Source organism: Macaca mulatta, chromosome 1 (genome assembly GCF_049350105.2).
Source record: "Macaca mulatta isolate MMU2019108-1 chromosome 1, T2T-MMU8v2.0, whole genome shotgun sequence".
Classification (NCBI taxonomy): Eukaryota; Metazoa; Chordata; class Mammalia; order Primates; family Cercopithecidae; genus Macaca; species Macaca mulatta.
In genome coordinates, this window is record NC_133406.1 from 156,302,966 (window position 1) to 156,879,681 (window position 576,716).

The window sequence follows — 576,716 nt, forward strand, 5'->3', positions numbered from 1 at the left end:
AGACATTGAGCCATTTGCCCCACTCGACAATTTTTCACCAGCAGATATTCCTTCGTAAGGCATCTGTTGACTCACTCTGTTTACAGAGGGGGAAAATGGCACGTTGATATGGAAGTATATTCACTAGATAACTCAAGGAGACAGCAACTGACTGCCACACTGATCTCTTCAGTTCTGCTGGGAAATGTGCTTTGAGTGGGCTCAGTGATAACGTCCTGAACGGGGAGGTCCTAAGATTGATTTCTGTGCCTGCTACTATATTGCTGTGGAAACTTACTGCTCTGAGCTCCGTTTCTGCCCCCATAAAATAGGCTTAATAATACCTTTCTAGAGGGGCTTTTGCTAAGAGAAAATGAGATTTTTTAAAAGTATAAGTTGTTTTTCAACATAATATTTTTCTCAACCCTGGTTAATTCTCATTTTTCCAGGTAGTCGTAGTCCTGGGGACAAGCAGAGGAGTGGGTAATGCTTGTAATGGTATTTGGTCTGAGCCTCTTGAGTGTTATACTGAAATTCTAAGACCTCTCAATCTTGCCTTTTGAGGGCCAATGATGGTTTTTTTTTTTTTTCTGCCGTAACCATGATTCTCCTTGACATTCTCCACTTGGCAGTCTGCGTGCTTCTCCTGGCTCCCCAGCCCGCCCCGGCAAAGGTAATGCTGCCATTAGCCAAGGTGGCCCCTGTCCTTTGTGATCCACACCACAGCAAGCTCAGTACTCACGCCTGAAACTCCTGTGCATACCTGCTCAGGGCTGAGCGTGGGCATCTCCCCACAGGCGAACACTGTCCTCCAGGCTAAGGTCTCTGAAACTCAACTGCAGGCTCTTATTCTTACAAACCTTGAAGATGTTTTTGAGGACCTCCAGGAATATTTGGATCCCAATTTAGGGAATGCTGTTCGTCCTAGAACACTGTTCTAGGATATTCCAGTGATGGGAAACAGGAGGGCAAGTGATAGACAAAGGCCTGTCTTTACACACACCTCAGCCCCTCTCCTTGCTAGCTGTGTCACCTTGGGCAAGTTTATCAACATTGTGGGCTTCAATGTCCTCTTCTGCAAAATTAGGCTAATAAGACCCATCTTATCAATGTGATGAGAGGGCTAAATGAGACATCAAATTTAATGTGCTCTATATTCAGCAGGAGCATCACAAAAGACAGTTGACAGCAGGGAGAAAAGCACAAGGGACAGGGCCTTGAAGCATTTGCCAGTCGCCAGCCAAAGGTGCAGCTTGCACAATCGTCATCTCTAATGTGCCAGGGACCAGAATAGTCCCAGCACTGGGCACTGTGAGGACACTCAGTGAGTTTCCTGTCTATAGTGGGGAGTTTCCTGAGATGTGGTGGGTCATGTCACCTCAACTCTGTGTCACAGAGCTCACCCGCTGTTTCTCTTCATCCTTTCTCTTGGGAGGCTTGAGAGCCCTTATACAAATACAACTCCTGGGGATCTGCCTGATAGTCTAATTGCTCCAGAATGGGTAGGAAGATTGGGCTCCTCGCTGTGCCCTTTCTACACAAATGGCCATAGCTATCATCATTCAGGACTGAGCCTGTGGAGAAAATTGTACAATTGTGCAGATTAGAGCTATGACAAATTCATGGTTTTCAAAATCAGTTAACTCTTAACAATCTTTTTGTCACTATCAGCTCCTTCTCCTATTCCCTCTGTGGCTTTTCTAAACCTTAACCCTTTCCCACCAGTCTCCCAACTGGCCTCCACTCCCACCCTCTCTGCACATGCACCGGCCTCCACTTCTGTGGGGAAACCCAGCGTGCTAGGGCTCATTGTCATGCCTGCATCTTCAAAGCTGTCTACTCCGGCACCAGCCCTTCCCTTCTCCCCTCCAGCCTGAGGAGATAAGAGGCACTTCTTTCAGTTCAAGAGCAATCCTTCTGTAGTAGACTCATATTCTTTCTGCCTCCTTGGTGTCCCTTGTCTGGCCAAGAAGCCCAAACTGCCATTTGGAACCACCCTCTTCTGTTCTCAGCTCATGTGGTTGAGTTGGCATAGACCCCACTCCTCCTCCTGCCCCAGAGGTGGACGTGTGACCATTCAGGGCTAATCAAGATACTCTTTAGCCCTGGGCAGAGTTTTTGGATCAGAAGAGATGCATACATAAGCCCAGGTCAACCAGAGTCCACCCAGTCTTGACAGAGCCATTGAAAGGCAGGCTACTTATTTTACTGAAACAGTGGGCCCTAAGGACCATATAATGATGGACATAGCACCATTCTTCTACCACATGGATGCAGACTGCCTGAGAATAAAGTCAGTAGAGAGGAAAGTGAAGCCGCGAGAGAGGAAAGAAGCAGGAAGAGGAGGGAGAGGATGTAGAGAAGAGAGAGAGGGACAGGGAGACAGAGGGAGAGAGATCGTCCTGAAGACATTTTGCTGAGTCTTCAGAGGCAGCGCTTCCTGAATTTTTTTCAGTTACATGGTTGGTCAGTTCTCTTTTTCTCTTAAGTTGGTAGAGTTTCTTTTACTTGCAACTAAAGAGGACTGGAAATATACTTTATCTGGACTGTAAATGTCACTAGGAAAGGACTATGTCTGTCTGTGTTGTTTATTCCCAGACTTAGGACTGTGTCTGGCACACGATAACTGCTCAATAACTAGTTATTGACTAATCCCATCTGTTACTCGTTTTGATCCCATCTTGTCACCTTACCTTCATCTTTGTTGCTTTCGTTTTATTTCCTATGTTTTAAGACTCTCCCTTCCTCAGATAATATATTTGCTTAAGTCTCTAATCCTAAAAATAAAACTGAGTATTCAACCAACCAAACAAACAGAGATCTTCCTTCATTATGGCATTTCTTCCTAGCATGCTGACCTACTTTCCCATCTTGTCTGAGACTTTCTGAAGCATATTCTTAACTCACTGCCACCTGGTTTCTGTCCCGACTCTTTCACCGTTGTTACGGTTTTCTCTGACATCACTGAAATGAAAGCACATAGCTCTCCCTTTCACCCACTCATTCAATCCACACAGTCGTTGAGACTCCCTTCCTCATAGAAGGCAGGATGTCCCTCATTCTCCCAGACTGTACCCTCTGGATCTCAGTTCATGGGGCTTCCTTTTGGTAAACGTGTGGCTTGGAATCCTAGCCTTCTATTCACAGACTATTTGGAATTCTTCTCTTGCAGCAGGACTGTGGCAGCACAGCACAGATTCTCCTTAGCCTTGGCGACTTGTCCCATGTGGCAAAGTAGATCAGGCTTTCATCATCCAGCATGTCCGGGGCCCGAATGATGCCATGTTTTAACCTTTATAAGTATGCCACGCCTCCAAGGAGGATGGCTATTGTGCCTCAGCCTTCTCCCCTGGACCACAAGACTGCTTCTTTTAGCTCAGCAAGTATCAGAGGCCAGTCTCTAAGGTTAGCTCTTTAAGTGTTGAACTGGGAATATGCTCTGCAACATCCAGGATTAGGCTAGAGATGGATTTCATTTTGTATGGGCTAGCATATTATTATTAAAGAGCATTTCAGCAGTGGGACTGTGAAAGGAGGTACTCTGTCATCTGGTCCAAGAGCTCCTCTGGGAATTAATCCTGGCTGGTTGTGATGAGCTGGTAAGGAGCAGAGGATTGCAGTCTTTAAGTAGAAAATTAGAACCTCACCCATATAACTAGTGAAGGTGCATTAAATAACTTGAATTATTTAATTTATAGGAGCTTACGAGAGAAATGATCTCTGGTCATTCTGCTAGCTTTAGAAAACAACAGAGTTCTCGAATGGTTACATTGATTTATCTATTCAACAAATATTTAACAAGCATCTACAACCTGCAAGGAATTTATTATCTACATAAGGACAAAAAAAAATTCAGATAAATGGCTTTAATAGAATGTGCTATTAAATTTTAAATGGGTTTTCTTCTGTTAAAAGGCCACAGGGAGCCTTAACATTGGGCATTAAGTCAACAGTACGAAGTGCTCATTTAGCTAATAAAACACCAGCCCATCTCACTGGCTGTATATAGAGTCTAGAGCAGTAGCCTGCAGGGAACCTGGGAATTGGTCTTTCTGACAATGTCCTTGGGTGATTCTGATGGCCCTTAGGTTTGATCTTGATACAGTTCATCATTTGCCTTCATAACTGGACTTGACATCTCAGTGTCATTTGAAATATCTCATTCTTGAAAATGGACCATGTCTTGATTCTCTGACTGCATTCCTGGTTGTCTCCTCTCTCTCTGGTTTTTTGTCAATCTCTTTCCCTGGCTTCTCCTTTCCCACCAGTCATGCATTCGGTTGCTAAACTACCTCAAACTTAGTGGTTTGAAGTAACACAAAGTTGCTATCTTATAATTTGGTAGGTTAGAAGTTTCACCCAGGGCAGACTGGGCTAAAATCCAGGTGTTGACTGGGCTGCATTCCTTCTAGAACATCTGGGGGAGAATGTTTCCTTCCCTTTTCTGGCTTCTAGAGGCTACCCACAGTCCTCGGCTCATGGTAATGCCGAGTCTTTCCATCTTCAAAACCCATAATGGCTGACTGAGTCTTTCTTGCATCGCACTGCTCTGACTGTGCCTCCGTACTCACATCTCTTTCTCTACCTGCTCTTCTTCCTCCTTCTTTCATCTTTAAGGTTCTTCTATTGTTCCATCTTCAAAGCCATCAACATTGGGGCCAAGTCCTCCTTAAAGATTTTTGTGATGATATTGGGCCTACCTGGGGAAGCCAGAATACTCTCCCTGTTTTCAGGTCAGCTGATGAGTAGCCTCAGTCTCATCTGCTGCCTTCTTCCCTTTGCCGTATCACAGATTCTGAGGATTTGGCCATGGACATTTTTGTAGGGGGGGCCTTCTATTACTAAAGCCTCTTTATTATTGTTGTTCTCTAGCCCTCTCTTTGCAAATTCAGACCTACAGGGGCCAATAGGCAGTGTTAAGTAAGTGAAGCTGGATAGGGAAACACAAGCGTTGAACTGGATGCTCATTTTTGCTATGTGAGAATGTGGGCCCAGCATTGCCGGATCTGATTTTTTTTGGAAAAGCTAAAACTTTAGATTCTCTTAAACATGTCCTCCAACTTTTAAAGGTTGGCAATTAATTTAAATATTTCAAGGCATTATGCAAGCCAAACCAAACATGTCTGCTGCTTTGTATTTGGCCTTGGGTTGTCCATTTGTAACCTCTGCTCTTTATGCTTCCCTTGGAAATGATCACATTATGTCTAAGGATTATGTTGTCTGTACAATGACTTGTAAGCCTATCCAACTAGCCAGACCTCTATGATAAGCTGAGAACAACGTCTCCAACTACATGCTGGACAGCCACACTGACTTATTATCTCCCTGTACAAACCTGCTGCTCAAGCCTAAAACCTGGGAGTCTCTTGCTTGCTAATCCAATGGTCTCCAAGTCCTGCAATCCATTCCCTCCTTTGCACTTTACCTAGGGCCTTGATTACCCCTTTGCTGGGTTATAAAACTCTCTTTTGATTCATCTATTAGGATCTATTCTTCTTTCTGATTCCAGCCTGCCTTAGCCAGTCAGCTTCAGTTGCTATAATAAGACACTGTAGACTGGGTGGCTTATAAACAAGACATTTATTTCTCACAGTTCTAGAGGCTGGAAGTCTGAGATCAGAGTGTCCTCACTGTCAGATTCTGGTGAGGGGTCTCTTCCAGGTTACAGACTTGAAGACATGACTATTCTCACATGGCAGAAGGAAAGCCAGTTAGCTGTCAGGCCCCTTATTATAAGGGCAATGATCTCATTTATGAGGGCTCTACTCTCATGACCTGATCACCTCCCAAAGGACCCACCTCCAAATACCATCACTTTGGGGATTCAATTTCAACATATGAATTTCTGGGGAGAAATTCAGTTCACAGCACAGCCTAATCTCTAAAAGGCAGCTCAGATCACATCATGCCTCTCCTCTACTTAACATCCTTCAGTGGTTTCCAACAACGTGTAGGATGAAGTTCAAAGTCCTTAGTATGGCATTCCACGCCTCTTATCATATGACTCTGCATTACCCTCCAACCTAATTTCTTATTTCTCATTGCTATCTGGTGTTCCAGTATTACAGAACATTAGTTGCAGCTCCCTATCCATTCAAGTGTATAAGAGAACACTTGTTGTTCTCTCTGACTGGTATGCCCTTCCCCATCGATACACATGGAGACCTACTCATCCTTAAATCAAAGGCCAGGTCTTACTTTGTGAACTGTTCCCCGTCTCTTTCCTTGACGCAACTTCCACAGCCCTTTCTTCAGGCTATCATTGTGTTTTCATTATGCAGTTTTATTGCACTTATCTCATGTGACTTTAATTTTTTGTTCACATTCATGTCTCCAATCTTTGTGTCTCCCATCTTTGTATTATGAGTACTTAGCACAAGGCCCTCACAATGGACATGCCTAGTAATGTTTCTGAATGAACAAGTGAATGAATGAAGTATACTAGACAGATGGCATCTGTCCTGTTTATGATCAAAATTACCCCCAAGGAGGTGTAATTCTTTGATGAGTTTCTCGTTCCTCTCTTTGAACAAGCTGCTATCTTCCACCAGCTGCAGAAGTGCTTTGAATGATTTCAGATGCAGAATTCAAAATTGGCTGCCAAGAAATGTCACTTCATTTCCTTTCTAGAATAACATGATTTTCCCCATAACCCAGACAAAATAACAACCTTGGCTAATGTTTCATATAAGGGGATTTTTCAGAAAGGATAAAAGGGTTAACAGGAATGGAATTTGGCTTTGCTTTTTTCCCCCATGTTTCCTCAGTGTTCCCAGGTGTTCCTGTCCAGGTATGAAGCCTCCTGTTTAGAGTGCACAGGGGAAGGCCACTCCAGGTCAGGGTTTTAATCCCATGGTGATGCCATCTCAGGAAGTGCCAGCACCCTGTGAACCTTGCAGGATTCTGCAATACAGTCATAGATCCGGGCAAGGACCACAATTTACACAGCATTACTCTCTCAGACAGAGAAAGGATTAGTCATCTGTCTAAAAATGGAAGGAACAGGCACAAAGGGGCACTTGTCTTCACAGGGAGCCTAGCCAGCAAAGCCTGTAGACTGACTAGAAGAACTGGGCTGAAGATCAGCCTCAAGGGTGCTCCCCTAGTCACTCAGTCTGTCTAACTGTAGCGCAGATGCCAGGTGCAGAAAAGAAAAACCAGCTCCTGGATGTACATAGTTACTAGATGCCACCTTTTTGATGTTTGAAGTTTTATTTTCCCTGTGTCCCTGAGCATATTATCTACCTATCTTCCTTGAGGGAAACAGAAAAGAATGAACGTCCATTGGATACCTACTATGAACCAAGACGTGTTTTAGATGATTTTCCTTTCTAAATGTATTTTAACTGTATCAGCATTTTTCATCTCCGTTTTACAAATAAGGAGAATGGGGATCAGAGAGGCTAAGTCACTAGCTCAATTTTACACAACCAGTAAATGATAGGGCCAAGATATGGTTCTAGGGAGATGCTATCTTAAAGTCCATGCTTGTTCCATTTTTGCCACAGCTGATATAGTTGTAAAAACCAAATTTTGGGATTTGTGTACCAGAATCAACAGCTTATATTACCCACTCACTTATAATCTTATTGGGCCGATGGGTTCAGAGTATTCTTAGGCAACATTTGGGCAATCAGTCAACATATATTATGTGAAGAAACTGCAGGTTGATCCAAAGAGGCCTAAGACCCAGCCCCTGCCTGCCAGGTTCACACTACCTGGTGTGATGCAGACAGTAAGGAAAAGGCAGTGTGATAATACAGGAGCTGTCTTAAAGAAGCACGTCAGCAATTCCACACATATCTACCATCATGCACACAATGATGATGATCTCATGTGTGATGCGCTCCCCTGGGTATTTGTGGGGCCATAGCTATCACTCTTTTTTTGCCCATGCAGGAAAGTGTGTTATAATAGAATGCAAGTAACTAGGAAAATGCTGGTAAAGTGATTACTTAAATCTGTTCTAATGTTAAATCACAATAAATCAATGAGGATCTTTGGTGTTTTGGTTATTAGTAACCAAACACCAACTGCTATCTCACAATAGATGACAGTACATTCATGTGTTCAGAGCCATTGTGCCTGAGAATCACTGCAGGGGTCAGCCAAATGTCTAGTGTGGACAAAACATGCTGTAAGCTGAGAGGAAGGGGAACTCAAGGGACCTGAAGCAGACTGGGATAACTTATGGGAAAGAGTGATGACTTAGACCAGTGCCCAGCATAGTGCCTGGCGTGTGGAGGAGCTTAACAAAGGGACTGAAAAATGCAGGGCATACATGGGCCTCATGCCAAAGAGCTGCAGATGCTGGCCAGTCATTCCCAAAGTCCAGCACAAGGCAAGGCCCCCTTTTCCCAGTGCAATGAGAATACACAGATAAACCCTGCCCTCTCCCTACCTGCAAGCATGTCATCTCAGTTGAAGAGTCAGGTGGAAGAGGTGCTCTCTGAGAGACTATTTTCTAAGGAAATGCTTGATTTATCAGACTGGATTATGCTTGAAAATGAATAGTATAAACACTAATTATTTCCTCTCTTAGCCAGATGGTGGGGGCTTGGGAGAAAAGCCAGACTGATAAGGGATAAAGTAAAGGAGCTACATTTTCTCTGCCCTGAGTGAAATGTGAAATAAACTTTGTGACTCAATTACATTTATATTGCTATTTGCTGATTTTTAAATTCTAGATATTATCTTATATCCCCATGTCCCCCTCTCCTTCTTCATCCTAATTATTTTTAATAGTTAACACCTATATGTTTATATCTTTTGTGGATACCTTTATGTAACTTCGTACCTACTTAAATATCTCTTTCTTGTTCTATTAATGTTCAGTGATGTCGCTGAGCTCTCATTTTGTAAGACAGAGGCACTCTTCCATCTGCTACCCCTTCCACCTTCCAATTTCTGTCATTTGGATCATTAATGTTTATCTTATGTTCTGTAACCATATTTTAGTCTTATTTTACATTACATGTAGGTTGAGTCTAAAAGGTTGAGAACCAAAAATAAATTTATGCAATTTGTACAAATATTTTTTCACAGCAGGGCTACACGTCAATATCATGACTCCTGCTTCTCTCAGACTTCAGCTAGTACACAGCTGCTACTATAAGATCTACTACAGACTTAGTGGCCTAAAACAACACAGATCTATTATAGTTTTTAAAGTCATAAATCTGCCATGGGTCTCATTATGGGTCTCATTGGGCTAAAAGCAAGGTGTCAGTAGGACTGGTTCTTTTTGGAGGCTCTAGGGAGGAATTCGTTTATTTGCCCTTTCAAGCTATTAAAGGCCACCTGCACTCTTTGTTTTATGGTCCCCTTCCTCCTTCTTGAAAACCAACAAACACCGAACTTCTCTATATCCTCTTCTAGCATCATATCTCTCTCTGACCATAGCCTGGAAAGGTTCTCTGTTATTAAGAACTCATAGGATTCAATTGGGCCTACCTGGAAAATCCAGGATAATCTCTCCATCTAAAATTTCATAATCAGGCTATTATCCTAAGTGAATTAAGACAGGAGAAGGAAACCAAATATGGCATGTTCACACTTATAAGTGGGAGCTAAGCACTGGGTCAACATGACATAAATATGGGAACAATAGACACTGGGGACTACTAGAAGGAAGAGAAGAGCAAGGGATGAAAAACTACCTGTTGGGTACTGTGCTCACTACCTGAGTGATGGGATCATTCACACCCCTAAACCTCAACATTACACAATATAGCCATGTGAAAAACCTACATACATATTCCCTAATCCAAAATAAAAGTTGAAATTATAAAATAAAATTCCTAACTTTAATCACATATGCAAATTCCTTTTTGCCATGTAAAGTAATGTATTCACAGATTTCAAGGATTTAGGACATGGGCATATTTGAGGAACCATTATTCTGCTTATAATACAAAACAAAATGTTTCTAGTGTTGAGAAAAAAATGAATTATCCTTCTTATATATCATCAATTTAACTCAAGGAAGAGTTCAGTAAGACATGTTATAATCAAACTGTCAAAATTCAAAGACAAAGAAAGAATTCTGAATGCAGCAAGAGAAAAGAAACATATGACATACAAGGGATCCCTAGTACAACTGTCATAGGATTCTTCAGCAGAAATCTTGCAGGCCAGGAGAGAATAAGATGATATATTCAAAATGTTGAGGTAAAAACCCTGCCAACCAAGAATTCTTTACCTGACAAACTGTTCTTCAGAAATGAGGGAAAAATAAAGGCTTTTGCAGATAAAAGCTAAAAGAATTCATGACCACTAGACCTGCCTTAAACCATAAATTTATAATTTATGAAGCAAAATGCTCCACCAACAAATTTTAAAAACAAATAATATTCTGGAAAAAATGTTGCAATATGTACTAAAAGAGTTAATCTCCAGTATACATAAAATAGCTCTTGCAAAAGATGACCCAAACACAAATTAGAACAAAGAACATCCACCATTAGTAGAAAAAATGTAAATGGCAAATAAAATCTTATTAGGAACCTGAATCAAGGAAAGGTGAGTGAATAGAAGGTGAAACAATGTAAAAAAATGAGAGAGGTAATTTTTCACACAGTTTCTTGGAGATTGGAGGAAAACAACCAATATAAATATGTGAAAGATGTAGAATGCAAGAAATAGTGGGTTTGAACCAGGAGTTTGAGGACAAGAAATTCAGGTGAAAACATAACAGCAGGCCTAGAAAGTATTTTATCCTACAAGTCTCTTAAACTATTATATTTTACACATTTTTAATCTCTCTATGCTGCATTTGAGTTGTTTATGCATTTATTTCCAGTTTCCAAGATCTGTCTTCATGTGTATAGGTAGCTATGCAAGTCCTCTGTTTTACCTTCCAATAGTTATATGTTTTGTCTCTAGAATTTCCATTTGGTTCTTTTCCCAGTCTTTCCATCCTTTAAAAATTTAGTAAGATAAATTACTTTTTTTTTTATTACCTCAAATTGTTGGAGTGCTGATTTCCTGTTTTGTTATTTTTGCCAACTTTCCTTTATGAGAGTTGATTTCTTTATGTGATTTGCAATTTTTTTAACATCAGTTTTTAGGTTTATTTTTCACTGGGTTGTCAAAGCACGACCATCGTAAGAATTTGCATTTGTATCTGACAAAGGGGTTTAACTAGCCAGACAGGTGTCTATATCAATTGCTCTGCTTGAAGTCTCACATTGTACATTTGATTAAAAGAAGTGCGTGGAAATGATAAACACCAAATGCAGGGTAACGGTTACCTATAGGTGGAGAAAAGAAATGGATATACATTAATGCATATCCTTAAATATTATAGTAATAATAGTGTTATTTTATAAGAAATTAAACTTTATATAAACTGTATAATATTTAGAAAAATTTCTGCGATTAAATACATATATTTGTGTAAGTTCCAGACTTGGAGATGTGATTTCTCAAACTTTTTTTTTTTTCCCTACCTTTACCACCAAATGACAAACTTCTTTCCTGCCATTGGCCGAGGATACAGGTTGGATATTTCTAGTACCCTTTTCAGTGATACTCAGTTTTTAGACTGCAAGTTTAATGCACAAGTATTCATTACCGTTACTCTTTTTGTGTGTGCCTAATGCAACATCTTTTGACCCTAGTGGGCAATAAAACTCCAGTGGCCAGTTCCTAGAGCTTCTAGCTAGCCCACTCTTTCCATGAACCACAAGAGGATCAGCTTTGGCTTGCACCATGGCTTTGAGCACCCTTTTCACTTACAGCACCAGGGAATTTTCTTTATTTTCTTTTGAAAATTTCTGAGCATTTGAGCTATTGTTCTGTTTTGCCCAGCATTTCTGTGTGTTTAGTTATTGGTAGAAGCATTTCCACATTGTCTCAGTCCAGAAGTGTCATTTTTTAGATTTAATACGTACATTTGGTTAAGATTTTCCCAGAAATCTCATAGTCCTTATTTTCGCTAATTATTATGAAACATTTGAGACACACAGAAAATGTACACAAATACAATTAACATCCATATAGATGACATCTGGGTTAAGAAAGGAAACACTAATAATACAATAAGATAGAATAATACACAGGGTAATTCTTGTGCCCCCAGCTCCTGAGTTTCATCTCCATTTCTTTTCTCCACCCTATAGGTAACCACTACCCTGCATTGGGTGTTTACCATTTCCATGCACTTCTTTTAATTTTTTAATTTACAATATTAGCCAAAGGAGCACTTTAATGTTCCAGGCACTCTTGTAAGGGCTTTAAAAATGCTAAATTCTCATATCTTCTATGAGATAGGTATTATTATTATTCCTTTTTTTTTTGAGATGGAGTTCACTCTCGTCTCCCAGGCTGGAGTGCAATGGCACGATCTCAGCTTACTGCAACCTCCGCCTCCCAGGTTCAACTGATTATCCTGTCTCAGCCTCCTGAGTAGCTGGGATTACAGGCGTCCGCCCCAGCTAATTTTTGTAGTTTTAGTAGAGATGGAGTTTCACCATGTTGGTCAGGCTGGTCCATTTTCCTGGTGAGAAGAGTCCATAGAGATTAAGTAGCTCTTCCACAGACACACAGTTGGTGTTTGTGTACAATTTGAACCCAGTTAGTTTGGCTTCATAATCTTTGCAATTAATTAACCACTATGCTGCTACATAAATGTTTATCCTTAAATATTATAGTAAGTAATAATAGTCTTATTTTATAAGAAATTAAGCTTTATGCAAACTATAATATTTAGAAAATTTTCTGCAATTATCTTTTTTCCACTCAGCATTATACTTCTGAGGTTTATCCATGTTGATATTTGTAGGTCTAATTCATTTGTTTTCTAACCTGTATAGAATGCAATCATGTAAATTTACCTCTAGTTATTTATTCATTTTCATTTTCATGGCTACTTAGATTGCTTCCAATTTTTTGCTACTACAAATAATTTTGCAAAGAACATTTTAAATACATATCTCCTAGTAGACAAATGAGTTTTCCTAGGCTATATTCCTATGAGTGAAACCTGTGGTCATGTGCTTAGGCAATGTTATTAATACTAGATTTTGCCAAGTTTTCCTTTTAAAATGGTTGCCCAATTTACATTTCCAATGCAGCGTATGAGAGCTTTTTTTGATTGCTCCACATCTTTGCTATAGTTATATCATTAAGCTGTTCAGTTTTTGCCCAGCTGATGTGTACACAACAGAATTTTACTGTCATTTTACCCATTACATGCCTAACAGTTGGGTGTATCTGTTCCATTTATCTATTGCTGCCTAGCAAATTACTCCAAAATTTGGCCTCTTAAAACAATCAGTTTTTGATGTTTAGAAATGTAATGGATCACACATTTAAACATGTAACAACAGAAATGGCTTATCTCTGCCCCAGGATGCCTGAGGCCTCAGCTGGGATCACTGACCACTGGGGGTGACTCAATGGATGGGGCTGGTATCATCTGGAGGAATCTTTACATATGCTGGCTATTGGTTCAGATTTCACATGAAGATACTGCTGTGAATACTATGTACAGCTTTTGTGTTTGGCCTGGGCTTTCTCACAGCATTGTACTTCATGATAGTTGAACTTCTTCCAGTTTTAGTATATGTGCTGCTGACGTAAGCACGATAGTTGAACTTCTTATATGGTGACTCAGATCTCCGAATTAGAGTATCTCAGTAAACAAGGTTGAAGCTGTATTGTTCTTTTATGACACAGCTTTAGAAGTCACACACTATTGCTTCTCCTGCACTATATGGGTTAGAAGTAAGTCAACAAGGTAAGCACACATTCAAAGGGAGGGAAAATAGGAGGAATGTCCCCACTTCTCAATAGGAGGTATGTCAAAGAATCTGCAAACAAGTTTAGAACTGCCATAATGTCCCACAAGTGTTTAGTCATTTTTCCCTAAAACAACATTCACTTAACAAAGTATAGTTTGTTTTGAATAACATTTCACATTAATTACATGTTATTGTTAAATGTCTTATTGTTAAAAAGTCTTCAAAATTTTTATTCAAAGATAAAAGTGGTGATGAATATAACAAAATTAATACTTTAACTCATAATAATTTTAAAATCCTAAATTGTGAAGCTGATTCTATTGAGAATATTAATTTTGCATTTAAGTATTAGGAGAAACAAATTGAGTTTCATGATTTCTCACAAGTGGCAGAAAAATAAAAGTGGGAGGAGGAGGAAAAAACCACAAATCTTTGAGAGCAAGATTTTGTAGGACTGGGCAATCATTTGCTTCTTATCCATGATGTTATTTATTAGGATAATTTTCTAACAAGTGGTACGGTATCAGTGAAATGTTACATCTATCACTCTTATCAACCCATAAAGTTTTCCCAAAACAACAGGAAATAATTATTTTATCTTAAAGTAATTATTTTCTATACAAAATTGTTGGGTTTTATTTTTAAAGATGAAGAAGAGATTTTAGTGAACATCGGCTATTTTCTTGTCTGACCAGCACATCTTTCTTTGCAGGACTACCCCTCTCCCAGTGCACATAATTCTGATGAGGCTGTCAATCATGTATTTCTCCTTCTCCAGCCACAGAAGCAGGCTCCGACCGGGGCTGGACAATCAGAGTCCCTTTTGGGGCTTCATACTGTGCAGGAGACTTGCCTTCTCCTTTAACTGGGACCAAAACTCTTCTGAAAGTGTGAGTCTGGAGTGGCTGGCTGGTGGTTTCATTTTCTGCCCCATGGAGAGTGCTTATTGAGGATGAAGTCAATTCTGAGGAAAGCATGGCCCAGAGGTGGAAAGAGAAAGGCAGAGTTCTGATTATTATCTTCTGATCTTTTAGATCTTATTGGACAGAAGTCCACCCTCAGCCTTCCTGGTTATGAGAGTCAGCTGCTGTTCTTTTTTTGCAAAAATGACTTTTCATTGTGTGGTCTGCCACTTGCTAGGGAGAGGGTGTTGATCACTATCAATTCCGGAAGTACAAATGCAAGATTCAAAGTCGATCTCCTTAGCAAAAATTAGTACTAGACACACTATTATTAGGAAATCTGCAAAACCAGTCTCAAATAACTGACAAGTGATATCTACGGAGGGAAAGCAAAATTAGAAAAAACTTATCAGTGGCATATGATCTAGAGCAATGTATTTTTACCTTAAACCTGGGTAAGATGGCTGATGAGTAGATTCTGAATTGGATTTTAGGAGTTGGTGATACATGAAGGAAAAACACTCAGCAGCTTTTTCTTTATCACATGGAAGAAAACTTCTGTTTGGTTAGTGATTATTTTCTGAACCACAGTATAAACAGGAATAAGGTTATCAACAGATAAGTAAGTGACAAAGAAGGACATTGCTACTTGAATAAAAGAGGCTTTTTTTTTGGATGTTCAATTAACCACATGATTTATTGACAGCAAACAGTCCAACTCAGCCATGTGCTTCCTGACTTTGACTCACTATTTAAAAAATAGTAAAAACTTTAATAACGCGTGAACCCGGGAGGCGGAGCTTGCAGTGAGCCGAGATCACGCCACTGTACTCCAGCCTGGGAGACACAGCGAGACTCCGTCTCAAAAAAAAAAAAAAAAAACTTTAATAACAAGTTGGTTGTGTTGATTATGTGTTTTTAGCATATTGCAGTGAAGAAATTGGCAGTGAAGATAAGAGGGTTTTTTTCCCCCTCACATGACAGTGGTCTGGCTGTTAAAAGAAAGGGTTCTCATGAGTTTGAGATATGAAGAGTAAGAGGAAAGCTTTCTTCATGGCAATAATAATGCTAGAGAAGCCATTTTAGTGACATCTGATGGCTTGCACAAAAGCGTATTGATGATATAGTATCACATTTTCCATCCTGAAATTAAAGGATCACGCTGGGTGTGGTGGCTCACGCTTGCAATCTTAGCATTTAGGGAGGCTGAGGAGGATGGATCACCTGAGGTCAGGAGTTTGAAGTCAGCCTGGCCAACATGGTGAAACCCCATCTCTATTAAAAATACAAAAAAAAATTAACCAGGTGTGGTGGCATGTGCCTGTAATCCCAGCTACTTGGGAGGCTGAGGCAGGAGAATCACTTGATCCCAGGAGGATGACGTTGCAGCGAGTTGAGATTGTACCACTGCACTCCAGCCTGGGTGACAGAGCGAGACTCTGTCTCAAAAATAACAACAACAAACAAATTAAAGAATCAAGGTTTCTTAAGACTGAACTCTGGTGAAAATGGCTTAATTGTTAAGAGTAGGACTCTTGCAAGATTGATGATTTTAAAAAAATGAATAAAGAAATCAATGCTCTGTATTGGGCATGTTTATTTTTATCTTTGATTAGTTACTTTATCATTACAAAGAATGCAAACAATTCAACGAAGTATAAGGGAAAGGAAATAACCTCAAATCTCATACCATTGATAACATTATTACACTATTCTCTGTGCACATATTGAGACAGAAGGGTAGAGAGATAGAGAGGTACATAACTAGATAGCACTAATTTTATAAAATTGTATTATACTTTTTTTTTTTTTTGAGACAGAGTCTCACACTGTCACCCCAGCTGGAGTGCAGTGGTGTGATCTCAGCTCACTGCAACCTCCGCCTCCCAGGTTCAAGTGATTCTCCTGCCTCAGCCTCCTGAGTAGCCGGGACTACAGGTGCACACCACCATGCCCAGCTAATTTTTGTATTTTTAGTAGAGACGGGTTTCACAGTGTTGACCAGGATGGTCTCGATTTCTTGGCCTTGTGATCCACCCGCCTCAGCCTCCCAAAGTGCTAGGATTACGGGCGTGAGCCACTGGCGCCTGACCTACACTTTTTAATATAAAGTATTCAGTTTAATTTTGCCTATATTACAAAATCTAATTCACTAGAAGAAACTGAAACGAAAATAAATGTAATTACGTTTCACACAAGAAAAAGAAATTGAAGGGAAAACGAAAACTGCTTATATATGTTCCTTCCTCACAAAAAATTTACAAAACCATAAAGAAAAAATTGAGAGGTTAGAATCATTATCTTGTTTAACCAACTTCATGTACTAATTTTAGATTCCATTAATTGACATCCTGCTATAAAATGTATGGAAGTTAGAAGTTTCCTATCTTCTCTCACTTTTTTCTTTCTCTACCTTCCAACTTTGTTAGTTATATTATTCTAAGTTTGCCAAGGTTTAAAACATTCAGTTCTATGATTGTAATCATCATATTTGCTTATAATTAGAACTACATTAAGACAGATTCAGTGTTTACCATGAGCTTTACATCACTACTTCTATATTACTAGGTTCTTCATTTGGTTTTCTATTATTTTTCTTTTTGATATTTAAAGGTGACTGCTTTGCGCCTTTAAATTAAATGCAACTTGGCTGGGTATAATACACTTGGCTCATACTTTCTTTTCCCTAGAACTTTATAGCCATTATGTAATCATCTTTTGGCATGGAATATTATTGTGGAGACTTCCGAGGCCAGCCTGGTTCCCTTCCCACCCCACCCCCAGCCTTGGGGGTTGCTTGATTTTTATGCATAATATTTTAATTGTTAAAATTCAAAACCTTCACCAGAACATGGCTTGGTGTTGAAAGCTGTATTTCAATTTTTCCTGAAAAACAGGTGTTCTTTCAGCATGTAAGTTTAGTTCTTCCCTCATTTTGGAGATAAACTTTCTGTATATTGGAATAATTTTTCTATTTTATTTATTAGCTTCTTATACTAACTGTGGATCATCTTTGTTCTCAATATCCATTACCATCTCTGAATTTTCTTTAATCTCTTTTTCTTTTGCATTTGCTATGATTATCTTACTATAATAAAAGCCTTTTCTGTATATTAGTGTCTGTGACTTCAGCCACCGCTTAACACCATTTCCATTCTGTGTCTGGTGTCTGGAGAGGTTTATCTTGTTCTGAGTGCAACGTATGTCATTAAAGACATTTTAAAACTTGCTCTGTCATTGTATTAGCGTGTTTGGGGAAGGACAGTGGAGGGAGGAAAGGATGGGTTTGTGTCTTTAAAGTTTTAACCTGACCAGAATTCTAAGTTTTACAAGCTATTCTGTAGCTAACTTCTTATTCCTAATAATGTTTATTTGGGGGTTTTCTCTCTTTTTATTTCTTTCCTTCAGATTTCCCTGAGGCTGTTTCTTCTTTGCGGGACCATTTTCCGTTTTCCTAAAGTAGAATTTTGGAATTCCTTAATGAGAATCTATTGGTAGAAAATGTTCTCTTTTATTTGGAATGGTCTTCATTTTACCATTGTTGTTCCTTCTCATAGAGTGATGCCTAGGATTATTCAGTACAATGTAGAAGGGAGTGGTAAAAATGGAAATGACAATTCGTTGTCCAGTCAGGAAAATAAAAACCATTCTTAGTATTTCAACTGAGAAAATGTATTAATAGAATAGCTTTGTTACAGAGGTAATGATGAATAGAGAGCCAAACAAATATGCTTCAGATAAAAAAATAAGTACCAGTCATATTATTATTAAGAAGTTTATAAAACCAGTACCAACATGGTAATGGTATAAAAATAAGCACATAGACCAATGGAAGAGAATAGAGAACCCAGAGATAAAGCCAAGCATTTGCACCCAACTGATCTTCGACAAAGCAAAGAAAAACAAAGTGAAAGAAAGGACACCCTATTTAACAAATGGTGCTGGGATAATTGGCAAGCCACGTGTAGAAGAATGAAACTGGATCCTCATCTCTCACTTTACACAAAAATCAACTCAAGATGGAATAAAGACTTAAATCTGAGACTTGAAACTATAAAGACTCCAGAAGATTACATTGGTAAAACTCTTCCAGACATTGGCTTAGGCAAAGACTTCATGACCAAGAACCCAAAGGTAAATGTAACAAAAATGAAGATAATTAGATGGGACTTAATTAAACTAAAAAGCTTCTGCGCAGCAAAGGAAACAATCAGCAGAGTTAACAGGCAACCCACAGAGTGAGAGAAAATCTTCACAATCTATACATCTGACAAAGGACTAATATCCAGAATCTACAAAGAACTCAAATCAGCAAGTGAAAAACAAACAAACCCAGCCAGGCATGGTGGCTCACACCTGTAATCCCAGCACTGGGAGGCTGAGGCGGGTGGATCACTTGAGGTCAGGAGTTCAAGACCAGCTTGGCCAATATGGTGAAACCCCGTCTCTACTAAAATTACCAAAAATTAGCCAGGCATGCTTGTGCGTGCCTGTAATCCCAGCTACTTGGGAGGCTGAGGCAGAAAAATCACTTGAACCTAGAAGGTGGAGGTTGCAGTGAGGCGAGATCATGCCACTGCATTCTAGCCTGGGAGACAGAGCAAGACTCTGTCTCAAGACAAAACAAAACAAAACAAAACAAAATCCCACCAAAAAGTAGACTAAGGGCAAGAATAGACAATTCTCAAAAGAATATGTACAAATGGCCAACAAGCATATGGAAAAATTCTCAACATCATTAATTTTCAGGGAAATCAAATGAAAACCACAATGCAATACCACCTCACTCCTGCAAGAATGGTCATAATCAAAAAAACACAAAAAACCAAAAACGAAAACAGACATTAGCGTGGATGTGGTGAAAGGGGAACACTTTTACACTCTTAGTGGGAATGTAAACTAGTACAACCACTATGAAAAACAGTGTGGCGATTCCCTAAAGAACTGAAAGTAGATCTACCATTTGATCCAGCAATCCCATTCCTGGGTATCTACCAGAGGAAAAGAAGTCATATGAAAAAGATGCTTGCACGTGCACGTTTATAGCAGCACAATTCGCAAAAATATAGAACCAGTCCAAAGGCCCACCGATGAATTAGTAAAGAAAATGTGGTTTATATATACCATGGAATACTGCTCAGCTATAAAAAAGAATGAATTAATGGCATTCCCAGCAACCTGGATGGAATTGGAGACTATTATTCTAAGTGAAGTAACTCAGGAATAGAAAACCAAACATCATATGTTCTCATTCATAATTGGGAGCTAAGCAATGAGGACACAAAGGCATAAGAGTGATACAATAGATTTTGGGGAATCAGGGGAAAAGGTGGGAAGGGGGTGAGGGATGAAAGATTACACACTGGGTACAGTGTACACTGCTTGGGTGATGGGGGCACCAAAATCTCAGAAATCACCACTGAAGAACTTATTCGTGTTACCAAACACCACCTGTTCTCCAAAAACCTATTGAAATAAAAATAAATTTTAAAAAATAATAAATAAATAAAATAGGGAGATTAACTTGGATTACTGAGGTGGGCCTAATATAATCACAAGGGTCTTTAAAGTGAAACAGGGAGGCAGAAGAGAAAGTGATAGTGATGAGGCATGAGAAGGAATTGGCTCAATATTTCTGGCTTTGAAGATGGAGGAATGGCATCATGAGTCAAGGAAAGCAGGTGGCCTCTAAAAGGTGGAAGAGACGTGGAAATGGCTTCTTCCCTGGAGCCTCCAGAAAGAAATGCATGCTTACCAACACCCTGATTTTAACCCAGTGTGGCTCATTTTGGTTGTTAGACCTCCTGAACTGTAAGAAAAGAAATTTATGTTGTTTTAAGCTACTAAGTTTGTGGAGACTTCTTAGAGCAGCAGTAGAAAACTAATACATTAAGGTCATCATTTGCTGTGAGCATTACTAACCCCTGAATAATCAGGAGAGGAAGAACCAGCTGGGGTATTCTCATTAACAATTTATTTGCACTCCCACTTTCCTTTTGGTCATTTCTTTGTTAGTATCACCACTAAAAGATGAGCAGAGACTGTAAACTCAATGAATCTGGTGTGCTTAATTTTATGTTACATTAGCACGGCTTCAAGAGGAAGGCTATCCTTCCATGGGTAAGTCTGACCAGGAGTTAGTAGTGGTTTGAGTTACTGATGCTTTCCCTTACTCTCAGTATCTCAGTGGCTACTGTTTCCTATTTCCTGCTTATATTCCAGGAAGAATAGAAATAAGACAGCAGGTGCAGAGGTTTGTGACCACACTGACTTTTTTTTGTTTTTGTTTTTTGCCTGTGGTAAATTCAGTTTTGCCCACGTGTTAGGCATACAAAGGGAAATCAATGCAAGTCTTTCATCACGAAAATACTTAGCTCAGCGGGTGTATTATTAACAGTTTGTTATGGCTGCCATGATGAAGTATCACAGACTGGGCAGCTTAAACAACTGAAATTTATTTTTCGGCCAGGCGCGGTGGCTCAAGCCTGTAATCCCAGCACTTTGGGAGGCCGAGACGGGCGGATCTCGAGGTCAGGAGATCGAGACCATCCTGGCTAACACGGTGAAACCCCGTCTCTACTAAAAAGTACAAAAAACTAGCCGGGCGAGGTGGCGAGCACCTGTAGTCCCAGCTACTCGGGAGGCTGAGCCAGGAGAATGGCATAAACTCGGGAGGCGGAGCTTGCAGTGAGCAGAGATCCGGCCACCGCACTCCAGTCTGGGTGACAGAGCGAGACTCCGTGTCAAAAAAAAAAAAAAAAAAAGAAAAGAAATTTATTTTTCACAATTCTGGAATTTAGAAATCCCAAGTCAAGATGTTGGCAGAGTCAGCTTCTGAGGCCTCTGTCCTTGTCCTATAGATGGTCATCTTCTTCCTATGTCTTTATGTGGTCCTCCCTTTGTCTGTGTGCTTCTTATGAGGACATCAATCATCTCGGATGAAGTCCCACCCATATGACCTCATTTTACTTTAATTACCTCTTTAAAGGCCTTACCTCCTAAAACAATCACATGCTGAGGTACTAGTGGTTAGAATTTCAATACGAATTTTGTTCACAGTTCACAATCCAGGCCATTACACCAGGCATAAAGGCTGTTAAATAAGCATACGGAAAATCTTCAGAAAAGCTTAAATGAAAATAAGTACTTAACTTCATATCCAGTATTTGTGCACAAGAGAAAATTTACAGCTAAATAGATTTCAAATGATGGGAGTTCTTCAGTAAAGACATACCTAGATTTCTGTAATTAGTTTTACAAGGAAATGAGAAAACTGCATTTATATTAAGCCCTGATAATGATAAAATGAAGCAAGCACTGGCATAAAAATAGTAAGCTCCATGTTATAAAATGCATAAATAGAAATGTTTGCAAGAACAATCATACAAAATGGCAAGCCATTAAAATAATTATCTAAAGAAATGATTATTTCTTGAAGTAAAAGACAACTATGGAAATACGCACTAATTAACCTGTCTAAAATGAAAAGAGGTAATGTGAAGCTCAAAAACACTCCTGAAGAAAAATTTAGAAATTAATAGTTCATTGTTACAATAGAAGGATGAGCACTCTTGAAGTATCAAATCCTTTAAATATGAATATTTAGAGCATTATGTTAGGGATAATCTGAACCAATATGAGAAATGAGAAGGAAGTAGAAACACTTTTGAGAAACTATTAAATGAATCTAGCAGTTTCTTAGTAAACATCCAGTGTGAGTAGACTGGTGGATATATTCCTCCCCAATTTGCTCTGCTCCCATCACCCAGAAACCAACCCAAACACATAAAAACTAGGAATCTATAAGCATCTCTTGTATCAGCAGAAAATAAATCAGGAGATGAGGGCACCAAGTGGAATTCAAGACTCAATCAATTGTCTTATCCATTGAAGGTACTTTAATTTTGCAGTTATTGATTAATTAAAAAACACAGTTGTTGTCAGCATTTCCTAGCTACAGTAGTGCATAGGAAATTCCATTCTAAACAAAGAAGTAATTAATGAAATAACAACACACCTTAACATTTTACATTGATAGGTTACAGTTTACAAGGTGCTTTCACATACATTATTTCATTTGATTCTTACAACAAGCAGAAAAAACAGTGGGAAAGAAATTTTTTTTTCAGGCTTACAATGAGTATTTTCAGGCCAATGGGCAGTTAACACAAGAATATACCAAGAATGAGACAGCAATACCCATAAGCCACAGTATCTTTTTTGGTAGGTTGACAGTTTGATTCAACTGGGTGTTCAGCATCAGTGAGTGAGAAAGGAATTAGGACAGACACCAAGTTCTTATGATATTCAAATAATTTTAAGAACACTGTCAGAGATAAGAAGAAAGATGCCCTAAAATATATTGCTTTACTAAGACTTACTTCAAAGCAACATACCCTTCAAAATTTCAGATGAAAAGACAATCTTGTCATCAACTGTGAAAGTTAGGAGGAATTTTACAAACTGCCTAATCCAGTTCTTCTATTTTACAGACAAGAGAACTGAGGCTGAGATCATACTGATAGTTTTCCAGCCTGAAATTCAGATGTCTTGACTTTCAGTCTAGGGCTCCTTCTCATACAATGCCATCTCTTAATTATTTACTGAGCATAACATAGTATCTTCTGTTTCAAATAATGTAATTTGAGGTTAAATACTGATTTATGCTACTTACTTCTTATTCAAGTTTATATCTTGTTCTTGGCTAAATTGTGGCTGAAACTGGGAATTCTACATACCTTAAAAATATTCTAATTTAGAGTTCTTGATTGGTCAGAAATCGACTCCCTTGACGTATTCGCTCATGATAAGCTTGCTCACGGCCTTTAAATAGAGAGTAAAATGGAATGGCTGACTAGCCCTCAAAACCAATGTATGTCTAGGGGTCATCTACCTAAGGTAGATTCTACAGCTGGGCACTAGTAATTTCATAGAAAAAAATATTTTTTTTAGAATTCATAGAAATCTTTTTGATTACTGAAAACTAAATTGTAATAATCAAATTGTCATCCCCATGACTTATTAAAATAATTTTACAATAATATACAACAAAGCTACCATAGAATTTATAGTTTACATATAGAATACATTGGTCAGCATGTTCTTGGGTCTAAATGAAATACAAGAAAATTAAAATATTTTATACAAATGATGTTTTAAATTTATTAACATGACGATATGTCTTTGTTACATAAAACTTGCTAGAGCAGAGTATTTTAATTTTTTTCTTGCACGTTTTAAATATAGATGGACCAGTGAAATCAATATCAGCATTTACGTGACATTACCATGCAGAAACACTTGATAACCGAAAGACATATAGATTGGTAGAAAGAACATCTCAGACAGGATTTTTTTATGTCTTCAAAGGTTTTACAAGGGTGTGGTACAGATGAAAAGAAGTGGTGTGAGTGACCTACCTGCACCGATAATAAAGCAAATGGAATGATTATATACATTAAGATCAGCTTGATTAAAAACAACAAATTTTATATGCATGTAAATTGATCATTAAAATGAACCCAGTTTAACCCTTCTTGTGTGTTGTTTTAAGGTAGGTCACTGAAACGCAGAGATAAAATCAGATGGGGAAAATTAAAAGTAAAGAAAAAACCAGAAAAACAACTGGGTTAAGCCATGGATTCTCAACAAACACTGAACTAAATGTGCAAAAGTGCTTGAAATTTCCACCTGACAGCAATGTTGTTAAGTCAGTTGGCAAAAAAAAGTGTAGAAAAAAAACTAACCTCTCAAATACCAAAATTGTATCTGCATGATCGATCAGACATTCTGTTTACTGACAGAAAAGAGGTTAGAAATTATGAAATATCTGAAAATATCATACCTCAAAATTAAAATACAATTGTGGCAGTTTTACACACTTTGTTCCCTTTCCTCATTGATGAGGCATGGGATGAAAGCAGAAGTTGCAGCAGTGCCCCTACCCTAGGCTCACAAATATAGTATACCAGAATAATTAGCTGGAAACAACTTCTTTTTAAGGGTTACAGAACAAAACAAACGTAAACCCTCATTTAAATATGAATACCTCTATAATGTTTTCAATAACCAAGCCATTTTTTGACTTTGCAAAGTGTAAGTATTTATCCAAACCAATGTTCTTTTTAGTTTGCTTATTTTCATTTAAAAAGTTTATGATGAGGACTATTAGAGAAACTGTAAAATTTGTCACTTTCATTAACCATGTTCTATTAAAATACTGGCTAAAATCCTTAAGGAACAGTTAAGGTTTAGAAAACTTAGAACTCTTCTCTAATACCTACAGAAATGCTGGTACCAAGTGAGAGAATCTGGGTGATGATCCATATCATTAGTTTTTCCTGCTGAAAGTGACACATTTGTCACACTACACAGGCTGGTCACTTCATTACTCAAGGGGAGGAGGATAGAAAAGGAGGGAAAGGGAACTAGAACCTCTGATCTACAGCCATCCAAATTTCTGGGTCTAGCTGTACTGTATTAGTCTACCAAAATTTACTGCCGGAATAGTGAATTCCAAGAAAGTTAGTTTTAATTTGTATAAATTTCCTTGGTGATAAGACAGTCTATCTTCAAAAATTACCAAGAGTTTTGGCAAAACCGAGTCTGAGCTACTCAAAGTAAAAATAATTATTAGAAAGTTATCTTCAAGCCATTGACCAACAACAATATTGGCAAGAACTACTAAAAGCAACACTTATCCTTCCCTTCAAATATCACGTAGCCATAACACTGCCCATCTGAAACACCAACAAAATAAAATGGAGCACTGTTTAGAGAAAACCAATGAAACTGGAAAAGGAAGAAATGGATGTAGGAGAGGAGAAAGACAACCCAAAGATAAGTAAGAAAGTGGTCTAGTACTGTGTTATGGCACAGACAATGCTTGCTTAGCGGTGCCTTGTTACATAGGTGGATGCAGAGTGCACACACGGGATGATGGCAATAAAGACCTCACTCAGTCGTTGGAATGAAGGAACTAGGTAACTGCTTCAACAAGGACGGTCTCAGCTCTACCTTATCTCTCAACAGAGCGCAAACACTGAGTGTGAGCTCGGATGTCATCTTGTTCCTCTTTAAAATTCACCAAATTCTTTTGCACATTTTTCTGTTATAGAGACACGGATATCTTCTTCTTCATAGTCATCAAAGTTGCTGGTATCTCCAGAGCCTCTAAACTTTGGTATGAATGGAGCTTCAACCTATAATTAACCGAGAAAGAAAAATAAGAAAAAAGAAAAAAAATTCCTGAGAGTTTCCAAACACCAAGAAAAATAAATTCCCACTGTTATTACATGGTGGAATCCTTAGATGCCATTAGGTTCCTAAAATGTAACAGGGCTAGAAGCAGCAGCAAACAGTAGGTTAGCTATTAACCTCAACATTTTGATTCAAGGAAGTATGCAGGTCAACAAAATACTTAAGAAATTTCTGGGATAATTAACTGTTGGCATCAAAATCCTGGCTCCTAAGGTTACAAAACTTAAGTGTTAATGCTTAGTTCCTTGTTTTTAAGACCTTATCTTTTCCCATTCCTTTTGTAAAAATTCTTTTTTCCTGAAGTTACAGATAAATCTCAGACTTACTTTTAATTGCTTTCCTTTTTTAATTCCCAAGTTTGTTTTGTTTAAAATATCTGGCCATCAAAACTTTCTGAGAGGTTGGAAAGAAACATATCTCTTTTAGAATTAGAGAATTGTTAAACCTTAAATATTTTTCTCCTTTGATCCTAAAAGTAAAATGTCTTCCCACTACTTTGAATATGGTCTTCCATAAAGATTAAATGTGGGTACTGAATACGTTTGAGGAAAAGATTTTAAAAGTTAAAAAAAAATCATAATCTGCACAGCCTTTAGAGAATTTACAAACAATTACAGTCGCTTTATTTTGTTCTCAATACAACACTGTGAGGAAGGAAGGACAGGTGTTCTTACTCCCATTTTACAGATTATAAAAGAGTCGACCAAATTCACATGATGGATAAGCGGCTAAAGCAGCTTTCAAATTCATGATTCTCCACTTCTGGCCCAGAGCTCTCCAAGGGTTTTTAATTTATATCTCTTTCAGTAAAACATTTTCTAGTATACATAATCAATATATATGGTTATTTACTTACAAATTATTTAGATGCATGACTATACTAAGATATATACACACAAATAAGGTACTGAAAAAGAACAAGGTAAAAATAAGCAGGAATGGGACTTCTAATATTATCTTTTTGTTTGAGAGCTGGTTGCCTTGCATGCCCTGCTTTGGGGACTGCTGTTTTGCACTGTCCAGAAGAATGAGATAAGCAGACAGTTGCTTCATGTCTAGCCAGCCAGCAATTTAGAATAACAAACCTATTGGGGCAATCACATGTAGAAAATGATTGTACAGTTTGAGTTGTTCAGGCCACTTCTTTCTTCGGCCTTTTTTCTTCCCTGATGCATTTGCAGATGTATCAGAGAATAAAGAAGACAATGAAAACTATTCATATTTACTATGATTTTTGCACCGCTGTGCATAGTTATAATAGTTGAGAAGATAAGAAAACAAATGGTTAAAGTACTCTATTATTCTTATTTGTAAATTATCCAGGGATCCTTACATATGTTTCATTGATAATCAAGATTTGGCTGTCAATCAATTTGTCCATTACTACAACCTGTACGTTACAGTGTGCCACTTGTTGGTAGGTTAGCTGTTTATTACCTGGGAAAAGTCAAGCCCTTTGAAAAGCACATAAACTCTAAATGAGTAGTGGCAGTCCAGTTCTACTCCATTTTGGGAATAATTATTAAAAATTAAATACATAACATGAATAGATTAGTAAATGATTGCCATTTGGCAGAAGATTTTATTTGTAAATATAAATATGAAAAGATGCAAATACATCATAAATCTTTAGGATACTAATAAAGCTGACAAGCCTCAAGGCAATCTAAAAAATATACCTCGAAATAGCATTAATTAACAATAAATACAACAATAAAGATAATATAAGCAATGATAATTAGAAAGGGAAATGGATGATTTTATTGGAAATATAAATTTCTTAAATTGACTCAAAAAGTAAAAACTCAAAAAGACCAATATCCAAGAATTAGTTTGTTAAAATTTATAAGGAATAGATATAAGATAACTCTATGTTCCTAAATTTTCTGCAGAATAAAAGGATGGAAACTTTCTAAACTCATTTTACGAATCCCATATAATCCCAACTTCAGAAAAACATAAACTATAGATTAATAAAACTTATGACTATGGAAGTAAAAACACTTAATAAGATTTTGGCAAATATATTTCAGGCAAATATTCAAATGTTAATACCCCATGATTAAATGGTATTCATTCCAGGAAAGTGAGGATGTCTCCCTGATATAATTCATCACACTAACATGTCAAAAAAGACAAAATACAGTGTATTAGAAATCAACAATATTTTGTTAATCTGATAAAGAATACCTATCTCAGCCAAATGGCCAACTTTATATTTGGTGGCAAAACATGAAAGGCAACAAACTATAGAAATGATCCCTGAAAATATATTCTTGGGCATTTCCATTCAAAGCAGGAACAAGACAAGAAAGCTCAAGAGCCCTACTGCATTAAAATATTGTTTTAGACATTCTAATATATATAATAAAACAAAAATGGAAATGAGATGTAAATACTGAAAAGGAACAGACAAAATGATATGCCAATCTCCTGTGATTGTCAATAAAAATCCAAAGGAATCACTGAAAAATGTGGAAATCAATAACAGAATTTAGTAACATGGTCAATTATAATATAAACATAGAAACAATATGTTTTGCCCATATCCTACTATAATGGGAAAGCAAACACATTAATAATAGCAACCAAAATAAAAATTTAAGCAATAACTTTAAGACATAAATTCCTTCCTATATGGAGGAAGCGGGGGGGTCTCTAAAACTTTACTGAATGACAAAAGATGTTTGAGTAAATGCAGAAGCAACATGTTCATAATGGCAACTTCTCAAGATTCAGGTTCTCTCCTAATTAATATGCAACTTTATTGTTAATTCCCAAATTCAATCAATCTTTAGAGAGACCAAACAAACAAACAAACCCCATAAACCATTGACAACTCTAATAAAAAAAGAAAGAGAAAACATACAGGAGATAAGGATGATTTTCTAGGAAATATAAATTACCTAACTTGACTCTAAAATAATGCATATGGGGCAAGAGAACAGAACATTTGGAAAGGGTAAACAAAGGTGAAGAAACTGGACCCACCTAATATTAAAATATTTTAAAGCTACATAAAGCAGAGACATATACAGTACAAAAACAGACAAAAAGAACTAAAAAATAAAGATCAGGGCTTCAAGATGGCTGACCCAGAACTCTCCTCCACAAAGAAGGACAGTGAGTAATTACATGTTGAATAAAGCCTCTAAGAGAGAACACTGAAATTTAGCAGGGAAGTGACAGGGAACATCTGGAGCAGGGAAGCAAAAGGAAGTGAAGCCGCTGGCCTGGCTGGGACCAGCTGGGAGCCAGAAGAGGTTCTCCAGTGCGGGGAAAGGGTAACTGAGAGATCCCCAGTGGTCCACGTTTCCACCACAGACTTGCAATCCTAGCCATGTAAGATCCCCACAACCCTTGTGAATTCTGAGACAAGTATAGGGACCTGCCTGGAGTTCACACAACAGCCTTGTTCCAGAGAGGGAGTTTGTTCCAGGTCCCACACCCATTCCCAGGACCCAAGAAGCTGAAGCACAGTGCCACTTTGAGAAGCCAATTACCATTAGATGGTATGCATCTTTATACAACCTGGAGCCCAACTGACAGCGCCCCATGTCCACCACGGGGGCTCCAGTAGTACAGTGCTGGCTGGACCCAATGGTGCGGCTGGGTCCCCAGCACTCTAGCCCACACAGTGTCCTATACTCCAAAGAACAGGCAGGGCAGCACACTAGGGAAGGCTGTTTCTGGGGCAAAGGAAGCCAAAGCATACACTCCCCAGAGCCTGAGAGCCACCCGCCTGGGGCCACTGCCACTGATAGCAATGCCCAGCCCCCATAACAGGGCTGCCATGTACTTGCAGCACCTTCAGTGGACCTGGGAACTGGCCCATCTGGATTATATTTCGGGGCATGAGGACAGACTCACTCTGCCTACCACCTCTCAAGTATTTTATCCAGGGGCCTAGGAATAGTCCTTCCCTGCCTACCAGAGTCTGTATCTGTGTACACCAATGGGAGTCTGAGGACAGGCCTGTCCCTTTAAGTGCCACCCCTCTCAGTGCCCCAGAACACCACCTGAGGGGCTTGGGAAGTGGTCCCCTCTGTCTATCACTCTGGGTACACATACATATGATCAGGAAGCATGACAAAAGGCTCAGGTCATCAGCCACTGGCATCAAAACTGCTGTCCAGTGGCCCAAAGACAGACCTATTCACCACAGCCTGCACCCACAGGTACAACAGAGGAGCCTGGGGACAGGCCTTCCCTGCCTGGTGGCACCTCCCAAAGTGACGGAGTGCACTGTCTGGAGGCTTGGGGATCCATCCATTCTGCTTGCTGCTTCCGGCATGCACACGCACCATCAGGGGGTCTAACAACAGAACCAAACCACCGACTGCCTGCACTCAAACACATTGTTTGAGGGCCTGGGGATTGCCTCACTTGGTCCAACACAGCCTGTGCCCATGTGCACCATTGAGGGTCCTGAGTATATGCCTGCACTGCCTGGCACTGCAACCCCAATGCTCAAGTATGCCATCTGAGGGCCTGGGGATTGCCCTGCCCCACCCACTACTGGCCTGAGGCTGGGCCTGCCCAGTCTGCCACCACTACCACTGCTGGCACTTACCCACATATGCCACCTGAGGGTTTAGGGTCTGGCTTGTCCAGTCTGTTGCTACCATCACTAGCAGCAGTGTGGACTGCCTGGGAGCCTGAGGGTTGGCCTGTCATCACTGCTACGATTGCTTATGCCACACATGCTGCCCGGGAGACTAAGGTCTCATCCATCTGCCCAGTCTACCACTGCCACTACTGGTACCTGAGCAAGCCACATGGAGGCCTAAGAATTGGCCCTCGTGGACCTGCTAAAATTGATGCCGGTCTATGGCCACGAGGGGACAAAAGGCGGGTATGCTTGGCCTGCTGCTACCACCACTGGGGCCTGAGGATCAGGATGCCTGGTGTCCCTGTCCCCAGCAAAGCCTCACCACAGGCTCCACTAACAATGCTGCCTAAGCCACTGAGGAAATCACAGACACCCACTGATGCTAATTACAGCTGAAGAAATCATAGAGACTACACTACTGCATGCACCCAGAATAAAAGCTAAACTGCCCAACAAACCAACATGATGATACATCTACAGAAAAAAGTCTTACCCTACCAAAGCCAATCCTAAAAACTGGAGGAAATGACTGTTACGTCAGATGTGGAGATGTCAATGTAAGTATACAAGGAACATGAAAAAGCAAGAAATATGACACCTCCAAAAGAACATAATTCTCCAGCAACAGATTCCAATTAAACAAAAAATGATGAAATGTCTGAAAAAGAATTCAAAATAATGGTATTAAAGAAGCTCAGTGAGATATAAGAGAACACAGACAAACAATACAAAGAAATCAGGAAAACAATTCAGGATATGAGTGAGAAATTCAACAAAGAGATAGATAGCATAAAAAAGAACCAAACAGGCCAGGCGCAGTGGCTCACGCTTGTAATCCCAGCACTTTGGGAGGCCGAAGCGGGCGGATCACGAGGTCAGGAGATGGAGACCATCCTGGCTAACACGGTGAAACCCCGTCTCTACTAAAAATACAAAAAATTAGCCAGGCATGGTGGCGGGTACCTGTAGTCCCAGCTACTTGGGAGACTGAGGCAGGAGAATGGTGTGAACTCGGGAGGCGGAGCTTGCAGTGAGTCGAGATCATGCCACTGCACTCCAGCCTGGGTGACAGAGCGAGACTCCATTTCAAAAAAAAAAAAAAATAAATAAAAAGAACCAAACAGATCCATCCCAGAACTGAAGAATTCAATGAATGAAATAAAAAATACAACTGAGAGCTTTGACAACAGATCTTTGACAACTAGATCAAGGAGAAGAACTGAGGACAGGTCTTTTGAAATAATTCAGACATACCCGCCAAAAAAGAATAAAAAATAAAAATGAATGAACAAAGCATACATGATATAGGGGACACCTTAAAGCAATGAAATATTCAAATTTGGGGTTTTCCAGAAGGTAAAGTGATGGGTAAAGACAGAAAAACTCATTTAATTTAATAATAGCTGAAAACTTCCCAGTTCTTTTAAGAGATTTAGAAAGCCAGATACAGGAAGCTCAAAGATCAAATAGACAGAATCCAACAAGGTCTTTTCCAAGACACGCTGTACTGAAATTGTCAAAAGTCAAAGACAAGACAGAAATCTAAAAACAGCAAGAGGAAAACATCAAGTCACATATAAGGGAACCTCCATCAGACTAATGTGGATTTCTCAGGGGAAACCCTGCAGGCCAGGAGAGAAAGGGATGATATATTCAAAGTGCTAAAAGAAAAAACAAACCCTGCCACCAAAGATAAACTGCTAGACTAACCAAGAAACCTTTCTTGAAAAATGAAGGAGAAGAAAAGTCTTTCCAAGATAAGCAAAAACTGAGGGAATCATCCCTACTATACCAGCTCTACAGGAAATGCTTAAGGTAGTCCTACATCTGAAAGTGAAACAATAATATTTACCATCATGAAAACAAGAAAGTATAAAAGTCACTGGTAGGGCAGACACATAAATGAGAAAGAGAAAGGACTCAAATATTACCATTACAGAAAATCACCAAACTATAATGATAAACAATAAGAGGGAAAGAAAGGAATGACAGATATACAAAGCAACCAGAAAACAATTTTTTAAATGACAGGAATAAGTCCTCACCTATAAATAATAACTATAAATGTAAATAAATCAGATTATCCACTTAAAAGATATGGACTGTCTGAATATATAAACATAACATGATCTAACTATATGTTGCTTACAAAAAAACTCACTTCACCTGTAAACACACAGATAGATTGAAAGTGAAGAGATGGAAAAAGATTTTATACAATGGGAAAACAAAAACGAGCAGGAGTATCTAAATTTATATCAGATAAAGGAAACTTTAAGTCAAAACAGTAAAACGAGACAAAGAAGGTCATTACATAATGATAAAGGGATCAATTCAGCAAAAGGATATAACAATTTCAAATATATATGCATCCAATACTAGAGCACACAGATATATAAAGCAAATATTATTAGATCTAAAGAGAGAGACAGACTCCAATGCAATAATAGTTGAGGACTTCAACACTCCATTCTCAGCATTGTACAGATTATCGAGACACAGAATCAACTAAAAAAAATGGACATAAACTGCGCTCCTTGTACCTAGGAGACATTTACACAACATTTTATCCAATAGTTGCAGAATACACATTCTTCTAATAATCATATGGAACATTCCCCAGGATAGACCATTTATGTTAGGACACAAAACAAGTCTCAACAAATTTTAAAAACTTGAAATCATATCAGCTATTTTCTCAGATCCTGATGGAAAAAACTAGAAATCAGTAACAAGAAGCACTTTGGAAACTACAAATTGATGGAAATGAAACAATACACTTCTGAATGACTATTGGGCTAATGAAGAAATTAAGAAAGAAATAAAAAAAAATCTTAAAGCAAAGACAAATGAAAACACAATATACCAAAACCTATGGAATATAACAAAAGCAGTGCTAAGGGGAGGTTTATAGCAATAAACACCAAAAAGTATAAAGATTTCAAATAAGCAACCTAATAATGTATCTCAAGGAACTAGAAAAGCAAGAACAAACCAAACAAAATTAGTAGAAGGAAAGAAATAATAAAGATCAGAGCACAACTAAATGAAATATAGAAAAAACATACAAAGGATCATCAAAATGAAAGGGGTTTTTTTTGAAAAAATAACCAAAATTGATAAACTGCTAGCTAGACTAACCAAGAAAAAAAGAGAGAAGATCCAAGTTAACAAAATCAGAAACGAAAAATGTTACAACTGACACCACAGAAATACAGGAGATCATTGGAGACTATCATGAGCAACTATATGCTAACTGACTGGAAAACCTAGAGGAAATAGAGACATTCTTGGACACATACAACCTACAAGAAATAGAAATAGACTGAACCAGAAAGAAATAGAAAATCTGAACAGACCAATAATGAGGAACAGATTGAATATGTAATAAAAAGATTCCCATCAAACATTAAAGAAAAGCCCAGGGCTGCATGGCTTTACTGTTCAATTTTATCAACTTTATAAAGAAGAATTAGCATCAATTCATCTCAAATTATTCCAAAAAATTAAAGAAGAGAGAATTCTTCTTAACTTATTCTACGAGGCCAGCAGTACTCTGATACAAAACCAGACAAGCGAACAACAAAAAAAGAACACTACAGACCAACACCTCTGACAAATATAGACACAAAAATTTTTAACAAAATACTAGCTAACAAAAATCCAATAACACAACAAATATATAATATAACATGATCAAGTGGGATTTATCTCAGGGATGCAAGGATGGATCAATATATGCAAATCAATTAACATGATACATCACTTTAGTAGAATGAACAACAAAAATCATATGATTACCTTAATAGATGCAGAAAAAAGCATTAGATGAAAGCCAACATCCCCTCCTGACAAAAACTCTCAACAAATTAGGCATAGAAGAGGCATTCCTCAACATAATAAAGATCATATGTGACAAAGTCACAGCTAACATATTGAATGAGGAAAAGTTGAAAGACTTTCCTCTAAGAATGGGACCAAGACAACGAAGTCCACTTTCACCACTCCTAATCAACATAGTAATGGAAGTCCTAGCCAGATCAATCAGGGAAGAGAAAGAAATACAAGGCATCTAAATAGAAAATGAAAAAGCCAAACTGCCCCTCCTTTCAGATGACAATCTTACATACAGAAAAACCTAAAGACTCCACCAGAATATTCTTAGGACTGATAAACAAATTAAAAGGTGCAGAATACAAAATGAACATACAAAATCAGTGACATTTCTATACACCAATAATAATCCAGCTAAGAAAGAAATCAGGAATATAATTCCATTTATAATAGCTACAAAAAAACAAAACAAAATAAAATAAAATAGATAGGAATAAATTTAACCAAGAAGTTGAAAGACCTCTACAAGAAAAACTACAAAACACTGATGAAAGAAATTAAAAAGGACAGAAACAAATGGAAAGACATTCCATGGTCATGAATCAGAAAAATAAATATATTAAAATGATCAACTATGCAAAGCAATTTACAGATTCAATGCAATTCCTATCAAAATACCAATGATAGTCTTCACAGAAATAGAAAAAAAATCCTAAAATTTGTATGGAACCACACAAGAGCCTGAATAGCCAAAGGAATCCACAGCAAAAAGAGCAACGCTGGAGGCCTCACACTACCTGACTTCAAAATATACTACAAAGCTATAGTAACTAAAACAGCATGGTAGTGATATAAAAACAGACACAGAGACCCATGGAACAGAATAGAGAACCCAGAAATAAACCCACGTATTACAATTAACTGATTTTTGACAAAGGCATCAAGAACGTGTTACAGTGGGGAAAGGACACTCTCTTCAATACATGGTGCTGGAAAAACTGGATATCCATATGCAGAAGACTGAAACTAGACCCCTCTCTCTCACCATATCCCCAAGTCAACTCAAAATGAATTAAGTACTTAAAAATAAAGCCCCAAACCATAACAATACTAGAAGAAAACACAGGGGAAATGCTCTAGAACATTGGTCTAGTTAAAGATTTTATGGGTGGGGCACGGTGGCTCACGCCTGTAATCCCAGCACTTTGGGAGGCTGAGGCAGGTCAGGAGTTTGAGACCAGCCTGACCAACATGGTGAAACCTTGTCTCTACTAAAAATACAAAAATTAGCTGGACATGGTTGTGGGCACCTGTAATCCCAGCTACTCGGGAGGCTGAGGCAGGAGAATCACTTGAACCCAGGAGGTGGAGGGTGCAGTGAGCTGAGATCGTGCCATTGCACTCTAGCCTGGGCAACAAGAGCGAAACTCCAACTCATAAATAAATAAATAAATAAACAAAAAAACCTAACGAACAAAAAAGAGTTTATAGCTAAGTCCTGAAAAGCACAAGCAATAAAAACAAAAATAGGCACATGGGGCTATATTAAATTTAAAGTTTTTGCAGAGCAAAGGAGACAATCAAAAGAGTAAAGAGACAACCTGTTGAATGGGAGAAACTATTTGCAAACTATTCATCCAAGAAGGGACTAATATCCAGAATATACAAGGAACTCCAATAATTCAATAGCCAAAAATAAATAATCTAATTAAAATGGGTAAAGGATATGTGTACACATTTCTCAAAACCAGACTTACAATGGCCAACCACTACATGAAAAAACGCTCAACACCATTAATCATCAGGGAAATGCAAATCAAAACCACAGTGAGATATCATCGTACCAGGAGGAATGGCTATTATCAAAAAGACAAAAAATACCAAGTGCTGGAAGGGATGTAGAGAAAAGGGAATTCTTACACACTGTTGGTAGAAAGGTAAGTTAGTACAGCCACTATGGAAAACAGCATAGAGATTTTTCAAACATCTAAAAATAAAACTATCATACAATTCAGCAATTCCACTAATCCAAAGGAAATCAGTATATCAAAGCAATACCTGAATCCTCATGTTTATTGCAGCACTATGCATAACAGCAAAGATATGGAATCAACCTAAGTGTCCTTCAACAGATGAATGGGTAAAGAAAATGTAATATATATAGGAATACTATTTGGCTGTAAAAAAAGAATGAAATCTTGTCATTTGTAGCAACATGGATGGAAACAGATCATTCTGTAAAGTGAAATCAGTCAGGCACGGAAAGACAATGTCATATGCTCTTACTTATATGTGGAGCCTAAAAAAGTTGATCTCTTAGAAGCAAAGTATAGAAAGACAGCTACCAGAGGCTGGGAAGGATGTGTGTTGGGGGAAGGGATGAAGAGGACTAAGGTACTGAGAACAAACATACAGTTAGACAGAAGGAATAAGTTCTAGCATTTGATAGCACAGCAGGGTGGTTATATTGTATATTTCACAACAATATGTTGTATATTTCAAAGTAACTGGAACAGAAAATTTGAAATGTTCCCAACAAAAAGAAATAATAAACGATCAAGGTACTGGATATTCTAATACCCAGCATTGGTCACTACACATACTATGCATCTATTAAAATATAACATGTACTTCATGAATATATAAAAATAGTATGCATCAATAAAAATAAAGAAGTTCAGAAATAGACAGATGTATATATTAATTTAACATTAGTAAAGGTAGAATTTCAGATAAGAGGCCAAATAAGAATTATTCAATAAATATGGAGGGCAAAACTGGTTAATTATTATACAAGAACAAAAAATAAGTTAGCGTTCAGAAAGCACTGAAAGAAAATACAAGTTCAATAGACACACTTATTGTGGAGTAGGATATTTTTTCTTCTTTTAGAGACAGGGTCTCAGCTCTGTAACCCAGGCTGGAGTGCAGTGGCATGATCATGGCTCACTGCAGCCTTGACCTCTTGGGCTTAAGTGATCCTCCTGCCTCAGCCTTCAGAGTAGCTGGGACCAAGTGTGTGCCACCACACCTGGCTAATTCTTTTTTATTTTCTGAAGAGATGACGTCTCACTATGTTGCCCACCTGGTCTTGAACTCCTGGCTCAAGTGATCCTCCCACTGTGGCTTCCTAAACTGATGGGATTACAGGTGTGAGCCACTGCACCTGGCCTGTTTTAAAACGATTGTAAAATATGGCAGTAAGTCATTCAGATGTAATTATGTAGTATGTAGCAACTGTGATATAAGAGACTGAAGGAAAGGGTCAAGTGCAGGGTTGGAGGAGGTAGATCTTAATTGGCTACTGAGCTCATAGGACTGGACTGCAGTGATGAAGAGCATAGGAAAAAAAAAAGTAAAAAGACATATGCCAAATACTAGGTTCTATTTGGATGGTGGAATTACGATAATTTCAAATTCATTTGCTTAATAAATTACCTGGTTATAAGTATATGAAACATATCTCAACCAGAAAGGAAAATGGAGGCTGGGCCAATCTATCTAATCTTTCTCACCAAACTACTCTTCCTTTTGTATTCTCTATCCAAATTCAAAATTTAAGGGTGCTAAAACTGATGCTTTAGAGAGGTTAAATCATTTGTTCATGATCATACTGCTAATGATTGGTTGATCAGGGATTCAGATCAACGTCTACCTAACCCCACAGTTCCTTCTCTTTTTTTGCTGCCTTCTGAGACAGTCTTCCTACTCCCAAAATGCTCAAAGCATAAAAGTTAAGAAGATGATACATGTAAAATTCATGAAAATCTTGTGAAACAATTTATTGTTTAGTGGTTTGGAGTTTCATTTTAAGAATCATACCAAAAGGACTTTAAAGGGATAATGTGACCTGGAATTCAGAATCTGAAGAACCTGGGATCAAATATAGGTATTACTTAGCAGCTGCATGATTATGTTTAAATTAATTAACCTCTCTGAGCTGATTTCCACGTCAGTAAAATGGGGAAACGGTATCACTTATTTCACAGGATTATTTTGAAGACTGAAAGCAGAAGTTATAGGGAGTTGCTTTTATTAATTATACAGTATTGCATTGATGCTAGCAAATTTAGAAAAAATATAAAAAACAAACAGCTTTTATGAAATCTAAATCTATTTTAAAGTGCTATGAATCTTATTATTGACTATGTAACACATCTATTTGCGATAATAATGCTAACAGCCATGATTCATGAACTTAACAGAGAGTTTCTGGATCCCTCCTGTGAGACAGGCTGTATTGCATTCACATTGTTTTGGTCTGGCTATATTTTCTTTTTGCTGCATTTTAAAATTCTTTAATTGTTTTGTTTTTGTAATATTTATTTATTTATTTATTTATTTATTTATTTATTTATTTGAGACAGGGTCTTGGTCTGTCGCCCAGGCTGGAGTACAGTAGCATAATCACAGCTCACTGTAGCCCCAATCTCCCAGGCTCAAGCAATCCTCCTGCCTCAGTCTCCCAAGTAGCTGGGACTACAGGGATGAGCCATCACACCCAGCTAGTTTTTGTATTTTTTGTGGAGACGGGGTTTTGCCATGTTGCCCAGGCTGGTCTCAAACTCTTGAGTGAGACTCAACCAATCCACCCACCTTGGCCTCCCAAAGTGTTAGGATTTCAGGTGTGAGCCAGGGTACCCAGCTTGTTACTATAATCGTTTGTAAAATATATACATTAGAAAAACTGTGCTTTTAATACTTAATTAGAGCATTAATTTTTTTTCTCCTTAAGGAAACTCAATCATGTAGTTGCACAGCATTATTAAAGATGACAAGTCTCTAAAACATTAGAAGTTTTGGTTTTATGAAAAAAAGAAAAAAAAATAAATAATTCAAAATGAAAACACTTTATTCATGCAAATTATCTTTAATTATTTAAGAAGCAAAATGAGAGATAAAGGTAATTCAGTGCAGCAAAATCTTTTCTAAAATGTCTCAAATTATTACCATAGTGAAATGATAACTACTATCAATTAATATATTACTGTTACCACAACTGTTATACTGGTAACTTGTGTAGCAAAACAAAACAAAAAACAATACTACTTTCTTTTAAATATGCTACTGTTTAGCTGGGGTTTGTTCTCTATTTTATTATGATGGTATAATAATGTCAGCGATTAACTTGATCTATACTTATATTCAAGCCTTCAAGTTGCCTGAATTTCTAACACTAAGAATCCCTTTAGCAAGCAAAGAGTCAAACAAAAGACCAAACAAAACAAATCTCAAAAAACTCAGGTGCAAAGTTATTCTGAATTTCCACATTTCTCAAAGTATAGTACCTCTACATTTATTTATATGACCATCTGACTAATCTCCTTGTCCCCTGAAAGGATAAGCTTCATATAGGCAGGAATAAAGGTTGGTTTTACTCATCATTGTATTCTCAGCACCTTGCAGAATACCTAACACACAAGCAGGGACCTGATAACTATTTGGAAAAAATCTTATGTGAATAAATAATTGTTAAAAGGAAAAAAGTAGTAACTTTGGATAATTTGTTTTCACCTTCCAAAAAAGCATGAATTAAAACCCCTATTTGTATGAATTATGTTCAAATTAGCTTTCAAATGGATAAAAGAAAGTTGCATCCCTAAAGGGAGACCAATGCTCATTTAAGTCAATGAGCAAACATTTAGTGAGCATATACCAAGCATAAAGCTCTTTCCAGATGATAGCAATATGAAAAAAAAGTAAGATATGGTACCTGTTCTCAATGAAATGTTTTAAAACAACAGTGACCATGTAAAATATTAATAAAGAATACCCATCAGAGAAAAATATCAGAGGTGATATTTAAACTAAATCTTAAAAGATAAATAAGAGTATGGCAGATGCACATATGGGAAAAGTCATTCTGAGTAAAGGAAAAAAAAATTTACACAGGCACAAGTGTAAAAAAGCTTGGTCTGTTTGGGAAACACTAAATAAAACAATGTGTAATCCTGACAAATGCCACAGGGAGGTCAAAATGAAGACTAAAAAGTGATGAAACTAGCAATTAAATGTTGTTATATATCTGGCACATGCCAATTCTGGATGGGCAACTACATTTATTTATATATCTTCCTAATGTGGCTTCACATCAGTTTTGAAAACCCTTAGAACACTGTCTAATATATAATTTCCACAGTTTTGTGAAGTGTAACAGGTATAGATAGGAAAAATTTAACAAAGGAAACATTTCAGGTTGATGGTCAAAATAGCATATACGCTTTCTTTTAAAGCTAGGTAGGGCCAGGCGTGGTGGCTTATGCCTGTAATCCCAGCTCTTTGGGAGGCCGAGGCGGGCAGATCACTTGAGGTCAGGAGTTCAAGACCAGCCTGGCCAACATAGTGAAACCCTGTCTCTACTAAAAATACAAAAAAATTAGCCAGGTATGATGGCATGCACCCGTAGTCCCAGCTACTCGAGAGGCTGAAGCAGGAGAATCACTTGAACCCAGGAGGCGGAGGTTGCAGTGAGCCGAGATTGTGCCACTGCACTCCAGCGTAGACTACAGAGTGAGACTCCACCTCAAAAAAAAAAAAAAAAAAAAAAAAAAAAAATTCTAGGAGGAAACTCATTTTTAAGTTATGGGCTGTAAAGTACTTTAGATCCTGCACAAGATTAATTCAAAAGGTAAAAAAATTAAAACTATGTGTTAAGTTGAAAATATCTCCACCACATATAATTTAAACACCAACTTTAAAAAAGCTTTTAAATTAAAAAAGAAAGTCTCACCTTCCTCTGGTAAATAGCAATCCAATCTGTCGTGGCAAACCACTTGTGAGTTTTTATATCACTGACACCATTCTTTAGATTTCCATATCTCTTGGTCAAATCCACCTGCAGCAGGTTCCGTAGAAGGTCCTTGAGATCTGAACTGAAGTGGGATGGGAATCGGACCTACACAAACACACCATTTGGTAAAACACACATTCTAAGACTCATGATATTTCTGTTTTGATTTCATAAAGTCTTTTTTTTTAAGGCAACAAGCCATTATATGAACAAAAATATGGAGCGATGACCTTCACATACTTTTAACTACATGTTACAGTCCCCACAGTAGTCATAAAGGAGAGAATTACTTGGGTGAATGAACTAAACCTGTTCTTTTAGGGCCTTGCTTTGGTCATGATGTCTTTAAGAACATGGAGCAGTCTCCAGAAAAATGTGCATACCTACAGAACTTTTGCAAAATATCAGAAGGTTCACCTATCTTTAAGAGCAATCTCTTTGGATCGTACATTACAAATCTGTGTCTCAAAGATATACAAATTTAACTTTGTAATATAAATAGAAGAACCAGCATATGAAGGAAATCAGTATGTACATTTTGAAAAGAGATCTATCAAAAAGGAAGTCTAAAAATGGTTGTAAAAACCCACACTGCCTTTCACAGCATATGAAAAATTTTTCATTTATCAGAGGTTGGCTTTTAAAAATAATTCTCCTATTATGCAACAGTTTAAAAATGATTTAGACTGGTTTAAAAGCATTTTTCTACCTACTAACTTGTGAAGACTTTACAAAAATACTAGACTGGCCTCCAGCCTTAAAAACAACTGGAAACCCCCAAATAAGTGAAGATTTTTGGCAATCGATAAGGTTAAAGTAACATTTATAGGAAACCTAAGTCTATTTTTCATTTTGTTTTGTTTAAACACATTCTTCTCTTCTATACCAACCTAACTTCTGGTTCTTACTCTTTCATTGATATGGGTACTAAAAAAATTAAAATGGGTACCACCAAAGGATGAGAGAATAGCTGCATCTATGCCTCCTTATTCTTTTTTGTCATCACTCCCACCTCCCCACTATCCTTTCCAACTTGTGTTAAATCCCTTCCACCACCCTTTTCCCTGTCATACACACATATGTATGCACACATGTATGTGTATACATATCTGGATTATTACAGCCTCAACTACAAATTGATCATAGCACCTTTGTAGAAAATACTTTAAAGGGTTAAGAGACCCATTCCCGAACTCTCTGCATTCTTATTTTGTTTCTCTACAAGTGCTACCACTACATAATTTACATAGTGCATCATTACATTACCTCAGTTGCTCTTTATAATACATTTACTTATTCAACTATGCTGTAGTATTTGTGCATATTTCTGCCTCCCCCAGGCTCTGAGCTTCTGAGGGAAGGTACTGTGCCATTTTTATTCTCAGTATTTATTAGACTATTTCAAATACTGTAGTTCATCCATTTTACAATTATTTATTGAGTACCTACTATATGCCAGGCACTATTCTAGGTGCTGGATATAGAGCAGTGAGCAAAACCAGGCAAGTCTCTGATTTCATGGAACTTACATTCTAGTTGGATAGGACAAATTCAGTGAATATGGTATTAACTCCATTTTAAAGATGGAGAAACTAAGATTCAGCAATGTTACTGGGTACAGCTTCCTCAGTCATCAGGCCATAAAGTGGCACAATTGGGACTAGAAATCTAGTCATGATTTGTATCTTCATGAATTTTGCTCTTTATTACACTGTCTTCAAATATATAGACTCCTTAATTTATATTCTGACTTTCTAAAAGCTCAACATACTTGACAGACATTCTCATGTTCTCAAAGTAGAAGTTAAATCATCAGCATGCAAAGATAGGTTTTATAGTACAGTTAAATTCAAAACCATAGCTTTTGACTGCCACTTTTGTGCTATTCTATAAGTAAATTCTCTCAAAATCTGGTCCTAGGACCCATGCACATCAGAATAAACTGGGAGACAAAAGGATAAAAATGTGGATTCCTGTGGCTTGCCTCAGATGATGGGGGTATTGGGCCTGAAAATCTGAGCTTTTATCGCCAAGGGATTCATATGTACATAAAAGCTTGAAAAGCACTATTCTCAACTCTGTTCACTACTTTATGCAGAGGTTTTATTTTCTATGCTAGTAAAATATCATAGCATTTTAAATGTAAATAATAACAATACAGTAAATTGAAACCATTATCATACCAGAGGAAAACTAATATTGTATCAAGCAACCAAAGACTATTTAAAGGGTTAATAGTCAATAAATGACCAGGATTGGGGCTCAACTCATACAAATTAGCAACTCAAAATCTCATTTTTGCAAGGCCCTTTATTATCCTAGATTATGAGCAGTTTTATGTTCTAAAACAGTAAGGTATGTGAACTTCTACCTTCTCTAGTTTTATTCTTGACACAATGGTTTACTAGAAGCTAGGCATTATGCTAAACACTTTGTGTACTGGCTCATAAAATCCTATAACATTTGGATAATAATACAAATGTTATAGGTAAGGGTGAAGCAATTGAGACCTACAGAAATTATTTTGCCTAAGATTACAGAGCTAATAAATAGTAAAGGTGTAATTCCAAACTGGGTACACTGACTGCAGGGTATATATTTTTAATTATTTATTCTCCTTCCATGATTCAATAACTTAAAAATAGTCATTATCAGGAACCTTCTAAAAGACTGAAATTTTCATCTTAAAAATATTTTGCTGCACATTTCCTCATTTACCTAGATGAAGTAAGAACTAGAGAATAAGGGGTATTCAAAAGGCACAATGTCTACTTTAAAGATAACATGACATTTTTCCAGTGGGTATGTTAGCTCAGATTTTTCCAGTGATAAATCTAAACTTTATTTAGATTCCAAAGAAATAATTTATTTGAAGTACATCTATATTTGTTTAGGATTAAATTTGTGTGAACTGTTCAATAGTAATGTACCAGTTATCTCTTTCATTATGTTCACACAGCAGACAGTAATATACTACATATAAATTATCTTTGGAATTCAGGTAATATGCAATAGAATGCATGAAAAATAAAAGCATCTAAATAATGTAGTTCTTTATTTTGGAATGCAAATAAAGTGATGGTCTTGACTCTGTGTGTGTGTGTGTGTGTGTGTGTGTGTGTGTTTCTTTAATCTTCAGAACAGTGATTCTCAAATGGGGAGTGATGGGAGGTCATGACCGCAGATATCAGAATGATTTGGGAACCTTTTCAAATTATGGACATATCCTCCTCACCTCCATATCACACCCTCTTCTCCAGAGATTCTCACAGGTAGCCCACACTCTCATAGTAGTCCATGTTAATAATGGGAATCTGTCACGTATTTAAAGTATTTTGGGGGAGAAATAATGAAAGTCATTGTGAAAGTATTTTTTCCCATGATTATTCTGAAATTTAACTTGAAATGTAATTTCCTTGTTGACTGAACTTTCCAAAGAGCCATGTTGATTTATCAAACCGGAATTAGTGAAAAACAGAAAATAACTTCAACAAAATTGTTTTAAATGCACAACTTGTATTTGTAATACATCAACCTCGAGACACTAAAGATTTCTATGATGGGAAGAGTGACTATCTAATTTTTCCTTTAAAACTATATCAAAAGGGTATTACTTTTATCATTATTATCAATTATAACTACTATAGAAAGTGAAATCAAAATCTTCTAATATTGGAGCTAGAGGGTGCTTAGTTTGAGTCTAAACTCTGATTTTAAAGATAAGGAATCTGAGCTCCAGTGAGACTACCAACTCAGTTAGTGGAATTATTGGGAAAATAACTTAATCTTCCTGTCATATACCTATGAGCTTTTTGCCAGTCCAAGATAGGGCAAATAATGTGAAAGTAAATGTAAAGAGCCAGATGTTGAAAAGAGAAAGACAGTCTAAAATCATTTAGCCATTAGGTCTGAGAGATAAGGTTATGGGAAACTGGCATCATTTAACATGGAAGAAGTGTTTGTATAACATAAAATAGGTGTTTGTGATATGTACACCTCCCAAGGTGTTTTCTTCAATATTTTTTTCTTCAATATTATTTATTGTTTAGGAATATTTTCCAACCATTAGAGACTATATTACTTCTGATTTTTCTAATTAAATTTTCTGGAGAATAAATCTAATTCCCCAGTGAGGTACAGATACACAAAACAAGCTCTCAACACATGGTGTTTATCAAAATCACTTGTGATACTTAAAAAAAAGTTTTGAATCCACAGAAGACCTCTTGAGTCAGTAACTCTCAGGAAAGACACCAAAGATAGAGCACACTTCATGAAAGCTTCATGAAGGCAGAGACCACAACTGACTTGCTGTATCCAGCATGCAGAACTGGTCTGGCACATACTGTGAGCTTCATAAGTATTTAATGAATGCATGAATTGAAATTTGACAAATATTCATTGAACCTCTACTATGTGTTATGCTTGTACTAAGCAAGTACTATGTGCTTACTAATATATCTCAGGAATTTGTGCTTGGATTATATAAGTAAACAAAATAAGATGAAGATTTCTGACTTCATGGAGTTTACATTCTAGTGAAGAAGACAATTAAAACTTAGCAACCGAGGGATCCTTTAACAATGTTATCCTATCTTCTTCATAAAACTTTGCATTGTAAGGTGTTTGACTTTTACTCTGAAGAAAATGGGGAATCCTTGCAAGGTTTTAAAAAGAATAATAGGATATGATTTAACATTTTTAAGGAACCACTCTAGTGACTCACTTAAGAGCAACAGCAGTGGATGTGGTAAGAAGTGGCTGAATTCTGTAAATTCTAAAGACAAAGTAAAAATGGTTTCCCTGTGCATTAGATATGAAGTGAGGACTCCAATGTGTCTTGGCCTGACCAACTGAAAGGGTGGAGTTGCCATCAGTTTAGACGGGGAAGGCTTCGTGAAGGGGGGTGGGTGGAGTGTAGGAAAGAGGACAAAAACTTGTCAGTTTTAGACAGGTTGAATTTGAGGTATATATTAGATATCCAAGTAAAGATTTCAAGTTAGAAACTAGATACAAGAGTATGGAATTTCAGAAACATGTATGGACTGGAAAAATGAGTTTGAGAATTGTCCTGAGCATTTAAGTCATGAGACTGGATGAAACCACCCATTGAGGAAGTGCAGAGAAAGAAGAGAAGAGGATCAAGCCAACGAGATTGAGAGGGAATGATTAGTGATACAAAGTCACTGAAGCCAAGTGAAGGAATAACAAATGAATCACTGAACTAGATTCTTCTATTTCTTGCTTTGCCACAAACTACCTTTTGTCTTTGGGTAATTCTGATTTTTGATTTACCTACATACAGGACTAGAGAGTTAAACGAAATAAAAGTGAACATCCTTGCCACCTAAAAATTCTACCAAGCTATTTCTTTAGTAGAAAGAATTCCTGGGTTCCAATCCCAACTCCACTACATACATGCTCTGCAATCTAGGGAAAACTCTTAACTTTCTGAGTCTCAGTTTCCTCATTTATAAAACAATGAGAGTATATCTCATCTAGCAGTTATGAAAAGAAATTATGTAACTTACATGAAACTGCCTTGTATTATGCCTAGTATTTTGCAGACATTAATTCAACACAGTTTTCATTTTTTAAGCCTTCCCATTAGAATACTATTTTAATGATCTGAAACTGAATTTTTGAATTAAAGAAAGAACTTGGAAGACAGCCATATCTATCATTATTTTTACAGACGCGCCAAGGACAGTCTGTGCTAGAAAAGTCATTGGGAAAGTATAGGAAGTTCCTCCTTTCTTCTTGTCTCAGGCTCCACCTGTTAATTTATAGAACAAACACTTTCATCTTTTCTTAAGGTCCTAAGTTTGATAAAGTGAGGGAGAAAATGTCTTACTATAACTTTGTTTTATAAAGACACCATTGTCAATATGGCTGATATCCTAAACTACCATCAAATTACATTATATAATACGTTAAACGAACTATAAAACTCACTCTGAATTGAGCAAACTCAACAGAATATTTTTTCTGCTTTCAGCACTGATTATAAAGTCTTGCACATTTGAGTTTTAGGAATAACTATTATTTTCTAAAAATTCAAGAGGAAGTTACAACCAAAAAGTAAATCCATTCATGTTGTTCATGGTATCCATACTGAGTGATTTAAAATCACTATCTGGTTTACTGACTTTTTTTTCTTTTAGAAATAAAATAAGGCCGACTGGGTGCTATGGCTCATGCCTGTAATCCCAGTAATTTGATTAAGTAAATTGAGAGGCCAAGACAGGCGGATCACTTGAGGTCAGGATTTCAAAACCAGCCTGGCCAACATAGTGAAATCCTGTCCCTACAAAAAACACAAAAATTAGCCGGGTGTGGTGGCACACGCCTGTAGTCCCAGCTACTCAGGAGGTTGAGGCAGGAGAATCACTTGAACACGGGAGGCAGAGGCTGCAGGGGGCCAAGACTGTGCCACTACACTTCAGCCTGGGCAACACAGCAAGATTCCATTTCAAAAAAGTAAAAAATAAAAATAATAATAAGAAAAAGAAAGAAAATGAGGCCAAATCAAATTGGTTTACACTAAGCTTAATCACAGAAATTACAAAGTTGTTCTTCGAAAGAAGGGAAAAATCTTAGTGCTATTCTGCAGTTATTGGCAGGAGAAAGGATCATTTAACTAGTAACATTATCTTTTATGAATTGGGATAAAATTTACTATAGGCTTACATGACTCAAAAGAGTTTGTACACAGCCAAGAAGCAATAATCTATTAACTACTGGCTATGAGCATGTTGAGATAAATTTTAACAAATTATTTCTAAATTAGGTACAATAAGTTCTCAAAATATCTGCAATCCCAGTAAAGAATTCATTGATCAAAAATGAACATATACATTAGACAATTTTTCAACAGGCATAATAACTTTTCATATACTAGGCATGTTGTAGATATGGTGCCGAGTTCCACAGTACCTCATAAGACCTGGGCATCTTTAATCAGCCTGGATTCTACATGTGAAAAGAAAGAGCTAAGACATTAAAAATATTTATAAATATTGGTACTGCATCTATGGGCTCTCTATTCTGTTCCCTTACCCATGCAGAAACAGTGGTAGATATGAGTCTACAAGGTTGCAGAGGATTATGATCTGCCCCATTCTCCCTCCCCCTGCTTTCACATAAGAAGCCAGTTTTGCAATTATTTGCTCATAGGACCACAAGAGCTGTCACCAAAGAAGGTATTAATAAGAATTTTAAATAACCACAGTGAAGTGTTTAAAACTGGCCCTGGGTTTTACAAAAAGAGTAAAACTGCTTTTGTGTTTTATGAAAATGATTTCCGAGTACTTCTAAGTCTCTTTAACTATGGCCATAGCAAAGTAGTAAATGATATTGTAATTTCCCCAAAAGCATTAACAATAGTATCTTAGAAAAAGTATAGTGGAATATCTGCATATGTGTATGTTATTTAGGAAACAGAATGTGTGTAGAAAATAGTTAACATAGCAGGCCTGAGATTGCTACCCTTAGAAAGAACTGCTTACAAGTTTGGCCCTTGGGAGATGTCTGGCAATTTGAATAGTACCAGTGTCTTTATACCAATATGAAACCTTCCCTAAAGGATTAGAGTGGCTCACTGTGCCTAGACTGTTGGTACAAACAACATAGTTTATTCTGAACATCTACTTTTGTTCTGGGAGCCTGGGATTTTGGCATGCGGTAGGCAGAGGGTGCATATGTGACCAACCCCCAAAGAAAACCTTGGGCATTGAGTATTTAATGAGTATTGCTGGTAGATAAAATTTCACGCTTGTCAGAGTTTGTTGCTGAAGGAATTATGTGCACCCCTTGTGACTGCCCTGGGAGAGGACTCTTGAAAGCTTGTGCCTGGTGTCTTCTGGACTTTTGCTATCTTCACTTTGTACACTTTTGTTGAAATAAATCTTAGCCTCAAGTACCACTGTATGCTGAATCTTGTTGAGTCCTCCTGGTGAATCACCAAACCTAGAGATAGTCTTAGGGACCCCTGAGACAGAAAGGAATAGCAATTGGGCTGATAATCAATTACTCTTCATGTAAATATTGAATTTCCCTTCAGGAAAAATTAACCAACTCTTTGATCATTCAGTATATGCTTATGTTTATGCTTCTATATTTTGCATAATGTCTCCTTACATATTGTTACTCATTAAGCATGGAACAATATTCACATTAGGTATGTTGAAGCTAAGAATTTTTTTTTAATTACATAAGCCAAGGGCTCTAAAGTTATGGTTTCCATAGTAGCTGTTACTTGAGTACCTTACATGCAAGTATAATTTTTGACTGCAATATAAACTTTCTATATTTACATGGGTAATGCAGCCAGATAGAGGTGCTATAGAGACCATAACTGATTCTTGTCATGGAGTACATGACACTGAGGCATGAAATTTAAAGACTACATACAGAAACTCAGCATATGTATTGCTAGGATGAGGCATAGTTAATGCAGGAATCATAAGTCTTTTCTTTCAACTATGAATTTGTAGACTCAAACCCTAACATTGCATGAATAATTTGACATTTAAATACCACCTCCTCTGTTTTTTTAAAGGCAAAATATGTGTAGGAGAGAATCTAACAAGTTGATTGATCATCTTTGTGTGCATTTAAAAATACCAGCTTGAGTTAAAATATTGTAATAGAGAAAGTATTTTACAATCTAATGTTCATATATACGTACTTCAGTGAATTTATCACTTAATTAATAAATTTAACTTTAACTTTGATAAGTCACTGATACCTATAACCTTTATAACATGACTTCAGAATGGAGGATATAATCAATATAAGATGTGGTTGCATAAAATAATATGCTTCTAAAATCAACAAAAACAATTCTGAATGAAAAGCACATTCTTAAATGATATATCATTAAAACCATTAAAAGTTCGAATGCAAATATAAATATGGGGATCCACAAATATAAGACCAAATTGGATTTTTAATAATTTGCAAAATTTAAAAAACTAGTTAGTTTCCAATTTGGCTTTAGCTACTAACCAGAGAGACAATAATATTTTTGCAATGTGAATAGAGACACATTCTAGTTTGAATCTGAGTGTTTAAACAGATGATTTATTGGGAAATGGTTAATACAATCTAACGTCACATAATACAGCGTCTTTTAATGGCAAAAATTCCGCTTTCATGACTCCTACTTTAGATGAGTAAAGGGAGTAAGAGATAGGGATAATTTTATGTCCCATATGGGGAAAGATAATCTGGTACTTTTAGCTAAAAAACAAAAGTACACCAAATATCCTGTCACATTTCTAAATAAATAAAGGGGAAAACAGAATATTGTGATATAATAAAGTTTTATGTTGTTATTCTTATAAGGTGCCTACAATTTAGACTGTTATGATTTTAGAATATATGCAGATTATTAGATACAAAATTTTAAAGTTTGATATAAAATGAATATATATATTCATAAACAGCTGAATATAAATTTTAACCAATAGAGAATGATCGGCAAATTGAGGCCAATGCATAAAGATGAAGATACATTAATTTTAACTAAAGCAGTTTTTCTTAATAAATGTAAATTTAGTTATGGCAGTATCCTTGTTAGAAAACTGCATTTCTTATATGAAGTTAAGCATAAATAAAAGCAATATACTAAAGATTCAAGAACTTTATAATTACTGTCAATTAAATTATTTGAAACAATTATTATATTTACATTCTTAGTTTTTGTATTAGTAAAATATTCTTCTTCCATTTGTGATTTTAATGTATTTTGGTTCTCTCATCATTCTTCATATGACCTTTAGTCCTCTTGAGAGTCTACACTTCTCAAATTCTTCAAAAATAAATCACTGCCTTGTCTGTTAATTTTTCTCAAAGCTTTGTTTTTTTCATATCAAAAGTTCTGCTGGGGGAAAACAATTACAAAGATAAGAAATCTGAAGCCAGAGATCTACAAATGTAACAAGAACAGCAGTGATATTAATACTTGTTTAAATAAGTACTGCATTCTGCTTTTCTGTATTGCCTTTATCAGTGCAGTGTTCAACATCTAGCTTGGTTTATTTATCTGTAAGAGGTATTTATTTTTTTACCTTTGACATAGTTGGGGTATAAATTCTTCAATCAGTCACCTAATTTGTGAATACTGGTAATACATAAAACTTTCTACATAAAATGTGGCAAAATACAAGGGAAAATCTTGTGATCCAGGCAGACTGCATATGTACTCTGAGATAGGGAACAATACTGTGCTGAAATGTATATTCTAGGCGATTGGATAGACTAATTCTATTGGCAAGTGTCTTGTTCCTACAGCCCAGCTATGCAGCATCTATGATGTAAATTTGAGTGTTGGCAAAAAAGATAAATTACCACATTATCGACATTCAGGGTACCTTGAGAATAGTTAACAATGGAAACTGTAAGTTGATAGATGTCAAGGGTAAGCTTTCACACTAAATGTAGAGCTTGAATATGGCTGAGATACAAAGAAATAAAGACTTTCCCACTATCTCCTATAAGATTCTTCAGATTGATTAGGCTTATCTCTGCCTAAGAAGGTCACAAAATACAAAACAAACAGACAAAAAATAAAACAAAAAAACCTCAACTATATAACATCTCAGGCTAACGTGTTATCAAGATTGATGCTCCATTTCCTGATCATATTCTAAACAGGACTATGTGGGAAAGAAAAGACAAAGTAGTACGACATGTAGAAATAGAAAGAAGGGAAAATAAGCAAAATACCCCTTCCCATATATTTTGTCGTTAATGTATAGAAGGTCTCCTTCTGGGAATGTTTAAAAGCCTATTCTTTTGCTGCATGACAGGAAATTCAAGCTCATTTCTATTGAATTGAATATGGTCTTTTTAAAAAAAGATCTGAGGTCTGAGTTAAGGCAAGCACAAATGATTGACCCTAAACAAAATACTCTTGAAAGCAAAATTAGAGGTTATAAGTGCAAAAGAAGGAAGGTTTAGAAAGAAATTTACAAAACGTAAAATACTACAACATAGTAAGTCTACTCATGTTCAAGAAAAATTAATGTTATTTCCGTGTTTGCTAAAAACCAATGACAATTATAATCACAATCTATATGAACAATTCTGTTAAAGTCAGTTCTATAAATTTCCATCTTAAAAAGCCTCATTCATTTTGTATTTACTTTTACTTCCAATTTTATAGTATTGGACATAATTAAAACAAGAAGTCTCTCCTGAAAATGGAAGGGCATATAAAACAGCCCCCAAAACTTTTCTCCATGAAGATAGACGTATGAAATAATAAACTATTTTTATTTATTTGAAGGAATATTGAGAATTATGGCTATGATCCTGTTCTTTGTGGTAAAAATACTAAATATAGAAATTGCTTTACTGTTTTGTTAATTTCTTTATAAAACTGCCCTTTTTTTCTTAAGAAACTGAAATGATTCATTTCTTATGCTATTAAGAGCAGCAACTGTAGATTTTTCTATATTTTTCCCAATGTAGAATAATAATTATGACACAATATAGTTTCAATACATGAAGCTTAAAATTCATGTACAGTAATAAGAGAGGAATAATAAAATATTTTACTTACCTTTCCAGAAACAATCTTTTCATAAATCTGAATTGGTTGGTCTGCAAAGAATGGGGGATAGCCAGCTGCCATTTCATAGATTAGCACTCCTAATGCCCACCAATCCACTGCCTTATTGTAGCCCTGAGATAAATCAACACCAATGTCAACTGTTATTTAAGTTACTCAGAAGAGAATGAAATCAAAGACAATTTCAAAATGATCTGGAAGCATATAAAAAATTTTTTAAAGCAATTGCTGAGCAGCTATTCAGGACAGAATTTAAAAGTGCACCAAATGTATCAGGTCAGATTTAAATTAAACAAAGGAGAGGATTTCCAGATACTGAAATTGGATATTAGGAAAGATTATTAAATCTTCTTCCTAAAATGATTAAGAATATTATAGACAATGAAATTTTCTTTATTTCACTGGTATAAGTTAGTTCTTGCTCAATAACAGGAAGGCAGTTAGATCACATCACTTCTTAAGGCCCATTCTAGGCCCATAATCTTATGAATCAGATTTTCCACAGCATGCCTAGAAAGATCGAAAGTTTTCAAAGAAAATAATGGAAACTGGACTACATAGTAAATAGTGAAGTTGACTTCAAAATATTCTATATTTTTGGAGTTAGGAGGGTGAATGTGCTAGGGATAATCCCATCTGCTTCATAGGATTTTGTGAAAGCAAAAAGTTTAATGTAGAATTCAATTAATGTAAATATTTAAGTATACTTTACTTCTGCTATCTACTGTTTTGCTTCCTATCTCTAAAAGGTATGTTTTGTGAGGACTGTATCAAATGAAAGGCAGTAATGTGTATAAAAAGTGCTTTGTAAACCAAATGTAAAAATCTAAGGTTATGTTTTTTTTTTTTCATATTAAGCTTACTAAAATTAAAATCTGGAAGTATTTATAAGAAAATAAATAAGAATAACAGGCTAATATAGTTTATTAACTATGATCAGTATCAACTGGCACAAGACATTTTTTAACAACCCCAACAACCTGGTCATGAAGAGAAATAAGCTGAATTCTACCCAGATCTATTGTTCCGCCCTCAGAGGTACCCTCTACCATCATGACTCTCCACATTCCACCCTTTTGTCAAAATTTTAGCTTTACAAACTACTTAGTTTTCAAAATTCTAGCAAAAATATAATACTATAATGCTATAGAGATTTTCTTTATCTCTTTTTTCTTTCCTGATACTGTATATATCTTTTTAAGGGAAGGAGTGGTATAATAGGAATAGCACTTTGTTTTCTAGTAGAAATAGGCATTAACTCTCTTTAACTTTTTGATTTATATGTTTAAATTGTGTGCTAATGTTTATAGTAAATGTGTCAGACACAAGTTAATACCCAAGGTATAGAAATCAAAACACATCAATAAGAAAAATGTTACAGTACAATAGACAAATGGGCAAAGGAAATGAACTATTAATTTACAGACACACAAAGAAATACCAAATGGCTATTAACCATTTGAAAAATAAATCAAAAACATGAGAATTAAAACAATGAGATACAATTTATTACCTATTAAATTAGTAAATATTTTAAAAATGAGTATACCCAGTGATAGTGTTATGAAATAGGCACTATAATACACTAATGGTAGAAGTGTAAAATGGCATAATAACTTTGGAAAGCAATTCGGCAATATGTATCAAAAGCCTTAAAAATGTTCCTACTCCTTGACCCTGTAATTCTACTTCTGGGAATATATGCTAAGGAAATAATGTAAAATATAGAAAAAGCTTTATGTATAAGGATGTTTATCAAAGTTATTTATAATAATAAAAAACAAAAACCAAAAATAAAACCTGAACACTCAACAATAGAGGAGTGGCTAAATACTCTATGGTACATTTGCAAACAAGCCATTAGAATGATGTTTGTGTGCTTGTTATAATAAAAGTGAAAAAAGTCAGAGACAAGACTATATACATTTACTATGATTTCAACTATGACAACCCTGAAATAAGGCCACACACCTACGACCACCTGATCTTTGACAAAGCTGACAAAACCAAGCAATAGGGAAAAGATTCCCTATTCAATAAATGGTGCTGGGATAAGTGGCTAGCCATATGCAGAAGACTGACGATAGACCCCTTCCTTATACCATATACAAAAATCAGCTCAAGATTGATTAAAGACTTAAATGCAAAACCCCAAAGTATAAAAACCTTGGAAGATAACCTAGGCAATGCCATTCTGGACATAGGAATGGACAAAGGTTTCATGACAAAGATACCAAAAGCAATTCCAACAACAGCAAACACTGTCAAGTGGGATCTAATTAAACTGAAGAGATTCTGCACAGCAAAAGAAACTATCAATGGTAAACAGAGAACCTACAGAATGGGAGAAAATATTTGCAAACTATGCACCTGCCAAAAGTCTAATATCCAGCATCTATGCGGATCTTAAACAAATTTACAAGAAACAAACAACCCCATGAAAAGGTGGGCAAAGGACATGAACTGACACTTTCCAAAAGAAGACATACACGTGGCCAACAAAGATATGAAAAAATGCTCAATATCACTTATCATTAGAGAAATGCAAGCAAGTCAAAACCATAATGAGATACCATTCCACACCAGTCAGAATGGCTATTATTAAAAAGTCAAAAAATGGTAGGGCGCAGTGGCTCACACCTGTAATCCCAGAACTATGGGAGGCCGAGGAGGGTGGATCACTTGAGGTCGGGAGTTCAAGACCAGCCTGGCCAATATGGTGAAACCCCGTGTCTACCAAAAAATACAAAAATTAGCTGGATGTGGTGGTGCATGCCTGTAGTCCCACCTACTTGGGAGCCTGAGGCAGGAGAATCGCTTGAACTCAGGAGGCAGAGGTTGCAGTGAGCCGAGATCATGACACTGCACTATAGCCTGGGTGACAGAGCGAGACTCCATCTTCAAAATAAATAAATAGTCAAAAAATAACAGATGCTGGCAAGGTTGCAGAGAAAAGTGAACCCTTAGACACTGTTGGTAGGAGTGTAAATTAGTTCAACCATTGTGGAAAGCAGTATGGAGATTCCTCAAAGAGTTAAAAGCAGAACTACCATTCGACCCAGCAATCCCACTACTGGGTATATACTCAGAGGATTATAAATCATTCCATCATAAAGACACATGCATTTGTTTATTCATTGTGGAACTATTCACAATAGCAAAGACATGGAATCAACCTACATGTCCATCAATTGTAGACTAGATAAAGAAAATGTGGTACATATATACTATGGAATACTATAAAGCTATAAAAAGGAATGAGATCATGTCTTTTGCATGAACATGGATGGAGCTGGAGGCTATCATCCTCAGCAAACTAATGCAGGAACAGAAAACTAAATACCACATGTTTTCACTTATAAGTGGGAGCTAAATGATGAGAATTTATGAAGACAACGAAGGAAAAAACAGACGTTGGATTCTACTTGAGAGTGGAGGTAGGGAGGAGGGAGAGGATAAGAAAGATAACTATGGGTATTGGGCTTAATTCCTGAGTGATGAAATAATCTGTACAACAAACCCCCATGACATGAGTTTACCTATGTAACAAACCTTCACATGTAACTCCAAACCTAAAATAAAAGCTAAAATGTACATATATATATGAATGTTTTTAAAAAGGCTGCCTCTAGGTTGGTGGGATTACATATAGGTTTTTTTGGTTGTTTCTTTATGTTTTTCTGTATTTTCTAAATTTTGTATAATGAGTATTACTTTTACAATATATACACATTTGTAAAAGTTTTAGTGCTCATTTTGTTGTCACATTATTTGTTAACTGTATTTAAAGAAATGTGTTAACTGCAATGATATTTAGATTATAAAATATCAAGAAGTTATACATTATTTAAATTACAAAAGATAATGAGAGAAAACTTGAAAGAAATCTTTTATTTTAACCCTTCTATAGGTTAGCCATATTTCAATGATCCCATTTGGGAACCACTGAAGCATGTGTCTTATTCCCTTCCTTTTCCTCTCGCCTATTTGTGCCTGGTTATTGTTAGGTTCTCCTTTCTAGATTTCTCCACCAAGAGATGGCAGAGGAAAAGTTAACCATTCTTTTAGATATAGGTACAGTTTCTCTCACCACATTTCACTATTTAGAAAAGTAGAGCTGCCTTCAATACAACTAAAACTATTCAATTGCTGTTAATAGTCCTATTTAAAATTTAAAAACACTTCTCATACATTCCTTTTATTCAACTGGTAAATTTGAAAAAGAAAGAATGGACAACTAGTACATATCATCTCTAGATTTACCTCTTGGTATAATCCAGAGCAAGTCTTCTCTACCCTCCTGTTACTAGGAATAATTAAGAAAAGACTATGTTTTTGGTTGCCAAACATGGATCTAGAGGTCATATTTATTCATATTATTTCTCTAAGACCCAGAGTTAAAATTGACAGAGGTTTAGGATTAGTGGTAGATGCTAAATAGTAATTCTTTAGTAATCATGCACAAATAGATTTAAATTCATAACTCAGATCAAATTAAAACTGTAAAATTAGATCAATAAACTTTTTACAAAAGTCCATAGGGATGCATGACTCATATTTCTACCTCTTACGTATTGATATTATGAATATACCTTGCTGAGAATTATTTCTGGAGCCAAATACTCTGGAGTTCCACATAATGTCCAAGTTCTGCCTTTAACTCTTTTGGCAAACCCAAAGTCTGTGACCTATAAAAGAAAAAAAAAATATTAGTGAAAATGTATTACCTCACAATAAATGTGTTTATTGAACCTAAATTGAAAGTTTAAAATTCAAATTGAAACTATGAAAGAAACTGAAAAAATAATTAAGTCCATGTAATTGAAATTCATTAATGAATAGTTAGTGAATGAAGGTTTAAACACTCCAAGTTGGAAATCCTTCCTCAACACAAAGAAAAGGAACAAATTAATAACAACAAAACCCTTTTCAGTCATTATTATAAGATCCTAGACCCAAGGAATAAAAAAGTGAAAATAAAAGGTAAAAATAAATAGCATTAATAAAAATGAAACAATGCTAAATGTCTGCCTTACCCCAATATGTCCTCTGCCATTAATTGCACCATCAGAAGTGTAAAAATGTCAATGGGAGAATCTATTGATAATTGTGTAAAAAGAAATGCTCCCACTTTATTAGTAGTAGAAGTGAAAAGAAAATGTTTCTACAAGTTCAGTATTGGTAGTCAGGGATCCTTTGGCAGTTATATTGTAGTCGTAAAGGGCATGGACTCTGGGATCAGACTGCCTAGGTTCAAATTCTGACTACCATTTACTGGCTAAATGACCTTGCCATGCCTTAGTTTTGTTAATCTTAAAATGAAGATAACAGTGGTATTTCTACTTCATAGGTTTATCAGGATTAAAGAAATAATACATGTAAAACACCTGGAATATGCCTGGCAGTAATAACTGCTCACAGATTTAGCTATTAATATCTCCTTATGCAAGAGGCTATACTCAGTTCACAGCTATAGATTAAGGGAGATACAAACAAGTTCCTTTCATAATAGGATTTTTGCTTCTCTGTAATAGCAGCGAAACTCTGAGCTCTACTTAAACTGTTAGGAATAATTGTCTTCTTCAAAAAAAAATCCAGGTTGGGCTTACATACATACAATGTCTTGCCTAGTATTTTCTCAAATACATTATACAGAATGTGTTAAAGTCATACCTGGATATAGCCTTGATGGTCAATTAAGAGATTTTCAGGTTTTAGATCTCTGTAGATGAGGTCTAGTGAATGGAGGTACTCGAATGTTAGCACTATCTGAGCTGCATAGAACCGGGCATGGGGTTCACTGCAAAGAAATAAAAACATTGATTTTCTGTAAAAATGAGTTAATACATTCTAATTAGTAGATTATACATAAAAACCAATATGAAGTAGAGGTACTTTGGGAACAAAAAGTATTTTTAAAAAAATGTATGTAAAGAATTTTGTTACTTTTCAAATATTTATTAAATCTCTATATTGTGTTCAAATAACATTCTGATAAATTTATGGGGAAGCACACGTTGAGGAAAAATATAAACCTAAAATAGTTATCTCACTGTGAATCATTATAGCCTATATTTGAATATATTGATGTCTTTCTAATTATGTCTGATCTTGAGAATGACTGAAAAGCAAATGTGCCAATTGAAGTGTCTATCGGGGCCACTGCTATAGTGGCTCCATCTACTTTTCTCACAAATTTCAAGAGTTCATAGAATTTCCCTACATAGAAGTTCTTTAGCTGCATTTATCTGCAGATTAATGCCATTTTACCCATTTTGTAATAGTTCCTGTTACAAAATGACATGTGTTCATTATGGAAAAATATCATAAAATATCGATGAAGAAGGATGAATACTCATAATCCCATTCAGAAACCATAGAAACGACCTTGGCATCAGGATTTCCAAATCTTCTACTATGCTTGTTTACATAGCTAGACATAAGAATAATCTCTATGTTAGTGTAAATATGTACAGTTCTTTAATGTATATATTAGATTAATAGATCAGTGTAATTTTGATGTCACAATCTGAAAAATTCAAAAGGATATACCAATTTTCTGAGTTTCTAATTTATCTTCTAATGCATTACTTGAATTCTACTAATCTGCCTGATAAATTGCAATGCCTTTCAGATTTGTTTCCTCAGTGAACAACAACCTTAACTATGAATAGAATTTCCCTCAAGATGGTTGGTATGAATTTGATCTAGTAGTAACAGAAATACAAATTCCAACAAAAGATTATATGTGCTGCCTTTTTTGCTTGTCACTGCATTTCCCAAGTGCTCAGTAAATATTTGTTGAAATAATGCATATGTAAAGAAAAATGCTTTTGGGGAGCAAAATTCTATAATACCCTTCCAGTTTCTGCTTCATCCCAACACTGTCAATCTGCATTGTATGCCAAATGACAAGGAATGAGGAGAACATTGTAAGCAGAGATTAAAATAATCATTCTGGTCATTGCAACATTTATGCTTAAACTGGGAAACATTTGACCTGGGAGGTCCCCTCTTATTTTCTCCATGCACCTGTAAACATAAAATGTCATTATTATTACTTTTTACTTATAAAATATTAATTTCCATATGCTGGTGTTTAATTGGAGGAATACATACATTACATAGATCTATAATAAAATTCTTTTTTTTCTTGCCCTGTTGCCAGGCTGGAGTGCTGTAGCATGATCACTGCAGCCTCAAACTCCTGGGCTCATGCAATCTCCCCACCTCAGTCTACCAAGTAGCTGGGACTACAGTTGCACACCGCCATACTCAGCTAATTGTGTGTGTGTGTGTGTGTGTGTGCGTGTGTGTGCGCATGGGGTGGTTTGTCATGTTGCCCAGGCTGGTTTTGAACTCCTGAGCTCAAGTGATCCATCTGCCTGAGCCTCCCAAAGTGCTGCGATTACAGGCTTACATGAGCCACTGTGCTCAGCCTCTAATCACATTCTTGAAAGGTGAAAGTAAAATATTCCAAGTGCAAAGTGTTATTGGGTATTTCTACTTAATATTGAATGTAGGAAGACAATGGTAAGGGCTAATGCTGTAGCAGTTTTAAGTCCAGACAGCTTTAAGTAGAGAATTCAAATGACTCATTTGATTCTGATTAAAGCCATGCTAAACAATAACTCATATTCCTACTGCCTCAAAACTTCTAAGATGGACACTGCAATCGTTCAAGTGTATATGTAGTACTTGTGAAAGATGAGAAAAGACAAGTGTCTCAGTGTGAATTCCTTCAACCAACTTGCTGTTCTTTTAGTACCAAGTCAAGTATTAAAGACTCAATATCAAAGAGTACTAAGACAGTGAGGAGTTGCAAAGAAAAGAAGTTACCAATTATATAAAGTTAACACAAACTTTTTTGAGAACAGGTTCAGGTGTGGTACTTTAGTGTAAAACTTTAAATAACCATAAGGCAATATGAGGATTCTGCTTGAACAAGAGGCAGTAGGAGAGAGAGGACGATAGGAGAGGAAAGAAAATTCTCAAAGATAAGCAGAAGCTACTTTGCACAGTGCCTGACACTATATTAATTATATTAGTTGCCCTGTACATATTAAGTCAATAAATGAATCTTGGCTTAGGCCTCAGGTAATTAAAATGACTCCAATGTTTGCTCATTACTTGGTATCATCTTGCGATATTCTGAGTCTGCCACCATCATTTTATGAATCAAATTACCATCATCAGTCCAGTTTCAGTTCATACTTGTGTTTCAGTTATGCCAATATTTAATTACGAAAGTTAATTCTATAAGTTGGGTCGTTTTTGTCATACCCAACTAAATCAGAGTTGAGGGGCTGGGGCAATAAAGCACTCAGAGCACACAGCACCTACTCCAAGAATTAAATTTTCCATATGCCTAGCTGCTAAAGCTTCCTGTTGTAAACTGAAGCCAGTTTTATTTAATAGCTACTGAAACAACCTGTTGTGACTAAGACTAGTTTGAATCCACCACCATCACTTACCAATCACAGCTTGCCAGCTCCCCAAAACTTTGCTAGTGCCAATGAACTTTGTTCCAAAACGTATTATCTCTCCTTTTTATAAAACTTCTAACCTTCTTATTGTTCTTCAGTCACACCAAAGACCACCTGGTCTGTGTGATGCCTTGCATTGCAATTCTTGCTTCCCAAATAAAATATCAAATCTACAGATTTGCCTCTATATTTTAATTTTGACTTTGATATACTTGGTGTCAGAAGTGGGATCCTAAAGCTGACTTACTTCAGGGAGAATCACTGGCCCTGGGAACTATAGCATGAAGTACCCCCACTGGAGCCCTTTCAGTCCTGCTGCTTCTGGGGAGTCCCCTCTTTTCCCCTTAGTGAGTCTCTTTTGGACTAAACTCTTAATTGTGGTTGAGTTCTGTTTTATTTGGGATTTGGCTGGGAAGGGGTCTTTCTCTTTCCCCCTCCTGTTTGAGAGGGGTCTTTTGCCTCCTGGTTGACTGATGTCCTCTTGGGGAGGGTTATTTTCCCCCTGTTGACTTCAGCGGTAAGGATTAGACCTCAGTTTTGAGGTTTGGATGAGGGTACTTTCCCCTTTATTTGGAGAAGGCTTATTGTTCTTCCTGGTAAGGACATACTTTATTTTCTGTTGGTGCTTGTGTTTATTTGGACTTATGTATTCAGCATTTGTGTTTAATTGGCTCTTATGTATTTGGCATTAAACCGAATCACCTAAATACATTTAGTTAAAAATAGGCTCTCAAAGTTTAAAGGCATGCCCAGGTATTTTCTGAGACTCGAGCTGGTAACATGTTCAAACATTATAGGAATCATTCAAACAGTCTGTTGTTCTTACAACAAAACTAAAAGACCATGGTGATAAAATCATATACTCCAAATAAGACTCATATCACAACCGATATCCTAAGGCTAATAAAAATTTCAGGACTCAGACATTGCCTTGCTACAAAATACCATCTCAAAGCTAGTGGAGACAAGTTCCTTTCTGGAGCTTTTCCCTCCACTTTTACAGTTCCTCTTCTTCATCCTAATATAGACTAAATTCTCTTTTCTCAAAACTCCTCAGCTATTTTGGCATATTATTTAAGTAAAAACACTTGAAAATCATCAGATAAAAAAGATAATCATCTTGATTTTCATGCTGTTTTGGTTTTAAGATAAAATTCCAATGTAAAGGACACTGTCTCTATACTAAAAGAAATGGCAACAATCTTATCTTCAGGGTCAAAGAATTGAGACAAGAAAATATTGTACAGACCTAGTTCGAATAACTATCATTTGGGTGTCCTCACATAATTCATTCACATTTTCTCAGTTAACAATTCTTTGTCTAATCCAGCATATTGTCAATTGACTCAAACTACTCTACCTATAATTTAGTTCACAGACTTCATAATATTACCTATTTAAAAAAAGTTTAATGTTAAGCCTCATCCCATTTTGTTAGAAAAATAATTTGGATCTAATTCTCTTTTTATAAACTGATGGGTTTATTGTTTTACTATCTCATGACTAAAGTTCTAAAATAAAAGCTGTAATATTTTTATTTATACATTTGTATAGGTGTTTAGATGTTTTTATGCATATATACATATGTTGTATGCTGTGTCTATATAATAAAATCTGACATAGTTGTCTAGAAATCCCTTAAGGAATTCTATTTGGATAAATGGGTGCTAATATACAATATTTTAGTTCACATGACTTAAGTACTATCTTTGATAAATTAATTGGTTTTTAAATTATTTTTTAAAGTTTATATTTTAGATTCAGAGGGTACATGTGCAGGTTTGTTACATGGGCATATTGGATGATCCTGAGGTTTGGGGTATGAATGTTTCTATCATCCGGGTAGTGAGCATAGCACCCATGCGTAATTTTTCAGCCCATGTTCTCCTCTCTCCATCTCCCCTCTAGTAGTTCCCAGTGTCTATTGTTTCCATCTTTATGTACATATACACTCAATGTTTAGCTCCCACTTAAAAGTAAAAACATGAAGTATTTGGATTTTTATTCTTGTGTTAATTCACTTAGGATAATGACCTCCAGCAGCTTCTATGTTGCTGCAAAGGACATGATTTCATTCTTTTTATGGATGCATACTATTCCATGGTGTATATATACCACATTTAACTTGAAGGCAGCTGCAGAGAAATGTCAGGTCACTTACAGAGGGAATTCCATCACGTGCATCTGATGGACCTCTCAGCTTATACCTTACAATCTGAAAGAGATTGGGGCCTATTTTCAGCATCCTCAAAGAAAAAAAAATTTCATCTAAGAATTGAATATCCCACTAAATTAAGCTGCATAAGTGAAGGAGAAATAAAATCTTTCTCAGACAAGCAAACACTAAGGGAATTCATTACCACCAGATCAGCCTTACAAGTGGTCCTTAAGGGAGTCCTAAACATGGAAATGAAAGATGAATACCTGCTACCACAAAAACACACTTAAGCTCATAGCCCACAGATAATAAAAAGCAACTACACAATCAAGTCTGCAAAGCAGTCAGCTGGTAATATAATGACAGGATCAAAATCTCACATATCACTACTAACACTGAATGTAAATGGTCTAAATGATCCACTTAAAAGGCAGAGAGAGGCAAGCTGGATAAAAAGAAAAGTCCCAACTGTCTGCTCTCTTTAAGAGGCCCATCTCACCTGTAGACACTCACAAGCTCAAAGTAAAGGGATGGGGAAAGAACTACCATGGAAACGGAAAACAAAAAAGAACAGGAGTCTATTCTTACATACAATAAAATGGAACTTAAATGATCAAGAAAGACAAAGAAGGGCATTACATAAAGATCAAGAATTCAATTCAACAAGACTTAACTATACTAAAAAATTATTAATAAAATACAATTAGAAATGTCTTCAAAATTGTCAACATAGATTTTTGCCTAGATTTCCTGGTCAGAGAGTTTTATATTTGCCTCTGATAAATTTCTTAAGGTCCTGAAGCTATAAACCCAGACTAAAACAAAAGGATCTTTGTATAATAAATAAGATTAATTTAATATTATTGATTTAATAAACATCTGTATCTTCTGAGTTATTGATAGAAAAGTCATGTATCTAACTTTAAATTCTTATTTAGGTAAACATTTGATATTAACAGGCTATAAAATTGGCTAATAAAAATAACTTAAAATAATGACTCTGCCTAATATCTTAATTTTCATAGGTAATCCAGGCATAATTAATAAAAATGAATAAATTAGGTGAATGTAAATTAAATAAACATTTATAAATAAACTATTCATGTAAATTTAAAGTCTTACAGTTATGTTATATTAAACTAAATAATAAGATACTTATTAGATGTCTGGGCCATATCAAAATAAGATTAAAAACTAAAACAAATTACTAAATAAATACAAATCCCTTGTTGGGTTTTTAAATTTTATAAAAAGTTTAAGTATATTGAGGTATAGTAGGCAAAATATGAATGTAAGAAAAAATTATGTTGTATGAAAAGTATATTAGGTGGTAAATATTTTTCCTAAAGTAAAATGATTGTCTGTTCCAAAAACAGAGGAAGAAGAAAAGGAAAATTATAAGATTAAAACTGGGGGTTTGGAAAAATGAAAGGATGGGCCATATGAAAGAAGTTTTATGTGTAAATCGTTAGGGAAAGAAATTGGAAAGGAAAATTGTTTACATGTTTTTCTAAAAATTAATGATTGGTGTCAAGGACCAGAGTCTGGCTCTCTATATTTAAAACAACAAAGCTTTCTTGAAGTATTCATCTACTCTCAATAATACTGCAAAAGGTTGTGATTTTCAATTATAAAATCTGTTTCTTTGACAGCCATCTTCCCAAGTGCAGTTTCTATTTCTGCCACATTTCTTCCTGAGATCTAATTAATTTCCCTAGTTTTAGGTTTGAAATGCTGTCCTCTTCATTGAAAATAGTAATTCCATTTCTTGAGGTAAAGTTTTCCTTTTGAAATTTATATTTCAGAAGTTCGACTTTTGCTGTATCACACTACACATGATTTGAAGGTCATACACCCCCTTCCTTTCCTTGAAAAGGTGTATCTTTTTGCTTGGCTGGGGTGATAACTCTCTCCTTCAACCTTTTTCCTCAACTCCTAGAACTTTTTTTTTTTTTTTCCAGTTTGAACTCTGTTATGGCCTGATGCTGACATATTTATCTGAAAGGCCTAGAAAAGCAATGTTTTCTTCCAGTATAATTTGAATCTATATTCTTGGCTCTTCTTGATATGTTTGTATTATTTCATGTAACCAGGAAGTTTCTCATGCTGTTACTGACAACCATGTATTTCCCTGCTCAAGATAGTCTTCTTCTTGTTCATATTTTTCTATAATACAATGTACACTCTTAACCCTGGACACATTCTTCCTGTGTCTGATTAAATTCAAGTACTCAGTCAACTTTCAGGTGATTGATAATTTCTTTAATGGAAAGCTCTAAATGGGAAAAAGAAATATGAAAAAATGAGCATACTGCAGAAGATTTTTCTTTACCATTTTGGTAATTTGTCTAAAAAACTAGATTTTATATTTTATCAAGATAATATCCTATATTGTCTTTATCAGGTTCTTCATTACTCAGAAAAACTGAGCTTTAAAATAATAAAAGTTTTTACATTCATATAACTTTCTGTATTATATCTGATGTCTTTTGATTATCACTCTGGTTAAATAAATGACTGTTATTTTACAGTGACCTGTTACTCTGTTTTGACCAAGTGTTTTGAGTCTTTAAAGATGTTTAACAAACTTCCCAAAAATCAAACCCTAAATTAGTGTTCTTAATCTAGAATTAGCTTTGGGATTTTCCAGCTGGGCCCTTGGAAAACATTCGAAGACATAGAGATCATCTTGCAGACATATTAAAGAATTAGATTTATTTTTAAATTATATAAGAGACATTGTATAAATGATGTGATACTAGCTCTTTTAGTTGCATTTATGGCTATGTTGTTCATATGAATGTTTCAAAAATTATATAAATTCATAGAAATTAATGTTATTCACAATTCTGGTTATTGCCTTAAAATGCTAAATATAATAGAAATAACTAAGTTTACTTGTTAACTGTAAACTTTCATCAGATTTTTACCCATTCTAACCCAATCTGGCTATTCTAGATTGTTGTCATCCAGAGTTATTATTTTGAATTCTCAAAATTATTTACAATTAGATTCATAGAAAAGACCCCAACAAGTACTCTTAAATACAGGCTTTTAATAGCTTTAAGATCACCAGACTAAATAAAAATTTCTAGAACCCTAATAAAAAAAGATGAGTACATGAAAATACTAATAAAGATCAAGCAGAACAAAAATTACATGAACTTAAATAATTGATGAAAAAATAATATTTTCATAACTTTCATTTAAAATATTGTTAGTTCTTAAATATTTTGGTTTCCAGGTTTAAAAAATTTTATCTCTTAAGCTATTTATAATTTATACCAATTTGGTAAAGTATATTTTTTTAAAAATAAAGATAAAAGCATTTGTTTTTTTTTTCTCCTTATTAATTCAAAAATTAGTTGTAAGTACTTTTATGGGAATATGACTATTTGCATAAGTCCATAAAAATCTGCTCTCTCTTTATAGCAGAATACAATGGAAAACACTGATTATATTACTAAGGCTCTAACTGAACTGTCATATTTTAAAAGTGCATAAAAGGCCTGACTTCAAGGATTTCTCAGCATTACAATAAGGAAATAAAAACTGTTACTTCCAGGCAGGACCAGGAACCTTAACACTGTAAGTAAAATCTAAGACTGCCTTGGTTCGGCTTCCTTGCCTCAAGAGGTTTTTAAATCCAAGATTCCTATGTAATCAATGTAGAGAAAAAAGTTGTTTCTAAAGAATAACTTAATATACCTGTTATTAGACTTTAAGTCTGTATATTACTTTTGAGTCTTGTTATCTACTTATGGACTAGACAAGGTCCTCAATTCTTCTAGGTTACTCCAATCGAACTTTCTTCCATAAAGTTGTTAAAATGAGAACCGCTCTGTTCCTGAAGCCCTGGTAAGCTGAAACTATGTAAATTTTAAGAAACAAGTCTCATGCCTGATGTATGGGCCACAAAGTAAGTTCATCAAACTGCCCAAAGTCATAGCCAGAGACATTTAAACTGTAAACAAGGCCAAAAAAATTGATGTTTTCCATGGTGTGAACAGCTTTTCTCAAGACATTGGAACAGGACTCCATATTGTAGTGAAACTCTTACCCCTCTTAATGCCTGTCTTTTTCACTTAACCAAATAATATTGTAATTTAAAATTCACAATCAGTAATTGTTATAGGTACTGGTGAGACCTGCTATAGCCATTGACAAAACCTGACTTAAGAAATTGTTTCAGTTCATCTAGTCCACAACATTGACAATATCCTTAACACAATTTTTTGTTTAATTTTGCTGGTGGTTCCTCTTGCAAAGTCTGGCATTCTCTGCTTTAGTTCAACCCAGTCATAAAATGTTAGTCAATGGCTATAGTAGGTCTTACCAGTTTCCCCCTGGTCCTTTGATTTGTTTAGTGTTTTGCCCTTAGGCCCGGGCTTTAGTTCCAAAGCACTGCACAAATAAATTTTACTATACTGTTAATTTTTTTGTACTATCATTTGTAAGCTTTGTTCTTAGTGCCTATCTAATCTTTGTAAAGGCAGCCGTCCCAACAGAATAACATTAACCCAACACTTAAAGATGATTGCTAATACCTATGGAAGTGAAAAGAAGGAATTTGATGCTGGACTCCAGACAAAAATCTACTTTGAGAAAAATTTTCCTTTGTTACTTGAATGTGGCCCAGGTCCCTACATAGAACCCCACAATACCTTCTCTCATATGTGTGACAGAGACAACTAGAACAAGTCCATCCCAGAACCAAGGAATAATTAAGCCTAACTTCAAGATGGTTGATAAGCAATGCTTTCAGAGAAAGATCTTGATCAAAAGGGAAAAATGTGAAAGCTGATTACACAAATTAGTCATTCTCATCATACCCAAATAAATCAGAGTTGAGGGGCCAGGGGAATAAAGCACTCAGGGCACACAGCACCTGCTCCAAGAATTAAGGCCAGGTGTGGTAGCTCACACCTGTAATCCCAGCACTTTGGGAGGCCAAGGAGGGTGGATCACTTGAGATCAGGAGTTCAAGACCAGCCTGGCCAACATGGTGAAACCCTGTCTCTACCAAAAAAATGAAAATTAGCTGGATGTGGTGGCAGGCACCTCTAGTTCCAGCTACTCGGGTGACTGTGGCAAGAGAATCACTGGAACCCAGGAGGCAAAGGTTGCAGTAAGTCAAAATGGCACCACTGTACTCCAGCCTGGGCAACAGAGGGAGACTGTCTCAGAAAAAAAAAAAAAAAAAAAAAGAATTAAATTTTCCACAAGCCTAGCTGCTGAAACTGCCCATTGTAACCTGAAACCAGTTTTCTCTAACAGCTACTGAGACAATCTACTGCAATTCTTAGCCGAGTTTGACCCCCCACCATCACTCACCAATCAGAGCTTGCCAGCTCCCCAAAACTTAACTAGTGCTAGTAAACTTTGTTTCCAAACAAATAAATATAAAATTTATTTTTATAAAACCTCCAACCTTTTCTTTGTTTTGTAGACACATTGAAGACCACCTAGTCTGTGTATATGCCTCAAACTGCAATTCTTGCTTCCTCAATAAAATGTTGAATTTAGAGATTTGTCTCTACATTTTTGACTTCAACATACTATACTGAATGAAGTTGTATCTGTTTTTTATTTTAGCTTTATTCTATTAGTGATTATTAATGAATAGTAGAAGCTTACAAACTATTACGTACAGGCAAAAGTATCAGATTCTATAACCTATTTTAATAACTGTGAGATCTTATTAGTCATAACCTGATGAGGTACAAACTCCTGTTAAATTATGTATGTATTTTAAAAACTAAACTTTGCAAGAACTTTAAGGAGAATTAAATTTGTGAAAAACAAACTTTTATAATCTTATTACCATAATACCATTATTATTATTTCTCTGTATATTTATTTTCCATCTTCATCCTTAAAACAATCCTCTGTCCTAGAGTTGTATTATTAATATTTGTTTAATAAATGTTGATATTTTAAAATTCAATTAATTTTTGCATTTTCTGAAAACTATTCAAGGACCCTCACAATATCTACCAATAGTATAACATTTAAATTGGCTTCGAAGTCCTTTTATTTGAATTTTAAAACTTGTGTATGATGTGGCCTCTTTGTTTCCACCTAATGCTTCAAATGGCCAAAATATTAATCAAACAAAATAAGTTTTTGATATTGGCATCAACTTAAAAATCTGGTTAAACAACACAAGCCTATAAAGATTTGAAGAAGACAAAAGCATTAGTTACCTGAACCTTCCAATTCTTCTTAGATGTGAAAACATTTCACCCCCAGGGACATATTCCATAACCATGTATAAATTAGAATTATCCTATGAACAAATAAAAAGGAAATACAATTATTCAACTTAGGTCAAAATTATTTCAATATTATACCATGTTGAATTAGAAAAATTTAACATCTTTCTGACAGATTAATAACTTTGAGAAATAAAGAATAAATGGAACATGCTCTAGTTTTTCTATACAGAGACACTCATATTTTTCCCCTCCTAGTTATTTTTGCCACAAATTAGTCTGGGACTTTTGCTCTTCCTTTTCTTGCAGAGAACATCTAGTTCTTGAACAATTAAACACTCAGGCAAAGAAATAATGCTATAATATATGCAAAAGAATAACAAAGTTAAAAAACAATTTGAAAAAGAAAGAATATTTACACTTTATGTATAAAAGATTAATGGTTTTAATATTTTAAATACATAGGTCTTAATTTAATTTAAAGAATAAAGGAGAAAAAAGATTAAAATGTTTCATATGATTAAATATTGCAGAAAGATGCCAGTATCATTCCGAAGAGCTGAAAAGTGGCCAATTTAAATAATAACTCTTATACAATTTTTCAGACACTTAAATAATGGAACAAAAATTATTCAGCTTTGTATAAGTGAAAAGACTAGAACTCAAATTACTAAGTAAAAGAAGATGAGATAGTGGCAAAAAGGGCTTAATAAAAGTAGAAAATGTGTTGGGTATATGAATTTGCATAAGAATTGTTTAATAAGATATCCCTATGGTTTTTGATAAATTGGAGTAATTCTTTTTGTAATACCATCTCATGAAGAATTGCATGTATCACCTTTGAACAATTTCTCCAGGGAGAATCAAAACCTTTTCAAATGTTACCTAAGTTATAAGCACAATAGGATTTAATTACACAAACTCGAGAGGTATTTGTTTTGTTTATTTATATTTTTTAGGTTTATCATCTGGTTTAGAATCCTATTTATAGTTTCATCTTAAAAAAAGCATATTAGGTTGAAAGTATCTTATTTAGATATTACTAAAATTTACCTTAAAAGCATACTCCAGTCGAACAAGGAAAGGAAAATTCACTGCCTGTAATATTCTTTTCTCATTCAAAGTATGCTCTATTTGCTTCAGTTTAACAACCTGTAATTGAGAGATAAATATTTCTTTTATGTATTTAAGCAAAATCAAAAAGTTATCACTTAAAAAATGTAATAAACTTGGATAAGGAAAATTGTTAGAATTGGATAAGGAAGAGAATAACAATTACCAACTATTAGGTTGGTGCTTAAGTAATTGTGGTTTTTGCCATTACTTTTAATAACAGGATTCAAATAAAAACCTAATAGAGGATTTAAAACTTGGTCTTAGGAAGATCAACTACAGTTTCAATTAAGAAGTGAGAGCTAAGTAGGAATAAGAAACAAACCCATAAGAAATTACTTTAAAAATTAGTTATGTCAATTATACTTAAATAAACATATATCTATATAATTACTTAAAGTAATTTAAAAATTAATGTGAAAATACTAACGTCCTAATCACTCAAAGTCCTCTGTAAAAGCTGGCTCAAATCTCTGCAATAACTAGATACTGACTTTAAATACTTCAGAAGATGAATAAGAAAATTAAGAATGAAGAGAAAGCCCATAATTGAAAAATAGTGAGTAAAAATGAACAATTTTCATTTTATAATATCTAAATAAATATAGGTATAAATTCTAAAAATTTATTTTATATCGCTATAGAAGAGGATGCACAAAATATTGGGGAAAAAACTACCTTTTTAACAAAAACTATCTTTGTATCCTAGGTCATTCAGACTTAGGCTTCCTCTAGATTTTCTATTCAATAGAAGGGGAAAGTAATTTATCTTGACTTCACGAAGATTGTAATTCTATTCCATATGTGATTCTATTTTGAATTTTAAAAGTGGTGACCTTAGCAAGACATATAAATAATTTTCTTTTATATGTGTAAATCATTAGAAGGTGGCATACTTTCTTAAGAGCCAGAGTCTAATGGTCAATGTGAGGACAGTCACAGATGTCAAGAAGTTAAACATAAATAAGAAAAGTAATTAAAGATAGCAGCCAGGTATTAATATATAAAATTAGGAGTATACTGATAATACTGAGCAAAAAAATTGAGTAGGAGTCAATCTGTGTTTTAATCTAGGCCTTCTATTTAACTAACTTTCTGACTCTGGAGATGCTTTCAAATCTTTGGGCCTCAGGTTTTCAAAATCTGTAACATGAAGTGGTTTGGTCACTACTGTACACATTTTAACTTCTGTAATAGTTAGAAAACAAATTAGTCCATAATTGTCACAATAAATTACAGTTGTCCATCAGTATCCCTGGGGGTTGGTTCCAGGACCTACAGCAGAAACCAAAGTGCCCAGGTGCTCAAATCCCTTATATAAAATGACAGAGGCTTTGCATAAAACCTATACACACTCTCCAGATACTTTAAATCATCTCTAGATTACTTATAATACCTGATATATTTTAAATTCTATGTAAAGGGTTGTTACACTGTATTGTTTAGGGAAAAATAACAAGAAACAAAAGTCTGTACATGTTAGGTATAGATGTAATTTTTTTCCCAAATATCTTCAATCTGTGATTGGTTAAATCCATGGATGTGGAACCCATGGATATGGAAAGGCTGAATGTATATTAACTATGCATCATATAGTTACAAAAAATAGGAATAAAAATTAAATTTAATAATATAATTATTTGAAGGTGTCAATGGTAAGTCATTATACTGAATCTGTTTAATAGTCTGGCTGATAAAACTAAAGTTTACCCTGAAAGTAAATAACAACAAATACACTCACCTTCTGCTTATCTAAGATCTTCATGGCATAATACTGTTCAGTAGCTTTGTGTTTTACCAACATGACTCTTCCAAATGAACCTGTTCCAAGGGTTTTTTTCCTTTCAAAATCTTCAAGTCCGGCATTATTCTATATGTAAATACATAAATAAAACTTAAAATTCTCATAAAAACACTATGGGAATTATAAATGCTTTAATAATACATAATCATAATGGATAATCCCATTTATAACTATCCATTTAAAAGCAATACAAAAAGGCTATTGAGATTCCAGTTTATCGATTCTATTTTTCCCTTTGAACAAGAAGGGATTTAATATCTGAGGACAGAATGTATTGGAAAACAGAGCATAATAGTAATAGGAGGAAATAAGAGCCTCAGCTGAAATATTAAGGATTATATTCCAATATGCATTTCTAGTATTGGACTTTAATCTTAGTACTGAACTTCCGATAAATGAGTTTCATATTTTAATAATTACAAACTGACCAGAGGCATACTGACAAAGAGTCATAGAAGCCATACAGACTTAATGCACTTGCAAATAACTGTAATGAATAGATAAACTGAGGGATCAGAGCTCTTTCACTAAAGTTACCTGTGAAGAAATCAGTCTTGCTTCATTTCTGTCTTTATATAAGCTTATAGAACAAGATAATAGCAGCATGAGAGAGCCTAGTGGCTTTCTCTCTTTATGTTATAAAACCACAGCATTATCTAAAACAATAACAATAAGGAAAGAAGAATTCCTCATTCTACAAAGAACCAAAAGCCAGCATCCCAGAACAATAATCAGACTCTTTTTTTCTTGAATAGATGTTTTGTTATAAGGAAACATCTTTGTTTGGCTTTGACTACAGCACAGAAGCAAATAATTGGAGGCATCAATCTATTAAATTTGTTCCTGCCACAACAAAATGAAAATTATTAGGAACAAATTATGTGTTAAATAGCAACAAGTAGTAATTGCTAACCCTTTTGTTTAATAGGTTTCATTGCAAAGAACTCCATGAAAATATCAGAAAAATATTCTGAAGGCCCAGTATATAGTGTTTAGCTTGAGAAAAATGTGATGCAATATGATTCTTTATCCAGTGAGGAATCTGTATAGGTATTACAGTTCACTGTAGTTGGATTTTATCTGTATTTCAAATCAAACCTTGCCTTTTGAGACCCATTTTAGCTTCCTGTTGGATCATTACAGAGAGCAGGCAATTCTGTTTCACTTATAACTTGTTTTCATCATATTTTGATTTTGCAGCTTAAAATTTAAAATAATTTCAAGTAGTTATAAGATTTTTTTATCAACACAAAAAGCCCTTCTAATTCTGACTGAATTAATATTTAAGTTTAGGTTTTATCAACATAGGTGGATTAAAATGTTCACCATAGTCCCAACCAAATAATGAAAACAAATTTTATTAACAGACAACAGAATATGTGTTTCTGCTCTTTATGCTTTTTTCATTGCTTTTATTTGTATTATAAAAATACGTTATCTTCCTTACCTCTCTTATTGTTTCATGTTATACAATGTCTAATACTTTGTAATCACAATGTTTAATCTTTGTGGCTATGTTTTAACTTATAGGTCATACTCTAAATCTTGGTAATAATGGCATCTTTAAGAAACATTTACTTAGAATTCTTCAGTGAGAAAATACTTGAAATAAAAACTTTTGAGCTAGAAAGAAAAGACCTTCAAAATTTAATTTTTTTGGTTATAATATTTTTTGTTTTTCCATAAGTTATTGGGGGTACAGGTGGTATTTGGTTACATGAGTAAGTTCTTTAATGATGATTTGTGAAATTTTGGTGCATCCATCACTTGAGCATTATACATTGCACCATATTTGTAGTGTTTTATCCCTTACCTCCCTCCCATTCTCCCCGAACCAAGTGCCAAAAGTCCATTATATCATTCTTATGCCTTTATGTCCTCATGGCTTAGCTCCCACGTAACAGTGAGAACATATGATGTTTGGTTTTCCATTCCTGAGTTACTTCACTTAGAATAATAGTCTCCAATCTCATCTCATCTAGGTCACTGCAAATGTGTTAATTCATTCTTTTTTATGGCTGCATAGTATTCTATCATAGTTTCTTTATCCATTCGTTGACTGATGGGCATTTGGGTTGGTTCCACAATTTTGCAATTGTGAATTGTGCTACTATAAGCATGCGTGTGCAAATATCTTTTTCAAATAATGACTTCTTTTTTTTTTTTTTACCTTTATGTTCTTACTCATAAGTGGGAGTTGAACAATGAGAACACATGGGTATGGAGGGGAACATCACACACTGGGGCCTGTTGCGGGGTGGGGGGTTAGGGGAGGGATAGCACTAGGAGAAATACCTAATGTAGATGATGGGTTGAAGGATGCAGCAACCACCATGGCACGTTTATACCTATGTAACAAACCTGCATGTTCTGCATATGCATCCCAGAACTTGAAGTATAACAAAATTTAATTTACTATTAAAATTCATTCATTATTTATAACTCCAAAAATATTATTTTTATAAAGTATAGATGGCTTTTTACATACAGTTTTTAGATCCTAGTTAAGATCTAAAATACTTAAACAATATAGAACATACGATGATAAAAAAGATGCCCATCTACCAGGGATGTTGTTGATAGCCAAACTCTCTATGATTGAGAATTTTAAACTGTACATAAGGACTCTTATTTTTGTAATTAATAAAAATTGTAAGTATGCTATCAAAGGCATGATTCAAAATTAATATATTTGAAAATACTAAGATTTTATAGCAACTTGGAATCAGTATCAAATTTATAATTAGGTATTATACTGGAAATTAGTTCCTTCTGTAATTTAGGTATACATTAAGATTATTAACTAATACATCAAAGTATAACTATGGCAAAATTCCCATTTTAAGCTTCTGTTTACTAATACCACATGAAAATTAAAATTTCTGAAGTAATACATTTCTTAGGCAAGAATCATGATTTTATTAACACAAGGTTTTTAATTGTAGAAAAATCTAAATATTCCTTACCTGAGTTGGATTCTCCCATTTTTTCAAAAAGTCTTCTTTGGCTTTGGCTAGAAACTCTTTCACTGAAAATATACATATAAAAACAAATTTATCTTGTAAGAATATTTACAATATGTATAAGAATATTTATATTGCATATATTTTCTTGCTTAAAAAAGACATGTCATCTATTGTGATAAAATGTATATTTATCACGATGATACATTAAAGAGCTATTTAGTATCTCTAAGAACCTTCTCAAATCTCTAAGATACTCTAATATTGTTCTATAAGGAAACCACTTTGATAATTTCAAATGTCATAACAAAAATTCTGTTCCTGAAAACATAGCAGAAAGTAATGTAAGAAAGTCAGAAATTAATTTAGGACAAAATAGTGACGTAAAAACGCCATCAGTGATATTAATAGAGCCTTTAGATACAAGAATTTAAAACATCTGGAGAACATTAACCTACTGATTTGTGGAATTTCAAAAATAGTTGATTTTGATAAAGAGTTGTTTTCAGGTGTAAGGATTTATGTTATGTATTAGATTTGTATTCTCTTTACTAATGGCAAAGGGAAAAAATAAAAGCACAGACTAGCACATAAAGGACACCAACAAAGACTTACAAACAGAACAAAACATCAACAACAAAAAATCCAGTTTAACAATCTTATTCTAAATTTGCAGCATAAACTAAATGTCTGAATACTCAATTTAAAATGTAAACTAAAGTAAAGCAATTCAAAACCAAATGTTTATATATTGATTAATAATGTATGTATAAAAGAGCCACATTATTTTACAGAGCTATGGTTTGAAGTTTTAAATTTGTAAATTAAATGATGAACCAGTTAAAAGTTTCCCCATTTTCAAAAGCTATCTTAGAAAACAACTTCAGATGTTTAAAAACAAATAGGAAAAATATTCCAAAGAGATAAAATAGCATTAACAAAATGTATTGTTGTTCATATCTTTAGGTATAAGAATAAAATCTGACTATACTAGTGAGGGGCTCACAGATTCTTTAAGATTCCCAATGATACAGTAGTATTGAAGTGAGACAGGTACCTATTTTAAAACATACTTTATTTTTCCTCCTTTATAAATGTCATACCAATGTCATACCTTTGGGAAAACACCATTACTAACCAAAAAGGCTTCTGGCATTTTAAATGTTTTGAGATTTCAAAATGATGATGACAGGCTCCAAGAGCAGGCATTAGTTTTTTTTTTTTTGAGACGGAGTCTCACTCTCACCCAGGCTGGAGTGCAGTGGCGCTATCTCGGCTCACTGCAAGCTCCGCCTCCTGGGTTCACGCCATTCTCCTGCCTCAGCCTCCCGAGTAGCTGGGACCACAGGCGCCTACTACCACACCCGGCTAATTTTTTGTATTTTTTTTAGTAGAGATGGGGTTTCACCCTGTTAGCCAGGATGGTCTTGATCTCCTGACCTCGTGATCCGCCCACCTCGGCCTCCCAAAGTGCTGGGATTACAGGCGTGAGCCACCGTGCCCGGCCTGACATTAGTTTTTAAGTAACATTAGAGTATGAATCTCTGAAGACATTATTTTAGTACTTTCTATAAAGTATCCTTTGTATTTTACTGTAAAATACTCTCAGAATGCCTATTTTAGAAAAACTGAGAAAAATAATTTTTAAACTAGAACTTTCCCATTGTAGGAAAATCTCATGCACTTAAACAATGAATCAAAGAATTTCACCTAATCATCCAAATATAATGTAATTCTTCCTGAGGGGTGGATTAAGGGTGGCAAATTTTTCTCTTTTCTTTTTATTACTTTTTTTAAGACTGGATCTTGCTCTGTCACTCAGGCTGGAGTACAGTGGCATGATCACAGTCCACTAGAGCCTAGACTACTAGGCTCAAGCAATCCTTCTACCTCAGCCTCCTAAGTAGCTGGGACTACAGATGTGCATCACCATGCCTGGCTAATTTTCTTATTTTTTGTAGAGACGAGGGTCTCACTGTGCTGCTCAGGCTTGTACTGAACTTTTGAGCTCAAGTGAACTTTCTGGCTCAGCCTCCCAAAGTGCTAGGATTACAGGTGTGAGTCACTGTGCCCGGCCAAATTGTTATTTTTTCTTGGAATTTAGGATGGTTCAAGTCATCCTTGCTTCTAAAAATTAAAGTGCTAGTTACAAAAGAAAAAGAGTAGTTTTATAGGTAAGATTTTCTTTTTTTCACATGGAGCAGACATATCTGCACATGGCATTCACTTGGACATGATGGCTATAAATTAAATTAAAAACATAATTTATTGCAACATGCACTGTGGCATTTAAGAAAAAACAATTTGTGATTCCCAAAATATACCTCTTGTTTCTTCTGAAAAATATTTTTAGTTATCTTTTATTTATAGAACTTGCACATCAAGTTGCAATATAAACTCTCCAGATGCCTACATGAGTATAAATAATTTAGAGACAAAGAAAAGAGTCAAGGAAGGTAAAAAAAAACAAACTTAACATCCTGTTTCAGTTTCTCCTGTCACTTTATGCTAAGTGGATCTGGAGTTAAGAAAAAAGTAACTGATCAAAGGAAGGACTGACAGTATTTGTCAAAGATGGTAAGTTGAAAAAAATTTCTTTTCCCTGCCTGGTGATAAGCTAAAAGAAAAATTTCAGGTATTATTTAGTTTTATTGACTAATAGAATATGCAAGAAATTCTTTAAAATATTCTCTGTATTCATCAATGTTCCTGAGTTTACTGTCAAATAATACTGTAGAGAGTAAGTAAACGTTTTTATAAAGGTCTTATGTGAAAATTATCAGAAATGAGCATTAATCAAATATATTACATTTTGTGAATTACTTCAACATATAAAGGGATTGTCTTTTTGAGTACATTAAAGGATGGGCACTAAGTATGATGTTCTTAAATAGTTCCATGAGGAAAACCTGTTCCTGAAACATTTTTTCTCATATAACAATATTTACACATATGAAATCTCTAGTTTTTATGTGTACTATGTAGGTGCAAAGATTAACAAAGTTAATCTTTGTAAAAATATAAGTTAATCAAAATACACATCTTTTAATAACAAATCTACCAAAAATAAAATATTTCACAATATATTGGATTATGTATAACCCTAAAACAATAAGCAATCTAAAACCACATGTATTTGCTTTGAATTTTATTACGTTTAGATATTGGTGGATGTAGCTTCTAAATGCTTTTCTTTTCTCTGGTAATTTAAATAATTTCTATCCACTGAAATAAAGTGTTGGCAGCTAATTAATAAAATAAGATGTGAGAGAGACAGCCAGATTCAAATACTGCTCTACATTCAACCCAGAATTCCCTATCAAGTATATAGTTTGAAGTTCTCAATTTTTTAGTTTACTTATTGTGTTCTAATATATAAGCCATATCTACATTTAACCATTTAAACTATTATGATGGTTTTGGAGCTTGGCACATCTGAGTTAGAATATTCACTCTAATACTTCCTAACTGTGTGATCATAGGTACCTATCTCCAAAGCATCTAACAGTGATTAGTAACTCTTCTTAAGAAAAAAATACTTTGAAGAATGATTTTTCTGAAATACATTTTATTCTCTATTGGTAAATAATTGAACAAACTAGATGTTACAAAAAAGAGGACACACAAAAAATTTATTCCCAAAAGTATACATTTTCAATTATATATCTTTTCTGTTTGTATGATTTAAAGAGTCTATCACATTGCATTCTAAAGGAAATGAGCATACCAAAGGAATCTATATGTTCACCCAAGATTTGTTTGCAGGAACATTCACCCACATTCAAGAGATGAAAAAAAAAGAGAGACAATATTTATGCATTTTCACAAATTCATAAAAACACAACTTAGTTCTTATCCCCCCTCAAATTTGTGAATGTATTTAGACATAGAATACAGTTTAAAAATCAGATTTTAAAGTTTATTTTAAACATTAGGAAAACTGACTGAAAATTCACGCACAGCATAACTTCATCCCATATAATTCAGATAATTCTACTATAAGAATGTTTCACTATTAACATTTAACAAATGTATTTATTAGTTTTTTTGGCTGCTGTGTAAGATAAACTAGGTTACTGCATATGATAAAAAGAGTATGTTATTAGTCATAGTATACCATTATCCAATTCTTGAGTATCATTCATCTTTTGTATTAAGAGTTTATAAATCTTTCTTCTATTATTTATCTTTCTTTTACTTTATTACTCTTTATTAATCTTTCTTCTACTACCTTGTACATCTTTTACTGTTTCATGGTGCTATAATTATTCTTTCTAAAATAATCACACAAGAAATTGCAATATAAATCATTTATATAGATAAAACCCAACAAAACTAAACAATTTCCTTCATCAATGAAAATATTTTATTAACTTGATATACTTAAAATGTATACTTTATAAGGAAAATAAAAACTTGCAAACAATAAATAAAAAATTTTAAAGGTAATATTTGTTTTATTAAAAAGTAATTGCCTACCAGATATTTCTGAAGAGGAGCAAGCTTGTGTCCAAAAAATAAATTAGACAATGATTAAATTATATGAATAACATATTAGCATGAAGTCACCAGTACGCTTTTTTTCAGAATACCATATACAGAAATAAAATGTTAATGTAGAAATACAATTATTTGATTATCTGTATTCAAATAAGTTATCTTAAAATTAAAGAGTAAAGAAATAAAAATCAGTAACTACTGTTTAGTGCCAAAATCAATAACCTTCTTATTTTCCTTAAAACAACTAACAAAAACTTTAAGTTCTCACAACAATAGTCCTCATAACAACAATATTAAAAAGCAAGTATTGACATACATATCCTGTAACTATTGCAATACCATCTCTGGAGTTCTGTTATTCAGTCAAAATATACTGTAGGAAAGACATTATGCATTATAACACCTGGTTTCTTCCTTTTGAAAGACTTTAGTATTTTTCAGTCATTCCACTTCCTCAGTGCTGGTTTAACAATCCTTTCAACAATATTTATTGAGCACCATTTAGTGGTGTCAGATTCTGAGCTAGACTCTGAATACTACAAAGAATAAACATATTTCCACTGTTAAGGAAATGAGAAGCTTACATGAATCATCATAATGGAATGGGACAAAGATTACAACAAAGGCAATTATAAGGTGCTGTGAGAGCTGGGAGGGGGAAATTCTTGGACAGTAAGGTAAGGCATAATAGATGACACAGCATTTGTGCTGAATCTTGAAAGATAAAGAACTCCTCTGGCAGATAAAGTTGGGGAAAAAGACCTCCTAGGCTGAGGTGATCTTATATAAATGGCATGGAAGAAGAGCATGGTTTATCCAGGAAACAGCAACTGACTTGTAATAATTGTAGCATTGGGTACATGTAAAACATCAGTGGGAGATGAAGTGCACAGGCAAGCAGGTGCCGAATCAGGGAGATATTTTTTGGCATAGTGATGTGCTTTTCAATGCATGGGTAAAAACAGGAGTAAACCGAGTTAGTTCACAGTTGCTAGATTCTATTTCTCCCTGGAAATAGAAGGCAAGATCTTTTGCTAAGGAAGAGGGGAATCAGATAAAATAATGAGGGATGATGAGAATTAGAGGTCTCAGTATGTTAGACCTTGATGGCTATTTTTGTAGGGAATAAAGAACAGGGCTATTGAAAATTTTCTATTAGAGAAAGATAAAATATTAGGAACCACAAACAATAATGTGTTTTTTATTGTGTCATTTTTGTAAAAACAGTTTAAAAATTTGTTACTGAGAAGATAATAATTCATGTTCCTTCTACTGTCTTTGTCATTATTTTCATCTCTCTCCTTTACCGTAATAAAAGCATTATTCTATTTAATAATTATTTAGTGTATGCCAGAAAGAACAAAACAGGATGGAAACTAAGGTAAGTTACCTATGCAAATACCAAGTTCTATCATTAAATAACAGAAGAGAACAATTTCTTCCAAAATCTTGCCAAAATCTCTGGAAAGTGTAAATCTAGGGGAATGCATTAGTCTGTCTTCTTCCACCCCTATTCAAAATTCTACCTCTTTAGAGCTCTATTTGGTATTTCTAAAAATACTCTCCCCCTCCCCACATACATACACACTAAAAATATTTTCAGTAAACAGAACTATAAAAACTTACACAAAATATTCTAATTGCCACAAAATATCTCATAAAAATTTAGCTTATAATAATCAAAGTAACAGAATTATTCTGTAAAAAAAGGTTTTCCTACCAGATGCATCTGATGATTTGCGTGCTTGATCAAAAAGAATAAACAGAGATTAAATAACATATAAAATAACATACCTACAAGAAATTACCCATCTATACATGTTTGCTACTGTACTGCACATAGAAATAGAATGATATAACAATTGAATATACATACCAAATGTTTTATATAAGGATTACAAGAAATTCTTTGGATATCCTTTTTTTAAAACCAACCAAAACTTTTCTCTGGAGATGTGCTAATACATTATCATTTTCTATCCTTTGAAACTGAAGAATAATTGTGTTCACTTTGCTGAAGGGGCACTTGCCTCATCCTATTAAACATACTGATTCAAACTAAATTCACTATAACCTTAAAAATGATAGTGGGTATAAAAAACAACTTTAATACTTCAGTTGTAATTGTACAGTTTATTGGATTGGACTATGCCTACTTTTGATTTCTAAGATGATTAATTAGCCTTTCTATAAAGACTAAAGTCACATATATATGATTATTTGCAAGTTTAATAGGCAATGAAAGTTACACTTCCTATTACAATATTTATTTTACTCTTCTTTCCTCTCTGTGTTTTATTACTTGTTAATTTTTCATCAAGTCTTAGTACAAGGGAACAGCATAATTGACTGACTCACTAAACTGTGAAAAATAAAAATTTTTATTATAGTTTTATATGGAAAAATATTAACTTTTAATGAGACATATATTTAAATAATCATTCTAATAGAAATACATTAACTTATTTGACTCACATCTACATGGATAAATGGATACACTATGAATTCACACAATGTATTCATTCACAACTAATCATATGTACATGCTTTCTCTCCCAACAGCTCTCCATCTGGGGATGTTGTGGATTTTGTAGGCCATCCATGCCATGTTTGACTAGTGATGTTTCTTATATAATTTTGTAATGAAAACTCAAAGTAAATTTATAGTCATAAAACTAATGACCCAGGCAACCTCTGAAATGCTCCTTGAAGTATATTTTACTTCCTTAATTGTTCAATAAAGCTTTTTCCTGTAGGAGTATTATATCTACTACAATCATATATCAAGGATTTTCCAGAAAGGCCTGAATTCAAATATTTTGTCTTGTTACCCGACAATATAGAGTTAAGAATGGATTCCTAGATGATAAGGAATGCACAGTATCAACTTTGGCAGTAACAAATGGCTCAATAAATGGTAGCATCAATTTATTGTTCCACCGTATCCTTGATGCCCTATATCCACAACAAAATTTGTTAATGTTGGACTTTCCATTTTTTGCTAATCTAGTGAGTATAAAAAATCATATCTTATTGTTAAAGATTAGGTAAATATCCCTTGGTAGAATTCTATACTTTTTCCCTTAAAGGTCTTATTACACTTTTATTAGATTTATACCTAGGTTATTTAGCACTTTGGTTGCTATTGTAAAAGGTAGATTTTTAAAAATTACCTTTTTTGTTTGTTGCTGATGTATAGAACATAGCTGATGTTTATATATTGATTTTGTTTTTTATGTCTGGCGATCTTGCCAGACTCTTATCAATTCTGATATCACATTGGTAGATTTACTGGAGTCTTCTATGTAACCAATCACAAATCATTTGTGAATAATGACAATTTGGCTCTGTCCATGTTTTTCTTGTTTTACTGCTCGGGTTATGACTAACAGTGCAATGATGTACAGAAAAAATGGCAGTGGGCATCCTTTTCCTATTCCCAACTTCAGAGAAAATGTATCTAACTAATTTTCTTTTCCTATACTTGACTTGTAAAACTATCCTAGAATCCATAAACGAATTTAAGAGTGTTTTCTCTTTTTCAATGCACTGGAAAATTTCATACAAGATTGAAATTTTTGTTCTTTGAATGTTTCCTAAAACTTGTATGTAAAACTCTCCAGTCCTAATTTTGTTAAGTTCTGAATAAAGTTTCTGTGATTCAATTTTTAAAATAGGTATAGTTCTAATTAGTCCTTTAAAATATTTTTTCCATAAACTAATCTTTAATTCTCATGTATCTTTATTTTCTATTCTACCCACTGATCTTTTCTCATGCCTTTATTAGTTTCTTTCTTGTTTTGATTAACCATGTGGCTTTTTAAACTTGTTTTCTTATATCATGAATGTCTTTCTTTTTCCTAATTTAAGCACTTAAAATTTAATTCTATATCCACTTTGGCTGCACCCCACAAGTTCTGATACATAGTTACACCTTAAATTTACCAGTTAATTCTTTGGTAAGTTATTTAAAATTTTTAAATCTCCAAATGTATATATTTGTGTGATTTTTTTTAAGTTTTTTATTACTGATTTTATTACAGAATTGATATACTGTAGCCTGTATATCAATTATTTGAAACTTGTTGTATACGTTTAGTCATATGATTAATTTTTTAAGTGTTCTACATATTCCTGTGTATTCTTGAATTACTGGGTAAGAATTCTCTATCTATATCTATAAAATTTCTCCTACATAGATCAATTTTGTTTTGTAAATTTTAAGGCTCTGTTAGAATTATATACATTTTTTCCCTCATATTTATTTTTATGTCACTAATTTAATATAGTAGAGATATGTGATAATTTTACTATGTCTACTGACATTATTAGCAGGTTCTAATCCTGTTGTATCTAAATATCATTTGCAGTATGTGTGTAAGTGTGTGTGTGTGTGTGTCTATTTTTGTTTCTGGATTGTGAACACAAAGTTCAGTGGGGCTTTATCTGCGAGAAACCTGCAGGTCTTGGTCTGAGGATGTGTCCCAGTAAAGGGTTTTGTATTAGCTTCTGCCTGGTACAGAGTATAAGTTACAAGCCTGCAACTCTTCTGGTAATGTATTTTATTGGTGGTTCCTAGACCACACAATTAATACAGATTAAAAACTGAAACGTGCTTGAGAGGAGGCAGTTGATTAAAAATTCTCAGGAGAGGCATCCTACACATGCACACACATCCCTCCCCTGCTCCCAGGAACCCAAGCCAAGAAACACAAGCTTCCTTATTTTCTCCTTTTGTCAGTGGAGAGGTTTTACTTTCTAATCTAAGCTTTCACTGAGGTTATGATCCTTGCAGGATCCCAGCTTTATAAAGGGTGCTAAGAAATCCTAAACTGCATACATTAAACAACCTGTCTTCCACCTCTGTGAGGCCATTTTAAACGAAAGCCCCACCAAGTCTAAAAATGTCCTCAGGGCAGTTGAAGTATGCTCCCCCTTACAGCTCCGGTTTTCATTTACCACTTCAATTTTTGCACTTTGGGAATTTATTTTAATTCTAATTAAATTAGAATTCACTTAAAGAGTAAATTCAGGTATTCATTTAAAAGGGCACTTGTTATAGTTTATTCAGCATTTCAAGGTGCTGTTGATCTTCAATAATTTCTGCCTGAAAAGATTTTTAAGTTATCTAGTCTCCAATTTTGGATTTTTTTCTTTATAGGACAAGCTTCATGTTAAGATTGTAAGATAAAAAGACACCAGAATGTTTATGGATTTCATTTTTTTTATGCTGGAAATTCCAAATACTCACCAGGATATATTTAGGTACTGGCATCTTTGTTAATCTTGTCAAAGCAAAATGAGGTCTTTCAATTTACAGATTCAGGTTTTTCTTCAACTAACAAGTTTTCCTGAATCATATTTTTTATTATTGCTTCTGTTCTATAAATCATATCTGTTCTGTTCTGTTGGAATGCTATCCATTCAATTTGTAAAATGTCTTTTTATTTTCTTTTTAAATTTTTTGTCCTGCTTTTATTTAACATACTTTTCATCTTATAATTTTTATCTTGTCCATTTCCTCTACATTCTATTAGGGTCTATCTGGATAGATCTTCACATTATTAATTTACTTTTCTGCAGTGATTATTCTGCTTTTTACTGCCTCTAATGCAGCTTTATATTCTGAAAATGCCAGGTTTATTTTCTTATAACTTCTCCCTATCACATCATTATGCTTCTTTTCCATTCCTGCCTCTCAGCCAGTAATCTTTTCATTCCAGGTTCTTGTTTTATCTTTGTTTCATGTCTTAGTTCACTAACTCCATACTCACTTAAAATTTTAAGAATTAACACAGATGGAATCTATAACTTTTTGTGTTATACTCTCCTGCACAAATATTTTCTAAATATAAGTTCATTCTCTACCTCTTGAAGACTGTGACTTTATCGTTTTATGGTGTATAACCTCTTTTATAGGTTCTGCATTGTTGCTTTTCTTGTTTATTCATTCATGAACAATTACAAGCTTTTCAAAACTTTACAAATACCCCAAATAAGGTAAGTGTTTTTTCTTTGGCCCTTCTCACTTCCTATTTAGGTGCTGTTAGACTAAACTCTTCACGTCATTTAGTGTACACATATTTACATTATCAGTTAAGTAATCCAGTGACCTTCATAAATGGGAATGTGGCCAGGACTATAGGATTCCTTGCTGGTAGTGATGCCTTCTACGTTAGGAAAGAGCCTTCTATATTTAAAGAGAGTCCACTTTTCAACTTGAAATGGCCTAATACATTCTTGGTTGTCCCACTATAGCTGTTTTAGAATGAAAGTAATGAGCAGTATTGGATCTTTCACTTATTTTCCTCATCCCTCCAAGTTAGTGAGGGTGAAACTATTGTTTATTTCTTTTCCATGAAGAAAAGCTACTCAAATTAAAACTGTTAATTAGACTTTGGAGTCTGATCATCAAAATCTTGTACATATTTGGGCAAATAACCATCTTTAATTTCAGAAATGATGTACTGCTTTCCCAATTTTCTTTTTCTTATAGGATTTTCAGTCAGAATCCAGAAAGGGAAATTAATGAAGTGTTGGTATTCAAGTCTGTATGGTGTTGTAATTCATAGCAGATTCATGCCTTCTTTTTCAGAGATTTGCCCTCAACTACAGCTGGGCCAGGGTTCTCACCCAGGATTTTGATATAATGATGCTAGTTATATCAATAAGCACATAAACTAGGAAAGCATGTAAACTTTGAAACTTTCAGATGACTAAGCTCCACTTTGCACAAGCATCAGAGAAACCTATTCACTACACAGTGAGGATAATAAAGCAAATAGAAGGAAAAAAGTAAAGATATCATGTGATCTCAGAGAGAAAAACTGAGAAAGGTACTATTATGATTCTAATCAGCTTTCCAAATCAATTCTCCTCTTTGGGACAGCTCAACTCTACTTTTGCCTTTGAGCTCCATGACATACTCTGCATCCCAATACCAGTACCTTCTTCTGCTTAAGCTTATTTGAGTAAGTTGCTACATCCTCTAAACAAAAGGGCCTTACAATAGTTTGATTTCTAGAGAGGTTCCTTTAGTATTTCTTTATAGACCTTGTTTGCTTAACAAGAGCAAAAACTTCACAAAAAGGGTCTAAGAAAAACATTTAGAAAGTGAAGGCTCTTTTCACACTTATGACCAATTTTTTTAAATACTAGAAAGATAAAGGTACTGACTGGTACAACTTGGTTTCTTAAGCATTTTATATGACTTCATCCTACAAAGCTGATGAAGGAACAAGTAAATACTATGGTTACTGTATTTTTTGAACCAAAAAAATCAAAACCCACACTGATATTTTTCATTGGCAATGTAAGGAAAGTGTTCAAGTATGTAAAAATGAATTATATTTAGTTTATCATTAATTCTATAAGTATTTATTGGGTTCCTTGCTGTGTTTGGGGTACTGGGGTGACTACTAGAAACATATAATGAATAAGGCACTATCGTTGATTTGAGTTCAACATTTAGAGATTAGAAAGTGACACACAAATTTATAATTTCAATATAATACAATAATTGTTATAGTTTGTAAGTGTGCTTTGGGAGTACAGAGAAATCACCTAATTCTACAGGGTCAGTGTCGGAGATACTAACCGGTTCTCTTAATTTTTATGATAAAAATTTTATGAATTTTTATGATACTATAAATATGGAAAGGTAGCAAGGAATTATATGTAATGTAGTATGGCTAGATCAAAACTTGTGAGAGAGATTTTGCAAATAAAACCAGAAAGGTAAGTCATTGATTGCATATGACCTAATAAGGAGTTTAACTTTTATTTTAAAGGCAATAGGGAATAATTGAAAGTTTTCACGTTAGGTTAAAAAATGGGCATATTTGCATTTTAAAACTTTCAGTGTGGAAAACGGCCTGGAAGATATAAAACTGGAAGCTGGGAGACCAGTGATGCAGTTATTGTAATAGGATTGAGAAGAGATCTAGAAGCCTTCCCAGAGTCAGTAAGACTGGAGAATATTGAGTGATTTCTGATGTAGAATCAATAGAACTTAATGACTGAGTTCATGTCTGAGGGTAAGAAACAAGCTAGAAATGACCAAGGTTTCTGTTTTCACTTCCTGCATGGGCAGTGAGATCATTAACAGATATCAGAGTCAATGAAAATGGAACAGATTTAGGGATGATAAAAGAAAATCCACTTTTGAACTGAATGTTCAGGTAATGATTGAAACGTAGGCATGGAAGAGATTTTTTGGAGAGAATGTAGCATCAAAAGAAGGCCAAAGATGGATTCTCAGAAAAAACCAACATTTAATTGGCAAAGGATAAAAGGAATAGCCTTATAACGAGAAAAGTACCACGTACACAAAAATACCACATGTGTAGTTATAGACTTAGATTAAAAGGCCTAGCACTTGCTTATTTTTACAAATAAAACCACACTTCACTTTTAATTTTCCACATTTTGAAATGTCTAGGGCATTTAACCATTTATGACATGATTAAAATCAGTTGAAATTGGGCAATCTCGACAAAGTCAGAATGCCTAGCTGTGATTACTATGATTACTGTGGTATAAAATGGCTAGAAGAGAAGGCCAATATAATCAAATATATCAAATACTATCTATAATGCATAGCTTTTTAAAGAAAAATAAAGCAATAGTGAAGCAACAACATTTTTCTTCAGCTAAATCCAATCCATCCTGTTGTAAAACCATCAGAATACCACAGTGGTTACCTAAAGATTCTAGATTATATGCCAAATTTTCAAAGAGAAAATATACATTGATACATTGGCCTGATTCAAATAAAAATACGTATGATAACCAGGTATATTCAGTTTGATATCCATAGAAATCCTAAGGAATGCTATGTTGATTTTGTAATATTAGTTCAAATTTAGAAAAGCAGATCAGAAAGATCTATTTCAGTAACAGGAAAACAACAATCCAGTTAATTTTTAATATTTTGCATGTTAAAATGTCCCTTTAATACCCAGTATTATTCTATAAACAAATATATAACAATGTTTAAGATATACTGTACTGCAGCAGGATAAAGAATGATTATTGGTTCTAATGAGGTGATCTCCAGTTATGAAAGAAAAGGTTCATCAATTTTGAATTCTATCATTATACAGCAAAAATCCACCTTTCAGTTTCTAAATTCCAATTCCAAATCTTTTAAATGCAAATTATAAGACTGTTATGTTATCAGAGAAACCATATTCTACTTCTCCTAAAAATATCTGAATCAAATGTTAACTTCCAAGCATCTTATTCTTTAGTTAAGCAAAAGATGCTAATGAATTATGCTCTAAGCAAATATTTTTCACTCTAACAACAGGATATCTATTTTTAGCTGCAGGTTTGGCTTGAAGTGACAGCTTTTACCCTGTGATAAACTGCAGTACATACTGTAGTATATTTTCTCAAAAAAACAGTTTTGGAAATATTTAGAAAAAATAAATCACATTACAATAAAAAAGAGACTAGTTGTTACAAGTCTACTTATTCTAAAAAACTATTTCCCCAAAAAACTGTTTATTAAACATTTTAACAAAACCTACAAAACCAAATACTCTAATTATTTCATCATTAAATCCTTATTTCTCAATAAATTTTAGGTAAAAACAACCAAGACATCAACAAAATTTTGGCAGCATCTTATTTTCAGGATTACTATTTTAAAAATCTAATAAAAACAATCTAACAAAAATTAGCATTAGGATGACAAAGCTAATCAAAGGAGAGTTAAACTAATTATCTTCAGGATCAGATACTAAAAGAAAATCCTCTCTTATGGTTAGTCTATTTACTAATTTATAACACAATTAATAACAGTGCCCAACAAATACAATAAATCGAACCATAAAGAAAATCAGAAACTGGTTATTGGTATTGATTATTAATAGTGACATTGTTTATAGTTCTTACTGGTTTTTGAAGGCAATTTAATAAAATGCCTAAGTACAAAAGCATCACCGCAAAATGTAATTCACAGTAGCTCTGGCTTCATAGCTGTCCCTTCAAAAATATTTTTTCCTCTTATAAATATATTTTTTAAAATAAACAGCTGCAGAGTCTCAGAGAGCATACTTACCACTCATGATGAAAAGCAACCTTTCCAAAACATATTGCTCAAAACAACAATCCAACAGCAAAGGGAGTTATGCTAATCTCTAGAGGGAGAAGAACCGATGGTGTAAACACACACACTGGAGCACGCAGCACACAGAAAACGAAAAGAGCTTTCTTTTGTTTTAAAAAGAGAAGCCCCTAGAAACAAAGCATAACTGCCTAGCATGAGATATCACTAGTAAACATCAGATTAATGCCAAAGATGTCTATAACTAGATTGAATTTCTTTCAAGCTAGTTATCCCAGCCTCCTTCATATACCACTAGAACAACTCAAAATGGCAGGGAGAAAATGTTCGAACCAGGATGTATAAGATGTTCTCAATTATATCAGCATGAGTTGTTACCACGGCAACATTAGACCAGAATTATCAGTTCACTTGTATCCAAGGCGTAGCTTTTCTAAAGCTTTAATCAACCAGACAAATAAAATACCTTTTTATTTTAGAGCCACATGATTTTAAATTACCATATTCCTTAAATTTAAGCACTAATCTACGCTTTTTACATCTTTCAAAGATATGAAAAAATGACTGTTTTCTTCAAATACTCACACAATCCCATGTTGAACCTGGCAAGGAGCAAACAGCAGAATGATTGCACCTAAACGTCTTTCAATTACACCAGCTCTTACTGCTAGCTGTGGACCTCGCTGATATTAAAATGCTGTGTGCTGTTGCTAGTGACTATTGGCGATGAATCTTATTGCCCAGATCGCTGATAGCTTTCATTTTTCATGAGCCAGAAAGCTATACTGCAGCACAAATGTTAACCATTTAAACATTCTGTGTTATGGAAGAGACAGGATATAATACTATATACATATATGTATATCTGCATTTTTAAAGGAGAATCATAGAATAACTTATTTGTAAACTTCCATTAAATTCAGCATTACAAACAGTGTCAGATGCCATCCATGTGGTATTCAAAAGAAAATACTACACAAAAAAGTTACTGGCAATTATTGCAGAAATGTAAAATTCCTCATATCAAATAGGACTCAGATGACAGATTGTATAGCAAGGTGGGCTGACTGGGTAGCATGGCGAACAGATTGTTCTGATTACCAGAGATCCAAAATTTGTACCAAAATGGTACAAAGAATCTATAGAATGGTTCCTTGATAAGTAGAACTTCAGCATGTGAACTTGCCATTTTAACAGTTGCCATGTGAAGCAGGACTTGGTGATGTGGAAGTAAGTCAGGAAATCTCCCCAAGAAACAACTATGAAGCTGGACAGAATTATCAAAAACAATGATTTCATGGCTCTGGAAATTGAGCAGTCATAAACAACAAATTGAGAAACATTTATTTGTGAGGAACCACTGAATTCTGCCTAAAAACAGTGGGAGTCAGAGATGTTCTTGCCTGGGGCTGCTCCCACTCCTTTAGAGCTCAGTCAGGACAGTACTTCTACCAGGGTAGGGCTGGTCATGAAAACTAGCAGCTTCACTTCTGGAAGGGGCTGACATGAGAAGGGGCTGATTTGATTTGGAGTGGAGGCCAAAAAACCCATTAGTGATACTGTCAACGAAGAACGCAAACTGAAAGAAATTAATAAGGAAAGTGCCCAGCTCTACAAGTCTAAGGCTATGGCCCTGGTAGGGCTAAGCAGCACATTGGTGGTAGAGCAAGAAACATAACAGGGTAAATTAAGATAAGACAGGCAGACAGAGGCTATGTACATTGACCAGGCTACCCAGTCTGCCCACCTTACTGTATACAATCTGACTGGGAGGTAATGACGCGCACAAAGGAGATGAAAGAGGGCCCAGTGGAAAGTTAAAGCTGGTACAGACTTCCAAACTGCCTAAATATTGCACGTGCTCCTCAATTCCCACACAGTTCCATAAGCACTGGCTGGGCCCAGTGTTTGAGTGCAACCTCTGATCAATCATTAAATAACAATTAAGCTACAGAGACACAGGACAATCTCTAGGAAACCAGGTTACAAAATAAAAATTAGAATAAGAAAAAAAACTAAGCAGAGAAATCAGCAGTCACATATCATGAGGGATATAGATTCCATAGATTAAGACAAAGGAAGTTATTAATAAAAAAATAAACAAAACCAACCCTCAGGGGAAAAAATAGTCAAAATTCAGAGCTACTATCACATGTTATTTTAAAAAACACATTTTTGACAAAAACTTGTGTGATCCACAATGAGGAAAAAAAGCAGTCAATAAAAAATGTCCCTGAATGGGCCCAGGTGTAGAATTTAGCAGACAAAGGCTGTAAAGACTTTAAAATAGCTATTATAAATATATGAAAATAATTAAAAGAAAACTATGTTAAATACCTAAAGGAAAACATGACAGTAATGAACAACATATAGAAACTTTCAATACAGAAAGAAAAACTACTTAAAAATAAAAAGTGCAGATTTGAAAAGTATAATTAACTGAAATTTTAAAACTCAGTATAGTAAGCACAACAGTAGATTTAAAAGAGCAAAAGATCAAATCAGTGAACTGGAAGATAGATCAATAGAAATCATCCAGTTGGAAGGACACAGAGAGAAAAAGACAGGAGGAAAGTGGACAGAGCCTGAGAAATTTATGGGATGTCAAGGGAACCAACATACTTCTCATGGGAATTAGAAAAAAAGGAGAGAGACAAAGGGTGATGAGAAAACATTTGAAGGAATAATGGCCGAAAATGTCCCAATTTGATGGAAAACAGTAACTTATGGATCCAAGAAGCTCAGCCAATGCCAACTAGAATAAAACCCAAAAGATCCATACTTAGACACATCATAGTCAAATTGTTGAAAGATAAGGAGAAAAGTCATGAAAGCAGCAAGAGAAAAATGACAAATCATGTCCAGGGGAAAAAGAATATGATTAATGACTTCTCATTAGAAATAAGAAGGGCCAGAAGGCAGACAAATGAAGCGCTAAAAGAAACAAGAAAGCAAACCCGTCCACCAACATTTCTCTATCCAGGAAAATTATCTCCAAAAATAAAGGTAAAATGAAACATTCCCAGACAAAAAGCTGAGGATATTTGTTGTAAGCAGAAATACCTAATGAAGTCCTTAAAGCTGAGAGAAAATAACACTAGACAGTAGCTCAAATTGACAGAAACAAATGAAGAGCACCAAAAATGGTAAATATGTAAATAAAAGGCTATATAAATACAAAATTTTTCTGTTATCTCTTAATTTCTTTAAGAGACTTAAAGTTGTATGAGGCAATAATTACAACATTACATTGCTGTGTTTATAAAATATCTAAATATATGTGTAAAAACACAAATTTGGAAAACAAATGAAGCTATATTGGATCAAAGCAGTTCTATTCCACTAGAATTAAGTCAGTACTATCCTGAAGTAGACTATGACAAGATAAAATGTGTATTATAATCCCTACAGCAGATATTAAGAAAATGTTTTCAAATTTTATTTTTAAAAATCAAAACAGAATAATAAAATGTCACACTACATATATATAATAGAAAAGAAGGTGGTAGAAAGGGAAAAGAGGAACAACAAAAACTATGAGACAGAAAACAGTAAAATGGAAGATACAAATCCAACCATATCAATAATTACATTAACTATGAATGGAAGAAACACAAATCAAAAGGTAGAAATCAGATTGGATAAAAATCAAGGTCAAACTATATAACATCTATAAGAGACACATTTTAGATTCATAGATATAAATAGGCTAAAGTAAAAGGAGAAAAACAAGATTTATCATGCAAACAGTAACCACGAGACAGTTGGAATGCCTATATCAATATTAGACAAAATAGACTTTAAGTCAAGAAAAATTGTGAGACAAAAAGGACAGTCATAATGATAAAAGGTCAATACATCTGAAAAATGTGGCAATTAGAAATGAATATGCATTGAACAGAAGAGCCCCCATAGTACTAAAATAAAAATGGACAGAATTGATGGAGAAAAAAATTTAATACTAATAGTTGGGGATTTCCATACTTCTCTCTCAATAACTGATGGAAAAACTAGACAGGAAATTGGAAAAGAGACAACCAACTTAAATAACACCATCAAAAAAATCTAGACATTTATAAAATACAGCATTTAACATCAGCAGAATACACATTCTTTTCAAGCACACATGGATATTCTACACATTAAGCAAATGCTAGAAAATATAGTGTCTCAATTAATTTGAAGGGTTTGCTAAATCTTTCAAAATATATTCTATAATCACAACAGAATTAAGTTAGAAATAAAAACAGAGAGAAATTTTAGAAATCTCCAAATATTTAGATATTAAATCACAAAGACATTCCAAGAGAAATTAGAAAATATTTTGAGGTAAATGAAAATAAACTACAGCATATCTACATTTATTGGATGTAGATAAAGCAGGGTTCAGAAAAAAATTCATAGCTTTAACCATTTAGAGTAAAAAAGAATAAAAGTTCCAAATCAGTAACTTAAGCTTCATATATAGAGAGATTACTATATATTATAGTAGTATCATATTATATACAATATATTCAGCAAAATATATAGAAAAACAGTAGATAAAAATGAATGAAACCAAAAGTCTTATTGACAAAACTTTCACTAGACTGACCAAATATCAAAACAAAATAAATAAAAAGGAAACAGAGAAGTTATTAATTATATAAATCAGTAATGAAACTATGAAATCACCACTGATGCTAGATAAATTAAAAGGATTATAAAGGAATACTACAAACAACTTTATCCCAATTATATAAAACAACAGGTGAAATGGAAAAACTGTTAGGCACAAATTACCAACACTAACTAAAGAAGAAATAGAAAATGTAAATAAACCTGTAACACAAATACTGAATTAGTAACTAAATTTTTTTCCACAAAGAAAAGCTCAAGTTGAGATGGCTTCACTGGTTAATTATATGAAACCTTCAAAGATAATACCAACTCTACACAAACTCTTTCAGAATTCAGAAGTGGCGGGAACACTTCCCAACTCATTCTAAGGGGCCTAATATCAAAGTTAGGCAAAGATCAAAAGAAAACCACAGACTAATATACATTGCAAACATTGATGCAAAAACCTTTGTCAAAATGCTAGCAAACTTAATCTAGCAGCATATGCAGTGGATCATACACAATGATCATGTGGGATTTATTCCATGAAAGGTAAGGTTGGTTCAACATTGAAAATCAATTAATGAACTATATTATATTAATAAAGTATAAAACCAAATAATCATCTCAATATATGCAGAAGAAGCACTCTACAAAATCCAACAGCCATGAGAAAACCTCTCAATAACTAGGACGAGAAAGGAACTTCCTCAAACTGATAAAGGACATGTGGGGCAGGCGAAACTCTATACTTATGTCATATTTAATGATGAAAGATGGAATGCTTTCCCCTTAAGATAGGGCATAAAGGCATTCACCACTTCCATGCATCTTTTTACTGGGAAATTTAGCCAGTGCAATGAGGCAAGAAAATAGATATTAAAGGATAAAGAAGAAATAAAACTGTTTTTATTTGCAGATGAAATTATTCTATATGTAGAAAATTATAAGAAATCTATAAAGAAACTACTAGAACCAAAAATTGAGTTTAGCAACATCATAGGACGATATAAGATCAATATAAAAATCAATAACATTTATATATACTAGCAACAAACAATCCAAATGTGAAATTAAGACATGGCTCCATTCACATATCAACAGAAATAAAATACTTAGAAATCATTTTTACAAGACTTGAACACTAAAGAAATTAAAGAATATGTAAATAAATGGAGAGACATTTCAAGTTCATGGATTCCAAGATTCAATGTTGTTAAAATAACAATTCTCTACAAGTTAATCCATGGACTAAATATATAATCTCTATGAAAATCTAATAAAGCTTTTCTTTAGAAACTGACAAATTGATCCAAAAATTTACATGAAAATGCAAAGGACCCCAAAATAGACAAAACAATTTTGATAAAAGAAGAACAAAGTTGGAGGACTTACATTACTTGATTTCAAAACTTACCTTAAAGTTACAGTAATCAAGACAGTGTAGTATAGGAATAAGGACAGACATGTAGTTCACTGGGACAGAATTGAGAATTCAGAATGAACCCTTTCATTTATGGTCAACTGATTTTTGAGAAAGATGCCAAGATAATTAAATAGAGAAAGGAAATTCTTTTTAACAAGTAGTGCAGTAAAAATGGATATACATACTGAAAAAAAGAACTTCAATTCATACTTCACACCATATATAAAAATTAACTTAAAAAACAGACTTTTAGAAGGAAGTACAGATTGAAAATCTTCATTACTTTGGGTTAGATACAAATTTCTTAAGGTCTGGTACCAAAGGTACAATCCCAAAAGGAAAAAATGATAAATTTGACTTCACTAAAATTACAAATTTTGCTCTTCAAATACATTATTTTTTAAAATGACAACATAAGATGGACTAGAAGGAAATATTTGAAATTTATATTTATGGAAAAGAACTTAGTTCAGAATATACAAAGAATTCTTGAGACTTCATAATAAGAAGAAAAACAACTCAATTTTGAAAGTGGGAAGATTTGAAAATACATTTCTCCAAGGTACATACACAAATGGGTTATAAAAACTTGAAAATATGCTCAACATCATAAAGTTATTAGGGAAATACAAAGTGAAACAATTGTGAACAATGGATTCACACCCACGTAATGGCCATAAGCAAAATGATTGATGAGCTGGGTACAGTGGCTCATGCCTATAATCTCAGCACTTGGGAAGCTGAGGCGGGCAGATCACTTGAGGTCAGGAGCTCAAGCCCAGCCTGACCAACATAGTAAAACCCCATTTCTACCAAAAACACACGCCCGTAATGCCAGCTACTCAGGAGACTAAGACAGGAGAATCGCCACTGCACTCCAGCCTGGGTGACAGAGTGAGACTTTGTTTCAGTAAAAAAAAAAAAAAAAAAAAAAAAGAAAGAAAGAAAGACTGATGATACCAAGTGTTGATGAGCATGTGAAAAAATTGGAACCCTCTTACATTACTGGTGAAAACACAAAATGGTACCACCACTTTGAGAAACAATTTGGCAATTTCTTTAAAACATAAATTTACCATATGACCTAGAAATTCTACTTCTAGATATCTACCCAAGAGCAATAAAAATATGTTCACACAGACTTGTTTTCAAATATTTATAGCAACATTATCCAAATAGCCAAAAACAAACTAATTCTGATGTGCATCAATTGCAGAATGGATAAACAAAATGTATTATATCCATATAACATATTATAAATCAACAATAAATTGGAACCAACTATTAATATATTCTATAACATGGATGAACCTCAAAAATATTATTCTAGTGAAAGAAGCCCAAAGCAAAAGATTACATATTATATAATTCCATTTATATAAAACATCCAGAAATGAAAATCTATAGAGATAGAAAGCAGATCAGTGTTTATCTGAGCTTGAGGTGAGAGTGGGGATTGACTGGATATGGGTAACAAAAGAACTTTGTGGGTGATGTAAATGTTCTAAAACTGATTTGTGCTGATAGTTGTGCAAATCCTTAAATTTATTAATTAATGCAGAATTATACACCTAATGAGGGATTTGTATGGTTATGAAAACATACCTCAATTAAAAAAAAAAAAAAAAAGCTGTCAAATGCTTCTCTACCAGGGAAAAAACAATTGGCTTGAAACAGATCTTTGCTGTGGGAAGAATCATTTCAGTGGACAATTTAATTATGCAAATGTAAGGCTGGTAGGCATCCATTACCTTGGGGGAATGATTTAACAAAATCTTTTGAGGCTTCCTAAGGGCCATGCCTTCTCAATACTCTGTGGTAAACAGAGATAATTAAAGGAAAGAAGGTAAATAGATCTGCATTAAAAAACGAAACACGAATTCTGAAAGGGATTAACTCCTAGACTCCATCCTCTCTGAGGTTCAGAATTACAAAAATCTCTTTCATAGATTTTAGTGATAGGTCTGTGGCTCACGAGTAGGAATATACGCTTAAGGAGGCTTTATCAAAGAGGAAAGGATAATCTGGGTTGGTGATTCAGGCTGAAAAGTAGAGATATTGTAGGCTAAATCCAAGTGGCTACAGAGGCCAGACAGGTAAAGCAACAGAAATAGTGAATGCTGGAGCAAATCAGATACAGTCTATCTGATTAAACAGGACAATTACTCAGTGCAATTCATTTTTTCTCATGAGAGAATAAGAGGCCACTGAAATCAGTTTCTCCAATGGTTCAAGCATATGAAAGTCCAGATATTTATATGAGTCTCTTGATTTGAAATTATGGTATATTTTATATAATGATATAAAATTCAACTATTTTTAAAAATATCATGAGAACTAAACAAAACATATCTGCAAATTGCATCTGGCTCACAGACCACTGGTTTGCTATCCCTGGACTAGATTTCAAGAAAGAAAGGCTAATTTTGGTACAGTGTGGAGATGGGCTGAAAGTACCTTCTCACACATCCAATTTGGCAAGGAAGCCAAGATGACTAAGCATATGAGTATAAATTAAGGAAATGAAATTCTTTGACATAACCTTTGAATGAACATAATACTGAAGAATGAATCATCCTGTCATTAAGAACCATTGAGGTCTCGGCAAGGACCAGTGGCATCACATCAACAAGACAAGGTACATAAAATTTGTTGGGGCCACTTTTAAATTATGAAACAACATAGCAGTGGTAAAATCAACAGCTGCTAAAAATGCTATCACTAGCTTATATGTTCATGCTTGTAATCCCAGGACTTTAGGAGGCCAACATGGGAGACTGCTTGACCCCAGGAGAAAAGAACAGCCCGAACAACACAGCAAGATCTCATCTCTACAAAAAATAAACTTTAAAAAAAATTAGCCTAGCACAGTGGCATGCATCTATATTCTCAGCTAATTGGGAGGCTGAGGTGGGAGAATAGCTTGAGCCCAGGAGAACAAAGCTGCAGTGAGCCATGATCGCACCACTACTCTCCAGCCTGGGCAACACAGCAAGACCCTGTCTCCAAATAATAAAAATAAAAATCCCCATCACTTTCTTCAACTAACTTTTGGACAGCAAATTAGTCTCCTTGGAATGAGTAAACTCCTAGGAGTATAGCAATACTTGAAGCAGCTGAATGAAGACTCTAAGAAAGGACCTCCTTGTGTTGGTGATTAAACTGAATATTTAAAAGATGACAACTTATTTGTCTCTCAACTGAGCCATACTTGTTAAATAACAATAATGAAACACCAGAGCTGAAAGCAACCATGGTTTCAGGACATGAAAGTAATATTCAACCTCTCAGACATATATCATTCTTCCTGTTCAACTTATTACTTCTTTCTGAATGACATTTTATTTTCAAAGTTCTTTGTCTCTCAGATCATCTGCTACTACTCAGTGACCAATTTTTAAAAGTGGAAAAAGTTTTTGTTCAAGATTGCTTAGGCTATTAGGGTCTTTTGTGTTTCTACACAAGTTTTAGGATGGTTTTTCCTATTTTTGTGAAACTTGTCATTGAAACTTTGGAAGAGATGGCAGTTAATCTGTAGATCGCTTTGGGTACTAGGAGCATTTTAACAATATTAATTCTTCAGATCCACGAACATTAGATATCTCCATTCACTGTGTTTTCTTCACTTTTTCATAAATGTTTTACAGTTTTTAGTGTACAAATCTTTCACTTCTTTGGTTAAATTTATTCCTACGCATTTTTTGTGATACTGTAAAAAGAACTGCTTTCTTGATTTCTTTTTTCCAAAGTTCATTGTTAGTATGCAGAAACACTATTGATTTATGTATTTTAATTTTGTATCCTGCATCTTTATTGAATTTGTTAGTTTTAGCAGTTTTTTTGGTATAGTCTTCAGGGTCTTTAATATATAAGATAATATCATGTGCACATGTAAAATATTTTACTTCTTCCTTTCCAATTTAGATGCTATTTATTTATTTATTTATTGCTGAAATGCTCTGCATAGGACCTCCAGTATTATATTGAGTAGAAGTTATAACAGTGGGCATCTTTTCCCTTGTTCATGATCTTACAGGAAAAGCTTTCATCTTTTCACCACTATTAAGATGTTAGCTGTGGGCTTATCCTATGTAGCCTTTATTATGTAGAAGTACAGAATTTCCTTAACTAAAAAGTTTCCAATCATAAAAGAATGTTAAAGTTTCTCAAATGCTTTCTCTGACTCTACTGAGATGATAATATATAACTTTTACCCTTCATTCTGTTAATAGTGTATCACATATGTTGATTTGCATATGTTGAACCATCCTCGATTGTGGTGTGTCATCCTTTAATGTGTTGTTGAATTTAATTTGCTAGTATTTTGTTGAGAATTTTTGCATCTATGTTCATCAGGGATATTGGCCTATAATTTTCTTTTGCAGTGTCCTTGTCTGGCTTTGGTATCAGAGCAATGCTGCCCTGGTAAATGAGCTTGGAAGTATTCCCCCTTCTTCAGTTATTTTGGGAGAGTTTCAGAAGGACTGACATTAATTCTTTCTTAAATGATAGAAATTCACCAGTGAAGAAATGAAGTACTACTAGGTTTTATTTTGTTGGGGGGTTTTTTGGATTACTGATTCAAAGTCTTCATATTCCTTATTGGTTTGTTCATTGCATCAAACTAAAAGCTTTTGTGCAAAAAGAAAACAATCAACAGAGTGAAGAGACAACCTATACAACGAGAGAAAATACTTGCAAACCACACATCTAATAAGGAGTTAATATTCAAAATATGTAAGCAACTTAAACAATTCAATAGCAAGAAAACAAATACCCAATTTAAAAAATGGGCAGGTGACTTGAATAGGCACTTCTCAAAAGCAGACATAAAAATGGTCAATGGGTATATGAAAAATACTCAACATCACTAATCATGAGGGTAATGAAAATTAAAACCACAATGAGCTATTACCTCATATCTGTTAGAATGGCTATTATAAAAAAGACAAAAGATAATAAGCATTGGTTAAGACGTGGAGAAAAGAGAACCCTTGCACATTGTGGGTGACAATATACATTAGTACAGCCATTATGGAAAATGATATGAATGATCCTCAAAAAATTAAAAATGAACTATCATATATCCAGCAATCTTCTAAGTATGTTATCAAAAGGAAGAAATCAGCATGTCTAAGAGATATCTGTACTCCCATGTTCATTACAGCATTATTCACAAGATATGGCATCCATGTATGGTATTCTACGCAATGGAATACACTATCAACCTCAAGAAGGAAATTCTTTCATTTGTGGTAACACGAATGAACCTGGAGGACATTATATTAAGTGAAGTAAGGCAGACACAGAAAGACAAATACTGCGTAATCTCACACATGTGGAATCTAAAAACATCAAAATCACAGAAGTGGAGAATAGAAAGCTGGTTGTCAGGGGCTGAAGGATGGGAAGGTTCAGGGAAGGAAGATTTAGGAGATGTTGGCTAAAGGGTACAAAATTTCAGTTGGACATAATGAATAAGTCCTGGAGATTCATCATATAGCATGGTAACTGCGGTTAATAATAATGCATTAATACAGGCACACCCCTCATTTTATTGCGTGTTGCTTTATTGCACTCAGCAGATATTGCACTTTTTACAAATTGAGGATTGGGGCAACCTTGTGTCAAGCAAATCTATTGGTGCCACTTTTCTTACAGCATGTTCTCACTTCATGTCTCTGTGTCACATTTTAATAATTCTCACAATATTTCCTTTTTCATTATTATTATATCTGTTATGGTAATCTGTGTTCAGATGTTACTATTTTAACTGTTTTAGGGCACCACAAACTGCACCCATATAAAATGGTGAACTTAATTGAAAAGGGTTGTGTGTGCTCTGACTGCTCCACTCACCAGCTGGTCCCCCATTTCTCTCCCTCTCCTTGGGCCCTCCTATTCCCTGAGACAGAGCAATACTGAAATTATGCCAATTAATAACCTTACAATGGCCTCTTGCACATCTCTCACTTCAAATCAAAAGCTAGAAATGATTAAGCTTAGTAAGGATGGTATGTTGAAAGGTGAGACAGGCCAAAGGCTAGGCCTCTTGCACCAAACAGCCAAGCTAAGAATGCAAAAGAAAAAAGTTCTTGAAGGAAACTAAAAGTGCTGCTCCAGTGAACACACTAATGATAAGAAGGCAAAACGGCCTTATTGTTGATTTAGAGAAAGCTGTGTGGTCTGGAAAGATCAAACCAGTAAGTATTTCCTTAAGCCAAAGCCTAATTAAGAACAAGGTCTTGACGCTCTTCAATTCTATAATATAAAGGCTAAGAGTGGTGAGAAAGTTGCAGAAGTCTGAAGCTAGCAGAAGTTGCTTCATGAGGTTTAAAGGAAAGAAGCCCTTTTCTATAACATAAAATACAAGGTGAAGCAGCAAGTGCTAATGGAGATGCTACACCAGGTTATCCAGAAGATCTAGTTAAAATGATAAAGGTGGCTAGACTAAACAACAGATTTTCAATGCAGACTTAACAGTGTTCTATTGGAAGAAGATGCCATCTAGAACTTTCCTATCTAGAGAGAAGGCAATGCCTGGCATCAAAGCTTCAAAGGACAGGCTATCACTCGCTAGGGGCTAATACATCTGGTGACTTCAAATTGAAGCCAATATTCATTTACCATTCAGAAACTCCTAGTGCCCTCAAGAACTATGCTAAATCTACTATACCTGTAGTCTATAAATGGAATGTGAAAGGCTAGATGACAGCATATCTGTTTGCAGCATGGTTTACTATTTTAAGCCCACCATTGGGAACCACTCCGAAAAAGATTCCTTTTAAAATATTAGTGCTAACTGACAACGCACCTGATCACCCAAGAGCTCTGATGGAGATGTACAAGGAGATGAAAGTTGTTTTCATGCCTGATAACACAACAACCATTCTGCAGCCATGGATCAAGAAGTAATTGTGACTTTCAGGTCTTACTATTTAAGAAATATATTTTATAAGACTATAGGTGTCACAGATAGTGATTCCTCTGATGGATCTGGGCAAAGTAAATTGAAAACCTGAAAAGGAGTCACCATTCCAGATGCCATTAAGAACATTATGATTTATGGGAGGAGGTGAGAATATCAACATTAACAGGAGTTTGGAAGAAGTTGTTTCCAACTTTCATAGATGAGTTTGAGTGGTTTAAAATTTCAGTGGAGAAAGTCACTGCAGATGTGGTAACAATTATAAGATAACTGGAATTAAAAGTGGAGCCTGGAGATGTGACTGCAATGCTGCAATCTCATGATAAAACTGTAACAGGTGAGGAGTTGCTTCTTGCAGATGAGCAAAGAAAGTAGTTTCTTGAAATGGAATCTATTTCTGGTAAAGATGCTGTGAAGATTATTGAAATGACACCTGAGAATTTAGAATATTATATCAACTTCATTGGTAAAGCAGTAACATAGTTTGAGAGAACTGACCCCAATTTTAAAAGAAGTTCTACTGTGGGTAAAATGCTACCAAAAACATCACATGCTACAGAGAAATCTTTTATGAAAAGAAGAGTCAGTCAAGTGTGTCACTTCGTTGTTGTCTTATTTTAAGAAATTGCCACTGCCACCCCAACCTTCAGCAACCAATACCTTGATCAATCAGCAGTCAAACATCAAGGCAAGACCCTCTGCCAGCAAAAAAATTAGGAATCGCTGAAAGCTGAGATGATCTTTAGCATTTTTTCAGCAATAAAGTAATTTTAAATTAAGATACGTACTTTTAAAAAGATATAATGTTATTGCACACTGAAGAGACTATAAACATAATTTAAATGCACTGGGAAACCAAAAAATGTGTGTGACTTGCTTTACTGTGACTTTACCTGTATTGTGGTGGTCTGGAATTGGACCTGCAGTATCTCTGAGGTATGACTATACATGAAAATTGCTAAGAGATTCAATCTTGAATTTTTTGCCATGAAAAAGTAACTATGTGAGGTGGATATTAATTTGTTTTAGTCGTTTCACGATGTATACTTATACTGAACCATCATGTTGCACATTATAAATATAAGCAATTTTGTCAAGTATACCTTAATAAAGCTGAGGGGGAGGGAGGAAGAAATAAAACTTTCCAATGTCAACTTACAAAGAATGGAGCTAAATTCTGAAATTCATATTTTCCACATTCAGATTTTTGTTATGGACTGGTCTATTCTGGCATTACTATAAAGAAATACCTGAGGCAGAATAATTTATAGAGATTTATTTTGGCTCATCGTTCTGCAGACTGTAGAAGAAGCAGACTGCCAACATCTGCTTCTGATGAGGACCTCAGGAAGCTTTCAATGATGGCAGAAGGCAAAGAGGGAGCAGGCGTGTCACAGGCCAAGAGAGGGAGCAAGACAGAGGGGGAGGTGCCATGTTTGTTTTAAAAAACAACCAGTTATTGCATGAATTAATAAAGCAAGAATCAACTCATTATCCATTGGGAGGACACCAAGCCATTCATGAGGGATCCTCCCGCATGACCCAAACACCTCCCATTAGGCCCCGCCTCCATTACTGGGGATCACATTTCAACATGAGATTTGGAGGGGACAAACACATAATGTTCTTACCATGACCCTGGTAGTTGTAACAGAAGGAAGTATAATGGGCCATTATATTTTTAATTTTTTAAAATATCAATACATTGTTTTTGAGAATAAATTTTACAATGTTAAATGTGTTTTCATTTTTTTATTTTATTTTATTTTATTTTATTTTATTTTATTTTATTTTATTTTATTTTATTTTTGAGATGGAGTCTCACTCCATCACCCAGGCTGGAGTGCAGTGGTGCGATCTTGCCCCACTGCAACCTCTGCTTCCTGGGTTCTAGTGATTCTCCTGCCTCAGTCTCCTAAGTAGCTGGGATTACAGGTGTGCACCACCACCCCTGGCTAATTTTTGCATTTTTAGTAGAGACAGGGTTTCACCATGTTGGCCAAGCTGTTGCTGATCTCCTGACATCAAATGATCTGCCCACCTCAGCCTCCCAAAATGCTGGGATTACAGGCATGAGCCACCACATCCGGCCTTAAATTTGTTTTTAAAAATATCATTAAAGATAGTAGCTATATAATTTTTTCACATATTCTCAAGTGCTATAATCTATGAATTATAATTACTATAGTAATCTATAATTACTATACTAATTAAATAAAAAGGATATGTAGGTTTATCTGGAATTGGATTAATTTAATGCAAAAGCCTTAAAATGGTCATAACTTCTTCAAATTAATCCTATAAAATATAAAAATAATCTTAAATATGTACAAAGATTTAGTTATACAGATGTTTATCATGGCATTTTTTAATGTAATCGCAAAACATTAAAAAGAGCCTAGATGGCTAATGATTGGTTAAATAAATTATGGTATAAACTTACGATTTAATATAAAATAGTATTGTAGAACAACTCTTTGTAAAGAAAAATGAAAAATGTTACTAAACACTATGTATTGAAAGAGCCAAAGTTTGGAGCTGGGCTGGGTGCAGTGGCTCAGGCCTGTATTCCCAGCACTTTGGGAGGCCAAGGCAGGCAGATCACTTGAGCTCAGGAGTTCAAGATCAGCCTGGGCAATATGGTGAAACCCCATCTCTACCAAATATACAAAAAGTTAGCCAGGTATGGTGGCATGTGCCTGTAGTCCCAGCTACTGGAGAGACTGAGGTGGGAGGATCGCTTGAGCCTGGAGGCAGAGGCTGCAGTGAGTCGAGATCCCACCATTGCACTCCAGCCTGGGTGACACAGTAAGACTCTGTTTAAAAAAAAAAAAAAAAAATTGGAGCTGGTAGAAATTTGTGTGTCTATACACAAAATAGAGTATATATACAAAAATGGTAACAGTCATTATTACTTTTGGCAGAATTGTTTATTTTATTTTATTTTTTTTACCTTTTTCTTTGTTTTTTTCCTATGGTTTCAAAATTTTCTCCAGTGAAAATATACATTTGGAAATCATATTAAAATGTTATTAGGGAAAAAGTGCTTCTCACACCTTAATGCGCATATAAATCAGCCGGAAATCTTTTTAAAATGCTGATTCTGACTAAGTAGGTCTATAGGTGGGACCTCGGATTCTTCCTCCTAACAAGCTACCAGGAGATGCTAATAAATGCTGGACAGGGACCACACTTTGAGTAGCAAGCTCTCTTCTAACTCTGTCATGTGGCTATTTTTGCAAAGCACAGGCAAGTAAAAGCTTCTCGTTATGTTAGTACAGTTGATATAGTACTTGCATTGCTATATGGCCCATGGAATCATTTCCCGATTTCAACATCATTTAATATTCCAACTACTTTAGTTTTACTATAAAGTCTGCTTGTTATTTAAATTTTTATTAAAAATCATGATAAAAATACACAGGTAACACTGAAAATTGGTATTTACTAGAGCCAGGTCAGCACTTCACTGCTTTTGGTTAATGGCCACAGGCTTTTAAAATAAATTGCAAAGATCACAATAGAACAAATTAGTAAGAAGCTCATTTGTGTAATACTGCAGTGATGTTTAATGTTAATTTAACAAATAACTCAAGATTTATTGAAAATTATGCTAGTAATACTGAAATAAACTGACAAGTTATTTGCCTTCAAGGAGTTAAAAATCAAATATAAGAGATAGATACATAAGGATTAATAGGAATACATTTTAAATACTATAAATAAACTACAAAAAAGTTAAGTATAAGATGATATAAGAACATAAGGAAGAGTATAGACTCTAATAAGGATGAAGGAGAGATGAATAGGATGCATTGGTGGTTTTGTTACAGAGATGATACCTGAGAGGACGCCTAAAGTATGGGCAAATCTCATCACTGGTAGACGTGAAGAAAGAGAATTCCAGACAGAAGCAGCATCTTGAACAAGCACAGTTGCAAAAGGAATCCATTATCTGACTATTCATTGCCATGTTGACTGTCATGTTAAAAGCGTTAGTTCTAAGTAAATGCCCAGCAAAAACGGAAGATGTACAGTAGTATACACATTTCCCTGTAGTAAAGTAAGTTAACTTATCCTGTATCATGCTAGTTAAAATCTTTAGGCTCTTTTAACAAATGTTGCATTATATTATTTTCCGCTTTAAAAAACTGCATTGGCTGCCCACTAATATCGTGTAGTACAACATTCTGGATGTCTAATAGAAAACTTTTAAAGATTAAATCCAGAAACTAATTTTCTAGACTATATCTTACTAAACCTTTTAAGTAAGTTCTAAATGTTCATATTTTCACATATTTGTGTGTTATTTTCTTAAAATAACCTTCTTCTCTAGGTCTCAAAATTCTATTAATTCTTTAATATTTTTGAAGGCCCCCATTTTCTCTTTAGTAACTTTTTTCTTACACTTAGCTTCCACAGTAAGCTTAGACATTTTAAAGCAACTATTTCATTATGCCTTGAATATTATATTATGTTTGCTTTTCCTACTCTTCTTTATGAGGGTAAGAACTAGATCTTATTCTTCCTAGAATCTTGCTTACTTACTATGATATAGTAAATACTCATAAGAGTTTTACCAAATGAGTAGAAATTGACTATTATCAAGAAGCTTATGGAATAGTTTCAAGTGGAAAAAGCTGATAAAAAGACAAGGTGGAAAGTCTTTTAGCTGAGAAGTTAAAATGATACAGATTCAATGGGCTAACAAATAGGAGGTAAACTGAGAGATTGTATAAAATTTGCAAAGGTAAAACTGACTAAAGTGGTCTACTGTAATCACTTTATAATTTTGCTTGAGGACATCCATAATCAAAATTGCTCATGTGTTTAATATCATATTTAAATCTAAGATTTACTCATATGGATTTGTATTTACAAGAGAAATAGCCTGTCAATTCACATAGGAAAAGAGAAAGAAAAAGTATTTGATGGTATTGACCTATTTGTTTCTTATAATACTGCAGTTAGACCTTCATTAAGCCAGCATTGTATAACTCTACACATTTATGATCAAAGGAAGATTAGAAAGCTAACCATAATAAATTTGTTAGAAAGACAACTTAATGCATGTCAATGCTTTCATTCATTCTGAGTTGGAACAAAAAGCAGAATTCTTCCATGCTTTTCTTTGAACTTCATGTATTTATATGTGCATGCAATTAGCTCTTATATATTTATTTAATCAAACAGGAATTTCTGTTACTTAGTTTAATAGCAAAAGCTGAAACACCTGGAGACCACTATGTGACTTTTGTTCTGTGTTTCTTCCTATATATAATGTCACTGGACAAGAAAGAAACTTGGATTAAAGCTTGTTGCATTTCATGTCTCCTAAACTGGTAACTGATCTTTATACAATGGTTTATGAATTTTTTTGTAAATTGATGTAGTTTCTATGCTTAGTTTACTTCATTATAAAAACACTTTAGGAACAAACATATTCAGTGTTTATCATCAGGAGATATTACATTCCCTTGTCAAACAAGTCATGCAAGTAAACTGCTTTAAGTAGCTTTGAAGAATGTGGTTCATATGTAACTTTGTACAGTCAGAACTCCTTCTATAACTCATTCATCAAATAAATAAAAATTGTGTTTTCACCACCAAAATAAACCTTGGAATTCTGAAATGATCGGATTCCTCTATTTCAGCTCTATCAGTGTTTTCTCCTCTACAACACATTTCATAATAGGAAATTATAGCTTTATGCTACCATACTCATCCTTACATATAAAATTATTATCTCTATTATGGTATTTGGGGATATAAAAAGGAAAGTCAAGTAGAGGAATACTTAATTAATGAACATTCAGTTACTCTTTAAACTGAATCATGCATATTACTTGCAGCACTACGTGGTTTCTTATATCATGCATATTATTTGCAGCACTACGTGGTTTGTTCCTAATTTTATTTGTGTACAATGATCCTATTTGTTTTGACTTCACACAAAAAAACAAAAAAACAGAAGTTTATCCAATAGAAATCATGGCTCATGATACTATTTTTCATTACTAGATTTTAAAATATGTTTTAGAAAGCATCACAGGCCCCATACATTTAAAAAGTGGTGAAAGTCTAGTTCAAACATAACTTTTAATTATTAAAAACCCCTAACATTCATTTATTTGAGACACTTTTACTAAACACCCAGTATATGAGGAGCAGGTATTAATGAAACTGAAATTAATTAAATTCTGTCTTCATTCCTCATTTAACTTTAAATTAAAAGATATTTGAAATACATAAAAATAATTTCCAAAAGGATTTAGGAGACTGCAATTTAAAAGAATAGGGAAAGGACAACAATTAACAAGCTTTTGTTACATGGTAAAGTTTAATAATATACCACTATTTCAATATTCAACAGTTCATTAACTTGAAGATATATATTCATATTCCTCATCTATCAACTTGCTATACAGTAAAGACTATAAATAACCCAAAACCTTTTAAGTGGAAAAAAGGCAGAAATATATGTTTCCTCAATCTCCCAAAAATAGTTTGAAGAATGTAAAAAAATTTCTGATTCAGTAAAAAATTAATTCAAATAAGCTTCTATAACACTGTCAAGGTGCTGTATAAACCTAGGAGTAAATTCTGTAAGCCATTCTCGATTTTGCTGTTGTTGTTAAACTGAGTTTTCTTCCTTAACTGCTACCAAATACATAAACAGAAAGAGTCAAACCCTAGTGCTATTTGATGATCAAACAAACACACAAAAGAGGGCAAAAGTTTCAAGGGTAATTCTATTGTTCCTCTAATTGGAGTCACAGAAATACCTTGAGGAGGGTCCAAGGTGAGATGTAGAATGGTGGCACTAGTATTGTTTATATGTGCAATTTATCTTTTAGAGTGTATGGCACCAAAAATGGTTCCACAGCACCATTTTAGCAAAGTTGTAAGTCCAAACATTTTAACATGCCTAGAAAGAATGTGATTCATGCATAACCAAGTTTTCCCTGCATTTGAGTCATATGTATAAATAGCATAAAATGTAATTATAAAGTTTTTGATATCCATAAATGTTATAAGTGTAAGAATTTAGATAGAATAATTATGGTTTTATTTTAGAAATTCCTGTTTGTAAAACTGAAATAACTTTCACACATGCATTTAAAAATAAAAACACGGCAAACACAATAGAAATGTAATTATAAATTCAAGAGTCTTGTTGCCCCTTTCAAAGTTTAAAGCTTATAAATACAAGACATTTTAAGAAGTAAACAGATGGTTGTTTCTAAAACTTGTTTCATTTTAATGTAAGAACAACAAAAAAAAGTACATTAGAAATGATGTAAGAATTTTACAGAAAACTTTGTCACTGATACTGAACTTAAATAGTCAAAAATAAAACCACATAATGATGAAAGCTGAATGATTCAGCTCAACTTTTAATCAAGTTTTTATGGAACTCTTTCAACTTCTTCTTGCAAAATGTCCTTGTGAAAATCAGAAAACGACAAACAAAAGAGGGTTCTTTACATTTGATTGTAAAACTCCAATTACCATTTTAGTTGCTAGTTATAATGTATTATTTAAAAAACAAAACTTACTTGATCTGTCCCATAAGGCAGTATGTTCAGAGAAATGAAGGCTGTCATTTTCCAGAGCTGTTTTCTGATCATGTGCAGTACCTTTAGAGTGTCTATGAAATAACCGGCTAGCAAAACCTTCCAATTTCTGAAGAGCTGTAGTTGTACCTGTATACTGGTTACAAGGTGGTTCTCTATAAGCTGCCATTCATGTGCACTTTACTTAATGTAACTGCAAATGTTTCCAGAAGGAGCTCACAACTTCTTACACAGAAGCTAAGAGCTATGCATGTGTCAAACTTCCTGTTTGCAGGGTATTCAAACCACTACTGCTGTTCTGTTTCCTGTTAATATAAAACAGCACATTACTGAGCTTTTCTTAGCAACACTTTTCAGCTAGAGATGAGGATTTTAAAAACTTGCAATATCTGCCTAAAGGCTTTATGTTTGGTGTTTTAATATTAATATATAGGCTAATGAGAACATTAAATATAAAGCTTTATAAATATAGTAGGCTGAACATTTTTTAAATAAAAGAAAACTAGTTAAACATGTATGACAAGTCTATGCAAACAATTGAAGGCCAAGCCGTCCTCCAAATACAACATGCTAAAGACAGGTTGTATTTTTTCTAGGAAATCAACTAATATACAGATTTTATGAATCCTTATAAGCAGCTAACTTTTCATTAAAAAAACTAGTATGATACGGGTATGACAAAACTCTTGCAAAACAAATTTATCACACATATAAATAAAACAATCTGAAATAGCACTTTAAAAAAATGGAATGTTTCTAATTCATTGATTTAGGCCTAATACATACAGGAACTACAGACACTTAGTATGTCAGTACTGGTTATCAAACTTATAATCTGATGACATATGTCTATTACCAGGGGTGTATTTTAAAACATTCTAAAATTTGAAAAGAAAGAACAAAATACAAGATTTAAATTATATAAAATCCACCATAGCAAGAAATTTCAATTGAGATAAAAAAGTTTCTTCTAGTTGGCTGAGACATGTTAATTTTAAAATCTTACCACTGAAGACTACTACTTACCTAAACCCCTGATTTAGTGATCTCACTTAGAAACATCTATTTTTTTTTAACGGAGTTTCATTCTGTCCCCCAGATTGGAGTGCAGTGGTGCGACCTCCGCTCACTGCGACCTCCGCTCCTGGGTTCAAGCAATTCTCACCCCTCAGCCACCCGAGTAGCTGGGATTATAGGTGCGCGCCACCATGCCCAGCTAATTTTTGTGTTTTCAGTAGAGATGGGGTTTCTCCATGTTGGCCAGCCTTGGCCTCTCAAAGTGCTGTGATTACAAGCATGAGCCACCTGGCCTGGCCAAAACATCTCTTTTGATTAAAATTAAATAAAATTTGCCTTGTCGATTTTCAGGAAAGAAAGTAACCTGTGGCATTTAACAAAAAATTTGAGTACTTGTTTTTTGACCCTAAAGGATAAGAAATTTCTGTGGTTCTCTTTGGAAGCAGAGGGGAGGGGAGGGAAGGGAAGGAAAGAAAAGAAATAAAAAGATCAAAACAATCTATCTAAAAAATTTTTACTTCAGATTTACTGCCAACTGTTTGACAAACATAAAAAATAGAAACAATAGTGACAAGTAAAATAAATAGGCACAATAATGTAATCAAATTAGGACTACATACAAGGCCAATAAGAAAACACTGACTAATGAATTTTGCCATGTAACAGCTCCTTTGTGTATACTTTGTTTTGTGTAATGGAATTTATACCAATCTAAACAAGTATGTAACAGTATCTATAAGATAAACTTCAATTTGTAGCTTTATGTATAAATATTATGTGTGAATAACAGTTAACAAAACACTGACCAATGAATTTTGCCATGTAATAGCTCATTTGTGTATACTTAGTTTAGTGTAATAAAATTTATATCAATCTAAACAAATATGCAATAGCATCTCTATGACAAACTTCTTAAATTTGTAGCTTTATGTATAAATATTATGTATGCATAACAATAATTTGTTTCTTAACATCTGGTAGTGCCTTACACAAAACAGACACTGATTAAATGTCTGTAGTCTTCAATAAATATCTACAGAGCATGGACTGATTCTGTAAGGGAAGAAGTGGATAAAATTACTGAATTCCCTTGATTTGCTCTACTGAAGGAAATTCTAATCATCTTCAAGGCTCAGTTCAAATGTCACCTCTTCAGTGAAGTCTGCCACATACTTCCTAGGAAAATAAACTTTGCTGCTTTGTTTTCACTGATCTCATAACATTATGTTAAAAGGTACTGTTTATGAATTTATATGACTCTAAATTGTGAGTTACTTAAATTCATAAATGCATGTATTACATACTCAATAAACATACGTTAAAAGAAAAAAGTATTCACTCATTTTTAACAATTTAAAGGTCTAAGTAGAATCACTGAATACTTGAAAATGTTTGAATTTTATTTTATGATGGAACCATATTTATAGATATTCCAACAAGCACCAAGTTGCTCATATATAGAGACAACAGTAGTAGAACTGTTATCATTGAACTTCTCCTTTTTTCTCTACACTGTTACTAAATTTTATTCATTCTTTGAATTACATTTTTACTCAGTGCCAATGTAGACTTCTTAAAATAACTTGTTTTCCCTGCTTCCAATCACCCTCTTTAATCATTCACCTCTCTGACATATTAACCTCCCCCAAATATTACATTCATGGTATTCCATTGCCAAATACACAAACTAATCCTAACATTTCAGCTCAACCATATTCATTTTTAACACATATCTAGCCAGATTTTTTATTTATATTCAATGTTGCTCAAGTACAGAAATTGCAGATTCCTAACTAGAACACTAAGATCACTTTATTTAAAACAATGCATAAGTTTTAAAACAAAATTACTAAAGCAAAAAGAGTAAACTTCACTAGATGAGTATCTTGAAAACACTATATTTTAAATCTGCACTGTTTTAAAAATAAAATTGTTTCAATTTGTTATGAAGTCCTTCCAGAAAATAGAATATTTAATGTTTAAAGCAGTGTTTCTATATACGGTAATGTGACCAGGAAGCTACTGCTATGGAAGTGCTTCGGATATTTGATTTTTGACTTAAAAAAAAAAAAAGAAGAACTCTACTGGCATCTACTGCTAGAAAGAAACAACTGCAGTTTTAACTAAAACTATGAATTCCTTCATAACTGAAATTAATTTTAAGAAGTATATTGCTTGTTATTTTTCCTGGTGGTGTTTCCACAACTTTAACTTGCACTAAATATCTCACCATGCACACAGAATTTACCAGAATAGCTTATCTTGCAGTTAAATAAGATTTTAAAACTAGAGAGTAATCAACTTCATGAGGTTGATTTTATTCCTCATTCATTCTGCATTAATTTTTAAAATTATAGAAAATTTCAGAGTTGAACCGGCTTCAACTGCCATAAAATGCCACAAAATACTGGTTTCTTCTATTTAATAATAGTGATGACACATTTACCAAGCACTTCACAACATATAAAGTGATTTGCTCTGTAAAACCATTGTGAAATTATTGTAAGGCACATGAGATCCTTACAAATAAAGTAAGCAGCACAGGTATTATTATCCTTATTTTAAGATACAAAAAATAAACTTATAAACGTTAAGTGACTTGCCCAAAGTCACCTAGGTCTTCAGACTCCTAGATCAGGGTTCCTTGTACTGCAAGACACTGATTACCACAAGAAGTAAACACTTTTTTAAAATGCAGTTATTTTCCAAATAAGGTTGAAGAAGTGGGGCTGAAAGAATAGTGGTGGGTAAGATTGGTTCTTGGATATATTGCCCCAGGTCTGAACATCTGCTATGAGAAGGTTTTCATTAAGATGGTCACCTATAGTCATTCAATTTCATTGTCCATGTTTCTTACAATCATCTTGGAGCCAAGCAGAACTATGTACTTTAGAGTTTAAAGGTTAAATAAAAGAAAAACATGAAAACATATTTAGTATGTAAATGATGTATTTGCTCCATGTAGAGGACAAGTGACATGACTATAACTCCTGCTATTCAAATAAAGGTTTCAGGGTAATAGTGTTGCTTTTTCCAGAATGTTATATATAAGTGGATTTATAGACTATGTAACCTTTTCAGATTGGCTTCTTTCATTTAGTATAGAAGTTTATAGAAATTATGGCAATTGTGATTTATCTATGTTGTGTATCTTAATAGTTCACTCATTTATATGGCTGAATTCTACTGTATGGAATTACCACAATTTATATATCCATTTACTCTTGAATTGCATTTGCACCTTTGTCAAAAATCAATTGACCATATTTGTGTGGGTCTATTGCTGGACTCTCTATTCTCTTTCACTGGTCTATATATGTGTCAATTCTTTCACCAATACTACACTGTCTTGATTACCATAGCTTTCTAGTAAGTCCGAAATCTGATAGTGTAAATCTTCTATTTTTTTTTTCTTTTTGTCTTGAGACTGAGTCTCACTCTGTCGCCCAGGCTGGAGTGCAGTGGTGTGATCTCGGCTCACTGCAACCTCCGCCTCCTGGGTTCACACCATTCTCCTGCCTCAGCCTCCTGAGCAGCTGGGACTACTACGGCGCCTGCCACTACGCCCAACTAATTTTTTGTATTTTTAGTAGAGACAAGGTTTCACCGTGTTAGCCAGGATGGTCTCGATCTCCTGACCTCATGATCCGCCCGCCTCGGCCTCCCAAAGTGTTGGGATTACAGGCGTGAGCCACAGTGCCAGGCCCTTTTTCCTTTTTTTCTAAGTTGTTTTGGCTATTACTGTTTCTTCACCTTTCCATATAAATTTTAAAATCAGTTTACCTATGTCTACAAATATAATCTTGCTGGGAATTTATGTGGATTCTGTTTATTGGAAGAAATGACATCTTAACTATATTGAGTTTTTCAATCCATAATCATAGCATGTCTCTTCATTTACTTGGGTCTTCTGATTTCTTTAATCAGTGTTTTATAGTTTTCAACATACAGATCTTGCACATAATTTTGTTAGATTTATACCTAAGTATTTTAAAAATTGGAGCTACTGTAAACAGTTCTTTAAAAATGTTTTGAGGTAAACAAAGCACCAGGAAGCTCAAACGGGGTGGAGCCCACTGCAGCTCAAAGAGGCCTGCCTACCTCTGTAGACTCCACCTCTGGGGGCAGGGCATAGCCAAACAAAAGGCAGCTGAAACCTCTGCAGATTTAAATGTCCCTGTCTGACAGCTTTAGACAGATCAACGTGACAGAAAGTTAACAAGGATATCCAGGAATTGAACTCATCTCTGCACCAAGCGGACCTAACAGACATCTACAGAACTCTCCACCCCAACTCAACAGAATATACATTCTTCTCAGCACCACATCGCACTTATTCCAAAACTGACGACATAACTGGAAGTAAAACACTCTTCAGCAAATGTACAAGAACAGAAATTATAACAAACTGTCTCTCAGACCACAGGGCAATCAAACTAGAACTCAGGACTAAGAAACTCAATCAAAACTGCTCAACTACATGGAAACAGAACAACCTGCTCCTGAATGACTACTGGGTACCTAATGAAATGAAGGCAGAAGTAAAGATGTTATTTGAAACCAATGAGAACAAAGATACAACATACCAGAATCTCTGGGACACATTTAAAGCAATGTGTAGAGGGAAATTTATAGCACTAAATGCCCACAAGAAAAAGCAGGAAAGATCTAAAATTGACACCCTAACATCACAATTAAAAGAACTAGAGAAGCAAAAGCAAACACATTCAAAAGCTAGCAGAAGGCAAGAAATAACTAAGATCAGAGGAGAACTGAAGAAGATACAGACATAAAAAACCCTTCAAAAAAATCAGTGAATCCAGGAGCTGATTTTTTGAAAAGATCAACAAAATTGACAGACCACTAGCAAGACTAATAAAGAAGAAAAGAGAGAAGAATCAAATAGATGCAATAAAAAATGATAAAGGGGATATCACCACCAACCCCACGGAAATACAAACTACCACTAGAGAATACTATAAACACCTCTATGCAAATAAACTAGAAAACCTAGAAGAAATGGATAATTTTCTGGACACTTACACTCTCTCAAGACTAAACCAGGAAGAAGTTGAATCCCTGAATAGACCAATAACAGGCTCTGAAATTGAGGCAATAATTAATAGCCTACCAACCAAAAAAGAATTCACAGCCAAATTCTACCTGAGGTACAAGGAGGAGCTGGTATAATTCCTTCTGAAACTATTCCAATCAATAGAAAAAGAGGGAATCCTCTCTAACTCATTTTATGAGGCCAACATCACCCTGATACCAAAGCCTGGCAGAGACACAACAAAAAAGGAGAATTTTAGCCCAATATCCCTGATGAATATCGATGCAAAAATCCTCAGTAAAATACTGGCAAACCAAATCCAGTAGCACATCAAAAAGCTTATCCACCATGAACAAGTGGGCTTCATCCCTGGGATGCAAGGCTGGTTCAACACACGCAGATCAATAAACGTAATCCAGCACATAAACAACCAAAGACAAAAACCACACGATTATCTCAATAGATGCAGAAAAGGCCTTTGACAAAATTCAACAGCCCTTCATGCTAAAAACTCTCAATTAAATTCGGTATTGATGGGATGTATCTCAAAATAATAAGAGCTATTTATGACAAACCCACAGTCAATATCATACTGAATGGGCAAAAACTGGAAGCATTCCCTTTGAAAACTGGCACAAGACAGGGACGCCCTCTATCACCACTCCTATTCAACACAGTGTTGGAAGTTCTGGCCAGGGCAATCAAGTGGGAGAAAGAAATAAAGGGTATTCAATTAGGAAAAGAGTAAGTCAAATTGTCCCTGTTTGCAGATGACATGATTGTATATTTAGAAAACCCCATCGTCTCAGCCCAGAATCTCCTTAAGCTGATAAGCAACTTCAGCAAAGTCTTGGGATACAAAATCAGTGTGCAAAAATCACAAGCATTCGTATACACCAATAACAGACAAAGAGAGAGCCAAATCATGAGTGAACTCCCATTCACAATTGCTTCAAAGAGAATAAAATACCTAGGAATCCTACTTACAAGGGATGTGAAGGATGTCTTCAAGGAGAACTACAAACCAGTGCTAAACAAAATAAGAGGACACAAACAAATGGAAAAACATTCCATGCTCATAGATTGGAAGAATCAATATCATGAAAATGGCCATACTGCCCAAGGTAATTTATAGATTCAATGCCATCCCCATTAAGCTACCAATGCCTTTCTTCACAGAATTGGAAAAAAACTACTTTAAAGTTCATATGGAACCAAAAAAGAGCCTGCATTGCGAAGACAATCCTAAGCCAAAAGAACAAAGCTGGAGGCATCACACTACCAGACTTCAAACTATACTACAAGAGTACAGTAATCAAAACAGCATGGTACTGGTACCAAAACAGAGATATAGACCAATGGAACAGAACAGAGTCTTCAGAAATAATACCACACATCTACAACCATCTGATCTTTGACAAATCTGACAAAAATGAGAAATGGGGAAAGGATTCCCTATTTAAATATGGTGATGGGAAAACTGGCTAGCCATATGTAGAAAGCTGAAACTGGATCCCTTCCTTACACCTTATACAAAAATTAACTTAAGATGGATTAAACACTTAAATGTTAGACATAAAATCATAAAATCCCTAGAAGAAAACCTAGACAATATCATTCAGGACATAGGCATGGGCAAGGACTTCATGTCTAAAACACCAAAAGCAATGGAAACAAAAGCCAAAATTGACAAATGGGATCTCATTAAACTAAAGAGCTTCTGCACAGCAAAAGAAACTACCATCAGAGTGAATAGGCAACCTACAGAATGGGAGAAAATTTTTGCAATCTACTCATCTGACAAAGGGCTAATATCCAGAATCTACAAAGAACTCAAACATATTTACAAGAAAAAAACAAACAACCCCATCAAAAAGTGGGCAAAGGATATGAACAGGCACTTCTCAAAAGAAGACATTTATGCAGCCAATAGACACATGAAAAAATGCTCATCATCACTGGTCATCAGAGAAATGCCAATCAAAACCACAATGAGATACCATCTCACACCAGTTAGAATGGCAATCATTAAAAAGCCAGGAAACAACAGGTGCTGGAGAGGATGTGGAGAAATAGGAACACTTTTACACTGTTGGTGGGACTGTAAACTAGTTTGACCATTGTGGAAGACAGTGTGGCGATTCCTCAAGGATCTAGAACTAGAAATACCATTTGACCCAGCCATCCCATTACTGGGTATATACCCAAAGGATTATAAATCATGCTGCTATAAAGACACATGCACACGTATGTTTATTGCAGCACTATTCACAATAGCAAAGACTTGGAACCAACCCAAATTTCCATCAGTGATAGACTGGATTAAGAAAATGTGGCACATATACACCATGGAATACTATGCAGCCATAAAAAAGGCTGAGTTCATGTCCTTTGTAGGGACATGGATGAAGCTGGAAACCATCATTCTGAGCAAACTATCACAAGGACAGAAAACAAAACACCTCATGTTCTCACTCATGGATTACACAGAGGACTACATTCAAACAGGTCCTGGACAGCTATATGCCTACTCAACCCGGCTGTTCACCATTGATTGCATCAGCATCCCATACACATGGAACCACACCGTTTTCTATGATCAGGCACGGGGAAAAATGCCTTTCTTGGGTGAAACACTTCATGCATCCTCTGTGGAATCTGACTATAACCAGTTAGAAGAGACACTGGGTTTTAAAATTCATGCTTCAATATCCAAAGGAGATCGCAGTAATCAGTGCCCCTCTGGGTTTACCTTAGACTCAGTTGGACCTTTTTGTGCTGATGAGGATGAATGTGCAGCAGGGAATCCCTGCTCCCATACTTGCCTCAATGCCATGGGGACCTACTACTGCCCCTGCCCTAAAGGCCCCACCATGGCTGTAGATGGAAGAACTTGTCAAGATACTGATGAGTGTGCTTTGGGTAGGCACACCTGCCACGCTGGTCAGGACTGTGACAATATGATTGGATCCTATCGCTGCGTGTCCCATTGTGGAACTGGCTTTTGAAGAACCTCTGATGGGCTGAGTTGTCAAGATACTAATGAATGTCAAGAATCCAGCCCCTGTCACCAGCTCTGTTTCAATGCCATAGGAAGTTTCCACTGTGGATGTGAACCTGGGTATCAGCTCAAAGGCAGAAAATGCATAGACATGAACGAGTGCAGACAGAATGTATGCAGACCAGATCAACACTGTAAGAACACCCATGGTAGCTTTAAGTGCATTGATCTTTGTCCAAATGGAATGATCAAGGCAGAAAATGAAACCTGTCTTGATATTGATGAATGTAAAGATGGGACCCATCAGTGCAGATATAACCAGATATGTGAGAATACAAGAGGCAGCTATTGTTGTGTATGCCCAAGAGGTTATCGGTCTCAAGGAGTTGGAAGCCCCTGCATGGATACTGATAAATGTGAAAATACAGATGCCTGCCAGCATGAGTGTAAGAATACCTTTGGAAGTTATCAGTGCATCTGCCCACCTGGCTATTAACTCACACTCAGTGGAAAGACATGCCAAGATAACGATGAGTGCCTGGAGCAGAATGTACACTGTGGGCCCAATCGCATGTGCTTCAACATGAGAGGAAGTTACCAGTGCATCAGTACACCCTGTCCACCCAACTACCAACATGATCCTGTTTCAGGGTTCTGCCTCAAGAACTGTCCACCCAATGATTTGGAATGTGCCTTGAGTCCATATGCTTTGGAATACAAACTCATCTCCCTCCCATGTGGAATAGCCACCAATCAAGTTTTAATCCGGCTGGTTGCATACACGCAGGATGGAGTGATGCATCCCAGGACAACTTTTCTCATGGTATGAGGAACAGACTGTCCCTTTTGCCTTGAGGGATGAAAAGGAGTGGTGTATACAACACAACCACTATGAGAAGCAGAGACCTACCACATGAGGGTCTGAGCCTCATCCTACAGTGCCAATGGGACCACTGAGTATCAGACCACATTCATAGTTTATACAGCTGTGTCTGCCTATCCATACTAAGGAACTCTCCAAAGCCTATTCCACATATTTAAACCACATTAATCATGGCAATCAAGCACCCTTTCAGATTACCGTCTCTTGAACAGTTGCAATCTTGGCAACTTGAAAATGGTGCTACACTCTGTTTTGTGTGCCTTCCTTGGTACTTCTGAGGTGTTTTCATGATCCCACCATGGTCATATCTTGAAGTATGGTCTGGAAAAGTCCCTTATTATTTTATTTATTACATTGGAGCAGTTATTTCCCAAAGATTATTCTGAACATCTAACAGGACATATCAGGTTTTTAGTTGTGTAGTACCTAAGATCATTTTTCTGAAAACCAAACCAAACAACAAAAAACAAAAACAACTGATTCAAAGTCAAATAGAATTTTTGAGCATCTGACTATTTTCAGAATCATAAAATTAGTTACTAAGTATTTTGATCAAAGTTTATAAAATAACTTATGGAGATTTTTGTAAGTATTGATACATTTTAATAGGAGTTACCTATTTTCATTTTAAGGAGAAAAACACCACTCATTTTTAAAAATATAGTACAGCTACTAGAAGTCTTGTTTGATCAGTGATTTTGTGAGATCAGCTGAACTACTTATGATAAAAATTTTAAAAAATCGCTTTGCCCTCATGACAGTTGTTCATGGCATGGAACTTTAACATTTTAATATAAACTTTCATCCAGTTATATTCATAACTTTTACATTCCAGAATTTTTTTTTAATTTTCCCATCAATTAAAACAATTTTTAAAGATACCAGTGGGACGTTTGTTTTATTAAAAATCTCGTATGTTCAAATTAACATAAATGTTAAATGTCAATCCACTGTACATGGTGGTAATAGACTAAGAAATTGCCAAGATGGCCGGGCGCGGTGGCTCAAGCCTGTAATCCCAGCACTTTGGGAGGCCGAGGCGGGCGGATCACAAGGTCAGGAGATCGAGACCACAGTGAAACCCCGTCTCTACTAAAAATACAAAAAATTAGCCGGGCGCGGTGGCGGGCGCCTGTAGTCCCAGCTACTCAGGAGGCTGAGGCAGGAGAATGGCGGGAACCTGGGAGGCGGAGCTTGCAGTGAGCCGAGATCGCGCCACTGCACTCCAGCCTGGGCAACAGCGTGAGACTCCGTCTCAAAAAAAAAAAAAAAAAAAAAAGAAATTGCCAAGATGTATTCTATTTTTATGAAATGTATATATATTACCCTAGTGTACATTTTCTATACAATATCTTGATGGACTCTTTTACAAAATTATTTTATTAAAAAACAATATTACACTAAACAATGTTTTATTAGATTGGCGCACAAGTAATTGTGGTTTTCACCATTACTTTCAATGGCAAAAACCTCTATTACTTTTGTACCAACCTAATATATTGTGCATTGCTACTATATATTATTTTTATATATTACTTTTGCTAAACTCAGTTTTAGGAGACTTTCTTTTTGTAGATTTCTTGGCATTTTCTATGTAGGCAGTCATGTCATCTTTCAACAGAAACTATTTATTTCTAATCTGTATGCCTTTTATTTATTTGTCTTGTCTTATTGCGTTGGTCAAGAATTACAGTGCAGTGTTGAACAAGAGTGGTAAGAGTGAACATCCTTGCCTTATTCCAAGTCTTAGGAAGAAAGCATTCAGTTTTTCATCATTAACTACTACAATGTTAGCTGTAGACACTGTTGTGTAGATGCCCCTTATTGAGATTTTTCTTTTTATTCCTGGGTTAGCGGAGAGTTATCTTAGAAGGATGCTGAATTTTACTTAATGCGTTTTCAGCATTTGTTGATAAAACCATGTGGTTTTACCTTTTTAGTCTACTAATGTGGTGGGTTGCACAGATTAATTTTCAAATATTGAACCAACCTTGAATTATCAGAATGAACACCTTTTGGTCTTGGTGTAATATTCCTTGTATATACTGCTGGATTCAACTTACTAATATTTTATTGAGGATTTTTCTGTTTGTGTTCATAAAGATATATTGTTTGGTAGTTTTATTTTCATGTGCCATCTTTGCATGATTTTGGTAGCAGGTTAAGATTGGCTTCATAAAATAAGTTGAGAAGTATCCTGTCTTATATTTTTCCAGAAGAAACTGTGAGAATTGGTATTTCTTCCTTAAATGTTTTGTAGTTTTCCCAGAACTATCTGGGACAGTGTTTTTCTTTCTTTTTTATTTTTTTTTTGAAGATTACAAATACTAATACAATGTCTTCAATAGACATAGTATTATTGAGTTATCAATTTCATCTCGAACGAATATTGGTAGTTTGTGTCTTTCAAGAAATAGTCTATTTCAACTTTCAAGAAATGGTCATTTCAAATGGTCAATTTCAAGAAATGGTCTAAGTTGTCAACTTTGTGTGAATAAAGTTGTTTCTAATATCCCCTTAGTACTCTTTTAATGCCTGTGGCATTTATACAACATTACATTATTTATTTTGTTGGTCAAATTATTCCACTTTGACCATGGGAATTTCCATCAATTTTCTCCTATGTCCCTTTGATATGCCTCCATCATTGTGTATGTGTGCATGCATACATACATGTGTATGTGTGTGAGCACTTCCTTACTTTCTAGCACTACAAGATGCCCCATGCTCACTTTGTGTATTTCCTGCCCCAGCCCTAGAATCAGGCATTTCTCCAAGGAGCCTTAGTTCCTTTTATTGGAGAATGGTCTTAGAAATCAAGATCTGGGAAGTCGGTACATTCATCCACTGGGGTGTTATTGCTTCTAGGCCCTCTTTTCTGAGAGCAAGGAAATATATGTGTATACTAACATTTGCATATTCCCTTATCTATAAGTATTTCCATATGTAACTGTGTCTATAAGCAAAGCGTAAGTTCATTCTGGTTTCCAGCTCTAATGCATTACTACACGATTTCTTCTAGCTGCCTCCCTTTGCTTATCTGTAAATCCTACTCCCATAGAGAGAAACCTGGCTCCCACCACCCACCATCAACTTATTTACTTGTTCAATTTCAGTATATACATATAGAAATATCAGAATTGTTAACCTGGTAGGTAGGTTAACAACTTTATTCCCATGGAAAACAACTTTATCAACTAGAGTACAGTACTCCTTTGCCTCCAGTCTTACAGACTTCACTTATTTTCGAGGTAACTTAAGTCAACACATTTTATCTCCATTTGCTTCAGTAGGTTGTTTCATACATTTGTACTACAGTTAGATTATTTTTGCATCTCCTGCATTTCATCCTGAGATCCATCAACCTTCTAAATGAGGTTTTTTAAAGTTTGTATACATTAAGATTTGCTCTTTGTGCTGTAAACGCTGTGGGTTTGGACAAATGCATAATGCCATGTATCCAATAATTTTACAACCCTAATTAATCCCTTGTGTTTCCCTGAACCTTGGCACCCAATGATATTTTTTACCATTGCTGAGTTTTGCCTTTTCCAGAATGTCATATAATTGCAATCATAAAGTATACAGACTTTTCAGTGTTTTTATCACTCAGTAATATGTATTTAAAATTTATCCATGTCTTTTCATGGCTTTATAGCTCTTTTATATAATTCAATAATATTTGATCATATGAATGTATTAGTCTGTTTTCATGCTGCTATAAAGAACTGTTCGAGACTGCGTAATTTATAGAGGAAACGGGTTTGATTGACTCAGTTCAGCATGGCTGGGAAGGCCTCAGGAAACGTACAATCAGCGCAGAAGGTGAAAAGGAAACAAGGCACCTTCTTCACAAGGCAGCAGGAAGGAGAAGTGCCAAGCAAATCGGGGAAGAGCCCCTAATAAAAAGATCAGATTTCGTGAGAACTCACTATCATGAGTACAGCATGGGGAAAACCACCTCCATGATTCAATTACCTCCACCTGGTTTCTCCTTTGACACATGGCGATTATGGGGATTACAATTCATGATGAGATTTGAATGGTGAAACAAAGCCTAGCCATATCAATGGATATATCACAGTTTGTTTATCCATTCACCTACTGAAGGACATTTTGGTTGCTCCCAGTTTTTGGCAATTATGAATGAAGCTATAATGTGCAGTTTTCATGTGCAGGTTTTCGTGTGGATATTGTTTTTAAATCGGTTAAATACCTACAAGTGTGATTGCTAGATTGTGTGGTAAAACTATACTTGATTTTTCAACAAATTGCCAAACTGTCTTCCAAAGTGGTTGTGCCATTTTTGTTACCACCAGCAATGAAAAAGAGTTTATGTTGCTCTGCATCTTGTCACATTGGCAGAGTGTGAGTGTGCGTGTGTGTGTGTGTGTGTGTGTGGCTTTAGCCATTCTAGTAAGTGTACAGTGGTATCTCATTGTTTTTAATTTGCAATTTGACAAATAATATTGAATATATTTTCATATGCTTATTTGACATCTATATCTTTAATAAGATGGCTGTGCAGATTTTTGTCTACTTTTCATTGGGTTGTTTGTTATCTTAGAATTGATATTTATTTCATATATTTCACCAATGACTTCATCTGGTCCTGATTGTTAATTATATTATATTAATTATAATATTAATTAATTATATTAAATTATTAATTATAATTTTTAAATAATTCATTCAATTTATAAAATCTATAGAAGCATTCAGATACATTGACACTTATGTAAGTTTTGATAGTTTGTAGGAATTGGTCCATTTCATTTATCAAATTTTGGGGCATAAAGTTTTTCACAGTATTCCTTTATCTTTTTAATGCCCAAGGATGCTTCAGTGAAGATCCAGCTTTCATTTCTGATATTGGTAATTTCTATCTTCTTTTATTCTTCCTTACCCTGGCTAGAATTTTATCAATTTTATTGATTATTTTTCAAATAACTTTTAGTTTTGTTGACTTTATTGATTTCCATTTCAATAATTTCTGCTCTACTTTTTATTATTTCTTTTATTTTGCTTGCATTGGGCTTAAATTGCTCGTTTCTCTAGTTTTCTAAGGTAGAACTTTTTGTTACTGATTTTAGATCTTTCTTCTTTTCTAGAATCTGCATTTAAGGCTATAAATTTTCCCCTAAGCACTGCTTTTACTAAATTGCAAAAAATTTGATAAATTGTACTCTGATTATCATTTAGCTTAAAATATTTAAAAATTCCTCTGGAGGCTTCTTCGACCCATGTGTTATTTAGAAATATGTTCTTTAACTAATTTCCAGCTTTCTTCCTGTTACTGATTCCTAGTTTAATTCCACTATGGTCTAAGAACATACTTTGCATGATTACTATCTTAAAAGATTTATTAAAATTACAGCCAAGAATGTGGTCTATCTTGGTAAAAGCTGAAGAAAAAAAATGTATATTTTGCTAATGTTAAATGGAGCATTTAATGAATGCTAATTACATCAAATTGATAGTGCTGTTCAGGTCAATTACATACTTACACTAATTTTTTACCTGCTTAATCTATATCAATAATTGAAAGAGGAGTGTTGAAGTCTTCAACTGTAATAGTGGAGTTGGCTGTTTTTCCTTTCACTTCTGTCAGCTTTTGCTTCACGTATTTCGATACTTTGTTGTTAAGTTCATATATTCAGGATTGATAAGTCTTTTTGGAGAATTGACTGTATGCAATGCTCCCCCGACCTTTTTAAATCCCTGATTTTTATTGCTCTGAAATTTGTTTTCTCTGAAATGTATATAGCTACTTTAGCTTCCTTTTGGTTAGTGATTATATGGTATATCTTTCTCCGTCTCTCTCCTTTTCACCTTACCTATTCTTTATATTTAAAGTGAGCTTCTTACAGACAATGCATAGCTTGCTTTAAAAAATCATAAAAGAAAAAATGAAGGTAAAATAAGTATTTATTCCCCACTGATCTAAAAGAAACTTTTAAAGTAACAATAGTAACAAAATACTGGGTGAAAATTTCAGTATGGACAAGGAAAATGAATAACTGCCATATCATAAGAGATGGGACAAAGTCTTGCTTTTCTAAAATGAGCTTCGTTTTTATCCACTCTGAACTGTCTTTTAATGGATGTTTACAACATTCACATTTAAAGTGACTACTGACATAGTCATATTAATATCCACCTAGTTTGTAACTGTTTCTAACGGTTGACTTTATTCTTTCTTCCCCATCCTATTTGTCCTCCTCTTCTGGTTTTAAATGAACATTTTATATGATTCTATTTAATCGTGTCTCTTAACATTTCAGTTATACCTCTTTGTAGAATTTTTTTTTAGTGGTTGTCCCACAGTTTGCAGTATTCATTTTTAACTAATCTAAGTCCACCTTCAAATAGAACACTATACTGTTTTCTTTGCAGTACATGTACTTTGTAACAGAGTATTCCCAAATACTTTCTACCATCTCTTATAACATTGCAGTCATTCATTTCCCTTGTCCATATGGTATTATTGGTAAGAACAGGAGGCAGAAAAATTCTAGGCAGAAAAGGGCGGGGTCCCTGGCTAAGGCCCCACCCTCAAGCCTGGAAGCATGGCCCAAAGTGAGAACATACATTCCTGTTTTCCCGCTTGAATGTTGCCTTTTCCAAAACCACCCATGGCCAGCCCTGTGCCAAATCCTGTATCCATAAAATGCCCTGACCCAGCTGGCAGAGGAGAAGCAGCCAAATGTGAAGAGGAGAAACAGCAGCTGAAAGTTGGAGAGAAGCAGCTTGACTTCAGAGGGATGGCTTGACAGTGGGACTTCAGAGAAGAGTCTGGTCGGAGAGACTTCAAGGGGAGAATACTTTCCCACTCCATCCCCATTCCAGCCCCCTTTCCCGCTGAGAGGCACTTCCATCAACAATAAAATTCCCCACACTTACTATCCTTCAATTCATTCATCCAACCTAATCTTTCAAGGCTATCACACTCTCTGACCTTGTGAAAAAGCAAAGGGTACACTGACCTGTTAAACACGTAAGCCATCCATGGACGGCAAAGTCAAAAGAGTGCTGACTGTAACACTACTTCTGGGGCTTTGAAGAGTTGCAGGTACTCCCTCACTAGATGCTGCCATGGCCCGCATGGAGTTTGGCTCCTGCCAGTGTCCAGAAGCACTCCTCTTGGCTCCTGCACTGGCTCAGCTGTGCTCCCCCTCCTGCAAGGGGTAGAGTGCAGCAGATCTGAGCGAGTGAAGCCAAGTGATGCCAAGTGAAGCTGGCCAAAGCAGCCAACTACCTCCAGCACCAGCACTCCAGTTCCCCCCCACCCCACCACAAAGGTGTCAGGGAAAACTTCCTGTTTCATTATCACCCAGTACGTTGTACCTACTGTTACTTTAAACAGTTTCTTTTAGATTAATGAGGAATAAGAAAAATAAAAGATTCTTATTTTACCTTCATTTTTTTTCTTTTATCATTATTTTCCTTTCTTTATGTAGATATGAGTTTCAGGTCTGTTGGCAATGAATAACCTTAGTATTTGTTTGAGAAGGTATTTATTTTATTTGTCCTTCAGTTTTGAAGGTTAACTTCACAGATATGTAATTATAGGTCAGTGGGTATTTTTTTCTTTCAACTTTTAAAATATTTTGCTCCACTCTCTTCTTGCTTGCATGGTGATAAGAAGTCTGCATAATTATTATTCTGTTCTTCTATAGGTAACTTTTTATTTTCCCTTCCATGCTCTTGCTTCTTTCAAGATTTTTTCTTAGTTTTTGGTTTTCTGCAGTTTGAATATAATGTGCATAGTTTAGTTACTTTATCATTCATTCTGCTTGATATTTTTTGAGGTTCCTGGATCTATATTTTAAAGTCTGTCATTGATTTTGTAACATTCTTGGCCATTATTACTTCACATATTTCTTCTTTCTTCTTCTTCTGGTATTCCAATGATAGATAAATTATATACCTTTTAAAAATGTCCCACCATTCTTGGATTCTCTGTTTCTGTTTTCTCATTATTTTTTCTCTTTATATTTCACTTTAGGGAGTTCCCATTGACCTATCTCCAGTCTCACTGATTCTTTCCCCAGCAGTGCCCATTCCATTGATAAGTCTATCAATGGCATTCATTTCTGTTATAGTGTTTTTTATGCCTAGCATTTCCTTTTGATCTTTTCTTAGTGTCTCTCTGTTTATGTATCTCATGTGCTCCTACATGATGTCTACTTTTTCCATTAGGGCCATTAACATATTTATCATGGTTATTTTATATTCCTTAGCTGATAATTTGCATATCTGTAACATCTGAGTCTGGTTCTGATTCTTGCTTTATCTCTACAGACTGTTTTTTCTTGCCTTTAGGTGTGCCTTCTAATTTTTTTTGTTGTTGTTGAAAGTTCACCTTGTTGCACTGAGTAGTAAGAACAAAGGTAAACTTATGATGTGGATTTATTAATCTGGCCAAGAGGTAAGCTGTGTTTAATGTCTGCTATAGATGTCAGAAACTTCAAGTTCCTCTAGTATCCTTATGTTTGTCTCATCCATTGACTTTGAGCTTGTCTCAGTACTTGTCCTCAGAAAAGAGTCCATCCTTGCAGCTCTTCCAGCTGAAATGCATTGTTATTATACCAGAGCTCTGTTGGTATGATAGTAAGGTATAGGGAATGAAAAACAGTTTATAATTTTAGGATTAAACCTTCATTTTTCACTTTGCCTATTTTCTCTGAGCTGTGATCTTCATGGGCATTTCTCCAGTGGTATACATTCTCCCCCATTGAAAGTGACACAGGAAGGCTAGAGGGAGCTGAAGTGGGAGAAATCCCCTCCCCAAACCAGGACAGGGGTCTAATAATATATTTTCCCCTAAAGAGTAGACCTTTGTTGGAGAATACTCTGGGTGTATTTCATAATGATTACCCTTCCTCCCTCTGCAAAAACTACAAGGAGACCTTTTCCAGGATCTTCATGAGAATATGAAGTATCTGATTTTTGCGGGAAGTCAGGGACCCCAAACAGAGGGACCTGCTGAGGCCATGACAGAAGAACATAAATTGTGAAGATTTCATGGACATTTATTAGTTCCCCAAATTAATACTTTTATAATTTCTTACGCCTGTCTTTACTACAATCTCTGAATATAAATTGTGAAAATTTCATGGACATTTATCACTTCCCCAATCAATACTCTTGTGATTTCCTATGCCTGTCTTTACTTTAATTTCTTAATCCCATCATCTTCGTAAGCTGAGGCTGGATGTCGCCTCAGGACCCTGTGATGATTGCATTAACTGCACAAAGTGTTCATAAAGCATGTGTGTTTAAACGATATGAAATCTGGGCACCTTGAAAAAAGAACAGGATAACAGCGATGTTCAGTGAACAAGGAAGATAACCATTGGGCCTGACTGCCTGAGGGGCCGGGCAGAGCAGAGTCATATTTCTCTTCTTACAAAAGCAAATAGGAGAAATAGCGCTGAATTCTTTTTCTCAGCAAGGAACAGCCCTGAGAAAGAGAATGCATTCCTAGGGGGAGGTCTCTAAAATGGCCACGGTTGCAGATAAGGGATGAAATAAGCCCCAGTCTCCTGTAGTGCCCCCAGGCCAATTAGGATGAGGAAATTCCTGCCTAGTAAATTTTAATCAGACCGGTTGTCTGGTCTCAAACCCTGTCTCCTGATAAGATGTTATCAATGACAATGCATGCCCAGTGGGACATGAAACTTCATACAATTCTAATTTCACCCTGGTCCTGTGATCTAACTCTGCCCCCATTTGCCTTGTGATATTTTATTGCCCTGTGAAGCATGTGATCTCCTAGACCCACACCCTATTTGTACATTCCCTCCCTTCTGAAATCCATAATAAAAACTTGCTGGTTTTGTGGCTTGGGGGGCATCATGGAACCTGCTGACATATGATATCTCCCCCGGACACCCAGCTTTAAAATTTCTCTCTTTTATACTCTTTCCCTTTATTTCTCAGACTGGCCGACACTTAGGGAAAGCAGAAAAGAACCTACGTTGAAATATCGGGGGCTGGTTCCCCCAATACCTGATAAAATACCTGGAAGCAAAACCCATGAAAGTGTGGGGGCCTCCCTAAGACTGCTGCTCCCAGAGGTGTCACACTCCCATGTTAGTACACACTCAGCCTCCAGCAATTTGTCGAAACTATCATTTAAATGTTCCCGCCAATTTATGGCTCCAGTGGCTTTGGCTCTAGGTAAGCAGATCTCTGCCATGAGTCTCTGGATTTGCTTTTCTCTCCAGATTTCAGGCTAGTGGTTGCCCTGCAATCTCAGTTCTCTGATTGGGGGGGGGCGGTGGGAAAAAGAAAACACTGATTCTCAGTTTTTTAGCTTTATCTTGTAAGAATGCTAGTGGTAAATTCTAGGTTCTTTATATGTCAGTGCTGAAAATGAAGTCTCTTCTCTCTGTTTTTCATTCCCATTTCTCATTCTCTGCCTTCTTTTGAATTACTTGAACATCTGCATATTTGCACAGTTGCTTTCTTTCCTTTTTTGATGTTGTTCTAGAGATTTCAATATATGTACTTCATTTTTCAAAGTCTACTTAGAATTATTATTATTATTATTTTTCGAGATGGAGTTTTGCTCTTGTTGCCCAGGCTGGAGTGCAGTGGTGCCATCTCGGCTCACTGCAACCTCTGCCTCCCGGGTTCAACCAATTCTCCTGCCTCAGCTCCTGAGTAGCTGGGATTTCAGGCATGCACCACCAATGCCCAGCTAATTTTGTATTTTTAGTAAAGAGGGGGTTTCTCCATGTTGGTCAGGCTGGTCTCAAACTCCTGACCTCAGGTGATCTGCCTGCCTCGGCCTCCAAAAGTGCTGGGATTACAGGCGTGAGCCACCACACATGGCTAGAATTAAAATTTTATCACTTCAAGGGTAATTTATAAACCTTACAGACATTTGGTTCTTTAAATTTGTCTCCTTCATACTGTTAGTTGTTTCCAACCTACATACATTGGAAACCCCAGCAGACAATATTGTAACTTTTTATTTCTACCATTATACATATCTTAATGAACTTAAGAGGAGAAAAAACAATCTATTATATTTATCCAGATATGCATTATTTTTGTTGCTTTTCCTTCCTTCATGAAGTTCCAAGTTTCTCTTTGGTATCACTTCTTTTCTGTTTAAATAACTTTTCTTAGCATTTCTTTTAAAGCAGCGCTGCTGTTGATGAATTATCTCTTTGGTTTCCAGTAATTTGGTTATATCTTTGTATGTGGTTTTCGTGGCATTCACTAAGCTTCTTCAATCTGTAAATTTATGTCAGTTGCCAAATTTGAGAAGTTTTCAGCCATTACATATTCAATTTTTAAAAAATTTCTGCAGCAATCTCTTTCCTCTCCTACTGTGATTTCAAAGACCTATAGGGTTAGACATTTTTATATTGTTCTACAGATTCTTAAGGCTCTTTTCCCTTTATTAAACAAATGTTTTCCTGTTGTTTACAATAGACAATTTCTTCTGATCTTCTGTTCTAATTCACTGACTCTTTTCTGGGTCGTTTCTATTCTTTCTCATAATTTGAGGTACTCGTTTGGTCACTGTTGCTACTGCCACTGACACAGGAGAGCAGTTTTAGGAGTGTATCTTGTCTCAAAGCAGGACCAGAAAACAAATAAACAAATGGAATTTCATTCATTTTTTTCCTTGTCACCGGGGATTTCCTTACAGGGTCTCTCATTAGAGAAAGAGTTTCTCTTGGAGCATTTTCTGTCTGAATCCACTGTACAGTTCTGGAATTTGGACTGCCTTGAGTCTAAGCTGGAGGATGTAGGAAGAAATTCTTAAAAGTAGGAAATTCACTACTGTATTTGTCTCCTTTCAAGTTTTGGTTTCCCTTTCCAATCTTCCTGCTATATTTACTTTTCAAAGTCTTTCCACAGCTACTTTATGTATTCTGTTCAGAATCTTTTTTTTTGGCATAATCAGTGGGAGGAATATAGTGATGTGCATATACTTACTCCATGTTAACTGGAACTAGAATCTAATCTCATCACTTCTGATTTTAATAATTTAATAATAGATTTAGAAATAAAAAATGTAAAAGATAAAGTTTGACTTTCAATATGCTTCACCTTAATCTCAGTATAAAATTAACATACATTTCTCTAAGTAAATCCACAGTAAAGTTGTAGTACTTTTGTCACAGTACTTTATGAGACAAAAAGTTACATGCATACATTTCTTTTAAAAATGTAATTTTATACAAAATTTCATGATTACTACTATCAAGTATGGTGCCATTATTAATATGAAATTGATTCACACTTGGCAAACGGATATATTTTCAATTATATAAACAAATTTTCACAATCACACCATATTTTTTATCCTTGGACCCACCAGAATACCTAAAATTATAATAGTAATATATATCTCAAAGTAAACTAAAAAAGTTTATAATTGTGCTGAATATTAAGCATTAAGTTAACACAATATGTGAAAACAATGATATTATTATTCAATATAAAAAGAAATGGAAATTTATTTAATCTCACAATTCTAATGTAAGAATATTCAATTGCTCAAAACATATGTTGTACTTGAAAGGTAAATATTCTCTAATTTTTCTTACAGGAATTCAAATTGCTTTTATTCATATGTTTGAGTCTATAGTACACTGTCCAATGTTATAGTCACTAGTGACACATGGTTATGCAAATTAAAACTAAATAAAATTAAAAATTTAGTTCCTCAGTCACATGAGCCATGATTTCAAGTGTTCAACAGCCATATGTAGCTAAATGGCCACCTTTTAGACAGTGCCAACATCAAACATTTCCATAATCACAGAAAATTACATGGGCAAAACTGGGCAATAGGAACACACATAATGCTGACAGATATACCACTTTTTAAACTAATCAGTTACCTCTATAATCTCTGGTTTCCTCTTCTGCTGAACGAGATCATCAATAACTTCCCTGACTATATCACTAGTTTTGTGTGTGGCTCAACTAAGAGAATATACATGAAACTGCTTTGTAAACTGTATTACATTAATACATCTGATTAATAACTATATGACTATTATTTATTTAAAGACTATTATTTATTTAAACAACCAAACTGTTCAAACAAGATTTTTAAAAACTATTCTGTTGTAATATTTGAGCATGAAAGTGGTGGGTATGCCATAACAATCAATTTCTGCAATCAATAGAATGCTATAGACCCAAATGAACAATTCCAGTGAAATCAAGACAATATTGTTCTTCAACATGAAAGCTGTCAGTTCTATGTGTCCTATACTGTCTAAAAACCTTGTATGTTAAAACATCTTTTTTTTTAAACTGTGCTTTTTTGCAGCTAAGGTGCATACATTACAGAAATAATTCTAAACAACATGGTGGAACCCAGTGTCCACTAAAAATACAAAAATTAGCTGGGCGTGGTGGTGGGCGCCTGTAATCCCAGCTACTCAGGAGGCTGAGGTAGGAGAATCGCTTGAACCTGGGAGGTGAAGGTTACAGTGAGCCGAGATCATGCCATTGCACTCCAGCCTGGGTGACAACAGTGAAACTCCGTCTCAAAAAAAAAAAAAAAAGAAAGAAAGAAAGAATTTTTTTTAGACTGGAATAGACTGGAATCTGAGCAACCCTGAGCAAAGCCTCTTTATTTTTTACAAAATGTAAAATGTGGCTAATTGGCTTTCTTTAAATAAAAAATTCCCACTAAGTACATATTAATCCTTAAAATAATTTTATGATTTAAATATAGGAAATATTATAGTTTCTTCAAAACACAAAATACATTCACTGGAAGTACTTAGAAAATAAAGTAGTAAATATCAAGTTAGGAAAACAGTAAATATAGTCAATTGAATGTGTTAGCAAAATAACTTTTCAAAAGTCAGAGTCCAACAGAAAATAAGAACTATATGTATTGTCTATAGCTATCAAATATAAGAAAAAGAAAAAACAAACAAAATTCATATTTATCTCACAGACACAGTAAAATAGCTCAGTAATGTGCCAGGAATAATTAGACTTTTATGGCAGATGATTAATTGTTTTGAACTCATGCTGTTTATCTAATTAAACTATTAGTAATACCAGCAGGTAAATTAACTTTATACTTCTTTTCTGGAAAGATAGATATTTAATATTGACACAGTTGAGCAACCCTCCTGCAGAGCTGAATACACAAGTATTTTTGTTTTCAATTTTTGTTCTTCTTTCCAACAAAGAAATGCTTTAGCTCAATGTCGTACAGGTAATTTTAAGGAGCAGGGGAAAATTAGGATGCTTATTAATGATAAGCTTAAATCACATACAGCTATTTTAAGATTTTATTTGATAGATTACTATCTTATGATTGTTCAATTTAGCAGATAATTCTACTTTTTGGTCTTCCTCCCTATTTATCTTCATCTTATGTATAAATGTACATTTTCTATAATGTATTTCAGGTAACATACACAGCTGTCAAGACCTGAAGTATAAAGAAAATAGGAACTTATAGAAAGATGGAAGAAGAGTATACCAAGCAGATGAAGCTGGGAATTAAAGACCCAGATATAGGAATAAGGCAAAAACAGTATGACTACTAGAAAGAGAATGGATTCAGGAATTTTCTGTGTAGGTGGAAGGTAAGAATGGAAACACAAAAAAATAGTTAAGGACTACTGTAAAAGCCCAGGCAAGAGATGATGGACACCTGAACTGAGGTTGTGGTAGGAAAGAAAAATAGACAGATTTCATACATATTTTTGAAAAACAGGGAGATTTGATGATTCATTGAAGCTAAAAATAAAAGTAATCAAAGATAATTCCTGTATTTTTTTGGCTTGAGCATGTGGGTAAGTAGTGATGCCAGTTATTATTAAGTTGGGGAAGGGTGAGGAAGTGATATAGACAGGAGGCAGGGAAATACTGGGTAGAAGAGGGCAGACCCCAAAGAGGGCCACATTCTCAAGCCTGGACCTGCAGTCCAAAGTAAGAACATGTATTCCTGTTTTCCTGCCCAAATTTGCCTTTTCCAAAACCACGTTGGCTGGCCCCACCTCCTCATCCTGTGCCCATAAAAACCACAAGCTCCACCAGCAGAGTGGTAGAGTGGCAGAGAAGAGAAGAGAAGCAGCAAAAGGACATAAAAGAGAAGCAGCTTGACTTCAGAGGAACAGCTTGACAGTGGGACTTCACAGAAGAGCTCGTCAGGGAATGCCAGAACTCCAGGGGAAGATTACCTTCCCACTCCATTCCCTTTCCAGCTCCCCATCCTGCTGAGAGCCACTTCTACTGCTCAATAAAATCCTCCACATTCACCACTCTTCAATTCATTCATGTGACCTTATTCTTTCTGGATGCCAGACAAGTACTCAGGTACCAAGAGGGCGGGTGCAAAAGGCTGTCACCCTGATCCTCCATTGATCTGTTAAAACACTTAAGTTGTCTGCGGGTGGCAAAGCTAAATGAGCACATTGTAACACATGCCCTCTAGGACTCTGGAGGTCACAGGTTCCCCGCCCCTCCCTGCTTCCCACCACCCCCTGGGAAGCTGCTAGGGGACTGCACAGGATTCTACTCCTGTGGATGCCCAGAAGAACTTGTCTCAGTCCCTGCACCCACTCACCTGCATGCGCCCCTTCCCATGAGAGGTTGAGAGCTGCAAGCTGAGTAAACAAATCAATCCCTTTGTGAGTCCCGTGAAGGGGTCAAGGGAACTATCCCATTTGGAAGGAAGGGGCTGGAGGGGTGTTGTAATAAAACATTCTATTGGACATATTAAATTTGAGATGCTTACTAGACATTCAAATGGAGATTTCAAAAAGATAGCTGAATATGAGCCTGAAACACATCACTGCCTTCTAAATTTTATTTTAATCATATGCATATCTGTTAACAACTAGTTTATATTTCTGGTTGTATTAGGGAAGAAAGATGGTTTAAATTTTCTTTAACTATTAAGTAGATCCTCCTCTTAATTGTGACTGAGTCTTGAAATGCATACCAAAGGTCATAGGCTGTCTGTCCTTCCTCTTCTTTCTAAACTCTCAGTGGATTTCTGATAAGCAGAATGCTCCCCCTATTAATTCCATCTACTACCTAGAAACTGTGGATATGTTTCAATATATGCCTAACTGGACTTTGTGAATGTAATTAAGGCTACTAATTAGTGACTAAATAGATTCTCCTGGATTACTTAGGTGGGCCCAATCTAAAAACATTTGCTCTTGAAAGCAGAGAACCTTGTCCAGCTAGGAGCAGAAGAGAGCCATGGCAAGATGTCACGAGATGCCACGTGTGAAAAGGATCAACACACTATTACTGGCTCTGAGATAAAGTAGAAGCACCAGAGAGAGGGCTCTAAGAGCTAAGGGAGCCCCCTAGATGACAGTCAACAAAGAAACAGAGACCTTAGTCCTATAACCATAAGGTACTGGATTCTGCCAGAAATATGGATCAGCTCGGAAGTAAATTCTCCCTCAGAAACTCCAGATAAGAGCCTGCCAGAATTCTGACCTACAGAACAGTGAGATAATAAATGGGTGTTATTTTAAGCCACTACATTTACAGTATTTTATCATAGCAATAATAGAAAATTAACATAAGACTTAAATGTAATAAGGTGATGGGGATGAGGAAAGTGGATTGTATTTCCAGAGTCCTAAAATGTATGAAATATGGACATGTGAAACTCCTAGTCATGGTTGATGCGGGCACTGTCTCCCTTTAATACTTAGGGCCTTTCGTGTTGATGAGAAAATTTCATTGATCTATTAACGCCCTAGCCAAGACTATGGCCAGGCAGTCCCATAACTAAATCTCCACAGATGGGCTTTCTAAATACCTGAAATGTGAAGATGAAACTTCTCCCCTCAACCACCACTACCACCACAGAAATGGTGCAGGGCATGGGATAGTCACTCCTTTCACTCGCATGAGAACCTCAAGAGCATTGATAAGGGCAAACTTCGAACCTCAGACATTTACTTGACTGCCAGTGTAGTTGCCCTGACTGCACAGCATAAGGAGGGGAAGGTAGGGGCTATAGACAGCAACATTACAAATGTTCAGTTTTAAAAAACACATATTTCCCCTTCACCCATAATTACTACGATAGAAACCCAATTTTCACCATTCAAATAATAACCTGACAACCTCACTCTTCAGGTAATGTGTAAAAAAGCATTCTGGATACGAAAGACTGTAAAGTTGTACTAATACAAAATGTAAAAAACTTCAGGTAAACCAGTAGTCAAAAATCATGCATAGAAGTTCCATTTACGCAAGATGACTTTCTCCTAGCTAACTCCTACTTGTTAATCAAAGCTTAGTTCAATGTTATTTCTTCTCTTCTAGTTCCTAAAATATATTAACACCCACATTATTGTACTGACCACATTGTAGTAATTACATGTTTATACTTCTAACTCTGTGAGCTTCTCAAATCATTTCTTACCAGAATCTAACACAATGATGATCACACAGTATGCATTCAATACATGTTTTTGAATTGATTAATTTCTTCAAGATACCATAGCTCTTTTATGAGACAGCTTTAGGTATCTAAAAGATGAGTCACAGACAGAAATAGAGGCCCTTCATTAGGACCCACTATATCACATGTATTTCTACACTACTTTCGGGAGCTATGCATTTCCAGTCTTCAATTTCTCTCTTTTGATTTAATATTATTGAGTGTAAAAATGTTAAGAAAATACAAAGCTTACTGCCTAGAATATTTTGCAATTCATTTATATTAGACTATGTAATATATTCTAAATGTTGTAAGATTGACTATAACAATGCTAACTTATTATATGTCAGGTATCATTCTAAGTGTTTTACATGAAGTAAATAAGGCATTTATTCCTCACAACAATCTACCTTTACATTGGATATTATTATCCCATTTTCCAGAGGGACAAAGAGGTTAAGTGTGTTGCAAAAGGTCACAAATTGCAACATTCTATAGAGTTCTACTTTATTTTCTCTATCCCTCTCCAAGAAGTTTATGAAACCAATTTTAAATGAATTACATTTCCAAAAGTTTTAAGCCTTCCCAATTTTTTAAAATAAATGGCAATATATAGAAGTGTCACGAAACTAGAGGTTTAAAATTACTAAGATTTTGTTAGTACTCTGCTGTTGTACATATGGTTTCTCTTTTGTTTTAGAACTCTGGTAAGTGATTACTGAACCCAACATTAGCTTCTCTATAAGGAACTGGTGCTGATTTCAGTAACTTTCATTTCTATATCACTCTTCAAGTAACTTTCTTATGGTGATTCTGATAAATAGCTAACAAAGTTGATATAGTTTTAATATCAAGTAATATCTGAAGAAACTTTAATATTGCAGAAAAGTCAAAATTAACTACAACTCCATACTCTGGGAGAAACAATCTCATACATCACTATGTGGTATCCTATTCCAATAAATTCTAACACATTTTAGAACTACAAAATAAATGTGAGCCTGAGGCACTAGAACTACATTATAGCTTAAACTGACACTGTTTGAAATCACCCAGGCCCCAAATGTATGGTCTGCTGCCAACCATGGCAGAACAGTTACATGACACTTACCTCACAGTATTACAAGCTATGAAGTCAGCCAGAAGGTGGCAGAATGGGGCCATTTAGGCTTCACATACATACCAGAAAAATCTTTTATTGTCATTACCTTAAATTTTGGCAATATAAGATAAACACAATTTTAGGTTCTTATACAAATAAAAGTGTAATGTATTAGAAATATGCAATAACATCATTTTATTTATATAAATCAAACTATAAAATTCTCACATAAACTGCCATATCAGAAACTAATACCCATTTTCCCTCTCTCATAAATCTATTTATACAACCCATGAAAAAACTAAGTCTTCCAAAGTTCCCCCATATAATTCCAAAACGTCCTTTCAATTCACTAACAATTTAATGGAAAAATACTAGTAACTATTATATTACATTATATTTAATTTGGTAAGTTCAATCATAATTATATAATGGCAAGGTAAAATCTTTTATAAAATCTCATATAACTTTTAAGAAAACAATTGTTCTTATATTGGATTTAATGGAGTTTACACACTATGACTTAATATATGGCATATTAGCCATATTATTCTTCTATTACATTTGACTGCTTACAATGGATCTGTTTATCTCTGCATTCCTGGTACCTATCACAGGACTTAGAACACATAAACCCTCAATTGAGAAACACTTGCTCAATTGAGTATAAGATTTCAAAGAGAAAACTGAAGGCCGAAAGCAATTAAGCAGACAGCTAAAACACCAATCTGTATTAACATGGTTATTTTTATTTTTCCATCAAGTGACCAGCCTTCCCAAATGAAAAACAAAACCACCTACAGAAATGAGATTTTAAAGCCAGATCTGCCAACATTAGCCTATTTACATCAGAGGGAGAGGTTGAAGAGTGCTGGACAGAATTGTTTTGGAGAATTGTTATGAGGTATGCAACACATTTAGGGAAGGAGGTCACCCTTACCTCAAATCAGTTGAGGGGCTTCAAGGAAACTACTCAGAGACTTAACATGTACCCTATCCACTAGGGTTTATAAGAGTTAGGGGCTGTTTTGGGGGACTCACCAAATGTACAAAATGTAAAGGTACTAAATGGTAGATAAAAACCACCTCTGCACAGTGGCAGAGTGAAAAGAGTTGTGTTGTCAGGGGGCTCAACTTGGAATAGCAGGGAAAATACATTTATGTCCTATAGACCGCAGAAAAGAGAGTGTGGGCAAGGGAATCATAAGTGGCCAGCCAGAGGAGAGGCCTTCTCTCACAAAGGGAACTGAAATCTGAGGGCCACAGCAGGTTTACTTTGAAGCTAACAGAGATTACATTTCAGGACCTCTCAAGTGCAGGCGACCCTTCTAATACCCTGGGAGAGATCCTAGCATTGTGTTTGCAAGAACACATGCTTTTGTAAGATTTGCAAAAGTAAGATATTTTAATAGCAATTGGTTGAGATTGCTTTCTCTTTTCTCTCCAACTTCCCCTTCTTCATACTTTCCATTATGTCAGGTGCTAATGGAGTGGAGCCAGGCATTTTACAGATCTGGATAAGGGAAAGTTGAGGTGGTAATGTACAGTTTTAGCTACAACTGGCAAGAAGCTTGGGGATTTTTCAATTAAAAAGTAAAAAATGACAGACTCATGATTTGAATGTGTTACATATATAATGTATATGAATATATATGTATAATATATGAATGTATATGAGTACCTCCTTTTTCATCTTCAAATTTATGTATTAAAAAACCAAGATAAATTTAGAAGAAACATAATGAAATATGAAACAGATTATAAAGATGAGACATAAAATCAATAAAAATGTTCCTATATAGTAAAGTGAATTCAAGTTATTTTGTATAACCAATACACTAAATTAGGAAAAAAGGAAAAATTACAAATAGAAATAACAAATAGGCATGTTGTTTCATAATGTAATTAATGAAGATATTATGAGCATGTTAGAAAAGATGTTTAAGTCTCTTGGCAATTGACACAAAATAGTAACAATAACAAAGATACATAAAATTCGTGATAGCTAGTACAAGAACATTAAAGATAAACTATTAGTGAATATTGTTACTTCAAAAATTACCTAAGATCAAGATTTGGAAAGTCCTGAAATCTTGTAGCTCATATACAAAAGAAACTTCTCAGGAACCATTACATGGTGTTTCTTCAACCATAAAAAACAAGTATCTGGGAACCAGAAGGTGGATGTGGGAGTGGTAGATATCACCACCCTATTTCACTGAATCTATGACTATCAATTATAAAAATCATCATTATATCATGTACCACTAATAAAAAAAAAGAAAAAACTACAGTAATTAAACTATGAGATACTTTGTCAGTCATAAATTTTCCCTATTGAGAGAACTATTTTTGATTTATTTAGATATAACTTTTTAATATCACTCTTATACACATACAAAGTGAAAAAAAATTTTAATTTGTTAAGAAATGCCTAAAATGCTTTCATATTCATAGTCTGACTCTTCCAGGCTATTTTTTGATGCACAGTCATTATTGTGTGTTTTTACACAATTATCGTTCTTTATGATATCAAAAATATTGGTACAGTATTTCTTGAGGTACTCTACTACCATCTCCTATATTTTCTTCCAACCTGCTGATACTCATTTTCATGTTTGTGCATGCATAGACCATAACGAGCACATCACAAGAATTGCCTGACTGATGCCATCATTTTAGGAAGTATCCTAATTTCGAATACACGAAAATGTGAGACAAAAGTATGTATGTTAAAAGTAATGAACTATAGTATCATAAGTTAACCATTTGAAAATTTTCTACTTCTTGTCTCTGTAACTTTGGACTCTAACAGTTGAGAAATTTTAATACCCTTAGAAGTACTCTTCAAGAAATATGAATTTAGAAGTACTCTTCAAGTATGGGAAGTAGAAGTACCTGTAACAATTAATCCCTTGAACCAGAAGTTTAGAGTGCCAGCTGGGTATTCTGGTCACATTTCACTGAAAAATACAGGCCAGAAAGGAAAGTTATTTCTGTTTGGGTGATTAATCCTGGTTATTACTGAGACATAAAGTTGTATTATAGACAGAGGCAGAGTACCTTCTTGTAATTTGCATATTGAGTATAAAAACAGAGAAGACTTCAGTATTCCAATATAGGAAAAACTACCAAGGTCTCAATTATTCAAGAATGATGGTCTAAACTACTACCCTGAAAAAGAACCCCTTCTACACTTACATGCTGGTAAGTGGGAAATTTACAGCAACTTCAGAACAGAACAAGGACTATAGCAGCTACCCATAAATGCCACCTTGCTATGCTATATATGTTCCTTTCTGTTTCAATCAGTTTGAATAGGGTCTCTGCTTCTTGCAACTGAAAGAAACTCATTAAATACATATTCCAAAAATAAGAATATTTCTTAGATTATCCTACTTTTGATATATATGTCAACTTTATATACTTTTGGTATATAAACTCACCTCTAAGAGCTGCTAGGTAACAACAGAAGTGACTTCCCACCTTCCTCAACTGAAGAAGTAAATATTATTATAAGTGATCCTTAAGTTCCCTCTGTTAACAAGCAGAGTCCTAGGTTTTCCTACCACAGTCACTGATGCTGTGTTTCAAAGGTCAGTGTCCTTGGTGGGGAGCTGTTGTTTCACTCTTTCTGCTGTGCTCAGGTTTGCAATGCCATTCCCAGGCTTTCTTCTTCACTTTAAGCTTTCTATCAGGTAACCAAAGAGAATGATGGCTGTTTTCTATTTGTTTCTTAGATTTTTTTCTTTTGTTACTCTTATTCCCAGCACCCATAAATACTATTATTGATATTTTGGAATATTTGCTTCAAGTCCATATTTCTGTCTGTAATATTAAAATGTATATATTTTGAATATATTATCTATTTGAAAGTTAGAAAATTACAAATAATGGGATTTGGGTACAAGATGGCTGAGTAGAGATGTGAGACACCTGCTCTCTCCAGAAAGAAGAACCACAATTATGAATAGATAATCATACCATGAATAGAACATCTAGGAAAGAATGCTAGAGTACAATGGAGAACACACAGGGAACATTTGAGGCACAGAAGGAAAAGGAAGCAAGTAGCCAAGTTGGTCAAGATTGGCTGGGAGCCTAGAAGGGCTCCATATTACAGGGACAGCATAAGTGACAGAACTTTAGCAGTTCACATCTCTGCCACGGACTGCTGTGAAGTAAACCTCAGTAGAACTCCTCTACCAACAGGAACGCTGAAACTAGCATGGTTGGTGAATTGGAGATTATGTGAAGGCATTACAACAGACAAGGAATTCATGCTGGCTCACTCACACCCACCTAGGGATGAACAGCTGCAGCAAGGTGCCATTTTGAGAGCACAGCCATCACGGGAAGTTTTGCCGCAACAAATGTCTATTACCAAAAAAGTAGAAAGATTACAAATTAACATATAACAATATACCTCAAGAAAATAGAAAAGCAAGAACAAATTAAACCCCAAATTAGCTGAAGAAAAGAAACAAAGAGCAGAAGTAAATGAAATAGAGGCTTTAAAAACAACATAAAGGATCAACAAAAGTTTAGTTCTTTGAAAAGGTAAACAAAATTGATAAACTGCTAGCCACAGTAACCAAGAAAAGATACAAACAAACAAAATCAGAAATGAAAAAGCAGACATTACAACTGATATCACAAAAATACTAAAGATCATCAGAGACTATTATGAACAACTAAATGCTGACAAACTGGAAAACCTAGAGAAAATGGATAAATTCCTGGAAACATACAACTTACTAACATGAAATCAGGAAGAAATAGAAAATCTGAATAGTTCAATAACAAGGAGAGAGATTCAATCAGTAATAAAAAGTATCTCAATAAAGAAAAGACAAAGACTGGATGGATTTACAGCTGAATTCTACCAAATGTACAAAGGATAACTAATACCAATCTTCCTGAAGCTATTCCTAAAGATCGAAGAGGAAGAAACTCTCCCTAACTCATTCTACAAGGTCAGCACCAATCTGATACCAAAACCTGACAAAGAACAAAAAAAGAAAACTACAGGTCAACATTTCTGCTGAACAGATACAAAAATCCTCAACAAAATACTATTAAACCAAATCTAATAGCACATCAAAAAGATAATACACTACAATCAAGTGGGATTCATTCTGGGAATGCAAGAATGGTTCAACATATGCAAATCAATAAATGGGATGCACCACATCATCAGAAAAAATCATATTATCTCAATGGATGCAGAAAAGACATCTGAAAAAAAACCCTCAACATCCCTTCATAATAAAACTCAACAAACTAGGCATAGACGGAACATATCTCAAAATAATAAAGGCCATACATGCCAAACCCACAGCTAACATCATAATAAACAGGGAAAAGCTGAAAATCCTTCCTCTAAGAACTAGATCAAGAGCAGGATGCCCACTTTAACTACTATTATTTGACATACTGCAGGAAGTCCTAGCCAGAGGAAACAGGCAAGAGTAAGAAATAAAAAGGCATCCAAATTGGAGAAGAGGAAGTCAAATTGTCCCTCTTCGCTGATGATATGATTTTATACCTAGAAAAACCAAAGACTTCACCAAAAACTCCCTGATTAGATGGATGAATTCAATAGAGCTGCAGGAGACAAAATCAACATTCAGAAATCAATAGCATTTCTATACACCAATAATGATTTAGCTGAGAAAGAAAACCAATCCTATTTACAATAGCTACAAAAAGAATTCCTAGAAATAAATTTATCCAAGAAGGTGAAAGAACTCTACATTTAAAACTGTAAAACACAAATAAAAGAAATTGAAGATGAAAAAACATCCATGCTCATGAATTAGAAGAATTAGTACTGTTAAAAATGACCATACTTCCCAAAGCAATCTACAGACTCAAGGTAATCCATACCAAAATACCAACATCATTCTTCATAGAATTAGAAAAAATAATTCTAAAATTCGTATGCAACCTAAGAGGAGCCAAAATAGCTAAAGCAACTCTGAGCAAAAAGAACGAAGCTGGAGGCATCACATTACCTGATTTCAAAGTATATTAGAAGGCTACAGTAACCCAAACAGCACAGTATTGGTATAAAAAAAGACACATAATGGAACTAAAGAACCCAGAAATAAAGCCACATGTTTACAGTCAATTGATCTTTGACAAACCTGACAAGAGCTTCCACTGGGGAAAAGACACTCTCTTTAACAAATGGCCCTGGGAAAACTGAATAGCCACATGCAGAAGAATGAAACTAGAACCCTATTTCTCCCCACATAGAAACATCAACTCAAAATGGATTACAGACTACATAAGACCGAATTATAAAAATACTAGAAGAAAACCTAGGAGAAACTCTCCTGGACATTGCTCTAGGCAAAGAATTTTTTTTTTAATTTTTTTTATTTTTGAGATGGAGTTTCTCTCTTGTTGCTCAGGCTGGAGTAATGGCATGATCTCGGCTAACTGCAACCTCCACCTCCTGGGTTCAAGCGATTGTCCTGCCTCAGCTTCCCAAGTAGCTGGGATTACAGACATGCACCACCACGCCCAGCTAATTTTGTATTTTTAGTAGAGACAGGGTTTCTCCATGTTGGTCAGGCTGGTCTTGACTTCCCAACCTCAGGTGATCTGCCCGCCTCGGCTTCCCAAAGTGCTGAGATTATAGGCGTGAGCCACCGCGCCCAGCCTAGGCAAAGAATTTACAACTAAAACCTCAAAAATACAGGCAACAAAAACACCAACAGACAAATGAAACTTAATTAAACTAAAAAGCTTCTGCACAGAAAAAAAAAAAAAATCAACAGGGTGAAGAGACAACCTGTTGAATGGGAGAAAATACCTGCATGCTACTCATATGCAACAGGGGACCAATATCCAGAATATAAGTGAAACTCAAATAACTTAATAGGAAAAACATAATCCCATCAAAAAGCAGGTAAATGACATGAGTAGACATTTCGCAAAAGAAGACAAACAGCCAACAGGTTTATGAAAAATGCTCAACATCACTAATCATCAGAGACATTCATATTGAAACCTTAACTAGATATCACCTTACTCCAGTCAGAATGGCTATTATTAAAAAAAAAAAAAAAAAAAAAAGTAGCAGCTATTGGAAGGATGTGGAGAAAAGGGAATTCTTACACATTTTTGTAAGAATGTAAATTAGTACTGCCACTATGGAAAATGGTATGGAGATTTCTCAAAAGCCTAAAATCAGAACTATCATATGATCCAGTAATCCCACTACTGGGTATCTACCCAAAGGAAAAGAAGACAGTGTATCAAAGAGTATCTGCACTTGTGTGTTTATTGCAGCACTATTCACAATAGCAAAGCTATGGAATCAACCTAAATGTTCACCAATGTCTAAATGGATAAAGAATATGTGGTATATATGCAGAATGCAATATTACTTGGCCATAAAAAAATGAAATCTTGTCATTTGTAGCAATATGGCTGGAACTGGAGGTCATTATTTAAAGTGAAATAAGCCAGGCACAAAAAGACATATATCATATGTTCTCACTTACATGTGGGAACTAAAATATTTGATCACATGGAGAAAGAGAATGGAAAGAAATAGCAGAGACTGGGAAGGGTGACTAGGACAGAGGGGGGAGGGGAGCAGTGAGGCTGAAGATAAGTGAATTAAAGGGTACAACCGTACAGTAAGATAGAAGGAATATATTCATTGTTTGATAGCAGAGTAGGGTAAGTAAGCAAAAATATATTGTACTTGGGTGATTGACACTCTAAATACCCTGACTTAATAACTATAAATTACATACATATAACAAAATTCACATTACTCCATAAATTAATAAAAGGAAAAAAAAAAAAAAAAAGAACACTACAAATAACACTAAAGACCCTCCTGATTACTATCCACATCTTAATTCTCCTCCTCTGCCCTTAGCAACAGCCACTATTCTGAATTTGCTTATAACTTTCAAATGTCTTTTTTATACTTTTATATACATGTTTACGTGTAAAACATATACTGCTTTGCTTTTCTAATTTGCCTGGATGGTATCATGCTCTACATATTTTGCAAACTACTTTTTTCAAATGTACTATATTTTACCTGCTTCTTTATTGATAGGCTTTTAGATTATTTCTAGTTTCCAGTATCACAAATAATTAAATAATGGACATCATGTTCATGTCTGTTTTTTTCTGTTTCCATTTTGTTTCTCCTAACATGATATATCTGTAGCCTGATTTCTTCCAGCTATCCTTCCTACAAGTGTTGGTCTACCATCCCAGGTTACAGTAATGCTTACAAAGTCCCTAGCTATTAATCATTTTAACAGTTTTATTGAGATAACTTATGTACCACAAATTTCACCAGTTTTAAATGTAAAATTCGGTGATTTTTAATAAGTTGTGAAATGGTTGCCATAATTTAATACTGCATCATTTTTCTCATCATCCCAGAAAAGGAGCCTCATTCCCATTTGTGGTAATTTTCCATTCTCACCCCTAGCCCTGAGCAAGCACCAGTCTACTTTCTGTATCTACAGATTTGGCTTTTCTTTTCATATAAATGAAATCACATAATGTGTGGCATTTTGTGTCTCACCTTTTTCATTAGCATGTTTTTGAGGTTTATGCAATACATGTTGCAGCATGTATTGATTCCTTGTTCCTTTTTATTGTTGAACAGTATTGAATTGCACGGATAAGCCATATTCTCCTTATTCACCAATTGTTGCCACTGTATGGTAACTAAGAATAATGATGCTATGAATATTCAAGTACAAATTATTGTGTGGAGGAGTGTTTTTAGTTCTCTTGGTTATTTTTCTAGAAGTGCACATTGCTGGGTATGGCAATCTGATGCTTAACATTTTAAGAAACTGCAAAACTGTTTCCAAAGCAGCTGTATCATTTCATGTTTCCACCAGCAATGTCTGAGGGTTCCCATCTCTTTCCATCCTCACCAATATGTCTTTTTTGGATACATACTTCATTTTGAACATGTGTAAGTGTTTCTACTCAGAAGATACCTAACAGTAGAATTCCTGGGTCACAGTTTATATCCATTTTCATTTTAACTGATATAACCAAATTGTCTCAGGAATGGCTATCCTAATTTACATTTGACATACTTGTCATATGTGATACTATGTGACTTGTTCATCTTTGCTAATCTGGTGAATAAAAAAAGGTACCTAATTTTAAATCATATTTCACTGATCACTAGTGAAATAAAATATTTTCATATGTTAATTGATCATCTAAATTTCATAGTTAGTAATTTATCCATTTATATCCTTTGCTATGTTTTTCTATTTCATTTTTAGTCTCTTTATGTTGACTTATAAAATGTTCTTTATTCTGGGTATTAATCCTCTGTCAGTTTTACTCTTGGAAAATATTTCCTACTAACCTCCTTAAGGAATTTCGAACACTGCATCTCAGAGTTCTCCCATGGAAAAACATTCCTCTGTTGTCACTCAGTCACTTAGGTTTCTTGATTCCTGTGCCTAAGACTTTGTCAATCCTAAGAGTACCTTCCACTGGTTTCTTGGGAGCCCTATCAGGCACATACAAATAAGATACCTTGCTACCTGCCTTTCTTGGTAGGACATGTGAATTAGACTCCCCTTTAAGACCTGTACTAGTCTGGATCGTTAGTTGCAAAAATGTAAAATAAAAACTGACGCTAGTCAATTTAAGCAGAAAATGAATTTATTAGATTGAGTACATATGGAATGGATGAGAAGACTAAAAAACCAGATTTAGCCAGTAACCAAATGAGGCAAGACATAGTTAAAAAGTACGGCCAGACATGTTGGCTCATGCCTGTAATCCTAGCACTTTGGGAGGCCGAGGCAGGTGGATCACTTGTGGTCAGGATTCGAGACCAGCTTGGCCAACATGGTGAAATCCCATCTCTACTTTAAAAATTACAAAAATTAGCCAGGCGTTGTGGCGCATGCCTATAATCCTAGCTACTTGGGAGGCTGAGGCAGGAGAATCGCTTGAACCCGAGAGGTAGAGGATGCAGTCAGCACCACTGCACTCTGGCCTGAGAGACAGAGTGAGATTCCGTCTCAAAAAAAGAAAGAAAAAAAAAAAAGCAGTCCAACTTAGGACACTATCTATTGTGAAATGGACACCTGCCTCCAATGCTGATGGCAATGTCACCAATGGATATACATTACTGCATCACTATATTCTCACTCTTTAAAACTCATCATTTAATCTTTTGTCTTTGAGTTAGGCTCACAAGACTCACTTGCAATATTGGTTTCTTATTAATGTAACAAGTAAACTCTGGCCTGAAGGTGAAGTACAGAGTTGTAATTATTTCCAGGAACATAATTAGTCTTCTTGACTACTAAGCAGCTGTATTTTGATGCTATTTTCCCAATTTTATATTAGAAATAAATACTAAATAAAAATTGTAAGCAATAGTTGCCACATCATTCTCTGGGGTCAGTAGAGATATTTTTGCAGTCGTTTTTAGATATGTGTATGTAAGTTGTTATGACTATATTAAAGACACAAATCACTCTGAAAAATATCTCAGATCTATGCTTTTACCTTCCAAGTAATTGTATTCATTTATTCATCAAGTACTTGTTGAGTGTCTACTATGTACCAGGCAGCATACTGTATGCTAGATTTCTGTGATGAGCAAAAACAGACATAGATCAGTGAAGAGAATGAACTGTGAAAAAAGTAATATAAGTGTATAAGTGTATGAAAACATATAATATGAGACCCTACTGTAGTGTGGTAAGATCAAAAAAGGCCTTCCAGAAGGCATAATGATTGAAATAAAATGTGAAGAATGGGAAGAAGAGTTAATCTGGCAAAGAGGAAGGAGGTAAAGGGTCTTCCAGGAAGGAAAGACTATGGGTCAAGGCCTTATGAAAGCTAAGTACGGGGGTAAATTTCGGAAATGATAGTTTTATTTTGAAGTTTTAAAATTTTACTTTTTATATGAAAGTTATTTCAAACCTGCAGAAAAAGTTACAAAAGCAAAAATAATATGAAGAATGCCATTTTTCCTTTGTCCATATTCACCTGTTATCAACATTTGACCCCATGTGCTTTATCCTTCAGTTGCCTGCTCGCTCTCTTGCCCTCCCTCTTTCTCTGTCATCCCTTTCCCCAATTTTTCAGCCACTGAGGTAAGTTACATACATCATGGCTCTAGATCTCTTAAAAATATTTTTGTATTTTTTTTCGAAGAGTAAAGATATTTTCTCATACAACCACAGTGCAATTATAAACTGGTAAATTTAATGTTGGCACAATACTTTTATCTAGCCTATCACTCACATTTTTTTTAATTTTTTTTTTTTTTTTTTTTTTTTTTGGAGACGGAATCTCACTCTGTCACCACGCTGGAGTGCAGTGGTGCAGTCTCTGCTCACTGCAAGCTCCACCTCCCGGGTTCACGCCATTCTCCTGCCTCAGTCTCCCAAGTAGCTGGGACTACAGGCGCCCGCCACCACACCCGGCTAATTTTTTGTATTTTTAGTAGACACGAGGTTTCACCGTGTTAGCCAGGATGGTCTCGTTCTCCTGACCTCGTGATCCGCCCGCCTCGGCCTCCCAAAGTGCTGGGATTACAGACGTGAGTCATAGCGCCCGGCCTATTTGTATTTTTTTAAATCACTCACATTCCAATTTGTCAATAATATACTATATAGTATTTCTTCCCTTTGAGTATAGGAACCACTTGAGGATCAGGCCTTGCATTTAGTTGTTATGTCTTTGACTCTGCCTTTAATCTATAAAATTTCTACAGCGTTTCTTTGTCTTCTATGGCATGGACATACGCTTTTTTTTTAACTTTTAAGTTCAGGGGTACATGTGCAGGTTTGTAATATACGTAAACTTGTGTCATGGGGGTTTATTGCACAGATTATAGAAATTATAGTTTAAAAAATATATATTTTTTAATTATATATTATACTTACATATATAATTATTATATAATTATATATTATACTTACATATATAATTATTATACTTTAATTATATATTATACTTTATAATATATACTTACCTAGTAGAATCTGATCAAAATGTTGGAAATTATATATGGGTTCTATTTTACCCTTGGGTTAATTCCTTTGAGATGTTTCTATAAAATCAAATAATGGAAGGATTATGTACAGTAAATCTTTAATAATCAATACTAATGTAAGATATTACTATAGATTATCTTAAGCAGAAAACAGACAAAACAATTTTGATTTAGCATTGAACTAACCCCGTATTTTTTCCAAACTAATAAAAGAAGTAATTTGTAAGATCTTAGTAAACATTAGCTAGCAGTACAGAAAGGCTCATTTTGTGTTTGGGGCACATTTCTGCATACATTTTGGGTGTTAAAGTCAGTAGTAATGCCGGTGCTATCATAGTAATAACAAAGTCTTATTGTGCCTTAAAAGTACTTTAAGAAGTGATAGGGGAAAAAATCAAACAAGATAAAGGGGCCAAATCATGACAGTTCTTATATGTCAGGCTAAGAATAGATTTTATCTTATATGCAATGGAACACCATAAAGATAATTTTAAGCAGGGAGTTAGATTAGATTTGGAAGATCGACTAGGAAAATTGAAGGCGGGAGAATGGCTAAGAAACTGTTGTAGATATCTTCAAAAGGGTTGATAAAGACTGAACTAAGCTAGAATCAGTGAAATTAGAAATAAAGGGACAAATCTCTAAGACTCAGTCACCAAGGAGAGGTAGAGGACAAGGAAAATTAAAGAATCTAAGATGACACCCAAAATTCTGGCTTATATGACTAAAGAGGTGCATCATTTTCGTCAAAATAGGAAGTATCGATTCAGGGAAAGATAATTTCCCCAACTTGACTTTGCAGGGTTCACATCCAGCAAAAATCAGATAAACTCAGAGCACAGAAGAGATATATGTTGTCACAAAGATAGAAAGTAATTAGAAGTGGTAGAACATGAAGTAATTAGTGAATAAGTCACTTGGGGGAAACACTATAGATTAGGGAAACTCAACTATCGAGTAAGGGAAAAAACTCACAACAAATTATTGATATTTGCCGTGGCAAGAAGGAATGATATCAACCTCAGAGGATTTGAGGCGTAAACAGAAAGTAAGAAAATGGAACTAGTGTATTACCCTACTAAAAAAAAAGTAAGAAAATGGAACCAGTGTATTACCCTACTTAAAAAGTTTGGTTTTGAAGGGAATTTGAAAATAAGATGATGATACAGCATAGAGGTAGCAAGTTTACATTTTCTTTCCAGAGGAAAATGAGCATTATGGGAAAAACTCAAGTGTGTGTATATCTGTGTGTGTGTGTGTGTGTATATATATACTTATATATATGTAAACATATATACACTCTCACACATATAGCCTATGCACATCTTCCCATATACTTCAAATCACCTCTAGATTATTTATAGTACCTAATACACTGTAAATGCTATGTAAATAGCTGTTATACAGTATTGTTTTTTATTTGTATTATTTTGTACTGTTGTATTGTTATCTTTCACTGTTTTGTTGTTTCAGTATTTTTGATACATGGCTGGTTGAATTATCTTGGTTGGTTGAATCCAAGGATATGGAGGGCTATCTGTATCATGTTTTTGTGGGAAAATTTGAATAGACATACATGTATATATGTACACACACACATGCACTCTGGGGAAGAACAGAGCAGAATGAAAAAGCTGAAAGTATGAGTAGGACTTTTAAAGCATGATACCAAAGGCAAAAGCCGTAAAACATACACTTGACTATATAAAAAGTTAACTTATTATAAAATGTGAAAGACAAATCGGAAAAGTTTATAACATATATAACCAGAAAAGGGTTAATAAAAGGGCTTAAGATATTCACATATACTTCAATAGAAATATGAGCATAAGAAAGATGAGACTAGGTGATTTATTAAGTATATATAAATTACCAATATAAAAATTAGCAATAAATATAATGTTTAGTTTTCTCTGGAAATAAAAAGAAATTTAAATTAAAAATATGAGAGGCTATCTTGTACTTAGTAACTGAATTAAGTTGTAAAAATTATAACTCATTTTCATAATGTTTCAGGGAAACACCCTTGTTATTTTTCAATCATGTGTATGAGAAACATGTATCACAAGACTTAAAGTATGTCTACAAAAGTATTAGTGTAAGTACTGTTTGTATTTTTTCAAAGAAAGATTGGAAACAATCTAAATGCACAACAATAGGGACTCCTGTCTATAAAAGAAAGTACTTATCCATACAATAGAACACTATATAGTCACAAAAATGCTACTGTAACATCTATCAGAATGGCTAAAGCAAAAATGAAAGGAGAAACCAAAAGTCGATGAGAATGTGAAACAATGAGAACCCTCATGCAATGCTAGTAGTAGTGCAAATTCATACAACCATTTTAGAAACATATTTGACAGTATCCACTAAAGCTGAATGCCCATTCCTAGATATATAAACTCAATAGAAATGCATACGTGTTTGCCAAAATACATATACTAGAATGTTTATAGTAGCACCATTTATAGTAGGCCCCAAAAGGAAACATCACATCCCATCAATAGTAGAACATTTAAACTGTGACATATTCACAAAATAGAACATTATACAGCAAAGAAAATGAACAATCTCCAACTATACCTAACAAGAAGAATGAATCCCACAAACAAATTGTCAGGCAGAAAGAAACCAGGGACAAAAGAGTACATACTGAGTACATGCTGTGTGATTACCTTTATAAAAGAGGCAAATGTAATCAATCCTGTCAAGATAGAGAGAATGGTTACCCTTGAATTGGGGGGATAAAAAATTAGTTCCATACACTTATTTTTTAATACATTTAACATACTGACTATACAACAGATTCCTTGCAGATTATCCAAATGCAAAGAAATAATCGAAAATGAAAAAAGCAAATTTTGTCAGAATATATAATAGGGATGGCAGGTTAGAATAATGGTTACTAGGGCAGGTTCTTAAATCAAGACTATCTGGATGTGAATCCCAGTTATGTGATCTTGGGCACATTACTTAACAACTGTAGGCATCAGTTTCTCATCTGCAAATGAGGTTAATAAAAGTACACTCTTTATGGGAGGGTCTTCAGGTGGATTAAATAAACAGATTTAAGCACTTATAATGGTGTCTGGTATATAATAAGCACTGTATTATTATCATTATAATCTGAACTTGTTAAAACTCATTTTTTTGGTATTTTAATTTTAGGTTCAGGGGTACCTGTGCAAGTTTGTTATATAGGGAAACATGTAACTCAGGGGCTTGGCATACAGATTTTTTCATTATCCAGGTATAGCCAATAGTTTTTCTTTTTCTTTTCTTCTTTTTCTTCTAAACCTGTCCCTCCTCCCGTCTTCCACCCTCAAGTATATCCTAGTGTCTATTGCTCCCATCTTTCTGTCCATGTGTTCTCATTATTTAGCTCCCACTTATAAGTGAGAACATGTGATATTTGGTTTTCTGCTCCTTTGTTAGTTTACTAAAGATAATGGCCTCCAGTTCCACCCATGTTCCCACAAAGGACAGGAACTCCTTCTTTTTCATGACTGCATAGTATTCCATGGTGTATATGTACATTTTCTTTACCCAGTCTACCACTGATGGACATTTAGGTTGACACTATGTCTGTGCTATTGTGAATAGTGCTGCAACAAATAAACAAGTGCATATGTCTTTATGGTAGAATGATTTCTATTCCTCAGGATATATACTTGGTGGGATTGCTGGGTCCAATGGTAGGTCTGATTTTAGATCTCTGAGGAATTTTCACGCTGCTTTCCACACTGGTTGAACTAATTTACACTCCACCAGCTGTGTAAGTGTTCCCTTTTCTCTCCAAGCTTGTCAGCATGTTTTTTACTTTTTAATAATAGCTGTTCTGACTAGTATGAGATGGCATCTTGTGGTTTTGATTTGCATTTCTCTAATGATTAGTGATATTGAGCATTTTTTCATGTTTGTTGACCACATGTATGTCTTCTTTTGAAAAGTGTCTGTTCATGTCCACTGTCCACATTTTAATAGGGTTGTTTGCTTTTTGTTTGTACATTTGTTTAAGTTCCCTGTAGATTCTGGATATTAGACCCAGACTAATTATACATTAGTCAGATGCATAGTTTGCAAATATTTTTGTAGGTTGCTTGTTTATTCTGTTAATAGTTTCTTTTGCTGCGCGAAAGCTCTTTAAATAGGTCCCATTTGTCAACTTTTGCTATTGTTGAAATTGCTTGTGCCGTTTTCATTATGAAATTTTTGCCCATTCTTATGTCCAAAATGGTATTTCCTAGGTTATCTTCTAGGGGTTTTATAGTTTTAGGTTTTACATTTAGGTCTTTAATCCATTTTGAGTTGATTTTTGTATATGGCATAAGGAAGGGGTCCCGTTTCAGTCTTCTGCATATAGCTAGTCAATTATCCCAGAATCATTTATTGAATACGGAGTCCTTCCCCCATTGCTTGTCTAATCAGCTTGGATAAATATCAGTTTGTTAAAACTGACACATATAACCATTTTATATATGTTTTAAAATATATTTTAACTTTTATTTTAGGTTCAGGGGCATATGTGTATGTTTGTTTTATATGTAAACTTGTGACTTGGGAGTCTGGTGTACGGATTATTTTGTCACCCAGGTACTAAGCATACTACTCAATAGGTTTGTTGTTGTTTCCTTTTTTTCTTTCTCTTCTGAATCTCTCCCTCCTCCTGGGTGTGTGGCTTTATTTCTGGACTCTCTAGTCTGTTCCATCAGTCTATGTGTCTGTTTTTGTACCAGTACCATGCTGCTTTGGTTACCGTAGCCTTAGAGTACAGTTTGAAGTCAGGCAATGTGAGTCCTCCAGCTTTGTTCTTTTTGCTTAGGATTCCCTTGGCTATTCGGGCTCTTTTTTGGTTCCATATGAACGTTAGAATAGTTTTTTTCCAGTTCTGTGAAGAATGTAATTGGTAGTTTGATAGAAATAGCATTGAATCTGTTGTAAATTGCTTTGGGCAATATGGCCATTTTAACCATGTTGATTCTTCCTATCAAAGAGCATGAAGTGCTCTTCCATTTGTCTGTCATCTCTGATTTCTTTGAGCAGTGTTTTGTAATTTTCATTGTAGAGATCTTTCACCTTGGTTAGCTGTATTCCTAGCTATTTTATCCTTTCTGTAGGAATTGGGAATGAGATTCTATTCTGATTTGGCTCTCAGCTTGGGTGCTGTTAGTGTAAAGCAATGCTACTGACTTTTGTATATTTATTTATATCCTGAAACTTCGTTGAAGTTATATGTCAGATCAGGGAGCTTCTGGGCAGATTATGGAGTTTTCTAGATATAGAATCATGTCATCTGCAAACAGGGATAATGTGACTTCCTCTCTTCCTATTTGAATGCCTTTTATTTCTTTCTCTTGCCTGATTGTTCTGGCCAGGACTTCCAATACTATGTTGACTAGGAGGAAACTCACCCATATACTTTTAAACAGGATATACAATCATCCCTTGGTATCCATGGGAGATTTGTTCCAGGGGCCCTGTGGATATCAAAATACATGAATGCTCAAGTCCCTTATGTCAAATGGCATAGTATTTGCATATAGCCTATGCACATCTTCCTGTATACTTTAAATAATCTCTAGCTTACTTATAATACCAATTATACTGTAATGTAAATAGTTGTTATTATTTCTACTACTTTGTATTATTGTTGTTTTGTTGTTTCAATATTTTTGATTCATGGCTGGCTGAATCCTTAATTGTTTGAATCTGTAGATATAGAAAGTCAACAGTATTCAAAAAATGCTAACAGGCTGGGTGTGGTGGCTTACGCCTGTAATCCCAGCACTCTGGGAGGCTGAGGCAAGCAGATCTCCTGAGGTCAGGAGTTCGAGACCAGCCTGACCAATATGTCAAAATCCTGTCTCTACTAAAAATAACAAAAATTAGCTGGGCTGTGGTGGCTTGCACCTGTAATCCCAGCTTCTCAGGAGGCCGAGGCAGGAGAATCACTTGAACCTGGGAGGTGGAGGTTGCAGTGATTGTGCCACTGCACTCCAGCCTGGGCGACAGAGGGAGACCCTGTCTCAATAAATCAATAAATAAATTAAATAAATAAATAAATAAAATGCTAACAGTGGTTATCTGTAAATGCTGGATTCTGGTAGAGATTTTTCTTCTGGTTTTTTTTTTTTTTTTTTTTTTTTTTCCTACATGTACATAATGATGAATGGAAATTTTCACCTTCTTAATATTTTTTTCTGAAAATTATTTTGTTGAGAAAAATAGTTTGATACGCTTACTCTAGGTTAAAAGCAAGTCATGCTGCCTTGATGTTAGAATGACTTTTCCATGAAAGAGGAAAGTTTCTCTGCATAAGGGGGTGGAAATGAATTGGATGATCCAGAAAGAAACATCCAGAAGACAGGAGTGACCGCAGTTGTATTCTGTTCTAGAGAATGATCAAGAAAGAAGACTTCCAGTTAATAGTGCAGTCAGAGGGACAATTGAAAAAAAACTTTAATGTCTCATGAGGACTACATTGTTTATTTACCTTTTGGTATTTATACAAACTATCCTGAATTTTATTTAAGAAATTTTCAGTCAGCTGTACTCTGCTAACTAAATGCCTTTAAGAGAACGATTTTTTTTTTTTTTTTTGAAGAACACACCAAGGAGAGTCCCACTTGAGACTTTTTAACTAAAGAATGGTTCCCAGCTGTATCTCAGGTATCATTACTCTAGAATTAAGTCAAAAAGATATGCTCACCGTAACTGCTCAACTAGCAGATGCAAGGTACTAAGGAATAAACTTCCATTCCATGGAAAACCTGTAGGTGTAAATACATTTATCTACAATGGAAAAAGGGTTCCAGAGGGCTCTCTGGAAACGACTGGGACATAGGCAGTTTGACATGTGATTAAAAGCATTAGTTCTACATACATATGGCCAACAAGTATGTGAAAAAATGCTCAACATCACTAATCATGAGGGAAATGTAAATGTAAGCCACAATATCATCTCACCTCAGTTTGAATGACTATTGTTAAAAAGACAATAGTCTTTTTGGATGCAGAGAAAGGGAATTCTCATATACTTTTGGTGGGCATGTAAATTAGTACAGCCATTATGGAAGAGTATGGAAGTTTCCTCAAAAAACTAAAAATAGAACATATCATCCAGCAATCCCAATGCTGGGTATTAATGCAAAGGGAAGGAAATCAGTATATTGAAGAGAATCTGCACCCCATGTTTATTGCAGCACTATTCACAATAATCAAGATATGGAATCAACCTAAATGTCTATCAACAGATTAATAGAAAGTGTGTATATATAAACAATGACCTACTATTTAGACATAACAAAGAATGAAATCCTGTCATTTGTGGCAACATGGGTGAGCCTAGAGGACGTTATGTTAAGTGAAATAAGTCAGGTATAGAAAGATAAATACCATATGCTCTCACCCATATGAGGGAGCTTTTAAAAGGTGAGCTCATACAAGTAGACAGGAGAATTGTGGTTATTAAAAGTTGGGAAGGGAGAATTAGACAATTGTGGGTTACTACAGATTAGAGAGAGGTTAACTGATAAAAAATCACATAGATAGGAAAAGTAAGGTCTAGTGTTCTATAGTACTAGATGGTGACTATAATTTACAATAATTTACTGTACATTTTCAGCCACAAGAGAGCATTTGAATGTTCCTAATGCAAAGAAATGATAAATGTTCATAGTAAGGATATACTAATTACCCTGATTTGATCATTACACATTATATAGGTATCAAAATATCACTCTGTATCCCATAAATATATACAATTATTATGTGTCAACTAAAAATAAAAGGGAAGGGGAGAGCACTTGTTCTTACTGGCTCTGTGAGGTTGGGCAGGTGATAAAATTTTTCTATATTTAAGTTCTCCCATTTGTGTTTCAGTTGTCTGTGTTATGTAACAAACTTAGTTTTAAAACAATCACCATATTTTGCTCACAATTTTCTGGGTCAAGAATTTGGGCAACACACGGTAGAAATTGTTCATCTCTACATCACAATGTCTGGGGTCTAAGCTGGGTGGCTCAACAGCTGTGAGAAGCTGGAATAGCCCAAGTGAGGTCATAGGTCTGCTAGCTGATTTCACACAGTTTGCTGAGTCACTCTCTCATCTGTCTTCAGCTAAAGGCTGGGCTGACTAAAAGGCCCAGGAAATAATTCACCTTATCTAGTGCTACCAATCTCTCTCTCTCTTTCTCTATCCCCAACCCCCACACCCCATCTCTCTGTCTCTTTCTCTCCAAGTGGCTAGTTGGGCTTTGAACAGCTATGCTTCTAGATGAAAAGGGTGGTTAAGAATTTGCAGTCATCTTCACTTTGTCACAGAATATTCCTCCATTTTCAAAATATACTTAACTCCTTCCAAGACCCCCAGAAGCCTTATCCTAAGGACCAGGATGTAATCTAAATCAAATGCAGGTATAGATGAGGCCCCTCAGATCCAGTTTCCTGAGTGCAGCTCCTCATACTCCTCATACTCCTCATCTTAATCTGAAGACTTGTGAACTAAAGAGACAAGTTATCTGCCCAATACACACCCAATATACGATGGTGAGATAGGAATAGAAATTGTAATGGATACTCCCACTCAAAAAGACGGAAAACAACAGGTATAAACACTCCCTCATCAATAGCAATTCTAAAGTCCAGTTGGACACATGTCACTAATTCCTTGATTAGTCCTGAGAGTGGTTCTCCTGGTCTCTTAGCTGAACTCTCTGGCTTCTTAGCTGCCTTCTCTGAATCATTCTTCCACATGAAATGGCCTATGTGAAGAAGTGAGTAGCTTTTCAGCCTGCTTCCTTTCCATAGTAGGTGAGGGCCCGTACACTTTTTTTCCTTATTATCTCTGACCCTCTCAATCAACATTAATACAATTTCTTTTAAAACTCTGTGGGTTTCTCATGTTATCAAATTCTAATATATTCCAATAGATAAAAGCCACATCCACATTTCCTTTGGAGAGACCCTTCTCTACCTTGGGCCTCACATAAGACTGCTATGGGACAAGTCCTTAAGATTTCTAAAAACCCCAACTGTCTAATTGAGAGTTATGTGAGCCACACACAAGATTCTCTCTTTTTTTTTTTTTTTTTTTTTGAGATGGAGTCTTTCTCTGTTGCCTAGGTTGGAGCGCAGTGGCACCATCTAGACTCACTGCAACCTCCACCTCCCAGGTTCAAGCGATTCTCCTGCCTTAACCTCCCAAGTAGCTGGGACTACAGATGCCCGTCACCACGCCTGGCTAATTTTTTTTTTTTTTTTCAGTAGAGACGGGATTTCACCACCTTGGCCAGGCTGGTCTCGAACTCCTGACCTTGTGATCCGCCCACCTCGGCCTCCCGAAGTGCTGGGATTACGGGCACACACAAGATTTTTATAAGCCTTTCAGTCTAAGAAGGTCTGCGAGACATCACTTTAAATTATCTGAGGTAATAGCAAAGGGTCTTTCAGTATTTTTTTTTTTTTTGATTACAGCAGCTTTATTCATAATTGCCAAAACTTAAAAGCAATCAAGATGTCTTTCATTAGGTGAACGGATAAAATAAGGTATACATCAGGGAAATGAAATATTATCTATCATTAAAAGAAATGAGTTATCAAGCCATTAAAAGACATAAGAGAATCTTAAATGCACATTATTAAGTGAATAAAACCAATCTAAAAAGGTTATATACATTATGGTTCCAACTATGTAACATTCTGGAAAAGGCAAAACTATGGAAACAGTAAAAAGATAAGTGGTTACCAGGGACTGGGGTATAGAGAATGAATAGCTCAAGTGCAGAGGATATTTAAAATGTACTCTGTAAAATACAACAATGAGGAATACATGTCATTATACATTTGTTCAGACCCATAGAATGTACAACATTGAGAGTGAACCCTAAGGTAAATTATAGACTTTGGGTAATTATGAAGTGTCAATTTGGGCTCACCGATTGTAACAAATGTACCTTCTGGTGACAGATGTTGATAATGGGGAGGCTATGCTTCTGTAGAGGTCGGAGATACATGGGAAATCTCCATTCTGCTGTGAAGAAAAAACTGCTCTAAAAATAGTCTCTAAAAAAAAGGAAGGCCAGAATCTTTAATTGAACCACTTGTTATGAGTTGAAAAGTTTAAATACTTTATGATATCGTACAATCAATGAGTATTTAGTAAATAAAAAGCCATAATTAAATCTTGTCAGTGTTTTAAACCTCACTTACAATTTTAACTTTTTGATATAATATTTTCTTCATTAGATTAATTTCTGAATTACATTGTTACTGATAAATTAGTATCACTTTTTCTTTTTCTTTTTTTCGTTTTTTTTTTTTTGGGGGGGGTCTTTCAGTATTTTTTAAACGGTAGTTATTTTATTTAAGAGAATTTTTGGCCGGGCGCAGTGGCTCAAGCCTGTAATCCCAGCACTTTGGGAGGCCGAGACGGGCGGATCACGGAGGTCAGGAGATCGAGACCATCCTGGCTAATATGGTGAAACCCCGTCTCTACTAAAAAATAAAAAATAAATAAATAAACTAGCCGGGCGAGGTGGCGGGAGCCTGTTGTCCCAGCTACTCGGGAGGCTGAGGCAGGAGAACGGCGTAAACCCGGGAGGCGGAGCTTGCAGTGGGCTGAGATCCGGCCACTGCACTCCAGCCTGGGCGACAGAGCGAGACTCTGTCTAAAAAGAAAAAAAAAAAGAGAATTCTTAAGTCATGAGATATTAATAAATAATTACCATAAAAATATAACTGCAGGCAGCTTTGAGGTCCTCCTTCTTGAACACAGAAATCTAGAGAGTTCTCCAAATCTTTATTAAATAGTAATTATCTCATTTATTATGTAAATCACTGCTGCCTGTATTTAGATAGATTAAATTCCTGTTACAATTTGGCACTAGGAAAGTGGCTTTATACTGTACCCTCTCCATGTAAAAAGTGCTAAATTTTATGCTCAAATACAGTAACTAGCTTCAACATAGGTTTGTTGGTTCAATCATCTTCTTGCCTTTGATTTCAAGGCTCTTGTATTTATAATTTTGCTTTAAAGGTTATATGTGCCTTCTATTGAAAAACACCTGAAATCTTTTTTGGCTGTGGTAATGGGAGGTGAGGAGGTGACAAGAATGAATAATATAAGTTACAAAGAAAGTAGAAAGTTCCATTTCTGGCTTGGGAAAATGAAACACCAACCCCGAGTTTTCCTTAAACCCGAACCTGTCAGGGTTTAAGGAAAAAATATGCCTACAGGACATTTTTATGTGTCAACTTGGCTAGGGTATAGTCGTAAGTTATTCAACACTGATCTAGGTGTTGCTGTGAAGGTATTCTGTAGATGTGACTGAAGTCCACAATCAGTTTACTTCAAGTAAAGAAGATTATCATAGATAATTTGGGTGGGTCTGATTCAATCAGTTGAAAGCCCTTAAGAGCAGAACTGAAGTTTCCCAGAAGAAGAAACTCAGCCTGTAAAGTACAGCTTCAGCCTGTCATTGAGAGGTCCAGCTTGCCCTTTGTTGCAGATTGCTCTACAGATTTTAGACTTACCTAGCTAGCCACCACAATCAATAAGTCAGTTTCTTGCAATATATCTCTTCAGATATATCCTACTGGTTCTGTTTTTCTGGTGTAACTCTGACTGGCACACAGCCTTACAGAGTAATGAGTTTCTTATCATTGAAAAGATTATAAGGAGAAAACTAAATGAAGTAAAAACTTTACGAATTTTTAGAAAGGCAGTCAATATGGCATGGGAGTTAATAACACTCTAGAATCAGACTGTTTGGGTTCAAGTCCTAGCTTGCCTACTTTTTAACTGTGTGGCTTTGGACAAGTTACTTAATGTATGCCCCAATTACCTCTTGTATAAAATAAGAACAATCATGGTTCCCACTTCAAAGAGTTGTAAAGATCAAATTAGTTGTTACAGGGTTGATAACAGTGCCTGACGCATAGAAAAAGCTATGTAATACTCTAAAAACTTGATAGGTAGGTAGAAAGATCTTCTAAGGTCCTTCAGATATGATGAGTTTTAAGTGCATAATTTTTAAAAGAAAATTGTCATCATTGTGTTAGGGAAATGGTATAATATGGTGCTTATGAGCAGAGGGCCTGGAATCAGACTGATGGAGTCTGCATCATTCAAAATTCTGCCATTAAATGTGTGATCTCATCTTCTCTAAGCCTCAGTATTCTTACTACATAGGGTTATTCTGATATATAAGTCACTTTTTGTAATTATTAAAGTTTTGGTGAATAACTTTCTAAAATGTTCCCATTCACTTTTATATCTTTTTATTCTTGATGATCCTGAGGATATGAATATAAATATATTTGATATGGCTTGGCTGTGTCCCTACTCAAATCTTGTCTTGAATTGTATTCCCATAATCCCCACGTGTTGAGGGAGGGACCCATGGGAAGTGACTGGATCATGGGAGAGGTTCCCCCATGCTGTTCTCATAACAGTGACTGAGTTCTCACAAGATCCGACAGTTTTGTAAGTGTTTGACAGTTCTTCGTTCATGTGCTTACAATCTCTCCTACCACCTTGTGAAGAAGATGCCTGCTTTCCCTTCCACTACGAATGTAAGTTTCCTGAGGCCTCTCTGGCCATGTGGAACTGTGAGTCAATTAAACCTCTTTCCTTATTATTTACCCAGTCTCGTATCTTTATAGCAGTGTGAAAATGGACAAATACAAAGTTATCTACAATCTAATATAAAATTACTCGCAGTGGATGAATTTGTTGTTTCTAGTTGTCCACAGACTGACAATTCAAATAACTTGTTAAAATGAGCCTAATCTATGTAGACCATGCTTAAGAATTTCCGTTAAAAACAATAGCTTCTATTTATTGAGCATCTTCTGGGTACCAAGAGTAACACATTACATAGGATTTCTAAACCTCACAACTAGAAACTATTTCTATTTTGCAAAAGAGAAAAATCTGAAAGTAACTGCGTGAATTATGATACAAATCCTCTGTGATGTCTATTATTGTTTCTTTGAGAATACTTTTTACTTTCTGGATGTCAATGTGATCCATATACCAGGTTAATAATATTAAGTGCCCAAGTAAGTAGCCTCTGATCCCCTAAGTAGCTAGCTCCTAAATTCTCAAAGGATATTCATTTAATTAAAAAAGAGGGGAGTGGGGAACAATTCAATTACTTCTTCAATTAGATACATTTATACTTGCTGTTAATAAAAACTATATTTCCACAGAAATAAGGATACATTCTCATTTAACTATTCAAGCATGAATATTTTAAATTCAAAAATAGATACATATTAAAACTGAAATGTTATTCTAGAAAATATATAAACTAACATACTACTATGTCTTTGACTATACAACATTAATTAAAAACTCATGCCATTAAAATGCACTGAATATATTATCCTTTTACCTGAAAATTACATTAAGTTAAAAATTAAATTTTTAAAAAGAACTTTGCTAAAATATTTTGTAGAATTTTTAAACAGGTATTGTACCTATATTTCTTACTATACATAACACTACAAATAAAATTGGACTATTTGTAGTTAATTCAAGATACATACATTCATTGAATATGTATATCCTCTAACCTTTCTAATATAATATCTAAATTCATTTTTATCTCAATAGATGCAGAAAAGGCCTTTGACAAAATTCAACAGCCCTTTATGCTAAAAACTCTCAATAAATTCAGTATTGATGGAACATATTTCAAAATCATAAGAGCTATTTATGACAAACCCACAGCCAATATCATACTGAATGGGCAAAAACTGGAAGCATTCCCTTTGAAAACTGGCACAAGACAGGGATGCCCTCTCTCACCACTCCTATTCAACATAGTGTTGGAAGTTCTGGCTAGGGCAATCGGGCAAGAGAAAGACATAAAGGGTATTCAGTTAGGAAAAGAAGAAGTCAAATTGTCCCTGTTTGCAGATGACATGATTGTATATTTAGAAAACCCCATCATCTCAGCCCAAAATCTCCTTAAGCTGATAAGCAACTTTAGCAAAGTCTCAGGATACAAAATTAATGTGCAAAAATCACAAGCATTCTTATACACCAGTAACAGACAAACAGAGAGCCAAATCATGAATGAACTTCCATTCACAATTGCTTCAAAGAGAATAAAATACCTAGGAATCCAACTTACAAGGGATGTAAAGGACCTCTTCAAAGAGAACTACAAACCACTGCTCAGTGAAATAAAAGAGGACACAAACAAATGGAAGAATATACCATGCTCATGGATAGGAAGAATCAATATTGTGAAAATGGCCATACTGCCCAAGGTAATTTATAGATTCAATGCCATCCCCATCAAGCTATCAGTGACTTTCTTCACAGAATTGGAAAAAACTGTTTTAAAGTTCATATGGAACCAAAAAAGAGCCCGCATTGCCAAGACAATCCCAAGTCAAAAGAACAAAGCTGGAGGGATCACCCTACCTGACTTCAAACTATACTACAAGGCTACAGTAACCAAAACAGCATGGTACTGGTACCAAAACAGAGATATAGACCAATGGAACAGAACAGAGTCCTCAGAAATAATACCACACATCTACAGTCATCTGATCTTTGACAAACCTGACAAAAACAAGAAATGGGGAAAGGATTCCTGTTTAATAAATGGTGCTGGGAAAATTGGCTAGCCATAAGTAGAAAGCTGAAACTGGATCCCTTCCTTACCCCTTATACGAAAATTAATTCAAGATGGATTAGAGACTTAAATGTTAGACCTAATACCATAAAAACCCTAGAAGAAAATCTAGGTAATACTATCCAGGACATAGGCATAAAGTAAGGGCAACAAAAGCCAAAATTGACAAATGGGATCTAATTAAACTAAAGAGCTCCTGCACAGCAAAAGAAACTACCATCAGAGTGAACAGGCAACCTACAGAATGGGAGAAAATTTTTGCAATCTACTCATCTGACAAAGGGCTAATATTCAGAACCTACAAAGAACTCAAACAAATTTACAACAAAAAAACAAACAACCCCATCAAAAAGTGGGCAAAGGATATGAACAGACATTTCTCAAAAGAAGACATGCATACAGCCAACAGACACATGAAAAAATGCTCATCATCACTGGCCATCAGAGAAATGCAAATCAAAACCACAATGAGATACCATCTCACACCAGTTAGAATGGCAATCATTAAAAAGCCAGGAAACAACAGGTGCTGGAGAGGATGTGGAGAAATAGGAACACTTTTACACTGTTGGTGGGACTGTAAACTAGTTCAACCATTGTGGAAAAGAGTATAGCGATTCCTCAAGGATCTAGAACTAGAAATACCATTTGACCCAGCCATCCCATTACTGGGTATATACCCAAAGGATTGTAAATCATGCTGCTATAAAGACACATGCACACGTATGTTTATTGCAGCACTATTCACAATAGCGAAGACTTGGAATCAACCCAAATGTCCATCAGTGACAGAGTGGATTTAGGAAATGTGGCACATATACACCATGGAATACTATGCAGCCATAAAAAAGGATGAGTTTGTGTCCTTTGTAGGGACATGGATGCAGCTGGAAACCATCATTCTCAGCAAACTATTGCAAGAACAGAAAACTAAACATCACATGTTCTCACTCATAGGTGGGAATTGAACAATGAGATCACTTGGACTTGGGAAGGGGAACATCACACAACGGGGCCTATTATGGGGACAGGGGAGGGGGGAGGGATGGCATTGGGAGTTATACCTGATGTAAATGACGCGTTGATGGGTGCTGACAAGTTGATGGGTGCAGCACACCAACATGGCACAAGTATACATATGTAACAAACCTGCACGTTGTGCACATGTACCCTAGAACTTAAAGTATAATAAAAAAAAAAATGTGTACATTCCCACCCTACCCTATCTTAGCCATTGACTTCAAAGATCATACCCTTAGCCCATTTCATTCTACTCTTTCTCTCTAACCATGTTCTATCTTTTTAGCTCACTCCCTTTTAAGATCTCAACTTCAACAATCTTTAAACCTTACCAGGATCTCTAATCTTTTTCAGGATCCTTGATACCCCAATATTATCTTTTTTCCTCCTTAAAAAGCACAAATTCCAAAGCCAAGCATAAATAATCACTTCCTGCATACATTTTCAGCCACTTGCCCCTCTCTCATTTTGTCTATACTTGCTTGGCAAAACCATAACCCAGGTGAAATCTCTATACCTACACTGTGCCTACACTTCTGCAGCTGGGTAAGGCTGGAGAAAAACAAACTACTCTAACGTTTTATGATTTGAAGTTCAGAACCAGAAACCTCAAGAGTATATTTACTGGTGTCTGGCAATCATATTGTACTTCCCTAGTCCATCCAATCTCCCACTCTTCTAGATGACTTTTATACCTTTTCCTCTTTACCAAACCTCCAACACTTTTCACATAATTCTTCCTCACAACTGATAATATTGCTTTCTACTGCTCTGAGACATGCAAGCAGACCTAAATGTGACAAAGATAATAAGTCTTTTAGTAGAACAAAAGAAACTATTTTCATTAACTTGGAGTAGGCAAAGATTTGTTAAAAGGGAAACAAAATGGGCTAAGCAAAAAGTTAGTACTCTCAGTATATTGAGATTAAAAGCTGTGTTCAAGGCATATAATTAAGAGAATAAAATACAACCCATAGACTTGGAGAAAATATTTTTATTTATATTCACAAGCTATATGAATGTATAACGTTTCTGCAAAATAATAACTCCTATTTTATTTTCCCAGTAGAAAAATAGGCAAAAGATTTAATTTAATGTAATAGGCATTACATCTAAAAAAGGATATCTGAATAACCCAATAAGCACACAAAAGTGTTCAACATGATTAATCATCAGGGAAACAAAAATAAAAAGCATAATTATATCCTGATATACACCCACTATGGTGGTTAATTTTATGTGTCAACTTGACTAGACTAAGAGATGCCCAGATAGCTGGTAAACATTATTTCTGGGTGTGTTTGTGAGGATGTTTCCGTAAGAGATCAGCATTTGAATCGGTGGGCTGAATAAAGAAGACCAACCTTACTAATGTGGATGAGCATTATCTAATGTGCTGAGGGCTTGAATAGAACAAAAAGGTGGAGAAAGGGCAAATTCGCTCTTTTTTTTCTTTTCTTTTCTTTTCTTTTAAGACTGGAATATCTACCTTCTCCTGCTATTGGACATCAGTGCTCCTAGTTCTTGGGTCTTCAGACTCAGCCTAGGACTTACACCATTTCCTCTTCCCTTTCCTCAGGTCTTTGGACTTAGACTAAGTTACAGCACCAGGTTTCCTGGTTCCCCAACTTGATCATATGACTTATCAGCCTCCATAATCATGAGTCAATTTCCATAATAAGTATATATGTATGTAAGAGGAGATTTATTATAGAAATAATCTTCCCCTCCCCCCCCACACACACACCTCCTATTGGTTCTGTTTCTCTGGAGAACCCTTAATAATATACAAACCAAAATGGCTAAAACAAAACAATACCTGTCAATACCAAGGATGGTGAAGATGTGGGGCAATGGAAACTCTCCTACTCTGCTGCTGTGAGTGCAAATTGGTACAACCTCTTTGGAAAACAGTTTGATAGTATCTACTAAAACAGATACATATGCTTTATGACAGTATTCCATTTATAGGTATATACCTAACAGAAATGAGTATAGATGTGTATGAAAAGGCACAAAAATGGTCAACGATGTTCACAGAAGTTCTGTTCATAATAGTCCCAAACTGGAAAACAACCCAAGTACCATCAAATGTAGAAAGAAAAAATAAATTGTGTATTCATACCATGGAACACTATACATTAACAAAAAGTAAAGAACCTTACATTCAGCAACAGGACTAAATTTTACAAACAATGTTGTAATTAAAATCCCAGATACAAAACAGTATAATTGTTATTCTACTTATGTAAAGCTGAAAAACAGACGAAACTAATCTATGGTGACATAAATGAAAATAGTGGTTATGTTTGAGGGAAGGATGCTTATTGACTGTGGAGGGACAAAGGAAGCTTCTAGAATGCTGTTAATTTGCATATATTGATCTAGTCACGATTATGAGGAATTCATTTGTAAAACCTCTTCAATCCATAAGCTTAAAAATGTGCACACTTTATACTATGATTCATTACACAGATTTACAAAAGGAGAAAAATACTATCAAGGGATTTCTGCTTCAATAAAGTGACATATAAAAAAAAGCTCTTGCTAAAAATAACATAAATACTGGCAGGAATGGGGTTAAGAGTTGTTTGAAAGTAGTAGCAAAGGAGGTAGCAGGTTTTGAGGAACACCAAGGTCCTGAAAATGATTAAAGAGAGATCTATACTGCTTTTGCCCTCAGGGCATTTTCCCAGTTGGTAGAAAGGACATGCAAAAAGCTAAGGCTCAGATATTCAACATTACACTTGGCTGACAAGGGGAAAAAAATGGAATTCAGAGACTTTAGGGGCCAAGAAACCAGAAATAAAAATCCCAACATTCTGTACTACTTTTTCTTCTTGAAGCATTCAGATGTTTAAGATACCTAAGGCATGACACTAAAGAACAGATACCGAGAAACACCTTTTTAGGAGATTAGAAAACTAAGCAAATATTTCAGTAATCTCACAATGAGGAAACAAAAATTGAAGTTCAGGGCTAGCATGAAGTAGGGTCTTGATAAACACTGCCAGGCTTTCAGTCAAAACCACTGAAAGGCTCCATCGATAGGAGTAAGGATAAATAGGAAATAGACCAAGCCTCACAAAGACCGAGAACAGCCAATAAGTCATCTCAATTGTTGACTGGATCAACACAATCTGACCCAACTCTAACCATCAGCCAAAATAAGTCCTCTCTTAAGAAATATAACATGATACAAAATTCCTTGAATTCTCCACATTGCTAACATTCAATTAAAGATTCCCAGGCATGCCAAAAGATAAGACCAAATAACCAAAAATAAGAGAACAAACATACTATAGAAAAACACATTGGTAATAAAAACCATAAATTCAGACATGAACTTTAATATATGTATGATTAATTTGTACAAGAATATAAATGAGTAGACAATTTTATAAGTAGAAACTGAAAAATCAACTGGAAAGTCTAGAGATTAAAAATATAATAATTGAAATTATATATCAGAAATTTTACATATACATGTAATTGGTATCCCAGAACAAGAGGAAAGAAAAGATGTGATAGAGGCAATATATTAAGATATGCTTATTGGAAACGGTCTTAAATAAATGAAACATTTTGAGCCATGATTCTAAAAAGTTGCAAACACAAAGTAGGGAAAATAAAATCACCTAGGCATATTGTGAAACTGCTGAAAACCAAAGGCAAAAGGAAAATCTCAAAGCAACCAAAGAAAAAAAAAGATATACTACCTTTGAAAAGCAACACTGAGACTAACAGCTGATTTCTCAACAAAACAATGGAAAACAAAACATGATGAAACATCTTCAAAGTGTTCAAAGAAGGTAATTCTCAACTTAAAATTATCTATACTTATAAAACATATCCTTAAAAAAAGGTAAAAAATACACAAATCCAGATAAATAAAAACTGACATAATTCATCACTAGGACACCTTTACATAAGACTTACTTATGGCACAAGTAACTTAGACCAGAGAATGCATGAAGGAATAAGTGCAAAAAAAAAAAAAAAAGATGGGATAAATATAAATATTGAGGGCCCGGAACAATAATAACAATGCATGATGGAGTGTTAAAAACAGTCATGTGTCACTTAATGCTAGGGATACATTCTGAGAAATGTGTCATTAGGCAATCTCATCATTGTACGAACATCAAAGAGTGTACTTACACAAACCTAGATGGTATAGCTTACTACATATCTAAGCTATATGGATAGCCTATTGCTCCTAGGCTACAACCCTATACAGCATGTTACTGTACTGAATTCTGTAGGCAGTTGTAATACAATAGTATTTGTATATCTAAACATATAAAAAGTACATTAAAATAAAGTAGTATAATTTTTAGAACCATGATTGTATATTTAGTATGTTTTTGACTGAATGTTGTTATGTACCACATGACTGTAATTAGTAAAAATAATACTGAATCACATCAGAAGTAAAATAAGTCCTCTCTAAAGAAATATAACATGAAACAGAATACCTTGAATTCAGTGTGAATTAAACTTGTCTTTGTGTGTGTGTGTGTGTGTGTGTGTGTGTGTGTGTGTGTGTGTGTGAGAGAGAGAGAGAGTATATGTAGGCAACAAAAGCAGAATAGACAGTCTCTTCAAAAGTCATTGGAACATTTACAAATGACTACTGTATATGGCTATATGGTGACCCATAAAGCAAGTATCAACAAACTTCAAAGAACTGAAATCATTCCAAACATGTTCTCTGAACACAGTGAAACTAAGCCCAAAAATCCCCAAATATTTGAAAACTAATCAATGTAACCATTAGTCAAAGAAAAAGCAATGGAATAATGATAAAAGAAAACATTCGGAGACATTTTAGCAAACCAAATTCACTATTACATTAAAAAAGGATATGAATTGGATAATATATTGCAACCAGACTGGGTTTATTCCAGGTATGCAATATTAATTTAACATTCAAAACTCATAGATGCAGAAATAACATCTCATAAAATTAAATACCCATTCTCAAAGGAAAAATAATTAGCAAACCAGCAATAGAAGAAACCGTCCTTAAACTTAAGATAACAGGTTATCTTAAAATTTTTCTGCCTGGTTCCAAAATATTAAAAGCTTTTCAGTGACACCAGGAATATGACAAGGGTGGCTGTTATCATGATTTCTATGTACTATTGTATTGCAAGTCCTAATCAGTGCAATAAGGCAAGAAAAAAAGTATAAGGACTAAAAGGAAAAAGTTTACACTGTCAAAATTAAGCAAAAACGTGATTTGTGTATATATAAAATCTAAATGTATCTATAAATAACTTACAGTTAATAAAATTAGCAAGATCATTAGATAGGTCAGCATAGAATTGTTAACCCTATGCTTATATACTCATAATGAAAAATTAGAAGATAAAACTTTGACACTGATACCCTTTATAGTAACATTAAAAAGCATGTAAAACTAAGAATAAATGTAATTTTTAAATTACATTTAAAATTTAAACAGCATATTACAAAGCACTACTGAAAGAAGATACAGAATATTACAAAGATACTAAAAGAAGTTAAAGTAGATCTAAATAAATGGAGAAATACTTTTCATGGACTTAAAAATTCAATATCATAAAGATGAAAATTCTTCTCAAACTACTATATATTCAATGCAATCGCAATTAAGATTCCTAAAAGATTCATGTATATAATTATGTATGTGAAAACTGACAAGCTGATTTAAAATTTTTAAAGGAAAATTAAAAAGAAAGAATATTCAAAATTATTGTGAAGGATGAAGTTTTAGCATTTATACTACTGATTATGATAACTTCTATTATAAAGTTATATGAATTCATGCAGTTTTGTACTGACACTAAAATAGACAAAACCAATGGAACAGAAAAGAAGTAAATCAAATATATTCAGCCTTTGATAACAAAGATGTCATTACAGTGCTTTGGGGAAGGGACGATTTCTTTTTCCTTTAAAATGGTGATGTGTCAAATAAATACTGATATTAAAAAATGACTCCTACCTCACCACACACACACACAAGCGCACACATAGAGAGAGAGAGGACAGAGAGACAGGGAGAAACAGAGAGAAACAGAGAGAGAGATGCATACACTTGATTCAAGATAGACTGTATTTCTAAATATGAAAGGTAAAAGAAAGCTTCTAAACCAAACATAGGAAAATATCTATGACCCTAGGGTAGTGAGAACTTCTTAAAGACCAAAGAAGGCCAAACAAAACACAAATCATACAGGAAATGATTTGTAAATTATTTGTAAGTTTGAAAATTATTAAACAGTATGAAGGAGACATTGTTAAGAAAGTGAAAAGGCAAGCTATGAAACAGAAGAAGATATGTGAAGTACATATGTCTGGGGGGGAAAACCTGTACCCATGTTAAATAACTCTACAAATCAATTTTTTTGAAAAAGACAACAGAATGCTGCAAAAAAGGGATGGGGAAATACCTGAAAAAAAAATGTTTTATAAAAAGAGGATATCCAAATGACCAATACCAACATGAAAAAGTAATCAACACTATCAGTCATAAGGGATGTACAAATTATTACCAGGAAATGTTTACCAGAATAGGTATAATTAGAAATATGAAAAACATCAAGTTTGGGAAGGATGTGGAGTGACTAAAACCCTAAGCGCTGCTGGTGAGAAACAGGTTCAACCAATCTGAAAATTTATTTGGTGGTATTTACCAGAACCACATGATCTGTGACCCAGAAATCCAACAATTAATTCAACAGCATTCTCTCTCACGCACACACAAAGACACACATGCATGTATATATGCATGTATGTATATGAGTGTATCCATAACACATATTCATCAAATACATATTCACCAAAACATACATATATTTACCAAAAGTCATGTACAAGTGTGTTCAAAGCATTATTCATAAGAGCTCCAAACTGGAAACAACCCAAATTTACATCAACCATAGAAAAAATATGTTTTGCTATACTTATACAATGATATATATTGTGAAAATTAATAAATCACTGCTATGACAAAAACATGGATAAGTGTCACAAATACGTAAGTGAAAGAAGGCAGTCACAAAGGAAAACATGATGTAGTATTCCACATTTTAAATCTAGTAATGATTGGGTACAGGGAGGAGGGAAGCTTCTGGGGTTTCAATAATATTCTATTTCTTGGTATGGGTGAAAATTCACATGAGTGTTCACTTTATCAAATTCATTGGCCTATAAATTAGGATTTGAATACTTTTGAAATGTATGGTATACTTCAATTAAATTTTTTCTTGCAAATAGTACTACTGTAACATAGTTTCTCAATTCTACTATACAGAATATTATAAAGTAAATTACAACAAAAAACAATCATAACCAAAACCAAAAAAGTTTCCTTCTGCCAACTCTACCTCCACTATGGCTCTCACTGTTATTGTCACAGAAATCACTGGGAAAAAACATTTGAAGATTTTTGGGTCACTGATGCCTTTGAGTACAATAAAGATTAAAGATAAGTCACTAACATGTTTATTTCTCATGCTAAACTTGTGTGAGTAACAGAACAAGAAGGTTATGGTGGCTTATACCTGTAATCCCAGAACTTTGGAAGGCTGAGGTGGGTGGATTGCTTGAACCCAGGAGTTCAAGACCAGCCCGGGCAACATGGCAAAAACCCGTCTCTACCAAAAATACGAAAATTAGCCAGGCAGGGCGGCACACACCTGTAGTCCCAGCTACTCAGGAGGCTAAGTGGGGAGGATCGCCTGAGTCCAGGAGGCAGAAGTTGCAGGGAGTCATGATCGCACCACTGCACTCCAGCCTGGGCAACCGAGCGAGACCCTGTCTCAAAACAATAACAACAACAAAAACCAAAAAACAAGAAAGTTAAATCTAATTATAAAGAACCAAGAAATTGTTGGGTCAAAGATTCTAAAGGTATTTAAAGAATAGGTTCTTATATATTAAAACGGGTTGTGCATGTAACCCAGTTTGACATTTTTTATGTTGTTACATACTTCATATAACTTCATGTTAATACTTAAATATTAATATGCAGACCACAACATTCAAACATGTTGTATTCTAAAAGCTGAACTACATTAAATTTAAGTTCTCTGTATCTTGACTGTAAGTAACTATAACATAGTAAGAACAGAAAAAGAACATTTTCTCCTTTTTCTTTCTTCTCGTCTCAGGTTTTACCCAAGACACATTAAAATTACCTGCCTGGGCACCAAAGTCAACTGATTTGACCACACATACTGTAAATCACAGGCCAGTTCACTTTAGTAGGTGAGCGATGAGAAAGGGAAAGAGAAAGTAGGGTCAAAGAGAAAACTGAAAGTGAAGGGAAAAGGGGTACACATTTTTTAAATAAATGAGAAGACATATTATTATACATGTAAAAGATAAGAATACAAAGACTCCTGGGAAAGCAGGATGGATTGGGATCCAAAGTAATAGTGGAAGGATTGGCCTTGCAGAGAAAGATGTACAATGTGATATCTACAACATGTACCAACATTTTTCTAACTCCTTCCATCAAAGGGCGGAATCTAATTCAACTTCCCTTGATACAGACTCATTAAAGTGACTCACTTAATGAACAGAATACAGCTGAAGTGACACTGCTTGACTTTGGAGGCTAGGTCATAAAAGGTGATACAGCTTATACCTGGCTCTCTCCCTCCTTCTTGGAACTTAGCCACATGATATGAAGGCCCAAGCCACATGTAGAGGTCATGTGTAGGTGCTCCAGCTGACAGTCCTAAGTAAGGTACAAATTACCTGTACGGCCAGCATCAACAGGGAAATATGTAAATGAGCAAGGCTTTATGTGTTTCTAGTCCCCAGCTTTTGAGCTAAGATAGCTGATGTCATATAGAGCGCATAGCTGAGCTCCGCCCAAATTACTTACTTTCAGAAGTAAAATAAATGTTGTCACTCTTTAAGTTGCTAAATTTAGGAGTCCTGTGTGATGTAACAATAGATAAATATAACAGACAACTCCTCTATTATAATAGAACAAGACGGTCAAGTTAAAATACAGTAGGTGTGAATAATAGGAAGAAGTTAAAGGGGTTCCTGTCTGATAGCTTTTCTTTTCCTGGTAAAATATGATGTAATATCATGACTTAGAAACAGATAATGGAGAAGTCAGAGGTATAAAGAGAGAAATGAAATAGAACTTGTGAAGAATGAGAGACAGAGTTGATAAGAGAAATGTGATAAAACTGTCAAGTCATGTTGACAGCCCATTTGAGGTTGATGATAGTAAATTTCTAGTGTTCTTCTGTGTGGCTTTCTCTAGCAGTGCTTGGCTCTTGGCTGAAAGCACTGAGAAAGCACATAGCTGAGTTTATCATGAGTTACTTTTTTGTTAGAGAGATTTGATAAAGAGGCAGATGTGCAAAGGAATTTTGGGACCAAGTAATCTAAAATGGTTAAGAAGAAAAAATGAAAATGAGAGGACTGATGGATAAATGGATGAGAAGTTCTGATGAAGAATGATCATAATGGGAATATTTAAAAAGCAAGCAAAAAGGAGAGGAAATTGTGATCAAAGAATCACACACCTACATTGGTGATTCTTGAGCAGTTAATGAATATGACATGGTCCTTGGCGAAACTAGACATCTGAAATGAACAAAAAGGGAACAGGAGATAACATGGTCAAAGAACAGAGGTGCAGTGATGTTAAATGAGTCGTTAACATAGAATTCAAAACCATCCAGAATGAATGCAGAGCTGAGAGTGTAGAGGAACATTGTGAGCCAGATGCCAAAGTATTTGATGAATAAGAAGTAAGCAAGAGACTGGTAAATGACAGCAACAAGGATGAGAAACACATTGGCACAGTTGAATGATATATGCCTTGAATAACAAATTTTTCAAAAGGTTGGGAGCATAATACTCTAGTTTTCCCTAGTCCAGTGTCTTCTTCCTACCTGCCTGAGACCAATCTCCCCATACCAACTGTGATATAATTTTGATATATAAATGTCAAAGAAGCTACTACATAATAAAAAAAGGCAGGGAAAGAGGTACCCTCTTATCACATTAATTAACTATTATCCCCAAACAGTCAATACATTACTGACACAGTTCCTGCCAATGAAGGAAAGGGAGGAGGATGTACGCTTCTACAAGAGGTTTGAATTTTTGATCCACTTAACTATCCATGATTTTAGCTCCCACTATGACATGAGCCAAGAACTGTACCACATTCCAGAGATTAAAAAACTAAACGACATAGACACTGCTTTGCCAGATCACACTGTAGTGGGGATAGGAGTTGAAAAAGCAATGTAGTACAAGTGCTACAATTACAGATGTAAATATCTCCAAAATGGACTCAAAGCAAGTTCCCATTTCAGTTAGTTTCAGTCTATTTCCCAAGATGATCTCAGAAATTGTATACCACTCCTATATAAATTCCTATGCTGCATTTTCACACTAGTATTAATCTCAGGTACCTATGTATCACTGTATGCCTTACTATAAATATCTGTATCTGCCTACCAGTTTAAGGACAGGAACCAAGTCTTATTTTTATTTGCATCTACAGACTAGTATAATGCCTGGTTTGAAGTAGGTGCTCAGTAAGTACTGATTAAGAATGAATGAAAGACAAACAAGGGAATGTTTTGCCTGCCATTCTATGAATTGAACTATGGCTTATTCATGACCTCAAGACTACAGCCTAAAGTGAGGCTCATATTCTTCCACAGTTTAACCTGTCATGGCTCCCACTCAGAGGGAGTTGAGCTAAGATTGAAAGAGCTAAGTTACCAGTACAGCTAGCCCCTGTAAAAGAAGTAATTAATACCTATACCAACATGCTCTCTGAAGTTTGTGGCTCACATACAACAATGGCCTGCTGATGCTATATGGTCATCTACTTAAGAAGAATACAGTATAGAAATGGAATATTCATTTTACTAAACAGGACTCTAAACTAATAAGATCACAAGTACAGTCTCTTTAATTTTCTAAGGACAAGTCCAGATTGAGAAAGCAGGCTTGTCACAGACCTAATGGTTTGGATTGCACAGCTGTCTTACAACAAAACAAGTTTAAGATGTCCCTGAAAAATTAACCTATGAATAGAAGACAACAGTGAATATAACATTAAACTGTGGTCAGAGAGCCTGGGACTTTATACCTTGTTACATCAGGCCAGATAAAAAAATATGGCATCTACATTGGATTTTCTAAGGCAGAACTAATTTCAATTATGCTAGTGTATCAATTTAACTGGTGCATTTCTCTCTTATAAGAATATCAAATTTGATTCGGAAAATTTTCTGCATAGATACATAGCATTACTGAATCTAATTCACATTACAAAAAACACGTCCTATAATCCACTTCCTACAACATTCTCATAATTGTGCTTTTACTTGTCTAAATCTTTTACTAGACTATGAGCTACATGAAGACAACTCTTTACTCCCTATTTCACTGGTTAGGGAATAAAAATAAACTAAATGAATACATTAATTATAGCAGATTAAAATAAAGAAATCCACTAAAAGCATTTTAAGTTATACCACCATATCAGCGGGAAAAATTTATCTGCATAATAGTAGTAAACCTTAGTATTAGCAAGAAAGAGACTTATGTTATAAATACTGATGATTCTTTTGGAAAGTGCCGGGGGCTGGAGAGATTATAAAACCTATAGAGAGTAAAAAAACAAGCCTCGGTGGTACACACCTGCAGTCCCAGCTACGCAGGAGGACTGCCTGAGCCCAGGAGTTTGAGTCCAGCCTGGGCAACACAGTAAAACTCTGTTTCAAAATAAATAAAAATTTAAAAATGTTTTAAAGAGTAAAAAAGCATTAAAATTTTCTTGCTTTTGAAATTGCTAAAAATACTACCTAAATTTGTAAACACATATGTTTCACCTTTAAACATAAATGACTAATCAGTTAAATACATTTATTGTCTAAGCCCAGTTTATATCAAGGTTTTACGACAATTCATTTTACTTGTTCTACAACTAGCTTTTATAAGTTTGGAAGAATAGTCCACGGGTTCTAGGGTTTCAAGTTTAGGTGAGCAATCCCAGATTTTCTGTCTATGCTACTTGATTTTACACACTTTAATCATGTAACCTTAATTTTTCTAGATTAAATGAAATATATACATATATATAGTTTATTCACACGCAATAGACTTTCCATGCTCTTACTCCTGTTAGCTGCCCCTGATCTAAAGTTTCTCTGGTTCTGCTATACACAGAACACCACATCTATACATAGTACGCTAGTGATTTCACATAAGAGTAGAATGTTTCATGTTTTATTTCCAAGACTCTGCCCTGATGGTGAACATTTTGATGGTTCCTTTACTTGTAGTAGGACATGAAAATATCTTCAAAGATAGTACAGTGATTCATAAATTTGTCTTTTTAGGTGCAGACCCTTGCTTTATTGGTCTGATTTGTTCACAGTTAAGCCCCCTGCTCAGAGGACCAACAGGCCAGCTAAGGAGCGAAGGAGGTGCCTCGAGCCTTCCAGAATCAAGGCTCTACAGGGTTCCCCAGTCCATCGCTCATTTTCTGGCCCCCTGCCTGGGAGGCTAGCTGGGAGGGGGTTCCCTGGGGAATGGGGATGGGCGACTACACAGGATTTCAGTGTGGGACCCAGGGTCTGCTCTTCACAGTAGGAGGTGGAAGGGATGACTAAGTTCTTTATTACAGACCTACAAAAAAATGAGAGAATTATGTATTATTCTCACTAGTTTGGGCTTCTTTTTTCTTTTTCTTTTTACAAAACAGCAGCAGGAAAGAGAAATGCAGGTGGCAGATGAGCCAGGCACGAGGCTTCAGATCGGAAGGGACCAGAGATGAGGACCAAGGTGTGGCTGCCTGAACAGGAGTGCTGTGGGCTGGCCTGGGCTCTCTCTATGCATCCTGAGAGAACTGCCATAGGCCCTAGTGGGACAGGACGAAAGGCATGTGGGAGGGAAGAAGGCAGTCCCTGGATCAGCAGCAGCACCATCCTCTGATGCTGTCTGCCACCATCTTGGGCAGTCCACCAGCTCGGAAGCACTCACTGCTGGAGCCTGGGCTCTAAGCATGGACCCCAGAGGCCAGACAGGAGAGAGGTGGCAGGAAGAGTTCTATTGGTGTTACACGGGACAAGGGAACCAGGACTCGTCCTTGCTTGTCAGCCCATCAGCTTCTTCAGGCAGGCCTCCAGCTGATCCTCATCTTTGATGCCCACAAACTTGTCCACCACATCCCCATTCTTCATGGCCAGCACAGTGGGCACCACCAACACCTCATACTCAGTGGTGAGGTCTGTGTGGTCATCAATATCCACCTTGGCCATAAGTACTTTCCTATGCTGCTTGGCCACCATCTTCTCTAACCTTGGCCCCAGTATCTTGCAGTGTCCACACCACTGTGTGTGGAAATCCACAACCATGGGCGTCTCACTGTTGACCAGCTGGTCTTGAAAGTCACGTCCATCCTGGATATTAACGGTCATCGAGGAGATCCTGGTGGTGTATATTATCCGATCTGAGTTGGGTGTTACAGCCAGGCCACCAGGACTGCATTGTGGGGTCTGCAGGACTCCATAAGTGAGAGGTGGCCACCGATCCTGAGAGGGCTTCCTGGAGACGACTGAGACCAGGAACCTCCTCAGGAAAAGTCACTGAGACATTTCCCTGCAGTGCGAGCAGAGGGATACACAGCCCAGCCCTCCCTGCCTGTCAAGGGCACTCCTGTCCATTACTATCATTCCTTAAATGTAAATCAAAAGTTTTCGCAAATACATTACCATATATTTATTTGCTCAATTGAGGATCATTTGCCACTTCTCTGCCTACACATTTTGTGAGCACTTTTTATGATTTATTGCCTAATTTTGTTGCTTCCTAAGTGTATATTTTTTCCTTTAAATAAATATAATAGAAGCATTGGATTATAAAGCTGGAAGAAGAGATCACAGTGTCATTAGGCCATCCCTCTCAATTTTATACCATAACTTGGAGATATTAAAACATATGTCCAAAGTGAGATATTAGAATGTATTAGGAAAAAAAATTAGATTTTTCTTACTCTCAAGTTTATGATTTTACTATTCAATTACATCTGAACTTTTAAACATCTATGTTAAAGGACTCTAGGGGAATAAAACCGACATTTACTTAGTACATAATAGATGTTGGTGCTATATTTTACATGTTCTTTCCACTACCCTGTATAACTACAAAACTGAATAGCTTAGAGGACGCACACTTAAATTATAAAAGTAATATTTTATGATTTTAAATTACTTTGTTTCTTTAAAAGTTACACTGTTCTCATCAGTACTTTGGCTTTCCTCTTTTTAAAACAAAAAGGTTAAACTTTTAGTATATAAAATTCTTAATTTATGTAAGTTATGCCAGATGTTATAGTTTCTATAGTTTCTAAACAGTTGTCTTTGAAAAGAGTAAAATGAGGATAAAATGTGGAAAAGGTCCCTTGACCATCCAAGGTCATTTTCCCCCATGGCTGGGAGATAAAAGACAATTCACACATAGAATAACCAATCAGCTATCATTTATCAGAAATGACATGGGTATCCCAAATTCAGTATGTCCCAACCCCAACCCCCAACGTACTCCTGCCCTCTGTATTCATTTCCTGACTCTATTACCGGCGTTACATCTACCACGACACTGAAGCTAAAAATGTAACGTTTCATCCCCAATTCTCCTTTTCCTCATTTCCCACATGCAATCAGTAAAATACATTCTGCTCAATTTTTCAGATTTCTCCCATTTCAGATCCTTTTCTCCATCCCTACCTTTACCACCTTGGTTCAGACCCTCAATAGCCCTCACCCAAATTATCATAGGAGTCTTATAACTGATCTTGCCTCTATTCCACTTGCTCCATAATGATTTATCTTCACATCACCACCAAAGTAACCTCTTTTAAACCCAAATTGTATCATGTTTCTCTCTTATTTCCAAGTGCACAACGGCTCCCTGTTGTCTGAAAGATAAAATTCAAACTCTCTCCATTATGTGGTCCTCTGTCCATTTCTTCAGTTTCATCTATCATTATACAATGTCCCCTTTTCCTGTCACCGACCCCACATTCCATCATTTAATCATAATGGGCAACTTACTTCCTTCTCCTGAATACGTTACATGGCTTTACTTCTCTGCATCTTCACTTATCAATGCTCTGTCTACTCACAACACCCTTCCTCCTATAATCCATGTGATGAACATTTATCATTTTCAATGCTCAACTCAGGGCTCAACTCCTCTTTGAAGTCCTTTTTGAACCTCTTCCTCCCCATCCCAGTGGAAATGACCTTTCTTTCCCTCGGTTCCCAGCTGAACTTTAATGAAAGGATTTGTGACAGGTTTCATGTATTTGTTGACATGTCTATCTTTCCCCCTTTGGAATATAGGCACCCTAAGCAGGTACTGCGGCCTATTCAATCTTCATTCCCATAGTCTTGTGTAGAGTCTGTCACATTTTAGGAGCTTGATTATGTGTACTGAATAAAGGAATGAATGAAGCAATGAACAAAGAACTATATAGGACATTCTTGAAGGAATACATTTAAAAGTAAGATTAAATACTCAAAATAATGAGATACTGACCTAAGTACATTTACCTTTTATAAATTTCACACTTTTCTATTTAACACAATGTTTTTCACTAAAAATTTAGGATTTATTAATCTGAGGAAATTTGATCACCCATGTATACAAACATTTATCACCAAGATATATAACTTCATAAGTTGTACTAATTTTTAAAAATTAATTTAATGGAATGTCAAAATGAATTATGGTCAACTACTAATTATCTGACAGGATCTTAATAGCTATCCTGGCTTACCTAGCACCTTCTCACATGCTGCTTCTGTCACTCAGCCATGGCTTACTTTTCTAAGCTGGCTTTCATGCCTCTAATTATCCTACTGCTGGCAATGAAAAAGCAACAATCTGTCTACAGTCTAAGTGAAGGACACTGAGGAGGAGAATAGGAAAAATGGTTCCTGAACATGAGATAATTTGATACAGTAGACAATCCGCACAAACAGATTCACAAAATCATGGAACTGGATGAGATCATATGTATTTATCATCAAAACTGCATAACTGATTGTTTTGACTTTTTTCATCTTACACCCAAGAAAGATTTCCCAGGTACCTCTGCATTCTACTGAATTGGAACAAATATCTGCTACTGATTTTCCTTTGATAATTGAAAGGTGCAAAGACCTAAGTAAGATATAAGAAAGCACTACATTGCTCATCAACATTTAAATCTACAAAAATTTTTCAATAAAAGAATATTCACTGACACTGAGTATTAAAAATCACAAAATTTTAATTCTAATACAGCCCCAAAAAGAATTTAACTTTGTAGTTAATAAATTACACACAAATTATTGAACTATAATAATTTGTTCACTAAGTTTATAAATACTTATTCTGAGGAAATGCTGAGGAAATAAGTTAATTCTTAAATGAGAAAAAATAAATTCAGCATTCCATTAATCTACACACACTTGTAAGGATCCACAAATAACCAAGATGACAGAAAGATGGGTTGGCATTTTTATTAAATGCAAAAACAGCTATGTTCTAAACCTGTGCTGTCCAATTTACCAAACACTAATTAGCCACATGTAAGTTAAAGATTCAGTTTCTCAGTGGTACTATTCACATTTCCAGTGCTCAATAGACATGTGGCTAGTAGCTACTATGGTGGACAGCATAGGTGGAGATCACTTCCATTATCACAGAATGTTTGACTGGACAGTGCTACTCTGAAATGAGAATTTGCCAATACTTTCAAAATGATAATACAAGTTCAAATAATAATTTTTTGATTGACTATTCGGCAAGAAGGGAAAAGTATACATTTACAAATGGGAAAATAAATAAATATAAGTACTGCGGTAATGAAGCCTTTAAGTAAATAAAATTAGTTTTATGTGGTTTAATTTGAAATTCTACTATATTGAATCTGAAAAGATGATGATAAAACTGAATCCAGAGAATGGTACAAGAAAAAAATAATCTTTTTCACTTAAGATTTTAATATACCAAATAAAAGTCATGTTTGAAAAGTGAAACATGCTATAATTGTCTAAGCTATTCTGTGTGTCTTAGCATTGGCTATTCTACTGGATAGAGAGGCTGTTCAGCAAAGTGGTTAGAATTTCAGGTTCTGGGCTTACAGTTGCCTCAATTTAAATGTTGCTTCTTGACTTACTAGCTATGCAACCTTAAGCAAGTCACTTAGGCTCTCGGAGCCTTTGTTTCTTCATCCATAAATGAAGGAATAACTCAAGTACTTTATAGTTAAAAAGATTAAGTAAAAGTTTATACATGGAAAGCATTAGATAACCCGGCACATATTAGTCCTCAAAAAATTTTTGTTGAACCTAGTCTACTGGTGGCTTTCTATGATTAATTCCTATTGACTTTCAAATCCATAGGACAGAGAGATACTCTGGAAAACATTCAAAGATCATATGTGAACACTAGGTCATATGGTAACTTAATGACTTGCAGTCATGAAAGAATCTACATTCAAATCTCTACCAACACTTTTCACTCATGGGCCTCAACATTTTTGCAATGAATGTATAACACAAAGCCCAATAGACAACCTGGAGGTATAGTATTTTTTTTTAATGAAATAAATAAAAACCCCTCCCAGGTTAAAAGAAGTAGTGTGCTTCTTTGGTGTGTTGGTGACTGGGGCTGGTGTAAAAGGTAAAAGACTGGATAAGTAAAACAAACTTAACTGACAAGAGTTTAAACCTTCTCTGAGAATTTTATCATATTTCTAAAATTTATGTTTCTCTGTATTAGCTGATGTTTAAATAACTACATCCAAATTTTAAAAGGGATATATCTTCGAGAGTAATTTTAAAAACACACACTATCATATACTATTATGTATATAATAGCGCCAGTTATTCTTTCATTAAGTTTTGAGATACATCAATACAATTTCCTAATTCACTACAGCAGAACAACAGGTACCTAAGTTAATGTTATCTCCAAAACCTGTGGAGATGAAGATGGAATCTCACTTAGCCTTTAGGTCTTACCCCAGAAAATGTTAATTCTAATAGAGGGACCAGTTTCAGTAGAGTATAATACAGGCACCAGATAGTCAAAGTTAACCAAGACCCTTCTAAATTATCTTTATGCCTAACTTCAACTTCATTCTTCTGGAATATTTTTAGAACTAAGCTCTGGAATCACCTGCCCTTCTGAAGCTTGGTGCTAACTGAACCTGAAATCTTAACTGACTTGATATTTTTAATCAACTTTTCAAATCAAACATTTTCATACAGCAATTTTCAGAGTTCTAATTCCACTTTCCATAATGTTAGCACTTGTATTTTTGCCTTTCAGGTAACTCTTATATATATGAGTTACCCATTAGACAGTAACATGTTTTAGCTTTTACTTATAGTCTCTAATTGAAACTAAAACATTTGGTGAATATTTTGAAAATAAATGTATTAATTGATTATTCAGTGATGCTGAATGGAGTGCAGGCATCAGACTCTATTCCTTACTCGGTTATTACTAACAGTATGATCTCAACTCCAGCTTCTTCAGAGATCAGGATCTTTGAAAAGGAATGATTGTACAGGCTGATCTGTAACATCATATATTTCTAAAAGTTTTGAAAAACAAATTTTCAAGAATAATTCTTTAAAAAAATACACAGAACAGTTAGGTATGTAATGATAAGAGTTCTTTCATTAAGTTTAAAATACAATTTCTTTGTTTACTACAGAACGGCAACATATACCTGATAACATTGCTCCAAATGAAATTACAAACATTAATCAACACATGACATTTCAAATAATTTTCCCTATGACACATAACATGCTATTTTTTTTTTTTGGTCACTTCACAACAGCTTTTTAAACTATTATAATGACCTTGTTTCCATAAACAAAGTTACACAAAAAGCTGACTAATAAGTACTAGACTGTCATTAACACTTAAAACATAGGAAAGAATTTATTCATGGAAATAATTTAAATATGTTCAGATAAACATTTGAAGTTTCCATTCTGTTTTCAGTAAATATTCTGAGGTTATTTCACAGCTATGAGTTGCAAATTAATACTGTCTAAGGGAGAATTGTTTTGATAACTTAATAAAAAATATACAGGTCACAGGAGAGTCTACTATCATTATCCAAAATATAAACATTATACAGGTCAGCACTTGCTAATGAAAACTACTAATAGGATCATTCTCCAAACACTCTTTTGTAACACAATTAGCACGTTTTAAGTTAATACAGTTTTAAATTAACACGAAAAATGACAACATATAAGGTACAAATAATTCTTTATGCTTTTTGCATTTTTTATACTTCCTGTACAGTTAGTTACTATATTTCCGCAATTTTAAAAAGATAACAAAGGCCGGGCACGTTGGCTCACGCCTGTAATCCCAGCACTTTGGGAGGCCGAGGTGGGTGGATTACCTGAGGTCAGGAGTTCGAGACCAGCCTGGCCAACATGGTGAAACTCCATCTCTACTAAAAATACAAAAATTAGCCGGGTGTGGTGGTGGACGCCTGTAATCCCAGCTACTCGGGAGGCTGAGGCAGGAGAATCGCTTGAACCCAGGAAGCGGAGGTTGCAGTGAGCCAAGATTGCACTATTGCACTCCAGCCTGGGCAACAAGAACGAAACTCCATCTCAAAAATAAATAAATAAAATAACATACATTCTACCTCTACAATGGTTTCTTTAGATCTCTGTATGACATACTGTGTGTTCTTAAATAGTTTATATAATAGCTCATCAAACTTTTCTGGAGCTCCCAAAAATTGATACCAAAACCTTACTGATGAAACATAAACCATATAATCTGATCTATTTATGTTAAACCAAATGAATGACTAAATCCTTCTAAATGAATTCTACTTTACTAATACAGAAAAAAAAGCTATTTCCTTCATGCTAAATTATAAAATTAGCCTAATTCTTATGTTACAACCATGAAAACATTACAAGTAATATTTACACAAACTAAAATTATCAGGCCCACTTTAAGTGCTAACATGTCATTCACTACTGGTGATGTAACAAATATCATCTGTTATTCGGCCATTCTGAATTATAAAAATATATAAACTTTACAAAGGCAAACCCAAGTTTTATTTCACGACCATTCTGACTGACACATATATACACACATATATATGCATGTGTATACATGCATACACAAACACACAGACACACACACACACCTCACAGCCATACAGAAATTCCATTTTCATGATATTTTACTTTTTGATGTAAAGTGTGGAGTACCCGCACCTTCAGCTCTCAGAAGAAATTAACCGTGTTCTGGAAGCACTTCCACTCCGAATGACCTTTAAGTTTTACAGGCATTGCAGCAGATCCTAGAATGTCTAGAGAAAAGGCAAACCTGCCTGGCTTTTTTCTCTAATGGATAAAGTTGCTGTTTGGTCTCATTATGTTTTCCATTCCTAATCTGAAGAGATGAAGGATCTCTAAGGCAGAGTTGTTCACTCAGGATTAGCCTCACTTGCGTAGAGCCAGACTAGCAGCCCCCGCCTTGTGATAAGGTTGGGTTGGACCCAAGTGATGGAGGGAGAAGAGCCAACCTTACCCACAGCACCACTACCTGTAGCTCCCAAAGAGTCGGCGAGAGGGGAAAGCAGGGGTGGGATGGCACTGGGGACTTCTTTCCTCGGACCATATTTGGGGAAGTGTTCCAGAATGTGTGCAAGTCCTCCTCGCTAGAGTGAAAAAGGGAATCCCAGGGAACGCTCTTCCCAGGATCCCCACATCCGGCCCTTCGCACTCAGCCCTCAACACGGAGCTGGGGGGTCGGAATGGAGGAGGAAGGCAGCTGGTCCCCCGGCCCCCCAGAACGACTCCCGGCGGCCGCTACTAGGCCTGGCCCGTGCCCGCGGCCTCAGGAGCTGCGACCCGGAGGGGCCTCGGTGCCCCGCGCCGGCCCGCCCAGCGGATACCCAGACCCGGCCTTCAACTCACCGCTCTCCACCTCGCTGCCTTTCTTGGCGGTCGCCGCGTTGCCCATGTCTGGGGCGATGGCAAGAAGGGGTCAGGGAGGGGAAGGGGGGCTGGGGCCGTGCCCGCCACTCCACAGTCTGGGGCAACTCCCGCTTCTGCACCCGTCAAAGCGGTGAGTGCGCCTAGCGCTGGCGCCCGGAGTCCGGGCAGGGAGACCGGGCCGGGTCTGAGGAAAGGGTTCCAGCGAACTCCTCAGCACCGGTAGCTGCGGCTGCTGCGGCGGCGGCGGCGGCGGCGGCGGCGGCGGCGGCGGCAGCAGTAGCGGCGGCGGGCAGACACTCCCCCTTCGCGCGGCCCGCCCTCCCCGCGCGCCCCCGGGCAGCCGCGCTCCCGGGCTAGGCCCTGGCCCGACTGTGTCTTCGCGCGCGGGTGCGCGCGCCGGAAGTGACGTGGCCCGGGACCCCGGGGGCGGGCGGTGGACCCTTAGCTGGCCGAGCCCAGGGTTGGGGCCTGAGGTTCCGCTGACCGCCTCCTCCGCCGCGGTATCCCGGTCTAGCGCTCGGATGCCCATCGCTGAGATAGTGGGAGGTGGAGTGGGAACCGCTAGCTTTGCGGACGGCAGAGTCCCTCCTCAGCCTGGCGTTCCCAGTGCCCTGGAGTGGAGTCGCGGGATACCGTTCAGCGGCTCGGGTGGTTTTCCTTGTGTCCCGCCACGCGGCGGCTCCTCACTCAAAGACTGCCTTTTCCTCACAGCGCCAGGTCCGAAAAAGAGCCGCACCTTCGGGTTGGAGATCGCGCGCAAGGGTGGTCTCTGGGTCTGCATCTGCCCGGCATCGGCAGTAGGAAAAGCCTGGTCCCTAGTCACGGTCGTAGTTCGAGCCTTTCATTCCCTCGCACATTGAGGTATTCGCTGAGCCCACCGCGTTGTCCTCGGGGATAGTAGGCTCCAGTCACAAGCCCTATGTTTTCAGACTTCCCAGGTGGAGATAAAGGAAAATTTTACTATTTCTGCACAACTTCTGTTGATGTACAGCATTGTATTTAGCAACTTCCGTGTAGATCTGAAAATAAATACATTCCCAATTGTTAGTTGCGTTTTTATTAATATAAATCTTAGAATACTTGATTTTGCTGTTAGCTTTACTTAGGTAAATTATATGGCACTCTAGCATTTTTGTGGTTCCATTGAACTTTGCTCTGTGTTTTCCACTTATTACAAAGTCAAAATAGACTGTAACTTCCCAAATTATTCTATGTTCCCAAGGCACCAGGCATAGTAGGTGTTTTACGAATACCTGTTGACTTGAAATTTCTCAGGCTTTTAAAAAAATTTTCATTACTGACAAAAAATGGAGCGATAAGATTATTAGTAAACTTCCTATTATCACCAATTCTGTTAATGTATACTGCATTACAACTTCTATACGAATAGTAACTCATTTGCTCCTCATAAGAACCCTATGAGAGATGTGGTTTTACTGTCATCATTTTAGTTACGAGCAAATTAAGGCACAAAGAAGTGACTTACCGAGATTACACAGCTATTATCTGGTGGAAGCAGGATTTGAACCCAGGCAATTGGGCTCCAAAAATCTGATCCTTTGTCTCTTAATGTTGACCAAAAACTTGTGGATGTTGTGGTAAATTGCTTTCTCTCCATTTGAAATCCCATTGACTTGAAGTGATAGATGCATAGTGAGCATACGTCTCAAGGAAATGTATTATATTGTTTTCTGGGTTTCAATTCAAATAAAATAAAAATAGTGAAGCAAGGATTTGGACTAGATGATGTGAGGTTTTGTGTCGGCATACAACAGTGTCACAACAATGTCATCTCCAATCCCATTTAGTTTTGTGTTGTGGCTGTTATTTTGCCCCACATACATAGAAAGTTCAATAAATAGCACTGAACCACATGTATACCAATTAAAGACAACTTTTGATATTCTGTATTCTAGAGGGAATCTTTCTAGTATCATAGAATATTCATACTACTGTCATTGGGGTGAGTTTTAAATGTAACCTTTTTAAATAAATCCGCTTTAATGATAAAAGAGTGGTCGTGTGCATAATTTGGCACTTTAACATAATTTTGAATTCTAGGTCTCTAATAAGAGGGCTACCATTTACATAGTAAATCATTAATTTACAAAGGAGACATTTGAGAGCTATTACAAAAATGGATACAATATAACTATACCTGAAAAATTAATAAGTAAAGCAAAAAATTCAGCTTTACAAATTGTCTCCCCTTCTTTCTCAATTTAACTTTATTATTGGTTAAGGAAATAAGTTCTTAATGATAGAGAAAAAGTGATCAGCAATTTAAAATTTCTTGCTATTTTTCTTTTTTCTTTATACCACTTTTTTCTGCTTCTTATATTAGCTTACTGCTGCTCTGGTTTAAGGAAGATTATATTTTAAAAGTATAGTTTGGTAAATAGTTTTTAATTAGTTAACATCCATAATCATTTATTTGTAATTACAAACAAGTTGTTTTTCATTATTAGAAGAGTTTTCTATAGAAATTTGTAATTTATGTAGCATCTAAAAGAGTATGTTTTATGAACTGGTTTTCTAACATTCTGGAAGGGGCAGAAATTTCAACTGTCCAGTTATTCGTGAATAATTGGAGGTTCCATGAGGCAATTTCTATCCTTTGCCACCAATGACTGCTGTACCCTAGACAAAAAGAGATGGAACTATGTAATTTTGTTTCCCTAGGAAAGCAGATGCAGTAAGAAGGGACTCATTCAGAGAAAATACTTTTGAGTTCCCTTCCATATAATATTTTTGCTAATCTGAGAACATACAGCATTGTGTAAAAGGGAAAATTATACCAGTGGTATTTGCAAACCTACATAAGCCAGATAACTATCTTAGCCCCATTTTACAAATGAGTGGAACAAGAGCTCAAAGAAGTGAAGTAAGTTGGCCAAGGTCACTCAAGTGGTAAGAGGCAGAGCTCTAGATTATATGCTGTCACTCTGAAACACATAATCTAATCCTCATTAAGATTAGGTTTTTAAATCCGTATTTTGCAGATGAGAAAACTAAGGTTTATGAACAAAGAATCTTGGCACTCTTCTTTCTAGACCACCTCTTAACTCATCAGTGAGAAAAGGGGAGAAAATTAGTAAATATTTTTTCAAATTTATTTTGTAGTTTCTACTTATATTGCCAACTTGATTTCCAAGTTCTTTTAAAGTAAAGCACCCTCAAACACAATGTATGTCGGAAGTACTTGTTTTTCTTAAGAGTGACCAATAATGAAAAACAACTTGTTTGTAATTACAAATAAATGATTGTGGATGTTAACTAATTAAAAACTATTTAGCAAACATACTTTTAAAGTATAATCTTCCTTAAACCAGAGCAGGGGTAAGCTAATTTTGTTTTCATATAATATTTTACATGAAATAAATGCAAGTGAGAATTTAACCACTATAGAATTACAATTTTTTGAATGATAATCATCCACGTTGTCTAATATTTTATTATTGTATAGTATATACCAAATCAAAAGATACCACATGAAATACCAGGCAAAGGGCAAAGTAATATTTCCAAAATGAGGAAGTAATTTTATGGCCAATAAATTACAAGTACGATAAGTGTTTTAAATCATTCTAATACAGTACAAAGTTTTCTTGTTGGGCATAATTCTAATCCTTTTGTTCAATGATGAATTTTTTTATCTGAGTTTCAGTATTCATCTTTTTGGATATTCCTTTACAGATAGGAAAACTAAAACAATTGACTCTTGTTGAGTAACCAGAATATTAACAAAATATGTCCTAGTGCCAAAGTGGAATTATAGCTTCTCTCTTTCACAGAGGAACTGGGATACAAACTGAAAGCTTTAAGGAAACATATATATATATATAGGAGTGTGAGGGGCCACAAAACCAACTTTTTTTCTTAACATGAAATTATCTCTCTCAGAAAAGTTGATGTTTGTTTGGGATATTCTAATTGTACTAGTGTATTTATCAAAACTATGCCCAAATCTCTGCTATTTCAGTGTTGTGTTCTGCATTTTTTGACATGTACCTTTAAGACAAAAATAACACCCAAATTTACAAAATATTTGCTTGAAATCAAACACGGCACAAAAGCTTTCACGGAGTCTCAGCTTTTATAATCAGATTATCTGTGATCAAGGTGAAAAGGGGAGAATCTGGTCGACAAAATTAAAATTATTAATACATTTATATGATTGATAGTGACAAAATAGAATGTTATGTAGTGAGGTAGAAAAGCTTTCAGCATTTTAGTCAGAAATACCTGGGTTCATGTTCTGGTTTGGCCACTATCTACGACAAAATATCTACAAAATATCTAAATTATTTTATTTCCCTTGACTTAGTTTCCTGTAGTGTGAGGTTATATGTATTAAATCATATAGTCTATGAAAAACACCTAGGATAACTTTCGTTATATGATAGGCACTCAGTAATTATAAGTCTGTTCTTTAATCCTCAATAACATTCTATTTTCTCATCTTTATGTTTCAACGACAATCATTCAACAAATTTGATTACAACAAATAGAATAATAAGGAGTTTGTACTATATGCAAAGTATTATGAAAGGGACAAAAATGAACAAAATCAGTTTCCTGTCCTCAAGAAGTTTTTGTGTAAGCAAGATGAATATATAAATCAGTGATTGTACAAGATAAATTTGTACTATAGCATAAATGTAAACAATTAGGAAACATAAAGTAAGTGCCATTAAATCATAGATATTTTAGCATTGAATTTTGATATTTAACAGGTGGGGAAGATCATTGAGAACTAAGGACAGCTTGAGCAGAGGCTTCCATGGAAATTATCCCCAGGCCATGCTAGACCAGATGTTATGGAAAGATGTTGTAAGAGTTGCAACTTTCCTACTGGAATGTAAGCTATATGTGGAAGAATTTTTATTTTGTCATCACTATATCTACTATATCCAGCATTATGCCTCATATATAGTAAGTACTCAATAAATATTTGCTGAATGAGTGAATAAATGAATAAATAGGTTCAGATCAGATTGTATTTGTTTGGGGAAACCTTAAATGCCAATTAAGAAATATAGGCTTGGCCGGGCGCGGTGGCTCAAGCCTATAATCCCAGCACTTTGGGAGGCCGAGACGGGCGGATCACGAGGTCAGGAGATCGAGACCATCCTGGCTAACACGGTGAAACCACGTCTCTACTAAAAATTACAAAAAACTAGCCGGGCGAGGTGGCAGGCGCCTGTAGTCCCAGCTACTCGGGAGGCTGAGGCAGGAGAATGACGTAAACTCGGGAGGCGGAGCTTGCAGTGAGCTGAGATCCGGCCACTGCACCCCAGCCTGGGCAGCAGAGTGAGACTCCGTCTCAAAAAAAAAAAAAAAAAAGAAAAGAAATATAGGCTTTGTTTATTATGCAATAGAGAGCTTGAAGATATTTAAAGACAAAAGTAATATAATCCCACATTTTATTAATAAGATAATTTTAATAGTAATGTGATGGATATGTTGGAGAAACAATAGATTGGCAGCAAGATGACTACTGTAGTAGAAGAATGACAGGAAGTCATTCCGTAGTATATCAGCAGTGGGAGAAAAAAGAAAGGATGCATGTCAGATACTTGAATGTTAAGATCTATAGAATTTGGTAAGTGTTAAGACTCTTTAGCATAATACAAGTGATAGAAGCCCAATTCAAACTAGCATAAGAAGAAATAAGTGGAACTGACTAGGTCACAGAACTAGAAAATTTAGGTTGGACATGGTTTTAGGATTAGATAGATCCAAGGATGGATATCTCTACATATTAATCCTTATTCTGTTCATATATTTGACTGTATTCTGCCAAACAGTCTCTCTCCACATGACAAGTTTACATCCTCCCAGCTTAACAATCTAAACAATAATACCTTTTCTTTCCAGCAGCCATATAGTGTAAAGTCAGGTGAATATCCCTTATCCAAAATGTTTAGGACCAAAAACGTTTTCAGATTTTGGATTCTGGATTATTTGCATATACATAATGAGACATCTTGAGGATAGGATCCAAGTGCAAACACAAAATTCATTTACATTTCATATATTCCTTATACAAAGCCTGAAAGTAATTTTATACAATATTTTAAATAATTTTTGTGCATGAAACAAAGTTTGTACTGCATTTTGACTTCAACCTGTCACGTGAGGTCAGGTATGGGATTTTCCACTAATGGCATCATGTTGGTGCTCAAAAAGTTTGGCTTTTGGAGCATTTTTAATTTTTGGATTACGGATCCAACCTGTATATTATACACATTGGTTCTGTATGGCTAACATTCACATTCCTATGAAGAGAGGACCCCATAGTTGACATGAAATGAGATAAGTATAATTTTCTAGAAGAAACCATCATATGGAGTAGACAAAAACAACAGATGCCCAATATAGTGAAAATAAAGACTTAGAGCTCTCAATCAATTTTCTATCCTGAGTAAATGGATAATGAGATCAAGAAAAAAGGGGAAAAACTGGTTTTTAAATTAGTGAGACATGTAACTTGGGTCATACTGCGTTTGAGTTGGTAGTGGGACTTCTATACAGGGATGATGAACAGCAGGAAAATATAAAGTTAGATCAATACATGAATTGTGGGGCACATGTTCTCAGGGCCTCCCGAGGGCTGTGTCATGGGCCATGGTCACTCATATTTGGCTCAGAATAAATCTCTTCAAAATATTTTACAGTTTGACTATTTTTGTCAACAATATTTTGGCACCCAAACATGTTGGGCCTCAGAGAAGACGCAGGACCCCACAGGAGTTGCCCAAACTCAATGCTAAGGTACCAGCAGGGGCCCACTGAAGCCTCCCTGACTTTGAGCTTCTCCTCTGGTAGAACTCGTGTGTCCTCCTGAGCCCTGCACCTCCCTTTGGTTGAGGGTCCTTGATTTATTCTGAGCTGTTTTTTTTTTCTCTTAGGAAGTTGTTATTTAAGAATCTGAATTCTAGTTCAGATCCTAATTTAATTCTAGCATTCAAAGGGTCTTCTCCATTGCTTTTCTCCCAAAATTAATCTCAATTTGGCTTGTTGGTGCACATTTGAGTGAGGAACTGAACTGTTGTTTTCATAGGTAAATGAGAGACTGTGTTTCTTCAGCTCCAAAGAGAAAGGGCATTTGCTCCTCCCACCTGAAAGGCACCCTTGGGTGGCCAGGGGCCTCATGGGAGTGTCTGTCCCTGCGGTAGCCCTACAGGGAACCCCCAACAAAATTAGTTTTAAAAAGACTTGTCCAGGAAGTGCATACGGGAGCTGGTCTCTCCATACTTTGAGCCCATCTGGAAGGGCTTAGATTTCCTGAGAGAAAAACTGAGACACATAAGACAGTAGCAACGACTCAGTGGGGACACACTGTGGAGTCCTGCCCACAAGCAGCAAACACTTTGAACCACTCCACAAAAGCCCTAGGCCACAGCTCAATTCCTCCTTAAAAAAAAAAAAAAAAAAAAAAAAAAAAAAAAAAAGTGTGGGAAACAAATAATCTAAGAATGAGGAGAAAACAAGGAGAACCCCGCCCCTCTTGAAGCACTCTAGGTTTTATGGTGCCTCTGCTTGCCAGAGTTTGTGTAAAATGGAAGTAATATGGTCTTTGTGCACATTTACATTAAGGAAAAAGAGCCCTAAGGTCGACCTGCAAATGACAGAGTCCCTAAGTTCTCTTTTTTTCTATTTTCTTTTTTTTCTACTTTAAATCTGCTGTTACTTTTCCACTGATATAAAAACCACTGTTTGGATCTAACAGGTGTTTTTTTGTTTGTTTGTTTGTTTGTTTGTTTTTGCAATCCAGGGAATTTGTATTTATCTCACAGCTAAAGTTCTGAAGTAAAAGCTATAGGGTCTTTGTGTGTGTGTGTGTATATATACATATATACATATGTGTGTGTGTATTTAAAAGGTCCTTATAATTTCTATCATTTTTGTTTAATTGGCAATGAAATCTGTTTTAATTTCCCTCTAGCCCACCAGACTTTCAGTACCTTGAGATGTAAATTTTGCTATCTAATTTTCACCTAAGAGTTGTTTTCTCTAATATGTAAATTTAAGGCTACTTAGCTGACAACTGCCTGAATAGTGAAACAGGTTATCAAGAATTTAAAAGTCTAAGACAGGAAAAAAGCAGAAAAAAGGTCTTATGAATCTATAAGATGTATTTCTATTGGCATGAACAAATATGTCTATGTATTTATGTATTGTGTACACAATGTTTCAGTACTAAAAATATATAAAAGAGCTCTAGCTAATTGGCTAAAATATAAAAGCAGTTAAATCAGATAGTCAAAAGAAAAGACTAGTCAAATGCTTTTTGAAGTTAATGTGATTTAAGTAAAATCTTTAATAAAATAATCTGGCTTTAAAATTATTGGTAAAATAATATTAGAGATGTCTAAAAAATTGTTAGCATTTTTGATCAACTGGTTTTGTGCTTACTCCTGCAGAATACTATAAGCCATAAGGGTTATAAAACTATAACATTTTTGACCAAGTGGTTTTGTGCTTACTTCTGCAGAATACTATAAGCCATAAGGGTTATAAAACTATAAAACCCAGCTCAAGACAAAATTATCTTTGCTTGTATAATTTTTGACAAGTAAGACATGAAATATTCTTCGTTTAATGAAAACAGCAAAATCCCAAGTTATTGGTAAAAATACCCTTATATTTAACCTTAAGTTTCTTACTTAAGTAAACACCTACAATTCACAGCTATAAAAGTAGTTAACGGAAATAAAGAATGACTATGACAGTTTTTGTAAATAATCTAGGTAATTATTTAATAAATCAATCAGGTAAATGTAATGGAATAAATGCCTATAAACAAACATGTTGTATAATTTAGGATCTAATGTTATTAATACATATTAAGTATCTGGGTAATTTCCAATTAAAAATTATAGGAAAAAAATTTTAATGTTTTTATTAAAAGGTAAATATATTTGTCTCACTGAAAGCTTATTTAAGGGTTATGTATAAAACAAAGTAAAAGGAACCAAAAAAATAAGAAATGTAAAAATGTTAAAAATATAAAGAGGTACTTTTGATAGAAAAAGTAAAACAGAAAGTAATTTTATCCAAGAAAGAATCTTGTTTGGTAAATTTTTGTCTTACAATAAAATGGGTTGTTCAAGAAAAAGGGATTATTTAGGACAAAACAGAAAGTCTAAGCATGTTTAAGTGTTCTATGTAAGTCATAATAAGGTTAGTAAAAAGGATTTTTTAAAAAGGGGTTGTATAATTCAGTTGGCTCAGCAAAAGAAACAGACAACCCACACTGTGGGAAAATGTCTTCACAATCTATACATCTGACAAAGGACTAATACCCAGAATCTATGAAGAACTCAAATGAGCAAGAAAAAACAACCTCATCAAAAAGTGGGCTAAGGATGTGAATAGACAATTCTCAAAAGAATATATACAAATGGCCAACAAGCATATGTAAAAATGCTCAACATCACTAATTATCAGGGAAATGCAAATCAAAACCACAATGCAATACCACCTTACCCCTCCTGTAAGAATGGCCATAATCAAAAAATCAAAAAATAATAGATGTTGGCATGGATACGGTGAAAAAGGAACACTTTTACATTATTGGTGGGAATGTAAACTAAAGCAACCACTATGGAAAACAGTGTGGAGATTCCTTCAAGAACTAAAAGTAGATACTATTTGATCCAGCAATTCCACTATTAGGTATCTACCCAGAGGAAAAGAACTCATTATATGAAGAAGATACTTGCACATGCATGTTTATAGCAGCACAATTTACAATTACAAAAATATGGAATCAGCCCAGATGCCCATCAATAAACTAGTGGATAAAGAAAATGTGGGATATATACACTATGGAATACTACTTAGCCATAAAATGCAATGAAATAATGGCATTTGCAGCACCTGGACGGAATTGGAGACTATTATTCTAAGTGAAGTAACTCAGGAATAGAAAACCAAACATCATTTGTTCTCACTCATAAGTGGGAGCTAAGCCATGAGGACACAAATGCATAAGAATGATACATTGGAGTTTGGGGAGTAGGGGGAAAGGTTGGGAGGGGGTGAGGGATAAAAGACTACACACTGGGGGGTGGGAACAGTGGCTCATGCCTGTCATCCCAGCACTTTGAGAGGCCAAGGCGGGCGGATCACAAGGTCAGGAGATCAAGACCATCCTGGCCAACATAGTGAAACTCCATCTCTACTAAAAATACAAAAATTAGCCGGGCATGGTGGCATGTGCCTGTAATCCCAGCTACTCAGGAGGCTGAGGCAGGAGAATAGCTTGAACCAGGGAGTTGGAGGTTGCAGTGAGCCGAGATCACGCCATAGCATTCCAGCCTGGCAACCGAGTGAGACTCCATGTCAAAAAAACGAAAAACAAAAAACAAAAACAAAAAACAAAACAATAAAAACCTACACATTTCATACAGTGTACACTGCTTGGGTGATGGATGCATCAAAATCTCGGAAATCACCACTCAAGAACTTATTCATGCAACCAAATACCACCTGCTCCCTGCAAACCTATTGAAATAAGAAAATAAATTAAAAAGATATATGAGTTGTGAATTTAGTATAAATATGAGAGTCAAAGCCGCAACTGTGAATGAAATAGAAAATACAGAGAAAAAAGGCAGCTAACAAAAGATAGCTACAGAACAGAGAAGAAATGGAGTCTGGTATAGCAGGAGCCTGTAGTGGTCAGACAAGTTTGGAGAGAACAAGGAAACGCAGTCATAAAAGTCAAGAAAGAAAGAGGAATATTAATTTGATTGATTGCTCACTAGAAATGGACTCTAACTAATGTAAGCAAAACAAATTTATTGGAAGAATATGTAGCTGCATATAGGAGGGAATGCAAAACTAAAGAACCAGGCTTGGCACACTCAGGAACCAGGCAGCTCCAAAGAGTTGAAATAGCAGTTGCTGCCTGACATTTTCCCCTAATGCAGCCAATGAAATGAAAACAAAAACAAAGGCTATTCAGTTTCGTTTCTTTTCCTACAATTTACTTTCTAAGGAAACAGTTCAATTGGCCTACCTTGGTTTACATTTCTGCTTCTTACCCAGAGCAAGGCAAATGATTAGCAGTCCCATGAGACTCATCAGTGGTAGAGCAGAAATTTTCCATTACCAAAGAAGATGGAATAGAAGTTGAACACTTAGGAAAAAAAAACATAAACATAAACAAAAAAACACACACAACAATGTCCACTACTACAGAGGATTTAACAGTGTTAGTAAAGACAAATATTTCTTGTCAGTAGAGCTGTTTGGAGTATCCGTTTCCCCCTTAAAAAATGTGGTGAACTTTATTATAAAGTCATAGACATTTTGGATTAAATATACTAGAAATATTCTGTCAACCTGATGTGGTAGGCAAAATAATGCCTCTCCCAAAGATGTCCATGTCCTAATTCCTACAGTTTGTGTATATGGTACCTTGCATGAAAAAGGAAAATTAAATTTTTTTCTAATTAGTTCATGTGAAAATAGGGAGAATACCCTGGACTATCCCTGTGGGCCCACTGTAATCACAAGGGTCCTTAAAAGTGGAAGAGAGAGGCTAAAGAGAAGGTCAGAGTGATGAGATGTAAGAAGGACTCAATGCCATTGCTGGCTTTGAAGATGGAGGAAGGGGGCCAAGAATTGTGGAATATGGGCAGCCTCTAGGAGCTAGAAAGAGCAGGGAAACCAATTCTCTAGTCTCCAGAAAGGAACACAACCCTTCTCACATCTTGATTTTAGCCCAGTGTGACCTGTGTTAGGCTTCCAAGCTTCTGAACTATAAGATAATTTTGTGTTGTTTCAAGCCACAAACTTTAAAAATGCAGATTTCCTTAACTCTAACCTAGCCTATTAAATCAAAATAATTCATGTGGACTCAAAATAATCTGCCTTTTTATTATAGTTATTAATAATTTAATATTTTTCAAAATAGCTAGAAAATAAGATTTGGAATGTTTTCAACACAAAGAAATGATAGATTTTTGAGGCAATGGTTATTCCAATTACCCTGAATTGATCATTATACATTGTAAACATGCATTAAAATATCACATGTGCTCCATAAACATATACAATTATTATGTATCAATTAAAAATCTGCCTTTTAACAAAGTGTGTTCCTGTGTATGTGTGTGTTTAATTCTTGTGTGTTTAAGTGTGATCCTTATGCACACTTAAGTTTAAGAGCCACTACACTATTCTCTTACATCCAAAGTCTCAACTGCTCTAGATCAACAGTCCCAACACACGGTTGGTCAGACATCACTTAAGAGTACTTAGGATAGTACTAGACTTCTTGAATTAGTATTGACAATTTATCTGGTATATTTTCCCCATATATTTACAGTATGGGACTCAGTGAGAAAGGGGTTGAAGGAGGAAAACTCACAACTATTGAGTCTTACTTTGGGTCATATACCATGCAGAGCACTGATATTAACTCATTTAAACCAAAATAGTGATCCATGCTGACCCCCATCCCACTTCCAGATAATATATAGCTCTGGGTCTTCAGATTTCTTTTGTGTGAGTAATTGCATTAACCTTCTAATTAGTCTCTATCCCCTAGTTCCTATCTTTCTCCCATTCTTTGTAGGAAATATTCTTAAATTGTGAAGTGGAGAATATCTAAAAAAGAGTACATAGATATAAATAAATATAAATGCACAAATTTAATAATAAAATTCTTGTACCCATATCCAGGCCAGAAATAGAACATTACCATACCTCAGATGCACCATATGTGACGCTCCCTGATTCATTTCCTCCATCCAAAGATAAATAATACCCTGATTTGATTAATCATCCTTTTAATTTATAGTTGCTGTGGGTTTGTTTTTTGGGTTGTTTTTGTCATTGTTGTTGTTTTACTACCTAAGCATGTAGCTCTAAAAAATATACTCTTCAGTTTGTCTATTTTTGAAATTTATAAGAATTTGTAAGAATTAGGTTATTTGCTTCTTTTACTCAGCATTGTTTTTGAGGTATAATCATGTTGAGTGTGGTACTGTAGTTCATTTATTTTTACATGTCTATCATATGATGAATATACAATTGTATGACTACACCATAAATCGCATATCTATTAGACTGCTAATGGATATTTAGACTATTTCTAGAATATTTTTTGTTTGAACAATGTTTCCATGAGCATTCTTGCTTATAAGCCTACACACTCAGTAATTTATTTAGATACACAGCTAATAGTGAAACTGAGAGTGTGTAGAGTTTGAGCATGTTTAATTTTCCTAGGTAATAGCAAACTATTTTCAAAAGTAGTTGTATCAATTTATATACACACCAGTAATGGCTAATAATAAATTCCTACTGTTCTACATCCTCACATATACTTTCTTGTTTACTTTTTCCAATGTAACCAATCTGAAAAGTGGTTTTAATTTGCATGCTGAAAAAAGATTTGTATAACATTTCATATGTTTGAGAGCCACTTATGTGACATTTCTTTCCATTACTTTTATCCACTTCTTTATTGAGTTGTTAACATTTTTCTTATTGATTCCTAGGGGCTCTGCATATTTGCTAAATCCTAACTTTTTCTAGCCTATATATGTGGCAATTATCTTCTCCCCATTCATGGTGTATTAATCAGTGTTCTCTAAGAGAAACAGAACCAGTCTGATATATGGAAGGAGATTTATTAAGGGAAATTGGCTCATGGTATCACCAAGGTGAAGAGAATCCAGTGTCAGCTTCAGGAACCTCAGAACCAGGGAAGCTGACAGTACAGCTTCTCAGTCAGGCACCGGAGCCCTGGAAACATCTGGTGCAAGTTGCTGAGTCCAAAAGCTGAAAAACTTGGAGTCTCATATCCAAAGGCAGAAGGAGAACAAGTATCCTTGGAAAGGATTGTTGATCTCCAGGAAAGGAGTGTTGGGGGAGGAGAAAGGGACCGAGAGAAAGAGAGAACAGGGAGGGAGACAGAGAGAATCACCAATCACCTCTTTTTTTCTCCTGTTTTTTCTCATCCCTAGGCCCCAACTGATTGTATGGTGCCTGCCCACATTGAGAGTGGGTCTTCTTCTCTCAGTCCACTAACTCACAGGTTAATCTCTTCTGGAAACAACCTCACAGATCCAGAAGCATCCCTCAATTCAGTCCAGTTGACACCTGAAATTAATCATCATACATGGTTAGAGTTTTTATTTCCTTTCTAGTATTTCTGATGTATTTAATATTTTATCAGCTTTATTAAAGATAATTGACATATTTAAGTATGCAATAATTTTTAAAATTTATGTACACAGAAAACCATCAGTACAATTACAATAACGAACATAGTCATCACCATAAAAAGTTTCCTCTTGCTCCTTTGTAATCTTTTCCTCATGCCCCTCCTTGCCCACAAAGTCCTAGTCAATGATGTGTCTGCTTTCTGTCACTATAGTTTAGTTTGCATTTCATTGAATTTAAATGATGGGCACAAGCAGTATGTATTCTTATTTGGTATGGCTTCTTTCACTCTGCATAATTATTTTTAGATTAATCCATGTTGTTTCACGTATCAAGAGTTCACTGGTTTTTATTGTTGAGTAGAATTTCATTGTATGGCTATGAGTATACATTCACCTGTTGATCAATATTTACAGTATTTCCAATTTTGGCTATTACAGTAAAGTTACTGTGAATATTCATATGCAAGTCTTTGTATGATTTTATGCTTTCATTTAACTTGGGTGAATCCTAGGAGTAGAATGGCTGGATCATGTGAGATATATATGTTTAATTTTTAAAGAAATTGCCAAGCTGTTTTCCTAAGATATTCTAACATTTTACATCCCAAACAGTATGAGGGTTCCAATTGTTCCACACTCTCACCAGTACTTTTAATATAATCAATCTTTTTAATTTTTGATTTTAGATATTCTAACAAATGTGTAATGGTATTCTATCATGGTAATAATTTACACTTAGCTAATGACGGGTAATATTGAGCATCTTTTTCTGTGCCTACTTGCCATCTATGCATCTTTTTTTGGTGAAATATCTGTTCAAACATTTTGCCCACTTGTATTGGGTTCTCTATATTTTTATTATTGCATTTTGAGAGTTCTTTATTCTGAATACAGTTCTTTTATCAGATATGTTATTTGCAAATATATTCGTTCAATCTGTGGTTTGTCTTTCATTCTACTAATACTGTGTCAAAGAACAGAAGTTCTTAATTTTAATGATATTCAATTTATCAATTTTTTTTCTTTTTTGGATCATGATTTTGCTGTCGTATCTAACATATTTTTTGCTTAGCACTGGGTCACAAACTCCAAGTACAGATGGCTTCACTAGTGAATTCTACCAAATATTTAAGGAAAAAAAACTACCAATTCTACACAAAATCTTCCTGAAAATTAAAGATGGGGATATACATGTTAACTTACTCTATGGGACCAGCATTACTCTGTTACCAACACCAGACAAAGATGTTACAAGAAAGAAATCTACAGGCTGGGCATGGTGGCTCACGCCTGTAATCCCAGCACTTTGGGTGGATCACCTGAGGTCAGGAGTTCAAGATGAGCCTGGCCAACATGGCGAAACCCCATCTCTACTAAAACACACACACACACACACACACACACACACACAAAATCGCCAGGCATGGTGGCAGGCGCCTGTAATCCAAACTACTCGGGAGGCTGAGGCAAGAGAATTGCTTGAACCCGGGAGAAGGAGGTTGCAGTGAGCTAAGATCACACCATCGGACTCCAGTCTGGGAGACAAGAGCGAGACTCTGTCGCAAAAGGAAAAAGAAAAAAAAAAGAAATCTACAAACCAGTATCAATTACTAGCATACATGCAAAAATTCTAAATGAAATGGTAACACATCAAATCCAATAACATATAAAAGGGATAATACATCATTGCCAAGTGAGGCTTATATCAGAAATGCAAGATTATCTTAACATTTGAAAAGTAATCAGTGTATTATAATTTACCATATTAACAGAGTAAAATATTGAAATCATAACCATCCCAATAGATGCAGAAAATCATTTCACAAAATCCAATTTCATTTCTGATTTTAAAACAACTTTCATCTAGGAATAGAAGGGAACTTCTTTATCCAAATGTATGACATCTACCTAAACCCTTAGGCTAACAAGTGTTGAAACATCAAATTCTTTCTTTCTGAGATCAGAAACATGATAAGAATGATTGCTTTCACCACTTCTATTTAACATTTTACTGAAAGTTCTAGTCTGTGCATTAAAACTTTTAAAGCACAACTTACAGTAGCATCAAGTATATTAAATACTTAGGAATAAATGTGACAAAAGAGGTTCAAGACATATAAATGTAAAACTATAAAATATTGCTGTGAGAAGTTAACACAGTGGCGTGGTGGCTCACGCCTGTAATCCCAGAACTTTGGGAGGCCAAGGCGGGTGGATCACCTGAGGTCAGGAGTTCGAGGCCAGCCTGGCCAACATGGGAAACCCCATCTCTACTAAAAAAAACAAAAATTAGTTGAGCATGGTGGTGCATGCCTGTAATCCCAGCTACTCGGGAGGCTGAGGCAGGAGAATTGCTTGAACCCAGGAGGGGGAGGTTGTGGTGACCCGAGATCGCGCCATTGCACTCCAGCCTGGAGACAGAGTAAGACTCCATCTCAAAAAAAAAAAAAAAAAAAAAGAAAGAAAAAAGAAAAAAAAAGAGAAAAATAGAAGTTAAGGAAGAGCTAAGTTAATAAAGTGATAAGCCATGTTGATGCATCAGAAGACTCAATTTTGTTATGATGTCACTTCTTCCTAAAATTTATCTACAGATTCAATGGATTCCCAAGCAAAATTACATCACCTTTTTTTCTTTTTAACATTGACAAGCTAATTCTAAAATTTGCCTGGAAATGCAAAGGATTTAGAAAGAATAACTAACACAACTTTGAAAAAGAAAACGCAAGTTATAACATATACACTGCCTGATTTAAACACTTATGCTAAAGCTTCGCTAATTAAAATAGTATGCTTTTGGTGTAAAGACAGACACGTAGCCAGAAATAGACCCATACATATATTTGCAGTTGATTCTTGACAAAGGTGCAAAATGTTCAAAGGTACATTTTGAGTAAAGAAAGGAAAATCTTTTAAACAAACTACTGTAACAGTGGATATCCATCTTTTAAAAAGAACTTTGATCCATGCCTCATGCAAGATACAAAAGTTAGCTCAAAATGTATCATATTCCTAAATGAAAACCTAAAGCTGTAAGATATTTTTTAGATTTTGTTATTAATTTTTACTATTGTTGCATTGTTGTCAGAGTACATTTCCTGTGTTATCTCATTCTTGGAATTTGTTTAGACATGCTCTATGACCAGTTAAATGGTCAAATATTACACTTGTCACAAGTTAGCATGAAAAGAATGTGTGTTCTGCAGTTATTTTATTGTGTTTCATATATGTCTATCAAGTTAACTTGGTTAATCATGTTCAAGTGTGTACAAGCTTACCGATTTTTGGATATTTAATCTAGCAAATACTGATGGAGGGTAATAAAATCTCCCACTACAGGATGATGGATTTGTTGATTTTTCTTTGTAATTTTCCCAATATTTGCTTCCATATTTTAAGATGTTATTAGAAGCATCATGTGATAGACTTGACCTCATTCATTCATTTAGCAAACATTTCCTGAGCTTGTATGATCTGCCTTGTATGATGAGCTTGTATGATCAGTTCAGTCTAAGAGAAGAGGCAGATAAGCAAACTCTATCTAATGCAGTGTGTGTTTCTAATGCACAGTGTTATAAGTACACAATGGTTTTTGTGAAATCACTGAGAGAGAGGGTATTTAACTATGACTTTGGGAAAAACTACTCAGAGAAAGGATTGTTACACTTGAGCATTGAAGTGGAAGTGGAAGTTGGCCAGAGGGCTTGAGAGATGGGGACAAACATGTGAAGTAGAACGTGCATTTGAGCCTATACAGAGGCAATGAAATGTGACTGTGGTCACATCAATCAGGGAAATGTAAATACTCCAATATGGAAGGATCGTTATGGGGAAATGGAAAAAGATATAGATGGTGAAGTAGAAAATAACTGGATTAAAGGGGACTTGTAAACTATCCTAATGTGTTTTTATTTTATCCTGACAGTGAAAGGGAGCTATTGAAGGACTGTACAGAGGAATGAGTGATTTGTGTTCTAAAAATAACTCAGTACCAGGGCAAACAATGAATTTTAAAAGCTCAAGACTAAAGACACTGCCAGTTGCCTTCCCAAAGTCCATTTTTTTTCTCTTCCTCCTTACCAACATAAGCACAATTTTGTTTGGGTTTATATTGTTTTTTAAAAGTGTTTTTTCCATGGCTTTCTTACAGCTCAGGGTGAGCATGTGATCAATTTGAGCAAGATGTAAGCTAAGGATTTATTTAAAAGTTTTCAATTTTTAAATTGATGTAGGTACTTCTCCTTCCTACCTATCTTTCCACCTTTTTTCTTCCTGGATACAAGGACAAAAGCGACTTTCTCCACATAGGAGATCAGAAAGATAGAGAAGCCTAGTTTTTGATGACATTGTTGAATCTCTGAAATACATAATTCCCTTTTAAGTTTCTGTTGGTTAGGTTTCATGTTATTTTCAGCTGCTGAACACAATCCTAAATAATACACAGTAAACATTTGTCTTCCATATTTCAAATTTCTACATTGATGATAGCGCAGAATCTCACACCCTTTCTTAGAAAATCACCCTTCCTTAGATATCCTTAGATATTTTCCCCCATGTTGCTCTTTCCATCATCCTGTTTTATCAATCCTGTCTCCTTAACAATAGTGTCTATTCCTTGTGGACAACATAGAGTCTTACATGTTTTATAACACAAAGTAGGTACCTAAATGTAAACTGTACTATTGCTCCTTTCCCCTCTGTTTGTATAATACATTTGGATAACAATTTGGCAACCTATATAAAGCAATTGTTTTTTCTTCCTATAAATAAGAAAATAAGTATGTGATAAAATTGAAAGAAAAAAATTCAACTGGAAAAACTGAAAATAGATCGGCTAACTCAAAAAATGTGGTATTCTTTTCTTTAATTTTTAAGTAAATCATCAGTTTTTCTGAGATTAAGGGTTCATCTCTGAGAGCCTTCTTGTTTCCAAAACAAGTCTGCTTCACCATACAGCCAAAAGAATAAAAAAGCAGCTATAGTCTCCCTGTTGATTAGACTATTAGATTTAACTAGTCTTATTACTAATATTCATAAGTCCTGTGAAATACATATTATACTAGCTAACCAGTAAGAAAAAAACTAGACGAATGTTTCATTTCTTGTACCAAAATTAATTCCAAAAGTATTACAGATATACATGCAATAAGTAAAATCCTAGAAGTATTGTTAAAAAAAAAAAAAAGCAAATTTTTTTATAATGGTGGAGTAGAGACAAATTTTCTAAAAGTGTAACACAAAACTGGAAACCATAAAATAAAAAAGCATATATATGCCTATGTGGCAAAAGAAAAACAAAAGAAAGGAAAAAAGAGAAGCCAGCAAAAAAAATTACAAAAGATTAGTCAAAGATTTAATGTTATTTAAATATAAATAACACCTAGAAATCTTATTTACAAGTAAGATGAAGAATGGTAAAGAAAATTAGCAGTCAACCCCAAAACAGCCAAAAAATACTTGAAAAGAAATTCAGATTTATGCATGCAAAATAAAATAATAATCAGATAAGATTCTCTACATATCTGATTCATAATTGTTATAAAGAACAATAACACTTTATCTAAGACTTGTTAATGTATGTGTTAAAAGGTATTTTTATATTGTATGGAAGAGAGGATTAATTTGTATGATTCACTTGGAGAACAATTTGGCATCCTATAACCAATTTCTATCAATGTATTATAAAAAGTTGGAAAGCAAAAATAATGAATTAATAAAGATAACATAGAAAAACAAATAAGAAGAAAAATTGAATATATAAACAAATCCAACCCCTGTAGCTTCAAAATGAGATACACAATAATTTAGGCAAAGACCTTACCAGCCTAGTCGTGATCCAAAAAAGGATGAAACTATCACTAGATCTCTAAAACTGTCAAAATGTTAAGGTCCTAATGAACTGCATTTTGTCAGAATAAAAAAAATTCACATAGTTTTGGGTTGCTATGGTTTGAATATTTGTATTTCCTTAAAAATTCATGTTGATATTTAATCCCCAGTGTAACAGTATTAAGAGATAGGGCCTTCAGGAGGAGATCTAGTGCCTTATAACAGGGCTGGAGGGAACTAGCTAGGTCCTTTTTTGCCCTTCCCCCTTTCATCATGTGAGGACACAGCAACAAGGTGCCATTTAAAAGCAGAGAGTGGTTTTCCCCAGCCACAGAACCTGTCAGTACCTTGACCTTGGACTTCCCACCCTCTGGAATTGTAAAAACTAAATTTCTATTATTTATAAATTTCCCAGTCTGTGGTATTTTATTATACTGAATGGGAATATAATGAAAAGTACTACCTCTGTGCCCTGTATCCTTTAAATCTCTGATGGTGGTACTATTCTCTGCAATTTCTCCTGGGATATAGTTGCTCTGATTTAATATCTTGAATGGGATATGCAAGGAAAGACATTTTTAAGGGCTTCTGCCTAGTCTTTCCTATTACAACAGCTTTTACTGCACAAATTAGAGACCCCATGTGAGGCTTCTGCCTCCTATTGAGTATATCTATCCCAGTATATACTTGAGGAATAGAGAACTAACCACAAGGAAAGTCATTGACCCAATGAAACACAATTTAGGCCAGACTTGGGCCAGAACTCCATTTATTACCTAGTTTTTATAAGCCCACCATTCTAAAGAGGACTATACTGTAATTTCTGGTTCCCTGAACTAGAAATCAACTCATATCCCATATCTAAGGGTTCTAAAAAAAATCTGAGTATTACCTCTTTCTTATTGCAAAGTTGCCTTTATAAATGGCCAGACTCTGTGAGGAACAATCAAGGGAATGTTTATTATACATACTTGTGGTTTTGTTGCAGGATATTTCCTTAAGGGGGCTTAGCTTCTCTTCAATCAATGGACTCGGTGTGTGAACTGACATAGATATAAAATAGCTGAAGGACTACTATTTTGCATTGCAGCCACTAATTATTAACTGCCAATATTTGTTGGATATAGTCCAAGTCAAGTAACAACTTTAGTTGGCTATTATCAATCTGCCTCACTTCTTGGGACACAGTAATCTACTAGCCATTAGAAATGGTCCCCATGAGTTAGAGCACCCCTACTGTTATTCTGGCCTTGATATCCACTATTTACATCCACATTGTCTCTGATGTATAAGTGCCACCACCTGGCCTCTGGCATTCAGAAACTCTTCTACTAACAAGTAGTAAAATTAGTTCCATAGCAGCATCTCCACCATCAACTGTAAACTATTGAGTTCCCTCACTCATAGATTCCTCATTACCTTAGTAAAGAAAATGTCCTCTGGCCCTCCCAGGAAATAGAATCAGGTGATGGGTTCTCTTAAAAATCTAGCAAAATTTCTGCAGGCAGAGCCTTCTGACTCCTTAATACTATTCCAAACTATTCCAAAGCACTTAATACTATTCCAAAGCGCTTCTAGTATTCCCATCTCATTTATGTAGACATCATCATGTCTAAGCTTCAAGATGTTATCTTAAAAATATAATAGGACTGGCTTTGACAGTATTAAATGCTGGAGTATTAAATCATAAGGTATGGGAGGATGTTCCTACATCAATAAAATTTCCCCTCTTGGTCCCCTTCCCACTACCACCACCAATCTACTTCCACAAGTACTTCCTATCACGTAGTGACGTCTTGATGAGGCTGACCCTGTGTAGGTCTAGGGTAATGTGTGTGTTGTGTATCAATTATTAACAAAAGTGTTTAAAAAGTAAAAAAAAAAATAAAAAACATTTAAAATACAAAAAGCTTATAGAAAAAGAAATAAAGAAAGTATTTTGTACAGCTGTACAATGTGTCTGTGTTTTAAGCTGCTTTACTATAGAAGAGTCAAAAAGTTAAAAAAAATTAAAAGTTTATAAAGAAAAAAGGTTATAATGTAAAATAGTTACAGTAAGCTAAAATGTTAATATATTACTGAAGAAAGAGAAATATTTTCAATAAATTTAGTTCAGCCTGTGTACAGAGTTTATAAAATCTGCAGTAGTGTACAATGTCTAGGCCTTCATATTCATTTACCACTTACCCACTGACTGACTCAGGGCAAATTACAGCCCTGTAAGCTCTATTCATAAGTACCTTATATGAGTGTACCATTTTTTAAATCTTTTATGCTGTATATATTTTGACTGTAGCTTTTCTACCTTTACATATGTTTAAATACACAAATACTAACTAGTATTTATAACTGTGTGCAGTATTCAGTACAGTAACTTGCTGTATGGGTTTGGAGCCTAGGAGCAATAGGGTATACCATATAGCCTAGGTGTGCAGCAGGCTATACCATCTAGGTTTGTGTAAGTATATTCTATGATGTTTGCACAATGAAAAATCACCTAAAGACACACACTTCTCAGAACATATCTTGCCATTAAGCAATGCATGACTGTATTTGATGGTAGAAGTGAAAGGATTTTCCTGTTGGTTCATATGTGGGATAGGAAAGCAGCAGAAGAGTCAAGGATGAAAGTAACAGAAGAGTCAAGGATGATTCCTAAGTGAGTGAAAGAATGAATGAATGAATGAATGAATGAATGAATGATACCAGTGTGAAAGAGAGTAGGTAAGGGAGGGTTTGAATGAGATCAGAAAGGTATTTGTGTGGAGACAGTGCAGATTATGTAGTCTTGTGAAGGATGGCAAGAATTTGAATTTTATTCTCAGTGAAATAAGATTTAGCAGAAGATAAACATGATCTTTTGCATACTTTTAAAAAATATATCTGGCCACTAGATGTAGAAGATTTTGTAGGAAGATAAGAATGGAAGCACGGAACACAATCAAGAAGATTTTGTAATCATCCAGGAAGATATAATTGTATATTACAACAGGGAAGTAAGAGTGGAAGTGGTGAAAAAGGGTGGAGTTTGAGATAACTTATGAAAATAGAGTTTGTAGGATTTGCTCATGAATTGGTTGTGCAATCTGAAAGGAAGAGAAGAATAGAAGAACACATAGTCTTTTACCTAGAGCAACTTAAAGAAGGAAATTTGACATTTACATAAGTAGAAATGCATGGGGGAGCAAGTTTAGTGGGAATTGAGAAGAGTGGAAATCAAGAGTTTGGTTTTGGACACATTAAGTTTGAAGGTGGCTATTAAAGGTCCAAGTATTGATATCAAGGAGACAACTAGATATATGGGTCTGGAGCTCAGGTGAGAGGTTAGAGATATAATTGCCTGTAGTATACAGGCCAGGTAGTGTAAAGCCCCTTTTAGGGGCTTTGTTCCTTATACCCAAAATCCTGGCACAAGTTCCCTGAAACACTTGTCTAGAAAAAATTTGAAGATATATCTCAGTACATGCTCCACTTCAAATTAATATCTCACTCTCAAACTCTGTCCCCAGACTAAAGTTCCCCTCTCTTTCTATCTATTTCACACACACATACATTCATCTCTCTCTCTCTCTCTTCTCTCTCTCTCTTCTCTCTCTCCTTCCTTCTCTCTGTTCCTCCTTTCCTCCCTTTTCTCTCTCTCTTTCTGTCATCCCCATCTGGTGCACTCCTTAGGTAATACAGAGTTTTCACCCTGCTTTCTGATTGCTCAAGAGGAGGCAACAGTAGTTCTAACAACTGAAGTCATGTCTTTTCCATTGACTAATATTTCCTCAGGGGGGACTGGATCCAAACTAATATGATACCCAACAAATAGAACAGAAACAAGAAACAGTAAACAGGAATTTTTTAGAAGACCATAAACTTACCAAAGACCTATCTATACCTAACCTCTGATATATATTATTTGTCCAGTAAAATTAAGATTAAATTATCATGCCTATAGTATTCTACTGACTCGTTTCTCACTAATTGTATTGTGATTCTGTTAAAACTTCACTTTGCCACTTTGGGAGGCTGAGGCAGGTGGATCACAAGGTCAGGAGTTCGAAACCAGCCTGACCAACATGGTGAAACCCCGTCTCTACTAAAAATGCAAAAATTAGCCGGGCATGGTGGTGTGCACCTGTAATCCCAGCTACTCAGGAGGCTGAGGCAAGAGAATCACTTGAGCCCGGGAAGGGGAGGTTGCAGTGAGCCGAGATAATGCCACTGCACTCCAGCCTGGGCGACAGAGCGAGACTCCATCTCAAAAACAAACAAACAAACAAACAAACAAAAACTTCACTTTGCTTTGATAAATACTGTCAGAATGTTGGTAGATATTATATCAAGAAATAACCTGTCATAATCAGCAAGAAAAAAATAAATAATCTCATCAAAAAGTGGGCAAAGAACATGAATAGACAATTTGCAAAAGAAGTCATACAAACAGCCAACAAACATATGAGAAATTGCTCAACATCACTAATCATCAGGGAAATGCAAATTAAAACCACAATGAGATACCACCTTACTCCTGCAAGAATGGCTATAATTAAAAAGTAAAAAAAAAAAAAATAGATATTGGCATGGATGTGGTGAAAAAGGAACACTTTGACACTACTGGTGGGAATATAAATTAGTATAACACTGTGGAAAATATGTGGAAAATAGTATGAGATTCCTTAAAGATAAAAAAAAATATGTAAGCATATTATGTCACTCCTTTGCTTCATTACTTCATTAGTTTTTTTTCTCACTAATTGTAAAATAAATTTCAAAGTCCACAGCCTTCATTTCAGCTGTACAGGAATTTGGCCTTTGGTGCCCCATAGGGAAGAAGATTGAAGAATGATATTCTGGGTTGGACACGGTGGTTCATACTTGTAATCCCAGAACGTTGGTAGGCCAAGGCAGGAGGATCATCCGAGACTCTAAGCTTGAGACCAGCCTGAGTAACACAGGGAGATTCTGTCTCTACAAAAAAAATATATTTTTTAAATAACCGAGCATCATGGCACATGCCTGTGTTCCCACCTACTTGGGAGGCTCAGGTAGGAGGATTGCTTGAGCTCAGGAAGTTGAGGCTGCAGTGAGCCATGATTGTGCCACTGCATTCCAGACTGGGACACAGAGTGAGGCCCTGTCAAAAAAAAAAAAAAAAAAAAAAGATGCTCTGAAATGCCTCGGAGACGATTAGATAAGGTGAGTAAAGAGGGTTGTTGGGAGAAAAAACCTGAATGAAGATTCACAAGAAAACCTATCTGAGACTGAAGTACAAACATGGGCTAGAGTAGAGAAGGAAGTTAAGTTTTAGAGGGCCTACAAAGCTTTATTAGGAATTTAATTTGAATCGGGCTGACATTTGCAGACAATTTTATGGCATCTAAAAAGGGAAGTAAGAATGAAAATGCCCCTTTAGGAATATGATTCATACTGTAATTTGTATGTTAGGTTGGTTTAGAGACTGTACTATCTTTGTGAGCCTTCTGATTAGGAAAAACAAATCAGAAACACCAGGAAATGTTTGTAGTTGATTTAATTACATATGTCTATTTCTTTTGATTAATATTGCAGTTCTGATGAAATGAGAAGCCTCATATATGGTATCAGCAAGGGAATCCAGAGAATTTGATAGTGAAGAATCAGTATAATTATAATGCCTTTCCTGCATCCATGCCCTTGTGTCCTTTTTAAACATTTTCTTTGAAGCTTAAAAATAAGAATGAATATTGATTTCTTTACTCTGCTTATGTGTGTATATGTGCATGTGTGTATGATAGTAGGTTTTTTTGTTTGTTTGTTTGTTTTGTTTGTTTGAGACGGAGTCTCACTCTGTCACCAGGGTGGAGTGCAGTGGCAAGATCTTGGCTCACTGCAACCTCCACCTCCCAAGTTCAAGCCATTCTCCGGCCTCAGCCTCCCGAGTAGCTGGGACTACAGCTGCCCGCCACCATGCCCAGCTAATTTTTGTATTTCTAGTAGAGACGAGGTTTTACCATGTTGGCCAGGATGATCTCAATCTCTTGACCTCGCAGTCCGCCCGCCTCAGCCTCCCAAAGTACTGGGATTACAGGAGTAAGCCACTGCGCCTGGCCGATACTAGGTTTGAAAATAATCAAAAGGTCAAAATAGTTTTCATTTTTCTGGTTTTAGTTAGACTGGAGAGATACTAGGCAACCAGGACAAATGCATCTGAAATTCTCACTACAGTATCACATTAGCTAATTTATGACAACTTGCATTATTTATTAGCTAATTTATGACAACTTGCATTTTCATAATACCGTCAAAATTGTTGATATAATCATGAAAAATAAAGTTTCTAAAAGGAACTAAAATTGCTACATTCCTTGGACTTAACACGGTCAAAAGTCTCCTTCAATTAAAAACATTCAATATTTATAAGAAAAATCTGGTGGGAGGGAAATTTTGTGATTGCTTTGAAATGCTAGGTCTAATTGCTGATTTCTAATTCTATTTTTGTTTCTAGTTTTAGAAAAATAAACTGACAGAGCAAGTGAGTGACTAACATATATAGTTTGTCTTGTTCTTCTAAAGATATCAAGAGATTCAATTTTTATTTTTAGAGAATAAAAATTTGGCCCAAATAGGAAAAAATAGAAAAATAATCCCTGAGCTTCAAATAAGAAGATCTGAATAAATTCAAAATTCATCATTTTTCTCTAGAAATATCAAGGCAAGGAAAAGTATGAAATGCCAACATATCTGAAATGTTATAATTCAATAAAAGAGATGTGTTATGTTTTTAGGAAGGGCACCTTTAGGAAAAGCATGGGGATATTCCTGGGGGACCTGATTAAATAAGAACATGATTATTATGCATAATTTTCTCAGTATAGAATCAGTGACAGCATAAAACATAAGATAGTTAGGTTTGGTTCATGTGATTTTAGTTCATACATACTCTTTTTTTTTTTTTTTGAGACGGAGTTTCACTCCTGTTGCCCAGGCTGGAGTGCAATGATGTGATCTTGGTTCACCGCAACCTCCGCCTCCTGGGTTCCAGCGATTCTCCTGCCTCAGCCTCCCGAGTAGCTGGGATTACAGGCATGTGCCACCATATCCAGCTGATTTTATATTTTCAGTAGGGACAAAAATACAAAATTTGATCATGTTGATCAGGCTGGGCTCGAACTCCTGACCTCAGGTGATCCTCCTGCCTCAGCCTCCCAAAGTGCCAGGATTATAGGCGTGAGCCACTGGTCCTGGCCTATAGTCTTAAAAATATATTTTGCTAAGACTAGATTTTTGTCTACATCTTACAGACATATTACAATGGAGTAGCACATGGGCCATGACCAAAAGAAGCTTAGTAATGGTACCTGAAAGGCTAGCTAGGTTAAGTATTCGATGACAAAGAAAGCCTCCTAAAACACATAATCATGGACTGCGTCTAGTTGTAAATTTCAGACGTAGTTGGAATCTACTAACAGGAGAAAATGAAGAGAGAAATGCGCAGATGGGTGAAGCACAGATACAGAGCTGGAGTGCTGGAAACAAAGATACAGACACTGCTTTCAGGGTCGGTCCTCATGCTGGATAAGATGCTCTGCATTTCTTTTTCAAAACTTTCTAATCCTCATTTCCCTCATCAGTAAAATGGGGGAAAATAGTGCTAACCTTGTGATATTTCTGCAGAGATTAAAATGGGGTTAGTCATGCAAAATACTTAGCACAGTGTAAGATGTAAAATAAACACTAGATTAAAATGTTGGTTACCTCTTGCCAGCATTGTTGCCTAGCTTCTGTATCAAATGTTCATTCAGAGAATAAAAGTCACTAAGAGTTTTACAGAAAAAAGTGTTTATATAGGGATTAGACCTTACACAAGTATGGGAGCTAGTCAAAAAGTCTGTGTGGCCTTGTGCCTGGAGTTGAGCCTGAAGTTGCTGTAGGTTAGCTAGGCTGGCAGGTGAAGAGTGCTGGATGAGAACTGAGAGAGAACAAGGGCAAACTCAAACTGTAGTGATGGAATCCATGAAAATAAAGTGTAACCTACGAGGACAACTGGAACCTCAATGGTGTGACAAACCTGCTAGAGAATCTAGTTCTCACTGCCATGGAACTTTACATATACCTGGCCCAGGACAGTGAGATCTGGAGTGAGCTGGAAAAGCTGTGGACCCTGGTGGCACTCCACACCAAGGTCAACTAGAAGATCAGTAACAAGTGTAAGCTGTCACAGTGTCTGGCACCCTACACCAAACTTTAAAACACAAAAATGTCAACTTAAAAAAAATTGTGCTGTCCAAATTTTGCACAAATTTCTCTTCTGGCCAACCATAACCTGGGACAACATAGGAAAAAGAATTATATGAATCACAGATCCAATTTAGCTAAGCTGAAACAGTGAAAAGCCACCACTGCTCATCCCCTTTCAACTTGGCATCCATATATACTTCTTAATACTTACTGGCCAAGTAAAGAAAACTGCAAAATCAAGCTTCCATCTGGCATGGTATAAGCATCCCTTACATAGTCCAAACCACACAACTACTCTCTCTAAAAAGATACAAATTCCTTTTACACATTTTGGACCATATTTATTATCTTCTAGGTGAATTATATGCACTTTTGATATCCTATAACTTAAATTGTGAGATATCCACCTAGCTGTTATTAATATATCTTATGTTAGACAATAGGGAAATGGGAAAGGGGAAAGATTGGTTAATATATACACAAAGATATTCACATCAATATAATGAAGAAATATTCATAAGTATTATTGTATTCATTTCTACAACGGCTCACATAGTTGTAGCTGCTATCTATAATTATCTTCTTTTGTTACACATTTGCCCTCTACAAACCCTGCAACTGGTTCCTTCTTTGATGGTTCACTCAAACTTTAGAACACAAAATTGGCAGCTTAAAAAAAATCCTGCTGTCCAAATTTTGGACAGTAGCAGCCCTGCTTACTTTAAGTTGTTGTAGTTTTCCATTGGCTTATTTAAAATAGCTTTGTTGAGATATAATTCACATGCCATAACATTCATTCATTTTAAGTGTACAATTCAATACTTTTTAGTAAATGTGCAGGATTGTTTAACTATCATTGGAATTCAGTTATAGAAAGATTCCATCATCCCAAAAAAGACTCCTTCATGTCCCTTTGGAAACAATCCCCAGTCCTACCTTTAGAGCTAAGCAGCTATTAATTTACTTCCTGACTCTGTAGATTTGCCTTCTCTGGACATTTCATATAAATGAAATTATACAATATATGATATTTTGCATCTGACTTCTTTTAATTAGCATAATGTTGAGGGTCTTGCCAGTTGTAGCATAACAATAGTGATTTCCTGTGACTTTTATCACAGTACATGAAAGTGTTATGAGTTGCTTCCAGTGATCGCCTGAATTTCACACATCCTCCTCCTTACCCCATTGTATAGGAGCAACAATATGTCCCCTTGGTAGTTAGAATCAATACCTCAGACTACATTAACAATTTTCTTTGTTGATTCACAGGCATGGGAGCCCCAAGTAGACATGCAGCAATTTCAATTTCTAGTTTAATGGAACAACTGCTGTGTCCCCTGATGGAAATATACCACACTTGGGAACTAAAAATTCTAGAGTAGCAGAGCCCTAAGTAATGGAGATGGAGACAGGAAGTGAAAATTTTTGTAAAGGATCACAAAGGACAGTGCCTGCAGAAAAAGGAAAAATATGCGCATGTATATATACTTGTCAAAATATTATCCATATTTTGAAACAAATGTAAAATGTTAAAAAAAAAAAAGCTATACAATGAAAAAGCATGACTATATATGTAGCCCTGGTTTACCTAATCTGTTTGCATGGCATTGTCAACTCTCATAAATGCCTAGAGTGAGATGTGATGGCTGCATAGGCCTAGAAACTGGCTGATTGGAAATGACTTTTTCCCTTGCAAAATAACAGAGTCATAAGCAAACATACAACAGCCTGCCATTATTTAAAATTTTTGTATATTTCCATCATGATTTTTGTGTTAGTTTTGATTTTTAAAACTATTCCATTAAAATATTATTTGTCTTGATTATTAAGTTTTCTCATACTCTCTTAAATTTTGCACCCCAAGTGAGTGCCTCACTTATCCAAATGCTAGCCCAAATTAGAGGTAATATTAACAATAAACATTTCCATTTCAATCCATTGATTCCCAGACCTGTAAATTCTTGAAAATGGGAAAAAGAGCACTTATTGGTCACATTCATTTGTGTGTTTAGAATGTACACTGCATCCTATAGGATATAATGCCAACTTGGCAAGATGTTGCCATCTAGCTGGAACTTTAAGGCTAACTCCAAAAGGCTAATCCATCATTTTATTAGGCCAGATAACTTCAGGCGATGGAGTACATGGTAACACTAGTGAATCCTTGTACTCTATCTACTTCACTTCATTTGCTACAAAATGAGCTCTTTGGTGAGATGCAATGCTGTGTGGAAAATGATCATGATGAATAGGACATTTTATAAGTTCATAGATAGTAGCTTTGGCAGAACCACTGCAAGGAGGGAAGGCAAGTCTGCATTTAGAATAAGTGTCTATTATTGTGAGAACAAAGGGCTCCATCTTCCATAATGGAAGTAGGCAATATTATCAACCAGGAGTCTCTTTGACTCCTGTGAGTAATGGTACCATATTGGGGGCTCAGTGTTAGCCTTTGCTTTTGGTAGTTTGGGCACTTAGTTTTTGTGATTAGAAGTTTGTGTTGCCAAATAAATACATAACCTCCATTCTTGCTGCCTTGGACATTTTGTCATTATTGCATTAAGCAAGGATGAGATGGCTAGCTAGGGAGAAAGGGCAACTGATAGACACATAATTGGTCATCATGTCCACTTGATTGTGAAGAACTTTTTCTTCTGAGTTTGTTCCTTATTCACCTGGGACACAAATATCTTCACTTTTAGAGACAGATATCTGTATACATTTTCTCTAGACCTCTTTGTCACCAGTTTTCCAATTGTGTTCTTACCAATTCTCTGATCATCTGGCTAAACCATTAGTCACTGCTCATGACTTACTATACATTTATACCTCTGACCATCTCTTATTCCAGGCAAAATGAATATTTTTCTGGATGTGCAGCATGTGCAGCATGGAGTACCGTATATAAATCAAACTTTTTTCCTCCTAAGTTAACTGGCTATAGGGAATGCCCCATAAAGGGAAGGAGGAACTGTAGCAAGAATAGGAGTCATGGTTATCTGGGATACTTGCTCCTGCAACTTACTTATATCTTCAGGACCTTTTCAAGACCAGTCTCATATATACCATTTCTGTTTTATGATGGGATGATATTGTGCACATCAAGTGCTATGACCTATAAATTAGAAAACAATCAATTCCTGATGGGCACTCAGGTTGAATGTTACTTTATGGCCGATGCAAAATCAATGTTCATTTTATACTAGGACCTAGCAGCAAACCAGAGCTGTGTTTTGGAAGAAGCATAGTTATATGCAGAGAGTGGCATAGCTATACTCCAAAATCTTAATTATTGCATTTTCATTCACTTATAGGCACCTATCAAAGGCTCCAAACAGCATCCCTGTCTGTTACATGCACTATGAACACCATCATATCTTCTGGGTCACATGACCTAAGGGGCAGAGCAGTTTGCATGGCAACCTAGTCATTTCTAGGGTTTCCATTTCATCTGCACCCTACTCAAAACTGGCAACTTTTACATTTACTCAGTAAATGGGCTGCAATAGTACATTCAAATGAGAATGTCTATTACCTCCCAAATCCAAAGAGGTCTACAAATTTTTATGCTTCTTTCTTTGTAGTGAGAGGGGCCATGTACAACTTGTCCTTAACCTTGCAAGGAATAGCTTAACGTGTCCCAGATTACTGGAAAATTAGAAATTTCACTAAAATGTCAGCTCTCTGAATTTGTATGGATTTATTTCCTAACACCTGACAGTCATTTACTTAACAAATTTCTAATTCTTGCTTACTATGCCAGTCAGCCTGGTGTCATCAATGAAATAAAACATAGTAATGCCCTACAGAATTCAGAGGCAATCTAAGTTCCCGAGGAATAGATTTGGGCCTAGGCTAAAAAACCTGAGGGGAAAATGGAGGCAGGACTAAAATGCAGCTCCAACTCAGACAGACAGAGCAGCGTGTTGAGACTCACATCGTGAACTTTCGCTCCAGAACTACTGCAGGAATATACCAGGAAAACCAAGAAAATCCACAGACCCTCTGAAGGAAGCAGATTGCTCCTGCAGGACCTGAAGACAGCCCAAATACTCTGAGTGCCCAAGCTGTGAATATGAGAAAAGAGGAATTGTCCACTCCCGAACATACACCCTCACTGGAGAACCTGAAGGTCTAGATCATGGTAGAAGGATTTGACCTTACCTGGAGCTAAGTCAATTTAGAAAGCCTAGTGGAACACAAGGGTAGAGGAAGCAGCGGGAAAAGCCCTGTGGGTTCTCTAGGTCCCCAGCAAAGCTATTTCTGACTTTTTTCACAGGAGTCCTTGGGGAGGGCTGCCAGAGGCACTGGGAAAAGACCATAGGTAGAAAGAAACTTCCAGGTGAACTTTGTAACAATTACAACTGAACGCGAAGTTTCTTGGCAAGAATTTGAGGGAGGGTGTGAATCTGGTGTGCAGACTCCATAGGCAAGGAAGTGGGAAAGCCCTGCTTACTTTCTCAGCTGGGAGGCTGGTAGCCTGGGGCAAGTTCTCATTCACTGCCTGGAAACAGACTCAGTGCTGTCTGAGGGGCACGGTGGGAGTGAGACTGGCCTTTCTGGTTGTGTGGGAGCTGGGTTAGACCTTTCCCCCACTTCTATGATAACCTGCATGACACAGTAGAGGGAGCCATAATCCTCCTGGGAACATAACTCCATTGCCTGGAAACCACATCCCCATCCCCCTACCAGCAGTCACAGCGAGCCCTGCCCAAGGAGAGTCTGAGCTCAGACATGCCTAACCCTGCCGCCACCTGATGGCCCTTTTCTACTCACCGTGGTAGCTGAAGACAAACGGCATATTCTCTTGGAAGTTCTAGAGCTCCACCCACCACCTAATCCTTCCTATACTGCCACAGGTAATGCTCTCTTGAAAGTGCCACGTCCTGGCTGGAGGCCAAACAGCACAAAAATAGTGCATTAAACAACCAAAACTAAGGAACCTCACACAGTCCATTTCAACCCCCTGCCACCTCCACCAGAGCAGGGGCTGGTATCCATTGCTGAGAGACCTGAAGACAGTTCACATCACATCACTGGTGCAGACAACCCTCAGTACCAGCCTGTAGCCTGGTAGCCCTGCTGGGTAGCTAGATCCAGAAAAGAAATAACAATCACTACAGCTCAGCTCTCAGGAAGGCACATCCCTAGGAAAAGGGGGAGAGTGCTACATCAGGAGAACACTGTGTGGGACAAAAGAATCTGAACAGCAGCCTTGAGCTCCAGATCTTCCTTCTGACATAGTCTACCCAAATGAGAAGGAACCAGAAAAACAATTCTGGTAATATGACAAAGCAAGGATAGACCATATGGTAGGCAACAAAACAAGTCTAAATAATTTAAGAACATTGAAATTATAGTAAGTACTATCTCAGACCACGTGGAATAAAACTGGGAATACACTTCTATTCCAGGGGATTAAATGAAATACATTTAATTGGATTGCTTAGTCTTACTTTGGCTATGCAGGCTCTTTTTTGGTTCCATATGAATTTTAGTACAGTTTTTTTCTAGTTCTGTGAAAAATGATAGTGGTGTTTTGATGGGAATTGCATTGAGTCTGTAGACTGCTTTTGGCAGCATGGTCATTTTCACAATATTAATTCTACCCATCCATGAGCATGGGGTGTGTTTCCATTTGTTTGTGTTGTCTATTATTTTCTTTCAAAAATCATAGGAATCTTCAAAAGGAACCTTCAAAACTATGCAAATACATGGAAATTAAATAACCTAATCCTGAATGATCTTTGGTTTAACAATGAAATCAAGAGGGAAATTTAAAAATTCTTTCAACTGAATGATAGTATTGACACAACCTATCAAAACCTCTGGGATACGGCAAAGGCAGTGCTAAGAAGAAAGTTGATAGCCTTAAATGTCTGAAAGAGCACAAATGAACAATCTAAGGTCACACCTCAAGCAACTAGAGAAACAAGAACAAACCAAACCCAGACCCAGCAGAAGAAAGGAAATAAGATTAGGGCAGAACTAAATGAAATTAAAATAAAAAATAGAAAAGATAAATGAAACAAAATGCTAGTTCTTTGAAAAGATAAATAAAATCAATAGACCATTAGCAAGATTAACCAGAAAAGAAGATCCAAATAAGCTCAATTAGAAACAAAACAGGAGATATTACAACTAACACCACAGAAATATAAAAGATCATTCAGGGCTACTATGAACACTTTTACATGCACGAACCAGAAAACCAGAGGAGACTGATGAATTCCTGGGAAGGTACAACCCTCCTAACTTAAATCAGGAAGAATTAGAAACCCTGAACAGACCAACAACAAGCAGCGAAATTAAAATGGTAATAAAAATAATACCAACAAAAGAAGTCCAGGACCAGATGGAATCACAGCCGAATTCTACCAGACATTCAAAGAAGAATTGCTACCAATCCTATTGACACTATTACACATGACAGAGAAAGAGGCAATCCTCCTCTAAATCAGTCTACAAAGCAGTATCACCCTAATATCAAATAGGAAAGGATGTAACAGCAACAACAAAAAAGAAAACTACCGACCAATATCTCTGATGAACACAGATGCAAAAATCCTCAACAAAATAATAGCTAACTGAATCCAACAGTGTAACAAAAAGATGATCCGTCATGATCAAGTGGATTTCATACCAGGATGCAAGGATGGTGTAACATCCACAAATCAATAAATGTGATACACCACATAAACAGAATTAAAAACAAAATCACATGATGCAGAAATAGCATTTTTAAAAAATTCTGCATCCCTTTACGATTAAAACACTCAGCAAAATCAACATACGAGGAACATACCTCAATGTAATGAAAGCCATCTATGATAAACATACAGCCAACATAATAATGAATGGGGAAAAGTTGAAAGCATTCCGTCTGAGAGCTGGAACAAGACAAGTATACCTAATCTCACCACTTCTATTCAACATAGTACTGGAAATCCTAGCTAGCAGGCATACAGTATGAAACTAAAGAGTTTTTGATTTGCAAAGCCCAGGGCTTGAGAGAAAAGTTGTTTTAATTTCTAAAAGATTTGGTTTGGATCACTAAAACCAGAGGCTTTAGGACTTAGAGCATAGATAGTATAAAAGATAAATATTGAATAGGGCAGAATAAGAAGGTGATATTAGCTCCTCTGGAAAAATAATGTAGAAAATAGATGATAATTAAAAGTCAGTATATTTACCAAGGAGTCACTATAGGAGGAGGCAAGGAAGCCCTGTAATAAAAGTCACAGGTAGAACACCTGAAACAGGAAACCAGATGGAGGATTCAACTAAGCCTGAAATAATCAGCAAGCCCATGAGAGCCAAGGTGATGCCTGGAGTAATCACCCAGTCCCACTTACTCCCAGACACCAAAGAACAAGCTTCTCCTCAGTAGGAGAAGCAAGTAAGGACCAGTATTGCTTTTAAAAGCCAGAGGCCCCCTGGGCCTCCTCCCTTTATGGAGGCTGAGAAGTCTCATGACCAAAAGTTTGCAAGCCCCTCTTCTACTATAACGATGATGGCTAATATATATTGAGCATTTATTATATTGCCAGAACCTGATCTAAGTATTCAAATGCTTTATGTCATTTAATTCTCCTAGCAACCTATAAAGTTGGTAGTATTATTATCTCTATTTTAAAGAAGAGACAATGAAGTACAGAAAATTTAGGGTCACATAACTATAATTTGGTAGATTCAGGATTTTCCTGCTGTGTCCAGACCCTATTGAAGGGAGAAAAGTGAGAAGAAAATCCTTGAGAGGGATGGAGAGACTGAGGGGGTTTGAACATGAAAATGAGTCAATCCATATCCTGAAGTGAATGAGAAATTACCCCCAATTTTTGTATTAGTCACAGTTCTCCAGAGAAACAAAACCAACTGTGTGTGTGTGTGTGTGTGTGTGTATGTAATGGGTTCATGTGATTATTGAGGCCAAGTCCCATGATCTGCTATTTGCAAGTTAGGAACCCCAGAAAGTCAGTGCTGTAGTTATAGCTCTAGTCTGAAGGCCTGAGAACTAGGAGAGCTAATGGTATAAGTCCAAGTCTAAAGGCAGAAGACCAATGTTCCAACTCAAGCAGGCAGACAGTGAGAGCAAATTCTCCTTTACTCCTCCTTTTGTTCTGTTTAGACCTCCAATGGATTAGATGAGGTCCACCCAAATTGGGGAGGGCAATCTGCTTTACTCAGTCTATTGATTTAAACACTAATCTCACCCAGAAACATCCCCTCACAGACACACTCAGAACAATATTTAACCACATACCTGGGCACCCTGAGTCCAAGTCAAGTTAACTTTAAAATTAACCACCACAATCCATCACTTGTCAATTTGGCACCAATACACATCTCCTTAGATCATACTTTATCACTTTATCTCCAAATGAAGACAATAACAAGGTCATAATACCACCTAGCATGATGCAACTACCCTGAGTGCAACTGAAAATGTACTGACCCCTTCCCCAGAAGAGGAGGTAAAATCCTTGAGTGGTGTTTGCTCTTCTCCTTGGTATCCCATAACTTAAACACTATGATGTACAATTAAGAATGCCGAAATATTAAGATAGTAAGTTAATACATCTATATTACATAAGAAAGGAATAAGGGGTAGAGGAAAACAAAGATACACACACATATTCATACAAAAATGAGGAATACTCATGACAATTATATGTGGTCATAGTTTTGGCATATATAACTACCTTCTTCCACTACTCATTCTGTGTTCCCTTTGCCAGCACCTCAGGCAGTTGTGGTTCTTTACCTGAAATGATCCAAATCTTCATTCCTGAAGGGTCCAGACCATTCATAGTTCTGCCTGAACTGGCTGTGGTAATTTTCCATTGAAATGAATCACAGGACATAATAAGACTAAGAGATGCTCTAAGATATCTCCTGTGTCCCAGACATACTCTTCCTTACCTTCTTTGTGGATTAGCAGTACAATTTCCCCTTGGTAGTTAGAATCAATCATCCCAAATAGCAGAGATAATACCTTCTTTGCTTGCTGATTCAGAGGCATGAGGAGTCCAAAATATCCAGGTGGCAGTCTTAACCTTCCATCTCAGTGGAATCATTGTTTTGTCTCTTGGTAAAGGCATTTCTGCCTTTGAAACTAAGACCACCAGGCTAGCAGAGCATAAGAGTACAAGAACAGAAAGCTAAAATTCTGCTAGTGCGTTATTAGGAGTAATAGAGAGTGGTGCTACTTCCATTTCCATTCCTTGATTCCTGGACCTTAAATCCTGGCTACAGGAGAAGCAGCAGTATATATTGGACACTGACTCAGAGCATATATAACCTTCTGGAGAACCTTGATCCATCTCTGCAAGTCATTGCCACCTAGCTGGTGCTATAACTGAGTCTTCAAAAGGCCATCTTACAGTTCTGTCAAACCAGCTGTTCAGGATGGTGGGGAATATGGTTAAGACCAGTGAATTCTACGAGCACAGACCCATTATTGTACTGCTTTTGCTGTGAAGAGGGTTCTTCGATGAGAAGAAATTCTGTGTGCAATACCATGATGGTTGATAGGTCATTCTATAAGTCCACAGATGAATGAATGGATGGATTGTAGTCTTGAGAGAAGCATTGCATCCAGAAAAGGCAAATCTGTATCCAGGGTACATGTCTATTTCAGTAAGAACAAACTACTGCCTCTTCTGCAATGAAAGGAGTCCAGTGGAATCAACTTGCCACCAGGTAGCTGACTGACTACCATGGGAGAATGGTGCCATATCAGAGACTCCGTGTTGGTACCTGATGCTGGCATATTGGGCACTCAGCAGTAGCTGCAGCCAAGTAGTCTTTGTGGGTGGAAGCCCATGTTGCCTAGTCCATGCATGACCTCCATCTGTGCCACAATAGCTATTTTGTTCATGAGTCCATTGGGCAATGACAGTAGTGGCTGGAGAAAGAGGCTGACATGTCATCTTCTCCACTGCTGAGTAACATTTGGATTAGCATTCACATGGACACAAATATTGATATGACCTGGCTTTTAGTCCCCACCGAAATCCCACCTTGAATTGTAGTAATCCCCATTCATCATGGGATGAACCTAGTAGGAGGTAATTGAATCATGGGAGCAGGTTTTTCCTGTGCTGTTCTTGTGATAGTAAGTTTCACAAGATCTCGTGGTTTTATAAAGGGGAGTTCCCCTGCAAATGTTCTCTTTCCTGCTGCCATGTAAGATGTGACTTTGCTCCTCATTTGCCTTCCACGATGATTGTGAGGCCTCCCCAGCCTTGTGGAACTGTGAGCCCATTAAACCTCTTTCTTTTATAAATTACCCAGTCTTGGGTATGTCTTTATTAGCAGCACATGAACAGACCAATACAGTAAGTTGGTACTGGTAAAGTGGAGTGCTACTGTGAAGATACCCAAAAATGTGGAAGCAACTTTAGAACTGAGTAACAAGCAGATGTTGGAAAAGTTTGGAGGGCTCAGAAGATGACAGAAAAATGTGGAAAAGTTTGGATCTTCCTAGAGATCTGTGGAACTTTAAACTTGAGAGACGTGATTTAGGGTATCTAGTGGAAGAAATTTCTAAGCGGCAAAACATTCAAGAGGAAGTAGAGCATAAAAGTTTGAAAAATTTGCAGTCTGACGATGCAATAGAAAAGGAAAAACTCATTTTCTGAGGAGAAATTCAAGCCAACTGCAGACATTTGCATGTTAATTTCCAAGTCAATGTGGAAGATATCTCCAGGGCATGCCAGAGGTCTTCATGGCAGCCCCTCCCATCACAGGCCCAGAGACCTAGGAAGGAAATGTGGTTTTTTTGGGCTCAGCCCACGGCTGCCCTGTTCTATGCAGCCTCAGGACATGGTACCCTGCATCCCAGCTGCTTTAGCTACAGCAGTGGCCAAAAGCGGGCAAGATACAGCTCAGGCCGTGGCTTCAGAGGGTGCAAGCCCCAACCCTTGGCGGTTTCCACCTGGTGTTGAGCCTGTGGGTATACAGAAGTCAAGAATTGAGGTTTGGGAACCTCTGCCTAGATTTCAGAGGATATATGGAAATACCTGGATGTCCATCTAGGCAGAAGTTTGCTGCAGGGGCAGGGCCCTCATGGAGAACCTCTGCTAGGGCAATGCAGAAGGGAAATGTAGGGTTGTACGGCCTAGTGGAGCTGTGAGAAGAGGGTCACTGTCCTTCAGACCCCAGAGTGGTACATCCATTGACAGCTTGCACTGTGCACCAGGAAAAGCCACAGGCACTCAATGCCAGTCTGTGAAAGCAGTCAGAAGTGGGGGTGTACCTTGCAAAGCTGCAGAGGCAGAGCTGCGTAAGGCCATGGGAACCCACTTCTTGTATCAGCATAACCTGAATGTGAGACATGGCGTCAAAAGAGATAATTTTGGAACTTCAAGGTTTAATGACTGCCCTATTGGATTATAGACTTGCATGAGACCAGTAGTCCCTTTGTTTTGGCCAATTTCTCCCATTTGGAACAGATATATTTACCCAATGCCTGTATTGCCATTGTATCTGGGAAGTAACTAACTTGCTTTGGATTTTACAGGTTCATAGGTGGAAAGGACTTGCCTTGTCTAGATGAGACTTTGGACTGCGGACTTTTGAGTTAATATTGAAATGAGTTAAGACTCTGAAGGACTGTTGGGAAGGCATGATTGTATTTTGAAACGTGAAATGGATATGAGATTTGGAAAGGGCCAAATGATATGGTTTGGCTTTGTGTCCTGACAGAAATCTCACCTTGAATTGTAATAATCCCCAACTGCCGTGGGAAGGACCTGGTGGGAGGTAGTTGAATCATGGAGGTGGGTTTTTCCCATGCTGTTCTCGTAATAGTGAATATGTTTCACAAGATCTGATGGTTTTATAAAGGGGAGCTCCCCTGCACATGCTCTCTTGTCTGCTGCCATGTAAGACGTGACTTTGCTCCTCATTAGTCTTCTGCCATGATTGTGAGGCCTTCCCAGTCATGTGGAACTGTAAGTTAAACCTCTTTCATTTATAAATTACCCAGTCTCAAGTATGTCTTTATTAGCAGCATGAGAAAAGACTAATACAAACATCTGCATGGTTTTTTGCCCATTCAGAGAAGTCTACCCACATACCTCTTTTACAAGTTTTCTTGTCAATAACTTTCCAGTTATGTTTCTTCAAAGTTTCTGCCTATTCAACCAAACCATTGGCAAAAGCCCATGAATCCATATATAATCACATGTCTGGCCATTTCTCCTTCCAAGCAAAGTGAAAACAAGGTACACTGCTTGATGTTCTGCCCACCAGGAAGGGTTCCTTTCACCACTGCCCTTCAGGTATGTACCAGAAAGGAGCTGTAGTGTCACTGTCCACTTTGGGGTGGTGCCTGTATATCCTGAAGAACCATCTCTAAACCAGGTTTGCACCTTTTCTGTGTCATGTAGTCATAAGGACCTCCCTGTGAGGTCATAGTGCAGGTTGGGAGAGAGAAGGCAGTGTAGCAGGAGTGGAGACCGTGGGTATTTAGGATACTTCTTCATATAACTTACTTGTGCCTTCAAGGCTATCTTGGGCCTCATCACATATATACAACTTCCATTTGATGATGGAGCACTACTGTGTATGCCCAACTTTATGGCTTGGTGATAACTCTGTTCATGGTGGGCAGCTCAGGTTGCACAGTAATTTGGTGACCCACAGTTAAGTATTTCATCTCTACTAAGGCCTAGTAAAAGGCCAAGAGCTGTTTCTCAAAAGTAAATTAGTTATTTGTGAAGGATGGCAGGACTTTTTGCAAAATCCTAAGGGTCTGCATTGAAATTTGCCTATAGTGATCTACTGAAGGCTCCAAACTGCATCACTATCTGACACTTTAAGCACCATTGGATCTGCTGGATCTTATAGCCTAAGTTTCCCTGAGGTTTGCACAGCGACCTGGACCTATTTTGATCTTCTGTGTTGGGATCCACTCAAAATGAGCAGCTTTTCAGGTCACATGGTAAATGGGCCAGAGTAACACACCAAAATGAGGAACATGTTTGTATTAGTCAGGGTTCTCTGGCGGGACAGACTAATGGAATAGACATATATATAAAGGGGAATTTATTAAGTATTAACTCACATGATCACAAGGTCCCACAATAGACTGTCTGTAGGCTGAGGAGCAAGGAAAGCCAGTCCGAGTTCCAAAATTGAAGAACTTTGAGTCCAATGTTGGAGGGCAGGAAGCATCCAGCACAGGAGAAAGATGTAGGCTGGGGGTCTCTCTTTTCACATTTTTCTGCCTGCTTATATTCTAACTGTGCTGGCAGCTGATTAGATTGTGCCCACCCAGATTAAGGGTGGGTCTGCCTTTCCCAGCCCACTGACTCGAATGTTAATTTCCTTTGGGAACACCTTCACAGACGCACACAGGACCAATACTTTGTATCCTTCAATCCAATCACGTTGACACTCAGTATTAACCATCACAATGCTGTCTCTAAAATCCAAAGAGGCCCACGAGGTATTGTGCCCCTTTTTATGGTTGTAGGAGGAGCTAGATACAAGAACTTATTCTTTATCTTAGAAGAGATGTCTTGACATGCCCCACACCACTGGAGCCCCCCAATTAGAAGGTCCCTGAATATTTGTCAGATTAATCCCCCCTTGCTAGCAAATAAATATCTTACCAGTAAGTCTAGAGGAGTTGCTACTTCTTGCTCACTAAGTCCAATCAACATAATGCCACCAATATAATGGACCAATGTGATATCTTGTGGAAGGGAAGGGCAATCAACATCCCTGCAATGTAAATTATGCATAGGGCTGGAGAGTTGAGAAATCCCTGAGGTAGGACAGTGAAGGTGTGTTACTGGCCTTGCCAGCTGAAAGAAAACTGCTTCTAGTGGGTCTTAATGACAAGAATAGAGAAAAAGTCATTTGCTAGATGAATAGCTGCATACCAGGTACCAGGGTATGTGTTAATTCATTCATGCTGTAAAACCACACCTGGTATTCAGTTGGTTCAAAAGTAACTGTGGTTTTTGCCATTACTTTTAATTGTGGTTTTTGCCATTACTTTTAATTTTTATTTTATTTTATTTTATTTTTGAGACAGAGCCTTGCTGTGTCACCCAGGCTGAGTGCACATTCTCTATTCACTGCAACCTCTGCCTCCCAGGTTCAAATGACTCTCCTGCCTCAGCCTCCTGGTAGCTGGGATTACAGGTGCCCGCCACCATGCCCGGCTAATTTTTGTATTTTTAGTAGAGACAGGGTTTCACCATGTTGGCCAGTCTAGTCTTGAACTCCTGATCTCAGGTGATCCTCCCACCTCGGCCTCCCAAAGTGCTGGGATTACAGGTTTGAGCCACCGCACCCAGCCTAATTTTTGTATTTTTAGTAGAGACAGGGTTTCACCATGTTGGCCAGGCTGGTCTCCAACCCCTGACCGTAGGTGATCTGCCCGCCTCAGCCTCCCAAAGTGCTGAGATTGCAGGTGTGAGCCACCACTCCCGACTGCCATTACTTTTAATGACAAAAGCCACAACTACTTTTGCACCAACTTAATACAACAGTTGCAACTGCAATTATCATCTGTTTAGCCTTACAACAATTCACTGTCATTCTCCATGTTCCAGTTATCTTCTGCACAGGCCAAATAAGTTAGTTGAATGAATATTTGGAAGGAATCACCACCCCTGCATCCTTCAAGTGCTTGATCATGGCACTAATCTCTGCAATCCCTCCAGGGATATGGTGTTGCTTTTGGTTTACTATTTCCCCTAGTAGAGACAGTTCTAGTGGCTTCCATCTGGCCTTTCCCACTGTAATAGCCCTCACTTCACGTGGCAGGGAACCTATGTGTTATAATACTGGATGTGCTGTTCTCTGCAGAGCATAAATGGGGAGATGATGAGCAAGTTAAGTTCACTTACATAGAAATAATGACGACTTTACTGCTTGTCTGTATTGTGACTATAAATTTCACACTGCTATACATTAAGTCTCTGGCATGTAAAAAGTAGTCTATAAATGTTTACAATTAAGTTAAGCCCCCACTCCCTGTACGTAAATTGCTTTGGTTCCTTAAGCCCCCACTCCCTGTATGTAAATTGGTTTGGTTCCCTATCCCTTTGGAATAAGGAGGCTTGGTTCCCTATCCCTTTAGAATAAGGGGACTTGGTTCCTTAAGCCTCCACTCCCTGTATGTAAATTGCTTTGGTTCCCTATCCCTTTGGAGTAAGAGGCTTGGTTCCATAAGCCACTCCCTGTATGTAAATTGCTTTGGTTCCCTAAGCCCCCACTGCCTATATGTAAATTGCCTTGGCTCCCTAAGCCCCTACTCCCAGTATGTAAATTGCTTTGCCCCAACTCCCTGTATGTAAATTGCTTTGATTCCCTATTCCTTTGGAATAAGTAGTCTTATTCCAAAATTTTAGGTTTCTGTTTTTTTTTCCAGTGGTCTCTACTGACCCTGGAGTTTTTCAGTGATGCTGTAGTTTTGTGTTACTGATTGCTTGCCTTAGGATGCACATATTTGGTCCTTGCTGCTACTTCTTGACACTCTCTAGGTCCTTGTATTAGTCGGCTGGGCTGCCATAACAAAATACCATAGACTGCATCGCTGAAGCAACAGCAATTTATTTTCTCACATTTCTGGAGTCTAAAAGTCCGAGATAAAAGTTCAAGCCAGAGCCTTGAACTTGGATATCTACCAATTTGGTTTCTAGTAAGTGTTCTCTTCTTGGCTTGCATGAAGGTTTCCCTTGTCACTTTCTCACTATGTCCTCACATGGTCTTTCCTCCAGTATGTGCACACAGATAGGATATCTATCTATCTATCTATCTATCTATCTATCTATCTATCTATCGAGAGCACATAAGACCTCTGGTGTCTCTTATATGGACACTAATCCTACCGGATCTGGGCCCTACCTGTGTGGCCTCATTTAATCTTACTTACTTCCTTAGAGGCCCCACAACAACACTAAGGATTGGGGTTTCAACATATTAATTTGGCGGGAGACACAAACATTCATTCTGAAACAGTTCTAATCCCTGCCAGTTTCTCTATTGTCTCTTGGGTTAATCCCTTTGCCTTGGGGAGTTCCTAAATAAATTTGCTTGGCTATGGCCACTTCTTTTCTATGCTAACCATTTAAGTCGTTCAAAATATTCCTCTCCATCTTTTCCTACCTTTCAGTGTATATAAAGCTATTAACCCAATAAACAATAAATGGTAAGTTCTATTTTATTCCACTTAATATTTTGTGAGCTGCTATCAGAACATGGCATATTTCTGTGGAAAGACATAAAATAAAAATTTAATTCATTAGCATAGATTTTAAAAACACATTTTTTTTGAAGTTACCGTAACAAACTATTAGGGGAACAGGGGTAGGTGCTCGTCTAGCCTTTTTACCTTCCTCCAGAAACTGAGTAATAAGGAAGTCACTGGTAGTCCTACTTATTTTAATTTATGTGCCCTTACTCCTCCTTTCTTTCCCATCCCCAACACTCCCCATCCTCCCTGCACTGTCTAAACACACACACACACACACACATGCACACACACACACACACTCACTCACTCATTCACTTTGAGGTAAATATCACAGATATGAGAACTGAGTCTTAAATAAAAGAAATATTTTGAATAGATCGACTTGCCTATACTATAAGAGGAGGAACCAACAAAATTGGGAACAGGACAATGATAGTGTTGGAGGCAGAAGCAGCTGATCCAGGCCCCCAGGAGGTGGAGCAGAGACTGGCGGCAGCAGCAGCAGCAGCAGCAGTAGCAGTAATAGTGGAAAATCAGGGGACGGGAACCACCAGCACCCTGACAAGGGATGCGCAGGACTTGGGGGTAGGGCCTTAGCTTGTTTGAGAGCAATAAACACTGAAGAATGTTATCCTTCAGTGGATAATGCTAGTGAGCAAGCTATTTTTGTTATATTCATGACTTCAGAGTTTTAAGAAATCAATATTTTGACCTAAATCATAAATCTTTACTGAGTGTTTGCGGTACACAAACTGGAAGCTGAGAGACCTAGGTTTGAATTCCAGCTCTTCCTCTTATTGTCTGTGCCACCTTGGGAAAGTTATTAACCCCTGTAAGCCCCATTTGCTCATATATAAAATGAGGACAGGGGCCGGGTGCAGTGTCTCATACCTGTAAATCCTAGCACTTTGGGAGGCCAAGGTGGGCAGATCGCTAGAGCCCAGGAGTTTGAGATCAGCCTGGGCAACATGGAAAAATCCTGTCTCTGTAAGAAATACAAAAATTAGCTAGGCGTGGTGGTGTGAGCCTGTACTCCCAGCAACTCGGCAGGCTAGGGTGGGAGAATCAATTAAGCCTGGGAGGTTGAGGGTGCAGTGAGCCATGATCATGTCACTGCACTCCAGCATGGGTGACAGGGTGAGACCCTGTCTCATAAAAAGAAAAAATGAGGACATTAATGGTACCTAGTTCACAGGTTGTGATCAGCATTAAACTAGATGGTGTATGTACAGTGATTAGAAGAGTGGCATGTGGTAAGAACTCAATTAGTGTTAGCCATATCTTTTTTAAAGTGCAGGGAATAAAATTTTAAATTTGACACTATCCTTAATGGTGATATTTATAGATATATAAGTAAATAACTATGATGCAGTGTGGTAAGTGATTTTAATAGATGTATCTAAAAGTGCTATAGGAAAACAAAAAAGAAAAAAGTAATGATGTAGGGAAATTAGGAAATACCATAGGAAGTAGATGTTTTTTAGTTAGAATGCAAGGAGGTGTATACCTCTCTAAGGAGAATATGTCGATAAAGGTTATTTAGAAAAAGAAGTAAAAGGTAAGAAGTACTAAGAATTGTTGAGATTATGAAAAGGTCATTTAATGTTAACAAAAGCCATTGAAGTGGTTTTAGGGCATCATGCAAATATTCTCATCCATATCCAGTATTATAGTCTTATTAATATTTACAATTCTTTTCTGTTTCTATTTCCCTTTCTAAAACTTAAATTTTACTTTAGGAAATTTGGCATCATGCAAATATTCTCATCCATATCCAGTATTATAGTCTTATTAATATTTACAACTCTTTTCTGTTTCTATTTCCCTTTCTAAAATTTAAATATTACTTTAGGAAAAAACCCCCTCTCCCATAATGTGATGTAATTGTCAAAGAAGTTGATACGGTTTTAGTTTGAATTAACAGAAATACAGAGTTCAGAAAAAGGGAAATGATAGGCTGTCTATACTCTCCACCAGGTATTAAAGCATACTTCTATTACTCTGATTGATCCTGAATACACACATTAAGAGCGACGATTCAAACTGCAAGTGCTTTTGGATGAAAGCAACCATTATGGTGATGAAGAATTTAAATCATGACGTATGACAAATATTCAAATGCTCCAGAAATGACTAGCCCAGAGGCAAGTGGACAAAGGGAGAGGAGAGAGAAGCATATGGCCATAGAGTTAGAACTGATTATATGAAGTTAAGGGAAAAGCAAATTTCCCTCTTTAGAAAGAGAAGTAAAAGGTGAGAAGTCCTAAGAATGGTTGAGATTATGAAATGATTATGTAATGTTAACAAAAGCCATTGAAGTGATTTTGTGGCATCATGCAAGTATTCTCATCCATATCCAGCAATGGCCATATGCTTCTCTCCCCTCTCCCTTTGTCTGCTCGCCTCTGGGCTAAATCTAAGGATGAGTTTTCTAACAAGTCAAGCTGCCTCAAATGATACGACTTTTCCTGAGAAAGGAGTGAGTTTCTCACTACCAGAGTTGTTTAAGCAGAAGTTCGTCTTGAAAATCATGTAGAATGTGCAAGTGCTATATAGGGAACTGGGCAAATGACATTAAGGTCCCTTTCAAACCTGAGACTTCGGAGAGTCAATGTTCCCCCTTTGAATTTTGAAGATATGTGCTTAGACTTCATTATGGTGCATATGAAAGCCAACCAAAGATGCTTAAATGATTATAGACGAGAATGTGTGAATAAATAATAGTGGAATATGGTGCAGGGAAATATCAAAGCCCCAATTCCATGTCTGTTTTTGCTGGATATACTGGAGTTAAAAACAATTCCAAAATCTTTCTTGCCTAACAAGAAAGAAACAAAGGTTTATTTCTTACTATCATTCCATGTTAGCTTCAAATTGAGCAAAATTCTGGATCACATCTCATTCTCTTGGAGTCAGGCTGGAAAGAAAGCCTGTATGTAGCCATTGCTGCAACTGTGAAATTGTGAGATCATATGAGGCCTCATAGAACTTCTGTCGAAAGTTGGCTTCACCACTTCTACTCTATTTCTGGTCACAACAAGTCATGTAGCTAAGCCTGCTATGAATAGGGCACAAAGGATGGCCCTAAAAGGGAGGGACAGCAACTATTTTGATTACCTTTAATGTATTATATCAAGTCACACAGTCATGGTTTGACATTTGACAATTCCACACAGTGAAATAAATGACTTCTAAGGAGCAAGAAAAAACTTTTTGTATAGCGCTTATTTTGGAAATGCTTCTTCCTACCAAAAGTCAGGGCAATCTAAAAAACCACTACTCACTTCACTGCAGAAAGAGAAAATAGAACTCCCAGTCACTCATAGCAGGGTATATTTGCAGAGTGACAGAAAAAAGGCATCTCCATATATTTCGTCATTGCCTGTGAAAAAACTTACAGAAACACAAATATTCATGGTTACCTAAATATAGTTGATAATGACTTTGTACTTTAAATTTTTGGATAATTAATCACAGAGCTAGAGAATTATTTGGAAGTCCATGACCAGAGCTGCTTGGTGATGGGAGATGTGACCCTTTTTGATATGGGGGCTGTACAGTGGTGGTGAGATTGATAAGACTAGGAGCTAAGCAAGAGCAAATTTCCAAGGGTCTTTTATATCAAACAAAGAGTCTAAACTTAATTTAGAGGCCATAGAGAGCTAGTGAAGGCTTTAAGCATCAAAGAGGCAAGATCAGATTTGTGTTATTAAAACAAAACCACTTGGACAGTAATATAGAGGATGGAATAGAAGTGGGACCAAATCTAAGGCAACATTAGGTAATTATTAGAATTAGAGTAATCTTGGAAAAAAATGAAAAGCTCTTGAATTAACTTATGAGCAATAGAAATACAGAAGTGAGAACAAATGGAAAACTATTATCAAGATAAAAAGGATATACAGATAAAAAGATATCCACCGAGGCAGGCAGATCACGAAGTCAGGTGTTCAAGACCAGCCTGACCAACATGGTGAAACCGCATCTCCACTAAAAATACAAAAAATTAGCTGGCGTGGTGGCACGCACCTGTAATCCCAGCTACTCAGGAGGCTGAGGCAGGAGAATCGCTTGAACCCAGGAGGCGGAGGTTGCAGTGAGCTGAGATCATGCCACTGCACTCCAGCCTGTGGGATAGAGTGAGACTTCATCTCAAAAAGAAAAAAAAAAAAAAAAAAAAAAAAAGGAGGGAGAGGGGACAGGACTTGGTGCCTGACTGGAAAAGAAGGCTGAATGACGAATACTCAGATGATTGCCAAATTTTGGGCTTCATGCAGCTGGGCAAGTATAGCTTAGTGTTTTAGAGATGCAGCCTTAAGTTTAAGCCCTGGTTGCTACTTCCTAGATTTGTGCCCCCAGACAAGTTATTTTTTCTTATTGAGTCTCTATTTCCACATCTGCAAAGTTGAGCTGATGATAATACTCCCATCATAGAACTGGTGGAGAAGTTACACACTGTCATCAGGGACAAATTTTAGAGACCTCTAAGGTCCTTACGAGACTTGGGGATATATTTAAGATAGGCCAGTATGCCATCCACTGCAATTTGTTAGTATTGTATTTCTGGGATGGATAGGCCATATGAGGAAGAGAGCATGGATAGCTATAGTGTTTCTTCAAAATGGATATTCTGAAAAATGCTTCTGTAAGAAAGTTGAAAATCTTTTCTTTCATCTTGTCACAGTGCCAGTTCCAGTTTGCAACATTGGCTGGCTCTTACTCTGTCTTTAGTTCCTTGCTAGATATCTTTGAGTTTGAGCCTTCATCCAACTCCAGGTTCAGCAGCCCAAGTACTCAGAATTAGTCTAGATTTTGCACATCCACTCGGAACGAATGATGACACATTTTGGGATTAAGCATCAACAGTGGTTTTGTTAATAGACAAGAAAATTGCATAGAAAGTTGGTAGTAAAATTTTAAATTTTTGGATTGGCTATGCCTATAAGCTCTGATATGATACTTTAGTTGGGAATCACAGAATGCTTAAGAAATTCCATTAACAACACCCTAATACTAATTGCCCACATAACTATAAGCAGTGAATAAGTGGTAGCTATTATTTTTGTTATTAGCTATTATTATTATGGATTGATGACCAACTGAAGTATTGCCAGACTATTAAGACTTACTGAGCTGTACAAAAATCAAAAGGGAAAAGTCAAACTGGAAAATATGTTTCCATTCACACTGGATACATAAAATGAGAGATAATACATTTATATAATTGTATTACTAGCATGTGTTCCAAAATTGTGTGAGATTCCTGTGATTCTGATATGTCTTAAGATAATATTAGTAGTAATTATAATTATTATGTAACATTGTTGTATGCCATAGACATAACAAATTGCCTTGTAAATTGTGTCTTTAGCCATGGCTGTTGTAAGACTTTTGTCATCCACAATTGTTATTTTACTTTGACCCTTTTATAGAGTGGTTTATAATCAGCTACAGAATTCTGAGGACTCTTAAATATAGGTTTCCAATAATTTTAGAGATTGCATCATTGGAATAGAGACAAACACTTACAGGACTCTCATGGAGAGCTGATGTATTTGCCAGGATTGTTGATCCAGCACAGAACCAAACAGGAGATAATTTCATGAACTGAACTAACAGAAGGTTGAAATAATATTCTATAATTTTTTGGTTGAAAACATTTGCTGATTGTTTTTGTTTTGTTTTCAATAGTCAAGAAAACTTTCTCTTTTTAAAGCTATTTACAGCTTTTAACAATTGAGTAAAGTCTACTCTTATGAGAAAAATTAGAAATATAATTTTTTCTCTCAATTTAATTCCTCCCAAATTTGGAAACTGTTTTGTGAGTACTTGTAATTTATGACAATATACTTATTTGCATAAAATCAATAAGAATTCTTATATATTTTTTATATATAAGAATATATATATAAAATAGGGCAAAATTGGAGACACTGGTTATTTTACCAAGCTTTGGCTGGAATGACATTTTAAGACTGTCTTGAGAAAATGAGGCTGACCTGTAGAGCTGATAAAAAACACTTTAGAAAAACTGGCCCCACACCTTGTTCTTTACAGGGTCCTGATTCATGCTAAGTAAAGAATGTCACATTCTGACAGGCCTAGAAGTTCCAGGTTTTCTTGGGACCTCAAAAAGAAGGGAATTCACCCAATTCACAAGCATCTGCAGACACAGATAAATCCTTGGCTGGGCTTGAGGCTTTTAAAAAGATATCATATAAAGTTCCTTATGAAACAGTTTCCAGCAAAGCCAGTTTGAAAAGAGAGGGAGAGAGACTATGTGGCAAATGATTGTTCTTGCTGCATTTTATGCAAATAAACCAAGTATAATAGGACTAAAATTTATTTTACAAATGAATTGGTCCTACTATGATTTTGTCATTAATAAAATTGGGGAATCGGAGAGAGAAAATTTATGTTTCAAAATGAACCATAGTACACCTGTGATGTGGTTTGATTCTGTGTCCCCACTCAAATTTCATCCTGAATTGTACTCCCATAATTCCCATGTGTTATGGGAGGGACCTGGTGGGAGATAATTTGAATCATGTGAATGGGGGCAGTTTCCCCCATACTGTTCTTGTGGTAGTGAACAAGTCTCACAAGATCTGATGGTTTTATCAGGGGTTTCCGCTTTTGCATCTTCATCATTTTCTCCTGCTGCCACCATGTAAGAAGTGCCTTTCACCTCCTACCATGATTCTGAGGCCTCCCCAGCCGTGTGGAACTGTAAGTTCAATTAAACCTCTTTTTCTTCCCAGTCTCGGGTATGTCTTTATCGGTAGCATGAAAATGGACTAATACAACCTGTTGTTAGATTCTAACCTTGTCCAATTTTTAAAATTTTTATTATTTTGTACAATTTGGACTGAATCCTAAAATTTTTCCGGCCACAAGTCTCCAAAATAGTGTTATCAATTTTTTCTTTCTTTCTTTTCCTTTCCCCCTATTTTTCCTGATCTGAAACACAGAAGCTAGACAACTTAAACTTCGGAAGAAAAGAAAAGTAACTTATTCGTATATGTAAGTCATTTTCATACCTACCTACTGATGTATGGACTTTAGAGTAATATGACCTATATCTGTTTTCCGAGACTTTTTGTTGTTGTTGTTTGTTTTCTTTCTGTTTTCCTTTCCTGTTTTTTTTTCTTTGTGGGATGTGAGACTTCACAATTTGCTAAAAATGAGCTTTACTAACAATGTGGGACTTATCTGTCTGGAAATAAACTGTCTTGGCCACAAGAGATCAGAGAAAACCCAAGACCAGAGGCTCATTTTCTTCTAAAATTTTTTCTCCAAAAGATTTTTAAAAGAACAGGGGGGAAGAAATGTGAAAGGAAAATAAAACTTGGGACTCTAATTCATTATGTCAAAAGGAAAAAATTAAGCTAAAAGCTGAGTCACGCTTTCTTTTTGTTCCTAATCGGATAGCTACAGATAAGAGGTTAAACGTCTCCACAGGTAGCTTATGTTCACCTTGTATGTTCATCTTATGTAAAGTGCCAATTTACTGAACACTGCATCCATACATGATTGACTACTCCCCTACCTGCTCCTGTTCTCTTGCAATATGTGGATTTCCATATCCTTCCTCTTTCCCCTCCAGCCCACCTTTCCCCTTTGAATATTGAATCCCTCAAAATCATTTTTGGAGAAAGGCACAGACCTATCTCCCAGACACATGCTTAACCTTGACAAAATAACCTTTTAAATTGATTGAGACCTGTCTCAGATGCTTTTTGGTTTACACTCCAGACAGTTACATGAGAGAGCACAAATTCCTTTTTTTTTTTTTTTTTAATGCACTGAAGTTTTGAGTCTCTTCGTTATAGCAGATCAGCGTAATACATGAAATAAAAATGCCTGGTATAATGCCAATCAACTGTGTTAACAAAAGACTATGATATCTACAGAGGAAAAAAGGAGAGCTTTATTTCCTATACATTAAAAACAATCTTCAGATTGGGGAGGCACAGCCTCCTGTACAAGTGAAAGTGTACTTTCTGAAGAACAAAGGGAGGGTCTGGTTTAAATAGGGAAAGTTCTTGTCTGGATTCTCAATCAGGTCCACTTACACAGATAAAGGATTCAGACTTGTTCAATTCTGTATAATCGAAATAGCCAAGCCCTGACTGAACGGTTTGCAAGCCCCAAACCAAGAGTCTCTGTCAAATGTTTCTTTCAACTGCTGGGGGCAGGAGAGGTCCTGTGGCAGTTTATCCTGGCAGTGACAAGAACTGGTTTGACTCAATCATAGAAAAAGAGGTCCTGTGACACTTTTTCAACGTGTTTCCCAGAACATAGAGTTTGTGACCACTCCTTGACCCAGCCATTGCCCCCTGATTCTATTTTAACTTTTAGCAAATTAGTTAGCCACAGGGAATCCATTTTGTCTGTTAGCCTGGAGCATACTTTAATAACTGCAAAAGTAAATAACAAAATTTTAAAAGATATAAAAATGATAAAATATATCATTAAAGGTAGATTCTAAAATGTGATTATAATTAAATTTGAATTATCTGGATACAGAAACCATTACAATTCTATAACATGCATGTCTAGTTTGAGTTTCATACATTCAGACACTTTTCACTTTTTAAGGGAATACATTGTGAGTGAAGCTGGGGGATTCTCAAATACATTTTTTAAAATGCACGCTCTCTGTGAGTGTTGTGACTTTCTCTGCCCTTGGAACACAGACAGTGGAGTGTTTGTGTTGGTACAAGTACCAATGGGGCTCCTATTTAGTTGCCAGACAAACCAGGGAGTCTGCTCCCACATCATGTGTCCTGGTTGTGTATGAAAGACTTCAATGCATATAACATAATGGAAGGATGGTCACACTGCTAAAGCAACAGGGAAGGTAAATGCAAAACAACTGGCAGAAAAAGAAATTGTCTATTTACAAAGAAAGTCATGTTTCCTTTGTTGATTTATTCCTAACACTCCCAGCAAGCACCTGGTCCTTTCTACACTATCCTTTGATGTTGAATATATTAGATGCACCTAACGACTCAGCCAATATTATTCTGGTATTTTTTTAGTCTTCTAAGTTCTCTAAATGTACACACTATGTTAATTTTCCTGAACCTCTACTGCTCGGAGTTTTTCCTCCACAACCACAAAAATGTTGAATTTACATTTCTAGAAATGGAAAGCTGTCAACTAATTAAACGACAGGTGGACTTCAAAAGTTCAGTAACCTAGAAGTCAGGCTTTTGATTCCAGCTCTGTTATACTTAACTATGTGACTTTGTTTTAGTTACATAATTGTTTGGGTCCTAATCTATAAAACGAGAGAATTGAGCTGGATAGCTTCTTAATGGTCATATTCTGTGACTCTACAAATGTATGTGTTATAAGAAGGATTTTATGCATAGGGAGTCAAATTTCTTGTTTTCTCATATTCAAGTCATGAAGAGTGTACCTTTTAAAATACAGAATTTGTTACAGAAGGTGTAAGCATCAAATGTTTTCATGTATGTTAAAGTGGAAATTCTGAATTTATGAGAATTTTAAAATACTTTAAAAAACTTCTATTAAGTGACTACTAACCACTAGGCCTGAGAAATAGAATGGGGAGCAAGGCAGACATGGTTCTGTCTCCCTTAGAGCTGAGGGGAGGCAAATATCAAAAAAGCAATTTATATGTGTGATGGGTGTTTTGAGAGAGAAGTACAGAAGGCTCTGGCAGTGTACGCTTAGGATAGTTGGTATAAGCTAGAGTGTAGGCATAAAGAGGGAGAGGTAAATTTTGAGGATGACTTTTAGGAAATACAGGACCATTTTCCTCGTGCAGAAGTAGAGTCTAGAGGCTACATAGACCTTGGTTTGGATCTGAGCCCTGCCACACACTGTGTCATTTTGGGTCATCCCTCTAAACCAGTTTTTTAAATCTGTAAAATGGGGAGGATAATAGTACTTACCTCATAAGGTTGTTAGGAGAACTGAATGAGATAGCTCTGTGCCTAGAGCAATAATAATACCAACTATCATTATTATTGCTATTACTAAGTGGTGTTATGTGTCTCTGGACCTAGTCAGGCAATGATCCCAGTCTCCCAGCTGTCCCCAGGAATGCTGCAATTGGTAGTAAAGTCCTGATTTGCAGCAGAAAATTTTAAATTTGCAAACTAGCAAGAAATCTGTAGTTTATCTGTGTGGGCTTCATAAAACTTCCCTAGGCTCTTGCTTCTGTGCCACCCTGCCCCCTCCACCAGGTGGGAGATGGAGAAGGGAAACAGGAAAGGAAGGGGAAGGTGGAAGGAGTGTGACGTCTCCTGGGGTGCTGCAGCACGTGTTCAAGAGCCCAGTATAATGCACTTGGGCCCATGGCCACCCAGTTACCATTCCAGCGGAATGTGAACTTGATTGACAGATTTTGTAGGCAAGATATAACCTTTACACTAATATAATATGTTTAATTTCAGATAGTGATAGAAACATAAGCTGGTGAAAGACAACAAACTTATAGAGGAATCACAAAAACAACTCCTCAAGGGCCAAGCAACAATTAGATGAAAAGAAGGGTTTAATCCCCCAAGTCAACCAGTTCAGCCTACTCTCCCAGCTGATTCTACACCTCGATAGGCAGATATCCCAGTTTGTAAGTCTGGAGTGTTTGCAGCCATGCTTCCATCGTTTCTTCATGATGTTTGTGCCTCCTCGACAACCTATTCTTGCTTACTCTTAATCTGATTCAGCCACCTGAAATTTCTGTCTTTCAGTATTGGTTCATAGAGCATAATATGATATCATATGATAATAATACTCATACAGCAGAGGGAGGAGCTATGATCCATTCCATAATTAGTGTCTTAATATTCAAAATGACAAACTTGTTGAGACCACCACTGTTCCAAGTCCCGAATCTGAGCTGGTTAGAAACAGATGACAGTTATCATTTCTACAAAATCAATCTCTTCATTGGAAAAAGAAGTAGGTAATTGTAATATACATTTTCTTAATGTTCCAAAGATTCATTGGATAGATTCATTGGATTCTTCCCCACAGAAGACCTCAACCATGCGGCAGAGGATTCTTAAAAATGATACATTTTATTTCAATGCACTTAATTAAATGCATACAATTTAAAATTTTAACTATTAATACATTTGAATTTATTATAAAAATAATAGTAAAATATTAGGTTGGTGCAAAAGTAATCTTAGTTTTTGCCATTAAAAGTAATGCAAAAATTGCAATTACTTTTGCACCAACTTAATAAAATAAAAATGAATGTGATAAATTTTATTCTGCTTTCATAGGAGAGCCCAGTGTAAATAATAGCACACACTCCTTGGCTAATTTCAGTCAACCTCTTTTTAAACTTCTAAATGATATGTACATTGACATTATTATTAATATTGATTAATGTTAATTATGACCTATCACTTTATAAAGCTCTCAATCAAAACCACGCTGAAAAACAGCACAGTTTCATAATTCTGACTCCTCACAGAATGGCATCCCAAAAACACTCAGGAAAATCCCCAGCTATGGAAAGGTACTGCATGTCTTTAGTGACTCTGAAATGGAAAAGATATGGACAGAGACCTGGAAGGATACACCAGACTGGTCCTCTGTCCTTTGAGGGGATTTAGAGTATCTTTTCTGACAACCTTGGGGCAAAGTGCTCCAGTGAGTGATGCCAGAATGCAAACACATGAAAGAAAGAATTGCCTGTATGTCCTGTTACCATAAAAAAAAAAAAAAAAAAAAAAAAAAAACCCACTTATTAGCTGGGTGTGGTGGTTCACACCTATAATTCCAGCACTTTCAGAGACTGAGGCAGGTGGATTACCTGAGGTCGGGAGTTCAAGACCAGCCTCACCAACATGGAGAAACCGCGTCTCTACTAAAAATACAAAATTAGCTGAGTGTGGTGGTGCATGCCTGTAATCCTAGCTAATCGGGAGACTGAGGCAGGAGAATCACTTGAACCCAGGAGGTGGAGGTTGCGGTGAACCTGGATTGCACCATTGCACTCCAGCCTGGGCGACAAGAGCGAAACTCCATCTCAAAAATAAAACAAACAAACAAAACAACAACAACAACAAAAAACCATTTATAAAACCCAAAAATTTAAGCTGCCTATAATCTCATCTCACAAGAGATGAGCTAAGGGTAAAAGCTCTCTCTACTCCTTTCCCTGAAGGAAAATATCATTAATCTCCCCATTAATGACTTCAGTAAAATGATGATAGAGGAGCAATTCAATAATGTCTCAACTTGCATTAATTTGAGAGATATATATAGGAGGGGTAAAAATAAAATGGCTTCTTAGAATTGTCAGAAAAGAAATACTAGAAAATACGGTAGAACTGGAGCAAGATCTGAATCATCTCCAAGATGAATTAAAAAATTGTTCAGAGGCCGGGTGTGGTGGCTCATGCCTGTAATCCCAGTACTTTGGGAGACTGAGGCGGGTGGATCACGAGGTCAGGAGATCAAAACCATCGTGGCCAACGCAGTGAAACCCCGTCTCTATTGAAAATACGAAAATAAGCCAGGTGTGGTGGCCGGTGCCTGTAGTCCCAGCTACTCGGGAGGCTGAGGCAGGAGAATCGCTTGAATCTGGGAGGCCAAGGCTTCAGTGAGCCGAGATCTACCCCTGCACTGCAGCCTGGGCAACAGAGCAAGACTCTGTCTAAAAAAAAATTGTTCAGAGAAAAAGGGAAAAACATCTGTGTTCTTAAACCTTATATCTTTAGGCCTTCCGTTATGGTACACGGTGAAAATGGAAGGCTTTATTCTCCTAATTAGTGCTCCCTGCAGCAAACCAAAGACAACTGTATCATTTGTTCATTAAAGTAAGAAGCCAGACAGACAGTAAGAAAAACTTGACTTGGGGGATTTTTGCCTTTTCTGAGCTAGACATTTAAAAAATTTGGTATTGTTCTAGTAAAACCTCCTACTGTGAGGTGACATCCACAGTATTTTAATCAGGTACCCAGGATTTACTTTAATCAGTTATGGTAAGACACATAGACACAGAAATCAGGTAGCCAGGATTTACTTTAATCAGGTATTGTAAGACACAAAGACACAGAAATGATGGTCATGAAGGAAGAATTTACACTCACAGGTCCCTAGACATAGGAGGAACAGCTGTCTTACCACACAGGGCTATATGGGGAAGTACCATGGTTGGTTAGTAAGTTTAGGATTGGCTAGTTTAAATTATTTCCACAGTCTCCGGGGCATAGCATTGTCCTTAGTTGTCTGGTACTTGAATCTGGGTTGACTAGGGTAGGTGAATAGTGGTACTGGGTGTAAGACGCTGTTAAAGGAGGTAGGTGAGGATTGTTTGGTTCCTACATGAGAGATGTGCAGGCAGGTGAGCTGCATGCCATCTAAGAACTAGCTATCCCTGGGAGGGGCTGCCCTTCTAGGGTCAGCAAGTCCCCATATGTCAAAACATCAAATACAAAACTAGAAAACATGATTATTACATGAAAGCATGCCATACTTCATAAATTACTCTATGAAAAGATGCAGTCATAATTTGTATTGAAAATATACAAAACTTTGAAAAACATTAAAGTACTCATCAGTATGCAGAATTTATAGTTTCATTATAACTGCAAATTTATTTTCTTTAACACCATTTGGCAGTAGTTCCTATACAAGTGTAAATACTGCAAAACTTGTTATTTATACTCTTTTTATCTCACTTGTTACATTCAAAAGTTTGTATAATGGTATGTTTGGCTCAATGCAAATTATTTAAAAAACTAACCACTATATACATTTAAAAATACTCTATTAACAGAAAATGACATAATTCTCATATTAAATTTTCAGTTTGGCAAAAAAATATTAGCTCAAAAACCTGGTACAGTAAAACAATATTATGATTGCTCATTATTTTTAAAAGTCTATATTTCCAGGTTTTTAAGATGACCAGTCAAATAAGACTCATTGACAGCTGCCAGTCTGTCAGGAGTATACGACCACTCTACAATCAGGTGTGTCTAGTCTAGGGATAGCAGATGGGTCTCCTTTAATTCATCTTGGAGATGATTCAGATCTTGCTCCAATTCTACTGTATTTTCTAGTATTCATTTTCTGAGAATCCTAAGAAGCCAATTTATTTTTACCCCTCCTATATATATATATCTCTCCAATTAATGCAGGTTGAGATATTATTGAATTGCTCCTCTGACATCATTTTACTGAAGTCATTAATGGGGAGATTAATGATATTTTTTTTCAGGTAAAGGAATAGAGAGAGCTTTTGCCCCTAGCTCATCTCTTGTGAGATGAGATTACAGGCAGCTTAAATTTTTGGGTTTTATAAATGGTTTGTTGTTATTGTTGTTGTTTTGTTTGTTTGTTTTATTTTTGAGATGGAGTTTCGCTCTTGTTGCCCAGGCTGGAGTGCAATGGTGCAATCCAGGCTCACCGCGACCTCCACCTCCTGGGTTCAAGCGATTCTCCTGCCTCAGTCTCCTGAGTAGCTGGGATTACAGGCATGCGCCACCACACCCGACTAATTTTGTATTTTTAGTAGAGACGCGGTTTCTCCATGTTGGTGAGGCTGGTCTTGAACTCCCGACCTTACTGAGGAAGGTAAACAGTATTAACTTCTGGATATGTTCATGCCTCTTCTCCTGTCAGGCCATTAGTGTGGAGTTGGGTCAATCTAGTTAGGTGTTGAGTTGGATTTGGGTATTGTCTTTCATTTGTTGCTTTCAGTGCACCACAGTCTTCAAATTCCTTAAGTAGTTGTGCTACTACTACCTTGTACTCCTTGGGATAGAAAAAAGTATTTTCTTTCATTGTTTTTGCTCCTCCCTCAGCTTTCAGTCATTTTTGCACACCTGCGCTGCAGAGAGAATTACTCTCTATACTCTTGCTTCCCCTTCTTCAATGGTATAATGCTGTTCCAGGGAGGAGCTCCCTGTTGTCCTGTTCCAGCTTCATTCTTAGTCAGGCCTTGTGCAGCTGACCTTCAGGGTGGCACTTTCTCACTATTCTTGCATGGCCTCCAAGTGGCAGTGAAACTGTCTTGTTCTGGGATTGGTTTTGTGCGGGAGTATCCTGCCTCTCCTCCACTGCCAGCAGACTTCTCATTAGTAGGGGTACAAGACACAGGGCCTAAGATGGTTTCTTGCCTCTCCCCAAGAGGGAGATGCATTTTGGTTCTACTCTTTCCCTGTGAAATGGGCCTTTGGTTGCAGGAAAGAAGGTTTGCTGCTCCTTTCCCAGTTATTTAAGGTGTTTGCTTCATAGAAGAAAAGGAACCAAAAGCAAGTCAGGTCTTGTGCCCATCCCCTAACAGTCACCAATCACTTCCTTCACACCTGAGCCAGTGAGGTGAGCCTTTCAGACCTCATTCTTTTTGTGAGCGCCCTGCGGTGGGCTGTGAAAAAAAGTCCAAGTGCGAGTGAAGTCTCTCTTTGTTTCTGAGATGCTCAATTATCCCAAACTCACATGCTGTCCTATATATGGCTTAATTTTATTTTACATTTATTTTAGATCATTTTTGATTACCCACTTATATGATGACCACCAGTTTTTCCCATACTTTGCCAGAGGTCTAAAGGTTCATGTGCTCCGTCTCTTTTTGAAGGAATCTGTCTTGCTTTGGAATTCAGGTTACTCAATTCAGTTGCCTAGTGATTGTAGTTTTCTGAAGTGCTTGGGGCAGGTTATGCTTTTATAGATTAATCAGCTTTTTCTGTGTTTTTAGACTTAGTGTGATAATCCTTACCACACTAACTTTGTATCAAATATCTTAAAAGGAAACTGAAATTTTTCATTCTTCAGTTTTAAGTAATAGAAATCAGTTCTGGATAACTTAAGCTAAAAAGACCCTTATATTGATATTGGAGCACTAACCAAACCCACAGGTAAGTGAAAGAAAGAGGTTCAGGCCAGCGGCTGTGGCTCACACTTGTAATCTCTGCATTATAAGAGGCTGAGATGGGAGGATTCCTTGAGACCAGGAGTTTTAGAACAGCCTGGTCAACATAGCAAGATCCCATCTCTGTGAAAACATTAAAAAACAATTAGCTGGATGTGGTGGCATGTGCCTATAGTCTTAGCTACTTGGGAAGCTGAGGTGGGAGGATCACTTGAGCCTAGGGGTTTGAGGTTACAGTGAACTGTGATTGTGCCACTGCACTCCAGTCTGGGCAATACAGTGAGACCCTGTCTCTTAAAAGAAAGAAACTATCGGGTGCGGTGGCTCATGCCTGTAATCCCAGCCCTATGGGAGGCTGAGGCGGGCGGATCACGAGGTCAGGAGATTGAGACCATCCTGGCTAACACGGTGAAACCCCGTCTCTACCAAAAATAAAAAAAATTAGCTGCGTGTAGTGGCGGGCGCCTGTACTCCCAGCTTCAGGAGGCTGAGGCAGGAGAATGGCGTGAACCCGGGAGGCGGAGTTTGCGGTGAGTCGAGATAGCGCCACTGCACTCCAGCCTGGGCGACAGAGCGAGACTCCGTCTCAAAAAAAAAACAAAAAAAAACAAAAAAAAAAAACCAAACAATAAACAGAAAAAGGTTAAAAATTACACAAGAACCAGGATACTTTCAAGGGTCTAGTCAACAAGGATTATTTTAACTATCTTGTTAGGGTACCTCGACTAAAAGGAATGAACTCCAGCTCTCCCAGGTACTCCAGATTTAAAGTCTTGGGAGTATTTCTGATAACCAGCTTAGTCCTCACGCTTATCCATTGGTTTCAGGAAGACACAATGGAGAATAGGTAACATACCAAGATAGTTGTTATATCACTGGAGTAATGTGAATGGATTCTGGGTAGGTCAGACAAAATAATTTTGCAGTAGGCCTACAGATTTCAATTAGTTGTAATCCAGATTTCATTCATTCATTCATTCATTTATTCACTCAACAAATATTTATTTGGTATTTGTTATATGAAAGGCAATGTTATTGTTGGAATTACAGACAAACAAACACCAAATAAAGAACATATATTAATTAAATTACTATTTTTTTGTGCTTTATTTCTTGGTTTTATTCTTGAATATTTAGGTAATAATGAATGTGTAAAATGCTTATCTTTTGTTTTGGCAGTGAGTAATAAGGGAAGGTAGCGAATAATACTAGGGTAACTATTTCACACACTGAAAATGCAAAATCATCATGTGGATTATTATATGATACTTTAAGGAAAAGAGATAGCTTAGATTTTGGAAAACAAATGCTCTGTATATTGTAAAATTACTTCTTTTTCTTCTTATAATTAGATGAATTTCAATGATTGTTTTCTATGCCTGAGAATATTATGAGATCTATATTAGTCTTGGCAGTGACTTAAGGCAAAAGAGTAAGGTCAAAGGTAGTACAGAACTACATTTGATGGGATTATTTATTGTGAGTCAGGATTTCATTCCTTGTGCTTCTAATAAAATTATCTTGGAATCTGAGAGTGAACCAAAATGCTAGCAAGTTTAATGTTGTATTATTCTCTTGGCAAATGGAATGATTTTCCTAAGGAATTGGCCTGAGGATGAAATATTGTATGTCTGGGATACTTGAGTCCCCAAATGTGATGAACTATACTGGTTTCTCTTCCTTAATGAGGAAGATAAGCCAGAAATCAGAAATAAATGGATTTAGACAAATTGAGTTTTGAATCTCACTTTGCTTTGTAACCTGAGGAAGTTGTTTGATAAATTGAAAATTTCACTTTCCTTATCTATAAGTTGGATGTAACATGACCTTCTAATGAGAATTAAATGAAGTATTTTGTACAGAGTATTGTGCTTACTGAAAGTTCAGTAAAAAATAACTATCATTCTTAGCTATTTTACTATAATAATCTACCAAGCCTGTAGCTTCTGTGGGTGATTTAGGTTTAATTGCTTACATTTTTTTAATGAAGAAAAATTTGATGCACTGAGTCCTGTTATTAACACACATTGACTTACTATAATTATCAACCAGAAATTTTAGTCTCACTCTTAAAATAATCAGACTTGCAAATTACAGTTATAAAAAGATGGTATCCATTGCTGGGAGTAACAAACAGAAAGCCTTAAGCCACATCCCTGAAAGACTGAAGAAGTGAAGATTGCAGTGGATAAGAAGAGCCATGTTCCTTCTTCAGATCATATCAGCTGAGTATGGGAGCCATGCAGAAGATCAGAGATCACTCTTTGCCTGAGGGACTAACGAGTGTGTAGTCCTCACAATGTACCATAAAAATCATAAAGCCATAATCAGTAGAACAAATATTTAAGGGTTTGCCTTTTTCATGTGCTTTGTTTGTAATTTGAGTCTTTCCTTCCATAAATCACATTATGGGTTATGAGCTAGATGAATTAGTTTAATCCTTGGTCCAATTATTGATTTCTTATGGGACCAAGTTTCCTTCATGGTTGGATTTTGATTATAAAATTATGTTTCCTCAAACTTCAGCTGTTGGGGGTAAATGGAGACACAGTAACTACCAGTTGTTAACCTTGGTTCTTTCTGTATCTTCTGAGATATCTTGAGTTCCACTTAGCATGTTCTCTAGTTATTTCAGGGAGAGGAATGGGGCTGATGGGGAGTTGCTCAACTCAGGATGCTCGTTCACCATGGAGGATCATGAGTCTCCCCTCTGCTTGAGATTCCAGGAAATCAGAGTCTGCTGCTGCCTCCTGTGCCACTTCTCCCCTAGTTTGCTGGTGCTCCTAATGTCAATGATAAGTTACTGCTCACAGAAATGGGAACAACTGAAATTAGAACAAATAAACAGCAACAACCCAAAAATTAAACAAAAAGACTCACCCATCTTTGTCATGGAGTTCCCAGGTGTTTTGTGCTTTCCGTGTCTTACTCAGTTTCCAATAAAACGGGCTCTTTAGTGTTGCTGGACTAACATCTTCCAAGGACTTAAACCTGGGAGCTGGGATGGAGGACATTGTGAGCAATAGATATCCAACTCTATTCAAATCATCCCTTCCTTCTGGCACAAAGTCATGGTTATTGAAACAAATTTGTGTGCCTGCCCTTTTATCCCTTAGAATGAGTTCTGTTTTTTTTTTTTTTTTAACCGGGAAACTCCTCAGACCCTTATTCAGATATATTCTTGGCAGACATTAGTCTTCCAGACAAGCCCTAACTTATCTTCAAAGCATGGACTACCTAGAGCTCTGTAAATGCTAGCTTCATTGTTCTTTATGTATCTTTTTTATAAGATGAAAATAGGTGTTAGAACATGCAACATGCAATAATAACTAATACAGACAGCCTGGCTCTATGTAGGTAGTAAAATAGATCATGCAGATTAGATTTTTTTTACTTCTGCCTCCACATTTCAGCATCCATCATGTAAGAACCATAGAACCACCATTCTGGTTAAATATGGGAAGGTTTTGAATTGACTGGGACTAAATCTTCATGGCCTGGTAGAGGGGAGATTCAAACAAAAGTTAATTTGAGTTATAGAAAAACACAGTTAGGCCTAAGGAAGATTGGGTCATATGTTGACACAAACGCAGCTCCCTTCATCCTCAGCTCTAAGGTGTCTGTCTCTCAGAAGTCTAGTGGCAGCTGGCTTCCATGTGCAACTGGGTAGAAGTGAGGTCTCAGGATCTGTTGGGATTCTAGCAGATGGAACCTGGTCCAATGCTTTGTCTCCCAAAGGATCGGCAAAGAGCAATATCAGGGACTTAGTGAGGACAAAGAGCACTGGAGCCTAGGGAATGCTGGGTGGTTAGAGATCTGTAGATCTTTGGATAGAAGACAATGTTGGCTCAGATCTCCATACCTTCTTCACAAGGCCAAGAAAGAACTGTGCGGGAAGACTAGATCTTCCTGTTTCTCAGGCTCCGAAAGTATCAGGAGACTTGAGAGTAGGGAAGTTTCCTTCAAGACCTGGAGCAGGGTCTGGTGGCTTCTCTGCTTTCAACTGTAGGTGGAGAGGGCTTTATCTTTCACTGTCTGTGAGATTCCTGTCATTAAGCATCTGAGCTCCAATGAACTGATATAGAAAAATAACCTATCCAATGGCTCAGAGAAGAGCAGTAATCAGAGCAAACAAAGAACTGTTAGAGTTAAAGGGGATAGTGACAACTTGAATTACTGTTAAAGAGTAGCATAAATAATTCTTTCTGAAACTGAAAACATGGCTTCCCAAATAAAAAATTCACAGAAAGAACTAAGGACAGGATAGTCTCTATAGAAATCTCACCTAAAGGTCTGAAAGATCAAGGTCTGATAAATACTTCAAAGCATAAGGCAAAAGAGCATGAACCTCAAAAAGAAATGAGAGCATGTTTTAAATTTCAAAAGGCAATAATTTAAAATAACCAGAAGAAAATTTCCTAGTTTAAGACCTAAGTGTGGTAAAATTCTTCTCTCTCTCTCTCTCTCTCTCTCCCCCCGCTTAGAGATAGGGTCTCACTATGTTGCCCAGGCTGGTCTTGAACTCCTGGCCTCAAATGATCCTCCCACCTAGGCCTCCCAAAGTGTTGGTATACAGGTGTTAGCTACCACACCTGGTCCTTGTGGTAGAATTCTTGAATGTTAATGATATAGGGAAAAACTCACAAGTTTCAAGCAATAAGAACAAATTATCTACAATGAAAAAGTATTAGACTTGCGTCAGATTTCACATTTGTAATAATGGAAGCTAGAAACAAAAATTAACTAGTATCCATAGTTTAAGAATTGGACCCTAACCAAAGGATTCAGTACCTGGACAGGATATCATTCACCTCTCAACATAAAATAAAAATATTCATAGATACACAAGAAACAACTTATTACTTAGTATCTCATCACAGCAAAATCCATTAAAAAAGGCCTAAACTAACAGTAAATAGACCAGAATAGAAATCTTTAGAGATGGACCATGATGTAGAGAGAAGTAGAGCTGAAGGATAGGAGAGAAAGAATGTTGAAAAAGGAAGAAAGTGAAAATATTCTACAAGACTTGTCTTTTCAAATGGAGGAAAGAGGGGAAATATAGAACCCGTGATATGGTTTGGCTTTGTGTCCCCACCCAAATCTCATCTTGTAGTTCCCATAATCCCCATGAGTCATTGGGAGGGAACTGGTGGGAGGTAAGTGAAATATCAGGGTGGTTACCTCCCTGCTGTTCTCATAATAGGGGTTGACTTCTCACCAGATCTGACGGTTTTATTAGGGGCTTTCCTCCGACCTTCCCTTGGTACTTTTCTTTGCTGCTGCCACGCGAAGAAGGACGTTTTGACATCCCCCCCTGCAATGATTGTAAGTTTCCTGAGGCCTCCCCAGCCATGCTGAACTGTGCATTAATTAAAACTCTTTCCTTTATAAATTACCCAGTCTTAGGCAGTTCTCTATAGCAGTATGAAAACTGCATAGCAGTATAAAAACGGACTAATACAACTATTAGGAAAATAATATCTTTCTTTCATATGATGGTCTGGTAATACTATCTTATTATAAGAGCAAGGGAAGGGAAGATAACAATTTATGAAACAAAAAAATCCTAGCAAGCTTGCAGATAAATGAGTAGAAAGGGGAATTAATGAAACTTGATCAGACTGGCAACCATAAAAAATGTAAAAGGAAAAACAAGATAAGTACAAAGTAAGATGGGAAGAATAAAGTTACACATATCAGGCATTTCACAAAATGTGATACTCTCTTATTTAAAAAAGGCTTTTAAAAAGGCTTTTATTTTAAAAAGTAGATTCATGTTTTTTGAAAAATGCATACCTAAAATACAGTAATAAAAGAGGCTGAAGATAAAAGAAGAACCAAACCAAACAATGGAGAAGCACAGAAAAATATGAACAGAGGCAATTTTAATAGCAAACAATGCAGAATAGAAGGTTAAAGCTCTAAGTAATATAAGGAAAGATATTATCAAATGGATTATATGTTCTGTTTTTAGCAAACAAAATTAAAAAACTAAATAAGCCAAACTTTTAGGACGGCAAGGGGACATTTTATTTAAATTTAAAAAAGGAAATTAAAGAGCATGATAAAAATAATTGTTCTGGATTTTTCAGGGTGTCTCTCCCAGGAATGAAATAATTTTGACAAAAAAAGAAAAGCTGGCCGGGCGCAGTGGCTCAAGCCTGTAATCCCAGCACTTTGGGAGGCCGAGACGGGTGGATCACAAGGTCAGTAGATCGAGACCATCCTGGCTAACACGGTGAAACCCCGTCTCCACTAAAAAATACAAAAAAAACTAGCCGGGCGTGGTAGCGGGCGCCTGTAGTCCCAGCTACTTGGGAGGCTGAGGCAGGAGAATGGCATAGACCCGGGAGGCGGAGCTTGCGGTGAGCTGAGATCCGGCCACTGCACTCCAGCCTGGGCGACAGAGCGAGACTCCGTTTCAAAAAAAGAAAAGCTATGGAGACAACATAGAGTAAGTGAGTAATACAATTACTAAACTTGACATGTTAAACGTTGTCATAGTCCATTCAGGCTGCTATAACAAAATACCACTTTCTGGGGCTGGAAAGTTCAAGGTCAAGGTGCCAGCAGAAGGCTTGCTTTCTGGTTCATATATGATGCTTTCTCCCTGGTGTCCTCACATGATGGGCAGGGCAGGGCAGCTGGCTGGGGCCTCTTTTATAAGGAATTAATTTCATTCATGAGGGCTCTGCCCTCATGACCTAATCATCTTCCAATGGCCCTACCTCCTAACAAAATCACATTGATAATTAGGTTTCAACATATGAATTTTTGGGGTACATAAACTTTCAGACTATGGCACTTTTTTTTTGAGATAGGGTCTCACTCTGTCACCCAGACTGAGTGCAGTGGTGCGATCGTCGTTCAGTGTAACTTCGAACTTCTGGGCTCAAGGGATCCTTCCACCTCAGTCTCCCAAGTAAATGGGACTACAGGTGTCCCAATTTTTTTGTAGAAACAGAGTCTCACTTTGTTGCTTAGGTTGGTTTTGAACTCCTGGCTTCAAGGTTTGCTCCTGCCTTGGCATCTCAAAGTGTTGGGATTACAGGCATGAGCACATATTAATATAGAACATTTATTCCTTGAATACACACAGACACACACACACACGTATATAAACACACCTCCACCCACTCACCCACCACCTCCCACACACAGACACATATATAAATATATTTCATATTTCCCTAAAACTTTTACAAAACAAATCATGTGCTTATCTGAAAGGAAAACCAAATTCAAAGAAGTAGAAAGCTTACAGGTTATGTCCTCTCACCACAGTCCAATAAAATAGATTGGAAATAAAGAAGCACATAATAAGACAAATCTTGTATGATAGAGGAAATTAAAGAATATGTAAATGTAAAGAAACATTGACAAATCAAACACTCTAAAAACAGTGGGGTACAGCAAAAACTGAACTCAGAGGAAAATGTGTTGCCTTTAATTATGGAAGCAGAAAGGTGAGTACAAAGGCATTAAGTAAGTAATGAGTCCATGCAAGAACAACAACAATAGCAAAAACAAAACAAAAGAAACTCTGAAGAGGGTATCAATAATGAAATTATTAAGATAGATAAAATGGTAGAAAAGAATGGTAAATTCAAAGATTGCTTCTTTAAAAAGACCAATAAAATAAACATCATGTGAACCTGCTAAGGAAAAGATAAGATCAAAATTAGACATGATCAATTGTGTGAAAGTAGGAAAGAGAGTAAAAGAATTCTAAGTAAATACTAAAGATGATTCTAGCAACACATTAGAAAAATAAAACCTAGAAGAAGTGAATACATTCCTAGGAAAATATACATGATCACAACTGACACAGAAGTGAAAAACTTGAATAGACCAATTATTACAGAAGAGCCTGGAGAAGTGATTAATGATCTGCTATTGAAGAAGGCCGCAGGCAGATGAATTCACAGCTGAATTTTTAATCTAACTATTAAAGAACAGATAATTCCAATATTATTTAAACTATTGTAAGTCTTAGAAAAAAAAATGGAAAGTTCTCCAGTTAACTTCATGAAGCCAGAATAACTTGCGTACCAAAGCCTAAGAAGGAGTAAAACAACAATTAAAAGTACAGGCTAATTTCATTTCTGAATATAGCCACCAAATGTTTAAATAACAGAGAATACAACAGAGGAATGAATCACAAGAATAACATGGCATGAAAAAATAGGCTTTATTAGAGGAATGAAAAGGCGGTTCAATATCAGGAAATCTAGTTACATATTGATTACATTAAAAATTAATGGGAAAAAAGCCCAACCATTATCAACAAGTTGTGAAAAGGCATCAGATAAAAGTCAAGTGACTCTAAGCAAAATAGAATCAGAAAAAAATTCTTATATAATAAAGGAAAGCCCAATAGCTAACATCATCCTAAATCACAAAAATTAAATCTTTCACTTAAAATCTGGAATCAGGCATCACCACAGTCACTTACATTAGTGATTCTAAGAAATATAAATAAAATAACTGGTATAAATTATAATATATATATATGTATTTTTATATATTTTATAACCAGTCTCACTCTGTTGCTCGGGGTGGAGCACAGTGGTGTGATCAAGGCTCACTGCATCCTTGAACTCCTGGACTAAGGGATCTTCCCACATTGGCCTGCTGAGTAGCTGGGACTGTAAGCAGGCGTCACCATGCCCAGCTAATTTTTTACTTTTTGTAGAGACAGATCTCCTTATGTCACCCAGGCTGGTCTCAAATTCCTTGGGGTCAAGTGTCCCTTTCACGTCGGCCTTCCTAAGTGTTGGGATTAAGGCATAAGCCATTGTGCCCAGCCAGAAACAAAGTTCTTGATATTGCTGATATGCCTGTTTTCTTAGAAAATCCAAAGGACTCATGAAAAAACAAGTAATAAGATAATTTGGTGCACTGCATGAATACAAAATACATTACAGAAAGAGTCATCTCTCTGTTCTGGTAAAAGCCCCTAGAAAAGGAAATGGAAAGAACATTTCATTCAGAATACAAGTGCTGTACAAAATTTGGTATAAATTTGGTAGGAAAGTTACAGAACATATATAAGCAAAATTATAAAAATATGACTGGGAAATGAAAAAATATAAACTAGAAAAGCTTATCTTCTTGGATGAAATTACTTACTGTTATGTAAATTCTCCAAAAATTAATAAAAATGTCTAACGCAATACTGCTTTTTGTCTTATATAAAATGCCATATAATAATTAAAAAGGGCCTAAAGTCTAATATCTATACATAAAAGTAATTTTGAATGAGTATCATTTTAAATTTGGGGCTCTTTGAAGATTTGTTGAGAATGATCAAAACAACACTGAGAAAAAATTCTAAGCCCTTTAATAAATGCATTTTATATGATAAATGTAAAATTACATAAAGTAGGTTTTAAATACCAGCCTCTCATTTCCTTCTCAATAAAAGATGGGAGTAAGGGGTTAAGTCTAGAAGGCTGAATTTTTTTTTTGTAGGCCCCATATTATTTTTGTTCAGTATGGTCTGGTCAAGCTTGGCTGTATGTTAGAACGACCTACAGAACTTCTTAAGGATCTAGTTTCCAGAGTCTCATGCAAGAGTTCCTGCAATCATAATTTTGTAGCAAGAATTTTAGGCACCACTGGTCAAGTTTATGCTACAGGGTTCACTTACTCTTAAATTCAGGGTCTCTTTTCTGAGCACAGAAACCTAGAAAAGGGTATCCAGTGTTTCCATTGGGAAGACTGTCATTTAAATCTTCTGTGGGAAATGACTCATTTCCTCTTAGAAATGAGAGTTGAAAACAGGTTTTTAAAAATAAGTGAAAAATAGATTTTCTACTGCAGAGACACATGCAATGTACATGTTGTTCTCCATAGCAGGAGACAATAAAAGTATGCTGATATTCATGTCATGTGTTGGTTAGAGTTTGAAATCCAGCTTTGTCTCTTTCCAGATGTGCTACCTTTCACAAATTAATACACCCTTGTAATTCTCAGTTTCTTCATTTATAAAATGGGAGTGATGATACGACTTACTTCACATAATACTAGTTACTCACTCAAACACTAATGGTTTAATAAGTGTTAGCTAAATGCAAACAGAAACAACACGATTAAACACTCTCTTCAGCAAGAGTAAGTTGAGAGGTTAATGTCACCACATGCTTTAGTAAGAGACCAACACATAGCAGGTAATTGAATATCTTGCATCAAGATTTAACATTATGTGGCTCCAGTGAAGTTTTATCAAAGGCATTAAGTATTATCTTTCTCTCTAGCTCTCTTCTTATTAGTATCATTTAAAAAGTAATATTGGAATGTTCCCAGATCACGCTAGTTTGTGAATACAAATGAGTTTATGTTAATATCGGTGCCTAAATAAGGTTTAACAATCATCTTAAGTTTAATAATCATTCCCTTGACCCTGCACTGCCTCCCTAGGCTCCATCATTTGGGGCAAGAAATCCTCAGCAGTGTCTTTCAGGTGCTCAGGAGTAATAACACTCCTGCTTTACTGCTTTGGGCTCCTACTTAAGTTACCTTGACCCTGTATTGGCCACCAGTGTGGCCTCACTGGGCAGATCAGTTCCTATTGCTGGCAAGGCTGTATGGAGGTCTATTGCAGGTTGGGTGAGAGAATGACTGTCTTGCCAGCTCTGTGCTATCCTTTGTCACCAGGCCTAAAGTAGTACTTCTTATAACTTAAATTTCACAAAGTCATTTGTGGGGAAGATGATTATTTAGCTTCTGACCCTAAGTTCTTTCCACAGCAGGCTCAAAACCATGTGAGGACTTTGAGGAAAGCAGGGAATGCAGGCGTCACACCATTCCTTCCACTTCTTTTGACAATTTCCCAAGGCTGCCAGCACAAAAATTCCCCTCTCTTCATTCAGAAACGTATGTTCTAAGAATGTCAACTTAAACAAATAGATTGCTGCAGATGTCACAGGCCCATCAGGACCACAAATCATAAGGTTCTAAATCCCTTTCTATATCCCTATCATCTGACATCTGACATCTGACATAAAGCACTAATTCAGAAGACACCTCATCCACCTGTGTTCTGTTCCTGTTGTTGCCTTTGAAAGAGAAACAACTGCACATGGAGAGAAGAATCACACATTTCTGAGCCTGAGGCCAGTCTGGTCACTGGGGATCCAATGCTCCAGCTCCCTGGCAACATGGAGCTTTGGGGATTTCTGTTGTGCTGGTGCTGATGTGTGAACCTTTACAACAACCATTAACATAATAACAATGTCATATCATACGGAAACAATTTAATTTTATTCCTGATTTCTCAAAAAGCTTTCTTGAGGTGATGTTAAGTGTTACTAATACCTCTGTTACTTAAACATTTTTTTTGATAAGGTATATGAGGATCCATGATAATAGGTTCATTGAAAAATTCTTGACCCTTCCGGGAATGGAAGAGTGATAACATGTAACACGGTAATAGTGTATGCGTAGTGTAAAGCAAAGTGTAATATAGTGAAAATGATGATGTAAAGATGATTAACAAGAAGGCAGTGGAGAATTCCTCTTCACCCTCATGTGACCCTGACAGTGTATTGTGATACTGATGTTCGGTTAGTTCTGTGTGAAGTCCAGCTTCTTCTTTCTGATCACTCTTTTTGCCTCAGGGTGGTGCCTACCCTAGACACCTAACTGCCCCCTCTCCACTCTAAAACCCCTTCTCACAAAGGAAGGATAAACAGACTCACATTCAAGTTGCAATCAGATGTGACATGGTTTAATGTATACCGTTCCCAGAGGCATTCTAGGAGAAAGGAACAAGTCAAAAACTCCAGGTGGCAATGTCTGCTCTGCAGCTTATGATCGTGAGACTTTAACCCAGCACGACAAACCCGGAGCCCAGTTTCTCACCAGTGTCCTTTATGAGAATATGCCCTCACTGGGCAGATCAGTTCCTATTGCTGGCAAGGTTTTATGGAGGTCTATTGCAGGTTACCAATCTCACAGGATTTTTTAGAAGAATAAATGAAGAAATGAAAATGAGACTATTCTCAGTACCATGGTCTATAGAAAGTGCTGAATTTATGTTGATTTACTCAATAAAGGACAAAACTTTAAATTATGAAATTTTATTTGGGATGCACTGGGAGGGTCCTTTTTTTTTTCTACGTTTAATCACATTTTATAGGTAGTTGCCAATTCTGTTCTATCTTTTCTTTTTTTCTACAGGGAAAACTGTACACTTGTCCTGATCTTCACCATGGTCTGAAATGAACCTGTGTGAGCCCGGTGTGACAGAAGCAGGGACCACAAAAGTCTAAGGAATTCATGTGTTGGGACTCCTTCCAGTTCTATACAATTCATTTTATGAGAAGACATGATTGCCTTCCCGTTTTCAAGGCACTCAACTCTAAAATGGTGAACAGTGAACCTCAAATATTCTTTAATTTCTGCAATAATCTTTTGTAAATCTTTATCTCGAAATGGCTTTCTAAATCTACAATTTTTACAACTGCCGTGGTTCACCACTTGCTTAGCAGGAACTCTAGGTCCGAGCTGTCCCTCAGCACCTGCGGGATGGGGCCCCACCTGATTTCATTTCCTAACTTTCGAGCTGGCCTCAGATACCCGTTTATTCTTTGCTTCACAAAGATGCTTAGATAAAAGAGCTGAAGACTCTCTTCAAAGGTTCAAGAAGCTCCACGTTTTGTGGGAAGATGTCTGCGGTCAGACAGGCAGGAGGATTGGGCGCCTCGGGGCCGGGAGGTAGCGAGAGGTGGGAGGAGGCGCTGAGGCCAACGCCTCACGCATCTCTGAGGAGGGGCGCCGCCCAGGCGCTCGCGTTGCTAAGTCCTCTGTTTGCCGCGTTCTAAAGGAGCCCCGAGCGGGACCAAGGCAAACGGGGAGGGGGGGTGTGTGGCGCGGGAAAGCTCGAACAGTGTCTTCAGTAAACTCCCAGAAGAGGCAGTGGCCCCTTCGTTGATTACTCCTGTATACAAGACCTCCTGACTCCGAGGGGGCAGAGGATTCCCCGAGTCCTCGGTTCCTCCCAACCATCGCCGGCCCCAGGCGCCCGCGCCTCTCGGAACGTCGTGCACCCCCGGCCGCAGCAGGCGAATGGTCTGGCCCGTTGGTAGCCGCCACCCGCTTGGGCAGCGACAGCTGTTCCAGGCGCTCCGTGTCGAGCACCGGAGTCCCGAGCCGTGGCTGCCACTGGCGGTGGGCGGGCGGAGGAGAGCACCGGACCACCAGCGCAGGCTGCCGAGTCCGGGCGGCCGCCTGCGTGGAAGCCGCGAGACGCGGGAACAGCTGGGGGACCCCCCGCAGCGGGGACGCGAGGACCCGGGCTGGGCTTTCCTCACCCTGGTGAGTACCTGCTGCCGCCATCCTCTCCCGACCACCTTCCATGTCCCCACGCCCCCAAAGGCTCCACCGCGCCCCTCTTTCTGTGCCCCCATCCCCGGACTGTCACTGCTCTGGGGACACCGTCCCCGCTGGGAGCCGCGGAGCCGGGAGCTGCTGCGTTCGTGCAAATGATTCAGCACCATTCGTGCGCTGAGAGGTTTGAGCAGAATGGGGGAGGGAGAGGGCGGAGGGGACGGGGTCAGTTGCCGTGATCTCAGCTCAGTTTTTAGGCTCCAGATGGGAGACTCGGGCGGGCGGGGTCGGGTTGGGTGAACGAGGAGGCTCCCTGCTGGTTTATTCTGTAATTCCATCGTTTTCCCACATTTTGGTATAAGCCTCCGCGAGTACGCGGGGCATTCTTGAAAGTGTGTCAGATTAATGCCCTTTTCAAACATGCGAGTGAAGTCTAGGGCCCTTGTAGATGTCTCTCACTTTTTACATGTCTTGCTCTATTGGATGCCTGACTCATGCCTTCATCCTCTTTTATCACATCGCAGCGATCCCTCAACTGATGTGAAAGATACCCTATGAAAGTTGTCTTGTATTCTGGATGGGTTTGATTGAACCTGCCATAGAAAGAAAAGATTTATGAGAGGTAGGAAATAGTACCTTCATAACCTAGGCACTTACTTTTATATATCATATTTTATTAAGTCATCATAATCCAGAACCAAATGTGTAAACTGAGGAGCAGGGAAGTTAAATTGCATTCTCAAGGTCACAACAGGAATTCGAATACAGGTTTTCCTGACTTTGTAGTCCATGGACTTTCCACTGTATTAATGAAATGTGTCCAAGTGTGTGTGTGTATGCTCTATTATATACATATATACATATATATGCGCTCTATTAGATATTAAACATAGAATTAATTGAGGAGTACTCTCAACAGCAACAGCAACCTGTAAACTTTCTGCATATGCAATTATTGCTCCTTCAATATGAAAGAAAGATGTTTGAATCATGTGAAAAAATCTAGTTTCTTAGAAAGCATATGGCAAAAAATATGTGAACAACACTACATAGGAGAGTGAGGTCATAACAGGAGATGTTCAGCAAATTTTTGGCAGTGATATGTGGTGGATGCTCAAGTGTTGGAGATGTCGATTAAAAAAGTAAGAACTATGGAAATCTTTTTCTTTCTTAAATGTTAGGGAGACATTTACAGTTATAGTAGTCAATTAGTTCATGAGGTATGCCACTAAACTGCACCCCACAATAGGGTGACAGGTGAACCCATACTAAGATAATGTTATTTGATTCATTACAACTCTGTGATTTTGCATAACAGGTGATAACTTCATTTTACAGACTAAGGAACAAAATTCAGAGAAGGTTCAAGACCACTCAATAAGCCATGGAATTTGGACAAGCCTTGATTCTTAGTTCAGAAATATGAGTGTTGTAGTAAAATGTAGTTCTTATATAGTGGGAAACTGAATTAGTTTGTTGTCACCCTGCCCTTCAGAGTCAACAATTATATTGACCTTCTATGCTTCTTCTGTAAAAATAATGGATGCTAGGTCTTTCTTTGCCTGTTGATGGGTTCTTTGACTTGCTTTCATTAGTGACTTATGGGTTTCTCTTAAGAAATGCATCTGTTGTTTATGTCTCAGGAGGCAGGTTGCTATAGTACAGATGCTCATTATCTCTAAATACTCACATAGTATTGATGGTAGGCAGGAACAGAGTCATCTTTGTCATTTCTAAAGTATTGAACCATTTACATTGGAGAATTCTTTTTCAAGTTAATAGGGATATTGATAAAGTCCACTGCCTAAATAAGGACATAAAATGGAGGCATAAATTTATATTTGTTGTTCAAACAAGAGTATTAGAAGTGGGGTCTTGTGAAGAGTCTTGAGTTTGATTCCTAAAAGGTCATTTCATTTTGCTCTTTACATGGCTATAATCTGTATCCTGAAAATCTTGCAGTCCAGTCTGTTTAATCCTAAGGGGGACAGCAGAACTGGTACGAATGAATAAGCAAAAATACAATACAATACCACTGCTATTAAAAAAAAAAAAAAAGGAAAGTGCATGTCCTGGTGATGGATGGTCAGCAGCAACATTTTAAAACAGAGGCAGCACATTTTACTTAGATGACATCACTGAGGGTATGAATATAATACCAACTTGGCTTTAGAACTGCTCTCTCTCCTCTCTCTGTTTGTCCAATGACTACAGTCTGCAAACCATCTAAATTCCACACTTCAAGGAACTTAAAGTCTGGCAGGGGAAATTTTTACTTACATATGAGTAATTAACAAATAACTTAGAATTGGCTTAATACCAGAAAAAGGTGTTGCAGACCCAACTGCTGTAACAATACCTTAAGAGAAAGGAGAAATAGTAGAGCTTTGGATGATCAGAGGATCAGGAAAGTCTTCATGCGTTGAAGTGAGTTAAATCAGTCTCAGAGATTGTGAGGATTCTGATAGGCAAAGAGAATGCCAAATAAAGGTTCAGCTAAGAAGTGCTCATCTACTGTTTGGATACATGGTGAAAGGTCATGAAGAAACTTGAATGTCAGACAGTGAGATCTGTTTCTGATCTGTTAATCATTTCTCTTTCTTACATTCTCCATATCCTTTGCCCCGAGTCCCCTTCCAGGAAATGGTCTGTTTCCTGGGTACTAAAAGGATTGTCAACTAAACTCAGAAAAAGTTTTCTGTGCAAGTACAATTTTTCCTCTTCCAAAGGAACTTGCCTTTTAGCTCTGACCCCCATTAGAGAATTATGAACAATTTGAAAACTATAAGAATATAAAAAGGAAAAAAACACCCTCATAATCCCACCAACTAAAGACACTCACTATTCATTTTTGACATGTTTCTTTCCACTTTTTTCATGTGTAGTTTTAATTATGGTATCTATATTACTTTTATATTATTTTAAAATTTAAAATTCTATAACTTTAGTTTTCATTTAATTACAGTTGGGCTTAATACTAGGTTTAAAGTGCCTAAAAGCAGGCTTAAAAATGCCTACATAATTTTCCATTTGGTAGATGTATTATTCCCTAATCGTTCCTTATTGTCACTATTGATGACATCATAATAAACAATTATTGATGATAATAATAGCACTATGATGAACATCTTTGTGCATATGCTCTTTGTTGTGTTTTGAATATTAGTTCCTTAGCACCGAGTCTCAGAAATAAAATTTCTGGGTTAAAGGCTATGAGGTCTTGAAGTTGCACTTTTTAAAGCAAGTTTTGAAACTACTGAGTTCTTATATTAGGCCATTCTTGCATTGCTATAAATAAATACCTGAAACTAGGTAATTTATAAGAAAAGAGGTTTATTTGGCTCACAGTTCTGCAGGCTGTACTGGAAGCATAGCAGCATCTGCTTCTGGGGAGGCCTTAGAAAGCTTCCACCCATGTTGAAGGGGAAGGGGGAGCAGGCACGTCACATAACAGAAAGCAGGAACAAGAGAGAGAGTGAGGGGGTGGTGCCACACACCTTAAATAACCAGATCTTGTGAGAACTCAGAGTGAGTGCTCACTTATCACCAAAGGGATGCGCTAAGCCATTCATGATGGATATGTCCCCAGGATTCAAATAGTTCCCACCAGGCCCCACCTCCAACACTGGGGAATAAAATTCAACATGAGATTTGGATGGGGACCCATATCCAAACTATATCAATTCCCCATGTTCACTTTGGAACACTTATATGTCGATTATAGAATATTTGCATATTAATAATTAATAACATCCAATCTTGTCTGTGGCTCCTCAGGTTATACTCTTTCAAGCAACTTCTTTTGATTAGACTAAAGACTGATTAAATCATGGGGACTGGGAGAAAGGCAGGCAGTTGGTGTTACTGAGAAGAGAAGATACTAAGTTAGAGAACAGGCTTGGTGGGAGTGAGTAAGAGTTTACAGTCAGAGAAGGAGAATATGTGATAATGTGATAGACTACTTTCTGGTCCCAGTGTTGTATTTGTGGACTTCAGCTATAAACCTCTGCATTCCCTCACCCACAACACACATACCTATCTCCTTCAAATTTCAGCTTCTTCCATCCTCCTGTATCAGATTCCCAGTCTCCAGCTTCGGGGTCCTGATATTGCAAGGCACAGCTGTGAGCTCACTTTTGCACTCCAATTTGGGGAATTCACAAAGGTGAGAGCAGGAATTTGGGAACTCTGCTTAGGTCTGAGCAGAAGTCCTGGGTACAAGGTATAAGGTATGAGGGAGGGACACTTGACAGACATTAAAGACCTCTCCTGCCTCCCCTGTACATTTGCCAGAGATGACCTTTGAGCACAGTGATTGTCAGATGCATAAAGTTCCCAACATCTCTTTTCAGCATTCAGATGCTTCTCCTCCCCTTGTTCCCAGTATCCTTCCACCAGAGGAGATTCCCCTCATGGAGGGAGAGGGACTGCGCTTCAGTTTCCTCTATCCATTTTAGGGATACAGGGCCCTACTTTCTTGCAATGAAAAGGGCTGGGGCCCAGTGTTGGACAGGTACTTTGGGCTCCTGACTTGCTCCTCTAGGTTCTCACGTGAGCTTCCTCACTGTCCTGCCTCTACTCTCTTTCAAGGCTGGGAATCCATTGAGGTCACAAGGCTGGGAATCCATTGAGGTAGGCAGGCCATTAAGTGTCTATGAGAGCCAGTGGAAGCAGAACCAAGGCAGATGCATGTGCCTGAGGGCACAACTAGGGAACCGAGAGGCAGGTTCTTATGCTATGCTGTCTGTCTTGAGAGACTTGAAACAATGAAAACAAAAGCATCACATTATAAACCAAAAAGAGGATTCCCACCCCACTTTTCAAGTCCTGAAAGAGGACTTCTGATAGAAGCTGGACATTAACATAGGCAGAGTATTTTAGGCAGAATTTGTCCTGTGTTTAGTTGAAACCTATTTTTAAAAAGTTTGTAAGCTCTTAGAAGGTGGTAAATCCGTCTCCATTTCTCTCAGGCATTATCTGTGAAAGTTGAAGTGAGCTTAGCAAACATTTTTCCAGGAGTTAAGTTAAAGTAGAAAAGTTAAATAAGCTTGACTATTCTCCGCTAATCTTTATTTCTGTTATTTCCCATTTGACATTATCTGTTAACACACTTCTGCCCATAGTACACATGGTAGTTGACAGAGCCAAGGTATTGGAATTGTTTTGGCTCTGGGAAGGTGAGTGGCAAGTAAAATATCCCCTTTTTACTTTCACTTTTTACTTGCAAGCAACTAGTTGGTTTATGTTTTCTTTGAAGGTTTAGAGTTAAGTAGTCCAGCATTCACTGGGTCTTCTCTGTGGCTGATCCAAAGGTCTCTGATCCTTTCTTTTGAAATTGGTGAGATTGTTGGTCTACTGGGCATATGGAACCATTCACATTGTTTGCTTTTTCTTTCTTTTTTTTTAATTATACGTGCAGGTTTGTTACTCGTCATTTACATTAGGTATATCTCCTAATGCTATCCCTCTCCCCCCCCACCTCACAACCTTTGCTTTTTCTAAATTGTGCTGTAGCACCTGAGCTTTCTAACTTCTGTGTTATTTTTGTCTTTCTGCTTAGTTATGTGTAATGGAACAGTATATTTGACAAAGGATTATTTAGAACATTTTCATCTCTCTTACCCCCTATTTTGCAGAGTGTGAGCTGGCACCATGTCTAATTCAATATAATGGCAGTAGCTGTTTTTATAAACATTTTCCTCCCTCTTCCATTAGTGTATATGTAGTGAATTTGGCTTTTTAAAGTAAATTGAGCATTTTTAGATTTGGAAGATGGCTCAGCAGTAATCTAGGCAGCAGCTTCAAGATCATTTCAATGCTATTTGTTGGATTGGAATTTTCAGGATGCTTAGATATACCTCCAGGGTAGGACTATTTTTGTTTTGTAAGTGAAATGACTCCTCTTAAACTTTATTGTGTAAAATCTGCTTTAATTGATGTGGTACTAACACTGTGTCATAATGTAAAATGTTGGTAGAAAAAGTTAGCATCTTTGGGTTTAATTTGAATGATTGCATTCGATGGGAAAATTATGTGTATTTTGTCACTACTATTATTTAAAAATCTATTTTTTTCAAGGTACTTAACAAATAAAATCTATGACCATGTGTGATATTCATAGTGATTGCTGAAAATCAGGACAGTAATTTTAGCACACATCTTAGTCTATATTTAGAATCAGTCAGATCAGTCAGTCTGCAGTTAACTAACAAATACATGCTAGTTGTTTTATGGAGAGAAAAACTAGAAACTAAATATTTCCCAAAAAAAAAAGAACCTGAATACTTTCTATAACCAGTTTTAATATTTATGAAACCAGATGGGGACATTTTCATTTATCTTTAGGTTTGATCACATCCAAGATGATAATTTTTTTTAGCATCTTTTAAATCTAGAATTTTAAAGATTAGCAGATAATATTTCCACCATTTTTACAATGTGAAAAATGGAGCTAGAGAGAAAAAGCAAGACAGAGTTAGCATGCAGAATCATAATGAGATTTGAAATTGGTCTATAGCTGCCTATTTTAGATACTAATTTTGACAGTAGATGCTAGTATTTGCTGTCATATGTAAATAAGAGGAAGAGGACAACATTTACTGGTTTATTAGTCCCTTTGTTTTTTTTTCTTTTAGAGTATTTGAGGAAAAAGTATCTTCTCACGTTAACCGAATTTTTAAAAAACTAATCTGTGATGCCTATTTCCAGTTTACATCAGCTTCCCCCTTAGTACATATACATTTCAACCCATTATTTTTCTGGAAAATAGAAACAAGTTGTTTCTGAAACTTGCCACAATAATGATAGGGAAATAGACAAATAGTAAGGAAAATTTGAAAGGGAGGGATCAGTGCTTCTCAAAATTAAGTGAACTATATATATATGTGCAAAAAACCTTTTCACTTGTCAAAAATCAGTGCCAAATGAGCATTTTTGGCAGAAAGAACATTTACTGCTACATATGTTACGGGGTTGACATTTCAGAATAAGAAGCATTTTCTTTTTTAAACATTTATCTTGAGTATATAATATGCATCAAGACCTATTTTCATCCTTGACTTAGGATTAAAAGTGAATATGATTTTTCATTCTAGTGGGGCATATACTTCCGTATTGTGCTTAAGAGTGTATCTGTGAATTTTGTTTTTAGAACCTACAAGGACTTAGAATAATATAAACATAGGATGTGTGAAGGTCCTCAAGTGTAGCTTCTACTGGGAATAAAATTAAGCAAATACACTCAGCAATATCTGTAAATAGAGTGATTTGGATCTCCAAGTAAAATTACCTGATAATATAGTTCAAGAGTGTGAAAATCTTAGTATTTATGTAATTATTTGGATGATTGTAGGCATTCCACAAAGGCAAATTTTTCTTCCAGTAAATATTTTGCAGCATTATTTTTAATATATATATTTTTTCTTTTTTTGAGACAAGGTCTCCCTCTGTCACCTAGACTGGAGTGCAGTGGTGTGATAATGGTTCACTGCAGTCTTAAATTCCTGGGCTCAAGCGATCCTCCCACCTCAGCCCCGTGAGTAGCTGGGACTACAGGTATACCACCATGCCCAGCTAATTTTTGTATTTTTTCATAAACACAGCGTTTTGCCATATCGCCCAAGCTGGTCTCAAACTCCTGAGCTCAAGTGATCCACCAGCCTTAGCATTCCAAAATGCAGGGATTACAGGTGTGAACCACCATGCCTGGCTATATAATTTTTTTACTGTGATAAAAATATCTTAACCATTTTAAAATGTACAGTGCAGTAGTATACAGTTCACATTGTTGTGAAACAGACCTTCAGAACTTTTTCATTTTGTAAGCCTCAAACTCTATACTCATTAAACAACTCCGTATTTACCCACTTCTCCCTAGCCTCACCCTCTGCCCCTGGTAACCCCATTCTACTTTATGTTTCTATGAATTTGACCACTTCAGATACCTCATACAGTGGAATCATACATACTTGTCTTTTGTAACTGGCTTATTTCACTTAATATAAAATTGTCCTCCAGATTCATCCATGTTGTAGGATATGTCAGAATTTCCTTACTTTTTAAAGCTGAATACTATTCCATTATAAGTATATACCACATTTATCCATTCATCATCCATGGACAGTTTTGTTGCTTCCACCTGTTGGCTGTTGTGAACACTGCTTCTACGAACATGGGTATGCAAATACCTTTTCAAGACTGTGCTGCTAATTTTTTTCAGATTATACCCTGAAATGAAATTGCTGGAGCATATGGTAGTTCTATTTTTAATTTTTGAGGAACCTCCATATTGTTTTCCATAGGAGTTGCACCATTTTACTATCACACCAGCAGTGCTCAGGTATTGCAATTTCTCTTCAACCTTGCCACTTATTTTGTGATATTTTGATTGTAGCTGTCTTAATGGGTGCAATGTGATATTCATTACAGATTTGATTTGTATTTCTCTTATGATTAGTAACATTGGGCATCTTTTCATTTGCTTGTTGGTCATTTGTATATCCTCTTTCTGTTCAGGGCATTAGCCCATTTTTAAATAGGGTTATTGGAAGTCCTAGCCAGAGCAATCAGGCAAGAGAAAGAAAGAAAAGGCATCCAAATAAGAAATCAAATCATCTCTCCTCATTGATACGATCCAATACCTAGAAAACCCCAAAGACTCTGCCAAAAGGCCCCTGGAACTGATAAACAACTTTTATACAGTTTCAGGATAAAAGACCAATGCACAAAAACCAGTAACATTTCTGTACACCAATAACATTCAATCTAAGAGCCAAATCAAGAATGCAATCCCATTTACAGTAGCCACAAAAAAATCCCCAACAACAATAATAACAGCAACAACCAAAGCCTAAGAATACATCTAATCAAGGAGGTGAAAGATCTCTGCAAGGACAACTACAAGACACCGCTGAAAGAAATCAGAGACTGCATACCAAAAAAATACAAAAAAATTCCATGCTCATGGATTAGAATAATCAATAACCAAAGTCATTTTTCACAGAACTGAAAACAAACAAAAAAACCACAAAACTATTTGAAAATTCATAGGGAACCAAAAAAGACCCTGCATAGTTAAAGCAATCCTTAGCAAAAAGAGCAAAGCTGGAGGCATCACAATACCTGACTTCAAACTGTAAGACTGTAGTAAACAAAATAGCCATAGTACTGGTACAAAAACAGACACATAGACCAGTGAAACAGAATAGAGAATCCAGAAATAAAGCCACACGGTGACTGCCATCTCATCTTTGACAAAGTTGACAAAACTAATACGGAAAAGACTTCCTGTTTCCCTATTCAATAAAAGATACTGGGATAACTGGCTAGCCATATGCAGAAAAATGAAACTGGACACCTACCCCTCACTGGGTACAAAAACTAGCTCTTTTAAGGATTTAAATATAAGGCTTCACACTATAAAAATCCTATAAGAAAACCTAGGAAATACCCTTCCCAACACTGCCTTGATAAAGAATTTATGGCTAAGTCCCCAAAAGCAATTGCAGCAAAAAAATTTATAAATGGGACCTAATCAAAGTAAAGAGCTTCTGTACAGCAAAATAAACTATCAACAGAGTAGACAGACAACCTACAGAATGGGAGAAAATGTCTGCAAACTATGTATCTGACAAAGCTATAATATCCAGAATCTAAAGAACATAAACAGTTGAACAAACAAAAGCAAGTAACACCATTAAAAAGTGGGCAAAAGGCCAGGTGCAGTGACTCATGCCTGTAATCCCAGCACTTTGGAGGGCTGAACCAGGTGGATCACGAGGTCAGGAGATTGAGACATTCTGGCCAATATGGTGAAACCCTGTCTCTACTAAAAATACAAAAATTAGCTGGGTGTGGTGGGCGCACACCGCTAGTTCCAGCTACTCGGGAGGCTGAGGCAGGAGGATTGCTTGAATCAATCTGGGAGACAGAAGTTGCAGTGAGCTGAGATCGTGCCACTGCACTCCAGCCTGGAGACAGAGTGAAGACTCCATCTCAACAACAACAACAACAAAAAAAGTGGGCAAAAAACACAAACAGACACTTCTCAAAAGAAGATGGGCAACTGGCTAACAAATATGAAAAAGTGCTTAACATCACTAATCACCAGAGACATGCAAATCAAAACCACAATGAGATACCATGTCGCATCAGTCAGAATGGCAACTAACAAAAAGTCAAAAACCAACAGATGCCAGCAAGGTTGCAGAGAAAAGAGAACCCTTATACACTGCTGGTGGGAAGGTAAATTAGTTCAGCCACTGTGGAAGGCAGTTTGGAGATTTCTCAAATAACTTAAAACAGAACTACCATTTGACCCAGCAATCCCATTACCGGATATATATCCAAAAGAAAATAAGCTGTTCTACCAAAAAGATACATGCACTTATATAGTATGTTCATTGCAGCACTATTCACAGTAGCAAAGACATGAAATCAACTGAGGTGCCATCAGCGGTGGATTGCATAAAGAAAATGTGGTACATATACACCATGGAATGCTATGCAGCCATAAAAAGTATGAGATTATATCTTTTGCAGCAACATGGATGCAGCTGGAGGCCATTATCCTAAGCAAATTAACACAGGAACAGGAAACCAAATACTGCATGTTCTCACTTATAAGTGGCAGCTAAACACTGGGTACTCATGGACATAAAGATAGCAACAACAGACTCTGGGGATTACTATAGGGCGGTAGGAGGGGGAAGAATGTGGGCTGAAAAACTACTCATTGGGTACTATGCTCACTACCTGTGCGATGGAATCAATTATACCCCAAACCTCAGCATCCTGCAATATACTCAGGTGAGAAACCTGCACATGCACCCCCTGAATCTAAAATAGAAATTGAAATTATAGAATAAATAAATAAATAGGGTTATTTGATTTTTTGTTGTTGAGTTGTAGTTCTTTATATATTATAGGTATCAACTCCTTGTCAGATAATGTTTTGCAAACATTTTCTCATTTTGTACATTGCCTTTTCACTCTGTTGATTGTGTCCCTTGGTGCAGAAAAAGTTTTAAGGTTGATGTAGTCCCATTTGTTTATTTTTGCTTTTGTTGCCTATGTAGCATTTGTTGTTATTAGCAGTTTAAAAAAAAAATTGTTAGAATTGTTTCAAATTGCTGTTTACTAATTCCCTTCCTCCTTATTTGAAGTCCACAGTATTATCCTTGAGACTGTGTAGTGATGATACATGCCATAATTATTTTACAAATTAAAATTGATTTCAATGGAATTTGTCCCTGTGGAAGAGCCACTTAAAAAAAAGTAATAGAAATTGTGTTAAACCTATACATTGATTTAAGGAGAATTGCCATCATCACTGTGTTGCTTCTTTCAATCCATGAACATGGCATGTCCCCAAGTATTTAGGTCGTCGTTGATTTCTTTCATCAGCATTTTATAATTTTTAAATTTTTTTTGTTTTTTCTTTCTTTTTTTTCATGTAAACCTTCCTGCACAATTATAATTTTAATTATATAAATCTTGCACATGTTTTCTTAGATTTATGCCTACGTTTTAAATTTTCTTTGGAGCAACTGTAAATTATATTGAATTTAAAATTTTCATTTCCATTTCTTCATTGTCAAGATGTAGAAATGCAGTTGATTTTTGTGTGTTGATCTTGTGTTCTTCATTTTTTGGTTCTGAGAATTATAGACCTTTTGAGGACTTTTTTAAAAATGTAGACAATCATGTCATCAGAAAATAGAGACAGTTTGATTTCTTTGCAATCTGTATGTCTTCATTTTTCTTGCTTTATTGTAATGGCTGGAACTTCCTGTACTATGTTAAATAAAAGTGGTGAGAGTGGACATCCTTGGCTGCTGCTGCTTTGCTCTCTCTTTTTTTTTTTTTTGAGATGGAGTCTTGCTCTGTTGCGTAGGCTAGAGTGCAGTGGCACAATCTCGGCTCACTGAAACCTCCGCCTCTTGGATTCAAGCAATTCTGCTCTCTCAGCCTCTTGAGTAGCTGGGACACAGGTGCATGCCGCCACTCTTGGCTAATTTTGTATTTTTAATAGAGAGGATTTCACCATATTGGTCAGGCTGGTCTTGAACTCCTGACTTCAGGTGATCCACCCGCCTCAGCCTCCCAAAGATCTGGGATTACAGGCGTGAGCCACTGTGCACGGCTGCCTTCTTCTTAATCATAGAAGGAAATCAGTCTTTCACTATTAAATGTAATGCTAATTGTGTCAGTTTTTTGTACATGTTCTTTATGGGATCAAGAAAGTTTCTCTCTGTCCTTAGTATACTGAGACATTTTATCCTGAATGAATGTTGAATTACATCAAATTTTTTTTAGTATCAATTGATATGGATGTATGATTTTTCTTTCTTAGCTCATTGATATGGTAATTACATTGATTTACTTTTGAATGTTGAATCAGCCTTGCATACATGAAACAAATCTCACTTTGTCATGACAGCACATACTTATACATATATTATACATACACACATATTAGGTACACACACAGTATATCCACAAATATTGTTAGATTCAGTTTGCAAAATTTTAAGGATTTTTGCATCTAAGTGAATGAGATTTATTGGTCTGCAGTTTCTTTTCTTGGCGCTTCTTTGGCTTTGGTTGTCAGAGTATATTGGTCTCATAAAATGAGTTGGAAAGTGTTTCTTCTTCTATTTTCTGAAAGAGTTTGTTTAAAATTGGTGTTAATTCTTCATTGAGTGTTTGGCAAAATCCCACAATAAACCACCTTTGTCTGGACATTTCTTTTTCATGATATTTAATGACAAAATCAGAATTATTTCTTTAGTAGTTATAGAACTATTTAGGTGATCTGTTTTATCTTGCCTGAGATTGGGTAGTTTGTATTTTTTTAAGGAATTGATTAGTTTCCTCTAAGTTATTGAATTCATAACAGTAAAGTTATTCATAATTTTCCCTTATTATCCTTTTATTGTCTTTAGATTCTGTTGAGATAGTCTTTTTTTTTTTTTTTTTTTTTTTTTTTAAGAGACAGGTCTCGCTGTGTTGCCCAGGTTTGTCTTGAACTCCTGGGCTCAAGCAATCCTCCCTCGTCTGTGTTTCATTTTTGATATTGGTGACTTGAGTCTTATCTTCTAAAAAATCTGTGATTGTTAATATTAGGTATCAACTTGATTGGATTGAAGGATGCCTAGATAACTGGTAAAGTATTATTTCTAGGTGTGTCTGTGAGGGTGCTGCCAGAGGAGACTGACATTTGAGTCAGTGGACTGGTAGAGGAAGACCCACCCTCATTATGCCAGTGTAGCTAGAACAAAGCAGGCGGAAGAAGCTGGGATAAGCTTTGCTTGCTGAGCCTTCTGGCTGCCTTCTTTCTCCAGCCTTGGATGCTTCCTTCTGCTTCTCCTGCCCTTGGACCTCAAACTGCAGATTCTTTGGCCTTTGGATTCTGAGACTTGCACCAGAGAATTGCCAGGGGTTCTTAGGCCTTTGGCCACAGACTGAAGGCTACACAGTTGGCTTCCCTGGTTTGAGGCTTTCAGACTCAGACTGAGCCACTACCAGCTTCTGTCTTCCCCAGCTTGCAGGCGGCCTTTTGTGGGACTTTGCCTTGTAATCCTGTGAGCCAGTTCTCCCCAATAAACTCCCTTATATATGTAGCCATATATCCTACTAGTTCTCTTCCTCTGGAGAACCCTGACTAGTACAAAATCCTTGTCCGTTTTGCTAGATGTTTATCAATTTTATATATTCTTTTAGAAGACTTTATTATTTTATTTTATTTTATTTTAAATACAAGGGGTACATATGCAGGTTTGTTACCTGGGTATATTACATGATGCTGAGGTTTGGGATATGGATAGTCCCATAACCCATGTAGTGAGGATAGTACCCAGTCAGTAGTTTTTCAGCCCACGTCTCCCTCCCTCTCTCCTCTCTCAAGTAGTCCCCAGTGTCTATTGTTGCCGTCTTTATGTTCCTGAGTACCCAATGTTTAGCTGCCACTTATAAGTGAGAACATGTAGTATTTGGTTTCCTGTTCCTGCATTAATTTGCTTAGGATAATGGCCTCCAGCTGCATCCATGTTGCTGCAAAAGATATAATCTCATACTTTTTATGGCTGCATAGCATTCCATGGTGTATATGTACCACATTTTCTTTATGCAATCCACCATTGATGGGCACCTATGTTGATTTCATGTCTTTGCTATTGTGAATAGCGCTGCAATGAACATGCTATATAAGTGCATGTATCTTTTTGGTAGAACAACTTACTTTCTTTTGGATATATATCCGGTAATGGGATTGCTGGGTCAAATGGTAGTTCTGTTTTAAGTTATTTGAGAAATCTCCAAACTGCCTTCCACAGTGGCTGAACTAATTTACCTTCCCACCAGCAGTGTATAAGGGTTCTCTTTTCTCTGCAACCTTGCTGGCATCTGTTGGTTTTTGACTTTTTGTTAGTTGCCATTCTGACTGATGCGACATGGTATCTCATTGTGGTTTTGATTTGCATTTCTCTGATGATTAGTGATGTTGAGCATTTTTTCATGTTTGTTGGCCACTTGTCAATCTTCTTTTGAGAAGTGTCTGTTCATGTCTTTTGCCCATTTTTTGGGGGGGGACAGGGTCTCACTCTATCACCCAGGGTGGAGTGTAGTGGCACAATCTTGGCTCATTGCAGCCTTGACTCCTGGGCTGAAGCAGTCCTGCCATCTCAGCCTTCTGAGTAGCTAGGACTAAAGGTTCACACCACCACATTCAGCTAATTTTGTTTATATTTTGTAGAGATGAAGTCTCACTGTATTGCCCTGGCTGGTCTCAAACTCTGGACTCAAGCTATCCTCCTGCCTCGGCCTTACACATTGCTGAGATTACAGGTGTGGGCCACTGCACGCAGCCTTTTGCCCATTTTTTAACAAAGTTATTTGTTTTTTGATTTTTCAGCTATTTAAGTTCCTTTCAGATTCTGGATAGTATAGCTTTATCAGATACATGGTTTGCAAATATTTTCTCCCATTCTGTAGGTTGTCTGTTTACTCTGTTGATAGTTTCTTTTGCTGTACAAGAGCTCTTTAGTTTGATGAGCTCCCACTTGGCAATTTTTGTTATTGTTGCAGTTGCATTTGGGTGCTTAGCCATAACTTCTTTGTCAAAGCCAGTGTTTGCTAGGAAGTGTATTTCCTAGGTTTTCTTCTAGGATTTTTGTAGTTTGAGGGGTTGCATTTGAATCTTTAATCCATCTTGAGTTAATTTTTGCTTGTGGTGAGCGGTAGTTGTCCAGTTTCTTGCTTCTGCACGTGGCTAGCCAGTTATCCCAGTGTCATTTATTGAATAGGGAGTCTTTTTCTTATTGCTTATTTATTTTATTTTTTTGAGACAGGGTCTCGCTGTGTCACCAGGCTGCAGTGCAGTGGCGCAGTCTTGGCTCACTGCAGCCTCCGCCTCCTGGGTTCAAGCGATTCTCATGCCTCAACCTCTCAAGTAGCTGGGATTACAGTGTGCGCCACCATGCCCAGTTACATTTTGTATTTTTAGTAGAGATGGGGTTTCACCATGTTGCCCAGACTGGTCTTGAACTCCTGACCTCAGGTGATCCACCGGCCTTGGCCTCCCAAAGTGCTGGGATTACAGGTGTGAGTCACCATGCCTGGCCCCTTATTGCTTATTTTTGTCGACTTTGTCAAAGATCAGAGAGGTGTCGCTATGCAGCTTTATTTCTATGTTATCTATTCTGTTCCATTGGTCTAAGGATTTGTTTTTCTACCATTACCATGCTGTTTTGTTTACTGTAGCCTTGTATAGTTTGAAGTCTGGTAATGTGATGCCTCCAGCTTTGTCCTTTTTGCTTAGGATTGTTTGTTTGGGCTATCAGGGCTCTTTTTTGGTTCTATATGAATTTTCAAATAGTTTTTTCTACTTCTGTGAAAAATGACATTGGTATTTTGATAGGAATAGCATTGAATCTATAAGTTGCTTTGGGCAGTGTGGCCATTTAAATGATTCTGATTCTTTCAACCCATGGGCATGGAATATTTTTCCATTTTTGTGTTATCTCTGATTTCTTTCAGCAGTGTTTTACAGTTCTCCCTCTAGCGATCTTTCAGTTCGTTTGCTAGATATATTTGTACATATTTCATTTTATTTGTGTGTGTGGCTGTCGTAAATGGGATTGTGTTGCTGATTTGGCTATGAGCTAGAACAATATTGGTGTATAGAAATGCTACTGAAGACTCGTTTTTTTGGTTTCATTTATTTCCCCTATTGTTTTCCTGTTTTCAATTTCATTTATTTCTTATATTTATATATATTTTTTCTGTCTACTATGGATTTTTTTTCTTCCTCATGTGATTACTTGAAATAGGAACTTAGATTATTAACTTGAGAGTGTTTCTCTTTTCTAATATAAGCATTTAGGTGTCAAATTTCCCTCTCAGCTGGGCTTTAGCTGCATTTGACAGATTCTGTTATGTTTTCTTTTTACTTTTACTCAGTTCTATGTGGTTTCAAAAAAATATGATTCATGGACTATTTAGAAATGTATTGTTTAATTCCAGGCATTTGAAGATTTTGCTGCTGTTTCTGTTATTGGTTTCTAGTTTAATTCAATTTAGCCAGATAACATACTTTGTATGGTTTAAATTCTTTTAAATATGCTAAGACATGTTTTATGAACCGTGAGATGGTGCATCTTGGTGAGTGCTCTGTGGGCACTTGAGAAATTGTTGAGTAGAATGTCTAATGTCAATCATAGCCTACAGTTGATGGTATTGCTCAGTTTTCCTGTATCCTTGCTGATTTTTAATTTAGTAATTCTGTTAATTTCTGAGAATGGGGTATTGAAATCTCCAGCTACCTTTGTTGATTTTTAAACTTTTCAGATCTATTAGTTTTTGCCTTGTGTATTTTGAAGCCCTCTTGTATAATAAATGTACATTTATTATTGTTATATCTTCTTGGTGGATTGAGCTTTTTATAATTTTGCAGTAGCCCTCCTTGGCTCTAGTGATTTTGTTTTGCTTTGAAATTTATTTTATCTGGTATTGATATAGCCACTTCTGCTTTTTAAAAATAAATACTTGCATGATACATCTTTTTCCTTATTTTTACCTTCAGTCTACACATGTCATTATGTGTGAAAAGAAGTTTTTATAGATGTCATATAGTTGGGTTGCATTTTAAAATTTACAGTGCCAATCTCTCTTCTAGTTGATGTGTCTGTAACATTTATGTGTGAAGTAATTATTGATATATCAAGTCTGCTTTTTTCCTCTTGTTTTTTATTTCCTTTCTTTCTCATTTCTTTATTTCTTTTTCTTGCCTTTCTGTGGATTACTTGAATATTTTTTAGAGTGGCATTTTGATGTATTTATAAGTTTTTAAAACATATAGCTTTGTACAGTTTTCTTAGTGGTTGGCCTAGGTATTATTACTATTTTTCTTAGTGGTTGCCCTTATTATTGCTTTATGCATATGTTGTTTATCATAGCCTACTTCTTACATTTTTCAACTTTGAATTAAGTATAGAAGACTTTACTTCCATTTCAGTCCTTTTACCCTCTCTTCTTTTTAATTATAATTGTTTAAAGTATTTCCTATACATACTTTGAGTACCAGAACAGAAGGTTGCTTTTTCCATAAAATATTATGAACGAATTGCATGTTAGTGATAATCTGTTATGTGTACTTGTATTTTTCCCGTTTATATTATTATCTTTCCTTTCTGAAGATCTCAGATTTCTTTTGTTATCATTTTCTTTGTGTTAAGAGAGTTTTCTGAAGCCATTCTTTCATGGGACATCTGTTAGTATCAAATTTTCTTAGTTTTCCTTTGTCCAGAATGTCTTTTTTCACTCCTCTTTCCTGAATGATAGTTTGGCCAGATACAGGAAATGGGATTAACAGTTATTTTCTTTCAGCACTTGAAAGGGACAAGCCTGGCCAAGATGGCAAGATCCTGTTCTACAGAAAAAAAATTAAAAATTAGCCAGGGGTTGTGGTGTGCGCCTGTAGTCCCAGCTATTTGGGAGGTTGAAGTGGGAGGATCCCTTGAGCCCAGGAGTTCAAGGTGGAAGTGAGCTATGATTGTGCATCTGTGCTCTAGCCACATTCAATGTGGCTCCAAATGCCTATCTCAGCCAGCAGTCTTATGCACAAATATAATAGGCAAGACTACCACCTCCACTTTTACTGGAGGGAAGTGTAATTTTTTTTTTTCTTCAGACCAAAATTTTTCTTCTAGAATATTCTTTTAACCATCAGTGAAGTCTGTCAAGGGAACGAGAAGACAAAATTGTTGGGATTTGGTAAATTCTCACTCATTAAAAGATAAATTAAGCCCTCGCCTCTGCATATATGTTTTCGTTGAACAGAAGTGTTAATTTGTAGTAATTGCAGAAGCATTCCAGAAGATTGGCTTGATTCCTTAGTGGTCTTTTAAAGTCAGCTATCAGAAGAACATGATGTGTATTTGATTTTTAAAAATCTTTTGAGTCTTTATTAGAGTTGATTTTGTTTTCATTGGTAATCCCTTGAAAATTTGCCATAAGCAAGTCCTGCAAGCCCCATACATTTTTCACACCATTAAAAGCCTTCTCAGGATTACCCCAAGAGTACTTAGATTCACTGTGGTGTTTGTGAAGCCCCTTTGCAAAATTATGACAGTAAGAGAACTCTGACACAGTTGACTCCGTTTTGCTTCTAACTTCCAAGCTGTCTTTGGTCATTCCTAGGTGTAGGCCAAGCTAATTTTGGATGGAATTTAGTTTATAGTTTAACCTTAAAGCAAGGATGATAATAGTTCTTTCCCAAATTAAACTGCCTTTTTAAAACTAATGAATACCACAAGGTTAGGATTATGAGAGGGGCCTGCATTGTGCTATAATGTAGGTGTAGTTAAACAACAACCAGCCATTGATCTGGATGTAAGATTTGTGACTTACCCAATTATTTCTCTAAAATCCATATTGTAGAACCTAAGATTGGCCTTTTGAGATGTGTTTCAGACTTCTGCATTTCTGACTGTTGGGTGACCTGGACCCTCGACTCCTGATTCAACTGGTCCTGTGGCCTCCACCCGGAAGCAGACTCAGCACACAAGGAACATTTTCCACACCCCTATGATTTCATCCCCAGCCTATCAACATTCCCCATTCTCTAGCCCCTTGCCCACTAAACTATTCTTGAAAAACCCTATCTCTGAGGCTTCGGAGAGACTGATTTGAGTGATAGCTCTGTCTTCTGTGTGGCTGGCTTCCTGTTAATTAAACTTTCGTTACTGCAATTCCATGGTCTTTGTGAACTGGTTATGTAATGTTGGGTGATTACATTTGTGGGCTGCTGAAGCTAAGCATGGTCTCCTCTCTGCTTGTGAGAGCTCACAAGAGAAGGGCCTAGATCCTTCCTGTCCAAACTAATTCAATGGGAGGAGTCATGGTCATAAGCCTTTTAGGCCGTTAGGTACTTTTAGTATGTGTTGAATTAATGAATTAAGAATCAGTTCAGTCAAGTTTATTTATCATAGGCTCCATAAGCATTTTGAAATTGTAAGCGACTAATTTGATAATAACAGTCAAATGTCTTTTATGTTAGACATTTACATTTTAGTCATTGCTAGACTAGAATTTCAGGGTTTTAACTATATGCTCTGCTGTCATTCTCATTTACTTCTCCTTTTCCATGTGCCAAATTACCTCTTCCTTTATTGAAAAGCTTCTGATATAATTCTGATTTAAACTAATTTTTAATAAATGAGTTATAAAAATCAGTTATAAAGATACTAACATATTAATAATTTTTGCCACCTATTTTAAATCATCCTTTTGTGGTTCAGATTTGTAGTTTCTCAGAGGAAAACTAGATGACTATGATGTTTGACAAAGATCGTTCTTTTCAATATGTAAAATCTCTAGTATGCCATTCTAGAGGATGATTAAAATGAATAATGCTTTCTTTTTTAAAGAGGCTATAATTTATCTGTCTCATTGGAGCTTTGGATAGGGTTCTGCTTAAGGGTCCCTTGGTTAGGATGTTTCCTCTAATTAGTGATTTCTCGTCTGTTTGTGATGAGCTAGCTAAAAAGGATGGGAAGCTGAGAAAGAAAAGCTTCATCAGTTCATATATTCCCTGGGGCACATTTGTAACTCAATCTCCCTTTCTCGCTGGTGTCTGCATCAGTTTTATCCTGATGGTCTACTTAAGCAGCTGCCTCAGGTTCCATAATGGATGAATTATTATTTTAACTCTATGATGTTTAGTTTTACATTTGGTAGGTGAGATAGATGATACATAAAACCTAATTTTTATCCCATAAATATGTATATCTACTTTGTACCCACCAAAATTAAAAATTAAAAGAAATTCTTATTAAAAAAACCTAATGGACTAAAATGAGGAAAATAGGAAATTCATTGTTTTGTTACAGGCTACCCAGAGAGAATTATACTAAAGTACAAACTAAATATTTAGATGAAATAGTCACATAACTCTTGTTAATAACATTAAACAAATAAGGAAAATGCTGTTTTATTCTAAAACCATACCTACATTGTCTGATCTTGCAGTCACAATATGACTTTTCAAATTATTGCTTTTATACTACCCCCACTACACCCCTTTTTCTGGCCAAAAAGAGCTAAATTTAAATTAAAATTTAAATAGTAGCATGCTACGAGTTTTTTCCACCTCTAGCCCTTCTGTTTGTGTTCCAAGGGGAAATACTTGGAATATGACCAATTCTTTACCTACTTTGGACATCATCAGAATTGTGGATGCTGCAGGCCATCTCTTCCTGAGATGAATTAGAGATGTTGTCTGCCAGTCAACTCATGGCTGGCTTTTGACTCTAATAACTGGACCCATAGTGTTAAGTCAGGCTGCATAAAGTAAAACATCATAAAGTCATTTGATTTAGGCCCAAAATTTGAAACAAAAAAAATGGTATGTGATTTTTTTTTCCCTCCACGTTTTAAGATTGCATAAACTTGTAACTAGAAATTTTGAAGGTTAGCTTTCCAGAAAGACTGGCAGAATTGTTTCACCTGGATTCCTAAAGTAGATTTTTATGGAGTAGTGTATATGCTTTCTGGAATTCTCCAAAGTTTAGTTCTCATTTCTGTCCTACTTTAATTTGAAATTACTTTCTTCTAATGCTAAGTAAATTTTAGTTCTGTGTTATTTAAATTTATGTATTGTTTACATACTAACTAGTATTTACTAGATGCAGTCGATGATATCAAATGTCTTAATTATTCAGATCACTGATAATACAGAACTTTTGCCTCATCAGCAATATAAGGTATTAAAGCTATATACATATGTATATATACTGTTTATTTTTAAATAAATATTTTTTTGAATATTCAAAAGTCCCAGTATTTCAATAAAGTTAAGAAATGGGAAAGACACAAAAAATGACTTTATATAGATGAACATAGGTAATAAAAAGAGTTTGATGGAGTTATGTCAGTGTTAAGAGAGAATCAGTGGTTGTTTCCTTTTGATTAACATTTTTGTAAAATTTTTTTTCCATTACCATTCATGAAATGGAAGCAAGCCACAACTGATTTACTGTATTTTATTTCAGTGTTCAATAATGTCTGTGGAATTAAAAGCAAGTAGGGAATCAGGAAATGGGATGGTCTGTTTAGTATTGAAATGGGTAAGAGAATAGGCTGGTATAAAACAACATCGGCTAATCCAGTAAAGCTACTTTCAAAGTTTGTCGTCCTTCTTCTTTGATGTCATCTTTGCAGAGAAGAATATTGTTGGGACTAGGCATGGATCACCCAGCTCTTAAAGTAACTCTAGTGGGAATTTGCAATTATTTAAAAAGAGGAAAGATGCAGTTCATTATTAATAATTTATATTTCGTATCACAAACATTTCATGAATACTGAAGAGCTGCTGTACCTAGTGAAAAAAACTAAACTCCATTTTGTATCAAACTCTGTGTTTTGTTTGTATTGCTCAGAATGAGAGACACTACCCTTTCCAATAAAAAATTTGAAGCAAACACTTTAAAATATATGATCTAATGAGTTTATAAGATTGGTAATACACTGAAGGACAGTTAATTCTACCTTGTAGAGAAGGAGGGGAGGGGACAGCTAGGCTGGGTTGATGATGGCTACAAAAGGAAGACATTCCAAGATAAGATAAAAACACAGGTAAGTATATGTAAGTTAGAAAATGAATGACATTTCTGGATTGTCTTCTTATCTTGTGATTTTAATCTCTAGTTCGAATATCTTTCAGACTTATTTTGGTTGCAATCCATGGTAAGAAATACAGTTTACTTCTTGGCATAGTACGCATACACACACACAGACACACACACACACAGACACACACACACACACACACACAGACAAAATTTTAGGACACAGTACTTAGAGTTAATACATTTCTTACTACATGCTGTGCAGTCTGGCACTGTAATATATTCATGTATTATATTGTTATTTCAAATAAAATGCTTATTGAGACTCACCAAATTGATTTCATGATCTTCTATAGGTTATGGTCTGTATTTAAAAATGAAACGGAAACAAACAAAAATCTGTAGTAGAAAGTACATTGAATACTACATTTTTACTACATCTGTAGTAAAAAGAACATTATAATATATGGGAGTCCCCTTTGAAATATGCAGATTTGCAGAGTAACTATTTGGCTCTTCCTCAGCAGGGTTTCAAGATGGTTGGAAACAGACTGATGACTGGCATATTTGCTGTTCAAAAAGTGACATGCTATGGCACAAAGGTTTTGAAAATCAAACAGACCTGAGTCTTTGACAAGTTACTGAACCCCTTTGAGTCTCAGTTTTCTCATATGTAAAATGGAACTAATAAAGCAATCTGTGAGGACTAAATGAAATAACACATCTGTTTACAAAGGTTTTGAGAATCCAACAGACCTGCCTAAGTCTTTGACAAGTTACCGAACCCCTTTGAGTCTCAGTTTTCTCATCTGTAAAATGGAACTAATAAAGCAACCTGTGAGGACTAAATGAAATAACACATCTGTTTAAACAGTGGGTTTCAAACTTGACTGCAAATTTAAATCACTTGAGGAGCTTTAACAAATCCAGACCCATTAGCTTAGAAAGTCTGGGGCTGGGAGCCAGGTATCAGTATTTCTTAAAGCTCCTTTTGTGCAGTCTGTATTGAAATGCCTGGTTGTAAAGCCTATAGTGCAATGTATGTAACATGGTAGATATTTGATACATGTCTTGTCCCCTTGAATAAATATCAACTCATGTATAGCTAGCATTTTTATAATGCTCACTATGTAATAGGCACTGTGCAGAGTACTTTTCATATCATGTAGAAAATGTGTACCTTGTTATTCTGTCAAGTAATGAATTAGCATATGGCTGAGATAAAAAGAGAGAGCGCTGCTCATTAGAGAGGAAAATGGTTATTTTTTATCATCAGGAGCTAAGTTACATATGTAATTATTTCAGTGAATTATGGAATTGGCTTCCAGAATAGAGACTGAAAAACTTAAAAAAATTTTTAGATTGAAAATTTAAACCTTAGATAATGAGTTATGGGTAGATATAATAGGTCAATTTGACAAAGATAAATACTTCAAAGATAAATAGGTCTATTTGACAAAGATAAAAACATGTAACAGTACTAATTTTAGCAGAGATATATTGATGTAGTAGATAATGTCTAATATGTTTTCTATATAGTACCAAAAAGTGAACATTAACCAACAAATAGCATCTGCCATATTATAATTCACTTGACACCCAAATCTGTTAGGCTTAATGGCATGAAGACAATAACTTATATGTTTATTAACAAGATCCATATTTTTCATTGTATTAAGTAGATACTTTTAGTAGTCTGCTGGTATACTTTTTGTTAATTATTCTTTTGGATTTTGGTCTTAGAAAATTTATTTATTGTGATTATTTTCCAATGATTTTTTCATAATAATGACTTTAAAAAGAACATTTAAAAGAATGATTTATTTTAATATATAACCTATTCATTTTCTTTGTACTTAAATAAGAATTTACTAATTTTGTTGTAGTCTTTGGTTTGCTTCCTAGTTTTCAATGACAGCTTCTATAATGGCAATGAAAAAGCATTCATTTTTTTCCATAGATATATGTGTTCCTAATACTTAGTATACATTCAAATAACATTTTCCCCATGTCCATGATATGGATTTATAAATTGCTACATCAGCTTTGTTTAGGTGAAATGCCTGTTGATTTACTTTTTCTTTTGTGTTTTTTCTTTTGTGACCTATTCAGTTATTAAAACATTTGTAGGATGCCTGCGCTCTTAAATGTAAATGAGTTAGTACAAAAATTTGAGGTAAAACATGTAGAGTGAACTGCAAAAATCTTCAGGATCCAGCCTAATGCATTTTTACGTAGGCACACGCTTGTATAAGCATAACCCAGGTCAAGATAGAGAACATTTCCAGGAGGCTTCCTCATGACTCTTCCCAAATCATTACCCCTTATCCTGTCCAGAGGTAACCTTTATTCGAACTTCTGTAACTTTAGATTTAGTCTTGCCTGCTTTTTAACCTCATATAAACGAAGTCATGCAGAATATGTACAAGATCTATATGAGGAAAACTACAAAAACTCTGATGAACAAAATCAAAGAAGAACTAAATAAATGGAGATATATTCCAAGTTCAATTATAGGAAGGCTCAACGTTGTCAAGATCTCCATTATTCTCAACTTGATCTATGGATTCATTGCATTTCCAAAATTTCAGCAATTTATTTTGTGGATATTGACAAACTGATTCTAAAATTTTTATGGAAAGGCAAGAGATCCAGAAGAGCCAACACAATATTGAAGGAGAAGAACAAAGTTGGAGGACTGACACTACCCAACTTTAAGACTTACTATAAACTACAACAATCAAAACAGTATGGTATTGGCAAAAGAATAGACAAATAGATCAACAGGACAAAACAGAGAGCTTGGAAATAGAACTACATAAATATAGTGAACTGATCTTTGACAGTGATGCAAAGGCAATACAATGGAGTAAACATATCTTTTCAACAAATCATGCTGGAACAACTAGACATCACATGCAAAAAGATGAATTTATACACAGACTTTACACACTTCACAAAAATTAACTCAAAACAGACCATAGAGCTAAATGTACAATGCAAAAGGATAAAACTCCTGGAAAATAATGTAGGAGAAAACTTAGATGATCGTGGGTATGGCAATAACTTTTTAACTATAACACCAAAGCATGATCCATGAAAGAAATAATTTATAAGCTGGACTTCATTAAAATTAAAAGCTTACATTCTGTGAAAAACAATGTCAAGAGAATGAGAAGACAAGCCATATACTGGGAGAAAATATTTGCAAAAGACACATCTGACAAAGGACTATTATCCAGAATGTACAAAGAACTCTTAAAACTCAACAGTAAGAAAACAAACAACTCAAACAATGGGCCAGAGACCTTAACAGACATCTCACTAAAGAAGATATATAGAAATGGCAATAAGCATATAAAAAGAGCTCCACATCTATGTCATTAGGGAAATGAAAGTTAAAACAAGAATGAGATGCCACTATGTACCTCTTAGAATGGCCAAAATCCAAAACACTCACAGCACCAAGTACTGATGAGGATATGGAGAAAGAAGAGCTCTCATTCAGTGCTGGCAGGAATGCAAAATGGCACAGATACTTTGGAAGACAGTTTAGCAGTTTGTACCATGTGATCGAGCTATCACATTCCTTGGTATTTACCCAGAGGAGTCGAAAACTTATGTCTACCCCAAACCTGCATATGGATGTTTATAGCAGCTTTCTTCATAATTGCCAAAATGTGGAAGCAACCAAGATGTACGTCAGCAGATGAATGGATATATCCAGACAACGGAATATTATCCAGCACTGAAAAGAAATGAGCTATTAAGTCATAGAAAGACATGGAACCTTAAATGCATATTACTATGTGAAAGAAAGCAATCTGATAAGGCTACATATTGTATGATTCCAACCGTATGACATTCTAGAAAAGACAAAACTGTGGAGATAGGAAAAAGATCAGTGGTTGCCAGGGGTTGGGAGGGAATTGGGAGGGATGAACAGACAGAGCACAAAGAATTTTTAAGGCACTGAAAATAATCTTTTGTTATATTATAATGATGGATACATTGGTCCAAACCCACAGAATGTACAACACTGAGTGAACCCTAATGTAAACCCTGTGTAAACTATATCAGTAATTATGATATATCAGTGTAGGTTTGTCAGTTGTTAAAAATGTATCACTCTGGTGGTGGATGTTGATAATGGGGGAGGGTATATGTGTGTGTGACAGGGAAGGGTACAGAGGAAATCTCTGTACCTTCCTCTTAATTTTTCTGTGAATTTAAAACCGCTCTTAAAAATTAAGTATTTAAATAAATCAATATGAAAAATATTTGACCCTAGGCTCTGAAAATAGTTAGGAACTGGAGATAGATGATCTAAATCCCTTCTTCCCAATATTCTTCTTTATCTGACATTCTATTATTAAGATGGCTAGGACTGTTTTTACAGGACAGGCAGACTGAAGTGGGGAGTTTATTTCTAGGGATAACAGAGGCATCAAAACGTTAGAAGCAAGGAGAACCAAGAATTATGTGCCAAGAACTAGAAGGTAAGTCTGAATGGCCTGCAAAACTACGGGGTTCAAAAGTGATCAATGATAGAGTACAGAACCAAGAGCCTAGCAAACTCCAGCAAGTGCAGTAGAGTTAACAGTGAGTGAAAGATTCCAGCAATAGGAAACTGAGCAGCATCCTGGAGATCCGAACCATGTATGGAGCATTCACCAACAACTCTATCAAAATCACTCCAAAAAAACTAAGTAAATATGGAATACCTACTATGCAAGTACAACAAGTGAACAATATAATCAACTATAGTGTACTTGCTGTGCCATATCAAGGCATTTAATTACATCCACCAAACGGGCTGTAATTCCTAAATCCTCCACATAGAAACTAGATCCCAGGCCTTGCTGAGAATCAGTGCTAATACTTAATGTGTGTTTATATAATAGTTGGAGTGTGGCAGGGTGTGTTGGTTGAATTTAAAGGCCACATCTCAATGGGTCCATCATCAGGTAAATGATAGTTGAAGTCTTGGGCACAAATAATATGATTTAGGGATAAGTGTTGAGTAGATGCCTTCAATGTCCTGCCCATATCCCTTGTATATTACTTCATTTTGCTGTATTTCCAATGGTATGTCAGTATCTGCATTTCTTTGCTTGAAGGCTTTTCTGGGAGCCTTGAGTCTGCAGGTCTTTGCTTTTCCAGGCTTCCTCCTTGCACTCCCTTCCCCCTTCCAGAAGAGCAGGAATTTGCCTTGAAGTTAATACTCACCCTGACACCCACAGCAGCCTTCAACTGCTGGTTGACCCTGGTTGGGTTAACTCTGAAGCTGTGTGTTTTACACTGGTTTCCTGACTTTCCTAGGGGATTAAGCTCTTGCCACCCACCATGAAGCTGTCATTATCATACACCCTTTATTGGCTGCTTTTCCTACTCTGTTTTGCTTCCCTGCTTCCCTACCAGTATTTCCAGCACTTCCCAAAATAAACTACTTTTATTTGAATACTCATATCAAGGTTTATTTCTGGGGACCTCAAACTAAGACAGACCTCTTGGATAACACCCTCAATTAAAAGGTAGACAGAAGAAAAACTACATCTTATTTCCTCAATTAGCAATTATCTTTTGATTTTCAAGTACTTCTTGGACTTTCTGCTTGGACATGCTGGTGATATCTCAAACCTGACATGTCCAAATTGAAATCAGAACTTGAAAAACCAACTGCTTCCACACTGATTAGGAAAAAAATATTCTAGGATTTTGTCTGTGGGCTTTCTTTCCGTTCATTTCTAAAGGGAAAATATTTTAAATGAATTCAGTATGTACTGTATGTTCCTAATTTTCTCTCATTTGGGTGTGAATAGCACCTCATACAAATATAACCTGTACTGTAACTTCACTGCTAGCTATTTTCACATAATGATCTCAGTCTTGGCTTGAATTCCTGGAATCTGGAATCAGTTAGTTGATATACTCTAGAAGTATTAACCTCAGAGGTAGTTTAGCAAATATTCTAAGTACTAAAATATACACAAAATGTATAATAAAATTTATCATGGTGTATGATTCATAATTGATTCTTTTCATCATTGCTTTACAATATCCTGAATTTTCAAAAAACAAATTGTGACATGTGAAGCAGGTAGACAGTGAATATAATATCCCAATTTAGGCATATTTGTTTAGGCTTAGTAAATTAGAGCAAATCTTCAACTTTATCATTCATTCATTCATAGTAAAATACATATCATTTCATTTATTATGGATCATTCTTATCCTTGTTCAAATAATTACATCTTCCCATATCAGTGAAAGCTCTTCATTTTCAATTTTAATGACCATTTAATTATCCATTGTTTGGCTATGTCATAATTTATGTAATTATTGGATACATTTAGGTTGTTTTCAGTTACAGGTATTATTAATAATGGCTTGACATACATTCTTCTTCACAAATATGCTTCAACATTTTAGACAATTTTATCAGGATTGATTCCTAAGTGGAATGACCAAATCAAGAGCGTAAACACTTTGTATAATTTAAGATTTTGCTATACTTTCTAGTTGTTTTCCAGAGTGTTCCCCTTTAGCGATGGTCTAGAGAGACAAACATTATAGGCCACCTTCAAAGAAGTAGATTAATAAATTGCTTTGAGTTTGACTTGAGTGATTTATTTTCAGTTTTGTAATTTAATAATACTAAAGTCAGTGAGTTCTTCTTAAAGTGATGATTTATATATACAAAAGTGATATTTAATTTTGTGATATATGAGATATTAGTTGTAAATAACATTTTAAGTTTAATAATGTAACACTGATTTGAATCAATGTAATTGAGAGAGTAAACTGAGAAACTTACCATTGTCCATTATGAGTAGCCTATTCTAGTGTACCTGCATTCAAAAGTAAACTTGAGAAAAGTAATGTAACCACAAAATACTGACATTGAATATCATCAAATGGTGTTCTTGACACATTGCTAGTAATATCTATGTTTGAGAAAATAACTGTAAATAAAATTGAATAGTTTTTTTGCAACTATTATTTAAAACTATTAATCTCATTTAGGAAATACTTATGGAGTACCTACTATGTTCAGAAGACATTTCTGTATTCAAGAGAAAATTACATTTTTGTGTATATTTTTCTTATTTCCCACTTTGATAAGTAAGAATGTTCTCATTCTGAGAACATGGAATTTATTTCAATTTTATATTGAAATTAAAGCAAATTCAATATATATTTATTTATTTATTTAAATTATATTTATTGAATTTTTTTTTTTTTTTTTTTTGAGACGGAGTCTTGCTCTGTAGCCCGGGCTGGAGTGCAGTGGCCAGATCTCAGCTCACTGCAAGCTCTGCCTCCCGGGTTTCCGCCAGTCTCCTGCCTCAGCCTCCGGAGTAGCTGGGACTACAGGCGCCCGCCACCTCGCCCGGCTAGTTTTTTGTATTTTTTAGTAGAGACGGGGTTTCACCATGTTAGCCAGGATGGTCTCGATCTGACCTCGTGATCCACCCGTCTCGGCCTCCCAAAGTGCTGGGATTACAGGCTTGAGCCACCGCGCCCGGCCTGAAATTTCAATTTTATATTGAAATAAATATATTTATCTTTAACTCCTTATTCTTGTCATTAAGATTAAATTGTCAAAACTTTTAAATAAAATATAATAAAGTTAAATAAAGGACAGGGAGGCTTCTCTAAACAACTTTAATGCTTATTATTGATATCCTTACATCTTACCACCACCTTTGGTGAAGGAAAATTCTCTTTGACAATAATATAGATTTAGGTCATGAAGTCAGCTTCTCATTTTTCCTTGACAGTGTAAGATGAGGGCTCCATGTAGGAAAATAATGAGGAACTCATGAGTTGAGAAAGATACCTCAGTTTCCTAGTCTCAACGTTAAAAGAGACCAAGAGAAATGACAGTTTTCCAGGCCAGTATCCTAGGTGACTTTGAGTCTTCCAACACATTTTTTTTCTACTATTCTTTGTAATTAAACCTCTTCAGCTTGGAATTTAGCTGTTTTAGTTTCATCTAACTAGAACCCAAGTGAGAATCAGAAGGTAAATATACTTCTAGTTAGTCAAAGTAATGTCTCTACTCAAAACATGAATTTAGATATAATCTGTTTGCCTTTGTTTCCCATGGTGCAGTTCTTATCTTCTTGGTGGGTCAGTAATTGAGGTTATGAATAAGAAGAGCAGAAAAGATGGCAGGCAACCTCATTTTGGGATTAGGTGAGATGGAGAGCTGGTACTCATGGCTCCATTTTTTTTGTCCAATAATATTATGGCCCAGTATCACAACAACAGGCAGATGTGGTATTGGCCATCCACTGTTATTTGCCACTGAGTTTGTTACTGTTTTGTATAAGCCCATGGGTATGGTCCTTTTCACACTTTGCTCCAAATTAAGTCAGTCTCCTCCCACAGCAAAGTTGCTGGTTTTCATACCTTGCCAGCTCTGGTAGAACTACTGCACCAATGGAGCTGGAGGGTGGTGATGTGTGGGAACGGCTCCAGGTTAAAATGCCATCCAGACTGTTCTTACCCTAGGTTCAATAGTTTTTCCTGAATAAAAGTGTCTTCCTTTCTTGTATGCCTTTGGTCATTTTCCAGGGTCATGAAATGATTATTCTTCACTTTTTTTTTTTTTTTTTTTTTTGCTGTTTTGTCATTGTTTTTTGAGAAGAGTTGCTGAACTCCTCATTCCAGCGTTCTGGAAATTTTGCCATTTTGGATCCAGTTTTAACTGGAATGTTAAAAGTTATATTTTGAGTGAAGGCTTGAGTTAGAAAACCTATGTAGAATATGAACAACTAAATTATGCTATTTTTCTGTGGCCAAAGATTTTAGAATATTAGAGTGAAAAGGGGTCTTAGTTCCACTTTCTCTTTTTTCAGGTTAATAATTGGGAACCTTAGTGCGTTGTGCAGTTACCATGCAGATTGTTGATGTTAGAACTGGATTTGGAAATAGCTCATTCCTGAGTCAGTCACTGCATCCCCTACCATAGTGCAGCTGCAGACACTGTGTCCTCCTCCTGCAGGTTCAGCGCTTTCCCCCCTGAGCTAATCCTTCCCAGTCTAAGCACATGAAGATTCTCAGCCCTGACCAAAGATGAGGTCTGAATGAATTGTGCTGCCTTGAACCAGAAGTCGGGGATGGGATCTAGTGATACTCTCCAGGAGATTCTGGTGCACATTCAAGTTTGAGAACCGTTGGCATAGTTGGCAAAAGGTGGTTGTTGTTTTCTTTAGAAATTCTCTTGTACTGTAGAACTTTTGATAGCCAATTAACTGCTTTAAAAAAGCATTTAAAAATCACATCTAAGATCCTATTTGTTATAGGACACTATTATTTTATTTACTTAAAAAAAGAACCTCTGCAAATTCAACTATGCAACAGTGCTTTCTTAATAGTACAATTTTATTTTATACATGTTGAAAGAACCCTTTAAAGGTAGTATAAAAATATTGCATCACTTTCATCCATACAAAAGAGGGAAAATTTAAGTAAAATAAATTCATTAAGACATTCTGTAAACTTCTTCACATTAGAAGACAGACTCCTCTGAACCTCTTCTTGATTCAGCCCTCATTATCTATGTTTTTCTACACAACATCATTCTCTGGCCATTGAGAGTTGATGCCACATTTCTTAAAAGAGTGGTTCACTGTTTTCTGGGTTTTTCTTTCAGCTTCTGACGTGGATTCTGCCAATTTTGATGTGTATGTACAGCAGTGATAATGGTGTCAGGACTAACCACTAGACAGTGATTATAAGATAATCACAATTTTAGAGGTTTTTAAATGTTAAAAAAAAAACCAGTGGGGATAGAACCAAAGAAATATGATGGTGATTATAGACAATCTCTATTTTCTACCCATTTCCTTAATTCTAGAGATAAATACTGTAAATTATTCTTTATACAACTGTCTTTATCCATTTCCTTCTTTTCATAATGATCTGGCATCCTTAGTTTAGGCTGTGGTTATATTTAGGTTGGTTTATCATTTTCTCCAGAACCTTCTTGCCTCATAGAGTATTTTAATCAGGTTTGTAGTTTCATGAAATGTAGCTGATCCTATGGAATAATGAATGTATTAGTCGGGGTTATTCATAGAAACAGAATCAATTATATAGATGGAGAGGGGTTGGGGGAAGACAGACAGAGAGATACAGAGGGAGGGAGGAGGGTGGCAGAGAGGAATTGGCTCATGCAATTGTAGAGGCTGGCAAGTTAAAAATCTGCAGAGTAGTCTAGCAGCCTAGAGGCCCAAGGAAGAGCTGATGTTGCAGCTTGAGCCAAAAGACAGTGTGAGGCAGAATTCTCTCTTTTTTTGGGGGACTTCAGTCTGCTTTCTCTTAACAGATTGGATGAGATAATAATCCTACCCACATTATTTATGGAGAGTCATCTGCTTTTGTCAAAGTTTACTGATTTAAATATTAATTTCATCTACAAAGTATCTTCAAAGCAACATCCAGACTGGTATTTGAACAAATATCTGAGTACTGTGGCCTAGCCAAGTTGACACATAACATTAATCATCACAATGAATTTACCTTTATTCATAATCTTAATCATGTGATAGCAAATCTTGATTTGCCATAGACATCATTTTGAGCTTCCTAAATGATCTTAGCATTCTCACCAATTAGTACCTACTTAATAGCAGGTGGAAAGTTTCAGTTGTCAGACTCTAAGATCTTTGGGGATGTGGTCAAAATGTAGAAGTCAGATCTACTGATGAGAAAGAAGAGTTTGAAATATTTAATTATTTAAATAAATAATAATTGGGGACTTAAAAATGCAGAGCACAATGCCTGCGCTGTAGAGAATGCAGAATGTATACATTGTGTATTCCCTTCAAGAAGCTTATATTTTAGTTATTTAAAGAAGATATTCAAATGAAATATTTAAATAATCCCTTAAAGCAAAAAACAATACTGTATTTAGGGAGAGCATTTAAAATTGCATAACAAGTATTATAATACCAAGTTTTAGCCTATTTTCACACTGCTATAAGGATCCTACCCAAGACTGAGTAATTTATAAACAAAGGAGGTTTAACTGACTCACAGTTCTGCATGGCTCGGGAGGCCTCGGGAAACTTGCAATCATGGTGGAAAGGGAAGCAGGCACCTTCTTTGCAAGGCGGCAGAAGAGACAGAAGAACAAAGGAGGAACTTTAAACACTTATAAAACCATCAGATTTCATGAGAACTCACTCACTATCACAAGAACAGTGTGGAGAAACTGCCCCCGTGATACAGTCACCTCCCACCAGGTCCCTCCCTTGACACTTGGGGATTATGGGGATCAAAATTTGAGATGATTCCAAGTCTTTGCTATTGTGAATAGTGCTGCAATAAACATACGTGTGCATGTGTCTTTATAGCAGCGTGATTTATAATCCTTTGGGTATATACCAAAGGGTTGGATGGGATGGCTGGGTCAAATGGTATTTCTAGTTCTAGATCCTTGAGGAATCGTGACATTGTCTTCCACAATGGTTGAACTAGTTTACAGTCCCACCAACAGTGTAAAAGTGTTCCTTTTTCTCCACATCCTCTCCAGCACCTGTTGTTTCCTGACTTCTTAATGATTGCCATTGTAACTGGTGTGAGATGGTATCTCATTGTGGTTTTGATTTGCATTTTTCTGATGGTGAGTGATGATGAGCATTTTTTTCATGTGTCTGTTGGCTGCATAAATGTCTCCTTTTGAGAAGTGTCTGTTCATTTCCTTTGCCCACTTTTTGATGGGGTTGTTTTTTTCTTGTAAATTTGTTTGAGTTCTTTGTAGGTTCTGGATATTAGCCCTTTGTCAGATGAGTAGATTGCAAAAATTTTCTCCCATTCTGTAGGTTGCCTGTTCACTCTGATGGTAGTTTCTTTTGCTGTGCAGAAGCTCTTTAGTTTAATTAGATCCCATTTGTCAATTTTAGCTTTTGTTGCCATTGTATTTGGTTTGTTAGACATGCAGTCCTTGCCCATGCCTATGTCCTGAATGGTATTACCTATCCAAATGTCCATCAATGACAGACTGGATTAAGAAAATGTGGCACATACACACCATGGAATACTCTGCAGCCATAAAAAAGAATGAGTTCATGTCCTTGGTAGGGACATGGATGCAGCTGGAAACCATCATTCTCAGCAAACTATTGCAAGAACAGAAAAGCAAACACTGCATGTTCTCACTGATAGCTGGGAACTGAACAATGAGAACACTTCGACACAGGAAGGGGAACATCACACACTAGGGCCTGTTGTGGGGTGGGGTAGGTGGGAGGGATAGCATTAGGAGATATACCTAATATAAATGATGAGTTAATGGGTGCAGCACACCAACATGGCACATGTGTACATATGTAAGAAGCCTGCGTGTTATGCACATGTACCCTAGAACATAAAGTATAATAATAAAAAAAATTGAGATGAGATTTGGGGTGGGAACACAGAACCAAACCATATCAATATTGTTGTAAGATTCATCTTTTTAATGTTCTTAATATAAGCAAGTCTATTTTAAAAAAATAGATTGACTGGGGAGAGATAGATGAACCTGTTTCAAAATAATCTATAAGTTCCAGCAGCGTGGCATGCTCACCAAAGCCAGTTCAAGGCAGAAATAGAATTTTGTGGTCTGTTGATTAAGATTGTTCTAAAGAATGCACTTTTTTTTTCTAGTAAGACTTGTATATATGGATACTTTTGAATACTAGGTAGGATTAAAAAACAGTAAATTCAAATCCCATGAGGCACAACTGAAAATCAGCTTTGTTGATTTAGTATAATATTCAGTTTATAAAACTGAGATGCACGCTGTGGGTATATGGCTACATGTATAATTTTATCAATACCTAGGGTCAACTGTCATTCTTGAATGTATCTATCATTGATATGATCACTGTCAGCATGTTTTAGTTGAATTATTAGATTTCAGGTAGTTTTGGAGCTGTGAATCTCTGAAAGCTGCAAAGCTCTGAACTTCTCTGAAAGAAAAGTTCTGAACTTCTCTGAAAGAAAAATGTGTGTGTTGAAGCCAGGCGACATACTTTTTTTTACTTGCTAGAACACCCAATAAGATGATGAGTATTAAAAACACGTTTACTGCCTTAACAAGATATAGAATAAAATAATGAAACAATAGTTAAAGTTTAAACAGATTGGTGATAACATTTCTACAGTGTTTACTGTGTGAGAAGGGAAGGTATAGGTCAAGAGAAGAAAGAATGAGTGAAAAAACAAATTCGCACATTTGAGAGTATCTACAGAGATTATATTATTGTGCACTGGTTAATTTCAGGCACCAATTCTATTCTGCATTCCATGATTGTTTGTTAGAATGAAGGACAAAAATAGTTCTTTTCCTCTGCATTTCTATAAAAGGAGTGGTTTCATGGCAAAGATTGTGGTGCCAGATAGATACACTGTTTTTAAAGATTTGGAGTGGGGTTTGGAAAAGATTCTTATTTTAAAATGAGCTAAACGTATTAAAATACAGTTGAATTTAATTAGTTTTCTTTGGAGAGGGCCTTCAGGTAAAGTCTGTTGGTATTTTGTTTCTTTCCAAAGGTGATTTCATGAATTAACTTTGCAGCTAGTTTAATAATCTAAAACCAAAATAGCCTTATTATTCCTTCCCTCCTTAAAATCTTTGGTTATACACACAACTGAGGGAAGGTATACAGAACATTTTATGTACTAGGCCCGTACATTTGCTTTTTTCCATATGGATTTTCTAAACTTGCATGATTCTTGTAACATAGCTTATTTTTTCTGGGATTTAATTTAATTTAGTGGGATTTGAAAACTGTGACAAATTCTGCCTGATTGTAGAAATTAGTACAATTGCAATTTTACTATTTTAAATTAAAAAACCTTCTAGAGAACTGTATTCCCCCGATATGATAGCTCAGCAGTTTAGTTCCTGTTCTCCAAGCTGTGTGTTTGAGGTTGGAGAATATGTATAATAAAAGACACTTTAAAAACTGCTACCTAGCAGTCAGTTGTCTCATGGAGGAAACATGCAAGGAAATCTCTTATTTCACGTGAGTTGTGGCATTTTATGCAAGGACATTTTGAAGTAATTTTCTTTATTTTAAAATAAAAAATGGAATCTAAGTTCCTTATTTGTTTTGGATAGGAACCTGGTTTAAGCAGAAAACATGATTTTTTTTTTTTTTCAGTTTGTATTACTGAAAAGTTTAGGAATCTGTTATCCCTCTCTCTTTTTGCTCTGCCTCCTTCACATTGACTTCATCCACAGGCTGTGTAGAGGCAGGATGGGGACCAGCAACTGCAGGTAGTGCATCCTCTCAGGTTCAAACACAGCTCACAAAAGAACCTGTCTTCTTCCAGATTCTGAAAATGAGTACTGGGCCTGATTCTTACTGGTATTAGTTGGATCCTGTATTCATCTCTGAACCAATTCAATGGTCAAGAGGATGGGATCCCATGATTGTTTAGTCCTAAGTCATGTATGCATCCTTGGGGCTGGGATTGGCATCAGCTCCACCCAAAGCATATGCTTTGAGAATGAGGAAGTAGTGATTCACTAGAGGAAATTCAGATCGTGGTTACAAGAAAATAGGTAAAAGCAGTCTATGACAAAAATGATAAATGTCCAAAGTCACTGTGCCATTGACTTGGTGTTTAGGCTATGTATGTTTTTTAGAAAACAAAATAATAATTTTTATTAGAGTAGCGTTGTCCATTAGGAGATGAATTTAGCTGTTGGTAACAGAAATTTCAAATAACATTGGCTTAAACAAGATGGAGGTTTACTTTCTCTGGAGATAGGTGGTCCAGGACTGATGGAGCATAACCAATGTCACATTGGATTGCTGCAACTCCTGCCATCACATTTGCATTCCAGGTTGGAAGGAAGAGAAGCAAATGAATGTCCACTGATTGTCTACTTCCCTTTAGAGGTGTTTTACTGGGAAGTCCTGCTCAACAACTTCCACTTCCACTTCATTGGCCAGGTCATGTATACTTGTAAGGAAGTCTGTGAAATGTAGTTTTTAGTTAGGCACAATGCTACCCCTAATAATAACAATGGAATAGGTGTTTTATTAGTAAGGAAGAACTAGTGAATGGCTGTTAGGTAAGGAGCTAGTTGTGTTCATTACTTGTTAAATTATTAACTAATGTGGATGCCATAGGAGGTTTATTTAAGAATTCAATGAATTTTATATGTTTAAGATTTAAGACACAAAAGTAGATGGAAATATAAATAGTAAACTAATACAAACCATAAAATAAGCAATAAGCTGTGCATTGAATAAGTATCAAAGTAAGAGGTCCAAGGAAAAGTTAAAAATGATTCTGATGTATCTATCTCTTTGATGTTTGGCTATGTAGTGATACCCTTTACCAAGATATGGAACATAAGAGGAATATCAGGTTTTCAGGGGAAGTTAAAGAGTTAAGTTTTGGACACTAAAAACTATAAATGCTGGCATCAAATGACATTCGGGTGATGTCAGTTGTTCACCAACTAAGCAGCTGCACATTTTGATATCTATTGTGCATTTTTTGGCAAAGAATGAACTGGCTGTTTTAGAAATTCTCTGCTTCCCCTAGTCCCTCTCTTTTAAACCTTGTGATCAAAGTTACTGAAATATCAGGAGACAAGTCTAACGGACCCTAAGTTTCAACTCCACAGCTCAGAACAAGAGAAGTCTTTGTGTAGTCAGGCACAGGTTGGGTGTTTTGAGGATATGAAGTTCAACTCTATTTGGTTTGGTATAGTTCTTTGCAGGGTCAGGAAATGGGAGAGGTAAATGGATTGACAAAAGTGAATGAGATATGCAAAAGTTAACTGATTACATCACATATTATTCATAGGGAGCAAGTAAGACTTTTTTTTAAGGCTACTGGAGAACTATTTAAAACTGAAATATTATATTGTAGGAGAAATATACCCAAAGGGGCTTTTGACCCTACTTAAGTGCTTGATGAATACATTATGAAATAACCTTGTCTTCTGTTACTTTAATAACCGAGTTATAGCTGTTATTTGCTTTGAACTTTATTCATTTCACCATTTATTGAGTGAGCTTTTCTGCTTTTTCATTATCCTAGGTACTGGAAATACAAATATTAATAAGAGAAAATGCCTTGAAGGTATGCTGTGTTATCATTACCCATTTATCAGTCCCTGCTTTTTCATGTCACAATAGGCTAAATTCCAAAGACGAGACAGGCCTCAGAGTTTAGTAGACATTTTGTGTGGTTGCTCTAATTACACATACTATACATTTACCTTTTTCCGTATGGCTTTTCCCAACTTTGCATAATTCTTGGACCATGGCTTAATTTTTATGGTATTAAATTTAATTTAGAGGGATTTGAAAACTGTGACAAATTTGTCTGATTTCTAACTGTGTTAGAAATTAGCACAGTTTAAATTTTATTATTTTAAATTCAAAAAATCTTCTAGAGAACTGTATTTCCCTGATATGGTAGCTCAGCAGTTTAACTCCTATGTTCCAGGCTCTGTGAATACAGCCAATTTGAAAAATAAATAAGTATTAAGTACATTAGTGGGAGCTACTGTCACTCAAGGTCAAGATTAATTGTTACTAGAATGAATAAATAATTCTTGTGTTTATTCTTATGTAATATCATATTTGGCTCCTATCAGGTTTTTAGAAGTAGTTGATCAAATGGTTCTTTCAGTTCTAGAACATGACAGATCCAGCTTTGGGTAATCGACCCAGCCAGAGAAAGGGAGACAAAAGTTACTATGTTCAAGGAGTAAGTAGCTTCTCTAAATACTCTTTCAACTTGTACACACAATGAGTGATGGCAATGTTTTATTGTTATGGGAGTTGTTTGGGTGATGTCATTTGTATACCAGTCATGCAGCTGTGCATTTTGAAACCTATTGTCCTTTCTTGGCAGAAAGGACAGAAATAGGAGCAGTTATGCTTTGGAAGGGACTTTTGTGTTTAATTTAAACCATTTTACCTATAAAAGTAGAGGATTCCCTTATGTCTTATCTCCACTAATTCTATTGTCTTATTTTCTGTTTATTTTCATCCACCCTTATTGCAAATACAAAGCTGAAATAATCTCACCCCTCGAATTGGCTCTTCTGTCTGCAAACCTCTTGATGAATTGTGCCATCTTCTACCCAACTCTTTAAGCTACATCTGCAAAATCATCCAGGATTACATTTTCCTTATCAGTCACCAAGTCCTGCTGCTATTCTGCTAATACTGCAATAGCAGTGTTCTTTCTCCTTATGTCTGTTGCTTTTATCTGTGATCAAGCTCTTATCATCTCTCTCTTGGACTTTTGTAACATCCTCTTAAGACTCTGGGTCTCCACTAGTGCCCCCACAATAACTGCCAGTGTAATCTATCAAAAATAAATCTGGATTATATTACTCCTCTTAGAGTCCTTCAGTTACTTCACATTGCTTATGAGTCAGGATCAGACCTAAGTTTCAGCAGTATGATTTATATCACAATACTTAAAAAGAGACACACAATGATTCAAGCTAGAGTATTGTGGTTATTTCATTTCTACCTCTTATTTCAAATGCTTAAACCATGATAATTGCGTATTTATTCTTTATGTTAAGAATTACATTCTTTGCATAAGAACACAGGTGCTCACTCTCCGTAGAACTGCCTATTGCATACTCCTTCCTCTCAAGAGGTATCAGACTTGGTGTTTATCCTTCCTATGTATTTCTTTACATGCTTATTTCATAATTATTTCATAATTTATAAGAAATATATATTATTTTGTATAATTTTAAACTTTATGTAAATGATATACTTATGTGTTCATCAGCTGTTTTAAATCTTCATTTGTGATTCAGCATGTATCTCTGATGTATAGTATTTTTATTGTATGAGTATATTGCAATGTCTTCACTCTCTTGTTGATGTTGATTTGCATTCCTCCTTTCCCTTCCCTCTACAATTTTTTGACTCTCCATAGAGGGTGTATTATTAATCTTTGTGGTTGTTGTTAATCCTCATAAGTTTAATTATTTTGGTGGGTTGCGTTTCTACAAAATCAGTGTGGTGTGTTGGTTAGTGAGCATTGGTAGCTGGTTTGGGGTCGAACAAGGTGTGTAAACTGTCTTTCTAGATTAGCAAACTTCATCTCACTTACCAGGGCTGCTGGCAGTAGCAAGTGAGATCATTTGTAGCAGATTTCTTCTTTTCTAGATGCTCTCCAAAGCAGATTATGAAAAAAAAGTGAGAGTCCTGCTGGACAAATGCTTTCTCCTCCAGTCATTACTTGGCCAGGTGATTTCTAAGTCACCCACACTGCTCTGCTTCAAAAGACCAATAGGAGGGAATAGACTTCAGCTGCGGTGTTCTCCCACTTTCTAGGATCTGCCCTGGTCACCAGCTGTTGGCCTTCTAGTGCAGTGATTTTCAGAGCTTTAGCCTGCATCAGATTCACTTGGAGGGCTTGTTAATTGATAGGCCTAACCTCTAGATTTCTGATTCAGAAGTTCTGGGGTTGGGCCTGAGAATATGCATTTCTAAGAAGTTTGCAGATGATATTGATGCTCAAGTTCAGCATTTCCCAACCTATTTTATTTTTTGACTCATGGAACCCTTTAGACATTAATATATAATTTCACAATCACCTACATGATTTTTTCAATCATGTTATAATTTTCTAATTTTTACATGTTTTAAGGAAGGGCTTTAAGTTAAAAAAATTGTATCTGCATAATGATAAACATTGTGGTCATCCAGAGCCTTGCTACTCAAAGTGTGGTCTGTAGACCAGCATACCTAGGAGCTTGTCGGAAATGCAGACTTTCAGGCTCTACCTCAGACCTAACAAGTCAGAAGCTGAACTTTAATAGTAGTCCCAGGTGTGCACATTACAATTTAAGAGGCACTAATCTAGAACTGACATTAAATCCAGTCTGAATAATATTCAAAACAAATAAGCATTTTAATTTTTGATGTTTAAAAAGTGGCATGTTTCATTCACTTTTATTCTCTTTCATGTAAGAAAAAGCATGATTTTTGACAATAAAAATATATCAAATTTGGTTTGGGAGCCAAGTGCTGAAATTTAATGAAATTAATGATAATACAAAAATGGACAAAACTTTATTCATGACCTGATATTTGGAAATACTATTTTTCGCATCATGTAAAAATCAAATGCCTTATTTTTATAAATTTTAGGAAGTAATAGATTTCTGACTGTTAATTGTAATGACCTCTCTGCAAATAATGTTAATGTGTGTGGAGAGTGTTTGCCTCAAAGTAAAAGCTTACTTGGATATATATTTTTTTTGTTACATTTGTTATTTTTCTATTTTTTTGAATAGTAGAAATATCTTTCATCAGATAATTACAATTTAGGGATCTAGAGAAGATTATCTTGAGACATATTTGCAAAATTGTTACTTTAACATTTTCTTATAATTTATTTTTCAATATCATTGTTCATTATACCTCTTTTCTTTAAACAATTACCCAGGAGGATAATAATCTATCTTTTAGGGTTTTGAAGGTCAGAGTTTTTTTTTTTTTTTTTTTTTTTTTTTTTTTATGTGTTGTACCTGCTTGATACTTTTCTTTTTTTTTTTTTTAAATTTATTTATTATTATTATACTTTAAGTTGTAGGGTACACGTGCATAACGTGCAGGTTTGTTACATATGTATACTTGTGCCATGGTGGTGTGCTGCACCCATCAACTCGTCATTTACATCAGGTATAACTCCCAATGCAATCCCTCCCCCCTCCCCCCTCCCCATGATAGGCCCCTGTGTGTGATGTTCCCCTTCCTGAGTCCAAGTGATCTCATTGTTCAGTTCCCACCTATGAGTGAGAACATGCGGTGTTTGGTTTTCTGTTCTTGTGATAGTTTGCTAAGAATGATGGTTTCCAGCTGCATCCATGTCCCTACAAAGGACATAAACTCATCCTTTTTGATGGCTGCATAGTATTCCATGGTGTATATGTGCCACATTTTCTTAATCCAATCTGTCACTGATGGACATTTGGGTTGATTCCAAGTCTTTGCTATTGTGAATAGTGCTGCAATAAACATACGTGTGCATGTGTCTTTATAGCAGGATAATTTATAATCCTTTGGGTATATACCCAGTAATGGGATGGCTGGGTCATATGGTACATCTAGTTCTAGATCCTTGAGGAATCGCCATACTGTTTTCCATAATGGTTGAACTAGTTTACAATCCCACCAACAGTGTAAAAGTGTTCCTATTTCTCCACATCCTGTCCAGCACCTGTTGTTTCCTGACTTTTTAATGATCGCCATTCTAACTGGTGTGAGATGGTATCTCATTGTGGTTTTGATTTGCATTTCTCTGATGGCCAGTGATGATGAGCATTTTTTCATGTGTCTGTTGGCTGTATGCATGTCTTCTTTTGAGAAATGTCTGTTCATATCCTTTGCCCACTTTTTGATGGGGTTGTTTGTTTTTTTCTTGTAAATTTGTTTGAGTTCTTTGTAGGTTCTGGATATTAGCCCTTTGTCAGATGAGTAGATTGCAAAAATTTTCTCCCATTCTGTAGGTTGCCTGTTCACTCTGATGGTAGTTTCTTTTGCTGTGCAGAAGCTCTTTAGTTTAATGAGATCCCATTTGTCAATTTTGGCTTTTGCTGCCGTTGCTTTTGGTGTTTTAGACATGAAGTCTTTGCCCATGCCTATGTCCTGAATGGTACTACCTAGGTTTTCCTCTAGGATTTTTATGGTATTAGGTCTAACGTTTAAGTCTCTAATCCATCTTGAATTAATTTTCGTATAAGGAGTAAGGAAGGGATCCAGTTTCAGCTTTCTACTTATGGCTAGCCAATTTTCCCAGCACCATTTATTCAATAGGGAATCCTTTCCCCATTTCTTGTTTCTCTCAGGTTTGTCAAAGATCAGATGGCTGTAGATGTGTGGTATTATTTCTGAGGACTCTGTTCTGTTCCATTGGTCTATATCTCTGTTTTGGTACCAGTACCATGCTGTTTTGGTTACTGTAGCCTTGTAGTATAGTTTGAAGTCAGGTAGCGTGATGCCTCCAGCTTTGTTCTTTTGACTTAGGATTGTCTTGGAGATGCGGGCTCTTTTTTGGTTCCATATGAACTTTAAAGCAGTTTTTTCCAATTCTGTGAAGAAACTCATTGGTAGCTTGATGGGGATGGCATTGAATCTATAAATTACCTTGGGCAGTATGGCCATTTTCACGATATTGATTCTTCCTATCCATGAGCATGGTATGTTCTTCCATTTGTTTGTGTCCTCTTTTATTTCACTGAGCAGTGGTTTGTAGTTCTCCTTGAAGAGGTCCTTTACATCCCTTGTAAGTTGGATTCTTAGGTATTTCATTCTCTTTGAAGCAATTGTGAATGGAAGTTCATTCCTGATTTGGCTTTCTGTTTGTCTGTTACTGGTGTATAAGAATGCTTGTGATTTTTGCACATTAATTTTGTATCCTGAGACTTTGCTGAAGTTGCTTATCAGCTTAAGGAGATTTTGGGCTGAGACAATGGGGTTTTCTAAATATACAATCATGTCATCTGCAAACAGGGACAGTTTGACTTCTTCTTTTCCTAACTGAATACCCTTTATTTCTTTCTCTTGCCTAATTGCCCTAGCCAGAACTTCCAACACTATGTTGAATAGGAGTGGTGAGAGAGGGCATCCCTGTCTTGTGCCAGTTTTCAAAGGGAATTTTTCCAGTTTTTGCCCATTCAGTATGATATTGGCTGTGGGTTTGTCATAAATAGCTCTTATTATTTTGAGGTACGTTCCATCAATACCGAATTTATTGAGCGTTTTTAGCATGAAGGGCTGTTGAATTTTGTCAAAAGCCTTTTCTGCATCTATTGAGATAATCATGTGGTTCTTGTCTTTGGTTCTGTTTATATGCTGGATTATGTTTATTCATTTGCGAATGTTGAACCAGCCTTGCATCCCAGGGATGAAGCCCACTTGATCATGGTGGATAAGCTTTTTGATGTGTTGCTGAATCCGGTTTGCCAGTATATTATTGAGGATTTTTGCATCGATGTTCATCAGGGATATTGGTCTAAAATTCTCTTTTTTTGTTGTGTCTCTGCCAGGCTTTGGTATCAGGATAATGTTGGCCTCATAAAATGAGTTAGGGAGGATTCCCTCTTTTTCTATTGATTGGAATAGTTTCAGAAGGAATGGTACCAACTCCTCCTTGTATCTCTGGCAGAATTCAGCTGTGAATCCATCTGGTCCTGGACTTTTTTTGGTTGGTAGGCTATTAATTATTGCCTCAATTTCAGAGCCTGCTATTGGTCTATTCAGGGATTCAACTTCTTCCTGGTTTAGTCTTGGAAGAGTGTAAGTGTCCAGGAAATTATCCATTTCTTCTAGATTTTCCAGTTTATTTGCGTAGAGGTGTTTATAGTATTCTCTGATGGTAGTTTGTATTTCTGTGGGGTCGGTGGTAATATCCCCTTTATCATTTTTAATCGCGTCGATTTGATTCCTCTCTCTTTTCTTCTTTATTAGTCTTAAAATTTTAAAATTTTAAGATTCTTTTTAAAAGTTTAAAATTCTTTTCTTTAAGAATGTTGAATATTGGCCCCCACTCTCTTCTGGCTTGGAGAGTTTCTGCCGAGAGATCTGCTGTTAGTCTGATAGGCTTCCCTTTGTGGGTAACCCGACCTTTCTCTCTGGCTGCCCTTAAGATTTTTTCCTTCATTTCAACTTTGGTGAATCTGGCAATTATGTGTCTTGGAGTTGCTCTTCTCGAGGAGTATCTTTGTGGCGTTCTCTGTATTTCCTGGATTTGAATGTTGGCCTGCCCTACTAGGTTGGGGAAGTTCTCCTGGATGATATCCTGAAGAGTGTTTTCTAACTTGGTTCCATTTTCACCCTCACTTTCAGGCACCCCAATCAGACGTAGATTTGGTCTTTTTACATAATCCCATACTTCTTGCAGGCTTTGTTCATTTCTTTTTCTTCTTTTTTCTTTTGGTTTCTCTTCTCGCTTCATTTCATTCATTTGATCCTCAATCGCAGATACTCTTTCTTCCAGTTGATCGAGTTGGTTACTGAAGCTTGTGCATTTGTCACGTATTTCTCTTGTCATGGTTTTCATATCTTTCATTTCATTTCGTTTAGGACCTTCTCTGCATTAATTACTCTAGCCATCAATTCTTCCACTTTTTTTTCAAGATTTTTAGTTTCTTTGCGCTGGGTACATAATTCCTCCTTTAGCTCTGAGAAATTTGATGGACTGAAGCCTTCTTCTCTCATCTCGTCAAAGTCATTCTCCGTCCAGCTTTGATCCGTTGCTGGCGATGAGCTGTGCTCCTTTGCCGGGGGGAGATGCACTCTTATTTTTTGAATTTCCAGCTTTTCTGCCCTGCTTTTTCCCCATCTTTGTGGTTTTATCTGCCTCTGGTCTTTGATGATGGTGATGTACTGATGGGGTTTTGGTGTAGGTGTCCTTCCTGTTTGATAGTTTTCCTTCTAACAGTCAGGACCCTCAGCTGTAGGTCTGTTGGAGATTGCTTGAGGTCCACTCCAGATCCTGTTTGCCTGGGTATCAGCAGCAGAGGCTGCAGAAGATAGAATATTTCTGAACAGCGAGTGTACCTGTCTGATTCTTGCTTTGGAAGCTTCCTCTCAGGGGTGTACTCCACCCTGTGAGGTGTGGGGTGTCAGACTGCCCCTAGTGGGGGATGTCTCCCAGTTAGGCTACTCAGGGGTCAGGGACCCACTTGAGCAGGGAGTCTGTCCCTTCTCAGATCTCAACCTCCGTGTTGGGAGATCCACTGCTCTCTTCAAAGCTGTCAGACAGAGTCGTTTGCGTCTGCAGAGGTTTCGGCTGTGTTTGTTATTGCCCTGTCCCCAGAGGTGGAGTCTACAGAGACAGGCAGGTTTCCTTGAGCTGCTGTGAGCTCCACCCAGCTCGAGCTTCCCAGCAGCTTTGTTTACCTACTTAAGCCTCAGCAATGGCGGGCGCCCCTCCCCCAGCCTCACTGCTGCCTTGCCGGTAGATCACAGACTGCTGTGCTAGCAATGAGGGAGGCTCCGTGGGTGTGGGACCCTCCCGGCCAGGTGTGGGATATGATCTCCTGGTGTGCCTGTTTGCTTAAAGCGCAGTATTGGGGTGGGAGTTACCCGATTTTCCAGGTGTTGTGTGTCTCAGTTCCCCTGGCTAGGAAAAGGGATTCCCTTCCCCCTTGCGCTTCCCAGGTGAGGCAATGCCTCGCCCTGCTTCAGCTCTCGCTGGTCGGGCTGCAGCAGCTGACCAGCACTGATCGTCCGGCACTCCCCAGTGAGATGAACCCAGTACCTCAGTTGAAAATGCAGAAATCACTGGTCTTCTGTGTCGCTCGCGCTGGGAGTTGGAGACTGGAGCTGTTCCTATTCGGCCATCTTGCTCCGCCCCCCGGTCAGAGTTTTATATGTAAAAATCTCAAAAAGTACCTGGCACATAGGATGTTTTACATAAATGATGATATCAACCCCATCCTTTTCTTCCTCTTTGTCGTCTTCTTCCTCTGCCTCATTATCATTGTTACAATCCATAGCAAGCTCAGGATAGAGTTTAATTATCTGCTGTGTGAAGCCAGGGGTAGACTGGACTCATTGTCTTGTCTGCTCAGGCTGCTGTAATAAAGTATAATAGACTAGGTGGCTTAAACAAGAGGTATTTACTTCTCGCAGTTCTGGAGCTAGGAAGTCTAAGATAAAAAAGGTTCAAGACAATTAGGTTCCTGGTGAGGGCTATCTTCCTGGATTTCAGAGGACTGCCTTCTCACTATGTCTTTGGGCTCCAGCTTTTAATGTAGATCCAATCAAACAAAATCAAGCATCTTTGCGAAATCTTCAATATCTTATATTTAAAGGCTGAATTTTGAAGGTAGCACAAAAAATGGGAAGGAATATGGGTTTTCTTCCCATACTTCTTCTGATAGGTAGAAGACACAAACCACTTCAGCCTATTAGATGTGTGACTTTGTGCAAGTTTCTTAACCTTGGAGCCTACATTTTCCCATATATAAAATGGGAATAAAAGGTACTGGGTATTAGTTGGGTGGACTAAATAAAGTTATGTGAAAGTAGATACTGATTTGTACTGGTTCTTTTCTCCTTCCTCTTGTCACCACAAAACTTCTCTTATTATGTTTTTATTTAATATTATTTTATGTATTTTAAACTTAACCCTAATTTTGGATCCTCTTGACTTTTTGTTTGTTTTAGTCATCTTTGGGTGAGCTAAAAATTAATGTACAAAGAACTCATATATTATATTTACTGGGGTATGGATTGTGGGGTTGCTGGAGAAGGTCTGAGTTTCTTTTGTGTTTCCTTCTTTTACATAAAGGAAGTTTTGTCTTCATCTTTTGCCATAAAATGTATCAGCAATGTTATCTTCATTGGTTGCCATTTTAGACTTTAGGGGTGGAAAGAATAAATCTACTTTTGCAGCCTAAGAATTTGTATCTGCTAAGTGGCAAATTAAAGGATAGGACTTTGATTTGACTCCTTGTTCAGTGCTCTTTCTACCATATTATACTTTCATTTAAATGAAATAGAAGTATTTTCACCTAAATGGAAAACACAGTTTGATGATTTTGGTTATCAACATGATAATGTTGATACAGAATTTTATCACATATATTTTACTTTTTTGAACAGGTAATACATACACAGAGTACTAAAGGTGTATATACAAGTAAGTCTCCCTTAGCCCCACCCCTAGCCATAGCAGGCCACAACTGCTCAGTGGATATGTTCCATATATTCCTCTGTTGGTTTGCTCAAGTGGCAGTGTAATATGTCAACTTTTACATACTTTGCTTTTTCCGCTTATAAATGTGGGTTAGGGCCGGGCACAGTGGCTCATGCCTGTAATCCCAGCACTTTGGGAGGCCGAGGCGGGTGGATCACCTGAGGTCAGGAGTTCGAGACCAGCCTGATCAACATGGAGAAACCCCGTCTCTACTAAAAATACAAAACAATTAGTCAGACGTGGTGGTGTATGCCTGTAATCCCAGCTACTTGGGAGGCTGAGGCAGGAAAATCACTTGAACCTGGGAGGCGGAGGTTGCAGTGAGCCGAGACTGCGCCATTACACTCCAGCCTGGGCAATAAAAGTGAAACTTCGTGTCAAAAAAAAAAAAAAAAAAAAAAAAAAGTGAACTAGACGCGGTGGCTCATGCCTGTAATCTCAGCACTTTGGGAGGCTGAGGTGAAAGAATAACGTCAGGCTAGGAGTTTGAGACCAGCCTGGTCAACATAGTGAGACCCCATCTCTAAAATAATAATAATAATAAATAATAATAATAATAATAATAAAAGCCAGTTGTGGTGGTGTACACCTGTAGTCCCAGCTACTTGGGAGGTTGAAGCAGGAGGATTGTGGAGCCCAAGAGTTCAAGATTACAATGAGCTATGATTGTCTCTAAAAAACTATAAATGAATAAAACAAAATACATAAATAACATTTTTTAAAAGTGAAAAGTAATATATTGTAAATTATATGTATTTGCTTCTCAGAGCTCCATGACTATTTCTTTTTTCTCTCAGCTCTCATGAATTGATTGATTGATTTTTTTTTAAGACAGAGTCTTGCTCTGCTGCCCAGGCTGTAGTGCAGTGGCAAGAACACAACTCCCTGCAGCCTTGATCTCCCTATAGCTCAAGCTATCGTTCCTTCTTAGCCACCCAGGTATCTGGGACTACAGGCAGGCACCACCACGCCTGACTAATTTTTAAATTTTTGTAGAGATGTTGCTCAGGCTGGTCTCAAACTCCTGGTCTCAAGTGATCCTCCTGCCTCGGCCTCCCAAAGTATTGGGATTATTTATAGGCATGAGCCATGGTGCCTGGCTAATTAACTAATTTATTAACTCACTGTCTTAGCCCGTGTGTGCTGCTATGACAAAACGCCACAAATTGGATAACTTATAAACAATAGAAATTTGTTTCTCAAATTTCTGAATGCTGGAAAGTCCAGATCAAGGTGGTGGCAGGTTCATTGACAGTGTGGGCTGCTGTTTCTGCTTCCAAGATGGTACTTTGTTGCTGCACCTTCTGAAGGAGATGGATGCTGTGTTCTCATGGTAGAAGGGATGGAAAGGTTTGATGCTGTGTGAAGCCTTGATTATAAAGTCCATCCCATTCATGAGGAAGTAGCCCTCAGGACCCAATCACCTTCTAAAGGTCCTACTTCATCACACTGTTTCATTGGGGACTATGTTTCAACATGAATTTTGGGGGACACAAATATTCAAACCATAGCATGCATTAACAAGTGCTTATTGAACACTATGAGTCACTATTCTAGGACATGGGAACGGAGGAGTGAACAAGATGGAAGAAAACCATCTTTTTGGCAGGTGATTGTGATAGGGGTAAAAATAAGGTCTCTGATAGCCCAGAGGAGGGAGAAATGAGTTTCTTCAGATATAATCAGAGAAAGCTTTCAGGAAAAAGTGGTATTTTATGTGGAGTTTAAGTGTGGTAGAAGCTTAACGGAAGAATAGGGAAGAAATGATACTCTAGCACAAATGTACTGGAGTTATTTTGGTTTTGTTTCACTTTTGTCTATCTGTTGGTGCTTGGCAGTTCTATGTTCAGTGTTAACATTTGCTTGAAATTTTGGAAAATTGATTTCTTTTGTAAATAAATTGTTTCTTTAAATTAAAAATCATTTTGTGCTCGCCTTCGATTTTTTTTCTCAGTTTGTTTTTTTGAACTAGCTAGGAAAACAGGATTTTTCTAGGTAATTTTTACCTATTTGGTCTTTTAAAAAAAGTTATGAGTTTTCTTTTACTTTTGTTCTTATAATTTCTTGTGTTGTTATAATTAGCTATTATTTGTTTCCTTGTCATCGCGTGCTTGCAGTAGAGGTTCTCAGCCTTGGCTGCACTGGAATCACGTGTAGAGCTTTAAAAATGCTGATGGTTGGGCCCCACTGGGTTCTGGGGTGTGGCCTGCGCAGCAGGATTTTCAAAAGCTCCTCACTCAGGCATTTCTGCTTTGCAGCCAAGGTTGAGAAGCCATTGGCTTAAAGCATTTCAGAAGTAACTGAAACACGTTTTCTGCTTTTGGAAAGTAGGTAACTATGGTTTCAACTGAGTGGTTGGATAAATTTGTCATCTCACATGTCTTGCTTAGAATAAAGCTGATTAGAATTGCCATGGTTGAATGAAGTTCTTGAGTTTGTTAAAGCACTTTGACTAAAGCGTAAATGGAATTAAGTAAAGCACATACATGGATAGTATAATTTTAAGAACTTTAGATTCCTGTATGCCTTGGGGAAGGGATAAAAGTTCTTGTTTTGAACTCTGTACAAGTCAGTCATTTGGCTTATTATTTAAGTCAAAAATTAACAAATTTGTTTTTAGAATCTAGTATAGTTAGGCAAACATTGTTTTCAAAGTCTTGTTGACTTTGTCACCTACTTTCAATGTAATAAGTATTCTGTTACTGTAAAGGGGATCTTTGTTTACTCCAGTAACAAGATGTTGGACAAAAAACTTGTAAACTCAAATAGTTACTTCCCTGAGGTTTCAAAGAGCCTCCAGAAAGAAACGGAACTAAGCTACACTACTCCTTTCTTTTATTCTGAGAAGTGATCTAGTCTGTTTCCAGCTTGATATTGGGAGCTGATATCAGTTTACAGATGTTTAACTGTGAATTCACTGTTTGAAGTATTGCAGATTCCCAGAATATAGCCGTATCTTGTGGCATGTACTGCAGTAGGGTTGCAAACTTCTCATATGTCTATATATTATGTTAGCATGGGGTCTGAAAATAGGGGAGCTTACTGAATAGAATAATTAGAATTGGATTTATAGTCTAAGTTTTCTATTTCTAAGCTGTGTTACCTTGATTTATTTAACTTATCTAGCCTTAGTTTCTATATCTGGAAAATAGGGAGAAATGATACCTAAAGTTTGTTAATGAGATAAAATATTTAAAAGGCTTAATAGAGTGTCTACCTACAGTTGGTCTGTAATATATAAAAGTTCCCCAGTTTTGATATTGAATTATACTAGAGAATCATTTTAGTAAAAATGATACCTGAGAACAAATAAAACCCTAAATTTTCTTTAATATGGAAACATTAATAATAATGAATATTTGGGGTGATATAGGAGTCACATTTTATGTAGCTGAATGTTGGATGTTTCTGAATTTCCGATAAACCTGAACATCTAATAAAGGTGTTGATATTATACCTTTGCTTATCATAATTAGTTTTGTCATTTTTCATTGTGTTTATTGATATTTTACAAGAACTGAAGGATTCTTACAATAGGAAGGAGAAATTGGAAAGTTGATAGTACAGACTAAGCAATATAGTGTTGTTAGGGCATAAATGCCTACATTCATATGTTTACAATGAAAATACAAGCAAAGTGTACTGTCGGCCATGTTGAGATGTAGCCAGATCAAATTAGTTCATTCATTATTGCATTCCTCTGTGTGCCTGAATAAAATCATCACAATAATGACCCCGCCCATTTTCTGTCCTTCAAAACTGTTCTCATTTTTTAAGGCACAATTCAAGATGTGGTTTACTTTATTAAGTTATCCCCCATACTCCCTTGTAAAGGAATCACTTCTCTGCATTCTGTCAACATGTGACCTCTACCCTGCCTGTCACTTTTCACTGTCTCATATTAAAAGCAGTGCTTCAGGCATTGGGTTGAAGGTTGTTTGGGTTTCTAAATAAGAAACTCTGACCTTGACATTAGAAGGATCTTCATTTTAATCTCTGTGTTGAAATTTTCTTTGTAAAGATACACAAAATAATTTGTCCTTTCAAAGCTCAACTTAAAAGCTTCTACCTTACAGGTTTTTTGAAAGATTAAATGGTATAATATAAATGCCTAAGATAGTAAGTGTTCAATAAATAGTAGTGAATATTGTTATTGCTGTTATTGTTTGTGTGTAGTATATTATTTATTGAATATACATGTGATACATGACTTAATAAAACTTCCCCTAGACTATGCATTCTTTGAGGATAGGAAACCATCACTTGGCATTTTGCATAAGGTTTAATAAACTGATTCACAATTATTTGTTGATTGAACACATTAACTTTCACCTTACTTGACTTTTAAAAAGAATAGTCTTGGCATATATGAAAAAATTTTCAAAAAAGTTGTTTTCTAAATGACCTTGTTTTAAAATCACTCCAGGTACCTTGTTATCCCATAACTTTGGTATCCTGAAATCTGAGGATTCTACCAAGATAATATGATAAGAACTTTCAGTGATTTGGGGCCATATCCTACTTAGACTAATGTGGAATTTCCAGATTTCCTGAGAGCTTGGTACAGCAGCACGCACTGCTTGCTAATCAGCACAGGCAATAATGCCATCTCTGCCTCAAGAAGGAGGTAGGGAAATTGACTTAACTATGTTATGAAGTATGGAGGTGTTTTACATCACTACTGTTATTTTTTTTTAAAGTATTAAAAATTAATTGGGAACTTTTTAAAGTACCAGAATTTATCATTTTCGCTTGATGTGGGGCGGGGGTGGTATTTGTGTTGTCTGGTATAGATTTTTGTTATTTCAGTGTTATGTGATTATTTTACATTTTTTTAAAGTTATTCAGGGACCCTGTCCCCTGGATTTGAATACAGAATTACCTTATCAAAGCACAATGAAAAGGAAAGTCAGAAAGAAGAAAAAGAAGGGAACCATTACAGCAAATGTTGCCGGGACAAAGTTTGAAATTGGTAGGTTTGCTTAAAATCAATCATGGGATTCTCATAATTGCTGGAAAAACTGATATGGTGTTAAAAACAATGTAGAAATCCAGAGAGATAGCTATCTTTTATATAATGGATTTTTAAACACCTTCTATAAAATTTCTAACATGTTGGAAGGATTCTTTTTCTGTGCGGTAGAGGATGATATCCTTAAAAAGATCCCAATTGATTTCTAAAATTTCAGTTCAAACACTAGTATGATTAGACAGCTTAGCTGAAAAAAGGGACTTGGCATTGTATTTTTCTTTGAAGTTTAATTTTGTCAGCTCTCCAAGCTTTGAATTTTATAATGAAATAGGTTTATATATGACTGAACTGACAAATTTGAATTTATGAATGTAAAGAAAAAATGGATCTTTCCAATATTCGTATGTAACCTGAATGTTCCCAGCCTCATGGGTTTGTGTATATGTAAATACCCAAATTTAAGTAACACATTGCATTCTTTCTTCTTTTTTTTTTTTGAGACGGAGTCTCTGTAGCCCAGGCTGGAGTGCAGTGGCGCCATCTCGCCTCTCTGCAAGCTCAGTCTCCCGGGTTTATGCCATTCTCCTGCCTCAGCCTCCCCAGTAGCTGGGACTACAGGCGCCCGCCACCACGCTTGGCTAATTTTTTTATATTTTTAGTGGAGACGGGGTTTCACCATGTTAGCCAGGATGGTCTAGATCTCCTGACCTTGTGATCTGCCCTCCTGGGCCTCCCAAAGTCCTGGGATTACAGGCATGAGCCACTGCGCCCAGCCTACGTTCCTTCTAAACCTAACTGCCAGAAGTTCTGTTTATCTCACCAAGGTCTTCCCAGGTATCTTTGAGACGGTGCAGGCAGTGTCTCTCATATACTCAGGAACGGGTGTGCTCCTGACATGCTCTTCTGAATTTGTTATTGTTTTTGCTTGTGAGCCAGGTAAGGAAGTCTCCTAGTCTGTGTTGCTATTGCCCTTGCTCTGTACATGAACTGTAGGTGGCACAGCAGCCGCTGAGTCCTCAGGATGCCAAAGCTGCATGGTGGTCTGTGACAGAGAGGAATGTTCCTTTCCCCAACTCTTGTGATTGTACACTGTCACCTGGGACTACACCATTCTGTTAAGACTCAGGATTCTGTTGGAAACCACAAATTACCTGAAGTCTTCTACTTATCTTTATTCCATACTTGAAATTCAATGGAAGAAAAATGCCAATATGTTAATTGTAAAATCTAGATTGGAGAGGAACACATGAATAGTTTGTACTAAAAAGGAAATGTTCCTCTGAGCATAAACGTTTTCAGTAGGATTAGAGGTTTGGGAGCAGTGGAGAACCAAATCCAAATCTCTCCTGTGAATATTGCTTTATTATTTCATGTCCTAAGTAAACACAGATGAGTTGATTTTAAGCTCTAAAAATAATTTGAACTAGGGAGGTGGAAAGTATGGCATAGGTTTGATAATCAGGGGATATTTTTACCTTTGCTCTTTTGTACTTAACCTAAGGTTGTAAAAAAAGCTATAAAAAGTACATTTTCCTGAGTAGAGGTATTGTCTCAGCTGTGTGTGTTTTCCTTGTGCCATAAATAATCACTAAACCCTTTGGCAGTTTTGTGTACCTGTTAAACCTGAGAAGATCGAAAGGAAGGATTTTGGGTGCAACCGAAAAACAGTTCTCAGTTGCTACTGAGTATAATTTGGCCCTAGATAAAACTGTTGTAACTAAAAATAAGGTTATGCTGTAACTAATATTTTTCAAATGAAATACTGTGAACTAAAATTTATATAGAAAAATGTTTCTGCAATGAATATATTTCAGAAGTATTTTAATTTTGGTTTAACTTAACTGTTTACTTGCAGTTCGTTTAGTAATAGATGAAATGGGATTTATGAAAACTCCAGATGAGGATGAAACAAGTAATCTTATATGGTGTGATTCTGCTGTTCAGCAGGAGAAAATATCAGAGCTGCAAAATTATCAGGTAGGAAATTAATCATGACCAGTTAGTCGTATGAGGAAAGTTATATGGATTCCACCATAATTTTTTTTAGATAGGTTCTTAATCTGTTACCTTATTAAATTTCAATTCTAACTCACCTGAATAGCCTGTTTTGTTTCTATCCAGTTGTATTGACACTTTGCATGAAGCCTGCACCTTTTGCAGACTTAAGTTTTAACCTCTTTCTATCTTTAGGGAAGAATCAATAGAGAAAACCTCTTCTGGCCGGGCGCGGTGGCTGACGCCTGTAATCCTAGCACTTTGGGAGGCCAAGGCGGGTGGATCACGAGGTCAGGAGATCGAGACCTTCCTGGCCAACATAGTGAAACCCCGTCTCTACTAAAAATAGAAAAATTAGCTGGGCGTGGTGGCGCCACCTGTAGTCCCAGCTACTCGGGAGGCTGAAGTGGGAAAATCGCTCAAACCCAGGAGGTGGAGGCTGCAGTGAGCTGAGATCGGGCCACTGCACTACAGCCTGGTGAACAGAGCAAGACTCCATCTCAAAAAACAAGCAATAACAACCAAAAAAATACCCTTTTCCTAAGATGGTACTTTACATTGCACTTAAAGTTGTAGAATAGATTGCATAGGGAGACCAGGATGCAGAAATACCTTGTGAGGTCAGCTATATGTAATCTGGTTTCATTCTTTTATTTTTAGAACATAATACAAACTTATATTCAGAAGAAAATGGACCTCAAACTAAAAAGCTGAATATAAGGAATTCTAGAGAATTGACAGTTTGTATAGACCTTCTTCATTTATTAGTTTAGAATGTAATATAAAATTGACTGTAGTGAGCAAATAAGTCATTTTTACCAGTGCTGATGTCTGTGAATATAGTGCATCTAGAATAACAAAAGTAATTTGGATATTATCACTATTCAACCTAGAAAATTATAACTTTACTATCTATGTAAATATTCTTTTGTGATTTCTTTAAAATTTTGTAGTTTTATTCTCTGATTACCATACTCTTTAATTCTACAAATTCACTATAGGTCATTAAATCTTTTAGATTAATAATTGGCAGTTTATTAAAACAAAACTCAAAGGATGGATATTGCATTGTCATATACGTGAATATAATTAATTTGCTGATAATATTAATATTTACCTTTTTATTTTCCAGAGGATCAACCATTTTCCAGGAATGGGGGAGATCTGTAGAAAGGATTTCTTAGCAAGAAATATGACCAAGTAATCTTTATTTTCTTGTAATGGAGAAGACCTGTTCAAAATTTATAATATGAATACTGTAGTGGTATCTTTCACAAGGTTACATTGATTTGAAATGATATTTAGATGAGAGTGATAGAATTTTAGAGCTAGAAAGGTCTTAGAATGTCTCTGGTTCTAGTCTTCCACTTTGCAGAGGAGGTAAATGAGGGTCAGATAAATGAATATCTTGCACAAACTCAAGCAAATTGTTAATAGCAGAGGTGGGTAAGAATCAGTCTCCAGAATCTCAGGCCTCTTTACTTCAACTTGCTGCCTCTTTAGTAACAGAGTTTTTCGTTTAAATGTAAGAGTTATCTGTATATGTCATCTAAGAGATACTTGTTTATTTTCAGTTAAATTTTGCAGGAACTAATTCGTTGCCTTATATGCCGTGTGTGTGTGTGTGTGTGTGTGTGTGTGTGTGTGTGTGTTTCTGTGTGTTTTCATATTGGTGATTGAGCATTTACTATGTGCCAGGGATTGTACTAGGTACATGTATGCACACACTTACTCAAAGACACATGTATATGTGCTCACCCAGGGATATACATGCACAGATATTTATCTCTGCAACCAATATTTAGAGGAGCAATCTACTTTCATGGAAAAGCTGATAATAAGTACCCCAGTCTTTTACTTAATAAACTGAAAAATTTTTATGCAGTTTATATTCCTGTTGGCTAGGTTTTTTGCCTTTTTTTAAAGTTTAAGAAAGTTGAGTGATAAACTGAGAATTTTTTTTAAAAGAAGATTATTCACAGAGATTTAGAAAACTTTCTGACTCTAAAAAATGGTAGTATAAAAGGTAATCAAAAACTGTTCCCTATGGTGACCCAGAGACTCAAAATTATTTGTAAAGAAGCAATATAAATAGTATTTGTCTGAACAATTCCCTACTCCCTACTCCCATCCCTGAGGCACAGTTACTGACTCCTACATGTTACCTTGCCTTATATGCCTTTAGTGTACCTATCACACTGTTTAATATTAATAGCCTATCTATATATTCCTTGGGAGCAGAGATGATACTCATTTATCTTACTATCCCCAGTACCTAGTAAATAGTGTGTACTCTTAAAAAAAAAAGTTTGATATACTAATATGTAAATTAGTACATATTAGGGCAAGTTTTTTTTTTTTTTTTTTTCCACTGATGTATCCATGGTCCAGAATAGTGTCTAACACTTAATAGGTGCTCAATAGACATTTGTTGAATGAATGAATCAATGAATAAGTAAGTGAAGGAATGGAAAAAATTTAAATCTTTGTGGCAAATATCAGTAGCCCAGAGAAAGAAAATATATACAAGTTTGAATAGAAATTATTTTTCCTATTATCTCTGATTTACAGAATGATCAAGTCTCGGCCTCTGGATTATACCTTCGTTCCTCGAACATGGATCTTCCCTGCTGAATATACTCAATTCCAAAATTATGTGAAAGAATTGAAGAAAAAACGGAAGCAGAAAACTTTTATAGTGAAACCAGCTAATGGTGCAATGGGTCATGGGTAGGTTTGCTTTTATTTGGAATATATAAAAATAAAAAAAATTTGGGAGTAGGGAGAATAAATGTGCATAATTACTCATGGTTGAGTACCAACATGAAAAAATAATGAAATAAGTTTCTAACTATTGCATTTTTGGAACCAAATATTTAATGATCTCTGTTCTTTTAAACTCTCCCACAGGCTTCTGTAATTCAGTTAAAAAATTTAATCAACAGGTTGTGAGGCTTTAATAGGAGATAACAAAATATAAGGGGAAAAAGCTATTTTGTGTTTTTTTCTAAAACATAAAACTCACATTTATAATAATTTCAATAGACTTGGAGAGTAAAATCAGTTGCTACAGTAGGGCTACAACTGACTTGGAGAAAGAAATGAAAAGGGAGTTATTCTTTTCATAGCTAGAAATCTTGAAGGAAAATATGTATCTTCTTTGCCTTTAAATAAATTTTTTCTTTATGTAGCCATGGTAATTGGATTAAAAATGAGTGGAACACATTTTAAACTGAAGTTCCAAGAACTAGACATGTTAACTGAGAATAGAATGTGCAAGTAATATTCTTGTTTCCTTTTGCTTATGTTACTTTTCTGCAATGTACTTTTTCGAAGAAAATGTGGCTGAGGCTGCTTTTAATAAAATACCCTTGGCCGGGCACGGTGGTTTACGCCTGTAATCCCAGTACTTTGGGAGGCCGAGGCAGGCGGATCATGAGGTCAGGAGACAGATCATCCTGGCTAACATGGTGAAATCCTGTCTCTACTAAAAAGATAAAAAATTAGCCAGGTGTGGTGGTGGGTGCCTGTAGTCCTAGCTACTCAGGAGTCCGAGGCAGGAGAATGGTGTGAACCTGGGAGGGAGAGCTTGCAGTGAGCCAAGATCGCGCTCCAGGTTACTGCACTCCAGCCTGGGCCACAGTGCGAGATTCTGTCAAAAAAAAAAAAAAAAAAATACACTTGAGTCATTTTAATTTAAAATGCTGTAGGAAAAAAGATATTTGGAAATATAGCTACCAGGTAAATTATTGTTCAAAATTTTTCTTTTAACTTTTAATCATAACTTAGTAATCCAATCATAAATTACTTGCAAATGTGCTTTGGTAATTTTTAACTAATAGTATTAATGGGAATTTTATACCAATTGCTTAATGCTGAGTTGGCTGTCTCTGTGTTAGCATTAAAGGAATGTTTCTGGTGGTAAGGAATTGATTTTTCACATTTTTCTCAATTTTAATGTTAAAAATTTAATATTAAAATATCTATATTTATATACTTATATTCGATATTAAAACATAAATAATCTTTTAATTTATTTTGATGGCAATATAAACAAATAACTGGAAAAGCAGATAACTGAAAGGGCATTATGTGTTCCCAGGGTTTATCTCATGTAATGCAGTAGTACCTAGGTAAAGAACACCCCTCTCATCTATTGAATTGTATCTGTTTCCTTGCTAATCTTCTGTCTAGTTATTTTGTCCATTATTGAAAGTAGAGTATTGAAGAATCCAGCTGATATTGGTGAAGTATTTCTCCCTTCAGTTCTACCAGTGTTTGCTTCATGTATTTTGGAGCTCTGTTATTAGGCACATAAATGTTTCTAATTGTTACATATTCTTGAGGAATTGACTTTTAAAAAATCAGTATATAATATGATTCTTTGTCTCTTATAACAGTTTTGCCACTCCAGGTTACTGTTTTATTGCAATATCTTTTCCATCCTTTCACTTTCAATCTATTTGAGTCTTGGACTTTAAAGGGTGTCTCTTGTAGACAGCATATTGGTGGACCATGTTTTTTAAAAATTCATTCTGCCAAGCTCTGCCTTTTATTGGAGAGTTAATCTATTTACATTTAATGTAATTACTGAAAAAGAAATATTTACTTAGGCCATTTTGCCACTTGATTTATGTATCTTGCAGTTTTTGTTCCTCAATTTCTCTGTATTGTCCTGTTTTGTGTTAAATAGATATTTTCTTCTGTACCATTTTAATTTCCTTGTCATTTCTTTTACTATGTATTGTTGAGTTTTAAAAAATGATTACCCTGGAATTACCATTATCATCTTAATTTATAACAATCCAGTCTATATTAATACCAACTTAGTTTCAGTAGTGTATAAAAACTTTGTTCCTGTATAGATTTACTCCCTTTATGTTGTTATTGTCACAAATTATATCTCTGCACCTTCTGTGTCCATTGGCATAGATTTATAACTATTGTTTTAAGCAGTTGTCTTTTAATTCATTAGGAAAAATGAGGAGTTAAAAACCAAAACTACAATAAGAGAGACTTTTTTGTTTTTTGATATGGAGTCTCACTCTGTCACTCAGTCACCCAGGCTGGAGTGCAGTGGTGTGATCTTGGCTCACTGCAACCTCTGCCTCCCAGGTTCAAGTGATTCTCCTTCCCCAGCCTCTTGAGCAGCTGGGATTACAAACGTATGCCACCATGGCTGGCAAATTTTTGTATTTTTAGTAGAGATGGGGTTTCTCCATGTTGACCAGGCTGGTCTCGAACTCCTGACCTCAGGTGATCTACGTGCGTCAGCCTCCCAAAGTGCTGGGATTACAGGTGTGAGCCACCGTGCCCAGCCAGAACTTTTATATTTACCTGAGTAGTCACCTTTCTGGTGTTCTTTGACAATTTGATTATAGTATATCTTGATATGGATCTCTTTGAGTTTATCCTACTTGGAGGTAATTGAGCTTTTTGGATGTGTAGATTAATGTTTTTATCAAATTGGGAAGTTTTTTGCCAGTATTTCTTCAAATATTCTTTGAATTTTTTTCTTTGTCTTCTCTCCTTCTGAGACTCCTATTATGTGTGTGTTGCTGTGCTTGATGGTATTTCACAGATTTTGTAGGCTCTCTTCATTTTTCTTCTTTTTTCTTTCTGTTCCTCAGACTAGATAATGTCAGTTGGCTTATCCTCAAGTTTTCTGATTCTCTTTATGCCTTGTGAAGTATACTGTTTATCTCCTTTAGTGAATTTCTTTATCTCAGTTATTGTACTTCTCAACTCTAAAATTTCTGTTTGGTTCCTTTATTTTTCCTTAATTTTTTATCACTACTAATATTCCCTATTTAATGAGACACTGTTCTCATAGTTTATTTCAGTTCTTTGTACATGGTTTCTGTTAGCTCTTTGAATAAATTTTAAATAGTTGATTATCCAGTAAGCCCAATGTCTGGGCTTCCTCGTGACAGTTTCTATTAATTGATAGTTTCCCTGTATATGGGCCATACTTTCTTTTTCCTTTGCATGCCTCATAATATTTTGTTGAAAACTGAACATTTTGAGTATTATACTATAGCAATTCTAGAAATCAGACTCTCCCCCTCTATGTAATTTGTTGTTGCAGCTCATTGTAGTAGTTGTAGTCTGTGTTCTTTGCTGTGTATGGCCACTGAAGTTCCTGTTCTGTTAGCTCAGTGGTCAGCTAATAATTGGACAGAGATTTCCTTAAACAGAACAAAACAAACAACAAAAAAGCTCTCAATAGATGACTGTGTGTGTGATTGCTGGGACATGCCTTCAGCATGCAAACAAATAATTTACAACTCTGCCTTAGCCTTAATTTCCTGCTTGTACAGAGTCTGATGGTTAGCCAGAAGGGACAGCTTAGGGCCTTCTCGGGTCTTTCTTGAGCGTGCTGCTAACCTTGGGCATGTAACTGGTCATCTAGATTCCCGGGAATATGTCAGAGCTTTTCAAAGTTTCAAAGATTCTCATTGCTCAGCCCTTCCTCCCAGTCTTTTTAATTGGTCTATTGTCTGCCCACCTGTTGCCCTCGACAACCTAGACAGTAAATGTTTCCAACAATTGTCTCTGAAAGTAGTTGCCTCAGTACTGGTAAAGTTCCAAGTTAGGCAAGATGAAAGCAAGCCCTTTGAGGTCCTCCAGGAAGCCACCAGACAGGTCAAAACAACCAACCATAAGAATAGCCCATTCTACCCAGTCCAGGACCAGTACTGGTATTGAAAATGAGGCTGTTCAAGGCTGCCGCTGAGCTGTGAGTGGATGATGGGACTAGATTAAGTTAAAGTGTTACAAAGCTCTTTGGCACAGATCCAGCTGTTTTTTTCTTAGTTAAGTATTCCATTTGCTGCAAGCCTTTGCTTAGTTTGTGGGGTTACAAAGTTGATTCCTATGATTTCTTTTGCTCTTCATTGCTTTTGTGGAGGGACAGACTTTTGGAGTCCCTTACTCCACTATTTTCCACTTGAGTATATCTGTAACTTTTTAAACATCTTGCTCTATGTCAAATCATTCTTTTAATTTTTTTCTTTAAACATAGGATTTCTTTGATAAGAAATGGTGACAAACTTCCATCTCAGGATCATTTGATTGTTCAAGAATACATTGAAAAGCCTTTCCTAATGGAAGGTTACAAGTTTGACTTACGAATTTATATTCTGGTTACATCGTGTGATCCACTAAAAATATTTCTCTATCATGATGGACTTGTGCGAATGGGTACAGAGAAGTACATTCCACCTAATGAGTCCAATTTGGTAAGTGATACCAGACAGAACTTACGTTTTCATTCAACTTTTTTCCTATAAAATATATTACTTTACCCTTTCTCTGCACTTGTAAAGGGAAATGCTTAGAGCTTTTGTAATAGATTAATAAACTCCCTTTCTCAAATTGACCTAGAATAAATGGATGTTCAACATATACCTTTTAAAGCTTCCATTAGGCATATAGATTGTATGAATGAAAGTTCCTGCTCTCGGGTTTTGTGGTCTAGAAGAATTGTGTGCATATGTAAGATTGCTTTTAACTTACAAGCAGCTTTGTGGACATTAGAAAATAAAGGTATCTGCTAATTGAAGGCTGACTGGGAAAAAGTACCCTCTCTGTGCTGTGAGCACAAGGCTGGATTTCAAAGCAAACATTTGTGTGCAGTGGCCCTGTATAGAAATGACTATATTATAAATGATACTAATATGCAATGATTCTTGATTCAGTATAATAATGATACTAGCATGCAATGGAGAAGTACAGATTAAGTGTTTTGGAGCTGTGTTGGGGCAGTTTGTGTTCAGCTTCTCATGGAGGAGGTGACATTTGAGCAGGCTTTGTATAACACGTAGGGTGTGAACATGTTGAATGTGGGAGAAAGTATATGAAACCGAAAAGCAAAAGTTATCAGAAAGTAGTTATTAATTTCTGTTGCAATAAAAGAGAAGTAAGGCTGTCAACTTACATTGACCAATGTGAGGTTGAGACAAATGAGCAGTTTCAGTGTGCATTTTAAAGCCTGTTAAATGGAGCTTTGTGTAGATATTTTTCAATAAAGACTTTTTTGTGCAGCCATAACATATTTATAAAAGTTATAGCTAAATTTATCATGAAAATAATAACTGTAATTTGTAGCTTATAAAAGTTAAATTATAATTTATTATGCATACTTAAACTTTAGTTAACCTCTAAACCTATTTTTGGATGTAACTAACTATAGTTAAAATTACAATTAATTGTTTTCCAACTTGTCAAAGACCTGGTTACTGTTCTCCCCTAATATTATGCACACAATTAACTCCATTAAATGTGGTCATTTTTTCAGCATTAAATAATGGCTGATCATAAATGGTACTATGTTCAGTAAAATGAAAAATGTTGTAAACCCGGCAAAGGAAGAATAAGGAAACTGTCAAACCTTTCATAGGAAAAGAAGTTAAAAGAAAGAAACATTATTAAAGGTTATAAGGTCTAGATATAGCCAATCACCAAGTGATGTTTGAACTCTACCACATTTTGGGCATTGTGCTAGTTTTTAAAAAAACAGTGACCAGACAGATACAGTGCTTGACCTCACAGAAGCAACAGTTTAGTGGGGAGGCAGAAAATAAAATAAGCAATTATAATATCTGATGGTAAGTGTGATGGTCTAAGAAACTGAAGGTGCTATGGCAGTGCATAGCAGGGGCACATAACCCAGTTGGAGATAAAGGTTAGAGAGGGAGTGTTTTATAAATTGAAATCTGAATAATGAGGAGTTAGCCAGATTCGGGTGCAGGGTAGGGTTGGATGGAGCTCTAGGCAAAAGAATGGCTCAGAGGTAAGACAGAGTGTGGCATGTCTGGAGAAAGCAGACAAGGTCAGTTTGGCTGAAGTATAGAATAAGAAGGAGTGACTGTTCAGAGATGAGGATGGTGAGTCCTAGAAGCTAGATCCTTTAAGGCTTTGTAGGCCTTGTCTAGGATTTTAGAATTTAACTTAAGATAAAAGGAAGGATTGAAGGGTTTTACACAAACAAAAGAAGGAATGTCCCCTGGTCTGGAATGTGAGATGGAGGTGGAGATGGATGGAAATGATTAGAGTCAGAGAGACAAGAAGTTACATATATTTTGAATAACATGTAAAGTATTCTAGTCTGACCACATATGGAAGGAAAAAGGACTTAAATTGAAATAGTAGCAGTGGGTCCGGACCAAGAATAAGAGCATGGATTTGAGATATATTTGAGATAACATGGATAACGTTGATATAATATGGTCACAGGTTGGATTTGTGGAATGAGAGAAAGGGAAAGTGAAATCAAGAATAAAACTCAGGTTTCTGACATCTGATGGATGGTGTATTAGGGAATGGTGATAAGGGAATACAGGAACTATTAAAGGTTTTGTGGAAAGTGGATGTATTCAGTTTAAAGGCCTGTGTGACCTCCAAGTGGATCTGTTCTGTAGGCATTTGATTATACAGTGTAAGTTTGAAGTTCAGAAGACATTTCTGAACTACAAACATAATTTGAGACTTGTCAATACATAGATTATACTTTAAATAATTGGCATGGGTAAGAGTGGATTATATATGTGTAAGGTGGGAGTGATCTTTTGATAGTATTGGAAAGAATAAGACTTGGAAGCTCTTTTGGGTGATAAAGTGCTTTATTCTAATGTCCTATGTGTATATAATTAGCTTAAATTCAGTGGGATTAATCTCATTGAAGTGTGGCCTCTAGGTCTCATTTTGTATGTGCTTTTGAATCACATAAGCTCCTGGCTTTGGTTTTTACATATATAGAAAAAAGATGTTCTCTTACATAAATGTCTATATCACTCATAGATCTCTAGAATTTCATGATTGAATATCTAGGTTGAGATATGAAAATATTAAAAAGTGAAATACAAAAGTGTCTGTAAAGTGAGACCATGGTTATGTAAAAGGTAAGTTTAGAAAAAAACACTAGAAAAATTAAACCAAAGTGCTCTCATTGGTTGTTTCTGGATGGCAGCTTACTACGTATTTTTTCCTTCTTCCTATTTCAAATTTTTAAAATAGTGAGCATGTATTTTATATATGTATTATTTCTATAAGAATTAAATGTTCATCAACTACATATAAGCAGATTATAAGACAGAATTTCAAACATTGAAATATAATAAACATTCCGTTTTTGCTACCAATGTAGTGGTTGGCCAATCCTTGCAGATTGCTGTATGGTTCATAGCTACTTTTGGTTCTATTTCTTGCAAATGACTAACTGGCAGTGAACTGCTTAGATGCCTATTTTTGTCAAGGTAAATGTGAAGTTGTGGAATTTCCAGTCCATTTACAAAGATACTGTTTAAGAAAAATACAAAGTTTCCTTACTTAATTTTTCACTAGAATAGCTAGTGGTGGTGTTAGTATTATTAATTTTAAGAAATTCTTGCCAAATACAGACTTCCTTACAAGATTGTTTTCCAAATCTCTTTTTAGAAGTTAAGAAAATTTGTATTTTGGAAACTAGGAAGTGCCCCAGCTTGATTAATTTCCTTTTTCTTTAAATTAAGCACTTAAAATTAGGTAAGCATAAGATTTATGCTTTTTCTTTTAAGTATCATTTAATTTAAAAGCTTTTCCTGTTTCTAAGGATAGAGACTGTTGTTTATTTTGTTGTCTTTGTATCCACAGTGCCCAGCAGAGACTGCTGCAGATAGTAGGTGTTCCTTAAATATTGTTTAATGAATGAAAAAAATAAATTCTTAATTATTGGTAGGCACATGGATTAATAAACAATATGTACTCAAATTATCATTTCTGCCTTCTTGCTTCAAAGATTTCAATGCCATAGGCCTAAGGAACTGCAGCAAAAATAAAATATGACATGAATATAGTTGGCTATTAACAAATCAAAATAATAATCATGTGAATGAAGTATATTTTAATTGTGATGTAACTTTGCTATCTAAAGTAATCTTTAGGATCATGAGGAGGGTAGGAATTAAAGATAGATTTTTATGAATGCTTGTGTTAGCTTGATAAAAAGGCATTAGATATATATTGACAATTATGAGGAGTTTTAAATTTTGAATTCTTTTTCAATTTAAGGAAAATAGTATCAACAAATGTAAGATTATAACGAGACAAAAACGTAGAGCTCCAGTATGGAGCACGATACTGTACTGGACATCCGCACAGTATTATGTGGTACCTTCTGTCTGCTGACTATAAGTGCACTCTGGTACCAAGCTAAAGGGGCCTCCTAGTCAGTATGGGTGTGCAGAGGTTGTGTTTGGTAGTCCTGCCTCTCTATGTGACTTACTTGAGTTTTCATTTTTTATTTTTCTTGAAAAAGACATAGAATACTCTCTCAGAAAATTCCTTTCCCAAAACAGATTTGAGTGAAAACTCTCAGAGCCAAAAACATTAAAAACAAATTAACAAGAACAAACTCAGATCATTTTTCTTGCTTAGCAATATGTAGTTTCACATTTTAATTACTCTATATTCTTATTAATTTGATACTTTTTAATGGTAGACATATTTTGAATAATATGTAAAGTAACTCTGTAGATGATTACATTCTCAACCCTTTTAAGGGAAATGTGCCATTCCATTTAATTGGGATATTATCTAAATAATCATGAAATTGTTCATCTATATAGTTTAAACTTTAAAACTTTTTTTAGTCTTTGAGTGTCTATTTTTCCTCTGAAACGTTGCAGTTCTAGGATGTCATAGGTGGTAACCACTTTGGTTCTTACTTGTTACAGACCCAGTTATACATGCATCTGACAAACTACTCGGTGAACAAGCATAATGAACGTTTCGAACGGGATGAAACTGAGAACAAAGGCAGCAAACGTTCCATCAAATGGTTTACAGAATTCCTTCAAGCAAATCAACATGATGTTGCTAAGTTTTGGAGTGATATTTCAGTAAGATTATGCCATTCCACAATTATAACGGTCTGTCCTCAGCAATAATTTGAAGCACCGTCAGGCCATGAAAGTTCATTAAGAGTTGATTGAACTTGGTTCCCTATAATTGAGAGGACCAGAGAGAAAAAAACAGGCCGTTACACAGCCTATTGCTTAACAACAGGGATGCATTCTGAGAAATGCATCCTTGGGTGATTTTATCATTGTGCAGATATCACAGTTTGTACTTACACAAACCTAGAATAGGAATAGCCCACTACATACCTAGGCTATCATATAGCCTGTATATGGTATAGTCTGTGGCTCCTAGTCTACAAACCTGTACAAAACATTACTGTACTAGGCTGGGCACAGTGGCTCACACCTGTAATCCCACCACTTTGGGAGGCTAGGCAGGCGGATCAGGTCAGGAGTTCGAGACCAGCCTGGCAAACATGGTGAAACCCTGTCTCTACCAAAAATATAAAAAATTAGCTGGATGTGGTGGCGCGCTCCTGTAATCCCAGCTACTCAGGAGGCTGAGGCAGGAGAATTGCTTGAACGCGGGAGGTGTAGATTGCAGTGAGCCAAGATTGTGCCACTGCACTCCAGCCTGGGCAACAAAGCAAGATTTGGTCGCCAAAAAAAAAAAAAAAAAATTTACTGTAAGCAATTGTAATACAAGGGTAAAGATTGTATACCTAAACATGGAAAAGGTACCCTAAAATACAGTATTATAATCTTATGTGATCCCTGTTGAATATGCTATGCATTGTACACCAAAATGCTGTTATGTGGCATATGACTCTATTCACCCTTGTTTATTTTGTTTGTTGACATTTTTACCTTACTTTCTATATCACCGGCCATAAATCCAAAGGTCCTTAGGTGTCAGACAAGTAAGAAGGAGTGAAGTGGTCTCTAGATAGAAGAAACTAGGGTGTTCTGGGAACTGTGATAATTTGAAAGTCAGGAGAGGTCTGAAGGAGGTAGCCACCACTCAGCACTAGCTTATTGGTGCCAGTGATATTTTAGGCCCAGTGAGGCTTATTCTTATAATTTGTTGATAAATTATGTGTAAATGGCAGAAATGGCATAAATGATTTTAAATGTTGGCAATGGACTCAAAAATTTTAAAGATGTTGAGACTTAACAAACAAAAATGTCATCTGGATTTGGTCAGATACCCACCAATTTGTTAACTTTCATTTATAACTTCCTGAGAGATGAAATGCATGTAAATGAGAAATTGAATCATAACAATGCTGCATTTATTTGTTTATGTAATTATGTTCTCAAGGCCAATTTCATGGAAATTCCAAAAACCATTCTAATGACAGTTTACTATCATAGTGAGTCAGAAGCATCACAATGGTGAAATTCAGTGATTTTGGACCATAGTTCATTGATGAAGATCATACCATCTTCCATCTGATGGTAATTCAATGAATTGGTATATTGCTCAGTGGGACCAAGAAAGTTTTATATACCCTCTGGCATTCTTTTTTTTTTTTTTTTTTTTAACAAATGTACACATTTGTAACCCTCATATGGATTTGGCTCTTTGGGGACATGTTTGTGAAAAGGTAGAACCTGTTGGGCTGCTTTGGTGAGGCATGTATGGAGAGAATCAGGGAGAATAATGAGGGTCGTTAGCTTTACATATATTGGTTTTAAGTGACGTTTTTTCCTCACAATTGAATTAAGAGAAGGTATACAAGCAAGACTAATACTAATGAGAGGATATGGAAATTAACTTTCTGTTAGGACCTGAAGTATAACTTTTAGATATGACCCAAACATAGCCAATGTGGGCCTATTAAGCTCTGACACATTTCATGGTCTTGTCTATAGGTGAATAAATTTTGCATCTTTCTTGGCTATGTTAGTAAGAATGCATATTAATCATCTATAAACAATCAGTTAACAAACCTACCTTTTTCAAGTACTTTTATTATAATTATCTTGTCAAACACCTGTCTGTATTTATGTAATTATATGAAAATTGGCTGTCTTTATTAAGAATTGGTATACTTTATATAGATAACTGTTTAAGATAAATCAATGGGATAATATAAAAAGAGAATGACAGGAGGAGGTGGAGAAAGCAATTATGCAGTAAATTTTTATCTTGATGTCTTAGTTCACAAATTCCCTGAATTTAATTTATAACTTATTTTTAATAACCTCTTTTTGGGGGGCAATTTCTCCAAAAAGTAACTGTCAATATATAAAAAGTAGCATTCATCAATACCCTGTGTGAAGAACAGAGCCGTGTACTTTTGTTCTGGTCAGTAATAAAAATCAGTAGAAAATCAAGCCATGGAGATTAAAAATGAGCATAATCATTAAAAAAAACTATCCTTACTGCTTTTTATATACCTAAGGTATAAATCTACAAATCACATTTCAAAGCAGTGATGTTATGTTGTAAATTCTCAAAAACAGTAGTGGAATTTCGTTTGTGTTTGTTTATATGACTCCTGATTTTCACTTCTGCTGAAAACTTGCCTTTACAATCTAAAAGCAGGTTATTTTCTACATAGCAAAAACATATTTGTAATTCAGGGTCTGTTGATTAATAATCAGTCCCCACCCTCTCCCTCAGCCTATACTGTTCCATACAGACACTTATCAGTCAAAGTTTTAACTTTTTCCTGCTCTCAAGTGGTTTCAGTAATATTGGTGAAGATTTATATAAAGTGACTTTTTATCATTTATTTTATATACTATGGTGCTGTCATGAATTTGTTACCTTGAACAAAATGTTTTGAAAACAGCCTCTCATGGGACCTCTGATAGTTATTCTCAAATATGAACTGCATTGTGGTTCTGGGTAACAGTGAGGTTAACGTCTGTCTTCTCTTTTATCACTCATATAATAAATATTGTTCTACCAGGTAGTAGAGTATTTGAGTCTAACCTGACATATGAGGTGGAATTCTAGAGGAATGATAGAATAACAGTAACAATAATAGTACTCTGGGCACTATGCTAAGAGTTTTACATGGCATCTCATTTTGTTCTGACATTAACCTTTTGCAGATTATATTTAGGAAAAATGATACTCACAAAGTTTAAGCAACAGGACTGAGGTTGCACAGCTAGCAAGTTACAAACCCAGGAAGAAACACAAGAATCCTGATTTTAGAGCCAGGTTCTTAACTGTCTTTTCCTATTGCCTATACCTGTAGAGAGGGAGTTAAAATGACAATGTCTTCTGAGCAAAAATAAGTGAGACAGCTTTTCTCCTACAGCTTGTTCTGAAACTTCAGTAAAACAGCTTTTTAAAAATTAGGGTTAATAACTCATCCCAGTAGTATTATGTGATTTCTCTCAGAAAATATTGAGAGCCAATCTTTTAATTGGTAACACTCTTCTCAGATAAAACTTATACACTACAAAATCGTCACTAAATAAACTCAACTCTCATAGATTTTGTCTTCCAGCCCTTTCAGCCTTTATCTAAGTAGAGTTTCTATACTGGTGTTTGTGAAATAATTTACTCTCCTTGGAATTTTTCCTCCCTATCACCTTCATCTCTTCTGGATGGGGCTAGCCTATGCTCCTACCTTACTTGTTTTTAACTTGTTTTAACAACTGCCTTACTTGTTTTAACATATAAACAAGTATGAATAACTTGTTTACAAAGTAAACAAGTTAATTGGATTTACTTGGATATCTACTGAATGCCAGCTACTATTGTAGGCACTGGGAATGGTGTTATAAATAAGTCAGACAAGGTCCCTGCTCTAATGTAAAAAGAAAAATATCAACTGGTTATATGCTGTGTGTAGTGGTGCGGTAAGAAATGAAGGGTGGCTACTTTTAACTTGGGGGTTGGGAAAGCCTTTCTGAATGTCTTAAGAGCCAGAGTTGCAAATATAGGGGAAAGAGTATTCCACAAGAGGGGACAGCTAATGCAAAGGATTTAAGATAGGAAGAAGTGTCACTTACTTGAGGAACCCAAAGCAAACATGAGGAGCGCAGTGGGCAGGGATAAGAGTGAAGAATGAAGTTAGATCTGTGGCAGGGGCTAGATGCCACAGAGCCTTGTAAACTTGGCTAGGCTGCCAGTTTGTGGGCCCTGCTTATATTTACATATATGAAATGAGACACAAAGGCATTTTCACCTCTTTTATCACAATCTTATAGGAATTGGTGGTAAAAACCCTGATTGTAGCAGAACCTCATGTCCTGCATGCGTATCGAATGTGTAGACCTGGTCAACCTCCAGGAAGCGAAAGTGTCTGCTTTGAAGTCCTGGGATTTGATATTTTATTGGATAGAAAACTAAAGCCATGGCTTCTGGAGGTAAGGCATTCTTTAAGAAAAAAAGAGGAGTTATCACTGTCCTTATGTATTAAAATAAATGCTTTAAAAATCTGTACTTAACACAGTTGTCCCATTAACTGTCTAGAATGAAGCCTGAATAGAGTAAGTGGGAAGAAGAGGATAAAAATTCAGGGACTACAATAGTTCTAAGAATGAATCAAAGTGTTTGATATTACTTTTCCCAAATTAGTGTCAAGTGAATTTCTAGGCCAGGTATTTGGGATTGAAGTGTGAAGGTGCTTTTACTGATTTGTTGCTTACTTGCTCTACTATTTTCTCAGCCTCCTGGCTTCTACCACGTCATGAGGTCTGGATAGCGTCTCTCCTCTCTGTGGGTGCCTGGGCTTCAGAATCTTGCCTTCAGTGTGTCTCCCCTTCAAACTCTCCGAGAGGCTCCAATTGGTTCATTAATCAGTATTCAGTATCCGATACCCCAGGTGGTAAATGTCTCCTTTAAGGCCATGTTATATACCTGGGGCTTCCCTCAGGGAGACTGTCAACTGTATGCCTTCAGGTTTGCTGCCAGTCCCTGGTAGAGTGAGAGTTATCATTATTTTTCTTTGATGATAAAAGGTCATGTAACACATACGAAATAGTAAAAGGGAGAAAGTAAAAATTATCTCTGTTGACAATTTTTATATTTTTTCCTGCTAGTTACATTTATATTACCCAGAAGAAACCTTAGAAGTCATGTGGTCCAGAAGATCCCATCCAGCAGTTCCTTTTAAGCTCCTTGATCTGGGGTTACACACCTTCTTGTGGCCACTTAAATATCATGTTTGGGAAACTTAATCAGGAACATATTGCTATAGAAGATGTCATCAGCCACTACCTTTCATTTTAAATCAATTGTCTCTCTTTTTGTTAGTGATTTGTAAGTTAGAAGTTGTGTATGTAATATCACGGATTGCATAAGCAAATTGAATGAGTGGTAGGTGAGATGAGCATACTAAAAATACATTTCCAAGAAATTATACTTTTCTAATTTGAGAGCCAAAGATTGTGTGTGTGTGTGCGTGCGCACGCGTGGAACAAGAACATGTATTGTGTCTCCAAGGAAATACAGTTCTCTCTGTTGGATATTCAGACTTTGCTCCAGCCTGGGTCTTAGAGATAAGATAAATGTGAGGAGTTTTACTTATTCTCTGCTTCCTCCATTCCTTGGATATGAAAACACTTGACTATGCACTATGGACCCTTCATCTTGCTAAGGCCTGACATTTGCTTTAGATTTCTTGCTTTTTCTGCAGCAGTCCTTTACTGTTCTTAGCTATATTGTCTTCTGCCCCTGTACTTTTCTTTTGTCATTGATGGAGTGGGGACAAAGTGAGGCATGTGCATAAGGAGGATATTAGGAAATAATGACTTTATAGATCTCTTAGTTTCCTTTTTAGAAAAAAAACCATTTGCTTCACTAGCGCTTTCCATTAGCTTGCTAAATCAGAGTTGACTGAATGGTTGAATTCTGGATTTTACAAGAATCAAAATAACCATTGTTTGCATGAATGTTTCTTCATTCTTTACTCTTTCCTTCATTGTTTCTAGATCAATCAGAACCATTAAAACACTCCACAATAACCAAGAGCTGTGGATAATGAACATTTATTATATTAAAACGGTTAAAAGAATCTTCAGTCTTGCCTTGTGTTTTGCTCCCTGCTGAAATTTTAGTGGGTCTAATATACATTGTTAAAAACCTTTTGGCGCCATCAAGTGGAATAAGGTAGAAGGTGCTTCTGGGTATGTGATAACTTTTAAACAGTAATTTCAGGGACTGATTGCTAGTGGCAGAATTGCACAAATTTTCATTAAGTAGAAAACATTTTTTAGGAAAAACATGGAAATTGGGTGGAGTATGAATATACCACCAATAGTTTAAGTACTCTTAAATTAAACAGAAACCTACTAAGTTATAGTCATTGTCTTAGGTGGTGGGGATACAAGAAGACAGAGTACTTGCACTGGTGTAGCCATTATTCAGATGTGCATTTTATGGTAATAGTTATGAGTACTAGTAGGTAAAAGGGAAATAACAAAAACGATAGTGTGATTAATATCTCTGCGTAACTGTGTGTATTGGAGAGTTAAAAAAAAAAAAGCTTTACAGAAGAAACACCTGAGCAAAGTTTGTAGGGCTGCAGAAGGGTGGGATAGGGGCTAGGGGCTGAGAGAGATAAAGTAGGGGTGGGGAAAGGCTGTGGTGCAGAGGGAACAGCACTAACTTAGGAGCACAGAAGCTATTATGGATACTTTAATTTGTGGAAAAAGTGATTGTTATTTGTTTTGATAAAACTATTTTTAGGACCGTTGAAAATAGTGTTTACTAATTTAATACATTTTATAATAATTTTCATTTTTAATGCATTTACAAGCTGTTGAATTTTGAGATTTTAACATCTACTATGTTTTGTCTGTTTTAGAATTGGGGTAGGAAATGAGAACCAAATAAATCATCTCACTATAGAGGAGAATTTTGGCTGGGTGGAACACTAATTTTTAGTTTCTTCTGTCAGCCATTTGTGGTTCTTCTATTTTTTTTTCTTTACCTTTCTCATAAAACTTAAAAAAAAAAGAACAACCCTGAATGAAAACTTAAATTGAAAAAGTTTTCCTGCCTTTCCACATATTATTAACAGTTTATCTTGTGTGGGTATACCTCTTCACAGACCAATTTATCTTATAGTAGAGGGAAAAATTTGAAATAGGTAAGGAGAGAGAGAGAGAGATTGAGATCTGAGATGGCTTTATACTGAGACCTCAGTACCATCCTGGAGGAGGGATATGCCTGACACAATTCCACACTGAAATTTGGAATGGAGTCTCTGAGGAATTCTACAAAGACAGATAACATTCCAATGTACCACTTACTCATCAGTTCTTTAATGTCTGGTTTATTTTGTAACCATGTAACATACAGTGGCAACACCATCATTAATTGTATTATAAACTCCAGATATTTGAATCAGTATGGTTGAAACTTTTTTCCTATAAGATATATTACTTTACCCTTTCTCTGCACTTGTAAAGGGAAATGCTTAGAGCTTTCGTAATAGATTAATAAACTCCCTTTCTCAAATTGACCTGGAATAAATGGATGTTATTGCCATTTTCAAGCTATTTCCTTCTCCTTGAGACTATATCACAAATACAGGAACGTGTCTGTCACCTTCTAAATCAGAAATCAACAAAGGAATCAAAATACAACATGGCATATCTGTATAAAAGGAGTACCATGCATCCATCAAAATGATGGCATGATGAAAGATTTTCATGATACATTATTAAGAGAAAAGCTTGGAATGTAAAATAAAGTATGGTTCGTATAGATATGCATTTGGAAGGTAAAATGAATATTTTAAATATGTATACATAGAAAATATCTGGAATACTATCTACCACGTGGTTAACAAGACACTAAGTGTTAAGTAGTGGGATTACAGGTAATCTTTTGTTACTTGTTTTCCTTCTTTTTACTTATTTTTCTGCAGTGAACCTGTGATACATTTCTAATTAAAGATGTTATATTCCTGGGTAGTTTCTTGATTATAATGTGATATTTCTTCAGATTCAAGTTGTAGAATGCATGCTTTCAATTGTTTTGTCTCTTGTGGTGACAGATGTGTATAACTGTGACTAGTAACTGTGATATTTCTTCAGGTGCAAGTTGTAGAATGCATGCTTTCAATTGTTTTGTCTCTTGTGGTGACAGATATGTATAACTGTGACTAGTATACACACACACACACACACACACACACACACACACACACACACACACACACACATATATATATTTGAGATAGCCTAAGGGATTAGTTGGTGGTCAAGAAGCTAAACTGTTGTGTTGAACTCAGCAGCGTTCTAACCAACTGATTTAACTGATTAAGAAATTTTCTTAAACGTCGGCTATTCCAGTTATATTTTTATAACAATGACAACAGTAACAAGACTCAACAAACACAAAAACAAACACTCCAGCTCTTTTATTTTTCATCTTAATGAATTCCTGAAGATCTGAAGCAGTGAAAAGGGAGCACTGATAGTTTCTATATTTTAAATATATAGATGCATATAATTATTACTGTGTTGGTATAATTATTACTGTGTTGGTAACATGAATATCACTATTACCTTTTTGTTAGGCTAAATCACTTTTAACTTTTCTAAACTTAAGAAACCTAAGTTGCATGGGGTAATGGAGAGAGTGGAATAGAGGGAGAGGTCAGCTTATACTGACAGTAAAGCTCCTGAACTAAGGCAGCAGTGAGAAGGAGATGGTGCCAGTAGTCAGTCCCTTGCAATTTGTTGCCCTAGGGTGATGCGGAATGGAGATGTGCCAATAATAGCTGGGCCATCTACCATGTAAAGCTTTGAGGTTTATTGTAGGGTTTTTCTACTGGCTAGAGATCCCACATTAAATTAACAAATATGTATTGAATATTTATTTACCTTCCAATATTGTTTTCTTTGTAAATTTCAGATTAACCGAGCCCCAAGCTTTGGAACTGATCAGAAAATAGACTATGATGTAAAAAGGGGAGTGCTGCTAAATGCATTGAAGCTACTAAACATAAGGTAAGGTAAAATATTTTCTCTATCTTTTGGGCATTTATCTCCACGTTTGACATAGATTAATCATTTGTACATAAAATTGGCTTTTCAGAATAGTATTTTTTATTTTTATATTTTGTAATTTTCATTTCTTGATTCCATCCATTCTGGATTTTTTATTTCTTGATTCCATCCATTTTGTAATTTTTATTTCTTGGTTCCATCCATTTTGTATTTTTCATTTCTTGATTCCATCTATTCTTTAAACTCATATAGTTAAAAAAACTTTCCTCCCTACTCCTGTATACTGCTTTTCCTGCTTCCCAGGCAACAGTTTGTGCCTGCAGTAAATGAGGTTAAATTTCAATGTAGGTATGATTATTTAATATAGTGTACAAGATTAAATTGTTAAATACTTTAAGAGACCATCTAGATTATATTCCTCATCTTATAAGAAGAAACTAAAGCACAAAGAGTTCATTCAGGAAATTAAAAAAGAAATCTCAAACATGGATTTCCTAACTTTCTCCCCAGAGGTCTTCCCATTATATCATGCTCCCTATGTAAACAAAAAAGAGAGGCAGTTGTTCAGTGAGAGTTAACTTTTCCATTTAGAGAGGTAAGTAAAATTTGAGAGAAGACTTGGCTGGTGTGGGTGTAGGGCTGGTTGCAGTGTACATGATCATGGGATTCAAATATTTGAAATGCTATTATGTGGGAAAAGCTTTTGCCTCATTACAAAATGAATTTTTTAGATGTTTGACTGAAACACTTCATGAAATAGTGAGTTACCTGTCATTAGAAGTGTTCCAACAGAGCTTCGAGTATTGGATTAAAGGGCCTCTGAGGTGATTTAAGCTCAGTAATTTTATGATTTTAATTTATTCTAATTGTCATTCAAGAATTCTAGCAGAGTTATGGTATGCTTCCAAGCAATTTTCAAATTTAAGATGTTTCCAAGCAATATGCCTATACATGTTTTTTTGCATGAAAGTTTACTACTATTACTTAAATAAGCCTTGTGTTTAGTTTTTTTGTTGTGCGTGCATGTCTTTTGACTTTGCCATTTATGGTATCAATTCAGGACATTATCTGTGGGTGTTTTTGGTGTTTTTAAAAGTGAGGTATGTATAGTTTAAGCAATCAGAAATTTCTAGACCTAAAACTAAGGGAAAGTAGAAATTCATTTCTTTATCTTTCTTGGTGTTGTTCCACAGATAATTTAGCACAGTTCTTAACATTTAGAGCATATGCTAATGAGGCTTATGTTTCAGAAGTGCCTTCTTCCTCCAGCTGGGTGGAGAGCTCCAGGGGTGCATGTGTTAGACTTGAGTTTCACTGGGCATGTCACAGTAACTTAAGCAGGAACTAAGAACACTAGGAAAATTCTTGTCTATTTATTAAATAGAATTAATTTTCATATGGAGTGTTTTAATTTTGGATAGAACAAATTGTTCTGTGAATCCAGAAGTCCCCTATTTACATTAATTTTAATCAGACTATTGGGAATGATCTTCCTTTCATTATGTTATCTTTCTGCTCAAGAACCTAAATAGAGTTCCATTTACCACCGTGTAGCCTAAGCTTCTAATATAACTTAACCTTAGCTGTTCTATCTTATTTCCTGTTTCTCTCCAACCCACACTGTTTTAGTTAGGCTGATTGCCTCATTATTTTTCCCACATAGCTTGCCCATTCTCACTGATTATTTATTCTATTCTGTAGTCTGAATGCCTTTCCTTATTGCCTGTGACTCAAATCCCATCTTTTATTATGAAGTCTTCCTTTTGGCCAAAATGAATCTTTCCTTTCTTGGAGCTCTAGAAGGAATTTTTGTCTGCATAGTATATGGCTTATCACTTTGTTTACTCTCTTATCCTCTGTGGGGTTTTACCTGGGCGCAGCTGGTTTTTCTTTTCAATTAGATTTAAGCTCCTTGAAGTTGAAGAGTACATACTTTTACTTGCTTCACAATGCTTAATACAGCGCTTTGCTTATGGTATGACCTTCAGGTTCATTTTGTGAACATATGCTTTTAGTCTTAAGGAAATTCAGAAGAATATAAATTGTTCGGGATATTCCATCACAACTGCTGTGAAAACAGAACCTCACATGGAGGGGATCAGAACTGATCCTTTTTTTAACTTGGATGACAGAATGCAGTTTGAGTTCAGCTTCAAATAATTTTTTTAAACATTAGGCTTGGGGTCTTCAGAGACAAGAAAATACGAAAAGGGTTATATGTAGAACAAGTAAAAGTTCTTTTTTCTATAATAAAAGGAAAATCCAATCATTCTGTGATGGTGTTACTGGGTTAATAAGAAGAATCTTTTTCCTCCATGAATATTCCATTACAATCATTAAAATAGAACCTAGAAAAGACATTCACAATCCCATGAGTCCTTGGGTCTGAAATACTTGTTAATTAGATTAAATTAAATTAAGTTAAATTTCTTGTCTGTCCCTTGTTTACAACTAATTCATGGGTTACAGGCTTGCAGCATTTAATGCTACCCTATCATTGAACATTTAGTCTCAGTGGCCTTCTCTGACACTAGTCTCTGAGTTTACCTAACTTTGAGCATTCCTTAGTCTTCTCTTACGATTTCTCTTACTTTCTGCTCCCTGCCTGTCATTTTCTCACAGTGTCTGTCCTTGCTTCAGCCCTCTTTTCTCCTGTGTCAGTCTTACTCCCTTTTGTGGCATCATTTTTGAGTCTGACATATATGTAGCAATATGGATCGGGGTGCCTCTTACTAGCTTTGACCCACTCTGGAGCTCTAGTCCAGCATTTACAGCTCTCTGCTGACCATGTATCCTGGATGCCCTGGTCCAATAGATACTCAATAAACATGTAGTGAGTGAGTGAGTGAGCAAGTAAACAAATGAATGAATGGATAGTGTTCTGATAACACTTAAATTCAATATTGCCAAAGTTGAATTATTTTCTCCTTCGATCATGTTCCTCTTGCTGGGTTTATTTTTTTTTTTTTGGTCTGCTAACAATATCAAATACCTCCAACAAACAAAAGTTAAAGCAAATCACTCATATGTATTTACTGGACTTTTTTTTTTTTTTATTTGAGACAGAGTCTCTGTCACCTAGGCTGGAGTGCAGTGGCGTGCTCTCGGTTCACCGCAACCTCTGCCTCCCAGGTTCAAGCGATTCTTCTGTCTCAGCTTCCCGAGGAGCTGGGATTATAGGGGCCTGCCAGCACTCCCGGCTAATTTTTGTATTTTTAGTAGAGATGGAGTTTCGCTATGTTGACCAGGCTGGTTTTGAATTCCTGACCTCAGGTGATTCACTTGCCTCAGCCTCCCAAAGTGCTGGGATTACAGGTGTAAGCCACTGTGCCTGGCCTACTAGACATTTTTAAATAGCCTATAACTTGCTAGAAGCTAGAGATACAAAAATGAATAAAATTTCCCCACCTTAAGTAGCTTAATTGTTAAAAGGGAAATATATATGCTCATAGATAAGTACAGTACAATAGTAATTATCCAGTTTGCTTTGCTAAAGTTAATGGCAAAATGATTCACATGAAAGTGCAGTATAGAAAGCTGGGAGTTATACTTAACATTATTATGAATTGAATGAATCCTGTCAAATTTCTGACTATCACTTTATTTCTCCATCTCCTCTCCAAGGTTGAAAACTTCTTATCTTTCTCCTGGGCTATTTTATTGGCTTCCTTCCTGCTTCCAGCACTAACCTCCATCCCATTTTGCAGCTTCCTTTCTGTTGTTCTGCAAATCATTCAACAACCATTTATTCCAAGTCCACTACCACTGCAATAGGTACTGGGAATCCAGTGCCTCCTATGATTCCTAGGCTTCTGGCTTGGATGACTTGTCTGATGATGTGCCGTTCATTGAGATGAAGATTATAGGCGAGAAAGAGGCTTAGAAAAGTAACGAGGGAAGGTAGAAAGGAAAAGAAAGATGATTCAGTTTTAAACATGCTAATTTTGGGATGCTTTGAGACAATGTTAAATGGAAAATTTGATATACAGGGCCCCAGGAGATAGAGATATCTATTGGATTGATATTCATGTATAGATTGCCTTTGAATCTAATGGATGAGGTCACACAGTTGGACTGTATGTTTTGAGAAGGGCAGGGACAGAACCCTGAGAGATGCCAGTATCAGAAGAGAGATTTATAAGCTCTGATATTCTGATCAGATTGTTTCCACATTGTCAGATAAAGTTTATACTCCTTTGAATTATGTACAAGGCACTTTTTGATCTTTATATTATATGCAAAGCACTTTTTGAGCTGGCCCTTAGCATCTCTTTCCAACCTGATCATTTCTTGTTCCTTTGCTTTGCCTTGGAAATGACTTTTCTAAGAACTCTTTTGTGGTACAGTTTCAAATTTCTGTACCTTTGCACTTGTTCTCATTTAGTATTTGTTCACCTTTGTATTTTTGGTGAATGCCAACTGATATTTTTAAATTGTAGTAAAATACACTTAACATAAAATTTACCATTTTAACCATTTTTAAGTGTATAAGTGACATTAAGTACTTCACATTGTTGTGCAACTATCACCACCATCCATCTCCAGAACTCTTTTAATCTTGCAAAAGTGAAACTCTGTACCCATTAAACACTAACTCCCCATTCTTCCCTCTCCCCAGTCCCTGGAAACCATCACTATGTTTTGTGTCTCTGTGAATTTGAGTGTCCTACTCTCGGTATCTCATAAGAGTGGAATCATATGTACTTGTCCCTTTGTTACTGGCTTAAAGTAACTGGCATAATGTTTTCAAGTTCTTCGATGTTGTATCATGTGTCAGAATTTCCTCCTTTTTAAGGCTGAATAACATTCTATTGTATGTGTATGAATACCGCATTTTCTGTCAGCACATTCATAAAACCTAGCTCAAGCCTGACATTCTATTTGAAGCCTTTGCTGAGGCAAAATGGTTTACTTACTCCTTTGTGCTATCATCATGCTTCCCCCTACTTTTCAAAATAGTACTCATCATACTCTGTGTTTTTGTTTATATGCCATTGCTCCCACTTTCTTTATTTGGTCAGCTGCTTGAGGGTAATGGCCCTGTCTGGTTCTCTTTGTATCCCCAGGGCCATATCTGGAATTAACAAATAGTGAGTACTAAATAAAATTTGGGTTGGAAGACAATGGTATGGGGAGGGCATTTCATTCAACTACTTGTAGAAAGATGAGGAAGTGAGACAAAGCAAAACAAGTTGGTAGAACTTCTAGTGGTTCCACATTCCTAGAGTATACAGCATGTGAAGCAAGTGATCAGAGAAATGCCTTGGATGGAATTATAGGGTAATAAGTAGTGGAAAAGACTCAAGAAAGTGGTAAACTAAACTGCTTAGGTCAGTATATGGATACAGTTGAACGGAAAACGCTAATTAAAATGCTAAGTGAATGGTAATCTTTTTGGTCTTTGGTTAAATTTTTATTCTGGCCTGTGATGTAAGTACTGAGAGTCATTAGTGCTGATTTATGCCTGTGAATATTCATAGAAATGAAAATAGTTTTTAGAATGACAATATTCCTAAAGGCCAGAAAGTGCGAACATTCCTTTATGCAAAAAAATGTCTCAGGGTAGTTGGATTTTCTTTGTTTCTTAATGTGTCTGAAGGAGCTTCTGTGTCCTTATTTTTGTTATTCTTTGTGTGTGTTCAAACTGTTTGTGTGATACTGATACTGAGAGATGCCAGTATCAGAAGAGAGATTTATAAGCTCTGATATTCTGATCAGATTGTTTCCACATTGTCAGATAAAGTTTATACTCCTTTGAATAGGCTACCTTGTCCTTGTCTATGAGTGTTTTGTTTACTGTCGATATGCATATAGATCTATGTTTCTTTCTTTCATAGAGTACTCATCATATCATCTCATCTTTCTTTATTTTCCCTTCCTCTTATTCATTCCCTTTTTTTGCTTCCTCTATTTTTTTCTATGGATTGTTTAGTCTTTGTTCCTCTCTATTCCTCTTTTCATTTCTATTTCCTTTTCCTCTCTTCTTTTTCTTTTAAACTGAATGCTATATAGGAATGATCATTCTAGATAAAGTGGACAAAGTTTATCCATTTTAAATGGATATATGATAATATATTCATTGATATATGATAGAATGATAAAATGATTGTTCTAGATATAATAAAATGAAAAAAGATAAAAAATTAAAGAGTTATCTAAACCATGGCATTTCCTTTACCCTTAATTAGGGAATCTCAGAGCCAAATTTGTGTTCGTCATTGAAAATGCCAGTGGGCTCACCAAGAAGTCTTGGTGTCATCAAAAGTTCATCTCTCTTTCTTATTCTTGATACTGAATTAGTCACCAAAGCATATCCATTCTTCCTCCAAAATATTATTCTAAACATACCCTTTTTCTCTAATCCCTTCGTTGCTCCCCTGTTCCAAGCCCTCATACTTTATATTTGTTAATGAAATAACATCTCATCTTAACTTCCTGCTTCTTTTCTCATCTACTTCTAAGCCACTGTATATACTGCCAAGGGCATAATCTTTAACACATACAAATATAATTATGCCATCTTTTAAAAAATGTATGTCCTCCATTGTGTAAAGTTAAATTTGAGGCTCAATAACCTAGTATTCAAGCCCATGTGAGAAGCTGAGTTTCTTGCATTCACCCAGAGCTCCAGTAATCCTGAATGACTTGCAGTTTTCTGGATGTGTTTGTTTATTTTCTCAAATTATTACTTTTACCTGACCACCTGTGGACCTCTTGCCACTCAAGCCTGAATGTTGTCATTGTAGCAGGACGAGCTGCGGAAAAAACCCCTCAGACACTGAGATAGTGAAGGGAGTGGCTTTAATCAGCTGGGAGCATCAGCAGGCTAGCGTGTTAAAATCCGAGCTTGTCAGGTGCTCAACTTCTGTCCCTTTAAGGGCTCACAATTCTAAGGGAGTCCACATGAGAGGGTCGTGATTGATTGAGCAAGCCAGGGGGTACATGACAGGGGCTGCGAGCACCAGTGGTCAGAGTGAAACAGAACAGAATGGGAGGTTTCACAATGTGTTTCCATACAGTGTCTGGAATCTATAAATAACATCAGTTGCTAGGTCAGGGGTCAAATTTTAGCTACCAGGCTTAGGTCAGGCAGGCCCAGGCCTGGTTTCGGGTCTGATTCCTTGGTTTCGGATCTGGTTCTAGGCGCCAGGCTACCTGCCTTTAGTTTCACTTCTCTTTCCTTTTATGAGTATAAAACAATATAAAACAATATGAGAGGGTCTCTCTCTTCCCTCATTTCCCCCCCTTTGAGACTCTTACTTTTTATTAATGGGAGTTCTCTTATTTTCGCTACTTATGTCTTCTTGTGCAATAGATTGATAGTGATTCATATTGTACACTTGTGCTGAAGCATTCTGGTGAACTAAGGTAGTGACGAGACTTTTTATCATTTGAAGAAGTACAGGTAGCAAACAAGGGAGCAATAAGCAGGTTCCTATTACTATTATAACTCTTATTATAAGAGTTTTAAATTTTCCTAGTGCTGGGAACCAATTTCTAATCATGGCCTTATGATCAAATCCATGCCACACTTGCACGGGCACATGTGCTAGTTTTGTTGTATCTTTAACTATGTCTTCAACTACTTGCCCCTGATCATCTATGTGTAGAAAGCAATTAGTAAGGTTAAATTTTTCACAAACCTTTCTTTAGCTGCTAGCAAGTAGTCGAGAGCTAGTCTATTTTGATAGATAGCATTCCTCATCTGAGTTTCTTGCCGGGCTAGAACAATCAAGGCTTGACCGGTTTTATTAGTGATGATTTCTAAAACAGCTTGCAACCATATGATTTGCTTGAGCATGTAAATGGGGGTCTGGTATCCCCATGAGTCATCTTGTGTCTAAGTGGCAGGCCTATAGTATTGTATAATGTTTTTAGGAGGCCATTTCATTATCTTTTTAATAATCTGTGGCTACATTTCACTTTTCATGGTAAGCATAGACAGGGAAACCCAGGAGTTCGTCTGTTTTTATGGGCAGTAGGAAGAAAGATGGTTTAATAGTGCCAATAACACAACTGCCTGTCCACCAGTCAGGTAGCTTAGGATAGACTCTATGTCCACATATCTAGTATAACCTAGTGGGGGCTGTCCAGTCCTAGAGGGATTCTGGGTGGGCCTAAATGGTTTGCAACTTTGGGAATTTACTAAATGGATTTTTTTTAGTATGGTTTGAACTCCACTAGGTGGCTGGTTTTGTAGTTCTATTATACGGTTTTTGCCTGAGGCAGCTGAGTCTTTCTATAGGAAGGGTGAAGTCCTTCCCCACTCTTGCTATACAGTATTGTTTAATGATTGAGGCTTTTAGGTCTTAGAAGTTATCAGGGTGATATTTTCTGAGCCAGGAATTTATCAGGAACTGGGTCTGTAGGTACTAATTCTTGGTCTTCTTATGGCCATTGATCTCCTGTTACAGTTTCTCTACAAACATAACTTTTAGAGACTGGGCTACATACCTTGGATAGAATAGCATTATACAAACAAGTTTCTTTTAGAGTCCTGGTACACTTATAATAACCATAAAATAATAGGACTGTAGCAATCTTTTGTCCTACCTTGGTGACTTAATGTATATACTGGGAACAGTCCTCAGTCTGAAGAAGGTCAGTTGAAGTTCATACCGTAAAAGTCCAAATTTTAAGGAAAATGAGTCCCGTGATGAGTTTTCTCATGCTTTGGCCATGCGTGGACCAGTCAGCTTCCAGGTTTGACTGGAGCAGCATTTGTCATCTTTTTCATAGTCACTTTGCAGGGGTTGGTGAAGATGCTCCCATCTACGTACAGCTTCCACTCTACTGATGTTTAAAGGATGGTCTCGGAGGTTGGGCCAGCTAGAATAAACTGAGTCTAATACCTCTATACAGTTATGTTTAACTGGGCTCTCTGATACCAGGAGTAAGGTGGCAGGTTTTAGGGTGTTGCAAACTTCAATGGTTATGTGGGGATTTTCACAGAGCAAGCTTTGGTATGTAGTTAGTCTAGCATTCATTAGCTAATGGTGTCCTTTGGTACTTATTAAAGTCACCACAGCATGGGGGTACTTCAGGTTTTGCCTAAGAGTTAGCTTATCTCCTTCTTGTGCTAACAGGGCTGTTGCTGCCAGTGCCCTTAGACATGGGGGCCAGCCTTTGGAAACCTCGTCTAGTTGTTTTGAGAGATAGGCCACTGGCCTTGGTCAAGGCCCTATAGTCTGGGGTAAAACTCCAACTACCTTTTTTTTTTTTTGGACACATAATGTGTAAATAGTTTTGTCAGGTCAGGTAGCCTCAGGACTGGGGCCAACCTGAGTTTTTCTTTGAATTTATGAAAACCTTGTTGCTGTTGGTTGAAATAGATGTAGTTTATCTAATTTATATTTTTATTGACTATTGTCTACCAAAATATTGACTTAAATCCTGTAACTATTTGATTTCAGACTTTAAATTGATCTGGTATTCCTTGTGGGGCTCCAATTGCATTTAAATAGATGTGAGAGTTGAAAGACCTTTAAGGGGTTTCTCTGGTTTTGTGATGTCTTATTCTTTTTTTCTTCCTCTGGTTGATGAAATGCCAGGGTGAAAGGGATAGCCAAATGGACTAAAGCACAAGTGCCACTCTAGTTATTCGGCAGAGTGCCCAGTAAAGGTCCACCACAATACCACCACACATCCACTCGGGGATCAACAAGGGCTGACTAATTAAGAAGCTCTTGAAAATTCTTAAGCTCACTGCATCCCTTCAGGTCTCCAAGGAATGCTAAGTTTCCTCCCTGTCACGAGAGACATGAAATGAACTTAGTGTTCGGAGACGGAGGCTGCATGGCCCTCAGAGGCTGACCTGCAGGGTGCTGGACTTTGGGATATAGCAGAGAGAGCTTGGCACAACTTATTACTCCAGGCTGTAGAATCCTGGAAAAGAGCTACCATAGAGCCCATTCTTGGTGGACTGGAGGACCACCTTAGTGGAAAGGGGACAATCTGGGCCTCTGGCCTGCCATGTGCACAAGCATAATAATTGCTTCTGTTTAATGTGCAGATGGAATATTTGATCCATTCCAACCAGGCATTTGCATCTTGGTATGCTGTCTTAATTGCCAAAGTTTGTTTTAAGTCTTTAACTTCTGTGATCCTCTAGTAAAATGAATGTTTCCTTTAGCACCTATTTTTATTAGTTTTTAGACCAAAGAGAACTAAGCACCATTTTATATTTAATAATGCTTCTTGTATGACTTTTATACCAGATAAGCTAAATTTTACCTTTATATTAGTGTGTTATTAATGTTAAACTTAATTTTAATAAAACCTTGTAGACGTATTTATCAAATTTTTAATGTTTGAGCATAACGTAAGATTTTATAGACTCTTTTTAACCTTTCATAATTTTTGTTAAAGAGCAGGTTGGTGCTTTAAGAAAAACCTGTTGCATTTTTGCTTTAATGTCCAGTTCACAGAAAAACTGGATGATACCTTTTTAACTTTAGCTAATATGTTTACGCACATAATTTTCTTTACAATCAATGTTTTAAAACTTAAACTTTCAAAACAATAGTTTTTTTAACCTTTTAATGTAGGCAAAAATCCACATTCTTATGCCTCCTTATAATCCTTTTACCAAAGGTATATTTTTCTTTCCTTATACACCTTGCACATAAACTCAGGAGGCCTTATTACTTTTAAATTATACAACATTTTTTGCATAACATTTTTTTCTTTCATGACTTTCGTAGACAATTCTTCGACATGTCTCAACTTTCTGACTTATTACAAACATTTCTTTAAGCAACCAGTTAATTTATTTCAGGACAAGAATTTACCATATAACACCCTTTTTACTTAAATTCTGTCTCCCCCTCTTTTTTCCATTTTTTTTTTTTTTTTTTTAGGATAACCATTCTTTTCCAAAGTGAACTTCCTTTATGTCTGGGACTAGACTGTCTAAGGCCACAATATTAGAAATTACTATAATACATGTTACACTGCTAACTTTTAGCAAACTTTACTTTTGTTGAAAACCTTGTAAGTTTGGGATTTCAATTATCCTTTGCTATTAATAAGACCTTGTTTAGTCTAAATTAATTTAGAATTGGTATAGATGGCCTTTTTTTTTCTTCTGTTAGCAAAACAGCTGCGCTACAGATTGAATGCATCTGGGCCATCCGCAGGTTACTGGGTTAAGGATTTTTGATAGGAAGGACTCAGTGCTTTAGGGATACACCCTTGTTTACACTGACAACAAAGTGGTATTAGAGTGTTACAGGGTTACTGAGAATACCTTTAATTATTAATTATACATTTTAAATTTACCTTGACTTTTAAAGGAATAGGGTATACTGTTTTTTTTTTTCTTAACTACTTGTATATTTCTCTCTTTCTCTCTTTGACTTGCTGTCTCTCTCTCTTTGACTTTCCTTCTGCCTCTGTCTCTTCCTCTCTTTCTGCCTCTCTCTTTCTCTGTCTCTCTCTCGTTTCTTGACTCCTTTGTCTCTCTGTCTCTTCCTCTCTGTCTCTTCCTCTCTCTCTTTGCCTGTTTTTCTCTCTGTCTCTTTCCTCTCTTTCTCTCTGCTGGTCTTTCCTTCCCTCTGCCAGCCACTTATGCTGCTGTTCTCTTAACTACTGTAGGTGGGGAGGGGGTCTAAAACCAGCTGTAACTGTCTATGTACGGAAACTGGTCTGGGTGCCTTGGCTTACAGGTTACCTTGTGACATACCTTTGAAACAACGGACCTGTCTAGGCTTCCTTCTGATGGCCAATCCACCTCTAATGCTGGCCAATCTATTTCACACAAAGTTCTAAGTTTTCTTGGTGTCATAGTAACAATGTAATCTCCCTTAAATCCTTTCTTGAAATTTTCAGCATAGTTCCTAGTGGGATGGGCTTACTTTGTGCCTGACCTATGCTTCTTCGAGACAAAACACCACACTCACACCACACGCACCCCACAAAACAAAGAACAGGTAAAGGGGGCACACACACACTTTTGCAGTTTACACCAAACCAAAATCAAAACCAATATCAGAGTATCCAGAAATCCAAGCCAGTTCAAAACCAAAACCAAAGTATCAAGCAATCCAAGTCAAGTCAAAAACAAAAAAAAAAGTGCCGGTACAGGCACACCATGGGAGATCAGGCCACACTTCCACTCAAATGGAGTAGGCAAGTTCCCAAGACCAGTCCCGTCAAGCAATTCAAACCAAGTCAAAACCAAAAGCAAAGCGCCGATAAAGGCACACCGTGGGTGATCAGGCCACGCTTCCACTCAAGTGGAGTGGGCAAGTTCCAAAGACTAATCTTACCAAGTTCTAGATGACTAGACTCCAAGTGCCAGTTCCTGGTGTTCAGCCACTGCATTGATCCTTCACGGGGGCCTGCCACACACTGCTCTGGCGAGGCGTCCCACGGGGCAAATGCCTAATTGGGAGCGCTCTCAGGATCCTTGTCACTCCAGCTGGTTGGAGTCCCCCGCAGGGATGTTCCACATGGCATGCTAAAGCCACCTAAGGAGCTGCCTCGGCCATCCATTAATCACCTCGCTTTCCCGGTCAGGAACCAAGAACTGTAGCAGGAGGAGCCGTGGACAAAACCTCTTAAACACCGAGATAGTGAAGGGAGTGGCTTTAATCAGCTGGGAGCATCTGCAGGCTAACGTGTTAAAATCCAAGCTCATCAGGTGCTCAACTTCTGTCCCTTTTAAGGGCTCACAACTCTAAGGGGGTCCGCGTGAGAGGGTCGTGATCAGTTGAGCAAGCCAGGAGGTACGTGACGGGGCTGTGAGCACTGATGGTCAGAGTGAAACAGAACAGGAGGTTTCACAGTGTCTTTCCATACAATGTCTGGAATCTATAGATAACATCAGTTGCTAGGTCAGGGGTTGAATTTTAACTACCAGACTTAGGTCAGGCAGGCCCAGGTCTGGTTTCGGGTCTGATTCCTTGGTTTCAGGTCTGGTTCCTACGTGCCAGGCTACCCGCCTTTAGTTTCACTTCTCTTTCCTTTTCTGAGTATAAAACAATATGAGAGGATCTCTCTCTTCCCTCAGTCATGAAAGAGAATAGATCAGTTTCCTAACATTCCTGCAAGGTCAAGTTGTGATGGTACATACTTGAGGCAAAAGAACACTCTTTATTATTTGGGCCTTGGACCCATATTCTTTTTTTTTTTTTTTTTTTTGAGACAGAGTCTTACTTTGTCATCCAGGCCGGAGTGCAATGGCGCGATCTGGGCTCACTGCAGGCTCCGCTTCCTGGGTTCATGCCATTCTCCTGCCTCGGCCTCCTGAGTAGCTGGGACTACAGGCGCCTGCCACCACGCCCGGCTAATTTTTTTGTATTTTTAGTAGAGGTGGGGTTTCACCGTGTTAGCCAGGATGGTCTTGATCTCCTGACCTCGTGATCTGCCTGCCTCGGCCTCCCAAAGTGCTGGGATTACAGGTGTGAGCCACCGCGCCTGACCTGGACCCGTATTCTTAATGCAATCTCCTGATGAATTAAATGAGGCAATATGTAAATGTAAGCACTTCTCTTACCTCTGCACTAGAAGCTAGCCAAATGGCCTTCTTGTTCCCTTTCCTTTGGTTTTCACTCTTATCTGGGCCCTACCAGCCTAATGACAATAGAAGCATGGAAATGTAACCTTAAGGATAGAACTCTGTTTTATTTTTGTTTTTTGTTTCTGCTTGTTTTTTTGTTTCCCCCAAAGGCGAGGGCCGAATTGGCCTTGCTTTTCCTTTTTTCTTGGAGTAACCCTGTTTCTGCTAGGTCTTTCAATGATGGTATGGTAGAGGTTAAGTTGGAGGGGTTGGAGAAAAAAATCCTCAGGTTTGTGTTATTTTACCAGCTACGTGGCAGGGAAGAGAGAGAAAGTGGTTTAGAGGAAAATAATCCCAAAACAGGACTTTTCCTTGAAAATCAGAGAGTTAGAAGTGAATTTTCATAATTGAGTAAAGAATGGGAAGGACTATGCAGATGTTTTCAAATAAATGATGATTGTTAGGCTGGGATTTTGGTCAGAAATGAAAATATATTAAAGAATGGTCAGTATAAATGGAATTGGGTTGAAGAAGGAGAAGAGAACCATTTCTTATTAAGTACCTATTAATGATACCACAAATTAATCTTATAAGAACTCAAGGAGGAAACAGTATTGCTGACATTTTAGACGGGGAAACTATCTCCAAAGTAGGCAGTTAATTGACCAGCCCAAGATTGTATAGTGGTAAATTGTTGGGACAAAATGTGAAACTAGGTCTCTCGGATCCTCTAAAACATACACTGTTTCCATTTTGTCTCTGTGTCTTCAGAATTTCTCTTTACCATATCTATTGCCAGAGTGCCATATTTGAGGTATGGTTAGATGAATATAATGTAAGTGAATATATAAGTTTAATAAACGTTGATTCTGAGCTTCACTATGTCTCCTGTTCTGCACATTCTCCTCACCGGGATAAGATCAGAACTTGTTCGAATTCTAGAATTTGGTCTTATGTTTTATATTTTAGGACCAGTGACAAAAGAAGAAACTTGGCCAAACAAAAAGCTGAGGCTCAAAGGAGGCTCTATGGTCAAAATTCAATTAAAAGACTCTTACCAGGCTCCTCAGACTGGGAACAGCAGAGACACCAGTTGGAGAGGCGGAAAGAAGAGTTGGTATGAAAGTTTTAAGAAAGTACCCACAATTTAAATTGCATAATTCACTCGTCAGGTTTTATTTGATTTGTAAAATTTTTCTCATTTCCAGAAAGAGAGACTCGCTCAAGTACGAAAGCAGATCTCACGAGAAGAACATGAAAATCGACATATGGGAAATTATAGGTAACTGTGCTGGTATTTTTGTATAGATTGAAAAAATGAAGTATCAAAGCAATGATCCTTCATGTTTTAATCTTGTGTGCTTATTTTAAGCATTTTTCTTTGATTCCAAGCAAGTACTTTTGCTTACTGTCTTTCAAGAAAGAAAGGTAGTCAGCAAGGAGATGGTTCAGCCTTGACAATGCTCCTGCTAGCCAGCCTCTGGGTGGTTGTAGGAGGTCCTTTTAACCCGCCGTTATCCTGTGACTGTATTTAGTTATAATGTGGTGTTTAAAAAATGTCAGAATTCAGGTCTCTTGGTATTCTTCCTGCCAATCTATAGTGGTTACTGTACTTTTTCAGGAACCAAGCAAATAATGAAAATGTTTGAAGGAGTTAGGTATGGGACAGTGGAGAGAGATGTGGGCTGTGTTAAACTGGAACCGTTCCACAATATCACCCTTGACAGAAGCAAACCTCCCCACCCCACCCAGCTCATTGTGTTCTTGGAAAGACTGCCCACTTTCCAACTTTTGACATTGCCTGAGCAGGATAAAGGAATGTGTAAGGGCATTCTTGCACTCATGGTAAGATGTTCTTTCATGGCCTTAACACCATCAACAGTAGTGATGAGAACACATTCCTCCCACTCCACCTCTACCCACTTTACTAGAGAGGCAAATTCCATCACTACAAAAGAGATCATCAAAACCACTGCCTACATTTTTGTATACTTCGGTAACCACACTAAGTAAAAAACTCCTGTAGTATCCCTTATTAACTGAACACTCTCCTACAAAGTTCAATATTTCTGCAATTTGCCCAATCACCATTCTTCTCCAACCATTTTGCCCTAACTAAACCCTTATACTGTGCCTTCTGGAACTGCATTGTTTAATGCTAATTCTCTAGATAAACTTTATTTGTGGATTTGTGCCACTATCAATCACTATAGACTGAAAACCTTCATAAAGTTGTAAAAATACTCTTGTGCAATCATTAAAGTTTTGAAAGAATTTCGTTAATTAGTGCCCAGTGAGCAAATAGTTACATTAGAAAGTTACTGAGTGAATCTATTAGGCCAATTATCAGTTTTCTCTCTGGAGGTTTAATATTTAGTATTATTTTGTACTAATCAGTATAGAAATGCTTATACCTGGCAATATGACTAGTATAGAATAGGTGGTCAAGGATTATCTGTGGAGTTGATGTTAACTATTGAGCTGTGACAGCTTCTTTTTAAAAATTTGGTTTATCTGATTTTGTTGTAGACGAATTTATCCTCCTGAAGATAAAGCACTACTTGAAAAGTATGAAAATTTGTTAGCTGCTGCCTTTCAGACCTTCCTTTCAGGAAGAGCAGCTTCATTCCAGCGAGAGTTGAATAATCCTTTGAAAAGGATGAAGGTAAGAGAATGAATGTTTATATAGAGAAAAAAGAATAAAGCTAAACAATATGTCTTTACAGACAAGCCACCTTGGTCCAACATATAAAAATATCTTACTTTTAAGATATGCTTTCCCCAAGCTTTTTAACAGTTGGTAACATTTCATGATGAACCAACTTACTTCATAAATAAGATATCTACCAAGACAAATTGTAGAGTAGAGAATTGTGATATTATGTAGTAATATCAATATATTATAAAAATATATCTTACTACATAGATGTGTATCTGTAACTGGATAAAGAAACCCAGGGAATTAACCTAGTGGTTTGTAGCATTCTTATTTTTTGGATTATAACAAACATTATATAGTACTTTTTCTTGATACTACATAGATCTGGCATATGAGAGGAAGTAAATGAAACACACACACACACTAATCTGTACGCCTTAGTAAAAGGTCCATCAGTTTTCTATTGTAGCACGACAGACCACTTCATTTATTTGCTCATTACTCTGCAATCTTGGCTGGGCACAGTTGAGTGGTTCTTCTGCTTGTCTTTCCTTGGGTGAATCATATAGTAGCATATATCTGAATGCCCAACTGGGGCTAGAAATCCAGGGTAGCTTCACTCACATGCCTGGTGTGTCAGATAAGATAGCTGGAACATCTGGGAGCTGGCTGGTATCTCTTCCTCCCTACACAGTCTCTCAGCAGGGTAGTCAGACCTCTCAATATAGTAGCTCAGGATTCTAAAAGGGAGCATTTCAAGAAGATTCTTTTTATCCTAGTAGAAGCTCTCTAGTTTAGACCTGATCTCTGCCTACATATGTCCAGACATGACAGATGACCCCAAAGAAGAAAATGGCCACTCATCTCTGCTCACCTAGGAAGAGCTTGTCTCTCTTTGGAATTTAGTTTCTTTACATTGCTTTTTACCTACAGCTTTCTGGTGTTTTAGAAAATATGATTGTTTAGTTTATCTGGCCTTTTCTGGCTGTTATGATGAATGTATCATCTGTTATATTTCTCCTAAACAGAAGCAGAACTCCTTGAGTTTCTTTTTGGCTATATTGTACTGCTATCCATGGAATTCATTGTAAGATTATTATTTAATAAAAAATGTATAAGAAGAGTATTTTGGGATTTCAATAGCTAAATTTCCTTAGATTGGGGCAAAGAGTAACTTATTTTACACATTTCTACTGTACAGTGAGATTTCTAGTTTCTTCAAAAACCTTTTCTAGCATCCTTTCTTAAATAACTCAATGATACAGTTGATTATACCTCTTTCAGTGTACCTATTATAGTTGTATTGTTCTGACTTGCCTAATATCCACCGGGGTATATGCTTTTATAAAATTTCCTTTTGATTCAGAATATGACTCTAGAAGAACACAAGAAAGGTGTTAGGGCACTTGTGACTTTTTGCCACCTTTGATGACTATAGAATGAAAACCTTTATAAAGTTCTAAAAATACGTTTGTGCAATCATTGAAATTTTGAAAGGTTTTCATTAAATAGTGCCCAGTCAGCAGATACTCACGTTAGAATGTTTCTAAGTGAAACTGTTAGTCCAATTATCAGTTTTCTGTCTGGAGGTTTAATATTATTTTACACTAATCTGTATAGAAATGATTCATAAACTTGAAATCTGGAAATTAGCTTGAACTTTCCAGAAATTTTAGTGTCCAATGAACTAGTTTATTGAATTATTATACTCTAAGATTTTAATACTGTACTGTACTATAAAGGTACATTTGTTTATGATAATACAGAATAGATTTTGGCTATATATTAATTATAATGCCAGATTTTAGTGAAAGTTTCAAGAGAATTTGCCATGACCCTTTAATATTTCTCCTTTGTTCTGAGCAGTCTTCACTAAATAATTTTGGGAATCCTTGCTCTGCATTATTTTGTGGAGATTAATCAACTTGGAAAAATTCTAGAGTCCATTAGTGATTGTAATTTTAATTAGAATATTTTTTGAAGGAGGAAGATATTTTGGATCTTCTGGAACAATGTGAAATTGATGATGAAAAGTTGATGGGAAAAACTACCAAGACTCGAGGACCAAAGGTGCAGTATATCTCTACCTTCCTTAGTTATCAAAGTAGATGCTACTAGCCCTTGATGCTTCTCACTATAAGAATGACCCGTGCTGCTTTAAAGGAACCATAAGGACTGTGTGCCCAGTGCAGGTAGAGTTTGGAAGATGATGGTATCTTACACTCAGGAGTTTTGTTTTGTTTTATTAGTTTCATTTGTCATTTTGGTTATTTTCCTGATGTCAGTGAAAATACCATGAGTCAGGGCCAAAAGGGACCCAGAGCTCGTACTCTTATTCTAAACTAAATATTAAGTTTGCCTCATACCTCTAGACAGATAATTATCAGATAAATGGGTAGCATTATAAATAAGGCAAATCATGAAATCTAGAGACCCTAATTAGGAGCCCCATCTTTTGCTGACCTAGCAACACTGATTTTGTTTTAGTTAAAATAGGTGTAATTCCTAGAAATAAGTAGAAAACTGTCATGTAGATGACATCTACATGTTCTCCCTTTTTTTTTGATACAGAATCTCACTCTCACCCAGGTTAAAGTCCAGTGGTGTGTTCATACCTCACTATAGCCTCACACTCCTGGGCTCAAGTGATCCTCTTGCCTCAGCTTCCTGAGTAGCTGGGACAACAGGCACATGCTACCATGCCTGGCTAATTTAAAAAAATTTCTTCTTCTTCTTCTTCTTTTTTTTTTTTTTTTTTTTTTTTTTTAAGGAGATGGTGTCTCGCTGTGTTGCCAAGGCGGGTCTTGAACCCCTGGTTTCAGGCAGTCCTCCTGCCTTGGCCTACCAAAGTGCTGGGGTTATAGGCATGAGCCACTGCGTCCAGTGCTGTTCTTCTGATATATGTCAAAGTTCTTGTTAGTAGAGTAGGAAAGAGTTGAATTAGAAAAATCTTGGATTTTTTTTCATTCCATTCCATTTATATTTCAGAATTACTGTGCTATCTCTTTGTCCTTAGACGCTTCGTCTTCTGTCATATTTTCATGATTTTCCATGCTTCTGAAATGTCTTCCTACTAAAAAAAAAAAGTCATTGACTTGTTGTTTGATTAGAGTCTCCTTCCTATTTCAGCTGAACCACTGTTGCTTGTGTGAAACCTTCCCTCATTTCCCCAGTTAAGCTTAGACCTTACCTTCTCTCTTTCTCCTGCTGTTCCATAAATAACACTTTTGTGGAGCAGTTGTGACAAGTAATTATTTGCATGTTTGCCTCAGTACGAGGCTGCACGTTCCTTGAGGGCAGCAAGTAGATTTTCATATCTTTGCATCTCTAGAACCTAGCCAGTGTCCGACACACAGTAGGTTCTCAAAATCCATTAGTTCAGTTTGTTAAATATATCCATAAGAACCTCATTGACTAGTAGAAGAGCAGACAGGTAATTAAAAAATCAGGGAGTAATGTGGGAAGTACTATAATAAAGGGAGTGTAAAGTACTACAGCAGCATAGAGAAGAAAGGGATTGGTAGCATGTGGATGGCTTCAGAAAGGTAGTGCTGTTAGAACTGGATCTTGAAAAATTAGTAGTACTCTAAGCATTAAGAGAGGTGGAAGAGGCAGGTCACGGTGGCTCATGCCTGTAATCCCAGTACTTTGGGAGGCCAAGGTGGGCGGATCACGAGGTCAAGAGATTGAGACAATCCTGGCCAACATGGTGAAACCCCATCTCTGCTAAAAATACAAAAATCAGCTGGGCGTGGTGGCGTGTGCGGGAGAATCGCTTGAACCCAGGAGGTGGAGGTTGCAGTGAGCCGAGATCGTGCCACTGCCCTGTGGCCTGGCGACAGAGTGAGACTCTGTCTCACACACACAAAAAGAGGTGGAAGAACATTTAGGGTATATAGGACATTAAAGGCAAAGCTATGGAGTTATGATACTGTATAGGATGTTGTAGAAACATGAAAAGTTTGGTATGACTCAAGTGGAAGGTTCTTGGATAGTGAAATGATATGGGTGAGCCTGTTTAAGAGATAAGAGATTAGCTGGTGGAGATCTTGGATGTCAGAGACTGTTCCGAATTATGTGCTCCATATTGAGGCATTGTAGAATATGTCATTGATACCCCTTTTGGAAGAAGTATATTTTAGAGTATCTGTAAAAGTAAATACTTGCATGAGTCATGGCATTACTTTGGGAAACACTGGGAAATTTCTAAGCTTTGTATATTAATTATTGCTATTCAGCAAACCAGACATGAGATATCCTGGAGGCACAATGTTTCTGGCAGAATGGCAAATGCAGAAGCCTTGAGACAGCTTTATATTGTCTTATATTTTCCTGTGTTTCATTTATATAAGGCTTGTCATCCAAACAAAAATATAACCTCTTGGGAGGAAGAATTCACTTTGTCTGATTTGTTCAGTCCCTTTCATTCTAGGCAAGTAGTGGGAACTAACAATGTATTCGTTGAAATGAACTAGATATTTCCTGTAGTTGTTAAAGCCAGCTGTATTTCAAAGTTGTTGAAGTCTGGATAATCAGTCTGAAGTAGAAGCATTTTTATAACTTTTAATTTTATGTTGTTTACCAAGGGTCCAAAGTGAGCCAAACTTCAAAGCAGCTGTTCCTTTTTAGAGGGATGATATAACACACAAAACATTGATTTCCGGTGTCTTTACTGGTAGAAGTATAATTGGAGATAATCAAAGTTAAATAAAACTGGTACTTGTAGTAGGAAAAATAATAGCTTTTCACTTACTTGAGAATCTAAGAAACATTAGCTACATGAATAATATCACATAAAGTGTTAGGTTGGTGCAAAAGTAATTGCAGTAGAATATTAGCAATGTTCTTTTTATTAAGCTGGGTGATAGGCATGTGGGTGTTTATTCTTTATACATTTTTATATTTTTTATAGATGGCCTACTTCATAATAAAATTGGACATAAAAAATAAGTACTATGGTTGTGCCGTAACTCAATGCCAGTTTACAAATTCCATTTTGTAGTTAAGACACTATTTAGAGTTTATGTTGCTGTGACTGCTAGTTAATTATTGCTTGAACAGTGTGTTGGTCAAAAAGTCCCAAGTGCATATAAGACACAAAGGCTCAGCTGTACGTTTCCCCTTGTGATTCTTTATAGGGTCGAATAACTCATTATGTAGTCAAGCTCTTTAAGAACACTTAAAGCTGTTTGCTACATGAAGGAAGGCACCACTAGCAAGCCTGATTGTGCCACTGTTTCTTCTGGGTATGCTAAACTTCTGAGGAAACAACCTTCCTCTAGAATTCATATTCCCCAAGATTGTCAAAATGTTTGATGATTGTGTTACTGTTAAATGTTTTTATGCATATCTCTTTGAACATTGTCAGTACTTAGTAAATATTAGACCATCAGAAAGAGCACATACTTTTAAACACAAGTTGGTACCTTAGTGAATTAAACTACTTTCCTGCTTTGGTTATTTTTCATCCTTTGCAAAGGCTGTAAATTTAAGAAGATCATGCATTTTGGCTCACTCTGTATTCCAGGCACTTCATGAAATGCTGTTTCTCTATTTTTATTCTACACTGTTACACTAGAGGGTATACCTTCTTTCAGTGAAATCCCATGCTATCCAAGGATTTCATTATAGTGTATGCTAACATCAAAACATTTTTGTTTGATTTAACAGAGAGCAAGCAACTAGTATACAGCTGAAGGACCCTCTCCCATCAGGAATAGGAGGCATATGGTGTGTGTAATAAATAGTCTCTTAGAATGACTGAGTTATGAAACTGTCTTGTTCTTGGTTATGCACATTCTTTCTGATGTGAAACTGTCCCATGTGCCTTTCCTTCCATTCCTGCAGCTGGCATCATTGGAAACACATTGATTGGGAGGACTAGAAACGAGTGATTCTAATAGGGATAGTGACACATAATAGCATGGCATTTTCAGTCTTTACAGATTTTCCCTTCTATATTAGAGGAATTTATCCTTCCCCCGTGGAAGTTTACCCCTACTGATCTTCATATTATATTATTAATTTTTAAAATGTAGCATGGGCAATGCAAAATTATGTCACTCTATTATGGCCAGAAGCTATGTGCCAGAGTTAGGAATACTCTGAGAAAAGACATCAGTTGTTCTTGAGCAGTTTGGAAGGTGGACAGTTCACTAAAAATTCTATTTTTATAAATATCCACAGCCAGTCAGTTATGTGAGGGATACTTAACTTCTTGCTGCACATTATCTGAGTGGATAGGCTCACAGAAAATGGTTTAGTATTCTTATTCTCTTTATCCTTCTTGCCCCTCTTTCTCCTCCCACCCCCTCACACACACATAGACACACACCACACACATACACAGATGCACTTGTGTGTGCACATGCATACACATTTATAGAGTAACTCTGAATGTTAATGATATGACAAAGGTATATCTCTAAGTCTTGATGAGTAATCTCTTATGGAATGAAGAAAAGCTGATTTTATTTCTGATTTTTATATTTTTATCTCAAATATTTTCCCTTTATTTTGTTATTCTTTGTTTATAGATACTCTGGCCCTTTAATCCAGTCATGTGGGAATAACATATTCCTCATCATGATTATATCATTTAAGAAAGAATATTTTGCAGAAACAATAATCAATACATAGCACTGTAGGCTAAGCAGCATGGCAGCAATAGTATTTGGGGGGATTCTCAACCTTCAGTAAAAAGCAGCAAGCATAGGGGGAAATTTAAAATAGTAACTAATCATATCAGTAAACCTTTTTTAAGAATTCTAACAAAATAACACATTTCCGTCTTTTTAGCCTCTGTGTTCTATGCCTGAGAGTACTGAGATAATGAAAAGACCGAAGTACTACAGCAGTGACAGCAGTTATGATAGTAGCAGCAGCTCTTCAGAATCTGATGAAAATGAAAAAGAAGAGTACCAAAATAAGAAAAGAGAAAAGCAAGTTACATATAATCTTAAACCCTCCAACCACTACAAATTTATTCAACAACCCAGTAAGTTAATTTCTTCTAATTTAGATGTTGTATAAAGAATTATGGAACTGAAATTATTAAACTCAATAAAAGGTCCTTGGGCCAAATGAACCCTGTTGTGTGTGAGAAGACCTGGATTCCATCCCCCTTCCTTCCCTAACCAGACTCGGGCACATCCCTTAATCCCTTTCAAGATCTGCAAATAGAAAATGAAAGGGCTGGATTAAGGATCTGTTCTTCTGTATTTCATCATTTTTTTTAGGTGCCAGATTTTTGCTTGGGTTTTGTAAAATGTGCCTCATGGCTGATCTGATGATTACGTGTCTCTTAAGCCAATATATTCTCTTCTCATTCAATTTCTGCCCCTCTACTCCTTTCACCCACTTTGTTTTATGCTATCACTTATTATATATATTTTTAAAAGTATGTATCTCCTTAGGCATTTGACTTGAATGTATCTGTAAGTTACATAATTGTGAAATAGTTGAAGTTTTGTTCCCTCCCGTTTTCATCACCGGTGAGTACTTAAGTCAGGGCTTATGATGCATAGGAACTACTTAGGAGAGCAGCCAACCACTGCTCCATCTCCTTCCTTTTCTGCTTCCTTTTCTCTCTATCTGTATTTCTTTTTACATTCTCTTTCTCTTCCTTTGTCTCTTCTTTCATTTATTCTTCAATTCCAAATGTGCAATATTGTGTCTGTGATTTTTCTTTCATCCCCAAATGTCCAGTGTGGGATTGTTGTTTGCCTAGATTCAGTTGGAAAACCCCTTCCTGATGCTGCCTCTAGTCCAGGACTTTTCTGAACCCTTGTCTGTCATATCTCTGTTTGCCTTGTGCTCCACTGTCCTAGGGTTCCGCTGAAGGAACCAGCTCAATAATGCAGTGAACACAATTGTGAGCCCTTTTTACCCTCAGCAATGTATTTAATATGTTAACTTCCCTGATAATGTGGATATTTTAAAACTGGCCTTAAACACTTATGGCAAAATGCATGAGGAATACAGAACCAATAGATGAAGCTTTTACAGGAATGGTCTTTGTTTATATGTTATTCTCTAAAGAAACATGCTACTACTTCATATCTTTCAGGGTTTATGTCTTTGGAGGGGAATTAATGTATTGTGTTCCATTTCATTTATTTATTTACTCATTCATTTAAGAAATGTTTATTGAGCACCTGTTATACAGTTTGTAAGCTATTAATATTTGCTTCCTTTTTTCTTAAGGATTCCTTAAATACTTTCAGTGTGTCTTTGTGTAACTATGGCTCTGTGTTGGTTTCAGAAGCTCACGTTTTTATGCCTAAATTTGGCCAGTTTTTAATTCCCTTTCCTGTTAGCTGATGTGTACCTCCCTAATGGCATGAACTGATGGGAGATGAGGACAGGTTGGAGAAAAACTTGCTAACATTCTTATAGCTCTGAGATTGTTCTTTGTTCTCAGACCAATAGGTTAACAAATTGAGATCAGACAATAGTGCACTAAAATATACAGATTTTAAAAATGTTTTTAAGTGTGAACTTTCATTTGAAATCTAGCCTAATTTAGTTACATGTCTTTTTTATTAGTTATGTTTTATTTTTATATTCATGAGGAATTGTAACAAGCCTTTTACTTTGTGTTATCTTCTCTCTTTAATCTTACACCAAGGAACATTTCAGCCACAAATCCTACTTGAGTTTTGTCTTCAGAGTGATGCTGATGATCAAGGACACAATCCAGATTATATGTAACACTTTCTCTTATATATAGTTTGAAAAATTCTAACTTATTTCAGCTTCAAAGGGATATGCAAGTTACAATGATTTTTTTGTGAATCTACCCAAACATCATTGGCATGTCTAGCTACTTAGTTATTCTGTCTGAATTTCTAGCATGTGTAGGCAAAAGAAAAAAAAAAGGAATCTGTGATGATTCAAGACAAAGGATATTTTCTTTCTGCCCAGTGATCAGGTTGTATACAACCAAACCATTACCATAACCCCTCAAAGGGAGCAGGACTACAGTACAGTTACTAGCACATGCCTTGGGTATTTTCTTAGTATAAGTTTACTCTTGGTGCACATTAAATATGTGCAGTTCTTTGTTTAAAAAAAAAAAAAAGGTTGACTGGTGGTATGTTCCTCACATAGCCCTTCTGCCCTTCTCTAGAAATATAGAGGCAGTGTCATTTTGAAAAGCGGTGACAGTTTTCAGGTTCAGAAGGAAGTTAATCTTTGGAACAAAGAGAATTTAAAAAAAAATCTTTTATAGCTTTAATAAGTATACTTCTCCAAAATTTAATTTAGAAGTATATCCCTAAATATAAGGCTTATGTCGATTCCTTTTATAAAGGTTTAGTTTTTTTTTCAACAGCTAATGAAGAGAAATATTTGGGTATTCAACCTGGTTTCATGTGAATTTTACGAAATTATTTAATTAATGAAGATATATTCCCCAAGCAGAGAAAGAATACAGAACAGAGGATATATAGACCATAGGAACTGAAAAATAATGAAAATATTGATAGTATTGAGTGATGATCTATTGCCCTGTGTCAGGAGTCAAAATTTATCTGGAACAGTTGGTTTTCTTTATTAGATGTTCCTAATATGCATTGGGGAAGATATTTTATGGTTTCTCTTAGATATTTTTTCTGATAACAAACCTATAGATCCATATATTTTTTTCTTCACTTAAGTCTTTTTCTATTGGAATTTAACCTACTTTAAAAAATTATTTACTCTTGTAAATTAGAATGCTCTCTGTTCAGTACTACTCTTTATAATAACCAATTCTATATTTAAATTCCATTAGGATAATCTGAATTTTGTTTTATTACTGTTTTTTTCCGTCATGGGTTCTAAATTCTGTAACTTAACCTATTTAGCCTGTCCACTTTCTATACTCCTTTCCAGCCCTCCCTATGAATCTTGCTGTAAAATATTCTATCTCTAACATATACACAGATTCTTATAAGTGGCCAGTCAAATCCCAAGGGATAGTGGATAGCATCATGGAATTATAGAAACAGGGAAGACACTGGAATTAGATAGGGTCAGGATTGAAACCCGATCTTGACCACTTTATTGCTGTATAACCTTGAAAAAGTTCTTTCTCTAAGCCTCTGAGCAATGGAGAGCCCTATTTCAGAGGGTTTCCATGAGGACTAAGATAAAAGTGTAGCACTTAGCACAATGCCTGGCTTATAGAAGGTGCTCCATAAATGTTAATTTTCCTTTCTTCTGGTTCTTTTATCTCATGTTTTGAGGATATAATGTTGAAGGATTGTTGATAGTATTATTCCCAAAAGAGCCATTTTTTATACATCAGAGGGGTTCTTCTGCAACAAGTTCACTGTTGTTGAAAAATGTATTCCAAACTCATATTCCCATGATGATGCCTATGCTTTGACATTTATTGCCACTTCACTACTAGCTGCTATAATCTTTAGTTTATATAGACTTAATATAGTAAAAAACTTGTATTAATACTGCTACTGTAGTATCCCTCTTCTCCATCACTGATAGGCTCCATAAGGCGTTCAGTCAGCTGCCCTCGGTCCATCTCTGCTCAGTCGCCTTCCAGTGGGGACACCCGCCCATTTTCTGCTCAACAAGTGATATCTGTGTCACGGCCAACTTCTGCGTCTCGGTCACATTCCTTAAACCGTGCCTCCTCCTACATGAGGCATCTGCCTCACAGTAATGATGCCTGCTCTACAAACTCTCAAGTGGTAGGTCATCTGTTTTGCTCTTTCAAGTTTATAGGGAGCTCTGTACTCAGGCAAAGGGGATCAGATGAGAGGAGGACAGACTGAACCTTAGATCCTTTCCATAATTCAACTCATGACCTCTTGAAATTTGGATTATTCACCTACCTTAGCCTACAATTTAGTATGACTCTTAAAAGGTGCAGACTTCACTCTATCACAGAACTCAAAGATGAACACTGAGAATAGCATTATTTTATTTTCTGTTTGCTAATGTAGTAGGATAATATTACTGAAAATTACCTGAGTAAATGCATGGTTTTGCAGTGTATTATGCAGTCTCTCTTTAAATTTGAGGAAGTTTGGAAAATTTTACTTAATGGGACAGTTGATTCATAGGTTAAAAAATGATAAATTATCCTTGGAGCACTTAAGTACAATGTTATTTATAATGTGTTCTGTATGTTAAATTAACATTGAGTATTCCCTTGTTAGCACGAATCCCAGAGATTTGGTATTGAGAAAATAGTGAATTTAGTTTGTAAGAAGGCTACTTTTAGATGCTCAGATAGCTCCAACTACCTTCATGTAGACTAAGGATTTATTTAATTTGTTTATTTAATATGGATCGTGTTTCCAAAGGGAAGTCAGGAAATACAAGTGAATGAATTTCACTTGGTAACAATGAATTTTTTTTTCTAATCAAGAAAAATTGCCTAAGGTATATGTAGCAAATGAAACTGACCAGGAAGTCCTTTTTAAGTATTTATATTTTTATTTTAGTACTTTTAGCTAAATAAGTATAACCTTGTGGAAGTATGAAAGACACTCTTGGGATTCGTATCCATTTAATCCAAAGAATTCACAAGTGTAAAAGAAAATTTTCTTCCTTTTTCATTGTTATTGTTTTCAGTTAAAAGTGCATCATTTTTACCTAGAAATATCTTTCAGATTATACTGTCACAATGAAATAAGACCCCCTCCAAATATCTGTATTCTTTCAAATTTAAGAGTGAGTCTTTGCGGCAACTGAAAACAAAAGAACAAGAAGATGATCTAACAAGTCAGACCTTATTTGTTCTCAAGGACATGAAGATCCGGTTTCCAGGAAAGTCAGATGCAGAATCAGAACTTCTGATAGAAGATGTGAGTATCTGATGTGTCTAAAATGCCAAGGAGCTGGTACCTTTTTATTTTTAAAAAAATATTAAAATTTATTTCCTGAAGGCATTATGCTCAATGACATAGTGAATTTAATTGATGTCTTTTCAACCTCTACTAGCTTTAGAAAATACAGGGGTTTATTTTAATTGTTACAATTCATGAACAGTGAGATCAGATTATAATCAGCAGTGCAAAATATCTTTTAGTATATAGTGCTATTTTAATAAGTCTTCATCAAGTGAGAATAATTAGTGTTAAATAATTATTGTTCTTAATGATTAAGCAAATATCATGTTAAACTTGCCTCTATAAAGATTTAGAAAGAACTAATATGGAATGGGGTGTGATGAAAAATGTGGGGCTGTGGCATAAAATGTCAAGAATATTTGAATGTGACACCTCGAATGTCACATTTTTGGAGTCAGAATTTTGAAATGACTTATGCGGAGCTGTGTGTTTTTCTTGTTACACACACATGTGCACCACCCAGTGGAACATTCTAAAATGCCAGAGGGCCCTAAAATTCACATTAAAATCAGTGACTTACTCCTAATTTAGAAAGAGGGTCCGCGTTATTTCAGATAATTTTGGTGAAAGAGCATTTCTTCACGCAAGGTTACATTTTTTCATTCAAACATCCTTTTCATTCTTGGATAATTATTTAGTAGTAGAACCTTGTTTTTTTGGTGGGGGCACATATATTTTAAAAATATATTAAAAATATATTTTGGACCTTTTTTATAAATATAATTTTATAAATTATATACATAAAATGTATGTATTTTTTCCCAGAGGAGAAGGCACCATCTGGTGGCCAGTTATAGGATAAAAACTACAGCCATGCACTTGGACTTTTCGTTTTTTAGCATTTACTTTAGATCCGTCTAAAACAAGTGTATAGAAACAAAAAGCAAACAAACAACAGTAAAAGAGACTTTCTTGCTGAAAAATACCCATAATTGCAATTTATATTATGTACTGATGACACAGTCATAAGCAAAGCCCCTAATTAATATTTTGTTGATATATATTTTTAAAAAGTGAAAATGGTAACTTGTTTGCAAGCTAGGTGCTACTTAGTTACATCAAAGGAAATGAAGGAAAGCATTGGATGTTAAGGATTATGCTAGGTGTGCTTTTATTTACCTATGTCATCTTATTTGATAAAGTTATTTTCTACATATAGCCAATGACTTTGTAGCACTTTATTTTATGTATTTCTTAGAGATATTAGTTATATCCCATCTTTTTTAATCAGGTAGAAGAAAATTAAACAGAGAGTAAAACTAATATTTGTGACTATCGTGATTGTTCTATAAAGAATGTATATAGGCTTATATAATTAATAAAATATAATTAATAATTATATCAGACATCAAATTGTTTACTATATGTTCACTATGTGTGAACATTTTAATCTGTTTATTACAGTATATATTACAAGACTATATATTCAGAAGTTTTGCAGACTTGCACAAAAAACAAAACAAAGTAGTAGAATTCTCATTTTATATAGGCTGCCTTCTAATGCATTATTCAATATTTTATTACTATGAATGATGTCATAAATCAGCCTCTAACATACAAATGAAAAATCTGTGTCTTGGATTTCTTGCCAAATCTTATGTTTCTGAAGGTATTTGACTTTCATTCATTGGAGATTGTTTTTTGTTTTTGAGACAGAGTCTCACTCTGTTGCCCAGGCTGGAGTGCAGTAGTATAATGTCAGTTCACTGCAACCTCCACCTCCTGGATTCAAGTGATTCTTGTGCCTCAGCCACTCAAATAGCTGGGATTACAGGCATGCACCACCATGCTCAGCTAATTTTTATACTTTAGTAGAGATGGGGTTTTGCCATATTGGCCAGGCTGGTCTTGACCTCCTGGCCTCAAGTGATCTGCCTGTCTCGGCCTCCCAAAGTGCTGGGATTACAGGTGTGAGCCACAGAGATTGTATTCTTAATGCAACTAGAATAGAAAGCTTTGGACGTAGATGGCTTAATTTGTGTTAGAAATCTTTGCACATGTCTTTTTACGAAAGTTGGCATTATTTGTTGCAAGTAATATTGTAGTGCTTTCATTACACAAATTAATTTAAAAAATGGGTTTCAACCTGTAAATTTCTTAATGTTCATCCTTCCAAACAGATCATCGATAACTGGAAGTATCATAAAACCAAAGTAGCTTCATATTGGCTCATAAAATTGGACTCTGTAAAACAACGAAAAGTGAGTAATGCTCAAAAACAGTTTTTTTCTCTTGGATTATGTATTAAGCTAGGATCATTAAGCCAAATTCATAGACAGACTTTATATTTGCTCATTTGTTTACTCATTTCTTCAACAAATACTTATTAAGTATCTATTATGGGTCAGGCACTCTTCTAGGTTCTGAGGATACAAAAGTGAATTGTAAAAAATCCATGCTTTCATAGAACTTACATTCTAGTTAAGATGTCTAATAATAAATAAATATGTAATAGAATGTAAGGTAGTACAGTCAGCCTTCTATGTCTGTGGCTTTCACATCCGTGGATGCAACCAACCAGGGATTGAACATGTTTGGAAAAAAAAGGATGGCTGTGTCTGTACTGAACATGTACAGACCTTTTTTCTTTTGTCATTATTCCTAAACAATACAACAGTGTAACAACTATTTACATAACATTTACATTGTATTAGATATTATAAGTAATTATAAGTAATCTAGAGATGATTTAAAATATACAGGAGAATGTGCATAGGTTATATGCAAATATTCCACCATTTTATATCATGTACTTGAGCATCCATGTATTTTGCTGTCTGGGGGTGGGGGGTCCTGAAGCCAATCCTCACAGGTGCAGAGGGATGACTGTACTAAGTACTATGAAGAAAAATAAATTGACATAAAAAATAGAAGGTAGTATTTGAGCAGAGACTTAAGTGAGAATCATGCTATACAGATCTCTGCAGAGACAATGTTTCAGGCAGAGGGAAGAACAAATATAGAGATGCTGAGGTAGAAATTAGTTTGATGGGTATATGAAGCAGAGCAAGGCACCATTTTATTTATATATTCATAAGATAGTCTGTTTTAGCTGGAAAAGAGTGAGTGATGGGGTCTTGGTAAGAGATAAGGTTGGACAGATAGGGAGGGCCTAGGTCACAACTTTATAGGCTATAGAAAGATACTGGGTTTTATTCCAGTTGATGAGGAACCACTGGAAAATTTGAGTAGAGAAGTTACATAGCCTCTTTGAATTTAAGAGAATCACGAGAACTACTTGTGGAGAATAGAACTGGAGGAGCGGGAATTTGGCAGAATAGAAGTAGGGACCAGCTAGAAGGTTGTTAGGGTAACTGAGGCAAGAGCTAATGGGTGCTTAGCTAGGGTGGTAACTGAATGGATGGATGCTGGAGAAAGAGGGGGAGGGTTTTGCTGTTTCTGTTGTTTCATTTTATTTTGACCATGTTGATGTTGATATATTGATTGGACATCCAAGTAAAAATGTTGAGTGTATAGTTGTATAAGAGTTTTGAGTTTAGGGCTAAGATTGTGTATGGTGAACAAAAATTTAGGAGTCTCTAAGATATTTAAGGTGTCAGCTAGATGAAACTACCTCGAGTTTCAAGGACTAAGGCCTGGGCCACTCCTACATGTAGAAATCAGAGAGATGGGGAGAATCTACCAAAGAGGACTGAGAAGGAACAGCCAGTAAGATGTGAAGAAACCATGAGAACTGGGTGTCCTTGAAGTCAAGTAAAGAAATTATTTTAAGGACAGAGTAATCAATTGTGTCACGTGTTGCTGACAGAGGTTGTAAGCTGAGCATTGAGAACTGACTGTAATTTTTGGCAATGTGGATGTTAGTGATGACCCTAATCATAAATTTAGCGGGGTGGTGGGGAGTAAAACTTGGAATATGTACAAGAAGAAGAAAAGTGGAGAGCAAAACACCACAGTTACTACAGGCACTTTTTCAAGGAATTTTGCTATAGAGGGGAATGGGAAATGTGGTGGTGGTAGATGGAGAGGAATGTGGGCCAACAAGGATTTTTTTTTGTTTTTTTTTTTTTTAAGATGAAGGTATTTTTAGTTTGTATGATGATGAGAACGATTTAGAAGAGAGGAATGGCACAGGAAAGAGAGGTGATAAAAAGTTCTTGAGTAAGTAAGCTGTGAGAGGGGGAGGATTTTCCTAATCAAGAGCGTTTATTCTAACAGGAAGGAAGGCAGGTGCATGGGAATGTGGTGGGAAGACAGGAAAGTTTTCTTCTGGTGGGGAGGGCTTCTGGAGATTTGGGGAGAGAGTATAAGGTACATAATAGCTGTCTTGGAGAGTGGAAGAGTGGAGTGGCCAGCACGGTGAAGGGCCCATCAACTGCACTGTAATACTGTTTTCTGGGAGATAGGCTATTTTAGTAGCAGAGTGAAGTTGTTGAATTCCTTCAATAATACAAACTATCATTTGCCCTTTCTCAGAATTATCATGAATAAGCTGAAACTTGATGCTGATTACATGATGACTCTTAAATTATATACTTTTATCTGAGTAAGCTGAACTCACTGTTGCACATTATCTCATTCAACAAATACTTGCTTAGTGTCCTGCCATGTGCCACGTAGAGTACACTGTTGAGGAGGGTATAGTAAAGCTGGTGACAGAAGCAGATTGCAAAACACATGGGAAGCCCTGAGTATGTTTTCAGGTCGCTGACTTTGGTTTCCATTAGTGGAGATACGGACTTTTTATTCGAATTGGAACCCTGAATTTCCTTAAGTCCGTAAAAGTTTTGTAATCTAGAAGAGAGAGAAGTGTGGGTAAGTTGCTAATTTAAAAAAATAGTACGATATTAATAATACAGGATAAATGTGGCATTTCAAACCAATAGAGAAAAGATGGTTTTTCCACTCAGTGGTACAGAAGCAACTATCTATTTGTAAGAAAATTAAGTTGGAGCCTTAATTCTCACCATATAAAAACAAACTTCATATAATTGCAGTTTTCTATGTAAAAAAGAAAATATTAAAGATTTGGAAGAAAATACAGAAGGATAAGTTTATAATCTTAGAGTGGGAAAACATCTTAAGAAAATACCTAAAACCTAGAAGGCTTAAATTAAAAGATCAACAGATTTGATTACATAAAATCTTATGAAAGGTAAAAAATATCTTAAAAGGCAGAAGTTGTGAGGGCAATTGGGTGGGGGATAGAGGAGGAGTTTGAGGAGGACAGATAAGTGTAGCACATAAAATGAAAAGTAACACTAGTGAACCAATACCTTCTGCAAATCAATCAGCAAAAGAAACTTGCCTATAAGTATTGACACATAAAATGGCAAAGCATATAAAAAGACCATTAAAAGACAACGTATGGATTTCACATAGCCATTTAACACGTAAATAGATCCTTGACCTTACTAATGAAGAAGAAAAAGCAAGTAAAAAACATCATATGGGCGAAAATTAGTAAGACACATGATATCCGGTGATGGAAATAGTATGAGTAAAAGGGCCTTTGCTATACTATTAGAGAGAAAGAGAGTACATTGGTACAAGTCTTTAGAAAAAATAATTTGTAATATCTATTAAAATGACATGTTCATAATCTTTATAAGTCAGCAAAACCACTTCCAGCATTCCATCCTACAGAATAATTGCCTGAATGTATAAAATATTTTTTTTGTACATGAGCATTCATCACAGTGATAAGGCATCTCCATGGAAAGGGCTTGTGAAGTAACAGTGTTGTGCGTTTGTTTTGTGTTGAGGTAGGAATAAGGGAAAGAGGCAGAGAGTGTCTCTCCCTGACCCCAGGACCTTGCTTCAGCTGTCCTTGCTAAGTAGAATCCCTTCTTTACAATCTCACACACCACATATTTTGAAGATCCAGCTCCATCTCCTTCACAAAGCATCTGGAGTCCCCTACAACCAGGTATCTTTCCCTACTTCAATCTTCATGGCACTTTGTATTCAGTTAACTTATGATCTCCCTTGAGAAATTTATGGATAATTTTTCCATAACTCTAAAAAGCCAGAGGATGGGTCTCATTTAATAGTTACCTTCAGGGGGCTTTCTGTCAATTTTTGTTAAGTTGATTCCATTCTAGACTTTTAATTCTAGACTCAATACCAAGGTAGCTGCTTCTTTCCGTGGCCATCTTTCCTTACTAGTTAGTGATATGTTTATTTGAACAGGAATTAAGAAGACAGTGCTATTCTGTTTGATACATGTGATGTGAGAAGGCCTGATAAACATTGATGGGATGATTAAATGATATATGTGAATAATAATATTTGTGAATTGGAAGAAACAATTTCAATAGGGTTGTTATGCTCAATTGACTTTCTACATTTAGAGGAAAAATAAATGCTTGTTTATAAATTTACTACTGAGTACATATACCAGTGTATCTACTTCTTTGGTACTGATTTACTCTAAGAATGTAGGAGTGAACTATTTTTATGTAATCTTTTCTTCCAGTTCTCAGAGGTACAACCACCTTTAAGTATTAATCATACACTGTTATGTGGAGGGAGTGGAAGCACTAATGTGAGGGGAGGAGCTTTATTACCATTTTTGTACCCTGCTAGTCTTTTTTTTTTAGCTTCTTTGCGGCTTCTTCCTTTGGTATAAATCAAAGGTATTGGGTTTCCCTTGTGCTTGCAGAAGGTAACGATGTATTCTGTCTTCAGTAAAAGCTTGTTAAAGTCCCACAGTTTGCACTACCCAAACGTTTACTGTCATTCTTCTACATAGATAATTTAATAGACAATTATATTTTTGGCAGAAAAATTCGTATCTTGAATTTTGGCCCTTAAAAGAACAGAAAGGGCTGATCTTAACTAGAGCAAGTTTATCTTGCAAAGATGCCCAATTTTACGGAGCCCTGAAAGTCGCTGAGGAATGCTACTCCCAGGCTGTGAAAACAAGTGGAAGCCTAGGATTTAAACAGGTGCAACTTGTTTGTAGCAATTTTTCTTGCTATTCTCATGATTATTGGGGCTCCTTTTCTTCCTTCAACAATTTTATTCTTTAAGAGGCTTTCCCAAAACAGGCTCAAATTTCTCAGATATGTAGTGAAAGGTGAGGCACGTCTGGGAAAATAAGCAGAGGACAACTTTCAGCAGCTTTCATTCTGTGATGACATTCTTCCCCTTATTCAGGTAATTTAAGACCCCTTACCCATGAGTAACTATTTTAATATAAGGAGCTTTATATTAAAACTTTACTATAATGTTTTGTAAAACTTTCCATTTTTATAAAGTTAACCCTGCCAAAATTTATAGGTTTATTTATATTCACAAAAAGAAGCCTAACAAATATACATATCATGAATACAAATCATCAAGCCAGCCAGCAGTGCAAACCAGCCAGCAACAGAGGTATTGAACTCTCATGTAAACAGATTCTCATTGGGACTTTTTTTTAAAAAGGTTTGTCTACTTAATAAGTAGCATTAGAATTAATTATGTGAAATACTTAAAATTTACCCCAGACAGGAATAAGAGTAAAATATAGAGGTAATTTTGGAAATGATCATTGGAACAAATTTAAATGTGTTTAGCTGATTTATTTATATACATATATTTAATATATAATTTTTTTCTCTACCTCTTCCCTACCTGAAGTTTATTTCAGATAAAATCAGAGGTAAAGTGACCAGACAGCAACTGACTGAAATATTTTTTTTGCCTGACAATATAAGAGCTAATATAATAATGAGTCAAAGTGCATTGAAAAAATACTTTATATGGTGAAATTAGAGAGGCAAAAGCATGTAATAGAAAGAGTTACTAGATGTCTTTTCATTACATGAAATTGTAGTGGACATCTCATGAGGCAGTATGGACTTGAGTTCAGTATTGCCTATGGCCTTTAACTTGAACAGGTGACTTCTCAGAACTTCTCTGAGGTTTACAACGTTAAGTATTGAAGGGTCCTTGTGATAAAGCGAGACATCATAAGGGAATGTACTCTAGACTTAGAAGGGGTAAAATGCAGGCTGAAATGTTTTCTTTTCTACTAAGATTCCCCATGTCAGACTGTTTCTCTGATGTATTTTATTTTACTAAGAATTCTTCATATGGGGTATTCTTTTGTATAGAATATATAGAAATGGTGTATAAAAATTGTCTGTTGGCCTAGAACATGTTGATCATTTATTTGGCTATCAGAAACTTGTGCTATTGTCTTATAAAGCTAGAAACTGCATCTAAGAAACTAAAAGAAACCTGGAAATATAGGTCAGCTGTGGAATGCAGAATTAGACATTATAAAAATGTATCTGTTTAGAAAGCTAATGACTTAACTAATTTACATTGGATGCATGTTAATCAGGTCCATCCTTCTTTTGGCTGTAATGTCAGTCAATAATCATTGAAAAGCTTTACCAGCTTAATCTTCTGGGAGGTAGACACTAAGATGGAATTAACAGTGAAAGGTTTTATTTTTTTTTTTAATGGAAAACACCCAAGGAGGATAATGGGGAGAGAGAGCTCAAGTAGTAGGCAGGAAGAGCCTTAGGACTACAATGCAGGTCTGACTCCAGTAAATGCAAGGGAGGAGGACTGGGTAGGAAGAACCTCAGACTTTAATGGATCTCTGAGAAAGTCATGGTTAGGCTGGTGGGGAGCCCAGAACAAAGACTGGTGTTGGAGGGATCAGAGTGAGCAGAAATAGCTCTTCACTCGTATCCCAGCCATGCTTAATCCTTGCCTGGGAACTATCTTGGGAGAGTGTAAGCATGGTTTGAATATTGCAGTGGATACCCAGTGGGGAAGCCTTCAGCTAACTGAGTTCTTTGAAACATGTTAATTTAAGTGGCACATCTCCGTGGCTGCCATAAAGGCTGTGCGTGATACATTTTAATTTAACAAACATTTATTGGTTGCCAATTTTATACAAATAATATGCTAGACACTGTTAGGGATTTTGAGAGTTGTTTACTCATTCATTTATTTGCTCACTTAATCATGCATTCAACAGATATTTATTGAGGGACTGCCATGCCCCAGGCACTATTCAAGGTATGGTGGCACAAGACTCTTATTTAAGTATCTTAATTCTTGAAATATGTATCTCACTTTTCCTGTTCCAGGATTGAGGCATTCGTGGTTGTTTATTAGCCTGTTGTAAAGCTCCAAGATTAAAATGACATACACACAGAGTCTTCCACATGCTTTCCTTTTTTCTGTTCTTGGAAATAAAAAAAAATTATTTGCCTTCATATTTTCCTTAATGGATGTAAAATGTAAAGATCAAGGGTATGGGAATTAAATCCTGAAAAGAACCCTCACCAGGTGAAAATAGAAGTAGTTAATCTTATTTAATGTCATGTTGTGGTAACTCCATACTTGCATAATTTAGCTTTCTGCCAAGAATGCAGTTGCTTTATATAGTTTGTGAGGAATATATCTGAAGTATGAAAATATAGCCGTGTTGGTGGGCTGCGAAGAATGCCAGATTTGCTGAAAAGCTTACTATCTGATGTGATACCTAGACATAAACTAAGACTGGAGGATGAAGAGAAATCACTAATGATAGTAAGGTTTGCATTTATTTTAGGGTGCTAAGAGATCCTTGTTCATCAAGTATTACTTCTCTAAATAGCAATTTATTTTTAATACCTACCGTGGCTGCTTCTGCATGCATTTTGATGATACTATTTTCCATCTCTGTTTTATTCAGGCTGACATAGATGCTGTTCAGAGCTGTTCGTTTTGTATCAGCAAAGATGCCTTTACCCTATAGCCATCGCTGCTGCATGCATCATTAGTACAGCATGTAGTGATTTTAATCTTATTTCTAAACCGCCTTCACCTTGTGCCATTATTTTAATTTAGGACCAACTGTTCAGCCATATGGAGCAGTTTGTCATTCAACATCTGTATGCTCTTGCAAAATATGAATTTGTCTGTGTGCTTTATGCCTTCAAATGTGCTATATTTCATATGGAAAAGACAAATCTTTTCATTTTATTAATGTTGTCATTGACTGAATCTCCTATTTATTTTTTCCCTTGGAGAGCTTAATGTTGGATTGGGATGCTTTTAAAAGTCATAATGTAAGGAAATGGATACCTATATTCTATAAGTTAGCCTCACTTAAGCCCACAGATAAACACAAGGGCATCTTGCTGATCATTTATTTTTGTGTTTCACAAATTATTCATCTTCCACCCAATTTCTTCAATCCCCAAAGCACCAGAAATCCAAAAAAGCATCACAAGTAGAACTGGCACTAATTTATCTCATTCCAGTCTGATTTCTTGCCTATCTGATCTGTGCTTTCTTAAAATTATTAAGTGAGAGTTTTGCTAAAAGTACAGTCATTGCTTCCCCATCTGTATAGCCTTCTAAACAAACTATTCCATACTCCATAGCCATAAAGGAGGGGGTGCCTAGGCAACCTTGTTTGTACACAGTGATCCCACCCTCCTTCAAAATACCATTGGACTAGAGATGAATCTGAATCTAAGAAGAGATAATGGGGTTCTCTTCTAGGCTTTTGCTACTGGCATCTGGAAAAACTAAATTGTGAGGCAGTGCTGGATGTGGTTAAGAGGGTAGGTCTGGATACAATGAGTTGGGTAATGTTGGGCAAGTTGCTTATCTGCTTTGTGCCTAAGTTTTCTCATCCATAAAATGGGGATCCAAAATGTTTTCACAACCAAAAACATTTTCATAACCGCTAAGCAGCAAAATCTAACCCACCTGAATTCATTTTGTGACAATGACCTGACAAGAAGTTATGTATTTATTTTGTCTATCTCTTGGTTTGAATATTTACATTTTTTTCCTGCAGAAATAATAATATGTATGATTATGGAATCTAGGCTTGAGATTTTTGGAAAGGGACTGTGGACCAATAGTATCTACCTCATGTTTTTGTTTTGAGGATTAAATGAGTTAATATATGTTAAAGTGCTTGGAACAGTGCTTGGCACATGGTAAGTTCTCTCAATGATTTTTACCTTGTCTACATAGGTGTTACTTTCTTGCAAGGAATGACTCACTAAGACAGGAACCTACTAAATGATAGACGTTGTCTTAAGCCTTGGGGATCTGGTAACTTTATTACCAAGATGGGCACAATTTCCTCCCTTTATATGTATAACACTCTCCATTAATTAAACAGGAAATTAAAATAAAATAGGATGATTGCTAATAAAGGAAGAACTGGGCATTAAGATATCAAACAATAGTTCAGTGACAGGTAAAGTTTCCCTTAGAAGTGGCATTTGAAGTGAAACATGGAAGTTTATCAGATGAAGAGATAGGAGAAGACTGTTTCAGGCAGAGGAAAGAGCTTATGTGAAGACTCAGAGGAGAGTTGAAGGATTTGGGTTCCTGTTCCCTCAGTTTGTGTTGTTCAATGTCCTCCAATTAGGGGTGGGTCTCCCAGGACCAAAGCTTGCCTTCTTGGAGAGGCTCCTTGAAAACTGAAAGCAGAGAAGCAAAGAGGAATGTGTATTCCCAGTAGTTTGCTCTGGACAGGAAGGAGAATGTGCCTAGTTTGCCCAGACCATGCCAGTCTCACCAATCTGGAAAATTGCTTCTTAGATAGGGGTGCCTGATGGAGTACCATGATGCCTGCAGATTTTTCCACCTCCATATTGAAGAAAACATTAGGAATGGAGCAGAAGCATTCCCCATCCCTAACTCCCTGGTTCCATTCTGAAGTTGCTGCTTTTAGTCATGTATGGGCTAGAATATGGTACTGTCATGCTATTAAAATTCCCTCTAAATTAAGAAGAAAATATATGCAGAGTAGTGGTCAAAATAATCTAAGTAATGTACCTAGCACAGTGTTTGGCATAGAGCAGGCAGATGATACATGTTAGTTGCCCTTGAAGTGTATTTAAAAAGAAATGAATGAATACTCCATGATCTCAAATCCTTTATCATTTTAAAGTTGAATAATCATTTTATAATATAATGTGAATACTGATGAACTTAAGGTAATGTTAAAATTGTCAGTATCAATAACACTTTTCAATTTCGGTTATTTTATATAACTCATATTTATCCTTGAGACTAATATATGGGTTATCTTGGCTACTTTCTTATTCTTTCCTTTCTGCATTATGACTTTTGGCCTATTATTACTTACTAATATATTGACAGAAAGTAGAAAGGAAAATTGAGAAGAAAGATGATTTAAATTTCTCATTTACAGCTAGTGTTGATTCTTATATCACATAGTCATGAGCGCACTGCTTTCTACACTAAAAAATATAAAGAGTTAAACTAATAGCTTAAATTAAAATTGTAAAAACTAAAAGGCAGGAATTAATGCCTTGATACTCACATTTCAGTATTATTGTGAAAGGTTTTAAGATATTCCTCTTTATAATGAAGCATTTGTTACCTGTAATAATGAGCCTTTCCATGAGTTTTTCACACACAACTTTATTACAGATTGCATTTTCCCTCCTCATCCTCTGCCCCTTCCCCTAGGACACACCCTAACCTACAGTAGGATTTGTATTACTGCCCCCATCACAGTGCAGGAAGCTGGAACAGGAAGGGAAGGAATGCTGCTGCTCACGCATTTCCCTGTGAGAAGCTGTAGTTCCTAGTCTTCTATAAATATCACCTTGAAAACTTTTTACTAAATTTATTTTTAAACAAATGTTTATTCTAAATTTGCCTTGATCAGAGATAACTAACATCATTTCTTTAAATATTGCTGTTTTAAAGAGAAACAAATCATTCTTTCATCTGCTTCCAATTCTTCATGTTTGTGTCTGTTGAGAGAAATGTCTTTATTTAGTCTTTATGTTTGAAAGTCTTTTTCCCTTTTCATCTTTCACTTTCATTTTTATAGGCAGTTGCCATAATTATAGCTAGATAAAAAGTGAAAAATCCACTTTGATGAATGGAGATCAGAATATTATTATTTGATATTTTATTTTTCTTTGTTTTGTTTTGTTTTTTTACAAAAGAATTTTATTGGAAATACCTACATTGCATAAGTATCAAGTATATGTGAATTAGACAAAAGAGTTTTTTGGGGTTTACAAATTTTTTAGGACCTCTAGGATTTCAGTGGTCCAGATTAATCATAGTCCTTATTTCACGATACTCTTTCATGATTGGTTTGTGCATGACCTGCTTTTATTTAGTGTTATTTAGTGTTTTGAAGTTTACTATACCACCTGTGAACCCAACACCCAAATCAAAAGCTAGATTCTTGGAAATAACGTATATAACCAAATGATTCCCTTCCATCCCCGTGGCTCCCCATTTCCCCGGTAGCTATATTCTTGAACTCAGTGTTCACTCTCTTCCCTTCCCTTCCCTTCCCTTCCCTTCCCTTCCCTTCCCTTCCCTCCCCTCCCCTCCCCTCCCCTCCCTTCCCCTCCCCTCCCTTCCCCTCCCCTCCGCTCCTCTTCTTTCTCTCTTGCTCTCTCTGGCTTTCTTTCTTTCTTTCATATATATATACCTTATACCATATATATATGGTATATATACCATATATATAAAAAATGTTTATGTGTATTCCCCATGTGTTTTTAAAACTTAATTGTTTTTACTTCTATTACAAGGGTATCATGGCCAGGGGTGATGGCGCATACCTTTAATCCCAGCACTTTGGGCAACCTTGGTGGGCAGATCACTTGAGCTCAGAAGTTCAAGACCAACCTGGGCAATGTGGTGAAACCCTTTCTCTACAAAATTACAAAAATTAGCCGGGCATGGTGGTGTGTGCCTGTTGTCCCACCTTCTTAGGAGGCTGAGATGGGAGGATAGCTTGATCCTAAGAGGTTGAGGCTACAGTGAGCTGAGATTGTGCCCCTGAAATCCAACCTGGGTAACAGAGCAAGACCTTGCCTCAAAAAAAGGGGGTGGTATCATGCTATATATTTAGTCTCTAGTACTTTTTTTTTTTTTTTTTGAGACGGAGTCTCGCTCTGTCGCCCAGGCTGGAGTGCAGTGGCCGGATCTCGGCTCACTGCAAGCTCCGCCTCCCGGGTTCTCGCCATTCTCCTGCCTCAGCCTCCCGAGTAGCTGGGACTACAGGCACCCGCCACCTCGCCTGGCTAGTTTTTTGTATTTTTTTTAGTAGAGACGGGGTTTCACCGTGTTAGCCAGGATGGTCTCGATCTCCAGACCTCGTGATCCACCCGTCTCGGCCTCCCAAAGTGCTGGAATTACAGGCTTGAGCCACCGCGCCCGGCCTCTAGTACATTTTTTACCTTACCATTTATTATGAAGATGTTCTGTCTTGTGTGTCATATTTGATTCATTTCGACTACTGTATTAATACTGTGTAATAGTCCAGAGGGGGTGAGTATCCACTGTTCATTTATTCACTCTCTTATTGTTGAAGAGTTTGATTGTTTCTAGGTGTTTACAATTGTTAACAGCTGCTATGAACGTTCTTGTACATGCCACCTCATATTTTTACCTGTGAGAGATTATTTCAGAAGTAAAACTGCTGAGCCATAGGGATATTAATTTTCAACTTTAGGAGATAATGCCAGACTGTTTTCCAATTTGTGCACCGATCTGTACTCACACTAGCAATGTCTAAGAGACCCGGCAGATTCCATATCCTCTCTAGCACTTGATATCATCAGACTTTTAATTTTTGTCAACTACGTGGATATCTTATTATAACTTTAATTTTTGTTCTTTATGTTTATTGGGCATATTTATTTCCTCTTTTCTGAAATGCCTGTTTGTAATGTTTTGTCCTTTTTTTTCTATTAAAAATTTTGGTAAACATTCTTTATATATTCCTGATACTAATCTTTTTTTGGACATATATTATTTGAATATATTTTTGCAGTTTGTAAGTTTGTCTTTTATTTTCTTTAAGGTGTATTTAATGACCAGAAGTTCTTAATTTTTATATGATCAAAATCTATTAATCTTTTATGGTCCATATCTTTTTGTGACTTAAGTAGTATTTTTCTAGCCCATGGTTCAATAAATACTCTCCTATACTTTCCACTGAGATATAGAATAGTTTATTTTTATTAACATGTAAGACCTTAGCCCCTCTAGAGTTGATTCTTTTTAATGAGGGATTCAGCTTTATCTTTTCTTCATCTAATCCATAAAGATTATAATTTCAAAATCTCTATCCACTGATCTGAGTTATTGCCTCTGTCATATACTGAAGTTTCATAAATGCATGGGCCTATTTCTAGACTTTTTGTTCTATACTATTGTTCAGTGTGTGTGTGTGTGTTCCTCTTTGAATTTTATTTTTATTTTACTTTTCATCATGGCTTACTGCATCCTTGACCACTTGAGCTCAAGCAGTCTTCCCATCTTAGCCCCCCCAGGTAGCTGGGACTGCAGATGTGGGTCATAATGCCAGACTAATTTTTAAAAAAGTTTTGTAGAGACAGGTTCTCACTATATTGCCCAGGCTGGTCTGGAACTCCTGGGCTCAAGCTACATCTTTGAATTTTAGACACAGATATACATTCCTAGATCATAAGTACTTTGGTTTTTCCACTAGGTTTTGGACATAGTGAAAACAAGCATTCGTACGGTTCTTCCACGTATCTGGAAGGTGCCTGATGTCGAAGAAGTAAATTTATATCGGATTTTCAACCGGGTTTTTAATCGCTTACTCTGGAGTCATGGCCAAGGGCTGTGGAACTGTTTCTGTGATTCAGGGTAAGTTCTCAGTCATCTTTTATTATCATCATTTTTAATATTTTACTATTTAGTTATAGAGGTAGCCTAATAAAATGCTTGAATGATCTTTTAAAATATGGATTTCTTTTTACTGCATGTAATGTTTAGTACTCAACTATAATTTATATCAATTAAGGTGATTTAGATAAGATGATGAATATGAACACAACACCACCTAATTAATTTGAATTCAGTGGAGAGAAGGTAGTCCTAATTAAAGAAAATACAAAGCAATATCCTTGAAGTTCTTCTGCAGTCACCTTCTAAAATTATGGCCAGACTTCTCCTCCTCCCCAGAATCCCAGTGCTGCTAAAGCTGCTGTGACTCATTGTCATTTTAGCCTCAAGATATCTAAAACCAAACATTCCACGTCCTTTTATTCCGAAATGGCTTCCTTTCTTGGCTTCCCTTAATCCTGTTGTTATTCTCTCAGTCATACAAGTTGGATATCACAGGGGCACCTGCATCTTCCTTTTCCCTCACTGTCTTTATTTAATCATTTGCTAAATCCTATTGTTTTTCTGTCACATTCCCACATGGCTAAACTAGCTTGTTTCCATTCATTCTTTCAACAATCATCAAGTACTTACTTTTGTGCTAATATTTTTGGAGATACAGTGTTGAATCTGACACAGATAATAACTAACCATACTACTTATTGTGTGAGATGCATTGTTCTGATCACTTTACATGTGTTAAGTGATTTAATCCTCATAACATCAATTTGAGTCAGGTTTTATATTATCTCTGTTTTATAGATAAGGAAACTGAGGCACAGATAGGTGCTAAGGACCTAGTGGAACTGGGATTTGAACTCATTTAGCCTTGACCCCAGAGTTCATGCTCTTAACCTATAAACTCTGATATCTCTAGCAGATAAAGTATGATACATACAAAGCAAATCATTTGATATTGTTTGTCTGCGTCCCCACCCAAATCTCAGCTTGAAGTGTAGTTCCCATAATCCCCACGTGTCATGGGAGGGACCTGGTGGGAGGTAACTGAATCATGGGGTGGTTACCCCCATGCTGTTGTTCTCTTGATAGTGAGTGAATTCTCATGGATCTGATGATTTTATAAGGGGCTTTTCCCCCTTTTACTTGGCACTTCTCCTTGTTGCCACCATGTGAAGAAGGACATGTTTGCTTCCCCTTCTGCCATGATTGTAAGTTTCTTGAGGCTTCCCCAGCCATGCTGAACTATGAGTCAATTAAACCTCTTTCCTTTGTAAATTACTGAGTCTTGGGTATGTCTTTTTTAGCAGTGTGAGAATGGACTAAATCATCATTATAAAAGAGATACAGATAAAGTATGACAGGATTTTAGACAAAATGAGCCTGTTTTTGGTAAGACAGCTAAGTGAAATGAATAGATTTCTAGGCATTTTTGTTTCCAGTTTTTTGTTTCTCATATCCATCTTACTGTCAGAATCATATCCTAAAATCTGTAGTGATTTTCCTCCTTTATCATTTAAGTTTAAACTTCTTATCTACAGATACAAGGCCATCTAATATGCTGTTTTCTCTTATTTCCCCAGTCTTCCTTCTCATTACTCTCCTACTTGAATTCTGCTCCAGAAAAAACAAATTCATTTTTTTCAGATTTCTTAAAAATTTGTCTTTTTCTTCCTCTGAACTGTTGATGTCATTTAATATCTGATTGGATGGCTTTCTATAACCCCAACCTTCTGGTACCTTCTGTATTATTTGAATCGAATGTAAAGCCCCATTCTATACCTGCCTCTTCTGTAAAACCTTAACAGACTGTTCTATTCTGAAATGATCTCAGAATATTCTCCATTTAAATATTCTAGTCATGTGATACAGAATCATTCATATCATTTGGAGACTCAGTCTTTCTACCATTTTTTTTCTTAGCTACCATTCACCAACAGGGAGAATTAATAAGGCACTCTGGGTGTGATGAAATCTGAGAATAATCCGGGCTATTATTTCTACAGAGACTTAAGTGAAACATTTGAACTCCACAGCCCCTTAGTTGATGGCTCTCTGTAAAAGTTCTCCCAATCTGAACTTAAAATGGAAATTTTTTTTTCTGTTGGTTGATCCATTGGCTTGATGCCATGTATGAATCCCAGCTACTCTCTACCATGGAGAGCAATGAGAAAATCTGTTAGTGAAATCAGTGCTGTGGCTCTGAGTCCATAGATAATCTCCAACACCAGACTCTAAAGATACCCATGAAATGGTGCTTCTTTGCTTCTAGGGCTCCTCTTTCCTGAACTATTTTGCTAACATACTTTAACTTGATTCAGAATCCTTTTCTCCTATCCTTGGCACAGTACTGCCTTCCAGTTTCTCTGGTGGTGTCTATTAGTAGTAGTAATCATAGGGATAGTAAGTAGTATTTATTGACGGCTTACTAAATATCTGACATTGTTTTACATATTAAATATTTATATAATCTCCACAAAAAGTATTTTGAGTAAACTATTACCGTCATTTACAGATGAGGAATTGAAGTATAAACATAGCAACTGTATGAACCTGTATTTAAATCCAGGTAGTCTTGAGTCAAAAGCCCAAGCTCTTAACTCGATGCTTCATTGACATTCCCCAAAGCAGATTTGCCAATGGTTGCCAAGCTTGTTTTACTGCAAGTCCATAGCATTAGCCAAATCCCTAGCCTACTATGCCTGTGCAGGTGAGGCAGGAGTAGTTTTGAGACCAATTTGACTCCACTCTCATCTACTTCTTTCAATTTAGTAGTTTAAAGAGGTGAGTTTAATATCGGATTTTATTTTGCATTAATGAGTTTTTTAGGCTTCCTCAATTTAGTGAAGTCACATAGTACTGTGTGTGTTTGATTCTCAGTTTGGACCCAGAGTAGTTCTTCTTTATCCTTTGAATCATGCCTTCTCAGTGTATACTCCTTTAACCTTTGGTCTGAAGGCCTAACAGTCATGGTGAAAATCTACTCTTCTCAGTTTTTAAGGAATGATTTTAATATAAAGTTCAACTTTCTTTCGCAGTTAGGTGTAAAATCTTAGAAAAATATAATCCAAGTCTTTGATTATGTCCAAGAATCCAAGGCCTTGATTGTTGCCTTTGCCTATCAACATCCCCAACAATAAAACAAAGTAAGTAAACCATCCCTGTCTACCTCCAGAAACACCAGAGTAATGTAGATCTTTGTGGTAGGTTTCCCTAGAGTTGGCCAAGGGGTTTTACTGATGTATCAAACAGAAAACACCCTTCTTCCTCTCTTCCTCTACCAGGCTGCTGATGCCCATGCCCAGTAACCCTTTGATCACATGCAGCCTCCTGGGAGTGTTATGATGCCCACTTTGGAATATGTTTACTTTAGGGAAATAGCTCTTGGAATTTCCATAAATAAAATTATCTACCATGTTTTACTGGGATAGAGGAAGTCTGAGGTTCCATGGGACTCAAACTTAGGCCTGAGAGCTGGGGAATGGTGGCTATGGGAAGTGGCATTTCAGGTGAGAGTTACAGGAAGAGTAGGAGTCTGTGGGGGTAAAGCCAAGAGAGGAGCCAGGGTAATATGGGAAAAGGAATGCATGGTTTGGGAAAGCCCCATCTCCACTCAAAATCCTAATATGTAAACCCCAAAGAAGAGAATCTGGCTTGGATTCCCTAGTCAAAAGTATTTTCCTGTGGGGGTTTGCCATGTAAAAGCCTTTCTTTTAGAATCTTAGGGCAAGAAGAAACTTTAGGGAATATTCTAAGGCAGTAGTCTATTTCTAGGCTGGATTATGCCTACTCGAAAAGTTATGCATAATATATAGACTACTTAAAAAGATGTGAATCTCCCTGTTCTTGTATCATGTTCCACTGGATGTGTTGTTGTTATACTTTTTAGGTTATTAATCTTTCTGTTGGTGATTACTGTATTGGTATGTATAAACTTCAGCAGCCTGGAAGAGGAAAAGAGGGGGACAAGGATGTTTTCTGTTTGATGCATCAGTAAAACCCCTGGGCCAATTCTAGGGACACCCACCACAACTTTTCCTTTCTCCTTTCTGCCACTTAACTTTGGGCTACTCAGTCAGGGCTTGTACCAGTGGAGAAAGGAATGAATCAGTTTCACTCTTTAGATAACTGCTTTATGAAATGTTTTGATGAGAAAGTGGGTGAAAATTATTGGATTACTGAATAATGTGAGGATTTCTAAGTCTCTGGATTGCATGAATAACTTTCCTTTGTTGCCAGAAATATTCAGTATTCTATATCTTACTGTTATATTACTAAAAAAGTCATTTAAAGTGATTTCCTTTTATATTGCTGTGAGGATTAGGGAGAGCCAGAAAGAACTTTTTAATCATTTAATTTTTCTTTTTGAATTCATGGATTTTGATGACCCTGTTTCCTTGGAATTTAGATTCAAAAAGCAGGTAGAAGAGACCTGGGGTTCTTTGATTAAAGTACTGGTATTTTAACTATTTTTACCTCCTTTCACCTTTTTAAAAAACTGTGTTGCTAGTGTTGAAAGCTGAAATACTGTAGTAGTATAGAGACATTTCACATCTACTCAGCTATGCCAGGTGGCAGGTAAGAATAGGGGATACAGTTCTATACTCAGGTTTCCTTTGTGTAGAGGGGGCACCACTGCCCTAGGGCCAAATGAAGCAGGTTGCTTTCATTTTCTTGAGTATTTTGGTATGCTGACACCTAAATATGGATTAATACATAGAGTAGAATGTAGTCTTGGCTAGTAGTGGTAAATATATACACTGGAAATCAATATGTATAGGACCTTGATTCATGTATTTATTTTAAATATTTAAGGGAGAATGAGAGAATGAGAAGCCAAAGCTGGTCATATTATAATTTACGTATTATTCAAGAAGTTAACATCAGATTAGAGTGTTACAGAAGAAGCCCTTTCAGCTTTCTTCCATTTAATTTGTTCTTTCCCTACCTCTAAAGAAAAATTACCATGAGTGACCTGATAGTTGATCTGATCAAATAGCTCCACAGTATCAATAAATAAATATATCCAAGTTGAGAGTAGAGGGTGGTGATGGAGGTAGACTTTTACCCAAAATCCCAGCAGAAAGAAAAGTGCTAGGCAGACATTAAAAACATAGGATTTTTTTGTATGTATTCACATTTATATGAAATTTTATAGGGTCTGCTAAATCAAAGTATACTGATTATAAACATATTCCCTAATTAATTTATTTTTCCAGCATTTTTTAATCAAATTAGGTAAGTAGATTTTATGTCTCTATCTACATATATAAATCTTGATAAACACATGTGTCATATCTAGTTTTTCTTCCATCTAGCAATAATTTAAATTTTGTTTTTACAGTTAATTTAACCATCAAATTACTATTTCTTAAATAAAAATAACTTTCATTCCTTTGCCAATTAAAAAACCCCAGTATTTTAAAAGCCTATTATATTTAGCCCTGAACATTTCAGAACACTGAAGAAAATTTGTTTCTTTCAATTAATTCATTTCAGTATTACTCCCTTTAAGAAAACCTTTCATTCATTGATGACATGCTATTTGGGGCCACATTTCTCTGAAAAAATAAACAGTAGCTTTTCTAGTAAAAAATACATTTCTGTTTCTAAGGCATTTTTTAAAAAATTCCAGATATATCAAATATCCACAGAAGGTTGAAAGTGGAGTCTTTGTGTTTCCCATTGGGAAGTTTACTTCAGGAAAATATTGTCCTGAATACTTTTTCCTTTCTGAAAGTCTGTGCTTCTCTCTCTGAGGGTTATGTGAATTGGTTTATGTAAAATGAGATATGAATCATTACCAAGTCTCAAACCAAAATTTCCCCTGGAGGCTTGAAGAGTTTCAAGGAATAAGTCTGTGGAATAAATTTCTCTCTCTCTCTCTCTCTCTCTCTCTCTGTCTCTCTCTCTCGTCTGTCTCTCTCTCCGTAGTGGTGGAGTAGTGAGGTATTTCCTGATATAAACCATGATACCATGATGGTAAACTTCGGAATTGTTAACACACACACACACACACACACCCCCACCCACCCACCCACCCCACACAAAACTGAAGTTTACCAAGAAAGTACGCACCATTACCTGCTTTGGAATAAGCTGAGTTCAGTGAAGGAGAAGGCATGCTGCTTCTGGGATGGCAGTAGGGCAGTACTTGTTGGGAGTTATACCTGATGTAAATGACGAGTTGATGGGTGCAGCACAGCAACATGGCACAAGTATACATATGTAACAAAACTGCACGTTATGCACATGTACCCTACAACTTAAAGTATAATAATAATAAATAAAAAAAAAAAAAAAAAAAAAAAAAAGATAGCATTACTTCTAGCACACAGAACCTGTGCTCTAGGAATATGGATATAGTTATGTCTAAAAGTGTTTTGAAAGGGATGGTCACAATCAAGTATTAACCTAAATTCTCTTAGTGAAGAGAGGTTAACAATTGTTTTAGCAACTTTTTAATCATTTCAAGGGATCATTCTTAATGTTAAGGTAAATACAGATTCCAAGAAAGCCTAAATTCCAAGAATACTTAATTTTTGAGAAATTAGCTCAGTATTTTACAAATACCTTAATATAGAGTAACTCCATTTTTTAAGAGGTGTTGGAAAACTATCCTATTAGCCGTCCAGAGTTGGCAGCTTTAAAAGCTTTAAGGACAAATAGTGCTGGGCATGGTGGCACATGCCTGTAGTCCCAGCTACTTCAAGGCTAAAATGAGGAGGATCACTGGAGGCCAGGAGTTCAAGGCTGTAGTGCATCATGATTGTGCCTGTGAATAACTACTGTACTCCAGTCTGGGCAACATAGTGAGACACACTGTCACACACACACCCCCACACGTACAAACACACACATACAAATAGTATATGTATTTGATGTTGTGTTTCTTTAATACAAAAATAAATTTCCTAATTTGTTTTTATTATATATCTTTAAACCATTCATAGTTATTGCAAATGTATGAGGCCATTTCTATTGCCCTTATTGGCTTGTTGCTAGGGAAGTGATATAGCTGGTTGTCATTTTTAACAGCCAACATGAGATCATGTCTGTTTCCATGCCAACAGATCCTCTTGGGAGAGTATTTTCAATAAAAGCCCAGAGGTGGTGACTCCTTTGCAGCTCCAGTGTTGCCAGCGCCTGGTGGAGCTTTGTAAACAGTGCCTGCTAGTGGTTTACAAATATGCAGCTGACAAAAGAGGATCGCTTTCAGGCATTGGTCCTGACTGGGGTAATTCCAGGTACTTGTTCACATTCTCTAACCCTTGAGAGTTTTATATAAAGTAATGCTAAATCAGAGTTTGAAATTAACAGTGTTTTTTTCTTTACGTGACTAGAGAAAAAGCTAAAGACTGAAGTTCATACATGCTATTATCTGCAAAATATTTTTAATTAGTACAGTATTTACCTTTAAGGGACTGAACAAGGACAGCAATCACGAACCTAAAGGTGATAAAACATACTTGGAAATGAAGTTATTTGACTTATATACCTTCACTTTCAAAAGTCCAGAGCAAGAGCATCCAAAAATGTGGTAATATGTTTAACTTTTGTTCTCTAATAGAGAGATTTCAACATTTATCCTTGAGCCTACTACAGTTGGGAAGATACCTTTGGTTTCATTTTTATTGTTCAATTTGCCTCTGCTGTTCCCTTCATTACCAAATATGTAGCAGGTAAAGTTTTGTCAAGTTCTATTTGAAAAATGAGTTTCATAAACATTCAGTTAAAATAGTTGTCCAAAAAGCATGAAAAGCAGTATTGTTTTTAAGGTGTAAAAACACACAGAGTAAAGAAAGTACCTTTTAGCATTTCTCAAGACAACTGTAGTTCTCATTAGAAATAAAGATGAATATATAACTTTAGTTTTAGTATTTGTAAGTTGTAGTACTATGCAGGATAGAAGAAATTAAGCCATGACTTTGAAAAACTAAGTGATAGTCAAAAAGTCAGTGAATAGTTGAATAAACAATGAGGAAAATGGAACCCCTATAGCTTGGATTTTCTTTTCTTGAAAACACCTAGAAATTGATCTATTTAAAAAATCTCAGGGAATATAATAAAAATAACTTTATTACAAATGTTTCCTGTATCAGCAGAGTGGCTCAGAATATTTTTAATAGAAAGTATTAAGAGAAATATTTTACATTTTTGTTTGTCTTGGATTCTGTCATTGTAGTGTTGCAGGACATTTAACCTCTTTTAACTCTTCTATAAATAGAAGCTGGTTGATCACAATAATAGCAGTGGTAAAGGTAACCATTAATATTTAAAAAATTTAAATATCAAAGTTATATTCTACAGTTTTAATGGTTTGACTGAAGCAAGCTATTGAAATAAAACTTTTAATACTTTCATTAATACTTTTATATGATTTAAAAGAATGATAACCATTTTTTGGACATCATACCATATAAATGAAGAGCCTTCTTGTTAAGGGGTGATACTCTGGGAGAATGGTCAGGAAAATCTTAAATTTCAGTCTAAGAAGGAATTCACTGAGACTCTTTAATGTAATTCCCACAATCCTAGATTTCATAAACTAATTTCTGTTGATGGACCTTGTAGCTTTTGTGGGTACACAAAGTAGGATGAGTCTTCTTGGTTACATTGGAGGAAAAAGGTATGCTTTACAGGTGCTTCAGACTTTTTTATTTTCTTCTCCTGCTGGTGGTCAAAAGAGATTATTTCTGACCATGGAATCTTAACTTCTGGACTTCTGATAAATGGTCAGAATGACCCACTATTGTGATTATATTCATTTTGAGATGTCAGTAAATACATTTTCATTCCTATCCAAGCTCAGAACCATATGATAGAAAAATACCAGAGTCAGACATACGGTCATCATCTGTTGCTTTGTTACTCTATAGCACTATTGCTAATAAAAGTTACATTAGGGCACATGGTGTAGATGTGAGCCAAGTGAGTTTTCTAATACTGAATTTTGGAATTCAACTTATCCACCCAGTCAAAGGCAGAGCAGAATCAACACAAACCTTCCACTGTCACTAGCCCATAAAGTCTAGTTCTTTTAGCATTGGCAGGAGAGCAAGAAAGGATGCATCCTTTCTGCAGAAAGGCAGAGCCAGAAAGACAAAGAGGCTGAGCCAAGCATTCCTGTTTCCTTCTTTTAAATCCACAAATCAGATAATTTGGTTCTGGTAAGAGACCAGGAAGTTCACAGTAGTGGAAATTCTTCTACATTGGAACACAAGGAGTGAAGAGAAGTAAACATTTCTCCCTAATGTCTAGCTATTAAAACCGAAGTCAGTGTCACATTAATTTAACAACATGTAAAAAGTGGCCATATTTATTTTCCTCATAGGTAAGAAACGGACTCTTTAGCATTTTACTTAAATGTAGAAGTCATTTAATATCTATTAATAGATTGACACATTTTATTTATGAAGTGTACTTGGTAATATAAACATGAATTTATGTTTATAATGTTTATAAATAAATGTAAATGTACCTAATATAAATAACTTATGAAGTATACCTAAATAATTTATGAGGAGATTCATCTTTGGTTAATTTATTTATAAAATTAAAACAGATAGGAAATAGAGCTAACAGCAGACAGGTTTAGGGACCACGTTTATCTTTACCAAAGATCTACAGGGTATTTCTTAAGAGGATTTAAAGAGTATGTGGCATCTATTACATGGAAGAGAGTGGCCTTCAACTTTGCAATCTCAGAAAAAAATAATAGTGTGCATACCCAAGAGACATTTCTGGGTTTCTACCTTTCATGTACTGAGCTTTCTTATAAGCTTATTTCACAAAGGGTTCCATAGCTAAAAAAAAATTTTTTTAAACCACCAAGTTAGCACTTCTGCTTTTGGTAATACAACATTAAATATTTGGATAAATCCTGCCTCTGATGATAACTAGAAATGCTGTACAAAATATCACATTTGCTTGAAAGTACTTGCTAACCCAGTACCTGTTAGTGAGTATTTGTTAGTGCTGAGCAGTGCTTTTGACAGTTGTGTGGGCCTAAGGGATAAAATAGGAGTTCAGGGCCTGCCAAAGGTGATGGCTGTTGTCAACACTCTAGATTCCTAGGAGTAACAGTGCATGAGAAGGGTTGCAAAGCAAACGTTGACAGAAACAAAAAGGAAATAAATTTACAACCATAGAGGAAGATTTAATAATCATTTCTCAGAAAAAAACTCAGTAAAGATATAAAAATTTTAACAATAAAATTAACAGACTTAACTGTCATATATAGAAGTAAATGTATTAACTTCAGAATTCAGTACACCAGGCACAATGGGAAATTTTGCCAAATAAACCATATAGTGGAATTAAAAAAAAAAAATTCACAGAATTTCAGATGATTGAAATTATACAGAGGACTTTTTCCGACCAAATGCCTTTAAGCTGGAAAACAACAGAAAAATATAAACAGCAAATCTATGCTTTGGAAAGTCAAAAAATATACTTTTTTTTTTTTTTTTTTTTTTGAGACAGAGTCTTACTCTGTCGCCCAGGCTGCAGTGCAGTGGTGCGATCTTGGCTCACTACAAGCTCCGCCTCCCAGGTTCACGCCATTCTCCTGCCTCGGCCTCCCGAGTAGCTGGGACTGCAGGTGCCCATCACAATGCCCGGCTAATTTTTTGGATTTTTAGTAGAGACGGGGTTTCACCGTGTTAGCCAGGATGGTCTCAATCTCCTGACCTCATGATCCACCCATCTCCGCCTCCCAAAGTGCTGGGATTACAGGCATGAGCCACCGCACCCAGCCGAAAAAATAGACTTTTAAATAACCCACGAATCAAATAAGAGATTATAATGGACATAAAAAAATATTTTGAACTGAGCGATAACAAAAATATTAGAAATAAAACTTGTAGAATATGGCTAAATCAGTAATATAGGGATATTTATAGATTTAAATGGATATATTAGGAAAAAGAAAAGGCATTAGGTTTGAAAGAAAGAACTAAACTCAGTAAATGGATATGATTGTATTCATACAAATGTAAATAAATCTATGATAAATTATAAAGTGAATTTAACAATTTTGATGAAATCATATAAATCAAAGTCAATATAAGAAAATCAATTGCACTTTTCTTTATCAACAACAAATATCTGAGATATAAAATTTTAAATATTTTTTCAAAAGTATGAAAGAATATCTAATACTTAGGAATAAATCTAGCAAGAAATGTGTGTGACCTTTATGCAGGAAAATGTGAAAAATGGAAAAGTATGTCTTAGTCATCATTGCATTCAATATTATCGATATGTCAGTTTTTCTCAAATAATTTCATACATCTGTAAATTCAATGTAATTCTACTATAAATCTCAACCAATTTTTATTTTTTATTTTTGGTGGGGAGAAGAATTTGACCAAAGTTTGTTCTGTCACTATACAGAAAAGCAAAGGACCAAGAATAAATAAGACAATCTTGAAATAGAGCGGTATAACATCATAGGATTTAGTAACTACAGTGTTTCAAGACTTACAATAAAGCTAAAGTAATTTAAGATAGTATAATATTGGCAAAAGGATGGACAAATAGACCATTGGAACCATTCAGAAAAACCATTTACCAACCCAGGCCTACCTGGAGACTTGATTTATGACAAAAGTGGTGCACACCTGATTTATGACAGAGGAAGGGGAAGTTTGCTTAAACAACGGTTCTAGGACAATTGTATTTCCAAATAATAAAAAAGAAACTTAACTTTACCTATACCATAAACGAAAACCATTTCCAGATGAAATTAGTTTGTAGATGTGAAAGGTAAAACTGCATAAAGATTTCAGAAGATAATACAGGGGAATATTTTCATGACCTTGAGGTATGCAAAGATTAATAGAACCAAAAAATTTCATAATAAGTGAAAAGATTATATGAAAATTAAAAACATATGTTCATCAGAAGGCCCCATTAAGAGGTGGAAAAGCAAGCCACAGGATGGAAGTAAGTGTTTGCAACCAATATAATCTATAAAAAATTATTACACGATTATATAGAAACTCCTACAAATTTATAAGAAAAAAGCAGACCACACAATAGAAAAATGGGGAAGATAACTGAAAAACAAGGACCAATAAACATTTGAAAAAGTGTTTAAGCTAATTAATAATCAGGGAAATGCCAAATCTCAAAATCACTGCGTATCCATCACAAGTGTTGATGAGAACATATAGTAATAGGAACTCTCTTACCCTGCTTGTAAAGTGAAAGTTGGTACCTTTTACAAGCAGTTTCTCATTACATCTAAAGCCTACCCTTTTTACAGCTACTCTCCCTGTAAATTCTTATCAGAGATGTGTGCACATGTGCACAAGACCCTTACGAGAATGATTATAGTAGCATTTACTCATAATAGCTAAAAATTGGAAACAACCCAAATGTCCATGAAAGAATGGGCACATTTTTTTCTAATACTCATATGATGGAATAGTATACAACATTGAAAATGAACAAACTGCACCTACACATATAGGGTTAGTTTCAAACATAAAATTAAGCAAAATAAACCAGATACAAAGGAATATATATTGTGTCCATTTATTGAAAAATCAAAAACAGGCAAAATTATATGATAGTGTTTAAGGAATGTATAATTGGGTAGTAAACAAGGAAGTAATTACCATAAAGGTCAGAATAGTGGTTAAGTTTATGAGGAGTGAGGGTACTATAATACAGGGCTCTGTGATGCTAGGAATGTTCAGTTACTTAACATGGGTGGTAATGACAAGTAATCACTTTATAATACTCATTAAACTGAACATTTATGTTTTATGTACTTTTTAAAATACCTTATATTTTATAATTTAAAAGTTTAAAAAAAGACGAGTTAAATATATGGTATTATTTATGCCCTTAGGTTAAGATAGTTGTATATCTCTATCTAAGAACAGAGATATTCTTGTTTTTGAGGCCAGTGTTCATAATATATAAATTATAAATAATATTTCATTCATGTACACTATTTCATTGGCTCCATACTCTGTGAGCCATATATGGCAGAAACTATTGGAATTTTGTACAGCTGAGAAAAGTGAGGTTTATCTAAATCCATATTGGATTTAAATGTGGCAAAAGTAGAATTTGAAACTGGGGCTTTTCCCCAAAAATCTTGAAGTTAAAACCACAGGACAATGCACATCCACTAGAATTGCTATTATCAAAAAAGTACCAAGTAATAAGTGTTGGCAAGGATGTGGATGTGGAGAACTTCGATTTCTCGTGCATTGCTGGTAAAAATGTAAAACTGTGTGGCAGTTGTAGAAAGCAGTTTGAGAGTTTCTAAAAAAAATAAATATAGAATTACCATATGACCCAGCAATTCTACTCTGAGGTATTTACTCAAAAGAATGAAAAACAAAGAAATAGATACCTGTATACTAATGTTCACAGAAGCATTATTTATAAGACAATAGCCAAGAGATGAAAACAACCCGTGCCCATGAACAGTTGAAGAGATAAAATATGGTATACACATGTAATAGAATATTATTCAGCCACAGTATGGACTGAAATTCTGATACAGGTTACAATGTAGATGACCTTTGAAAACATGCTAAGTTACACAGCCAGACACAAATGGACAAATCTTGTGATTCCATTTATATGAGGCATGTATAATACGCAACCTCATAGAGACAGAATATAGAATAGATGTTACTAGGGGTAGGAAGGGAGGGAAAATGGGGCGTTAGTACTTCAAGGGTAAGGAGTTTCTGTTTGAGGTGATGAAAAGTTCTGAAATTAATGGTGATGGTTACACACATTGTGAATGTACTTAATGCACTAAATCATACAATTAAAAATGGTAAGAAAAACACTGTTTAATAGTACATTTCATGTTTTATATTTCACTATAATATAAATATTTTTAAAAGACAGGACAAATATTCTGATGGACTTTATTTACCCCTGGTTTTCCAAACCAGGTCCTAAAATTATTCTGGGGAAATCAGGGGTCCTGGTCTTAACTCCAGGAAGAGGAAAAGGAGGTGGGTGTAGCTTATGTTTTCAAGGTTAATTCTACCAGTCTTGATATGCTTCATGTTCCAGAGATCCTCCCGGTCAGCAATAAATTGGTATATAAAAGACAAACTAATTCTGCATCAATCAGGAATTACATAAATGCGGGCTCTATGTTTGCATTTAATATAATGGTTATGTAAAGATGTGCACACCTGCCTTAGGGATGAGGAGGATGAGGAGTGAGGCTATGAAACAAATAGGGTAGTTTGAGGTATTTCTCCTTGGCATGAATTAGCAATGAGTTAGCCATTTTCATATGTAAATAATAAGCTAGAAAAATAGGTAAGCTCTAAACTTTTCCCATTTTTTAGTGCCTTACACAAATTCTTTAATCCGTAAACCCACTTCCTTGAGATAGTCTTCTGCTTTAAAAAAATCAAATTATTTATCTTCATTGCAAGGAACATTTCAAAAACAATCTTCGATGTTCAGCTAGTATTGGATTTCCCAAGACATATTAATGGAGATATTAAGGCAAATAATCCATTGTATTTCCCTGCAACACTTTAAAATATCCCACAGCACTTGCATTAGGGAAGAAAAGTGTTTCTTCCAATGTAATTTTATATGCTTTTTTTAGTTCATGCCGAACTTCTTTTCAAGTCTGAATAAAAAGTTTCATCTTTTTCTTCTTCTATGAAAAAGTTTAGGTTTGCGGCATATATAATTATCTTTCTATTTTCTAGATTATTTTATACTTCACATTTCTGGAAAAATGAGTATAATAATTGTACCCATTAGTTTTAAAACTGAAATTAGTATACAATGATAATTATGTAGAATTGTCATGACAATATAGTATGGTTGCTAGGAGCTCTGCTGCTGGAGCTAGCCTGTATGGATTTGAATCCTGGCCCTGCCACTTTCTAGGTAGGAGACCCTGAGCAAGGCATTTGACCCCTGTATGCGTCATGAAGTTTATTTATCTGTAAAATGGAGCTAACAGTAATATCTACCATATAGAATTGTTATGAGAACTAAATGAGTTGATATCTGTAAAGCAATTAGAATAGTGCTGGGCACATAGAAAACACTATTTAAATATTTGTTCAGTAAAAGAGTGTAAGTTAGTTGTGATCCTGGACTTTGTGCTTTTATTTTTTCATGTGCAAAATAGTGATCTTTATCTCAAAAGAATATGTAAATGTTACTGAAATGTCAATAGTAACTGTTACTTGGAAATTCTTTGAAAGAAAGTTGGTAGACATTACTGTTTACCGTGTAATTATCAGTATAATCAGAATGTATCTTCAGTAGAAGGTAGAGTAACTCTCAACTACTATGACATAGTGGATTTTGATCAAACACCTTGTTTTCTTTTGCAACTTTGCCCTAGATAGGAAGGATAGCCTTTTCATGGCAGAAGATACTGAATCAGTCATCATGACCTCACCAATTGTTGACATAGTAATTAATCCATATAAATTACCCAAGTGATCGTAAGAAAGTAATTTATATAATCTGTGATGTGAGAAATCATTTGTTTTATTATTCATCACCTGTTATCCAATTTTGATTTAATTTGGTTTGTTTTATGTTATTTTACTGCTCTATTAACTTAATGATTTGAGTAATTATTTATAGTTTGTGATATTAGGTAATAGGTTTAGAAGATATTATTAGATAATTCATGATAAAATGATATTTATGGATATTATAGAAAGTTCTGCTATTTTAATCTGAATGCTGCATATAGTTTGATTATAATACATTTCTTTCTACATAATTCATTTAACACAACTATAAATACAATTTTCCATTGACATAGAATTATCATAGTTATCAATATTATTTAACATAGAATAGACAGCTAATTGTGCCCTCAGTCCTCTGTTTATCATGTACCTGTGGGAGTATGATACTATCCCTGGAGAATTCTAATGTCAAGTGAAGAAAATAAATGATTTGAATCCGTCCCACTGTTTATTTCCCACGACTAATTACAAATCTCTGTATATTGCTGCTTCTGCTCTTAGACATTCCTCATAAGTATCTTTATCTTGATTTTATAGCATTTCCTTATCATCATTACTAGGACTTATATTTTGAATAGCGTTGTTTGCATTTGTTTATATAGATTTCCTTGGCCATTTCTCTCTGGACATATAGATTGGACTGGCCTAATGCTAGTCAACATTTTTCACAGGAAAACAGATTCTACAGGTGCACAATCTCTTACTTGCAATATTTAATTTCCAAAACTTTGAAAACTCGAAAACAAAACATAACTCATTTGAGACCATCCTGGCTAACACGGTGAAACCCATCTCTATTAAAAATACAAAGAAAAAAATTAGGTATGGTGGCACACGCCTGTAATCCCAGCTACTTGGGAGGCTGAGGCAGGAGAATCGCGTGAACTCGGAGGCAGAAGTTGCAGTGAGCCGAGATCACGCCATTGCACTCCAGCCTGGGTGACAGAACCAGACTGCATCTCAAAAAAAAAAAAAAAAAAAAAATGTAACCCCTCTGCTGCCAAATCTGACCTGAATTGACATGAAGTTATTTGTAGTCTTTATCTGATTTATTGTGAATATTAATACATTTTACTACAGAAATGTAATGGTTTGTTTACAAGATGCTGCTCCAAGGCTCTGATGGAGGTGTTATATAGTAATATAAATAGTATATATAAATCACCATATTATCTTTCTAAAATCTGAAAAAAATCACATATTTTGAAATACATTCGGCTGCAAGGGTTACATGCAACCTGTAATCATGATTTTTTTTTTTTTTTTGGAGACGAAGTCTCACTCTTGTCCCCCAGGCTGGAGTGCAATGGCACGATCTCAGCTCACCGCAACCTCGGGCCCCAGGTTCAAGCGATTCCCTGGCCTCAGCCTCCCAAGTAGCTGGGATTACAGGCATCTGCCACCATGCCTGGCTAATTTTGTATTTTTAGTAGAGATGGGGTTTCTCTATGTTGGTCAGGCTGGTCTTGAACTCCCAACCCCAGATGATCCGCCTGTCTCAGCCTCCCAAAGTGCTGGGATTACAGGTGTGAGCCACTGCGTCCAGCTGATTGTTTTTGATATTCTGTAATCATGAGCACTCTATGGTCAAAGAATATAAAATTTATATTCTAATTAGGAATGTTAATCTTTAATGTTTTCTATTAGGTTACCTATAGTAATAATACATCAATGATCTATTATTAAATTACAATCAGTGGTTCTGCCTCCCTCAAAACAAACAATTATTGTTAATGTGGCTAGTCAAATTCTCAAATCACATGTTTTAAAAAAATATTTGGCTCCACATATTACAAGGACTGATGATGAATTCTAAATTAACATTAGCCACATAAACAGTTTCACAGTATTTGAGTACAATGGCTCTTTATGGGATGTCTTGGGATGCTAACGTCATATATTGCATCTATATTTAGCTCTTCTCTCCTTCTTTCCTACAGTCTGGGGGAGGAAATCTTTTTATATGAATTGCATTTTTGTTACAGTAACATTTCTCATATAGAATACGTAAATTGCTAACCACATACCCCTTTAGTGAGTTAGTTATAATTTGCTTGTAAAAATCTAATTTGTTAACTATCGTTTTTAGGTATTTACTACCAGGGAGTACCCAATTCTTCTTGAGAACACCAACCTACAACTTGAAGTACAATTCACCTGGAATGACTCGCTCCAATGTTTTGTTTACATCCAGATATGGCCATTTGTGAAACAGAAAGGAAGATCGCCTTTGGTTATACATAACAGCAATTCATTTTTTCCTCTGAAGTTGAACATGCAAAGAACATGACCATTAAGTGCTGTTTTATGTATATAAGACATATATATGTGTGAAAATATATGCACATATGCACCCAAATAACATATATTTATTATATTAAATAATATATGAAATAAGAATTAGCAGAAAATGGAATATAAGACTTAACCTTTCTGGAAATGTAATAAACCATGTTAAAATTGTTTACACAAATACGTGAATGTCTAGAACTTGCTAGGTTTATAATTAATTCCTTCCTACTAGAAATGTTATTTTTGCTGCAGAGTATATAAAACAAATTGATCTTGAGGATCCAATTACAGTGTTAAATTATTTTCTAGATAACATGCCTTTTGACCTGAAAAAGGGTTTAGTATAATACCTTAAAAATTCTCATATATAGTAGCCATTTTAAATGAAACAAAAAGATTTAGAAGCCTGGTGTTGCTTGATGATAAGATTAAGAAATTTAAAACGGGTTTATCATTAACATAGCACACTAAAGTACTAGAAAAGTCATAACCTAATTCTCTAACCTTTTTATTCCTCTATGTGGAAATTTAGCTACTTGTAATAATGTACATTTTCAGTAAGGATCTGGTGAGATCATATTATGGTCTAAAATGGAAGATAGGCCGGGCAGGGTGGCTTATGCCTGTAATCCCAGCACTTTGGGAGGCTGAGGTCGGTGGATCACCTGAGGTCAGGAGTTTGAGACTAGCCTGGCCAACATGGCGAAACCCCATCTCTACTAAAAATACAAAAATTAGCTGGGCGTGGTGGTAAGCGCCTGTGATCCTACCTACATGGGAGGCTGAGACAGGAGAATCACCTGAACCCAGGAGGCAGAGGTTGCAGTGAGCTGAGATCGTGCCATTGCACTCCAGCCTGGGCGACAAGAGTGAAACTCTGTCTCAAAAACGTAAATAAATAAATAAATAAATAAAAAGATACAAATAAATAAAATGGAAGACAATCCAATGGGTTAAAAATAAAATGTAAACTAGCTTTCATTTTTACTTTTCATAGAGACTCACATAAAGGAACAGAAAATGATGGTAACAAAATCTTTCTATATGGCTTTTATGTCTTACACCACTCATTTTTATTTGGAAAGTATAACTTTGATGGGTTTAACATGGTTAAATACAATTTCTCCTGTTTCGCAGAAGTAGAAGAGCTGACACGTTTCACTCATTTTAGTGTTATAGGATAATGAGACAAACTTATTTTTATAAATCTCTCAAGGTTGAAACCAATTTATATTGCAAAGTCTAATACAGTAGTTTCTCATTGCACCACAGAAAACAGTTAAAGGACTGTGAATAGAGGATTTCAATGACCACATATTACAAGTCATCAGTGTACCCTTTAGGGTTTTAAAAAAATCAAAGCAGAGAATGAAGTGTTCTTGTCCAAAGTTGTTATGCATAAATTTCATAGCAGTTTACTTCCTTTTCTTGAATACAGTTTTTAAAACCAAGAATGAGCTTTCAGATTTCCATAAAAATATAAGCCGTACTACTTAGACAATGAAATAATCAGTGCAGCCGTCACTTCTTAGAATGTATTTAAACTTCTTCCCCCAACAGTTTTATTTTCTCCCAGCTGCTAATTATTTTCGAAATTCATGAATGTTTTACCTCCTTTTACTATTCTAAAAGTTATTTCAGGAAGTGGCCCCAAAGCAGGAGAACTGAGAGGGGCAAATTGGCCTGGTTTAATTCATAGCCTGAATAATTGGCAACCTAAAGTTATAAGTTAGATGTATTTTTCTTTCCAAGCCATCTTCTAAGTCTTTTTTAGGCTGAAATAATTTGTTTGTTTCCTAAATTACTGCTAGCTACTTGATTCTTTATGACTACCTAACATCCACATTTGGTAGATACTTTTCCTCTCTGCATGCGTCCCAAAGAAGAATTTGCTATTGTGGAAGAAGAGGATAAGGGTATCAGAATGAAGGAAATTACAGTGACTACACTGTTTATGACTCCATGTTGTGAATTCTTAAATATGTTATGGATTTTTTTAGAAAAAATAATGCAAAAATTGGGATATTACCGAATGATCCATAAGAATGATCAACAAGTAATAAGTCTTTTCATGGAGTTCATTTTTCTTTTAAATTCATATGGCCACAAAAAATATATATATAACTTTAAGTGTCTGATATATGATAACAGCCCAGTTTGTTGGCCACTCATTTGCATTATCTTAAATCACAAATAATTACTTAATTTGCTGGAGTGTGTGCTTTGCAACTTTTGTACCAGAGCAAAATTTTTATTTAAAACAAAAAATAAGAGTGCCCTTCACTAGGAGAAATACTCTTCCCAGAAAACACACACACACATACACACACAATTTTAAAACTGAGTAAATTTAAATGTGTGGAAGTACCCCACAAATTGATTTCAACAAATAAATTTCATTTCTCTAGCTACTTATGTCTGGACTTATTTTGAGCATTACAATTTTATTGCCTTCATTTGCCTATTTAGACTGATGTATTTTGATATGATGAAGTTGTGAATAAAAGCCTTGTGTTCATTATTTATATATACTACCTGGTATGCTATGTACTGTGTCTGCTCCAGTGCTATTCCCTAATGAGCAACTAAGAAGAGAAGACACAACAATAAACCATGGAAGTCTCGAGAGGCCATGGAAATGATTTAGAGGTGTAAAATATTCCCCAGTTTTTATTATAAATTTTTATTCATAGGTTAAAACATATCAGCATAAGTGATAGTACAGGTGTGACTCCCTTTTCTAGGAGAGAAAATAGCTTTATCTGAAAACTCCAAAAACTTTAATCTTATCAGAGGTTTTTAATAGGGGAACTGGGTTTACTTACAATGAAAGCATATTTTCATTCTGCTATAGAAAAACATATCCCTGCTCATTCAGTAAATCTAAGATTGGAATGCTTTCTAGAACTGTGCAATATTTGAATAATTTCTAGAATTGTCTAAGAAACAACCTTTTTATTTTAAATAATCACCTACAAACGTAGTCTGAGACTGCAAATTAGTTTTCACTTGAATAATTCAGCATTGTAGATTAGTTACCATTTGCTCTATATAGTCTATTGAAGGAACTACTGTTATTCATATTTTGATTAATTTTACTAGCAACAAATTTTTATTTTAGTAGCATTGCATTTACCTTAAATATATAAAAATGAAGTTGTAACAGGATCAAATATGGAAATGGCAATGGTAACTCTGCCTAGAACATGGTTGAATGTCCTTGGTTATCTGTAAGTTGCAAAGATCTATACAAATTTTATCATATGTCAAAATGATGTCTAAATACACAGTTTCAACTATTTCTTCCTCCCTAAAACTAAAACTAAAGCAAACCCAAATGAAGAAACCTAAACTTCTTTTCATCTAATAGTTACACCCAACTAGATAATAGTAGCTTCTAGGCATCAATAAAAAGATTTCATTTTAACTGTCTTTTTAATTTGTAAAATATATGAGTATGGAATTTTGTATCTAACTTGAAATTTCAGATGTTTTAATAATCAAATACTTTCTTCTTTAGCATGCCAAAGTACTAATAGTTTAAAAAATTTATTTAGATCTAAACATATACATTACTTGACTTTTTCAAAAGTATCAAAAAATTGATAGCTGCAGAAATGCCATTATTTGATTTTCTATAAAACATTGATTCATTCTTAAATGTATATTCTTTAAAAAATAGTAAATACCTCAAGAGTGACAGAAGACTTTCCTTTTCTGTAATGCTAATTTAAACTTTGAGTCTTAGTTTACATGGTCATAGGGGTTAAATAATAAAATGTATACCTGTACAATTAATTGTGTTCTTATGACCTGATGATTTTTTGAAAATTTGCTTTTCTCTCAAGAAATTTAAGTTTTCAAGGGCCATATTAGTTATCTAAATATTTTGGTCTAATGTTGACAAATAAATAAAAATTTAGAAATATATTCATGATGACAATTTTGTTACTTACACTGCCTATTCTTTCTTTATTTCTTTTTTAGTTCAAAGGTGAAAATTTTGATCTTTGTATTAACAAAGCCTCAAGAAAAGAGAAATCCTGCCTTTTAAACATTGGTTTTCATTGCATTTTATGGTGGTGTGGTTTTGCCTCAGCAATAATAAAACATAAAATATGTTGTTGCATCAAGTTCAGTTTGTCTGCTGAGATTATTTTTAAGAACCAGGTTGAAGTCTCTATGCCTAAAAAAACATTTATTGTCTGGATCCATATAAAGCAAGTTACATGGCTACAAATAAGTCTTGCAACCAAAATTGGTATATTAAAATTTACTGCACACTTGGAGATTGCTGCCATTTTTTGGTGCTTTTGGGGCCTCATCATAAAGGGATGTATTGTATATTGAGGGAAAATTACTCAAGTTACACATTCTACATTAACTGTGCTGTATTATCTACAGCTATAATCAATGGACCAATAGTTCCTAAATTAGTAATAAGGCTTACCTTACAAAAGTAATGAGATAACACTGATATTTCTGTTTCAAAGGCTAACAGCAATTCTTGGGTCCTGAGCTAATCATTTCATACAATAACTAATGTACATGCTACAACATCTGAATATTAATGGTTTTGCCGCAGATTCTGGGTATGAGGATTAGCTTGAAAGCCATACATTTGCTAACATGAATCATGACTCAAATTATCCCCATGTGCTTTACTACCTGTATATGAATGCAAATGTTACAGAAAATATGCTTGAAATGTCAATACAGTGTGCAATTAGCGTTGCATTGTCATGCTCCAGCATGTGATATCTGTATGGTGAAGTTATTTCAATTACTCTGATATGTTACTACAATAAAAAAAGTTTAACCTAAGAAAGCTACAATATGTCATCAAATGCTTATTTCTGTTTTACACACACACACACACACACACAAATGGCTTTGTGTAATAGAAGAGATTGGCTCCCAATTAAGGTTTCAGACTGATGAGATATATTTTTACAGTAATTTTTACTGTTTACAGACAGCAATCGCACTATGGGGATAACTGCGTGCTATTAAAGTCAGGTCAAGTCAACATAATTTGTGTCAACTCCTCTCATAGTTAACTAGAAGGCCAACTGTTCTAAAACTTAGAAATGACATTTTTGTATCTAGCATCATGGATTATAGCAAAAGTATTACTAATCTGATTAGAATTATGTCAGCATCTCAGCTATGAAGTTCATTTTTTTCAGTAATTTATAATCTTGTTACTGTCAAAACTTAGAATACTAAGCCTCAAAAATAAGCATATCATATTGCCATTTATGCCATTGTTCTTTAGGATAATTATGTATAACGTATCTAGAATAGTTTTCCTTTTAAAAAAGATGCACTTTGGATAAAAATTTAGGAAATCAGAATGTTAATGCATGTATGCCTTGCTTTTTGGAACTGACAACCAAATGGTATAATGGTTGACTCTTAAACATGTATTTTTAAAAATTCGTTATTTTTATAAAGTTAAAAAATATTCTATAAAGGCTTTGAAAGTTGAATTTATTTCTTTCAATGACTGCTAAAGATGAGGCCAATGTGGGTAGTTTGCTATCTCCCTATTTTATCAAATAATTTTAATTATATATATAATTTCATCTTTAATTGAATGAAAAACTTTTTTAAATTACAAAATAATCTTGGAATAATTTCAAGTGTTAGAAAACTATAGAGTACCTTAAAAACAAAATAAGCATTTGGTTCTTTTGTAGAGAATAACATAATCCTTAACTTGGAGAGAGTTATCTTTTAATGGTTATTCATCAGGTATGTATACAGTATAGTGACAACCATGCCCATCACCATGGTCAGGCAAATTTGGAAACAGTATAAAAATTGGAAGGTGTTTCTCTACTTTCAGTACTTTCAAGAGTCTTTAATATCCTCAGATGCGTTGAGATTTTCCAGAAAGGGACAGGAACCTGCATCAGTTCCCAAACTAATTTCACCATGGTATCTTTTATTGCAGTGCATCTCCCAGGACTAGACTTCTATTGAGCACACTTTGGAAAACACCAAAATACACAAATTCATTCACCAATAAAGTAATCAAAGCATTTAATCATGTATTTATCAAATATAGACTGGTGGTATAAATATGAACCCTGACAAATCTGGTGCAAGAAATTTATTTGCACTTGTCACTTGAGAATTTGGTCATTTCCAGGGGAATATTTGAACCAGGGTTCAAGAGGGATGCCTTGAGGCTAGGAAGGATGGCCAGAGGTAAATAACCCTAATGATAAACATGCGTTATATTAGATATTTGCGACATAATCACGATATGCGAAGTAATGCAAAATGCTTGAGAATGTGGTCAGAATGTCATCCAAACCTTTATGAATAGATATTAATCATTTATTGGGTCATATATTATGAAAGTTCATCTTTAATAAGAGTCTAAAGTCATCCATCAGCAGATGAAAACTTTGCATAATAACAGGATATATCTAGAAACACTTGCTGGCCATCTGAAAGTATCTTCTTACACAAAACAAAAAGGCCTGTTTATGGCAGACTTACTTCCTTCAAAGCTGGAATTTATTCAGAGTTTGTCATATTTGTGAGAGACAGCATTTATCAAGTCAGATATTTTTTCTAAGTTTTCTTTAAGTAACATGTTAGGCCTTAAGAAATTTTATACTCTATTCTGTGTGGTTCCATGTGAAATACTGCTAAATTAATCTCCTTCTTTAAAAATACAATAAATATACCACTATTTGGTGTATTTAGGGAGTATATGCTGATGGCACTTAGTGACCTAAATTGCGCTATTTTATACAGTTATCAAAAATACTAAGATTTTTTAGACTTAGTAGTGTTTTGACTATTTGCACAGCAATGGATTCTCATTGTTTTTGAAATGTTTTATTAAGGCAGTCTTCAATCTTTGATATTGTAAAGAAACATACAATGAGAATATGCAAATTCAAACTCTTGTCCTCTCTAAGAATGGGTGCAAACATACAAAAACCCTTTAAGTATTAACTAGACACTGCAGTGACAAAAATGATCAAGGATAATAAAAGTCTGTATTAATAAATCTAGTCAAGTTCCATCCTGTTACAACTATGCTGCTGTTAGTGTTAGAATAACTTGTAAAAGGTCAAGAAACATTTTTTTAAACCTACAGCATGCTTTTAGCAGTAAAAACTACCCGTGTGTTCATAATATATTGGATTTAGAGGAAAAGTATATGACATAGTGTATGTGAAAAATCTAGGTATATAAACCTTAATACAATCTAAGAAAATACCATTTCAGAATATTGCTTCATTTTCATTAAAACGATGAAAATGTGAATTCAGAAAACCACTTAGTCCTTAGGCTAAAAATAGGTAGATCATCAAAACCTAATATCATTTTAGTCCAAATTGGTGTTTGCTCAGTAAATGTTCTACATCATAATGTGAGAAGTACAAAGGGAAACTCAAATTTGGGGAAGAAATTGAGGGGACTTTGAAAAATAAGCAAATTTAGCTAATTCCATTGTGTTTGACTCTTCCCAAACTGAAGTCAGGCTTGTCTTGAAACAAAGAATAAGTAGATACCTCGGAAATTAGCTTGATTTCATATTTTAGCCTCGGGTTTTTCAGTCAAATAATACTTCTATTTGCTTTTTGATTTCTTGTTTTTTCCTGACCATTTCTCAGTTTCTAAATTTCATCTCATTCAGCTTCACCTTTTCCCAGTGAAGCACTGCCACGTTACTCTCATCCTAAAGGTACTGGGTAAATCTTGTCTATTTTTTGGTTGTTTTAATGAAAACATTTTCTTATATTTGTAAGAAAGAGCAAAGGCAGATTGCACTTCTACATTATTATTTACATTCTTGGAATAATTTTTTTTCTTAGAAAATTGGCCCACAGTCAGTGTCCTGTTTTTCTGAGCAGTAGGTAAATAATGACAACTTCTGTAAGTTCTGTGGCTACTGAGAATCTCTTGAGAATTATATGTTCTGGTAAACTGCAAGAGGGCCACTTCAGGACCTGAAATGTTCTAAGAAACATTGATCTTGCTTCTTCCTACCCGTGCTAGAAATTTCCACGCAGTTTGCAGATCCAACCTAGGTACTTGTTAGATGGGTGATTACAAATTTCTTAAGGGCTGTGTAGCACCATCACACTTTGCCAAGTAATCTCCAAGCTTTGGGAAAATAAAACGAAGCTCCTTACAAACCCTGGATTGTCCTTTCCTCGCTTCTTTAGCTTCCTACCTATCCTCTACTTTATTGTCTCTTTTTCATCTGTAATAGAACATACACTGCAACAGGAAGCTGAAGATGTGGGTTCCCATCTTAGTTCCATCCTGGTTCTTCTATCGACTAGCTGAGAGAAATAGGGTTGCCAACTTTGTCTATCTGAGAGTTTTGTTGTGAGGAAAATAACAAGCACTAGTCTTTGGAGTAAAGTGTAATTTTCTCATTGCATATTAAAAAACAAAACCAACTCACCCGATTGTCAGAAAGATTCTATCTACTTTGTGATTCTAAGTCTGGGGGGGTTAGCGTTGAGTTTCAGGTTCTGTAAGAATGGGACTAAGGAAACTCATTACCAGGTGGTAATCATCTTCATCTATTCAATAACACCGTTTGGTATACACACTGAATTGTGGCACTGGAGAGTCACATACAACTGAAGTAACTCACCAGTTCCTAGAGGCAGGTGGGCACGTGGGGAGAGAGAGGCAGCGGCGCCTCCCAGGCGCTCTCCCTGATACAGAGGCGGCGGGGGCCAGGGCTGTCAGGTCATCCAGGCCCACGTGCCAGGCTTCGGCTCATCAGCCCGAGGGCAGAGCGGGAAGCTCCGCCCCTCGGGGAACCCCGGCCAGTGCGCAGTTCCCATGCCAGGGGAGTTGGCGGCGGGGCCCAGCCGAGGTATAAGTTCCACAGCTTCACCCCTGTCGGTGTGAAATCGGCGTGAAAGATGACATAAAACAGGCTTCCCGAGTAGAACCTGCCACCCTGGGCTGGTGGGGACGCGGCACCAGAGGGGGCCGGGGTAAGTCTCTCGGACAGTGGTCCTTGGGTCAGCGCCTTCCTCGGTGCCCTTGGGCCAGGCCGGCGCGGCCCGGGACGCCCCGGAGGACCTGGGGAAGAACTGCCCGGGCCAGCCTTTGGCTGTCCCAGGCAGCGGCTGGAACCCAAGTGGGCCCTGGCGGGATCTAGGACAGGGAGGGTCTGCGGCGGAGCCAGGAGGCCTGAGAGGTCCCGAGGTGGGTAGAGAAGGGCCGCGAGGGGGCGATGAGACAGCGAGTGGCCGGGCCTAGGAGTGGCAGGTGTCAGGAGAGCAGTCAGGACACCGTTGCTCAGAGTCCAGGCCTGTTAGGACCAGAGCCTACCCCGGGTGGCATGGTGATGATCCAGATTCAGGAGACGTGTCTGAGAAAGGATCGTTCAGACTTTGTGACCTATTTTACATGAGGAATAAAGGATAGAGGTCAGGAAACTTGTCTAAAAATTTTTTTCATTGTTGTTAAAAAGTTCATTTAGTGTAAAACAGGCAATTATCTGTGCGTTTAATATGCAGGCTAAGGTTGTTTCTTTCAGGCTTTCTTTCGCTGTGGCAAGTAATTTCTATTTAACAAATATATGTTGAGTGCCAGCTGTGTGTCAATTGCTATGCTAGATAACAGAGAAACAAATTATTAATAACATCCTCACTTTCCATGAGTTCAAATTCTAGTACAGGAAAAAGTCATCTAAATAATTCTAATGAAATGTCATAAGGCTAAATAACAAAGGTATATGTAAGGAATTCTATCAAATGTTCTATTAACTATCAGCATGGAACAATTAAGAGACTACCTCTGGTTTCCAGATGGAATGGCCCTTATGGACATCAGGTATAATGGGTCACTTGCTTAACAGAAGGCAGAATTGCATATCTAATATTTTAGGTTATAAATAAGGGCATATAGTAGAAAGAGGCAAAAAGAAAAAATAAAGACAATCTACCTCGAAAACCCAACTAAAACCTCTCTCTTTAGAAAGGGCTCCTGGATTTTCTACAGTTTTATGTTTTATCCAGATGAGAGGTGTGTAATGTAGTTGCTAAGAGGCTGGACTCAGGAGCTAAACTGCCAGAGTTTACATCCCAGCTGCACCACTTACTAATGGGTTGACTTTGTGTAAGTTGCTTAATACTTTGTTTCTCATTTTGCTTATATGTGAAATGGGGATGATAACTATAGTCCCCATAAGATTGTTATGAAGATTTTTGCATTTCTAAAGTTAAGAGATGAAGTCTCATTTTCATTCCCTATGATAGAGCCTTCAGGATGACTGTATCCAGAGGTCGAATTTTTATTTTATTAAATAAATACCTCATTGATTTAGTACAGTTTTTTTCAAAGTTATTTTTTATCTGGTTTTACAGCAGATTCTGATTGCATGTTATATTTAAAACTGATTCTCATATATCTTCAGCTTAATGATTTGTAACATTGAAAATTGCATTTCCATTGATTGTTCTTTGCAGCATGATTGTTCTTTCTATGTTACTGATATGATGATCTTTCTGTCCTTCTGCCAATAATTGGAAACAATCTTATATCATGAGCTATCTTTTTATTCTGAGGCTTTAGTGTTTGTGTAAACAAATAACTCTTGCTGTTCAATGATTATATTTTCTTTAACATCTTTTCGCCTAAAACATGCTTTTGTTATTGGCTTTCATTATAAGGAAATACATGAAAAGATGAATTTAAAAGGCTCTGTTTCTGCCCTCCATGGCTGGTACTGTTTATCAGTTGCTCAGCGGTACTGTCACTGCTGGTGACATTGTTGGGGCTATTTAGCTGAACTATTGCTCAATTAGTCTCTTTCCATTATTTATATGTAACCATTAATTAATTAATATTATATTCTCTTCAACAGAATAGTCACCTTGAAGTATAATGTCTTCAAGTGGGTCCTGGGGGCATAGGCAGAACTGGAGTAATAATCAATCAAACCTTCCCTTGATAATCCTCCCCACACAGTGCGCTGTACCTAATGCAAACGCAAGCTACCAGACCGTGCATTATGAGTTCATTTCCATGCTATTGACATATGTGAGCTGCAGAAGTCTGTGATGCTTCAGAAGTTAAACTCTCATGTTTTCTAGATAGGAGGTCCTTCTCTAAGATTTTAAATGCCATAACAGTTGTTTTCTGAAGTTGTCTCTCTGAACTTATGGGTAAATCTCCCAAGTGAAAGGAAGACCCTAAAACGTTCCCACGTCTTGCCTTCTTCTAAAGGTAAGGGTAACCCAGTGAGCACACGAGGGGCTTGGCTTATGAAACATCATTTTCAAGTCTTTGCCAAATTTTTGCTTCCATCTTTGACATCTTCATTCATGCTATTGAACATGTATGTTACCAGTCTCATATTTAAAATACATCAGCATACAAAACATTTTTTCACTTGGTTGAGTGTAGTATTTTGATAAGTGAACAATTTCCCAAAGGTTACTCAGCTGTTTTTGGCTACTGTAGAGAACTGGTTAGAAATACAACTGCTGTGCCACTCTCTGAAAAGACTCTTGATTTGGAAGAGGGGAAGTAGTCATTGTGAACAATTTCTATTCTGATCATAAAATGCTATATATTGTTTGACTTATAAGTATATTAAAAGGAGGGACTTCCTCTGAGAAGTCCTTTATTTGGCATTTATATCCATTGCAATTAAGAAACATTTTAAATTGTCATTAGGCAAAGGGAGAAAGATTTTCTTTTTGGCATGTTCTTTGGCATTTCTAGTGGTATGCTGGTAAATAACAAGCAGTCCTCCAAAAAATAAAAAAATGAAACAAGTACAAAAAGAAAGACAAAACCTTTACTTACAATGACTGAAAATTTCTCTAGTGTAAAAACTCCCACCATGATAGATTTCAACTGTCAAAATTATGCCACTGAACATGGAGTTGGGAAGATATGTGCACAGTCAGCTCTCACAAACTGGTACCAGCCGGCTCCAGCATGCCACTGGTTCTCATCTTAAAATCCGTTATCACAAAAAAATTTTTTTCTGTTACATGTGTGGACTTCTACCACCACTTATGTTTATCCAGTAACTTTAAAAAAACTGAATCATAGTTTATTTCTGCAAATATATAAATGGATGGAGCACTCAGGAGACTCTACCAATATTTTCATCTTCTTTCAGTGAATCAGGTTTTCAAAGCTGAATTCTTACAGAGTTAGTACCCTCTTGCTCTCATTTTGTTTGGCACTTTGTTTATTACAAGATGAAATCTCCTGGGAGTCCATAAATGAAAACATTTCAGTGTGTGCTCCAACCGGCTTTTAATTCACGTCAATTTAGAAACTCAGAATTATTTAAAGTAGTTCTAGCTGTTCTAAGGTTAGCAATTAGCACTTTAATTTGTGCAAATGGCATTGAAAATACTGTATCAAAACAAACTGGTTCTCTTAACCTGAAAGCCTTTTAAAAAGTTTTAAAAAATCAGTGGTAAACAATTTGAACAGTACTGCTTTTCCACCAAGAGAGAGCAACATAAGCACACGTAACAAAATATGTTGAAGTGTCCATTTTACATTGTAAGCAGTAGGGTCATGTACATGTGTTACTTAGGAATCTGTTACTTCACCTGCTTCTGAACTTGATGGATGAAGCACAGTGATTAGTTAGGGTTACGGCAGTTGATGATGCATTCTATAGAGATCATCTTTTTGTCTTTAGATATTTTCTATGCACAATATGTTACTTCATTATGATTTCACTTATGATTCACATTTATGAATGTCTAAAAATTGACATTGCTTTTCCTGTCAGAAATGGCTTTCAACAGGATACCTTTTCTGCATCTGCACTAATAAGGTTAGGAAAAATTGCAATAGTTTTAAATGTGTAAATGGTGGATTTTAAATTTTGTTTTAAGACAGTATATATCCAACTTTAAGAGAACTGGTATGTCTAGAAGTTTTCTTTAATATTTTACTACTGTTACATGTAATGACAGTTGTTTGAATATAAACAACTGACATTTGCCCATAAAATGGAAGCCTGAAGATTTCATCACTAAATTGTGAACTTTCAAAGATTAACCTTAATTAGAAACTTTGCTGTATTTTGTGGTTTAAAGTCCTGGCTTAATTATTTTAGGGACACCGTTTCCACTCACAGTTTTCATACTTCAGTAAAACAAAGTGTCCTTAGGTTGCAGTAACTAAATATTAAACTTATATTGCTTCCATATAACAGCAGGAGTACCTGCAAAACATATCAGTTAAAACTCGATAAGGTCAAGTCTTAAAAATAACTGTAACAAATGACTTATTATACTTATTAAACTCATGATTTATAGATCTTCAGATACTTTTCAGCCTCGGGAGTGGGAAGCATTTACCAGGGTAGGTGAAGAAAAAGAAAAAAAAAAAAGGTAATGGCTACAAATAAATGCAACAGTTCTGTGCTTTCAGGAAAGTTATTTTTATGTGATTGCAAATTAAGAAAAATTCAGAAAAAAACAAAATGCACATAAATGATTTAGTGTTAAAATATTTATTTTTAGAAGTCTTTATAGGCAAGAGCATGTGGATTTAACAAATTCTGTATAAATATCTGTATGATTTCTATAGCTTGCTGTTCAGAATGTTGACAGGCATGTGTTAGGAATGTCAATGCCAAAAGAAGGCATTTGCCTTGTGAACCCTTGCGGTGTGGTACTACTCTTATCTTTTTGTACCTAGGCTTGAAAATGTAGTAATTATTTCTAGATCCTTGGTCCAATTTTATATTTAACATTGTTATCTCAGACTATAACAGGTTTTATGTATTCAGTGAGCCACCTTTTTTTTCATAAAAAAGCATGTTCTTAGATCATTTGTATATATGTATAATAGATACCTTTCTGTCTCTATCTTATCTATCTATCATCTATCTATCTCTCCTATATAAGAAGTCAATTGTAATTGCCTATATAAAAATGACAAAAATCCTATTTTTAAAATTGTAGCCTAAGAATGATTCTACACATTTAAAAATATTTCACTTCAGGTTTCCCTTACACAGAGAGCACTCCTAGTAATTTAAAATAGAAATTAAATGAATGAAATCTTAACTTTAAAGAACTATAAATCCATAAATTTGTTAAACAGGTACATACTGAGCACATACTACGTGCCAGGCACTTCTGTAAGTACTAGCAGTTTAGTGGCAAATAGATCTTTGCCAGTGGAAGAACATTCCATGGAACCTCAAGGGTCCTGGAGTGACACAAGATGGCATATTTAAGGAACAGAAATTGGCCATTATGACAGCTGCGTGAGGAGTCAGGGAGGGTGGTACAGAGAGGCTGGAAAAGAAGGAGCTATTTACATGGGGCGTTTTAGGCCATGGTGTAGAGTCTGGATGTTAAGTTCAGTGGGAAGCCACTGGAAGGTTTTCAGCAGAGGAAAGATGTGATCTGCTACACCCTTTGAAGAAAATAATTCTTACTTCTGTATGGAAAATAGATTGTAGGGTGGCAAGTGTGAATATAAGGTCAGTTTGCTGGCCACTAAAGTTGTCTAAGTAAGAGATGATGGTATTAGGGTTAGAGTGGGAAAGAGGAGATGAAGAAAACTGGAGAAGTTTAAAACATATTTTGGAGGGTACATACATATCAGCAGTTGAGACTTGCTGCTGTCGGGAGTCAATAAAGGGAAAGACTAGAGGATGTGCTTAAATGTTTTGACTTGAGTATCTGAGTTTATGATGATATTTATTTACATGGGGAGGAACAGGCTTATGAGGGGAGGAGAATACAGAATTCAGTTGGGACACATTAAATTTGATATCTAAGTGAAGCTGTAGGGAAGGTAGCTGTGTATAAAGATAGCTACCATTGTCTTCTCCATTTTTAGGTAAGAGAACTGAGGCACAGAGAGGTTAAGCGCCTAACTTAAGCGTTTATAGTCAGTGGATCTCGCAGATTAGAATCCAGGAAGCCTGGATCCAGAGTTTACATTTTTAGCCACTCCTCTGCCATTTGGGTGTTCAAGGTTAGGGACATTTAAGACCATGATGTCGAAATGAGCTAATTTTTGGGGAAAAAAGGGTAGAGAGAAGAAAGACGCCCAGCCATGACTAGGTATTTCTGCGCTAGAGGTGGTGAAGGAGGTGAGAATGTAGTAGGGAGACTGAAAAAGAACAGCCACTGAGGTCAGAGGAAAACCAGGGGTTTGTGGAGTCATAGGGATGAAGGGAGAAATTGTTTCAAGGAGTTGAAAGCTGTGTAGAAGTTGGGTAAGATAAGAGAGGTGGATGAGTCAACATGAGGCTGTATGTCACCTTCATAAAGGCAGTTTCAATGGGGAGAAGGAAGCCAGTTTAAATTAGATTGAACATACTGTGGGAAGCACAGGTACCAAACAAGGAATTAAGCAAGCATCGCACGCTGCTCTATGTGTATAACACAGACAGTAAATGACATCTGTTCTGAGGCAGTAATGTAGAGAACATGAATTCGGAGTCAGATAGACCTGTGTATTAATTCTGCTTTGAACACTAGTGCTGCCATCTTCAGCCTTTTACGTAACCTCTTTGAGCCGCTCTTTACTTATCCATAACGTGTGCTCCATATACCCCATGCAAACTCTCAGAAGAAGCTCTACTGTTTATCTCCTTGCTTTTCCTTTTGTGAAATACTACTCCTCTGACCTGAAATCTGTCAAAAGTCCCCACCTGCCACTACCGTCCCCATTAAAAAGTGTCTCAGTCTTTTATGTTGAGGCTATATAATCCTGATTTCTAATGTTGCATTAAAACTTTCTTGTGATTATTCACGTTTTTCCCTCTTATGAAATTGTGCACTAATTAATCATAACAAGGTTCCTGTCTTTCCATTTTGTGTCTCCAGACACCTATCAGATTGTCTAGCAAAGAGTATATATTGCCTAAGTTTCAACTGAACTAAATTACTCATGGCCCACTGTGAGAGTTGAGCCTGAAGTCAGTAAGGACTATTGTGGGGATTAGCAGAGGGCAGGGGATGTTTGAGCTACACAGATGCTCTGGGTAGCAGTGAAAGTGGTGAAGTTGACTTTCAGTTTAAGCTCCAAATGCAGAAACGCGACCAAAAGATCTTCAAAACTTTCTCCGATCATATAACATAGAGAGAAGGCAGCCGTCAGAACAAAGGATCATAGGTCCCCACAGAGAGAACTCAGACATGTTGTGCAGGTTAGAGACAGGGAGCTGCAGCAATCTATAGCTGTGGATTCATAAACTTCATGAAGTAGATTGGAAGGAGGCAAAGGTTTCAGGAAAAATCAGTTGATAATGTTCATCACTCAGTACTCTGAGCTAAGTTTGACAAAGGCTAAGGCTTAATAATAAGCCCCAAATGGACCTCAAGCAATCTCCAACAGACCTACAGCTGAGGGTCCTGACTGTTAGAAGGAAAACTATCAAACAGGAAGGACAACTACACCAAAACCCCATCAGTACATCACCATCATCAAAGACCAGAGGCAGATAAAACCACAAAGATGGGGAAAAAGCAGGGCAGAAAAGCTGGAAATTCAAAAAATAAGAGCGCATCTCCCCCGGCAAAGGAGCGCAGCTCATCGCCAGCAACGGATCAAAGCTGGACGGAGAATGACTTTGACGAGATGAGAGAAGAAGGCTTCAGTCCATCAAATTTCTCAGAGCTAAAGGAGGAATTATGTACCCAGCGCAAAGAAACTAAAAATCTTGAAAAAAAAGTGGAAGAATTGATGGCTAGAGTAATTAATGCAGAGAAGGTCATAAACGAAATGAAAGAGATGAAAACCATGACACGAGAAATACGTGACAAATGCACAAGCTTCAGTAACCGACTCGATCAACTGGAAGAAAGAGTATCTGCGATTGAGGATCAAATGAATGAAATGAAGCGAGAAGAGAAACCAAAAGAAAAAAGAAGAAAAAGAAATGAACAAAGCCTGCAAGAAGTATGGGATTATGTAAAAAGACCAAATCTACATCTGATTGGGGTGCCTGAAAGTGAGGGGGAAAATGGAACCAAGTTAGAAAACACTCTTCAGGATATCATCCAGGAGAACTTCCCCAACCTAGTAGGGCAGGCCAACATTCAAATCCAGGAAATACAGAGAACGCCACAAAGATACTCCTCAAGAAGAGCAACTCCAAGACACATAATTGCCAGATTCACCAAAGTTGAAATGAAGGAAAAAAATCTTAAGGGCAGCCAGAGAGAAAGGTTGGGTTACCCACAAAGGGAAGCCTATCAGACTAACAGCAGATCTCTCGGCAGAAACTCTCCAAGCCAGAAGAGAGTGGGGGCCAATATTCAACATTCTTAAAGAAAAGAATTTTAAACCCAGAATTTCATATCCAGCCAAACTAAGTTTCATAAGTGAAGGAGAAATAAAATCCTTTACAGATAAGCAAATGCTTAGAGATTTTGTCACCACTAGGCCTGCCTTACAAGAGACCCTGAAGGAAGCACTAAACATGGAAAGGAACAACCGGTACCAGCCATTGCAAAAACATGCCAAATGTAAAGACCATCGAGGCTAGGAAGAAACTGCATCAACTAACGAGCAAAATAACCAGCTAATATCACAATGGCAGGATCAAGTTCACACATAACAATCTTAACCTTAAATGTAAATGGACTAAATGCTCCAATTAAAAGACACAGACTGGCAAACTGGATAAAGAGTCAAGACCCATCAGTCTGCTGTATTCAGGAGACCCATCTCCCATGCAGAGACATACATAGGCTCAAAATAAAGGGATGGAGGAAGATTTACCAAGCAAATGGAGAACAAAAAAAAGCGGGGGTTGCAATACTAGTCTCTGATAAAACAGACTTTAAACCATCAAAGATCAAAAGAGACAAAGAAGGCCATTACATAATGGTAAAGAGATCAATTCAACAAGAAGAGCTAACTATCCTAAATATATATGCACCAATACAGGAGCACCCAGATTCATAAAGCAAGTCCTTAGAGACTTACAAAGAGACTTAGACTCCCATACAATAATAATGGGAGACTTCAACACTCCACTGTCAACATTAGACAGATCAACGAGACAGAAAGTTAACAAGGATATCCAGGAATTGAACTCATCTCTGCAGCAAGCAGACCTAATAGACATCTATAGAAGTCTCCACCCCAAATCAACAGAATATACATTCTTCTCAGCACCACATCGTACTTACTCCAAGATCGACCATGTAATTGGAAGTAAATCACTCCTCAGCAAATGTACAAGAACAGAAATTATAACAAACTGCCTCTCAGACCACAGTGCAATCAAACTAGAACTCAGGACTAAGAAACTCAATCAAAACCGCTCAACTACATGGAAACTGAACAACCTGCTCCTGAATGACTACTGGGTACATAACAAAATGAAGGCAGAAATAAAGATGTTCTTTGAAACCAATGAGAACAAAGATACAACATACCAGAATCTCTGGGACACATTTAAAGCAGTGTGTAGAGGGAAATTTATAGCACTAAATGCCCACAAGAGAAAGCAGGAAAGATCTAAAATTGACACTCTAACATCGCAATTAAAAGAACTAGAGAAGCAAGAGCAAACACATTCGAAAGCTAGCAGAAGGCAAGAAATAACTAAGATCAGAGCAGAACTGAAGGAGATAGAGACACAAAAACTCTCCAAAAAATCAATGAATCCAGGAGTTGGTTTTTTGAAAAGATCAACAAAATTGACAGACCACTAGCAAGACTAATAAAGAAGAAAAGAGAGAAGAATCAAATCGACGCAATTAAAAATGATAAAGGGGATATCACCACTGACCCCACAGAAATACAAACTACCATCAGAGAATACTATAAACACCTCTACGCAAATAAACTGGAAAATCTAGAAGAAATGGATAATTTCCTGGACACTTACACTCTTCCAAGACTAAACCAGGAAGAAGTTGAATCCCTGAATAGACCAATAGCAGGCTCTGAAATTGAGGCAATAATTAATAGCCTACCAACCAAAAAAAGTCCAGGACCAGATGGATTCACAGCTGAATTCTACCAGAGGTACAAGGAGGAGTTGGTACCATTCCTTCTGAAACTATTCCAATCAATAGAAAAAGAGGGAATCCTCCCTAACTCATTTTATGAGGCCAACATCATCCTGATACCAAAGCCTGGCAGAGACACAACAAAAAAAGAGAATTTTAGACCAATATCCCTGATGAACATCGATGCAAAAATCCTCAATAAAATACTGGCAAACCGGATTCAGCAACACATCAAAAAGCTTATCCACCATGATCAAGTGGGCTTCATCCCTGGGATGCAAGGCTGGTTCAACATTCGCAAATCAATAAACATAATCCAGCATATAAACAGAACCAAAGACAAGAACCACATGATTATCTCAATAGATGCAGAAAAGGCTTTTGACAAAATTCAACAGCCCTTCATGCTAAAAACGCTCAATAAATTCGGTATTGATGGAACGTACCTCAAAATAATAAGAGCTATTTATGACAAACCCACAGCCAATATCATACTGAATGGACAAAAACTGGAAAAATTCCCTTTGAAAACTGGCACAAGACAGGGATGCCCTCTCTCACCACTCCTATTCAACATAGTGTTGGAAGTTCTGGCTAGGGCAATTAGGCAAGAGAAAGAAATCAAGGGTATTCAGTTAGGAAAAGAAGAAGTCAAATTGTCCCTGTTTGCAGATGACATGATTGTATATTTAGAAAACCCCATTGTCTCAGCCCAAAATCTCCTTAAGCTGATAAGCAACTTCAGCAAAGTCTCAGGATACAAAATTAATGTGCAAAAATCACAAGCATTCTTATACACCAGTAACAGACAAACAGAGAGCCAAATCAGGAATGAACTTCCATTCACAATTGCTTCAAAGAGAATCAAATACCTAGGAATCCAACTTACAAGGGATGTAAAGGACCTCTTCAAGGAGAACTACAAACCACTGCTCAGTGAAATAAAAGAGGACACAAACAAATGGAAGAACATACCATGCTCATGGATAGGAAGAATCAATATCGTAAAAATGGCCATACTGCCCAAGGTAATTTATAGATTCAATGCCATCCCCATCAATTTCTTCACAGAATTGGAAAAAACTGCTTTAAAGTTCATATGGAACCAAAAAAGAGCCCGCATCTCCAAGACAATCCTAAGTCAAAAGAACAAAGCTGGAGGCATCACGCTACCTGACTTCAAACTATACTACAAGGCTACAGTAACCAAAACAGCATGGTACTGGTACCAAAACAGAGATATAGACCAATGGAACAGAACAGAGTCCTCAGAAATAATACCACACATCTACAGCCATTTGATCTTTGACAAACCTGAGAGAAACAAGAAATGGGGAAAGGATTCCCTATTGAATAAATGGTGCTGGGAAAATTGGCTAGCCATAAGTAGAAAGCTGAAACTGGATCCTTTCCTTACTCCTTATACGAAAATTAATTCAAGATGGATTAGAGACTTAAATGTTAGACCTAATACCATAAAAATCCTAGAGGAAAACCTAGGTAGTACCATTCAGGACATAGGCATGGGCAAAGACTTCATGTCTAAAACACCAAAAGCAACGGCAGCAAAAGCCAAAATTGACAAATGGGATCTAATTAAACTAAAGAGCTTCTGCGCAGCAAAAGAAACTACCATCAGAGTGAATAGGCAACCTACAGAATGGGAGAAAATTTTTGCAATCTACTCATCTGACAAAGGGCTAATATCCAGAACCTACAAAGAAATCAAACAAATTTACAAGAAAAAAACAAACAACCCCATCAAAAAGTGGGCAAAGGATATGAACAGACATTTCTCAAAAGAAGACATGCATACAGCCAACAGACACATGAAAAAATGCTCATCATCACTGGCCATCAGAGAAATGCAAATCAAAACCACAATGAGATACCATCTCACACCACTTAGAATGGCGATCATTAAAAAGCCAGGAAACAACAGGTGCTGGAGAGGATGTGGAGAAATAGGAACACTTTTACACTGTTGGTGGGATTGTAAACTAGTTCAACCATTATGGAAAACAGTATGGCGATTCCTCAAGGATCTAGAACTAGATGTACCATATGACCCAGCCATCCCATTACTGGGTATATACCCAAAGGATTATAAATTATGCTGCTATAAAGACACATGCACACGTATGTTTATTGCAGCACTATTCACAATAGCAAAGACTTGGAATCAACCCAAATGTCCATCAGTGACAGATTGGATTCAGAAAATGTGGCACATATACACCATGGAATACTATGCAGCCATCAAAAAGGATGAGTTTGTGTCCTTTGTAGGGACATGGATGCAGCTGGAAACCATCATTCTTAGCAAACTATCACAAGAACAGAAAACCAAACACCGCATGTTCTCACTCATAGGTGGGAACTGAACAATGAGATCACTTGGACTCAGGAAGGGGAACATCACATACCGGGGCCTATCATGGGGAGGGGGAAAGGGGGAGGGATTGCATTGGGAGTTATACCTGATGTAAATGACGAGTTGATGGGTGTAGCACACCAACATGGCACAAGTATACATATGTAACAAACCTGTACGTTATGCACATGTACCCTACAACTTAAAGTATAATAATAATAAATAAATTAAAAAATAATAATAATAATAATAAGCCCCAAAATAAGAATGAATAAAGTAAATAATCCGACTGATTTTAGAATAGTAGTGCTTTAGAAAATAGGGTGTGATTAATATATTTGTAAAACTTGATTTTTATTTTATACTGGGGAGTTAATTATATGGGAGTATGAAATAAAGTTAAATGGTGATTGAGCCACGTTTGTTGACATGATATTCTAGGTATCACAGAATTTTTCTTCTTGCTTATAATCTGTCCATTTCATGATTTCTTTTAGGGGTATTTCCTATTTCTGTCTTCCTTCCTTCCTTCCTTCTTTTGTTTTTTTTGTTTGTTTGTTTGTTTGTTTTGTTTTTGAGACAGAGTCTCGCTATGTTGCCCAGGTTGGAGTGCAGTGGCACGATTTCAGCTCACTGCAACCTCTGCCTCCTGGGTTTAAGCAATTCTCCTACTTCAGCCTCCAGAGTAGCTAGGATTATAGGTGCATGCCACCACACCTGGCTAATTTTTTTTGTATTTTTAGTAGAGATGGGGTTTCACCGTGTTAGCCAGGATGGTCTCAATCTCCTGACCTCATGATTTGCCCTCCTTGGCCTCTCGAAGTGCTGGGATTACAGACGTGAGCCACTGTGCCCAGCATTCGTATTTATCTGTTTCTTATTGCTCTTAAATTGTATTTTCCTGGCCCACATACTATGAGCATAAAAGAAATCAAGCCAAATCCTAATGAAAATCATAATGAGACTTTTGATATCAATGAGTAAAAATGAGTGATGAATATAATTATCCTTCCATTATGTATAAGTTTATGTATATGTATCTTATATATCTTACCTGGGACCAGTTAGTTCAGGAGATTGAGAACTTGGTTTTTCTGTCAAGTTCTACTGACATGTACATGGAAAAAAATTACATAAGGGCTAGTTAAGTAAATAATATGGAAAAATTTAAAGTGCAAAAATTTAAGATCGGAACACAAAAATCTAACAACTCTAACAAATAAAATATATTCCCACTTAACTCTTTAAAGAAGAGAGAATGAAGGGAGGAAGCTTGAAGTAAAGGGAGGGAGATAATCAGAAAAAGAAAGACTTCGGGCATTCATATGGAGAGCTACAAAGAGAGGAAGAGAGAATGGGATTTGCCCTCAAACACAGCAACACAGCGACATAGAGTATGAATACAAAGTTCAACATACACGCCCCATTTATCTAGATAAATTGAATAGAAGAAAAAGAATAAGCCACCATATAAACACACTAAATAAAAGAGATTATGAACTCCCTAAAGGCAAGGATTGTTTCTCATCTTTGTATCTTCAACTCCTAGCACACCAAAGTAGATTTTGAGTAAATATTTATTAAAATGTTGAAAATCAGAGAAAACAGTGCTTTATTGAGTAATACCTTGTAGCCGACAAAGGTACTTTGTGACTACAGGTGTGAATAGAGTATATAAACTATTTGTAGTCACTCCTCCAAGGACTGTAATAAATTAACTGAACATTGAAGGTTTTCTAGCCATGCTGCCTCTTGATATGGAAAGCAATAGGAGGGAGGAGTTGCGACTTGGAATTGTTGAGGTCAGCACTGAAAGGTTCTGAAATGGTCAACACAAACACATTTTAGGACTTTCTGGAAAATTTCTCTAAGGCTGACTGAAATGCTTGCCTGTGAATATCTAGAGAAATGGAAAATGCACTATAGATGTTTTCTGTGACCTGGTAAATTTTAGGTATTTAATTTTGAAAATTCAGTGCTACCAGATTCGATATATAAGATCTCTAAATACTTGTGTTTATTTGACTTTGGTATTCCTCATAGCCACATCTCTTCCACATATTCTCCTAGGTTTTCTTTTGATAAGGCAAGGAACCTATTTTACATAATTTAGTTTCTGGAAGAGAACAAAGTATTATTGTTATACTGCTTTTAATATATGACACTAAGGAAGAAATTGGTTTGATGCCCAGCTACCCTGGAAAGTCCATTTTCCCACATATTCAAGTTGAAGAAAGGGTTAGGTGACTGGTATGATTAACTTGTATCTACTTGTAAGTAGAATGGAAACTTGCCTTGCCTTATTCTGCATTTTTCAAATTGCCAGGTTTTATTTCTATTGTTGTTGTCATGCTTGTCTTCTAGGTAAGTCTTGGGTTGTTTTATGGTGTGTTTAGACCTTATCCTAAGAAAACCAGTATATAACGGCAGTGTTCTGGCATGGGGGCTGCTAAAGGTATTGGGTGAGAGCAATCTATGTAGTGCAACACATGTGTAGGAGCTCGGGGCTGGGGACTTCTCTTCCCACAGTAATACCACCATGCTAAGATCCCAGGGCACTGTGTTGGGAACTTTCACGTGTTCTGAGCCACTAAAGGGTCAGGGAGAAAGGGTGGATTGTTCACAAATGGTGATTCAATTGGAGCTTATGCCAAGTGGTAAGTAGACTGCAGTAGATAGTAAGTTCTCCCTGGATGGTGATGAAAAGTACAGCTGATGTAATTTCTCAGCACAAGTCATATGCAGTGGTTCATTGGCTGCTCTCAGAATGGACTTTGGACGATGAGATAATTCCCTGAGCCTCTCTGGTGCTTGATGGTGACATATGGCTTTTGCTCTGGCAAAGGCTGGGCAGTTTCTGGGTATACCATGTTTCTCTCCCAGGCGTGGGTCCCCAGCAAGGGCCTCACTGACTTCTACCCTCATCACATTCTCCTTCATTACTGTCTTTTCCCTCTTCCAGTCCTCTTAATCTTTATCTCTGCTGGAGTGCAGTAGCCTGGCTCTCTTTTGGGCTTTCTCATTAGTGTTTATGGCATAAACCTTATGCCCTGAGCTCCTTCAGTGCTCTGCCTTTTTATTCCTTGCTTAATTCTCCAAACCACACTTTTTAAATTAAAACAACAACAACAACAAAACAATTCTTTATTGCAAAATAACCTAGTTCTTGTAAGTAAAAGCTTTTGCTTTCACACTTTTGTCTCTGCTATCAGTTTTCATAAATCTACTTTAAAACTCAGAACTGAGCACTGACTGTTTCTTTTTTCTTTCTTTTCATTCTATTTTAACAAGGCTGATCTTCCGAGACACAGAAAAGGCCGTTCATTATTGAGCGTTGGGAAACTCATGAAGATTTTTTTTGTGGGGCTTATGGAGCCACCTGTGCTGGGAGAAGGGGCAGCAGTTAGACAAGCCCATCCTCCTATCATGTAGTGTCACACAGATGTACAGTTTCCACGGAGCAAGTGTTGGAAGTAACCAGGCTCCAGCTGCCTTGATGGGACTCTGTGTGTGTGTGTGTGTGTGTGTGTGTGTGTGTGTGTGTGCACGCATGCGCACGCGTGCGTGCATGTAAAAGTGAGAGAGAGCGAGAATATGCGGATCACAGGAGGTTAGCCAGAGAGTGCCCACATCAGGGAGTTAGGGGGCTGTGAATTACCCACAAATCCCTGCAAAAAGTTAACATTTGGATTTACAGATGCCGTGTAAGAGGCCAAAAATAGTCAATAGAGAAATATAAGGAGCACTGTCTAAGTGAAAATATTTTGTCTCTTTCTCTAGAATCTTCTTCCCTTCTGGTCTGACTAGGAAAGCCAGAGGGAGATGGTAAAGGAGACAGAGAGAGAGTGAAAGAACAGACCATGCCCAGCTTCTCCACTGCAGGAGCTTGGAATCAGGTGGGGACTGAGTTTGTCTTAGGGAGAGGGGAGAAGCTTTGAATGAGATAAGCAATTAGAATCTTAAAATTTACCAGAGCCTTTTACTACCTAGAAGTGACTCATAATTACTGAAATGAGACTGCTTTTTGTTGTTGTTGTTGTTGTTTAAAATGATTGGAAAGCTATGGGAGCTGCCTGAAATGTCATTAAGTTATAGGCAAGAGGAATCTGACATATTGAAAGGCAGTGGTAGGAGGGAAATACAGCTGCTTCCTGTTTGTACTCATTACGTTCAGCCCTTTCAATAAACTGGCTACACTTCTATTGATTCTTATGTAGTCATACAAGTGACTAACAGCTACCCACACTGCATCTCAATAGCATAAGAGCTAAAGGAAGAAGAATCATAGGTAGAGCTGGAAATATCCAGACTTCCTAGCCTATAGGAGGGATGAATGAGCCGATCCATACATCTCTTGGGAGCTGAGGGGGCAGTGAAATACCCACAAATAGATCCTGCACAAAAGTTAACATTTGGACCTACAGATGGCGTGTAAGAGGCCAGGAATAGTCAATAGCTATAAGGAGCACTGTCTGTGTGAAAATATTTCATCTCTTTCTCTAGACACTCCTTTCCCACTCCTCTGACTCTAGGAAAGCCAGAGGGAGACGATAAAGGAGATATAGAGAGAGTGAATGAACAGACCATGGTTCTTCCATACCTAGAACTCAGAGGTCTTTTCTGCCTTGTTTTTTTCAAGGCTGAATTTGTCAATGTTCTTTTTTAAACCACTTTCTCATCCTGCGTTGTCTGATTTCTTTTGTCAAGATCATCCTCACCATCACCTGGGCTTGACCTTGCCTTTGACACCTCTGTTAGTTATTCCACACACATTTAACAATCCCTATAAATTCTACCTCTGCTATAGACTTCCAAACACTCCTGGGTGAAGCTTTCATAATTTTCATTTGAACTGTTCACAAATGTTGTGATAAAGCATGCAGATCGACAAGAAATGCTTCTTGCTCTCTTGGCTCTTGTGGTTTATAGAGGGATGGACCTCTAAGCCATTATATTTCTTTCTTTTTTTTTTTTTTTTTTTTTTGAGACAGAGTCTCGCCATTATATTTCAATGTGATTAGCGTGATAGTGGAGATGTGTTCAAGGTGCTGTGGGAAACTGGTGAAGGGAATAGCTAAATGCTTAGCAGAATGGAGAAGATGCAACAGAGTATGGACGTTTTAACTGATCCTTTAAGGCTGAAATACAGAAAAATAAAAAGCAAGAAGGAAAAAATCTACCAGCAGGAAACCATCAGACAGAGGGAACACCCTTTGCAAAGGGACCCAGAGGCAATGAGAACTCCCCGTACTTTCTTACAGCTGCAGCTAGAGTGAGGTGGGAAATCACAAGAGATGAGGCTAAAGAGAGATATTTTAACATTTTAGATTATTTCTTTAGGATGGATTCCCAGGAATGAAATGCTAAATGTTATTAATATTTCTGCTGGAAAACAGGAGGAGCACAAAGCATTCTGACAGAGGCTGAATGGGTTTTAGGGAATGTTTAGAGAGTGTGTTTGTAAGTGTGCTTTTGTCCTGGGGAAATGGTAGGTTTTGCCTAGATTTTGACTAAACTAGTATACCATGTCCTTTGTTACGCAGTATGGAGCCATTAATGGCTTTGAAGTAGGGCAGTGAGGAAGTACATACATTTTATTATAGAAACATGATTCTAGCAGTAATGAGAAAGCAAGGCAGGAAGCTATTACAATAATCCAGGTGAGAGATAAGAAGGACCAGAGGTAGGGCACTGGGTATGAAATGAAGGGATAAATGAATGAGAGAGGATTGCAAGTAGCTGGATAATTATAGCTACATAGATTCAAAGGCTAGGGTAGAAGGGCTTTGAATCTATGAAGCCAAAACCAGAAACTCTAGGATTCAGGATCTCTTGGATTAGCCAGATTTGGGAACCATGGCACGAATTGGTCTGCTTTCGCCTTCTCCCCTCCTTCCTTTTACATCTACTTATGTATGACTTAGCTTAAGCATGTAGTAACTGTGAACTATTACCAGCTACTGTTAGAGCTCCCCTACCAGCTCCTTCTTTGCCCCTGTGCCTTTACCTGGAATATCTCATTTTCTCCCTTTTCTGTTTGCCCAATCCCTATACAACCTTGGAGAAGCACCTTGGTTGAAATCTGTCCTGTAAAGCCTTCCCATATTCCCCCTCCTTTCTAATCTGACCCCTGCTTCCATGAATGAGATGATAATCCTCTCAAGCACTGGCCCTTCCCTCAAGCTCCAGGGTAATTTACCTATAATTTGCTGTGGAACCATCACCCCATACATTGTAATGTAGTTATATGTGAATATACCTTATCTCTTTTATCAGGCTGTGAACTCCTTGGGAAAGAGATCGTGTCTAGCATATAGATGATGCTCAGTATAGAATAAATAAGTGAATATCAGTAATCATTTTTACCAACTCATGATTAAAAAATAGTATGAAAAATGGTTTTTCTCCATTTTCTTCAAGACACAACAACTTTAAAAGACACAAAACATAGCCATTAATTAAGTAATCCAGTTTGATCAGTATATTTAAACAATTGAGGCAATTTCTCCCTTTAATGTCTAAATATATCAGTGCTATTTGCTCCTTATTTTAATGGAGATTAATTCCCTTTCAAAGGAAAATGATAATCCCCTCATTGTAAGACTCACAAAAATAAGTCCCATAATTCTGTTCTAAATAGAAGGGTGAATCTCAGCAAAAGAAATGATATCAGGTAACTGCACCCATGTTATTGTGAGTGTCAGAGCTCCTCTCCTGGGAGCATGTATTAGATAGCTTTGCTGTTTTCCAGTAGATGTCTTTATCTTTTGCCCTGTATACTAAGTCACTTGCTTAGAATTTACTGGAATGCTAAATTATTTCTAGCAAATTACAAGCAACACGGATGAATGCGCATGTAGTGTTTCATTTTTGCCTCATTATGCTTTAGATTTGGGATCTCCAGTTTTGTAAATGATAGCTGCGATATATCAGTCCATCTTTACACATGTTCATGCTTGAATGCATCCTGCTTCTCCTCCCATATGGAACAGTGTCAATCATGACGTACAACTGCTGTTAAGATACATCCTGTGTCTACAGAAAATAACTCATAAGTACTCGTTATGGAATAATGTATAAGATTGCAGGAAAACCCAAGAGAATTGGTTTGGGCCTTACACACACACACACACACACACACACACACACACACACCCCTTTGGCATGTTTTTAGGTAGGAGGAGATAGAAGGTATTCCCTCTTCTGAAGGCTCCAAGTCTCCTCATAGCTCCTGCCACTCCCTGGGTGACTGAAACATTTGTCACCATCTTCCTGAACCTCAGTTTCTTCATCTGTAGATAATTCTTAGAGTTGACAGCATTTTATGAGGAACAACAAATAAAAATGCTTTCAAAGTGCTTTGCAAGCCTACAGTACTCTGTAAATGCTTAATGATAATAATATACAGTAGGGCATCTTCCCTTGAAAACAGCAGGAGTGTTTCCTTCCATAATGACCTGACAGATGGGTTATGGTATCTAATCCCCTTAAACCCCCAAAGCTCTTTGATAGTGGATGTTGTAAAAGGCCAGATTAGAGCACATGCTGCTCTTTTATTGAGCCCTTTCTTTCGGTATCTATGCCATGTTCAATTGCTTCCTTCTCTAAGTACATTACATGTTAACCTACTACCTGCAGGAACAATTAGGAGCAAAAATAGAGACTAAAGGACAGTGCACTCCAGTAGGAAAAATTAGTTAATGCTTGTTGTCCCCAATATTAAAAATCCACTTTGGCCTTCACATGTGGTTTTTGTAGAAGGTTCCTGCCCTCCTAAATCCTGACTATTAATCTCAAGCTGTGGGTATTTGTCGATGGTGAGCACAGGATTTTTTTCTGTGAGATAGTCCTGTATGTGGTAAGAATGGAGCTTTAGTGATATTAATTCTAAACCAGTGAGGCTTAGGAAAATCACAGGCAGTTTAGGATATTTGTAGCACTTATGTAAGAGTTGGAGCTTTCAATCAGTTCAAAATGAGGAAAGGATGATGAACAGTTATTCTACTGTAACTTTTACTCAGCCCTTAAACCTGGATTGGACCAAGAAGTTTTTTTACGTTTCCACTTTTTGCTGTGCTTTTCTTTTGAGAATAACTATTAAAGTTATCAGTTTCTAAAACCTTTTGTGACAATCCCTTAATGCACATTCATCATCCTTCCCTAGTACAAAGTTTGCTTTCTGTGCATGCATGAAGGAGTGTAAGTTGTTGTGCAATCACCCATGGCATGTAATTTGTGTAATCAAGGGAAAGAGAAAGGAAGAGCAGCTGCCAATAATAATTAGTTTCTTAACTGAATATATACCGCAATAAACATTTTAAGCACACCATCTCTTTGAATTTGGGGTGTTTTAAAGAAACAGAGTGGTTTAAACACTTCTTTAAACAGTGTTTTAAAGAAACAAGGGCTCAGAAGAGCCCTTTTTTGTACACTGGATTCTCCCCTTCTCACCTTCTCAAAGCCATCACTTCCACATGTGTGCCCTCTTTTTCCTCCATCTTCATACGTTCCTTCTTTTCTGAATAATCCTCATGGTACAAAAATGCTTAAATATCTCATGACTTTATAAAAACTTGAGCCAATTTTGCGTCTGCATTTCCTTCATGCTCCATTTTTTTGGAATCTCTTTATAGCAGAACTTCCCCAAAGAGTTATCCCTACTTTCCAGTTTCATGTTTTAGCTTGTTCGTGCTGCTAAAACAAAATACCATATACTGGGTAAATTGTAAAGAACTATTTTTGACAGATCTGGAAGCGGAAGCCTAAAATCAACACACCAGCAAGTTTGGTGTCTCATGAGGGCTGCTCTCTGCTTCCAAGATGGCACCTTGTTGCTGCATCCTTGGGAGGAGATGGAGAGGAAAAAAACAAAAAGAGGCCTAGGCTGGTTGCCCCTAGCCCTTTTATAAGGCACTAATCCATTCATGACGAACGGAAAGCCCTCATGACTTAACCATCTCGCAAAAGTAACACATTTTAATACCATCACAATGGGGATTAGGTTTCTACCTGAATTCTGGAGGGGACATATTCAAGCCACAGCACTCCACTTTCTGCTTCCCCTTTTCCTATTCTCTGTCTCCCTCTCTCCTCTGCCCCATCTTGGTCACTGGGGTTTGTATGCATGTATAAATATATGCAAAATATCTAAATATTTTGACAGGTGCTAAACACTGACCATGGATTCTCCTGGAATCTTTATTCAACTCAGTTTATTGTTTTGTAATTCGCAGCCACCATTCATTCATAAATTGCCAGTGTACAATTCAATGAATGTGGACAATGGGAACACCCATGTAACACAACTCACTCAAGGTTTAGAGAGTTCCCTTGTGCCCCTTTGTAGGCAATCTCCAACCCCATGGCAATTACTGTTCTGATTTTTAACACCTAGATTTGTTCTGCCTTTTTCTGGACTTTATATGAATGGAATAACAAACTATATGGGGATTTTTGCTCAACATGTTTTTAAGATTTATCCAGTTGTTGCTTATATCAATAATTCATTCTTTATGTTATTGCTAAATAACAATCTATTGTATGATTATTCCACAGTTGTTTTATTGTTTTTAATCTATTCTCCTGCTGATAGACATTCCGTTTTTTCCCTGTTTTGGCTATTATGAGTAAGGCTACTATGAACATTCTTGTTGGCATATGATTTTATTTATTTTGGGTAACTATTTAGAAGACGAATTTCTAGGTAACAGGATAGACACATGTTTGTAAGAAACCGCCAGTTTTCAAAAGTGGTTGTACCATTATTATACTCCTGCCAGCAGTGTATGAGTTCTAGCTGCCGCACATTTTCACCAACATATGGTGGCAGTATTTTAGTTTGAGTCATTCCAGTGTGTGTGTGACATGGTACCACAGTCTAGCTTGAATATGCATTTCCATGATGAGCACTTTTCATGCATTTGTTGTCCATTTGTTTATCTTTTTGTATAAATTGTCTGTTCAAGTCTTTTACCCGTTTAAATAAATGGGGTTGTCTTTGTATTATTGATTTTAGTAGTTCTTTTTGGATTCTGAACACAAATCCTTTGTTAGATGTATGTATTGCAATAGTTCTTGCAGTGTGTTGCTGCTTTTTCATTTGTTTCAATGTGCATTTTGTTAAGAAGTCATTAATATTGGTAGTGTCTATATTATCAATATGTACTTTCATAGTTAGTGCTTTGTATCCTCTTTAAGAAAACTTTGCATACCACAAGGTGATGAAGATACTTGTATTTTCTTCTCCAAGTTTTATAAGTTTAGCTCTTACATTTAGGTCTGTTATCCTTCTCAAATTAGCTTTCGTGTGAGTGAAATGAGAGCTGAAGTTCATTTATTTTTCCACAAGAATGTCTTGTTTCAGAACCATTTCTTGAAAAAATTTTCCTTTCCTCATTAAATTGTCTTACCACTTTGGCAAAAAAAAAAAAAAATCCTAATATATACACCCTCATGTGTTTTGTTTCATAGATTTTTTTTGGCTTATCTTTAGACTAATAACACATGCATACAACTTAATTACTGTGGCTTTATGTTAAAGACTTGAAACAAAGTACCTGTAGTATTATCTATGCAGCTCTGTTTCGCTTCTTCACGTGTATGTGTATGGCTGTTTTGGACTGTTTTAGGATATTATTATATAAATTTTAGAATACACATGTCAATCTTTACAAAATTATGGGTTTTGATTGGGGTTGCATTGAATTTTCACAACCATTTGGATAAAATTAACACGTTAACACTGTGAACTCTTCTAATCTGTGAATATTTTTATCTCTATTTATTTAGGACTACTTTAATATTTCTCAGAAATGGTTTGACAGGTCTTGCACTTCTTTTGTTAAATGTATTCCTAAGTATTGTATATTCTTTTGTGCTTTTTAAATAGAAAACTTGTTTTATTTTCCAGTTGTTCACTGCTCGGAGATAAAAGTATAATTGCTTTTATTACCTTGTATACGAATTCCACTTGTGGTAGATTCATCATCCTCCACATTTCTGCCTGAGATGAGAGCACCGGGAAGGCTTCCCTTACTTACATATTATGGCTTCTCAATTTCTGATGTTTAGTTCATTTGAGATCTTTAGTATTTTGATTCCTTTTAAAATATTATGATTTTTTAGTTTATCTGATCTGCCTTGTTTTAGTTGTTAGGATAAGAGTGATGGTCTCAGCCAGGTGCGGTGGCTCATGCCTATAATCCCAGCACTTTGGGAGGCCGAGGCAGGCGGATCATGAGGTCAGGAGATCGAGACCACCCTGGCTAACACGATGAAACCCCGTCTCTACTAAAAATACAAAAAATTAGCTGGGTGTGGTGGCGGGCGCCTGTAGTCCCAACTACTTGGGAGGCTGAGGCAGGAGAATGGCGTGAACCTGGGAAGCAGAGCTTGCGGTGAGCTGAGATCATGCCACTGCACTCCAGTCTGGGCAACAGAGCTAGACTCTGTCTCAAAAAAAATAAATAAATAAATAAAGAGTGATGGTCTCTTGCATCTTTCTGTAAGGACCATTCCAGAAGTGGAATAGCCCTTAACATAGTTTTAATGTCTGTAGGATCTGGAGTGATATCTCCTTTTACTAATTTGTGTTTTCTGTGTTGATTTCTTGATCAGTCTTTTATAAGTTTATCAGTTTTTAAATTCTTTTCAAACAATCATCTTTTGTGTTTGTTCATTTCCTCTGCTGTTTGTCTGTCATTTCATTAATTTATGTTCTGGTATCTATTATTTCCTTCCATTTACTTACCTTGGCTTTCATTTGTGTTTCTATTTCTAGTTTAAGGTAGAAAAATCACTACTTTTATAATTTTTCCCTTGTATATGCATTTAAAGCTATAAATTTCCCTCTAGCACTGCTTTAGTTGAATAACACAAATTTTGATATGTTGTATTTATATTGCCAATTAAATATTTAGTTAAAATCTGTTTCATTTTCCTTTATGATTTATTCTTGGGTTACTTAAAACTGTGTTACATTTAAAAATATTTTGACATTTTTAGATCTCTGTTATTATTTTCTAATTACTTTTGTAGTTATTAACTATATGATTTTATAAATGTCAATTACTTCAAGTTGCTTACTCAAGTCTTCATTATTCTTACAGGTGTCTTTTTTAGTTGTTCCATCAACTAGAACCAATTGTGAGAGAGGATGTTAAAAGAACTAGTTGTGATTGTGAATTTGTCCATTTATCTTTTTGGTTTTGTCAGGTTTTGCATCATATTTTTCGGAGTTCATTAAGAGTGTTATATATACATATAAGGACATGATCAACAGAATGAAAAGACAACCAACTGGATGGGAGAAAATATTTGCAAATCATATATTAGGTAAGAAATTAATATCAGGAATGTATAAAGAACTCTTACAACTGAACAACAAAAAACAACCCAATATAAAAATAGGCAAAGGAATAAAAGCTTCAGCAAAGAAGATCTGCAGATGGCCAATAAGCACATGAAAAGATGTTTAACAGCACTAGTTATTGGCCACAAGGAGATTCTACTTTACATCCATTAGACTATCAGCAGAAAAGCAGGAACTAAGAAGTATTAGTGAAGATGCAGAAAAATTGGAACCCTTGTGCATTGCTGGCAGGACTGTAAAATTATGAAGCCCCTGTGGGAATAGTACAGCTGTTCTGCAAAACAATTAAACAGAGGATTACCATATAATCCAACAATTTCACTCCAAAGAATTGAAAGCAGGGAATCGAACAGATATTTGTACACCCATATTCATAGCAGCTGTATTAGTCTGTTTTCATACTGCTATAAAGAACTGCCCAAGACTGGGTAATTTATAAAGGAAAGAAGTTTAATTGGCTCACAGTTCAGCATGACTGGGGAAGCCTCAGGAAACTTACAATCATAGCAGAAGGTGAAAGGGAATCAAGGCATATTCTTCACAAGGAGGCAGGAAGAAGTGCCGAGCAAAGGGGGAAGAGCCCCTTATAAAACTGTCAGATCTTGTGAGAACTCAGTCACTATCATGAGAACAGCATGGGGGAAACCGGCCCCATAATCCAGTTACCTCCACCTGTTCTCTCCCTTGACATGTGGGGATTATGGGGATTACAATTCAAGATGAGATTTGGGTGGAGACACAAAGCTTAACCGTATAAGCAGCATTATTCACAATAGCCAAAAGGTGGAAACAACCAAATGTCCACTGACAGATGAATGTATAAACAAAATGTGGCATGTACATACAGTGACATAGTATTCACTCTTTGAAAAGAATGAAATTCTGAAGTGTGTTACAACATGGATAAACCTTGAAAATATATGCTGAATGTAATAAGCCAGACCAAAGGACAGATATTTTGTGATTACACTTATATGAGTTATATAGAGTAGTCATCTTCATAGGGAAAAAAACAGAATGGTGGTCGTCAGTGGATGGGGGGACACAGGGGAATAGGAAGTTATTGTTTAGTGGGTGTAGAGTTTTAGTTTGGGAAGATGAAAAAGTTCTAGAGATGGATAGTTGTGACCGTTACACAGTGCTGTAAATGTACTTGATGCCACAGAACTGTATACCAAGAAGTGGTTAAAACAGTAATTTTTACATTATGTATATTTTTCCACAGTAAAAATAAAAGAGTATCGTATCTTTCTGAAGAATTTACCATTTTACTATTATAAAATATCCCTCTTTATGCCTGGTAATACTTCTTGTCTTGAACTCACTTTTGTTAGCATTATATAGCCATACCATTATATAGTTTCTTATGATTAGTGATTATGTGATACATCTTTTACCATTCTATTACTTTAAGCCTCTCTGAATCCTTATATTTAAAGTATGTTTCTCATAGAAATCTTGCTTCCTTAACCCAGTTGACAATCTGTGACTTTTAATTGGTTTATATCATATGTATTTATTGTATTTATTGATATGGTTGGTTTACAGCTACCATCTTGCTATTTGTTTTCAGTTTGTCCCATCTGTTTACTTTTCTTCTATTTCTTCCTTACTCTTTTTCTATTTTTTAGTGTTCCATTTTATTTCACTCGCCACCCCTGCTTGCTTGTTCTACTTCATCCACTGTCATGAACGAGCCAAACACATTCCCACCTCAAGTCTTTGCCTTTGTCTCCTTTCTGCCTCCTGTATTCTTCCCCCAGATATTCTTTTAACCACTCCCTTACCTGCTGTCTGATCAAATATGACCTTCACACACCTTCCTTTTTCACTTTTATGTACTATCCCTTTTATACTGCCTTACTTTTCATTATAGCACTTTTTACCACCTGACATTGTATTTACACTTGTTTGCTGATTTTCCTTCTCCTCAGACTAGGATGTAGGCTCCTAAGAACAGACCTTTGTTTTGTTCATGGTTGTATCACCAGCACTTAGAATAGGATCTGGTGAAGAGCAGACACCTAGAAATATTTTTGGAATAAGTGAATGAAAATAATGTGTACAAAACATCAAAAGAAGGACATTTAATCATGAGTGATTAAAAGAGTGACATAATAATAATGCCTATAAAAATAATGCCAACAACCAGATTAAAACACAAAATATGGAAGTATATTTTACATGTTAAGAACTGGTGTTGTATATCAATAGAAAAGAAAAAGAACCAGAATTCCTCAATTGTTTTTGCTTCTGTTAACTGTCAAGGAAACTAATCTTCAAACCACATAGACTAGAACTGAAATTATACAAGGAAAATAGAGCCCAGGATGACAGAGATTCTGAGAAGACCTAGACGGTTGAAATGATGTTGAGTCTCCTAGCACAGATGGCTTACACTCTGGAGGCCACTCTTCCCATGAACAGGAGACATGCTAGGAATCCAGAGAGAGACTGGCAAAATGGGAGCTAAGGAAACTAAGCACAATACATTAGAGCTTACCAGAGATCTACTCCCACATGTGGAGAAATCAGATGGACATTGAAGGCCCCCCAGTACAAAGGAGATAGCAAATTCTAATTCCATTCAGACTCTGGTGGTACCAAGGGGCCCTGTGAATTGGTAGAGCAGGGCATGGCAACAGCGTGTAACTGATAGGTCATATTGCTGCATAAAGTTAGTAACAGGAATATTAGAAGCAAGATTTCATCTCTGGCTGGCAATTAAAAAAAGAGTTCACTACCATTAGCAGCAGGGATTCGTGCCAGGGCTTAGTTCCAGTGAAAAATTATATGCCTAGATTATTCATCACTCAGGTTAAAAGAAATTAGATGCAAGGGTAGTCAGGTGTATACTAGTGCATATTCTGACATATATGGTCAGTGTTAGAATAAGGGTCTAAAGGTAAGAACTCCTTTAGATATTCAGGACACAAAATTTGTTCCAGATCACATGATGTGGGAGCTATGAACTCACTGGTTGGGAGGCATAGGACTCGACTATTATTGCCCCAGGGTCTATTCAAGGCTGATCCTTCCCATAACTGGATACCATTTTGCCACATCTTAGGCAGAGAACTTCTTGAGAAATAGTAGAGGAATCAAAACACTGAGATAAATGCCACTTTGATTTTTCAAAAATGGAAACAAGTAGGTTTATTGAACCAAAGATTCACTCATTGTAACATTTATTGAGTGCCCTCAGGGTGCCAGGCACTGTTGCAGGACTCTCAGGACACAAGACAATTATGGTTCCCTGCTGTCATGGAGTTTTCAATATACTAAACTCAAAGGTAAACTCTGGAAATTGATGTCAATTCCAGGCAAAATTGTAGGATAGCCATTGAATGACTGGATGGATTTACTGAAAACAAGACATATTAATCTTTTTTTTTTCTTTGCCAAAGCTATTTTACAGGAAGATCTTAGAACTGTATTATTTTTATTTTTACTTTAACCAGCTGTGTCGTGATAACCTTGAATTGAAGAAATACAAAGGCTGTATGGAGGTAAAATTTGGTAATGTAATAATAAGTTGAACAACAATAACCAAGCATTTCTGATGAATTAATCAGTATTAATCTGGTTGCATATCAGAATATAAACATATTTCTATCTTCAAAATGTTCTGTGTAACATTCTGTCAATAGTTTGCTTGAAAATATGAAAGGTGTGATTTTCAAATTTGCTGATGAGACTGGGATGAATATCAAATATTTGATGCGTGGTGACATCAAGAGATGAACTGGCAGAACTATGCCCCGCATTTCAATAGCCTCCATGAGAAATTTTCTCAGTCTTGTTAATATGTTTGGCAAATGCTTCTTTAAGAACCTGTCTCCAGCTAGATTCCTGCCCACTGTCATAGACCCTCATGGGTAGAAATTCTGCAGTCACTTTGATTTAGAGGACAAAATTAGTAGTATAGATAAAGACTGACAAACAGGAAGGATAAGCAGAACCTAAGTAAATGAGTTTTTTGAGTTGACTGTAAGGTCATGTGTGTGAGTCCAAATTAAAATTGAACAAGCTGTAACAATACAGAATTAGAGAAAGGGGACTGGGGCAGGGGACTAGCTTGGTCATAATGCTTGTTTACCAAAAATAATAGAGATCATTGTCAATGGGCCATGTGAGATATAGCCACCCACAAGCTAGTGTGATCTTAGTTTACAAAAGAGAAATTATAATATGTGAACTGATCACAGATCACTTGAAATATCTAAGAGTAATAGAGTGAAATTGAGCATTAGAGAAGGGTAACCTGGTAGGTAAAAAGACTTAAAATCTTGTCATGATGGGAGAGATAGGAAAAGCTTGGAATGACTGGCCTGGAGGTGTCTTGAAAATGAGGAAGTGTGTAATGGGACAGAATAGTCGCTTTCAAATTTCTGAAAGCTGCTGGGAGAATAAGGAAGAGTCATTATTCATTTTAGTCCCACTAGTTAAAATATGTGCTAATCTGTATTAATCTATGGTTTTGTATCTTTTGGGGTCAATAGAAGGAAGAAATTTCTAGTATTCAGAATAGTCATAAGGTAGAGTGGGCTGTATCAGAGTGACTTGGTGGGGGGGGGGGTTGTATAAATGTATAGATCCCTAAACCCACCCCAGAACTCCTTGCAGCACTGGAAATCTGGGAGTTGTATTGTTTGACCTTCTTAGGTGATTCTGATATGAAGTAAATTTGGAAACTGTCGGGTCAAGCAATCTTTTTCAGACACAATGTGTAATAGAATACCAGTAATTGATGGGGAGGTTGAGATGGAGTAAGACTGTATATTCTATAAAAGCTCTTCACCCCAAAACTCATAAAGTGACATTTGTTTTTGTGAATTTGCCTTGGTTCAGACTCTGGCCCTCACCCTTGGAGCCTTAAGAATTTAAATTTGTCTTTGCCCCAAATGTAACCAGACTTGGGACTCTCGAGTCCCATTAAAAAACTCATGGGAATGTGTGGTAGCCATTTGGGTTCTGGCCATCAAACATCTTTTCTTCCTTCCCACCAGCACTGATTTTTTTGAGAGGAGGTTATTTCTTCTTTTGTGTTGTCTTGGTGGCACAGTGAATTCTGGTACCTGTTCTTCTACTGCAGATGAAGAGGCTCCTCCTTCCATATACTTTCATTACTCTGCTATGGCCAGGAGCAGTTATGTGAGTAAGCTTGGCCGAGCAGATATTCTCTTCTGGGATTTAGATTTTGTACATATGGCATAATGACAGGTGAGAGGTATGGAAGTCAAGCATCCTAGAAGCTGTTCCCTGTCCAGGTTGCTCCAGCTCTAAGACAACTTTAGTATTTCCAGCTTCTGGTCTCTGGAGCTGCTTTGGTTCCTGCCTGTTTCTAGGACTGGACTCTCTAGTCTTCCAACTATTTGTCTTTCTAATAAGTTCTCCTTTGATTACATTAGTCAAAGGTAATTTTAATCACTTTCTTCCAGAAAGCCCTAAGTGATATAAAACTTATTCATAAAACCTGAAAATTTAATTTATTAATTTACAAAAATACTGAACAAGTACTGGACAAGTGAAGTTTCTTCCTATAGAAAAATTCCATAAGAAGCTAAATATTAGAATATTTATTGATAAGAATAAAATCAGAACAAGGAAATTTATATATGATTCAGATGTTTAATTGTAGGACCTTACAGTTGCTGTGTTCTCCTTACTATATAACCTGTCAAAATTATTATATGCATGTTGGCCTGGCAGGGTATCCTGTCTTCCAACAATGTTTGATGAGCACCACCTGTGCATTCCTTCTGTGACTCTTCTCTTTCTTTGCTTTGAAATGATTGATCCAATTTAGATGTGCTAATTAATTCTTTCAGTCAAGTTTCTGACAATCCATACAAGCCTCAAATCCTATTCATTTAAGTAAACTATGTATTCATTCCTCTGCTTTGAGAAGGGTAAATTTATTCCATCCTGAGTACTCCCAAAGTGTCCTTTATTCTTCTTTGTATTTCCCCACCTGTACCCGAACTTCCTAGGTCACCTAAGCGCAGGGATTTTGTCTTCATTTTGGCATGAAATAGCAACTAACTCAGCACCTTTGAAAACCATATAATCTTCACTGCCTTAGCTCACAGCTGAAGCTTTTGTTGTTGAACACAGGATTTTCTCTGGGTGCATCCAGTTGGCATTTGACTTTTAATTGGAATATACTTAGGACAAAATTAAAAGTTGGCTGCCCTATAAAGGTTTCTCAAATCTATGTGTCATTATTCAGGGATATTCCTAGACAGAACGTTAAAATTCACTAGTATTTAGAATGATGTGTTGTACTGGACATGATGCAATGCATAACTGGAATTGTAACATCTTTAGAGTGAAGCTGGATCAGATTGATTTTTTTGTTTCCCTTGCATGGTGCTTGCTTGAAAATCCAGATATGCTAGATTTAGTTTCACTAATGACTTTTCCACATTACCTAATTGGCCTGTAATTGGCCTGCTGTTTATTAGAGGATGTACAATATGAGACAGTCTCAAGTAGTAGATATTGATATAAGACTATCATACTTACAGACTCTGCTGTCCTCACACAACAGAGAATGGATTCTCAATTTTACAAAATCTATTAGAGAATTAGAACATGAAGAGTCAACTTACAAATAATTGATCTTGTAGATATAGAGGGTTTAGCCATATGTTTAGGTCAATGTCCATTTAATATCTATTTGAGATGCTACAACTCTAAAGTTTAGTTTTTAGGGACATAAAATATTCAGGCGGGTCAACACATGGATATTGATTTAATTAGATAAAATATTCACTTTAAGGGAAAACAATAGGAGATACTTGTGACAGTCTGTCAAATCACAACTATCACAACACCTTTGACCACCATGTAATGTTATTACAGTATGTTCAAGAGAAACTGGGTTAGAATTTTGTTGTCATCCCTTATTAGTTGTGTGATCTTGGGCAGGCTTCTTAACCTTTTGTAGCCTCATTTTTGTTGCCTATAGAATGAGAATAAAAATAATATTGCTATTATATTTTATACCAATAGAATGGCAGTGATAATGTCTTAAGAAAGATTCTGACACTGCTTCTTTGATTAGCAAGCATTTTTGCTGCCCCATTTAACATCCCCTCTAGTAAGGTGCTTACTGGATGTAACAGGATATTGAATTGAACTGTTTCTTTGTCTCAGATTTGCAAATAAATCTTTCAAAATGAAGAGAGTAATCCTTCTCTTCTGAACAGAACCTCCAAAAATCCTTGCAGGACCTACTTAAGAGGTGGGAGAACTATCCCTTTTATTATCCTCTCCATTTACATGAGGAAGTCAAGGGGAATTTAGGGAAGTTGTTGGCTTAGTGGACAGTACATTCTTGCGACGCTTACCTCCCCCCACACACCAGATCAAGTGAGAGAGAGCTAAGACAGCCTTTTAAATGTGTAAGGGTGGCTAATAAAAAGAAAGACTGGCTTCTTCTGTACAGGTAGACATCTGCATATGAAGCTGACTTGCTAATTTGAGTAAGGGAAACAGGAATTGGCATGAAATGGAAGGAAGAGCAGGGATGGAAATATTGCCAGTGGTCATAGCACTGTTTGGTCTAGCAGGGTTCTGAGTTTCTTTTGGATCTCTAGGCTGCTGTGGGAGCCAACTAGGCTTGAACCATCTGGCCAGGATGGTGCCCCAGTGCTGTATGAAGGGACATCAACAGCAGGGAGGCTGTGGGGATTCTTGTCAGGGGCAGATAAAGAGAAGGGTGGGAGAAATCAGGTCAGAGGGCACCTCCCTTGACAAGAAGGTATGCAGCCGGGACCAAACCTTGTAGTGCTTAGATTATTTAGTATTTCATTACACTTGCTTTCTTTTGGGATTCTTATCTGCAGCCACGACAGGATCATGACATTGGTGAAAAGCAATAATCTTTGGCTTAGCGAAATCAATGGATTCCTAATACCCCAAAACGCTTGCTATCAAGTAAAGACTTATCCTGCGATCTCTCATCAAGGCCTTCGGTTTAGCAGCTTTCCACATATCTCACCTTGCATTTCTGCTCTGTCACTTTCAGCAAAACCATGCTGCTCCCAGGTATCTGTGGTATTATCTGTTGCTACTTCCAAGTGGCTTCGTTCTAGTTGTTCTTCAGTCTTGTTCCAGTGGTCTCCACATGAAAGTGGGAAAATACTCTCTTTTGTCTCTTGCTTTCTTCCTTTCTCATCTCTAGTAGCTTGACTCTTCCCTATGACTTAATATTTTTTATAGGCATTTTCCTTTGAAGGTAATCTGAGTATCACCCAACTGAGAGGTACTCAAAGTCATTGTCTCCTGTAATTGCCCCCCTCCCCCACCAACTGTGTCCCTGGGTTAAGTGTTTGACCTCATCTTCTTAGGATGGCCTATTTCCCTCATCAGACCATCAGCATCATCTCCATCTTGTACAGTGTCCACCCAAGCACTGTGCTTGGAACCTGTGGGAGGCCTCCTCCTGGACATTTTAGGGATCTTAGCCCTGGCAGTCAGATGTCAGTTTCAGCAGTTCGAAAGCTTTTTTGAATCCTTGAGTCTTCTTGCAAGTAAGACCTGGCTGACCTTTCCTGCCTCTGGGACAAGTGAAGCCCATCAGCTTTTGCGGTGTATGTTCGGTTTAAAACTTGGTATTTGCACCCACTCATAGAGCAAATAATTCTTGCAGGTGATGCTAATGGGGAAAAAGATCTGAAGAAGAAGGGGTGTGTTCATAGCATTTCAAAAAAAATTCTCAGTTTCTTTTCTCTGATGAATCATATCTTCATAATCCAGCTTTACCATGTTGGCAAATCTCAAGGCTTTGCTTTCTAACTGCTTTCAGAAATGCCGATGGCTACAGGTGATTGCTAACAACCATACATGTTATTTTGCAACATAATGGATAGCTACAGAGTCTAATAAAAGGGAAAGGGCCAAGCAAAAATTTTTGACAAGAATAGTGAAATGGAGCATTTAACAGGATTTGTTTTCAAGCTGTTATTTGAGAGATTTAAATAAATCCTCTTAAGTACTACAATTTTTGAGCCCTAAATGTGCTTTAGTTAGTTTTAAGTTTTTTTGTTTTTTTGTTTTTTTTAAACTGGATAAATAGGAATGTAAGGAAAACCCCTCCCAGTTGCTGGCTGTGATGAAATCTTCCCTCTCAGGTTCACGGAAGGTTATGCCATGAAATCTGTGAAAGATGCTTCCACACGAATTATACTACTTAAAAAGCTGTCTCCAGCTCTTGGGGTTTTTTCTAAAGACAATGACAGTATTTTTGGAATTCAACCATTTTGAGATCAAAGTCCACATCCTGGGTCAGGTTAATTTGGGCAGATATTTTAGTACTTAACAATCAAAGGTGCACTCCTCAACTGTAAATGTCAGTTTCCTGTCAGAGAAACCCCAAGAGTATATCTGTCAAAAATAGAATATTTAGATTAATTGGGGCTTCGAGATAGCTTCTGGTGCAGGAGGACCTGGTCACCCCAGGTAGGTATGGATTGTCCTTTGAAAGACTTCCAGGTATAGAGGTTTCATAACCTTCTTCAGTCATTCTCAGTATCTAAATGTCCTTCTGCACATTTGAGGGCTTTCTTTCCTAATTTATTTAATTTTTTTCTCCCAGTGGAGATAAGGAACAGCTGGTCCATATCTGTATAGAATTTCTTTATTCATGATAGTCCTACCTCTCCCTTACTCTGATTAAAAACTGAAATACTAATTTCTCTAAAATATTCCTTAGTTAACTAAAAACGGAAACCCCAAGTCTTTATGAGTATAGTAAAAATTGTACTTACTGAAACCATACAGAATATGTTGTTTTGAAAAATGTTATTTGTCTCTACAAAAAGTTTCAAGTCTCTTTGTAATAAACATTTATTTAGCAGAGTAATTTTCTTATAAGAGGACTGTCTTCATGGAAACTTAGGTAGGTGGAGGTGAATCATGTGATGTTTTTCCAGAAGACTTAGCTTTTCAAGGTGGCCTCAGAGGTCTTGGAGGACATGATCCATATAGTCATCTCCAGTTTCCCAAATTTATCTAACAATAAACAGAGTGTGGCCATGTCCATTTTATTAATGCTTTGAACTGACTGATGTGACCAATGCATGAGAATTAATTTAAGTAACAGTGAAGTACTAAAAGATGAATTAAAAAATAATAAATCATGCCTAAGCTTCTCAAACTATCACATGTCTCAATAATTTCATAGTTGCTTCATGTATGAATGAAGTTTTCAAAAGCAAAAATTTGGTTTACAATAACTAGATATTCACAGCTGTGCAAGCTGGTTTTCTTCATATTTCTCAATTTATGACCATTCAATGAGAAGAATGTTATTTCATATCTAGCAACATTTTAATAAAAGCCTTCAGCAGTCATGTTCTTTCTTCAAATTTTTAACAGATGACAGTATCATTCTTGATTCTTAAAGGGACAACTTGCTCTAAGTGTATGAAAATCATGAACTTAATGTAAAACAGTAAAGTGTATTTCTTAGCCAACGGCTGAAGACAGAAAAAATTTGCAGCCATGTGAATGGTGGACTCATGTCCTTTTGCAGAAATTTCCTACTCCTAACAATACAGTGACTGCAATAGTAACTTACTGAATGGTTCTTCTGTGTTGATCATGGTGCTAAACTCTTTACGATATTTTACAACCATAAGGGATAGTTATTACCTTCTACTTACAGTTCTATTAAATAATTGAACTTTCTTTGAGGTCAGTGACTTGTACAAAGTCATTCTTTTAATAGGTGGCTGAGCTCAGATTTGAACCCAAGCTATCTGATTCCAAAGACAGGCCTTTATGCCATCCAATGCCTTCATATTCCACTAGAGAAACATATCAGTTATTCACTCCTTAAAGTTTTTAAAATCTTGCAGGTTTTTCATTTGAAAACCACGAAGTCATATGGAAGCAGTTTAAAAGGATGTTGAGCTCAGCATCCTGAATGTCAAGACCTTGTCTTTCTCGGAGATTTAGTCTGGTCCCCTATGTTTCAGAGAGACATATTGGTTGCAGCAATTACATTTCTCCAGTAGGAGAACCCAGGGAACAATACCTTACTCTAAAGCTGTTTTTCCTTTTCGTAACTGCGTGGAAGGAGGCTACCTTCCCCATTTATTTAAATAAATAAATAAACAAATAAACCTTTACCTAAATTGTGCGGAATTGCCCACACTCACTTTATCTTGTGTTGGCCATTGCTCACTAATTCATTTCTCTTATCCTAGGACTACTACTTATCCTTGATTGTATAATTTGAATGGGCATTATGACACATGGGCACCTCACATAACTTCAGGGCATTGTATAATCAGAGTTACCTGTAATTTAAATTATCCTGGTATTGGATTTTTAAAATTAAAACCCTATAGTTTTCTCTAAATAGTAAAGTTTGATTTATAAGTATTGTTGAAAATTTACATTTTTTAAGAATTAAGCATCATAACTTTGAGGGGCAATTGATTAAGTGTTTGATCAACTTAAACTAATTTCTCTTTAAGCAATCAGTCTCATTTATGAATGTGGGAATTTGAAGCTGCAACCATAAATGTAATATATTCAGTTTTCTTTTTAAGCTTTTCAGGTAATTGACCAGTATGACAAGTTCATGTCTCTAATGAGCAAAACTGTCTTGAGAATTTAAATAAGTCATTTAAGTCTAATAAATTATTAAATTTATAAACATAGTAAATCTAGTTCTCTGAAATGGTCTAATTCTGTTTACAAACTTAGTCAAAATCTTACACTTTCAACTTTAAATCACAACTCAATTACATATTTTAAATTGGAATCACCAGGCTAATCTGTCAGAGTCTCCAACATGCCAATCCTAAATCATTGCAAACACTTTAAATACTGAATATACACAAATTGTACCAATGATTAAAAACCCATTCCTGAACTTGACACAAAAATATTAATACTTTATCGCCTTTGTAATTAATTCTAAACCATCCTGGATTTGGAAAGATACTCACTAAGGGAACAATTTTATCATCTCAGATGTGGAATCTGGGCTGTGCATATTCAGAGTGATTCTATCTCAAACATGGACACTTGAAGCACTTTTAAATCGTTGCTATAAAAACAAGGACTCCAACCCTACATCCTTCAGATGGGGTTTATTTTGCAACTCCTACCTCATAAGTTCAAGATACATTTTTATCTAATTGCTTCAGCTGATTTGAGTAGGGATAGTCTGTAACACCCCCAACTAGGATATAACTGCCAACAGTTTACTCTTTATTTTCTATATTTCCTAATTAAATTCTGGATCCTTTCTATAGTATTGTTGCCATTCTAGGCCATGATACTTATGAATACTTTAATGATATATTATTTGACTCTGCTTATTTCTCATACTTGTTAAGATATTTTAACAACAGATATATTTTTTGGAAATACATTACAAATTAGAAACTAATTTTAGTAAATTCTTAATCAAAGATGAGCAAAGAGAATGTAAGACTTCTATATTCTTTCAGTGTCTTGGTTAATAAATTAGATTTTCTTTTCAATGAGTCTGTGAATGAAACAGTCAAACTTTACGAAACTGATTTTTCAGAAGGCTTCAGATATAATACCAATAGTTCTAGCAACAAAACAAAAAGTAGATGAATTAGACTTCCTCACAGTAAAAACCTTTGTGCATCACAGAACACTATCAAGAAAATGAAAACCTGTAGAAAGGAGGAAAATACTTGCAAATTACATGCCTGATAAGGGCCTAGTATTCAGAGTATATAAATAACTCTTATAACTCCACAACAAAAGACAGAACTCATTTTAAAATATGGGCAAATGACTTGAATAGACATTTCTCCAAAGAAGTTATGCAAAGGTTCAATGAGTGCTTGAAAAGACACCCATCATCATTAATCATTAGGCAAATGCAAATCCAAACCATCGTGAGTTACTACTTCACACCCGCTAATATGGTTACAATGAAAACATATGGAAAATAACTAGTATTAGCAAGGATGTGAAGAAATTAGAACACCTGGATATTGCTAGTGGGAATGCAAAATGGTTCCCCCAAAAGTTAAATATAAAATTACCATATGACCCAGTAATTCTGCTCCTACCTAAAATAATTGAAAACATGTATTCAAGCAAACACTTGAGTAGAATAATTGACATTGGAGACTTGGAAGGGTGGGGGCTGAAGTGGAGGGGAGTGAGGGATGAGAAATTATTTAATGTGTATAATGTATGTATACTATTTGGGTGATGGCTATTCTAAAAACCGAGACTTTGCCACTATACAATATATCCATGTAACAAAACTGCACTTGTATCTTCTAAATCTATTTAAAAAGACCAAAACCAAAAATGCATACATGAAAGTTCATAGCATCAGCATTGACAATAGCCAGTAGGTGGAAACAACTTTGTCCCTCTCCTGATGAATGGATAAACAAAATGTGGTAAGACTTTACAATGGAATATCATTCAGCTATAAAAAGGAACAAGTGCTACAACATGGAAGAAGCTCCAAACATTATGCCAAGTGAAAGAAGCTAGACACAATAGAGCACATATGGTATGATTCCCTTTATATGAAATATCCAGATTCAGTAAATCCATAGGGACGGTAAGCAGATTGTTGGTTACCAGCATCGGGGGGAGGAGGAAATGGGGACTGACTGCTTGATGGGGTTACCTTTGGGGATGTGAAAATATTTTAAAAGTAAATAGAAGTGGTGATTGTACAACATTTCAAATGTATTAAAAGCCACCAAAATGTACACTTTAAAATGGTTAATTCTATACTGTGTGGATTTTACCTCAAATTAAAAATTTTTTACCAAAAAAAAAAAAGCTTTTTCAACAAAGTCTCTCTTTTTTTTTTTCTCCACTCAGGATGATATTTAGGATCAGATGTTATCTGCATCCTTTTCCTCACTTTTATGGTGAGATTTTGCCACAAATATGGAGGATCTCTAACTTCATAAGGGGTGAACAAAGCTCCGTAGAAACAGCATAGCCCCAGCTTTGAGGTGCAGGGTGACCTGACTCCCTCTTATAAATGAGATGACTGACAATGATGGCATAAATTGTGACTTTTTATTCTCATTTCAGCCACTACAAAGCCAGCTTTCTCCATTCTTTAATATACATTTTATTAAGTACCAAGACACATAATTACTGAGGACTGAGATCAGTAACATTTTCAGAATATTTCGTATGTTTGAAACCAGCCCAATTTTCCCACAGAACTGAAGTTTGAGTAATAGACATTTGTTTTATCTAAGTTCCTTTCTCAGGAACCTGACGATCGGGCCTCCCAGAAAGTATCGAGAAACTGAAACATCTCAGATCATGGCATCTGGACAATGAGACACACCTGCTGCCTGTTGACCAACTCCTCTTGCTTACCCCTTCCTAACTCCCCACTATATAAACCCTTTATCTGAGTTAGTTTAGACCTGTCTCCCGTCTCTCAGCTGACATCATCTGTAACAAAGCCTTTGTTCCCTGGCAATCCTTGCCATCTCTGTGATTGGTTTTCTTTGCAGCAAGCAGCCAGATCTAAGCCAATCCCTCAGTGTTTGGCAGCATGTTTCCCTCCCCAGTTTGTTTAATATTTGTTAATTATCTGTTATGAATGGAATGGCCCATTTTTTCTGGTATCATGCTCTACAAACACATGTAATAAAAACTTACAACACACGTACTCCTCAGAGCAAGCTTACGGGATCGGTAGTATTATTATGCCTACTATGCCCATTTACAGGAGGAAGACTGAGAGACAATGAGATTAGGTAAATTGGCTAAGTATACTTAGCTTGTAAGTACTGTAGCTAGTTTTAAAACCTGCATAACCTCACTCCAAAGCCCAGATTTTAAAACAAATATGCTTTTCTATTCTGCCTCTCCTAGAAACAGTTTATCAAGCCAAACATGTTCTAGGTGAAGGAGGGCATAGCAAAAGTAGTTTGTGCTCAGCAAATATCCATGAAAACTACATTTGGAAAATTTGAAGTGTAGAAGAATATTTGGAGTATTTGAAATGTAGAAGACTACGTTTCCCATTTCCCAGTCTTCTCTGCAGTTGAGTTGAGGCCATATGATTAATTCTTGCCTGTGAACTGTGTGGCCCACTTCTGTCATATGTGTTACTTCTAAGCCACGGGAGTTAAGAGCAGCGGCCTGTTCCCAAGGCTCTTTCTCTGTCATCTGCAAGCCGGAAAGAAAGAACTTCGGGATGGTTAGAATGCAAGATGAAAGCCATCTGGATCCTAAATCATTGTTAGAGGAAAGTTACCCCCACTGGAAAAAAATAGGCATTGAATCCATATCAGACTTCGATGTGAGTGAGAAATGAGCCTTTATTATGATAAGCTGTGAGTTAATTTGTTACCAAAGGCTATCCTAATGTGTTCTGACTAACTCAGGATTATCATATAACAAATGACATAAAATCTTGACCATGAGTCAGGCTATTTCCAAGTGCCTCCTGATGTCCCGTTAGCAATTGTTATGGGCTTAATTGTGTACTGCTCCCATCTGATAGGGTTGTTGCCAATGTAAGTACTTCATAGGAGGTCATTAGGGTGGGCTCTAATCCAATATGACTGATGTCCTCATAAAAAGAGGAAATTGGGCACACAGACATGCACACAGGAAGAATGCCAGGTGAAGATGAAGGTAGATATCTACCAGCCAAGGAACACCAAAAACCAAGAGCAAACTACTGGAAGCTAGGGAAGAGAAGTGGAACAGATTCTCTCTTATTACCCTCAGAAGGAGCCAATCCTGCTGACAATTTGATGTGTAAGAATACATTTCTATGTTTGAAGCACCAACTGTCTAGCACTTTGTCATGGCAGCTTTAGCAGACCATCACAGTGATCCACGTGTGCTGCATCTAAGTGGAAAGTCAGTTGTGCTGCACTTGGTCCTGGGCAGACTGACCAGAACATGGGCATTACACAATTGAACTGGAATTCTCCACTAACTCCATTAAGAATTACTATAGCCTGTTAGGAATCCTTTGGGAGAGAGGGTAAAATGGCCCTAATGAAGCAATAATTCCTTTGTTTTAAAAGAAAATCCCTTTACAAATAAGCATGGAAAGGATCATGGGTAAAAAAAATGTTCAAACAGTGATAGGAAGTATATTATAATATGCGCTGTGGACAGAGCTTGAGGCCAACCAAGACAATCTGAAGGTCTGAAATTGAAATTTCTCACTAATAAATTCTTTACCTTGTGCCAAAGGGGAGCCTCGAACGGGAGAGCTCACCAACCGCTGGGAGCTTGTTCAGACTCAGAGAGCAAACTCAATCTTCCTGGGTGAGGCAGAGGTCGAGCCAAAATGGAATCCTTTTTTCTTTCTGCCTGTGGATTCTGGTTACTCCCTGCTTGCCTGAACTACTGTCTCTGCATCTCTAAGTGTGATACTGAAGCAGGAGAGGAAAGAAAGAAGCTTTGCTCATGTTGACCATCTCAGCTCAAAAAAGGAAGAAGTATTTTCAAATACTCATCAACCTCAGAAAGTAAATACTCCGATGCAGATAGCATCACTGTAACAGGACTATATAGTGTAGGAAAAGCCCTGCCATATAGATCTGTGCCTCAACATTGCCCGAAGAACTTTTTTTCCTCTTCAAACAAAAACTATAAAAGGGGTTAACAAATCACCCCAGGTCACCCCAAGTGATACACCTTGAATCTGAACTGAGCAATCCAGGCCCATGTGCAATTTGCAATCTTTATTATTTCACCCTCGCATGCCTTGAGTCAAAGTAGATTAACAACTATGAATTGTGGTTAGACCTGCTATTTATTTACTTCGTGGTTTTATTCCCTAAATAGAGGATTTGGTGCGGGGGGGGGGGGGGGAAGTGATTTTGCTTTACCTGTCTACACCTTAGGTTCCCTGGCTATACCTTTCTCCACATACCCTGCAGCAAGGTTTATTTAGTGAAAGTTGTAAGAAAGATTTTGATTGCCAGTGGGACATTACAGACCAGCAGCCAGATCCAGCAGGGACTCACAGGAACAGCATCATGAGCTGTCATTGTTGGCTGGAATAGTCAGGGGAAGAGAAATTATTTGAACAGGACTTCAGGACCCACTACAGGAAGTACACGGCAGCTGTGCCTGTTTCCCCAATGTGTGTTTCCTTGTGCTAAAGGGGAGAAATCTGAGAAATGGGAACAATTACCTCTATGGCAGTAAACTGGGTCTCTGAGCTCAGGAAGTATCTGCCAAAATAGAAATTGTCAGCCCTCAGTCAATCAACCATCAGTTAATGAGCGGGACTGTTCAGTTCAGTTATTTGTTGAGCTCTTATTATGTTCAAAGCCACGAGAGGGGCCATAGACATGTAAACTTGAGGCAAAGAGAGTCCTGACCTCTGTGAGTTCATCAAGAAGAAGGAAAAATCAACATGCAGGTAAATAATGCAAGGTATAATGCAATGAGTATCCTAATCCAACCCAATTTTATTCCACAAATATCTATTCAGGTCCTATACGGAGCACAGAAAGACAGTGTAGTCAGAAAATTCTGGTGAATTTAGGTGGGTGGACCTCATGGAGGAGGTGAGGTTTCAGCAGAGCCTAAAGGATCTGTCTTTGGTTGATCCAGATGGGCCAAAGGGTACTCCAAGGTAGAACAGGTGAGCAGAGGCTGCTAAGCTGGAAAGCACAGGACATGGAAGGTGTGATGGGTAGGTGAGGAGGATGGAAGCGAGGATGCACATGGAAAGGAGAGTCATGAAGAATGTGGCTGAAAATGACTCATCTCTTGGGGGCGTCTGAGAAGAGTAGGGCACATATATCTCTGCACTGGAACAATAGTCTGCAGTTTGCTGACTTTGGGGGGACTTCTTTAAGAAAATGAATACAAAATTATGAGTTTAAAATTATGTATACACAAAAATTATCTGAAATGAAAAAAACAATCCTCATCAAATTATTGGAGCCTTGGAGATTTAGGTCTCTATCATCTGAGACCTCTTTAAGCAACTTACCAGAAATGCCTGCATAGACATCCTCTATCACTAAAACCTGGCTTCTGCCTCCCCACCAGGACCCTGCCTGTCCCAGGATGCCCTCCACTCCCAGGAGCCTGTTCTAGTGAGAGGCCCTGAAGTTTAAACATCTCTAGTGTCAGCGTCACAATAAATTCAGCTCTTCAGAAGTCGCCAAACTTAGCTGATTCCTTGTCAGTAAAAAGTGTGTGGCCAAGGGAATGGGGTGCTGTGATCGGTGCCTTCAAGGTGAGGTGCTTACCCCTGTGTCCGGGTGGGGATATTTGTGCTAAGCGGCATCTTCCCTTCACTCCAAAATGCATGGTTAGAAAAGGGAAGCAACAGTTTCCTAAAAGAATGGAGGTGGGTGAAGTTTGAGCCACCAAAGTAGTATTTAAAAAGATAAGTATGGTGGAGATGTAAAGAAGAGACTGGAAAATGGAAAGTCATTAGGTAGGAGACCCAGTTAGGAGACTGGCTCCAGTCTGAAATGACAGTGTCTTGAACTAAACTGATGGAAGCAGGTAAAGAAATAAAGGATCAGCCCATAGAACCATTATGAAGAGATTAAGCAATCTAAGCAAACTTGGGTCTTGTATCTTTTGCTGTGATTAGTGAATCCGTAACAGCCCAACAGATCACCAAATACCAGGCACTGCTTAGGTATAGATTCAGATATTTTGAGTTTTATTTCATATCCATTTAGTGTCCTCAAAGTGAGCCACGGATGCTGGCTGTGACTTACTTCAAATCTTATAAATATATGCCCACTCAATACTTCTCAGGGTCTAGATTCTGTCTTTTTCTTTCAAAGAGGTCACCACACATATTGTCCCTGCACATTGAGGTAGCAGAAAGCTAGTGCCTTGATTACTCAAAATGATCTCCTAGGACAATTTTGTTCTCTGTCTTTGCAATGGTAACATCATTATTTCTTGAATCCCAGTCTCTGACCTCCTTATAAGTAATGGTCAGGTCAGTTTCCATATGTAATGGCTCCCACTCAGGCCATAAAGCTTTGATATACTTAAACTAGTCTTTCACCAAAAGTTAGCAATAAACAACCGGCCTATAAAGCTTTCCAAGAGGCAAGAGAACACTCGCTCCGTTGTTGTAATTATTACTTCTCTCTTTGTGACAACCCTTGAGGAATATAGTTAAAAAGCAGAGATACCACCTTTCTATTTTTCTCCATCTGTTTATTTTGCACAGTAAATTGCCAGCTCTATGTTTGACATCGAAGTAAAACACTGTTGTGCCTCTTACCTGTAATTCTTGAAAGTGCAGCAAAGTATATACCCTTTAATTCCAACATAATCAAGAATTTACTTTCCACAAACTGCATTTCATCTCTTTCTCACATGGCTGTTGGTGTTTGGGAGTAGTTTCAAGTTGTTTGAGAATGTGCCTACATCAACAAAATTGGCAATTTGTTTCTGCTCACAATGTAAAGACAAAGAATTGGAAATTCCAGTGAGGTTAAGGGGAGATCTACCTGGCAGACTGGTTCTCCTGGCTTGTGTAACTGTTACCCAAAGAATACTTAATTAGGCAACACATTCATCCCGACAGGTGCCATGATCGTAAATGCATAGGCCAAGTGGCTAGGCTTTTAGTGTCATTTTGTGTACCTCAGAACCTTCACAGCTGAGGGAAATGGAACTTTTCTCATTATTCGTGATCCAGTTTGGCAATATCTGTTAAGCAATCATGCCTCTGAATGGCATGGAGTAGGGTAAGCTTCTCCCCCAGGGGGATTTAGGAAATGGAATAATTGATTGTGCTCTGAATAGCTGTGTGCTCAGAGATTGTTGAGATGCTAATTAATGCACACATCTGCAACCATCAGTTCAGTTTTATTCAACAAATACTTGTTTTGTTTACCCTGTGTGCCAGACTCCATGTTATGGGCTGAAAACCCAAAGCTGAATAAAATATAGGCTTATTCCTCTTCCCTGCAGAATTTGTTGTAGGAGGAAGAATTGTTAATAGATTATTCTAATACAGTGTGGTAAATTCAGCAATAGAAATGTAGTAAGGTGGCCCATGACAAGCGATACCTGACCAGTCGCCAGATAATAGGGGAAGAGATCAGGAGGGGATTCCTAGAGGAGAGGCCACTGGAACCAAGCATTTAAAAAGGCAGTAGGGCTTAGGGGAACAGTGACAGCAACGTCTGGGAAGCCTGAAAGAGCAGGAAGTGTGTGGAACATCAAGCAGTTTGAATTTCCAGTGGCTAAAGTGGAAGATAAAGAGTGGGAGTGGGTGTAGAGAAATAGGCAGAGACAGATCATGGAGATGCTTGCATGCCACCCTAAAGAGGTAGAACTTGTTCCCATAGGCAGAGGTGGGGTGACAGAACTTTAAAAGTCATGAAGTGAGTGACTAGTCTGGTTTAGTTTGGGTTTAAAAGCCTGAGTAGGATGGATTTGAGAAGGGCGAGGCTGGAGGTAGAGGACAAGAGACTTTGCAGCAGTCCCAGAGAGAACTGATGAGATCCTGGGGAAGGGCAGCAGGCAAGACAATAAAGGGGATAATGGGTGGACACAGGAAATTTTATGGAGTTGAAGCTCAGGGCAGGGATCTGGTTGGGGATGGAGACGTGTGCATCATTACCATGTGGGCTGTAGTTAAGGCCAATTAGACAGGATCAGCGTGCTCACGTGAAACGTATGGAGTGAGAAGAACAAGAAGCTATGCTGAGTCAGCTGGGGATACCACCTATTTGAGAGAATAGAGGAAGAGAATGCCAGTGAAGGAGACTGCGGGGAGAGGAAAGAGGAGACTCAGCAAAGCGTGGTGTGACACAGCCAGGTGAGCAGAGAGCTGAGGACGTTTTGACAATGATGTTGAATCTTCCCATCTGGTACCACACTGTGAAAGCTAAGATTAATTAATTCAACAAATATTTATGGAGTACCAAAGATGTATCACATATGTGCTAGTTGACAGTACCTTTGACTTATGATTTTACCAAGACTGACTTCCGCATAACTAGCAAAATGTAAGCTACCAAATACATTTGTTGGATTCCATTCTGTCAAGTATTTCTCTGCTCAACATTGTTTTTAGTTTATTTCTACTTCTAATTGTAAGATATTTTAAAACCGTACAGTGAGGTAAAAACTTCCATCTGAGCGTGGCATTCAGAAGGGTAGTGGCAGAGATGTTGTTGCCTGCTGGTGAAATAAACGCAGTAGAACGAGAAAAACATTTGTTCATTCCATTCCTCAAAAGAGGCAGGCTGAATCGTATAGGAGACTGAGTGCTTCTCACTGTTTAACAGAAAAGGTTACTCTCTATTCTTCAGCTGGAGGAAGTTTCTCTCTCTCTGTCCTTCTATTTCCCATAATGTGAAAATGTCTCACATTCTTTCAACATTGCCATGCTCAAACACCCATTCGCACCAGCTGAGTATATGATATGGGACTCTGGAACCCAGGCCACTGAGGTCAGTCTCCTGGTCAGGTGAGTGAAATTTGCTTCTGTTAATCATCTCCTAATATGGTAGGGAAGGTCCCCCAGGCTACATGTAAGTAGTTACAAATGTTTTATTATTTAAATAGATATTCTATTTTGTCTTTATCTCTTGTTGTGCACAAGCCACACCCTAAAGTGAAAGAATCACCACAGATCTGTTGATGAGACGAGTCATTCTTTGGTCAGCAGACATTTGCTGAGCAACTTGTTAGGCCCCACACTGGGAGCTGGGGTAACAAAGGTGGATTAGTTCTACTCACAGTTTTTGTATTATTCATAGACTAGTAAGATATATCTTGTATGTTGAAGTTCTTGGTGAACGCCAAAGTTATTTTTCTTTACCACCTGTCCCTTTGGAGTCCTTACCTTCTAACATGCAGACAAAAGTAAGAAGACAAGATAGCTTTTGTGAAAAGCACAGCATCTGTTGTAGGCAGCTGTTGATCTCTGCCATGGCACCCTCATTTCAGTAACTTATCTTCAGCTCCCCTCTGACTTCCATTTCTCGCACAATTCCTGGCTCTATTTTCTGGGTTGGAGGGGTGCCCTGGACCATCACGGATGAGACGTTCTCTGCCCGTGCCTTGTCCTCACAGAAGCCTTCACTGTGGGAAGTGATTGGGAAGATTTGTATTTCTGGGTAAATATAAACATCAGTAATTATACATCAAATCCCAATATAATCACTGCATTTGAGTACTTGTAATCTCAGTATGACCAATATCTTATTAATTAGTAAAAGACATGTTTAATGTAATATTCCCAGCTATGCCCTATTCTCCTTCTAGCTAAGTGTTTATGTATATGGATTTGTTTTTATAGTTAAAAATCTTATAATTACATTATCTTCACGCTCTCAAAATACCATTTGGCTTAAAGAACTGATGTTTTCTCTGGTAACTTCCACATGGCATCTGCTCAAACTACCCTTTAAACTACTGCATTAATTTGCTGAATGGTTCTCTTTGCACTTGTCTTGTGAAAACCTATCTTTCACTAATTCCCCTTCCCCCAAATCAGCAAAACCTCAGCCTGTTCCATCTGGCAATATCATTGTTTCCCACTTGGCAATATGGTGTGGTGGTTATGAGCCTGGGCTTTAGAGTTCATTAGGCACAGGTCTGAGTCCTAGTTTTAGAACTTGCTAGACATGTGATCTTGAGCAGTTTATAGCAACTCTCTGTGCTAGGTTTCTTTATCTGTAAAATGGGTAAACTGATATTAACCATCTTATAGGGTTGTTGTAAAGTGAGTAGCACAGTGTCTTGTCCAGAGTAAATGTTTAATAAAGTCTTCTTTCTTTCCTTGTTACTGTTAGAATTTCCTTGGCTGCCGTGAGAAACATAAGGCACTGAAATCAGGTGGACTTGTTCAAACTATGTCCCTGGAGAAGCCAGTTGCCTTTCTTGGTCTTAGTTTCCTGATTTGCTGAATGAAAATAACAACATATTACAGTGCTGACAAACTATTACAAAGACTAATTAAGATAAAATGCATTTTTAAAAATCTGTCATGGTGGTTCGGGCACAGTGGCTCATGCCTGTAATCCCAGCACTTTGGGAGGTAGAGGCAGGTGGATCATTTGAGGTAAGGAGTTCGAGAGCAGCCTGGCCAACATGGTAAAACCCTGTATCTACTGAAAATACAAAAATTAGCTGGGTATAGTGGCAGGTGCCTGGAATCCTAGCTATTTGGGAGGCTGAGGCAGGAGAATCACTTGAACCCAGGAGGTGGAGGTTACAGTGAACCAAGATTGCACCACTGCACTGCAGGCTGGGCAGCAGGGCGAGACTCCGTCTTAAAACAAACAAACAGATAAACAAACAAAAATCCGTTGTGGTGCATCAAATCATGACATAGGCTTTACTGTGACTCAATTATCACACCTAAAGCATCCCTCTCATTACCAGTCTTTTGCCCAATCTACAAGTGTACTGAGTTTAATAGAAGATTTTAGTACATATAAAAAAATATAGTCTCCTGGACAGAATTCTATACTATTTACTAATCCTGTAAACCCTTTCATGATTATTTATCCTTAGGAACATATACAAACGTTTTTAAAGAAAATAGATTTTAAGTACCCTTGAGATTGTCTCTAGTTTATGCCATATCTTTTGCCTAGCTTGAAGCACTGCTAGGATTATGCCAGTGTATGCCTGTGTTCATTAACTCACACAACAATATTTCTTGTGCATCTACTATGTGTTAGGCAGTACTCAAGGTGTTTGGGATACTCAGTGAACATACCAAAGATGTCTTTCCTTATGAAGCTTATATTCCAGTGGGGGTAGACAGACAATAAAAAATGATAAAGTAAATTATACACAATGTTACTAGTTATGTTGATAGATTTTGTGAATTAAAAAGAAAAGAAAAAGGAAGGCTAAGGGGATCAGGAGTCTGGAGTGAAATTGCAATTTTAAATAGCACGGTTAGGAGTGACCTTATGGAGAAGGTGACATTTAGACAAACATTTTAGATAAAAGCTACTTTACTCTGAAGCAATTAGAAGAATATACTACATTTCTTCTTAACTCAATAAACCCTTAATACTTCCAGCTAGTTACTTCATAGAACATAAAGATCCTTCCACAAACCCTGCCCTGTTTCTGCTTTATTTGGTTCACTGTATTACTATTGCCTACCTAGGATCTCTTTGTCTCCAGCCCTGGTTCTCTGTAATTGGCATTCCCACAATGACACAAAATGATATTCCAAAAATACAGACCGAATTGGGTAACATTCTTCCTCAAAAGATCCAGTGGCTCTCCATTGCTTTCTGAGTCAAGTCCACATACCTTGGCACGACCTCCATGGTCCTGGGATGCTCCTCTGTCCTCTTTTCTGCCACATCCCTCTTTGGGAGCCATACTTCACCCATTCTGGTCTCCCTGCTCTCTACAACTCTTTACTTTTGCCATTGTTCCTACCCATCCTTTCCTACATTTAACGTTGATTGGAAATTGTACTCATCTTTCAAGGCCTAGCTCTAATGCTGCTTCCTTTTTGGATCCTTCCAAGTAAAGTTAATTTTTTCATGCACCTCTCCATTCCCTGTGTCCTGAATGATGTGACGTAGATGACCACATTCTCTTGAAGCTGTCAATTCTTTCTCTATAGAAGATGATTCTTATTTATCATAGAGTCTTCTGAGAGAAGATTCTGAGCAAGCAGTATACTAAACTCTGAGAAGATTCCATGATAAATAAGAACAATCTTCTACAGAGACAACTCTGCTTACTTGAATTAATCAAACTGGGCAAGCCACCTATCATCTTTGAACCTCAGCTTCTTCATCTTCAAATGGGTTAATTATACATTTTTATGAATAATAGATAAGGATTACATGTGATTAAGTGAGATAATGTCTCATTATTTAAATGCTGCTTGTGGTGGCTAGTATGTAGTATCCCTTCAGTAATTGTTCTATGAATACGACTCCTTTCTCTAGATTGTCTTTTAATAATAACAGGGTTCCATCATCCTTCATTATTCCTTTTTATTGCATAATGGCTTCATGATTGTCACCAATCTTTCTTGATTTCCAGAGGAAAGCTCTCCTTTAGCTTTGTTTCTAAATGACTAACATTGTGTTATTTTATTTTTAAGTTAATAGATTTTATTTTTTAGAGCAGTTTTAGGTTCACAGCAAAATTGAGAAGAAAGTGCAGAATTCCTACATACCTGATTCCCACCCCACACACAGCCTCCCCCTCAATCAACGTCCTATATCAATTATAACTTTTGTTATAATTGATGAACCAACATTGACACATCATAATAAACAAAACTCCATAGTTTACATTGGATTTGCACATTCTATGGATTGTGCATCCTTTGTACATTCTAAGGGTGTCATACATTTTATGACTTTTGACAAATGTATGATCACATGTATCCACCATTATAGTATCACGTAGAATGGGTTCACTGCCCTGAAGATCCCCTGTGCTTCGTGTATTTATACTTCCTTCCCCCTGGTCCTCTGGTAACCACTGAACATTTTCCTGTCTCCATCACTTTGCCTTTCCTAGAATGTCATGTAGTTGAAATCATATGGTATGCAGCCTTTTCAGATTGGCTTCTTTCACTAAACAATATGCATTTAAGATTCCTACTTGTCTTTATGTAGCTTGATAGCTCATTTCTTTTTCACACTGAATAAAATTTTGTTGTGTAATATAGTTTAAAAAAAATTGAATTGACCCAGTTTTGAGCTCTAGCTAGAGGCAGTCAGTTTCCATTCTTGAGTGGCCCATTAAGTACACACTCCCAACTGTCTCCCTTTTTAGGCTCTCATGCATTGAGCCACTCAGACCCCTCCCAGGCCAGACTATAGACAACCAGGCGCAGCCTCTATGCCCAAGAACTTATGGAAATTATTTGAACTGCTCAATCCTAAACTTGCTTACCATGACTTGCCCATTCTTTCCTGCTGAAACCATGGTCAAGGCGCTTGCTCATAGTTCCCTCTCTCCTTCTGGCTTGTGAGTGGCCCTAGTGCTTCCCCGAATGGCCCTGGATAGCATGCTGTATTCTCCCCAGGGAACTGTGAGTGTAACACACTATAAAATTCTTTCCAGTTCCTCCCTCTTGGTCTGTGTCTGGACTCACCATACCTCACTCAAGGTAGTATGGGTAAAACATATTTTATGACGATACCACAGTTTATTTATATATTTACTTATTGAAAGACATCTTACTTCCAAGTTTCAGCTATTATGAATAAAGCTGCTATAAACACTCATGGTCCAGGTTTTGGTGTAGACATAAATTTTCAGATCTTTTGGGTAAATACCAAGGAGTGAGATTGCTGGATCTTATGCTGAGAGTATGTTTGGTTTTGTAAGAAACTGCCAAACTATTTTCTAAAATGTCTGTACCATCTTTCATTTCCACTATCAATGAAAGAGAGTTCTTGTTTTTCCACATCTTTACCAGCATTTGGTATTGTCAGTGTTTTGGATGTTAGCCATTCTAGTAAGTGTGTGGTGATACTTCCTTGTTTTAATTTGAAATTCCCTAATAACAGGCAATGTGGAGTATCTTTTCAACGCCAGCCATCTGTATATCATCTTTGGTGGGATGTCCATCCAGATATTTTAATTAGATTGTTCATTTCCTTATTGTTGAGTTTTAAGAGTTATTTGTCTATTTGGATAACAGTCAGACAGTCAGATATGTCTTTTACACGTACATTCTTTTTAGAGTGTTATCTGGTTCCCTGAGAATTCACAGGTTTACTCTTGTAATAGATGATTCTCTATAGCCATTTTTGTTTCTATAAGGGAATATTTTTTCTGAGTATTTATTAAAACAGTAGATTCAGGGATACTGACTACTAAAACTTCTATTGCTACTTACCAGATATTAACCAGTCATTGAATCAATCAAATACTTATTAGACACTTAATATTTTTCTAGACACTGTTGGAGATAACAGTGGTAAAAGGAGGTAAAAGGCCTGCTACTGTTTTCAGTAGATTTATAGTTTATTTTGAGATCATTTAAATACAATTTAGGGCTGACTTTGTGGTACTAACTATAAGTGCAATTGATATTCAGAGAGCTCCAGAAGAGTTCAGAGAACTCCAGAGGAGTTTGTGTGGACTAGAATTGTTGAGCAAAGATTCATGTATGACATGAGGGCTGATCTAGGCTTGGAAGGTCAGATAACCGATGTACAAGTGGAAAGGAAAGGAATACATGTAATGTGCCAGAGCACCTTGTAGGTGTTTACAATGCATGTGCCTCAAGCATTATAAACACTTAATATTTTTATTAAATGGGTAGCCCCTCAAGAAGGAAAAGCAGACAGATCCCTTCTGACTGATTGATTTGATCACAATCCCTGTATAAAGATATCACTCCTACCATCTATCTGCTTCTACAATACCACAGTAGATATTTGTCTTAGTCCATTTGTGTTGCTATAAATGAATACCTGAGGCTGAGTAATTGATAAAGAGAAGGAGTTCATTTGGCTTAAGGTGTTGCAGGCTGTACAAGAAGCACAGCATCAACATTTTCTTCTGGTGAAGGTCTCAGGTTGCTTCCACTCATGGAGGAAGGTGAAAGGCAGTCAGCATGTGCAAAGGTCACATAGTGAGAGAGGAAAACAAGAGCATAGGGAAAGGGGTGCCAGACTCGCTTTAACAACCAGCTCTTGTGGGAACTAATAGAGTGAGAACTCATTCCCACTAGGACAGCACCAAGACATTATTGAGGGATCCACCCTCATGGCCTAAACACCTCCCATTAGGTCCCATATCCAATGTTGAGGATCAACTTTCAGATTGAGGTTTGGGGGGATAAATATCCAAACCATAGCATTCCACCATTTACCCCTCAAACTTCATGTTCTTCTTATATTGCAAAATACAATCGTTTCATCCCAATAGTCTCCAAAAGTCTTAACTTGTTCCAGCACCAACTCAAAAGTCCAATGTCCCAAATCTTATCTGAGAGTCAAGATAAATTCCTTACAGCTGGGAGACTGTAAAATCAAAAACAAATTATTTACTTCCAAGATACAGTTGTTGTATAAGCATTGGGTAAACATTCTCATTCCAAAAGGGAAAAATTGGCCAAGAGAAAGGGGTAAGAGGTTCCATGTAAGTTTGAAATCCAGCAGGGTGGATATTAAATCTTAAAGCCCTGAAATAATCTTTGACTCCATGTCTGTATCCTGAGTGCACTGGTGTGAAGAGCGTGCCCCCAAGGGCTCTAGCAGCCCTACCTCCATGACTTTGCTGAGTGTAACCTACATGGCTGCTCTTATGTGTTGGAGTCCAGTGTCTGTGGCTTTTCCAGATTGAAGTTGCACACTGCTAAATGGCTCTATAATTCTGGTGTCTGGAGGGTTGTGGCCCTATTTTCACAGCTCCGCTAGGCAGTGCTCTGGTGGGGACTCTGTGCAGGGGGATCCAACTCTACATTTCCCCTCAATACTACCCTAGTCGAGGCTCTCTGCAGTGGCTCCACCCCTGTGGCAGGCTTCTGCCTGGGTGCCCAGGCTTTCTGATGCATTCTCTGAAATCTAGATGCAAGCTGCCAAGCCTCCACCATTCTTGCACTCTGTGCACCTACACACTTAACACTATGTGGAAGCCACCAAGGCTTATGGCTAGTGCCCTCACAGCAGTGGCCAGATCATACGTGTGGCCCTTTGACCCACAGCTGCAGACTGAGGGAGGGATGCAGGGAGCAGCTCCCTGAGATGGAGCAGAACAGCTGCACCCTAGGAAATCATTCTGTTTTCCTAGGCCTCTGGGCCTGTGATGGGAGGAGTAGGTTTGAAAATTTCTGAAATACCTTTGGGGCCTCTTTCTCATTGTCTTGACTATTAACACCTGGCTCCCTTTTAGTGCTACAGTTGCCTCTAGCGAGTGGTTGCTCTGTAGTGCCCTTGAATTCTTCTGGAAATGCTCCTTCCTTCTCTACTACATGGCCAGGCTACATATTTTCCAAATATTTATGCTCTGCTTGCTTTTAATTATAAGTTCCACTTTCGGTCCTTTGTTTGCTGTTGTATATGACCATAAGTTGTTAAAAGCAGCCATGCTCCTTCTTGAAGGTTTGATGCTTAGAGATTTCTCCCCTTGGATACCCCAGGTTATCACTCTTAAGTTTGGCCCAAGGACATGAACACAATGCAGCTAAGTCCTTTGCTATGGCAACAAGGGTGACCTTTGCTCCAGTTCCGAGTAAGTTCCGCATTTCCATTTGAGATTTCATCAGTTTGGACTTTGCTGTCTATATTTCTATCAGCATTTTGGTCACAACCACACAACCAATCTCTAAGAAGTCCCAGACTTTTCCTTGTTTATTTTTCTTCTTTTGTGCCCTCCAAACTCTTCCAACCTCTGCCTATTATCCAGTTCTGAAGCTGATTCCACATTTTCAGCTATCTTTATAGCAGTGCCCCACTCCTTGGTACTAATTTTCTGTCAGTCTATTTGTGTTGCTATATAGGAATACCTGAGGCTGCTTCAATTATAAAGAAAGGGGGCTTATTTGGTGATACGGTTTGGCTCTGTGTACTTACCCAAATCTCATCTCAATTTGTAATCCCCATGAGTGAAGGGAGGGACCTGTAATCCCCATATGTCGAGGGAAGGGGGTGATTGGATCGGTTTCCCCATGCTGTTCTCTTAATAGTGAGTGAGTTTCCATGAGATATGATGGCTTTATAAGTGTTTGGATGTTCCTCCTTGGCTCTTCTCTCTACTGTCGCCTTGTGAAGAAGGTGTCTGCTTCCCCTTTGCCTTCTGCCATGATTGTAAGTTTCCTGAGGCCTCTCCAGCCATGCAAAACTGTGAGTCAATTAAACCTCATTTGTTTATAAATTACCTAGTCTCAGGGATGTTCTTTATAGCAGTGAGAGAGGACTAATACATTTGGCTCATGGTTTGGCAGACTGTACAAGAAGCATGGCACTGGCATTTGCTTCTGGTGAGGGACTCAGGATGCTTCCATTCATGGTGGAAGGGGAAGGGGAGCTGGCATGTGCAGAGATCACATGGTGAGAGAGGAAACAAGAGAGAGATGGGAGGTACCAGGCTCTTTTTAACAACCAGCTCTCTCGGGAACTAATAGAGCAAGAACTCACTCATTACCAGGAGGACAGCACCAAGCCATTCATGAGGGATCCAGCTCTAGGACTCAAACAGCCCCCTTTAGGCCCCACCTCCAATGCTGGGGATCATATCTCAACATAAAATTTGGGGGCACAAACATCCAAATTACAGCATTATTTATGCATTTAGCTCTAGAAAACATTTAATCATTAAGAGACGCTAGTCAGCCGGGCACGGTGGCTCAAGCCTGTAATCCCAGCACTTTGGGAGGCCGAGACGGGCGGATCACGAGGTCAGGAGATCGAGACCATCCTGGCTAACACGGTGAAACCCCGTCTCTACTAAAAAATACAAAAAACTAGCCGGGCGAGGTGGCAGGTGCCTGTAGTCCCAGCTACTCGGGAGGCTGAGGCAGGAGAATGGCGCAAACCCGGGAGGCAGAGCTTGCAGTGAGCTGAGATCCGGCCACTGCACTCCAGCCTGGGCGACAGAGCCAGACTCTGTCTCAAAAAAAAAAAAAAAAAAAAAAGAGACGCTAGTCAGAAGGAAATGCATCTGTGGGATGAAGAGGTGGTTATAACTTAAATGATCATCCATTCATTTATGTAATCTCTATTCAGCAAATATATATTGAGTCCTTACTCCATGGTAAGCACTATGCTGGATCCTGGCTATGAAAGATTAAGAGGCTGTAACAGCTGCCTAAAGTAGCTTAGGGCTAGTGACACTGCATGTGCCGATGACCATTATGCCGTGTGATTCAAGCCATTTCACAGGTGAGAAGAAAGTGGTGGCAGACCATGGAGGCCCTGAGAGTAATGGTGAAGCTTAAGGGGTCTAGGAGTTGGTCACATAAACAAAAGAGAGAAGAGAGTTTATCCTTTTTTTCTTCATCTTTCTCCTTTTCTCTACTTCCTGAACAATTCTTCACGAAGATTTTAGCAGGGACCAAGCAGAGTGATGTCTTCCAGGTACAGTGAGGGGAGCCTCCATGGTCCCTCCAACAGGGGGAGGAAAGTGTCTACGCAGGTGAGTCAGGGCCCAGCATAGAGTGTTGGAGCCTAAGTGAGGCAAGAAGGGCTGCCCCCCAGGAAAGTGTCTGGGCGAGGAGACAGTGGGACAGCCATAGAGATGGTCCAAGTAAGGAAATATATTAGGAATAATGTGGGTCAGATTTTTCACTGTTGGAGAAGGTATTTCCATGTATGGAAATGAGAAAAAAGGAACAACTCTTTAGTGTTGTATTAGAAGTGGAGTTAGCAGTTTGAATTCATGATTTTCAATACATAGATATGAATTTGGGGTGTGTGTGTGTGTGTCTGTGTGTGTGTATGTATGTGTATTTTCTAACTTTGTAGGCTTAGAGTGTCTGAGATCAGTGACAAACTCCTAGCATGAGTACAACCAACATCCACATCTTTGGTTGGTTCCGCAGATGGGCCAGGGCAGTTACAGGGTGAGCCTGCACAATCTTCTGGAAAGCAATGAAGTGCTCAAAGAATGACGAGAACATTCCAAAAGGACACAGAATCCTGCAGGAAGGTGTTTCCCCATGAACATAAAAAAGACAACAATGGTAACAGATTAGAACCTTTTGAATAAAATAAGAATCAATGTACTCATATTCATATACATAATTGAATAAATACATTGAAAATTTGATGAAGAATGGGATGACTGCATAGGCTGAAAGTATTACCCACAAAATATATGTTAATTGCAAAAGGAAAAAAAAAGTAACTATGCAGTGAAGAAACCTGGCAGAAACCACCTTAGTTAAGTGATCAATGTTAGTATTAGAAGTGGAAAAAATCCAAAGCATGTGCTGCCAGTAGGATGCAATGAGGCACACATAGCATCACTTCTGTAATATTGTTGCCAAAAGTACCAAAAGCTAACTCTAATCATGGGGAAACATCAAACAAAGATAAACTCAGGTACATTCTCCAAAAGCTGTCCTGTAATCTTCAAAAATGTCAAGGTCATGAAAGTCAAGAGAACATGGAGAAACCATTCTGAGACTATGACAACTAAAAGCATAGTTATTGATTCTGGACTGGAACATTTTTGGGAAAATGAGGAAACCTGAATGCGATCTGTGGATTAGATGGTAGTAATGTACAAGTGTTAATTTCCTAATTTTGATAGTAGATAACATAAGAGAAATATATTTTTTAGAATATGGGAGAATTATCATTGTTTATGATACATATAAACCAAAGCATTTAGGGGTTTAGGATGTCATGCTAGCAACTTACTCATAAATGGTTTAGGGAAAACAGGTCTTGCTACTATAGGCGCAACTTTTCTATAAGTTTGAGATTACTTATTTTAAAAAAGGTGGGGAGAGAGAATCTACTATGGGGAAGCCTGGATATGTTATGAGTTAACACTTTAGAGGGAGCTTCTTTTTAGCCCATTGAGAATACAGCTCTAGAAAAACACAGCAGCAGGGGGGTGCCTACTGTGGCTCTCCGTGTGCAGCTGGGGCTGGGATGCTAAGTTAGCAGTGAAATATCTTTAGCTACAGCACCTACTTTTTCTAGATGGCTATTTTCTCCTCTGGAAAGTGAACGGTGGACATAGCGTCCTTCCAGTTCTAAAATTCAACACTGTGATTTCATCTTTTATATATTATAGCTTACCACCAGCTCTGTGGTGCTTTTTGTTGCAAAGTTTTCCATATCCATCTGCCCCAGGGAGATCCCTAGCTCATATAGTGTCACCTAGGTTGTCAGTTTGGCCACCTCTGCCTGGATTAATCTTCATCTGGGAGGCAGGATTAGTGTCTGATGTGCAGAACTCCAGGAAGGAAGCATGTCCTGGCCTAACAGCACAGGGACGGCCTTTGAGATAACGCTCTCTTCTGTCCTGCATAACTCCAGAAGTGTAGCTTGAAGCTCAGTTGGGAACTTGACACAGAGAATGTTCCCTTGGAGGGCCTCCAAATGTTAATTCCGGAGATGATGGTGCAACAAGAAGGTGACCAATCAGATGGGAAGCCCTGGCTCATGATGGGGTTCTCATCTGTCCACACCCAGGCCCATCTGAGTTTCTGAGCACATCAGGGAACTTTAACAACCTCCACACATGCACATGCCAACCACACATAAGAAATAGGCATTCTAGTTGACATTGGGGCAATTGAAATTAATATGCTATAGTGTGCTGAGAATTCTCTTTCCTTAATAATAACCAGACTTAATAGAATGAGAACAAGATGCAAGACTACTGAAAAATGAAGGGCAATCATCTGCATATCATATTTTTTCCTGTAATATAAATATCCAAATTCCAAAGGCAATTGGTTTTGTATATAATTTAATTGGGAAACGTTCCATCAGGTATTTGTTATTAAGAATCAGAGCTGTATCAGGAGGACTTGATTGTTTCAGAAAGAACACCAACAGGATTTAGAAGTTTCTTTGTCCAGTTACTGAAGTGCCTGGCACATAATTGATACTCAATAAATATTTGGATGAAGGCATAAAAATATATTCACCTGTGACGATGATGCACATTGTCACAGGCAGTGGAATCAGGCAACTAACTATATTTTTAAAATATTGTGCAATTTAGGTTCTCTTAAAATTTCAAACCAGATGGAGATTAAATGAGAATTGGTTAAAATTAATGCATAATGTTTCCTGAATAAAATAGCTCACTCAGTCTGAAAGGCCTTTTCCTGTTTGTTAGAATTCTGTTTCCCTTATTATTTTTTCAGTTCTAGGTAAGACTGTTTGCGGGGAGACTTTCTCCTCCAGACCCCACCTCTTTAATCTGGCAGGTAAGAGCACCATAAACTGGAATGATGCTTCCTATGTGTGCGCTGAGATTTCTCTAGTGCTGCTCAACCCTGCCACAGGGATGATGGCTTGCTTATAAAGCTTGGGTAATGAATAGCCCCAGATTTATTTTCACATTTATTTAGGACAATTTTCTCTCTGTCACTGTGCCAACACTATCAGCACAACTCAGTGTTGCATAAAAAAGCACAAGCTTTGGAGAAAAAGAAAAAGGTCTGGGCTTAAATGTCTGCTCTGCCACTCATCAATTGCCTGACCTTGGGCTGGTTATTGGTTATATTTGAGCTTCATTTTCCTCACAGGGTTGTTGTTCCAGTTAAACAAGACCACATTTATACAGTGCCTGGCACCTAGTAGGCCTGCAATTTAGTTCTCTGTTAGTTAATTTCCTGTGGACCCATTTTGCTTTCTATCACCTCAGCTTTCTTGTTTTCTATGAGCCCTTCCTAGTTCCCTCTTCTCTCTTGACTCTAATCTAAGGCAAATCAATAAACAGTAGCTCACCCTGCAGTTGGGACACTCACCCTGCAGTTGGGACACTCACCCTGCAGTTGGAACACTCACCCTGCAGCTGGGACACTCCTGTAATGCTGTTACTTGGTCAGCATCTCCTTGTCCATTGTGTAGGGAAGGTGAGTGTTTGGGATTCCTAGAGGTGCCCTAGTTGCCTTCTTCCAGAACAGAATTGTCTTACTTTATTCCATCATGGCATCAATAGATGCATGTATAATTTTTAAGCTCATGTTCCTGATTTAAGTTCATATTTCTCCTCAATGTATGCAGCCCCATCTTAAGATATTTCCCTTAGGGATAGGTTCAAATTACCTTGCCTCAGTTTCTGTGGGTATTGAAGGTGGAGACACCAGCAATTACTGCAGTTAGCATTTAGTACTGCAGTTACCTCCAAACCCCTGAGTGGCTGTCACCTATCATTAGGATCATTAGGTATTATGGTGTGTTTTTGGCACAGTAGACAGAGTGATTCTTTAAAACATGCCAGATAATAAATGACACTCTCCTGTTCAGTGCCCTCCAGTGGCTTCCCATCTCAGGCCCTGAGATCCCAGGGCCTGTGTGACCCTGTGCGATGTGACCCTGCCTGCTCTCCAGTCTCCTCTCATTCTCTATCTTATTGACTGTGTTCCAGTGCCACAGGCCTCTTTGCTGTTTCCCATGTCAAAGAACTCAAGACCCCACCTCAGGACTTTTGTACCTGTTGTTCCTCATGCCAGAATATTGATCTCCCCATATAGCTATACTATAAGGTTCTGCTCAAACGTCACCTCCTCAGGGAGGTCTTCGTGGACTATCCTATCTAAATTAGCACCAGCAATCATCACTCTCTAGCCCCTAATCAGTGTTATTTTTCTACACACAAAAACACACACTTGTTATTTATTTAAAGCCTATTTCTTCTTCTAGAATGTAGGACTTTGTTTCCTTCACTGGTGGTATTTCCAGTGAATAGAATACAGTAGTGCCCCCTTATTCCAGGTTTTGCTTTCTGTGGTTTCAGTTACCCATGGTTAACTGGTGTCCAAAAGTATTAAGTAGAAATTTCCAGAAATAAGGAATTTGTTAGTTTTAAATTGTGTGTCTTTCTGAGTAGTGTGCGGAAATCTCATACCATTCCATTTTGTGCCCCCTGGAGTGTATCCCTTAGCCCAGCATATCCATGCTGTATATACTGCCTGCCTACCAGTCACTTAGCAGCCTTCTAGACTGTCAGATCAACTGTAGCGGCAACATAGTGCTTATGGTCAAGGAACCATTATTTCACTTACTAATGGCCCCAAAGTGTAAGAGTACTGTGCCTAATTTACACATTAAACTTTCTCTTAGGTGTGTACGCATAGGAAAAAACATACTGTATAGGTAGGATCTGGCACTGTCTGCAGTTTTAGCAGCCACTGGGGGTCTTGGAATGTATCCCCTGTTGATAGGGGGGAACCACTGTAGTGTTTGGTCCAGCAAAGGCACTCAGTGACTGAATGAAGTAATATATTAATTTAGGAATAGCCCTGAGGTTATTATGTAGTTTGGTAAGAAAAGGGCTGTGAAGCCACTTTTGCTCGAAGACATTGTGATGCTATGTCTCCATAATATGAACAGGAACAGCAATGTAATAGCTTCCATTTATTGAACATTATAATGCTTTGCTCAGTAGGAATCTACAAGTTGTTTGTGATCATTCATAAGCTTATAATTTTATCACTTTGGTCTGTGGGAAAAATGTGCTGTAGTTTATTATAAGGTTATTTCAAAGGAAATGTGCAGTTTTTAAACTACTAAATGCACCATGAAAATTATGCTCTCCACTGTTGATGTACACAGAACATGGTGTCACAAGAGGCCCTCTTACAATTTTAGTCCTTTCTCTGACACATTTCCCCACACTCTACATTCCCCTTACCATCTCCTGGCAAACAAATACAGACAAAGCCTCCTGGAGCATATAGTTGGGATTTCAAAACATGAGCACTAGTTCCAGAGAGGTCTGTTTTAAATCTATGTGGCCTTGAATGAGTTACTTAAAGTTTCTATGTCTGAGTTACTTCATCCCTTAAATGGGAATAATGATAGCACCTACATTATAGATATGCACTGAGTAAATGAAATAACACATAATGTGATTAGCATTGGCTGGGTGTGGTGGTTCACGCCTGTAATCCCAGCACTTTGGGAGGCTGAGGTGGGTGGATCATTTGAAGTCAGGAGTTCGAGACCAAACTGGACAACATGGTGAAACCCTGTCTCTACTAAAAATACAAAAATTAGCATGGCGTGGTGGTACGTGCCTGTCATCCCAATTACTTGGGAGGCTGAGGCCTGAGAATTGACTGAACCCAGGAGGCGGAGGCTGCAGTGAGCCAAGATGGCACCACTGCACTCCAGCCTGGGTGACAGAGTGAGACTGTCTCAGGGAAAAAAAAAAAAAAAAAAAAAGACATAATGTGATTAGTATTAGCATAAAGCTATCACTGAACAATTATTAACGTAAGCATTTGGGACTTAGGAGAGGCTGTCCTTGCCTCCCCAAAGTGTCTTCTTCTAACATGGGACAAATAATTTTCTTTAGAATATATATTTAAAATTAGTCTGTGGACATGTGTACAAATTTGCCAATATGCAATTTGAAATGGTGTCATATTTCTGCTGTATAAACACCTTTTGAATATAAGGTGTAATTGTCCTCTCAGTTTTCACTGTGGTCAGCTACTCTACTCAGCAGCTGCAAGTCTCGACCCGTGGGTGGAGTAGGTAAGTCTTCAGGATTTGTTTTGTTAGACTATTTTCATTTTTTAAAAATTGCCTATCTGTTTTTAGTTTTAGGACAAGTCGCAGCAATTGCTTTACAGAGAATGTTTTACTCTCTCCTAAATGTTGTGAGAGAAGTGGTTTCAGGAATAGGCCTAGGATATGTCTGGTTTGCTGTGTGGGGTCAGATGGGCATAGAGCTCTCTCAGGGGTGGATGGATTCAGGAGTCACGCAGGGGGAGATGTTAAGAGCTCCTGTCCCTCCCTTACACCACAGCCACTCTATAACTTGGCTCTTTCTCTTTCTCTTTTTTTTTCCATTTTTCTTCTTAGCAAAAGCAGGCATTATTGACCTCAGCAGGGTACTAGGGCAATTTTATTAGTATTCCTTTTATTAAGCATCAGCTTTTATGTGGAGGTAGAAATATATATATATACAATATGGTTGCACACATGCACATGCACATCTGAGGCTGGGGAGGATCCACAGAGACCTCCAAAAAGAAGAGAATCCAAGGGCATATCCCTGACATGATCTTGAGTCAACTTTTAGAGGCAAAAAATTGCTCAAAAACAACTTTGTCTCTCTAGGGTAAATCTTACATAGGAAATGTCAGTGCAGAGCTCTGCTACCAGAGCGAAGGCGTGTATGTGCGGAGATGGGGGTGTGGGCACTGGGGTAAGGGGGAGAACAAGAAACAGATATTACTCTAACAGAAATAATTTCCTATTTCTTGCATATCCTCCCACTCACAATAAAATATACTTTTCCAAATTATACATCAGCTGTTTGCAGTGTCTGAGGCAGAGTGCCTGGGCTGTAGTTTTTTTTTTTTTTTTTCCAGCAGGAAACTAAGAAATAAGTCATAAAACATTAATACTGCCTTAAAATAACTTGGGGTAGGGTGATCCCAAGATGAACTTGAGTTGAGCACCAGAGGGAAGCTGTACCTCCAGAGGAGAAATTTCATTAAAGAGGACTTGCCCTTTCCACAGAGAGGTCTAGGTCTGACTTCTTGAAGCTGGGAGGGCTTGTGTCACGCTGAGTGAGAATCATGGCCACTTCACACATCTGTGGAGCATGCCTCTCCTCTGAAACAGAAATAACTGAGGAAGTAAGGCAAATTCCCTCTTCTAAAGGGATTCCGACACATCATCTGGACCCATTATGGGGTGTTTTCAAATTTCCATAAGCTCAGCCAAATTTAGGACTTCACTAATTTGGACATGTGATCACTTATAGGAGGCGCTAGACCGAAATACAGAATAGTGGTTCAGTGCACAACTTTAGGAGTCAGACCTGGTGAGAATCCTGGCTTTGCCACTTACTCACTGTGAACTTGAACAATTTATGTATTTGCTCTCAGACTGCTTTCTCTTCTGTAGAACTGAAACAATAATACCTAATTATAATGTAGTTTTGAGGATTAAATAAGGAATGAATGCACAACAGTTTATGATTAAAAAATAGTCACTTTTTTCATATCAATATTACATTATTCTAAGCCCTTATCCTACTCATTATAGGAAGTCCAATTTTCTATTGGATCCCCTTTCTCTCAGAGCTTGTAATAAATAAAAAACTACTGAATATTATTTCAGTAGTAATGGGGGAACAGGTGAGTTTTGGTTACATGGGTAAGTTCTTTAGTGGTGATTTCTAAGATTTTGATGTACTTGTCACCTGAACAGTGTACACTGTACCCAGTATGTAGTCTTTTATCCCTCACCCCCCTCTCCTCCTTCCCCCAAATCTCCCAAATCTATTATATCATTCATATGCCTTTGCATCCTCATAGCTTAGCTCCCACTTGTAAGTGAGGACATACAATATTTGGTTTTTCCATTCCTGAGTCTCTTAGAATAATGGTCTCCAGCTCCATCCAGGATGCTGCAAATGCCATTATTTCATTCTTTATATGGCTAAGCAGTAGTCCATGGTGTATATATACCATGTTTGCTTTATCCACTTGTTGCTTGATGGGCATTTAGGTTGGTTTCACATATTTGCAATTGCGAATTGTGCTGCTATAAACACGCATGTGCAAATGTCTTTCTCATACAATGACTTCTTTTCCTTTGAGTAGATAGCCACTAGTCTCCAAGCTTTTTGGGGAACATCAGAGAAAGAGAAAGCAGTTTTTTTTTTAATTTTTCATTTTTTAGTTTTTTAAGATGGAGTCTCGTTCTGTCACCAGGCTGGAGTGCAGTGGTGCCATCTCAGCTCACTGCAACCTCTGCCTCCTGGGTTCAAGCAATTCTCCTGCCTCAGCCTCCCAAGTAGCTGGGATTCCAGGCATATGCCACCACACCTGGCTAATTTTTGTATTTTTAGTAGGGATGGGGTTTCACCATGTTGGGCAGGGGTCTCGAACACCTGACCTCAAGTGATCTACCTGCCTCAGCCTCCCAAAGTGCTGGGATAACAGGCGTGAGCCACCATGCCTGGCCCAGAGAAAGTAGTTCTACATGTTAACCTGGTGGTCATTATTCCACTGAACAATTTCTGCTGCTCCAAATGTTTTGTGTAACCTCTTGCTATTGTATAGCTCACTTCTCTGGACTTGAATTAAAATGAAGCTCCAGCTAGCCCATATAGTGCCTTTGTGTCAATCAGCAAAGGTGATCCTTCCACATAGGGCCATGACTTCATGAACAGACTGGGACTTTAAATGCATTAGAAAATGATGTCCTCTCTTTCCAGGTAGACTCAGCCCCATGTCAGGGTCCACGGTTTGTTGAAGAGAACGCAGGCTGCATTTCAGTCCTCATTCCTCTCCTTAGCCAGATGCTTTTGCACAATTAAAAAACCAATACAACCTTGAGCAACAGCCCTGGGTAGTCCTTGGCTGCATGTAACACAAAACTCCAAAACAACACTGGCTTAAACAAAATAGAAGTGTATTTCCCGCTCGTGTGAAAGGAGGTAGGACTTCCAGAGTTGATACGACCGTTTCATGCTATCATCAGAGTTCTGGTTTCTGTTTTTCTGCTCCACCATCCTACATATGTGGCTTCCAGTGTTAAGGTCGTTTAATGGTCCATGATAACCTTAGAGCTCATGCCATCTTATCCATGCTCTAAATGGTAGGAAGGAGGAAGGATTGAAGATGAGTGTGCCCTCGTGCACATAAGGATTCTTTTGCATAAATCTTGTTGACCAAAACTTCATCATATGATCACACCTGTCTGCAAAGGAAACTGAGATATGTATTAGCTGGGCACATGGTTATAGGTGCTTCTATCATTGAGGAGGTGGGGAAAATGGATATTAGGGGTGGGCTGTTGGCAATTTCTCATAAGGCTTTTCTCATTTGCAGCTGTACTTTACGCAGGGAGCTAGAGCACTCCCTTACCATAACCACTCCCTCCTCTGACTCAAAACAGCTAAGAGTCTAATTTAATAAAATTTAATTGAATGCAGAGGATGATAAGAAAATAACACTGCAGAGAGCTGAAGGCAATATTGCATAATGGTTAAGCACATTCGTTCTAGAGTCAGATTGTCTGGGTCAAACACTGGCTCTGTGATAATTTCTTAGCTGTGAGACTATGGACAGCATTTTCTGCTAACCTTTCTGGGCTTCTGGTTTCCCAATCTGCAACATAATAGCATTGTTATGAGTATTAAATGAAATAATACACATGTAGTCCATTTAGTGCAGAGTGGCTGTATTCCTACAAATTAGCACTCTAAAGGATTCAAGCGCAGACAGGCAACGATATACCTCTGGCCATGGTTTCTTATAGATCCCACTTACAAGAATATTGGTTTATCCTTCCACTCTGCAGTGATATTTATGAAGTGATATTTATGAAAGACTAATCATTACCTAAGTGACTGCTGATCTTCACCCTTAGCTTGCTTTATTGTATCCTTGAACAGTCAGAAAACTTGCATTTGAAGAGTTAGCATAATTCTCATTCTTTGTGGCAAGTTGAAAACTTCATTTGCTTACCCTTGTCAGCCATTATGCATTAAAACTATTTGCCAGAAATAAATGTCAGAAAGAGAATACACAGAGGGGTAAAGACTACAGAATGCACTCAACTCTTTGAGAGTGTTTCCAGCATCTAACTCTGATGCTCATTAGCCACAAATCAGTGGTCTGGTCTGCCCTGCCAGCTCTCCTGTATTTATCCAAGCGGGAGTGTATAGACTATATGGGATGGTCATATAGAAATACTTATCTTCTTAATTTTTTTTTTATTTTGAGAAAAATATTTTACAGAAAAATAGAAATATTACGTGTCAGTGCTGTGGCAGATATTAAACAGGCGAGAGGTGTATATAAAGATCATACTACTTGAGAGAAAGTCCTCTGTAAGTGTTCAGTGAACAAGTAAAAATGATTATATATACGACTGTCAACAGTGATTCTTTTTAGGGTTTCTAGGCTCTGATCCCCATTTGAAAGTCCTTGCTTTGCTCTCTGTGGGCTCCCAAGCAGCAGAGGTCCCACTTCTTGTGGGAATCTCTGGCTCCCACGGTGCTTCCCACATCAGACACCCCGAGTGTCTCAGTCCACAGTGTGTGAGATTGGAGTGGGAATTCTCCCTTGCCACTGTCCAAGACCATGGTGTTTCCTGTCTGGGCATGAGTGACAGTGGAAACTTATTTTCTTCAGAGGGTGCTCCTAACCCACCCAGAGGTATAGTCTGAACTCTATTGTCCTGACAAGACAATCATGAAAGTTGAGAGTATATTGCTTAAAAGGTAGGTTTTCTCCAACTTAAGTAATTCCGTATGTGGGCTCCAAATTTCAGGCTAAATCTGTATTTTCAAAAAAAAAATTTCTTTACATAAGCAAGGATATAGCATAGTTAAAGCTAGCTCTAGTTTAATATTGTAATAAATAAAACAATATCTTGATCTATAGCATCATCATTAGGACATGGAGTGACTTCACATGTTTTTTTCTTTCCCTAGAAAACTATGGATAAGAACTAGCTTTTAGCTTTACAGTAGTAATAGTAAACTTTCTTGATGATAATATCAACTCCCTGCTTCCAAAAGAATGTCCCAAAGGTCTCCATCTAGAGAAACTGAAAACTCTCAACCACTCCCAAATGGCACTCCAAATGCTTAAAAAGAAGATAAAAATTCTTTTTCACTGGGGAACCAACTTGCTAGTGTTTAGCACATAATAAGCACTAAAACAGTATCTATTGTTCCTACCTGTTTCTTTCCAAAAAGGACTTTTTGTGGCTTTGAGTAAGGGATTTATGTAAAATAAGGTTACAATATTATAAAAACAGTATCATGTGAAAAAACAAGGCCTATGTTCACTGCAAAAGGCAGTATATTACTGTGAGCTTCCTTGCAGCAAGGACAAAGAAAGGAAATTCAGCAAGCTTTTTAACTCGGGGATGAACAGGCACATCAATTCTTTAAGGGAGCAAATTTTTAATGACAGTGCATCCTATAGAAGACATTGAGAGACGTAATAGGCAGTGTCCTTGAAAAAGCTAGAGGCACGGGGTGTTAGTGCAACTTCATACAATTCTAAGGGCATCTAGGCTTATGAGGAGGTCTGCCTGCACTGATAGGCAGACATCAGAATACCTTGGGGAGCAGAAGAGAGGCATGTACTTTTTAGGCTTGCTTTTTAAAATATTCCTTCCTCTCAGACATTTGAGGATGAACTGTCATTTTCAGAAGATGTGATAAAGACTGGAGGAATATTTGCTAGGTTGAATTTGAGCTTTGGAGAAATTGTATGTATGTATATATGTATGTATTGCTGAGTGCATTGAATGTAATTGCAGAATGTAATTGTATTTAAATACAAGTTTGTTTTTTCAAGTTTTTAGTCATAAAAATACAGAAATTTGACTAATAAAGAAAAAATCACCTTCACTCTCATAATCTTAATATAATTACTCTGGTAGTTTAAAAACGTTTTTTAAATTTTTGTTTTTATTTTTTTATCAGGGTAGTTGAGACAATTTTCAAAAATTTTTAAAATTTTGCAGACACAGGGTCTCACTCTGTCATGCAGGCTGGAGTGCAGTGGTGTGGTCATGGCTCACAGCAACCTCAACCTCCTGTGCTCAACAAATCCTCCCACCTCAGCCTCCCAAGTAACTGGGACTACAGGCATGCAACACCATGCTTGGCTCATCTTTCAGAGATGGGATCTTGCTATGTTGCCCAGACTGGTTTTGAACTCCTGACCTCAAGCAATCCTCCCACCTCAGCCTTCCAAATTGCTGGGATTACAGGCATGAGCCACATCCCCCAGCTACTATGGTGATTTAAAAACATCCATAAATTACTTGATAATCTTTCTTTCAAAAGAAGAAAGCTAATTCTCCTCCCTTTGAGTAAGAGCTATACTGAGTGACTTGATCACAACATATAGAATGTGGCAGAAGTGAGAATGGATATGACTTTCTAGCCTGGGTCACAGCAAACCTTGTGGCTTCCTCCTTGTTCTTGGTTCACTCACTCTGGAGGAAGTCAGCTACCACTTTGTGGGGACACCTAAGAAGCCTATGTAGGGGCCCATTTGGCAAGGAATTGTGCTTCCTGGCAATAGACAACAAGAAACTGAGCCCTCACTGCCACCAGCCATATGCATGAGCCTTCTTAGAAGCAGATCCAAGAGCCCCAGTCCAGCTCTCACATGCCTGCAGCCCTACCCAATAGCTTGAATGCAATCTTCATGGAAGACCTTAAGCCAGAACTACCCAGCTAAGCTACTCCCAAATTCTTAGCATGGAGAAACAGTGAGATAATAAATGCTTGTTGTTTCAAACTGCCAAGTGTTGGGGGTAACTTAGTCACCCAGCAACAAGCAGCAAGTATAATCAGCATTAATACCCTTCTGTTTATTTACTTCCATTTTCGCCCTCTGCTGTAGAGATGCTTGTGCTTCATAGAGATGCTTGTCCAATCAAAGTGTACATAAACTTGTCTCCTATGTTTTTCACTGAATGGTGGAGATGCAGTATAGTGGATATAGTGGAATGATGGAAAATGCAAGCATTGCAGTTAGCTTATTTGGATTTGAATTCTGCCTCTTCTCTTTCTGTGTGATTTTTGGTATGTCACTTTCTTTGTGCTTAATTTTTCTGTTTAAACTGGAAATGATAATAGTACATTGGGTTATTGTGAGGATGAATGAGTTTATATATGTAACCTGTTTAGAAGAGTATCTGGTGCATAGTAAGCAGTCTAGAGGAGTGACGGATTTCTATACTGCATAATTAAAAAAAAATTTTTTTTCTTGAAGACAGGGTCTCACTCTGTCATTCAGGCTGGAGTGCAGTGGCGCCATCATAGCTCACTGCAGCGTTCAAATCCTGGGCTCAAGCAATACCTCCACCTCAGCTTCCCATATAGTCAGGACTACAGGTGCATGCCACCATGCCAGGTTAATTATATATATATATATTTTAGAGACAGAGTCTTGCTATATTGTCCAGGCTGGTCTTCAACTGACCTGAAGTGATCCTCCTGCCTTGGCCTCCCACCAAAGTGTTGGGATTATAGGCATGAGCCATGGAACCTGGCCATATAACTATTGATAATTGCTTTTAATGACTACATAATACTATCTCTAGGGAGGCACCATGTTTTCCTCATCATTTCTCTAATATTAATACATTAGGTTATCTTGAAATTTTTTGCCACTATAAATAATGACATGATAAACATGTTGGACAAAATACGATTTCATCAGATAGAATCTCAATATGTAAACATCGAAACTAGCTCAAAGTTGCTCTTGAAAGTGGCAAGACTATGCTTTAAAAAGTTTGTAGTTCAGATTGTCAACTACACAATCTACACTTCTGTTAATGAATGACTTTGCAGCTTTCAGTGTATTTAATATTACATGTCTCTTCATGAACCTTTGTGGTAGAGGTCTGCATGTAGTCTGTGTGGGAACAGCTCTTAAACAGAGGCTCAGAGATCTCAGGCACTGACTTCCGTTGAGTTTTGCGACATCAAAACTCAGAAGTGTGCTAAAACCCAGATATTAGGGACCACAGTTTTACATAGCTGGGGATCAAGATACTTGAGTTTTGGTGCTGCTGCTTACTAGCTGTATGACTTTCAGCAAGGTCAAGGCTTATTTTCCTCATCTGTAAATGTATAGGAGAGTAAGTCTTATCCTATAAGGGGTGGAATGGGGATACAACAAAGTAGCTTTTGTCCAAGTACAAAGTAAGAATATAAAGACTGTTATTATTTCTAGGACTGTGAGCTTTATGGAGACAAGAAACTGTGCTTTTTTTCTCCTTCTTGTGAATGAATCCCATTGCAGCTTTGATTGTGGTTGAATTACCGATGGGAGCCATGCATTTTCAGCATCTAGCATACAATGGACACTCAGCAAATGACAACTGAATGAACAAACTAATTACTCTTACCTTTAGCAGTGACTTGTGTGACTTCTGGCGAACAGTTCGCCGTCTGAATCCCTCAGCTTGATACCTCCCCTAATGCTGCTCCTCCATCAACAGGCATTCTGCAGCCGTCAGTTGTTTCCCAGCCAGAGCCAGCACCAGCACTGATGTCTGCTATTATCACTGGAGAGGCCCCGGGACTTCAGTGGATGCTATCCCACTGGGATGACTGAGAAGAAGTAGGAGAAAATCAAGAAAAGCGTGGGCTTGTCTAAGTGTTTCCTCGTCTGTTTCTTGGCGTCTTCCTTGCTTCCCTGCTTCTGCAGGTCCCAGACCTCCTTGTCTTCTCTTCCATCCAGAAAGACACACATGCCCCTTCTAAGTATCACTTTAGGGCTAAAGTCCAAAGTCTTCTCTTAGCTGAAATTCACTGTGCACTTGCCACTTGGCAGAGACTGCAAACAGTTCAGTGGGTGTTTTCATAGTCAGCATTAAAAAAATAATTGCTACACCACTATTAAAGTTTTCCTCATTGTTGTAACTGTTGGCAAAGGCAAATGTCTGGGGAGATTGACTGCCTGAAAAGCTTCATTATGCTGCAAGAATATTTTTGATAAAATTTCAGCAGCTTCTGACTGTCAACTTCACCATGTGGTTTTTTTTTAAAGTCATCCCTCACCCTTCTCTAACAGGTCCTCCAAATTCACAAAAACATTCAGATCAGTGGTTGAGTAACTGAATCTTTCCAAGTAATTAGCAGGTAGAATTACCAGGTAGCAGGCAGTGTTTGCTTGTAATCCGTCAATAGTAGTTGCAGTGGGGCTAATTGTCATCTTGAGTGGCCCTGCAACCACATCTAATTAAAAGTGTCAACAGAGAGTTATTTCTGTCTTTTGTTCCCACTGCTAGGTTGTACGTGTTCACTTCAGAAATCAAGGCTCAAAGTAAGACAGATATTTGGAACATGTGAATATACAGGAAAAATATTCCCCAGCAACCCAAAGTACATAAAAGCATTTAGGCCTCATTCCTCTGTCCACCTGACTTTATCAGTTTATATTAATTTATATATTCAAGGCAGATACACAGTATCTGATAAATGCAAGAGGGACATGATGCCTTTTCCTAAGCTGCAAAGTTATACTTTGCCAACTGGACTGGGAGCTGGGCTGAAGGGACAAAGACAGGAGTCTTTTAAGGCTCACTGACACTTACCTAGTAATGGCAGCGGCTGCCACTACGCCTAGGTTTCTTGCCTTTGATTCATATTCTTTCTTTCTTTCTTCATGCTTCACTGAACTGTTTTCCAGTTCAAGATAGGTAGATCTGCCAAAACTACAAAGCCTATATTGCATATAGAACGTGCCTAGATTTACAGAGCAAGGGTGCAGGAACGGATTTCTCCATCAGCAGAGTCTGCGTCTTGGCTAACTTAAAGTTTTGTGACTGTTCTTGGGATCAGCCCCGGGTGAAGCCTCTGTGAGGTCCAGCTGACTACTTCATTCTCATAAATACTTCGAAATCTCCTTGATTGAATAAAATCATTTCTTGTTTTATATTTAGAGACAGGATCCTATTTTCTTCCTTTCATTCTTTCTTTTTTTGTTTTTTGTTTTTTTCCCCCTGACTCACATATAGAATCAAGATGTTGGGTTCCAGAAGCCCATATGCTAATTCACAGATGGCTTTTAGGGATAAATTTTTTTCTTGCCATTTGAGTCATTTAGGTAATGTGCTTTATTTTCCAATACAGAATAAAAAACACTCTAAATAGACATCAGTGTCATATGGTGCCTAATGATTTCTTCAGGTACTGCAATCAATATCATTTGGTGATGGTAGTGAATGAGACACAAATATTACGATGAGGTTTTTCTTGGACTTGCTTTTTTGAAGATTTCATGTAAAGTTGCATTCTAAAACGTTGAGAATACAACAGCTGGTATTCAACATTTGTTTTTAATTTATATCTAATCAAGATAATAGATTCTCTTCACACCTAAGCAAAAACTAAAAAAAAAAAAAAAAAAAAAAAAAAAAGCAAAACTAGGATGCAAAAAAAGTAATGTACTTACAACCAATACATTCTATTGATATATTTTAACTTTAACATTAATTGATTTTTTATTGGAGAGGAAACAAGAGAGCATGTAGAGAACCAGGCATTGCCATAGGCATTGCCATAGGCATTGATAATCTATTTGGTTTTAGTAGGTCATCATGCCAAGGGAAAACCAAACATGAGAAAGAAAACTCACTGGAAACTTACCTCTATAACATTCAGATGATTAAAAATCTATTTCCTCCACACCCACATCTTTTATTAGACAGCCACCAGCAAATACACAGGTGATCCCTGTAACTTTAGGTATAAAGAACAGAAAATGTGTTACAAGCCTATCCACAATATAACTAAGCTTCATTGCATAAGTCCCAATCTTATGGGGATTTTCAACAAATTCTGTGGCAACCTGACAGATGTGTCATAATGTCTAATCCCTTTTAAACCCCAAAGCTCTTAGAAAATGGATGTTTTAAAAGAGCAGATTGGAAAACATGCTGTTCTTGTCTTGAGCTTTTTCCTTCAGTATCTGTACTGCCCCACAATCCCTTCCTTCTGCAGAGTACTGCAGGAGAGGCAAGATGTAAATCTAGCATTGAAATAGTACTAGGGAAACAGGAGCTAAATGGGATTTCCCTGCAGCTGAAACAATAAAAATAGAAAGAGGTGAACCTAAATGAGCTGGCCTTTCCCCAACTAAAACCCCAAAGCTCTACCATTTAACAAGAAGACTGCTTCAACTGAACCACTCCATGGCAGCATGCCTGCATACCTGAGTTAAAGAAATACGTTCCAGATTGGAGTCTGGGAGGGCAAGAGAATAAAAGTAGGGATATTCTCATAATGAAAGAAATAAGAACTGCCCCTCCCTCATCAAAGATCCTCCCTAACCTGCTCGGGGTTTTTGAGCTCAGGTCCATATTTCTAAATTGTATAAATCCATGTTTAGAGGGCAGCATGGTGCCAGATTCACTGGAGGCCAGGAGATGCTTTCATGGAGTGAAGTGACACCCTCGGAATTGCACACATTTGTGAGGTCTGCTTCTCAGACATTTGGACAACTGCCACGAGGAAGGGAGGGAGGAAATTGGGCCAGTTTGCATTCTGTTACAGACCAGCCTTTTGGATGACAGAATTCTTTTCAATCAAAATGCCATGGATTACTCCCTGCTGTGAGCTAATAGGGTGCTAATTAGCATATTTCATTTATTTACTTAACTGGGATAGAAACCACTGGGCACGTGGCCCACTTAGAATGGTTTCCTGGGGAAGCTATGAACTGTTCTAAGTGTTACCTTCATGCATTAAGGAAACCAGTTCACAGAAGCACAATACCAGGCATTCCCCCTTCCTTCTCCCATCACACCTCCCTGTCCCGAAATACACACAGGCAGTACAGACAGGTCTAATCTGGTCAGTCTAATCTGGTCTCACTTCAACAAGAATCTGAAATGAGAAATGAAATTGCATGGCCATTTCCCATAGTTCATCTCCATAAATGGTTTTTGGCAACTGTGTGGACCCTTCTTGACTTGCTGCTTCACCTGTAATGATGACTCTTGGACATCAGCAGAAGCAGAGGCCTCTCCTGATCTCTTTATCACTCTCTCTGTCTGACTGGGAGCCAAATTCACACAGCAAGTGAAGACTGTTGCTGGGTCCCAGGGCCCTCTCTGGACTGTTACTTGGGGAATCTTAAAACACCTGTTTGACATAGTTTTCTTTTCACTTTGGGAACAACTCACGTTATAATTCTCAAGCTGCACTGAAGTACTTTTAGGTTCTTTGGAGTTCCATATCTGTTAATCTCTCTAATGGCATATTTTCAGTTTGTTCAGGGACAAATCATTAACAATGTGCAATGAAAACAAAGCAGCCAAAACCTACTATGTAAGGAGGAATGGATCCTAATCTCAAATTGCTTCCTGTGCTGCAGGAGCCCGTGTGCTAAGCAGTAATACCAAAGGGCTGAAAAATAGGCAGTCAGTGTTCTACCAAGAACTCTGCTTGAGTGGGCAAAGAGAGGGAAAAGAAAAAGGCAACCTTACACAGTAGGGGTGTTTTTCTACAACCTGGTAGAAATAAATATGTGTAAGGGCTTTTGTGGTATTTCTACATAATCTTTATTTCTGAGGACTCGGTTAATAGCACCTTGATACTCTTAGTTGTCCAAGCCTAAAAATCTTGGAGTCATCGTGAATATTTTCTCTTATTCCAAGCAGTCACTAAGTCTTGTCATTTTTACTTCCTGATGCTTTTCAGCCGTGTCTTCCCTGCTTTTCCATTGTTACTGCCAAGTTTAGGCTAAGTCACCTGCCACCTAGACCCTTGCTCTATGGACTAGAGCATAAGCCTCACTTAGGTGTTGGCTAGAATTTCAATGACTCTGTCACCCTCAGGACAAATCAGACTTCGCCTTTTAACAAGACCCGCACATGATTCATCTGTCCATTGAAATTTGAGGAGAACCAGCATAGGCTGCCATCTTGCTTGCTTCTGCCGTCAATTTCCTCTCTGCCTCTCATACGCCTCCTCATGGTCCACAGATCTGATTATGATATTCTTCTGCTTAAAAACTTCCTGGACAGGTGCAGTAGCTCACACTTGCAATCTCAGCACTTTGGGAGGCTGAGGCGGGCAGATCACCTGAGGTAGGGAGTTTGAGATCAGCCTGACCAACATGGAGAAATGCTGTCTCTACTAAAAATACAAAAAATTAGCCAGGTGTGGTGGCACATGCCTGTAATCCCAGCTACTTGGGAGGCTGAGGCAGGAGAATTGCTTGAACCCTGGAGGCGGAGGTTGCGGTGAGCCGAGATCATGCTGTTGCACTCCAGCCTGGTCGACAGACTGAAACTCCGTCTCAAAAAACAACAATAACAACAACAACAATAACAACAAACTTCCCATAGCATTCCATAATCTATAGCAGCTATGATATTTTCAATATCAGGTAGCCATAAGCATAGCTTTGTTTTTCTATATGGAACATAACTTCTGTGTCAGGTGTTCTATACTGTATGATGTTGGAGAATTTCCTATAAATTCTAGATGACCACAGTTATTTCATGTTAGCTCAGCCATTTCACATTTAAACTTAGTTGATCATGATTTGCTGTTCTTTACTTTTCACCCCATAGTGACATCAAAAATCCTAGGGATCTCTATAGTTTCCTGGCATCATCTGGAAGTTCATTGGCCATTTGCTGGTGTCTGTCCATGTTGGAGCAGGTCTTCAGGAACTGTCATCACTCCACGCTGATGTTCACCAAGTGGCCAGATCCCCATGTTTCCATATGGTCTCTGAGTTTACCATGTTTGCTGCTTTCTCTTCTGGCATATCTTTGTGACAACCTTTGGGCTAACTGTCTTTCCTTTTTAGTTGATTTATGAGCCCATCTTGGGGGATACAGAAAGACTTGACTGTTCTTTGTGGCCAAGAGAGCTGCAGCAGGGCTGCCCAGATCCTCCGTAACCCACACACAGCCACAGCTATTATTCTCCAGCATTTGTGTCTGGGCACCTGAAGTTTCTAATATACTTTTCAGCTTTTCTTCTTCTTCTACCACCCCAAATTTTGCACTGTACTCAAATGAAACACAGATTTCTCTGTATCTTCAGTCTCTTTATACAACATCTCCTTCACTTTAATCTAAACTTTGTATCTGCTAGTAATAAATAAATAAGTTAGTAATAATATTTTACCAAGTACTTATAATCTTGAGACCTTCAAACTCTGGGCCTACTGATATTGCCAGCAATATACCATAGAGAAAACTCAACTCACATAGTTTTATGTGGATCACTTAGTGTCTTTGCATCCACATGTAAAAGGCTTATAAGAATTATGAGAGGAAAATAATTCTCGGGACCCCCAAATCACTAAGCCAAAGGGAAAAGTCAAGCTGTGAACTGCTTAGGGCAAGTCTGCCTTCCATTCTAGTCCTAGAGATAGCTACCAGACTGGGCATGGTGGTTCGTGCCTGTAATCCCAACACTTTGGGAGGCTGAGGTGGGCAGATCACGAGGTCAAGAGATCGAGACCATCCTGGCTAACATGGTGAAACCCTGTCTCTACTAAAAATGCAAAAATTAGCTGGGTGTGGTGGCACGCACTTGTAGTTCCACCCACTTGGGAGGCTGAAGCAGGAGAATCGCTTGAACCCAGGAGGCAGAGGTTATACTGAGCCAAGATTGCACCACTGGATTCCAGTCTGGCAACAGAGTGAGACTCTGTCTCAAAAAAAAAAAAAAGAAAAGAAAAAGCTACAAAATAATAATTAAAAAAAAGCTACATACCTTTTTTGCAGTTTGACCAAAATGAAATTCCTGTGGACAAAGAACAGATGGAACTCAAAGTCATCCCTCTGCTCACATGACAAATGCCTATCTGATTGCTTCTTTTGCCCTATTGTTTCACTAAACCAGACAAAGGCATAAGTGGCTATTCCTGTAAACCGTGTATTCAGTGAAAGGCTAATCAGAAACTCAGAAGAATGCAACCGTTTATCTTTAATCTGTCTGTGACCTGGAAGCCCCCTCCCCTCTTCAAGTTGTCCCACCTTTCTGGACCAAGTCAGTGTACATCTTATATATATTGATTAATGTCTCATGTCTCCCTAAAATGCATAAAACCAAGTCATGCCCTGACCACCTTGGGCACATGTCATCAGGGCCTCCTGAGGCTGTGTCACAGATGTGTTCTTAACCTTGGTAAAATAAACATTCTAAATTAATTGAGACTCATCTCAAGTACTCTTGGTTTATAGAATAATACTCTGCCAGATAGTTACGATACACTTCGAGACCCCTGGGAGAGGAAAACCATAGGTAGCCTTTGCATTTCTCAGTTTGTCCTATTTTGTCCAGAAATGTTCTCCTATTTTATTTTCATGTACCTTATTTCACCTATTAAATATTGGGCAACCCATCAGGAAGGAACTGTTTCCTTACTTTATTTTATATGTTCATATTAATTAATATAGCATTAAGTAAACAGTTGATATCTATTGAATGCATATCAAATTAATAAATATATAGAATTCTACTCCTGTATTTGCTGAACTATGTGAAATGCCTCTGTTTCTGGGAAGTCTATGATATGGCTTGTTGCTTTATTCAAAAGTGTGTTAATTTTAATATCACAGCGTTTCTTAATTTAAACCACTACTACATGCCTTCAGAGTTACAGTGGTATTTTGTCAGAGGTTAACATCAAGTATTCTTATTGAGGGCAACAGCCGTAGAAACTAAACAGCACGTATTGAACAACAGTGAATTATCCTCTCATTCAGGAATGTGTTAGTTCAGTTGTTAATAAATTAGTCAATGAATGTACTTATTCCTCGCTGATTTGTTTAAACCCTTCCCAGAGCACTTCTTTTGGAATTCTTACCTAATTTCTCAAGTTCTGATTTGAAATCTCTATCTCCGTAAAGCCTAACACCTTTTATGTTGATTCCCAAATGGATGTGACTCCCTCTTTTTAAACATTTACCATATTCTATCTCATAGACATTTACTGTTTTCCTGATCGGATTTGAAATTCTCTTCAAAGTAGAAATAGTATGGTCCTTCTTTCTGCGGCCTACAAAATGCCATACAGTAAATGTCCCGTAACTATTTGAGTCTGGTCAACTGAAATAACAGGACATTCCAGTTTTATTTTTGAACATGTGATATTATTTCTTGATGGAAATATTATGGGAACTATCAATAAATATTTTGGTATTATAGCCCACATCTCCTCCTAAGAATTCTTCCTAATAACTGAGCTCTCCAAAGCATCAGCAAGTATGTTATTTGCTAGAAACTTATAGGAAGAAGGGAAAGAAGAGTCTCTGATTTATGTATTTATTTATGTATGTATGTATGTATTTATTTATTTATTTATCGCTTACTGCCAGCCTGCTCTGGGCTCAAAGTGATGGTGAGAATTTATGATTCATTCAAAATAAATGTATAATAATACAGTTATTTATATATCTTTCATTGCCAATGCCTTAAATCATAAACGTATCCACATTTGATATCTGTTCTGCTCCTCTAAGCATCCATGTAGTTTCTATTGGAAAAATAGCCATGGATCTTATGAACTGGTAAGCAGAAAGTTGATTCAAACCCCAAATCAAGGAAGTTTTCCCTAAAGAGAAATCTACCATTCTAACTGGACACCATCAGTTACGAAATCCGTAACCCTGGTGAAAACACTTAAAAATTACACTGCAACTAGGTTTTCAATTTTAGGAAACGCACTGAATAACAGTTGTGACTATCTTTCATATGTTATAGAAATAAGATATAATATGTTTAAGGCAAATAAGAGGCAAAATAGTGTCATTATTAAAGGTACTGAACTAGCTTTCAAGTATCAGTGGGCTGGGGTTTCCCTGGTTTACTCGAAATAAGACCTGATAAAGTATGTGAAAATACAAGTCAAATTTCTAGGTCTAGCTCTCTGGGCTATGCTCTTTCTAACAGACCAAGTATTAAAGCTGGTCATAAAATCTGCATGAATCTAGCATTTCCTTTCCTTAGTAATCCAGCTTTCTTGGTAAGCAGATTATGAGGGACACTGTACTTGGAAGACCAAAAGCATTGATGGAAAACTATGCATATCCTTCTCCAGCTTCTTTCAAGGCTCAGGGGCTATGTATGGGCTTAGAGGAAAGCCAGACTATCTTTCATGAAACCTCCTACTCAGAAATTTCTGTTAAAGGATAATTTTATTCCTCAGCTTACCCCTGAGTTTCCTAGAGGTCATTCTGAGGGCATGTTTTTTCCTATCGTATGTAATACAAGAGAGAGAAGGTCATATGGCTGTAAGCCATAGTTGCTGTTACAGGGAATGTTGTGATATGAGAAGTGCAGTAAGTTATATAAACCAAGGATGCGGCCCAGATTTGCTGTCTGCAGGAGTTTGGAAATGGAGTTATTCTTCAGCTCTCTGGTTAATTAGTTGACTGTTGGAGGATGGTGAGCAATATACAGGTATATGAAAACTTGGAGAATTTTAACCAGTTTTTGTTTAATGCCATTACTTTTAATGGGAAAAACCACAATTACGTTTGCACCAACCTAATATAAGGTTGGAAACATTCTAGGAGCTGCAGTTGAATATTCTGTAGCATGACAGTCCATGAAAGCAGAAAATCTTTGTTAAACAAGGGTGGCTGGGCAGGTGTGTGAAGATGAAGTAGATGAAGTTCCTCTCATATTTTGGTTTCCAAAATAGGGCCTTTATTCTTTTTTTTTTTTTTTTATACTTCAATTTCTAGGGTACATGTGCACAACGTGCAGGTTTGTTACATATATTTACATGTGCCATGTTGGTGTGCTGCATCCATTAACTCATCATTTATGGCCTTTATTTATTCTTTTGGAGTACTTGATACTTGTGAAATGGAAAAGTGATTTAAAAAAAAAAAAGAAAAAGACCTCCCCCAATCTCCTCGAATTCCAGGACAATCTCACCTTCTGTGTCTAATAGCCTACAATGGGACAAACTAAGAAGCAACATGGGATTTGGAGGGATAAAGACAAATATGATCTTTCTCCCCTAGGAAGAAGCAATGGTTTATGGTCCCAACCAGCAAACATAAAATTATTGGAGAAAAATGTACAAAACACTGGAGAATAAGTGGATGGAAGACAGTGACCTGTGAACTCTGCAGTGATGGGATGTTTTCTTTATTGCCCTGAGGTCACTTTCACTAAAGCTGATGATACCTTAGGCAAAACCCCCTCCCCAGACTTTTTGGTGGACAGTTGATGTTACAGTTCTCCACCTCAGGGTTTTCAAATCCAGTCACGTGTCACTAAAAGATGGAGATATATTCTGAGAAATGCATGGTTACGGGATTTCATTATTGCGTGCCCATCAGAGATGTAGTGTACTTGTGATGTACCCTATATGTAGTGTACACAAACGTAGATGGTATAGCCTGCTACACAATGAGGCTAACGGTATAGCCTATTGCCCCCAGGCCAGTTGCTCTTAGGCTACAAACCTGTACAGCATACTGTAGACAATAGTGACACAATGATACTTGTTTATCTATACATATTCAAACATAGAAGAGGAAATACATTGTGCTGTGACGTTCCATCACCAGGCAATAGAAAATTTTCAGCTCCGTTATGTTATGGGATCACTATCCTATATGTGGTCTACCATTGACTGAATGTCATTATGTGGTATATGACTGTGCCCATATCTTAGAATTAACATAGAGGTGGTGGCCTCAGGTAGTTGATAAAGGCCCTGGCTCATGGGATACCAGCTAGACATAGCATGTTGGCATTGCATCAAATTAAGCCATGTCTCCTTGGGTTGAGTGACTAGATGAGATGTTCAGTGAGAGCTGTATGTCGGTAAACTAGAAAGGTCACCATGTATCCATCACTAGATACAGATGAATTTGTAGTTGCTCTTGGTATCTCATTTTGTAGACATTATATATCCCCTTAGAGCGGGTGGGTCATCAGAAGCTGGTGACATGCTCAGACAGATAATGGTCACATTGATAACTGGGGTTTTCATGGCAGAAGCAGAACAATCCACTCTTTAGGACGCGCACTGTGGTCCCTTTGGGGTGAATGCAAAGCTTGATGACCTCCTGCGTTCAGCTGGTGTCCATATACTGGTGGAGCACCTGACCTTGGGTTTGGAGAGAGATGAGAACATAAAACGGAGATTCTGTATTATTCGTATAATCATATTTGCAGTATGGGGCCAACTCTTCAGATTTATTGCTGAACAGAACTTCCATAAGTTGGCATTGGGACAGGAAGAGTCCAGGACTCATGAGGCAAGGTAAATAATACTGGCAACAGCTGGCTAGGATCAAGGCAAAGCCTAGGTTTTCCTGAACGTGGGTCATAGGAGTCTGACTAATAAAGACCTGGAAATAAAAGTAAATGTGGGCAACAGATAATGAAAAGCACGTCTCTTGCCATGTCCAACTTGATGACAGAGGTTTCTTGGATTACTGATAGCTAAGGAAAGAAGAAAGGGGCTTAGAATAGGGTAAGAAGCTAGCTAAATGGCCCAGATTTGTTTTTTATCGCTGTCTGTAGCCCCTGAGACTATGATCCTAAAGCTCTGACCCAGGACCAGTCAGCTGGTCACGCTGGGCATCATGATTTCCCTTCTTGTGGTTAAGGACTGGAGCGTGGCTGGAGCCAGAGTCAGCAGATATTTGGGTGAGTGGCATTGCCAGGGAGGGCTCACCTCTGCATGATAGCGGCTTACCCATTGCTGTAAAGGAATATTCAACCTGCGGGTACATCTCATCCATAGACAGCAATGGCTGATGAGTGTGTGCAGCAGAGGTTTTTCTGGCTTTAGGTAAGGTTTTGGTAGCCTAGTCTACCAGCTCCTAAAGGCCTTGGGATCAAAGCTGGGGTTTTCTATGTGTTTTATGTTACAGGACTATGGGGCAAGTGAAGGGAGACTACACCTTAGAGAGGCGGGTAACAGTCCCATTTCCCCCAGGTCCCGCCAACGTATCATTGGTTATCTCTTTCTAGGCAGGTCACAGGATATATTGCTTAGCATTGCCACATGTCCATGGTCTCTGTGGCCAGAGAAAAGGCCTCATTCTCTTCTCTGCTTCATGAAAGGGCCAGAACTCACTGCTCGCTGAATACACCCACACATACACACACACAAATGGCATGCGCTGCATACCTGGAACTTAGTATCAAAATGGGTACAAACTTAAAGGCATTTATTGGCTCATGTAAGTTAAAAGGGAATAAGTAGAATGTAGTAAACAAAGTGTATACAGTGGATCAACCATTTCACCAAACACCTATTTCATTTTGTTTATCCCCTTAACTTCCAATATTGACTTTAGCCCAAAGCTGGCAAACTTGAAATGGCTTTGAACATCTCCTGAGGCAATACGCTTTTTCATTCCTATCTATCAGGAAGTGAAAATGTCTCTCCTTTTCCAGAATCCCTAGACACCGTCTCCTGTTGACTCATTAGCCCAAACTGGATTATGTGCCTGTTGTTAAACAATCATGGTAGTCTGGGAGATCAGTTTCACAAATGGGATTATGTTAATCAGCGCCTTTTATAGGTATTTAAGCCACTACATTATTTTTGATATTTTAGATAAAGTACATAGTGATACTCAAACATAATCATCACTTTTAGAATACTAGAATTATTGTGAATTAATAAAAGAAATCTTAGTTTCCTATTAATTTCATGAAGGACTAGGTAAAATACAAAAGACTTGCCTATCTGGTTAATGTTAAAAGTACATTGTGGATGAGGTTGGCTAAAACCCACATTTCTTGGAATTTTGAAAAATATCTTATCTTCAAATAGATGCCTGGTCTGTCCTAGATGATTTATGTGAAATCCCGCTTTGATGCAGGAGGATGGAATAGATAAAGGCTCTCACAGATCCTTATGTCTCTACAATACTAGAAAAATGCACAGGAAATAGTCTACATTCTTCTTACCACAAACAAGTAATAAAGTCACACACTTGAAAAATAACTTTTATACTGTTAGATGACTTGATAATATAATTGCAGAAGAAAAGTAGGGCATGAGAATCTGGAGGGAAGTGGTTTCTGATTTCTACTCTGCTACATACACACTGTGTTACCGTGGTCAAATCATTTCACCTATCTAAGCCTATTTCCTTACCGGTAAAATGTAGATGATGCTTACTCTCTTTCTACCTTATTAAGTTGCCATGAGAATCAAATAAGATAATATGTCTGAAAGTGCTCTCTAAACTCTAAAAGGCTTTTGCATGTAAGGTACTCTTATTACTTCTATTATTTGACTGCTAAATTTGCCCAAACAAATTTATGGCCTTGGCAAAGTTATTTAGCATTTCTTATCCTTATTTTCTGTTCTTATAAGGAATTAATCCAGATGACCTCTAATATCTCTTCTAGCTCAGTTTTGGCATCTTTTAATTATATTTTTTTTTCTGTGGCTATTGAACAACACTTACACACTGGGCAGAGGGTTAAGGGGGCATGGGTTTGCAATAACCAGCTTTGGCCAGTAATGCTGAGGATCACCTACAGCTACATCTTTGATGCAGTTTCCTGGAATTTGAGTGGTGGCAATTACAACCAACGTAGAATATTTGTTCAGTACCCTGAGTTGGTTTCTGTATATCAGCTGTGTATAAGTTTGCAAGTTAGCTTGTGGACATATTTATTGAGGAAGAATGTGTACAACTCAGAGAAATGATGATTTCACCAAGGAACCCAATTTATTGACAATTTCAGGAACAGAACTCACGTATTTTGATCTTCATGGGACAGGATTTGCAATTATTATATTTTAGTTTTAAAGGAATAACTAAATTGGTGAGAAAATGGCCTCCAAAGCTAATGAGGAAGGGTTGCCTTTGATGGTGGGAGATTTTGAACTATCTAGATGGATAGGAAAATGAAAGAGAAGTTCAGAAAATTAGGACCTTGAAACAGTGAAGCATTAAGTTTTTGAACTAAAGGAATGCAATTTGAGAATCTTCCCTATGTGTTCATTATAAACAGCACTTTTATCTGTCAATATTTTCAGGCTATAAATATGAATTCCTTTGGCAGAGATGATGATAACCACACCATGGCAACAATAATAGTTAACATTCATTACACACCTACTGTGTCCTGGGTGCTAATCTAAGTGCTATACATGTATTCTTTCATTGGATCCTAACTATAACTTTATGTTATGAGTGCTATTATTTCCTCTTTGGAGATGAGGAAACTGAGGCACAGAATGGTTAATTAACTTATACAAGATCACATACTAAGTAAGGGGCAGAGCTGAGATTCAAACCCATGTAACACTAAAATCACATTTACCCAGTTGGATATCTTTTAACATTACCACCACCAACATGAACAATTAAGCCTCATGCTGTATTTGTTATTCTAGGCACATCACCTGTTAACTTATCTGATTCTCATAACAACCCTATGCAACAGATACTATCATCATTGTCATCTTTATGTGAAAACTGAAGAGCAGAGGTCTAGCTCCAGAGTTTGTGTTCTTAGCTATTATACGATAATAATACAATTTTAAAATTATGAAAAAAACTTAATAGCAACAAGTACTTGAGAGATTTTTACAGGTCAGCTGCAAAATGCTTTGCGCACATTTTTTTTACTATAATTATACCAGGTGCAAATAGTTTTATCCCTGTTTTATAAATGACAAGACTGAGGCTTAGAAAAATTAAGAAATTTGCCCCAAAACTCAAAAATAATAATGATAGAATCCAACACTTAGACTTTAGAGACTGACCTCAATGTCTATGATCCTATATAATTGTAACAATGTTTTGAGCCGTGCTGTCATAATGCTATTTTGAACCATTTGGAGCAGGACATTATGAAATGTTGGCTCTTTATGGCCATAACATTTGTTCATTCATTCATTCAACAAGTGTTTTTTGAGCACCTACTTACTGTGCACAAAGTGATAGATCTCCATGGTTTCTCAGGTGGGTTATAAAATGGTGTACAATATTTTCTTCAACAAAGGAAGCCTCTAGAAGGATGAATCGCTGGTGGCAAAGACGCTTTAACAAATGCAAAGATAGTCTGATAATGATCATTCTAGGTTTGATCTCAAAAAATAGTTAAATTAACTAATTCCATTTTAAAACAAAATATTTAAATCTATAAATAGCAAAAAAAATCTACAAAAATACACATCAAAACTGATGAGGATAACTTAATAAATGCCAAATTAGTCCAAAAAGAGTTTTTTCTCCCACATTGCAATAGCGGAATCAGTGAAAATCAAATGAGATGACCTAGCACAGTATTTTGAAAGTATGTTGAATACGTTCTCCCACTATTTTACTTGCAAAGTGAGTGCTAATTGGATAAGGTCATGGTCTTTGGGATGGAACACTTGCTGGGAGCAATGAGTGACAACAATTATAAAGTCAGTCACTTTATGGCTAGGAGGGGTCACCCGGTATCCTAGACAAAGGGCCTTTTTGTGATTAACCTTATCCTCCTCCTGTTGAATCACCTTGTATTTCCTTCTGATACTTTCTACCTGCTTGAATGCACTGGCTTTGCATTTCAAAGACCTAACGTTTTGGCAGATGTTTACACTTATTCTGTAGGAATAAGTCTCGTTGCTGTTGTGTTTCCACTGAATTTTAAGAGCAAAAATGTGTACTAATTGTGTACTAGTTGTTAATATATCTTTAATAGTTTTATTAAAACCTCTATAACTAACCAACGCTAGCAGATATGGGGCTACCTGGCTAAACATGTGGATCTATCTGGCCTTCTCCCAAGTTAAACAATGTGGCATTTCACAGTATAACACAGTACTTTCTAAATAGTAGATTTTTAATACATGTGTTTGTTGGATTGCAATTTTTTAATTAAATTAAAATTAAATTTTTAATTGGCATATAATTAAGATACAGTGAAATACATGCATCTTATATATTCATTTGATGCATTCTAACAATATTTTTCAACCTTATAAACATAACACTCACTTAAAAAACAAAAAATTTCCACCACCCTGAAAATTCTCCCATGCATCTTAATTGATTCCTACTCCCATGCTGGAATTCGGTCACCACTTCTTGTCTCCGTAGATTAACTTTACCAGTCATTTGAATCCATGTGAATGAAAACATGCAGTACATTTTTGGGCCAGGCTTCTTTTGCTCATCTTAATATTTTTGAAATTCATTTATGTTGTTACTTGAACGTGTGCTTCACTGTTGTTTATTACTAAGAAGTATTCCATTTTATAAATATAATACAATGTACCCATTATTTTGTTGATGAACATTTTAGTTGTTGCCAGGTTTTGGCCTATTAACAGCCCAATACAGTGTTTTGTGGACCATTTTCATTTTTTCTGGATAAATACCCAGGATGGAATTCCAGGTGTGCAGGGCAAATGTGTATTTAACTTTACAAGAAACTGCCATGAAGTTCTTCCAAATAGTTGTGAGATTTTACATTACCACCAGTGTGAGAATAGTTCTAGTTGCTCTACCTCCTCATTAACATTTTGAGTTTTTACTCTCCTAAATTTTATCCATCGTAGTGAGTGTTAACTGGTACTAGATTATGGTTTTAACTTGGTGCCATATTGTGGGTTTGACCATGAGCACTGACATGTCCTTATTGGTCATCTGTTTATCTTTTTTTTGAAGTGGTTACGTCTTTGCTTTTTATTTGGTTGTTTGTATGTTTAGTCTCAAATTGTAGGAATTTAAAAAATATATTCCAATTATATACCTTTTTAAAATATATATATGTTCCAAAATTTTTCCCAGTCTGGGGTTTGCCTATTCATTTCTATGAAATGGTGTCTTTGAATAAATAGAATTTTTTTTTTTTTTTTTTTTTTTGAGACAGAGTCTCTCTGTCGCCCAGGCTGGCGTACAGTGGCGGGATCTCAGCTCACTGTAGACTCCACCTCCCGGGTTCAAGCGATTCTCCTGCCTTAGCCTCCTGGGTAGCTGGGACCACAGGCGTGTGCCACCACGCCCTGCTAATTTTTGTATTTTTAGTAGAGATGGGGTTTCACCATGTTGGCCAGGATGGTCTGGATCTCCTTACCTCGTGATCTGCTCGCCTCGGCCTCCCAAGTGCTGGGATTACAGGCGTGAGCCACAGCGCCTGGCTGAAAGTGTTATTTTTGATGAAGCCCAATTCATCACTTTTTTTCTTTTTATCATTGTTAAGCTTTTTCTGTCCTGTCCAAAGAATTTTTGCCTACCCCAAAATTGCAAAGACAGTCTCTTGTGTGCTATGTTTCCTTTTAGAAACTTCACAGTTCTGAGTTTTTTATTTAGGTCTATGGTACATTTAGAATTATTTGTATATGGAGTGAAATAACATTTAGGTTTATTATTATTTTTCCATGCAGATATTTAGTTGTTCCAGCGCTGTTTGTTAAAACAAAAAGTCTTTTTTCCATTAACTCAGTGCTGCGGTTAAAAAAATATATATATATCAATTTTCCTTATATATCAGGGTCTACTTATTGACTCATTTTTTTCATTGATTTGACATCCTATGCCAGTACCATATTGTTCTGATTATTTTAGTTTACAGTAAGTCTTAATATCAAGTAGTAGAAGTCCTTTGACTTAGTCTTTTTCAAATTGTTTAGGCTATTCTATGTCTGTTGCATTTTATATAAGATTTATACTTAACTTTCAATTGTTTAAAAAATCCTTGCTGAAATTTTGATAGAGATTGTATTGAAGATATAGACAAATTTGGAAAGAAGGAGCATTATAACACTACTGAGTTTTATGATTCATATATATGGTATGTCTTTTCACTTATTTATGTCTTTAATTTTTCTCAGCTGTGTTTTATAATACTTTCGTAGAGCTCTTGCATATTTTCATCAAATTTTTTAAAGTATGTGACGGTTTTTGAAACTTCTGGAAATTTTATTTTAAAATTTCATGCTCTGATTGTTCATTGCTAATGGACAGAAATAAAATTGATTTTGTATTTTGTAAACTAAGTTCACATATCGGTTATTATTTTTTTGTAAATTCCATGGGGTTCTCTATGTACACAATCATACCATCTGGGAATCATCTCAGTTTTACTATTTTTTCAATACTTATGTCTTTTATGTATTTATCTGTTTTTATTTTACTTGTTAAGATGTTCAATAGAATGTTGAAAAGTAGCAAGAACAGTAATGTGTAACTTGCTTCCAATTTTAGCTTTCAAGCATTAAATATGATATCAGCTATATATTTTATACAGATGCCTTTATCAGGATGAGGGAACTACATTTTATTTCTAACTTGATGAGAGTTTTCATCGTGGACAGATACAGTCAAGTTTTTTTTTTTTTCTGTTTCTATGGAGACTTTTTTGCCATTTGCTCTGTTAATGTGTCGAATTACATGGATAGATTTTCTAATGTTGACTGAACTTTCCATTCCTGGGATAAACTCACTTGGTAATGATATATTTTTCTTTTTTATATTTCTGGATTCTATTTGCTAAAATATTTTAAATATATTATTTGTATCCCTCTTCAGGAATGATATTGATCTGTATTTTTTTCTCTTGTAATATCTTTGTCAGATCTTGAGTTCAACATTATGCTGCCTGATGAAATTAGTTGGAAAGTAGTTCTTTCTCCTCTGCATTCTGAGATACATTTTTCATGGGATTAGTATTATTTTTTCCTTGATTGTTTGATGGAATTAAGCATTGGAGTCTTCTGGGCCTGAAATTTTATTTGTGAGAACATTTTGTATTGCAAATTAAATAAAAAATAGGTCTTATTATTTACCTTCTGCAGTGTAACTAATTACCACAAATTTAGCAACTTAACACATATTTATTATCTTACTCTTTCTGTGAGTCAGGAATCCAGGTATGGCTTAGCTGAGTCCTCTGCTTCAAGGTCTCTCACAAGGGTGCAAGTGAGGTGTTAGTCAGGACTGGAGTCATATCTGTGGCTCACCTGGGGAAACGTTAGTTTCCAAGCTCACCCTGTTATTGATGGGATCCAGTACCCTTTGGGAATATGGGACTCTTTTCCCTGCTGACTGTTGGCTGGAGGTGCCTTCAGTCCCCACTTACGTGAACATGAACACGTGAACATCTCTACAGGGCAACTTCATCAGAGCCAGCAAAGGAGAGGGTCTATAGAGAGGGTCTGCTAGCAAGAAGGAAGTTACAAACGTGTGTAACATAATCATGGGAGTGACATCCCATCACCTTTGCCTTATATTATTATTAAAGAAAATCACAGGTCCCAACTACTCTCAAGGGGAGGGAATTTCATAAAGGCATGAATAGAGGGAGGTGGGGATAGAATTGTTATCTATCATGTAGATATAGCGCTCCATATACTTTCTATTTATTCCTATGTCAGTTTTGGTAAGTTGTGTCTTTCAAGGACTTTTTCCATAGTGGCATAAGGTTACTCAGAGTATTCCCTCATTATCTTCTAAAATATTTGTTGAGTGATATTCCATTTTTCACGTTCAATATTAGTGATTTGCATTTTCTCTCATTTTTAAAATCAGTCTTTTTGTAAATCTTTTCAAAGAACCAATGACTGACTTTGTTGTTTTCTCCCTATGGTTTATCTACTTTCTAATTCACTGATTTTTTTTCTTATTGTATTATTACTTCTCACTTTTAGTTTAATTTGCTCTTATTTTCCTAGTTTCTTAAAATAGAAATTTTCACAACTGCATGACTATGTGAGTATATTACTACTCACAGGGCTTTGGAAAGGGCCTATGCAATTGAGAGGCCATGAGGCTCTCTCTTCATTAGGTTCACATTAAATCTACTTCTTATTCTGTTCTATTTCATTTATTTGAAAATGTGCATTTGTTTTTATATTTTAACATCTCTGAAAATGGAATATGTCATATAAAATATGACATCTTATAATTGTTGTCAGCCAGGCAGAAGTCATGGCATAGTCATCATTACCTGTGGATGCATAAAGCTGGTTATGGCTGTTTATATTGTCATCATTTAAGTAATAAGATATTGTAAAATAACTACATTATGATTCAGCACTGAAACTGTAAAAGAATGTATATTAAGAACAGCAAGAAAAGACAGCAACATTTAACATTAGTAAAGCAAATGTTATAGGAAGAATGATCATAATTTAATATTTTATTTCAAAGCAATAACCAATTAATTTCATTTATATTTTGCTTTTTATGTGTGTATCATAGTAATACAGAAGAAAAGCCATGTCTAAATCATAGCCAAAATGAAAACATTAAGTTATGAGAAAGCACTGAGTCATAATTTTATTGGTAGTCTTTTTCTTTTTTCTGATACATCTTATAGCTGATAGTGCTTTGATTCAATAAAATATGTGTAGCACATTTAATTCTTACATAAAATCCCAGGAAGCTGCTATTATTACTCATGTTTAGAAATTAGAAAATTGAAGCACAGGAGATGAACTTTTCCAAAGTCACATAGCTAGTAGGTGACAGGGCTAGGAGGAGAATGTAGGAGTTTTGGTCTATGCTCTTTATCACAACATTATATTGCCATGGTACATGATGGGAGTGGAGAAGCAGTTTCCTTTTTGAGATCCTCATCAATGGAAAAATATTAGATTTTCCAGATGACTTTTGACCTTGTCCCTTTCCTACTTAAAACTGTTCATGAGCTCTTCACCACCCATGTATAAAGCCCAAATTTCTTAAATGCAAAGCCTTCCATCATCTAGCCTCAACCAGATCCTGAGCCTTAGCCAACTCATGCAACACCAAACACCAGCAGCACCAAACTACTGTCTCATATTTTACCACAACCATATGTTCATACCCTGGACATTTCTGGTTTACACCCCTCATCCTGGCATAATAGTTAATTGATCCTCCTTTCCCTCTTAAGAGTGCCAGTTATCATACCTCTAGCTGTGTTTTCGTTATTCGAGGTTATTCATGTTAGCCTTTATGCAGAAAAGAGTTGACATAACATGTCTAACTGCTATCTTTTGAAAGACCTGCTTACAAGATTGTCCCTTGGCTATGATCTGAAAACTTGGATTTCAGAAGGTTTTCAGTTCCAACCATTCCTAGAACTGGTTAAGAGTGACTACACTGTGCTAAAATGTGGTTTATGCTAAACACTTGTTCTCCTTCTGAGAGTCGGGAATTTTGGTACATGTTAGGAAAAGATGCCTATGTGACTAGCCCCCCAGTAAAAATCCTGGAGTATCTAATAAGCTTTCCTGGTTGGCAACATTTCATGTGTCTTCACAACCCACTTTAATTAAGCAAGTCCTGTGTGACTTAGTTGAGAGTGGACTCTTAGAAGTTTGTCGTGATTTCTCCTGGACTTTGCCTCATGTGGCTCTTCCCTTTGCTGATTTTGCTTTGTATCCTGGCACTGTAACAAATCATAGCTGTGAATATATGGTAAGTCCTGTAAGTCCTTGTAGTAAAACATCACATCTGGAGGTAGCCTTGGGGGTCCCCGACACATCCTCCTCTGCTTGGAATCACTTTCTATATCCTTCCCCTTCCTTCTTTGCCTGGATGATCTATTCCTGGAAGTTGCCTCTGAATTGCTTCCCACCCCATCCTGCTGATACTCTTCCTTGGAGCTACTATCCTGGGGCTGTTTCTATTTTTACATTTATCACCCATTTAATACGAGACTTTGTCTCATACTCCTCTAGACTGTGACTTTCTTGAGGGCTAGAGCTGTGTTATATTTGTCCTTGAATCTATATACCTGTCACATGGTAATGGTCAGTTAGTATTGAAAAAAAACACATTGGCCAATCCAGGATCATTTTCTGACAGCCAGTGGTGTCTATATTTAAAATAACAACTAAAACATAAGTTTGAAATGTGCTTCCAGAACTTTTTTTAAGCACACCTTTGCTTACACAGTTAGTTATTAAACTGTTTCCTTATTTAATAGGCACTTAGAAAACACCTACTGTGTTTTACATGCTAAGTGGTGCTTTGAGGTCTAAAAAAGAAAGAAGAGAATTCAAGGGCCGACTTGATGTTAAGACAATTGGGATAATTAAATGTATTCTTCAGCTTTATTATTCTATAAAACTGTGCCAAGGAAAATGGCTCTTCTTAATTCAATACCATGACAAGAAATAAAGTAGTCCAGAGTGATTCTTCAGGAGAAGGTGCCAGGGAATTCCAAGTACAGTATTTATCAATAACTTGCATGCTTCACTAATTCTTTTTTTAAAAGCTTCTTTTTTATTTTATTTTATTTATTTATTTATTGATTACTCATTGGCTAGAAACTTAGACTCTTATTCTGGTGTAACTCATTTCTTTATAAATTCAGGAAAATGGTATTTAGATTTATTTTTTTTCCTTCATTGATTTGTTTGCAAATGCCTCACTTTCCCCTCCCAGAAGTTATATAATCTGCTTGCTATTTTTAATACTGTTTTTCTGACAAAACCAAGTTCAAGCTTTATGAGATATATTTTCATATCTTAGAAGTTGTCTCAATGATAACTTTGTTATGAGCTGAATGTATTATATATCATTTTAATGGTTCTTACACTTAAAAGCAATATTAAGTTTCCTGAGATGTGATTTTTCAAGTTAAAATTAGAACTAGAAAAAGACACCCTCCTTTTAGGGGTTGGGGGTTTTGTACAATAAGGAGTGAAAGTTGTTGGCTATTCCTAATAGCAACAGTTTCAGCTAAGCTCAGCCAACATTGTAATTACCTCTCATATTTCTCTTCAGGATGTAGATGAATATGTGGGAATGGCTGGCATGGAATTCATCAATGTCTGGATCATTCCTTTTGTGAGAATTTAAACTGATTTCAGATTGTTCAAAACACCCTTTCTATATACTATCTTTTACTCATTATTAACAACCATTGTCCTATTGAGGAGGAAATAGTGCACAGGACACTGCTCTTGGCCATGTAAGGCTCACAGAACTAAGTCTATTTAGATAATTACTTAGCTCTTCTCTTAATTTTGGTCTCTACACCAATTTTTCCTGAATCATAAACAATTTAAAAATTATTTTATGTGATACATGAGAATCTTTTAGATTAGTAATTATTTTAATATTAACAAAAGCCTCTATTTCATAAATAGAAAGTCCGGACTTGAGGCTGAATAATTCACAAACACTTGTAAAGAAACTCTTGAGAAAATCTTTAAAAAAATTATTCAAATATTTTTACATTGACCAAACCTTATTTACTTGTTACCAAGATAAAAAATTTATGTCTAAATCAAGTCCATCATCTATTCAACAGAGGCAAAAATCTACAGAGGTCTAAATAATAAAATTTAGACCTCTGGCTAAATAATAAAATTGCAGTTTGGGAAGAATTGAAAGCCTCACCCTCCCAAATGCTCTCGCTCTCACTCCTCTCTCCCACTCCCTCTCTTGCTGAAATATACTATAGAATCCTTAAATTGTCTGCTTTCTAATCATAGGCTTTTTACCTCTTGAAAATGCAAAGTCAACATAGTTTTAGTAATGGTTTGCTTTTAAATTTTGAGATAGTCTAGGGTTTTTGTTCTTTCACTACATCTATGCACTGGCCACATTTTAGTTTTATGATTCTAGCTAAAGCTACTGAAACATGCCTAAATATTATAGTTTAGCATAATCCTTGTTAGATTTATTCTGATACAATTTTCATCGCTTACTGTTGTGTTCATTTATAAGTCCTACCTTCAAGATGTTTACCTTTTAAAAAAGAAGCAACTTCATAAAATTCTGATATTGCAACATAAAATTACAGTTTTACATCAGAACAAGAACTAAACCAGACTTACAAATGGTGTGGTGAAGAGAATACAGCATACTAGCCGAAGGATGCCATCCCTCTGCTTCCCCACTTCTACTGTTTCTTTTCATGTTGCTGTTGCTCAACTCGGGGAATGAAACACCAGGAACAAAGACCTATTCTATTAGCATGGTTCCTCTTCTATAGGAAAAACAGCTAAACGCGCAACATCTTGGTGTGAAAACAACTATTGGAAGAACAAAAGAATCAAAATGAGTATCTGACTCACACTTAAAGAAATATTTTAGCAATGAAGTTCAAACTGCATTAATTACAGGAAGCCGATTTCTTTGTGGTCCTAAACACTGGTGAACTAATAAAGATGATGATGATGATGATGATGATTTCTGGCCTTTACATTTCTCATTTCTTATCAGAATTCCAACCCGCTGAGGCAGATTGTGGGCACTGACAGCTCTGGGAAACTGAGCAGCATCTGAACATACAATGATTGATTCTTGCTCTGGTGAGACAGTTTTCAATGAAAAGTTGCTGTATGAGAAAGATAACTTATTTTAAAACAGCAACCCAGATAGTCATATTTTCAAGAATACTCTGGCTTGATAATCAACATTTTTCTATGGTTATGATATATTTGTAAGTGTTGGAAAAAAAAAGACGGTACAGGCAAAAGACTAATGGAAATGTAAAGATATGTGTCTATTATTAGGGGAGTCAATTTATTATTTTTCACCGCTTGTTTTATTAACATACATCTTATGTTACATGTTGCTTTAATCTCCTTTATTAGGACTAGCTGAAAGGTCCTGTCATTATTTATCGTTTCAATGCCTCAGGTTCCGTGTTTTGTTCTGAATTTTCTATGCCAACTTCTTTTGACATGAAAGTGAAATATTGTTGTTTGGGTAGATGTGTGAATGGGTCTAGGGTGGGTGTTTTATATGAAAACAATCACAGAAAATCAGTTGCGTGAACAAATTCTATCTTCAGGCAAAATAACACTTTTGCTGCAAATGATATCCCACTGTAAATGTTCTCTTATCATAGCTTTCTCTGGGCTAATGTGGTCCTTTCTCATCGCTCCCCTCCCTTTCGTGCCCCCCAACTCTAATAAAACTAGAAATACTGTTGTCCAAATGGAGAAATGTGCATACTTCTCTTTTCCAGAGGCACTTTTACCAAAAAGGGAATACACCACAAACTGTTTTACCACTTTGACACAGCTTCTGTAAAGAAGAAAGAGTTAACTTCTCGGTCTGCAGCTGATCCGTGCTTAAGCAGTTCACTGGGACGTCATGGTTATAAATGTGATAGAGTATCCCAGGAGCCTTGCATGATTTTATACTATTTTTCATAAATAAGTAAAAATGCATCAGAAGGATTCCCACCTCCCAAGGAATGCACAATTAAAGAAAACAGAGAAAAACAAGACCTAGGATATGGGACTCTGGCTTCAGCCCTGTGGAGGAAAATGCGTTCGCTTTTTCTTTTTTCGCTTTTGCTCTCCTCAGTCCTCTCTGATTGAGTAATGACAATAGTTCAGTAGGAAAGCGTACAGAAAGAAAATAATGCCCCAGAGCACATCAGTAGTAAAAGTAATTAGTTCATTGTTAACATCAGGGTGCTGTTAACAAGCACACAGGCCCTGCTCTCTGGCTAAGCTGCCGCATATTATGATAGTCAACTCCAAAATAAAAATTATTTTGTGCAGAATGAAAGAGAATGGGGATTATAAGCTTGGGAAAGACTAAATTTGGGGACCGAGGATATTTTTCAAAAGCATAATCAGAATCCACAAATGCAGCCTTGCCTCCCAAATCTGGTCATTATGCACCACATGTGTATTCAAAGCATGCATGCTTATGAGAAACGGAGAGACACTGAGAGAAAGAGAGAGAGCAAGAGTGAGCTAGCGGGTGCAGGAGACTGAGCAAAAACCATTATTATACACAGCACCTAGGGAACACAAGATCTAATTGGAGAATCAATAACTGAAACCCCATTTTAAATATTCTGCTCTATTAATTCTTCAGGTTAATAAAAGCTGCCCGCGTGATGATATTTTGGGATATAGATATTCAGAGTTGGATTACTTTTGACAAGAGCGTAAGGAATCTATTCAAAGCTGATTTTCCCCCCTTTTGTTCACTGAGGACCTGCAGAATCTAAGATAAAAATGGCAGTTGTCCTGAGGGCACCCTGAGGCATGTCATTAAAATCGGAATTTGATCCTCTTTTCATGGTTACTTGGGACAATCAAGCACAGGAAACCTGAAAACTCATCAGTTTTCCAAAATATGACATGCCCTTGACTTTGTCAGTTTGGCTGCCATATAGCAGCCCTGGCTATTTCAAAATCCCTTTAGATGTCACTCTGTCTTCAAGAATGCACGCTGCAGATCTTGTACTAGAGATGAGAGGCTTGATGCTTCCTCTTGGTGCCTTCGCCCAATTGAAGCACTTGCTTCTCTGTTTCCCATCAAAAAGAAATTCCATCACAGACTTCCAGTAAAAGGCCAGTAAAAGGGTGGTGTTTTTGAAGACATGCAGCAATTTGCTAATTGTAATTAATGCCAGTCTGAGAAGTGTTTTCAATCCACTTGTTCAAGCATTCTAGATAATGGGTTACTTTGGTTTTTAAAGCTGTGGTATGTGTGGTAGATTATGAGAGCACAGAGAATCTTGGAGATAATTCATTGCCATATAAAATTCTATGGCTTGCTATTGTCCATTTGTTTTTGTTTCTTTGCTTTGTTTTTGGATTTTAATTTCAACAGATAAAGCCTCTCTTCATTTTATCGTTTGAATCAGCCAAAGTCAGAGACTCCACAAAACTAGAAATACAGCCAACTTGGGTTGCCAGAAAAATGAAAGGTGTATTTCATAAGGCAGTCCCCAGGAACCAAAGTTCTCTTTTAACTAATAAATTCTTAAATGGATTTGTGAACCAAGGTCTCTTCCCATCTCCTACCCTAAATAACACTGGTTTTTCAGGGATGAATGGTAAAGAGAGTCCCCATCCCTGAGCTCTATGTATTACCTTGAACTGAGAGACATTTGAGTATTCCCAGCAGTGAGAATAGCTTTTCATGAGGAAAGGGCAAAACTCTAACCCCAGGGCAAACAGGAGGCTTTTCCAAGTAGGCAGCATGTGGGTTTGCTATTTTCCCATATGCTGTAAAACGAACTTTTCTTTCAATAAAAGGAAAAATAAGAAAAGAGATTTGCCTACTGAACTTTACCTGCCTACTGAAGCTGACTGCATTTTGATAGATGTTGCCTGTTGCAAGCACTGTCAGTTCAAGACTGTACTAGGGGCAGCCATGTGAATGGCCAGTGTAGACTATAGAATGCAAGTAATTCAGCATTGCTGGCAGGTCTAGGAAATCCTTGTTGTGCTTGGGTCTTATACTTGGGCTATTCCTCTCCTGTGTAAAATTACACAGAATCCTGTGTAAAATTACACAGAATTTTACTTAAGTAGTATTGGTTGGCTAAAGATATTGTTTAACAACATGAATGTTTATGAGTTTAACTCATTCATTGCTATTAATCTACTACCTGTTGCATAATAAAATTCATTTCTGGCAGGGGTACGTAGTTAGAGTCATTTCCTCAAATCATATCTTTCCATGGGAATCTTTTTTGAGAACTTTTGGTCACACTACAGTTTCTATTCTCAAGTTAATAATTTGTACAACAAAAGGAGTGACTGAGTGAACAAGGTCTTGTGCAAATCTTTGATATCGTTTCTTGTTATTCACTAACATGATTGTTTCATGTGAGCTAATCAACTTGTCTTTTACTTGCTTTGTTCTATGGCTTTGTATGTGTTTTTAATCCCACCTGGGATGCATTTTATTTTCTCTCCACTTCTACTGTTTTGCTGTCTCTTGAAAATCAGCTCCTGATAAAAGCTTTCTTGATATGATTGACTTGACAAGGATCACTCATGTATCCTTCTTTTCCTTTTGTCATTGGTGTGATATTACAGCTCATAGTTCATTATTGCAGAAACTTAAATATGTTGTACATTGAGGAATGTGCCCTAAAACCCAAAAGGAATATTCTGTTATAACACTTTCTATTGCCGGGTGTTAGCACTATGAACAGACTACAGTGGACCTCCTGGGTGTGTTGCTTGGTAAACTGTTCTCAAATGGGTATGCTATTGAGGCCACCATCTTCTTTTGCTTTCTGTTCTCTAGGATGCATAGTATAGCACCTAGCACAACTAAAGTTCTTTTAGTTCAGCGAAGTAGCATCATGAAGGTACTACGTACAAAGCACTTGAAATAATGACTATGAAGATACGCCAGTCTCTGGTGGTCATTTGCATACTAGATCAGGTCTTGGAAAACTATGCAGACTGTGGGCCACATCTGCCTGCCATTTATAAAGTTTTGTTGACACACAGCTAAGCTCGTTCACTTACATATTATTTGGATAACTTTGTGTAACAACAGCAGACTTGGTAGTTTTGACAGAGACTGTATGACCCACAAGACTAAAATATTTATCTGGCCCTTTACAGGAAAAATTTGTTGACCCCGACCTAAATCTTTGTGATAGACCAGAGTAAGAAGATCATTACTAGATGAAAGTATAGCAAGGACTAGTGTAAAATCAACCCAAATGAACTATTGATAGATAAATTACACAAATGTACAGCGTTAAGCAACTTGAAAAGGCAACTTCTTTCTATAAATGGGAGTAGAGGTGGGGGAGCCAGAGCCTAATTACAGTTATCATTCCTCAAATCTACTCAGAACTTCACACACATCAAGCACTTTCATGTAACTGCCTGTGGGTACCCATCTCATTTATTTCTTCAACAAATACTTGTTGAGGACTTGCTATATTCCGGGTACTGATGCAAGAAATTCATTGCTAAGCCAAAATGAAAGTAAATCATTTAATCCGCATTTCTTATAGAAGAAAACTGAGTCGGGGTAATAAGTAGCACATCCAGGACTGGAACCCCAATCGTCTGGCCTTCCATTCAGTGTGTATGCTCAAGTCAATAGTCACCGCCATGAGAGACAGACTGGAAAAAATTATACAAAGTCATTTCAAACATTAATTTTCTTTCCAATGGTACAGTTATTGTTTAACGGTACTCTATTTTTGCTCATATGTTTTCAAATATGAGTCTAAGAGGTAGTCTAAGTGTGACACTGGTACTGACATTTACTATCTATATGAACATAATTTCTCTTAATTTGAATTTCCTCATCTGTACAATGGGGGTAAATAGTATCCAACTTTTAGCTTATGGAAGATACTTTGGTGTGAGAGTATGTGCTGAAACTAAAACACATAGTCCTGAGCAGCTTAGAGTTTAAAATCCTGTTTTTCTAAATCCTATACTTAGAGAATCTCAGCCTGGCATCGAGTAGAGCATATTTAGATATGGATTCATATGTTCACTAACAAATATTTACAGAGAGCCCACTATACGTAATTCAGTCTGGTGCTCTCATTTTCTAGTTCATGATGTAGCTTGCTTAACGCTGAGTCTCAGTTTTCTTCGTTGTAGAAACGGAGAGAAATAATACTGGTCTAACAGAGTGGTGAGAATTAATTGACAAACTATGTGAAGGCATCTAGTAATGTGTCTGCTTTGCACTCGGGGCTCAAGAAATATTAGTCTTCATTCCTCTGTCAGTACCTTCTTAAATATTAAGGTCAAACCAGGGTAATATTAGTACAATACTAGGAAGCAAATGAAATTGTAAAAACATGAGAGAGAAGAGAATGGTTGTATTTCTTACTCTATCCAGGCACATGGTGAAAATGATAAAACTCTCCAAGGTGATGATGACATTGATGAAAATGACAGGAAACTCCATTGGATAATAATCCGTTAGCACATCCCATCAGAAAATCTAGTTTCTTTGCCTTAGTTTGAAATTTGGACACAGAAGAGAGTCCATTTTATTGCCTTAGTTGCCAGGAGTAATTATACAAATTACACATAAACATAATATTTAAGGGTCAGGTAATTGGTTTAGTAACTTGGGGGAACTATTTTAGTAATAAAAGAAGCACTCTCTTATCTCTTCTTAATTCTGAAATCTAAACTTTCATAGTGCCAGTCTGCTTTAAAATCAGATGACACTGCTGCTAGCTGTCGTTCCAACATTTCCAGAGAAAGTGTTGAGCACTTAATAAATTCAGGGGTGTGTTTCCAGTGATGAGAAGTGCTGTCTTGTGTTAACAGTGTCAGTGTGAGAGAGACTTGAAGGCACAAAAGACTATGTTTATGTAGGTGTTCTTTCATGTCGGGTGCTACACTTATTGCTTTTGATTAAGATGTATGATTGAGTTACTGAATATGACATTTGTTGAGAGAAGGAAGATTACCATGGGTGAATTGCAAGAGAGTAAAGAATGAGGTGGTGGATGAAGTGTGAATGAAAGGTTACATGCATTGATGTCTTGTTTATTTGATTTAGGAGTTTGAGATAGAATTAATCTATTTCATTTCTTGGCATGTTTGGAGAACTATCTTAAAAATGTGCTCTCCAATACATAATCAAAATATATCAAAATAGATGTTGGCAGGTAGCTTAAAGTCAGTTTTAGTTATACAAAAGTGTGTTGGGGGTGGGGATGAGAGTTGGGGAGGCTCTTAGAAAAGCTTAAACAGTTTTCACATATATTATTATGCTGTTTATATCCACAGTATTCCAGTACAATAGGTAAAGCCAGATTTTTTATGAAGTTTAAATGTTTCAAATGAAAGCCCATTTTGTTATTTTTCTGAAACACTGTGAGTGCAAACCAAAACTCATCATCTCTGAACACAAAAATTAAAGAATGAAATGGACTATAAACTGAAGCTGAATAATCTAATTTCACTGTTGCAGTTAATATGGTGAGAAAAACCTCAAAACCATGGACATTTAAAGGGCAGAAAATAAATACAGTGTTTGAAGCTGAATTCTCTAAATGGCACCTGGATTTGGGCAGCTGAAAATGATGCTAACATTCACAATGAAGAACTGAAATTCTCCCCAAAGTAATCATGCTCTGAATGTACAGTAGTCTTCTCCGACTATTTGCTAATTCTTCTGCTTTGCTAAAGGGTCCTGCTGGGCATATTACTGCCTCCATTTTACAGATGGAGAAAAAGGAAAGAATGAAATTCTAAACTATCAGTTCACGAAGTGAGTCAGTGACACAGGCAGAAACAGAAAACTAGATCTTCTTGCTCCCAGACCAGAGCTCTAGTCATCAAACCAAATTCCTACCCTGTAGTCGATTCTAAATCCAGTTGATTTGTGTCTACAGAATGGAACACAAGTGACCAAATACACCCCAGAGTTGAGATTATTAGCCCTCTTCAGTTGGTCTGGGCTGGCTTCACACTCCGGACGGCTGGCTGCCACTGATGAGACATTTTTGCATGCCTACTTCTATTTTCTAATCAAGACCAGCCATTACAAAGCAGTCTTCCCGCCCCAAGGCCTCTCATCTTCATTTTGTTTGGGACTATATTATAAAATGACTACATATTTCTTACTGAGTTTTTAGAAATGCTTTAAAATTGGAGTTTATTTTTCCAACTATGAAAGCAGTATATCTTCATTTTCGAAAATATTAAACAAAGTAGGAACAAAATAAAATTTCATGGTCCACCACTAGGAAGAATTAACTCCTGTGAAGAATAAAATAAAACAAAAGTATTAATTTCCATTTTTAACTAATTTAGATGGTTTTCCCCCGGGCTTAAAATGGAAAGCTTTTACTGCGTGTGTGTGTGTGTGCGCGCGCGCATGCACGTGTGTGTATCAGTAACTATATCATACAGCATATCAAAGAAAGTATTTCCTCCTTCCTACACTCCATTATGATTACTTTTTCTCTATTTCTCTGTCCATCTACAAGAAAATGGTATTGCTAGAAATGGAAAAGGGATCACAGTAAGTCAGATAGTGAACTTCTCTGTTGAATCCCAGGTCACAGAGACAAGTGCTATTTTTCCTTTTCTCCCACACAAGGTAATTTAAAATTGCATTCATTTTGTGATTTCTCTTGAAACATACACAAAACCAAAGGCCTGATTGAGACTGTCTTTCAGAACAATCTGGAATTTAGCAACGCCAGCCAGGCTCAAATGACTGCCTGACCCACTGGGACCCCGATCAAGTGATGTGCCAGAGGGCATGGATGGAATATGATATTAAGGCAGCCTATTGATTCTCTAGATTACCTCCTTGAGAAACTAATTATCATTTAATCTTTATAAGTGAAGATTTTTGTATTTTAAAATCTACTTTTCTTGTCACCAAGAAAAATATTAGTTTTGATCCACAGAAGTTCTTGTCTCTGATTTTAGAGATATTGCTTAGTTCCCCATATTTTATGGTATCAGTAATTTAGTGGAAATAGTGGTGAATAAATCCCATAGAAAATAGTTAGAGAAGATCAAACATAACCTTCACTGCAGACATAGAGGTGCCTATTCTTCTTCACTCAAAAAAATAAAGAACCTGACTTGGAGATGCCCTCTTCTTTCATGGAACCAATATATTATTTTTTTCACTAATATTTACACTAAAATAAACTGTTCTACTTAAATCACAGACCAGATTGTTTCATTAGTTTATTCCTAACCAGGTATCTTTATAAAAGCCTAAATAACACCATATGTTTGGTGACTAGAAAAATAATATTAATCAATTATTAACTTTTAATAAATGATGTTGCTAGGAATTTTTAAAATGTAACTTCATCTTGCCGCAGTGCATTCAACCAAACTGTGTTGTTAAATTACCTATCTAACTTCGATATTTGGAGGATTATTTCCTTTTTCATATCTAAGAAAGATTCTTTGAAGTATATTTTATTTAACTTTCTTTTAAACATAAAAAGTAATTTTTTTCACTTCACCTGTTTGTGACTTTGAAATTTCTGAATGTTTACATTTTTTTCTGCAATATCACATTATTCCAACTAGAGTTTTCATGACAGAAATAACTTAGTATCTTGGCTAGAAATGTTATGAAGAACCTTATGCTAACATGGCAATTAGGTAATGAGGGGTTTGTAAACCGAGTCAGAGCATGTAATTCTCCTCATAGGTTGCTCTCTATCTAGATTTTATGACTTTAAGTACTTCATGATCAGTAAATAATAAATTCAATTTACCAGATAGAAGTTTTTCCACTTAGAAATACTCACTTGGAATATATATTTCTTAATTGGCATCAATGGCACATTTCCCAGGAAGCATAACAAAATGGATCATTTAATAGATGCCCAATCTCTCCATCCATCTATCTATCAGTGCGGCACATGATGTTTTGACTTTAATATGGTAATTATCTCAGGCTGACTTCAGAGCAGGAAGCTGCCTCCCACACAGCAGTGCTTAATTACTTTAGACTTCAGCTTGCCAAGTGAAAAATTGACTGTTTTTTTGCACATTGCATGGAATTGAAATGATTTCATTGTCATTTCAGTTGAAATACAGCCTGACATCAGCGTAGAATCATGGGAAAGATAATGCAAAATTTCTCTGAAATTCTAAAATGGTCTGAAAGCTGCCTTATTTTTTTATGAAGCTGCATTTCATTTTCAGAATGTTAATGAAGATCCATTTCATCTTGAGAGAAGCAAACTTTTAGGAATTCACTTCTGTGAATATATTCCAATGACAAATCAATAAAGGGCAACGTTGTTAGGTAGCTACACTTGAATGTGAACTTTGACAGTTAGGGGGCAGAAGAGCCATTGGAATTGGTGTCGACATAATTAGTAGTAAAAATTGTTAGCTTGGCGTGGAACTAATAAAATAAAAGTGATAATAACTACCTCATTCAGAAAATTTAAGAAAGTGTACCTTTATGTAGAATATGCATAGTAATACTTTTAAAGTGCTGGTGTGCTACATAAAGTAAACATCTGTACAGTAAAATTGTGAAATAAATCCAGAGTATCTTTGTGTTGAAATTGATCAAAATTTTTTTTCTTCAGATTTCAGCTGTCAATCACATGCTACTAATTGAATAATTTTTAAGATACTGATGGCAGGTTTCATGAATAAAATGTCCATATAAATGTACTATTGGATAGAGGGAAAAGGTAAAATTATGAAGGAAGGCATCGGTATAATGGAGCAAATCATATCCAAGCTTTCGCTTTGACCAGAAGCACTCCGAAAGTAGCAATGACACCTTTGCCATGTAAACCGCAGGGGAAAGTAATTAAATTTAACAGAAGCTGCCCTTGATTTAAAGCCACAGGGGAAGTAATTAAATTTAATAGAAGCCACTACTTCTAAACAAAGATGTATGGTATTTCTATCACCAAATGCTACTTTTTTTTTTTTTCAAATGTGCCTATAGCTTCTAGTGGTCTGCCTGTCGAAAGCAGTTCCCAAACACTAGTGGACAATATGTGATTGAATATTGTGAGCTATATTGGATAATAATCTAATGTCAGCACATCTAAGCTGCAATTCCAGATACGGCATGGTACTGCCCTGTATGGCCACCTACTCAAAACCAACATGTGGACTTAGGATGAAGATGGGAAATTTGGAGAATAAAGTAAACTTGTGATTTTTTGGGTCAGTGTTGATACATTTTTGTACATCTGCTTAAACTGTCTCCCAACTTCCACCCCGGCTGCTGCCATTGGCTTGTTGAACTGATTCAATATCTGGGCTCTGGAAGAAGTAAAGTTCTCCTTTCCTAAAATGTGCACTCTTGCCATCAGGGCTCTCCAGGTCTGACCGCAGGGTTCATCATGGTTATAGTGATATATGTGTAGGATGCTTACTGCAAATGGCAGTGTTTTCACCAAGCCTTGTATCCTGGCTCTGCCTGCCTGGCAGAAAGGGTGCTTTTAAAAAGTTGTGTGTCAGAATCTCCTACTTGTCAAGTCAAGCATCTTGTGAACTTTGTCCTACATCTCACAAAGTTTTGGAAGGGCCAGCACAGCTTGAGTTGTTCCTGCCTTCCTTTCAACTTTGTGGCAAGAATACCAACAAAAATATTTCTTGACTATTTTGCCGAATTAGATTGAAGGTGTAGTATGGATGAAGTATGACAGAATTTGTTTTCCTTGCTTGCTGAAGTTAACATTAAGAAACCCAGAGGTGTCCTACTTACTCAGAGCGTAAGTGGTGAAGAAGCAGTGGAATGGGTGTCCAACAGAGGAGCAGTCCCAGTGAAGACTAGTTGCTCAGACAGTTTCAGTCTTAATCTAACAATGTTTACAGAGGCAGAGTCATGAATAGCCCAACTCTGGCTAGACAACTTGAGTTTGCATCTGGTACAGCCATTCCTAGCTGTATGACATTGGCAAGTTACTTTCCTTCATCATAGTTTCAGTACATGTGAAGTGGGGATAATAATAGTATCTGCCACACAGAGCTGTAGCAAGGATCAAGTCGTTTCACATGTGTAAGTGCCTAGAACAGCACCTGCTGCATAATAAACACTGTCTAAATGTTAAGGCTTGTTATATACAATGTATGTTGAAGTTCATTGACGAGTGACAGTAGCAGTTCCACATCATACCCAGGGCCATAGAAGAATATCCCCTATGGGTTTATTTGAATGGCACACTCCAAACTACATTGTGAACATGGATCCTTGTGTATTATTTTTAAGTGAAAGCTATGCAGCCACAGTCCCTATTGCTTAGAGAGGAGTGGTGGTCCTCTAGTTGGAAAGTTGGGGTGGGGATCTAGAGGGCAGGGGAGGGGTGTTGAGGGGATGGAATAGAAGGTAAAGCTAGCAAGGAGGTATAGTGGTGAGAGGTGCAGGTCAGTATATCGTGCTAAATCCCCAGCAAAAGCCCAAATCATGCCTCTACTGCAGTTTGGATTATGCTGGTTTTCCTGGCTAGCCTAGAACTGGCACCATGATGAGTGAAATCAGTTGCTAGAGCCCTTTCAGGACTGGACGTGTAGTCACAATATATTTGTCAGTTGTGTATTTTCCTGTCAAGTAGTTGTTGGGTGGAAAACCACCAAAAAAGAATTTTTCTTTGTCAGATAAACTTTTCACAACAGAAGAGTGTAGTGATGGCTTCTGAAATAAATCTAGTGGCACTGGGGAGTTTACAAATACTAGCATATTAATATACAGCTAAAATAATAATAAAAAAACACCATGCTGCTAAAGATGTTTAGTATTATCAGCTCACTGCAGGAGTTTATTAGAAACTCCTGCTTTCTTTTATTAAAATTTCAATTGGCTTGGTGAATGAGATCCTATGTTAGTGTCATAAAGTGAGAAGGCAGAAGGAGAGGATATTGGCATTTAAGTGCAGATTTCATTTTAAAAACACTTCACATTATAAAAGAAGATTGCATATTGTAAATATTATGTATAATGTTAGTGGTGTTAAAAGCAGTGTTAGTAATTTTTAAAAATTCATCAAATTGTCTTTATGATGATATCTAGTAGATTTTATATTTCTGTAGTAAAGCAAAGTTTCAAATTTATCCCAAGATGTTTTTAGCTATAAGCAGCAAACATGGTTTGTAAAAAGTTTTCATAAAATGATGCATAAGTGTAATTTAATGGGAATCCTCTTTGGCAGTAGCATATGACGATTGCTTACTTTTATCATGATCCTATATTTTCACTCTGTATTTTGGAAGCTTTTGTTAAACTAACTTGTTTTAGCAAGGCAGCTGGACAGATTACAAACCTTAATTTACTATTGAATGTTTGGGTTGGTGTTACAATAAATTACATGGAGCACCTTCTGAAGTAAGCCCAAGATTTTCTTTCCTGGTATTAAATGATCACTGCTTCTTTACCTGGTGAAACACTGAGAAGATGGCGGCATGCAAAGCTCTAAGGTGCAACAGCTGGGGAGCCAAGCTGAAACCTCTCTTCCCTGTCTCAGCATCTGGAGTCTTCATGGAAGTGAGAAGTTTGCAGGTTTGCAGCTGCAGCCCTTTCATGACAAGTTCGGTAAATTTTACACATGGTTGCTTGCTTAGAAAATATTTTCCAGATTTAACATGTTTACAGCATTGACATTTGAAGCTGAAGCCCCTTCCTTCTTGATTAGAGCAGAGAGTACTCACAGACTGCATTCTAACTTTATGAGGTTGGAAAACTGGGAATGGGTCATTTACAATTTTCAAACAAATCAAAATGTACTTTGATGTCTAGTCCAAGTTTCTTTAAATGCAATGAGTAATAATAATAAATTAGCCCAACTTAGCTATTTTCCCCTTAAATATGGTCATTTTTAATGTAATCATTTTATTGCATTCTAAAATTTAACCAACATATTTAATCCATCTTATTCAAAGTATATATTTTCTGAGAAGGAACATTAACTCAGGAAATTAAGTAGAGGAGAGACCTGTGTGTGTGTGTGTGTGTGTGTGTGTGTGTGTGTGTGCATATTTTTATATTTTCAGCTGCAACACATTCTGTGAGAATAAGAATGAATAATAAAAGCAGCATTTATCTTTACACATATTTTCCAATTGAAATCTCTCATTTTATCTATAAATCTCTAGGTGCACTGAATGTTGTCAAAGCAATGTATGGAGCATTTTGGCAATAAGATAAATTCAAAACAAAGAGACTGTGCTCTTGGATTTTCCAGTGCTTAAATAAAATCCCTAATTTAAAATTTTAGATTAATTTTGCATTAATACTATCAGTTCTGTTTAACATTGATTTAGATCGTATTGAAATAAGGTGAGAAATCATTACCTTGTATTGATACAATCTTTTGTGGGGAACCATAAATGTCCAGTTGGCTGTCTAAATGCCCTTTGATTTCTAAGAGGCATGTAAAAGGCATTCATATAATGTGATACATTTTACCATGCTCATCTCCACAAGTGCAAGCCCTGTTGCTTTAAACTGGATTTACTGGAATCCAGATGCACAATCCTGAGAATTTTCTTTAACAATAGTCACATTGTTGAATACAATATTTCTTCTTACGATTTAAGATAAACTATGGCACATACCATATGAAAAAGCCATTTATAGAATAGACTTTAGATTATGAGTTTTAAATACAAAACAACAGCCACCTCTGTCCCTCTAGCAAAACAAAACAAAACAAAACAAAACAAAACACCGTACCATTGTGGGAAAAAAAATGCATTCGGTAGGTATCAATATTGTGCATATAGTTTGAAAAGAGAGATGACAGTTTGTTCTCTTTCATACTAAGTTTACTTCGCCTTTTCCCCTACCCCATAAATAAATGCTAGATATTTGCTCTAAGTAATGTTGAACTCAGCTCAGGAGTGACTTCTACGAGCAGCCAAATGGTTTGTATCGATTTTGATTTCTACATTTGCAGAAAGATATTTTAGCAAGTCTTTTGGAAATAATAAAATACTCCAAAATCAAATTCATTTGTGATTAATTGCAGAGTCAAACATTTTAATTTTAGCCAGGAGAAAGATGAGAACAAATGAAGAAATATGAAGATCCGTAATGAAAAGCAGTAAAATAATCTAAGTGAATCATTTTATTAAAATGGTTGTTTCACTATAAATAAGGAACCATAAAAAATACAATTTGTATATTCTGTTACAAAAGGCCTCACTGTAGGCAGCCAACTACTAAAATTTTATATGAAAAAAAAAATGCTCCCCTAAGGAAATGTATGTATCTGTTGTTTCTTTTCAACAAAGATTGAGATGCTTATAAAGAATTTAGCAGAGACTTCTAAAAATAAAACCTTTTCTGCCATCCTCACCCCCTCCACACACACTGTATATGTGAGAGCTCGTTTTTTTGTTTTTTTGTGTGTTTTTTTACCTATTCACGCTGAATTGTCTGATTCCAATTTAAATTGCTAGTCAGTGTTTCACAGCTTTGCATAGCACTTTCTAACCCTTTCCTCTTGGGTATCTCTATTTGAAATGAAGCCTTATTGTCTCATACACCCGAAACAAACAAGTGTACCTACTTGATGGTTTAATTGTAACTGGCTAAGCTCAAAAAAATGAGCAGCAAATTCAGGAAAAAATGTGTGGGACACGACCAGCCGACAAAACTAAAACCCTCAGCAAAGATGCTAATGATATTTTATTATTTGAAACAGCTGCTGTGTAGCCTCACTTTTTTTATTTTCTACAGATTTTTCCTAAATAACTTCATACTTGTGTGGTATATCCTTTCATGCTTTCCCTGGTGACCAAAGCTCTCATGCCATTTACCTTGCTGCAGGTAATTTGGGGAAATACCACAGACTTGTATCATTACAGAGTTTGCGTAGTTGTTTGGCTGCTAATTGATTCTCAAAGGAAGCAGACTGATGCTGTCACTATAATGTGATGTTGAAAATTCTTCCATTTAAGCATGCTTATTTTAGCAAAATTAAAACTGCTAGCTGAATGGATATTTGACTGAAAAAGCTTTTACAGAAAAGGTGATAATAAATATTGTCTTTATGAGTCAAAAAAAGAAATCAGGACTGAGGTGCTTTTTTTTTTTTTTACTTTTTAAAGTTTTACTGTGATTTTAGCTGTTACCTACTTAATACATATATTATGATAAAAATTCAATCTGAGTACTTTTAATCCATGGTTCAAGAGGATTCATGCCCTGTAATCAGAATCTCAGAGGACAGTGTAATAACTACTTGCTTTAAAAATGGTTTCACGCTTCCTAAGTCTTTACCGGGTAACCCTGTTTTTAATGTCAGTATTGTCATAAATGCTGGGACATAATAAACTTCCACATAGACATGTTCTTACTTTAAACACAGAGCGTGATGTCGATTTTTTAAAGGTACATTATTCCTGTGAATGGGTTTATCAGCAGTACAACAACATTACAAGACAAGCTAAGCCATAAAAAGGATTAAGTGGCACTGTATAATACTGATTAAGTAACAGAGCAATGCATGCAGTTGTGAGAGTAACTAGTGCTGCCAAGTCTTCTGAAACAACACGGCCATAAAAGTTTACTTTCCTTGCAGACCCAACTTTTTCCTCTGGGATCTTCTCTAACAATATTCAAACATCAGCTCTTCTACAGTCACTAAATTCTGCCTGCATTAAAAACCAACTTCAACAACAAAAGCCAATTTTAGGTCTTCCTGTTGTAATAACGCTTCTGTGACATGTGGATAACCTCTGTTTAATTCTGCCTCTGCCACGTATCAGCTGAGTACGATTCTCAACCTTTTCAGTTTCCTTATCTGTAAAATGGGGGTCATGAGACTTAAACTGTTGTTTTTCAGGTCAAAATGGACAATGCATAAGGTGCTTAATACACCTAGCACATTTCAAGCACTACAGATACTAATTCTTATTAAGGAAGATAATTGTATCTCATTTTCCCTCCAATGATAAATATGTTTTGAGAAACAGACCTGCTATTGTTCCTACAGAGATATCCTTATTATTTTATTCTTATGACAACACTCCAAGAATATTCTAAAATATTCTAAAAAGAATACGTTTGGAGTGTTGTCATAAGAATAAAATAATAAGGATGTGGCAAATACCCCCAGAATATGTATAATGCTGTGCCCTAGAAAAGGGGCCCTGAGAATGGTCACTGATTTAGATTACATGAAATTTAATATAGGCACAAAAAAGATTTCAGATACATGCACCTTTAAAATGCTTTTTATAAATGACTTGAATTATTTGCCCAAAGGATATGTTTAATGTAAGAATATTCCAAAACTGAAGTTACCTCACTGAAGATTCTTCACCTGTCAGCTTACAAGAAAAGTTCATCCAGTTCAATTTTTATGTGAGAGATTAGTTTTAGGAGATAATTTCACTGATATCAGTTGAAATGCTTTTCATATGGGCCATGGAGTGTTATAAATTCTAACTTAATAAAAGGCGAAGGAAAAAAAATGCCTGTAGATTTCACACATGGAATCCATTCCACGTTGTTTTTGCTAGTTTTTCCAAGACCCCGAGGGGATCCAACAGCAATAGGTTATATTGAGTACAATTAGAACCATAATGCAGAAGCGAGTAAATTAAGGCAGATGTTGATATTTCAAAACGAGTCTGCTTTTCTTACATTTGGACACAATTCACGAGATGTATTGAGAAGTACTGTGATTACTGACAACGTCCCCTCTTCAATATATCAAGACTGTTTACAGCAAACAGAAAAAAGCATCCATTAATGCAACTCCAAAATCTTACCCTAAACAATGTTATTCTGTTATATGGTAAGTGTTGTAATTATGTAACTGCACCCACAATTGGAACCCTAGATTTTAAATGTTTAAATTTAATTCTGCATGTCGCCTTTCTGAGTTACGCTGCAGACAGATGTGAGCCGGAATGGGGGGCAGCGGCACTGGAGTTGGGACCAACAGGGTAGATAGGGTGAGGATCGTTGAGCAATGCTTTGTTATTAGACATCAGCGTGTGCTGTCAATGGCTTAGTGAAGCTGCTTGTGATTTGGGAGAGGCTTCTCTGGCTAAGCAGGACAGAAGCCAAAGGAAAGAAGGAACCAAAGTGGGAGTGAACAGGAGGTGTGGAGGGGTCAGGGTGGTCAGCGGTAGTCTGCAGAAAAGGAGGGTGCCTTTTAGGAGGAAGCAAGCCGATGGAATGCGAATTCAACTGGGAATAGAAGCCGGAGCCTTGGAACAGCTTCAGGGAAAACTACTCCCCAGTTTTCTGTCTAAACAGCATAGCAGTAGAGGGAGCCAACCCCAGAGGACTTCTGCAGCCAAAGAAACTCTGAGTTGGGGGGAGTATATTTTATTTTTGTTTATTATCACAACACAGACTATAAATTTTAAAACCTATTTGAGTAATTTCCCTGCAGAAGAAATCTGACCCTATTCCCACAGCCTCCCTCCTCTCAAAGTGCTAAGTGTGCCACAAAGCATTTGGAGTGCTTCCTTCAAAGTTCCAGGTCGTCCGGCCACTCCTACCACTGCAGGTCTCTCTCGGTCCTGCTGATACTGGAGCTTATTTATGAGGGCTGTTGAGGGGTGGGTGGGTAGGGCGGTAGCTGCCAGGGTCTGCCCCCCACCCTGGAAGATTTGTGGCAGGTGGAGGGGGAGGGGGATAAAATGACCATGTGCAGACAACCTATTTAAGCAACTGTTTGTGATACAATAAAAATTACTCGGTGGCTCTGAGCATGAACTCTCCAAGGGAGGGTGCTGTGGGAGGCAGTTGGAGACTTTGTTTTAATCAAATGAGCAAGCAGGAGCTTAGGGCTTTGTTGTGAGAGGGGACGGCTTTGTGGCGGCCTTTCTTGCTGCCTCCTGGCTTCATTTGCTTGTCAGGCAACAGTGTGGCCCCTGGGGGACTCCCCTAGATAAGGCAGCTGCAAAAGAGAAAGTCTCTAGAATTGGGAAGGGGTAAGTGTAACTCTGAATCTATAGGGAGGGAGCTGGGCAGAACAATTTTGTGAAGCACCTTCCAAACACACAGGTAAAGGTTACTCCTTTCAGTTATGTACATTTTCATAAGAACAGGAGCAAATAAGATTCATGCCATGTCCTAAGACACCCTAACGTACACTGAGTCTCAGCTGTGGTAACTGACAGAAGGAGCGATTTCCAGAGCCAAGGGCCCTGAGAACTGAATCTCATGAGCCTCTAGAGGGGAGAACCAGGGGCCAGTGGCAGCAGAGCTCCCCAGCTGAACTCAGGCACCAGGGAGCCTCTGGATTGCTGCGCAGGGGGCACGGCAGCTCCAGGAGACAATCTCTGAAATTCCACCAGCATCCTTATGTGTCTGCATACTGCAGGAGAATGTTGATGTCACACACTCTGATCCTCATCCCTGGTTCCAGGCCCCCATAGCCTGAAATGATTTTTAATGTATGCTATTTGCTTATTTCAAAGAAAAGGGTCAATCATGGAGTGAGAGGAAGGGAAAGAGAGTCCGGAGCATTTGAGCATAAAAGTGAGGTCAGATAAAACCATAGCATTGTAGAGCTTGCATATAAGCTGTATTTCTCTATGGGTTTTTACACCAAACAAAAGACAAACAGTTCGTCTACCCATTTGGCCACGGGAATTGCAGGGAGCACAGTTCTGGCAGCCAAGCTGGCCTATGGAGAAGCTAAGTTCTCTATCATGCCTAGGGCTGCCATTTGGGGCTGCCCACCAGCTTGTCAATCTCAGTGCATGTAAAGCTAGTGATTAGAGGACGTAGTCTTCGTAGCTCATCTCTTTGAAGCTCATTCTCCACTCAGAGAATCTCCCTGCTATAGAGAGACTGGAGTCTTCCACAGGTTCCCCCTGCAAGCTGTTCACCCTGCTTTGTATTATTTCTTGGCATTTGTATGTACCCTGCTTGCATCTAATGTATATTTATTCTCAAGGACCGAGAGCCTCAGCAGGCAGCTGAAGATTAAGTGGGTGAACGGCACAGCCGCACTGGGGAAGATTCATTATTGGTACATTTCTAGGTTATTTGACATGGGAGAGTTTCAGCAGTTTATGTGGTGAGGAGAAGGCAAAGTGACAATGTGGGAACCTCTTCTGATGTGCAAAAATGTGCAGCCGACACAGGATTGCCATTTATTAAATCATAAATGTGATGCCAGATTGTTTTCCAGAGAACAGCAGGGAAGATAAATACTTGAGGCACGGGCCAGTGTCCTAGAACTAGCCCTGGGTCCTGTCCATTACTCAAGCCACCTCCCAGGGACTCCGTTTCTCTGGATGAGCTTTAGCTCTCTTAGCAGCAACATTATGAAGCAGAGTTACTAATACGACGCTTTTGAATATGAAAAATAGAGAGAAAACCCTATTTAATCTTTGTTTTTATGGCTGCAAACATGATTACATAGAGGAAAATCAATCCCAATGGAACACAATGGATAATACAAAGTAATTGATTGGCCTTTATCATTTTCCATTATGATATTAAAATAACACCATAATATCAAGCGGCAGCCACTGATACATAAAGGAAAACCGGAGATGATTATGTCTAAGGGTAATCAGGTCAGGGAAGTGTGAAGGTAAGATAAATAAGGTAAATACAAAAATGAAAAAAGGCTTAAAAGAAGCAAAAGGGAGTTGGTGGCAAAGAAGCTACATAATAGAAGGGAGATCTGATGTTTGGAATATCATTAAGCAGTAAGCCACGAGAGACAGTCTATTGCAGCTGTGTGATTGCAGTATGTCTCGGTTGGTGTCCCAAGCCATGGGGGCAAAAGCTGAGTGACTTTAACTTCTCAGGAAGTGTAATAATCCTTTCAGAGTACAATGCCTGCAGCCCTACTGCCATCAGGCTATGAAATTTAGAAAATGAAATAGGGGAAACATTTAGCTCTTCGTATTTCCCAGGCACTAATGCCACCAACATGGCATCATAAGCAGCCACAAAAGAAGATAGAAAATCTTCATTTACAGCCAACTTTTCCAACTGCTGGCAACCAGTGTGGCTTTGCAGACCCAGGATACCACAGTTTGTGTCCTATTGGCAAGCAGTTGATGCGAACCCCTTGATAAAAATCTCATCAATATAATGCCTGGATACATTAATCTATGTTATTCCCTATTATATATTTTCATACAGATTTATTTTCTCTCTTTTAACATACATTGATGCTGTTCCTATTTATACCATTTTATGTAAAAATAGGATCAAATTTTTATTCCTACCAACTTTTTTCTTCTTTGGAAATGCTTTGTATTAAAAATACATATATGTGCTTTGTGTCTGATAAATAAATAAATATATGTAGGAGCCAGTTAATTAAAAATATACAATTGTTTTGGTTTCTGCATCACTACATAACATGCTTCTAATTTAGACTTCTTAACACAATGTCACACATGTGTTAAGCAAACATTGCAAATAACCCTGTTGTGGCCGGAAGTCAGCATTCACACTTAAAATATAGTAGAAAAATGTCATGCCCACCAGAGTGATCCTGCTCTTTAGATTAGCAGCTATCAGGAATACAGGTTAAGGTGGCAGAATAAATCACTGTGTGGGTTGAAAGTGTTAGTGGACTGGTTAGCTGTGATACCCTCAAGAGGTGTGGGAAGTAGTTGCTCACTTCGCAGAAGGACTCCAGATGTTATAGAATTTGTTTCTGACTTTCTGAAATTCTGGATTGCACTCATTTATTCATTCATTTGTTTATTTGTTCCAGGAACACTAAGTTCCTATTATGGATGAGTTCAGAACTGAGGTTACAGAGGTGGTCTCAAGAGACACTGTATTAGTAAATGTCCTCCAGAGAAACAGAACCAATGGGATATAGCTATCACTCTCTGTCTGTCTGTCTATCTATCATCTGTCTGTCTATCTATCTATCTATCTATCTATCTATCTATCTATCTATCTATCATCTATCATCCATCAAAAGTGATCCATTTGTTTGACTTATGGAATTGGCTCACTTAATCATGGAGGCCAAGAATTCCCACTATCTGCCACCTGCAAGCTGGAGAACCAGGTAAACAGATGGTGTAAGTCCTGGTCCAAGTCCAGAGGCCCAAGAACCAGGGGCATAGATGCTGAGGTAGAAGAGGGATGTCTGAGCCCATATGGGAAATAAATTTGTCCTTCCTCTGCCTTTTCGTTCTGTCAGGGCCCTCAGTGGTCTAGATGATGCCTGACCACATTGGTGAGGGCAGATCTTCTTTATTCAATCTACTGATTCAAATGCTCATCTATCCCAGAAACACCCTCACAGAGATACCCAGAAATGATGTTTTTACCAGCCCCCTGGGCATTCCTTAGCCCAGTCAAGTTGACACATAAAATTAACCATCATAGGTACACAGGCTAATGGGGAGGACTGGTGCATATAAACAGATATTTTAAAAAGGTCCCAGATGATATGACGCAAGTGCTAAGAAACACACAGAGAAGAGATGTCACGAAACAGCTTCCCAGAGACCAGTATAGATGGAAAAGTCTGCTTTTCTATGCAGATAGAATAGATGAGAAAGGGCATTTTAGACAGCACAATCCTTCCACAAATTGTCCAAGAGACACAAAGAGCTACTGTGTTGGGAAACAGAGGGAAGGCCAGAATGACTCATGTTCCGGGTATAGGGCATGGAGTGGTGGGAGATGACAGGATTGCAGGTGAAGCCCAGTGCATAAGGGCCTTGTCTGCCGTGGAAGAGAGTTGCCCCTATGGGAAATGGGAAGCCTGTAGAGGTGTTTAAGAAAAGATACAGTCTGGCAGGGTTGTTTGGGGGTGACAGCACTTTGGTATACAATAGAAAATAGGTAGGACTGCGGAAAAGAGGGGCCATTACACAAATTGATCCACTGTTCCGGTTGAAGCTTAATGCACCAAATGTGGTTAGTGTGGAGAGAACACACCAAGACAGTCATACATTGTATAGCAAATGCTCTTGGCAGCAAGTCACAGAACACTGGCTTAAGCAATATTGAAACTTATGTAACAAGAAGTGATGGCTCTGTGTGGGCTATGCCAAGGTTCCAGCTCCACTTGTCAGCCAATCTCTTAGCTATGCCTCTTCATGTGTTGGCTGCCTCCTCTGACTGATAGCGATATGGCTGTAGCAGTTCTGGCAGTCCCATCTAGACATACAATGTCCAGAGGAAGAAGGACCATCTTTTTCTTTTCTTTTCTTTTCTTTTTTTTTTTTATCTCTTTCTTAGGAGTGAGGGATCCTTTCCCAGAAAATTTCAGCATGCCTCCTATCATTGGCCATATTAGGCCAAATGACCATTTCTAAACACTTGATATTATTTTACAACAAACTTTGGGAGGTTAACTACCATGTGTGTTCTGCCTTCCTCTAAATATCTTCTCTTTTGATCTTGCATTTGCTCCCACTGAAAAGATAACTTCTAGCTAGTTCTGTAATAGGCAATGGACTCTTCCATACTATCCAGTGTACAAGTACTGCTACACTTCCCTATCAATGTAGGCGTATCCATGAAGATTGGGGGGATGTCTTGTACACTCACTGTTCATGACTCCCTTCTGTTTCTTCCTGCTGTTGGATGGAAATCCTGGTGTTTATACAGATCAGAAGATATGAATAGGACCTGATCCCAGTCCACTGCACCTCACTCTTGTTGTCCTTGCCCAGGCCTATAAAGTCTTCTCAGATGTGATTTAAGATCCCACAACCCTCTCAGAATCTGTACATCTCATCCCATTCACAGGCCCTGGGGATTCAAGTTCTTCCCAGTATAGATCCTGACCTGTTGTCCTTGCCCAGCCCTATAAAGTCTTCTCAGATGTGATTTAAGATTCCCACGACCCTCTCAGAATCTGCACATCTCATCCCATTCACAGGCCCTGGGGATTCAAGTTCTTCCCAGTATAGATCCTGACCTTTCTATACAAATCCAGATAAATTCAGCTTCATTGTCTCAGTGGGTGTGCATAGGCCTGATTAGTGATTGTCTGCTTGGGTTTGTTTCTACCTGGCAACTTCCCTCCAGATCTTGAAAACCCAAATGCCTGGTCACCTTGGCAGGGGAGACAGAAGATGTGCAGGTGGAGAGTTTATTCAGTTCTTCCTGACGAGTGCATCACCAGCCAAGTATTCAAATCAGTGACTCATTTGTCCATTCTATAAGATCGAGTGTTCTTTAATGTCCTGATACACAGTGCATCAGTGCATTGAAGGAAGAAGCAGCTATGCTGGGCTGGCCTGAGTCTTAATTGGTCTCTTAGAGGAAGTCTGGCTTTGGGGGGTTCCCCAATCCCACAGATCCAAAGTCCTCTTCTATTACCCTTGCTCCTCAATCCCCAAGACACTACCATTTCCTGAGTTTACTGATTGGAGGTGCTTCAGAGGGGAAATGATCAGATTGATCAATTCACACCAAGTAAGAAAAACTAACAATTCTGATTAAGATGATATTCACATCAGAGCTATTTGACATTTTAAAAAGATATCTTCCAACTCAGATAGATCAACTTCTAATGGTGGAATTTCAGGCAATATAGAGGAATATATCTATTGGCAGAGTTGCAGGTGTTATTATATGTTCCAATAGAATCTTCTATACACATTTATTGTGGAATATTATATTTTAATTGTCTGCTGAAGGGCCTTTTTTCCCCATAAAACTGTGACTTTCTTGAGGCCAAGACCATGCCTCATTTATTGTCCTGTCTTCAGCCCCTAGCACAATTCCTATCACAGAGAAGTTTAATGTTTTTTGATGGTTGCTTAAAGCATCTCTTTGCAATTAAACTGTTACATGGTTCTGGGGGAATCAAAGAGAAAATTAAGAAATCACTTTTTCTTTTTCTGTCCACTAAATAATCCATAGTTTCCTAACTTTTCACTGTATTTATATTTCATAAATCTCTATTGCACAGTTTGGAACTTTTTAATTGCCCTACAATTCCCTTAAAATGAAATGTCCCCTTCTAGTCCTTGTTATCTAGATGTTTTTATGACCAGTTAAGAAGTTCCCATATTTGACATATTCAGTGTGAAGTATGAAGATGTAACTTGCCTCTTACCTCCTTTGGATGTTCATATGTGTTTCATAGATATTTTGTCTCAGGTGAAATTTCTCTGATTTTCCTGTTAAAAACTCCTATTTCAGTCTGAGCCTGGGGCTGAAGTTTAACTTTTGAGAGGCTCATTCCCTTTGAGCTGGAATATGATTGTAAATATGTGCAGGGTCTGCAGATAATTCTCACTCATTCTTTAGCAGAGGTGGCACTATTGCAAGGTGAACTAGCAATAAGGCCTCACACACTGAAATGTTCTGGCCTATCTAAAAAAATGTATCACAGTTGATCATTTTACATTATAATGAATAGCTGCTATGTTGTCTTCCCAATATCTTTTTCTTTCAGCAATTGTCCTTTCCAACCCGTTGAAGATGTTGGCTATAAACAGATGTCTCCCCTGCCATGATGCTGGGCATGTGACTCAATCTGGACAACTAGGGCACCCCCTCTCTGCTCTTGTGATAGTTCATAGATGGTCACATGACTCAAATTTAGCCCATTAGAGGCATCTTCAGGAGTTTTGCAGAATTTGTTAGTAAAGAAGCCCTGACTTCTCTGTCATAACTAACTCTAACATACGTTTTGAGTTGAGTTGTTGGGGATTATTTTTGCCATAATGTGCAAAGAGAAAGCAGAATCAAGAGATAAATGAAGGAAGGGAGGGAGGAAGGGAGAGAGAGAGGAGGAGCACCAATGCAGTGTTTGAAGACCTGGACCCACCAATATCTGATAATTTGATAAATTCTCTTTGATTCAGTTTAAGCTAATTTGAGTTAGGTTTCTGTAAGTGACATCAAAAAAGACTCCAGGTAAACAAACATGTTCCCAGTTTATGTGCACAAGTACAAATTATATGAGATTTACAAGATAAAGGTGTATATATTTTTAACCATTTTAAAATTGCATTTTGAAACCTCTCATCTGAATCCATTGAACTGGGTATTATCAAATATTAACTTTGAACACAGTATTAAAAAAAAACTAGTACATGTTTTGTTAGCATGACATTACTTTACTATAAGAGCAATTTCTACAGCCTACACTTACATGAATGTGCAACTGATTCAGGATCCAATGACTTCTAGGGAATTCAACTAAATAGCTGTTAGTAACTAATTTTATATGTATCTGAGAAACATTGGGAAAGCAAACAAACTGGTTGTGGACTAAAGTTAAGATTATACTCAGCATAAAAATAAGAGAAGAGAGAGACTATGACAAGAGCAGAAAGTTTGAGTCAAGTTACACGGAAAACAAAGTAGCTGATTTCCTCAGGTATGTACAGGCATTGGTAGCCGTAGGATCATTCCTATTCTTCAGGTTGCAGCTTGGATACTACTTCCTCTGAGAAATTCTTCATCATGGCACTCAGTACTTCCTTCTCAGCTAGCCGTTACTATACCACATTTGATTTGCAGATTTACTTTCTGGCTCCCCAAACAGATAATGAGCATTTTTAAGTGTAAGGACTGTCTTGTTCTTTGCTACGTCTCTCTTATTTAGCTCAGTGCTCTGCATCTGGCACATTCACAAGGCATACTGAGCAAAGGGACGTGTCAGTGATGTCTCAAGGTTGGCCACGCAGAGGACCCATGCTGTGGGAGCTTTACCCTCTGGGTCCAAACCTGGAGATACTGTTCTTTCTTGATCACCCACCATCCTCTTTAGGTTGATTATTATGCTATGTTATTTATTGTGTTTAATACTTAGGTGCGTCCAGCAGAGTCCAAGGCTCAGCAGAAACGTGATCATGCAGTGGAAACTGTATGCAGATGTATCTGACCTTGGTTTCTCTCCTCCTTACATTTTGTACATGTTAAACTGCTAATAATGTACTGTTAGACTTGGTTTCCAGGGCACAAGAGGAAAAAAAAAAAAGTATTCTAAATTTACCAAGAATGGTTTTAGGTATTTCAGGCTTGATGTCATTTAGTTCTCCTAATTACTGTAAGAATACTATTTTATTTTATAGTTGATCAAATTAGACAGAAGGCAACTTCCTCTAAAATAGCTTGTAGTGAGGTGAAATTTGAATCCAGATCTGCCTAACTTTCCAAATCTAGGTTTTTTGCACACTTCTATTTAGAAGGATAACTTCAACCTAGGATATTCAAATCACGTTTTGAATAAATCAATTTATTTATAATTATATATTCCTTGACAAAAAAGCAATGTATTATAAAGTGAATTCAATTACACTCCTCTTTCAATTGTCAGCAATAACAAACACTGTGGGGAGAGCAGATTACCAGCAAATTTTATATGGATAAAACTCATAAATAATACGTGAGTAACTAAAATTTGCCATCAGACTGTATCCTTGGCTATAAAAAGAAACTGGTTATAAGTGAGGTGTGATGAGTACCATGTTAGGTCAATTTGCTCCTCCAGAGTTTATGACAAATAATTATTTAGCAGATGGAATTTTCTGTAGGAAATTTCATTTACTCGACTTCCTCTTTACGTACTCAATTTCTTCCTAAGATTGAGTCTACTTAAGAATGACTTCTGGGATACTATTTGGGAGAGAAACACAGACTTACTTTATTCCAGAGGGAAAACAAAAGATTGTCTAAACATCAGCTTAATCCATAGACTGTAGTAGAGGTAGTATGTCTGTTCTCCATGAGGAAGTCTGGGGAGAGCAGAATAAATACTCTGTGTGGAAAATCCAGAAGGGACCTCTGTCGTGCTGTCTAAATTATGAGGTGTTCTCAGGAAACGTGTATTTTATCCCAGGCCGAGGCCAGCTGGGGTTAGAAAGGCAGTCTCCAATGATTTGACATTTCCCTGATACCTCCTGGAGGAAATACTCAGGTTCCTAGAGGGGAGTGTGTTCTGGGCTGACAACTTATGTCTATTTTCAAGGCACCATTACCTATGGCAGGTGATGAAATACTCTGTAAGTTTTGACATTGTGAAGGGTGGAATAATTCAAAAGGGTCTTGTCCTCATAGACTGAGAAGGCTGTCTTCCCTGTGAGTCTTTACAGGCCTCTACTTCATGTGTACACATGTATAGACATAGAAAACTATGCACATGCATGTACACATGCTCTCTCACACACGGAGACACACTGCTGATTTTTTAACTTTGTACTTTTTTAAAAGGCTTTTATTGTGGTGCTTTGTAATAGGGATAAAATTTTGAAAATACTATACTATGTATTTTATTACCCCTTAAATCTTATTCTCTTGAAACTTTTTACCTCTAAGACTGAGTATGAATCATTTGACCCCTGGAAAGGCATGGACTGAGGGATGTACCACCCAGAGCAAAGAAATCAAAACTGTTGTTACTATGGATAGAATGTTTGTGTTGCTCCAAAATTCATTCTATTGAAACTCTGATCCCCAGTGTGATGCCCTTTGGAGATGGGATTTTTGGAAGGTAATTAGGACACGAGGGTGGAGTCCTCATGAAAGGATTAGTGCCCTCCTAGGGAGAGATGGAAAGGAGCCTCCTTCCATTCTATTTCTCTGTCTTTGCCATGGGGATTACAATGAGAAGAGAGCCATCTGCACACCCTAGGAAGAGGCTCTCACTAGGAACTGAAATGGCTGACACTTTGATCCTGGACTTTCCAGCCTGCAGAACCATGAGAAACAAATGTTTGTTGTCTAAGCCACCCAATGGATGGTAATTTCTTATGTCAGCCTGAGCCGCTTGAGACAATGAAAGGGAAGCCCTAGTTATGAAGGAAGAGAAAATAGAAAGATTGTGCCTTCTGTCATGTGTGATGGTAGAAAGAGAAAAGGAAGATGTAAGGAAATGACGTGTTCTGAGTTCTAATCTAGAAAATAATTTGGGAGGTTATTAAATAGAGGTCACAGACCTCAGTGCAGTTTCAAGTTTGAGTAGTGAGACCCAATTTTGGAGTCCTTCACCAAGGGAGATGGCCTGGTTCTCCAAGAACTTTGTTAATTACAGCTGTTCATTTCAAAGGTGAACACAGTAGGATGTCCAGCTAGGATACCCTCAAAGCCTAGACCAGTCAGCCTATCACAGACCCCTGCCTAGGTACCAGCAGGAGACCAAGGGCCTCTCCATCCCCAGTCATGAAGACTGTAACTTAAACATCATTTGGTGAAAGAAGAGGAGAAAGGAGAAGCAGTTCCATTAGGGAGTGAACTTTGAGTTGACTAAAAAATTATCCCAAAGAGGCTGTGTAACCCAGAGGAGCTGAAACATCATCAATAGGCAAATTTAAAGTTAAAGCCTGTTGCTCCCCACCCTCTTTACTCCCATCAGCCAACCACCAGGGTGGAAGCTTGTGAGAAAGATTTTATCACTTGTAGAAAATAAAGAAGCTCCCCTTTCTCTGCACATGTGGTGTGTTAATTGTGACCCTACCAACACAAGTAATACCTGCAGCACAGTTTTGGAATCCCTGCTGGGACAAATGTCATTTTCTGGGCCCAGGAAAAGAATCACTAGGTAAAACTTAATGCAACTGGAAGTCTTGCTTCTTTAACTTCAACAGCCTTCCAAGTTTGGTTGGTGCTTGTTCAAAGAATGAAAAATGCCTTTTGGCCTATGTTTCCCTGTGCAGCTAAAGATCCTAATTGTGCCATTACAAGCTGATACATAAATCTGTGCCAAGTTTCTCATAATATTATATCTGCAAATGAGATCTTAAAGGTATTGTTCTCCCTTTCACCTGATGACAGAACAGAACGCTTCATTTAAAAATGGGAAAGAAGGATGATTGAGTTCAATTCAGCCTGAGATTTGGGTTTGTATATTTTAGGGCAAATGAACTCAGAAGACAGAACAGTTTCAAATGCATCAGGAAAACAGGCTGAAACATCTGGAAAAATCCCTTTGAGATTGAAAGCATATGATGCACAACAAAGCCAACAACGAAGTCTCAATCTTAGTGCTTTTACTATTTCTTGATTGCAGTGGAGAAGCAGAGTTGCCAGCCATCTATGGATCCTAACTAAATTGGTCCTTGTAATACTCGGTATTATTTGCCAAGATGTTGAAAAACCTCTCAACAGTGAGAAAATAAGATGCTAAATATCTAATATACTCTTTACAAATTTAAGGGAGTCAGAAAAAAAGTAATTGAAGCATCCAGGAGAATTGGATTACGAGTTAGTAGATTTCACCCAAATCTCAGTTTTATTTGTGGCTTTTTTTCCCCTGACAGAATATTTACTAGAGTTAATAAGAAGCCTTTGTATTTGTTAGCATATTTATTCCAAGTAGCTCAAAGGCTCCACAGACAGACATTCTTTTATTATTTCTTGCAATCTCTGTAAGGTTTTTGGCAACAGGATAGGTATTATCCTTGTTAAACCTGGTACAGAAAAAGTATCTATTTTCAAATGTAATTTACAAAGAGCACCTCTCAGATGGAAATCTAAATTGCTGTTAAGAAATTCTCTTTCGGGAATGTTTTTCTCCTCTTTCCTCTTTAATTTAAAGTGTGAAGCTGTCAATTCTGTCATTAGTCATCGCAGAAACTTTTTCCCATTCAGACCAAGGTCAAAAGTCTCCCGCTGTTAGTCTATCCATGAAAGTGCTTGAACATACACAGCCACATGTCATGCATATTTATGTTGCACAGGTATTAGAGTAAACATAAGAGGGATGAATTATTAAGGGCAAAGTAGGACTGATGAAATGCTGTTAGTTTGGATAGTTGACTGATTTGTTCTTTTATGGGCTTGCATGAAGCTGTTGAACGCAAAGGAAACAAACCTGATCTTGCTGTTAAACTAACTCCTTAAGAATGATAAGTCTTAGGGGTTGAGAATGGGGAAAATGATAAATACACATTGCTATAGTTTGAATGCGTCCCCTAAAATTAATGTATTGAAAACTTAATCCCCAGTGCAACACTGTTGAGAGGTGAGACTTTTAAGAGGTGATTAAGTTGTGAGGGTTCTGCCCTCATGGATGGATTAATGCCATTTTTGTGAGAGTGGGTTAGTCATGGCAGGAGTGGGTTTCTCATAAAAGGATGTTTGGCCCCTCCCCCTCCCTACCCTCTTGTCTTTCCACCTTCTACCATACAATGAAGCAGCAAGAAGGTCTGGACCAGATGTGAGCCCCCAAACCTTGGACTTCCAAGCCTCCAGAACTGTAAGAAATAAATCTCTGCTGTTTGTAAATTTCCCAGTCTCAGGTATTCTGTTATAGTAGTACACAATAGACTAAGACATGCATATATACATATGTACACACAGAAAAAGAAATGGCCAATTGTGTATGTGTGTGTGTATATGAATTTGAAATGTTCATTTCACAGGTGAACATAGTAGGATGTCCAGCCAGGACACCCTCAAAGCCTAGACCAGTTAACCTATCATGGACACCTGCCTAGGTACCAGCAGGAGACCCATGGCCTCTCCATGCTCACATCATGAGGACTGTACACACTCAAATATATATACACACACACACATACACAGTTGAGTTATTTCAAGAAATGCACAAAAACCTCTACTTCTTATTTATCAGGGTGTGTAGGCCCCTTGAACGATGCCATGTGGGGGCTTCCATCAGCCCTTGGTTCTCTTGTCGATCTTTAGTTGCATTGGACTTTTTAAGCTCAAGAATTAGTATCTATTTCCAAAGCCACTTTACACTCAGTTATCAGAGCCTCTGTCTGGAATGAAGGTCTGTTTTCCGATCTTTGGCTCTGACGTAGATAGTGAAATATTATTGCAGCTCTCAGGTGGGTTTTTAGAGACAATCTTTCTTCCATGTTAAATAAGCCCAATTGTCTGGTGTTTAAGGGGCATCATGCTTTACAAAGCCTGAAGTCAGTTCTTTATTGGAGACTAAGATTGTGGTAAACAAGCCCCAGAAGATTTCAAGGGAAAATGCATCCAGTCTATTTATCTGCTAAACCTGTCCTGCCTTTTTTTTGTTGGGACTCCTCTCTGATTTCTTCAGGTTGGCTGAGCAAGGAGATTGCTGAGTGCTCCAGTCTCCTGTAGCAGTTTGTTTTAATCCGTGCAAAGGAATGCAGAGCTGTAAAGGTACAGCTAGAGGTGTTTTTCCCTATTCCTTTTTGAAAGAGTTCTGTGGATGAGGTACTGAAATGAAACTGTGGGCTGGGAAGATGTGGGGATGAGAAGGGTAGATGACAAAGAGTCAGTTAAAAGGCAGGGTCTGGAATATATCTGGAGATCTGAATTTTGTGCTGAGGAAGAGAAGGCCAGATTCCAATATCCAGGGCTGCTAGAGTCCTGCTTGGGATGTTATCTCTTGGTTGTTTCTTTTTCTGTGGTTGAAGAGGTTGAAAGTTATCAAAAAGGGAAACAAAAATCTCAAACTAAAACATGCCACCAAAAGTCTTGATGTAGAAAAATCTTTACTCTTCATTTTGCTCAAAGGGAATAAAAATCCTCTCTTTAAAAGAATTGTTATTGTCTGAAAAGAGGAGAGAGATCCTCCCACTGTGCTCTTTAGCTAAATGACAATGACAACCAGTCACTTATTGCCTGACGTGTTTGGATTATTGTGATTATTTTTCGTACTTCCTGACCTAAAACATCCAGCATGCTAGAACTATGTACCCATCAGATAGACACATTTTACAAAGTTACATTTAAATAGAAGATTGTCACATTGACCAGGTGGTGCTTATCATTTAAAAAGTAATTATTTCTTCCCTATTGCTTATAACAACTACTTTAAAACTCAGAAATGAAATCTATTTCCTCACCTCAATTTTCTTTCCTCCATCAGGTCTGCATACACTGGGGAGGCTTCCGGTGACTGCTGGGATGCTGGCATTGATCTTTTCTTTCCCTGGGGGCAAAAACTGACCTTGGATTTTTTTATCCTTTAGGGGAAAATACCACACCTTTTACAGATAACCAGGTTTTCTTTTCTTTCTTCTGATTTGGGTTATTTTGTGTTATCAAACAGTCTTGGGCTGGTTTAACAGTCATTTATCTATCCATTTATATATTTATATATTTAAGTATTTATCTAATCATTCATGTAATATTTTGATGCCTCACATGTGCTGGATATTGTGCAAGGTGTGTGACATAGTGAATTGACTAAAGCAGATGCTGCATGTGCTTTCCCAGAACTTTAGAACTATCATGTTTCATTAAAGTGAGGAGAAAATTATACTATTTATTGTATAGAGGTTGTTCTCATTTCCATAAAAACTGATAAGAAGAAGCTGGCCAAAGAAGGTAGCTGGTACAAGGAGCTTACCTTTGGATTCATTAATCTTGACAGTAATCTACTAATTACTTTGTTCAGTTCTTCACTGTGTGATAGGCTTTTAGAGATATTAGATCAATTCTGAAAGGTAGGAAAAAAAAGGAAATCATGGCATATTTGGATTTTCAGAAGTTGTGTGGAAGGTTAGGAATTAATATACCATATTAATTCCTCAGTAATTTTTACCTGATTAGTAAAGAGAGTATCAATCATTTTATTATATATGTTCTCTTAGAACTGGATAGCAGGCCGGGCGCGTTGGCTCAAGCCTGTAATCCCAGCACTTTGGGAGGCCGAGACGGGCGGATCACGAGGTCAGGAGATCGAGACCATCCTGGCTGACACGGTGAAACCCCGTCTCTACTAAAAAATACAGAAAACTAGCCGGCCGAGGTGGCGGGCGCCTGTAGTCCCAGCTACTCAGGAGGCTGAGGCAGGAGAATGGCGTGAACCCGGGAGGCGGAGCTTGCAGTGAGCTGAGATCCGGCCACTGCACTCCAGCCTGGGCGGCAGAGCGAGACTCCGTCTCAAAAAACAAACAAACAAACAAAACAAACAAACAAACAAAAGAACTGGATAGCAAACAACATCTTAGACCTGGATAGGAAAGTACCACCTTAGATCTGAATAGGAGAGTGTCATCTTAGACTGACTAGGACAATTCATAAGCATTGAGGGAAAATTAAGTGTTGTTAATTAAGATGCGCACTGATGCATTTTAATATCTGACTTCCTCAAACACATTTGAATCTCCCATATCAAATCAGAGCCAAGTAGAGGGCTCTGGTATCGGTGGTAGCCTTAGCTTCTTATGTGTGAGATTTGGTGAGTACAAGTTGACTTAGGTCTGTGATTTCACCAAATGCAAATTTTCTCTTGGAGTCTGAGCTGTAGACAAGAGGAAGTTTCCACTGCCAAGAGAGTGGGGAGCAAAAGGAGGCCAATTTTTGACCTCTCATTTTAAAGCCACTCACCTCTGTTTTACTGTTTCTTCAATACTGCATGAAAGCAGGAAACTTTCAAAGTCCAGGTGAAGCAAGAGAACGCTACTTTTCCAGGGGCTAGGGTAGCTTTCATTAAAACTGGGTATTATTTTGAAATGATTTGCTTTGAATTTGAACCAAAAATAAGTGAAAGAGGAAGAGAGAAAAGTAGAGCAATTGATGATCTCCCTAATGGCAGAAAGATCAATTAATTTACAATGAGAAAAAAAAAGAACTGTATTACAGATTTACAAAATGTTCATTATCTATGGACTTTGGCTATGACCCGTCATCAGCCTAATATCCAAGGCAGAGATCTGACAGTTCCAACCCTGAATTACGGGACCCGTTGATAAATTAAAAATCATTTTAAAATTTAATATTAAAATTGATAATTGCTCTGTGGGAAATAGATTTTTCTGAACTTACACCCTTTTCCTGCACTGCTGAGCAAATGCAAAGCGATAAACTGCCCATTTGTCACAATGATAGATAGACAAATCCTACTTTTACCCTTGTTCCTCAGTACTCATACATTTCAATTAAGGAGAATAAGTGCTACCATTTGTAATATGTATTCATATTGTCTTATCTAGTTCTTCAGGGCTTAAAAAATTCTCCTTAGAAATAGAAAAAATGTTCCCCAACACACTCCATATCACTATTGGGTTGTATTACTCAACCCTTCAAGGAACATGGCAGGGGGGCTAGAGAGTTCTTGGCTATTATCAGTATCTTAAAGATGTGATGTATAAAGTAGTATCTGGAAATAATTGCTAATCTTCTAAATTGATGGAACAGTTAGTTCTATCATGTTAGTCCTGCTGAATTCTCCTCTACCTTGCTAACGTTTGTTTACACTTCAAGTTCTTAGTGCCATTGTCACTTGAGGTATATCAGATTACTTTTTGCTGTTATTAACTTACTCCCTTTGCTATGGAACTTTGCAGAGAACTAGAGTAGGTGGAGTAGACTTCCTATCTCATTGATGTTAGGCTTGGTTATATGACTTGCGTGAAGTCATTGAAATATTAGGGGATATTATGTGAGTAAAGACCTTAAATGTTCTTGTGAAATGATATTTGAACACTTGGGCTCCTCTGCTCATTATGAGGAGGGCAAATCCTAGGTATTTGTTGCTCCTTCACCCTAGGCCCCAGAATGAGATACACAGAGTGAACATGCACCTGACCTGAAACCTGTAGCCAAGTCCAGCCAACCCAGATTCCAAAGCAGAACTTCCCCCAACAGCCCACAGACCTGTGAAGGAAATAAGAAATGCTCACTGTTGAAAGATACTATGTTTTGGGATAGTTTAGGGCTGGTTTATTATGGAGTATTAATTGCAGCGATAGCTTCCTAACATATCATTCCCTAAGGAAAACTTCTCTTCGCCTCAAGACTATGACTCACTGTAAGCATTTATTACAATGATAACAAATCTATATCTTGCTCACCATTCTATCTCCAGTGCATGGTATATAGTAAATTCTCAAGTGTGTGTTGAATAAATAAATGAAGAGCTTCTCAGGTCTACTTCCTATTTCACACCATGTCCAACTGTCTTGGCTCAGTTCTGTGGCCATAGATAACATTCTTAGTAAGCCATATTGAAAAATATGTGACTTTGTTTTCAGTTGTGTCTATTCTCAAGTGTTTACAGTCCTGAAAAGGACATAACACAGATTAATCAGTGCTGTGAAAAATAAATGTTTGGAGAGCACAAAATTTGGGAACTGAACTCAGGCTGACAATGACGTCATTAGGGGATGGGAGATTTAGAATATCTCAAAAGACATCCAGGGCAAGAAATATTTGAGTCATTTTAGAGATGTTGATGCCAAACTTTGAAGTTAATGACAATAGTTAAGCATTTGTGCCAAGTACTCTATCTGTTGTCTTATTTGAGATAGATGTTTTTGTTATCTCCATTTTAAAACTGTGGAAAATGAGGCTCAGAGAAAGCAAGTAATTTGCCTAGGTGCCTAAGTTCACAGAGCTAGTAAGTGTTCAAGACAGGGCTTATATCCCGGGCTGCTTGACTTCGAAGTCAGCTTATAACACTAACCAAAAAATACCAACATTATAGTCACTGAGTCCTGAGCCCCTGGATCCCAGATGCTGTCTCCCTAGATTTCTGATTTCATTTTCCTGGGTTTGATCATTGTCTCCTATACTCTTCCTTCTCTTTTCCTGAAACAAATCCATTCATAACTACAGTTGTGGGTAGGGAAGGAGGTGTTCTTTCTCTGTGCTACAGAGAAAAGAGAGTATGCAGGAAGGGGGCCACTAATTAGCTGGTCCCAGCCCTTCACTAAGCTAGCATGGTTTCTTTATTTTTAAGGCTTCAAGGCAGGGGCCAGGCTGGGCAAAGAACAATGAGTAAGTCATGGAGGTGATGCTTTTAATGATACATCCGCTAATGAAATGGCACTCCATGGGTTCACTTATTAGTAACTTAGCTCAAACAGCCATGTCCTACTGTCAGCTTGCCATTGACAACCCAGTGTGACCTCAGAATTGTCAGCTCCACCTGCAAAAGAGCAAATGTAGCAGAAAATACAGAAGCAGCAGCATAATTTGGAGTGGAAAGATTAGCAACAACAGGGAAAACTCTCAAATCTCTGTATTTCCAGTTTGCTGTGAAATTATGCCAGAAGTGTAGCTATTTGAAGAACAGGCTAACCTTGCAGTATTTTGGTTTGCATCTGATTTGTAAACAATAGGATGACTTGATAGAATGTTTTCGGAGGCTGGATGACAGTGTTGGTTCTGGAGGAGTTACTAGCACAACTCCATTCTCAACTAATTATATAGCATAGATCTTTATGTTTTCCAGGGCATTTGGGATTTTTAACTTTATGTTCAGAAAATGATTTATGGGGGAAAATACGTCTGTACAGATCTTGTTTGACAATTGGGGGATCATGAGTGATATATGGAAGTGAAAGTTTATGATACTTCCCACTTATGTAACCTTATTTATTCAAATAACTCAATGCCCTTTAAATCAATGATTGAATTTAATCACTTAATATACCTCTGTAAAACGTGAGGTGTGTATTGACTCTTCATTTTGTAGTTGCTTAGACAAGGCTGTGATGATTTGAACTGTTTTTCTTGAGAGATGAGCCAAATCTTACACTCATGCTTTGCATCCCTGGTTAAAGGCTATTCCCTAAATGTGCACTAATAAATGAAATTTTACTTTTTCATGCCTATTTACATTCTCATTAACAATTCATGATTCCTATGCATTTGGTACTTTCTTTGTGCAAAGCTAAACACACAATAGTTTTTTTTTTTTATTTCTGAGGTCTGATTGTAAAACTAGAGATTTTCCAAGGTAAAATGAATTCCTAGGAATCTTATAGCGTGAAAGCTATAAGGTTTTTATTTTCACTGGTGAACAAACTATGTTTACTAGTGGTAAAATTATGGAAAGGGCAATGCATCTGAAACCGAATCAGCAGCTCGGGTCAGAAAAGCATTCCAGATGTCAGATATATGTTTGAAAACTGTTGGAGTAGATCCCTTTTTCGTGTTGTCCTCTCAGAGTCTCTTTTTATAACTTTTGAGGTCCGTGTGTCCTTCTACATAACTCTACCAACTTCTCATTTTGCTTCCTTGTGACTTCTGAGTAATCAGTTCATTTCTCTCAGACTCGGAAACAGCCCCACTCACCACCAGGTTCGTTCCCTTCCTGCCTTTGGCTATCTAGTCACGAAGCCAAGAAGTAATGAAAATGGGTTTCATTAAACAGGAATCCTACTTATTTTCTCAAACCACTATGCTAATAATCTCCCTTCTCAATATAAAGGCTTAAACACATACCAATATAAGTAGGTTTTTTTTCAGCTATTTTTTTCTAAAGAAGATTATTTCCTGAGGATAAAAATACCCCTCTTCAAAATCCCAGACTTTGTTGTTAGAAATGAAGATCTGAAGTATATAGAAGTCTTTTTTTTTTTTTTTTTTTTGCTCCCAAAGTGAATGGAGCTTGAAACTCCTACCTTTTTAGTCATTCAGTTTTGAAAATGACCACAGAAGAGATATGAAGAGCTAAAACATTTCCTCACTAGAGCATGAATTTTGCAGGCCTTTATGAATAAATCAAGATGAGTATTAGAATACAGATAGATATACTTTGTAGGCATATGAATATGGGTAGTAGAAATATAGCTTTTTCCTCCCTAGAACAACTGAAACACGTACCAGGATGTACATAGTTTAATATTGAAGGAATACAAGTCTGTGGAAACTCTAATGGGCATTGTGTCTTCCTTAAAGAAAGCCATGCACAGCAGACTGTCACCCTTCTTTCCTGACAGGCTGCTATTGCAGACACTATCTTGATTGGGGTTGAAGTTCTTCAGCTTCTGTCCTCTATCTAATGCCTGTAGTTTCTAGTTGAGTATCTAACTTCCTATTTGTCTAGAGGCCTGTTTTGAAATCATCCTTCTTGGTAGTTATCCTGACATTCTGCATCACAGCCTCAATCTTCCCTTTTTTTTTTTTTCCCCCTTTTCCCTGTCATGAAGTTTGTGATCATCAGCAAGAAGTCAATTTTGACTCTTTTCACTCTCTGGAGCTTTTAGAGCTCTTTGCAAATACAAGGAGCATGACCCTGGAAATTTCTTTTCCCCCAGAAAAGGAAAAAGCTTCACTTGTCAATCAGTCATTCTGAGCTTACGTGCTCACAAAGGAACTCAGAGCAGCCCCCATCTAAATCCATCAAGGTGGGGGAGGGGAGCGAGGAGAGGGGACTCAAGTTACTGAATAACTGCGATCAGCTTTAAAGCCTAGCTTCAGTTAATGCTTACAATGCCTTTCATACTACTCAAACAGAGCACAGATACACAAAAGAATGAAAGAACACTAAATCCTTTGTTAGAGGACAAGTTTGAGGAGCAAGGCATTCTGGTTAACAGAATTTCTGGTTAATCGGTTGTTAACTTGTTTATGGAGAGAGCTTGCCTAGGGCAGGGGTTTTCGTGAAGAGTACAGAAAGATGAATGTTTCTTTTCAGATGTGCACAGTTCACTGATTCACCCCACACTACTTTGTGTCTTTCTTCTGGTTCTTATATTTGTTTTATTTTGTAATGTGTTGTCCATATGTTTCTCTCACCCAGGAGGTTATAAACAACTTTAGAGGAGAAGTGTTTTTCCATTTTTGTAAAACCTGTAGAAAATATTTCACATTGTCAATGTTCATTAATTATTTGCTGACTTGAATTGGTGTTGCCTCTCTAATATGTTTTTAGATACATATTGTTTGACCAACAGCAAACGGCCACTATGTATGTTAATGCCTCATGTACAAAAAAACAGTCCTGAAAAATGTGAGGTGAACGTGTACTTTGGTGACTTTTATAAAACTTAAAAGCAAAACTTTTCCTTAGAACTTCAAATGGTCTCAAAGTAATACCCGAAGTCCTGAAAGGTCAGACACACACACACACACACACACACAAACACACACATCTGTTTGAAATACATTCTACTAGAAAAGAGAAAACATAAAAATGAATCCTAGAACAATGAAACCACTTGAAAACACTAGAAATATTATTAAGGAGACTGAAAGTGATTCAATAACAATTATTTATTCAACACCTCCTAGCTTCGCAATCTGGAGCTCCACTTGTCAATCAATCATTCTGAGCTTACATTCTCACAAAGTCCCTATAGCAGGTACTTTGAGGCTACAAAAATTAGGAAGCTAAAAATTGAGCCTCGACTTTGCTTCATTGCACTCTTTTAGGTCTGTAAGATACATTAGTTAACAACAAAATATATTCCTGCTCCTTGCCCTCATAGAGCTAGAAGGGAGAGCCCAACAATTAACAATTAACATAATTAGTAAATTATATGATGCTTAGAAGGGGACAACCATAGACAAAGAAGAAATAGAGCAAGGTAAGTTGAAAGTGGCTGAGTAGCCAAGTTAAATCGTGTGATTAAGGTAGGCTTCATTGAAAGGGTATTATTTGAACTGGGACTTAAAAGGGGTGAGGGAGTTAGGCAAGCAGATATCCAAGGAAGAGCATTCCAGGCAGAGCGAGCAATGAGTGTGAAGGGAGAGCATAAGCCTGGCAATGTGGAGGGACAGCCAGCAGGCTAATGCGGCTGGGACATAACCATTAGGGAGAATAGGAGGAGACCATGTCAGAAGGAGAGTTTTGAAGGGACAGATAAACGGTTGAGTCAATTAGGGGATTCATGGCACAATTTTTAGCAGAAAAATGGGACACAATCAGATGTATATTTTAAAAGGTGTGTTCATCTGCTGTGCTAAGATGTGAGGGTAGAAGCAGAGAGGCTAGTTCAGAGGCGTCTCTACAATCCAGGTGAGACATGGTGATGCCTGATTACTTGTCTGTTTCCCCCACTAGAGTGCAAATTCCCTTAGGGAAGACAAATCTTGTCCAAGGTGTCCTTTCTAACACAGGTTCTACCACCAAGTAGGTGCTCAATAAATAAATGTTTATTTGTTGAGTATATGTAACTTCAATGTGTCACAGAAAATGACTAAAATTTCCCCCTAAAGGTTAGAATATAAAACTATAGACATGGGGAGGAGGGTGAAATCATCTGTAACTTACAAGTTTTGTCATGGGAGAAATATTTCAATGGGATTAGAAGGACTGACAGTGATGATAATGATGGCAATTGTAGTAAAAATGATAGCAGCTACCATTATTGAGGAGATACTATATTCCAGGCTCTTTGCTAAATAATCCACATGTGTCATCAGTTGCAAAGACTAGAGACAGGAATCCTCAGCACAGGATATAAGGAAGCAATGTTCTGAGTTTGAATAGGAGTTATTTCATTGTGTTGAAAACCTGATATGTAATGAGAAATAAAGTTGGAAAGTTAGGTTGAGGCTGGATCGTTGAAGACCTTAAATTTATACATCACACAAATGTGTTGGATATTATTCAAATTTTGAAGTAAGTTTGTTTATTTAGCAGAGGAGTGATAGGTTTAAAGCTGAACCTGGAGAAGATTAGTATAACTCTTAGATTACCTCTGGATCATTTAACTAGAGAAAAAACTAGACGAACAGTTGTTTCTAAGGTCAAAATTACAGTTTTATCATTCGAAAGCACTGATGTGGAAAACAGAAAAATGACGAACCCTCGTATTTGTATGAGCCCATGCATTTTACAGAGCCCTTGCATAAGTATCAGCCCACTTGATCATCACAGCAACCCTGCTAGGTGGCATTGTTATCACACTTTACAAATTGAGATGATTTATGCAAAAGAGATCAGTTGCAGTCTGGCCTGTAGTAGGTACTCAAGAAATGTTAGCTAAAGTCAAAAAATAAGGAAGCACAAGCTTAGGAAGCCTAAGCATATTGCTCAAGGTCATATAGCTGAAAATAAATGACAGGGCCAAGACTTAAAGCCAGTTTGTCTGAGTGTGAGTCTAATTCTCTTTGCTCATATCCTAACACCAGAGAGCCTCACAGGTTCTTGAAAAATGACAGTTGAAGAAATCAAGCATGATACCTATTAGCTAACCTAACACAAACTCCCAGTGTAGAAAATATTGGTTCACATTTAGTAAAAAGTTTTATTTTGTCTTAAGGGATTCTGACATACACATATGCATATATATTTATATGTATATTATATATAGACATATGCTTCTATGTTATTCCATATATGCACATATATATGAATGTTTATGTGTGTTTTCTGGGCTGCCATAACAGAAAACCATAGACTGGGGGACTTAAACAACAGATATTTCTTTCCTTTTTTTTTTTATTTTGAGACAGGGCCTTACTCTGTCACGTAGGCCGGAGGGCAGTGCTGAGATCATGGCTCACAATAGCCTCTACCATGTGGTCTCAGGTGATCCTCCCACCTCAGCCTCCTAGGTAGCTGGGACTACAGGCACACACCACCATACCTGGCTAATTTTTTGTGTTTTTTGTAGAGACAGGGACTCACCATGTTGCCTAGGTTGGACTTGAACTTCTGGGCTCTAGCTCTCTACCCACCTCAGCCTCCCAAAGCGTTAGAATTACAGGTGTGAACCACTATACCCAGCCCAGAAATTTATATTCTGACAGTTCTGGAGGCTGGAATTCCAAAAGCAAGGTGTTGGCAGATTTAGTTTTCCTGAAGCTTCTTTCTTTGACTTGTAGATAGCTGCCTTCTTGCTGTGTCTTCACAGGGTCTTTCCTCTCTGTGTATGTATCCCTACTGTCTGTTTGTGTATCCAAATTTTCTCTTTTCTTTTTTTTTTTTTTTTCTCATTTTTTTTTTTTTTTGTTGTTGTTGTTTTTGTTTTTTTGAGACAGAGTCTTGCTCTGTCACCCAGGCTGGAGTGCAATGGTGTGATCTCAGCTCACTGCAACCTCCGCCTCCGAGGTTCAAGTGATTCTCCTGCCTCAGCCTCCCAAGTAGCTGGGATTATAGGCATGTGCCACTACGTCCAGCTAATTTTTGTATTTTAGTAGAAACCGGGTTTCACCATGTTGGCCAGGCTGGTTTTGAACTCCTGACCTCAAGTGATCTGCCTGCCTCAGCCTCCCAAAGTGCTGGGATTACAGGTGTGAGCCACAACACCTGGCCCAAATTTTCTCTTTTTATAAGGATACCAGTCATATTGAGTTAGAGTTCACCTTAAGGGCATCATTTAACCTAATCACCTCTTTAAGGACCCTATCGCCATGTCTGGTCACATTCTGAGGTTCTGGGAATTAGGTGTCAACATAAGAATTTTGGATGATATAATTTAGCCCATAATGTGTACACACAAATTTATTATTATTGTTATTTTGATTCACAAGCCTTTTAGAAATTGTTTGCACATCCAATTTCCTTCAACTTTCCCAAATGTGGTATTTGTTTATTAAATATTTCTTTAGAAAAACTAAGGCCCCCACACAATGATATAAAGTATGGATACAGCATGGTATGCCAGCGGTCATGGCATGGGCTTTGGACCCACCCCCCATAACCTTGGAAAACCAATCCTGATTCTATTGCCATCTTCCACCTATGTGGCCATGAGTTAGTAACTTAAATTCACTTTCTTCATCTATAAATTCAGGATGAGAGGGCCTTCCTGGCAGGTTTGGTGAAGATTAGGATAATCCATGTGAGCATGTCTAGGACAGGGCCCTCCCCTTCATAGGAGAGTGAGTGTTAGTTCCCTCTTCTGTCACTGCTCTGCAGGAGCTCATGGGGCCTGCTCCCTCCATAGAGTCAAGACGGCACACAGGTAAGTACTTTAGATGTGCCACAGAGGTTACATGCATCAAAAGATCGTGTTTGCTCCAGTGTTTTTAGTATTAGCGTAACCAGTATGTTTATGTGATAAATACTTTAGGTACCTAATTCATGATTCTGTGGAAAGATCATTAGTGAAGCTTAAAAAAAAAAAAAAAAAAAGATATATTATATCCCAGCTAGGAGGATAAAGAAAAATTTAGTAATTGTAAGCCTGGACATCTAACCCCACTGCTAGGCAACCTCTAAAGTCTCCCTCAATGATCCCCGCCTCCTGGTACTCATGCCCTTATTCAATCTCTACCCTCCCTTGAATGCAATTCCCTTCTAACAAATAGACTAGAACAAAAATCATAGATGCCACTTCTGAGATTTAGTTACAAAAAGACCGTGGCTTTTGTCTTGAGCATTCTTTTCTGGTGTATTTCTCACCAGCTCCCAGCCCCATTTCTGTGTCTCTCATCACCAGCTGCCGTGTCCTGAGGACACCCAGGCAGCCTATGGAGAAGTCCACAGGTGAGAAACTGCATGTGTGAGCTGAGCTTGGAAGTGGATCTTCTATGGTTTGCCAATAGCCACGTGACTAGTTTTGGAAGCAGATTCTCCAGTCCCAGCCGCACCTGTGCCAGAGGCACCCATTAAGCCACACCCAGGTAGATTCTTGACCCACAAAGACTTTGAAATCATAAATGTTTGTTGCCTGAAGCTGCTAAGTTTTGGAGTAATCTTCCATGTAGCAACATGCAACTACTACACCAACTTGCAATATGTGTTTTTCTAAGCACAGGAATATTCACACTTTATTAAACTTGAGTATTCCAACAATAGGATGGAAGTCCAAGTTTTATTTCTCTGCTGGGACCCTCACATGCATGTATCCCATATCTACCATTAAAAAAATGAAGGACAAATCTAATCAAGGGGTGACTTTATATTGATTATTTTTAGCTTAGTAGAATCAGTAAGTGAAATGTTGTTAGACTTAGTAAAATAAAAAATAAGCAAAGTTATTATATACCCACTAGTAAAGAAGTTAGTCATGGCATTGCTGAAAACACTTTGAGCACCACAGTAATAAGTCACAACACAATTTAGGATCAAGGTTCATAAATGAGATCTGTGCACAGCACTCTGGGTGTCAGAAAACTCTGTAATAACAGGGATCTCATGGAAAGGAGTCATATAACTGAAAGCAAACATATTTTGTACTCTACCAGATAAAACTGCAAATATATTCATTATCCATTTTTTAAAGTGTGCAAAATATATAAGAGTATTGATAGGTTGGATTTACAGGGAGTTTCATGTCTGTTTTTCATATCTTTCGTGTCTATTTGTTTAATATTAATAGTTCAGTTGTGAAATAGGTAAAAAATTTTTGGCCCATTTTACAGATCAGAAACAGGGATTTAACTCTATCACCTTGGGGATGCAGATTGACTAAACCATCTTTCACTGCTATAGTTTGAAAATTTTACTTCATCCTTCATGAAACAGTCTATCTACCTACCTACCTACCTATTTACCTATCTATCTACTCATCCATCCATCCATCCATCCATCCATCCATCCATCCATCCATCCATCCATCCGTCTGTCCATCATCCACTCACCCATCCACCTATCTTCTGTCCTTATCTAAAGGCCAGCTGCATTAGGCCATTCTTGCATTGCTATAAAGAAATATTTGATACTAGGTAATTTACAAAGAAAAGAGGTTTAATTGGCTCACTGTTCTGCAGGCTGTTTAGGAGGCATGGCACCAGACATCTGCTCAGCTTCTGGTGAGACCTTAAAAAGTCCACAATCACAGCAGAAGGCTAAGGGGAGCCGGTATATCACATGGGGAGAGCAGGAGCAAGAGAGAGCCAGGGGAAGATGCCACACACTTTTAAACAACCAGACCTCACAAGAACTCACTATTGCGAGGACAGCACCCAAGGGTATGGTGCTAAATCACTCATGAGAAATCCGTCCCCATGGTCCAACCACCTCCCACCAGGCCCGACTTTCAACATTGGGGATTACATTTCAACATGAGATCTAGAGAGGACTTCCAGACTATATCACTAGGTATCTGACAATTACAGCCTTCTGCAAGCTTGCAGGGAAGGCAAAACATCCTCATAGGAAACATGCATGCCATAGAATACGTGCACAAAAACCTAGGCTCCAAAATGGGAATACTTCATTTTGAAGAAGATCTCAGACTTTCTATGAAGAACCTGTGGACACTTATTTCAATTAAACACAAAGCTAACTAAAGTTTGTCTCCAAGACCAGAGCAGACTAAACGAGAAAACGCTAAGAAAGGTAGAGAGAAGCTGACATACTGACTGTAACTCAATTATATGACAACAAGGAGGGATAAAGAAGAAAAATTTAAAAACAACCCATGGAACTAGAGAAAGCAGGGTTTGGACAGTTTTAAGGTGGTGATAAACATAGTGACCCATTTCAAAGTGCTATACAATCATTCATACTCATAATTATCACCCCAGCATCATTAAACTGTCAAACGAAGGTCAGCATATTTAAAGAGACAAACTGTTTGTAGCTAGCATGTACTGAGTATCTACTTTGCAGCAAGAACTGTGCCAGGTACTTTACATACATTATGTCTAATCCTCTCAACCCTTAAGATTTAGGAAATAAGAAAAATGAGATTTTGAGAGCTTAAACCACTTTTTTAAGGTCATGCAGACGCTAATAAACGTCCGAGCCAGGATTCAAACTCAGACTTCTCTGATTGAAAAGTCTCCCCTCTGTCTACTATCCCATATTACTTGAAAGATGCTTATCAAAAACTGCTTCTGATGGGGAAAAAAAAGTGTTTCAGTGCCTTAGGATATAGTCTGCTAATCTAGAAACTGAATCAATCCTGTTCTCACTATCATTCCTCCAAAGTATTATGTAAGTTAATCTTTGTGTACTTTTTTGAGGAGATGGGGAGAGAAGTATATTTTCTTCTTGACATGAACAGGATTTAAACAACACAATTAGAATTATATGGCAGCAGAACAGCCTGCTTTGTGAGATGGTGAGTTTCTCATCTATTGAGAATATTGTAGCTATCAATACTTAACATTTTCCTGGGATGCTGGAGACATTAATTCTATATAGAAAAGAAAATGGATCACTAAGAACCTGCTTCATTTCTAAGAATCCTTGTCTCTAAAATCCTATTTAATCTTAATATGCAGTGTTTCTAACAACTCATAAATGGTGAAGAAAGATTTGCTACTAGATGAATTGTCATTCTTTAGAGCACAAAAATAGTGAGTTCAACCCTCTTGGCAGCTGCATTTAGTTAAGCAATTTTTTGTGTCCTTAATTCTTTGGTGTCAAATGGATCACTGCATGTTTAATGCTTAATTACCGAATCTTCATCATCCCCAAATACTTCTGTGCTTAATATTTATTAGAACCCTTTTTTCACTGAGGCAAACCTCATCTACTATCTGAAATCTAATTTTCATGACATTTTGTAGATAGTAGTTATGAGCTAATAATATACAGTGCTGTTTGAAATCATCATTCCTTATGTTATACTATAAAATTAATTTTTTCCGTTTGATTTTTAATATGTTTCCCTTATTCTATTCAAAGAACAGTAGGGTGCCCTTCTAGTGATAATTTTGACCACCCATTTAAAATTGTTATTCAAAGATGGACTGAATAGTGTTTTACATGAATATTTCTATTAAATTTCCTGTGATGTGACTTATGGATTAAAAAATAACTTCTGTTGTAGAAAAAAAGCCAAAGAAATATATAATCAAATGTCTATGTCTTACTCAGAATAGATGAATTAAACCTTAGTCAGCTTATGTAAGTAAAGGTAAATATCTTTTAGAAGACTTCCATTGATGAATACATTTGGTCATTCATTCCAGGACTGGCTTATGCATTAAGCTCAGTAGGCACAGTGTTTAGGATTCAAAGGACTTTTAGGGCACATGAAAGTGTTTTATTTTAAAATCAAAAGGAAAAAATGAACTTTTGAGTAAAAAAGTTTTAATATGTAATATTAATATATTTATCTTTAATACTAATGCAATCACAAAATACAATTTCAATTCTTTATATAGAGAAAGTGGCCCATGAAGTCCAAAGTGGCTAGGGGGTCACACAAGACATAATGCAGTCCTAATTCACTCATCCTATTGAGATCACTGAGCTACCTGCTATTTGTCAGAGACTGTGCTAGCACTGGTAAATATTTGGGACAGGAAAAAGTGGGTGCAGTAGTAGACTGGATAAAATGATTAGGATCCAGCTCTTGTCCTCAAGGAATGCATGACCTCCTAATGAGTGGAGAAAGGATGTGAATCTATGATTACGATACACTGTGGTAGGTGTATTGTATTGCATATAGACAAGGTGCTAGGGAAGTGCTGAGAAGGAGGAAGTAAACTGCTCTGCCTAGTGGGAATGGGTAGAGGGAGGGATTCATATAGGACATGAGGGTTACACTGAGTCTTGAGAAATGAGAAAGATTAATAAAGAGCAATGAAGTGGACTGTGTTTTTGGCAAATGCGTGGCATATGCAAAGGCCTTGGGGTATGGTAGGCCTTAGTGTTTTCCAGAAACTTTAGATAGTTCATATGGCTGCACAGAGTGCCTGCAGGCACCCTGGGGATTATAGAAAACATAGTCAGGGCCCAGAAGAGAAAAAGCTTAGGTGACATCCTTCCCATGCCAATGAAATTGCACTTTATTCCACAGGGTAAGGTCTATATTTCTGAACCTTGGCATTAAACACTTTTATCATCTGACATTCACTACAGTTCCATCTCCCAAGATGCTCTACCAAGGTACTCTAATGACAACCATCATAGTGAATTTGCTTTCTCACTTCTGCTCTTTTGCACGTTTTCCCTTTATCTGGAATGTATTTTTTCAGATCAACTATTTCAACATTGACTTTCTCCCTAAACTACACCAGCCCCAGGCAGAGACTCACAAGGCCAAAGCAGTTCAATGCTGGGAAAGACCTCTGGGATTTTTTAGACATTAACCATCATCTTACCGATAAAATAGAGGCCCAGAGAGATCAAGCAACTTGTGCCCATTACAGTCAGTAAGAAACAGAAGCAAATTCACCTGACTTCTGGTGGAAACAATTGCTGTAGCAATTATCTTCATAATTTATTTGGTGATTAATCATGTACTGTCTTGATATAGCTAGTGTTATCTTTGACTATTTAAATGTTAGTTTTACTTGTTTATACCTTGTTATATATTTTGCCAACCAAATTTTACCACCATGTGGGCTAGAATCATCTCTTATGGTGATTTCCCACAGGACCTAAGTCAGTGAGTCAACATATCAGGAAGCCCTTAAATAGTTAATAATGTGATTTAATGTCCTCACTGTCACTAAATGGTTTGCTACATTATAGAGATTATGAAATCTATGACAAGACAGAGAAGGAAACACTACCAGTCTTGAGTCTCCAAGAAGCAGAGCTTGTGATATAGGTCCTGTAGCCCTTGATTGATTGAGAGTTTGCTATTCTGAAAAATAAAACCAAACAGAACAAAAAACCTGAGAGAGTAAGGAAGCAGGAAGGGGAAAGGGAAAGAGCCAAGTCTAATCTTGGCCTGATTATAGGGGCCTTTGGACCATCAGTCTCACCACAGATTTGCCCTGCCTTGAGCCTTTCAAATCCCCTTGCTCAAGGAAACTCATTGTTCGTGGCTGCCCCAGAGTGGGAGGTCTGGTGGTGAGGGTAATCTCTTTGGTGAGGGGACCCTTGTCTGCTAAAGACAATTCTCTGGAGAGAGTGGCAGCTGTGAATCATTGGTAGATGACAGTCATAGCAGCTTGGGATCGTGTCCTGCTCAGTAAAGGGGATGTGGGCAGAGCACCAACAGCATCTATCCCCACTTCCATCTGGAGGACAAAACAAAATAAAACAGAGCAAAACTCCCCAAAACCGCCAAACAAGAAAACAAAACCAAACACCCAGAACCAAAGACCTGATCTTCTTTATTGAAAGTCTGGCATCTTCTGTTAGATATACATTTTCTTCAGTTACTCCAGAGTCACCTAAATGAATGTCCACACTAACCCTTATTCTAATAAAAATAGATTTAATATACAAACAAGTTATTCATTTCTTCTAATGGCATGGTTTGCTATCTCAGAGGAATGTAGTTACTGCTGAGAAAAAAAAATACCACTGGTTGTTGAATTTGAGATAATTTCTAAGATTTTAAAGAACAAATACTGCAGTTTTCGATTTTGCCTTCAAATAGCCACAATGACTGAGGAAAGCACCAATGAGTCTCAAAAAGAAAAAAAAAACCCACCAATAATTTTCCTTACAGATAACATCAAAAAAGATTAAGGCCTATTTAAATGGAGCTATTTCTTAAAGATTTCATCTGGTATAAAAATGTCTGTTGAGTGCAGAGGCATAGTTCTGGGGTTGAAACACAATCTACCCAATCCTGTGGGGTCTGGCTCTGATAGGTCCTAAAGACACCCCCGACCCCGCTTTAAGCCACAAAAGTAATTTTGCTAGTTCTAATCTTAGTTTGGGCCCAGCAATTAGAATTCCATCAGGTTTCTGCTACTCCAGATGATCCCTGTTCTTGTTCCCATATTCTCACAAAAGGAAGTCCACGTTTGACTCAAGCCTTGGACACCTGTTTATTCCAGTCAATCTTCATTGCCTCCCATCGAGTGCGTGGGTCTGTATCTGAATTTGGGCTTAGTAACCAAAGGAGGCTTTGTCTTTTCCAAACTTTACCCAGTGATGCCAAGCAGTAAGAAAAATGCCTGGTCCCATTATATGGTTTCTTTCTCTACAGTGATCTTTACCTGCTGCTCTGGGGTTGATTTTTTAAAATTTTCTTTATTTTATATACCTCTTACAGTGTGAAATTTAGAATAATTCAGCATTCCATTGGAAAGATACGGCAGGAGGTTTGCACAGATATATGTGAGCATCGCAAAGCTTAGCTTGGATCCCAGTTCTTACGCTATTTCCATTATTAGCCTCAATTGTACCAGATGCCAGGCAGCCCTTGTGACTTTGCACAGGATGCTGTGAATATAAATTTGGAGAGAAAAATAATTAGTAATAATAATTCCTAAGAAAACTGGGGTCAAAACTTCCATAATCTCTACTTTTCTCTTGAATTTATACCTGATTGCATTACATTTAAAATATGACAAACTCTTAATGCATTTGGCATAGAAAGAAAAACCAATTAACAAATGAGCACTCAAAAATGTTTCTCTGAGAAACCATTTTATCATGCAACCTCTGTAATTAAAATTCCTTAACCCTCAGATTTTGCTTGAACTCATAAGAAGTTAAATAAGCAGTCAAATGCACACAATTTCTCCAAACCCTCCCTAGATTTCACTGTGCTTGGCACGTTTGTTTAAATAAAAAATAAGCCTGGGCAACATAGGGAGACTCCCATCTTCACAAAAAACAAACAAACAAACAAAAAAACTAGATGGGTATGGTGATGCATGCCTATGATCCTAACTGCAGGAGGATTACTTGAACCCAGGAGTTCTAGGTTGCAGTCAGCTATCATGTGTCATTGCACTCCAGCCCAGGTGACACAGCAAGACCCATCTCTAATAATAATAATTAAGGATTCTTTAAAATGAGTAGACTTTCCCATGATCTATTACCAGTTACCAAATGAGTTTTAACTGGAAGGTCATGGAGGAGAGAAAAGTCTTGGGTGGCTACAAGTTTTCCAGCCTGGGAAGCTAGGACAATAGGAGCAATATTAATGAGAATTTGGGAAAGAAAAAGAAGGTAATATTGATTTTGGATATGGTCTATTTGAAGTGATTTGGGACAGCTAAGTGAAGATTCCACTTGGAACTATGAGACGTTCATCAGAAATAAAAAATAATGACAAATTTGGGAGTTACAGTCATCTTTTGTACCTGTGGATCTCTCCTAAATGTCATAGATGTATTAGTCCCCGTCCACTTGTTTTTAAGAGAAAGAATGAACTAGGCCTTGTGTGACTGCACAAGAGACGCTGAGTGAAGACAGGCTGGCCTGTGGACCACACAGCCCAAAAACCCCTGTTGGTCCATCCTCAAGAGAAGGAGGACAGCAGCTGAGTAGCTCCTGCAAGACCCACTCTATATGTTAATAGTTTTAATGGGTTTGTCCTGATGAGAATTCAGAGGCTAGAAATTGGTCTATTTTCATTCCCATTCAACTGATAAGGGGTGGTCAGTGAGATACTTTAAGCCCCAGGAGATTATGGGCTTTGACTTCGCTGCCCACATGACTAAGGAGAACACAATTTCTGATAATTTTTCCTCCCAGAGGGTAGAGAAAGGGAATGAGGAGACTATTAGTCTGGCCCTAATTCTGAACTGCAAGTGGAAATTGGTTGATGAAGTAGAAGTGATTGAAACCTGGGGGGAAAAGTGTCCACACCGTGTCATCTTGAAGTGACAACCAAGAGTGAGGAGGCTGGACCTTGTCAGATGTGTCCCCTCCACTTCAAGAGGGCTGGCATTTTAACAGGAGAGGAGAGCAGATAGGCATAAATTTACAGCAAAATTCTGAAAGGGAAGAAAATTTAAGAGAAATGGAAAACATTCAAGAATGGGATTCCAACTACGCAGTTTCAAATGATCTTAGAGAGTAAGCAAAGGGAGATGTAATGAAACTCAGGATGAATAAGAGAACAGAAATTCCTGATAAATTCAGATTTTCAAAGGACATGTACAGCTTTCAATGAAAGAGACACAATTTATTCAAGTAGATAAAACTTGTATTCTCAGGATAACTAAGATTTATTTAGTTAGACTAAACATTCCAAATTATTTATTCTACTTATGTTAATTCACACAGGAAAGACTGAGGCTCAGAGGTGCTAGACGACCGGTTAAGATTTCTTGACAGCCAAGTTTTTCTAATTCTTGGTCCAGGCCTCTCTCTAACACATCAGTGACTTCTAAATAATCATCATTTGAAAATTCTGAGGTGATCCTTGTTGCCCCCCATTCCTCACCATCCAAGCCCATGTTCAGCTGAGTTTATGTTCTGTTTTACACATATGGCAATAATGCATGATTTAACTTTTAAAATGAATTTTGCTAAAATGTTTGAAAACCTGCACTACCCCATGCCACTTCATTGGAAATGACTCCAAAAATACTGAACCCTAAGAATATTGAACCATATTGTGAGTTAAATGAAAATGGAGGCTCAAATATATTTACATTAAAAATATTAAATACAGGTGTGAGCCAGCATGCCTGGCCTTGGGAGGCTGAGGCGGGCAGAACACTTGAGGTCAAGAGTTCGAGACCAGCCTGGCCAACATGTTGAAACCCTGTTTCTACAAAAAATACAAAAAATTAGCTGGGTGTGATGGTGCGCTCCTGTAATCCCAGCTACTCAGGAGGCTGAGGTTCGAGAATTGTTTGAACTTGGGAGGTGGAGGTTACAGTGAACCAAGATCGTGCCTCTGCACTCCAGTCTAGGTGATAGAGTGAGACTCTGACTTGCAAAAAAAGAAAAGAAAAAAATTAAATACAAGTGTGATTCTCAAAAAAGCTAGGGTATATAAGCAAAGAGGAGACAGAAGTCCAGATCTGTAAGAAGTTTCAGAAAGCCTAGAGCTAGGAATTGATGGAAGTTTCTAAATATAAAAGTGGAAATGTATTTTAAAGATTATATTTAGAAGTTGATGGTCAAGGACCACAGCTTTGCTAGTTTTTTTGCTTTATTTTTAGCCAGTTATGGTAAGTGGGCTTAATTGTATCTTGATCTTTACCATATATACAAGTATACAAGTATGTAATAGAATCTTAAAAATATTTTAACCACTATTTATTCCAAACCTAATGGATTATAATCTGGCAGTTATTTATCCAAATGTTTTTGGAAAATTAGGTTCAACTTTGAATATCCATGGCTGACTGTTTGGCTAGAAAATGTATGGTTTTGCACATTCACTCAGAGAAGTAACATTCCAATTTCTGTCCTTTGCCTTCATTTTTTTTTTTTTTCCCAGACCTTTATCTTGTGTGCTTGGCTAATAATGATGGCCTCTCAGATTTTTGGACTCCCCTAGTCCTGAGCATCCAATGAGTCTTGTTAATGGTGAGCTCCAGCCATTTGATTTTTTTTGGTTCCTGCTGCAGAGAACTCGATTAGCGCACTTTGTGACCTGCCTGCTTCTTGCTTTCTGCTGAATCTACATGTGCAGAGGTTGGATCATGTCAAGTCCTTGTGTTACCTGGCTGCCTTCAAAACTTCTAGCTCAGCACCTCTTGATTTTGCTCATGTTTATTTAGAAAATAATTCAGGATCAACTAAAGAATATTTTCTGCTACATATGCAAAAGGACTATTCATGAGGATAATGGTTGGTCTCTGCCCAGGTTGGAACTCTGACTTGGCAAGGTGTTTGGATGCCGCTATAGTGCCTGAGGGCCAGGGATTTCAGTTTTGGTTCCCTCAAGATTGTCATTCTGCCCTTTGCTCTAAACCAGTGCCTACTGTACTCAGAGGCTTGCTTTGTTCCCGTGGAATGCAGGTTGAAGCATTAGCTGGTGTGCCCTGTGCTTTTCCTGCCTTTGCGTATTTTCCTGTCCTGGCTCTGACTCTGACCATGGTTTCATGCATTTGACTCCACAGTTTTCTCCCCTAAAATGTTCAATTTATGTAGCTCATGACCCGAACCTATATCTTCGGCCTCATCACCTTATGCTCCTACCACACTGAATTAAAAACTGATCACTAAACTTTCCAGACCTTTGCATAATCATGCTCCTTGAGTGCTCTTTTCTCTCTGCAAATATCCTTGAACATTTGTCTCTCTTTTGTGAAGCCTTTCTGAGTCTCTCAGAATGAACCCACATGCATTTTGATCTGTCATAATGTTTGATACATTATGTTTGTTTATTCATTTATTGTTTCAGTATGTTTTATTAGTCATCTACTGTGTAAGGTATGTTAGTATTAATCACCTACGATTAATTACTAACCTATACTGTAAGGCACTGGGGATAGAGTGGCAAATAAAGCAGATAGTCTCCAATAGCAGTGATTGAAAGGACAGATGATTTGAAAAGTACCAACTATTAACTTAGGGTGAAGAAGTACATCACACATGGGAACATAGAGCAGGAGAATAATGTATTATAGTTTGGGGCTTTGAGAAGGCTTCATTCGGGGCAAACTTTTCAGCTGTGAGCCTGAACCCTTGAATGAAGCAGGAACCATGTGTACACCTATGTATTCCCATACATAGTGCCTAGTAGTCACTCAACAAAAGCTCATGGAAAAAATGAATGACTTAATGTACTATATTCTGTCAGTGGAAGTTTGAGGACCTCATTCAAATTTAATTTCAGCCAACTCATCATAACATGATTCTAAGATACAGGGTAAATTGTGTTTGTGCATATGTATCCATGTATATTCAGACAGAATTTAATGAACATACACCTACAAATATGGCACATGATCTTGAAAATGTTTTTGCGTATTCTCAAAACTAAAGCAATTTTCCAAACTCCAGGCTACTTGAAAGAAACTCCAGCCATGGAACCTATAGGTGCTTGTAGTGGGCTGTGCCCAAACCAGGCCCTCCCCCAGTTTCTCAGAGAGTTGCCAATAGAAAGCCTTTGGGTCCAGCCCTCTCTGTGCAGTGTCCTCAGCTAAAGGGAACTGTCTTACTCAAGGCCACCTTCATGCCAGTCCTGAGCATCCAATAACTGGTTCATGAGGTAGCTATAAATGTATAGCTCTCAACTCAGGACGACTCTGAAGGACCATCAGAGTCCCAGAGCTCCTCAGAAAGCTGGCTGAAGACTTTTTTCCTGACTGCCCAGGTCCTCCCTCCCTGCACAAACCTGCTTCCTTCTCTTCTGCACCAGTGATATTCCAAGTCTTCCCTAATAATCTTGTACTCTAATCTCTGTCTCAGAGTCAGCTTCCCAGAGAAACTGACTTGTGAGAGGGCTCAATGTGACCCAATAAGGAAGTATCTGCCTTCCTTGCATGAGCTCTGAGAATACCCCCAAATAAGGCAAAAGAAAAAGAGATGGGAAACCAAAACATCACTGTTATTACTGATAAGGCTAATACTGAAAACTGTGGCATCTATCTGTGAGCAGACAACCTTGCCTCATCTCACATAATAGATTCACACCCTCTTATCCCCCAGTAGTGATAGTCTGGGCAAGACTGACTCTACAGAGACAAAGCCTGATCCTATCAAGATACCGCAAGTGGAGTTTGAATCCAGCCTGGGTAACATAACAAGACTACATCTCTAACAAGAACAACACAAGGAAGGACAGAGAGAGGGAAAGAGAGCTAGGCATGCCCAGATCCTGCAATTCACCTGCCCATTAGAGACCTCTCATGGTGTTGTATGAGATCTCTGTTGACTACAGTAGGGATGTGATCATATCTGAGAAGCTGAAAAAATACCTAGAGCTAGCAATCAAGACATAGGATTTATTGGGGGGACTTACATACAGGAGTTCAGTGGCCATGGGCTGGACAGGAAGACAATTACCATTTGTAAAAACCATGCAGTTTATATAGTATTTTCACTTAACACCCTCCACCTAGCAACCTCCATTTAACCTAAAACAAAGAGCCTTGATCCTCTATATGGCCTATATTCCAATGAATGGGCCAGGGGTTTGAAGATCTTCATGTATAAAAAATAAATCTTCAGGGTGTCCACTCCCAGATTTCTTAACTTGGAACTCCAAACCAGCACTCTTTTTTAGACCACAAAGTCATCCTCAGAACATGCTGCAGTTATAACTGTCAGGTGCCTCTGCCATACATATGGTGGGGAGTTAGAAAGTGAGAGAAAGGGCAAGACGGTCACCCCAGTGGCACTCCTACCCCAGGGGAGGAATTTCAGGATTTGGCAGCAGCCACTCCTCTCCTCTCACAGTATACCCAGAGCTGAGCTTCTGACTGCACAAGCAGGAGAGCCAGAGCTCTAGCCTGGCTGGAAGGTCCTCACTACAGGCTAGCTACTGTGCTTTTGACATTTGCCCCTGTTGTGGGTATATTCAAAAGAATAATGAAAATAAAATCACAATCGCAAAAACAAAGAGAATTTTCAGTTCCTATGTCCAAGGCTCCAGGATGAATCCCTTTGCTACTTATTCTGAGCTGTATTGCTCTTGTCCATTTTGATAGGGACTATTTTCAATACAGAAGGCAATTGACATACATATATACACATATTCACACAAGTATAAAAGAATGCTTATCTGATGTATAAGTTAGTCTACAAAGGTACAGTGGAGATATGTATGAAAAAGAAAAAGAAATTAGAGAAGCTGACTTCTATTTTTTCTTCTATATTTAGATAATATTATTAATGTTATTAATAATATTAAAGGAAATTTTAAGAGAACACAATTCTATTTTGGCAAAATTTTATTGCTGCAATGTGTTTTGTATTTCCATCATGTTTTGTCCATAAATATTAGTATTTCTGCATACACACAAATTTGGATCACTTTTCTATTTTTCTACTTGGTCTTTTTAATGATCACTTTTAATGTTAAATTAATATTCTACCTCGTTAATTTACTACAATTTATTTAACTATTCCTTCCTTACTAGATTTTTAGAGTATTTCTAAATTTTGTAGTAAGAGATACATCTGCTTTTAAAAATAGCAGACATAAAATGCAACAAGTAATTTTAAAAACCATTCACTTTTATTATTAAAAATATATGAATCATAAATACATATGAAATCTTAGGTGAATTGAGTTTTAAGCTATACTGTGAAGGATGGGCAAGGTCTGGTAGTTTTGTCTGTGCACTTGTTTCTTGTCACATTTAGATCACTCTTTACTGTGGCTGCTGATGAGAATGTGAACTCCTTCATGGCAGTGACCATATTGTTTAAATTTGTGTCTGGAAGGCTTGGAAGGTGTAGCAGGCATTCAAGCAATGTTGGTGCAATAACTTAATTTAATTAAAAATGAATGTGGGGAGTGGGGTATTATGACAGACAGATCTAGAAGGTCCAGGAGCACACTTCCTTCCTCCTTTTGGTGGCTTAACAGACAGCTGGTGCAAATTGTGCAGAAACAAGGCCTTTGGTTGATGTCAGTGGCCCTGGAAGGCACAGCTGCTGTCTGGGTACTCAAAATGGAGAACTTGACCCTTGATCCGTGTGCTCCTTAGCAATGTTTCTGAGCCTGGAGTTCCTTTCCTACTTTCTCGAGATCTTGGAGAAGCTAGGTGTTCTCTAGCTCCCCCTAGGCAAGCCTATAAGCAAGTACCATGGTATGGGACAATTACATGTAATTACGGTGGAAGACCAAGGGGAAGCAAGGCACGTCTTCGTAAGGTGGCAGGAGAGAGAGAGAGAGTGAACAGGGAAAACTGACACTTTTAAACCATCTGATCTTGTGAGAACTTCCTCACTATCACGAGAATGGTATGGGGGAAACTGCCCCCATGATCCAATTTCCTCCCACCAGGTCTCTCCCTCAACACTTAGGGATTACAATTTGAGATGAGATTTGGGTGGCAACACAGAGCCAAACCATATCACTTGCTCTCTTTGCCCTGTGCTCCTGGGAACAAGTCCAGCCTGCTGACTCGGACAGGCCTTTTTTGGCTGAAATTTTGATTATATTAGTTTTAAAATACCTATACCCAGCCCATGTTATGGAATAATGAGATTCAGGGGGCAGCATACACTCTGCTACTTATCTGCTTCTAAGTTTTTCCCAATAAACCCTGTTTATATCTGTACTATGTGGCACTAAGGACCCCCTACATAACACACACACACACAGAGAATAGTCGTTGAAGAGAAATAGCGAAGCTTTAGTGATAGCATGAGGCAAAAGTCAGATGTAGAGACAAAAAAATCAACAAAGGCACAGAAAGATAATCCGTATACATACTAAAATCAGTGGAGTTTAAGTTACACTAACAGGTATCAAGACTTTGAGTGTGCTGTTATCCATGCAAGGGTGGACAAATAGGCCAATGAAATTGAATAAAGAATCCAGAAACATACCTGTAATATATGGCTACCTAATCTACAATGAAAGCACCACTGCAATTCAGTGGAGGCAAAGGTGTGTCTTCTGTAAATGGTGCAATTGGATATCAACATGGAAAAGTAATAGATTTGAGATGGATAGACCCAAACCTGAAAGGTAAAGCAGTAAACTTTCTAGAAGAAAATACAGGGGAATCTCACAGCCTTAAGATAGGCAATGGTTTCTTAAAGAAGACATGAAATGCACTAATCATAAAAACAAAAGATTAATAAATTGCACTTTGATAAAATGGAAAACTTCTGCTAATAAAACCACCATAAAGGGAGTGAAAGTGTGGGTCACACAGAGAAGACATTGACAATGCATATGCTAAACTAGGACTTGTATCCATGGTATAAACTCCTACAAATACAAAAAAATAAAATAAAATAAAATAAAGAAAACACAAAAAAGGAAAGACAATCCGATGAAGAGATGGGCAAGATACTCAAATAGGCACTTCACAAAAAAGAATATCAAAAAAGCCAATAGGACTATAAAAATGTGGGCAACATCTGAAAAATGCAAATCAAAACTACAATGGAGATGCTACTACATAGCACAGTTGCTATAGTTAAACAGACCAACAATACCAAGTGTTGAAAAGGATATGGAGAAAAGAGGATAAATTGGTACCACCACTTACCAAAATTAATTGGCAATATATATTTAAGCAAAATGTACTCCTATCTTGGTTGGGCATGGTGGCTCACACCTGTAATTCTGGCACTTAGGGAGGCCGAGATGGGCAGATCACATGAGGCCAGGAGTTTGAGAGCAGCCTGGCCAATGTGGCGAAACCCCCCTCTACTAAAAATACAAAAATTACCTGGGCATGGTGGTGCATGTATGTAATCCCAGGTACTCAGGAGGCTGAGGCACAAGAGTTGCTTGAACCTGGGAGGTGGAGGTTGCAGTGAGCCAAGATTGTGCCATTGCATTCCAGCCTGGGCAACAGAGTGAAAAAATAAATAAATAAACCTATCTCTTGACTCAACAATCCTATTCTTAGTTAAATACTCAGACATGTACATAATGTTTATAGTAGTTCTATTCATAATAAAAACAAATACATTAGGAAACATCCCAAAACTCTTGTAACAATTGAATGGGTACACTATAGTATATTCATATAATAGAATATTACATAGCAATAAAAAATATGCCAAGTACAAAAGAATGCATGGTGTATAACATTTATATGAAGTTCAAGAATTGGCAAGACTAACTTATGGTAACAGAAATTGGAATAGTGATTATCTCTAGGACTGGAATAATGATTATGAAAGGATATAAGGGAGGTTTTGGTGATGCTGGAAATGTTCTATATCTTGATCTTTGTGGTGAGTACCTAATTTATAAATACAAATTTATTGACTTATTAAGATTTTTGCATTTACTGTATATACATTATACCTCAACAATAACAAAAAAGTCAAAGGATTTTTCTTAATCTCATATTACAAATGTTCATGAATACACAATACGAAGAATAAAATTTGCCTGCCTTATCCTAACCCCCATCTGATGGTATCACACAAAGATAGCAGCTGACTTGAGTGACTGGGTGCAGTAGCATGTGATTCAAGGAAAGCCAAATTGTGGGTTGGTCAAGAACTGGATTGTGCCTATAGTAAAATAATAATCCAAACCAGATCACTCACGCTGGCAAGGCTCCCAGTAAGTCCAGAGGATGGGGTGTTACTATGCACATGATTTTACTTAATGTCCTACCTGTACTCAATAATTCTCAGCCTCTCCTCCCTCCATCACTGCTAATCCCTGTCAGATCATGGCTATGCCCAACTCCAGCCCCAAGTCTATGAGTTCAACCTGTAACTCTACTGATGAATTATTCAATGGATTTTGCGTACTGTCATTCTTCCATCCTCCATCTATAGTACTAATGTTGTATTCTCTTCTCTTAACATTGCTTAACCATCTGTTAACCCAGCCTTCTGCCCAAGGGGGCTAGTGGGGAGATTGATTTGAAGGTTCTGCCTAACTGCTTTACAGTTGGGGATAGTCCATTAATTGTTGATTTTGTTTGTATTCAGCATTCTGCTTCTATCCATTGTTTTAATTGATGTGAGCATGCCTAGGGGCTTATGCTGGACCCAGCTGTATAAATCAAATAAATAAATAAATAAACAAATACATAAATGAAGTAAATCTTTCCTGGAATAAATAGATAATATAGTTTTCTTAAGCTTTTTTTTTCCCCAACAGTGCTTGTAAATGTGCCCTGAGGCTTATATATGAGGGATGCATCTAAAGTTTAAAGAAATAAATAATAAGGATCCATAACTAAAGACAAAAATCACATAATGACACCCCTTTGTCTTAGTATGGAAGGTATGGGGGGATTTGGAATATTTCATTCTTTTCATTCCACTTGCTCCTTTATTTCAGATTGGTCTGGGGTTGCCCTTGCCTCTGATGGTTTCTTTTGAAGGTAAAACAAAAGCAAAACAAAATAAACAAGTAAAAGGAAAAATCTCCATGGCATATTGTAGTACTGCCCATGGGGCAATGGGGAATTCTGAAGAACTGATGTTCTTCTTCTCTTACAGGGGATAGTTGAAATCTGTCACAGTTCAAATGCAGGCTTTTTAGTAGGCACAGAGCCAGAGAGCAGAGTGTGAGCAAACTCAGTGTTCACACCTGAACAGAGGCTTTAAATGTGCTTCACGTGTCTTATCCTCATGTGTGAACGACTTGCCCAGGTAGGAGCTGCGCGCTGAACTTGCCCCCAGAATAAGACAGGTGAGGCCAGCCGGAAAGCTGACCTGGAGCCGTGCCACAGCTAAGCCACCGCAGGTCCTCAGACCCAGAGTGAGAAAGAAAGGTTTGTTGCAGTAAGGCACTGAGATCTGGGGTTGTATTTTACTAAGGCAAAAAGCCACCTCGTAAAGAGACCATGGTTTCTTCAAATTTCCAGAGATAGAACCATAAAGCCTCAGAATTAGCAAAGAGTCTTGCTGATGGCATATGATTTCTTGTATCTCCACCATCCCGTCCTGGAGTTGGCCACACTTCTGTCTCTGATATGGGAAGATGAGCTCTTTCAGAGGAGGGTTCTATTAGCATGGTTTCCCCTTAAGACAACTGGCTTATGTTGGGGAGGCAAATGAGTACTATAGTGTGAGAACCCTGGGCTTCTGAAGTCAGACGGACATGAGTTTGAAATACATGTCAGAGAAAAACCTAAGACGGTTAAATTTAATACAGTTTATTTGTGCAAGAAAAAGTTACTAAAGATGGGCAGCATTCCAAATAAAGATGGTTCAGAATGCCCCACCTCCACTGTGGTGAGCTATGTTTATAACCAGAAAGCAGAAAATGACATACAAGGATTACCTGCTACCTGATTCTTTCCTTATTTGGGCATAAATTGGCCACCTTCAGTCCCTGATTTGCTGAGGGTTGGGCTGCTATGATTGGCTGAGACTGACCAGCTTGCTTACAAGGATATGCTCCTAAGTTCAGTGACGTTTTGTTTACATATCAAGCTAGGTTACAGTTCACGACCATACAGAGGACTCTCTGGGCCAGACTTTATTACCCAAATATGGAAGCTGCTTTGAGCCAAACTTAGTTTAATTCATGGTTCTGCCACCTGCTAGCTTTCTGATCTTGGGCTTTGAATGCCAGTTTCTGTATTTGATTGAATAGAAATAATATTGCACGCTTCCTAGCATTAAATGAGTTGGTATTTATGCCTGGCACATAGTAAAGGCTCAAGAAATGGTTATTATTCTTCTACCCTTGGGCTCCATTATCTAATCCATCTTCCTGAGGGCAAACTTTCAAATATAGGAACACCCTTTTTCAGCAACTGTTCTTGTTCAATTTGCTTTTTGTGCCTTCGTCTCGTCGACTATCCAGATTAAATTTGTTCTGGTTATACACAGCTCATGGGGCCAGCCGGTGGCTAGCTTTACAGATTCTCATTCTGCCATCTAATGTATTTACTATAACTCTCAGCTTTGCATCAGCCACAAGTTTGAGCAGTATGTTTCCCATTTCCTCACCCTAATTGTTAATAAATATACTGCAGGTGTTTCATTAGATAGGCTCTTAGAGTCCTTTGGAGTAGTAAGCTCACACGTATTGTATTCACACAACACTCAGGTGTTCTAAGAATATGTCATTTCTTTATTTCTAGTTACTGATCTAATCTTCCACACAACCATCCCACACAGTGTGTTTCCGATAAAAAGAGCTTTATTTTAAACTTCCTAGCCCACAGTATCTCAGTTTCTGCTGGTTTAAACGATCTGTTTTTGAACGCTGTCTAAATAGGAGTGAATGCTCAGGATTTGCTTTCTCCCTTTCCTGTTGTTTTCCACATGGCACTGGGTAATGTATTAATATGTAACCTTGTGGAATTGAGGTAGGGTAGGCATTGGGGTTGGACCTGCCAAACTCCTGCTGGTCCTTGGGCTGGTCCCCACTCTGGTGGTGAGGGGAGGGTGGGGAGTGATCATTCTTGTCCCACCTTCTGCTGCTGTCCAGGCTAAAGTTTGTGGCTGATAAAGTTTGTGGCTAATGCAACTCAGTGTCTGTTCTCCTGCATGGGTAAGATTCCCACAGGGCTTAGTCATCTCCCTAGCTGACTTGGACGCACTTCTTTTCACACCAGCCCTGTAGATCCTCTAAGGTCTGGCTCTGACTCCTTCTGGGCCTCAGCTTGGGAGGCCCAGCCTGCACCTGTTGACCTCAGTTTCACTATGGACTTGTTCAATCCCCAGCCAGATTTTCAGCTAAATTGTAGATATGCTATCGCAGAAATTGGAAAAAAAAAAAAAAAAAAAAAAAGCTTAAGAGGATAGACTGTGTAGTCAGTCTTCCTGGGTTTGATGTCCAACTCTGCTGCTTACCAGCTGAGTGACCGCAGACAAACTGCTTACCATACCTGTGCCTCTGTTAGGTCGTCAGTAAAATGGGATTAATAATAGCACCTGCCTTATAGAGAAGATCCTTGTGAGGATTATATGGGTTAATTAATACATGTGAAGTCCTTAGAACTGTGCCTGGTAAGCTCAGGGTACATGCTTGGTAAGTATTAGCTGGTAGACAACGAGAAAATCTGTTGTGGGCACTTGTCAAGGTTATATTACCTCTCTATGCCTATATTTTCTCATATGCAAAACAAGGGTTATCATTGTAACTCTCTCAAAGGTTTCTTGTGAAAATTAAATGACTTACTATGTAAAGGAATTAGAACACTGTTGGGTACAAAATAAGCCCTTGTCACGGTTGTTATTTTGTTGTTCCCAGGCCACTGGGGAGCCTAGGGCAGCCAGGAGTGTCAAGTCGCATTCATGCATTGTCTACCTATCTGTAGCTATCCAGGTGACAGCTGGAACCACCCTTGAGAATGGAACAAAAGCCCCTTCTCTTCCTGAATTCAGCTCTCCCCTCAATACACTGTCATATCTTTCCCTTCTCAGATGTGAGCCTGCTGCCATGCCTTTTCCACGGCCAGCTTCTACTCTGTCTCTCATTTTCCTTTCTGCAGTGACCAGATAGGACAAGCTCTCCTCTTCACTCTCTTTCTGGAAAGCACCTCCCTTGAGTAAGACTCTGTTTCCAGTTGCTCATGTCTGACTCTGTTTGTTTGTTAATGGAATCTTAACAGAATTAAGATCTCTTTATCTCTCCCTATAAATTTGATTCTCAAATCTGTCTCTAGCCTGTTAACTCCAAACAAAAGTCAGCTTTGAAATGATGCTGAAACGATGACCATTAAGTGGATAAAAACCATTAATCAAATGAGGGAAAGTCACCAAACAACAGGATATATGGGAGATGTAAATATATATATATATATATATATATGAAAGTTTTTTTTTTTTTAAGTATCCCTCTAAAACTGACATTTAAGGATCCTTTCTGACACCCTCTTTCTACCTGCTGCTGGATTATGACTTGGGAAATGTGCCCTAGGGGAGCTGATCAAAGAGGAATGAGTGTTACACTTATGAAATATCTGGGAATCATAGTTTATTTCCTGCTCTGTGACAAAAACAAGGAAAATAATGTGAGTACCTACTTGAAGTCAGTCACTGTACTAACAGGTTTACATTGTTCCGTCAGTCACGATCATGTATTGAGCCCCTTCTATGTCCAGGCATTTTATAAGGTACAAGAGACATAGTGGTGAGAAAGGCATGTTCTTGTAAAACTAACATCAGCTGTATATATGATGGGTGTTATTATCTTCATGTATAGAATAAAGGAATGAAGTTCTCAGGGAAGTTAAGCAAATTAATGTCATGGAGCCGGTAGGCAGCAGATCCAGGCCTCTAGCTCTGAGGCCCACCCTTTTCCATGTGGTGTTGCTGCCAGCTTGACTGTTGCAGAAGGCTGACAGAGATGACAGGGCCTTGCGTTCTGCAGGCCACTGAACATTTAAGCAAGAATAAAAAGAAAATTCTAATGTTTCATTCAAAACTATGCTTGTGTGTTAAAATGTGCATTTTTCTTAGGAGAAAGGATTTATGGTTTTCCTCAGAGCTCATAAAAGTTCTGTTAATGAAGAGCTGGTTGATATGGTTTGGTTGTGTCCCTACCCAGATCTCATCTTGAATTGTAGCTCCCATAATTCCTATGTGTCATGGGAGGGACCCAGAGGGAGGTAATTGAATCATGGGGGCGGGTCTTTCCTGTGCTGTCCTCCTGATAGTGAAGAAGTCTCATGAGATCTGATGGTTTTATAAAGGGGAGTTCCCCTGTACATGCTCTCTTGGGTGCCGCCATGTACGATGTGCCTTTGCTCATTTTTTGCCTTCTGCCATAATTGTGAGGCTGCCCCAGCCATATGGAACTATGAGTCCATTAAACCTTTTTTTTTAAAAATAAATTACACAGTCTTGGGTACGTCTTTATTAGCAGCATGAGGACAGACTAATACACTGGTTTTTCCTTGAGTGTTTGGAGACAACTTTATCTTGGCATTGCCATTGCTCTAAATATTTATTTTCCCAGGCCCACTGAAAGGTACAATTAGAAGATTGCTGGGAAGTGATGGAGAAAGACAGAAGGTAGGGAGAAAGTGGCTCCAGGAATTGATGCTCAAATAAAGTACTGAGCCTTTTAGATCGTCAGCCTCTAACAACCAAAATGGTGGGAACTTTTCCTGTCTTCCACATGCCACCTGCTCGAGTGCTGTGCTAAATGCTCCCCAAAGCCTGGTCTCCCTACATGAAAAAATGAACATGTGGGTGTGTGCAGATTTGCAGTGATGGTGAAAAGAATAACAGTATGATTTGCTTCACCTCCTATTCAGGCTGGCTCTGGCCCACATCCTAGCACCTTTATGATATGCATGGATGAGACTCATTGGAAAAAAGAGGCAACATCTGGGGCAAAAAGACCAGGCTGAATTAGTTGCTGGTTCTCCTCATATTGCCAGGAGCTGCCTCCACAGCATCTGAAAGTGATTGACCATACTCTGAAAAATATTATTCTGTCTGTGGACTGGGCATCAGGGGGTAATCAGGGAAGTGAAAGGAGCAATAATTGCTACTCAGAGGTGGGGAGGCCATGTCTGTAAACTTGCAGATGGAAAAAGAAAACCAGAAGTAATTAAATGTTTTGAGGTCTCCCTCAGGGTACTTCATGGTGCCTTATTTATTATTATTGTTATTTTTTGTATATCTTCCTATTCATTCCCCAGCATAGGGCTAAATATTTTCAGATAATCCCCACATATTGTGGATTGACTTGAGACATTGTCTATCACGTTCTTTAACCCAAAATACTGCATCACCTGAATGACGAACATATTAGTTTGGACGGGTAACTTTTAAAAACAATATTATTGTAGTCTTCTCTAAGCACCTCTAAATATAGAGAACAACAACAAAACCTTCAGCTCTTTTATTCTTAGAAATACAATTTAACCAAGCCAATGTTTATTGTAGCATAAGATCTAGAAACGATTAGAGATGTCACATATATTTGCATTTTTGATAACATTTGCAATGTAAATGATAGAATAATGGAAGACTTTGGGAGAAACATTTGTTTCCCCCTCTGTGCCCTATGTACTTCTTTCCACAGAGGACACTGATTTGAGGAAAGCAGCTCCAAAAATGGAATAGATAATAGAGGTGAGAATGTTATTTGCATTTGGGATTTATGCATTTCTTTTATTGGATGAGGTAAGAAAGCATAGATTAATGTCACCAAAATGGCAGATGTTAAATGATTCTTAGTGTGTATATGTGTATTTGTCTGGGTGTGTGTCAATAGTGGAGGGGGTGTCTTTGGAGGTGTGTTTCTGTTCTAGGTGTCTGTGGCTGTTTTGTGTGTGTCTATTGTCTATGGCTGCCGGGGGGTAGGGAGATGGCTCTTAGGGGGTGTCGGGTGAAATTTTTTCTACGATATATATCGATATGCTTCTATGGTGATGGCAAATGTATGTGTGTGTCTTTGTTTCCTATGGCTGTATAAGGGGATATTTATTAGGAATGAAGACTTAAAATCCTAATCTCTTCTAATTAGAAAGGGGTTTACAGGTAATTGATTGTAACCTCCTAAAATCACAATCTGTTGTCTGTTGGAAGAGTGAAAGACTAAGATGGAATAAACATCTCAAAGGTGAGAGCTAGTCAGTGAAGGGATATTTGATAAGCACCAAGACGTATATACAGATATATCAGACATAATTCTGGACAAGGGGATGCAACAATGAATGAAAGAGTCCTAGTCCTCAGGAAGGCCAATATTATAGGGATGAAGAGTCATTCAATAAAAAAATCAATCATTTAATTATGTGTGTTAAGTGCCACAGAAGAAAAGTACAGTGGTCTAAGGAAGCACATGCAGGAGGCTCAACCTGGACAGCAGGATTAGGGAAGCTTGCAAGAGGAAATGATACCTAAACAGAAAGCTCAAGTCACCCTGCACTATAGTGGTGTTCAATGCCCTCCCTCACCCCATGTGAGAGCAGTGCTCAATACTCCTCCACCCACTACCCCACATGAGAGTGGCTTCTGCCCTCACCCACCCTAGCTTTGCATGACAGTGGTGATTATTGGCACCCACCTCCACCCTGCATGATAATGGTCTCAATGCCACTCCTCCCACACTGTAAGGTAGCAGTGTGCTGTGTGCAGACCTCACATGACTTCTGCCTTACACACCCTTCAGATACTCCAGATTTTGTTCATCTAAAGGAGGTGTTTAGAAGTCTTAGAGGAGACCAACTGCCAAAGCAAAAATGCTAAAATTTCACACTGGAAATTTGCTTTTGTGTTTATGCAACAATCAAAGAAAGGTGTTCCTGGTTAGGGTGCTCTCTGGAAGCAGTGACTTGGGGCCCTAGGCTCCTTCCATATTGAGCCTCTGCTATCCTGCAGAGTCTCAGAGTTCTACACTTTACTTCTAGGCAGAAGACAAGGAAAGGGAATGAAAGGTAACCAGCAGAATTTTATGGACTGAGGACACCACTGCTGCATGCATTTCTTTGGCTAGAATTCAGACACGTGCCCCGTTTAACTTCAGGGAAGAGTGGGAAACAGAGTCTATCTGTCCATCCACGAGGAAGAAAAAATGAGTTTTGATGCAGACTCAACAGTCTCCAACACACTATGGCTGTCTCTTTGCAATGCCCGAGAGAGATTGTGGCAGTGTCTTAAACTTGGAAAGGGAGCTGGCTGTCTACTTTTTAGCAGGGGAAATGGATGATACAGGAAATTGCAGATGAATAACATGACTTGATACACTAAGATCTGAACTAATTGCTATGACAGTGCAGATGTTATTTAATTTTCAGAGAACTTTTATTCTGTCCTACACCTTGTAGACATTAAAATCTTTGAGAGAAACAAACACAATAATTTGTATTTCAAGACTGTGACATACCTGTAAGCTTGCTGGGAAAAAAAAATCACTATGAATAAAGGTCCTACACTGATATTCTATGAGTTATATCTAAATCCTATTATCAACCCACATCCTACCCATCTTTCTTCTCACCTCATCATTGATTATTGGCATATACACTAACCATTCCATCATGTCTCTGGTTTAAAAGCATATTGAAGGAATATTGAAATGTTGATAGCATAACCTTAAGAAGAAGGATGCCATGTGCTAATGAGCAACAGAATTCCTGCACTCAACTATTAGGTAGTGCAGAATTTGTAGTTTATTGTTTAAAACAATAACAACAATATTACAAGTAGAGATAACAAGTTCCTATCAGTCTACCAGGAAAACAGCACTCATTCTGCAAGAATCAGTTTCTGGTCTCTGTCAAACCTTCTGTGACCCACTTGGGCAGGGCTGAACATTCCCTTCTTTGTGCCCACATTGTTCCTACAGCACACCAAATTAGAGCAATTTATCTTTAAGCCTATCTTTGCAAGAGGCATGTGAGCTCTATGATGACAACAAAAGAGTCCTTATTCCCCATTTTAAATTTCAAATCCTTCTTTTGAATTCTTCTTTTTTTTTCAAATGTTTGGTATAGTAGGGCTAAGGGTTTGCTGAATAAGTGAATGGGTTGATGAATGAAATACAATGGCTTTAATGAGAGAAAATAAGCATGCCTCCAATGTTCAGCCCTCCATTTGACCTTTCCCCAACTTTCTCTTTCCTTTGGGTATGAGACCTGGGATCAGGGGATCCACAGTTTTCTGAGCCAACTGTTGGGCTTGCATCCCAGCTGGCCTCACCTGTGCAAAGAAACCCACTTAGGGCAGCTCCATATGCATTTACACTGCCCATTTGGCAACCCACATTCAAGAGTCTTGATTTTGATAGCCGGAAAGCAGAGCAGAGAAAAATGCAGGGAGCATAGCCTCTTTTCTACAGGTTTTCCTTTCAAAACAGCCTATGAGGTCTTGTCAGACTTGGATGACCTCTAGAATAAAAATAGTAACCCCCATCATAGGATTGTCATGCGAATGAATACATGGAAAGGGTTTAACATAAAACTTAGCATAAAGCAGGTATTCAGTCAATGCCGGCCGGTCTTATGCTGCCGTCACTGCTTGTTTTATTATTTTAACACAGGCTTTTTGCCAGAATCTCTTTCTAATCCAGCACACCCTGATTCAGGAGAATGGGGAGAATAAAGTCAGATTGATCCATTGTGTTAAATCAAATTTTGTGAACATTAGGTACCAACCAAAATGACATTCATCATCTACTGCAGTGAAATGTTTTCAATAACAGGCTGAAAATCTCAACTTTCTGATAGTTATCCATTGGGGCTTCCCAATTTAACATTCTGAAATAAAAAGCTGGCCTTTTCAAAATTCCACAAAATGGTTATCTCTGGGTAATCTGTGATTTGTGTTGAAATATAGAAATTCTAGCCAGACCCCAAATTAATAAAATTGTGTGACATATAAAGCTCTATGATGGATGGCAACCAATAGTCCAATACTGTTTTACTCTCTCTAATATACTGTTTCTCTGCAAAGGCCAAGAAACTAAAGAACGGTTTTATTCTCCCCTTCCAGCCTGTGCAGGGTAATTATGTATTATTAATAATGCAGCAGCACAAATGATATTAAATGAACTACATTTGTTAATGCAGATCTTATCTAACTGCTTTTTCCATCAGTGGACTGTTTCTCATCAGGGGGTACTAATTAGCTGTAATATGTAGAAAGATGGGACAGAAATCCAATCAGATAAATGGGATCTATTTGGAGAGATCCAGGAAAGAGAAAGAAAAGCATTCATGATTCTGTGAGAATTACTACAAGTATAAAAGATGAAAATTTCTGCCGTTTCAACTTCATTTACATTTTGTGGTCACAGAACTTAAAATGCAGTATCACTGGATTGCCTAAGCTGCAAAGGCCTGCAAATAATTTTATTTATCATGACTGTAACACTGTTGTCCTTGCAGTAATAAAAGTGCATATGGCTCTATAAAAATCCCAAATGGTTTACATGGCCCTTGCAAACATTAAACCTAATGTATTAGGGTAAAAACTGATGTTCTCCAGATTTCTCCAACTAATGCAGACTTGCAGGAAACTCACCTTCTAGAACTTCTAAGAACTGTTTTCTTAGAGAAGGAATCACCTGAACCCCTCAGGTAGGCTCCATGTTGAAGAATGAATAAATCAGATCCTTTAAAAATCTCCCGTCAACTGAAACTGGGTGCATACGTGGCCCATCTTCAGATATTACAGCAACATTTTTCACCTTGCCTGCCACCCTGCCTGTTCACCCTGAGCACACTAGCCAATGTTAGGGACTCATCAGTGGTTCATTTATAAAGCAAGTGCTTCACTAACCTGACAACATATTTATCACTGCTCTTGTAGGATTATAGTTGCTTTAAGCCACCTCAAGTGAGCTGGTGGGGACTCAAAGGGGAGGGACATCCATTCTCATTATGAAAATGGACACGAAAGTGAATTATTTCATTTTGGCTAGCTCCGTTCCTCAAATGTAAAGAAAGGCTTGCTATGTACTATTCAAAAGCTTGCAAAGAGGTGAGCTGATTATTGAATTTAATTTTTAAATAAAGCCTTTCTTTCTTTTTCTTTGCCTGCCTATTGTCAGAACCAATGACACCTTTTTGCTCTTTTCTAAATCCTAACCCAGTAGGCACTCCAACATTGATTTCTGTATATTAGGGAAACACTGTAATATGTGGTAATATCTAGCATTGAATGAGGGTTATATACATGTTCACTATTAGTATTTTTCAAATTCTGAAAAATATCTTTTGGAGCCTCAAATTTTGGGGAACTACCATATCACTGTTGTGGCATCCCGACTCAAACCATAGCATACTCGATGTCTGAAATCCAGACATATTACAGTTTAACCTTTGAATATTTGAACTTACTTTTGGAATCTTTAATGGTCATCAATTGAAAACATTTATTCTTCCCATTCTTGGTTTCTCTCCAAAAAGGCACAAAAATGTTTGAAGAATTTGGACTTATGCTTGAATTGCCTTTAAAAGGTGATCTCATGATTAACCAGTCTAAGGTTGGGATGGACACAAAAGATTTTACTAGTTGGGACCCCACTGGTCATTGGAAACTAATGAAATATGACCTGGTCAAATAGAATGAGACTTAGTGCCTCAGCAATTTGCAAATATTCAACACCTTTTTAGCAAAGTAATCATGAAAATTCAGGAGACATCATTATAATATAAAATCATGCAGGCATCTAGGGAAATATATTTGTGTACCTCATGACAAAACTTGAGTGGAAGCTCAGGAGTACTATTTACATTTATATATACTTATATCATGTAATTAAAGCCAACAGATAAACACATCAATATGTTAAAACAGATGTAAAAATATATAGATAGACATATTGCACTGAAACCTTGATATTGCATCCAAATGAAATCCTGTATTCCAAATATGCCCCGTAGGAGTTTTGCTCAAGGCTATGCTTAGGTATACTCAAAAATTCCCGATAGTAAGTCACCGGGGAAAACATGTTCTTTTACAGATAATTGCTACTGGCAGCCAGAGACCTAGAGAATTTGATGTGCAGTAATGTGACCTGACTATGTATTAAACTTTTTTGAAGGACATGTGTAAAGTAATTTTTATTTCTGTCACACACCTTGGGTTTTTCCCCCCACTTGCTAGCACATTTTTATTAAATAAATAACTTTTCTATTTTTAATGTATCTGTTAGGTTTTGTCCTAATCAATTTCAATCATAAAAGATACTCATATTGTTTTCTTCTTCAAGAAAAAAGCAAACTAGAGACAAGAAAAAATGTCCACCTGAGTTGTAAGGAATATGTAAACAAAGCAAAGTTATATTATTGGTAATGAACTTTAGGAAAAATGTGACAAACAATAGATGCTTGTTCACAGACAAGAGAAATTAGAGATCAGCTGATTTCTCTAAGGTTGGGAGGCATCTCTGCTGCTATTTAAGGCAATAATCACTAGCTTTTCATTAAATCTAGGGATGTTTAGGAGATGGTTCCTGAGGATTTTAAATATACTGCTTCAGAAGTTATAATTAATAACTTGAAAAAAAATTATAAATTGGCAAGGACACATATGTGCAATGATACAATTCAGTGAACAAGTATCATTGCTGCTAATTACTTTGGTTCTAATTTTTCTGTGTTATTATGCCATCTTCATTTTATTGTTCAATATTAACATGTAAACCTTAATTAAGAATAATGTCAGAAGGTTCCAAGAATATTACTAAAGATTTTGCAAGGTAGTTCAGAAGCTTGTTTGGAAAGAATCCCTGGATCAACTGGGGAGTGTAATTTCTAAAAATTGTGCTTTTGTGTTCAGCGTTATATGAATTATTATGGGCTGACATTGGAAATTAGCTTTTAAGAACTTAAATCCAGGAGAGAAAAGTAAAATCAAACTAACATGTAGCAGCACAAAAATTGGGTATGGGAATAGGCTGCAAAAGCTGGGAATGTCACATCAGTTTCTCTAATGATAGGCAGCAGTTCACAGGTTTACATGCTTGTATTCTGGTGCCAGGAAGATGAACATGCAAAATGACAACTTATCAGGAAAGCAATATATTTCTAGTTTCCATTAAGATCATTAAAAGCCCCATTCTCTCTTCTGGTATGCAAATGGATTTTCTATAGAAATCCATGAACAAGGGTAAGACTTGGCTTGTGTTCAGAGCTGCAAAGAAAGAAAGTACAGAGACTTCTACATACTGTATTGGTTATCTAGGCTACATCTTCTCATACCCCTTGTCTGTTCTGTTTTAGTTATTTTAGTAACAGTGCTGAGGCAAAGGAAAACAGAGTGAAACCAAAGTGAATCATTTTTTCATGTATTCATTTCTGGTAAACGATATGGTGAGAAAAAATAAAGGTGAAAATGAGATTGTCCTTCAAATTTCAGGGGGCCTTCAAAATTTAGCAGACAAAACCAGGATGAGTTGTCATCATGAATCGTCTATATTATGGCAATGAAATAGTGCGGTGGGGAGATTCAAAGCCCAGTCTTGCAGTCAGAATGCTTGTATTCATTCTTTCTCCCTCTGCTCATTGGCTACATGACCTTGGACAATTGATTCAACTACTGTATACCTCAATTTGCCCTTCTGTAAAATGAGTATAAATATTGTTTCTGTCTCCTAGGATTCTCGAGTATTATGCGAGTTCTCAAATGCAAAGCAGTTAGCAATATCTAGCATACAATGAGTGCTATATAAATGTCCACTATTAGTATTTTTCAAACCCTGAAAAATAACTTTTGGGGCCTCACAAATCTGTGATTTGTACCAACAACAGGGTTTCATCCTCAGCAGTGAAGTCATACTATTCCTTTTGGTTAAACTGTATTACAAAAATTACTCTAAAAAATATATGAAACATGATGAAAATGTAACCTGTATCACAACCCTTTCTTCTTTTCAATTTATAACTTGGTCTATTAAAATTCCATAACCAGAGGAAGTTTGACTGCCTGTTTTTTTTTTCATTAGAAGTATATTCTCCTTGAGGGTAGGAACTATTTTATTTTATAAATCCTTGTACAAACTGGGAGCACCTCAGAAAGGTTGAACTAATCTCAAAACAGATTGAGTTTATTGGATGAAAAGGCAGTATATAAATAAAAGAAACCAGGCTTTATTAAGAAAAAATCCCCGTACATAAAATGGAAGGCAGCCTTTTTAAAAGATGTTAACCAAATCCATTTAAAATAATAGGTGTCTAAATTGTACAAAACTCTCCTTCTGGTGACCTAATGTCATGTCAAATATTTTGAAAAGAACCTAAAGAATAGTAATATATCTGTCAATTTTAGTCTTTCAGAATTCCATTCCAGAGGGATGGAAAAACAGATATCCCAAGCATCATTCTTTAATCAAGTTCTAGAACAGCAATGTCCAATAGAAATATAAGCTATGTAATTTTAAATTTTCTATTACTAGTTGCATGGAAAAGAAGTAAAAAGAGACATGTACAATTAATTTTAAATAACATATTCTACTTAACCCAGTATATCCAGAATATTTTCATCTCAGATGTCATCAATGTGAAAAAATTATCAATGAGATTTTTCACATTCATCTGTTTCCATACTAAGTTTTCAAAATCTGGTTTGTTTTTTACAATTACATCACATTTCAACTTGGACTGGCCACATTTCAAATGCTTCATAGCCTCATGTGGCCGGTGGTTACCAGATTACACGATGCACTTCTTGTATGGTTAGGCTTTGTGTCCCCACCCAAATCTCATCTTGAATTGCAATCACCAGGTGGTGAGGGAGAGACCTGGTGGGAAGTGATTAGATTGTGAGAGCAGTTTCCCCCATGTTGTTCTTGTGATAGGAGCGAATTCTCACAATATCTGATGGTTTCATAAATAGTGATTTTTCTTTCAGTCTCACACTGTCTCTTTCCTGCCACCATGTGAAAAAGGTACTTGCTTTCCCTTCACCTTCCGCTATGATTGTAAGTTTCCTGAGGCCTCCCCAGCCATGCGGAACTGTGAGTCAGTTAAACCTCTTTCCTTTATAAATCACCCAGTCTTGGGTATTTCTTTATAGCAGTGTGAAAACCGACTAATACACTTCTAGAATGAGAGATGTGGGGAGCTGTACCCTTAGAAAGTGTCAGGATAGTATTTGTTGGTCTCAATAAGAGCTCTGCTTTGAGTCTCTACTTAAAAAAAGATTTTACTAGGGTCTTTGGCTTTTGGTGTCATTTATGTTGGACCCGTTACAATTCTTGTTTGTTAATGTTCTTTTAAGTGTGCACAGAGTATCCGTGTGCCTTTCTGACACTTGGTAGTGAGATCTGTTTGCTTAGAACAAATGGAAATCAGCTTTGCAATTCACATGTCTGAAGAAAACTCCTGTTGATAGCTGCCGGGGCAGATTCCAGCACACAAAAGGTGAAAGAAAACCACATGGGACTTTTTTTTTAACCACTAGAGGTGGAATAAGGAGATGGAGGGAATGCCTTCTTATAGTGCCAGATAAGACAAACAGGTGGCACAAGGAAGGAACAAATAAGGGATGAAGGGAAGAGCAGCAGGTTAAGGCCTCAGGCAGAGCAAATACAAGATTCAGCTGCTGCAGGTTCAAGCCTAAGGCAGGATAATAGAGCTGACTGTGGCAGGAAAAAATCAGATCTGTCAACAGTACAGTTCATCCATGAATGCATATGGGTAGAAGAGTACAGAAAGGACTGCAGGGCCTCTCCGCATTACTGTTCAGCCTCACTGTTACTGCCCTACCCATGAAAGCCGCACCATCTCAGAAAGAGGCTCAGAACACCTGCATTATTAACTAGATGATACCTACAAACACAATGACACCTACAAATGCATAGGTGCCATGACGTCTTCTATGGTTTAAACATTTCTTTTCTAACTTTGCACAGAAAAGGGACATAGGCAGTCAACCCCAAAAGCAAGCAAACACACTACAACTGGAAAAATATGAAGAGAAATAAAAATGTTTCTAAAAATATTTCCCTATAAGGGGCCCTACATATAAATGAGGAAAAACCAATAACTTCCCTCTTCCACACAAATAAATCATCACGGAGCAAACCCCAATGCCTTCCGAAATGAAGCCTGACACTAAAAAGTACAAATCCCTAAAAAATAGAAAATATGTGCAAAACCTATCATAGATCAGGGAGAAAAACGTGTTTTTCTTTTTCTTCCAGTACTTACTGCCTCCACATCCATACACATTCATTTTATTTCCTTGCCTTTTCCAGCTCCTAGGGGCTGCTCCCTTCCTCCATCTTGGAATCTCCCTCTCTCTCAGGGAGGTTATATGCAGCCTGAAAAGGTTCTCTGTAAGGATTTGTGTGATTTGATTGGGCCCACCTATATAATCCAGAATCATCTCACCTCAGATCCTCAACCTTAGGTTATTTGCAAATCCCTTTGCCATGTGAGGTAACCTATTCACAGGTTCCTAGGATTAGGGCGTGCACACCTTTGCAGGGCATTGTTCTGCC

The 576,716-nt window shown here is 36.8% G+C and overlaps 2 protein-coding genes, 2 long non-coding RNA genes and 2 pseudogenes across 8 annotated transcripts; 3 read left to right on the plus strand and 3 right to left on the minus strand.

Moving 5' to 3' along the window:
• Window positions 1–17,683: 17,683 nt before the first annotated feature.
• LOC144338454 (uncharacterized) lies at window positions 17,684–462,805 on the minus strand. The gene is made up of 2 exons (XR_013412630.1): window positions 462,482–462,805; window positions 17,684–21,205 (listed from the first exon to the last, which is right to left on the minus strand). It is a non-coding gene; the product is annotated as an uncharacterized LOC144338454 (long non-coding RNA).
• PRKACB (protein kinase cAMP-activated catalytic subunit beta) lies at window positions 22,502–188,018 on the minus strand. 4 transcript variants are annotated; one of them, XM_015143694.3, is made up of 10 exons: window positions 110,523–110,794; window positions 75,442–75,503; window positions 72,413–72,541; window positions 70,612–70,710; window positions 69,550–69,632; window positions 58,373–58,499; window positions 57,292–57,387; window positions 52,691–52,813; window positions 41,062–41,226; window positions 22,502–25,827 (listed from the first exon to the last, which is right to left on the minus strand). In XM_015143694.3, the coding sequence occupies exons 1-10, from the start codon at window positions 110,707–110,709 to the stop codon at window positions 25,702–25,704; spliced, it is 1,197 nt and encodes a 398-aa protein (XP_014999180.1). In that variant the 5' UTR covers window positions 110,710–110,794; the 3' UTR covers window positions 22,502–25,701.
• LOC144338453 (uncharacterized) lies at window positions 76,016–135,556 on the plus strand. The gene is made up of 3 exons (XR_013412629.1): window positions 76,016–78,015; window positions 134,906–135,085; window positions 135,531–135,556. It is a non-coding gene; the product is annotated as an uncharacterized LOC144338453 (long non-coding RNA).
• Window positions 119,016–120,620, plus strand: LOC709816 (hemicentin-1 pseudogene; annotated as a pseudogene).
• LOC144338451 (thioredoxin, mitochondrial pseudogene) lies at window positions 174,617–180,435 on the minus strand (annotated as a pseudogene). The gene has a single exon (XR_013412628.1). The product of XR_013412628.1 is annotated as a thioredoxin, mitochondrial pseudogene (transcript).
• On the plus strand, window positions 313,685–403,215 carry TTLL7 (tubulin tyrosine ligase like 7). The gene is made up of 20 exons (XM_015144041.3): window positions 313,685–313,885; window positions 314,099–314,230; window positions 316,086–316,207; window positions 317,358–317,425; window positions 318,797–318,955; window positions 323,250–323,466; window positions 327,940–328,104; window positions 332,242–332,400; window positions 336,902–336,996; window positions 351,467–351,614; window positions 351,706–351,779; window positions 353,027–353,162; window positions 355,140–355,226; window positions 359,955–360,153; window positions 363,645–363,850; window positions 364,838–364,972; window positions 367,138–367,218; window positions 380,454–380,614; window positions 387,664–387,837; window positions 398,183–403,215. Exons 1-20 carry the CDS (start codon window positions 313,861–313,863, stop codon window positions 398,301–398,303), a joined length of 2,664 nt encoding a protein of 887 aa, XP_014999527.2. The 5' UTR covers window positions 313,685–313,860; the 3' UTR covers window positions 398,304–403,215.
• Window positions 462,806–576,716: the final 113,911 nt, after the last annotated feature.

What these genes read in the sequence shown, in the direction of transcription:
- PRKACB (XM_015143694.3), bottom strand. Translation starts at nt 110,709, where the DNA reads ATGGCAGCTTATAGAGAACCACCTTGTAACCAGTATACAGGTACAACT. An exon ending in AATGGGAGAATCCAACTCAG is followed by an intron (nt 72,542 to 75,441) that starts GTAAGGAATATT and finishes ATTTACATATAG; the next exon opens with AATAATGCCGGACTTGAAGA. An exon ending in GACTGGAGTATGCTTTTAAG is followed by an intron (nt 69,633 to 70,611) that starts GTAAATTTTAGT and finishes ATTTGTTCATAG; the next exon opens with GATAATTCTAATTTATACAT.
- TTLL7 (XM_015144041.3), top strand. Translation starts at nt 313,861, where the DNA reads ATGCCATCTCTGCCTCAAGAAGGAG. An exon ending in CACCTAATGAGTCCAATTTG is followed by an intron (nt 323,467 to 327,939) that starts GTAAGTGATACC and finishes TACTTGTTACAG; the next exon opens with ACCCAGTTATACATGCATCT. An exon ending in CAAATTTATTCAACAACCCA is followed by an intron (nt 360,154 to 363,644) that starts GTAAGTTAATTT and finishes CATCACTGATAG; the next exon opens with GCTCCATAAGGCGTTCAGTC.